General features: G+C 39.6%; 2 protein-coding genes, 2 long non-coding RNA genes, 1 other non-coding gene and 1 pseudogene across 13 annotated transcripts; 3 read left to right on the forward strand and 3 right to left on the reverse strand.

Annotated features, from left to right (window-relative positions):
• Positions 1–16,143: 16,143 nt before the first annotated feature.
• PTPRB (protein tyrosine phosphatase receptor type B) lies at positions 16,144–150,191 on the reverse strand. 6 transcript variants are annotated; one of them, XM_006058409.4, is made up of 34 exons: positions 150,042–150,191; positions 148,407–148,802; positions 129,269–129,519; positions 105,509–105,782; positions 92,432–92,707; positions 91,485–91,736; positions 89,353–89,616; positions 85,615–85,884; positions 84,002–84,262; positions 78,237–78,503; positions 74,351–74,614; positions 69,601–69,864; positions 68,804–69,067; positions 67,772–68,035; positions 64,101–64,370; positions 60,347–60,610; positions 56,597–56,860; positions 55,344–55,625; positions 51,075–51,353; positions 50,380–50,529; positions 47,589–47,832; positions 42,146–42,252; positions 38,793–38,892; positions 37,381–37,464; positions 37,263–37,280; positions 37,061–37,142; positions 36,368–36,458; positions 35,577–35,653; positions 33,204–33,338; positions 31,844–31,966; positions 31,274–31,437; positions 29,621–29,756; positions 19,736–19,856; positions 16,144–17,576 (listed from the first exon to the last, which is right to left on the reverse strand). In XM_006058409.4, exons 1-34 carry the CDS (start codon positions 150,094–150,096, stop codon positions 17,554–17,556), a joined length of 6,636 nt encoding a protein of 2,211 aa, XP_006058471.4. In that variant the 5' UTR covers positions 150,097–150,191; the 3' UTR covers positions 16,144–17,553. The 6 variants fall into 6 exon arrangements, with proteins under 6 accessions (XP_006058471.4, XP_006058472.4, XP_025139758.3 ...); XM_044941624.2 differs by lacking the exons at positions 16,144–17,576; positions 19,736–19,856 and adding an exon at positions 23,223–23,387; XM_044941625.2 differs by lacking the exons at positions 16,144–17,576; positions 19,736–19,856 and adding an exon at positions 24,170–24,493.
• TRNAC-ACA lies at positions 38,447–38,518 on the forward strand. Its single transcript has one exon. It is a non-coding gene; the product is annotated as a tRNA-Cys (tRNA).
• On the forward strand, positions 38,799–68,889 carry LOC123333282. Its single transcript, XR_006550547.2, has 3 exons — positions 38,799–38,925; positions 56,337–56,388; positions 68,622–68,889. It is a non-coding gene; the product is annotated as an uncharacterized LOC123333282 (long non-coding RNA).
• A 581-nt stretch (positions 150,192–150,772) lies between the features above and the next one.
• On the reverse strand, positions 150,773–419,674 carry PTPRR (protein tyrosine phosphatase receptor type R). Of its 2 annotated transcripts, none has more exons than XM_006058411.4 (14): positions 419,423–419,674; positions 393,165–393,463; positions 276,057–276,170; positions 271,662–271,817; positions 263,331–263,441; positions 251,159–251,421; positions 203,416–203,602; positions 200,336–200,420; positions 193,143–193,222; positions 192,580–192,717; positions 179,238–179,348; positions 177,771–177,928; positions 172,965–173,078; positions 150,773–151,958 (listed from the first exon to the last, which is right to left on the reverse strand). In XM_006058411.4, exons 1-14 carry the CDS (start codon positions 419,478–419,480, stop codon positions 151,865–151,867), a joined length of 1,968 nt encoding a protein of 655 aa, XP_006058473.2. In that variant the 5' UTR covers positions 419,481–419,674; the 3' UTR covers positions 150,773–151,864. The 2 variants fall into 2 exon arrangements, with proteins under 2 accessions (XP_006058473.2, XP_006058474.2); XM_006058412.4 differs by lacking the exon at positions 419,423–419,674 and adding an exon at positions 292,001–292,116 and having other exon boundaries at positions 393,165–393,273.
• LOC112584752 lies at positions 346,738–346,855 on the reverse strand (annotated as a pseudogene).
• A 24,422-nt stretch (positions 419,675–444,096) lies between the features above and the next one.
• LOC112584353 lies at positions 444,097–444,790 on the forward strand. Of its 3 annotated transcripts, none has more exons than XR_003108544.2 (2): positions 444,097–444,494; positions 444,622–444,790. It is a non-coding gene; the product is annotated as an uncharacterized LOC112584353 (long non-coding RNA). The 3 variants fall into 3 exon arrangements; XR_006550254.1 differs by having other exon boundaries at positions 444,097–444,456; XR_003108545.2 differs by having other exon boundaries at positions 444,097–444,379.
• Positions 444,791–520,722: the final 75,932 nt, after the last annotated feature.

Here is a 520,722-nt window from a genome sequence, read left to right on the forward strand (position 1 = left end):
AACTGGACATGGAACAACAGACTGGTTCCAAATCAGGAAAGGAGTACTTCAAGGCTGTATATTGTCACACTGCTTACTTAACTCATATGCAGAGTACATCATGAGAAACGCTGGGCTGGATGAAGCACAAGCTGGAATCAAGATTGCCAGGAGAAATATCAATAATCTCAGATATGCAGATGACACCATACTAATGGAAGAAAGTGAAGAACTAAAGGGCCTCTTGATGAAAGTGAAAGAGGAGAATGAAAAAGTTGGCTTAAAACTCAACATTCAGAAAACTAAGATCATGGCATCTGGTCCCATCACTTCATGGCAAATAGATGGGAAAGCAATGGAAATAGTAACAGACTTTATTTTGGGGGGCTCCAAAAGTATTGCAGATGGTGACTGCAGCCATGAAATTAAAAGATGCTTGCTCCTTGAAAGAAAATTTATGACCAACCTAGACAGCATATTGAAAAGCAGAGACATTACTTTGCCAACAAAGGTCCATGTAGTCAAAGCTCTGGTTTTTCCAGTAGCCACGTATGGATGTGAGAGTTGGACTATAAGGAAAGCTATTGGAGAAGGAAATGGCAACCCACTCCAGTGTTCTTGCCTGGAGAATCCCAGGGACGGGGGAGCCTGGTGGGCTGCTGTCTGTGGGGTTGCACAGAGTCGGACACGACTGAAGTTACTTAGCAGACCTAGCAGAAGCACCGAAGAATTGATGCTTTTGAAGTGTGGTGTTGGAGAAGACTCTTGAGAGTCCCTTGGACTCTCCAGCCAATCCATCATAAAGGAAATCATTCCTGAATATTCACTGGAAGGACTGATGCAAGAGCTGAAATTCCAATCCTTTGGCCACTTGATGTGAAGAACTGACTCATTTGAAAAGACCCTGATGCTGGGAAAAATTGAAGGTGGGGGAAGGGGACGACAGAGGATGAGATGGTTGGATGGCTTCACTGATTCAATGAACATGAGTTTGAGTAAGCTCTGAGAATTGGTGATGGACAGGTAGGCCTGGCCTGCTGCAGTCCATGGGGTCATAAATAGTCAGACATGACTGAGCGATTGAACTGAACTGCACTGAACTGAACTGTGGAAATAAAAGGTGGTATATAAAGGAGGATACTCAAGGAGGTTTCTATACTGTCCCAAACATCACAGACCAAGAAACACCAACAACACTGTAGAATTCTCCTTAGTTCCTATAATTCTCCTTTCTGAGATAGCATACCTTAAATGCTAACTCCATGTTATAAAATCCAAAGTTACTCTGAAATTTAAAGAGGAAACAGATGATGTATAAATGTGTGAATAAACCTTCCAAGCCAAAAAAAAAATGTTTAAAGAAAAAAATCCTAGAGAAGTTTACTTTGCCCTTTATAATTATTGGATGAAATGATGTAGCTGATGTCTTCATGTCTTCACGAGGTGAGCGGGTTGCAATGTTTTGTGTGGTGCAGGGTGGAAAGACGTGCTGATGGGAAGTGATGTGCTGGTGAATGTTTGACACCCAGCCAGAGGTGAGATAGATGCCCTCATTCACAGGATTTACTGACATCTGTGGAATAAATACACCCACCATGGCTGATTGTAAAGCCATCAATGTGACATTGCTGAACTCAGAATTTGAGAGAGCTATTCAGTGGCACACTGTTATAGTTTTCCAATCATATAGATCTAGCAGCAGAAATAACCTGAAGAGAAGGGATAATAGTAAAAGGTGGTAAAATAATGAGGAAGCAATGAGCTTTGAGTGTTTCTTGCCTTTGCTTTTAATATGATTTATAAAGTTGCAAACTTATATAATTTTTAATAATGGCTGTGTTTAACAGCTGGTTCAGAACTTTACATTTGGCTCCCATGGACTCAAGCTAAGCACCTCTATGGGAGATGAGTGTGTCCCTTTATCTATGCTTCCCCAGCGTAACGTATTTGCAGTTCTTATTGGCCCTGTTGGTTATTTCAGAGCTGAGGGCTCAATCTTCCTCCCACCTTTTCTTATAGGGTGGGTCTTACAGAGACAGGACAGACTTTGTCTCTAATACAAACATGCGGTACTATTGAATCTCAGTTGCAGGCAAAACTTAATGTCTCCAAGTGAGGCAAAGGTGGCAAGGTGGACTCTCAAATGCACTCTTCTAAAAAGGTGTTATTACCTCCAGCATCTGAGATTTCAGGTGGGAGGGCAAGAAGGAAGCCTGAACTATTCCTACTATAGTCAGGTGCTGGGACCATTATGGGATGATCTGTGTAGGGACAGAGCAATGGCATTTTCTCAGAGTGATGTGGACCCAGCTGCTCAAATAAATTAATGTTCCAATTCAAATGACTCATTTTTTAGGAACATTAAGTTCACAGCCAATTTGTCAATAAAAGAAAACTACCACCTCATTTTTCTAACTCAAAGAGTAATGCTTAAATTTTATGAGTTATAAATGCCACTTTTCAAAGGACGAATGGAAACATACAAAGGTGGAGCTGCAGCCTCGCCGGCACCCTGTTCAGCTTGGCCGCCATATTTTCCAGGAGGGTCACGGTACCTCCAACTGTCATCTGAGGCTTACACAAACTTTTGGTTTTCCTAGGGAAGACTAAGGGAAGACATGGTGTCTACTTCCAAATATTTGAAAAGCTATCATGTAAAAGAAGAGATTAGAATTTGTTTTACAAATTATCATAGTAGTAGAAATAAGGGCTCTGAATATAGAGGTTTGAGCTTCAGTTTTAGTTTCTTCATTTACTGGTTGTATGACTTTGGACAAATTTTATAAACTCTCTGAATCTCAGATCCATTATCTGTAATATAGAGAACATTAGTTTCCCATCACTACTGTAACCAATTTTCATGAATTCCGTGGCTTTGTTGTTGTTGTTCAGTCACTGTGCTGCTGCTGCTGCTGCTGCTAAGTTGCTTCAGTCGTGTCCGACTCTGTGAGACCCCATGGACAGCAGCCCACCAGGCTCCCCTGTCCCTGGGATTCTCCAGGCAAGAACACTGGAGTGGGTTGCCATTTCCTTCTCCAATGCATGAAAGTGAAAGGTGAAAGTGAAGTCACTCAGCCGTGTCCAACTCTTAGCGACCCCATGGACTGCAGCCTACCAGGCTCCTCTGCCCATGGGATTTTCCAGGCAACAGTACTGAAGTGGGGTGCCATTGCCTTCTCTCTCTGTTGCTCAGTCATGTCCAACTCTTTGCAACCCCATGGATGGCAGCATGCTAGGCTTCCCTGTCCTTCACTCTCTCCCAGAATTTGCTCAAACTCATGCCTATTGAGTTGGTGATGCCAACCAACCATTTTATCCTCTATTGCTCCATTCTCCTGCTCTCAATTTTTCCCAGCATTGGGGTCTTTTCCAAAGAGTTCGCTCTTTGCATCAGGTGGCCAAAGTACTGGAGCTTCAAATTCAGCATCAATGCTTCCAATGAATATTTAGGGTTGATTTCCTTTAGGATTGACAGGTTTGATCTCCTTGCAGTCCAAGGGACTCTCAAGAGTCCCCTCCAACACCACAGTTTGAAAACATCAATTCTTTGGCACTCAGCCTTCATGGTCTATCTTTCACATCCATACATGACTACTGGCAAACTGACTTAAAACAACCTAAATTTATTATCTTACAGTTCTTGAGGTCAGACTCCACAGAATGGGCTTCATTGTGCTAAAATCAAAATGTCAGCATGGTTGCATTCCTTCTGGAAGCTCTAGGAAATAATCCATTTCTTTTCTCAGCTTCTGGAGCTCACCTGCATTCCTTGGCTCATGGCCCTTTTCTTTCATTTTCAAAATCAGAAATATTAGGCCAACTTCTCACACTGCTGTCTCTGGTTCTCTTTCTCTTGCCTCCATCTTCAATTTATAAGAACTCTTGTAGTTGGGCCAACCCAAAGAATCCAAGACAGTCTCTCCATCTCAAGGTTAGCTGATTAACAGCTTAATTCCATTGGCAACTTTGATTCCCCTTTGCCATGAAAATTAAATTGAGATAATGTGTTCAGTCACATCTGACTCTTTGCAGCCTCAAGGGTGGTAGCCCACCAGGCTCCTCTGTCCATGGAATTTTCCAGGCAAGAATACTGGAATGCATTGCCATTTCTTCCTCCCTGGATCTTCCCAACCCAGGGATTGAACTCCCGTCTCTTGCATCTCCTGCACTGGCAGGCAGGTTCTTTACCACTAGTGCCACCTGGGAAGCCCCGCCTTTGCCATGTAACCTAACATACTCGTATTCACAGGTTTCAGGAATTAGAAAGTGGATATTTCAGTATCCATTATTCTTTCTACTAAATGAGGATAAAAATATCATGAGTGTGGATCTAAGATTGCATGTAGGTGAGAAATCATACACATTTTGAAGCAAATCCAGACTGGAATCAAGTTCAAAACAAATCCAGACTTAGGTGAGGAGGCACTCTATTTGAAAAAAAAAAAAATATTGCCAATGGTGAGTGGGGTAGGGGAGAGATGGTTATAATGGGAGAAGTGGACCTTTGCAAGAGGAGTTCCATCCATCAGATTTGCAAGCATCATAAATGCCAGGCAGAAAAGGACTTTTCTTTTTACAGAGGAATAAACCTGGCTAGAAAGAACTGGGTGTGGGGAAGTGGGCTGAGCTGGTGATGGTGTGACTAGACAGTTGATCGGAGAATGTTCTGTCCTGAGCTCAGCCTGTTCTCAGGGCAGCCATTCTGGAGGGGTTGTTTGCTGGCTCAGCAACTTAAGTCAGTTATTTATTTCTCTAAACTCATTTCCTCATTGTGAAGTTGTGCAAATGCAGAGCTTGTCAGTAGGTGTTCTTGAACCCAATTGGTCTCAAAGTTCTGTGCTCTTCCAGAGAAAAGACCAATGACTACAAATGAAAACTCAATCTTTGCAAAGTCCTCTTTAAAGTTGAATTCTGTTAAAAAGCTACAAACTTATTTCTGAAATATCATTATCTACTTAATGAGATGAAAGTACCCTCAGAGAATTATATGAAATAGCTTTCAAATTTTTGCTTCACTATTTTTCATAACACCAGAGCATAGTATGAATGCATTGATTTAGAAGCTCTGTTAATAGGGCCCAGTTAAACTGTGCTTTATTAATATTTCTCCAGGTGATTCTGGTGGTGGTTTAGTTGCTAAGTCATCTCCGATTCTTTTGCGACCCCATGAACTGTATCTCATCAGGTTCCAAGGTCCATGGGATTTCCCATGCAAGAATACTGGAGTAGGTTGCCATTTCCTTCTCCAGGGGATCTTCCCGACCCAGGGATCATACCCATGTCTCTTACTTGACAGGTGGATTCTTTACCACTGAGCCACCACTCCAAAGTTTGAGAACTGCCGGTAGAGTGGTTGACACTAGCTTTGAAGCTGGATTGTCAGGGTTTGAATCCTGGTTCTGCTGTTAATTGGCTGTATTATTAAGGTTTGATTTCTCATCTCACAGGGTTTTGGGGGAGGACTGATTCAATTAAAATGTGTGAGAAAGCAATGAATGATGCCCAGCACTTTGTTGAAATGCGTCTCTTTCTATTATATAATTATTCCATGCTCATGCTCAGTCATGTTCAACTATTTGTGACACCAGGGACTGTAGCCTGCCAGACTTTTCTGTCCATGGGATTTTCCAGGCAAGAATACTGGAGTGGGCTGCCATTTCCTCTTCAAGGGACCTTCCTGACCCAGGGAATGAAGTTGCATCTCCTGCATTGTAGGTAGATTCTTTACCTGTTGAGCCATATTGCATTATTATTATTACTATTATAATAACATCTGAAGTCAAACTCATATTCATTCACTTGGTGCCTCGGAGAACCTGTTCTGGAAACCATTAAGTCTCAGAGGGAAGACATAACAAATTATTTTGACATAATATGCCACTGTGCATGAAAAATGGAAAATGTTTCTGTGGGTACAGAAGTAACCCTGAGTTGGAGCTGAGTTTCAGGAGACAAGTTTGGGAACTGGTCAACAGCCATTTCTGGGTCAAGAGAAGGTCACTGCCAGTTTTTGAGACTTCTGGTATAACAAAAAAAAAATTTTTAAGTTTTAAAAAAATGTCTAAAGAGAGTTATAGAAATTGTTTAAATCACAAAATAATGAAAGGATTTCTTTAAAAATATTTCTTTATAAAACACTCCAGGCAGATTGATCTAATAACAGGCCTGAGTTGAAAGTTATCTGAAGCCTGTCTTCATCTCTCATTCCTGTCTGCATGTCTGTGACTACATGTAACTTTATGTGTAGACAAGTCAGACTTCCCCAGTGGCTCAGAGGTAAAGAATCCACCTGCAGCACAGGAGACATAAGAGATGCAAGTGTGATCCCTGGGTTAGGAAGATTCCGTGCAGGAGGTCATGGCAACTCACTCTAGATTCCTGGAGAATCCCATAGACAGAGGAGTTTGGTGAGCTATAGTCCATAGGGTAGCATAGAGTCAGATATGATTGAAGCAACTTACACACACACATACACACACACAAACACAGGCACATAGACAAATCAAAGGGCTATGTTTGCTACCCTTTGTGAGGGTGAAGCCTGAGCTAATGACCTTCTTGCCCCCTATGCTGGGTCCTGGGTTTCAGAGAAGACATAAGAACTATTTCAGGGAGGAGAAAAAGGAATACATCAGAGCAAAAATGTATAGAACAGCAGCATGCACCCTAGAAACCACAAGGGTTTGAATGGATGAAATGTAAATTGTAGGGAGAAGAGGGGCTACAGCTGCAGCTGGGGAAGAAGACATGTGCCAAGTCATCAAAGACTTTCTATGGCCACCAAGAGCCTGGACTGCATCTTGCGGATAATTGAGAGTCACTGGTCAATTTCAGGAGGACCATGGTCAGTTTGGGGCTTCTCTGGTGGCTCAGCTGGTAAAGAATCTGCCTGCAGTATGGGATACCTGGGTTCGATCCCTGGGTTGGGAAGATCCCCTGGAGAAGGGAACGGCTACCCACTCCAGTATTCTGGCCTGGTGAACTCCATGAACTAGACCATGGGGTCACAAAGAGTCGGACATGACTAAGTGACTTTCACATCACATCACATGGTCACTTTCATATTTTAGATCAGTCACTCAGATGGCAGTGTAAAGGGGGACTGGCGTGCCAGACAGAGGCACAGGAACAACACAGAGGCCTTCTGCATTTGCTGGGGTGATGAGATATGAAGCCAGACAGACAGTGATCAAGAAAAGGGCTAGCTAGCTATCTTCTATTTAGAAGGTTAATAGAAACAGTAACACACAGAGAAACTGCTGATGACTTCCTGTTCTGGAGGTGTGGATGGAGAAGACAAATGGTCCTTGAAGCTTAATAAAGTCACACAGCTTTTAAGTGGGTCTCAGTGTACTGCTCTACCCCCAAACCCTTGGCATGTTGTCCCACCAAGTGTGTGCACGGCCTTGAGTGCTGAGGCCCTGGGAAATTCCAGTGGAGCCAGGAACACTGTCCGATTCTTAGGCATCGGTTCCTTTGTTGAGCTCTGCTCATACCCTTTTGAGTATGCCTTCCATTTCCTGCCAGACCTCTGTCTGTTGGACTGATGCTATCTTTACCCAAGTGAAGGTGATGAGTGAGCATTCAGTCCCACCTTCCTTGCTCATGGCTAGGGCTTGGGGGACAGAGTAGAAGTGGCATCTTTGAGGTCTTCACTTCCCTGTCTTTCATTCCTTCTCACTCTTCACATGTTTGCTTTTTCAGTCTTGCTTATTCTAAATAGTATCATAGGTGGTTCAGTGGTTAAGAATCTGCCTTCTAATGCAGGGGATGTGGGTTCAATCCTGAATTGGGGAACTAAGATCCTACATGCCGTGGGGGAACTAAGCCTCCATGAAGCAACTAGAGAAGCCCAGCACAGACAAAAACTAAATAAATAATAAAATAAATAAATAAACAGTGTCATAGAGTCCTGTTCCTGTTCTGCTTTCTCCGCTGGTTCGGCAGTCATCTAGGGCTGAACTTTGTAGCCTCTGGTTGTTAGAATTTTTGAGAGTTTGCAGCTGCCTTTTAAGGCATCTTCCCATTTCTCCCACCTTATTTGGGGATTCCTCCCTGTGGTGACTTCCTGTTCTTGGTGTCTCCTATTCTGTGTTGACCTGCCATTTCTACATGGGACAGCCAGTATCTCTTTGCCCTAAGAATTTACTGCCACCCTGAGAATTGTTTACTAGCTTTTCCTGGGCCCCGGAGGGAACAGATAGGGTGGCATTTAGAGTCCATGATGGTGTTATCACATTCAGTCTACAAAGCTGGGAAGGGCATAAACGTCAAGGCTAATGGACTCATGGTCCTTCAAGCAAGAGTCAGCAGGGTCAGGCTAGAGGAAAGTGACGTGCAGCACATAAATGAGTCTTTGAAGCTGAAGTGAGAGCTGGAGGCTCAACATTGAATTTGAGCTATGGAGCTTAATCAGCCTTTTCTCCAACCTTGGTGTAGGAGGAAGTGGTTATGAACACAGGCTTCAGAATTACTCTGTCCCTGCTCAGTGTGAGGCTCTGACATTTGCCAGCTCTGTGACCTAGGTCCAGATATTTACTCTGAGTCTCTCAGTCTCTGTGTGCCTCAGTTTCTATATCTGTAGAATGGGAATAATTGTAGTCCCTGCCTTATCTACTTTTCCAAGAATTAAATGAGATACCACAGGTAAGGCTGTACAGAGTGCTACCTGGGACACAATAGTTGCTAACATTTATTAAGTGCTTTTTATGTGCTAGGGGTAAAAAACATTACACATTATTCTTTGTCACACAGGGTTTGACAAAATTTCTTCTTAGAATTAGATTTGACTAATAAGAAGCTGCAAAGCAAAGAGGCTCCACACAGAACAGCACGTGTCCAATCACCTGGGGGGCTTTTTATACACACATTGCTGGGCTTCACCCCCAAAGTTTCAGATTCAATAGTATTACAGGGGCATGAGTCTGAGAATTTGCATTTGTAACCAGCTGATATCAGTGCTGCTGGTCTGGGAACCAAACTTTGGAATACTCTGGTAGAGAGGTTTGTTGTTTAGTCACCAAGTCATGTCCTACTCTTTTGACCCCATGGACTGTAGCCACCAGGCTCCTCTGTCCATGGGATTTCCCAGGCAAGAATATTGGAGTGGGCTGCTGTTTCCTTCTTCAGGGGGTATTCCTGACCCAGGTATTGAACCCCAGTCTCCTGCTTGGCAGACAGAATTTTTACCACTGACCCATCAGGGCACAGAGATTAAGTGACCACATTTTGAAGTCAGAAAGATTCAGATTGTAAACTAAGTAGCTGGTAGTGTGGGGCCTTTGGAAAATTACTTCAGTTTTTAAATTTAAACTTCAGTTTCCTTATCTCCAATGTAAGTCTGATAAATAGGCTGTGTGAAGAGTTAAATTAGATGATACTATAGTTAGTGCATCATATGCATTAGTTATTGTTCCTATTCTGCTAAATTTTGGGCAATATCTTGGTCTTCTCTGTGGCTTTCTAATCTATAAAGCAGAAACAATCATTGACTGATAGTATCTGATGGGTGAAGGCACTCACTAAGATAATAGCCTGGAGTCAAACTTTAAGTAATAACCTAAAGATTAAACATGCGGTCCCTGGGACTTCCCTGATGGTCCAGTGATTAAGAATTCACCTTCTAACTCAGGGAATGTGGGTTCCATCCCTGGTCTGACTCATTGGAAAAGACTCTGATGCTGGAAAAGACTGAAGGCAGGAGGAGAAGGGGACGACAGAGGATGAGATGGTTGGATGGCATCACCGACTCAATGGACATGAGTTTGAGCAAACTCTGGGAGATGGTGAAGGATAGGGAAACCTGGGGTGCTGCAGTCAATGGGACTGCAAGGAATCAGACACAACTGAGCCACTGAACAACAACAGGGAACTAAGATCCCCCATGCCCTGGAGCAACTAAGCCCAGCACACCACAACAAAGACTTAGCACAGCAAAGAAAAGAACAAAAACAAAAGCGAAAAAAATGAAGTCCCCGTCTATAGCACTTTAAACAGAACTTAGAATGTCTTCCTTTTAAATGAGAAAAATCCTCTGTTACTGCAAGGGGTCTAAGACTCCCAATGGCACCTTCATAGCTCTCACCTTTCACTTTACTTTTGCCTTCTTCCTCCCAGTTTTCCACCAGCGTGGGCTCATTCATGTTACTTCTCTTCTATCCTGGTTCATCTTTGTTTATTGCTGATGTAGTATTCTTCGCAGGTAGACATTTGTTGACCCCTCCCTTCTGCCCCCCCCCACCCCTCCCACTCCCTGACCTGATCTGTCATGAATGGGGAAGGAGTACCTACTTGGGTGAAGACTGGATCAGGGGTCATTGGAAAGTTCTTTAGGTATGAAATATGGCTTGAATCTTTAATTTCTGACTCCTACAAGTGGTATTTTCTGATGGAGGTTAGATTTAGGAATATTCCCAAGCTTCTGAACTTTTCCTCTTTAAACGCCCTTTGTTTCTATAGTTGTCTTGTCAGCTTTTTGTTTTTACTTTTGTTGTTTTTTTTTATTTCCCTTAGCTCCTTGGCAAACCCTAAGACACAGAAACTTCTTGGCCACCAACAGCTAGCAGCAGGGTCACAGAGACAGGAAACATATTTCATTGTTAGTTCTTTCTTAAAGACTGAAATAGATGCCAAGTTTCTTCCTGGGGTCAAGAGCTCCAAGAGCAAAATAATTTAATATTAAGATACTCTACACAAAGGTTCTTATATCATTACAATAAACCCCAGGATAAAAAGGGCAAGCCTTATTTAGATCAACAGTTCTCTAAAATAATGATACAATATTCTTTGGGAGATGCTGGGTTGGGGAGATATTTTAGTTAAGCCTGGCCTTTGGCAAGTGTTAACTCCTACACAGAACCATCCCTGCATGGTTTTCTCTATTACTCAAGCTTGAATTTTACCAGTTAATTTTTATCCTTGTATTATGAATGCTCCTTTTACTGGCAACATCAAAAGCTTTGCCAATTCTTTCCAAATCTAATGGTAGAATTTTTTGGGGTTTTAGGTGGTTTGATTTAATCAGCTTTAATAAAAAATGTTTTATAATAGTATTATGTTTTTTAAAAAAGCATGTTTTTCTCCTTTTCTGTTCAATAGTACTTCAGCTTTAAGATGGTGATGACTTGTGCTAAGGTATGACTCTAAAACATAGTCTGAGATTTGTTTGGCAAATGAGTGTCTCCAAACATACAAAATTAAAGGAATAATCACATAAAATGTTGAAAGTTCAACTCAGGGTTCTGTCTCAGTGTGCAAGATGGCAATTACATGCCCCAGATCTGAGAATCATTCTTCATTTTTTCTATATTTACATGTAGGCAGGTCCACCCCCACAAGTGATAGGAAGATAGGATTTGGTTCTAGCATTGTCCTATTTTGCTCTATCATCTTAAACTTGGTCTTGGTTTCCATCATTGTCCATCCTAAAGTGGCCCTTTCAGTTCTAACACTTCATGATGGTGGAGGATACTCCAGCAGAATTACTAAGTGATAATTTCATATGGTCATATTCCCTTTTCCTTTACGAGTAAATTCCATCAAACAAACAGCTACTTTGGGAAAAACAAGGTCAAGTCTCAGAGGTCAAATTATTTTTGCTAACTCAATTTGAATCCAGAAATTGTTTTAAAACAAAGGATGGATTTGATTTAATGGTTTTACATGTAAATCTGTTATGGTACTTTTTTTTTAAAAAATGAAGATTTCTGTAAGTAAGTTGTAGAAAAATGAAACACTGGAGTTGTGAAGGACAGTGAGTTTTTTCAACTGAAATATGAAAAAGTAAAAAAAAAAAGGCAAAATAATGATTCTGGAAATAGACACAGCAGCTCTTAACCAAATGTCACACCACCCGCTTATGTGTGAAGTGCCTCTGAAGGGCTCAGGGGATCCAGCTGGGGCAGCGCCTCTGAGAATACACAGACACTGTTGGTGATAGATGACATTTTGGTTACCAACGAATTAGAGAACTGAAACCAAGAATTTAGCTGGAGACAGTCAACCAGAGAGTCTATTATATGTTTGCGATACCCTAGGTAACCAACTAGGCTTTCACAGGAGCAAAGGTTAAAACAACCAAGTTCTTCATGATAACGGCTTGCAAGATTTTTCTCATTTAGAAGCAGTCACTTCTGACCTTTCTCCTGAGCAGTCAGATGACAGAAATTGATAAATGAGATACAGGCAAATAGAAGACAGAACACTTTCCTTCAACAAATAGCAGTTTTATTCACTGGTGGGAAGGTGTTTATGACACTATATAGATTGTTTTTGACCACAGTTACAGTATGAAAATATATTAAGCAAATACATAAATTAAATACAAAGACTATGGAAGTGCTTTCTTTAAACAGAGTTGGTTAGAAAACACAACAGTGTGGAGAGGTATTATCATAAGAAAAAAACAGAACCATTGACTGCTATTTTAAATGACCAGATTTGCAGAGAAAGAATACATAATATAAAAAACATAAAAAGTACTCTATTAACGAACATAACACATTCAGTTGCTAGATGTATTTGCCTTATTTATTTAAGCTTCACACAAATCAAGGAACAGCCAGATGAGGCTCCATGAACACTAGCATTATTAGATACTGACTACCTAAATACCCAAAGTATTGGGCCAGGAGCAATTTCCACTCAAAAGGTATATGTTGAATGTCTATGAGTTGTGTACTAATTTCTATTAGGTGGGAGTATAAAAGAGATCAAAGACTTGGTTCTTATCCTTGCAGAATTGATAAGCTGGATGGGTCCTACCTGGGAAACTAGAGAGTGAGGACTCTTCAGGCCAGAACTTTGGTGCACCTGGTTGTCAGGGTGTTTGAAATTGGGAGATTTCATGAAGGCCACTGGAGGCTCTCACTTCAGCTTGCAGGGGAAAGCCACCCAACTCTATGACACTCCGAAAGCCACAACTGCGTATACTCCTTTCTGTGGGAAGGCTTACTTGCTCACTCACAAGCTGTTATGAAAACACAACATCTCCAACATAACAGAAAGCTTACTCTTAGGATGAAGATAGTTTTTCTTAAAAGAAATTACTTACTGCATAAAACAGCCATAACTAACCTTTCTTGTGAATATTCTAGAAGAAACATACTATTTTGTCTGACATTATTCACCATTTCAACAGCTTATTTTGATATCTTACATAATAAGATCATGTACATGGGCATATAGGTTACAAAAATCATTTTTGGTAGGTCTGTTAATAGAGCTTTTTATTTCCATTACATAAGCCTTTATTTTAGGAGCATTCACCAACCATTTTCTTATGTCATGAATGCATCTATATAGACAATCTTTAAACAAAAATAAAATGCCTTATTTTTGTGTCATATATTTATTCCTAGGGAGCCTCCCTACAAGTCAAGAGTAGTCTTTTAGTCAAAAATATTTCCATTGCTAGAAACATTTTTAGAACAGAACAGATTTTTGCTATTATCATGGCTGCATTAAATGTTACCCTGCATTTTAAGTAAAATGGCCAAACATTTCAAAGGCACCATCCACTAAAAGAATCTAAGGTAGTGTGTTCAGAATTCCAAACTCAGTTTCGTCAAACACCTGGTAAATTCACAAAATGATGTAGCTTAATCAGCTACATCATCTGGCCAACATAGTCAAAGTGAACCCTTCAAAGGATAATGCATCTTAAGCATATGACATCCCCAAGAAACAGTCTGGACACAGAAGGAATGCTGTTTCTTCTTTCTGATGATGTCTACTTAGATCCCCTCTTTTCAAATATTTTTCCTTCTTTGTATTATTTCACTCATTTTCTGCAGTCATGGTTTATAGATTTTCCCTTGAGTGAAATAATCTTTGAATACTTGATATGATTTGGAATCTCAGATTAAAAATACTCTGAACCTTAACAGAACATTTGGGCTGATAATAGCCTTTTCCACTCTGTCTCTTCTGGAATGAGGTACCTTTGAAGCCTTGCTCATAGCCACTTCCAGGAGGATCAGCCATTCCTTTTTGCCACTCAGTTGTGAGTCATCAATTACTTCATTTCCCCAATGAAATGGAACGTGGAAAGTCCTTGAACTGTTACATCAAACAAGCAGCTTATTATCTATTTTTTTCCCCATCAGGTCAGATTTTGTCTGGCTCATGTGTGTGAACTAATACTCTAGAGCACCCCAGAGTTGGTGCTTAGATTCTGCTACTTGCTGTTATTCAGATCTGGCAGATTTGACTTTAGGATTCCAACCATAGAGACCCAGAAGCCTAAGTGAATGAGAATTTACTGCATAGTCGACAATTTTCTTCCAAGAGAAAGGAGAGTGTTTAAATACAAGAACCTGGATCCTAAGACACTAGAAGAATCAGAGTGTGAAGTATAAGATGTGAAGCCTATTTTTGTATTGCTGGACATCTGCTTAGTGGTTTCATATTATTTTCAAATGTCATTTTGGGCTTTCTTCCAAGAGATAATAAAATTAATTAAAGACCCTACCAAATAAAACTGTCCCCAATATATTGTGTGTTGTGGCCATTTTAGTGTTCAAAAGTGAAATCATTATCATCTCTTCTAAAATGTGGAGCCAGAAAAGACTATTGACATACCAATGGGTATGAGGAGATAAGATGAACGGAAAATAAAATCACCTTCTACTGGGAAAGCAAACATATTCAAAAGGGAGAAGGGGAAGTGTAGTGAAAAAGAGGGGTTTGGGAGTGTTAAGTGCTGCTGAATTTCTTAGGACAAGTGCAGACCCAGACAGGGAGAGGAGCCTTAGAAAAATCTGACTCAAGAGCTGAAAAACTGGCTGCTATCCAGAGAAGACAGAATAGTACGAAATTGATTTAATGAGTAGAGATTAAAGGAGTTAATTATAAAGGACTTGGATAAATAATTATTAAGATGCAAGACAGGAACCTTCCAAGATTTGATAGCTCAAAAGCACTTTGAAGGCTTGATGATTAAAGTGTACTGCACAGGTGCACAGCCAGGATGCCCAGCGCGACAGGAAGTGGAGTGTTTACCAAGTCATAACACATGACAGGATTAAATTAATTGAGCTGAATGTCAAGGAAACCTGTTTTTCCTCCTCCTAAATTTAATAAATAGATCAACTAGATTATGTATTTAGTCTTTGATGGTGGTAGGAGGGAAGACAGTGAAATATTTGTTGCTAAGGAGATTTAAAATTAGACAGGTGGAGGGTAGAAATAAATTTGTCCTGCATTAGACTAAAAGAACATACAGTTTTCCCTTGTCATGTCCATTTCCATAACTCTGATTCCACCCCAGATATGCCAGGGTATGTACTGTGACAGTCGTGTAGGTTTGTTATGGCTTTAATTCTTGATCTGTGCAATGAATTGCTTTCTTTCTCTTTTTGGTCCAGAGATTTGCTAGAGAAGCAGAATCAGCGCTTGCCAGTTTGTGGCCCAAGGAAGGCTGCCACTGCCCTGCTTCTGGGTAATGTCACTGCCTTGCTGAGGCCCTCTTTCAGGTTTAATTGAAAATAGTAACAACAATCCCACCGTTATCACTGTGATGTATTCTCTTTATTGAATAGAAATGTGTAGTTTCTAGGACAGTGCCTAGCAAGTTGCAGGCACTTAAACTTTTCTAAATGAGTGAGAACCTAAAAATGAATTTCTTTCCATGTAGTTGGATGTGCTTTGTACCCAGTGATGTTGGCTTAAAATTCTGGTTTTTAAAAATTTATTGCTTTTTCTTATTAATACAGGGAAAGTTATTCCTAATAGACATATCATCTCATATATCTTTGATCTTTATTTTTTCCCCAGTGGTACCTCTGCCACACTTACATGTATGTTGTTCCTTTTCATTTCCAGAAGAGCCATCTGGTTTCCTGAAACAGGATCAGACCCTAACACTGTCATTTCACAAGGCATTGAGCATGATAACACTGTGAAGATTTGGAATCCTCTTCCCATTCATTCTTATAAAGGTTTTTCCTGTTTCCATAAACTTCAAGAAGCCCTGCAAATTTTTCCAGTTTGGGTGTAGCCTTAATTTACTACAATTATATTAGGTATATTTAATGCTTTTTCCACTTACTATGGCAATTACACCCATTATAGTACTTATGGGGCTCTACAGTTTGTAGCAAAAAATATACATTTTGAAAAGAAATGTACTCTTTCTGCAAATGAAGCTATGAGACCAACAACCTGGATCTCTAAAACTTAAATTTATTACAGAGAAATTTGTAGTGAGAAAAAGGCAAACATTCCCGACTCATCTCTCAGGTAGCCGTGATGATACCATACAGGTGTGTTTCAAATTTTCTCCAGGAAGATCCTTGGAACTGGACCTTGGAGAGAGCAATGTTCACTTTTTGACTCACTGAAATTTGTGATAGTCAAAATTGGTCAACTTGGCAGAGTAGGAGTGCCTTTTATATCAAATACAAATAAATGAAGGTGACTACTTGATATTTTGACCTCAATGATTTACTAAAAAAAAGTGTCTGGGAAATTTTATACTAGGTACCACTGAATTTTTGTTTCAGTATTTTTTTAAATTAGTGATATATGATGTTTGTAGATATTTCTCTAGAGGTATTAACATTAGGCCCTTTGATCAGTAGCATAATACGTCACCACAATCTTCTTTTAATGGGAAATCCAAGTATGACCAGTGCAATTTTGACTTTTCCAGGAGTGCAGCCTCCTAGCAATGAGACAAAGATGAGTGTGTGTCCACTGGCCAAAACACACATCCCACTGTGGGATGCATGGTCACACAGAGCACACCGCGGATGCCGTGGAGCAGTCTCCCATGGTTGCAGATGGCGCTTTGCATGTTGACTGTGTTTCCCGTCAGGGGAGCAGGTGGCACGCTTCTGGATAAGAGGAATTCATCACTTCTGTTCTGGTTGTTCTCTCTCAGAACCCTCAGCCTGGCAGCCTGGACTTGCCTTGCAAGTTACGTGGCCTCTAAGCTGACCACACTGGCTTGGAGCTCTGGCAGGACAAAGGGGAGACACTAACCGCGTGAGGCACAAACACCTACTTCAGCTTTGGTGCTGCTTAATCTCATCTCTTCAACCCTTTCTTTTGATTGTTATATTATTACATTGTTACACACATTAATTGCTTTTGGATCATCTTTGGGTCCCAGCAATGCCCTCAAACCAGCTGTACTCTCTGCTCTCTCCAGCCCTGCCCTGTATCCTGCCCAGTAGGTATCAAAACTGGTAAAAAACCATGGGCTAGGGGATCACCCCTGCAACCACCTCCATCCACTTTTTACCACTTGTCCTGTTATACAGGTTGAATTAGTTTAGGTAGAACAAGCCATGAACACTTTGGTGTGGAAAAATAGTATTATATAAAGCTTAATATTAAACATTATGAAAAATACATATTTACAGAAGAAACTACAAATTACAACTATGTACAATAATATCTGTTACCTTTAAATTACATAAAATCTTTAAAATTCTCCAGATTAATAAATTATACATAATATCAACAGAAATAGCTGGCACCTCCATAGGGCATGAAGCAAGTTTTGTTTTTTTTTTTTAAATAAAATCACACAGTGAATAGTTTTGATCCAGGAGATCTTCGGGTGCATTCTCAATGCCTTGAATAGCCCGAATCTGAAAGGAAAGACACTGGAATTAGAGGCCGTAGCAGGGTATGTCATAGTTGTTTGTTCTATTTATGAAAATGACGAATGGCAAAGACTAGCAGAAATGACGGAAACTCAATATGGTTTACGATGAGACCATCCCTGTGGGGACCAGGTCACTGCATTCAGGATTGTAGATTACTAGAACTGGAAAAGACTAGTGATTCCAGTCAAACCCTCTGGTTTTCCAGATGAGCCCACAGGCCCAGAGTGGTACAGAAATTCACTCAGGGTTACACAGCTTGTGAATGCTAGCTAGTTCCAGAGCTAGGACCTGAATCCTAACTTTCAGATGCCTGAAGCTAACCATACCATAATTAGCTTCCTTTAAGCACACCCAAGATCACACTAAAAAAAGACCCTTAAACAAGCCAAAATAAGACAAGGAAACTCCAAGATCCCCCAGCGCTTCCTCCATCCTGGGCTTCTTAAAGAATCTCACATGCAAAACCTATTAATTTACTCTCCTGATAACTTAGGGGGTAATTATTTACAAAACAAAAGGATTATCTGATTTACAAAGAATTCCTTTAAATAGCAGCCCTCTCATGTATGTGTGTTTTACAGATTATTAACTATTTAATATATTGGCTAGGTGGGTGGGTACAGAGGGTACAGAGAACTAAATAAAACTGAAGAGCATTTTGAAATGGAGATAAAAGAGCTCTGAAATAATGTTTATCCAAAAGAAAAAAAAAAGATCTATGGGTAGACATTGGTCCATGTGGCAAGAAATTGAAACTTACGCTAACAACCACATGAATGAACAATCTTGAACACTCCAGCACCAGTCAAGCCTTCAGATGAGTGTAGCCCTGGCCAATGTCTTGACTCATGACAGACCCAGGACCAGACCACTCAGCTAAGCCCCTTCCAAATTCCTGATCTACAGAAACCATGACATAATAAATGTAGAGGTCAGCTGATAAGTTTTGAGGTAATTTGTTAGCTGGAAATAAATTACAATGTAACTTCAAATTTGCAATTAGCCAGTGTGATAAAATAGATTTTAATGATGGTCCTGAGTAGGAAAAAGCAGACCCTTCACATGTTAATTAATTATTGTCTGATCAAAGCAGTGCCTTACAAAGTTTATACATTTTCTTCTACTGAATTTTTCTTTTAAAAATTACATGTTACGTGCTTGTTCTATAAAATTCAGAAAAAGCATAAAATGGAAGAAAAATGATATGTTATTTTACTGCTCAGAGAAATTTTATTTACTACTGTGATATATTTCTTTATTTCTCTATGGCTTCCCGGGTGGCTCAGTGGTAAACAATCTGTCTACCAATGCAGGAGACACAGGAGACATGGGTTCGATCCCTGCATCGGGAAATCTCCTCAAGGAAAAAATGGCAACTCACTCCAGTATTCCTGCCTGAAAAATCCCACGGACAGAGGAGCCTGGTGGGCTGCAGTCCAAAAGGTCACAAAGAGTCGGACACGACCAAGTGACTGAGCATGCATATTTCTCTCCAGTCTTTTTTTTTTTCCCCTCTTTGTGCTGTTTTTGTTTGTTTAACATTCTGCATTTCTTACTTATTTATGAGAAAATCTATACTATTATAATATCCTTAAAAATATCATTCTTAATGACTGCATTGTGTTCTACTCAGTGAATGCACCACGGTATGCTTAGTCCTCCACTGTTGAACATTTATGTTTTTTTCACTCAGACCTTTAACTAGGAAAAGGTTCACACATAAAGCTTTTTCAGTACTTAGGGTGGTAGTAGAAATACTGGGTGACAAGAACATAATAAGGACATTCATACATATGGCCAAGTTCTTCTCCAATGGGATTTTACAATTTGAACTCCCACTTGCTATTTCAAAGCATCCTCTTTGGTAGTAAGCCTTATTCCTTAGAAATATTAAGCCGAGTCCTGAACAGAGGGCACCCCAAGCCTAGGAGGAGAGACCACGTGAAAACTGTGCTCCACCGTGGGGGTTCCCTCCCCACTCAGCCTCTCTTCCTTGTTGCCACTTTTTGAGGGCCTTTCCCTCAAACCTTTGGGGAGAAGAAATGATCAGTGCATGTTGGGAAAGCTTGAGGTTTTTAATGGCTTCCAGATAGACTGTATTTTGCTAAATAAACTTATATAGTAGAGCAGTAAGCTCCTACCTCTGTGATACTCTGGATTCACATTTTCGTAGATTGGAAACAAAGGGTTTTCTTGTTCACTCCGTAGCTTCCTTGCTCTGAGAACATCTCTTACACACTGATGTAGGTACACATACTGACACTATGAAAAAGCAGAAGACATGTCAGAGGAAGGCAAATTCTCAAGCATAAGAAAGTTGAGGGAAACTACTATATATAAAATAGATAACTAATAAGGACCTACTGTATTAAGCATAGGGAACTCTTCCCAATACTCTGTAATGGCCTATATGAGAAGGAATCTAAAAAACAGTGGATATGTGTATATGTATAACTGATTTGCTTTGCTGTACACCTGAAATTAATACAACAGTTGTAAATCAACTGTACTCCAATAAAATTGGTTTTAAAAAAATTTTTTTTAAAGACAAGATACTTATAAAAAAGAAAGACAAGGGACTCTCTCCAAACCTCAACAGTAATGGGATTCTATAATGGTTAGCAAATTTCATGATAACCCTTCACTAACCTCAGATATGCAGATGACACCACCCTTATGGCAGAAAGTGAAGAGGAACTCAAAAGCCTCTTGATGAAAGTGAAAGAGGAGAGTGAAAAAGTTGGCTTAAAGCTCAACATTCAGAAAACGAAGATCATGGCATCTGGTCCCATCACTTCATGGCAAATAGATGGGGAAACAGTAGAAACAGAGACAGACTTTATTTTTTGGGGCTCCAAAATCACTTCAGATGGTGATTGCAGCCATGAAATTAAAAGACGCTTACTCCTTGGAAGGAAAGTTATGACCAACCTAGATAGCATATTCAAAAGCAGAGACATTACTTTGCCAACAAAGGTCCGTCTAGTCAAGGCTATGGTTTTTCCAGTGGTCATGTATGGATGTGAGAGTTGGACTGTGAAGAAGGCTGAGTGCCGAAGAATTGATGCTTTTGAACTGTGGTGTTGGAGAAGACTCTTGAGAGTCCCTTAGACTGCAAGGAGATCCAACCAGTCCATTCTAAAGGAGATCAGCCCTGGGCGTTCATTGGAAAGACTGATGCTAAAGCTGAAACTCCAATACTTTGGCCACCTGATGCGAAGAGTTGACTCATTGGAAAAGACTCTGATGCTGGGATGGATTGGGGGCAGGAGGAGAAAGGGACGACAGAGGATGAGATGGCTGGACAGCATCACCGACTCGATGGACATGAGTTTGAATGAACTCCGGGAGTTGGTGATGGACAGGGAGGCCTGGTGTGCTGCAATTCATGGGGTTGCAAAGAGTTGGACACAACTGAGTGACTGAACTGAACTGAATGGCTTCTAGTATGTAGAAGAGTGACTACTTTCTATTACCACAGAGAAGAGGATGAAAAAGGGCAGAAAGGCAGTGTTTATTCATCTTTTTTAGATACATGCATATTTAGAATATATCCTATGAGGGCCAACAACTATGTCTGACCATAGTAGGTCTTCCACAAATAGTTATTAAATATACAAAATGAATGCCAAACACTGTGCTATGCATTTTATATGAATTATCTCATTTAATTATTTTGACAACCTCATGTAGTAGATACAATGATCCATATGAATAGAAACTAAGAGAAGATAAGTAACTTCTCCAAGGTCACACAGCTAAGAAATGAGATCCTAGGATTTAACCCGGGTATGTGAGCCCAAACTTCGTGCTTTTTTCATTACATCAATTTTCTTAGATGAAACCTAAAACCATTGCATTATTGAATGTGAAAATAATGTCACTGCATACCGTGTTGTTTCATTCTTTTTGGTGGGGGTGGTGTGGTGAGAAAAAAGAGGTTGTACAATAGATGTGCATATCTTGGGTCTCAGTATCTGAGTCTGACTCATTAAAGAATCTTGAAGATGTTGGTTTGCTGCAGAAAACCATAGAGGCTTTGTGGTTGTTCAGTCGCTAAGTCATGTCCAACTCTTTGTGACCTTCTGAACTGCAGCATGCCAGGCTTCCCTGTCCTTCACTATCTCCTGGAGTTTGCTCAAACTCATGTCCATTGAGTCAGTGATGCCATCCAACTATCTCATCTTCTGCTTCCCCCTTCTCTTCCTGCCCTAAGTCTTTTCCAGCTTCAGGATCTTTTCTAGTGAGTCAGGTCTTAGCATCAGGTGACCAAAGTTTTGGAGCTTCAGGTTCAGCATAAGTCCTTCCAATGAGTATTCAGGGTTGATTTCCTTTAGGATTGACTGGTTTGATCTTCTTGCTGTCCAAGGGACTCTCAAAAGTCTTCTCCAGCACCACAATTTGAAAACATCATTTCTTCAGTGCTCAGCCTTCTTTATGGTCCAACTCTCACATCCATACATGACTACTGGAAAAACCATAGCTTTGACTATATGGACTTTTGTCAGCAAAGTAATGTCTCTGTTTCTTAATACACTGTCTAGGTTTGTCATAGCTTTTCTTCCAAGGAACAAGTGTCTTAATTTTATGGTTGCAGTACCATTCACAGTGATTTTGGAGCCCAAGAAAAAGAAATCTGTCACTGCTTCCACTTTTTCCCTATCTATTTGCCATGAAGTGAGGGGACCGGATGCCATGATCTTTGTTTTTTGAATGTTGAATTTTAAGCCAGCTTTTCACTTCCCTCTTTCAACTTCATTAAGAAGGCTTACACAGTGAGAGTAGCCCCACCTGTTACCTATCTGGGAATTACTTTTTTTTTTGCTGTCCCTTTGGAGAAGTTGTGTTCTCCTTTGTGCAGTTTTTTTTAAAAAAATTTTAGATGTTGGAAATGCTTAAATTCTTTACAAATAGAGTGACATTTTGAAATATTTTTATTCACAGTCTGCTGATAATTGTTCTGTTTAAAGAGATAAGAATTCTTATAGTTCAAATTTCTAATCTGCTTTGACATGTTTCCTTGGGTCAGAATTTGAGCAAGAAGTTAACCAAATGTAATGTTTAAAGTGAGTTATAAAGAACAAGACAAAATTAGATTTCAGCCAAATTTTAAGCCAGGAAATTTGGTCATATATCAGATTATTTTCATAAAAAGAGTCATGGAGCAATTCAGAACATTGTCATTTCAACCTGTATGTAAGCAAGTAAAACGTACTGGGTTGGCCAAAATGTTTGTTTGGGTTTTCCATAAAATGTTATGAAAAAACCCAAACAAACTTTTTTGCCAACCCAATGATTATGTTTGTGTGAGAAAGTGACAGATTTTGTGTTGCTCTGAAGCCTAATCAGACTCTTCTAGGTTGGAAAAGCAATTGGTCTCCTCTGGATGTCTGTTTGTGCCATTTACCAGGGCACAATGATATGGGTTGGTTGTTAGTGCCCTAAATCACCATTTGGGTACAGGAGCATGGTGCATCTTGTCTGTGGATTAGAAACTACCTTTGAAACAGAAACAAATATGGAAGAGTCAGTGTTTTGGTGACCAAAAGGACACCACAGAGACCTTCACTGACCATAGAAGCTCAGCCAGAGGCAGTAAACGTGTGCACTGTCTCCTTTCCTTACTACCAACCAAGCTGTGTGATCAGGGAATGAATGTGTAATGTTAGCGCTTGGCCTTGGGCTCTCCTCATGACACAGTATTCCTCAGACGAGGACTCTGGGCTTTTGGTCTGCCACCAGCTGGGATAGGGATCTATCACCACCACTAGACAGGGATCTCAGTTTCTGCATCTGTAAAACAAGGAGGCAAGGGTCTCTTCTATGGCTAACTTCTTTTGACCATTAAAGATTTGTATTAGATTTTGTGCTGCTGTCAATTAGATGGATATCGAAAAACATTCCTGGACTCTATGTTTAAGGTGATCCATGTGGTCAGTTTTAGAGTATTTTCAAGGTTTGAGACACAAAGGGAGACTATAAATCTGTCTTCATCAATGATCTTTAAAAGTGGACAGGTATTCATTTTTATGTGTTGGCACTAGGCATTATCCCTGGGTGCATGGTCATCTACTCAAGGGAACTCATCATGTAGGTCTGGTACAATCATTAGATTAGAACGTTTCAGAGACACAAACCAATCAGAAGTGACATCTGTGTTAATATTAATAACTATTCTCTGTAATTCTGCTCGCAAACTTAACTTACTTGTTATGAGTATCTTATGATCTTGAAAACTTGAGAAGGGTACTCTCCTGAAAATGATTGTTTGTACAGGCAGTCATTTTCCTCATCTTGAAAACTACCAGATTAGAGACTAACACTTCCCTCATTCCTCCCATCCAAAGCATAAATCACATTTTCAATTTTAATGGGATATTAAATGAGTTTGGGACCTTGGAGTTTGGCTGTGAATGAGTTCTCGTATGCTATGCCTTATTAATAAGTTTTTCAACAATGATCTACTCTGGGCTTTGAAACCAGTTAATATTCATTAATTTGCTTTGTCTTAAATATAAATTCTTCTTTTCCCAAAAGAATACCCCTTTGAAAATGATAACTCCTAAAACCTTTCAGATTGTTAATGTGCTCCCCACTTTATTCTTAATGAAAAGTAGACAAAGTCTAATGTATGAACTTCACATCATAAAAGCTCATTTTTCCCCCCTGTCCAGCAAGCTGGTGAAGCCTTACTTCCATTCAATTTCACCAATATCTGTAGTATGAGATAATATTTATAGGATTGTACTTAGAGCCTTTCATGGTCTCTGAGTGTACAGTTTAGCAGAAGGGCAGGTATGTGAACAAGTAAGGTGATAAACACAGGACAGAATTGTTTATAAAGCTTCATACATGAGAAGAAGCCATCAGGTTCACTTTTGGAGGAGGAAAATATAGATCTAGAAAGAAAAGGTGACATTTGTTAAGAATTTGAGCAAAGAAATAGGACATTCCAAATGATATAAATAACACAAAAGTGTACATATATTCTGGAAACTGTGAGCAGTCTAGTGTAGTTAAAAGGTAGGGTGCATAAGTCATGGGAAACTCCCAGGAGAATCCCCCAAATGTGCACTGAGTCCCACAACATTCCACTGTTTCCTCCTCACGGGAAGCAGATGACATTGACAGATGGTGACTATCAGCTCTTTTTCTTTAACAAGAGCATTTTAATGTCTCTCTCAGAATCAGGCAGGAAACATGCCCCAAGTTAGGCTAAAAGGAGGAGGGTCACACTCACAAATCCCTTGTCTAATGTCTCCTGTTTAGAAGCCTTTGCTCTTTAATATATTGATCAAAACTTGTGAAGCCCACACCCCTTCGTCTCCCAAATAAAGCAGAATAAAGTTGATGCTGACTCTCTCTGTGGACCCAGAAAAGAAATACAAGGGATGTCAGAATGTCCTTTTTCTTTGGCTGGAATCATCACCCTCAGGGGCTCAGCGGCTCAGCTGTGGCTTGCACCCCTCTGCCCTCACTCTCAGGTCCAAGTAAGCGGTACTGGGACTGAATGTCTGAGACTGTAGAAGGAGCCCACCTTCAGCAGAGCCTTAAAGCAAGACAGATAATGTCTAGATATTGTTTGGGCTTTTGTTTGATAGAGAAAAAAGGAAAGAGAAAATTTCTATCTTATTGAAATCTTTATTCAACATGATCAAAAGAATCACTGATTCTGGACCAGAGAGGGAAACCTTCCTTAATTTTGGCAGACCCTAAGAGAGTGGGGGTGGGTGGCATTATGACATGAAACTGGGGAAGTAAGTTGGAGCCAGGTTCTGAAGAACTTGAAAATCATTTTAAAGCAATGAAGAGTTTTCCACAATTTTTCTGCAGGGAGCTGACACAGTGACAGAGCACTTTGCTGGCGGCAGTGGTGATAAAGAGCTGTTTGAGCAGAAGCTGGGGGCAGGGGAGCCGCGAGCAGGCTACCGTGAAGGCTCACGGAGAGGTGATAAAGGGCCAGGCGAGGGCAGAGAGTCTAGAACAAGGAGAAAGATGCTGGGTAGAATGGACAGGGCTTAATGATTGCTCGAATGTGTCTGTGGGAACAGTCAGATCCCCAGCCTGGGCAAACAAGTGAAGGTCAAGATGAATGGCAATCACCTGAAACTAAAAGAAGAAACAGCAGAAGTGCTTCTGTTGTGTGTTTTTTTAAAAAAATGAATAATGAATTTGGTTTTGTGTTGGAGATGCGATGACTATAAGACTTCCTGGTGGATCTGTTCATGAAGCAGGTACTTGGGTGAATGCTGGGGAAGGAGAATGAGATCTGGGAGATCTGAGCAGGTATGTGGTTCCTGAAGCCATGGGAATGGAAGAAATATGAAGAATGAAAATGGGGAGAAACAAGAGTAGTGCCTTGAGTAGAGACTCTTGAGAACTTGAACACTGAAAAGTCAGTCTGAAGAATAAGAATCACAGAATCCCCAGAGAGGTTAGGAGGAGGAAGGGGAAAGAATAGGTAAAAGAGGAGTTATGTCCAAGGAGGAAGAGGGAGAGCTTTGGTACATTATGTTGCCCCTGCCCTGGATGTCAGCCAGTGATATTTATAGTGGGGTGGGGTTGCCTGTTCTTTGCCAAAATGCATCTCCATAGTTCTGGGCAGGTGTACAGAAGTGATACATGGCCCAAAAAGCCTCTAAAAATAGCTATGGAGCCTGAGCCCTCTACCCCCAACACCTCTTAAGATTATTTATAATGTGATGATCTCCTCCCCAAATCACAATTAAGTATGGCTTAACTGGACATGGAGCAACAGACTGGTTTCAAATAGGAAAAGGAGTACGTCAGGGCTGTATATTGTCACCCTGCTTATTTAACTTATATGCAGAGTACATCATGAGAAACGCTGGGCTGAAAGAAGCACAAGCTGGAATCAAGAGAAATATCAATAACCTCAGATATTCAGATGACATCACCCTTATGGCAGAAAGTGAAGAGGAACTCAAAAGCCTCTTGATGAAAGTGAAAGAGGAGAGTGAAAAAGTTGGCTTAAAGCTCAACATTCAGAAAACGAAGATCATGGCATCTGGTCCCATCACTTCATGGCAAATAGATGGGGAAACAGTGGAAACAGTGTCAGACTTTATTTTTTTGGGCTCCAAAATCACTGCAGATGGTGACTGCAGCCATGAAATTAAAAGACGCTTACTCCTTGGAAGGAAAGTTATGACCAACCTAGATAGCATATTCAAAAGCAGAGATATTACTTTGCCAACAAAGGTCCGTCTAGTCAAGGCTATGGTTTTTCCAGTGGTCATGTATGGATGTGAGAGTTGGACTGTAAAGAAAGCTGAGCACTGAAGAATTGATGCTTTTGAACTGTGGTGTTAGAGAAGACTCTTGAGAGTCCCTTGGACTGCAAGGAGATCCAACCAGTCCATTCTGAAGATCAGCCCTGGGTGTTCATTGGAAGGACTGTTGCTAAAGCTGAAACTCCAATACTTTGGCCACCTGATGCGAAGAGTTGACTCATTGGAAAAGACTCTGATGCTGGGAGGGATTGGGGGCAGGAGGAGAAGGGGACGACAGAGGATGAGATGGCTGGACAGCATCACCAACTCGATGGACATGAGTTTGGGTGAACTCCAGGAGTTGGTGATGGACAGGGAGGCCTGGAGTGCTGCAGTTCATGGGGTCGCAAAGAGTTGGACATGATTGAGCGACTGAACTGAACTGAACTGAGTTTGTGAAAATGAAAACAAATTTGTAAATTGATGCCTTGACTTTTTAGCAACATGACTGTAGGATATTTGTTCATTTAATAGATTTTAAAAGAATATTGAGGCTAGAGCCAAGGAAACAAATTCCTACCCTCTAGGAACTTGTAGTCTTGTACAGAAAGTTGAAGGAAAAGAATTATTATATAATGTGATGTAATTCTACAACACTTAATGAAAGAACAGAACTAGACAGTGGTCATCAGTGGCTGCCCAAACCATTAAGTGAAAGGCTGATTGGAAATGTTATAGTGGATGGTCATTGTCAGTTTCATCAGCATAAGGAAGAGACACAAACAGGAAGTGCCTCCTGATGTGATGCAACAGGAAGTACTCAGTACCACCCATGAAGCATGTGATGGTAAAAAGGATCTGAGACTTAATTAAGCCTCTAGATCCAATGAACTGCTGACAAAAATAATGGAAAATAGAGGATTATATCACCTTACATTATGAAAAATAGAATATATTATGAAAAAGCAGTCAGCCACATTTAGGATGTAGGAAAATCTATGGAACAAATGAACTTATTTCTTTAACAAATAAATGGCACAGGAAACAAATCAGAGGGAAGGTTATTATAGATTAAAAGAAATTTAGAAGAGACTTCAACTAAATGCAATGTATGGACTTTGTATTCTAATGGAAACCAAGTGTAAAAAGCAATTTTTGAGATAATTAGGGATATTTAAACACTGACTAGATATTGAATGATATTAAGGGATTATGATTAAAACTGTCAGGCATGATAATGGTATTGTGGTCATGATTTTTGAACAAATCCTTAACTTAAAATACATATATAACTATAAAACATACATGGAATAAAATATATATTATTAACAATATATAGAATATATAATATTAAATATGTATGTTTTAAGATACACAGTATTTAAGGAAGAAATTATGTGATAAGTAGGATTTCCTTTAAAACAGTCCAGTAAGTCATGGGGTAGGGGAACAGTGTGTGTGGGCTATGAATGGAAAAAGAACAAAGAATACTGATGACTGCAGAAACTGGGGTTTGGGTATGGAAATTCATTATATTATTTTCCTTACTTTCATGTATTTTTTAAAAAAATACATAATAAAATATTTAAAATAGAGTGCAATAATTGTTATAATGAAAGGACAGTGGGGATAGAAGATCCTGGGTGTGGGCACTGCCCATAGGAGGCAGTGATGACAGCGTTCTCCCAAATGTGTTAATAACACGAGGGTCTGCAGGATATGAACATGTTCTGCACAAGAAGAGGATGTGGGGGTCAAAGTGGTTTTAGGAACAGTGGGCTCAACAAAGCTCAAGGGGAACCTTTGCTATGGGACATCTCCATTCTGTGGAGCGTGGCCACCTGCAGTTTTCATGCGTCCCATGACTCTGCCAGGGCAGAGTAGCACACAGAACTTTTCACCTTTTTGAGCACAGGCATTTTTTTAAAATAGAAGGTTTTGCACAGTTACTTGGGAAATAGGAGGGCAGGAGAACTTGGACCTGGTAAGGCAATGATGTGGGGAGGGAGGTTTGGTCTGTGCGGGGACACAGATTTGACTCTGAGGCTGTGGGCCAGGGGACTTGGGAATTAGGACTTGGGACTTGGGATTCTCTAGAACAGGCTTTAAGTTCCCGCTCAGATACTTCATAGCTGTGCAAAGTCCTTTAGCCTCTGAACTTATTTTCTATTCTGGAAATGGAAAATAATTCTCTCTTATCTATGTGTGTGTGTGTGTGTGTGGTGTGTGTGAAAATCTAATGAGATGACATGTTTAGAAATACCTTGTAAATGTCAAAGGACTATATAAATGCAAGCATTTATCCTCCACAATTAATGTCAAAGGACTATATAAATGCAAACATTTATCCTCCACAATTAATGTATACTCTTTAGTGTCTCCAGAGATGGGGGTGCAGCTGGGGTGGGCTGGGGAGAGAAGAGATTAGAATCTGCTTCCTTTTTACTAATTGAAGTTCTTGTGCTCAACCACCAGCCTATCTTAAAATGATCTTTAAGATGAACTAGCTGGTTTTTCCCCATGTTCATATATTGATTTTTTTTTTTAATTCATCTTTCTTCCTACCCACCTAAAGAAGATGGACAATTAGTTCAGTAAAGATAAGAATACACATCATCCTCAAGGTCACTGAAATTTCTTTTAAAATAAAAAGTCTTAGAAAACATCAATATTCAATTCTCTTTCTCCTCTTAATGAGTCATAGTTCTTTCCCTTTATCAGATTAAAGCCCTGAACATTTGGGGGCGGAGGAAGACAGACAGGGTGATCTGTGTCCTTCAGCTGAACTCTTACCTCGGTCTGGACCATGTGAACCCTGTGAAGTCTTAGGTCATGCACAGCTCCATAAATATCCACAGAATCTTTGGAGTCTAATTGCTGGAGGATTCGATCCAATGCAATAAAGGTTCCAGTCCTACCCACACCAGCACTAGAAAAGAGAATGAAGAAAGACCACCTTTTTCACTAAACTGGACTTTCTGGACTGCATCCAGTGACTCTGGCACAATCTTTCCTTTCCCTTCCCTTCCAAGTTAGAGAAGAATATTGGATACTTCTTTCTCTCAATGTGTTCTCTCAAAGAAATAAAACCCAAGGTTCTGAACTTCCATCCTTTTCTCCTTCCTTCCTCCACCTCTCCACCCCATCAAGGGTAAGGATTTGCTGCATATCATTTTCAAGCATGCTTTCATACTCTTCCCACATTCATGTAAATCTATACACAATGTACTCATTTAATGTGTTTCCAAAATTTACTAAAACGGTACTCAACAAGTTTATGTATTCTTATGTAAACTTTTCTACTCAATATTGTTTTTGAGATTTGTCTACATTTGTTACATGTAGACATAATTTCTTTTACAGAGGTCATAAACCACCATTCCCTACTGATAGACAATGAGATTGTTTTTAGTTTTTCTCTATTACAAATTGTGTTGCAGTGAGCATCATTGTGCACTCGTGTGGGATTTCTCGAGGGTTGATATCTAGAAGCAGAACTGCTGGGTTATATTGTATGAACACCTTCAGCATTACCAGGAATTGTCAAATTGCTCCCTAAAGTGATGGCATAACCTGGGGGTTTTTGATGCATGTATTTATAAGATAAAGAAAAACAGGTTTTCGGTGCTATTGGGTGAACATGCCTGCCATTTTCAGAAGGCAGGAAACTCTTGAAAGCTTCACATGCCTATAAAAAGCATCATGGTTCCGATGACATATAAAAGCAGGGCTCCTAGGGTGCTGGGCAGGTTGAGAGGAAGCAAGTGCACATGACATTTCTCTTCCTGGAGCAATTCGCTGCTCTTTGTTTATTCGTGCCGTTCAGTGAGGGCTATCCAAGTGTTTCTGCAAACATTAATTAGCTAAACACTAGGCTCCCCAGGGAGAAAGAGAGGGAGAGACTGCTTGTTAGGTTGATTTTATGGGTTGTACAGGCTGAAGCCAAGAGAAGTCAAGAGAGAACAGAAATTTAAGAGCGAAATTGGGTTGCCACAGATGGCAGTGCTACTCCATGGGAAGCTGAGAGCTGTGATCTTAAAGGCTGGTTATGGTTTATACAGATGGAGGAGAGAGAGGGGGCCATTCCAAGGAGAAAGAATGGCAGGAGGCAGGAACAAGCATGAGCCGTCTCCTCCCCAGCTAGAGGGGGAGGTGAGTTTCTGGGAACTTGGATTGAGGGGTGGGATGGGGCCCAATGATGATGAGGGCTTTGCATTGGATACAGTAGGAAAAAAAGCAAGAGGGAGAGAAGGATGGAGAGCCAGAGAGAAAAATGGGAGGTGAAGAGACTGCAAAGGAGTGAGGCTGGGGAGCAGTGGGTGGAAGAGGGCATAAGAACACCCCCTGGGCCCAAGCAGCCTGGCTGGGCACACAGAGCCTCCACCTACCCATTCCCCACGCCTAGACACCCGGCTGCTATACTGCCGGCTCTGGGCGGAAGAGTACCTGCAGTGCACCACAGTGGGCCCGGCCCCGGGGGTCCTGTTGATGTAGTCCCTGACAGTTCTCACAAACTGGATCAGGGACTGGGTGCTCTCCGGGACACCGTGGTCTGGCCATACCGTGTAGTGGAAGTGGCGGATGAGTCTGTGTGCATCCAACTGTTCCTCCTGGAAGAGCAGAGGGGTAAGAAGGGGAACGGCTCAGGGCAAACCTTCAAACCTGACAACCATGCCCAGGCAGGGATTCCTAGGAGCCAAACTACAGGAGAGGAAACCAGCAGAAATCGGATTCACAGGTGTTCTTCATCTTCCTACACGGTGCTAGTGGTAAAGAACCCACCTGCCAATGCAGGAGACAGAAGAGACGTGGGTTCGATCCCTGGGTCAGGAAAAGCTCCTGGAAGAAGGCATGGCAACCCACTCCAGTGTTCTTGCCTGGAGAATACCCATGGACAGAGGAGCCTGGTGGGCTACAGTCCATGGGGTCACAGAGTCGGACACGACTGAAGCGACTTTAGCACACACTTCATCTTCCCAACCTTGTTAGTCAATGAAGTCAAATGAACAAACATACGCTGCATATCCGAAATTCCCGGATGGTCCACTCGGGCAGCACGGATTCCGACAGCATCTGCAGAATGAGGTCCCCATAGTAGAGGGAATCTTGGTCTGCTGGCCAATAATGGTCACACTTTACCTAGAGGAGGACAGGCAGAAAAAAAAAGTGAGTCTGGAAATGCGCTTCTACCATGAACCTGAACTTTCCCTCCTGGAAATGTCTTCCTGAGTTGGAATCCTGGGTCAGCTGCTAAAGCAATTTGACCATCTGCTTTGCCTTAACCTGCTCACGGGCAGGTCTGAAGCTGGGCTGCTGCTCCCAGTGAGAGAGAGACATCGTCAAGGGGCAAATCCCCCACCTTTAGATTCATTTCCCTTTCAGGTTCAGGTTCTGGGGCTTCAGTTTTTGTTGATTTTCTCAGCCTTTCAATTTCATGGACACATAAACCATGTCTTACAATTTCTTGTGCTCTTTTACTGTTTGTTTTTGCTTTGTTTTGTTTTCCAAAGAAAGATCTAGCTGGGAAGATGAAGGCACTGTCTCCCTGACCCTTTTTTGTCCATGTTTTTACGTTGTTCCAACCTGGATCCAATGCCATGGTCCAGGTGATCTTTGAAAAGTCAGAACATTTAGCTAAAATCACATTCACAGGTGAAGACAGGAGAAAGAGTATTGTGAACATGTATAATTGTTGAACACAGACACTGGGCACTTCACGTAATCTTTCTTTTTTAACCATCAACATAACCATATAAACCATTTAATCAGATAACTATTTTATTTTGTGTCTGCAGACACAGCCTAAAATTCAATACTCCTTACTTCCTGAAATTAGGGGTAGAGCCAGTGACTCTGCCAACATACCTCTTCTCCCCATTCAACAGAGGATGGTGCTGATAAGAGGCCAGGTAATCCTTCTGTGTCCTGGACACTTCTAATAATCCCACTTGTTCAGTGGAAACATCTTTGACTGAAACTTCAGACCCAGCATCTGAACACAGCATCACCTGGGTTTACTACAGAGCTTTTTATAACCGAGTGGCTTTAATTCACTAACAGTGTTCTTGTTTGATCCCTACTTGGTTTTCATGGGGTTTCTTTTAAGATTTTTTTTTTTTTTTGATGAGGACCATTTTTAAAGTCTTTATTGAATTTGTTACAATATAGCTTCTGTTATATGTTTTGGGTTTTTGGCTGTTTGGTATGTGGGAATTTTGCTTCCTGACCAGAGATTTTCCTACATTGGAAGGTGTGGTCTTAACCACTAGACAGCCAGGAAAGTCCCTACGGGGTTTTATTTCTATGGGGCGGGGAGTTAAACTCCATCCAAGGGGTAGGAAGCAAGGTTAGTATGACAGGAAGACCGTGTACTCACTCGGCCCTTCTCCACACACTGGGTCACCATGACGATGTTGTGAACATTCTGTTCCCACGCCATTTTCCAGAAGTCATCCTTGGTGCCGGGAAGAGGTCCCTGAGTTGCGATGTATTCTCTCCTGAAGTTGTTGCCCTGCAATGAATTTACAATGTGGGGACTCAGAAACAATGGGCCTCTTCAGAACGCTAAACAAAGGGGTTAGCTCTGTAGATTAGGTGAGATGTAAGTCTTTGCCAGGTCCCTGATTTGAAAAAGAGATACTAACACGTGGCAAGGCTTGGGAGCAGGAAGGACAAAGGCCAGAACACTGACCTATTGTGAAGAGCCAAGGTCTTTTTTTATTAGGTTGGGTTTATTCTTAAAGGCAGTGGAGGACTTGGGCCATCATTTAGAAAACACTTCACCCTGTTATGTGTGTGTATACACAATGTGGATTGTCTGAGGAACTGATATTGCCCTATTTAACAAAGAAGAGTTTTACTCATTTTGGATACTTGGCTTTGGGATGTTGGTAAGAGGTACCATGCCAGGGAAACTGAAGGGAAGAGAACCCACTGTTTATTGAGCATCTACCCTATCACAAGCTCTGGCGGTGGTTTAGTCACTAAGTCGTGTCTGACTCTTTGTGATCCCATGGACTATAGCCTGCCAGGCCCCTCTATCCATGGGATTCCCCAGGCGAGAATACTAGAATGGATTGCCATTTCCTTCTCCAGAGGATCTTCCCAACACAGGAATCGAACCCAGGTCTCCTGCCTCGCAGGCAGATTCTTTACCAACTGAGCTACAAGGGAAACCCATAACAAGCTGTGGGTCAGGATTTTCACAGATCTTATTGAATTATAACCATAGCTCTATGAGTTAGGATATTTTCGCCCACATATCCTGCGTTCTAGCAACACTACGGTATTACTTGCAGATCCCAGCTGAAGCTCTTTCTCCTCTTGTCATTCCTCCGGGCCTCTGCTCTGTCACCTCTGCTTCCCCCACCCCCACCCCGCCGACCCAAACACAGCCTCTCTTCTTTATCCTCCAAGTCTCAGCATGTTGCCTGCTCTGCTGAACTTTCCTTTATCTTCATCTCTGCTGGAGGATGTTTTCCCAGAAGCTCCTGTGGCAACCTCTAGCCTCTTGCTACTCAGAGAGGGCTCCTCAAACCAGCAGCAGGGGGTCATCAGGCAGCTTGTTAGAGATTCAGAATGCCAGGTTCCACCCAGTCCTGCTGAATCAGAAGCTGCATTTTTTTTTCTTCAGGCATGTGGGAATTTAGTTCCCCAACCAGAGATCAAACCCACTCCTCCTGCGGTGGAATGCAGAATCTTAACCACTGGGTTGCCAGAGAAGCCCCAGTCAGAAGCTGGATTTTAACAAGACCTGCAGATGATGCGGGTGTGCGCTAATGTTGGTGAAGAACCACTCTATCCTGTCAAGGGCATCACCTTGTCATTTTCTGATGTCCCAACTCTGCTGAGAGTTCCCAGGGGGTCAGGACTCCATCAGACCCTCTCTCTGTACACAGCACAATGTCCAACTTACAGTTAGCACTTCATTATATAGTGTTTGGGGCTTCCCCGGAGGCTCAACAGTGAAGAATCCACCTGCAATGCAGGAGTCACAGGAAGCCATGGCAACCCACTCCAGTATTCTTGCCTGGAGAATCCATGGACAGAGGAGCCTGATGAGCTACAGCCCATAGGGTTGCATAGAGTCTGACACGAGTGAAGTGACTTAGCATCCACACATATGGTGTTTATGGAGTGAATGGAGGATTATTTAAGGTAAATATTATCCTTATATTTTTTGGAAAAGGAAATGAAGGTCCAAAGGATTGACAAAACTTGCCCAAGATCCCAGAGTCAGCAAAGGGCAGAGATGGGATTCAAACGGGTCTACCTGACCTGAAGCTTTTCCACTGGAGGTGCTGTAGGAGGCTGGTGAATTGCTAGCCAGAATCTGAGCCCAGAGGTGTGACACAACCTTTGAGTTGTGTCTGTGGTTTTCAGAAATCCAAATAACTTTGAATTGGCTTCCCTAGCTAGGCCGCCTCAGCTGTGGAGATTCAGCTTCCTTAGGGAGCTCTAATCTTGACTAAGGGCTGCAGAGAGGAAATAACCTTTGAAAATGCCTCCTGGGCCCATTATAATCCTATGGGACCATAGCCATTGTGAAAGCTGGGCCTTAGTAGCAATTGACTAGGACAGCCTGCATTTTATGGCAATCAGACATGGCCTTTTTTTTTTTTTTTTTTTCTTCTAAAACGTCCATGTTTCCAGACCTGAGAACAGTGGGAGTGTGTTGGAGGAGAGGTGTCTCCAGCATAACCGCCTGTCAAAGCCTCATCCCAGTTGCTATGGCCCCGGGTTCACTTACAGGGATGTAGCTGGCATTGATGTAGTCAGAGCACGGGTCATCGTCCACGTTGGACAGCTTCACTCGAGAGGAATCATCTGGAAGGAAGTTTATTGAGAAAGATGTATCACTGAGCCATGGGGTGATTTTTCTACTGTTTACAGAATGCTTTGCATTTGACGTGTGCTAGCTCTGACCCCCACCACAACCCCACATGGGAGACAGTCTCAGCTCCATTTTGCAGGTGAAGCTCACACAGAGTTGCACAAGTGGCCCAGAAACATCCAAGCAAATGAGCCAAATGCTCTTCTAAGCCCATCTGTGCTTCCCTCTGTAACACTAACAACATTTGTCTGATGGAGTGGCCAGTTCCTTTTCATTGTTGTAATGAATGCAGTTCAGAAAAGCTACCTTCAATCGCTTCACCCAATTGGGTAAGGATAATAAGAATAATATATGTAATATATATCTTTATATATGAAATAATTGCTAACTAGAGACTTTAAGTAAGCCCAGGTTGACCCTTACTGTTAACCCTGTTACAGCTCTTAACCCTCCAAGGAGAAGCATCAGGACCACGTGATGAAATGTCAACAGCGTGAGAGGTCTCTCTCACAGCCAGAATTTCAGCTGGTTGTTACCCTCTGGAGAGAAGTACAGTAACGTCCAAGTCATTTGTTTTTAAAGACATTTAGAACCTCAGGTCTTCCATATCTAGCTATACCAAGTTGCTTTAGCCCCATTTTTAATCACAGAAAAGGAAAGAAATGGCGAGAGGAAGGCGGTATTACAGATCTCAACACAAAACTTACAGGGCAATATATTGTTGTATCGATTTTTCCCTCTGTTCTCGGGCAGGAGTGCAATGTCACATGATTGGTTTCGACCCACGTCTTTTAAATCCTGTTAGGTCAAAAATAAGTTTGCATGTGAATAATGTGAAACAGAATATGGCAAACTGGACAGTCCTTGAGATACATAATAATATAACAATATGTTACACTAGCTGCATTTGTGGAATGTTTCCTATTCGACCAGGGGCATCGGCGGTCATCCCCACAACAGCCCCGGAGGAGGTAGTCTCATCTCCATTTTACAAAGGAGGCTCAGACAGGATAATTCACTTGCCCTGGGTCACACAGGTTGCAAAGCTGGGAACTGAATCCTAAGCCTGGGCACTTTTTACCCAACCGCATTATCTCCCAAGCAAGCAAAAGGCCAGGTTAACTAACTGACAGCATCAGTTTGCATTTGAAGTCTGTTAATTCTTTCTTACCACCCGATCTGGGTAGCACTTTGTTGGTTATTCTGGAGATCAAACTGGCTTCTGAGACTAGGTGGTATATTGTGCAGGGAATGGATTCGGGCATGAAAGCACACTCAGTGAGACCCTAAGTGCCATTCTAACTCCTGAGCCCAATTGGGATGTGATTCCACAGTGAGGGCTGAAAGGAAATTCTGCTAAGAACCAGGGACGCTAAAACATCATTGCATCTGAGTTGTACCTCGTATTCCTTGGATAGAAGATAGTTGGAGTCAGCCTGCAGCTTCATGAAGTGCCCTTCAAACTGATTTACTTTTATTGGGCTATGGTTAAAAACATAACAGAAAGAGAAGAAAATTACTGAAGAACAGGGAAAATGCCTTACCCAGCCGCAGTTATATTTCAAAAGCAGACAATATAGTAATTAATGAGCTCTTTCTTACCAAGAAGTTTTCCGGTTACTGTGAAGAGAAGCCAAAAGTAGAAAGATCTTGTTAGCAAATTTCATGTAAGACAATCAACTCTTCTTTCAATAAATAAAGTGAAGGAAAATGTGCTCACCCTTTTTGGCCCAAGTTCAAGTGGACTGACAGTGGTCGATCCCGACGAATGCTCAGACGGGCAGAGGGCCTTTCTCGACCATGGCTGAAACACAAGGGAGAAGACTGATAATTTGATTATGAAATAATTTAAACAGATTTCTCCGTCTATGGTAAGGCTGGGCTTGCTTAGACGTTTAGTTGTGTCCAACTCTTTGCAACCCTGTGGACTGTAGCCTGCCAGGCTCCTCTGTCCATGGAATTTTTCAGGTGAGAATACTGGAGTGAATTGCCATTCCCTTCTCCAGGGGATCTTCCCAACCCAGGGATTGAACCCAAGTCTCCTGCATCTCCTGCCTTGCAAGTGGATTCTTTACCCACTGAGCCATCAGGGAAGCCCAGATTTTTCCACTTATGGTAAGGGTGTGCATGTTTGTACAAATATGGATTTTTCAGTACATGTATATTTTACACTCAGCCAACATCCCTTTGAGGGAGGGAACAGAGAGGAAGAACATAAAGAAACCGATTTTCCCCACTCAGAAACAGATCTCTGCAATAGCTGAAGATGTGTCTTCTGTTTTTGGCTACAGGTCATAATCACTTCCCACACTCTCAATAAAGCTTTCCTTAAAAAAAAAAAAAAAAAAAGATACACACACACAGTAAACCTTAGATGCAAGACACGACTGCAAAAGAGAGGACAATGTGCCAAAGAGAAGAAATTCCCTAAGGAAAGAGGGCATGGCATTGGGGCCACATATGTTTAGTTCTTTTTGCTCCCTTCTTAGCTTAGCATGGCAGATAGGAACCACAAAACTGAGATGGCAAACCATACTTTTCAGAATAGTTTAGAAAAGCATTTGGAAACATAATTCATAGACATCTCTGTCTTCACAAGGTGACTGAACCCACACACATACACATTCACCCCCACCCCCCACCCCCACCCCGTGCCAAAGGAGCTATTTCACATTCAAATGAGGATACAGATGGCCCCTCATTCCTTTGGTAAGGATAAGACTCAGCAATGGTATGCAAAAAAGTGAGTCATGGTTTTAGGATTTGACTCTTGTTTTTCTTGGACTTCCCTGATGGCTCAGATGGTAAAGCATCTGCCTACAATGCAGGAGACCCAGGTTCGATCCCTGGGTTGGGAAGATCCTCTGGAGAAGGAAATGGCAACCCACTCCAGTACTCTTGCCTGGATAATCCCATGGACGGAGGAGCGTTGTAGGCTATAGTCCATGGGGTTGCAAAGAGTTGGACATGACTGAGCGACTTCACTTCACTTCTTGTTTTTCTTAAGAAACAAAGTGACTTAACCTGGAGAAATTAAATTATTTCTCCCTTCTTACTTTTCAGGCCAAAGAGCATTTTCAGTTGCATCTTTAAAATTCTGAACCTAATTACAAAAGGGAACTTGGTACTCACCTGACTTTCCGTCTGCAGATGAATAAGGCAACAACAGCAACGAGCATGCCAATTAAGAACAGACCAGCACTCACACCTTCAATAACTCCAAACAGAGGCTCTACAATGATCCAGAGGGCAACAAGAAACCCAGGTGGGAAAATTAGTGTTAAAAGACCAATAAGAGAGCTGGGGGAACCTGTCTCCCTAGTGATGTTATTATAGAAGAATTCAAATGATGCCCACATTAAGGCATTTACTGTCATTTAGTCACTAAGTTGTATCCAACTTCCCATGGACTGTAACCCATCAGGCTCCTCTGTCCATGTGATTTCCCAGGCAAGAATACTGGAGTGCGTTGTCTCCATGGTATCTTTCTGACCCAGGGATCAAACCCGCATCTCCTGCATTGTCAGATAGATTCTTTACCACTGAGCCACCAGGGAAGCCCAAGGCTTTTACTATCTTAGGAGTATACAGCTGAAAAGATGAAACATGAGCTACTACTATGTAATGGTGGGTTGATCATTATACTTTTGAAATTAATGATGTTCAGCTTATAAATTAATTGGGACTTCATTTGTGCTTGTATGCACAGCTTGGGGCACTTGAGGTAAAGGCCAGGAGTTTGCCATCAAGGTTAATATGCTATTTCATTTGTTACACAGCATCTGGGACATTAGCAAATCCAGTGAATTGCTCAATTATTTTAATGAAATTCCAGGTTTATTAAATGATCTGATATTGTCACTAGGAGTTTATAAGAAGGTCGCCCATTTTAAAAACAGTGTTTTGAAATGTAATTCACATTCCATACTATTCACCAATTTAAACTGTACAGTTCAATTATTTTACATTCAATTTTGTAACATTTTTATCACCCCCTAAGAGAAGCCCCATGCCCCTTAGCAGTCATTCTCCATTCCCTCTCTCTAGATGCTGGCAACCACTAACCTACTTTGTCTTCATAGATTTGCCTTTTCTGGACATTTCGTATAAATTGAGCAATAAACACATGCTTTTTTGTAACTGGCTTCTTTCACTTAGCATGTTTTCAAGGTTCATCCATGTTGTGGCATGTGTCAGTATTTCATTCCTTTTTATGCTGAATAATATTCTATATTTGTTTTCAGCCATTGATGGACATGTGGGGTATTTCTATTTTTTTGGTTATTTTAAATAATGCTGCTATGAATCTACATATACAAGTTTTTGTTTTTGTTTTTCATGGGTATATACTAAAGAGTGGAATTACTGAGCAAGGTGTAACATTTTGAGAAACTGAAAAATGTTTTCCATAAAAACTACATCATTTTACATTCTACAAACGGTGTATAAGGGTTCAGATTTTTTCATATCCTTGCTAACACTTGTTATTATCTTTTTGATGATAGCCATTCTAGTGGGTGTGAAGTGGTATATTATTGTAGTTATGATAATGTCTAATAATGAGCATCTTTCCATGAGCTTATTGGACTTATGTGTATCTTTTTTGGCAAAATGTCTATTTGGACCCTTTGTCCATTTTTAAATTGTGTTGTTTGTCTTTTTGTTATTGAGTGATGAGTGTTCTATATATTCTGGATACTTGACCTTTATCAGATACAAGATTTGCTAATAGTTTCTCCCATTCTGTGGGTTATCTTGTTTCACTTTATGGTGTCCTTTGAAGCGCAGGAGTTTTTAATTTTAATTAGGTCCCATTTATCTGTTTTGTTGTTGTTGCTTGTGCTTTTGGTCGTAGCTAAGAAACCATTTCCTAACTCAAGGTCACAAAAACTTCCTCCTATGTTTTCTTTTAAAAGCTGGATCATTTTAGCTCTTATATTTAGGTCTATGCAGTAATTCATTTTTGAAGTGCACTTTAAGCACTTGGATTTGTTTATTCAATGTTGATTTTCAAGATTTAACAAACCAACATAATCATCTTTCTTTTAAAGTGGTTAATATTCCTTTTTTTGGATATATGTTTACTATGTTTCTTTACTGGACTTCGTACAATTTTTGCTGTATACCAATAATTTAAATAGGGAAGAATAATGTTTACAAATCCACACTTAACATTAACTTGTAAGCAAACACATCTAAATCTTCTTAACTGTGTTCTGATTCCTTTTTGGTCTGAAAAGTGGGAGATTATCCTATATTTGGCATAAATAGATGGGAGTGTTTGTGAAGCTGAGTCATCTTTTGTCATGCAGCATGAGAGACTGTTTTAGCTCTAAAGAAGAACTTCCTGAGACCAAGCACTGTGAAAGGCTGGGTACAGGGAAAGGCTGGACAGATAATGGTACCAAAGAACAATGTGCTAAAAAATAAATCTATTCTCAGCATGTTGGAACTATTCCAAATCAGTGCAGTGCAGAAGTTAAGAGGTCAGGCAGAAAGTGCTAGAACCCAGCTCTGCTATCTTGGGTAAGTTATGTAAACTCTTGGTATCTCAAATCCTCACCTTTAAAATGGGGGATGGTAATAGTATCTACCACAAAAGGCCGTAGTGAGGATTAGATAAATTATTCTAAGCACAATGCTTTAAAACTGCAGCTCCACAGAGAGGACAGAGTCAATATTAGCTACTATTATTATTCAGGGGCTTCCCTGGTGGCTACCTGGTAAAGAATCCACCTGCTAATGCAGGAGATACAGGTTCAATTCCTGGTTCGGGAAGATCCCCTGGAGAAGGAAATGACAACCCAGCCAGTATTCTTGTCTGGGAAATTCCATGGACAGATGAACCTGGTGGGCTATTGTCCATGAGATTGCAAAAGAGTTGGATACAACTTAGCAACTAAAAAACAACGTTATTCAGGCTTTCCTTCCAACACAGTTTAGAAAAGTTTCTTTCAGAAATTTATGTAAAGCCAAGTTAACATTTTTTTTTATCATGTAAAAGCAACATATAATAAACAAAAGGAAAAAAGTTCCTTCTAGTCTTTTTTTTTCCCTATGCATTTCTATGTATATGTTTCATATACACATTCCCATTTGCAACTTGAAAGCTTTTTATATCTACTTCTGTTTTGGCCTGTGTCAGCTCTTGACCTAAATGTTCTTCATCCACTATTTTTTTAAAAATTCATTTTTAATAGATAAAAAAAATCTGGTACCTCTTTCTACCTTCTTGACAAGATAAATCTCCTTTCAGTCCACTCAGCTACAGAAATTGTACAATTTCTCTAATCTACATCAAATCATGATCATATAAAGATTACATTCCAAGCAAAAATAAATGATCCTCCCACCATCAGCCAAGTCCCCCAATCTCTCCTGGGTTGGGAAGCAGGGAGTCTGAGGTCTAGCCTCTTAGTAGAGGCTCTTGTAGGTGACGTGGTGGTTGGCAGACTATGTTAGATGGATGAAAAGATTAGCCTTACCTGACTCAGTGGTGATGGGCAAAGAGAAAAATGTGTCTGAATAGAGTGGTTTTGTGAATTCCTTCAGGTCCTCATCAAATAGCTGGGTGAAAGCCCGAATGCTGATTCTGAAAAGAAAACCAATTTGTTTAAGTACAGATTAGTGACTGACCACAGTAGGGCTGACTGGAGAATGTTTTCAAGGAGAAACAGGGTGGTCATCTGGTCGATATGCATGTAGGAGAGGGTATGAATTATGAAATCAGAAGGCCCTGGCTTTGTGCCTTCACGCATCATTCATCAGATATTTATTGAGCCTCCTCTGTCCAGAAGCCAGATATACTGCAAAGAATAATCCCTATCATGTCAAGGTTTACATTCTTGAATACAGAACTAAGCTTAGTAGGCTGAAGTCATAGGGCAGCATGGGAACAAAAAATCACTTTCTAACATCTAGAGTATGAGCTGCCACATAGATAGTGAGCTCCCAGTCACCGAGGGGGTTTAAGCAGAGACTGGAGAACCAGCTCTCAGGGGATCTGCAGGATAGCAGCCTGGCACTAAGTTAAAGATTGGCTTGGGCAACCTATTGAGCCCATTCTAACCTGAAGTTTTCCAGACTGGAGGTTTACTGAGAGTAACAGGATTGGTTTATAGGGGGAAACTTTTTCTAGGGTTAATTTAAATCATATGAGAATGAATGAATGTCTCTTTTTTTCCTTAAAAAAGAAATCTAGATTTGCTTAACCCAGAAGTATCTGGGCACATCCTGTAATAACGCTGAAGCATTATTATTACCAGCATTAGCCAGCCGGGACAAACTGTTCTGACCTTTTCCCCTCTCCTTCTAACTCATGTCTAGGTCTAAGTATAATCTCCTAAATATCATCAAGATTATATTGATCAACCTCGTCTATAATTTCCACGTCTAAAAGACACCTTCCAAGCCAAAAGTGGTACTTCCAGGAATAACAGACTATTGGTGGAGGTATTATGCAATGTCCCCAGAGAGTAACAAGCAGTCAACATGTACTACATGGAAGGGAAGGAGCTGGTGGGTGTTGCTAGTGTATTGTAGCTTTGGACGTTGAAAAGAGTCTCTCCAATGAAAAGAGTTTCTTTTATTTGTATGGTGATTTGTAAGCGTGAAGAACTTTTACAGACATGATTCTATTTGACCATCTCTAACCTCTCCAGTATCAGAAACTTATGATAGTACTTCAGGGATTTGGAACCTGAAGCTTAGGGAGATTCCATTTCTCACTCAAGACTGTAAAGAAAGCTGGTGAAAGATAACCAAACTCAGGATTTTCTGACTCCTAGCCCAGGGACGGCGGAGCCTGGTGGGCTGCCATCTATAGGGTCGCACAGAGTCAGACACGACTGAAGCGACTTAGCAGCAGCAGCAGCAGCAGTCCAGATCTCTTTCTCTTGGCTTAATTGTGGTTTAACAGCAGTGACTTCTGTTGGAGGGCTGTAAAAGGGCCTGGGCTGGGAAACAGGGAGTCTGAGGTCTAGTTCTCACTATCGCTGATTAGATGAATGGTTCCTAAAGTTCTTTATGATTCAGTTTTCTCATCTGTGAAAATAAAAGCACTGGGGCTGTAACAACCTTGACAGGTTCTGCTCTGGAATTCTAAGATTCAAAGGTGCAAACGCAAAACACAGAATGGGTCCAGATGAATTAGGGCCTTTAGGAACCCAGGAAGGAGATAATGCAAGAGCTCATTGCATTTACTACAGCTCTTGCAGTTACTGTAGGCTTGGCTTAAAATTAGGCTATCAACAGGAATTCTGCCCTTAGAACCCTTCCAGTAATGGATGTCACAACCACATCCCCCAGCCCAGCACTTAGCACGCATCTGGAATCCTGTCCCATCCTATCTTCTCATTTTTGTCTTCCTTACTACCCCTCGATATGACCCTCACTTTGAAACTGGATTATTTGGGTTTGTTCTTCTCTAAACAATTTGTATATTTCTGCCTCTGCACTATGACTGTTTCCTGAACCGTGAATCTCCTTTTGCCCCTATATCCACGTTTGCAAACCCTTCCCTACTTTTCAGTAGCCAGCCAAAATGATACCTCCTTCAAGAAGACTTTTGGACCTTCAGAGCATTTATTTACCTACAGCCCTCTTAGGTCCTTCAACATTTCTGCTATATTTTATAGACAGGTCTTCTCTATATGCATATAAGATAATTTTAATGAACTGATATGTAATGGTAAGTTTTTCAACTTTAAATGTGTCCAGAATCAGAATTCTACAAAGCTATAGATCATGTGGTTCAATTTCCTTCGTTTGAGGAAAATGAGGTCAACAGAAGCAGATTATCTGATCGTGGTCACATTGCTATTCTATTTAGAATAGAAAACAAAGCCAGATCAGCACTTCCCCAACCTCTGCGCTGTTTCTCACCCATCATGATGTACCCATTCTCTTCCCATATGAAACAACCCGGATAACAGGAACCCAACAATGAACAGGAAGACGTTAAATATTTGTTGGTATAATAAACTTGCATATCAGCTAAACCTAGCATTTTCCATTTCTTGGCAATCCTAATTTTTCTTTTTCCGTGTTCCTTCCTGTCTACCTATTCTCTCTGGGAAAAAGATGCCTGATAGCACTGAGGGTCACTATGGTGATTATCATTGTGAGACAGGCATTCTGCCTGCACGGAGCCTGGGTTCAGCAGCTACCACACAGGTGGCTGCTTGGCATATGGTTCTCCATGCTCATATCAGGTATTATCTGCCTGGCATGCTTTTCACAGTAGTGAACTAAATACAGAGAGAGGAAAGCCATATCCTAGAAAACACATTAATGCAGCAGGAGTTGATTAAGCTATAATCAGAATGTTTAACTTTTCATAGAACATCTTGGCTCATTCCCTTATTTGCTCATAAACATTTAATTGCATCTCTTTTGTGCCAGGTACTTCCCATATCGTTTTGTAACCAATGTCATGTCTGTCTCCACAATTTAGTCTGTGAGCTTTTGCAGTCTAGTGAAGAAGGTGAAAGTGCAAGTGTTATTCACACAGTAGTGTCCAACTCTTTGCAACCCCATGGACTGTAACCTGTTAGGTTCCTCTGTCCATGGGATTCTCCAGACAAGAATACTGGAGTGGAGTGGGTTGCCATTCTCTTCTCCAGCGGATCTTCCCAACCCAGGAATCGAACCTAGGAATTTCCTGCATTGCGGGTGATTTCTTTACCATCTGAGCCACCTGCCATTGCAGGAGATGTAAGAGATGTGCATTCCATCCCTGGGTTGGGAATATCCCCTGGAGGATGGCATGGCAACCCACTCCAGTATTCTTGCCTGGAGAATCCCATGGACAGAGGAGTCTGGCGGGCTATAGTCCATGGGATCGCACAGAGTCGGACATGACTGAAGCGACTTAGCACGCAGACACAGAGACTGGGCGCACTGGAAGTGGAGCTGAGGGCCCCACTGCCCAGGTGTGGGTTAACAGGGGCAGCTCAGGGCTAGTTGTGGGTTGAGCTGGCTTTTGAAGTGTATGAAGGAATTCATCAGTCAGACAAGAGAGTGGAAAGCTTTCCAAATACAGTGAAAAGAATGTGTAAAGGCTCAGAGGTATAAGAGAGACACGTCAGATTTCAGGGAACTCTGAGGAGGGAGGAGTGGTAAATGGGTGGAGAGTATCAATAGTTGGAGCGAATGGTCGGGGACAAAGCTGGTGGGCAGGTGGGAGTGAGAAGACTGGGGCTTTGTGTACCCTACTCTGGGATCTTCACTTGCTCCTAGAAGTGAATGAGAACCACTGAAGGACCTTAATCTAGAAGGGACATGACTAGGTTTGATCTGTCATCTATATGACTCCTCAGCATAGTCCTGTGATGTTTTGCAGATGAGAAAAGTGAGGATCAGAGAACTGAAATGCTGTTTACAAGATGACACAGCTAAACAGTGGCCACACTGGAACCTGAGTGCAGGGGCTCTTCCTAGGACCTTGGCTGCTGTGATGGACAGGAAAGAGTGTGCTGGGTAACTGGGGTCCTGGTCCATGCGTGAACTCTCTCTAGCTTCTTATTCTCTTTCTTAAATGTGGTAATCACTCATCTTCTCTCCTCTCTCAAAAAGCAAACAAACAAAAACAACTCAGCTTTCCAACTCACAAAGAGAAAAGAGCCCTTGGGAGAAATTTCCTCAAATTTCCCAGAGCCCAATTGACCAAGGGGCTGAGGCAGTGCTTGATTCTAACAAGAACTAAAGTGTCTTGGCTTTCTGATCTCTTTTATATTTCTCCTTTGCTCTGAGATTTCGTCTCCTTCAGGTAGGCTCATATAGCTTCTTCTTGAAGCAAACATCGCTAGTGAGTTTGTGTGTGTTCACTCTGGAGGTGCCAACCTTGGGGTGCAGTAGCACTTTTGCGGTGAGTCCTGGGTGGAGGTATCTATGCGGAATTCCTGTCCAAAGGGAGCCATCTGTTTTAGGGAAGATGTTGGCTTGACTGTGTTGATGCAAGGGAGGGTTGAAGAATGCTCTCGGGTATGATGCCATGTCACTGTCTCCTTCTGGAGCTGGCAGAAAGGTTTCTGCTGAGTTCAGGGGTAATACTCAAAACATGTAAGGGTTATTACGACCTGGGCACTGACCAACCAGAATGGACACTGGCCCATAGAGAACCTGATTGGCTGCCATCTGGCTGGACACCAGGTCTGCCAACACCTAACGGAAGGCACATCGTCTGCAAAAGCACTAATCCTGGATTCCCGCAGCCTTGTTTCCAAGATGGCAGCCTAGGTTCTCTATCTCTTGGGGACCCAGGTTTGGGATGCTGTGTATACTTATTCTGCTTTCTGGGAACACGGTGTACATGAAGGGCACGGCTAGTTCCTACAGCTGGAAGGGCCTGTTGGCTGCAGGAGTACTCCCTGAGGCCAAACCAATTAGCTGCTCTTTTTCATCTGCCATCTTACTGGGAGGAGAGGGTGGTTCCGTTCATTAAGGGGCCTTTCCCTTCAACAGTTCTATCTGGACCAAAAAGAACATTCATCTTGTTATGCCTATTAGCAGGCAAATAAATAAGTGTAATTCCAGTCCTCACTAAAAGTGGGAAAAAAAAAAATCTCATATTTCTTGAGTCTCCCTAAACTTAATCTTTCTACTTGGACATTTTCATAGGTGTTAACATGGTAAATAAATCACCTGATTCATCCTAGAGAAGTTTTAGGAGAAAGAACAACCTATAAGAATCTTCAATTCTTCACATAATGAACTGGAGCTTTTGTACAAGGCCAAAGGCCCTCTTTACCCATTCCCTGTGAATGGAGGCAGGAATACAACCTTTATAAATTAGCCAATAAAATGCAGAGGACTCTTGTAACGTAGGTTATTAATCTACAGGAACTCATGTGCATCAGACGCCCCGACAGCTGAGCGCCCGGTGATGGAGCACGTCCCTCCTGGTGAAATGATGGTAATACATCTAACCTGTAGGCCGTGCGCGGCTTCAGCGGCCCGTCACAAAATTTTTGCTGATTAGGATCACATTTTCCACCCAGGCTCTCCATCTCTGCTCCAAGCTTAATGTTGAAACTCTTAGAGTTGCTGTCAGGACTTTCGGCACATTTGCTGGCAAAATAATCGGTCTGATACACCCGAATGGAGGCGTTGTGCCTGTATTCCAGGTAGGAGGGCAGGGGGTGCTGTGGCTCTGGCTTCAGCTCGTCATTGCCTGGAGGAAGAACACCCACAGTGAGGGACTGACTTTCTTGTGACTTCAGGGATTTCTAACTAGGTTTCTGAGGTTACCTTCCCCACCCACTATCCCTGGTCATCCCTGGAGTGCAGACTCTGTGATCCCCAAGGGTGTTGTGAAATTCTCCCAGGGAAATTAATCTAATTCACTTTTTCTAAAATAAATAAAAAATTAAACATAAATAGTGTATATACAACATTTTATATATGCATATGCCAAATACAGGGGCTTCCTAGGTGGCTCAGTGGTAGAGAATATGACTGCAATGCAGAAGACACAGGTTCAATTCCTGGGTCAGAAAGACCCCCTGAAGGAGGAAATGGCAACCTACTCCAATATATTTGCCTGAAAAATCCGATGGACAGAGGAGCCTGGCGGGCTACAGTCCATGGGGTCACAAAAAAGTCAGACACAGCTGAACAACTAAACAGCAGCAGCACATTATCATTTTTCTAGGAAATAAAATATGCATATATGAAAGGGTGGCTCATGCATCATTTGGTAACATGCCACACCTCCAGAAAGTTGGGTACTCCCCATCGTCAAAGTCAACCCACTCAACAAGCTCTCTACTTGCCAATAACCATTGTAGCTGAGCGAATAAGGAAATCCCTGTGACCTGGGAAATGGGGAAAAGATAAGAGAAATCAGGCCTGAGGCCAGAGCAGTCGCCCTACATTCATGCTTCCTGCACCACGCCCAGTCTGAACTACTCCTTGTCCTGCTCTGTTATCTTGAGTACAATTTAATCCTGGCTCAATTCTGGGCCCTTGTGCAGAACACTTCCCAGAACTCTTCTCCTGTCCACCCAGCTGCTGTGTGTTTTGGCAGGGCAAACTCACTTTGATGTTGGCCAGAGGAAAGCATAATTAGGAAGAAAAATATTATAGAGATTGGATACCATGTACAGTGAACTTTAAGGAGTGATATGGTGGGGGTTCTTTGCCTCCTGGATTCTTGTTTGATAAAATTTGCTCAAAATGAGTGGCTCTTGGAAATATTATCTTGTTGGATGTAGTTAAAAGGAAGGTTGCCTTGAAGGAGAGTATATATGCTATAAATGACATTAATGTGAGCCGGTTTGTTATCTTAGATCACCAGGGGAGCACAGCCCATCTCCATGGACATCAGTCATTGAAACCCACCTGGCTGGAGAACACAAGGCTAAATTTTGGGGTGTTTTTTTTTTTTTGGCTGCTGAAATATTTAGGTAGCAAAACACTATCTTCATTGCAGCCTACTTAAATTTAAAATCTCTTCACAGTTCACCTACTTATCTCCAACTACTGTGTGTGAGGAAATCTGGGATGCAACACTGACCTTTGAAATTATTGAATTAATTATGCATAACCGGCTTTAGTACAATTAAATAAAATATAAAAGTACACGTGTGCTGAATCACTTTAGTCGTGTCTGACTTTCTGCAACCCTATGGACTGTAGCCCGCCCAGCTCCTCTGTTCATGGGATTCTCTAGACTGGAGTGGGTTGCCATGCCCTCCTCCAGGGGATCTTCCCAACCCAGGGATCGAACCCATGTCTCTTACATTTCCTGTATTGGCAGGTAAGTTCTTTACCACTAGTGCCAACTGAGAAGCCCTAAAAGTACCTAGTGAGACTAAAATACCATTTAGCTCCAACATTTGTCATGGCAGGTTTAAACCTTCCCTTTGCCCACCAATGAGTTAAAATAGTCAGGGATGCTTGAGAAACTCCAGTGCAGCATCTTAGACAATTATGAAAAATATATGACATGAAGGATATATTAATATCATTCCAGACACAAACATCTGTTGTGGAGAAATAACACACAGGACCTCAGTGGCAAAAACACATACGGACATGTGTGTCCCCAGATACAAACTCCTGAGGATGATCTGATAGATGCTGATGTCATAAGCACTAGAGCTCTTACTTGGTTGAATGGAATGTTATTATAAGAATCACCTAGAATTTGCCTGTTACATAAGAGTTAGGTAACACTGAACAATTTAGTAGACTAGATAATGAAACATATTGAAAATTCAGTACAGAAAGGAGGGATGCTTTTCATGCTCAGTTTTTCCCTCTTTCAAGCGTTTGAGCATTTTTGTGAATTGGTGAGTGGCTTGGGAGTATATGATTGGTAGAGGGATTTGAGACAGGGAATGGGGAAGACAGACAAAGCACGTTGCTGCTTAATGGCAGAATAATGGAGCTGAATGGGACTGAATGAGTAGTAAAGACTGAATGAGTCAGCAAACGCAATGCATTTCCAACAGTGTCTGCAACAGCAACAAGTAAATGATGGTTATTGTGATTGTTGATATAGTTGCTATTATTACCCATTTAATAATTAAATCCTGCAAATAATAGGCTTCCAGTAGGTTTTCTTTTTCTTGTTACATCTCGCTGCATCCAGCAGAGATACAGTGAAATGATATAAAAATTAAGTTTTCTTCTTTTAAAACTTGTCACAGGAGCCCCCACAGCTGACTTTGGAGAAAGTAATCCTGCGTTTTGGAGTTAATTCATGATCACTTACCATCAGCCTCTCTCACCACCACTGTGAAGTATTTCACAGCTCCATTGGTGTCGCTGAACCAGCTGCAGTTGAAAGTAAAGTTGATGGAAGATTTGCTAATTAGCACATCCTTTTTATTCACACGAATATGTGGAGGTGGAGGAGGGGGGCCTGGAAGAAGGATGGGAAAGGAACCAAGAAGGGTCACAATTATGCTTTTGAATATAAAATATTAGTGAGATGAAGGTCTTCACTCACCTACATCAGGCTGCATGTGTGTCATGTGTGTGTGTGTGTGTGTCTCTCTCTCTCTCTCTCTCTCTAATGCTTGGAATCAAGAAACCCTCCTCCTCTCCTGAAGGGAAGCCGGCAGAGGAAGTGACTTGCCGGTAGCACATTAAACATAATGAAAGAGGCAGCTAGCTCCTCAGCAGGATTTCCTGAAGTTTTAGCATCAAATTCCTTAAAAGCTCTATTATGGCTCTTTCTACATCAGGCAAAGAGATGTATTTAAACACTAATTCATTCAGGTTCTTTAAGACCATTTAACTTGTTTGCTGCCAGGATGCTTTACACAGAGAAATGTTTATACTTCTCAGAGCCTTTTAGTCCTCTTCAAGTGACAGCAGGACTCGCTAATGTGGAAATGAGCCATACACATGTGAACAACGGTGATGGGAGCGCAGAGGAAGGCACACACCTCCAGAGACACTTACGGTCTATCATGGTGATGGTGCTGTCTTCAACCACCTCGCTGGTCATGCCGGCCGACTGCACCTTGATAGACACCAAGTACCTCTTATGAGGCACCAACATCATGATGTTAAGCAGAGATTTTTCTTTCTCCAACTTTCTGGAGAACTCAACTTCTTGAGTGTCCATTTTCCGGCACTCAATGCTGTACCCATCAAAGTCAGAATCGGGAGGGATCCAAGAACAGGCAATGGCTGTAGAGTTCTGAGGCCGGCAGTGCAGGTTCTGTATCTTGTCTGGCTCTAAATAAAAGAGAGGGAGAGACACTTCACAACTCGGAGACACATTTTTAGTTCCTTTGACTCCAGCTAGCTCAGAGATCTAAATAAATAACTCTCGATCTTCATGTGAACTGCTTTTCATAGGTCTCCAAGGCAATTTCTGCCTACTAGGCCTCCTCACTTTGAGAAACACTGAAAGTTAAAATGCTGTCCCTTTAGAAAAAACCACCAGGTGCCAATGTGATTGCAAACAGAAATGTAAACAGGGACACTGAAACCAAGCATCAGATAGAAGGCAGGAGTCAGACAGAAGGTGGGGCAGAGTAGCCTAGAGGTTAATAGTGCAGCTTGATCTGCCTGAATTCAAATTCTGTTTATCAGCGATGCAATCCTGGGCAAGTGATTTAACATTTCTGTGGCTCATCTGTAAAGTGGGGAAGTTAAGACTATCTACTTCATGTGGTTGAGCTTCCACCATGGCTCAGTGGTAAAGAATCTGCTTGCCAATGCAGGAGATGCGAGTTCAATGCCTGAGTCAGGAAGATCCTCTGGAGAAGGAAATGGCAACCACTCCAATATTCTTACTTGGGAAATCCCATGGATGGAGGAACCTGGTGGGCTACAGACGTGGCTTAGCAACTAAAGAACAAACATTTCATGTGCTTGCTGGAATGACTCAATGAGTTCAAATGTGCACAGACACCTAGCACAGGGGCTTGCGTGGTAATTGCTCAATAAATTTTAGTTCTTTTTTAAAAATTTCTTTTATTTTGGGTTGCACTGGGTTTTCTTTGCTGCACATGGGCTTTCTCTCCTTGAAGCAAGTGAGGGCTACTTTTTAGTTGTGCTGCACAGGCTTCTCATTGTGGTGGCTTCTCTTGCACTGGGTCAGCAGTTTACGGTGCACAGACTTAGCTGCTCCACCTTGTGTGGGGTCTTCCCAGATCAGGGATCAAACCCATGTGCCCTGTGTTGGCAGGTGGACTCCCAACCACTGGACCACCAGGGAAGTCCAGATGTTAGTTCTTACAATAAGGACAGTAAGAAATGGCATTGCTGCCTTGCTACCTTCTGTGTCTGGCTTCTGTCCCTCTCTTCCACTTTTGTCTGCCCTTCCCCACTCACATGCCGTACTCCAGGCACTGAAACCCCTGTGCTTCCCCGCATACACCAGACTCTTCCACGCCCCTGTTTCACGGCCCTCTGCTTACGGTCATCCACTTTCTTCTGCCTGACACAGTGCCTGACTCAGTGGGGACTTGAATGGCAGCTGATTTTATCTGTTCTTGTGAGTGACACACCCATAAAGAAAGATTCAGTCTGAAAGAAAACCAGTCATGTAACTGTGCAGGTTAATAACCAAACTGTTATTAACAAAGACTACTCTGTTATATAAGATCTTCTGGGAACTATGTGTAGACCTACTTGGCACTCCCATGGCCACACCCATTGCTCTGATTTGGAGGACAGCCCACCTTCCCCTGACCCCTAATTCGTTATAGAAGTTCTTGTCCTCAATAAACACACAGCATTGGTGTGCCACTGAGTGAAGTCCTGTTTCATATCAGGGCCTATATATTGATGCTTTTGAACTGTGGTGCTGGAGAAGACTCTTGAGAGTCCCTTGGACAGCAAGGAGATCAAACCAGTCAATCCTAAAGGAAATCAACCCTGAATATTCACTGATGCTGAAGCTCCAATACTTTGGCCACCTGATGCAAAGACCTGACTCCTTGGAAAAGACCCTGATGTTGGGAAATGTTGAAGGCAAGAGAAGGAGGCAGCAGAGGATGAGATGGTTAGACAGCATCACTGACTCAAAGGATGTGAGTCTGAGAAAACTCTGAGAGATAATGAAGGACAGAGGAGCTTAGCGTGCTGCAGGCCATGGGATCACAAAGAGTTGGACACAACTTAGTGACTGAGCAACAACAATCAAGGTCTACAAATGTGAGCTGAGTCACAGCAGGTCAGATGAGGATGATTTAAGGAAAAAACAATCAAACCGAGAATTTTTCAGAATAGAGGAAGAATTGGCCTTTGAGGCAAACAACTTTGAACTCCCTTCAAACCAAGTCACAGTTGAGATCTAAAGACATCTCTCTTTCAGCTTTGGAGAAAGTCTTTTAAAACATCCAGCCTAATCCATCATTCTGATTATCTACACCAAGTATGGAAGTATATGGAAATTTGTTTCAATTCGATCTCTTCCTCTAAATCCTGCTTGTCTACCAAGACTCAGGTCAGGTCTCCAATTCACTAAGAAATGAGTATCTACTGCAAACAAAGTGCCCTTCTGTGTCTGTGAACAGTATAGAAATGAATAAGATATTAGCTGTAACCTCTCGGAAAGTGAGATGAGTCCTAAACATAATACAAGGTAGAAACGAGATGAGGAAGAGGGTGCTCTGTGGAGTAAGAGACAACTTCCTATTGCTGGCGTTAGTGCTGGGCAGGACTTAGCAAAGCCTTTCTGGTAGAGATGACACTTCACCAAGATACTGGGAAAGAGGCATTTTAGGCAGAGACAAGCATGAACCCGGGCATCAAGGGTGGGGTTAGGAGGCATGGCTGGTGGAGCCATGCACAGTGTTTTTATCACGGCTGGAATGTTTTTGCAAGAAATGGGGCACTGGAAAGATTTTACATGAGAATTCTCAATGTCTGTTTTGTTTAATCCTCTGTTATCTTGGGTTTTCTGTTACCCACAGCCAAACCTGATTCTAACTAATGCAATCCTCAAAGTTCACTCCGCCATTCCCCCTAAAACTCATTATCTAGTCCCTCTTGGTGTTGGCTGCTCTCCTCTTGAGGAAGCCCCATTTGGTAAATCCCTCTCTTACATTCTAGCATCTAGGACCAGATATAACTCTCCAGACCAGCCTCAACTGAGTTCTTAGACTGAACACCTGGGATTCAATTCCACAGCCTACAGTAAGCCACTGAAAACTCCTCCTGATCTTGCTATAAATGTAAAGTTTTAGTTCTTTTTCACATGTTTCTCTCAACGTGCAGTTATCTGATCCCAAACTACTCTTTGGATAAAATATAAAACACAAGTTAAAACTACTGTAGCATTAATGTTTGTTGAATTAACAAAATAGCTACTGGCTTAAATTTCTAATTTTCAGCTTTGTATTTTATCAATAACCAATAATTCTCTGGCCTGATCTCTGAATCTACATTTACTGGGTATCATTGAGCAATAAATATTTGGATTGAGATTCCTATACCAAAAACTTCTGTTTCTTTATTTGTGGTACTTATCTCAAAATGCCTTGGGGAAGAAACTGATATATATTTTATCACTGAGGTATTTTCATCCTTAGAATTTACAGCATTATGCTGTAACCAGTCCCTCTGCTTCTAGTTTGCCCCTTTCAATCCATTCTCTGTACCACCCCCACAGTGACTTTTATAAAATGCAAATCTATTATATCTCAGCCAAAAAGTCTTCAGTGGCTCCAATGGATTGAGGTTCAAAGTCATTACCATGGCTCACAAGACATTTCATGACCTGATTTTCCTAATCCTCACCTTTTATCTTCTGGTCAACTGAACTCCTTTCTATTTCTGTCTCCTGCCTGGTTTTTGAATCTTCTATTCTCTCTACCTGGAATATTCTTTACTTCTTTCCTCATCTCCACCTGCAAGTCTTATTCTTTCCTTAAGTTTTGATTTGGATGCTTCTCCTTCTAGGAAGTTCCCTTGTATTGGGTCAGATGTCTTTGCTATGTGCTTTTCCAGGGCCAAATGTTTCATCACACCCAAAATGTCTTTTTAATGATAGTACCTCCCACTGAGTTGTAAGCTCCATGAAGGTAGAGATGATTTATTCTTGTTAAAGCTGAATAAATGAATAAATCTATGTAGAACTTCTGTCTGAATTCAAATCTAACCAATTCCAGGTAAAAATATGGATTTAAACCAAGCCCCAATGCAATACGATGTTGGAACACATACTTCCTCCCCATTTCATCTGAGAACCAAGAGTAGCAAAACATGTCATACTTGTCCTCACAGATCCAAAAATTGGTTTGCTGTAGGTTTTCCAGAAATCACCACTGACGGTCTTGACGCTAAATTGATAAGATCTCCCTGGACGAAGACCATGCACGATGCGTCCTTCTGATTTCCTGTTGCTATAGGGGTTGAAGACTGTGATGGCATCTCTGGGGAACCACTGCAGCTCAAAGTCATCATAGTCTGTCCAGTCTGGTGGCCCTTTCCAGGTGATGGCCAATGATGTGTTTGTAACATCAGCAAATGACATAAGACTGGGAGGACTTGGAGCTATATGTATGAGAAAGTGAAAAAATCATGCAATTATTTCTGCACCATACACAAATAAGATAGCTGAGTGACATCAGACATACTTTTAATGTACTTTGTAGGAAGAGGTAATATGATACCATAATAATAAAAGCTTCCATTTATAGTCTTTACTATGTGTAAGACACAGTCCTCAAATGTTTTATGTACATTTTGTTTAATTTTTATAATCAGCTTTTTTTTTTTAACCAGGGTGCTATGGAGCATGAGTGTGCCCTGAATGGTTTATAAGTGTGAAAGTGAAAGTGAAGGCTGGAGTTAACAATTACATCCAATTGAGAAAGCCTTGTTCATTGACTCCATGGTGGCACACAGATATCAATGTTATCTGTGTGTGCCCGAGAAATATTTAGAAAGCTCTGCTGGACTTCCCTGGTTATTAAGAATCCACCTGCCATTGCAGGGGGACACAGGTTCAATCCCTGGTCAGCAAAAACTGCTGAGAAGCAACTAAGCCCTGAAGCCAGTAGACCCTAGAGTCAGTGCTCTACAACAAGAGAAGCCCCCACAATGAGAAGCTGAGAAGCTGAGAAGTCTTTATACCACAACTAGAGAAAGCCCGAGTGCAGCAACAAAGACCTAGCACAGCCAAAAAAAAACAAAACAAAACAAAACAAAAACATTGCTCATAGTAATTTAATGATGATATATATGATCATCCCCATTTTACAGATAAGAAAGCTGAGGCTTGGAGGTGCTCAGTGACCTGCCCAGTTTCACATAGGTAAGTGGAGGAGCTATGTCAACTACCCAGCTGTTTTTTACCCCAAGTCTATCTCCTTTATCCACTCTACCATAGACCCTTCCCAAGTTCAGGGGTGAGCACATAGCACATCACTGATTTTATTTCTTGTTAATAAGATCACAATTAAAATATGCCTGTGGAAGCTACTTCCCGCCAGTGCTTGGCCACTGGTAACTGAGCTTCTTACCTGTTCTGCTCTCCCCCGTGGCCCTGTTGCTGAGATCTCCACTGTGAGTTATCACACATAGAGTGTACTTCCTTCCGGGAACGAGGCCATGAAAACGCCACTCTGTCAGGTCCTTGTCTTTCCAGTTTTCCTTCTTTGTGCCATTGGGGTTATAGAGAATCAGTTCATAAAAGTCAAAGTCCCCAGGGGCTGGACTCCAGCTGAACCAGAGGCTGTCTGTCATGTTCTGATTGGATCCTTTGAGGTTACTCACAGTGGCTGGGACTGAAACAGAGGGAAAACCTTTACTGAAAACACAACAGATGGAAACAAAAGCATCTGGCCCCACAGATGAACACAGGAGCTATGCTGGGTGTATGGATGAGCAGCACCTATTGTAGAGTCAGATCTTGCTTCTATTTCAGGTCACCTGAGTTTAAGAGCATGTGGTCTAGAGACCTGGCACAAATTAAAATCAAATTAAAAAAAGCACAATAGGAGATGACTTCTATTAATATATGCTTGCTACATGTCCTCTGATAAACATATAAACTTAAATTTTCAGAAATGATTAATTAAGACAGGTCAAATAGTTTATAACTTAGCTTACCAAAGACCCTGAAAGTATTCATAAAAGGTTCCTGCCTCTTCCCGTCTAGTTCATCTTACTCATGGCCACCATCCCATAATACCCTTCTCTGGGCCACTTTACTTCTTCTCCATCCTCTTTTAGACTCTCAGTTCTTTCTTCCCAAAAACCTATCCTGACGGAACCTCAATTAGGAAAAGAAGTGTTGACAGTCATTTCTACCACAGTGTAAGTTAGTCAGACTGGTACCTGTCCCATGGGTATGTAAGTTTCATGATTCCTTGGAGACTGAAGACTGTTGTTCCTTTTTGGAGGAACTTTAAACATTAATGGGCAGATCAGGGAACATGTGCATAGGCAGATGGCCCTGAAAACAGTAACACCTAGGCAATTCTACTTATGGCTCATCTGCTGCTATTTTTTAAAAATTCTTTATTTATTTATTTATTTTGGGCTATGCTGGGTCTTTGTCACTACACATGCACTTTCCCTGCAGTGCTTGAGCTTCTCATGGCGGCAACTTCTCTTGTTGCAGGGCACTGTCTGTAGGGTGTGTGGGCTTCAGCAGTTGTGGTGCATGGGTTTAGTTGCCCCGTGGCATGTGGAATCTTCCCAGACCAGGGATCGAACCTATGTCTTCTGCACGGGCAGGCAGATTGCTAACCACTGGACCACCAGGAAGTTCCTGCTGCTCTTTTTCATTCCCTCAGAAGACAAACTGAGAAATCCTATTGAGTGCCTAGAATGAGCTCTTCCCATGGTTCCTCCCACCTTGAGGTCTCAGCTGGAAGCCTTCTCTGTATAAAGTGGTCTCTAAGTCTAGTCTTGCTAAGTCACTCTCCATCACAATGTACTGCATATTTCCTTCAGAGGATTGAAGGCATTCCAGAATCATCTTTCTTTAAAATCTGCCGTCCTGCCCCTTCTCCTTATTTGGTAAGGAAGACCCCTATGAAGTCAGGGACCCATGTAAGTCTTGTCTGCTGTCCTAGTCCAGAAGTGAGCTCAGTGCCTGGCACACAAGAGTGCTCAAAAATGATTATCAATTGAGAATGAGAGTTGAATAGAAAAATGAGGCAATAGACTCAAAAGAGGTGGCAAGAATACACAGAACTATACAAGAAAGATCTTAATGACTCAGATAACCATGATGGTGTGATCACTCACCTAGAGCCAAACATCTTGTAGTGCAAAGTCAAGCAGGCCTTAGGAATCATCACTATGAACAAAGCTAGTGGAGGTGATGGAATTCCAGCTGAGATATTTCAAATCCTAAAATATGATGCTGTGAAAGTGCTGCACTCAATGTCAGTAAATTTGGAAAACTCATAAGTGGCCACAGGACTGGAAAGGGTCAGTTTTCATTCCAATCCCCAAAAAGAGCAATGCCAAAGAATGTTCAGACTATCATACAATTGCACTCATTTCACATGCCAACAAAGTAATGCTCAAAATTCTCCAAGCTAGGCTTCAACAATATGTGAACCATGAACATCCAGATGTTCAAGCTGGATTTAGAAAAGGCAGAGGAACCAGAGATCAAATTGCCAACATTTACTGGATCATAAAAAAAAGCAAGAGAATTCCAGAAAAACATCTACTACTGCTTCATTGATTACGCTAAAGCCTTTGACTGTGTGGATCACAACAAACTGTGTAAAATTCTTAAGGAGATGGGAATACCAGACAACCTTATGTGCCTCCTGTGAAACCTGTATGCAGGTCAAGAAGCAACAGTTAGAACTGGACACAGGACAATGGACTGGTTGCAAATTGGGAAAGGAGTATGTCAAGGCTGTATATTGTCACCCTGCTTATTTAACTTATATGCAGAGTACTTCATGTGAAATGCCAGGCTGGATGAAGCACAAGCTGGAATCAAGACTGCTGGGAGAAATATCAATAACCTCAGATATGCAGATGACACTGCCCTTATGACAGAAAGTGAAGAGGAACTAAAGAGCCTCTTAATGAAGGTAAAAGAGGAGAGTGAAAAAGCTGGTTTAAAACTCAGCATTCAAAAAACTAAGATCATGGCATCTAGTCCCATCACTTCATGGCAAATAGATGGGGAAACAATGGAAACAGTGAGAGACTTTATTTTCTTGGGCTCCAAAATCACTGCAGATGGTGACTGCAGCCATGAAATTAAAAGATGCTTGCTTCTTGGAATAAAAGCTGTGACAAACCTAGAGAGCATATTAAAAAGTAGATACATTACTTTGCTGACAAAGATCAGTATAGTCAAAACTATGGTTTTTTCAGCAGTCATGTATGGATGTGAGTTGGACTATAAAGAAGGCTGAGTGCCGAAGAATTGATGCTTTTGAACTGTGGTGTTGGAGTAGACACTTGAGAGTCGCTTGGACTGCAAGGGTATCAAACCAGTCAATCGTAAAGGAAATCAATCCTGAATATTCTTTGGAAGGACTGATGCTGAAGCTGAAGCTCCAGTACTTTGGCTACCTGATGCAAACAGCCAATCTTTTCCCAGATTGAAGGAAGGAGGAGAAGGGGGACGACAGAGGATGAGATGGTTGGATGGCATCATTGACTCGATGGACATGAGTTTGAGCAAGCTCTGGGAGACAGTGAAGGACAGGGAAGCCAGGTATGTTGCGGTCCATGGAGTCACAAAGAGTTGGACATGACTGAGCAACTGAACAACAACAATGGAGAAAGAGTAGATTCAGTTTCTTATGTGAAACCCAGAGATGCTTCTTTTGCATTTTCCTAGAACTCTTGTGTTCACTGCATCTCGTGCTGTGTTTCTGATTCACAGTGGTCATTGCTTTGTGTCCCGTTTGTAGCTGCCCTCCTTTGCACCTGCTCCCCACTCCATCTATTTCTTGTAGAAAGCTGAAAGGCACAGTTTGAATTGAACCGATGTGTTATAACCCTCTTGTAGTGGTTTGCTGGCAAGTGGAGGAGCCAGATTCATTTTTCCACCAAACTCTTATGAGGTAAACACACGGTGGAAACAAAGCAGAAACCAATGCAGAAACTATTTTGACATATAAATCAAATGTCTGATTTAGGGTTAGAAATTTCATATAAAGGTCACAAATTTCATATAAAGCTACACCCTGGGTAGAGTAGGAAACTAAAATCAAATCAAGGAAAAGCCAGTGAGTACTGTGACAATTTCCCTGCTGTTCATTACAGACTGAGTCCAGTCTTACCTGTTCTCCCAAATATGAAAGACTCATTCGACAGCTCCCCACTGTGAGTTACAATCACCATTCTGTACATTCGACCTTGTAGCAAGTTCTGGAAGGAGAAGCTCTGGACTTGCGGGTCAACTAGAGCTCGATCCTTAAGAGTTCGATCTGGGTTGTACAGAAAGATGTTGTAGGAGTTGAGCTCCCCCTCTGAGGGGGTCCAGCTAAAGGACAGGTGTCGGGTGGAGTTCTCTGTGATCCTCAGATTGGTGACAGCTGCCGGGACTAGAAAAATCAGGAAGCAAGAGAGTGAGACTGAGTTTTGGCACATTTCTGACACAGCCCCAGACTGACGTCTGATGGCCACACTCCAACAAGAAGCTCAAAACACGTGGTCCCTGCTTTTGAAAACACTTGACTTCATGGAGACCCCAAAGCAAATAAATCTGAATATTGTGAATTATTGATGCTGGAACTGTTAATGTTAAAAAAAAAAACCTCAAGAGAACAGGAAAAAAACCACTAATGGAATACTGTATTCAAAGACATTTTTAATATTCATATTTATAGAAATATATATTTATAATATAATTTAACTATATTTATATATTTTATAACATTTATAAAATAAATGTTAGTCTGACCTGTGTAACTAAATGTTTTTCCCATACTAAGAGCTAGATCAGAGACAAAAAAAAAAAAAACTATCTCTGAGTGCCATCTGAGAGCTAAAAAGTGACCATTGGAGGGAAGGGCAGAGTGGAGGAGAGAGTGAGTGGACAAGGAAAGGAAAATCAAGCAGGAAGAAAATTCTATTAGAGATATAGGAAAGATATAGTAGAGGACAGAGGAGCCTGGTGTGCTACAGTCCATGAGGTCACAAAGAGTTGGACATGACTGAACAACAACAATGAGAAAGAGAAGGAAGAGGAAAAGCCAAAACTATATATATAAAAAAAAGATTTACATTAGGATTTTGCAACCCCTTTGCCCTTCCATGCTACCTGCTGGCAAGGTGATTGAGTGCCACCAGAAACAACCTGCTTCCAGACTGTTGGCACAGATGCTGCCTTACACCCAAGAAGTCTTAAGATGCCAGTGGAAATAAGACAGGACACCTGTCTCAGTTTCTCTTGGGTTCTCCACTCCATACACCTTCTTGGGCTCTTTTGCTTTTCCCCTCTCCTTATGCCAGATCCTTAAAAGTTGGTATTTCCCATGGTATCATCCTCTGTCCCCTTCATAATCCATAATATTAGCTCAGCAATCAATCCCAGTCACTTTATAGATTGCTACGGTCTGCAAGTTTGTGCTCCTCCCTCCCCCCACCAAATTCATACGTTGAAACCTAGCGGGTGTAGCCAGTGGGAGATAATTAGGTCTTAAGGGTAGAGACCTTGTGAGTGGGATCAGTGCCTTATGAAAAAGACCACAGAGGGTGCTCTTGTCCTCCCTGCCACGTGAAGACACAGTGAGGAGGTATAAGCCAGAAAATGGGCCCTCACCAGACACTGAATCTGTTGGAGTCTTGACCTTGACCTTCCAGCCTCCAGAACTGTGAGCATTAATGTCTGTTGTTCAAACCATTTAGTTTATGATATTCTCAGTACAGAATCCTGAACAGACTAAAACATGGGAGAATTTAACTAGAATTTTTATCCCAGTCTTTATCCCCAGCTCACTTTTGTGAGGTGGGTCCTTATTTTCAATGACCTATTGCTCACCTCTGTCTACACATCCTCCAGACATCTCAAACTCAGTCCGGAACTGAGCCCTGTGTCTTCTTCCCTGACACTCTCTCTTCCAGCTTCTCTTATCTCAGTTAACAGAATCATCTTCCACCCGATACCCCATGGAGAAACTCTAGAATCTTCTGTTCCTCCTCTTACACTCCACTTAGCCACTCGGTGCCGTCTTATCTAACACAGGACTATTTCTTCATTGTATCTACTACTCTTCCTCAGGCCCCTGAGTTAGTTTAGCTTTGGACCCTTACTCTTTCTATGACTGCCATCAGCTTAGGATCCCAGTCACCGCTCTAACCACCTCCTCCCACTCTGCTGTCACTCACTGTCTGCCAACAGTGGCCTCATCACTGTTCCTCCAACTGGCCTCCACCCTCCGGCCTCAGGATCTTTGCCTTGCTGTTTGCTCTACTTGGGGATGGGCTAAGTAGCTTGGTCAGGTCCAACTCTGTGTGACTCTATGAACTACAGCCTGCCAGGCTCCTTTGTCCATGGGATTCTCTAGGCAAGAATACTGGAGTGGATTGCCATTCCCTTCTCCAGGGGATCTTCCCAACTCAGGGATCGAACTGGCAGCTCTTACATCTAACTTGCATTGGCAGGTGGGTTGAGGTAAAGAACCCACCTGCCAATGCAAGTGAAGGCAATGGCACCCCACTCCAGTGCTCTTGCCTGGAAAATCCCATTGATGGAGGAGCCTGGTGGGCTGCAGTTCATGGGGTTGCAAAGAGTTGGACATGAATGAGTGACTTCCCTTTCACTTTTCACTTTCATGCATTGGAGAAGGAAATGGCAACCCACTCCAGTGTTCTTGCCTGGAGAATCTTAGGGACGGGGGAGCCTGGTGGGCTGCAGTCTATGGGGTCACACAGAGTCGGACATGACTGAAGTGACTTAGCAGCAGCAGCAGCACCACCACCTGGGCTTCCCAGGTGGTGCTACTTGGGGATACTCTTCCCCAAATGTCTATACCATCCTCTTTCTCAATTTTTTTTTTTTAAATTTTTACTCAACTGTCACCCTCTCAACAAAACCTTTCAGGACTGTACTATCTAAAATGTTAAGCTTCTAACACTTGCTAACCCACTTTCCTGCTTTAATTTTCTTCTCAGTGAAAAGTGAAAGTCACTTAGTCATGTCTGACTCTTTGTGACCCCATGGACTGTCACCAGGGTCCTCTGTCCATGGGATTCTCCAGGCAAGAATACTAGAGTGGGTAGCTGTTCCCTTCTCCAGGGGATCTTCCCATTCCAGGGATCAAATCCAGCTCTCCTGCATTGCAGGCAGATTCTTTACCATCTGAGCTACCAGGAAAGTCCTTTCAGAACTAGGTACTTAATAATCATTAGACCAGTGGTACTGTCTGAATAATGGCCCCCAAAGACATCCATGTCCTGATCTCCAGAACCTGTGAATATGTTACTTTCTGTGACAAAACAGACTTTGTAAGTGTGATTGAGTCAAGGATCTTGAGGTGACAAGATTATTCAGGATTGTCCAGGTGGTGACCAATGGAATCACAAGAGTCCATAAAAGATGGAAGAAGGAGGTGGAATAGCAGAGAAGTTGGAGTGAAGTCACTCCTGGAAGAAATGTGAGTGACCTCTAGAATTGAAAAGGCAAGGAATAGATTCTCCCCATAAAGTCTCTAGAATAGAAACACAACCCTTGTGTGACCTGACACCTTGATTTTTGACGCCATGAGGCTTATTTTCCGATTTTGATCTACAGAACTGTAAGATGATGTATTTGTGTTGTTTGAGCTACAAAGTTAGTGACAATATATTACAGCAACAATAAGAAATGAACAGAACCAGTTTTGATGAAGAATCTTGAATTGGAGTGTGGCGAGCTGAAGGCTGTGTGAACAGGCCAGCTGGTGTGGAAGTGGAAGATCACCGTGCATGTTCCTGCTGTGTCAAGAAATAGACTTCATCTCCCAAGGTTACTTCATCCCTTTGAGTCTGCGGTTCTTAAGGAATGGCAGACAAGGCTGTATCTTGCACAAAACAGTAAGCTGTGCGAATTACCTGTTCGGCCTTCTGTTTGGGCTTCCTTGCTAAAGAGGCCTCCGCTGACGGTTAGGACCTGTATCTTGTACTTCTTTCCTGGTGTTAGGTCTTCAAACTTGTGCTGCTTCGTGGTGGCTGCCTCTGATGTGTTACTTAGGAGGATCCCATTTTCACTCAGAAGTAGGATATCATATCTTTCTGCCATGCCAACAGCTTTTTGCCAACTTACTATTAAGGAATGACTACTGTATGCATTGTCTGCAGTTATTCCCTGGACAGATGCTGGGACTGCAAAAGAAAAAAAAAAATTAGAGAGAAGCAGGTTCCATCACTTAGGGCAAAGTAATCAATTGAGAAAAACTTTCCTAAATCAACTGCAGATGGAAGATGATGCCTCATGGTTGCCCTTCAGACAAAGTGTTGGTCTGGCCAAAAAGCTTGTTCAGCTTTTTCTGTAACACCCTATGGAATGGACTTTTGGGGCCAACCCAGTATTTCTTGACCTGAATTATCCATATAACTGCTTAGATTCTCTATTTTCCCCTCCTCTGATTTAGAAAGGATCTTGAAGTCAAACAAGTAGAAAAATTAGTGAGAGTGACACTAAGAGATATGCAGAGTGCTACGTATCTAAGTATTTACGAAGTGGAAGAATGCTGCACAAACTTACATTCAATGGATATAGTTTGGATGACTGAATTATGTTGTTTGTTTAGACTTTCCTTCCCAAGATTAACTCAGGTCAAAGCTTCAAGCCTTGACCTAAGCGCTAGCATATAACAGTCTTTGTCCTACGGCTTCTGATGTGAAAGGCCAGATAGTATTGTTTATTAATAATATTTAGTGTTCTATGCTTATATATTTTTCTCATTCTACCCCATCTCCTCAAGAGATCTCATCCACTCCCATGATTTGAACTGTCACCCATGTGGTGATGACTCCCAGATTTAAACTCAGTTCAGATCTCTCTTCTAGTATTGCAAATGACATTCCTCTCTGGATGTTCCACAGACTCCCAACTCTCAAGATGCCCAAATCGAACTCCTCATTGCCCTTCCACCACCTCCTTAGTGCTCTTTGTTTCTATCTCTTGGTCCAAGTCAGAAACTTGACGTGTCACCCTCACCATTCTACATAATCAAGCATGAGTCCTGTCATTCCTGAACCTTAAATCTTGCATCTCTTGGGTCTCTCCACTTCTGTCCTCCTCTGCTGCACTAGCCTAGGACACTGTCCTTTCTCACTCACAGCACTGCAAGTGTCTCTTGACCAGAGTTTCCTCATGTCCCACTGCTCCAAACTGCAGTGTTTGGCAGATTCTCATAGCACACAATGCTGAAGGCCCTTCATTGCTCTCTGTAATTCTATAACCTTAACAATGAGGCCCTTGGCAATTAGGTCCATCTACCTACTTGGCCACATGGCTCACATCTTTATTCTAGAAATAATGGTGTGTAGCTCCTCAAATGTGCCATGCATCCTCTTCCCTCCAGGCCTTCACTTTTCTGCTTGAACCAGATCAACATACTTCACCAGGATAATCTCCTCGTATCTTTTTAAATGTTACTTTCTCCTGGAAGCCTTCCCTGACTCTTTTTTCCCCAAAATATTTATTTATTTATTTGGCTGTGCCAGGTCTTAGTTGCAGTATGCAGGGTCTTTAGCTGTGGCATGTAGTGGCATGTAGGATCTAGTTCCCTGACCAGGAATTGAACCCAGGCCCCCTGTATTGGGAGCATGGAGTCTTAGCCATTGGACCACCAGGCAAGTCCCCCTGACTCTTTTTGTTTGCTTCTATAATATCCCATTTTTACTTTCATTTGAACAAGTATTGTGTTGTACTGTAATTGCCTTTTCACTTCTCTGCTTCCTTCTCTAGACTGTAGACTTCTTTGGTCAAGGGCTCTATCGTGCTGTTGAGTTTCCATTTTCTAACATAGTGCTTGACATATAGTTGGAGATACATATGAAATAGAGACAGGCAGGGCACAGTACAGAGGCCCAGGCCCCACAACTAAATAAATGGTCATGAGGGTAGAAGACACCTAGCACATACTGTGTCGTGGTAGAGAGACCATGAACTTTGGAGTCAGAGACACTTAGATGTGAATTATAGTTCTAGGTCTTATTACATGTATCCTTGATAATGTTTCATAAACTTTCTGAGCCTTACTGTCCTCATCTATAAAATGAAGATAATGATCTCTACTTTGTAGTGTGGCTAAAGATCATTTTTTTTTTTAAGATTTTTTTTTTGATGTGGACTGGACCATTTTAAAAGTCTTTATTGAATTTGTTACAATATTGCTTCTGTTTTATGTTTTGGTTTTTTGGCTCTGAAGTATGTGGGATCTTAGCTCCCTGACCAGGGATCAAATCTGCACCCCTGCATTGGAAGGCGAAGTCTTAAACACTGGGCCACCAGGAAAGTCCCTAAGGATCGTGTCAGATGCCTGGTATTTACAGGGTGCTTCTAGCTTATTTTTGTTTTGAAAGCACTATATGAATAGTGTTATTAATATAAATGCAGATGGTGACTGCAACCATGAAATTAAAAGATGCTTACTCCTTGGAAGAAAAGCTATGACAAACCTAGACAGCATATTAAAAAGCAGAGACATTACTTTGCCGACAAAGTTCCACCTGGTCAAAGCTATGGTTTTGCCAGTAGTCATGTGCAGATGTGAGAGTTGGACAATAAAGAAAGCTGAGTGCCAAAGAATTGATGCTTTTGAACTGTGGTGTTGGAGAAGACTCTTGAGAGTCCCTTGGACTGCAAGGAGATGAAACCAATCATTGCTAAAGGAAATCGGTCCTGAATATCATTGGAAGGACTGATGTTGAAGCTGAAACTCCAATACTTTGCCCACCTGATGCGAAGAACTGACTCATTGGAAAAGACCCTGATGCTGGGAAAGATTGAAGGCAGGAGGAGAAGAAGGGGATGACAGAGAATGGGATGGTTGGATTACATCACCAACTTGATGGACACAAATTTGAGCAGGCTCCGGGAGTTGGTGATGACAGGGAGGCCTGGTGTGCTGCAGCCCATGGAGTTGCAAAGAGGTGGACACGACTGAGTGACTGAACTGAACTGATTAATATATAAATAAATGGGCTTCCCAGGTGGTGCTAGTGGTAAAGAACTTGCCTGCCAAGGCAGGAGATGTAAGAGATGTTCAATCCCTGGGTCAGGAAGATCCCCTGGAGGAGGACATGGCAACCCACCCCAGTATTCTTGCCTGAGAATGCCATGGACAGAGGAGCCTGGCAGGCTATGGTTCATGGGGTCACAAAGAGTTGGACATGACTGAAGTGACTTAGCATGCATTAATATAAATAAACAGAATATTATTAATTTATCACAAATGAAATAGATGACGTAAGTGTATTTTTCTTTAAAGAATTTATAGAAAGGAGTAAACTTTTGAAAAATGCATAGGTTAGAAAATCAGCTATTTATATTCCTTGAGTGAGAAAAAAAAATCTATCCATATGATTTGGTTTCTAATTACCTTTCATTTGCTTTGAACATCTCTATTGAAAAAGGAAAATGCAAAGAAAAAAATATGAGAAAAGCTCTTGAAACCACATTGAACTGTATAAATTTTGTGGTTTTGAATTTGCATATTGTCCATCTGTGAATGGCCCTGGAGAACTACCTGGCCCTTTTCGAGGTGGACACTTACTTGTCCTCCCAAGCGCATCGATCTGGTTCTTCTGGGACCCGCTGACAGAAGCGATCACAATCCGGTACTGCTCGCCAGCCTCCAGCCTCTGGAACGTGTGCTCAGAGACGTGCTTGAGGACAGTCTGAGACTCGACCATTTGATTCTGCCTGAATGCTGACACCACATAGGAATCCACGTCACCCCCACCAGGGGTCCAGTTCACTGTCAGGCTATCTGTTGCCCCACTGGGAGAAATGTGAATATTTTTGACCACACTAGGAACTAAGAAAAGACAGTAAATTTTAAAAAAATCACTTAGAGAATGAGTTGTGGAAACTTTCAACTAAAATTTTCATGCTTCCTACCTTTTGGCATCTACTGAAAGAATACATATGAAAAAATTGCTATCAGTCTACCATTTTTCTCTGACTTTTCTGCTTGAACTGAAGTTGATAGGGGAAATTTAGAGGGACATTAGGGCCAGTGAGTGGAAATGAAGAATGCCAGTTATACAGAGGGTGAGACTGTCTTGGTCCAAGTCTTGGTTTCCTCATTTACTAGCTGTAGGACTATAGGCAAATTATTCAACCCCTCATCAGAAAAACAGCAGTGATAATAATAGTAACCAGTCCATGAAATTGTTAGGACTGAACAAGATTTACACATAAAGTTCTTTGCTGTGGGTCCAGTTCACAGTAAACTCTCAATAAATGTTAGCTGTTATAGCAACACCCCCAATAGCATTCCCAAGAAGGAATACACAACCAACCAACTGACTGACTAACCAACCAACCCAGTTATTTCTACTTAATTTGTATGACTCACAGGCAACAGCTATTCACATCAGTTCAATGCTTTTTTTTTTCAGAAACTTTTTCTTCTTCCCTACGTCATACTTCAGGTTTGTTAAACCAGCTTGGACAACATCATTGTCACTATCGAGATAAACTCCTTTCTTGCCACTCCTTCCTCACCCCTTAGGCCTTCAAATCCTCAACCAAAACACTTGGCTACCCAACATGCTAAATACACCGCTCTATTTCCAATTACCTGTGAAGCCCTCAATGAAGGCCGACTGCTGGACATCTCCACTAATCGTCAAGACAAGAATTTTATACTTGCGCCCTGGTGTGAGGGAGGTGAATCGATACTCAGTTGCAGTGCTGACAAGGTGAAAAGGAGGAAATACTTTCATATCGTTGAAGAGCAGCTGGATCTCGTACTGGTCGACATCCCCATCAGCTCGTGTCCATGTCACCCAAAGGTCCTCAGTGCTCCTGTTCTTCAGCGTGAGATCCTTAACAGCCTCTGGGACTACAAGAAGACATTTCGAGAAAGTGACTGATTAGAGTTTACTCCACAATAATTTATGAATCACATTCACAGAACTGGCAAACATCTCTCTTCCCCAAATAAACCACGTCAGCAACTTCACGCATAATTAAACAAGAAAAATTGGAAGCCACTATTAAAATTGTAATTTTTTTCCTTACATAAATCTTATATGCTAAGTGTTGGTAGAATATAATTATAAAATGAGTTATGATTTCAATCATAAGATAAAATAAGATGTCTAGAACTTTAAATGCATGATGCAGGAGGACAGGGAAGAAAAATGTGAAATTTGGCCTTCCTGCTTGTCCACTATGCTTGCTTTTATCTGTCAATAAATATTCTGTGATTACAAGGTCCTGGCTTGGCTGAATGATGTTAGTTCCAAGTGAGACTAACTGGGAATATAATTTACTGATCAGTAAGTAGATAAAATGCAAGGTTCAGATAAATTATATACTCAATGACCTTTAAAGTCCCAACCAACCATCACATTTTGCAATCTTTCCACTTACTTGTTCTTCCATTCCCTTGTTCACTGGCTTCATACTGTCCACTTTTTGTACTAACAGTAACACTGTACAACCGTCCAGGGACTAGCTTAACAAATATACACTCATTTTCAGACTTGGGAACGCGTTTTGTTTGAATGAAGTTGTTTTTGTTTTTAATGGTGACTTCATAGTGATCAAAGTCTCCAGAGGCATGTACCCAGGATACCTTCAAATAGTCACTCCTGGCCGAGTTGCTGATACTGACTCCCTGGACCTTGTTAGGCACTGAAAAAAGAGAACAGAAAACAGCTAGATATAGGATGATTCTGAGGGAGCCATTGATCACAGATGATAATCTTAGATGATAAAGGAAAGTGAGTAGATTTTTACTGTGTGCATTTAAAAGAAAAAATCTTAAGACCTTCAGATCACAAATTTCTGGAGAGGAAAGATGGTTACACTATTTGGAGTGATTAAATGGATCTTTTTATATAGAACCTGATGAATGAATTCTAATCCTATTGTTAGCCTATACAAAGTGCATTGTACAAGATGGAACATTAAATGTAATAACCGATGATTAATATGAATGACGGTGATAACATTAATAATTCCAGCATACCTTGGCAACTCAATATATGACAATAAGTTACCAACATGAGTATAAACAATCCAAAAGAAAGTGGAAGAAGAGGAAGGACATGTGGTAATTGATACATGAAAATGTGTTCAGCATCATTGGTGATCAAGGAAATGCTAGTTAGGGCCATGGTAAAGTACCATTTTACATACATGTGGTTGACAAAGTTTAAAAACCTGATAAAACCCAGTGTGAGAGAGGGTGGTCATTCACAGAAGACTGAATGAATGAACTGGTAAATAAACACAGTGAAACAGTATATGGAAGTCATAATTAATTTTTCTTAACTCAAAACACAAAAATTCGGATTTCTTGCCCTTAATAGCAAAACACAACATATGGATGAATTTAATATTAAGTGAAAAAAATCTAAGTCCCAGAAGATTACGTATTGCATGAAAATACCTATTTTATATCAAAACAACTGAAAATTTAAAAAATATATAATTTTAGGATTACATAAATAATAAAATTGCAACATGGAAGGCAAGAGAGAAAAATAGGAGTCAAGATGATGGCTATTGTGGGATGGATTAGTGAGGAGGGAATCTCATGATCTGATATAGATTATTAAGTCCCTAGCTTTTGTTCTGGATAGTGCATACTGATGTACATATTGAATTATTAAAAATTATTAATTAAATGCCTAAAAAACAAAACTGGCAAAGTGGCAACTGACACATAGGACCCTGAGCCAAGAATTACGATTAATTCAATTTTGTGCACCTGACGTTCCCCATAACTATATAAATAAACAATTCTATGAACCTATAGTTTTCCTCTCAATTGATCAATCAATCCATGAATGCTTGTTAACAGGAGCACTGTAAAATAAGCCAATTCTGTATTTAGAGCATGATATCATGGATATTCTATTTTTTAATTTGGGGCTGTATTTTAATTCAAAAGTAGGTCCCAGATGAATTACTATTTGGCATAACTGGATTTTATAAATATTAATGAGAAGGAGAACTGAGACGAGATATGAACTCAGTCGGATCCAGGGTGCTAAGCTCTATCTCAATGCCACCGTGTTCTCTGGATCTGGGCAATCTCTGTGTTTGGTGTATGTCAAGGGATTTCTGCTCTGATCACATGCTAAGCCTATGTCCAGGTTTTCTCTCCCACATTTCTCCAAGCATGAAATGATCCAGAAACTTTAATATTTTGGTATCTAAGCTACATTTTTCATGATCCTTCTCACATCAACAAGGTGCACTACTATCCTTTGTTGGCTTATGTGTGCTGGGCTTTATACTGGAATATATCACACTCCAGATGTGGAGCAAGAGCAGGTATGCTTTTCTCCCCAAGATGTTTACCTGGAACCAATCAGCATGTTGCTAGAATTTAGTCATCACAGACTTACAGAGAATACATTCCAGAGTGACGCTGTTTGTATGGGCTGCTGCTGCTGCTAAGTCGCTTCAGTCGTGTCTGACTCTGTGCGACCCCATAGACGGCAGCTTACCAGGCTCCCCGGTCCCTGGGATTCTCCAGGCAAGAACACTGGAGTGGGTTGCCATTTCCTCCTCCAATGCATGAAAGTGAAAAGTGAAAGTGAAGTCGTTCAGTTGTGTCCGACTCTTCACGACCCCATGGACTATAGCCCACCAGGCTCCTCCATCCATGGGATATTCCAGACAAGAGTACTGCAGTGGGGTGCCACTGCCTTCTCCATTGTATGAGCTAAGAAAGGTTGATGATCAGGGCAATTTACTGAAGACAAAGCAACTCTTCCAGGGAGAAAAACTTGGCTGGATACCACGCTAAGTCAATAAGGGGCTCTCCAGGTGGAACTGAGGGTAATTTGTGAGAGTTGCCTTGATGCGTGGTGAGATGATGTGGTACGGAATTAGAAATACTGACATTATGACCAGAAATGTAGAACAAGAGCATTAGAAAAGGAAAAGGGCATTGAGACAATCAGCCAAAATCAACAAGGCAACATCTCAGACACGACACTCCAGTTAAACTGATTTGTCAGGGGCAATGGTCTGCCTTGATTAGTCATGCACCAAATCCAAGTTCATGCTGGTAAAGAATCAAAAGGGTGCTTTGAATAAAGACTCACTTTTCTTGCATTTAAAAACAATCTGAGCACAAGACCTTGCAATATGAAAGTCATGTGGACAGGGAACAGTCATGAACTAACACCAAGGGAAAGAAAAGGGTGAGTGACTGGATGACATATCCTTTAATTTCTGGCAATTTTTAGGCTCCAAGTTAAATCAACATAAAATGCTGACATGAGGCTGCTTTGTAAATAGAAATCTGCTTTTCAGATCTAAGATGGTATTGTGCTATCAGCATAATTAAACTTTAAATCATTTGAGGGTAAGGACTATCTCTTTATATCCCTGACTAGTGCTTTCAGAGAAAACATGATGTAATGGAAACAGCCCTTGAGTATGGTTGAGCTTGGTTACTGGTCAGCTATGTGACCTTTAGGAAGCCACAATTTCTTTCTGGGGCTTTATCTCAAATGAGATAGAATTAGACCACTCTATGGACACCTTCAATGCTGGCAGCTAGCATGCTGCAACAATGTGAATTGGTGGTTCTTAACTTTTTGAGGTTATAGAAATTGTAAGACTCTGATAAAAAGCCATCTACTCTCTTTCCAAAGAAATGCACATACTTCCCCTGTCCCCAACAACTTCACAGAAAATTTGGGGGGTACTACTTTCCCAAAGTCTACCTAATGAAGCACTAGGTAAAAACCTCCAGTCTAAGTGATTTCTGATTATTCATTCTTCAAACATTCACTGAGTGCCTACTACTAGGCTCCAGATCTTGTGCTGGGGCATTAAATGATATTATTGTCCCAGATCCTCATGGAAAACTGACATTTTAAAATGTAAATATCAACCCATAGCTCAGCAGGAAAGATTTGACAAAACATTATCAGCACCTTAAACAGTAATCACAGATGTAAGCCCCAGGAGGTATAAGTAAATTGGGAAAATGGTAGCTGTTTAAATTTAGTTCTTTATAGCACATTGAAGACCAGGGCTTCAATGCCTTTGCTAAGATTTTGCTTCTAGCCGCAGAACTATAAAGTTTCAAATTTTCACCTTTTCTAAAAAAGGATGAACATTGGTCTTGACCAACAGACATTTCAGAAAGAATTTCAGGACAGAGAACATTATAGGCTCTTGGGTCATTCAGAACTGAGTTTAAAATCCAGGATGTGAAATTCCCTGGCTGTTTAACAAGTTAAATAACTGGGCAAGTTACCTTGGACTTTGGTTCAACACTTATCACAACCTGTAAGATGGGAATAATAACAACTACCTCAATAAGGACTTTATAAGGATTAAATTAGTGAACATATATAAAGCCAGGGTTTAGCAACCGAAAAGTACTCCCTAAACAGAAATACTTGCTGCTGCTACTGCTGCTGCTAAGTTGCTTTAGTCGTGTCCAACTCTCTGTGACCCCATAGATGGCAGCCCACCAGGCTCCGCCATCCCTGGGATTCTCCAGGCAAAAACACTGGAATGGGTTGCCATTTCCTTCTCCAATGCATGAAAGTGAAAAGTGAAAGTGAAGTCAGTCAGTAAGTGTCCAACTCTTTGTGACCCCATGGACTGCAGCCCACCAGGCTCCTCTGTCCATGGGATTCTCCAGGCCTGAGTACCAGGGTGGGGTGCCATTGCCTTCTATACTATGAACTCTAGCCACAAAAATTGTGTTCATCTTATTCTTAAGGTATCATCTGCTCACATAAGGAACTTGTTGGGTCAAAATATGAGGACTCTGTAACAGTGTTGTGATCTCAGCAGTCTTTAATCCCGTCCTTACAGAATTGCTGCAGATCTATGATGTCCTGAGGAGCTTCCCAGGTGGTGCTAGTGGTAAAGAGCCCATCTGCCAGTGCAGGAGACGTAAGAGATGTGGGTTCAATCCCTGGGTTGGGAAGATCCCCTGGGAGAGGGCATGGCTACCCACTCCAGTATTCTTGTCTGGAGAATCCTATGGACAGAGGAGCCTGGTGGGCTACAGTCAATGGACTCACAAAGAGTTGGACATGACTGAAGCGACTTAGCACACACACATGCATGCCTGATGCCCTGAACCATGTAGGCGGCTGGTTCTTAGAGAGTCTGTATCTCATGAAAGCCTCACCTGTCCGCTCTTGGCTGAAGGAATGACTTTCATATTTGCCACTCCTCGTAGTTATGGTCACGTTGTAGAGGCGGCCTGGGGTGAGGGAGCTGAAGGAACATTCACCGACAGACTTGGCGATCACGAGGGACTGAACCACCCTGCCGTCATGGGAGAGGGTCACCACATAGCTATCCACGTCTCCGGGAGCCGGCAGCCAGGATATGCTGAGGTAGTCACTGCGGCCAGAGTTGTTTACCGTTACTCCACTCACACTGGAAGGGACTGGGATTTTAAAGAGGGGGAGAATATTTAAAAAGAAAAGCACAGTCAAATTGTGAATCATTTACTGCAGTCAGCACAAACGGCGTGGACTCAGAAGATCTGATTACCTAGGAAGTGTCAAGGAAGTGTAAGGATTTCATGTTAGCTTTGGGAAGCTTAGAGTTCTTACCTCAGAAGGCTAACCAAAATGAAAATGCAAGAAGTCCTTTGGATGCCTCATTAATATAAGGATACTGCTATTGAGACTGTTTGCAGAGTATTTTAAGTGGAGGCATTTATATGTGAGTGTGTCAGGAAGTTTCCTTTGTAGGACAGGGAACAAACATTAACATCTTAAATGTATGAGCTTGAATCCAAACCCATTGATAAAGAAAAGAAGTTTGAGGGGAAAGGTACTCAAGATACAGTGGCTTTTCTAAAAGTCTTAGACATTGGATAGCTTCAATCTTCTTGTGATTAAGTTATTTATTTCTGGGGTGTCTAATCATGAACATAGGTGAAGGTGGTGTATTTCTCTTTGCAAAGCATTTTCTGCCCTCTAGTGGTGAGAAATAAACTTAAACATCTATTCCGTAAGCAACTAGTCTGGAGACCAGACTTGCGGGCCCAAAGACCTGTCGTGGAGATAATGACTTCTCTGGTGTCCACCATAATCGTACAAAAATAGGAAAGATGCGGATGCCTTCCAGGAGTTCCCCAGCTACTAGTACAGTCTGAAAATTAATCATTGTGATGCTGAATAATAGTTATTCCCTGTATTGAAATAAGTGCACAACAAATAGTACTGTCAGTAGTGAGTATCAGAATAAAATATTATAGTATATATGAACTCCACTGCAGTTTTCATCATTGGTTGACTGACTTCAGGTAAATATTTTCATATAATTTCATAAAATCTGTACATCACATATAATTGATGGGATTTGGCTAGATGACCTCTGAGAATCCTTCTTATCTAATATGCTCTGACTTTGTGACTTAAGCCCCAGTCTTTTTTACATCTATATAAGCACTTATCTATCACTGAAGATATAAACAGCATTCTATTGAATAATTCTGCTGATGCTGTTCCATGTATATGGACATTTCCTAGATATAAATTGAACTTTTAGCCATATTATTTGTGTATTGATGACTCCCTCCTTCTTCCCTTCCTTCTTTTTCACATCCCTTGGTAGCTCTCAAAATAACTATGCTTGTTTTTCAAAACTGCTGGAAATATTTGCAACTACTAACATTTTATTAGAAAAGATATAATTATCAAAAATATTACCAAAAATATAAATTCATGTTTAAGAAGACATATAAAAAATTAAAAGACAGATATAAAATTTATTTTTCTTTAGAATTAGCATTTTTTCAGGTTATAACTAGATTTGTTAAATACATTTAATATTTTAAATTTTCAATATTTTGCCACATTATCTAAGCTTGGAGCTTTTATATATATATATATATATGTTTAAAATCTGTAGAAGTATAAATGAATTATTTCAACTTTGACTAATACTTCAGCAATTTGAGTAGATGGTAATGATTATCAAGGCTTTAGCCACTGAATTATTTTTACAGTCTACCATGTTCAAAATATACTATCCAAAGCACCTTTCAAAATTCTCATTATTGTGTTTCCATAGTAATATTCCATTTTTCTCCTTTTTTATTATAATGTCTGCACTCAATGTGTTTGAATAAAATAACTGATGCTTATATTTATTCATATCTTGTCCTCTGCTCAAATCTTTACAATCATTTTTCAAAGAATTTCTTGTCTATTTTTTGCATACTTCTATTATATAATGTTGGCCAAATACTGATACCTCTGTTGCCATTAAAATATAGTATAAAATAATTACAAGTCCTGTTTATCAAGTGATCTCAGACACCAAACTATTTTAGTATAGCACAATAAGCTGGGTAGCTCTTGGGGTATTTTAAAATGGGAATTAACCTATGTAGCAGAGTCTGACTACTTGCTCACCAAACCATTTCCTTTTCCTGTTGGACACACAGCTAGACTAGATTGCCCAGCCACCCCCTGCAGTGCAGTGTGGTCATACAAATGTTCCCGTTAAAGGAATGTGGGTGGAAGTGATGTGTTTACTTCCAGCTTTGGTAGTCTTTCTCCTCCCTATAACCTCCATCCTCTGGAGAAATGAAGAGACCTCCGAGGATCTAGAGGAAGGAAGAACCACAGATGGTAGGACCCTGGGTCCCTAAATTACTGCTTGGAGAAGAACCAACCAAAAGAGTTGTCCAATCAGGAACACCTACATTGTACAGTTGTATAAGCAGGAAATAAGTCAGCGTAATCTGACTAATGCGACTGCAACTCAATGGGAAATGGATGTAAATTCCTTCTCAACTCTTCTCCTCAACTTATTTCTCCTCCTCCACCCTGATACCTGGTGTTGGCATGAATTACTGGGGATGGAAGAGAAAAGGAAGCTTAGAGAGATAGGTTAATGGAGACTTAGGGCCAGAATCTAGGCCTCTTGATCCCAAACTAAGCTTTTGGGTCCCCCAATCCAATTATGCTACACTGATGGATAGTGCCAAGAATCACTAAAGGAGAAGAAAGAAGATAGGAAGAACAGCATCAGTTGCCACAGAATGCCACAGAAATGAGAAGACATCAGTGAATTTCTACCTAGACAAGAAATATCTTTTCAGCAACTTAGTTGATCTTTTGGGAGAGTTAATGAAGTTAATAGTCCTTGGATTCAATAAGCAGATGAGATTCATGATTTTAGAAAAGGACATAACTGTGGATATAGGCTGCTGATACTCAAAATCTGAGCATTGGAAACATAGAGGGATGAGCCTGACATCCAACATCTTATAATAATATTAAATTAAATAGGCAAAGTCACTGACCTGATCTGAGGTCACTAATAATTATTAAAGCTTCTATTGGATTTATTTAACTGTCTTCCTTTCTAAGAAACTAGAACATACATTTTATATTGTATTTACATTCTTTCTTTGTGTTGTGTAGAAAATTATATTCCTTTCTTTGGTGCTGCACCTCTGTCTGACACATATTGCCATAAGATATTTATTTGCTTACTTAGCTCTCTGCCCTATTTGACTATGAGCTCTTTAAGGTCAAGGAACACTGTTTACTGTAGGTGGCATACAGTATTAAACACTGTTTAATGTTGCCCGTGAAAATATATGGGATTAGGGAGTTTTATTAACTTTCAACCATAGAAGTTGGAGATCATTGTTTTTTCTGTCTTGAAACTAAGAATAAGAAAGAGAATGGAAAAGATATGTTTTTGTTTAAAAAAAGTTTATGACTTGCTTACCTTAATCTGACATAAAAATTTCAAAGAAAATCAGCTGGATGAAGGAATAAACTTAGGCAGCAAATGACTATTGTATCATCATTAAGGTTTTCTAGGAGTTCTGACACAGAAAATTTAGTATTCATTCTCTCCTCTCTCACTCATCCTCCAATTTCCATTCCTGGGAGATCATCATGTACCGTCTAAATAGTATTGAAACTTGGCGTTTAGGAAGGTCTGAGTTGGGTCTGTCTTTAGGATGTTTTAAGACTTCTAGGATATACTCTGGAGGTTCCATGTGCTCAGATATCTGTAGGTCACACTCTTCTTACCTGTCCTTCCCTCCACCACCACTTGTCGGGAAGAGATCCCTCCGCTTACTGTTGTTACCACCACGGAGTAGAGGCTGCCTGATTTGAGGGAGTGGAAGCTGTATCTGCTAGTCTCACTGGAGACACTTTCATTTTTGATGACCACATTTTCATGGATCAGTAAGACCTGGTAGAACTCTATGTCTCCCAAGGCCTGGGTCCAGTTAGTAAACAGACTGTTGGTTGTCCCTTGGTTGGCCACATGCAAACCAGTCACTTGGGCAGGCACTAAAACAGAGCAGAGAGGGGAGAAAAAACAGATGACACTTCATTACCCTAAGGAAGTGTGACAAAAAGGAGTAAAAAATGGAGGCAGTTTTGAAAATGCTAAAATATATACATATACTTTGATATAGACAGTCAGCTTTATTTCCTGTGACATACGGAGAACTAGTCCCCTACAGAGACTCCACCATTCTGAAAAAGCTGCTTATGTGGAAAATCAAAATTATTTCATATCCGAGGATAAGATGTATGCCTATTAAGTATTTTTTATTTTAAATTTTAAATAATAAAAGGGTGCTATTTTTGACAATTGCTTACCTAATGGGATTTCACCTGTCCCTACTCAATGAGAACTGAAAGTCACATTATTTACTGGATGGTTGTTATGGGGTGGTATTGGGAAATTCCTTCAATCTGATGATTAGATTGTAGTGTAGGAAACTGGTAATTCTTTACTGGCACATTCTCAAGAGGTCCATTCTTATTATACATGTTTGAGTGAGTGAAAGTCGCTCAGTCATGTCTGACTCTGCAACCCCATGGACTGTACCGTCCAGAATTCTCCAGGCCAGAATACTGGAGTGGGTAGCCTTTCCCTTCTCCAGGGGATCTTTGCAACCTAGGGATTGAACACAGGTCTCCCGCATTATAGGTAGATTCTTTCCCAGCTGAGCCACAAGGGAAGCCCTATTATACATGAAAATGCTACAATAATATAAGTTATAGTATCAAATAATAATAATAATGATAACAACTGAATCAATTATCAAAAAATGTAATTGGCCTATACAACAGTGCTAGGAAAGAGCCATTCTGGGGTCCAAGGCCTGATCTGTCTCATCTGTGAGCCTGTGCCCTTTACCGAATTAACAACCATTGTGATTTTTAACCTGTCCATTAACAAATCTTTTTACACAGATCTTGAAGTTGGCACTTGATCAACATTTCCTTTGTGCCTCTTCCCAGAATTATGATAGATAAGCAAAGGGATTAGAACCTTGGCACAACCTTTCTCAGAAATCACTGACTTTTTGATTAAAATATAAACATATTCATTAAAATATTTTACTGTACATGGGTTGAAAGATTCAATTCTAATTCTAAATTACATGTGGAAAGCAAAGCAATTATATGCCAAAATAATTTTGAAAAACAAAAATAAAGTTGAAAGACTAACATCATCTGATTTCAAGACTTCTAGAAAGCTACAGTAATGAAGACAGTGTGATGTTGGAAGAAAAGTAGACAGCCAAATGGAAAAAAATTGAGGATCCAGAAATAGACCACGTAGACTCATGTTTTTTTAAAGATGCAAGGGCAATTCAGTAAAGAAAGGAGAGTCTTTTTCAACAAAGAGGATTAGAACTACTGGCTGTTCATGTGCAAAGAAAGAAACCTAGCTTCATATCACACTTATAAACAAAAATTCAAAACTGACAATACACCTAAATTTATAACCTAAAACTATGAAACTTCTAGGATAAAATTTTGATGACCTTGTGTCAGACAAAGATTTCTTAGATATGACACCAAAAGCATATTCATGAAATAAAAAATTGACAAATTGGATGCCAACGTTAAAAACTCATGTTTTGCAAGACACACTAATAAATTAAGGAAAAGACAAGCTGGAGGAGGAGATCAAGATGTGGAGCAAGAGGACAGAGAACACAGTGAAAAAGCAGAGGACTACTCTCAACTGAAAAGAAAAAGTAAATCCCTAAAAAAATGAATGAAACAGAAATCAACAATTTACCAGGCAAAGAATTAAAAACATTGGTAATAAAAATGTTAACTGAATTAGGGAAAAAGTTTATCTAAACAGTGAACATTTTAACAAGGAACCAGAAAATATAAAATAGATCCAACCAGAAATGAATAACTCAATAGCTGAAATAAAAAACAAACAAACAAACAAACACACACACTAAGCAAGAATGAGGAGCAGACTTAGTGGAACACATAAGTGATCTAGAAGACAGAATAATGTAAACTACCCAATCAGAACAAAGAAAGAAAAACAAACTTTAAAAAATGAAAGCAATTTAAGAGATGTCTGGGATAACATTAAGTGTTCCAATACTTGCATTATAGGGGTCCCAGAGGTGAAGAGAGAGAAAAGAGGATTGAAAATGTATTTGCTGAAATTACATCTGAAGACTTCTCAAGCTTGAAGAAAGAAACAGATACGCAGGTTCAGGAAGCACAGAAGGTCCCAAATAAGATGAACCCAAATAAAGCCACAAGATAGAGCATAATTAAAATGGCAAAAGCTAAAGAGAAAATTCTAAAGGCAACAAGAGAAAAACAAAGACGCATACACAACGGAATCCCTATAAGGCTGTCAGCTGATTTCTGAGCAGAAATATTCCAGGCCAGAAGGCCGTGGCATGATACATTCAAAGTGCTGAAAGGGAAAAACATCCAACCTAAGATTGGATGATTATCAGTTAAAATACCCAGCAAGATTATCAGTTAAAATAGAAGTAGAGGTAAGCAAAAACTGCTGCTGCTGCTGTTGCTAAGTTGCTTCAGTTGTGTCCGACTCTGTGCAACCCCATAGACTGCAGCCCACCAGGCCCCACCGTCCCTAGGATTCTTCAGGCAAGAACACTAGAGTGGGTTGCCATTTCCTTCTCCAATGCATGAAAGTGAAAAGTGAAAGTGAAGTCGCTCAGTCGTGTCCGAATCTTAGTGACCCCATGGACTGCAGCCTACCAGGCTCCTCCATCCATGGGATTTTTCAGGCAAGAGTACTAGAGTGGGTTGCCATTGCCTTCTCCAAAGCAAAAACTAAAGACAAGCAAAAATGAAAAGTTCATCAATACTACATATACCCTAAAAGTTGAGGGGTCTTTTCTAAATAGAAAAGAAGTAAGAACCTATAGGAAACGAAAAACTCCCACTAGAAAAGGCAAATATATAATAAGAATGAAGGATCAACCACTTAAATAAGCCAGTACGTACATTAAAAGACAAAAAATTGTAAATGAGACTGCTGCTAAGTCACTTCAGTCGTGTCCGACTCTGTGCGACCCCATAGACGGCAGCCCACCAGGCTCCCCCATCCCTGGGATTCTCCAGGCAAGAACACTGGAGTGGGTTGCCATTTCCTTCTCCAGTGCATGGAAGTGAAAAGTGAAAGTGAAGTCGCTCAGTCATGTCTGACTCTTCGCGACCCCATGGACTGCAGCCCACCAGGCTCCTCTGTCCATGGGATTTTCCAGGCAAAAGTACTGGAGTGGGTTGCCATTACCACTCGTAAATGAGACTATAATAACAATATACAATTAAGGGATAAGCAAAAGATGTAAATATGGTATCAAACCCACAAAATGTGGGGTAGGAAAGTAAAAAACGTAGTCTTTCAGAATGCATGTGAACTTAAATGACTACCAGTCTAAACCAAGTAGATATAATTATAGGTCAGTATATGTGAACCTGGCTTCCCTGGTGGCTCAGATGGTAAAGCGTCTGCCTGCAATGCAGGAGACCCAGGTTCGATCCATGGGTCAGGAAGATCCCCTGGAGAAGGAAATAGCAACCCACTCCAGTACTCTTGCCTGGAAAATTCCATGGACGGAGGAGCCTGGTAGGCTACAGTCCATGGGGTTGCAAAGAGTCGGACGCGACTGAACTGAACTGATATGTGAATTCCATGACAACCACAAATCAAAAAGGATAAAATATCAAAGAATAAACTTAATCAAGGAGGTGAAATATAAAGTCTGAAAACTATAAAAACATTGATGAAGGAAACTGAAGATGATACAAAGAAATGGAAAGATATCCCATGCTCTTGGACTAGAAGAATTAATATTGTTTAAAATGGCCATACTACCCAAAGTAATCTATAGATTTAATGCAATTAACTACCAAAATATCCATGACGTTTTTTACAAAGCTAGAAAAAAAAAATCCTAAAATTCACATGGAATCACAAAAACCATGAATTATCAAAGCAATCTTGAGAAAAAAAGAACAAAGCTTGGAGATATCAAGCTCCCAGAGTTCAGATTATAGTAACACATAGATCAATAGAACAGAACAGACAGCCCAGAACTAAATCCACACACTTATGGCTATTTAATCTATGGCAAAGGAGGCAAGAATATATAATGAAGAAAAGATATTCTTTTCAACAAGTGGCACTGGGATAACTAGACAGCTACATGTACAAAAATGAGATTAGAACATTTCATCACACTACACACAAAAATAAACTCAAAATTGATTAAAGATCTAAATGTAAGATTGGAAATCATAAAACTTCTAGAAGAGAAATAGGCAGAACACTCTTGACATAAATTGTAATAATATTTTTCTGGATTTGTCCCCTAAATGCAAGAGAAATAAAAGTAAAAACAAATGAGACGTGATTAAACTTAAAAGCTTTTGCACAACGAGGGAAATCACTACAAAAACACTTTCATTTCTGGCACAAACCATGAAAATCCCCTCAATAAGCACAAATGCACATGCTGGACAAAACATAAAAATGTAAATATATGAATGAGTTGTCAAGAATGTAATGAATTCTCAGAAACCTATAATAAAGTGAGAGAGGTAACTGGATAGCTGAAGCAGACTTTCACCATGAGGGCACCTTTCAAATATAAATCTAAGCTTTGATTTTATAGCTTTGCTGGACCTATGAATAGGACTTTTCCAGGGTAAGGAACCTCATAGGTGACTCCGCATAATACTGAATCCTGAAAGCTAACATTCTAAATGTAAGTGAAATAAGTATTTCCTTCCTGTTCCCCATATACTTCAGCCTCCTTAGTATTGGGAGAAAAAAACTTCCACTGAGAATTCATCACATTTTCAGTGAGTTTGCAACCCAACTTCATAAAACCTGGGTGATCAAAAACCCAAGCTGATAATTTCGATTAAATGTCTGAGTTGCTAGAAATCCTGTGCACCTGAAAGAATCTCAAGAAAAGAAAATTCCTTCTGAAACCTATCTCAAAAAATTCCCACAAAATAAAAATCCAAGATATATGAGTTTAAAATAAAGCATCACAAACATTTGAGGAAGTAAACACCATGGGCAAAGGCAGGCAATTCAATAAACAACAGGACTGAACTCCTGATGATTTCAGATATTGCACTAATCAGACATAGATTGAAAATAAAAGTCATTAATTTACTTAGAGTAATAGAGGGGGGAGAATGGAAAGAGCAACAGAATACAAAACAGATTTGAAAGACAACCAAAGACAATATTTAAAAGTGAAGAACATAACAATTAAATTTTAAAACTCAGTGGGTGGACTTTCAAACAGATCAAACTAAAAAAAAAATTAATAAACTAAAACTAAGATCTGAGGAAATTGTCCAGACTATAGCCCAGAGAGCAAATATATGGAAAACATGAAACATGAATGCCCAGTATGCCCAGTACTGAATAGGCTCTTAATGAACATTTATAAGATGAATGTTACATAATTCAGCAGATAGGATACTTTTAAAGTCTAAAATTTATTTTAAAATATTACCTGTTCTTCCTTTTGTTAAAGATGAATTTTTGAGGTCTCCACTAATACTGGTGACTGTAGCTATGTATTTTCGCCCAGGCACCAGATCAGTAAAAGTGAATTCTTTGGCATCTCTGGGAAGCGACTTATGGATGAGTAAGAGGTCTCTGTCGATGAGTGAAATGATGTATTTCTCCCATTCTGCTGCAGGGGTCTGCCACATGATGCTCAGCGAGGTTTCATTGGCATGTTTGACGCGAAGGTGAAGGACAGCCAGGGGGACTGAGGAAAAAGCAGTAGACATTTGGGTCATTTGGGTGTTGGAGAAGACTCTTGAGAGTCCCTTAAACTGCAAGGAGATCAAACCAGTCAATCCTAAAGGAAATCAATCCTGAATATTCATTGGAGGGACTGGTGCTGAAGCTACAATAGTTTGGCCACCTGATATGAAGAACCGACTCATTAGAAAAGACCCTGATGCTGGGAAAGATTGAGGGCAGGAGGAGAAGGGGACGACAGAGGATGAGACGGTTGGATGGCATCACTGACTCAATGGACATGAGCCTGAGCAAGCTCTGGGAGATGGTGAAGGACAGTGCATGGTGTGCTGCAGTCCGTGGGGTAGAAAAGAGTCAGACACGACTGAGCAACTGAACAACAACGTCTGGGTCACTGATTTACTCGGATACCTTTGAGTATTCTTTAGAGATCTGCTCCCTTCCATCCACAAGAGTGTTCTAGACAAACATTTCTTTTCTGAATGCTTATAAGCATTTAGCAGAAAAAAGCTAATCACAAAAAACATTGTTTGTGCAACATAACCAGAAATAAGGATTCAAAAGAGTACTCTTGGAAATTACTGGGTCATTTATTTTTGATCATCATCCAGGAGATATTAACAGTTGGAAAATGAAGAGATGACTGGAAGACACAGTTGGCAAGCTAAAGACATGTCTTGGTCCTTTTCTTTGACATTCTTCTAAGAACACTGCTTCAGTGTAGTTATTTCCGTATTATCAGGTAAGACTAAGAGAATATATTTGAATTTCACTCTAAGTGTGGCGTATTCCATGTCACAGGGATTTTCATAGAAATGCTGAGCTTGGAGGTCAACTCTCTTATTTGAAAATTGAGGAAATGGACTCAGAGAGATTGTGACTTGCCCATGGAATTAGTGTAATGGTGATAGCAAGAACACCAAAATCCATGTCTCAGAAACCTCACTCTCCTCTGCCCTAAAATCTGAATATATCCTTCATTGCTTTAACAACTCTTCTGGGGTACCTACCTGAAACTCCCCCATTAGTCAGCAGTGAGTCAAGGCAGTGGTTCTCTAACACTAACTACAGTTATCAAATATCTACTTTGTGGGGAGGATTCGCCCAGATTGTTTCCTTATTCTTTTGATGTTAAAAAAGGTCTTTCTTATATACAACAATGGACTTACTAGCGGAAGTAATTTCTATTGTTCTAATTTGACAAAATTAAACATTACCAACCTATTTCGGTCTACCAGCCTAAAATGTCTCAAATCCAGGGAATGCTGGGGTAAGATACTGATGGTTACCTGAGTTACTTGGACAAAGGTCCAAATTAAGGTTCTGTCAGTCATTAACACCATAATATTTGCTTACCTGTCCTGCCTTGGCAACGTGTAGAATTCTTCAGATTTCCACTCTCCACAGTGACTTCTATCTCGTACTGTCTTCCCGGTATAAGCCCCACGTCATCTATGACATAGTGTGTTTCCTCCTTTCCCACGGTGATGTTGAGCAGCACTGAAGAATCATTCCAGAGCAGGATACGATAGTGCTCCCAGTCTCCAGCAGGGGGCGACCAGCTTACTACCAGGGACTTGGTAGAACCATTGCTGTTTGCCTCCAGGTCCCCAACTTTCTGTGGAACTAAACAGTGAAATGTCACAAGGAGATACTAAAATCCAAAGGTAAGGATACTTGTTCACTTTTCATGGGCAACAGTAGATAAGAAATCTAATACTAGCAATTCAAAACATTTCTATCTCCTCCTGATGTTTGTGAATTGCAAATGAGTAATTTGGAGCCATCTGACATGTGAGAATTGTTTGCTAAAATCATTTGAGCAATATATCAGTAATGCGATCTTTTGTAACACTATTAATAATCTGGTAATATGAATGCTGTGTTTTTTTTTCATTATACAACAGCCCTAGAGACAATATTGATGTTGCTTCTAATGACAGTGACATTGATGGATGTGGTATCTTTTGGAAGACAGTGGTCACAGAACTTTTCTTTCTTTTCCAATTGATAAGATTACTCTTCTAGCAATATAACTCTGATCTTATTATTCCTTTACTCAAAAACATTCAAGGTTTCTCCATTACCTACAGAATAAAACATCTAGTCTTTGATGCGGAGTTTGTAGCTCTCCAAAATCAGAGCCCAGATCCTGACAGTCTTCATTCTGACAGCTCCCTGCAGGGCCCCTCCCTCATTCCCCACTCTTGAACGTTGGCCTCCATTTTCTCATCCTTAGACCTTAGATCACCTGGGCTCCTCTGCCACGGTGTCTTTGTTTTCATTATTCCCTATAAGGAAAGTTATGACCAACCTAGATAGCATATTCAAAAGCAGAGACATTACTTTGCCAACAAAGGTTCGTCTAGTCAAGGCGACGGTTTTTCCTGTGGTCATGTATGGATGTGAGAGTTGGACTGTGAAGAAGGCTGAGCGCCAAAGAATTGATGCTTTTGAACTGTGGTGTTGGAGAAGACTCTTGAGAGTCCCTTGGACTGCAAGGAGATCCAACCAGTCCATTCTAAAGGAGATCAGCCCTGGGATTTCTTTGGAAGGAATGATGCTGAAGCTGAAACTCCAATACTTTGGCCACTCATGCAAAGAGTTGACTCATTGGAAAAGACTCTGATGCTTGGAGGGATTGGGGGCAAGAGGAGAAGGGGACGACAGAGGATGAGATGGCTGGATGGCATCACTGACTCAATGGACGTGAGTCTCAGTGAACTCCGGGAGTTGGTGATGGACAGGGAGGCCTGGTGTGCTGCGATTCATGGGGTCGCAAATAGTCGGACACAACTGAGCAACTGATCTGATCTGATCTGATACCTCAAATGCCCTTCCCTCTTTTCCCTCTTAACTTGCCAAGAGCTTCATATTTTAAAAATCTCAGTTAAAGGCCATTGCCTCCCCAAAATCTTTACTGATCTTCTGAAAGAGAGCTTCTCATTTCTTTCTGACCATATTTATGGCTTTTACCTGGCATTTCCAATAACACAGACAATGGACCCTGGAATCAGACAGTCTGGTTTAAACCCCACCACTTACTGGTTGGATGATTATGGACAAGTTATTTGACCTCTATGAATTATCTATAAACTGGTGATAACAATAAGACCTCTAGTGATTTTGGTGAAAACTGAATGAAATAATGCTGTAAAGTGTTCAGTCAGTGCCTGATCCATGGAAACATCAATATAATTACATCATTAAAATGTAATATTTTTTAAAAGTTGAGTGCATATACTACCTTTGTGTGATTAAAATGTAACTTCCTTAAAAACAAGGGTTAGCAAAGTAAATATTGATATTTCAGAATTTTCTCTTATATTTTCTCATATATTTCTCTTTTATTTTTCTTTTGTTTTCTTTCTTTCTTTCTTTTTAAAGCCTCTTTAAAATGTAAGAACCACTCAGTTTGGGGTTACACAAAAATAGGTCACAGATCATATTTGGCTGAAGGATGTAGTTTGCTGAACCTTACCATCTTAATAACTCTGAAAGTGCACGATACTATAATTTATACAAGGAAGCCACTGGATAAATGTTTGGTGGCATAATAAAATAATTTATGGAAAACATGGTTAAGACCCTGATACTGGGAAAGATTGAAGGCAGGAGGAGAAGGGGACGACAGAGGACAAGATGGCTGGATGGTATCACCAGCTCAATGGACATGAGTTTGAGCAATCTCCAGGATACAGTGAAGGACAGGGAAGCCTGGTAAGCATGGGGTCACAAAGAGTTGGACACAACTGAGTGACTGAACAACAACAACAAAGCCCTCATTATAAGAGTTGATCAGAAATGTTTTATTGATTAGTATCAGTTCTAATTCATTTACGCTACTTAAGTAGTGTGACATGAAAGAGCACAGGGCAGAGCCAGTAATAAAAATTGTTCAGAAATCAACCCAAATCCATTTGCTTAAAAAACTCATATGAATGCAATTAACCCTCTGCTTGACTCTGCACAGGGGATCCTCACTCACAGACACTCTCAGTCTACGTAGGAATTATGTAGACCATACTTCCCAAGGTGGGAAAAATTTTTACTTCTAACTTATTTTGAGAAATCTGTATGCAGGTCAGGAAGAAACAGTTAGAACTGGACATGGAACAACAGACTGGTTCCAAATAGGAAAAGGAGTACGTCAAGGCTGTATGTTGTCACCATGCTTGTTTAACTTATATGCAGAGTACATCATGAGAAACGCTGGACTGGAAGAGGCACAAGCTGGAATCAAGATTGCTGGGAGAAATATCAATAACCTCAGATATGCAGATGACACCACCCTTATGGCAGAAAGTGAAGAAGAACTAAAGAGCCTCTTGATGAAAGTGAAAGAGGAGAGTGAAAAAGTTGGCTTAAAGCTCAACATTCAGAAAACGAAGATCATGGCATCTGGTCCCATCACTTCATGGCAAATAGATGGGGAAACAGTGGAAACAGTGGCTGACTTTATTTTTTGGGGTTCCAAAATCACTTCAGATGGTGATTGCAGCCATGAAATTAAAAGACGCTTACTCTTTGGAAGGAAAGTTATGACCAACCTAGACAGCATATTGAAAAGCAGAGACATTACTTTGCCAACAAAGGTCCATCTAGTCAAGGCTATGGTTTTTCCAGTGGTTATGTATCGATGTGAGAGTTGGACTGTGAAGAAAGCTGAGTGCTGAAGAATTGATGCTTTTGAACTGTGGTGATGGAGAAGACTCTTGAGAGTCCCTTGGACTGCAAGGAGATCCAACCAGTCCATCCTAAAGGAAATCAGTCTGGATGTTCATTGGAAGGACTGATGTTGAAACTGAAACTCCAATACTTTGGCCACCTGATGCAAAGAGCTGACTCATTTGAAAAGACTCTGATGCTGGGAAAGATTGAAGGCGAGAGGAGAAGGGGACGACAGAGGATGAGATGGTTGTATGGCATCACCGACTCAATGGACATGAGTTTGAGTAGACTCCGGGAGTTGGTGATAGACGGAGGCCTGGAGTGCTGATGACTGAGTGACTGAACTGAACTATTTTATCCCATTCTAAGATGGATCGGAGAGTGATTTGAGCAACTAAGGAATTTATGGAGCCTTAGACTCACCTGTTCTGCCCACTGCTGTCTTGTGAGCAGATAATTCACCAGACACACAGCTGACAGTGACTTGATAAAGTCGTCCAGGGGCCAAGTCTTTAAATTGACTTTCAGTAATCTGGGATGCTAATGTTTTGGATTGTTTGATGGTCCCTTGGTAAGACAGGGTAATGTTGTAGAAATCCACATTTCCAGAAGGCCTTTGCCACTTGACTTTTAGAGAAGTCATGTTGCCTTCATTCGTGACCTTCAGATTTGAGACTTCCATGGGGGCTAATTAGGAAGAACAGGAAAGAGACTTTAATTCAGGATGTCATATCACTCTTATAGTCAAATTCTGACCTGTATTTTAATCTCTATAAGCCACAGTCTCTGCTCTGAAGAAAATGACTTCACAACATTAAAAAAAATACTACAAAACCAAAGAAAGGTTGTCTGGCTAGTGGAGAGAACACAAAAATGGCAGTCAGGAGCCTAGATCCTGGCTCAAATTTGGCCATAGTTTGGCTGGGCAACCCTGGACAGCTCTGTCTATCTCACTAAGCCTAGGAGCCCTAAGCTTAATGATGGCTTGGGTCAAAAAAACTTAAAATGGTCTTTTCCAGTTCTGAAATTCTTTAAGTGGATTCCTCAAAGAAATTGGTCATGTGCCTAATTTCTACCCATCTTTTTTATGTATTTAATAACAACAAGTACATAATAAATAGATTGGTTATCATAAATTTTTGTGCTATAAGTACTTTCTTTTTCATATTAAATCATGATAAAGCTAAAGCTTAAGAGTTGTGCTATTATTTCATCAAAGGAAATGATTACAGAGAAGAGACACTTTGGTGAATATTTTTCCTAACTTTTGCCTATGCTATAATTTTGGGCCTCACTAATGGCATAATATAAATTAATAATGTTTCACTAAAATAATGGATATAGCACACTGTTTTTGCACAGGCCAATTAAAAATGTAATTGCTCTTGATATACATAAATAATAAGATATATGGTACTTTTTTTGCTACTATATATATATATACATATTTTTTAAGTGTGATATAAAAATATGTAAATATATAGGTGTCTTCACAGATCTTTCCTACCAACCTCCTATAGTTTCAGGAACTCTCCCCACTAGAATAATGTCTAAGGAACTACACATTTTAGAGTTTCTCTTAAACTTAAATAGCTTCCCAAAGGAGGGGATTTATTAACACAGTAGACCGACTAAAAGCATTAGAATCCACTTGGATGGAAGCTCCATTAAGGCAAAGACATTGTCTTTCTTGGACACTGTTGTATCTACAATGTCGAGTATATTGTTTGCACCTTACAAATACTGATTAAAAGAACAAATGAATGAGTATGTGTGTATATACACGATTCATTAAGACTTAGCATAGCACAGATTAGCTTTCTTGCTATGTCAGCCTATGAGAACAACTATAGAATTGGGTCTCAGTACATGCTTCATAGAAGAGAAGGTTTGGGAAATGGCTGGTTCACAGGAGTAGGTGTTTGTATAGCACTGAGAAGAGTAATCCTGGTTCATTGTGAGTGATGTCACAAAGGCAGTGGATGCTGGTTTAAGAGAAGGAAGTAACAATACTTAAATAAAAAGAGAAGCTGAGACTATATCCATGATTAATTCTGCTATTTCATAACGCTGCCAAGGGCTAGCCTAAACTTTAGGATAAAAGGGAATCCCTCTTTCTCTAAGTAAAAATATGGATACATATTAAGGTCCTTTATAATTTATGGATTTTAATTTGTCCTATACTGCCACTATTCATGGAGAAGGCAATGGCACCCCACTCCAGTACTCTTGCCTGGAAAATCCCATGGATGGAGGAGCCTGGTAGGCTGCAGTCCATGGGGTCGCTAAGAGTCAGACACAACTGAGCAACTTCACTGTCACTTTTCACTTTCATGCATTGGAGAAGGAAATGGCAACCCACTCCGTTGTTCTTGCCTGGAGAATCCCAGGGACGGGGGAGCCTGGTGGGCTGCCATCTATGGGGTCGCACAGAGTCGGACACGACTGAAGCGACTTAGCAGCAGCAGCAGCCACTATTCAAATAATAAACCTTGTTTATTAAACATTTCCTTGAATTGAGCTTATTACTGTACAGAAAAGCTAGGGAAACTTACTTGTCCTGGCTGATTTCCATCTGTAGTTTTGCAGCCCTGCAGCCTCGCTAACAATGGTGACATTATAGAGGTGACCAGGTGTCAGTCCATGAAAAGTGTAGAAAGTAGTGTCCACAGCAATACTATGAACTAGAATCCCTTTATCCATTAGCATCAGCTGGTATCGTTCCACGTTCCCAGGGCCACGTGACCAGGAAATCAGGAGCGAATTAGTTTTTGCCAAAACACCAATATCTTTCACTGGGGATGGCACTAGTGGGATAAAATGCATTTCCGAAGTGTTATTCATAATTTCCTTATAAAATATATAAACACATTTAATTTGAAACCACACATTCATTTTTGCTTCTCTGTAATTTGTGTAATAACTAGTGAAAATAGCACCCTTGACATTTTACTGGGATCTGGATTAACGCTCTTTTCAAATCCCACAGCCTAAAGCTACATCATACCTGTCTATCTCCCTCATTTAACAGGTATCAAGGTAGATTTTGCCAATGAAGTATGATGTGGCATAGCAGTAAAAGGAAAAGAGAAAAGAAAGAACTATAGAAGATGAAAAATTGAAAGAGAGCAATAAAGCAGGAGAGAAAATCAGTGGAGAGTGAATGATAAGACAGTGTGTTATGGAAGGAAATGGTAATGTGCCGCTGATACTGGGAAGCATGGGTACAAGCAAAGACTAGCTGGGAAACATCTTCATTTTGGAGAAAGTTTCGGTCCCAGAGAAGTTCCACGACTTGTTCAAAATCACCTGGCAAGGTGGCAGCCCAATCCCACCTCCTTGTTTCCAGTCCAGTCTTTCCTCTATTATCAGTTTCGTTGTCTGTCTGTCTGTCTATCTATTGTTGATCTCACAGCATTCTTACTCCTTTTTCCTGAATCTAATATAACTTCAAAAGGAGTATAGACTATTAAATACCCAACTACATGTAAACAAATCTTACCTGTTGATCCATTGGCATACATTGTAGAGGAACGTTTATCCCCAGAAACAGCTGTGATGGCAATATTATATTTATTACCAGCAGTGAGGTTGAAAAATGTGTATTCATTCCGTGAAGCTCTTTCTTGAATTTGGGCCGTCTGTATCTTTTGGTTATCATCAAGTAACTGTACCTCATACCAGGTGACTTTTCCCGAGGAAGGAGTCCACCAAACATGCAAACTGGTGGTAGTAGTTTTCTCTTTACTGACTTCAAACCTAGCAGGAGGTAAAGGATCTATGGGGCAAACACCAAAAAAGAGAAGGTAGCTTGAGGACTTTTGCAGATGCACTCTTACCTTGCTACAATCCAGACTCAGTTTCCTTCAACGCTTTCAGAACTCTGCTGCCCATGATATGAATGGGCATTTTACACTACTTCCAAACCACTGTACTTAAAAAAGGAATCTACCTTAGCTATTAGTCATATAAACTCCTTTTTCTCTAATAAAACTTTTTTGTCAGACAGCTCTGAGCCTGGAGATCCAAGCAAGGTTACATTTTCTTTGGCTTGCAGGTTTTGCATTTTTCAAACACTGACAAACATCCAGGCTCTTCCTGGATAAATACTGAAAATCTCAGCAGAAAATATATATATTAAGAAATAATTTTAAAATGTCTGCTAAATGTTCTCTTTTTTAGGTTGTGGGGCTTAGGGGGTTACATTTACAAAACTTTGGGTTGTTCTTAGGTATCAGAAAACCACAAAAGATACAAACCTGATAATGAAGCCAAGGTTAGGTATGTTCACCAAAATGAATACTCCCAACAACAGGGATTCCCTGGGACTTCCCTGGTAGTCCAGTGGTTAAGAATCTGCTTGTAATGCAGGGGCTGTGGGTTTAATCCCTGGTCGGGGAACTAAGATCCCACATGTCCTGGACCAACTAAGCCCATGCACCACAACCAGGGATTCTGTGCACCACAAGGAAAGATCCTGCATTATGCAGTGAAGATCCTGTGTGCTATAATTAAGACCCAACTCAGCCAAATAAATATTTTTAGAAATTGGGATTCCTTATGTCCCTAGATTTTTTTAAACTTGAGTTCTGGGACATTTTGGAGCTGCCAAAACTCTTAGAGCAGACGGGAATGGGTTAGCCCTGCACCTGGCTATGCACTTAGTTTCAATTCTCAAAGCCATGGGTCAGTTTGAGGAGTCCTGTTTGCTGTGTACTGAATCTTCACTGTAGAACTTGAACTAGGATGACCATTACATCTCTAGGTTAGGAACTAAGTCAATAAGATTAGAGAGCAGATGATACTATGGGACCATCTGAGCAATGAGTCTCTCCTCACCCTGAATATGGGGAGAAGAAACGTTGACAGTAACATATACATAGTTTTCAGAAATTCTACCTGGCTTTTGTTTTAAGAAATGAGCCCCAGATACTGGAGACTAAATTTCAAGAGTCAGGTTAACTGTTTTAGTGGCATGGCATAGTGATCTCAGTTCTTATCTACCACCTGGTAAATTATATTTTACTCATGAAATAAGAAATTCTAGCGTCTTCCTAGAACAGTATATGTTTTAAGAAAGTCTTTACTTGTTATTAGCATAAATATAAATAGGAACAAGGTAATCTTACTCTATATTCTCCATAGACGCCACACATAGGCTAAATACAGCCAAGTCAAGCAGCAAACTTTGGGACTCCACAGCACAGGTGAGCTAGGAGGACACGGTTCTGTGGTTTATACCCTAGCAGCACAGGTTCACCTAAACAGTGTAGACTCTAGAGTCCTGAATCGGGTCTCCCGCTTTGTAGCTGTATAGCAATTCCTTAACCTCCCTGTGCCTCAGCTGTGTCCTCCATGCAATGCTGATAACAATACTATCTTTTAAGTAGATCTGTTATGAAGATGAAATTGAGTATTTTATCTAGAGAACTTAAAAAGTGTCTGGCACATGGTGTTCAATGTTTGCTATTATTACTATTACTATTATTCCTCTTCTAGTTGGGACAATCTCGTCATAGAAGTAATGGCAGAGAGAGTGGGCTTTGGAGTCAGAACTCAATTCAAATTTTGGCTCCCTCATGTATCAGTCATGAGACCCTCTGGAAGCTACTTAACCTTCTAAGCCTCCATTTCTCCCCCTGTCTGGGGAACATAACAACAGTACCTATATTCTTAAAGGTTTGGAGGAGTAACAAGATATATCAGAGACTTCACCTGATATACAACGTATTCTGTCTGTGAGAGCATAAAAAAGAAATTTCCTCCGAATCACTGACAGAATGGAGGCAAAACTGGAATACCATATTTTTTAGAGACTAAACTGATAATGGCATTAATTGCTTTTCTTATGAAAAAAAAAAAAAAACTTGGAAAAATCTTATCAATTTATTCCCATGAACTAACTTTCTAACCCTTAAGATAAAATAAATTAAAAAATTCCCAAGATGATTCTCATTTATGGGTTCTTGAGGAAAAACAGTATGGGTTTGTGTCTGTGTGTATGTGTGGCAATATTATTTAAATTTTCTATCCTACATAGCAGTCTACAATTACAGACGCCATAATAAAAGGAAAGAACACAATTTCCCCTCACAAAAAGTTTCCTTGTTATCATGAGATTCTCATAACCCAAGAAACTCAAGAGCAACCTTGTCATAGCCAACTGAGGTGATGCGCTTTTGCTGAAGAGGCATTTTAAGGACAAGAACGAGAGAAAGAGATGCTTTCCAGTGATTATTCAAATGGGATCAATACTGTCACCTACATGCCCAGCGCAGCCAGGTAAAGGTTAAAGAAAGTGATGTTATGATCCTTATGATCTAAACATATATAATTTGCAAAATAAAAGCTATAAAAAATGAATTTTAAGGTTGCGTGCCTAGAGGGTGAAGTTCAGAAATGCAGGCTTTATCTAATCTCTCTGAGCCAGAAAACAACAGTCAACCCTTTGTACATCCGCTAGAACAAAGGAACAATGAGATTGGGAAGTGCCTGGGCTGCAAGAACCTGCGCTGGAAACAAACACTTAAAACCCCATTTATGCTGTGATAAAGGCCTTTGCTGGCAGAGGTCCACTATTGCTACGCATGCAGCAGGAGTGCAATAGTTTTCAGACTTTTCAGTCTAAGACCAAGGAAAATTCTGCTGTATTAAATTTTTTTAAGTTTTCAATATTTTATTAGAAACAAATTAGATACTTCCATCAGGATGCTAATTTCAATGATTTCTCTATCTGTCCATCTATCTACCTATCCATCTATATATCATCTACCTATGTAGATAGGTATCTATCTAGATATCTAGATAGACATATGAAAGAGAGTTTTAATGCTATTTGAAAATTTAGTCATATGTCTGTAATATTATCATATGAAGATCATATGTAATTAGAAAACCCTACTTGACTTATATAATTTATGCTGATGGCTAAAAGTTATCAATGTACACATGTGTGCATTTATAGCCTTTCTTGTTTTTCCATCCACAGCTCTCATACATACAGTAACCAGTGAAGTATTATTAAGCTATGAGAACTATTGGAAATCATAAATCAATAATTTAATCTCAATCAATGTATCAAAATTTATCATTAGCCATAAAATTAAGACATCTTTGTTTGTATTTCTTGGTTCCAAACACACCTGAAATGTGGAGTGTCAAATGCAAAATTCTGCAGTATTCAGCTGCTCATTTTCAGTAAATTTCATTATCAGGAAGCCCTAGAATTTCATAAGTAGGTTTGCTGTCGATTTGCTTTTTCTGATAAAGTTTAGTCAAATTCCTGAACCAAAACAGATTCTTCCTTTTTTTTTAATTGACTTAAGGAGAGAGAAAAACCCACATGTATAAAATGGAAGTGATATTTAAAAAATTCTTTTGTATAGCCATTAAAGCATTATTATCTATTGCTATAAGAATTTGAGGAGTGTTTAGAATTCAAAATGTTAGTATGTATTTTGGAAATAAATTTAGCCTTATAACAAGAGAGCAGACAATTCATAAGTTAGTGTCAAAAGCTTTTTTTGAAATCATATAGCACAGAGTATACATGCGTAGGATCTAGTCATTTACAATGTGCTTTGGAGAAGACGATGAGAGGCATTAAGTGACTCATTTACATTACACAGGTAATTCAGCTGAGCTTCTAACATCTGGCTCCCAGTGAGTTCTTTTCTATCACACTTTAGTTGTCCCAGGGTGGAAAATGATGACCATGAGTCTCACAGTCAGTATAACAAAAAATCAAACCAGATGTCTAAGAAAAATAATAGACAAATTTACAGAAGCTTCATTTGATGAAGCTTTGATGATGGTTTGGACACTGTAATACAGATAAATGAATAACAACATTAATAAAAGCTAAATCTAATTCCGCATCCAGGAACATTCTATCGATTTTTTAAAATTATTTTTCTTGTCTATTCCTTTTTATCTCCTACTCCCTTAACCTGGTGTTCCTTGTGTTGTGTCGGATTACTCCAAGTGTCTTTCTTATTTTCTGTCTTTCTCCCACTATTGCCAAATAATTGCTTTGTATATCTCTCCCATCTGCCATCCTGATTTCCTAGGAAGCACCAAGAATTCTTCATGAGATGAAGTCTGAACTTCTCCACAGAAACTCAAGGTCTCCTCAAGCAGGATACTATCCTCCACCCACCTCTCCAACACACACCTTACGTTTCAGCACTAACTTCAGTCCAAGAGATCTATGTGATTTTATGTGATTACAGAGTCAACTTCTGTACCTTTACAGGAATTATGATACTATTCTAGTTAAAAGCAGGCTGGCTAGGAGACCAGAAGCGGCATTTAGTAGCCCTCTACATAAAATGGTGTGAACATCAACTGTTCATATAAACTAATTGGGAATTTTATCATAGAAACACAGTCAGGGTGAGGCAAAAGCCACAAACCATTCCTTGGTATGGGTTTTTGAAAATGGGCAGAAGAAGAAAAGGAGAAAGCCACTGCTCTCACAATCTGTAGTTAAATACATTTATAAAGAGGAAGAGCTTCCCAGGTTGCACTAGTGGTAAAGAACCCACCTTCCAATGCAGGAGACATAAGAGACTCAGGTTTGATCCCTGGGTCAGGAAGATCCCCTGGAGGAGAGCATGGCAACCCACTCCAATGTTCTTGCTTGGAGAATCTCATGGACAAAGCAGCCTGGCGGGCTATGGTCCATAGGGTCGCAAACAGTCTGACACGACCAAAGTGACTTAGCACGCATGCATAGAGAGGAAAATCTCTTTCAAAGGGCTTCCCTGGTAGCTTTGTGGTAAAGAATCCGCCTGCCTGTGCAGGCAACATGGGTTCGATCCCTGGATCAGGAAGATCCACTGGAGAAGGAAATGGAAACCCACTCCAGTGTTCTTGCCTGGGAAATCCCATGGACATGGAGTCTGCTGGGCTACAGCACATGGGGTTGCAAAAGAGTTGGACAAGACTTAGTGACTAAACAACAACGATTTTATTTTACTTTGTTGCAGTTTGACTATAGTCAGCTTTCTGATTTATAAGATGATGTATACCATATTATGCTAATAATACATTTCATTTATCAACTTTATACATTAGACATAAAGTTCAGGTAGCAAAGAACTTTCAAAGTTTTAACAGCCTTGAAATTAAATCAGGTTAGACAATCACTGCATCATGATTAACAACAGTGAGGGATACCATATTATTTTACAGCTCACCATATTTGGCCTCTGAGAGTCTACAGTTTACTCAGGCATATAGGACATGTGAAAAAAGTAAACACAGAGGTGACTTATCAGGGAGGCTGACTTTGACGTCACACTATACCTGTGTTCAAATCCCAACAATGTCACTTCAAACAATGACTTTAGGCAAGTCACTTAACTGCACCAAGGCTAAGTCTCCTCATCTGTAAAATGAGACACCTGCTTTACAGAGTTGCAGTGTTAAGAGGTAATGGAGGCAAAGTGTTAAGTATAGCCCAGGCATGTGGTGAGGCCTCAGAAAATGGCACTTGGTGTGAGTACTGCTACTGTTCTTGCTGTTCAGGGTAACACAGGTCAGTGTCAATGCTGAAAATGCAAAAGGGGAATGACATTCAAGGATAAAGATCTCAGAGGTGGGCTTCATGAAGGAAATGAACTTGAGCAAGTTGGAAGGTCAAGCAGGACTTAGAAATCAAAGAGAGGCCATTGCAGAGTGAGAGGGCAGTTTAAGCTCCAGCTGCTGCTGCTGCTAAGTCGAGTCAGTCGTGTCCGACTCTGTGCGACCCCATAGATGGCAGCCCACCAGGCTCCACTGTCCCTGGGATTCTCCAGGCAAGAACACAGCACTGAAAATCTCACTTCCACCGAGTATTAGAGAACCGTGTCAACACCGAGGGGACCCTGACAGCTGATAGAGACTTTAATACCCTCAGGCCCAGGATATCCTTCAGCAGTTCCACTCTTCTCTTTTATATTAATAGTGGAGGTTTTCTTGGGAATTCCCTGCTGGTCCAATGGTTAAGAGTCAGTATTTTCATTGCTGGGGCTCCGGGTTTGATCCCTGGTTTGGGAACTAAGATCCTGCATGCCACGCAGTGTGGCGGAAAGCAAAACCAATTGAGATTTTCTCAATATTATATAAATGCAGTATAAAGGGAAGTCCTTTGGCCTCCTCTTCCAAACAGATTGCTGCCTAGAAGTCTCTTATGTAGAAATTCATGCGCTGTTGCTTGACGTGTGCTTCTGAACCTGGACATCTCAGTACCAAGGAATTACTTTTAATGTTAGGTCTGATATTGATACTGTGGTTATGTTAAAAATAATGCTTATCATTCAGAAATGCATACTGAAATATTTATAAATGAAATTAAATAATGACTTGGGCTGTGTTGATATGATACATGGTTAGGGAGTGAGTGGGGATATAGATGAAACAAGATTGTCTGTCAGTTGGTAACTGTTAACAGTAGGTGATGTGTAAGTACATGGTTGTTCATAATACTATTCTGCTTACTTTTTATGTATTTGGGTTCTTCCGTCTAGAAGGAAGAAGAACAAAATCAAAACCCCCAATCCCTGGAAATCTGTATGTGTATCTACCATGTTAATTTCAGTTGCATTGATTCATCTTTGTTTATATACATTCCTACATATAGAATGGCCTTGACTTCTCCTACAAGGTTAGAAAGTAGCATTATCCTCTATCCCCCAGGGGGATTCCAGGGAACTGATGTCTGGGAATGGAAGACATAATAAATTTTCTTCCATTTCGTCTGGGCAAATTAGATTTTACTTTTTGGTAATGTGCAGAATGCCATGCCCACCTACAGAAGTCAGACTAATGGCAGAAGCTTCCAAACACACACAAAGTCACATTCAGAGAACTAGGTTGGTCCATTTCATACATGGAACTCAACTTGACCTTAAAATTCCTGAAATAAATACCTTGCAAATGGCTGATTCCTAAATACTGAAGCCCATCACCAGAAGTACAACACAATCAAAATCAATATTATTTCATCACACTAACACACTTTTAATCATTATTCTACCCTTGAGTAGGCTAAGTATCTATAGATTTAAAATATTTTGTAATGTATTTTCTTCTCTTTAAAAATTGAGTTGAAAAGTAACAACAAACTATCACAGGTAATTTGAAAGAACAAAAGCCGACTTAAAAATTATATCCATTCTACAGAGTAATAGAAAGAACAGGAGTAGGAGTTGGGGCCAGTAAGTCAGGGTTCGAGGTCTATGTTTGTTAACAGTATGGATTTGTGATTAGTTAATTCTTATGAATATCAATTTCATCTCCAACCTGAAAGTAACAACAGGAAACATTTCACATTTAGTATGTGACAAAAACGGTTGTAACATTTATGTCTGAATCAAAACCTCAAAACCTCAAACCCTATGAAGTGAGCATTACTTTTATTATTGTCCCCATTTTAGAGATTAGAAAAGGTTAATAACTTGCCCAAGGCAACTTGGTTAGTAAGGAATGGAGGCAGCTGCTTTCAGAACTCATCTCTTAATCACTATGTAACCTGTGCCTCATGACACTCCCTCCACAGGATTGCCATGCGGATATAATTAAACAATATATGTTTAAATATATTAAATATATATATATACAATATATTTAACATATATATAAACAATCAGTTAAATATATATATTTTATACTTTTACTTATGAAACAAGGTAGATGAAAGTATTTTAAATACTACAGGAGTACAAGACAAATATTAGAGTATTATGTTCTTCTTGGGAAAGACAATAAATACTTCTAAGCATTATAGAATTAACCAGGCATAAGAGGAAATGGTTACCAAAATCTTAATGCCAATGAATAATATAAAAACTATATCATTATCTCTTGAACTTCAGTATGCCATGATTCACTTTGATATTTGTTTAAAATCAGATACCCTAGGCTCTACTTTTAAATTCATCACATATGAGGTAGAAGCCAACAATATGCTTTTATAACAAACCCTGCAACAGATTTTGATGCTGTAGGTTACAGACAGTGCTGAAAAATAATGACCTGTGTTTAGAGCCACGTGAGTGTTATGAACTGAATTGCATCTCTCTAAAATTCATATGTTAAAGCCCTAACTACCAATACTTCATAATGTGACTGTATTTGAAGATGAGATCTCTAAAGGGGTAATTGAGTTAAAATGGGGTCTTTAAGGTGCTTCCTACTCTAATATGACTGGTGTCCTTATAAGAAGAGGAGATTAGATCACAGACAACACAGATGAAGGACCAAGTAAGGACATAGTGAGGTGGTCATCTGCAAGACAGTCAGAGGAGCCTTAGAAGAAACTTGCTGACAACTTAATCTGGGACTTCTAGGCTCTAGAGCCATGAGAAAATAAATTTATTGTTAAAGCCACCCAGTCTGTGGTATTTTGTTATGGAAGCCCTGGTAAACTAATAAAACATGTTGAGGTGGAAATAATAACTGACATAGTAATTAGGTAATTAAAGCTTTTTTAAAAGTTAAAAACACAGGAGCTAACTTTAAAGAGCTAATTTTTTTGCCTTTTTGTTTTAGGCTGATTAGCAGGGCTTCCCAGGTGGCATTAGTGGTAAAGAATCCACCTGCCAATGCAAGAGATGTAAGAGACTCAGGTTCGATCCCTGGGTTGGGAAGATCCCCTGGAGGAGGGCATGGAAACCCACTCCAGTATTCTTGCCAGGAGAATCCCATGGACAGAGGAGCCTGGTGGGCTACAGTCCATAGGGACACAAAGGGTTGGACAGGACTAAAGCACACTAGGCTGATTGATAAGAGCCTGACAGTGACTAACAAGAAAGTATATGACACAAAGATATTCTTCCTATAGGTAAAGTTCCCTACCATCAGATTACTTCCCTGGGCTCCATAACTTACCTATAACCCAAGGAAAATAGACCATATTTTTACATACATTCAGCTTTCCTGGTGGCTCAGACGGTAAAGCCTCTGCCTGTGATGTGGGAGACCTGGCTTCAATCCCTGGGTTGGGACGATCCCCTGGAGAAGGAAATGGCAACCCACTACAGTACGCTTGCCTGGAAAATCCCATGGACAGAGGAGCCTGGTAGGCTACAGTCCATGGGGTCACAAAGGGTCGGATGCAACTGAGCAACTTCACTTTCACTTTCTTTACATACATTTTCCCCCTAAAGTATTAATTTCATTTATTAATATTTGTCTATCTTCTATTTATTCATTCATAGTTCCACCCATTCATCTCTCCATTCATCAATCCATCTTTCCATCCAATTAATCAATATTTACTGAACACCTACCATGGGCTAGATGCCATTTTAGGTCCTGAAGAAATACTTCTTATTCATGGAAAGATAAACATTCCCCCAAATTTCTAAATGAAAACTCTACAGTTTCATGTAAGCAAACACTAATGTCCTTAGGATACTTTAAGGTAAGGAAATAAATAATCCCCAGTCCAGGGGATTCGGGGGAACTGGTACCTGAGAGGAAAAAAGCCACAATTCAGCTTTAGAGAGGTCCAGGCAGAATGATCAAGTTTTGCCAAATCTTCCAATATTTTAAGGTAATCAATATGTCTGGTATTTATGTGAATTTTCAGCTCAATGCTGGTGAAATAATCTGAATTTTTCACAAACATTACATGAACCAAACAAGATCTATCGAAATAAATTATGCAGATAACAAATATTGAAAACCTCCACACTTCTGTGAACACTGGGTCCTCAGAGTCTATATCAGAGGCTATGCACTGGTGGCCCCTGAGGGTGTCAAGGAGCCTAAATAATAGATTTTGTTTGGCTCACGTAATGTTTCAACACCCCAGGGGCTACCAGTTTGCAGCCTCTGATCTGTATTCCGAGGACAGAGTACTAACAGAAGTGTTGAGGTTTTCAAATTTATAATCTGTTTCTAATAATTTACAACTATATAATTTGGCTTTCAAATTATTACAGTTCTTGCATTGATTGTTTATGACCAAATATATCCAAGAGAAGCAGAGCAGGGTATTCAACGGGAAGAAGTGGTAAGGCTCTGTCACCACCCTTATCCTGAACTTCTCTCACCTCTACAGAAGACTACAAGGACAGAGACCATGCATGTCATCTTTATTAATCACTACCTGGCCTAATTCCCTACAGTATCCATGCCTGATAAATGTTTGTTGAACTGAATTTGAATCCACATAGGTTTTCCAATTCTGATTTTAAATCTGGAGTGAAAACTGACTGTTGCTGAAATAGTTCCTATTTAGTTAAATTTTATTTTAAGGTCATGTCTACATTACTAAAATAACTATTTTTAGATAATTTACCAAGAAAAATAACCAGACAAATCCCACTTGGAATGACACAGAGATAATCTAAGCAACTGCTGTATCTCCAGCCATATCATGCCTTGCTCTCACTCTATTTTACTCTGTAATGATAAGACAGGCATAACGGAATAAGAAAAGGACAACACATCTGAATGACTTTTTTGGTCTGAAGTTATATCTCAGACTCAATATTATGCGACTAGTTGATCCTGCTTTTATAACAATAAAATATGATTTGTGGCATTCATCTCTGTAGCTTACCAATTGATACTAGAGGGATACCAGTACTTTCTCTGAACTTAGACTAAAAACTCACATATGTCCTTAAATATAGGAAGCACAAAAAGTGCTGACAAAAAATAATCAACCAAAAATATTCTGAAACATTTGTAAAAATATCTTAATTAAAAAATATTTAGTTAAGTAAATTATTTTTAAATATAGAGAATCCTAAGTAAGGTTATACCATCATACAAATAACTATGAAAAACTTATCATTATACAAACATCATTGTTGATCAAATTTCATTCTTCACATTTAGCACGGAGCTCATAAAATTTATGGTGAAAAGTCTATTTGTAGTACTGTAAAAGGTGAATCCTTAAGGAAAATGATGAGACACTGAATGCTAACAACTGTGAATGCCGATTGTCTTTTTTAAAATTCAACATAGTCAATAAAATGCAAATATTTCTTACATTTCACAAATGTCTCTGGACTTGAAACACACGCACTAATTAACTCTAAACTTATTCTAACTAGTGACACCACAGTGAGTTCATTTTTATCAATTTTGTTTTTCAAAAAAGTAAAACCTCTGGGTTAAATCAATGTATTCTTGCTTAATGTCTTCATCTTTCTCCCTTAAGCTTCTGAAGGCTCACCCGTTTCTAAAAGTCATTCTGCTCCATTCAATACAGACACCTTATCAAATGTAAACAACACATCTAGAAGTTCTGTCATAAATTTCACAGTATTAGCAATCTGAGTGTTTATGGAACTACCTTCATATACCAAGAAATTAAGAACTTTATAACTAAAAAACCCAGCCACTAAAACTTCTGTAAAATGTTCTTATTATGTCAATGATTTTGGACTCTCTTTGATTCTATATAAGAACACAACTGTGTTCTTAACAAGTGTTGTCTCTTTTCAATTCAAGTTCCTGCAAATCTCAGAAATTATCTTTCATCTGAAGTAACTGGGCATTCTTAATAAGAGAATAATTAATTGGCTTATCATATGAATCTGTTTACATTTCCTGACTCTGTTGTGACAGCCCTGATAACTTACCATTCTCACACCTCTCAAAGAACTATAGCTGAAGAAGTGATCTTGGTTCAGGCTGAAAGTGAAAGACTAGCGAGCACAACACACTTCTAAATTTAACTTCTGGAATTTTTCAGTTAAATTTGACTTTCTGGATGAAAGTCAGGCTTCTCTATGGCAACAAATAAAGATAATGTTAAAAGGAAGACTAATAAGGTCATAAAACATGGAAGTCATTAGCGGATTTACAGCATATCTGGGGGTGACTCTGGGGATTAATGAGGTAACATGCACAACAGCCCCCGCCTAAGTAAGCTGTTGGTTGGAACCTGGACCTCAATGACCAAGTCTAACACTCTCATTTTACAGACAAGAAAACCGAGGCAGGCAAGACACGCTTACCATGTATGGAAGGTTTTACCAAAAGCGAACAGAAAATGATTGATTTAGGTTGCAGAGTAACCAAAAGATGTTCTTCGATATTGTATGGTTTTAGTTACTCAAGTGATAAAAAAATTAAAATTTTCATATCTTCATTTCAAGGGACTTTTTCTAATTTCCCCCTAAGAATGATTCTATCCCTGATGACTTTTATGTCCTGGTTCCAAAAATAAAACTAAGTTGAGGAAAGTCATATCCCTAATCATTGCACTTCCGTTATTTATTCTAAAAACATTGACTTAAAATTATTCCAGGACTTGACTCTTCAATGTGTTGGAAGTTCAAACCCCATCACTTTAACAAATTCCCTACACAGCCCACTTATTCTCTCTGCTGCTCTCCCTGTTTAAGTGGCTAGTCCGCTGTTTTCAGCACTAGGGACATCTCTGAAAGTCAGCCAAGCTGTTTCTTGCCAGATCTGAGGAGACTAGAAATCTTTGTCAATAATCTTACAAATGTTTTTACCTTTATTGTCATTATTTTGTATGCCTGGAACTCAAAGGAAGCATTGGCTTGAAAAGGCAGGTCTCAGCCAGGAGTGGCCTGGACTTCCAGCTGCACCTGTCACTTTTTACCTGTTTGCAAGACCATAGTTTTCTTTTCTCCATCCAGAGACATAATAGTGAAATTATAGATGGTTCCCGCTTGTAAATCCTCGGAGTTACATCCATAGGTGGTGTTGTCTATCCGTACAGGGTGGCACCACGCGACCCCAGACGTGTCACTGCTGTAGGTGAGGTTAAAGTTACAGGGGAACGCCAGAGTTCTCCACTGGAGAGACACGGACCGGCTGGAGACCCTGGACTCTGTCAAGGTGAAGTTGCATCTCACTGGCTCCCCCAGTCCAGTCTGCAAAGGAACCAGAACAATAGCTGAAGCCCACCATCTATCCCTGCTCAGGGATGAGTCCGTAGCAAGCTCCCCAAGCTGCCTCCACTCACCCCTGGCCCCAGCCTCTGCCCATGCATCCTTTCGCCCTCCAGTCAAGAGAAAAGAAGTGCGTGGCCACTTTTCCCCTAACTGCTTTTTCTCCCGAGCAGCTGGAGAGAGAAGGTGGCTTTTTGCCTTCTGTGGCACGAGTTGTCAGTCTGGCTGGGGACTCAGAAGAGGATCACCGTTCCCCAAGCAGAGGAAGAAATTCTGCCACCTCCCTCTCCAAAACGCAGCCCAGGAGACCAGAGAGCGGAGTGAGAATCTGATCCTCGGCGGGGAGGGGCGCGGCCGCCCGCGGGGACCTCTTCGCGGCCCCTCACCTGCAGCAGGCTCAGCGCGGTCCACAGGGCCAGCCCGGCTCCATGGCTCCGCATGGCGCTCGGCGGTTCCCCCAAACTCTACTGCGGGGCTGGGACGCGCCGCGCGGCCCGACGGCCGGCGGAGCCCGGACCACTTGTTGTGCGCGCTTAGCGCGCCCCGCGGGCGCAGAGCGCCGGCCTCTGGGCTGGGGACGCGCGGGGGCCGCCGCAGCCGCTGCTGCTGCTGCCGCCCCGGGCGGGCTGCCGACGCGAGAGGCGGCTGGGGCCGGCAGCGCGCCGCCCTTCCCACGCTGCCATTCTGACCCGCGCTGCCTCGCCCCGGGCCCCGGCCGCGGACTTCCGCAATCAAAAGGCAATTTCCTCGTCTCCCGGCAAAGGAACAATGCTCCGGCGAGGGAGGGAGCCCCGCGGAGCAAAGGCTTGAGGCTACCAAGCGGGCACGAGGTGGGCCAAGCTACCCCCGCCGCCCCGCGCCGCCGCCTCCCCCTCCAGGGGTCCCGGCCGCGTCCGCGGAGGTCTGCCTCCTTCTGCGTGAATTTCACTTTTTTCCCACCCTGTGGTCCTCAACCCCACCGTCTTCACCACAATCTGGACTGCCCCCTCTCACTTTCCAGCTCCCCACCCCGCCCTCTTCCTACCCCCACACCCTGCGCCTCCCCTCCCTGTCTTCCTTCCTATCTTCCTCATCTGCTTTCTCCAGGGTCTCTTTTCCCAGGATTAAACTTGACCACAGCAGATTTTCCTAGGTCGCCTCACTCTTTCCTAAATCCTTTATTAGAGTGCTACTGCCTTTCTCACCTCAAAGCATTCATTTGTCTCAACGCGCATCCCCCTGACACAACCAAGAGAAAGACCCTAAAATGGTGGTGTCCATTGTCAACTTGGCCTTCATTTTTTTCTGCCATTCACTTTCCCCTTTCTCTTGTGTAGAGGTCTGTGCCCTCCCCAAATGTTATGCAGATAGTCCTAACCAAGAACATACATAATCACCACCATTTGTTCAGCCCACAAGCAAAGCAGTTTCATTACTGACGGTTCAGTAGTTAAAGTCGTTTTCATCTATAATTGAATGTAAGAAAGCAATAGGAACTCTGGTTTGAGGGAAATACCTTTAATGGCCCAGCTCCCCATATATTACAAAAAAGCAAAATTCACTTAGTTTCAAGCACTAACTTTGTGCCAACTTTTAGCAGTTGCCTCAGTACCTGAGTCATCATGTATCTGAAAATTTTAAAAGTTCCCAATTAATGAAGAGCAAATGGCAGTCCACTCCAGTATTCTTGCCTGGGAAATCCCATGGACAGAGGAGCCTGGGGATTTACAGTTCATGGGGTCCCAAAGAGTAGGACAGGACTGAGGTGATAGTAGCAAAGTATTGCAACAAGCTTCTAATGTTTGGTTACTTTTCTTTGGGTGCCATCTCTGACAATTGCTGAGAGGAGATTTTCAAAACAGAATGGTAGAGCTACATTAATTGGAAAGATGACATTCTTTTCTTTTTCAAATAGATTATACATAAAGGTATATTATTGAATACTATATCAAATGTATCTACTTTGAGGAAAAAAAGGAAAGAAGTGAAAATTATTTCAATTCTTTCAGAAATCATGTTTTGTTTTGTTTAATTAATGAAAAAATGAAGTTTCTACTCCTTGGAAGATTCTATGGGTTGTTACTCTGCAGCTAGACTGCTGCTGCTGCTAAGTCACTTCAGTTGTGTCCAACTCTGTGAGACCCCCTAGACAGCAGCCCACCAGGCTCCTCCGTCCCTGGGATTCTCCAGGCAAGAACACTGGAGTGGGTTGCCATTTCCTTCTCCAATGCATGAAAGTGAAAAGTGAAAGTGAAGTCGTTCAGTCTTGTCCAACTCTTCGACATCTGATGGACTGTAGCCTACCAGGCCCCTCCATCCATGGGATTTTCCAGACAAGAGTACTAGAGTGGGATGCCATTTCCTTCTCCAGCAGCTAGACTAGAGATCTCAAATCTCCTTTTCAAGTCACAAATACTCAAAGAAGGTCAAACCTAAAATATGTATGTATTTTGGGGAAAATGTAAGCTTTCTTATTTATTTGCCCAGGTCACTGGTCTTAATAAAGAACACTTTACCCTCCATATTTTACCGCTCAAATTCAATGGCTATTCACAGCCTAGCATGCCTTTCAGCATCATCAGAGACACTCCTCTCCGCATTAGATACTGTAAACCTACAAGCTGCCTTTGACCTTTACAGGAGTCTTTTTCAGCTTTATTCCTTTTTAACATCACCATTTCCCTTTCTGGTGTTTTCAGAAAGCAATGTGATTTCCTTGTCTGTAAAACTGGAATAATGTCTACTCTAAATACTTCCCAGAGATATTATGAAGAATAAGATTACATATGTTAAAGCACCTTTGCAAACTTTAATGTGCTGTCCAAGTGCCAGTTAACCGAGTAATAGACTGCATCCAAATCACACACTTCACTCTTTTTTAAGTTCATCCATTGTGTAGGATCCACTTACCTAACTTCTGCTGGCCATCCTTCTCTGTCTTTTCCAGTGAGGTTTTTGCATTTTTTTCTCATAGATTGGGCCCCCAGTTTGGAATCTTTCCACTCCAATTTACTAAATACTCCTCTTTTCTTTGCACAAAACTTCATTGAATCTTATTTTTTCTGTTCTCCAAGCTTTCTCATTCTTTTTTTTTTTTTAATATTACGTTACTACTACTACTAAGTCACTTCAGTCGTGTTCGACTCTGTGCGACCCCATAGACAGCAGCCCACCAGGCTCCCCCGTCCCTGGGATTCTCCAGGCAAGAACACTGGAGTGGGCTGCCATTTCCTTCTCCAATGCATGAAAGTGAAAAGTGAAAGTGAAGTCGCTCAGTCGTGTCTGACTCTTAGCAACCCCATGGACTGCAGCGCACCAGGCTCCCCTGTCCTAGGGATTTTCCAGGCAAGAGTACTGGAGTGGGGTGCCATTACCAACTTACTGTACCCTATCAGTTAACTTCAAAATTGTATTTTTTATATACAATATACTGTCTGAATATAATGCAGTATACTGCCTTATAATAGAGGCAACTATACAAAAAAAAAAAGTGAAGAGGACTAGTCAAACAAGGCAATAACAAAATATCCCCACCACACTCTTCAAATGCTTCTCAAGTCTATAATTAATAGTGACCTGCTAATAATAACCCTGGGGATAGGAATTAGGAAAAGGAGGAGCAATTTCTTTAAGTACAATGATTTTATTATTGATCTATCAAAGAGAGACATTGTACATTTAAGATTGTGTGTCTTTTATCTATTTTGATACCAATGTGTATGAAGAATTACAGCAATCTATGAAGGACTAGGAGTTAGAGATATTTTAGATATGTAATTACTATTTTGTTTTGTTTTTTGGAGAATCTTAAGGCTCATGGCAAAGCACCCAATTAATTAGTGGGTCCTAAATAACCCATAAGAATGAATATATTATGAAACAAGGAGAGAAAGTTTAAACACAGGTTTTTACTGATTACATTTTAAAGGCTGATTTTCCTTTTAGAAACACTTATATGAATATGAAAAATTAGAGAGATATGTAGTAGACTCAAGGCAGTAAGGGACTGGGAAAATCTGCCAGATAACATCTTTTACAAAAGGAGTTTATTTGAAACTACTGTACAAAGCATAAATAAAATAATTCATTTTATTCTTTGTTCTCATCTTTGTTTGGAATTCCTCAACTTCTTTTGAACCTATTTATCCTGTTTAATTCCCTGGAGAAGGAAATGGCAACCCACTCCAGTATTCATGCCTGGAGAATCCCATGGATGGAGGAGCCTGGTGGGCTATAGTCCACGGGGTCACAAAGAGTTGGACACGACTGAGCAACTTCACTTTCACTAGTGAAGGACAGAGCCTGGCATGCTGAAGTCCATAGGGTCACAAAGAATCAGACACGACTTAGCGACTAAACAACAACAAATCCTGTTTAATGCCACTGCATTTGCTTTATAAGTTACTGCGTTCCAGAAATTTGGAGTCAGCCTCTGTAACTTTTCAGGGATAACTTCTCTTTGCCACTATGAAATCTTTCCCAGACTGCATGGGAAGGGTGGGGCTGTTTTTTTTATTAGATATGTGTCTAAAATCAAACAGCTGCCTTTTAAACAAATAGTCATAATAATTAATGAATAATTTCTCTAAATAACATTCATTAATTATGAATTCATAGATGATAGCATGATTCTTTTCATGTTATGAACATACATGTTGAATAATACAACTGATCATCAGGGGTCCCGGGGCCAGGTTTTGAGAATTGTTACTTTACATCCAAATTTGAGCAGGGTGCAGAGAAGTTTGAGGGGATGCAGGGAGAGTGGATTGGTAAATCTGATTGGTTAATTCAGACTTCTCACTCATGACCTAAAAGGTCTATCATGACCTGGCCTCTGCTCACCCTATGTCTCTCTCTTGCCTGCCTCCTATGCTCCAGCACCCTGGGTCTAATAATCCATTTACTCATTCATTTAGCAAATACTGACTGAGCACCTACTGTGTGCCAAGCCTTGTTATAAATTATGGAGACACCCTAAGGAGCTGACTCTTTTCTGCCCCAGGGCCTTTGTGCTTGCAGTTTTCTCTTGGACCACTCCTGCCCACAGGCTCTGCTTAGCTATCTTCTCAGTCTTTAGATCTCAGCCTAAACACATCCCTGTGGGGCCAGACCCTTTCTGACCTCCTGGGGTTAAGTGTGCCATTATCAATCTTCATCTCAGCAATCCATTTATTTAATTCTGCACATTAATGACACTTGGTAATAATCTAATTATTTATACATTTGTATACTATCTGTCTTCCCTGGCCATGCAGAGAATTCCTTGTGGGCAGAGTCTTTGTCTGTCTTGCTCCTCTGCACAGAACTTGGCAGTATGGTGGAGTTTCAACAAGTATTTTTTGAATGCGTAGATGAATGAATGAATGAGTGAGTCTTTGTAGCTGCTCAATAAATATTGTCATCTGAATAAATACTTTAAACAAGCCCTTCTAGACATGTTCCTGCTGTATACCTCAAAGATCATCTTGAAAGGGAGAGAAGGTGAGAGGAGAGAAGAAGAGAAGATTGATTTTGAAGAGAAAGAGGTGGGAAAAGATGAGTGAGAGGGAAAATGAAGGAAGAAAAAGAAGAAAGGGGAGGGAAGGAGTAATCTTTAGGACAGTGGTTCTCAAAGGCTAGAATCAGCATCATCTGAGAACTTGCTAGAAACATAAAATCTTACGGCTCTACCACAATCTGAAGAATTTGAAATGTTCTGGTGGAGCTCAATAATGTGTATGTGGTGTTTAACAAGCTTTCCTGCTTTAGTTGGTGAGAAAGAGCTATCCAAATTCCAGTAAGAAGTCTTAGATTGTCAGTCCCAAACCCTGAATCCTGAACCAGATCATTTTATGTTAAAGAAAGTTAATGATTCTTCATTCTTTTAAATTTCACTGAGCTCTCTGGTTACAAGAAATATATTGGCGATTTAAAAGGTCTTGAGCAGTTTTAGAAGTTGTCAAGTGGTGACATAATATATAATATAGTATATATTTTATATAGTATATTTACAATATGTATTATATGTACATTTTGATATTTAACACTTCTCCATAAAGTACAGATGCTAAAGGGAAAATGATCAACATGCAGCAAACAATAGATGACATGCCAATTCTGATGCCTTTTTTATGCAGCTCTCATGTCTGTTTCCTCAGAAATTTTTAAAAAGAAGAAAGCCTAGCAATTAGGGAATGTGTCAATTAAAAACAATTACAAGATGGCAAATCCTTTTCTCTGTTTAAATTTGGACTGACTCTATAAGTAAATGACAGCAGAAGTGAATACAATTTTAACCTGCCACAGGTGTCATGCATTTAAAAAGGGATTTATAAAAATTTAAGGTAAGATAATTTTAATAAGCAGTTTTCTAAAAAGGACCGTGACTTTTGTGTTTAAAGATACTATTTTGGGATACATTTCAAGGAAGCTTTCTAGCTTCCTAGATCGTAACCTTACTAGGTCATAGGTCTCCAGAAAAATGGAAACAAATACAAACATTTGGAGGTGGTTTAATGAGGGGGTGGAGTAAATGAGAAGGTACATGTTATATGAATAGCACTTCCCTGGCTAAAGGGCACAAGTGTTAGACAGTGTGAGTAGTAACAATAGTATATGAAAGCAATAAATCATGGATGCTGAGCACCCAGCAATGCTAGAGAATGACAAAGTCCATGAATGAGAATGTCTTTCTGAGCACATCCAAATAATAATAAACTACCCTCTCTGTCAATCCCATACCCAAGAGGGACTCTCCAGTAGATCGGCACAAAAGACATTCACTGGCTGCTCTGACTGTTGGCCGTGCCAAGATTTTTTTTAAATCCTGGAAGGGAGGGGTGGGAGTGCCGGATGTGTCTCTAGCAGCAGCCCCACCATCTCTCCCAGACACATCTCTAAGGTTTCCTGATATTTTTTTCTCTACATAAATTTCTCACCCTCTTCCCTTCCCCCACTTTTTAATTTTAATCTGGAGGAAATGGGCTTTGCATAGCTTTTGTCAGAGCTTTATAACTGTACACAGAATGACTTAAAACCAGATGTGACTGTAAACGAATCATTTTTCCAATCCCAAGCGATTCTGTTGCATCTTCATTCCCACGTTTCATGTGCTGTCACCCCACCCGCGGAAATGAATTAGCTCACATATGCACCAAATCAAGAGGTTAATGTGGCCAGGGGGGATGTCTATATGGGCGTGACTGCTATACATTCCGCTGTCAGGAGCTAGGTCACGATTCTCACGACTATCCAAGCCCCAGGATAGTAAATAAACAAAACATGGCTAACACTGGCTTTAAGGAAAAGGAGAACAAAAGCAAAAATCACACATCTTGTCGCCCTTAGAAACGGATGATTGGAGGGTAAAGATTCTTTTTTTCTGTGTATCATATTAGACTGTTAACTAAGATCAAGTGTAGTATGGGGGCTTCCCAGGTGGTACAGTGGTAAAAAATCTGCCTGCCAATACAGGAGATGCAAGAGATGCAGGTTTGACCCCTGGGTCGGGAAGATCCCCTGGAGTAGGAAATGGCAACTTGCTCAGATATTCTTGCCTGAAAAACTATATGGACAGAGAAGCCTGGTGGGCGGCAGTCCCTGGGGTTGCAAAGAGTTGGACACAACTGAGCAACTGAACACACATCATGTTAGAACATTATTTCCCAAGAATTCTCTGGAGGTTGTAAACAGAGGACTCTAGTCAGCACATATTCCTTTTCTTGCTTTTATAGTGTGATCTTAATATTTTTTTTAATGGAATAAGCAGATAATTTTGAGAAAAATAGATTTTTCATGGTAAAAAGTCTGAATTTTGACTTTTCATTAAAAAAAACTAAAAAAATGGAGGCTTGCTGGGCCCCCATCCTGCCCACCTCTTCCATATAGCTTTCCCATTCCACCCTTTTCTATTGGATGAGGAAGACACAGGGCATCTGAGAGTCCTCTGAATGTTGGAGCTGACAGTGACCATAGTGAAAAATCAAAGGGTCTTACTATGTTTTTCAAAAATACAATGATAAAACCATCAGCTACATTAGAAAACTCTTGAAGGACAAAGTCTTGGCTCTTTGTTATCTTCCCATGCCCATGTTGTAGGACTCAGTGACTGTTCGTTTATCTAACACAGTAAATATTCATACCTCACCACTCAACAAGGACATGGCTAAGTACTGGGGAATCTTAAAATAATTGTATTCTTCAGTTGTTCCAATGAAGATGTGGAACCCTCAGTTCAGTTCAGTTCAGTTGCTCAGTTGTGTCCGACTCTTTGTGATCCCATGGACTGTAGCATACCAGGCCTCTCTGTATATCACCAACTTTCAGAATTTACTCAAACTCATGTCCATTGAGTTGGTGATGCCATCCAACCATCTCATCCTCTGTCGTTCCCGTCTCTTCCTGCCTTCACTCTTTCCCAGAATCAGGGTCTTTTAAAATGAGTCAGTTCTTCACGTCAGGTGGCTAAAGTATTGGAGTTTCAGCTTCAGCATCAATCCTTCCCATGAATATTCAGGGCTGATTTCCTTAGGATGGACTGGTTGGATCTCCTTGCAGTCCAAAGGACTCTCAAGAGTCTTTTCCAACACCACAGTTCAAAAGCATTAATTCTTTGGTGCTCAGCTTTCTTTATAGTCCAACTCTCATATCCATACATGACTACTGGAAAAACCATAGCCTTGACTAAATGGATCTTTGTTGGCAAAGTAATGTCTCTGCTTTTTAATATGCTGTCTAGGTTGGTCATAACTTTTCTTCCAAGGAGCAAGCGTCTTTTGATTTCCTGGTTGCAGTCACCATCTGCAGTGATTTTGGAGCCCCCCAAAACAAAGTCTGTCACTATTTCCATTGTTTCCCTATCTATTTGCTATGAGGTGATAGGATCAGATGCCATGATCTTCATTTTTTGAATGTTGAGTTTTAAGCCAGGCTTTTCACTCTGTTCTTTCACCTTCATCAAGAGGCTTTTTAGTTCCTCTTCACTTTCTGCCATAAGCGTGGTGTCTTATGCACCAACTGCATATCTGAGGTTATTGATATTTCTCCCGGCAATCTTGATTCCAGCTTGTGCTTCTTCCAGCCCAGTGTTTCTCATGGTGTACTCTGCATATAAGTTAAATAAGCAGGGTGACAATATACAGCTTTGACATACTCCTTTCCCAATTTGGAACCACTCTGTTGTTCCATGTCCAGTTCTAACTGTTGCTTCCTGACCTGCATACAGATTTCTCAGGAGGCAGGTAAGGTTGTCTGGTATCCTATCTCTTGAAGAATTTTCCACAGTTTATGTGATCCACACAGTCAAAGGCTTTGGCATAGTCAATACAGCAGAAGCAAATGTTTTTCTGGAACTCTCTTTCTTTTTCGATGATCCAACGGATGCTGGCAATTTGATCTCTGGTTCCTCTGCCTTTTCTAAACCCAGCTTGAACATCTGGAAGTTCACGGTTCACATACTGTTGAAGCCCGGCTTGGAGAATTTTGAGTATCACTTTGCTAGCATGTGAGATGAGGGCAATTGTGTGGTAGTTTGAGCATTCTTTGGCATTACCTTTCGTTGGGATTGGAATGAAAACTGATCTTTTCCAGTCCTGTGGCTACTGCTGAGTTTTCCAAATTTGCTGGCATATTGAATGCAGCACTTTCACAGCATCATCTTTTCAGTTCAGTTCAGTTCAGTCGCTCAGTCGTGTCCAACTCTTTGAGACCCCATGAACCGCAGCACGCCAGGCCTCCCTGTCCGTCACCAACTCCTGGAGTTCACCCAAACCCATGTCCACTGAGTCAATGATGCCATCCAGCTATCTCATCCTGTCGTCCCCTTCTCCTCCTACCTTCAATCTTTTCCAGCATCAGGGTCTTTTCAAATGAGTTAGCTCTTCACATCAGGTGGCCAAAGTATTGGAGTTTCAGATTCAGCATCAGTCCTTCCAATGAACACCCAGGACAGATCTCCTTTAGGATGGACTAATTAGATCTCCTTGCAGTCCAAGGGACTCTCAAGAGTCTTCTCTAACACCACAGTTCAAAACCATTGATTCTTTGGCACTCAGATTTCTTTATAGTCCAACTCTCACATCTATACGTGACCACTGGAAAAACCATAGCCTTGACTAGACAGCCCTTTGTTGACAAAGTAATATCTTTCCTTTTCAATATGCTGTCTAGGTTGGTCATAACTTTCCTTCCAAGGAGTAAGCATCTTTTAATTTCATGGCTACAATCACCATCTGCAGTAATTTTTGGAGCCCAGAAAAATAAAGTCAGCCACTGTTTCCAATGTTTCCCCATCTATTTGCCATGAAGTGATGGGACCGGATGCCATGATCTTCGTTTTCTGAATGTTGAGCTTTAAGCCAACTTTTTCACTCTCCTCTTTCACCTTCATCAAGAGGCTCTTTAGTTCTTCTTCACTTTGTGCCATAAGAGTGGTGTCATCTGCATATCTGAGGTTATTGATATTTCTCCTGGCAATCTTGATTCCAGCCTGTGCTTCCTCCAGCCCAGCATTTCTCATGATATACTCTGCGTATAAGTTAAATAAGCAGTGTGACAACATACAGCCTTGACGTACTCCTTTTCCTATTTGGAACCAGTCTGTTGTTCCATGTCCAGTTCTAACTGTTCTGCATACAAGTTTCTCAAGAGGCAGATCAGGTGGTCTGGTATTCCCATCTCTTTCAGAATTTTCCACAGTTTATTGTACCACACAATCAAAGGCTTTGGCATAGTCAATAAAGCAGAAATAAATGTTTTTCTGGAACTCTCTTGCTTTTTTGATGATCCATTGGATGTTGGCAATTTTATTTCTGGTTCTTCTCCCTTTTCTAAAACAAGCTTGAGCATCTGGAAGTTCATGGTGCACGTATTGCTGGAGCCTGGCTTAGAGAATTCTGAGCATTACTTTACTAGCGTGTGAGATGAGTGCAATTGTGTGGTAGTTTGAAATAGCTCAACTGGAATTTCATTACCTCCACTAGTTTTGTTCATAGTGATGCTTCCTAAGGCCCACTTGACTTTGCATTCCAGGACGTTTGGCTCTAGGTGAGTGATCACACCATCGTGATTATCTGGGTCATGAACGTCTTTTTTGTATGGCTCTTTTGTGTCTTCTTGCTACCTCTTCTTAATATTTTCTGCTTCTGTTAGGTCCATACCATTTCTGTCCTTTATTGTGCCCATCTTTGCATGAAATGTTCCCTTGGTATCTCTAATTTTCTTGAAGAGATCTCTAGTCTTTCCTGTTCTATTGTTTTCCTCTATTTCTTTGCACTGATCACTGAGGAAGGCTTTCTTATCTCTCCTTGCTGTTCTTTGGAACTCTGCATTCAAATCGGTATATCTTTCTTTTCTCCTTTGCCTTTTGCTTCTCTTCTTTCCACAGCTATTTGTAAAGCCTCCTCAGATAACCATTTTCCCTTTTGCATTTCTTTTTCTTGGGAATGATCTTGATCCTTGCCTCCTGTACAATGTCACAAACCTCTGTCCGTAGTTCTTCAGGCACCTTGTCTATCAGATCTAGTCCCTTGAATCTATTTCTCACTTCCACTGTATAATTGTAAGGGATTTGATTTAGGTCATACCTGAATGGTCTAGTCATTTTCCATACTTCCTTCAATTTAAATCTGAATTTGGCAATAAGGAGTTCATGATCTGATCCACAGTCATCTCCTGGACTTGTTTTTGCTGAGTGTATAGAGCTTCTCCATCTTTGCCTGCAAAGAATATAATCAATCTGATTTCGGTGATGTTCCTGTGTAGAGTTTTCTCTTGTGTTGTTGGAAGAGTTGCTATGATCAGTGCATTCTCTTGGCAAAACTCTATTAGCCTTTGCCCCACTTCATTCTGTATTCCAAGGCCAAATTTGCCGGTTACTCCAGGTATTTCTTGACTTCCTACTTTTGCATTCTAGTCTCTTGTATGAAAAGGACATCTTTTTTGGGGTGTTAATTCTAGAAGGTCTTGTAGGTCTTCATAGAACTGTTCAACTTCACCTTCAACTTCACCTTCAAAGGGCATAGCCTTGGATTACTGTGATATTCAATGGTTTGCCTTGGAAATGAACAGAGATCTTTCTGTCATTTTTGAGATTGCATCCAAGTAATTCATTTCGGACTCTTTTGTTGAGGTTTGTGGAACCCTCAGCATGATAGAATTCAAGAATACCTAGTACCTAAACCTTCAGATAAACTAGTGCCTAAGCAACCTTTGACTCCACGAAAGATCTAACCCTTCTGGAATTATCCAGAGGTCATTGGTTTCAGGCCACCAAGATCAAAACTCTTAGCAAGTCATCTATTGTGGCATTCTCTCTTCAACTCTGCTGTCCTGGCTGGAATTACAGCCTCGTTCAAAAGAGGCACAAGTGTAAATGTTCACAGATACAGATGAAGGGCAAGCACCTGATGAAGCTGCACTGGCAGTGTGTGCTCATTGGCCCAGGTCTACTTCAGATCCAGATAAAAAGAGCTCTGATGAGAAAACAGGTACCTCCTGTGTACTTCCCAAACAGACAGTACCCAAGTAGTGACCTCGTCTGGATTTAGCAGTGGTAGGATTCTGTTGCCAGCTCACCCAAAGAGTGGGAAGAATCAAGAAAAATTTCCCTTCAGAGACATTCCCTAGAATTCATAGAGTTTCCCCTTTCAGTGACTTTTTGCCATATTTCATAATAATTGGTTTTCAAAGCTGTTATCCTGTGAGTGGACTATGTGAGTAAAACCAGTATGTAACTGGGGTAAATTGCAGAGATTTAAAGAACTTAGCAGTCTTTTCCAGAGCATCTTTATCTTCATACTTATCAGCTGGCTCACCCACAAGTTCTGACCCCTGGATTTACTGTTCTTTCTTGCAAATTCATCATCATTTCTCATGATGTTTGCTATCCTCTCCCCCCACCCAACCCTCTCTCCTCCTGGTCCTTGAAGAAGATGGACAGATCTTCTTGGGTCTGAGCCACTGGTTTACCCCTAACTCAAGAGCATCCCTTGGATTCTGCCCTATACAAGCTCTTAAGCAAATCACTCCTTTTATTTTTTAAACTTTTTTTGTTTTGAAATAATTTCAAACTTATGGATAAGCTGTAAGAATTATAAGAGTGAGTGCTGTGACATATCCTTACCAAGACCCATTTATCTTTTTCTAACATTCTGCCACAATTTCAGAGAAGACTGCATATCTCCTGAATGAATTGTTTAATATCAATAAAGACATCAAATTTAAGAAATGCAAAATTGATATAATACTTTAATCTATAGTCCATATTTCAATTTCACCAATTGACTCAAGCATTCTTTTTGGCATTTGTTGTTGCTATTTTTTTCTCTAAGAAGGATCCCACCCAGGATTCTGTGTTACATTTAGTTGTCAAGTCTCTTAATCTTCCATAATCTGGAACATTTCCTGTCTTTAAAACCATCCTTATGACATTGACCTTACTGAATGATATAAGTCAGTTATCTCTATGGCATGTATTTCCCTCCATTTGCAATTGTTTGATGTTTCCTTATGATTAGATTCAAGTTATAGGCTTCAAAATCACTACAGATGGTGACTGCAGCCATGAAATTAAAAGACACTTACTCCTTGGAAGGAAAGTTATGACCAACCTAGATAGCGTATTCAAAAGCAGAGACATTACTTTGACAACAAAGTTTCGTCTAGTCAAGGCGACGGTTTTTCCTGTGGTCATGTATGGATGTGAGAGTTGGACTGTGAAGAAGGCTGAGTGCCGAAGAATTGATGCTTTTGAACTGTGGTGTTGGAGAAGACTCTTGAGAGTCCCTTGGACTGCAAGGAGATCCAACCAGTCCATTCTGAAGGAGATCAGCCCTGGGATTTCTTTGAAAGGAATGATGCTAAAGCTGAAACTCCAGTACTTTGGCCACCTCATGCAAAGAGTTGGCTCATTGGAAAAGACTGTGATGCTGGGAGGGATTGGGGGCAAGAGGAGAAGGGGACGACAGAGGATGAGATGGCTAGATGGTATCACTGACTCAATGGATGTGAGTCTGAGTGAACTCCGGGAGTTGGTGATGGGCAGGGAGGCCTGGTGTGCTGCGATTCATGGGGTCGCAAAGAGTCAGAAACAACTGAGTGATTGATCTGATCTGATCTGATAGGTACCTTGTCAACAGAACTGTTCCTCTTCTCTTGGGTTCAGTGTTTTTTCTCTAACAGATTAATTATTCAATTATTTCCCAATGGATCACAAATATAACTGCACGTTAGAATCCATGAGAAGATTTTTACACTCTGATGCTGAGGTCCTATGTTGGTAAATTCTAATTCAATAGGTCTGAGGGAGAATTTGAGAATCTGTATCTTTACTTTTCTTTTTTTTTTTTTTTTTTTTAAACTTTACAATATTGTATTAGTTTTGCCAAATATCGAAATGAATCCACCACAGGTGGCTTCCTAGGTGATTCTGACCAGGACTGAGAGCCAGACTTCCTGTCTCAATTTGCACATCCTGGCTTCTCCTTCAATCTCATTTTCCTTCCTTTGCTACATTCTCTACCCTCTGCATCAGCCCTCACCTGGGCTCCACCTCATCTGCCAAAGGGAACCCACTTTAGACAAATACTGGGAGGTTAAAGAGCCCATGTCAATGCACACGCTCTGTTTTATGGGTTGCATTTTATGTGCCTGTGACTCATATTGTGACAATATATGAACACAGCCTTTTGGTGCACCAAATGGAGAGTCAGGCAAATCCCCTATAATTAAAAGAAAATGAAAGGAAAGAAAAATCCTAGAGATGTTAAAGCCAGAGAGGGTCGAGTGAATCATAAACCGTATTATGCTATTGGCACGTCATAATCCACATTAGTGGGCAATCTGAGAGAACTACAGCCCTTTGTCAGAATTAGACTTAAATAATGCCAATTATAAATTAGGGTTGTCAAGGACACATCCCTCCCGCAATATTGTACCCCCTTGCATGAGCTCTTTGTGCTATGACCAGTCTTATCATCTGTTTATCTTTTATCCTATTCACTCTAGACAATCTAAAAATCTTCTTTTGATCCCAGGGAATCATTAGGGGATGGTTTGGAATGTTTCTTTTTACTGTTATGTTTGCACTTCTGCTTCTAGGTGTTTGTCTCAGAAAAGGGGAATGCTGTCCCATTTTTAGTTCTGGCCACAGAGCAGTGGGCAGTGGGGAGACGCCCCTGTGTTTATGTAACATGATAAAGGAGTTGACCCCAGACTTGCTAGGGGTGGGGTTTTTTTTTTTTTTTTTTTTTTTTTGCATTTGTCTCCTCAATTATTTGGAGACTCATGTTGGGCGGTGATGTCTCTGAGGGCCAAATGAAAGGAAGCACAGAGCCATTAAACCTGCACCAGCACCACAATGGCTATTCATGAACTGAGGAAATGTGGGCCCTCTCGCAGGCCTGGCCAGGGCAGGATGGCGGTGCAGGGAAGAAGGGGGTGTGTCTCCAAACAAAACTGACGGGTGTTTAATAGAACCAGCCAGTAACGTTTTTAATGCATGTTCAATACTTCATTCCTTTGAAAGCATTGTCACGTGATAATGCTAGCTCATCTGGTTCTTACAACAACCCTGTGACATAGGCAGGGTAGCAAAAATGAGACAAAAACAAGAAGCTAGTGTTAATTTCTAAATTTGTCAACATTACTGAATACTTACTGTGTATAGACAATGCACTAAGCACTTTTCTTAATCAGATTGCAATCTTCACAGCTGTTTTATGTGGCAGATAGAGTACCTTAATTATCCTTATTTTAAAGAGGAAGCAAGTATGACTTGAGTAACTCCTAGTTGATATCACTTGGATTTAAACCAGGTTTCTCTGATACGAAAGCCCTGGCTCTTTACCACTTTATCAAACCATCTCCCCCAAGGTCACATGGCTGAGAGATGATCCAGATCAGTCCTTTCTTGAGAGCCCATGACTCAAATGATAAATGAACTCTGCTCAGAGTTTGAAGAGAAACACAATTCTGTGGCCTGTCTTCTCTTCCTTTGGAGGCCATTTCTGCACATGTAATTTCCACCTGCACCCCATGCTCAGGGCCCCAAAAGATTGACTTCCTGCTACCTCCACTCCTGCCTGTCTCTCCTTGCCCATAGGAAATGGCTAATACATGAAGGATGAACCTCTGACATCCACCTCTGGCCTGATCTACACCTGGGCTTGTGTACAAGGACAGAGTATATCTCTGTGCATGTGGCACACAGGGGTGCCTGGATGAAGGTATGTGCAGGGGCTGAAATCCAGCCAATGTTCCAATATGGAGCCTTGTGCATGCCCACTAGAACCATGTGCCTGGAAATGCCTTTTTTTTTTTTAATGAACACAAAGAACCTGGAGTCCAGCAGCAGTTCAGTGTCTTCTCAGGTTCCACTTACCCATCCTGGGCCCCCTTCTTTCAAGACTGTACACTTTGCTAAGTTACAGCAGAAGACTGAAATTAGATGCATTAATTCTGCTACTTGATTATTTAACTTTTATGGCACCATCCCCTCCCACCCACTGACTTCCCAGGTGGCTCAGATGGTTAAGAATCTGCCTGCAATTCAGGAGACCCAGGTTCGATCCCTGGGTTGGTTTCAATCCTGGGTCGGGAAGATCCCCTGGAGAAGGGAATGGCTACCCACTCCAGTATTGTTGCCTGGAGAATCCTATAGACAGAGGAGCCTGGTGGGCTACAGTCCATAGGGTCGCAAAGGGTCGGACACAACTGATTGACTAACACTTTACTTTCACTTTCCTCTCACCCTGTCATAACACATGCACAAAAGTGCCATCAATGGTGGGAAAATAAGGTATTTAGTGAGTCCGTAAGAGAGATATTGTGGATGAGGGATGAGATTTATCTAGATCAGTTGTTCTGGAATTTAAAAGTACATCCATGTAGTCACATGGAGGGTTTGTTAAAACAAAGATCGCTGGGCTGTACACTCAGAGATTCTGATTCAGTTGGTCTATGGTAAGGCCATAGTCACTGAATGCCTATCAAGTTGTGGATCTGGGCTCCATACTTTGAGTACCACTGAGCTAGATATTTCTTGACTCATACCATAGGCAAGCTTCTTATTCCACCAACTTTTTCCTTGTAAAGACACACACAAAAACACATACACACAATCACATAATACTGTAATGGTAACAATAATAGCAATAGCTAATATTAATTGAACACTATTTTCCAGGAAATACTGTAGGCATGTAATACAGGTTGATTGCCTTAATTCATGTCCAGGATGAGAGAAAGAGAGTCTTGAAGCCAAGTACTGGCTCAGGTTCACAGTCCTCCAAACTGACATAAGAGGATGTGAGGAAAGAGAAGGAAAAGGACAAAGGTAGGGAAAAATCTGCTCTGAAAAGAGCCAATTTAGGACAGCTTTGCAGGAGCATCAGTGAGTGATGTTGGGCTTCAAATCATTTCTTTCTTGGCCTTTATCTTCATAAATAGGAGCTCTATGCAAGAGAATAAAGTGACTAGATGGGTAGGAGTATATGTGTGTGTGTCTTCTCTTCTCTTTGCTCTGCTACTGTTTAACCATGTGACCTTGGGTGAGTCCTTGCCTCTTTAAGCTGCTGCTGCTGCTGCTAAGTCACTTCAGTCATGTCCGACTCTGTGCGACCCCATAGATGGCAGCCCACCAGGCTCCCCCATCCCTGGGATTCTCCAGGCAAGAACACTGGAGTGGGTTGCCATTTCCTTCTCCAATGCATGAAAGTGAAAAGTGAAAGTGAAGTCGCTCAGTCGTGTCCAACTCTTAGCGACCCCATGGACTGTGGCCCACCAGGGTCCTCCATCCATGGGATTTTCCAGGCAAGAGTACTGTAGTGGGGTGCCATTGCCTTCTCCGAAGCATGCAGCTAGTTCAAATGCTAGCCATGGAAGAGGCTACTGTGAAGCTTCCAAGTCATCTGAGCCCCCATGCTGAAGGCAACTGCAAGAGTGAGCCTGGGTGAAACCAGCAAAGGACGCCTCCACCCCCACCCTCCAACTAACAAAACCATGATAAATAGTAAGCTCTCATTGTTTTAATCTACTAAATTTTGGGGTTGTTTGTTACACAGTGATGGAAAATAGATACAAGTACCCACCTCCCAGAATATATGAAAGTGCTTAGCATAGTTGCTGGCACACAAATTTTAGCTATTACTTGTTATCCCCTGGACTCTCTTCGTTGCAGATAGTGTAGCATCTCTTCACGTTTCCTTCCTCATTACTCAAACAAACTCTTGATGGAAGAAAAAACACAAAAACATCCCACTTTCTCATTTTAAGTTTTCTGTGACACCCTACCCTCCATTCCCAGTCCTGTGTTCTAATCCCAACTTGTCCTTTGCTTGTAGATCTAGAACATACGGTCACTTCATAAATGGGAGTTAGCAGTGATGTCATTGTCTTTCCAAGCAAAAAATCTCACTATTTCAGTTCTTGTTCTTTCTTTGCTAGATCTGTTTCAGGTCAAGTGTGCTAACTTCTGCCTGGTGGCTACATATGTATGTAAACAAAAGGAATGACAGATTATCTAAGCATGTCACTAATTAAAATAACAAGTAGGAACTAGTGTCTGTTTCTGGATGAAGACTGCATTAAAAATGTGAGATGTTCATCAGTATATATCCAACTTCCACACATGTGAAAATTATTACAGAGCTCTTATACTGTCTCCAGTACTCTTGCCTGGAAAATCCCATGGACGGAGGAGCCTGGTGGGCTGCAGTCCAAGGGGTCGCTAAGAGTTGGACACAAGCTACTTCACTTTCACTTTCTTATACTGTCTAAGTCATTTACTCATTAGGGGGCAGCAGAGGATGAGATGGTTAGTTAACATCACCAACTCAGGATGGACATGAGTCTGAGCAAGCTCCAGCAGATAGTGAAGGGCAGGGAAGTCTGGTGTGCTACAGTCCATGGGGTCACAAAGAGTCACTTAGTGACTGAATAACAACAGAGTACTGATCCTGTGCTCAATAATTTTGACTACATCATGCTCTCTATGTGCCTCTGTAACACCATCTTTGATTTCATACTCCCCACAAAGTCTTGCAGACAGATGCTCAATGAATTAGTATGGAATCCATGATTGGACTGAAGCGATAATAATCCCCAAGTTTCTTTAAAATACTAATCTTGGGTGAAAGTTGAAATTATGTCCAACTTTCCATCCTGTCCCATCTCAGCTCTTCCATGTCCATCCCTCCCTCCCTCCTCCCCACCTGTTATTGGGTTAGTTCCTGTACTCTGTGAAGCTCAAATCAGATATTCTGTCCACAAGAAGACATTACTTAAAACCTCCACAAGGTCAGGAACCTCTCTTTTGTATTCCACCCAAACCCAAGTAATCTCCATCCCCCTCAGCACCTCAGCAGATGGTGAGTTTCTTCAGGGCAACAACCTGTCATTCACCTTTGAGTCCCAATAAATACAGCAACCACAGCTATTACTTCTGAAGTGCTTACTAAGGATCAGGTACTGTGTTAAGCATTTTATAGGCCTTGTCTCTCCCAGTCCTCACAACAGCCCTAAGAGGTAGAGGTTCATTTTAATAGATGAGGAAACTGAAGCTGGTCACTAGCTAGCAAGAGGAATTCAGGCCTTTGACTTCAAAGCCTGCGTTCTTAACCACTGTATTTTGATACTAGTTAAGTTCTCAAGAAATATTATTATTTGTTGAATATATGAACATTTTCCAAAGTCACTGGACTGTCATTTTTTTTTTTTTGGTGGGTGAGGGTGGGGAGTTGAAGAGTGATTAAGAGATGAAACAGGAGAAATCACAAAGGAAAAAATATGTATGTGTATATAATTAGTCCATGAATAAAATTCTCTCTCTCTCTCTCTCTCTCTCTATATATATATATATATCATAATAGAAACATATTGAACACTAGATTCACACAAACTTCCAACACTTGGTGCTTCATCTGGGAGCTCATATAAACCTTAGCATGAATCTCCCCTTAGAAAAAATTAAAACTAAAAAGACAAGAAAACCCAACAGAGTATTTATCACAATCCAAGGCTGCAAACCCAGCTCTGGGCTTGACCACATGAGGTCTGCAACATAGGACTGGGCTGCTCCTGGAACTCTAAAGCTGGCTGTCCTTGATCCATCCCGGTAGAGCCCAGCCACATCTAGGAGCTTCCTATATGTTTGTTTACAACGGTAAAACTTGGGCAAAAATGAGGCAATATTCTTTTTTGCTAAAATACAGCCTTATAGTGTTCAGGCAGATATGTTTCTATTGATTATAGTTTTTATTTGGCATGTTTTTTATTTGATGCGGTTTTGGTTTTTTTTTTGGTACTGATCTTTCTGTCTCTCTCTCTGTCTCTCTCTCTATATATACATATATGCTTGCTGTTGTTGTTGTCTAGCCACTAAGTTGTGCCTGACTCATGTGTAACTCCATGAACTTAGCCCTCTAAGCTCCTCTTTCCATGAAATTCTCCAGGCCGGAATACCGGATTAGGTTGCCCTTCCCTTCACCAGGGGTTCTTCTTGACCCAGGGATCTAACCTGCGTCTCCTGTACTGCAGGCAGATTCTTTACCATTTGAGCCACCTGGGAGGCCTTTAAGTTCTAAGTAAGTTCAGTTGCACAGTAATGTCTGACTCTTTGCGACCCCATGGACAGCAGCACGCCAGGCTTCCCTGTCCATCACCAACTCCCGGAGCTTACTCAAACTCATGTCCATAGAGTCGGTGACGCTATTCAACCATCTCATCCTCTGTTGTCCCCTTCTCCTCCTGCCTTCAATCTTTCCCAGAATCAGGGTCTTTTCCAATGAGCCAGTTCTTCACATCAGGTGGCCAAAGTATTGGAGTTTCAGTTTCAGCAGCAGTCCTTCCAATGAATATTCAGGACTAATTTTCTTTAGGATTGACTGGTTTGATCTCCTTGCAGTCCAAGGGACTCTCAAGAGTCTTCTCCAACACCACAGTTCAAAAGCATCAATTCTTTGACACTCAGCTTTCTTTATAGTCCAACTCTCACATCCATACATGGCTACTGGAAAAAGCCTATATATATACTGATAAAAATTAGTACATATATACTGATATCAATACACACACACACACACACACACTCACACAGAGCCTCTTGATGAGGGTGAAAGAGGAGAGTGAAAAGCTGGCTTAAAACTCAACATTAAAAAAACTAAGATCATGGCATCTGGTCCCATCATTTCATGACATATAGAAAAGGAAAAAAGTGGAAGCAGTGACAGATTTTATTTTCTTGGGCTCCAAAATCACTGTGGACAGTGACTGCAGCCATGAAATTGAAAGACACTGTACCTTGGAATGAAAGCTATGACAAACCTAGACAGTGTATTAAAAAGCAAAGACATCACTTTACTGACAAAGATTCGTATAGTCAAGGCTATGGTTTTTCCAGTAGTCATGTATGGATGTGAGAGTTAGACCATAAAGAAAGGTAACCACTGAAGAATTGATGTTTTGGAATTGTGGTGCTGAAGAAGATTCTAGAGGGTCCCTTGAACTGCAAAGAGATCAAACCAGTCAATCCTAAAGGAAATCAACCCTGACTCTTCATTGGAATGACTGATGCTGAAGCTGAAGCTCCAATACTTTGGCCACCTGATGTGAAGAGCTGACTCATTGGAAAATACCCTGATGCTAGGAAAGATTGAAGGCAAAAGGAGAAGGGGGTGGCAGATGAAGAGATGGTTAGATAGCATCACTGACTCAGTGGACATGAGTTTGAATAAACTCTGGGAGATGGAGAAGGACAGGGAAGCCTGGAGTGCCAGAGTCCATGGTGTCTCAAAAGAGTCAGACATGACTTAGGGACTGAACAACAGCAACATATACACAAAATACACACATCAGTACAAAAAAAAGTAAATATAAATATTTAAGCTCAGCTATAAGAATCCTCTCATAAACTGGTGTTAGAATGCAGTTTTAGTCAAGGCACGTTCAGCCAGAATGAGAAGGTGCTCCACCAAGAAGTGTTCAATTTCACAAGCAAGTGGTGAAACTCTCCCTGACATCAGTGGATGAAAGGGCTCAGGGCTTGGAGATTTAGGGAGACCACAGGGCCAGTTCATGATGACATCATTAAGTAACAGCTCTCCTGCTCCTTTTTCCTGTCTTTCCTTCCCACTTTCCAAGCCCAGATATATCTGAAACCATGAAGATCAAGCTTGGAGAGGTGGGTATATAGCTGGTGAGACGTGAGAGAATTTGAACATACTTCATTTTCCCCTATTTCAAGACCAAGCTTGGTGGGGTGATGGAAGGGAAAAGCTAACATTTCAATTGAATTTAGAGTTTGGGTTATTTCTTGAATTGGTATTTTTGCTAATAGGCTGACAGTGAATATTGAGCTTTAAATTGATTAAAGAGTGTCCAGAAAAGTCGTGAGGCCTTCTGAACTCTTCAGAGACAAGGCAAGAAATAGGTTGGAGGGCAGATTTATGGCACTGGCTCTATTTGTTTTGCAATCAATAACGAGGTATGGGTTCACTAGCCAGGAGTCCTGTGCAATTTTAATTTCTGCACAGTGCAAAAGAAAACAGAGCACTAAAATGGTTAAGTCACATGCATAGTGTTGAGCTTTTACTTTCTTTAAATTACTTGGGTTCCTTTTGTGTGTGTGGATGTGCTCAGTCATGTCTGACTCTGCGACACCACAGACTATTGGCAGCCAGCCTCCTCTGTCTATGGAATTTTCCAGGCAAGAATACTGGAATGGGTTGCCATTTCCTCCTGCAGAGAATTCTCCCAACCCAGGGATTGAACCCGTGGTCTCTGCATCTCATGCATTGGCAGGTGGATTCTTTACTGTTGCACTCCCTGGGAAGCCCTCAGGTTGCTTATTATGAAACAGTTAAATACTGCCAAATGAAACCTTAGCTTTTAAAATGTGCTTTAATTACAGCTATTGTCTAAAATGATGGCCTAAAACCCTGAATGGAAAGCAAAACCAAAGGGGTGAACACCTGAAACGGAAATGCTATGTGAACAGATTCTACAGCCGTGTCCTGGCTGCTTCTCAGCCATTTACCTGTCCTCTTGTGGATGCTGATGTAGAATTGCTATATGACTCAGCTTATCCTTGTCCATCTTCACCAATCTGTTATAATGATTCCTGAATCTTCCATTGTTTTGTGACTCTCTCCCTTCCCTTATAAGCAAAAATGATTGTGACCTATATGCAGGGGGACCTGCAAGTTACTGACTGTAATTTTTACTTCCTGATTTTAATTCTTGTAAGACTATGAACCCTGACTTCAGTTCAGAAATGTGGCCAGTCTACACAAGTTATAATTATCTTCAGCTTATAAAGGTGTAGCCATTTACATTCTACCTCCAAGATTTTCTCATTATGCAAAATGCCTTCATGTACAATTAACAACAAAGACACAGAGTGCCTCATCACCCACTTGAGTAGCATTATTTCCAGCAAAGCCAGTCTTTTCAAGCAATGGGCTTTCTGAGGCCTTCCCAAGACACCCTCCATGCACTCCTTTCTCCTCACTTACCTCTTCCGTGGTGCTGGAGAAGGGTGGAGTAGTCCAGGGAACCCAAGATGTCATTCCAGCCATCCATAGACTGAGGTGCTGACTCTGGCTGCTGTTCTGGCTGTAGTTTTCCGGGGTACTTCTGGTGAAGGCCTCGGTGGTATTTCTAATAACGTGTCCCAGGCTATATGGAAGTGCATTAAAAGTAGTGGGGGTCTGGGGAGGAGCTGTGTTTCTAATGCTCCTTACTGAGACTTCAGTTCCCGGGCCAGCTGAGGTAAAGAAAGGACAGGTCCTAAAATTACCCTCATGTTCTATGCAGTCTCTATATAAAAACAGTTTTTCTTAGAAAAAGACCACTTTAGGAGGAGGAGCCAAGATGGCGGAGGAGTAGGACGGGGAGAACACTTTCTCCCCCACAAATTCATCAAAAGAGCATTTAAACATCGAGTAAATTCCACAAAACAACTTCCGAATGCCGGCAGAGGACATCAGGCACCCAGAAAAGCAGCCCAACTCTTCGAAAGGAGGTAGGAAAAAATATAAAAGACAAAAAAAGAGACAAAAGAGGGAGGGACGGAGTTCTGTCCCGGGAAGGGAGTCTTAAAAAGAGAGAAGTTTCCAAACACCAGGAAACCCTCTCACTGCCGAATCTGTGCCGAGCTTTGGAAGCACAGAGGGCAACATAAAAGGGAGGGGAAAAAAAAAAAAAAAATAAACAATTAAAAATCGCGGATTGTGAGCCCTACGGGAACTCCCCCAGCGGAGAAGCAGCGCAGACGCCTGCACACGGCATTAGCAAGCGGGGGCTGGGCAGGGAAGTGCGGCACGGGCTGTGTCCCTTAGAGTAAGAATCGGGCCGAATGTCCTGAGCGCTATCTGAGCGAAATAATTTGGGCTAGCAAACCAGACTGTGGGATATCTACCACGCGAAAAGCCAGCCCTAACCTAAGACACCGCCAGGCCCGCGCACAGAACAAAGGACTGAACAGAGATAGCCGGCTGCAGACCTCCCCCTCCGGTGACAGGCAGCCAGAGCCGGAAGGGGGCAATCGCAGCCCCAGAGAGACACTATCTATAAAACTGTAAGCAGGCTTCTTTGCTAACTAAAACTTCTTGGGGGTCTGGACGGTCAACATCTGCCTGAGAAGGTGCGCCGGTTTTACACCCAGATAACCGAGTGGCGGGGAGGCGATAAGTCGCAGCATTGGCGCCCGCCAAGCACCTCATCGCCTGAGCTGCTCGACCTGGGAAGAACACAAAACGCAGGCCCAACCGAGTCTGCGCCTCTGAGGACTACCCGAGTGCCTGAACCTGAGCGGCTTGGACCTGGGAGCTCAGTCCAGGGCCGGCCTCTGATTGTTCCCGGCAGAACAACCTAGAGCCCAAGCAGTGTGGGCAGGGAGGTTACACGCGCCGTGAGCGGGGGCAGACCCAGTGTGGCCGAGGCACTTCGAGCGCACGCCAGTGTTATCTGTTTGCAGCATCCCTCCCTCCCTCCACACAGCGCGGCTGAACAAGTGAGCCTAAATTAAAAAAAAAAAAAAAAAAAATAGGGTCCTCCACCGTCCCCTTTGTGTCAGGGCGGGAACCAGACACTGAAGAGACCAGCAAACAGAAGAAGATCTAACAGAGGGAAACGCCTTGGAAGCTACAGGCCATAGATTAAAACCCTGTGGTTACTACGGATTACATAGGAAGGGGCCTATAGATCTTGAGAAATATAAGTCGGACTAAGGAACTGCCAAAAATGAACTGAACCCACAATACTCACAACAAAACCAGAGAAAGACCTAGATATATTTTTACTATTTTTACGATCAATCTTTCTTTCTTTCTTTTTTTTTTTAATTAAAAAAAAATTTTTTTTAAGTCCTCTATTGTCCTTTAATTTTCACTTTTATAACTATTACTTTGCAAAAAAAAAAAAAGACCCTATTTTTTTTTTTTTTTCTTCTTCAGCAAACTTCATATATATATTTTATAATTTTTTGACCGTGGTTTTTTTTTTTTTTTTTTTTTTTTTTTTTTTTTTTTTTTTTTTTTTCTTTTTTCTTTTTCTTTTCTTTAACATTGCATTTTTGAAATTCCAAACTCTACTCTAGATTTTTAATTTTAGCCTTTTGATATATGTTATCAATTTTGTACCTATAGTTTTTTTCATAATTGCTGTGACTTTTTTTTTTTTTCCTCTGTTTCTTTCTCTTCTTCTTTTATATAACATCGTATATCTGCAATTCCAAACTCTACTCAAGATTTTTAATTTATGCTTTTTGGTATTTGATATCAATTTTGTACCTGTATTTTCTTTATAATTTTTGCGACATTGTTTTTGTTGGTTTGTTTGTTTTCTCTCTTTATTTTTCTTCTTCTTCTTTTTTTTTTTTTTTTTTTTTTTTTCTTAACGTTGTATTTTTGAAATTCCAAACTCTACTCTGGATTTTTAATTTTTGCTGTTTGGTATTAGTTATCAATTTTGTACCTGTAGTTTCTTTATTACTTTCACGACCTTGTTTGTTTTTCTTTGTTCGTTTTTTGTCTCATTCTTTTCCTTCCCCTTTTCATTAACATCGCATTTTTGAAATTCCAAACTCTACTCTAATTTCTAATTTTTGTTTTTATGTATTTGTTACCAATTTTGTACCTTTAAGAACCCAATCTTCAGGACCCATTTTTCACTAGTGTACGAGATTACTGGCTTGACTGCTCTCTCTCCCTTTGGACTCTCCATTTTCTCCACCAGGTCACCTGTATCTCCTCCCTAACCCCTCTCTACTCTACCCAACTCTGTGAATTTCTGTGTGTTCCAGACGGTGGAGAACACTTAAGGAACTGATTACTGGCTGGATCTGTCTCCCGCCTTTTCATTTCCCCCTTTTATCCTTCTGGCCACCTCTGTCTCCTGCCTCCTTCTTCTCTTCCCTGTATAACTCCGTGAACATCTCTGAGTGGTCCAGTTGTGGAGTGCACATAAGGAAGTGACTACTGGCTAGCCCACTCTCTCCACTATTGATTCCACCTCATCTCATTTGGGTCACCTCTAACTCCCTCCTCCCTCTTCTCTTCTCCATGTAACGCTGTGAACCTCTCTGAGTGACCCTCACAGTAGAGAAACTTTTCATCTTTAACGTAGATGTTTTATCAGTGGTGCTGGATAGAAGGAGAAGTTTTGAAACTACTGTAAAATTAAGACCGATAACTGGAAGTAGGAGGCTTAAGTCCAATCCCTGACTCCAGGGAACTCCTGACTCCAAGGAACATTAATTGACAGGAGCTCATCAAATGCCTCCATACCGACACTGAAACCAAGCACCACACAAGGGCCAACAAGTTCCAGGGAAAGACATAACAAGCAAATTCTCCAGCAACAAAGGAACACAGCCCTGAGCTTCAAGATACAGGCTGCCCAAGGTCACCCCAAAACCATAGACATCTCATAACTCATTACTGGACATTTCATTACACTCCAGAGAGAAGAAATACAGCTCCATCCACCAGAACATCGACACAAGCTTCCCTAACCAGGAAACCTTGACAAGCCACCTGTACAAACCCACACACAGCGAGGAAACGCCACAATAAAGAGAACTCCACAAACTGCCAGAATACAGAAAGGACACCCCAAACTCAGCAATTTAAACAAGATGAAGAGACAGAGGAATAGCCAGCAGATAAAGGAACAGGATAAATGCCCACCAAACCAAACAAAAGAGGAAGAGATAGGGAATCTACCTGATAAAGAATTCCGAATAATGATAGTGAAATTGATCCAAAATCTTGAAATTAAAATGGAATCACAGATAAATAGCCTGGAGGCAAGGATTGAGAAGATGCAAGAAAGGTTTAACAAGGACTTAGAAGAAATAAAAAAGAGTCAATATATAATGAATAATGCAATAAGTGAAATTAAAAACACTCTGGAGGCAACAAATAGTAGAATAACAGAGGCAGAAGATAGGATTAGTGAATTAGAAGATAGAATGGTAGAAATAAATGAATCAGAGAGGATAAAAGAAAAACGAATTAAAAGAAATGAGGACAATCTCAGAGACCTCCAGGACAATATTAAACGCTACAACATTCGAATCATAGGGGTCCCAGAAGAAGAAGACAAAAAGAAAGACCATGAGAAAATACTTGAGGAGATAATAGTTGAAAACTTCCCTAAAATGGGGAAGGAAATAATCACCCAAGTCCAAGAAACCCAGAGAGTCCCAAATAGGATAAACCCAAGGCGAAACACCCCAAGACACATAGTAATCAAATTAACAAAGATCAAACACAAAGAACAAATATTAAAAGCAGCAAGGGAAAAACAACAAATAACACACAAGGGAATTCCCATAAGGATAACAGCTGATCTTTCAATAGAAACTCTTCAAGCCAGGAGGGAATGGCAAGACATACTTAAAAGGATGAAAGAAAATAATCTACAGCCCAGATTATTGTACCCAGCAAGGATCTCATTCAAGTATGAAGGAGAAATCAAAAGCTTTTCAGACAAGCAAAAGCTGAGAGAATTCTGCACCACCAAACCAGCTCTCCAACAAATACTAAAGGATATTCTCTAGACAGGAAACACAAAAATTGTGTATAAATTCGAACCCAAAACAATAAAGTAAATGGCAACGGGGTCATACTTATCAGTAATTACCTTAAACGTAAATGGGTTGAATGCCCCAACCAAAAGACAAAGACTGGCTGAATGGATACAAAAACAAGACCCCTGCATATGTTGTCTACAAGAGACCCACCTCAAAACAGGGGACACATACAGACTGAAAGTGAAGGGCTGGAAAAAGATTTTCCATGCGAATAGGGACCAAAAGAAAGCAGGAGTAGCAATACTCATATCAGATAAAATAGACTTTAAAACAAAGACTGTGAAAAGAGACAAAGATGGTCACTACATAATGATCAAAGGATCAATCCAAGAAGAAGATATAACAATTATAAATATATATGCACCCAACACGGGAGCACCGCAGTATGTAAGACAAATGCTAACAAGTATGAAAGAAGAAATTAACAATAACACAATAATAGTGGGAGACTTTAATACCCCACTCACACCTATGGATAGATCAACTAAACAGAAAATTAACAAGGAAACACAAACTTTAAACGATACAATAGACCAGTTAGACCTAATTGATATCTATAGGACATTTCATCCCAAAACAATGAATTTCACCTTCTTCTCAAGCGCACATGGAACCTTCTCCAGGATAGATCACATCCTGGGCCATAAAGCTAGCCTTGGTAAATTCAAAAAAATAGAAATCATTCCAAGCATCTTTTCTGACCACAATGCAGTAAGATTAGATCTCAATTACAGGAGAAAAACTATTAAAAAATCCAACATATGGAGGCTGAACAACACGCTGCTGAATAACCAACAAATCACAGAAGAAATCAAAAAAGAAATCAAAATTTGCATAGAAACGAATGAAAATGAAAACACAACAACCCAAAACCTGTGGGACACGGTAAAAGCAGTCCTAAGGGGAAAGTTCATAGCAATACAGGCACACCTCAAGAAACAAGAAAAAAGTCAAATAAATAACCTAACTCTACACCTAAAGCAACTAGAAAAGGAAGAAATGAAGAACCCCAGGGTTAGCAGAAGGAAAGAAATCTTAAAAATTAGAGCAGAAATAAATGCAAAAGAAACAAAAGAGACCATAGCAAAAATCAACAAAACCAAAAGCTGGTTCTTTGAAAGGATAAATAAAATTGACAAACCATTAGCCAGACTCATCAAGAAACAAAGGGAGAAAAATCAAATCAATAAAATTAGAAATGAAAATGGAGAGATCACAACAGACAACACAGAAATACAAAGGATCATAAGAGACTACTATCAACAATTATATGCCAATAAAATGGACAACGTGGAAGAAATGGACAAATTCTTAGAAAAGTACAACTTTCCAAAACTCGATCAGGAAGAAATAGAAAATCTTAACAGACCCATCACAAGCACGGAAATTGAAACTGTAATCAAAAATCTTCCAGCAAACAAAAGCCCAGGTCCAGACGGCTTCACAGCTGAATTCTACCAAAAATTTAGAGAAGAGCTAACACCTATCCTGCTCAAACTCTTCCAGAAAATTGCAGAGGACGGTAAACTTCCAAACTCATTCTATGAGGCCACCATCACCCTAATACCAAAACCTGACAAAGATCCCACAAAAAAAGAAAACTACAGGCCAATATCACTGATGAACATAGATGCAAAAATCCTTAACAAAATTCTAGCAATCAGAATCCAACAACACATTAAAAAGATCATACACCATGACCAAGTGGGCTTTATCCCAGGGATGCAAGGATTCTTCAATATCCGCAAATCAATCAATGTAATACACCACATTAACAAATTGAAAAATAAAAACCATATGATTATCTCAATAGATGCAGAGAAAGCCTTTGACAAAATTCAACATCCATTTATGATCAAAACTCTCCAGAAAGCAGGAATAGAAGGAACCTACCTCAACATAATCAAAGCTATATATGACAAACCCACAGCAAACATTATCCTCAATGGTGAAAAATTGAAAGCATTTCCTCTAAAGTCAGGAACAAGACAAGGGTGCCCACTTTCACCATTACTATTCAACATAGTTTTGGAAGTTTTGGCCACAGCAATCAGAGCAGAAAAAGAAATAAAAGGAATCCAAATTGGAAAAGAAGAAGTAAAGCTCTCACTGTTTGCAGATGACATGATCCTCTACATAGAAAACCCTAAAGACTCCACCAGAAAATTACTAGAACTAATCAATGACTATAGTAAAGTTGCAGGATATAAAATCAACACACAGAAATCCCTTGCATTCCTATACACTAATAATGAGAAAACAGAAAGAGAAATTAAGGAAACAATTCCATTCACCATTGCAACGGAAAGAATAAAATACTTAGGAATATATCTACCTAAAGAATCTAAAGACCTATATATAGAAAACTATAAAACACTGGTGAAAGAAATCAAAGAGGACACTAACAGATGGAGAAATATACCATGTTCATGGATTGGAAGAATCAATGTAGTGAAAATGAGTATACTACCCAAAGCAATCTATAGATTCAATGCAATCCCTATCAAGCTACCAACAGCATTCTTCACAGAGCTAGAACAAATAATTTCACAATTTGTATGGAAAAACAAAAAACCTCGAATAGCCAAAGCGATCTTGAGAAAGAAGAATGGAACTGGAGGAATCAACCTACCTGACTTCAGGCTCTACTACAAAGCCACAGTTATCAAGACAGTATGGTACTGGCACAAAGACAGAAATATAGATCAATGGAACAAAATAGAAAGCCCAGAGATAAATCCACGCACATATGGACACCTTATCTTCGACAAAGGAGGCAAGAATATACAATGGATTAAAGACAATCTCTTTAACAAGTGGTGCTGGGAACTCTGGTCAACCACTTGTAAAAGAATGAAACTAGAACACTTTCTAACACCATACACAAAAATAAACTCAAAATGGATTAAAGATCTAAACGTAAGACCAGAAACTATAAAACTCCTAGAGGAGAACATAGGCAAAACACTCTCTGACATACATCACAGCAGGATCCTCTATGACCCACCTCCCAGAATATTGGAAATAAAAGCAAAAATAAACAAATGGGACCTAATTAACCTTAAAAGCTTCTGCACATCAAAGGAAACTATTAGCAAGGTGAAAAGACAGCCTTCAGAATGGGAGAAGATAATAGCAAATGAAGCAACTGACAAACAACTAATCTCGAGAATATACAAGCAACTCCTACAGCTCAACTCCAGAAAAATAAATGACCCAATCAAAAAATGGGCCAAAGAACTAAATAGACATTTCTCCAAAGAAGACATAAAGATGGCTAACAAACACATGAAAAGATGCTCAACATCACTCATTATCAGAGAAATGCAAATCAAAACCACTATGAGGTACCATTTCACACCAGTCAGAATGGCTGCAATCCAAAAGTCTACAAGTAATAAATGCTGGAGAGGGTGTGGAGAAAAGGGAACCCTCTTACACTGTTGGTGGGAATGCAAACTAGTGCAGCCACTATGGAGAACAGTGTGGAGATTCCTTAAAAAACTGGAAATAGACATGCCTTATGATCCAGCAATCCCACTGCTGGGCATACACACTGAGAAAACCAGAAGGGAAAGAGACACGAGTACCCCAATGTTCATCGCAGCACTGTTTATAATAGCCAGGACATGGAAGCAACCTAGATGTCCATCAGCAGATGAATGGATAAGCAAGCTGTGGTACATATACACAATGGAGTATTATTCAGCCATTAAAAAGAATACATTTGAATCAGTTCTAATGAGGTGGATGAAACTGGAGCCTATTATACAGAGTGAAGTAAGCCAGAAAGAAAAACACCAATACAGTATACTAACGCATATATATGGAATTTAGAAAGAGGGTAACAATAACCCTGTGTACGAGACAGCAAAAGAGACACTGATGTATAGAACAGTCTTATGGACTCTGTGGGAGAGGGAGAGGGTGGGAAGATTTGGGAGAATGGCATTGAAACATGTAAATATCATGTATGAAATGAGTTGCCAGTCCAGGTTCGATGCACGATACTGGATGCTTGGGGCTGGTGCACTGGGATGACCCAGAGGGATGGAATGGGGAGGGAGGAGGGAGGAGGGTTCAGGATGGGGAACACATGTATACCTGTGGCGGATTCATTTTGATATTTGGCAAATCTAATACAGTAATGTAAAGTTTAAAAATAAAATAAAATTTAAAAAAAAAAAAAAAAAAAAAAGACCACTTTAACAATGGGCATGTAGATAAGTTTCAGTTACATGAAAAATAGAAGACAGTTTGAGTGTGACCATACTCATTTGCCCTGTCTGTGTCACCTATCTTTTATCCATCTATCCAATTTACAAGGTGCAGGGAGAATTATGGAAACTGTGCTATCAGGGAGAAGCACAAAAAGAGGCTCAAGATGGAAAAGGTCTTTTTTTATAATTTAGCAAGATGTAAATATCAGCTGTTCTCTTAAATGTTAATAAAATAACCATGACCATTAAAGCATCTTTTCCTTGAGATGTGGAGGACTGTTCAGGGTACCCGGTATATGCAGTTGCCAGATGTAGCAAATAAATATATGTGACAGCAAAAGAGACACTGATGTATAGAACAATCTTATGGACTCTGTGGGAGAGGGAGAGGGTGGGAAGATTTGGGAGAATGGCATTGAAACATGTAAAATATCATGTATGAAACGAGTTGCCAGTCCAGGTTCGATGCACGATACTGGATGCTTGGGGCTGGTGCACTGGGACGACCCAGAGGGATGGAATGGGGAGGGAGGAGGGAGGAGGGTTCAGGATGGGGAACACATGTAAACCTGTGGCGGATTCATTTTGATATTTGGCAAATCTAATACAGTTATGTAAAGTTTAAAAATAAAATAAAATTAAAAAAAAAAAAATAAAGGGCATTTTAAAATTCAAAAAAAAAAAAATATATGTGATGCCCAGTTAAATTACTATTTCACATAAATAACCAAAGACTCAGTGTATTTAATATATCCCCAATATACAACATTACAAAGATTATATTATATTGTATATTAGGAATATGCTTATACTAAAAATTGACATTTATCTGAAATTCAAACATAACTGGGTATGGTATATTTTATCCAGCAACCCTACCTGTACATCTACTAAAGCTTTGATAACTGTTTGGACATTCTCCCTAGTTTCTGTTTGCTTTTATCTTCCTGAATTCGGTGCCACTAACTATCACTGCCATTGTGCCTGGCATATCTAGAGATGTACTCATTCCTGGGATGTCTTCCATAGGACAGATCCAACTGTACTATTAGTAATATGCCTTTACAACAGACTACAAGAAGCAGTCTTAATTCTGCATTCTTAATTGATTTAGGTGCTAGAATGTCCTTTTACACAGATACTAATCTATTGTTGGGATGCAAAAAATTCTATACGTGGAGATTAGTATTTTGGCTATTTCGAGCTTTGGCCAATGTCAATCCCCTGAGTTGATTATTACCTAAGACAATTTTAGCTCTCATATCCTCAGAAAAAAAAAGATTTAATGGTGAGGTGAGGGCAGAGACAAGCTTCCATATACCTAGCATGTAATTATGTGTCTTCACATGTCAGCCTATGTTTACTCTTCTTCACCAAGATGTTGGTAAGTTCTCTTCTTGAGAACTATTTTTTTTAGTCAGTTTATAGAATTCAATGGATGAAACAAGACTTTCCCCAAGTTAGGTAAATGATCAAAGCACTCTTGAAATTTCTTTTGCAAATAACATAGCTTATCACCATTGCAAGTAGCTTTGAGATATCTTATGGAAAAAATTCTACTCTTCTGTAACTGTCTTTAATTAACCTTCTAAATGTATTTTTTAAACACTCTAAACCAAACAAGTTCATTTTCCAGTTTAGGACACCACCTTTTTCCAAAGAAAGAACCTACAGAATATTCAAGTGTGGTACCCCTTCATTTTGTGTCTGTGTTTTAACTTGTGCTATTTAAAAAACAGGAAGGAAATTTTAGTCTTAACATTTAATTTCCAAATTTTGTGAATTTCAAAACAAACTTTGTTAGGCATCACAATCGCCTTTGGAGCTTGTTGGAATATTGAAGCCTTTCTGCCTCACTCCCTACCCCCAAATTATGATCTAGTATATCTGGTGTGGGATCTAGCACCTGCATTTCTAATACATTTCTCAGGTGTAATATACATCTAAATATATAATTTTATCCACATGTACAATATGAGCCAAAGCTGAATTCTAATCATGTCTTATGTGGGAAATGAAGAATTATGAAGTAGATGAAAAGAAAGAAAAATCCATCATAGAAATACATAAGGTGATTAAAATAATTTCACCTTTCCATTGCCTGAACTCTTTGTTGAAATGGGTGTTATGAAATTATACTAAAATTAGTAGATCTCTGTGTGTTTTGGGTTCTACAATTCTTCTGATGTTCTTTTAAAGGTATATATATTTTACAGTTTATGAAAGAACAAGATGTGTTTTGACAAATGCAAGGAAAAGTTCCTACACAATGGAACAATATGTTGAAGCTATTTTTAAAAAGCTTTATTGTACCATTGCTAGTACATTGTTTCCACATTATACACAATTCCTCTTAGAACACAATTCAAAATAAGGCGGACCATCCTGGGTCCAATCTAAGAAGTTTAGTACTTAATGTAGAAAAAACAAAGCTTAGCACTTAGAGCTCACCTATAAAATGATTTGCAATGACTGTGTCATATCAAGACCATATTTCAAATACATTTCTTTAAAAAGCAATATGCATTTTAGTTTATTAATTCATCTATGATTGCCTCAGAAATAATCAATAATAGAAATGGAATTTTTGTATAATGATAGTGGAGACAATACACAATTTGTTAGTTTCCCTCTTTTAAATGATTAAAAAAATGTTCAAGCATATTGAAAGCAAGAACTTGAATAAAACTCATTTTGGAGATATAAAATTTAAACTATATTGATACTTTCTATTCTGTAGGAAGATGCCAAATGTAATATGCCCTTTAAAAGTGGGAAAGCAATCTGGAAAAGAGATAAATGAAACAGAAGATACCTTAGAAAAATGATGATTTGTATATATATATTTATACATAAATATTTAAATTAATATACAAGATCTATTAAATCAGATTTGACTAGAATAAAGTGAAAGGTCTGGGCATTATAATATTCTGAATAATTATTAGAAATGTTAAAATAAATAATTAAAATTTCAGAAAATGTAGTCAATGAAATAAAGAATACATTTAAAAATACACATGCCTAAAATTTGAAAAAGTGAGTTAGAAAGTGAAAAATTTTTGAAAAGAGTACCAAAGATGGAGAATTTACAAACAATAGGAGGCATAACAACCAAGAAGGCATAATCAGGGGTTACTTTTTTTTAAGAAACTTAAAAAAGATGCAAGATTAGGAAAAAGTAAAATTAATAAATGGAAGTTGATACCAAGACATAGGATAGTAAAACATCAAAGCATAGCATAGTAAAAAATTTAGATTAAAAAATGAAAGTTTAGCCAATCAAAGAAATGCTTTTCAATAGCCAATTACTACTCAACTACTGTACTATGGTTTGTTATATGACGATGAGCCTGGTTTATCCTAATGTCCCACGTTTTCTTTTGGAAAAACGCACACACAAACATTGGAAAAGGATGAAATGGTGGTGTAGAAGGATGGAGGGAGAAGAATGGTTTATTAGTTCATGGCTACGAGGCTTTGGAGGAGACACGCTCAGCCAGAGCCTCAACAGGGTCAGGGCAAAAGCAGGTGGAAAGTGGGTGAATAACTTGGTGTGCCCAGGGCTGGCTCATCTGTTAGGCACAACACAAACACTGCCTAGGGCTCATGATTTTTAGGGTTCATGAAATGATTTAATTTCTTTGAAAATAATTTTTAACAAAGAACATTCAGATCAGATCAGATCAGTCGCTCAGTCGTGTCCGACTCTTTGCGACCCCATGAATCGCAGCACGCCAGGCCTCCCTGTCCATCACCAACTCCCGGAGTTCACTCAGACTCACGTCCATCGAGTCAGTGCTTTGACTCCATCCCTTCATTCTTTCTGGAGTTATTTCTCCACTGATCTCCAGTAGCATATTGGGCACCTACTGACCTGGGGAGTTTCTCTTTTAGTATCCTATCATTTGCCTTTTCATACTGTTCATGGGGTTCTCAAGGCAAGAATACTGAAGTGGTTTGCCATTCCCTTCTCCAGTGGACCACATTCTCTCAGATCTCTCTACCATGACCCGCCTGTCTTGGGTTGCCCCACCGGCATGGCTTAGTTTCATTGAGTTAGACAAGGCTGTGGTCCTAGTGTGATTAGATTGACTAGTTTTCTGTGAGTATGGTTTCAGTGTGTTTGCCCTCTGATGCCCTCTTGCAACACCTACCATCTTACTTGGGTTTCTCTTACCTTGGGCGTGGGGTATCTCTTCACGTTCAGGGTCAAATAAAATGTTAATTTTTTTTCACACATTGTGAATAAATGAGAATGCTAGGATCAAGATAATCTATTAATTTATTTTTTTTTTTTCCAAGTGGAGGAAGGAACCCACAAAGATATGTGCACAGGGCCATGAAAGTCATATGCAGCCTTGGGTGTGCCCTGATAAGTTTAATGATGTGTCACAGGCTGAAAATCGTTGAGCAACTCCGGATGCTATGTTAGATGTTTTTCAGTGATCATAGAAAGCATATATTAATACTCAATGACCAGATGATTTTCAATGATCATGTAAATAAATGGTTAATTGCAAAGTCCATGTTGTTATAATGATGCAAGGAGGAAACTCTAAAATGTTTGTGACAGCCAATTTGGTCAGAGTTTGTGTATACAAAGACACTTTCTGTTTTGGTTTGTTCATTTCCCATCAAGCTGTCTGTATTTACAAGCACTACTACCAATCACCAGAGGAAATAGCTGCTAAAACCCAGTGCCCCAAGAGCGTATATGATTGCTTACCTATTACAATGCTTATGGATTTTATTCCCTCACTCATATGACTACAATGAAACAGTTACTTTAACCAGCAGGTATATCAAGCCAGCCAACAGTATGATTCACTTCAGCAGTGAGATTTCGTAGTAATTTTACTAACTCAGCCATATCAGGGACACTTGAAAATATGTCTGGAAAAATTTGCTTCTCCTCAGACAAAAAATGAAATCTGAATGAATGAATCTGTAGCAGATCCGCAATAAATGTTGACTGGTTGGCTGACATATACAATGTTACTCTTCATACAATATGAAACATCTTAGTGAAAGTAACAATTTTAGACAGTTATCCTGGGTGTTTATACTTGTAAGGAGACTTGGAATTCCTTGGAATAGGTATTCAAACCATAGACAGAATTTTGTACTCTTCATTTGGAAGTCCTAGAACTATTTGAGTATGGTCTACCATCAATAGATTGGTGCTGGTGTTGTGGAACCCCTTTTCAAGTTTAGAATGTTTTTATTTTCCTGTCTTAAGGATTATTTGCTTAGATATGCTTGCAAATATGTAATATCCTTTGAGAAGATTTCTCTGTTTCTCATGTAAAAGAGGGAGCCCAATGAATGAGTTATTTTCCATATTGTGTAGGTCCATAAAACTTCAATAATTCGGTCCCCATAACCTGTGTTGTCTGTGGGGATAAGACTTTTCCTGTTGGAATAGATAATACTGTAACTGTTAATGGCTTGGTGGGTTTAAAAATTCTGCTTGATTTGGGAAGAAGAGAAAATCAATAATCAGGACTTCAATAGTGGTATAAAAATAGTCCTTAGCTTTCCTTAATTGTTCCCTATTATTCTAATGTGCATACTCAGTCACTCAGTTGTGTCCAACTCTTTGCGACCCCAACCATGGGACTTTCCAGGCAAGAGTACTGGAGTGGGTTGCCATTTCCTCCTCCAGGAGATCTTCCCAACCCAGGGATCAAATGCTTGTCTCCTGGATTCTCTACCACAGAAGAGCCACCTGGGAATCACTGTAATTCTGATATTTAACACCTTTTAGAAGTTGAAACACATTTAGCCAGCACTTGTTGACCATGGGAACCAAGATTACCTTTAAAGGAGATAAAGATTTCTAAGTTACGATTCCTGCTCTGAAGAGGTTTATAGCATAATAGTTGAGTCTTTCTAACTTTTTTTCTTTTGCATCTCCTGTATATACAAACAACTTAGTCATGGAGAAAAAAAATGTTTAACTGAATTTTAAGTGAACTTTCCTAGAAATGTACAAGTACCCCTCCCCCAAAGTGTAGGCTGATATAATTTTCCCTTTAGCTTAAAAGATTTTTCCTAGCAGGAAGCCCTTAGGAGTGCCATGTTTCAAGAGTTTGTAAATTAGAAATTTGGACGTCAGAATGCATTTTTACTCTTAAAGCAATAATAATCTTAAAAAAATCAAATGTGTCATTATATAAAATTGCTATATGCTTGGGAATAGAATAAAATTTGGTTTTTCCTTATTGACTTATTGATGACTGCCTTGTGTGAATTTATGGAGACTGAGAAACGATACACAAAATATTTCTAAAAGCTATACTCAATACAGTGACTCCAAAGATGTGGCTATATGGAGGAAATATTTGAATCTGTCAATCACTTCTTTTATTGACACCTTGCTGAAGGTAAGATGGTTTCCAGATAGCTGGATATCTGGCAACTGACTGACAAAAGAATATATAGGGAAAAGGAAATTTTGTCATTTCAGCCAGATATATTGGCATTTTGGAAGCAATGCTTTTTATTACTCCCTACTCAGAATAATAGCTATAAGGTTCTAATTTTAAAAATTGATCTTAAAAGTTTTTTTAAAAATAAGAGTCTGTCTACCATATACATTATGTTTTTTGTTGGGGGAGGGGATCCAAAATGAATTTGTGTAGTATATTCTTTAAGAGTAAACTTAAAATTCAAAGGGAATGGTAAAAAATCTAAATCCATCTTTTCTTTAACTTGGTGATCTACTATGATCCTGGTGATCCTGGTTCTACATACCTATATATTCTTTTTAATTGGATTCCCACGAATCGTGTCCCATTAAACGCTATTCTGGGCTTCCCCTGTGACTCAGCTGGTAAACAAGCTGCCTGCAATGTGGGAGACCTGGCTTCAATCCCTGGGTTGGGAAGATCCCCTGGAGAAGGGAAAGGCTACCCACTCCAGTATTCTGGCCTGGAGAATTCCACGGACTCTATAGTCCATGGGGTCGCAAAGAGTGACAGGACTGCAACTTTCACTCACAAACTCTATTCTATTTGTTCCATTAAATGGTTGTTTTAAGGGGTTTTACAGAAATATAAATTACATGAAAGTTTGAAAAGATAGGTTAATTTTACATTCCTCTCCTAATAAAAATCATTGCAGTAGCACTGATTATTTGAGGAAATCTGACCCTAGTACAGGTTCTTGTATTAAAAACCTTCTTATTAACTTTTGAATCGAATTTTGACCCACTTTGGAAACCTATTTGATTCATCGTATTATAGAGGGGCTTGAGTAAAGGAGAGGAAGAAGAAAAAAGACATCTTAGTGAAAATGAAGCACAGTTAAATTATGACAAAATTCAGTGGACATTCAAAGAAATGTTTAAAAAATTTAAGAAGTATCGAGTTAAAAAAAAAACTATCATTTAATGTGACACACTGGCAAGAATATATATTGGAGGAAGGGATATTTTTTTTCTACTCACACTCATTATAACTATTTCCTTGTTTGCCTTCCCATTATCCTAAGGAGCAAGGCATATTTACTGATTCTTAGGTTTGGCTGCATATTGGAAGTATTTAAAAATATAATTCCTGAGTTAGTTGACCTAGAGGATGAAGCCAGAATATTAATACTATTTCACGTTTATTGTATTCTGATGTAAAGCTTGGGTTGAGAATCACTGGTGTAGGGTACTTCAGTTACTAGCACAAGTTCTGGCACCTAGTATTAGTAGAGAAATATTACTTAAATATTTGAATGGCATTATGAATGTTTCTTCTATGAAACAAATATGAAATATATAGCCCAGGTTTTGACCTTCACAAGTATGCTTTTACTGATGAGCCTAATAAAAAAACAATATATCCTCTACATGAACAACATGCATTGTGTCCGACTCTTTGTGACCCCATGGACGGTAGCCTACCAGGCTCCGCAATCCATGGGATTTTCCAGGCAAGAATACTGGAGTGGGCTGCCATTTCCTTCTCCAGGGGATCTTCCCAACCCAGGGATCAAACCCGGGTCTCCTGCATTGCAGACAGATGCTCTACCATCTGAGCCACTAGGGAAGCCCACTTAAAAGTATAGTATTTATTAGCTCTTAAGAAAAGGTATTTGGAGTTCATTCATTACAAACATCTACATGAAATTTAACATTTCACAATGAACTCTCTAGAAAATCAGTGAGTGTTCATGCTATGGGTCAACCAATATCATTCTGTACAGTTAGAGAAGGAAAAAGTCTGTTGGCAAAAGTATATGTTGCACCTATGTATATTCAAATATAAGATACTTTTTTGTATTGGAATTGTTCAAATTTTAACTCTGCTTTTTCTAGAGGTCCATTTTTTTCCCCCTCAACACACATTATCAGGCGTTTTGGATATGGCATGTTCAGTGGTTACCTGCAAGTAGTCTATTATATCTACTTTACTTTTGAAATGTATATCATTAGACATGTTTTGTGTGAAGGTTAAAAGAAATAGTTTTTCCATGAATTATCTTCTATCTTGAATAATCCATATCTATTGAATTCATATGTGCTTTTTAAAAGTTCTAATGAAAGAATATTCTTCTAAGGTTTGATTGGGAGTTAGGGAGGAATCTCACTGCTTGGGTATAACCATACACCATACAACCGAAATATTTACAATGTTCCTGTGTTGTTTAGGATAGGCCTAGGTAGATGAACTACAGGAAAGGAACAGTTTGGATGGTGCTATGTGATGTATTCTCCCTGATAAAGTTGAATTTCATAATTAAATTTTATATTTTTATCTTATTCTCATATCAGAAGTCTTTATAAGAACAGAGACTTTTCTTGTACTATAGAAGAGCCCATTTAATTGGCACCTACTTAGATGTTTAATTTATCAAGTGAATGAGTGACGTAAAATTGTTCAAAGATCAGTGTGGTGAAAAAACTCATATAAGTCTCAAAAATAAAGACCTAATAAAAAGAGTTAAATGTACAGTGGATGCTGATCCTGAAATGAGGCTATGAATTAAAATTATTTGGGGAACTTTTTAAAAAGCATCCAGTGTCATGCCCAAATATAGATTTCTTGGAATCAAATCTTGGAAACAACAGTAAAGGAAGAAATGATGGCAATGATTCATTTTACTCCTCTCTACCAGGTGATTCTGAATGTAGCCAATTGGGCAAGAATCCTACGGATGAGCATGTGGAAACTACTATAAAATGGAACACATATTGGACAAGGAGTCAAGAAACAGGTTCTCAACAAAGTCATACTGTATAGCACATGGAACTCTGCTCAGTGTTATGTGGCAGTCTGGATAGAGGGGAGTTTGGGGGAGAATGGATACATGTGTATCTATGGCTGAGTCCCTTCACTGTTCAGCTGAAACTATCACAATGCTGTTTGCTAATCTGCTATACTCTAATACAAAAAAAAGGTAAAACAAACAAACAAACAAAAAAAACCCCTGGGTTCTAATCTATACCTCTGTTATTTAATTATTTGGGACAATTCACTTTACCTTGACAAATTTTAATCTTAAGGAAGGGCTTCATTTCTAGAAAATTCTCCAGTTATTTATAGCTAGTATGTAGCAATTCTTTTATCCTCCATGACTTCCTAAAGCAAACCTCTAATGAAAGAGTAAATAAGCAATAAGATGATTAAGTAAAATAGAAAATTAAGCTGTATCAAAAAATAAATACTCCTAGTCTAGGACTGAACTGTATGTTGTACCAGAAATTTATGCTTGTGTATACAAGTTTTTATATGTTCATCATCTAGGTTATATTCATCAATGATCAACAAATTAGAAGATTCTATAGCTGCACATTGGTTCTTAACATTTCAAAGATACTACCTCCAAAAAAATCTACCCCTAACATTAGTACAAGAGATTTACAAAAGCATAACATATTATCTTCCCAGTCTTATCAGGCACCATTTTGATGTCCTAATAGCTCCTCATAATCAGAGAACAGAAGTGTCTACATCAGCAAAATTATTAATTTCCTTATCATTGCATTTAGTCATTACCTGTGTATGGTATAGATATTTACATTCCCACATCTAGTAGTATTTAGCCAAAGTGCTTAATGTTTGACACAAAAGAGAGGCTCAAGAAATATTTGTTGAATTAATAAAAGAAGCAAGGAAAAAAAAGGAAGGAAGCATGAGAGATAGACAGAAAAAGGAAAGTTGGGCTTATTTTAACAAAGATAATGAAGTTTTCCAAGTTAGTGTGTACCACACAATCCATTTCCATTAGCTTATGAATCTTCCACTGGAATTTTGTTGGAGCATGTGGACTTCCCTTAAATGCAAAACAGCAAGATATTTAACAGAACTTTCAGAATCAATTCTGAAAGGAAGAACTCACCTTTTTTAGAGCAGAGGCTTTCATTGACTGGTTTTCCCTCCTCGTTGACATCTATTTTCATCCAGCTATGGAGGTACTTTCTGCCCTTCTTGACCACTACCCTGACGCCTTGTTTCTTGAGAAAGAGAGAGGTATTTTCCACCTCAAGGAACCCTTCCTTCTCATAGCAAGTCCATCGAGGAGCCTGGGAGCAGGGGGCAAAGATGGCGGCTCGGCCAGGGCCACCAGAGGAATTGGAGATGCCCAGGCATAGAGCAGATTTAACATGAAGGAGCTTTCCATCCTCGGTCCACATCCACTGCTGGTTCTGGTTTGTCTTATTGCACAAGTCCATGACCACTCTCCCATTTTTGAAAAGACATTGTTGTTTCTGGACATGGACAATCTGAAACCCCTCTGGAAGATGAGAAGCTCATCAAGTGCTATGCAACAAACCATAAAACCCACCAGAAAACAAAGCAACCCACCCACAAATCAGCCTGGTCAAAATACAAGGTTTACTTATCTTTTGCAATTGCTATCATTTAAAGTGAATAGTTCCAGATTCAACACATGTGATTTAAAAATCCCAAAACAAACAATGCAAATATGTCACACTTAGCTTCTTTTCTTTTCCTTTCACATGGTTTAGGGAAGAAAATACGCCCCCATTGAAATAATGAAAGGAAGCTTGGAAAAGAAACTAAACCATCCAAAGAATACGGTGGGATATTTTAGCCCAAATATTTAAATGCTAAAGTTATATAAAATCCAATTCCCATTTTAACCATTTCATTCCTTCCACCTCACCTCCATTCTCCACTCTAAAGAAACACTCCATTTTCCAATTCTTAAGTTACCACTGCAATAAGTGTTTGTATACAAATGGATGAGTTTGAATACAGTTTTGAAAATTAAGTATATTTATCCCAAAATAAAACAAAATTGTCCATTCTTCTAAGCACATTCTCCTAGCTAATAGTAAGTAATTAAAGTATTGATTATCACAAATTAAATTTTTATAATACTATAGAGAAGTATTTTTCTATTTTGTGACAGTATCTGCAGTCTTCCTTCAAATGCTAATAAGAGAAAACTGAATACCCAGTTGTTAAACATCAGATTAAAAAGTGAAATATTCAGGCTCAAAAACCATCTTCAAGGTGCTTTTACTTAATTTTCTCAGCTATTCTATTAAAATATTCAGACGTTCCAAATAACAACTTCCAAATAAAACCCACCACAGTTCCTCAACTCCCTTTGATTATATTTCTTATGTTTTCTTTATTTAACACAAAGGAAACCAAACTATAACTTGACAGAGAAAAAGCAGAAAGATGCCACAGACAGTTGCGTAATAATACGTTTTCCCCACCTTGGGGTTGCTTTAGTCTCTGCTATTCAGATGCCATTTCAGGAGCTGCCTGAGGCATTTGCAGGACACCAGAAGAGGCCATTTATTTTCTTTTGGGGAGAAATCTCAACAGTGTGGGCATCACAGGCTCCTTTTATTCCCCCTCCTCATCGTCTCTGGCTAAACTGCCATGGAGACCTGGCTCCATTTCCGCTTTGTTTCACACACTTTTCTAAGGACAGAGACTCCTTTGCTGGCTATTTGAAGAAATGCCTCAGGAAACTTGAGGCAGACCCACTCACCTGAGTTCACGAAGATGAAGCAGGTAAGAATCGCCATGTAAAATTCAGCCTCCATTTTCCACTTAACGACTGTTCATGCTTTGCTTGGGGGAAAAAAAAATTCTCCCAGATAAGAGAAGCAAAGACTAGGAAGGAAATGTGCCTTCATGGTGGGGGGAAAAGTCAGTGACGAGCACTTCCTCCTATTGAATTGTTTGGGGGAAGTTTTACACCAGTTGTCCTTTTGTCTGTTTCCTTAGAAAGAAGGGATTATGATTACTTCTCTTTTTTTTTAATGTCGACAAAAATTCCAGCCCCCAGGAGCAGAATAAAATGTGTAAGTTTTCTTCTACCATCCCTTTGCCACGTGACTAAGCTCAAGAAGGAAGAAAAGAATTGTAATCTTAGGTAATTCAATGTTCCTACAGCATTACATCTCTTCAAGTGATGGGATTCTGCCGAACAAACACCAACCATGTAATTTATGAGGGTCTGTGACAAGGGATATGAAGACATAAACATGTACTGTGTGTATAATGATAGCTGGAAGTCTATCGAGGAAAACCACACAATGATGGCAGTTCTAGATCATTATCACTCAAGAGATGACAATACCACATTTTGAAATGGCCATCTCTACTGGGGAGAGGCGGACTAAAATTACACCCATCACACTGTTGACTGCAGGCTTTCCCCAAAAGATAATGGTCTCTTTCCAAATAAGAAAAAAAGCACATGCCTTACTCAACATGTAGTATTAAGAGTAGTTTATTGGCAGTAGGAAACAAAGTCAACATAGCTGCATTAAAAATTCGTATGTGAGCAGAACATCTAGTGTTTGCTGAGTGTAGATTGTTTTTTAAAACTTTGTCTCTTGAGGATTAAATCGTTTCAGAGATTTAAGGATATCCATGGCAGCATCCTTTTAAAGAACCACTGGAAATGGGACAGGTTACATCAATTTCAAAGGCATCTGCCTTTTACTGGGAGAGAGATTTTAGGTAGACATTGTATTCAAAAAGTCTTTCTGAGTAAAAGAGAGACAAGTATTTAAAATTCTTAATACATCATAGTTGCTACAAATTTGTTTTTCCCTTTGAAAGTAAAATGACTCACAATGTAGAAATACAGTGGATAGAATTCTGGAGCAGAAAACACCTCTATGCTCAATAGTAGAGAGTAAATACATATATACCCAATGACAATCATTGTGCTCTGTAATTGTTTGATAGGAGGTACTGATAAATACACATTTAATAGGTAATATTTCAAGACACATTTCCATATAAAATAGTTACTGCTTTCGATTTTTTTTCAAAAAGACAGACTTATTTGTTAAAAATCCATCATCAATCACTTGCAACTTTAGCGGCAAGATTCTGGTAACCGAGAAGGAATTAGCACTTAAAACAGGAATAGTTTAACAACTGACAGTCCATTCACAAGACAGATTTTGCAAACATTAAAGCATCTAAATGTTTACACAATAATAATTTCTTCAGCAGCTCTTCAAGGTATCATCTGATGACATATATTTCATACATATATTCTGTGTGGCAGATAGTCAATACAGACAAAACAAATTCCTCCTTAGCAGTGTGAGAAATCGACCATACCTCCATCAGCAGAGGACCTTCAAAATAATCTAAGGGATGCTTACAAGTGCATTCATATACACAAGAGGCTGGAGGACTTGAATATGTTGCCATCTTCCACAATCCATGCCCCGACTTGGCTTCATGGCTTCTCTTCCCTTCCACTGCGGGAAGCTCCTTCCAGAAGCCTTGAGTGGGTAATCAGCTAATCACCCCTAGAGATCAAAGGTCTGGTAAGTCTTCAGAGAATCACTGGACAGTTTCTGCTGAAAGTCTGCTCTCATACAGGCACAGAGCATGATGCACAAATTCATACTGCTCGCTGGTTTGGACCATTCCACCCCTGCAAGGAAGAGATAATATTAACTTATTGCTAACATCCCAGCATCTCAAGTAACTCAGAGACCACACTCAAGTGAAAGTGCTGTGCCAAAGACACACAGAACAGTTGGCATGGTAATTCTTTTGTTGTCCCTCTTTCCTATGTCCAGATGACCTGATAGATGATTTTAATATGCTAATATATATGAAGGGATTAACACAGTGTCTGCTACACAGTAGGCATTTGATTAATTTAACCAACGTCATTACTGAGGAAGCAGTACAGCCTTATGGTTAAGTACTTGGACTTTGGAACCAGACTGTCTGAGTTCAAATCCCTCTGATGCCTAGTCTTAGCGAGGGCAAATTGATCTTGGGCAAGTTCCTTAAAATGCTTTTGTCTCAGTTTCATCTGCTATTAAAGTAGGAGAATAACGGGATTATTCTCACAGGATTATTGCTAGGGTTAAATAAATTCACTTCTATTTGGAGTGTTAGTATTACTTCTAGGGTGCCTTATCATTCTTCTTATGTTATACGGATTTATGCACTTGGATTTGATTGATGTAGGTTTACTGAACAAAACTGAACTGTAAAATGTTGCTCTTTCTACAAGTTAAAAGAACTACCTTGCAATGGTTTATTTGAGTATGTTATGTCCATCTAGTCAAGGCTATGGTTTTTCCAGTGGTCATATATGGATGTGAGAGTTGGACTGTGATGAAAGCTGAGCACCAAAGAATTGATGCTTTTGAACTGTGGTGTTGGAGAAGACTCTTCAGAGTCCCTTGGACTGCAAGGAGATCCAACCAGTCCATTCTGAAGGAGATCAGTCCTGGGTGTTCTTTGGAAGGTATGATGCTAAAGCTGAAACTCCAGTACTTTGGCCACCTCATGCAAAGAGTTGACTCATTGGAAAAGACTCTGATGCTGGGAGGGATTGGAGGCAGGAGGAGAAGGGGACGACAGAGGCTGAGATGGCTGGATGACATCACTGACTCAATGGACACGAGTTTGGGTAAACTTCGGGAGTTGGTGATGGACAGGGAGGCCTGGTGTGCTGCAATTCATGGGGTTGCAAAGAGTTGGACATGACTGAGCGACTGAACTGAACTGAACTAATGGGGAAACAACTTTTGGGTGTGGTGTGCTGGGTATTTAAACACAATAGCAGGAGATCCTTAAATGAGTTGGAAAAAGAGAATTGGTTCTTGCTTTTTCCCCCTTTAATATCATCACTAGTTATTCCGTGTACCATATGTTTAAGATTAGTGGAAGGTCCCTAACTTCATGAGAAGTAATAACACTGCTCCTTATACATTTATACATAAAGGAGGTATATTGAATTTTTTTTTATAATGGTTCCTTTACCTAGCAAAGCTACTATAGTTCTATAAAAGTTATTTTTCCTGCTCACTGAGTAACTGCATCCCTATTAATAACTATGTGAAGTCTTATAAAGTCTACATAACTCTGTAACCAATACTATAACCAATTTTAAACTTATTAATTCTTCCTAGTGGCTGTTGTTACCATTCAAAATAATTGTTTTTAGGACTTTCAGCACTTCAACTTTAGAAATGAGGTATATTGCCTTACTATAATGTGACTTCTAGTTAATGGTAATAACTAAAATTGGGCTTATATCTAGGTTTACTTGCCCACTTCTATAAATATAAGCTTACAAGGTATTAAAGCAGTAAGATTTCACTCTCTTAAACAATAGTGTTAAGTTAGAAACATTTCATCCTTCAGAACTAACACTAAACAGGTCAATCAGTTCAGTTCAGTTCAGTCGCTCAGTCATGTTTGACTCTTTGCGACCCCGTGAACTGTAACACCTCAGGCCTCCCTGTCCATCACCAACTCCCGGAGTCCACCCAAAGCTATGTCCATTGAGTTGGTGATGCCATCCAACCATCTTATCCTCTGTCATCCCCTTCTCCTCCTGCCCTCAATCTTTCCCAGCATCAGGGTATTTTCCAGTGAATCAGCTCTTTGCATCAGGTGGCCAAAGTACTGGAGTTTCAGCTTCAACATCAGTCTTTCCAATGAATATTCATGACTGATCTCCTTTAGAATGGACTGGTTGGATCTCTTTGTAGTCCAAGGGACTCTTAAGAGTCTTCTCCAACACCAGAGTTCAAAAGCATCAATTCTTCAGCACTCAGCTTTCTTTATAGTCCAACTCTCACATCCATACATGACCACTGGAAAAACCATAGCCTTGACTAGACGGACCTTTGTTGGCAAAGTAATGTCTTTGCTTTTCAATATGCTGTCTAGGTTGGTCATAACTTTTCTTCCAAGGAGTAAGTGTCTTTTTATTTCATGGCTGCAATCACCATCTGCAGTGATTTTGGAGCCCAGAAAAATAAAGTCAGCCACTCTTTCCAATGTTTCCCCATCTATTTGCCATGAAGTGATGGGACCGGATGCCATGATCTTCGTTTTCTGAATGTTGAGTTTTAAGCCAACTTTTTCACTCTCCTCTTTCACTTTCATCAAGAGGCTCTTTAGTTCTTCACTTTCTGCCATAAGGGTGGTGTCATCTGCATATCTGAGGTTATTGATATTTCTCCTGGCAATCTTGATTCCAGCTTGTGCTTCCTCCAGCCCAGCGTTTCTCATGATGTACTCTGCATAGAAGTCAAATAAGCAGGGTGACAATATACAGCCTTGACGTACTCCTTTTCCTATTTGGAACCAGTCTGTTGTTCCATGTCCAGTTCTAACTGTTGCTTCCTGTCCTGCACACAGGTTTCTCAAGAGGCAGGTCAGGTGGTCTGGTATTCCCATCTCCTTCAGAATTTTCCACAGTTTATTACAATCCACACAGTCAAAGGCTTTGGCATAGTCAATAAAGCAGAAATAGATGTTTTTCTGGAACTCTCTCGCTCTATCAATGGGATGCCCAAATGATGTACTTGGTAATAGAGAGGTAAATACATGATTTTTTTGGCAACTGCAACTCATTGGCAGAAATATATCATCATTCCTTTTCTATAGAACCGCACATTTTGTTGTACTAAAGGCAGCTCTCTGGTCAGTGTTCCTTGATCCTAAGTCGACAACAGGAGTGGCCAGCTGAGGTGATGACTTTTCTCAGCTGGACGATGACATCTGGGCACACCCCAAAACAGCAGGTGTCCGGAAGATGCTGGTTTTGACTGTGAGGCTTGGGAGAGCCAGCCACAGGAAATATTGAGCCCGCTCTAGGGAGGTGAGAGGTACCTCCCTTCCTTTGGCATCTGCACAGCTCATTAGGCTCCCTCCTTAAGCTGCAGACAGTCTATAGAGCCTTACAAGTGCTCAGTCTCCTGGACTCTGGTCTGTGAATTTCCTCTCACCATTTACTTCACTTTGAGACAAGATTTTCCCCTTCCTATATGTTCCTGTGAACATTGGTATCTACATGTCCAACTGTTGAATGAATGAAGGTGAAGACTAGGTTTAATCACCATCTTACCCCAGAAAGGTCAGCACTGTAATTTTAATGCTTGGAGTATACTTACTATCACATTCTGTTAACTAAGTCAAATGTTTCTGCCAGTGAAGGTGGACAAGATGTGGAAGCAGATTCATTAGTTGCAAACTAACAAAACTCTTGTGGATATCAAGGCTTAAGGGAGGTGTATGAAAAGTGAGGTTACTTCTCACTTGTTTTGAACAATAAAAGGGAAAGATTCGGCATCTGAGGGATCCTCAGAGGGCATGCATTCCAACTGCCAACAAAATGTCGCCTTTCCAGGAGGGAGAGATCTACACGGTAGATGGTCAGCTAGTTTCTGCCGGGGAGTAGTTAGCCTTTGCCAAAGTTGGCAGGAAAACTTTTGAAGACATCAGAATGAATCTGCTCCTCTTTAACTTTCACCCGCCCCATTGGTCAAACTGAAATAACCCTAAAAGCCTTAAGGTTCCTCTTAAGAGTCACACAATAGCTCTCTAAGTGTTGGAAAACAACCATCAAAGTCCTGTAATCTTCTCTTCTCTAGACTAAACATCCTGTGGTCACTCAATATTTCTATGCAGCCTGGTTTCCCTGTCACTCCCCAGTCTAGCCTCCCCTTTCCATAGGCTGTTTTATCAAGTATGACCTTCTTAGAGTGTTGTGTCTACTCTAGATGAGATCTAGTCAGTGGGAATATTTCCCTCTCTAGCTGCATGTTATAAGCCAAAGAGTCTGCTTCTGCAGGTGCACTGGGTAGAAAGATCCTGCAGTGCCTACTGAGTGCCTGGTGTTCGGCAAGTATTTTAGGATATTGAGTTAAGGTTTGGGTTAAAGAAAAAGCCCACAGGATAATTTTTGAATGTGGAAATCACAGCTCTCTTTCATTCTGTACTTATTTTTTTCAAACTAAGTGCAGAACTTTGTTTATTCCTATTCAACTTGTTGGTTTCAGCACAAAGTTCTTATTTACTGACATCACTATTTCTATCATTCAGTATATTAGCCTTTATTTCTCATCCCCTAACTATCTGGTGTCTCCCAGATAGTTAACAAGCATGCCTTGTGTCTTTTTATCTGTCATTTATAAAGGGGTAGAAAAAGACAGGGCTAAGACAGCGTCTTGACTACAAGTAATTTTATATCATGTCATATACTAATTCCATTTCAAAATTATTTCTAACTAGGTTTTAGGTCCTTTAAGAGCAGGCATGATGTTACAGTTTATGCATATTTGCAAAAGTGGAAAACATTTACTAGTCTGAAGTAAATACTTGTTAAGTAGGTTACTGAGGCCAGGATGTCTTATGTAGTATGAAAACATATAAGCTCTAGGCTAAAAGAAGGGAACGGGCATCACAGAATGCATTAACTGGACGTTGACTCAAAATCAGGAACTCATTACAATCATCTTTTAAATTATTATTTCCAATTACATATATTGGTATGTAGAACACTGCTGATCTTTGTAAGAACTTAAATTCTAATAATTTAACCTGCAGGTTTTATTTATCCTGATATGGGACAAATACAGTCTTTTATAGGCTGACCATAGTGCCTAAAACAAAATATATTTATGGAATAAATGAACATAGCAAGATTAATCATGAACACTTAAGACAGCCCTGTACTAATTCAGCCTCTAGGAGAACTCTGACTCAGATTGCAGGTACCTTTTGGGTCAGACAGGGCTCCAAGGACTTGCTGAGGTCTGGATCTATATTACTGATGTAAAGTTTCTGAGCAAGCTGGTTCTTAAAGGTAAGAAGCAGGAATTCTCTTTTTATTACTTTAAAAGGCATCATCCAACATTTTCTTTTTATTACGTTAAAAGGCATCAGTCAGTTCAGTCGCTCAGTCATGTCTGACTCTGTGACCCCATGGACGGCAGCACGCCAGGCTTCCCTGTCCGTCACCAACTCCTGGAGTGTGCTCAAACTCATGTCTATCCTGTCGGTGATGCCAACCAACCATCCCATCCTCTGTCGTCCCCTTCTCCTTCCACCTGCAATCTTTCCCAGTATCAGGGTCTTTTCCAGTGAGTCGGTTCTTTGCATCAGGTGGCCAAAGTATTGAGTTTCAGCTTCAGCATCAGTCCTTCCAATGAATATCCACGACCGAGTTCCTTTAGGATGGACTGGTTGAATCTCCTTGCAGTCCAAAGGACTCTCAAGCGTCTTCTCCAACACCACATAAAAGGCATAAGCAAACTCAATTATCAAGGCACTAAATAATCCTTGATCTCCAACAGATCATAGTTAAAAACTCAACCAAGGTTAAGATTTTAAAAGCTCCATGGTGATCAAGATGATGCTTCAGTGGAGAAAGGCTGTCATCAGTCAGGCAGCATGCCAAAATCACCACCATTACCCAACATACTGTATTTAAAGCACTATCTCTCCTTGGAGTGTCCTGTTTAGATACAAATCTTTTCCTGGGGGTATAACACATTAAGGTACAATACCTATTGCCAAATGGGAATTAGATTATCAAAAATGAGTAAGTGCATATAAAAGCAGGGCAAGGCAACCCAGTTAACCATGAGAGTCATTGTGAGTTTGAAAAAACTTGAGATGCCAAAGCATCAGGTTCATTACCAGTAGGGGCCAAAGAGTGTTAAGAGGTAAAAAGACATCATACACTGTTGTCAAGACAAATTGTCTCCACCACTTATTAGCTGCTGTACCCTTATTACATAATCTTTGCTGCGCTGTTTTCTCATCTGCAAAATGATGAGGTAATCATCTAACCATACCTGCTTTATAGACTGTTGTGAAATATAAATGAACAGTCCATTTAAAAATATTTATTACTCTACAGCTAAGCACTTGAAGGTATCATAGTGTTAGCTACTCTTTGGTGCTATCTGGTCAAACAGGGCTGGATGGTAGGCTATGGAATGAGTCCTCTGAGGACCTTACAGAACTAAGAGCACATCGGGCAGAAGACTGCTCTGCCATACTGCTCAGCCTGGACAAGCCTAGATGTGCTTAGTTGCTCAGTCATGTCCAATTCTTTGTGATCCTTTGGACTGTAGCCCACCAGGTCCTTCCATGGGATTTTTTATGCAAGAATACTGGAGTGGGTAAGCCTAGATGGAAAAATTCAAATATGTTTTTAAATATGAACCAGCCTAGAAGTCACCTTCTAGTGAAGTCACCTACAGTGGAGGTAGATGACCTAGTAGAAAGAAGGAAGCCTGGAGTCAGACAGATTCAAGTTTGAATCCTTGCTTTTGAACCTACCAGCTACACGCTTTTGAACAAATCACTTATTCTATCACAGCTGAATTTTCCTGACCTGTAAAATGAAGTTAATGACAAATCTCATTAAGATCGTGAGGATCAAATGAGTCAGAGCCTGTCAACGTCTAGCCAAAGGCTATTCACAGAATTCCCAGGAGCCCAGGTTCTACCACAGTGTCTGTGTGGGGAAGGAGGGTGTCCTTAGACTGGTTCCTAATCCCAGTTTTGACCAAGGCATTTCTCTTTAGTCTTTCTTCTTAAAATTATTGTTATTGGTCTTCCTTATCAGTGTTTTGTGGAAGATTTTGTCTTCCTAATGTTTTGTTTCCCCCCTGCAAAAGTTTAAAACCCCCTGGCCTGGCAAACAGTGTTTACCTAATAGGCTTCAAAATTTGCAAGGTTTAAATGAGATAATCCATAGAATGCTTAGCACAGTTGTGAAATGAAAACATCTCCTGCCATATCAATAAACAAGAAATATAATAGCCAACAGCAATTTCTGGCCTCCAAATGTGAATGAAAGTGAAAGTGTTAGTCGACCTCATGGACTGTAGTCCACCAGGTTCCTCTGTCCATGGAACTTTCCAGGCCAGAATACTGGAGTAGGTTGCATTCCCTTCTCCAGGGGATCTTCCCAAACCAGGGATTGAACCAGATTCTTTACCTTTTGAGCCACCAAGGAAGCCAAATGTGAATGAGAGCTCCTAAAACTGTGACCTAGCCAATCCCCCCACCTCGCTCCCTGCCCCACTGAGGAGCTGGGGGGAATGCAAGATGCAGCTATCGACCACTCCTTAAGATGAACAAGGAAACAGGATTTGGCCCCAGATAGCTGAGGTGCATAATAAAGGAATGAATTCAGTGAGCCCAGAGGCTTGCAGGTAGATATAAGAGATGTGGGTTCAATCCCTGGGCCAGGACGATCCACTGGAGGGCATGGCAACCCACTCCAGTATTCTTGCCTGGAGAATCCCATGGACAGAGGAGCCTAGCGGGTTACGGTCCCCAGGGTCACAAAGAGTCAGACATGACTGAAGTAACTTAGCAGCAGAGGCTTGCATCTTCTCATACATAGATTGCTGAATTCCTTAACTTGATATCTGATCTTTGATGTTCAGACTACCTGCTCCCTTTGTTGTAAACTTGTATATAGCCTGACTCCCCCTTCCACCTTCTTGGAACAGTTTTCTCAGAGCTACTGAGATTCTGTCTCTGTGGGGCTGGGAGTCCTAAACATTCCCACCAAATAAAATAACTCTGTACTTTCGGGTTGTGACTGTATTTTTTAGTGGACACAGTGGCTGTCACTCAGCAAGTATTAAATAAATGTCACATATTCTATTTCATATTCTTTTGGTAAATGCTTGGTTAACACAAACCCTTAGGGTGATCATGCACCTGGTTTGCTTGGGACAGACCCAGTTTACTCCTGCTGTCCTGGTCTAATTATTAATAAAGCCTCCTTTTCACCCTCAGAACTATGTTGGTTTAGACAAACTATCTTTTCACTCTAATTATGCCCCATTTCATGCTTTGGAAGAAAGTCACTTCTATTGCAAAAATGGTGCTGGGTGCAAGGCTCTGATTTCTTTGTGGCCACAGAATATGAACAGTGTGCTTGGCCAGGCCAGAAAGAACTCAGACCAACTGCTCTTCCAGAAATGTCAGATAACTCAAGTCACATCAGCCCCGCCAAACACAAAAATCCATGTCATCTTGGTCTCTGTGCACAAAAGCACGTAGCCATGTCAGCAGAGTAATCTCAGGTTAGAAAGGAAAAAACTATATTTTTTTTCCCCTTTGCTCCTGGGAGGTTGAGTTGAAAAAAAAAAAAAAAAACACAACAAAAAAAAACCCTGCCAGATGCCCAGGAGAGAGATTTGGTTTTGAACATGTTAAAATTGTGACCTTTTGTGACTATTAACTCACACATACAAAGAGCAACAAGCCTTTCCTGCTGCACCGCCCAGCGCGTATCCGGTCTAATCAGTAGACAGAAGAAATTCTGCAGCAGTGACTCATTTCTGGGCTAACAATGGAACTGACGCTCCTTGGCTTTTTATTATTTTCGAATCTGGAATTCTTTTGGTAAAGTTTGGTACAGTAAATTTAGAACAAAAGGTGTGGATGATAATGCGCCTCCTGGGTAAAGCTCCGATAGCTTGGGCATGAGTCGAACACAGCTAACGTTTGGAGCTGAACTCGGGGTATCTTGGACAGACGTTTTCTCCATGTCTAAACACCATGTCATTTCAAGGACTGAGAATATAAACTAAATGTTTTGATTGATTCTGACCAGATATTTTGAATGTGGACATTTCTCTACAGAGTATGTCCACATTCCCAAAATACCTGGTCAGAATCAATCAAAACATTTAGTTTACATTCTCAGTCCTTGAAATGACACAAGTCAAATGATAATTTAATGCCCTAGCAGATCTTGAATTCCCCATATTTTTTTTTTTTCCTTAAAGCTGGTCAATTTTCTTCTGAACATCCAGGTTAACACTCAATTGACTCCTAGCTGAGAAGAAGGAAAAGGTTGTTCTGACAACCACTTGGAAGACTCGGTTAGCGTAATCTGTTTTACAAGAGGACATCTTGTTACGGCCTAGGAACTGTGATGTCAAGGAAATCCAAACCAATTTTTAAGCTTTATCTTCAAGTGTTCTTAAAATAAGTAAACTAAAGTGTCCAATTCCTGATCTTCCAATGAGATTGTTGAAATTCACTAATTAAGGGGATCTCTGTGATGAGTTGGGATTGTAAAAGGATATGGCTCAATGCAAGACAAAAGTTAATAAAAAAAAATATACCAAGAGGTGGAAATTTTAGCTTTGGAATTATTTTAACCAAGTTTTGGAAACAAAGAATTTTCTGGGGACACATATTAGCTAAGGAAACTGATAGCATATGTATTCCTCCTCTTAGGTTGTTATAGTTTAAAAAAACCCATCAAACTAAAGTGATTAATCAAAACATTTAAACAATGATATGACGCACACTGGAAGCATTTTTCTATCCTGTCTGGGAAGCCACAAGTAAGGACTTTGGATGTCATTACAATTTAAGGTCCCCAAGGTAAGGATGTACAAAGACAACTGCAGATTTCACTACTGACTCTCAAAAGGGAGGATTAGACAGATTGTTTCCTGTTTCTGGGGAAGGAAAAAAGGGGGGGAGGGGGAAGAAGAAAAAAAAAAAGACTTTGAGATCACAAATTATTTTATGTGTTTCACTTCCCAAACTCTGTTTTCAAGTTCTTCCAGAGTTCAGAGGTGCCAAGTGGGATGAAAAGAAATACAATGAGGAAAAAAATTGCCTGACGTCAGCCTGCAATGGAGCACATTCCTTCCCTCCCTGCCTAGATGTCTTTTGATGGTCACATATGGCTCCTTAGTCATTCTCCATATGCATATGAGGCGGTCTCTGAGTATCCTAGGCCATTTTATTACTATGCATTATTATTTCTTTTAAAGGACAAATATCTCTCATACACAATGTGTAAATGACCTTCCTCACTATCTCATACCATGAAAACATTGTATGAAGTGAAAGCTGCTCAGTCATATCTGACTGTTTGTGATCCCATGGACTATATAGTCCATGGAATTCTCCAGGCCAGAATACTGGAGTGGGCAGCTCCTCCCTTCTTCACAGGATCTTCCTGACCCAGGAATAGAACCCAAGTCTCCTGCATTACAGGCAGATTCTTTACCAGCTGAGCCACAAGGGAAGTCCAAGAATACTAGAGTGAGTAGCCTATCCCTTCTCCAGGGAATCTTCCCAACCCAGGAACTCAACTGGGGTCTCCTGCATTGCAGACAGATTCTTTACCAGCTAAGCTACCAGGGAAGCCCAAAACATGGTATAAACAAGTCTAAATGAATCTCTTATAGCAGGCTCTAAATATGGTGAAAAGTGGTTGGTTTAGCTTTAATAGCAACTGGAATTCTTAATTAGGTGGTATTGTCACAACAATTTAGTGATATTTAAATAAGATAATAAGGGCTTTCTAACCCACTCCAGTGTTCTTGCCTGGAGAATCCCAGGGACGGGGGAGCCTGGTGGGCTGCTGTCTATGGGGTCGCACAGAGTCGGACATGACTGAAGTGACTAGCAGCAGCAGCAGCGGGGCTTCCCTCGGAGAAGGCAATGGCACCCCACTCCAGTACTCTTGCCTGGAAAATCCCATGGATGGAGGAGCCTGGCAAGCTGCAGTCCATGGGGTCGCTAAGAGTTAGACACAACTGAGTGACTTCACTTTCACTTTTCACTTTCATGTATTGGAGAAGGAAATGGCAACCCACTCCAGTGTTCTTGCCTGGAGAATCCCAGGGATGGGGGAACCTGGTGGGCTGCCGTCTATGGGGTCGCACAGAGTTGGACACGACTGAAGCGACTTAGCAGCAGCAGCAGCAAGTAATAACACTGGCGTGCGCTCGCAGTGCCTCAGCCACACTGGGTCTGCCCCCGCTCACGGCGCGTGTATCCTCCCTGCCCACACTGCTCGGGCTCTAGGTTGTTCCGCCGGGAACAATCAGAGGCCGGCCCTGGGCTGACCTCCCAGGTCCAAGCCGCTCAGGTTCAGGCACTCGGGTAGTCCTCAGAGGCGCAGACTCGGTTGAGCCTGTGTTTTGTGCTCTTCCCAGGTCCGAGCAGCTCAGGTGATGAGGTGTTCGGCGGGCGCCAATGCTGCGACTTATCGCCTCCCCGCCACTCGGTTATCTGGGTGTAAAACCGGCGCACCTTCTCAGGCAGATGTTGACCGTCCAGACCCCCAAGAAATTTTAGTTAGCAAAGAAGCCTGCTTACAGTTTTATAGATAGTGTCTCTCTGGGGCTGCGATTGCCCCCTTCCGGCTCTGGCTGCCTGTCACCGGAGGGGGAAGGTCTGCAGCCGGCTATCTCTGTTCAGTCCTTTGTTCTGTGCGCGGGCCTGGCAGCAAGTAATAAAATAGTATAATTTAAAGCACTATGGGATTCAAAGTATAACCATCAGGTTAAGGTCCATGAAATATTCTACTCTTAAAAAGAGATCTTTGGACCAGAAACAGGTCGGAGACCTCTGATAAGTACCACTTCTCCTTCTACATATGGAGATTCAGAGGCCTAGAGTGACAAGTGGTCACGCAGGAAATTAGGGGCAGAGGTAGGACAAGCTTCAGGCTCCTTGACATCTGCTCCACCCATCCCTGCCACCTCTTTCTCTAGTTGTTGCCTGCTTCCCAGTCTCACCAGTGTGTGTGTCTGTGTGCATGCGCGCACACAAATGCACAGTCCCTCAGTCGTGCCTGACTCTTTGCAACCCCAAGGACTGTAGCCCATCAGCCTCTCCTGTCCATGGATTTCCCAGGCAAGAATACTACAGCAGGTTGCCATTTCTTACTGTAGGGGATCTTCCCAAATCAGGGATAGAACCCCTGTCTCTTATGTCTTCCTGCCTTGGCAGGCAGATTCTTTACCACTGTGCTACCTGGGAAGCCCTGAGATGCATCAGCCAGTGCTCTGTCCCAATTGCCTGTTACCGACTTCATCTTTTAATCAAAATGAACACAGTGGCAATGAAGGAATGATCCATGAATGCACTTCTAAATAAAACACATCTGGGTGCCCACCACTTAATTTTAACTCCCATTTGGAAAAAAGGAAATCCTATTTTAGTTCAAAATATGCTCAAAAGTATTAATAGGAGAATCACAGACTCATGAATCTTCAGGGAGAACTATAGCATCTATTAATAGTTGTTGCCCAAAAGCCAATAAAAATAATGTCTTGCCAGAGAATGAGGAATCCACCAAATGGCTTTGTCACTGTTGTTACACTGGAAGCATCCATTCAGCATAACACACTCATTTCTAAATCAGACCATTTGAATTTATTGCTAAAATGCAGACTTGTGATCTGAGTACAAATTGCCGGTTTATGTTATGTTGAATAACAATGTTCAAGCATTGTTATTTGTTTTTTGTTTTCTTTTGATTAGGTTTTTGATCCTACTCAATGCTCAGACTCTTGATTTATCAGTCATGTAACCCATCTCCAGTATCCAAATCACTGTTTTTCTTTGCTGTTAGCCAGGCCTTGGGCTTCTCAGAGGAGGCAGGTAAAAGTGGTGGGGGATAAACTATAATGAAGATGTAGTGTCCAGCTTTGGATCACTAGTGGATAGAGGCTGCTGTTAAAAAAGGTATGAGAGGATAGGAAAAATCTGGTGGAGCTTGAACTCTGAAGAGTTCAAAATATTAGCTTTTTGATACATTAACTCCATCTTTGGTAGCCCTTATTATACTAAGCTAGATGCTCCAATTAGTCAGTCCTGCCCTTTCCTTCGGAGAAGGCAATGGCAACCCACTCCAGTACCCTTGCCTGGAAAATCCCATGGACGGAGGAGCCTGGTAGGCTGCAGTCCATGGGGTCGCTAAGAGTTGGACACAACTAAGCACCTTCACTTTCACTTTCATGCATTGGAGAAGGAAATGGCAACCCACTCCAGTGTTCTTGCCTGGAGAATCCCAGGGACGGGGGAGCCTGGTAGGCTGCCGTCTATGGGGTTGCACAGAGTCGGACACGACTGAAGCGACTTAGCAGCAGCAGCAGCAGCCCTTCCCTTTCACCTTTTTAATGGTCTCCTCCCAGGCTCACATTCCTCTGCCATCTCTAGTTTTCTCTTTGGCACCAAACTTTGGAAAGAACAGCTTATATTTATTATTTTATAACTTCTTTCCCTTTCATTTAGATAGTCTCGGAAAGTGTTATGTGGTCAAATAAACGTGAAAGAGTGCTTCAAGTAAGTGAAATGGATTACCATCCTGGGGGATGCTTTGTATCCCTTAACACTTTAATACTTTTTTTGACTATCCAGGTGGAGATGGGTTCTAAGAAACATAGCATACAGATTTTTTCCTCAAAATTGAGAAACTTTTATTTATTTATTTATTTTTTGCCTGAGTATAGGCTAATCTGTACTGTAGCTAATCTGACATGCAGCAGGTTCTCAGAGTTTAACTAATCATTAAAATGTGCCCTGAGGGACTTCCCTGGTGGTCCAGTGGTTAAGAATCTGCCTGCCAATACAGGGGACATGGTTCGATCCCTGGTCCAGAAAGATTCCACATGCCTCAGGGCAATGAAGCCTGTGCATCACAGCTACTGAGCCTGTGTGCTGCAGCTACTGAAGTCTGCACACCTAACGCCTGTGCTGCAGGAAGAGAAGTCACCGCAATGAGAAGCCCAACCACCACAACTAGAGAGAGTCCTGGAGCAGCAATGAAGGCCAAGTGCGGCCAAAAATAAAATAAATAAATAATTTTTAAAAACCTTTACCTAAAAAAAGAGTGGCCCTGAGAACCACAATGTCTGTTAAGAAATCCATCTTGCTCTACCCAAAGTAGGGGCTTCCCAGGTGGTGCTAGTGGTAAAGAATCCACCTGCTAATGTAGGAGATGTAAGAGATACAGATTTGATCCCTGGGTGGGGAAGATCCCCTGGAGAAGGAAATGGCAACCCACTCCAGTATTTTTGCTGGGAGAATCCCATGGACAGGCAAGTGGAGCCTGGTGGGCTACAGTCCACAGGGTCACAAAGAGTTGGACATGACCGAGGTGACTCAGCTTGCATGCATGCTCCCCAGGCACCTGATGCATGTTCAGCAGTAACGTTCAGTAAATCTTTGTCAAATACATGAACACATGTGTGATTCAGGGGGACTGCTCGGAGCAGAGATCTTGGGTGAACGTTCCACAGCACACAGAATTCACACCCACTTACAAACACCCACCCTGAAATACCCCTCGACAGGGATGACTCCATCGGTTTGACATGCTCAGTCACATCAGCCTCTCTCCCTGTGCTGGGCAAGACCCTGTATTGGTTTCATGCTCTGCTGTCACCATCTTGAAAGAGTTAATCATTTTTTAAAATAGGGCTACACATTTTCATTTTTACTGGTCCCTGCAAATCAGGTAGCTGCTCTTGCCAGAGGTGTCTTCTGCCTCTCACCTTCACAATGCACAGAGCTGTCTGGCAGTCTCCTCAATGGCAGAACCTCTTCTGGGGCCCTCTCTTCAGTTCCCCTTCATCAAAACCTCAGTTCTGAATGCCTTCCTGATGCGTGGACTTACACTCTCTAGCTAACATGCCCTAAGCTGGAAAAGGCTAGGTCACCCTGTTTAATGTGTTAATAGCCAGGAAGATAAAGGGGTTTCCCTGGTGGCTCAGGAGCTAAAGAATCTGCCTGCAATGCAAGAGACACGGGTTCAATCCTTGAATTGGGACTATCCCTTGGAGAAGGGAATGGCTACTCACTTCAGTATTCTTGTCTGGAGAATCCCATGGACAGAGGAGGCTGGCGGCCATGGGGTCTCAGACAGTTGAACATGACTGAATGACTAATATATACACACTTCTCACCTCTCAACTCTAGGCTCAAGAAACTTAAAAAGAATAGCTCTTTAGACAAAAAGATTGTCTCTCTAATAGTAGTGTTTTAGACATTTGCCACACAGAGATATTTTAGGCACCATCTATAGATAGATATTTTGGAATGAGGCAACATCTCTATGTTCCTCAAATTATATTAAGACAACTGCTGACAATATCACTCTATTCATGAAACAGCTGCCCTTCATGTTAACCACTGTTTTAAAAATTGTGGTGTCACTGCATTTTTCATTGACAAAGAATTTTCAAAGGGCTATGTTTTTGTCTAGCAATTTTGCAATAAACATATTCCAAAAACTTATTTACTTTTAATCAAGAGTCATACCTTGAGTTAGAAATCAGAAGTCTCAGATGCCAAAGAGGTCTACTTTGCCAGTTTCCTTAGCTGAATGTTATCAGACAAGATATTTTATATCTTGAATTTTTTGTTTACTTATTTTTAAAAAATGAGGCTAAAGAATATCTCTTTTCTGACTCTTGGGTTCATTTTTGGAGTTAAATGAGATGTGCTTTGAAGACCATGGTGGAATGGCCATCCTTAAATAAATCTCTGTAATTAATAGCACATTTGGGGATGTCTGAAGACACACTCCAAACTGAAGGTAAGGATGACCACAGAGACCAGGATTGCAGACAGGTTTGAAGAACTGATGAAGAACAATAAGCTGCAAGAGCAGGAGGGCAGACATTCAGATTTTCTAAAGCCAGTTTTCCATTTACTGGCATAAGGTTAAAACATGGTCAACAGCAGTCACCTACAAATTGGGAATTTTGAAAATGAAATATGACAATAAATGGATGAAATACTGAAGCAAGACACAAGAAGTATTGGAAGAAGTTGGATGGGGGTCAAAGAAAGGAATGAGGTTTTCTGTTTTGCTTTTTATAACAACTAAGGAAGTGCAAATTGTACTCATTTCACATGCTAGCAAAGTAATGCTAAAATTTTTCACATGCTAGCAAAGTAATGCTCAAAATTCTCCAAGCTAGGCTTCAACAGTATGTGAATCTGAGAACTTCCAGATGTTCAAGCTGGATTTAGAAAAGGCAGAGAACCAGAGATCAAATTGCCAACACCCATTTGAACATAGAAAAAGCAAAAGAATTCCAGAAAAACATCTACTTCTGCTTCATTGACTTCACTAAAGCCTTTGATTGTGTGGATCACAACAAACTGTAAAAAATTCTTCAACCAGAATACCAGACCACCTTACCTGCCTGCTGAAAAATCTGTATGTAGGTCAAGAAGCAACAGTTTGAACCAGACATAGAAAAATAGACTGGTTCCAAATTGGGAAAGGAGGTATATTGTCAAGGCTGTATATTGTCACCCTGCTTATTTAACTTATATGTAGAGTACATCATGGGAAATGCTGGGCTGGATGAAGCACAAGCTGGAATCAAGATTGCTGGGAGAAATATCAATGACCTCAGATATGCAGATGACACCACCCTATGGCAGAAAGTGAAGAGGAACTAAAGAGCCTCTTGATGAAAGTGAAAGAGGAGAGTGAAAAAGTTGGCTTAAAGCTCAACATTCAGAAAACGAAGATCATGGCATCCGGTCCCATCACTTCATGGCAAATAGATGGGAAAACAATGGAAACAGTGACAGACTTCATTTTCTTGGGCTCCAAAGTCACTGCAGATGATGATTGCAGCCATGAAATTAAAAGACATTTACTCCTTGGAAGAAAAGCTTTAAAAAACCTAGATAGCATATTAAAACGCAGAGACATTACTTTTCCAACAAAGGTCCATCTAGTCAAAGCTATGGTTTTTTCAGTAGTCATGTATGGATGTAAGAGTTGGACTATAAAAAAAGCTGAATGACAAAGAATTGATGCTTTTGTACTGTGGTGTTGGAGAAGACCTTTGAGAGTCCCTTGGACTGCAGGGAGATCAAACCAGTCAATCTTGAAGGAAATCAGTCCTCAGTATTCATCGGAAGGACTGATGCTGAAGCTCCAATACTTTGGCCACCTGATGTGAAGAACTGACTCACTGGAAAAGACCCTGATGCTGGGAAAGATGGAAGGTAGGAAGTGAAGGGAGCAACAGAGGATGAGATGGTTGGATGGCATCGCTGACTCAATGGACAGGAGTTTGAGCAAGCTCTGGGAGTTGGGTGATGGACAGGGAAGCCTGGTGTTCATGGGGTCACAAAGAGTTGGACACAACTGAGTGACTGAACCAACTAATGTTAATCCTGCGAAAGAAGGAAGGCAAAGAAAAGACTTTCCAAGGAAAATTTCAAGGAGATGATCTGCTTCATAAACAACAGAAGCAGCTGCTTAGGATTTATGTAGAAGGGATCTTGATGAATAAATCAGTTAGTATGATTTCGAGACATGTATTGGCAGTATTTCAAATCCAAGGGGTAGGGAACCAATAGAGTATAGATCAGCAGAGAAGTGGAATGTTTTGAAACTCCTACCTGGAGCAAAATGACAAGCCTTGTGGGAAGACCTTGGTATTGATGGCAGGCCAAGGCTAAATTTTCTGCCTATTTGCTTTAGGAAGGAAGGAGTCAATGAGAGGAGGCATTGTGATATGGTTTAAAAAACGTATTTGTGATTTTCTTCAGAGTTAGAGGGCAATCTGGTAGACTTGACAGAGTAAAGTGACTGGGAAGTAGAAACCAAGGTGGATGTCAGGCTACAGAAGCAGGTAGGGGAGGAGGGATATAGGGGTGGGTGAATAGACAAGATCTAAGAGGTACAAAAGCCTAAACAATGGACAAACCAAGCCCCCTTTTTTCAAGGTGTTGTTTCAAATAGAGTCAGATCCAGTGCACAGAGATGAACTGGAGCCCCTAGGGATCTGTGGGTCCCATGAAGGAGCCTTGTTTACAGAAGAACAAAGCAGAAGAGATTACGATCACTGCAGGAGCAGCTCCAGGCTGAGTGGGTGCTGTCCCTCACTCTCTAATGTAGGGTCCCTCTTCTTGGTGAAGGTAGGTCCCAGAGTCTGAAGTGAAGCAAAGGAATCCTATTCCAGTTGGGGTGAGTAGTAGTGGATAGAAACAAGGCGGTTTCAGGAAACTGAGACAGTAAATATAAGAGGAGGGGACAGAGAATTGGAGCTATCTCACGCACAAAAACATTTTTGGAAGCAATTACATGTGAGGCTTCCCAGGTGGCACTAGTGGTAAAGACAGGAGAGACTCGGGTTCTACCTCTGTGTTGGAAAGATCTCCTGGAGGAGGGCATGGCAACTCAATCCAGTATTCTTGCCTGAATCCTATGGACAGAGGAGCTTGGCGGGCTACAGTCCATGGGGTCACAAAGAGTCACGGCTCTTTGACTGAAAGTCACAGCTGAAGCAACTTAGCACACATGGAAAGGCAGAAGTGGGGAAGAGGGTAGAGAGAGAGTAAGAAACCTGACTAGGGGACTTCCCTGGTGGTCTACTGGTTAAGACTTCCAATGCAGAGTGTGTGGGTTCAATCCCTGGTCAGGGAGTTAAGATCCCACATGCCCCACAGCCAAAAAATCAGAACGTAAATAACAGAAACAATATTATAACAAATTCAGTAAGAATTAAAAAAAAAAAAGAAACCTAGACTAAGTGTTCTACTCAGTACATCACAGGTGTAATCTCATCTTACTCTTACCGCAACCCTGTGGGGTATATATTATTATTTCCATTTTACAGACGCATGCCCAGGTTCTTGCTATATCTATTGATAATAACTGTGGCTAACCTTGGTTACATGCTTATGTGCCAGCCACTTTACAGATTACCTTTTACTCCTTATAAAAACATAAGAATTAGATATTATTATTACTTCCATTTTCCAGTTGAGAAAATCAAGGCAAGGAGAAGTCCTGTAACTTGCCCAAGGGCACACAACCAGGCAATGGTGGGAGCCAGGATGCAAAACCAGGCAGTCCGTTTACAGAGTCCATAATTGTAATCACCATGGGTAACTGGCTTATTAAAGCCAGTCAGAGTTAAGAGGAAAAATAGAGGGAAGCTACACTTATAAAGATGGAGAAATGATTATTTAAAAGGAAAGAAAGAAGGATAGTGATGAAGAGGGAAAACCTCATCCTGGAAAGCAATTTGAGTGTTTAATTTTTAGAGATTGGAGAGGCTTTATTGATGATTTTAGTAATAATGAAGATGACAGTAACAAAGTGAATATTTATCAGAAGGCTTCCTATGTGCCTTTATATCTATCTTCTCATTGAATTTTCAGAATAATTCTTTCGTCTGTATTGAAATTGCAGGACCTAGTACAGAGTAGCAGCTCAATAAATATTTATTGCGTGACTCTTAAAATGTGACTTTTGTGGTCTCACTTTTAGGAAACTCTAGGTCATAGGGCTAAATTCCAGGAGGCTCAGCTTCTGTGACTATCGTGTTTTATTACCTCACAGCATTTATCTGTCTGAAATTATCCTGTTTATTTCTTTGCTGTTTATTATCTCTTCTCTCTCACTGTTAGCATGTAAACTCTAGGAGAGCAGCGCCTCACTCATGTTGTTTCAGTACTTACAGCATCCAGAACAATGCCTTGCAGTTAAAAGGTGGTTGATACACACTTGCCGTATGAATGAAGAGAACCCACAGCTGAGCTCTGGGGACAACTCTTCTCCCACAACAGCACAGTGAACTCCAGAGCAGGCAGGTCCTCTGCTCATGTGATTGCAAGCATCTTCCTCTCTGTGCCTGTTTTCAGTGAGCATCTGTTCACTTTCTCGGTCACTCACCTGTCATTCCCTCAACTATTCATTTCCCCAGGTTTAGTTTTGCAGCGAGCAAGAAAAGAAATTGCTTGTTTGCTCTGTTTTCAGTGCATAAACAGAGACCATCACAAAAGTTATCAAATCACCTATACCTGAAAATGACTCTTTCACCACACACCCATTAGGAAGACTACTACTACAAAACAACAAACACACAAGTTGGAATCCCTGTATACTGTTGATGGGAATGTAAATGGTGCAGCTCATATGGAAACCAGTGTGGCATTCCTTGAAAAATTAAAAACATTACCGTATGCTCTAGCCATCTCATTTCTGAGTATATACCTTAAAGAATCTCAAGTAGCTATTTGTACACCCATGTTCAAGCAGCATTATTCACAGCAGCCAAAAGGTGGCAGCAACTTAAGAGTCCATGAACAGATAGCTGGATAAAGAAAATATGGTATATACATACAGTGGAATATTATTCAGCCTTAAAAAGGAAGGAAATTATGACACATGCTACAATATGGATGAATCTTGGAGATACCATCCTAAGTGAAATAGGCCAGTAACAAACACACAGATACAGTATGAGTCCACTTATATGAGGCCCCTAGAGTAGTCAAATTCAAAGAGTCAGAAGGTGAATGGTGGTTGCCAAGAAAATGGCACAGAGCTTTGCAAGATGAAAAGATTTCGGAGACTGGTTGCACAAGAATATGAATATACTTAACACCCTGAATTGTACTATTAAAAATGGTTAAGATGGTAAATTTTGTCATATGCATTTTTCACAATTCAAAAAGGATGAGTGGAGAAAAAAGATGACTCTTGGTAGTATGGCATACGCCTCACTCTAAAGGAGCAAGATCCTAAAGTGAAGGACTCAGTGAATTCAAATGAAAATACAAAGTCCCTGTGAAGGAACAGAGGTGGAAGTCTAAGAGCTACCACTATAAACAACCTGCATCAGAGACAAGGAGGGTATCAGAGACAAGGAGGGTTAAGCACAAGCTCTTGGTTTTGGGTTCCTGAGGGTCAGTGTTGCAAATAACACTTTCTTTGATGACTTTTTAATATAATGCACATTCTTAAGCATTTTACACAAATCTTTATAGAGTTAGGTGTGTGATTAAATCAGGTTGTGATGCTGCTGCTGCTCTGAAGTGTCTCTTGTTACATCCCGCCAGCACTCACCTGTCCACACGCAGCTGGCAGACGATGCCCAGAGCGTCCACAACTCCTTCTTCTCTCAACTGTCGACAGCCAATGGATGTAGCAATAAAACACCCCGTCCTGCCTATCCCTGCACTGAAAAGAACAGACAGTGAATTAAAAGGTGCAGGGAAAATAGCAGAGATAAAATATATTCCTTTAACATTGAAAACAACCATTAGGATCAATAATAATAATTATGATAAGAGTAGCAGCTCTCGTGTACTGAGTGTACAAACCTGGCCCTCTGCTAAGTGCTGCATCAGCATTCTTCCTTTTAGGTCTAAGAAGTAGGATGAATGGGATGGAGGGAGGTGGTGGGTGGAAAGAATAGTGGAAAAGGTACCAGCTGTTCTACAAAGAAGAATTAGGGCCTGAAATTCAGTAAGGTATGGGCAGTAGCAAGGAGGGAAAAGACCTACATACCTCACAAAAGTGAGCATGGAGGAGTGGAGCCGAACAGTGAGAAAAGCAAAAAGTCAAAGGTGACTCGCCTGGAGGACTGGAAGAATGGCAGTGTCATGGAGATGCAGTGGGAGTTCCGGAATGAGGTCTGATTTGAGGAAGAGAGTGGGGGCTTTGGTCCTGGATATAATAATGTGGCTGGGGCTTCCCTGGTGCCTCAGAGGGTAAAGAATCTGCCTGCAATGCGGGAGACATGGTTCAATCCCTAGGTCAGGAAGATCCCCTGGAGAAGAGAATGGCAACCCACACCAGTATTCTTGCCTGGCCAATTCCACAGAAGAGGCTGGTGAGCTATAGTCCATGGGGTCACAAAGAGTTGGAAAAGACTGAGCGATGAGCACATACACATACTGACGTGAAAGATGTTAGTGAATAGCTGAAGATTCAGTTCAGTTTAGGAGAGAGGCTGTGGCTAAAGGCACATATTTCCAAGTCTTTTTTTTTTTTTTAATCAAGGTAACAGCTGAACAGAAATATTACCTGTCATGGAAGGTTTACTCGTGAATCTCTTTAGATGGCAAGTTATCAACTTTACAAACTTTCTCTGTCTGTCTCTTTCTCTTTCAGCAATTTCAACCATCTTTATGTAAATTTCTCCCAAATCTACACTTAAGTTCCCCAAGTTCCTCCTAAACTCTAGATTAGCATTCCACCTCCTAGCTGGCACTTCTGCTGTTGCTATTTTACACTTGCTGCAGTTCAGTGTCTCTAAATTCAATGTATCTAAAACAGAATTAATTATCTTTTTCCTCAATGGCATTACCAAGCAGCCACAAGTTTTCCAGCCTAGAAATCTTGGAGCCGTCTTCAACATCTCCCCCTCTCTCACTTCCCACATCCAGTCTGTTACCAATTCTTATGTTTTCCACCTCCACTGAGCTTTTGGGATCCATGCTTTTCTTTCTATAAACTGTGCTCACGTTTTTGAAATCTTACTTCATGATTAACGATGATCTCATCATGGTTTCCCAGGCTCAAGGCTCTTCCTGGGCTAATTCATGATATACACAGTTGCTAGGTTCATCTTTCTGAAATAGGAACCTGATCATATTACTCAATACTCAAAAACTGTAGGAGTTTCCCAGGTGGCTCGGTGGTAAAGAATCCACCTGCCAATGCAGGTTATGCAGGAGACACAGTTTCGATCCCTGGGTCAGGAAGATCCTCTGGAGCAGGAAATGGCAATCCACTCCGGTATTCTTGCCTGGAAAATTCCACGGACAGTGGAGTCTGGTGGGCTATAGCCCAAAGGGTCACAGTGAGTTGGACATGACTGAACATACACGAGCACCAGCAATAACTGCAGATGGTCACAGTACAATGTCTAAGCATGCTTCCATGGTATTCACGCCTTACGTAGTATGACTGCATGAACTTTCAAGCTTTTTGTCTTTCTGCTGTTGACCTTGTACCCTTTGTGCCATTGTTTTCATTTGAATCTTTGCAAAATAAATAAATAAAACCCTTTTCTTTTTGAATTTTCCTTTTTGAGTTAATGATATTTCTCCAGTCAGAAATGCCCACCCTACCACCTTTTAAAACCACAAACATTGGTCCTTTTTTCAAGATCCTGTTCAGCATTATTCCAACGTTTAGAGACTTTCTTCAAATCTCATAGTTTGAGTGAATAGCTCCCCTTTCAGCACTCAAATATGGGCTTCCCTGATGACTCAGTGATAAAGAATCCTCCTGGCAATGCAGGAGATGTGGGTTTGTTTCCTGGGTTGGGGAGATGGCCTGGAGAAGGAAATAGCAACCCATGCCAGTGTTCTTGCCGGGGAAATCTCATTACAGAGGAGCATGGCAGGCTACAGTCCATGGGGGTCATAAAGAGTTGGACACAACTTAGCGACTGAACAACAACAGCAGCAGCACTCAAATAGCCCTTATTTCTCGGACTTGGCACTTGTTTCTTGTTGAATATGAGTGCAGAGGAATTCAGAAGGGGAATGCATCCCTTTTAGTGTAAGTGTCTATAGAGAGTTTGTGTCAGTAAAGAGATAGTACTTGAACTATACCTTGTGAATGGCACGCATTTTGGTTATCATCAATGTGAGAGAATGTTCCATAGGTGAGACTGGTATAGGGAAAATTTTGCAGCAGAACAGAAAATAAGATGTGTGACAATGAGTAGACTAGTTTGGCTAGAAAGAGAAAGTTACATTAGAGGAATAGTGGGAAAGAAGGCTGGGAAGGTACAGTTCAGTTCAGTTCAGTTGCTCAGTTGTGTCCGACTCTCTGTGACCCCATGAATCGCAGCACACCAGGCCTCCCTGCCCATCACCATCTCCCGGAGTTCACTCAAACTCACGTCCATTGAGTTAGTGATGCCATCCAGCCATCTCATCCTCTGCTGTCCCCTTTTCCTCCTGCTCCCAATCCCTCCCAGCATCAGAGTCTTTTCCAATGAGTTAACTCTTCGCATGAGGTGGCCAAAGTACTGGAGTTTCAGCTTTAGCATCATTCGTTCCAAAGAACATCCAGGGCTGATCTCCTTCAGAATGGACTGGTTGGATCTCCTTGCAGTCCGAGGGACTCTCAAGAGTCTTCTCCAACACCGCAGTTCAAAAGCATCAATTCTTCAGCGCTCAGCTTTCTTCACAGTCCAACTCTCACATCCATACATGACCACAGGAAAAACCATAGCCTTGACTAGACGGACCTTTGTTGGCAAAGTAATGTCTCTGCTTTTCAACCTATGCTATGTAGGTTGGTACAGTGGGGTCTATAAAGGATTATGGAAAGCTAAGAACTTTGGACTTCATCCTCTAAAAAAATGGTACTCTTTTTATTTTTTTTTTTGAGAATATGTTAAAAACAATGAGTTTTCACTCCCCAGAAAATTCAGTTAATGTACTCAAATCTGTTCAAGTCATTTCAAGTTCACTGGCCCCTGTAGCTAATCCACAAATCCAAGATTAAGAAATTTTGCTCTAGGCAATGGGAAGCCTCTGTGAAGCTTTGAGGGTTTTAGGCACATCATCCACGAGGAGTGCACAGAATAGACTGTAGTGGGGGTGGAGCATGGGGAAGTGGGGTGTGTATGTGCAATTAGCTGACTTCTAAAATACATGGATGAGGTCATAAGGGCCTGAACTTGGGTGGTTGGGCAGGAAGTGATGATTATGGGAGAAGCTTTGAAGGGAAAGCCAATCTGGTGACTGATTAGATACTGAGGCTGGAATTGAGAAAAGGGCCAAAGATAACTGTCAACATTTGATGTTGAGTGGCTGGAAAAAAGACCGTCTCATTCTTAGAAATAGCAATCAGAAGGGGAGCTGGTTTTAGAGGGGAAATGGTTAGTTCATTTTAGATATCCTGACTGTTTTATGATTTTGGGTGGGGGACAGTTCCAGCTCTAAAGTAAGTTAAGTTTAGGATAAGGCCTAAAGTTAGAAACTAGATAATGACACGTTGGGCAAATAGACATACAGTAAATTTTACTCTTAATTAAACCACAAAGGTTCAAAAGAAGGCTAAAATCATAATTTAAAGTAATATACTTTGTTTACTAAAAATATCACCAAAGTCTATCTTATAAGACATAAGGGGATCAATAAAGTAATGCAAAATTTTTTTGAGAAAGTATGGAGAATAAATGACCAGTTATATAAATAACTTTAAAATTTGTACTTTGCTTTGGGCACACTAGCAGGAAAACAGAGGGAAGAGGTACAAGTTAAAGGATAAGATCTTTAAACTGGACACGAGTCAAGGGAACCACTAAACATCGGTGCCTCTTGTCAGTCCAGCCTCCAGAACCCCATGTTCTGGTAACAACACTTTGTTTTCCTCTTGGTGAATTACCACTTGCCATCTAACATTTCATAAATTTATTTCCATCTGTTTTTCATGAGGGAACTTTTAGAACAGTTGACTGGTTTTCACCAAATTCGACATAATAATAATAAATGTTATCAAGATACAATCCTAGAAAAGTTCAGGGGCATCTCAAAACAAGAAAAAAGCTGTTGATAATTTAAAAAATCATATGTCCTTCCTAGCACACATGAGCCTAATGAGACTAAATGAATCCACCTACATTTCAAGGTCGAGGACTGAATGAATAAGTCTCCTGTTCCCTGAGTGATTCATAAGTGAAATTTTCTCCACTGTACCACGGCTAAAAATATGCTAATCATGCACTTCATTTCTGACAAGTATCACTGTGGTCAAGAATCAAGGGGGAGGCTAATTAGTTTCAGTATCTATTCAATTTGCCAGCAAAGTCAGAACCAGGAAGTCAAACCCAACTGCCACCTGCTGTATGACTTTACAAAGAATAGACCGTTGCTGAGGCAGAAAGGACGGCTCATCCCTTACCTGCAGTGGACCACCACAGGCCCTCGGCCCGCGGAGGCAAGTCTGTCTTCTTCCACATCCAGCATGAGCTGCAGAAGGGGCTGGGCACTGTCTGGAGTCTTGTGATCGGGCCATGAGGTGTACCAGTAATGTTTCACACGTTGGGTGTGACTTCCTTGCTGAAAATAGAAATAGCCACCAAGCGCTTCATTTACTTGTGGAACTAAAAGGCATCCAAACCACAATACTAAACACTTTCTATCACTGCCATCTTGCTTGCTCCTCACTTCTAGGTGGCCATAAAATCTAGGAGACTTATGAAGAATATTCTTTCAACCTGAGAAAAATTTACTGTAAATATGCTGATGTCAAAATCTGACAGTCTTGCTTCAATTAAATGAGAAATATATACATGATATATATTTAATATAGAAAACATATATATGCTAGATATGTTTGTAATTTATGATCATGAACATAATGGTAGATGAATAAATGGCCAAGAATTGGGATATAGTGTGTTTCCTGTTCTTTGAATGCTCCAGACAGATTATTATAAACATATTGACCAGTATAAGAATGCTTAATTTTATACCCACTCTAATGATTCTACACTCACCCTAAATACCAGTTTTTAACATTAGTGAGGAATCCCTGTAGTAAAGGAGTGACAAGGGAGGGTCCATGCACATCATTTCAAAACCAGGTTGGGGCCTGGCGTAGACTAGGCACTAGAGAATACATGTTGAAGAACAGGTTTCTCTAAGTGCCTTCCTATCATGAATTTCCCATTAAAACCCATCAGTGCAGCTCTGTCTCAACTTTCTTCTTTGTGATGATTCTGTCCCAGCAGTGGGGTTCTAGATAGGACTGGAATCTTTGGGATGCTTGCTCTCTAGAAGTAAAAACAATAGCAACAATACCATGGCAACATCCCTCAGCATTTGCTGTCCAAAATTTAAATAAGATAAATTTTCTATGACATAATCTGGTCTGGGAAAGTCCCTATAAATGACTGTAACTCCAAGTTTTGGAAGATCTCAACAACACTTCAGGCTTTTCTTGCCTCCCACAACCACCCACGAGTGCAGATTTTCCCTTTCACAGTTTCCAGGCCTTACTTAAATCTGCTGAGACAAAGTGACATTAAAAAAAGAAATCATGGTAACATCTCCAGCACAAGCCTTTAGTCCTTTAGTTAAAGGTGTTCAAAAGGTTAAATCAGAGGTGTTATATATATGCAAATTAGAAGACCATAGCACCCTACTTAGTGGATTTCTTTAATGTCTACTTAAATTAATTATTCCACAGAGTGATAGTAGCTGACAACAAAATACATAAGGGAGTGATTAGAATTTCTTCTTGATCTTGACATTATTTAACTTGTTTAACTTGAATCTGCAGTTCTTAGGACAAAAAAGTTCAAAATAAAAATGCAATCCTCTAACACCTTCCACTTTGTAGACAGCTACAGCTCCATATTCTTACCTTTAAGACAAGGTTTCGAACAGTATAGTTATCGCATTCATTTACACTGATAACCAGAACCTCAACTTTTCCATATATTCCTCTCTTTTCTGGCCAATAAAGCACGCATTTCTGGAGGAGGGGAAAGAAGAACACGGCAAATATTAACGGTTTTCATTGGCCTGGAAGCATTTTTCTTTCAAGCATCTCAAAAGTTTCTATTTAGTTAAATAAAATAAATCAAGTATCAATTTTAAACATTCTGTAAATGAGCTAAAACCACCGAACTATACATTTTAAATGGATAAACTTTATAGTATATATATATGCATGTGGCACGCAGTTGTGTTCAACTCTATGCAGCCCAACTCTTTGTAACCCACCAGGCTCCTCTGCCCATGGGATTTTCCAGGCAAGAATACTGAAGTGGGTTGCCATTTCCTCCTCCAGGGGATATTCCCGACCCAGGGATAGAACCCACGTTTCTTCCGTCTCCTTCATTGGCAGGAAGGTTTGTTCGTTTGTTTACCACTAGTGCCACCTGGGAAGCCCATAGTATGTATAGTATAAATTATACCTCAGTCAAGTTTGTTTTTTTTTTTAACCAGTACTATTGCTGTTAATCCCATACAAAAAAATAATTCAGGCAAAATTTCTCAAATCCCCACAGAGAAATTAAGGGCTAATTCAGAACTGAATTAAGAATTAGGAGATCCAAATATTAGAGTTTATCATGAGATGAACAAGGTGAAAATAAAATGTTCTCCCCTATGATTGAGGCAAGTCACATTTCCTTGGGGCTTCCCTGGTGGCTCAGACGGTAAAGAATCTGCCTGCGGTGCAGAAGACAAGGGTTCAATCCCTGGATCGAGAAGATCCCCTGGAGAAGGGAATGGCTACCCCACTCCAGTATTCTTACCTGGAGAATTCCATGGACAGAGGAGCCTGGTTGGCTACAGTCCATGGGGTCGCAACGAGTGGGACACAGCTGAGTGACTAACACTTTCACTTTTTCACACATTTCCTGCTTCATCAAACTAAAGTCTCTAGTAAGAGTATCTGTAATGTGTTAGATGCCACAGAATGCAGTCTCCCCTGTATGTAAAGTAGACATAATGGCCATTAATATATCTGTGGTATTGTATTTGCCAGGACCAATTGCCTTTTCATCTACAAGATCCATTGAAATAAATGTGTAGCAAAATTATTTTTAAAATTTTTATGAAGGATCCTCTTTGAAGGGTTTAATAGAAGTAATAACAATTATATTGCAACAAGAAAACATAATATGATGGATAAGGTGCAAGCTTTGGAGTCAAAGAGCCTGGGACCAAATTTTGGTGCTACCATTTATCTGAGTCCATAAACAGGGAACATAAACTCTCTCTGGCCTCAGCTTCCTCAAGATTTAATACATGGAAAGCACTTAAGACAAAGCTAAGCATACAGTAAGCATTCAAAACTTGATATTATTATTGTTATTATATTTTACAATACTGGATTATGGGATGGGTTTTTGATCTAAAGTGATTAGATCATTACTTAAATATGCATTAGATCATGCATCAAATATATTATTTTTATGATATCATCACAAAATGAGTTTCAAACATACATATAAATTCATATTATTTATTCTTTTGCCTTTTAAACAACCACAAAAGAACTACTACTTTTTTACCACACATTTTAATGTCTAAGAATAAAAGTGTGAAAGTTAATGCTTTATCTTCAGTGCCCAGGGAAGTAATTTAATTTTAGAAATATTGTTTAAATAGAATTCATCATTTTCTTTCAAACACATATGCATATTGATAAAGAAATTCTTTCACTTATTGCCTTCGGTTAGGGACCTTTCAGTCCTCAGGAAGCTTGTTTCTTTATGTCTATATCAAAGGCATATGACCACACTTAAAAATAGTTAAGTTCTTATAGATTTAAAAGAGCAACAGCAAAAAAATTACAGAATTACAGAACTAAAGGAAAAGACATGTAACATATCAGAAACACACCTCTGGGGCTCTATCATGCTAAGCACCAAATGCTCTATGTGACAGAGCCACAAGGAAGTCACTTCATCTAGTGGAATCACTGTTTTTCATCCACTACAATAAAAACACATTTGCCTACTCTACATTCTGGTCCTTTTCCAAACAAAGTAAATCATTTTCACCTCTATTTCCATGTCATCCCACCCCCAAGACTATCAAGCAATCAGGTTATCAGGCTTAGTCTGGCTAATATAACATTAACATTTAAAAAAAGAGAAACCGTCAGCACAGGGAATTATACTCAAAATCTTGTAATACCTTCTAATGGAAAAGAATCTAAAAAAGAATCATACATATATCTGTATAACTGAATCACCTTACTGTACACCTGAAACTAACACAGCACTGTAAATCAACTATATTTTAATAAATTTTTTTTTAAAAATAGCAATCTTTAAAAAATAAAGCAATTTCTTTCCCTCCTCATTTATGAATTGCCAAATGTCTGAAATTTCCCCGATTTGTTAAAGATAATCATACTAACCAAATTGCCTGGTTGCTTTCAATGGAGCATCAATTATTTCGCTGCAAGACCCGAGCTATTGTGTGACTTAAAACCCATGCCTCCTGGATGAATCCAAGAAGAGTGACAAAGAATCTTGCAAAAGGTATTGAACAAAGAAAGAGGCATTCAGTGGCCCAGCAGTCAGGCATATATGCCCCATTGTCCAGGATCTGGCCTGAGTAGCAGGCCCCTCAATGAGAAGGTGGCTCTTGAAACTGGTAAGAAAAACTGCCAGGCAGGAGTTCTCAGCTTGCACCCTGACTCTTAACAATACAATCCAGGCTTGTGCACCTACTTGATAAATGAAAGCACTGCTTGCTTCTCTCCTGAGCTTGCCGGGGCCCTCTCGAATGTTTTTCTTGACTCTTTACCAAAAATGCAATTGGCAGCCGGCTCCCAGTAGACAATGTAATGTGACTTGTTCATTCAAACAACCCTTAATTAGCATCCCATCTCCTTTCTGAGATACAATAGCTTATTTTTACACACTGAATACATTTTTCCCCTCTTTAAGGAGGATGTAGAAAAAGAGACCAGATAAGTGTGGGTGCTTTTGAATATGAAGTGAGCGAGAGCTGCAAATGTGGTTGTTTCTAAGGGCATCAGTTCACATTTGAATTATTTTTGTGAGTAGCTTTTTACGGTTTTTTCATTGTGGCGTTAACAATGATATGAAAAAGAAAAATGCAAGGAAGGAAAGTGCTCTCTTAAAGATAATATTGTGACATCACACTAATTGTGTGTAATTTGAAATAGCACGCTATGTAGCAGAATATAACCCCAAATCATCACTATTCTGTTAGCTGGGCCAGTTCTTTCAGTAAAATTATCTATTAATTCCAAGAATTCATAATTTGGAGGACAAAGAGGTTTCCAGAAGGTTATGTGTCTCTTGTATAAACAAGTAATTAGTGAACCTTGACTGTAAAGATCCTGGACATCAACCAATTTTTCATCATCAGTGGTTTACAGCAAAAGTAGAATGCAGTGCAAAGCAATGCAAACCCATATTTTTATAATCTATTTTTTTTTCTTTGATCATCCCTCTCACTCTCACCACATTAGGGTTATTTGTGTATAAAGAGGAAGCAAGTCTAGCTAGTATATTAGTTGCCTGAAAAGAAAATCTATTTTTAAGTTACTTTCTTTTTAAATTCTATGCATTTAAAATCAAAGAAATTTTTGCTTTATGAGCTAAAGATGTATCATCACAAAGGAAATGGCTCTAAATAAACAAAGAGATACTTAGTTGCAGTTGGGTTATATTTGCGTAAAAGAGAATGGATCAGATTGTCTAAAATTATTATGGTTTTATTTACTCTAATTCTTAGTATTCCACCTAATATTACTAACATAGATGCAGCAATTTGATATTAAAAGCATCTTTACCAAAATATATCATTGAATCCCTTCCATGATCATTTGTGTTAAGTAGAACAGAGAGTAGATATTGTTATTGTTATTATTTTTTTTTATAATTTTACAGCTGAGAATACTGAAGCTCAGGTGTTTTGGTAGGGGTCTCTGAGAACATGCTCTTGGAACCAAGACCCTTTGAGCAAATATCACTTTATAAATCCAAGCTTTGGTGTTTGGATTTCTGCTCCAATAACCAACTCTTTTCTATACCATTAACCAATACTCTCCCTTCCCTCTGTGAAATACACTAATACTCAACGGAACACTGAATGCCCTCCATCCACTCTCTTACTAAGTCCAGTACTTCTGTCACTGTCTGCTGAGCTGTATGTTAGTAAGTGGTATTTGTATCCAAACCTCTTAAGGACAGCTGCATTCATTTAATGAAACGTCACATAAATTCATGAAACATGAGGGTAAGAAGAAAAAAAGAATTGTTCCATGAAATAATTGTGTGAGTTAATTAGGTTTTCATGGGAGTGGGGGGAAGTGGATCAGTAAAGAAAACTGCATGGAAATCAGGTACAGGTGAGACTTAGAAAAGGGCAAAGTTTGGAAATACAGACAAAATTCTGCATTCATATGGTTTTATAAACTTTACTATGTTCTCTTATTTTAAAGAAACTGAAATGGGACATTTTAATGATATATAAAAGGCAGGAATTACACAAACTACATGACCTGGAACCAATATTAAAAATAACAAAAGACTGTCCCATAATAAAATAATGAACAAATCTGAATAGGAACAACTGTACCTGTTTTAAGACAAAACAAAAGAGCTTTTTGCTGTGTTTGAGTCTCCACTCTGACGTTCTTGGATTATATGTGTCAAATAAGAGGGCTTCTAACTATAGTTAGAAATAAACCAAGTTACAGCAATTGAATGGAGAACAGCTGAATTACAAATTAGGGTGCCGAATTATACCTGGAATGTAAGCATGTTTGAAAGAACAGGTGAGTAATATTTCTTAGGGACTGTCAGCCTCAGAATTCCTGGCCACTCTTAATTGCTTGTGCAGCATAACCGTCCAGCACCCGGTCATTCAGGAAATGAGCTGAGGCTGCTGGGCAGTGCTGGGCAGTGCTGGGTCAGGCTGCTTCCCTAGAAACCAAATATCTAATTCTGATCGTCCAGAACAGCTGAATACCGGTTAATGGGTCTCCACTGTCCTTCAACATGACCCTCCCTGACCTTGTTGACAGACACTCTGACTATGGGACTTTGTTTGCTCATTTATTTCCATGCTTGGTACAAAGAGTGAATCCTCTTGTCCACCCTACACTTCTAACTTGAGCATGACTCCCGCATCACAGTTCCAATCCACACTTTCAAATTGTCCACTACTTTGAATGAACAGACCTTACGCTTTTTCTTTAAACTAAGTCAAAATGCTTTATCCTTCTCCTCTTTCCTTAGAATGGTTAGAGATTTTAAACCAGGACTGTAAGCAATCCCAGATACTGCTCTCTGGCCGCAATCACTGCTTGGACTAGAACTTTCTCCCTTCCCACCTTAACTAGGAAGAAGACTTGAGGAGGGTATGTAGAGAGGTGAGAAGGAGGAGTTGGGAGTCAGATTGCTGGCTGTTTAGCCTGGGCAGGTTGCTTAACTGCCCTGGACCTCAGTGTCTTTCATTGAGTTTTACAAATAAACTTATTGTAAAAATTAATTTCTAAGCACACTGTTAGTGTTCAATAAACATTAGTTATTTGGAAGATCGAACAGCCCAGTTTCTACACTTTCTAGGTATATTTGATGAACTTTCTAGATTATCTAACTCTAATTTTTTTAGCTAATTTTAAATAGTTGAGAAGATGTACTTTTATTTTATGGATTTAGAATATAACATAGTATAATTAAATTTAATTACAAGTGTTTTATCAGGAAAATTTATTTTCTCTTTAAATGTACAGCTTAAAAAGATCTACTTTATTTTTAACTATAATTTACTTACAAATCAATCATTTCCACCTGAATACCCATCAGATTTCATAATGAAACTTAAGGTAAACATGGGATATACTTGATTAATATTTATATTGTAAAGAAACACTTGTTTTGGATGTATTTAATTAAATAAAGTCATCTACAGTAGCTGTGATTTGACTTAAGTCATTACTTCTATAAATTCATAAGATTCTTATAGGCTGCCATATATAAATTTTAAAATGCTCTCCTGATCTCGGTGTAAACTGTCTTCCATCTCTCTTACTCTACCATATGTTTTCTCCACTCCTCATAAGACCTGACACTGTACCTATATCTAATATTTTAAATTTTTGTTTCTTGTTTACCGTGTCTACTCTTTTAGATTGTAGCTCCATGAAAGGAGGGATCTTTGACTATTTTGTCCATAAAGATATAATCCATGTGCCTACACTGGTGCTTGATGGGTGATAGTTGATAAACATCTATTGAATGAATACACACACACTACTGGATGTTTGATAAAGAAGAACGAAGTACTGAAAGTCATCAAGGTTAGTGGGGAATTCTAGATGCTAAAGGTAATGGTGATAGTGTAGTGTCTGTCCATGGAATTCTCCAAGCAAAAATATTGGAGTGCTTAGTCACTTTAGTCGTGTCCGACTCCTTGCGACCCTATGGAACCTAGCCCGCCAGGCTCCTCTGTCCATGGGATTCTCCAGGCAAGAACACTGCAGTGGGTTGCCATTTCCTTCTCCAGGGGATCTTCCCAATCCAGGGATCAAACCTGGGTCTCCTCATTGCAGGCCTATTCTTTACCACCTGAGCTACAGGGAAGCCCAAAGATGATGGCACAGTTAGATGTATTTCTAAATTGGGAATATATTTTTTCAAAAGTTCTTATCACTTAGGTCATTTCACATCTAAAATTATAAATTAATAATGAAAGATGTGGATAAAAAGATTGGAAATGACTTTATCTATTAATAAGGAAATGATTACATACATTTTAGCAACCATACAGTGAAATTCTAGCAGTCATTTAAAAATCATGTTTTTGATGAGTTATTAATGATATGGAGAACACTCATAATGTTAAAAGCAGAATATACAAAGAATACAGAACCCTCTTTCATTCTCTGTAGTCTTCAGCAAAATGTAACATTCCAGGCCCATCTCCCTTCACTCCCTACTATGCTCAGGCCACACCAAGCTGCTCAGCATGCTCTGTGGTGTCGTGTCTGCCTCTGTGTGCTGTTGCTTTGCCAGGTTTATGTTCCTTGTGCACCTACTTCCTCTGCAGGTCCCTGCTGAAAAACTGTAAGGCACCATAAGAGCTATTTGGACAAAGAAATGTAATTAAAATAAATCTTATCCATAATTTTATCAGTTAGAGAAAGGAAGAGAATGAAATTGGGGAATACTTAAAATACAATTTCTTTATTTTGCTTTTTGAGATTAAACTGCTTGCAAAGTGCTGAACAGGTCAATGGGCAAAATGGGGTTTTTAAGTATTTAAGTCACATAGGTGAACTCAGATGAAAGATGTAAATATTAAGACAGAATATGGCAGTATTAACTACTCGAGAGAAGTATTTCGTTAGGCCAGATCACCAAGTAATGCTCTCACTTCGTGAATGATAATTCAGTGTCTTATTCCTTCTTGAAGCCAACAATGGGTACTTTGTCTTTTAATGTCTTGCATCCTTATTTATGAGCTTCCCACGTGGCTCAGATGGTAAAGTATCTGCCTGCAATGTAGGAGACCTGGATTTGATCCCTGGCTTGGGAAGATCCTTTGGAGAAGGGCATGACAACCCACTCCAGTATTCCTGCCTGGAGAATCCCATGGACAGAAGAGCCTGGTGAGCTACAGTCATGGGATCACAATGAGTCAGACACGACTGAGCAACTAACACTTTACTTTACTTTACTTTACATCCTTCTTTAGCCCATTTATTATGTTGGGGCATAATGAGTACGTGAGCTTTGGAATCAAATAAACCTGGACTAAAATTGGGCCTCCATCACTTACTAACTTTGAGACTATAGGCAAATGATTTAACCTCTGACCTTCATTTCTCATCCATAACATAGGTATAGTAAATCTTGCTTTGTAGAGATAGAGTGAAAATGAACTGAATTAACATATGAACTGTGCTTACTATATACATTCAACAAATGGCAGTCTGTGGAAAATATCTTCCACCGTGCACATAATATGACCGACATTCATAGCCACTTCTTTCTTAGCAGAAAGTCTGAGCTAGTCTGAGGACTTTGGAAATATAGAAATGCTTCTTGTCCTGTTTAGACGGATCCTACTCTAGCTTTTCAGGTTTTAGCTGCTGTGTCTTCTCTAGTTAAGCAATAGTTCATGTTAAAAGTTTGAACACTGTGTTTTCAATGTTTTATTTCTTTCAAGAGGAATTCCTTCATGAGATTTACGTAAATGAAGAAATCAAACTTACCAAAAATAAAAATTGCTTCTCTTTTCACACCATAGATGAGAACTGATTTGTCAGCTTTATTTTAAAAATTTTTGCCTATTCTTATTTAATAAAGTAACTATGAGAATATTGTGATTATTTAATAAGAGCTGGCAATTATTCTTTTATTTATTTATTAGAAAGTAGAAAGGTTCATGAAAATACAAAGCCTGGGAATTTCTAAAGATAACTCCACCCTCACATATTTTTGGAGGAAATGATTTTTGTCTATTTCAAACAATGACGCTTAACACAATTGAAAGTTGGCACATTTTTGGTAAACAGCATCTTCCTGGCAGTGTGAAGGCTACTGCCTATTTCTTTTGAGCCAGACTTTTCAGTATCATTTTGATTTGTAAAACATTAAAGTTTCTTCCATAGTATTCTTTGTACATCTTTAGAGAATCTGGATGGAAAGGAATTTTCATTTTAATTTAATGAGTAATCAATAATAACAGAGTCAAAATCCTTATTGCAATATTTGGAATTATGACAGGCCATGGGAAAATACATGTAGCAAATTGCACACAGAAGTGTAACATAATGTATCAATATTTACTTTGATATTTCCAGAATATATATCTCAGACACTTAAAAAGGCAAGAGGCTAAAAATGGTAAGAAAAAATAATACCTTTTCCATTTCTGAATTATGCAGCCAAAGTGAAAAATAAAAATCTCAGTCATCCTTTATGTGGACATTATTTTTTCAAAAATTCTGGCTTTCAACAGATCTACTTGACTCTCCTATGGAGAACAAGAATTCTGAGAACGGTACCAACAGGTTTGCATGCTAAGTTGCTTCAGTTGTGTCTGACTCTTTGTGACCCTATGGACTGTAGCCCACCAGGCTCCTCTGTCCATGGGATTCTCCAGGCAAGAATACTGGAGTGGGTTGCCATTTCCTTCTCCAAGGGATCTTCTCAACCCAGGGACTCCTTCTGACCCAGGAAATCCAACCCTGTCTATCTCCTGCATTGGCAGGTGGGTTCTTTAGCAACGGTGCCACCTGGGAAGCCCACAGGTTAGCTTCAGGTTTAATGCACTTGAAAAGGAAAGAACAAGATGGGCTCTATTTGCACATTCACATTCACAATGGAGATGTCTGAGCATTGTCAGTTAACCAACTCATTGTCACTTTGAAATACATATTTATCTCATATAGCAGTTCTCTTAGAATGACAAACTTTGGTCTTGGGGACAGAAGGGAAGAATATAGCTGTCTGTTAGGGCTTTGGCATATTTGCCAATTATTCATATTATCTCTGTTGGCCTTTAAAATATGTCACATCCTATTTAACTTCTAGGAAATTCTTATCATTAACCAGCAATCTTAGTTTCTTCTGTCCTGTCCTGATGAAACCTGACTCAAGAATAAGTTATAGCACCATTGGTGTATCTCTGTCTTTTTGTCTAAAGAAACAAACATATAACATTTGAGGAATGAAATGCTCAGGACAACAAAAATCATAATTTATCTTACACAGTTACTAAACCTGTTCCCTGATCCTTGTGGTATATATGCTTTGCCAAGCATTAATCCTTAAAAAATATGCAACAAATAATGTTTTCAGTGGAAAAAAAACTTGTTTCAAAACATTTACATCCTTATATTTATGTAATCGCATAAATCACAGTGCTTTTTCTATGCCAATTTTGTATGATTTTACTTTTAATAAAAGAAATAGAATTAATAAAGGTATGAATGTTCTTTGAGAAAATACATCATGACAATCTATTCAGAAAATGGTAATTCCAACCAAAGTGGGCAGGAGTAGTTCAGTCTATTCAGATCTAGAAAGCATCGCCAACTCTTGTGTGAGTTCTAAGGTGTCTGTGATTTCCTCTCATTCCTTTGTGGGTATTATTCTACTGATTTTTGGCTTCTGCTGTTACTACTGAGAAGCCAATTGTTAGTCATTCTGGTTGTTAAAACAATCTCTGCAGTGTTTTTCAGTTCCACAGATGTGTCTAGCTGTGGATTTATTTTATTTATCCAGTCTAGGATTTACTGTGAGAGATCAAGTCTTTCACCAATTTTGGAAAATACCTAACCATTATTTCCTCATATATTACTTCTTTTATTATATTCTCCCTTTTTTTCTAAAAAATCCATTAGACATATATTGGACATCTAAATACTATCCTCTGAAACTCTATTTCACATTTTTGGTCATTTTGATCTTCTAGGTAATTTCCTTAGCTCTGCTTTTTAATCCAGTAATTATTTATTCAACTGTGTCCAGCTTGCCAATCCACTTATCTCATGAAGTTTTTTCATTTTAATGTGTATAATATTTATTTCTAGGCCTCTTTGGTTTGTTTTTAAATCTTCCTAGTCTTTTTTGATAGTAAATTGTTCTTTTGTCAAGTTTTTAATTTTATATTTTGTATGTTTAATTATAAAAAAGCCTATATTTACAGTTTCTATTGTTTCAATTTCTTGTAGGTCTATTTCTACTATTTGTTGTTTCTGCTTTTTACTTACGTCGGTTATTTACATGTGTTTCTCAGAAGTTTGACTTCTGAGTTTATATTTGCTGGGCTTTTTCCTCTGAAATTCTGTGTAGTGTTTGCTGTGCAGATAGCAGAAGACTTTGTTTTTGTAAAGTGCCTTACCAATGCAGTATTACTTTTAATTTTTTAATTAAATGAATATAAACTAGTTTATAAATGATTTATATACATTAAAAAATACTATTTAATATTAATTACTTGCCACTTGGTGCTTCCTGGTTTTTGAATTCTGAATACTCAAGAGTACCTTACTATTGATCCCATGAGAAGGCCAGACTTTGATAGATTAATTTCCTGTTATAATCCTATTTTGGTAGGCAGGTTTATTTCTGTGGTTCACCCTTTCACTGAAGGCATAGCCCTTGCAGGTGCTCACTTCATGGAAGGTCTCAGTTCTAAGTCCTAGCTCCTGCAAGCCCAAGGCTTTGTCTCCAGTTCTTATATTGTCATGAAAACACAAATAACCTGTAATTCTCTGGTTTTATGAATTTTATTCAGTTTTTTACTACTAGAATTTACTTTCTCCCCCAAGCTCTGCTATGCATGCCATATCGTATTTCACTCAGTATGACTGGTTTTTCAAATTATCTAGCTTGCCATATTAACATAAATTCTATGTATATATGCATGGGTATAAATACACAGAGAATATACCTTTAAAACTTGAAGAATTTTTTTTTCCTGCCATGAGGGTAAATTGTCACAGATATTAAACAACTGTGCAGGACTTGTCAGTGGCTTATTATGTTGACAAGTTGATATTGGGTGAAATAGCTAAGAATATTAGGGATTATTTTATTATGCCACTTTAGACTTTCATATAAGATTCATATAAATGCATTTATTTAGTAAGCATATAGCTAATGCAGTATACATTACTGTATTGGCCAGTATTCATCTACTGGCCAAAAATATAATTTTTTTCCCAGGATAAATTTCAGAAAAAGATTCTTTGTCTATTGTAGCAAAAATGGAAGAAAACAACAAAACTTTAAAAGAACTTTAAGTTGCTGTTTGTGTACCTGAGTTTTCTGCATTAGCAGCATGGTTATACTATGGTTGGTGGTTGCAACTCACCAAAGGAGTTAAAGGGAAATTTCCATTTTCTTAAATTCTTATTGTCAGGGTGAGACACGGGCATAGTCATTTTGATCAGAAAACAAACACAAATTCTGGCTAAAATCAGACTGTAAATTATCTCAATAAGATGTCATGAAATGTAGGCAGTGTCTAGGATAGCACTCTTTGGGAATTACACAGTTTTATTTTTATCACGCAAAATACAGAAAGCATATTCTATAAGCTGGATCCTTAGAAAAGTTTACTAGTATGGATGTGGGATCTAATTTTGTCTCTTTCTTGGATTTTGTTTTATGAAAATATTGAGAAAGTTGTTTGGTTTGGTTAACTTCAAACCTTTCTCCAAATTTCACTTTCTCAGTGAGGTATATCCCCCTGTATAATACTGCAGCTTGCTCTTCTCCTACTGCTCCCTACAGCTCAGACACCCAGTCCCCTTATCCCACTCTACTGTTTTTTCCTACCAGCATCTATCCCTTCTAATATGCTATATTCTTATGAAATTCTGCTTCTTGCTTTTTGTCTGTCTCCCCCTCACTAGAAAGGTAAAATCTACCAAGGGCAGGAATCTTTGTGTTTGTTTACTAACAAACTGCCAGCAACTAAAATAGTATCTGGGGCTTTCCTGGTGGCTAAGTGGTAAAGAACTCACCTGCCGATGTAGGAGATGTGGATTCAATCCCTGGTCCAGGGAGATCCCACAGGCTGTGAAGCAACTAAGCCCGTCGACCACAACTATTGAGTCTGCGCTCTTGAGCCCGCAAGTTGCAACTACTGAAGCCTGAGCACCCTAGAGCCCCTGCTTCACCACAAGAGACGCCACCACAGTGTGTGTGTGTGTGTGTTAGTCGCTCGGTCCTGTCCGACTCTTTGTGATCCCATGGATTGTAGCCCACAAGGCTCCTCTGTCCATGGTGAGAAGCCCACAAACCGCAACTAGAGAGTAGCCCCTGCTCTCCACAACCAGAGAAAAGCCTGCACAGCAATGAAGACCCAGCACAGCCATAAATAAATAAGTAAATAAAATAGTATCTGTCACTTAGTAGGTGCTCAAAAATTGCTCATGATGTAAATGAACAATTTTTTATTTCCCTATTATATATCAGAGTGATGATTCAGGGCCCCTCATTTCCTTACATAGATATATAGATACAAATGTGAATGTTGTATGCCAAGCACATTGATTTCACTGAAAGAAAGCTATCATTCACAGGACACCAATTTCCATTTTGGAGGAGCATAAACTGACCTAGCCTTTAGGTGTCTTAACATCTTAAATTTGTTAGGAAGTATATGGTAATTTTCCTTAAACAATCTCTGTTCTAGAGTAACAGAAAAAAATACAATGTTCTGCACTTGGGAAAAGGTCATACCTCATTTTTTTCCTTGAGTTTTGTGATCATAACAATCACGGGACTGTCCTCCTGCCAAACCATCTGCCAGAAATCATTCACGGTGTTGATCATGGGGCCCTGTGTGGCGATGAATGCTTTCTCTTTGCCACTGTAGCCCTAGTTTGAGAAAAAAAGAAAAAATGTTGGCTTTGAAGTCCATGCCTTGCACTGAAAGTTTAGGTGAAAGATCTTCAAAACAAAACAATTCTGCAGGTCCAAAAGCTACATACTTTCACGGCTTCATTGATTCGAGCACCACCATTCTAGTGGTTATTATCTCAACAAGTCGAGCATAGCACATGGTACTGAGGGTTGTTAAGCGCAGTCCTCCCCAGAGCACCTCAGAGGGAGCACTGTGGCCACAGACATACAGGAAAGGAAGACTTACCGACATTGATTATGACCAAGCGAGCAAAACAAAACTTGCTGGTAACCAAGTTAAATCAAAATTAATCTAGTCTGAGGGGTGAAAAAAAACCCCAACAATTCCAGACAGTACATCAACATGCTTATCAGAAAGAAATTTAGGTTTATTTACTTACCCTAATATAATTAGCATTGATGTAAGTGCTCAAAGAATCAGTTACATTTTTTGGTCTTAAACATACTCTACTGAGGGGATCTAATGAAGAAAACAAGAAAGAATAGGTTAGCCAGATTTTCTCTTTTAAGTTTCTTAGAATGTCAATGGGGCTTCCCTGGTGGCTCAGATGGTAAAGAATCTGCCTGCAATGCAGGAGACCTAGGTTCCGCCCCTGGGTGGGGAAGATCCCCTGGAGAAGGGAAGGGCAACCCACTCCAGTATTCTTGCCAGAAGAATCCCATGGACAGAGGAGCCTGGCACGGTACAGTCCATAGGGTTACAAAGAGTCAGACATGACTGAGCACGCATGTATCTGTCATCACTTTTCTGTGTATACATAGAGTACATACTCTAGTCACAAGGGCCGAGGGCAATCTCCCAACTACTCCACATTCTTGCAGATTCTGTGCTTTTCCACATATTGTTTCCCTGCCGTCTCTGCATGGGTAAGTCGTCCTCATTCTTCAGGGCTCAGTTCAAGAGATACTTCCTTCCTGAAGCCCTCCCTTGTCTTCCTGGCAGAATTAGGCATTCTCTTCTTTGCTCAGGCTGCTTGAACTTTATTTTAGTATTTAACATCTTGTATTTAAGTGCTTCAATTCTTTCTTGCCCTCAATGGATTGCAATGAGCCCCTTGAGAACAAAGGCTGTCTTTAATTAACTTTTATATCTTTTGTGATTTCTACTTGATATGTGGCTCAGAGTGGGTTTAATATCGAATTAATTTCAATTAGAAAGAGTTAAAATAATGCTTTTCTTCTAGATTTTTCTCTTTCCATAGCAAAGGGAATGAGAAAACTTCAATTTCTTTTCAGTATCCACTGATTATTAAAAGTTTCCACGAATGGCCTAAACCACTCACACTTGAAAAGAGGCCCACTTCCTTCAGTTTTTATAATGCCTATGATGTATATTATTTACTGGGAACTCAACCTCAAAATTGCTTAGAAGCAGGTTCCTTGTCAAGCTAAACTAAATTTATGTTGAAAATTGGTAATTTACAGTATTTCCAAATATTTAGAGATCTTGAAATACTTAAAAAAAAAAACCAAGAATATAATATATGATGGAGTAGGAGAAAACAAAAATGAATTGAAGCCTTTTAAAGCTAGTTTAGTCTAATAAAAAGCCAAGTATTAAAAAACAGAATTTTGTCATTACTGTCATCATGTATTATTGTTTTCATCTTTACTGTTATAATTTTATTCATGCAGTGCATGAATTCAATGTTACATTGGACACTGATCATATTTGCTCCTCTCTCCTGCTCTTCTCTTTTTATTTCCTTTGCTTTCTTCCTTTCATTCTTTTTCCCTTCCCTTCTTCCTTATACCCTTTTCCTTCCTCCCTCCTTCCCTCTCTTCTTTCTTCTTTCCTTCTTGTTTCTTTTTTCCTCTCTACAAAGTATTACACACACATAGGTCTGGTGTACAGAGCACATGCAAGTCTGCCCTCTTCTCCATCTCTTTAAAATACCTCTGGCAATCTTAAGTCTTCTATTTAATAGACAAAATGATACCTGGATCCTGATATTTTGATTAGAATCATATCAGATTTTGTCAAAGGTTATACTGGGCTGACTCAGTGCACATGAATTTGAGCAAACTCGAGGAGACAGATGACAGAGGAGCCTGGCGTGCTACAGTCCTTGGGGCTGCAAAGAGCTGGACATGATAGCAACTGAACAACAACACACTGGTCTGAAGATTTCCTCTTCAGGAAGAAGTGTGTTTAAGGTTGGAAGTCAGAGAGGAAGCTATTAGATAAGGGAAAAGCTTATCACTGCTAGTGATGGACAAAGGCAGAGATGAGAGGAATAGGATAGTTCTCAGAGGTGAATTCAGGAGAAGTGGGAAATGGACGGAAGGGCAGGGACTGGTCACACCTTCAAGGTGATTGGGAATCATCTTCAAGTTTGTTGTGGAAGAGACAGAAGAATCTAGGCCTGCTTTGTCCAATATGGTAGCCACTAGCCACGTGTAGGTAAATTCAAGTTAATTAAAACAAAGCAAAATTTAAATGTCAGTTCCTTGGGACTTCCCTGGTGCTCCAGTGGCTAAGACTCCACGCTCCCAATGCAGGCCGCCCAGGGTCTATCCTTGATCAAGGAACTAGATCCCACGTACTGCAACTGAAGCGCTCACAGGTCGCAACCCAAGATCCCACATGCCGCAACTAAGATGCAGCACAGTCAAATTAAATAAATATTAAAAAATAAAAATAAGCTGCTTTCTCTTTTAACAAAAGTCAGTTCCTTGGGTGCACTCACTTTACTTCAAATGCTTATTGCCACATGCAGCTAGGGACTATCTCATGGAAGACACAGGCTTGCCAGGTGGCGCTAGTGTTAAGGAACCCACCTGCCAATGCAGGAGACCTAAGAGACACAGATTCGATCCCTGGGTCAGGAAGATCCCCTGGAGAAGGAAATGGCAACCCACTCCAGTATTCTTGCCTGGAGAATCCCATGGACAGAGGAGCCTGGCAGGCTACAGTCCATGGGGCCACAAAAGAGTCAGAAGACTGAAGTGACTGAGGACTCAGCACACATGGGAGATAGGGAACATTCCCCTCATCGTAGAGAGCTTTTGTGGACAGTGGTGGTTTTGCCAATGCAGTGATGGTTATTATGTGAAAACAGGGCTCTTCAGTACTCTGTTTCTGAAACTGTAAATGTTCCCATAGTTAGTGTTCTTATTGTCTGGAATTGTTTCTGGGATTAATGATGAATTCACTAGGAAGATAAAGAAAGGAGAAACTAACATTCACTGAGGGTTTACTATTTGTTGGAACTTTCCAAGCCATTTTCCACATATGATTATGTAATTCTTTCAACAGCCTTATAGGGTAGTATGACTATTACTCCTTTTAAGGGCAAAGAAAGGCTGGCACAGAAAAATGAAGTAGCCTGCCATAAATTGTAAATATTTTCGCCAGGATAGGAAATCAAGTCTAACTCCAACATTCTGCTTGAGTCATACAACTTGTTGCCTTAATGAGTGGTTCACTGATTTGCATATCTACTCTGTTTTAGGCACATAATAAAATAAAAGAGAAAACATAATGTAAGTAGGAAACATTACTAGACTTTACATTTTTAAATAAAAAGTGAAGACCAGAGTAACTAGGACTTTAAAATTTGATTTATATTGTTTTATAGTTGTATAAATAAACTGCATGGACAAAATATACATAAAAATTCTTTGTTGTACAAATAATTTCACACTGATATCAGTTTTTTTTCCCATTGCTCTTGCAATTAAGACATAAAGATATTCTCATCACTAATATTTGTTTATATTATTAAATAATTTTATATAAATTTGACATAAACACTTTAATCTGCAACTTAAGAATATTCAGAGCCAAGCTGACATTGTACATAGAAAAAAAAAAAAAGCTACATTTTAATTAGTTCTTGGCCATCCATATTTCTACTGCAAAGCATCCTCCAAATTATGCAGTCTCACTAATATGCACAAGCTGGAAGCTTTTAAACTTAAGAGTTTATTGTAGGTTAAAAAATAAAAACAATTATAATATTTAAAAGCTTATTCATTTAAAAATTATTTTATGTAATGTTTCAAACTTATCTCATCATACAGTCTAAAATAAACCATAAATAGCAGATTTTCATATTCATTCCCATCTTTTATGATGATTTTCCAACCACTGATGTGACTTGTCCATGCTATATTTACTAGATTATATCTTGCACGACAGGGGGTTGGGTGGGGTATTCAGGCTACAGACATTTTCAACAGAAAATCCGTCATTTGCAACATCATTTGTCAGCACAGGTGCCCTGGTTCAAGTGACCCACCCAGTTCTGGGAATGGAAAAGCTGACACAGGACTATGAAGCAGTTGTCTGATAGCATCTGGGCAGGAAACAGAGAAGGCTGAACTTTAAAACAGTCCTAATAATTTCCAAGTCCTTCTGAGATTAGGTGGTTAAGTATAATAATTGCAATGCATGTTTATGCCCTACTTACTTATGTTTGGTAAATTTGAGATGAAAAAGCCTGAGAGAAAGATACCAGATGTAACACACAGCACTTTCATTCCCTTCAGCCAATTATAGTTACAAAATATCTTTCAACAATAACTGTATCTTAGGTAAACAGGTTTAACTATAAAGACCAGTTAAAAATATGTTCCTGTGAAGTAACTATTACAATGTGTTTCCAACTCTAACAGAAGGGGAATTCCATGAACACTATTAATGGTAATTCTTGCTCTATTAGCATAAATATGGAGAATTTGGAGGTTTATGAATGAAATAATTAACTGAATTATGAAGACTCTACTATTTCAATGTTAATACTTTGAAAGAAACCTTTGGGGCTCCATCTTTCCAGAGTTATTGCCCTGAGATGTCTAGGGGTTTTGTCAAGATCCCAACTCCATCTGTTTGTTTAGTTATTGACAATATTGCTTCCTCTCCAAAGTAATTTTGTCTTTCTAGGCAGAATTAATTACTCCGTCCTCCTACAGCACTTGGGCAACATTTCTATTCTGGCTGTTGTTGTTGTTTAGTTGCTAAGTCATGTCCTTTGCAACCGCATGGACTCTTACATTGGACATAATTACTCATTTACAGGTATCTTCTCTGGTCCATGACCTCTTTGATATTATATGATTTTCCTTATTCTTTCCTGGTTCCTGGCATTTAGCTCACTGCTTGACATCGATAAATTTCACAGTTGTTGTTGTTGCTAAGTCACTTCAGTCGTGTCCGACTCTGTGCGACCCCATAGATGGCAGCCCACCAGGCTCCTCCGTCCCTGGGATTCTCCAGGCAAGAACACTGGAGTGGGTTGCCATTTCCTTCTCCAATGCATGAAAGTGAAAAGTGAAAGTGAAGTCGCTCAGCAGTGTCTGATTTAGCAACCCAATGGGCTGCAGCCTAACCGCTCCTCCGTCCATGGGATTTTCCAGGCAAGAGTACTGGAATGGGTTGCCATTGCCTTCTCCGAAATTCCACAGAGTTAAATTTAATTTTAAAATAGTCTAAGCAGTGTTTCTCAAAGTGTGGTCCTGGTATCACCTACATCAGAATCACCTGTTTGGTAGAAGTACAGATTCCTGGGCCCAACAGAACCCATTTAAACAGAATCCCCAGGGTGGAGCACAGGATGCCACATTTTTAACAAGGACTCAGGTGATTGCTATTGCTTAATGAAGTCTTTCTGTAAAAGCATTTTTTTGAGACATAATTCATATACCATACAATTCACTTGTGTGAGGTGTACCATCACAGAGTTTATTTTTATTTGTTTAATTCACAAAGTTGTACAACCATCAGTGATGAAAGGCATGTGGGCAGATGCGTTTGGGTTTGAATCTTGCTTCTTTAATAACTACAAATCTCAGTTTTCCTCCTCTGTAAGAAAGGAACAATAATATCTTTCTGAGTTATGAGAGTAACACTGAGCATTTTATCATGTGCAAAGCACTGGGCTTTACAACAGCCCTGTGAGGTGGATATTACTACTTTTATCTCACAGATGAAGTTATGGAATTTACCCAAGGCCATAGAGTAAGCGCTGCAGCTGGATATGAGCCCCAACAGTTTAGCTCTGTAGGCAGCCCTATAGACTCTTCTGTAAGGATGCGAGATAAATATTTCTAGCAAGGGCAACATTTTCATTATCTCCCAAACAAACTCAATACCCTTTTCTTTTCTTTTCTCATGCCTCCCAACACTTGACAGCAACTATAGTTTCTATCTCTACAGATTTGCCTAACTGGACACTGCATATGAATGGCCTCATGCAATATGAGGCTCTGCTGGCTTCTCTCACTTAGCATATGTGTTCAGGGCTCATCCAAGTCGTAGCATGCATCAGTACCTCATTGCTTTTTATTGCTGAATAATACTATATTATGTGAATATACAACATTTTATTTATCCACTCATTAGGTGATGAATATTTTGGTTGTTTCTACCCTTCGAGCTATTATGACTAATACTGTTACAAACATTTGTGTACAGCTTTTGTGTGGACACACGTTTTTATTTTTCTTACATATATACCTAGGAGTAACATATCTGAATCATATAGTAACTTTAGGTTTTACTTTTTGAGTAATTACCAGGCTGTTCTTCAGTAGCTGTACCTACTATCAAAGTATGAAGTTTCCACTTTCTCTACATCCTTGCCAACTCTTTCTACTGTTTTTTTAAAAATTATAATCATGTGGATATGAAGTAGTATCTCACCATGGTTTTGATCTCCCTGATGCCTAATGGTGTTGAGCATCTTTTCATATGTTTGTTGGCTATTTGTATATCTTTTATGGAAAAATGTCTATTCAAGTCCTTTGCTCATTTTAAAATTGAGTTATTAGTCTTTTTATAATTGAGTTCTAATAGTTCTTTATTTATTATAGATACAAATCCTTTATTAAGTGTATAATTTATAGATTTTCCTGCCATTTTGTGTCAGTGTCGTCTTTTTAGTTTTTTGATGGTACCCTTAGAAGCACAAAACTTTTTAATTTTGATCAAGTTCAATTTATTTTTTCCTTTTGTTGCTTATACTTTTGGTGTCATATCTAAGAAACCATTGACGAATTCAAGGTCATGAGGATTTACATCTGTTTTATGTGAAAAGTTTTATAGTTTTGGTTCTTACATTTAGAATATCCATTTTGATCTTATTTTGAATTAATTTTTGTGTGTTGTGTGAGGCATTTTATTTTTTGCAGGTGGCTATCCAGTTGTCTCAGCATCATTTATTGAAAAGACTATTCTTTTCCCCTGAATTATTTGACACCCTTTGGGAAAATTAATTGACCATAATGTAAAGTTTAGAACCATGTGTCTACTGGAATTGTGAGAAAACCATTGTAAAAAGAGTAATACAAGATAAAATTATTAACCTTAGCCCATTCTAATGATTATTAGTTTTTTTCTTTTTTGGCTGCACCACTTGCAGGATCTTAGTTCCCCGACCAGGGATTAAACCTGGCCTTAGCAGTGAAAGCCCTGACTCCTAACCACTCCATCTCCAGGGAATTCCATTTTAATGATTATTAGTCTTGAGCTGTGTTTGCAATTCCAAATTTGGTGTGTATATGGAAATTGTGAGGAAGGGAAATGTTGAGGGAGGGGTACAACACAAACTACTTAATTCAAGAAACTTACTTGGCAAAATGGTCTTATAGCGATTTTTGGTTCCATGACGTGGGATGTCAATTTCTTTGGGATCCACAAAGTTCATTGGTATTTCCTGCAAAAATAAGTGATATCAAATACTGTATCTAATGCTGCCACAAAGAAAATCTTCACGGGGGGCCATCTGATCCAGAGCTCTATTGGACTTCAAAGTCATTTATAAAAAAACAGACTAACACCTCTGATTTGCCAACACCCTTCCTTTCCTAAACACATCAGCTGCACCCTGACAAGCTGACTCTAAGAAATGGCTTTGTGTGTTAGATAGTATTATTCGATATGTAGTTTTTAAAGAGACATAGAAAAGTTTGGTTAGGTTTTAAGAATCCTGTTCTGACATAATTGCTGGGAATTTTTAAATAGGTGGCTGAAAATTTTTTCAACAGTGTATTTAGATTTCTTCCAATCTGTAGATTTAATACTAAATTTTTTTATTATGATAGATTCTGTCTTAACATTAATTGTGACTCTTTTAGGATTATGAAAAACTTCTCCTCAAATGGTAAATATAAAGGGCATTTTTGTTGATTTAAGTAATAATGATATGATGCATTTTTGTATTAAGAAATGGTTTTTAATTTTACTGTCCCATTTCTGTTTGTAAGTGCAATATTTGTAGTGAAGGGCATTTAGACACTGTCTTCTAGCAATTAACAAGAATACAAATATATTTATTAAGTCAGAATATATGCCAAATGATGGAGGAGGGAACAATTAGAGCAGGAGTCACTCTATATGTTAGACCTAAAAGGTGAGCATCTGATGCTGACTGGAACAAAGGAAACAGTAAGCCAAAGTTTTCAAAAGGTTCTAAACAAATATTTAAGGAGTTGATTATACAAAATGGTATGTTCTCTAACTTAAAATTCTGCAAAGGATTGCTTAGATAAATGTGAATTAAAATACCTTTTATCCCTGGATCACATAAAATAATATTTTTGTTACCTACACTTTCTCAAAAGAAAATAAAACTTGACAGCCTAGTATTCATTGAAATGAAAGAACTTATCTACAAATGTATTTAAATTGTCCTTGTTTTCAGGCGATCTGAAAATTCAAGAAAAGCCTGACTATACTATGAATTTAAGACTCGGTCCATAGAGAGGAGTAGCTTACTTTAAAAACATCATTTCTGAAACCTGCATTATTTTAGATATTTATAATTTATTCTTGTTCTTTGCTCCAACTAAATACGTTCACAGTTTCAAGTTACCAAAGTAAGCAAAATTGTTGACTGTTCAATAGAAACCACTTGTTCATGCTTAGTAATTTCAAACAGGTTAGTCTGTTTTGGCAAAGCTGTGATTAGCTCTATTCCTCCTATTCTTTCTTGTTTTCTGACACACACAATTTATCATCTTCCAGCATTCTCTCTCTATTCCTTGCTGACCTCATCTTCCCTTTCAGGGAAGTAGTCCATGTTAAAGGCTTGTCTCATTGAACAAAGAGCTATCTGCAGTTCGAGAAACATACCTTTGGCCACTTATATGACCATTGATTGGCTTGTTTATCCCCCCAGGTTTCATTTTTTTCATACATAAAGAGAATACATGCTACAAAGTCTAATTTTAAAACTGCATGCTTAGTACTTTACTTTGGACACTTAACAGGTGATGAAAGTAATAGATCAAACTTATGGCTGGCTCAGGAAAGGGTGGATGCAAACACCTGACTAACACCTCGGAGCATTCAATTTATTATACCCAACGGATATGGCTTAAAATGTACAACTGCTTTAAGATGCAAGTGGTTCTATAAAATGGATATTCCCCTTGGGAAACAGTTGGATGACTTAAGAAGGTCTAATGTGTCTCCATGCTCTCTGGATAAAATGTGTTTTATGTATTAAGTTATCACCAGCAACAACGATGGGTCATCATCATTTTTAGCTGAATGAAACTCACCATTATTTTTAGCCTACATTTAGTCTTCCTTTTGTGTTTCTTATTTCATTAAAAGGCACTATTTGCACACTGTTGCTAAGTCTAAAAATGGGGGTGTTGTTCCTAACCTCCCTTTTTCTTGGTGGACTTACCTCATTAAGGCCACTTCTTGTAGACTCCTATAGACCCTTCCAATTTTCACTGCTACTTCTTTAGTTTTGACTAATCACAGCTTCACAGGATAATCTCTAGAGTCTCCAAAATACCTCTTTCTAATGCAGACTCTACTGCCAATAGTAATTTTTTAAAACTTTTTATTTTATATTGGAGTTTAGCCTATTAACAATGTTGTGATAGTTTCAGGAGGACAGCAAAGGGACTCAGCCATACATATACATGTACCCATTTTCCCCTAAGCTCCCTCTCATCCAGGCTGCCACATAACATGGAGCAGAGTTCCCTGTGCTATACAGTAGGTCCTTGTTGGTTCTCCATTTATTTTTTTAAATATAAATTTATTTATTTTAATTGGAGGTTAATTACTTTACAATATTGTATTGGTTTTGCCATACATCAACATGAATCCGCCACAGGTATATGCGTGTTCCCCATCCTGAACCCCCCTCCCTCCACCCTCCCTGTAACATCCCTCTGGGTCGTCCCAGTGCACCAGCCCCAAGGTTCTCCATTAAAATACAGCAGTGTGTACCTCTCAATCCCAAACTCCCTAACTGGATAGTAATCTTTTTTAAACACAAGATAAATCCAAACCTTTAGTGACATATTAAGTCTTAGATTTGTTTTATATCTGAGGCTCAATTTTTGTTACTTTCCACCTTAATTTTAATGCTCCTGTCAAATTGAACAATTTAATTCCCTGAATAGTGACAAGCAAGCCTGATCTGTCATCCTGGAATGGTCAGCTCCTTCTTGCCACTTCTTTGCCTGGCCAGCTTCTATACCCTCTGCCTTAATTTAGGTATCACGTCCTAGTTTGAACACGCACCGATAGTTGATGAGATGCAGGGTGGACCTGAAATCTTTGCACTTAACCTTTAGAACTGTAACCATTTTACTATGAGCTGACAGTGTCATTTTAGAATGTGCCTCTAGCGGCTAGAATATCAAAATGCCTCCTGAGGAGTGAATAACAAACAGCAGGCTTACCATGAATTCACTTTGGAGTAAATGTGAACTTGCCACGACGTCCCTCAGCTGCGACCTTGTGAGAATTCGGCTGGCTGATTGTAGGTACTCCATGGCTACCTTCTCCCGTGGGGTTGGTATGGCCACAAAGGGTTCAACATTGCCCAAGCTACTCATGTCCAATGTAAGAGATACGTTGGACCCTCGCCTACATTGGAGGAAAATGCTATTAGGCTTAAACACTGTATGGATTGTTTTCAGCAGATCAGTTTGTCTTCCTGTATGTACACATAATTCAACGAGAACTATGATAGAAATAAGGACCTTCTTTTAGGGAACCATAATTGATGATAGCAATTACTGTAGTTTCTCTACAGCAAATGGACAGTTTTGTTGTTGGAGAAACCACTCTGAACTGAGAAAATGAACTATAGTTTATTAAGGGATATAGCTGCTATGGAAATAATAAGATGGCTAATAAATGAATAAGATGGCTAATAAATTAAGTGAAAAATGTAGGAAAAGTAGACATAGCATTTGAATTGAGGAATAAGATGTAACACAAACCTACTTTATCTGGTATCTGAGAGTCCAGTATAAAAATTCTGTACCCACCCTAGCTAATATTTTTGACATCAATATACTATACTTTATGATTTTACTAAACACAGGAAGCTCAGAGGAGAAAAAATTCTTTTTATTTTAGTTCAAATGATTGCCATTGAAATAGAATTTAAAAGTTCAAAATGTATTTTTTTATGGTTTCTGGTAAATTCCTAAAAGATAACTTTTTCATTCTGTATACATATGTATATGTTTTGTCCTATATGTATCTATGCTTATATGTATGTACTTGCATATGTATGTATTTAATCCTGTGATAAACTTACAACAGGAAGACCACAGACCCTTATGCTAAATTACAATTGAACCTCTCTCTGTGATTTCCCTCTTGTTGGGAGGCAAGGTGTGGTTCTTCCAACATATAAAGGCTCCCTGTGTCCTGAACAGAAGGTGTGAGTGCCTCTTACTAATAACATTAGCTGTATGGAATCAAGGAGTAACTATCAAATAGCATGTGTTGAGGGTCAAATAGCACATTGAAATGCTGCACTCAATATGCCAGCAAATTTGGAAAACTCAACAGTGGCCACAGGACTGGAAAAGGTCAGTTTTCTTCCCAATCCTAAAGAAAGGCAATGCCAAAGAATGTTCAAACTACTACACAATTGCACTCATCTCAGACACTGACAAAGTAATGCTCAAAATTCTCCAAGCCAGGCTTTAGCAATACATGAACTGAGAACTTCCAGATGGATTTAGAAAAGGCAGAGGGACCAGAGATCAAATTGCCAATATCTGTTGGAACATAGAAAAAACAAGAAAATTCCAGAAAAACATCTATTTCCACTTTATTGACTATGCCAAAGCCTTTGACTGTGTGTATCACAACAAACTGTGGAAAATTCTTAAGGAGATGCAAATACTAGACCACCTTACCTGCCTCCTGAGAAATCTGTATGCAGGTCAACAAGCAAGTTAGAACATGGAACAATGGTCTGGTTCCAAATTGGAAAAGGAGGTATATTGTCAAGGCTGTATATTGTCACCCTGCTTATTTAACTTATATGTAGACTACATCATGCGAAATGCTGGGCTGGATGAAGCGAAGGCTGGAATTAAGATTGCTGGGAGAAATATCAATAACCTCAGATATGCAGATGACACCACCCTTATGGCAGGAAGTGAAGAGAAACTAAAGAGCCTCTTGATGAAGGTGAAAGAGACTGAAAAAGCTGACTTAAAGCTCAACATTCAAAAAATGAAGATCATGGCATCTTGTCCCGTCACTTCATGGCAAATAGATGGGGAAACAATGGAAACAATGACAGACTTTATTTTCTTGGGCTCCAAAATCACTGCAGATGGTGACTGCAGCCATGAAATTAAAGGACGTCTGCTCTTTGGAATAAAAGCTATGACCAACCTAGACAGCATATTAAAAAGCAAAGACATTACTTTCCCGACAAAGGTCCATCTAGTCCAAGCTATGGTTTTTCCAGTAGTCATGTATGGATGTGAGAGGTGGACAATAAAGAAAGCTGAGCACCGAAGAAGTGATGCTTCTGAACTGTATTGTTGGAGGTGACTCTTGAGAGCCCCTTGCACTGCAAGGAGATCAAACCAGTCAATCCTAAAGGAAATTAATCCTGAATATTCATTGCAAGGACTGATGCTGAGCTGAAGGTCCAATACTTTGGCCTCCTGATGTGAAGAACTGAGTCTTTGGAAAAGACCCTGAGACTGGGAAAGATTGAGGGCAGGAGGAGAAGGGGACGACAGAGGATGAGATGGTTGGATGGCATCACCGACTTGATGGACATAAGAATGAGCAAGTTCTGAGGACTGGTGATGGACAGGGAAGGCTTGCATGCTGCAGTCCACAGGATCACAAAGAGTCAGACATGAATGAGCAACCGAACTGACTGAGGATCAAGGTCAGAGAGTGTATTTAAAGAATTTTTAAATTTAAAGGGGACTGAGGTGTGTGTCAGGTGATCAAATTTGGTGCCAAGTGGTTATTGTCCCAGGAAAATGGAAAGCTGGCATATACGAGCCCAAATAAACCCAAGCAAAGAGAATACAAGCAGATAGCTCAGTTTAGGTTCAGTTCAGTTGTTCAGTCATACCACTGTATTCAGTGCCCCTGACCCCACAGTAGGCCACTATTGACCCACGCCTCTGCCAGCGAATCCTGGACACTCACAGGCAAGTCTGGCTCAGTCTAGCATATTAATTCCTTTAAATGGTGTTTAACATGTATGAAGTACTACATCAAGAAACACTGAAGTGGTTAGGGCTTAATTTTAAGAAATAGAAAATTATTAGAACACACAACAAAAAATTCATTAAACAAAAAATATATCCGTTCTTTCCTCTTACGAATCTGCTTCCAGTTGCAGCTTTGGTGTCATTCTACATTTTGATATATAATGCTGTCATTTTCATTAATTTCTAAATGGTTTGTAGTTGTAGCTTTAATTCTTGCTTCAACTCGAGGGTAATTTAGCTGTTTGCCCACTCATTTTCCTTATTAATATCTAGTACATGAAATGTACATAGAAATCAGGATGGACTAGATTTCTAATTATTGGAATTTCTTGATGTTTTCTTTGAAACAAAAACTATAATAAAATTTTCTAAATATTTCATACATGCTTTTGCTGGCAGCTGTTTTGGCTACTATCCATGGATCTATTGATAAATATGTCTATATATCATATATATGTACATATATACATATCTATCACATGTGAAGAAGGCTGAGTGCCGAAGAATTGATGCTTTTGAACTGTGGTATTGGAGAAGACTCTTGAGAGTCCCTTGGACTGCAAGGAGATCCAACCAGTCCATTCTGAAGGAGATCAGCCCTGGGATTTCTTTGGAAGGAATGATGCTGAAGCTGAAACTCCAATACTTTGGCCATCTCATGCAAAGAGTTGACTCATTGGAAAAGACTCTGATGCTGGGAGGGATTGGGGGCAGGAGGAGAAGGGGACGACAGAGGATGAGATGGCTGGATGGCATCACTGACTCAATGGACGTGAGTCTCAGTGAACTCTGGGAGTTGGTGATAGACAGGGAGGCCTGGCATGCTGCGATTCATGGGGTCACAAAGAGTCGGACACAACTGATCGACTGATCTGATCTGATCACATTATATATTATATTCTGATATATTATTAAAAATACTATTTCAATCTATTTTTTTTCTTACTTTTTTCCTACTGGATTTCTCATAGCCTGAAATAGATAGTGAGTCTTTCACAGAATTGTGTTTGTTATTTCTTGTTATATTTCTAATAATTTTTACTTTATATGTTTCAGCTATTATGTTGTTTGAAGTGAAGTGAAGTCGTTCAGTCATTTCCGACTCTTTGTGACCCTGTGGACTGTAGCCTACCAGGCTTCTCTGTCCATGGGATTCTCCGGGCAAGAATACTGGAGTGGGTTACCATTTCCTTCTCCAAGAGATCTTCCCAACCCAGGGATCGAACCCAGGTCTCCCGCATTGGAGGCAGACGCTTTAACCTCTGAGCCACCAGGGAAGCCCATGTTGTTTGAAGAGATTCATAAATATAGTTTCACTGTAAGTTTATCAACATTAAATAAATAATTTCTCATTAATTTTATGTCTAGCCTCACATCTGACTTTTTCCCCCAGTTTTATTGAGACACAATTGATACATCAGTTCACCTCAGTTCAGTCGCTCAGTCGTGTCCAACTCTTTGTGACCCCATGAACCGCAGCATGCCAGGCCTCCCTGTCCATCACCAACTCCTGGAGTCCACCCAAACCTGTGTCCGTTGAATCGGTGATGCCATCCAATCATCTCATCCCGTGTCGTCCCCTTCTCATAGCAGTGTATTAATATAAGTTTAAGGCATATTGCATAATGATTTGACTTACATATATTAGAAAATGATTAATAATAAGCTTAGTTAACATCCATTGTCTCGAATGGACACCAAAAAAAGTTTTTTCCTGGTGATGAGAACTCTTGGATCTACTCTCTTAAAAGCTTTCAAATATATCATAGTGAAAAGTGAAGTGAAGTCGCTCAGTCATGTCCAACTCCTTGCGACTCCGTGGACTGTAGCCTACCAGGCTTCTCTGTTCATGGGATTCTCCAGGCAAGAATACTGGAATGGGTTACCATTTCCTTCTCCAGGGGATCTTCCCCACCCAGGTATTGAACCCAGGCCTCCCGCATCGGAGGCAGACGCTTTAACCTCTGAGCCACCAGGGAAGCCCTCAAATATACCATAGACCAGTGTTAACAGTCATCATATTTTACATCACATCCCTAGTATATGTTTATGTTATAACTGAAAGGAGAAGGAGACAACAGAGGATGAGGTGGTTGGATGGCATCACTGACTCAATAGACATGAGTTTCAACAAGCTCTGGGAGTTGGTGATTGACAGGGAAGCCTGGTGTGCTGTAGTCCATGGGGTCACAAAGAGTTGGATACGACTGAGAGACTGAACTGAACTGATCCAATTCACACTGCCCTAACCCCCACATCCGACTTCAAAATTTAATATTGACTACCTGCCTTTTTTAAGCATGTTCCTAAAAAACTTTTGTAGTTCCTGTTATTATTTTTAACTCTTTTGAATCATTGTATTAGGGATTAGGGGATAGCATAAAGGCCACCCCATAAAATAATCACCTACCTGAGAAGAGGGATGGTGCTCCCACCAGGTTTTCCTTTTGGTGCCTGGCAGTGGTGACTGACAGAGCTCCTGTGTTTCTGAGTAGGAGATAAGTAGTTGAGGAGGAGCAAAGGGTGGTTCTACATTCAGGCCAAGAATTTTAATCTATTTCTAGTGGGAAAGTGGTTTTTAAAGTTTCTCAGTCCAGTTCTTTTGGCCTTTAAATTGCAGAAATTCCTAATTCTGATAATAGTTTGCCTATTGGCCTTAGATTTTACTGTATTGGTAAGAATTTGGCTTTGCTGGTTACACAGATAGTTGAGTAAGGAGCTGGGAGAGGTGGCTTAAGGGACTTCTGATCAGACGCCATTTAAAACCACTATTCTGTTCAGTCCATTTTCAGCACTAAAACACAGAAGTATCTGCAACCTGCCAACTGAGGAACACTCAGTGCTATTAGATGATGGTTTAGTAGAAAGCAAGGTCTCTTCCATCAAGAGTGATCAGAGCAGATGTATGAACGAGAATGAATTGAGCTTGGTCTTAAAGATAAAAGATAAATTTTGAGTAGACAGTTATTTCAGAGACAGAGTCTGGCAGGAAAACAAAAGTGTGGGAGCAGGAAATGATAAGGCATCTTTGAGAAATCATATATCAGCAGTCTGAGCTAGAGTTCTGTTGTGTAAGATGTATTTTGGAACTGGGGGGCAGGGTCATGTAGGAGAGCTGAAACAGAAGCAAGAGTCATAGAAACAAGTGTATAACAAGACTGCCTGAATCCAGAAAAGAGAGAATTCAGAGCATTGAGTTATATCAGCTTCTATTTTGTCTTCTCGCAGCATACTCTGCCTAAACCTGGAGGATTAAAAGTCTTTGGGATCCTTGTTTTAGGTGCTTTTGATCTACTGTGTAAAATTTGTATACTACAGCTGATTCATGTTGATGTATGGCAGAAACCAACACAATATTGTAAACCAATCATCCTTCTATTAAAAATAAATAAAAAATTTTTTTTGTAAGGATTCTGTGATAAATTGAGAGCCAAGAAAGCATTTTCATACAAACTGACTTGGTCAGGAAGAATGACTTTTGTTTGGCAAGGGAAGGAAGAAAGGAAACAAATACTATTTATTAAACATCTACTACTTGCCAAGCACTGTTCTAAGCACTTTCACATATGATATCTCAACTTTCAGAGCAGCTCTCTGAGGTCTTATTTTCCCTCGTTTCATAGGTGAAGAAATAACTAATAGGAACACAATAGCAGACTAAGGATTCAACCCATGTTAGAACATAGAACCCAAGCTCTTTCTGCTTTGCCACACAAAAGCAAGGTAAGGCGGGCACTTTATGCTAGTCTGTGCAGTGCCCTATGTAGAGTTGGGGTCAGTTGTTGGTAGTAAAGTTAGGATTGGTGCTGCTAAGTCGCTTTAGTGGTGTTCGACTCTTTGCAACCTTATGGACTGTAGCCAGCCAGACTCCTCTGTCCATGGGATTCTCCAGGCAAAAATACTGGAGTGGGTTGCCTTGCCTTCCTCCAGGGGATCTTCTTGACCCGGGGATCAAACCCACATCTCCTACGGCTCTTGCATTGCTGGTGGATTCTTTACTACTGAACCACTGGGGGAAGCCCAAAGACAGGATTATTGAAGTATAATGTGGAAACAGTATAATTTTCAAGTCACAAATTCAATCTTTACAGTCATGCTTGTCTGGGCTCAAATCCTGCATCTCCCATGAGCTTCTGGTGGACTTTTGGTCTGGCTAGACTTTGTACATCTCAATTTCCTTCTGTTTTGTGAAATAAACAATTCAGTGTACCAACTTCAGAGGATTATTATAAGGGTTAATCAGATAGTTTAAGTAAACTGCTTATAAAAAGAGATGCTTGGCCAGTGTTTAATCTGGGTCATAATGAATAAAGTTCTATATAACTCTCACCTTCTAATACTTCTTTAAGGGATTCATTTTAAGAGATCACCACAAAAACTCAAAAATTGTTTTGCTGAGGTTAACTTTAACATTTTGAAACCAGTGGATAGAATTGATACTTTGTCACTAAAGCAAAATACATCCTTCTTGATAACCTGTTTCTTTTTTCCATTTTATTATGGCAAATCCGTTTCCCCTGAACCCTAAGCAGTTCCAGAACATTTTACCTCAACATCTCAGACATGTGTCAAAGTTTAATTATGGAGTCTAACTGGCACAGGCTGTTGACCTTATAGAAAACACTTTCCACAAAACACAGGCCTTATCATGAGGGCTTTTGTATCCTGGCCATAAAATACTGACAGAGGATGTCATGAGCTTGGAAAAATCTCCACTTTGGTTAATTCTTATTTTTGAGGAATAAACAATATTTAGGTCAACTGAAATATAGAGGAATTAGGAAATAAAATCAGTAGAATCAACTTAAAAATATGTACACTTCTTAGTCATGTCTTGGGTTGGAGAGAAGAGATTAAATATGCATAGATATCTATTTTAAAGTATTAATTTTTCTATTATAAAAGTAACACATGTTCATTGTAGAAAATTTAAAATTTAGGGGTTTTAAAAAAAGAAACTAAAATGACTCAGTCACATAAATGTCACTAATATTTAAACTGATGTTTCAATTTTGCAATTTTATAGGCAGTATGGACAGTGACATTGTTTTAATTTTTATTTCTTTGGCTAGAGATGAGGATAAACACATTTTCATATGACTATTGTTCATTTATTGGTCCTTACCTTGGACAATTGTCTGTTCATGCTCTTCTTAAATTTATATTCTGGCATTAATGTACTTACAGATTTCTATGATATAAGATATTAATTATTTCTCAGACATATCTGCTGCATATACATAGCTTATTGTTACCATAAACTACAAAGGATTTTTTATAAGTATGTTTACATCTAGTCCAACATTAAATTTTATAAATTAAATATTAAAACAAGTTAAAGAGGAAAAGATGCTACTCTTTTCTTTTGTATTTTCTTGCACTGATTTAAAATCCATAGAAATTCTTCTCCTGGGAGTTTGGATTGCTTTTTAAAAAGTTAATCTTTTAATCTATTTGTAATTGATTTTGACGTGTGGTAAAGGTGAGAATAACCTAGGATTTTCCCCCCTCAAATACGTTACCAATGTTTTTAACAAAATTTACTGAACAATCTGGAGAAAGGATGTGTTTTATAAATACGCAAATATTAGGTTTTTACCCAGCTGTGTGCTGAGTCCCTAAGTTGTGTCCAGCTGTTTTGCATCTCCATGGTCAGTAGAGTGCCAGGCTCCTCTGTCCATGGGATTTCCCAGGCAAGAGAACTGGAGTGGGTTGTCATCTTCTCCTCCACAGGATCTTTCTGACCCAAGGACTGAACCCGCGTCTCTTGTATCTCCTACATTGGCAAGTGGATTCCTTAGCACTGAGCCACCTGGGAAGCCTTTTAACTAGCTATCCCTGACTAATGGTCTGGAGGAGAGAGAAAATACCACTTTACTGAACTAGAGAATGTACATCTGTTCCACAGGATCCATAAGCCAAATGGTAAGACATGAGGCCAGAATCAGAAAGACATTTCAAAAAGAAGACAAAACAGATATAAGAAATTAAGAGAAAATTTAAATCAAGGGACAGGAAAAAAGTCTAAAGGATTTAGAGAAAAAAAATCAACAGAATCAACAGAAATAACTGAAGGAAATCTGGCCCTTTAATAAAAACTGATGCGGAAAACTACGAACACAAAGTCTTATTAAAAACTTTGTCTCTTTTTTTGTAACATAACTCTGGACAAACTGTTTAGACCTTTTTTATGTCTCATGATTGCTCTTGGACAAAAGGGAACATAATAAAAAGCTTTATCAAGCTCCCACTGTAGCACCAATTTTTATTTATGCCAAAAAATAAATAAGAAGGAGGAAATTCAAAAGATACCGATGCAAACAATTGAAGGAAAAAGCAAATTCTTAAGGAAAGGTAAAAGGAATGCAATAAACAGCATGTTAATTACAATTAAGTAAAAAGGAAAACTTGTATAAATATTATGGACCAGAGCTACACATTCATTTCAACAAGAGAATATAAACAACTCTGTTGAGATTTTTCAATTTTTGCCTTGCTGTTCCTAATGACCAAGAGGTGAAAAGAAAATACAAGCTAAAAATACAAGAAGTTGAGTGTTGGACTAACTCAGAAACTAGGCATTTATTTTCCTGGTAGTTGGGGCAATATGATGGATTTTAGAAGCTGAATTTAGGCAGAAAAGCTAGTTTCCAGTATTGTGACCATGACTCTAACCCTCACATATGGCTGCTCTTTTTGCAGTATTGCCACCACGAAGAACACTAAACTTCAAGCATGGTCCCTCATTTCATATCCAGTAAAGAATGGAAATGGGAGTAAGAGAACAAAAAGAGACAGTGATCCTTTTGCTTGGAGTCCAGGAAGATGTACTTCTGAAACTACTAGATTATGAAATTATGTTTCAGTGGGAAATGGTGGCAGCTGCTTATCTCAAAGTACTTGAAATGGGAACGGAAAAATATGCATCAAAAGATTATAAGAACTTAGTACAGAATGAAGGCAAACAGCTCTTTGAGAGCTTTCTCAATCTTATTTTTTTCTTGGTCCTGTCAAAAATAAGCAAGGTTTTTTTCAGAGCTGTCTTTATCAGTATATACATCTAATTCAACTTGGTGAGAAGCAAGAAGTTGAACACTGAAGTCTTCTCCAAATCTGAAATGTTTCGAGTCTGAGACCTTCAGGCCAACCTGTTCATCGTGTGTTATAATCATAGGGATCACAAATCTAATAAACTGTGCTTGATTGTAAAGGTGATCTTAAGATCCATGACCACCAACTTGATTTTTCTTAGTTCATTTTGCTCATCAAATTTGTCCACATATTTGGTTTTCAAGAAGATTTCTAATAAAGATGAAAAAAAAAAAGAAGTTTTAATTCATTTGAATAACAAAGGAAAAACATGGAAATAAAGAAATAGAATTCCTTTAGATTGACTGGCCTCCACAGTTCTCTGAAACTCCAGATTCTATGATTTTTAAGTTCCATGGGTTATGATATTAAATGAATAGCTTGCTGTTTCCCTCCATCTCTTTACCTTCAAAACCCCCTCCTGGATTGCGAAGGCAATTAAAAACAAAACAGGATATGGAATGCTAATTTAAAGTGAAAGTGAAGTCACTTAGTCGTGTCAGACTCTTTGCGACCCCATAAACTGCAGCCCACCAGGCTCCTCTGTCCATGGTATTCTCCAGGCAAGAATACTGGAGTGGGTTGCCATTTCCTTCTCCAGGGGATCTTCCTGACCCAATTTAAACTGTGAATTAAATTCAAAGCTCTTGGAAAATTAAATGGTGACATAAATACAGTATTACTAATATCTACAAGCTGAAATGACTAGGTATTGTGACCATTTATAATAAAATTCCCCAAAGGAAAGACATATGTTAAGTATGAAAGACACCAGACCCAAGAAGATGAAAAATCAATTTTGCTCTGAAGTAAGAATAAAAATCTTATAATGTAGAGAATATTTTTTGGCATGAGAAATGATTGATTTCCCTACTTGAAAGCACCTATTTCACTAGGTAGAACATTCTTGTTCTTTTTGAGGGATTAAATAAATATTTTTAATTCATACAATGATTTCTGACCTTTTACATATGTACAGCATGAGGCAAAGTTTACTATACCCTTTTTTATTATTATAAAAAGTAAAAATCAAAACAATCAGTAAAAAAAAAAAATTGAACTCATTACATTGTTCTTTGAGCACTGACCTTGGAATCTGAGTTTCAATCTGTGCTCTGCACTTCACTTAAGCTTTTTCAGCCTCAGAATCCTTCATTTGCAAATGGGGATAATAATAAAACACATGGGATTGGTTCACAAGATAAAAGGTAAAGAAGCAAAAATATACAAACATTTCTAGCCTACTAACTGGCACATAATATATGAATGACTATAATACTTAGTGGTAACATGGGAATTCTTATTGCACTCCATGTCATGACTGCCTGGGAGCTAAACGGCATACACTGATTAACGTTTGAAGAAGGTAGGCTCAGGAAGCTGGTTAGTGATGGAGAGTCAGTAGCAGCATTACATATGCAAAGTCAGTGGTCACCTAAGTTGGGACCATTTTTCATTCTGCAAGCCCTTAAAATTCTTACCTCCTATCCTTAAAATTAAAATTAATAACTTTTTTCAGATTCAAAAATAATGCATCATCACTATAAAAATTAAAAATATAAATAACAAAAAGAAAACTATCCTATAATACCAACACTAAGAGTAATTGTTAATAACATTTTAAGTATCTGTCCTTTAAGTTTCATACATGTAAAATGCATGAAAAAGTCTAGATTTTTTTTGTCTACATATTCATTATGACTTGCTTTTTATTTAACTAAACATATTTTGAATGTCTTGTGTTTTCAAATTTACTTAAACACTAATTGCAAAGACTCCATAGTACTCCACTGGATGGATGTATAATAATTTACTTAACCAATACCAGAGGCTTCCCTGGTGGCTCAGATGGTAAAGCATCTGCCTGCAATGTGGGAGTCCTGGGTTCAATCCCTGGGTCGGGAAGATTCCCCTGAAGAAGGAAATGGCAACCCACTTCAGTACTCTTGCCTGAAAAATCCCATGGACGGAGAAGCCTGGTAGGCTACAGTCCATGGGGTTGCAAAGAGTCAGGCACGACTGAGTGACTTCTCTCTTTCTAACCAATACCTTGTTTTTGGACAAGAAGTTGTTTTCAGTTTTTCACCATTATAGACTGGACTGCAAATGAACATCTTTAAATCTAATGTTTGTGTATTTCCATGGGCTTCCTTGGTGGCTCAGCTGGTAAAGAATCCACTTGCAAGTTTGGAGACCTGCGTTTGATCCCTGGGTTGGGAAGACCCCCTGGAGAAGGGAATGGCTACCCACTCCAGTATTTTGGCCTAGAGAATCCTATAGACTATACTGTCCATGGGGTCACAAAGAGTTGGACATGACTGAGCAACTTTCACTTCACTTCACTTCAGGATTATTTTTTAGGTCAAGAAGTCTTAAAACTAACTCAAAATCTCTGAGGTTGGATAAATAGGAACACTGGATAGAAGGAACATGGAAGAAGCGTGAAGACTGACTCATGCTCACTGATATTGAATTAGCTCAGACCCTCTTCATATCTTGCTCTGATCTATGTAGTAGATTCCTAGCAAACTTTTCTAACTAAAATCTCCTAGTCCAATACATTTTCTTCCAGATTTCATCAAAATGATGTTTGACACACTGAAAATATGATAATAAAACCCACACATAGCTGCCCTTGGACATAAAATGCTTTCTCATTTATTCCCTGTGCGTTTCCCCAGTCTCATTTCCTCTCGCATCCTTATCTAGATCTGTGCTCCAGGCAGGTCAATCAACCTACAATGCTGCTTTCTATGCCTGAAATGCGTTTGCCCCAGCTCTTTCAGATCCAATTGCCCAAATGCTATGGTCTCTATCCATGGAATCCTCTTAACAATTTTTCTTCCCCAAAATGTCTCTAGTAATATTATATTCACTAGAAAGGATTTAGCCTAAAGTGTGAATTCCTTGAGGGCAAAGAATTTGACTTTACTCTTCCCTCTGTATCTAGTCTTAAACACATGGAACGCAACATGCTTGTCATATGCATGTGTAAATAGTTGCAAGTGAATTGGTAAGGGGAATGCTATGTGTAGTTACTGTGCTCTGCTGGCTTTTCCGACTCCCTGAAAACAAAGGAGGTGGGGAATCATGTTAGACAGGAGTTTTAAAATTTAGAATGGAAAAGCCAAGCTTATCTAGGTACAGTAAACATTACAGTAGATATTTAGTTTGAGTCTTAATGAATATCAATGAAGTCTGAGCATTAATATCCTAATGTGCTATGGTGATTTTGTTGGTAAAAAAGAAAAAAAGAGTAGTGCTTTGTCTTGTATCCAAGTATGATTAATTTTTTTTTTACTCTTTTTTTGGCATTTGTTATTGTTTTGACTGTCACTCATGGTGAGGAGGCTATTTCCCTTTTAACAAAAGAACAAAATGATGGTAGCTCTAATTTTAGTTCCCAAGTTTAGTTTTTCCAAGCTCATATATTAAGAAAAAGATGATGCTGAGGAAACATTAATAAGCCTCAATGAATAAACCATCCTTTTTGAAATGAAATATCTTTCTTTGAATTTTAGCAGATTTATATACAAAAACATACACACACAACACATTCACACAATGATGGTTTCTAAGTAACATAGTACAATTAATAACTCTGTGTCACTTTAAAGCAACCAATTACCAGAGAACTCTTTTCGTAATGAACATTACAACTGAATTAAATACATTCACTTACTTTCAAGATCTCAAATGACACACATGATTACAGTGATCCATATAGCCCAGCTGAAATGCCAATCATCAAAAAATATACAACTTCTCAGTATCTTCAGTTTTTTTTTTTTTAAACAACATCTGGTGGTTCAACCTAAGTTTTAAAAACCAAACTCTACAATCCTGATAGAAATTAGCTGCTTTCTAGTTTAAGACTACCTTTAAGTTCTAACTAGTGATGAAGGCATAATTTTATACCTCAGTGGTACACTATGAAATAAAACTATAAACCAACATATCTGACACTGCTAAGTCTGTGTGTAAGAGAATCTAACTGCAAAAATGTAGTGAGACTGTATTTTCACTTCTGACTGTGGCTAGAGTGAATGCTTTTTTTCTAATTAAAAAAATTAATTTATTTATTTTACTTTTGGCTGTTCTGGGTCTTTGTTGCTGCATGGGCTTTTCTCTAGTTGCAAGAGTGAGGGCTACTCTTTAGTTGCAGCATACTGGCTTCTCGTTGCGGTGGCTTCTCTTGTTGTGGAGCATGGGCTCTAGGGCACTTGTGCTTCAGTAGTTGAGGCACACGGGCTCAGTAGTTGAGGCACACGGGCTCAGTAGTTGAGGCACACAGGCTTAGTTGCACAGTGGCATGTGGGATCTTCCTGGACCAGGGATCAAACCCAAGTCTCCTGCATTGGCAGGCAAATTCCTTACCACTGAGCCACCATGGAAGTCCCCTAGAGTGAATGTTGATAGTACATCTCAGGAAAGAAACTTACATAGAATATTCAAATATTTTGCTGTCTGTTATAGAATAGTATCATGCATAGGAAGTTTTAGGGGCAGAAAATATTTATTTAAGAACACATTACTTTATACCAAACCCTTGAAATTCTTTTTAATCACTGGAGGAGAACATTTGTAAAATTGAAATTTCACAAAGAAAAGCTTCACATTTAATGGAAGGAATTAGATATATTGAAAAAGTAATTAAATTTAAAGCCTATCTGAAAGCTTCCAGAAGTCCTTCTCAGTTATTTGATGTAAGAAGCAGATGTTTTAAACCATTCACTGGAGCCCATCATGGTCTCTTTTTACCTAAAGTGAACTCAGTCAAAATTATGAAAATCTACTGCCTCCAGAGCTTCCCCAAATGTTTATCCAGGAACAGTAATTTATTTAAATATACATTCCTGTGTTTGTTCAGTGTTCATTTAAAAGTGCACCACCCAGCAATGCAGTCATGGGCTTTGGTCAGTTCAAATGTTCTAGGAATAAACCAGGATGATGGTGGCCATCTAAAATCACTGGCCTTTCACCTTGGAATTTCAGAGTAGGGAGTTGTTTCCTCTTGGCCAGAGAAGAGTAAATGACTTTTCAGGATTACTCTGGGGCCATGGACTGTATCTAAAGTGTCACCATTTCTCAGGTGGAAGGAACACCTCGATTACCTGGAAGCATTGTGTTAGTGAGAAATGAAGAGAAGTGGCACTTGATCACGATGATCTCATTCTTGCCAATGTAAATACACAGTTATGGTATCAGTCATGCCTAGTATAAGGATAGATGTTTAAATATAAATTATTGAACTGGGATTTCCCTGGTAATTCAGCGGTTAAGACTTTGCCTTCCAATGCAGGGGGTGGAGGTTCGATCCCTGGTAGGGGAGCTAAGATCTTGTAGGCCTCATGGCCAAAAAACTAGAACATAAACAAGCATTGTAACAAATTCGATAAAGACTTTAAAAACGGTCCACATCAAAAAAAAAAAGATCTAAAAAAAACCTCCAAAAATAAAATAAATTATTGAACAATGTTGCTAACTGCTCAATAAAAAACTATACAAAAAAGACTTTTATGACCCAGATAACCATGATGGTGTGATCACTCACTTAAAGCCAGACACCTTGAGTGTGAAGTCAAGTGGGCCTTTGATCATCAATATGAACAAAGCTAGTGGAGGTGATGGAATTCCAGCTGAGCTATTTAAAATCCTAAAAGAGGATGCTGTGAAAGTGCTGCACTCAGTATGCCAGCAAATTTGGAAAACTCAGCAGTGGTCACAGGACTGGAAAAGGTGAATTTTCATTTCAATCCCAAAGAAAGGCAATGCCAAAGAATGTGTAAACTACTGCACAATTTGCACTCATTTCACACGCTAGCAAAGTAATGCTCAGAATTCTCCAAGCTAAGCTTCAACAGTATGTGAACTGAGATGTTCAAACTGGATTTAGAGAAGGAAGAGAATCCAGCGATCAAATTGCCAACATCTGTTGGATCATAGAAAAAGCAAGAGAATTCCAGAAAAACATCTACTTCTGCCTTATTGACTACACCAAAGCCTTTGACTGTGTGGATCACAACAAACTGGAAAATTCTTAGAGATGGAAATACCAGACCACCTTACCTGTCTCCTGAGAAATCTGTATGCAGGTCAAGAATAAACAGTTAGAACTGGACATGGAACAACGGACTGGTTCCAAATTGGGAAAGGAGTCTGTCAAGGCTGTATATTGTGACCTTGCTTATTTAACTTATATGTAAACTACATCATGCAAAATGCTGGACTGGATGAAGCACAGGCTGGAATTAAGATTGCTGGGAGAAATACCAATAACCTCAGAGATGCAGATGACACCACCCTTATGGCAGAAGGCAAAGAGGAACTGAAAAGCCTCTTGATGAAAGTGAAAGAAGAGAGTGAAAAAGCTGACTTAAAACTCAACATTCAAAAACTGAAGATCATGGCATCTGGTCCCATCAATTCATGGCAAATAGATGGGGAAACAATGGAAACAGTGACAGATTTTATTTTGGGGTGGGGCTCCAAAATCACTGCAGATTGTGACTGCAGCCATGAAATTAAAAGACGCTGGCTCCTTGGAAGAAAAGTATATTTAAAAGCAGAGACATTACTTCGCTGACAAAGGCCTGTCTAGTTAAAGCTGTGGTTTTACCAGTAGTCATGTACGGATGTGAGAGTTGGACCATAAAGAAGGCTGAGAGCCAAAGAATTAATGCTTTTGAACTGTGGTGTTGGAGAAGACTCTTGAGAGTCCCTTGGACAGCAAGGAGATCAAACCAGGAAACCAGTCCTGAATATTCATTGGAAGGACTGATGCCGAAGCTGAAGCTCCAATACTTTAGCCACCTAATGTGAAGAACTGACTCACTGGAAAAGACCCCGATGCTGGGAAAGATTGAAGGCAGGAAGAGAAGGGAATGACAGAGGATGCGATGTTTGGATGGCATCACCAACTCAATGGACATGAGTATGAGCAGGCTGCAGGATTTGGTGAAGGCTAGGGAAGCCTGGTGTGCTACAGACCATGGGATGGCAAAGAGTCAAACACGACTGAGCGACTGAAAAACAGTGATTGAACCATGTTGCTAAAACTTAAAATAAGCCTTTCCCCCTCAATTAAATGAGATTTGTTGATCTGATGCCACTCTTAATAATTCATTTTTATTTCTGGGCCTTCTCTTATCTACTGTCAGATGGAGTAAGTGCAAGAGCCTAAAAACAGAATAGCCATTCACCCAAGAAGAGATATCATGCATATCAGATGAAGTAAAGAGTTCTTTGGATACTGTGCTTTATTATCTTCATGATGTTCAAGGAGCAGATGGACTGGTAAAAAATAAATATTTCTGGAATGCAAAATGCCATACACATTTTTAAGAGTGAACTGAAATTTGTCATGTAAAGGATACTTTTATACTTGTGGTAGGAAATACATCCCTTTCCTTTTCCATAAATAAAAATGATCTAAATTAGCACATTTCAACCAATTCAAATAAAGTGAAAAAATGTCAGAAGCACCATCCAACTAATTTTCTAGAAATAACCAACACTTTGATATAAAAGTAAAGTTATATATTTTCTCCTTTTTTTATTGAGGTATACTTTACAAACTTCAAGTATGAAAGCTCACTTGTTTAGAATACAGTTCAGCTGTTTTTAGTATAGTTTGTGTGTTGTGTAAATAGCACAAAAATCAATTTTTCAGCTGTCCCTTGAACAACACAGAAGAATCCGTGTATTTATTGAAAATAAAATCCATGTGTAAGTGGACCCATGCAATTGAAATCTGTGTTGTTCAGTGGTCAAGTGTATAATGTTTTCCTTAGCCACAAAAGGACCTCTACACACTAGCAGTTACTCCCCATTCCTCCTTTTCCGAAGTCCCTGGAAACCACTAATCTACTTTCTGTGTCTATGAAATTTGCCTATTTTGGACATTTCTTATAAATGGAATCATACAACATATGGACTTTTTTATCTTACTTTTTTCACTTAGCAAATGTTTTCAAGGTTCATCCATGCTGTATTGATAGTAACTATCAGTACTTCATTACTTTTTATGGCACAGTATATTCTATTGTATGGCTACATGGCACTTATTTATTTATCAGTTGATGGACATTTGGATAGTTTCCACTTCTGGCTATTTTGGATAATTCTGCTAGGCACATTCAAAATTTTTTTTTGGTGTGTGGCCATATGTTTTCATTTCTCCTGGGTATACATGTAGGAGTGGCATTTCTTGGTCATATGGTAACTCTAGGTTTAACTTTCTGAGAAACTGTCAACTGTTTTTCCAAAGTGGCTGCATCATTTTACATTTGCACCAGCAATATATGAGAGTTCTAATTTGCCCACTTTCCAATACTTGTTACTGTCTATAGTTTTGATTAAAGCCATCCTAGTGGGTATGTTAGCAACAGTTAGAACTGGACATGGAACAACAGACTGGTTCCAAATATGAAAAGGAGTACGTCAAGGCTGTATATTGTCATCCTGCTTATTTAACTTATATGCAGAGTACATCATAAGAAATGCTAGGCTAGATAAAGCACAAGCTGGGAGAAATATCAATAACCTCAGATATGCAGATGACACCACTCTTATGGCACAAAGTGAAGAAGAACTAAACAGCGACTTGATGAAAGTGAAAGAGTAGAGTGAAAAAGTTGGCTTAAAACTCAACATTCAGAAAACAAAGATCATGGCATCCAGTCCCATCACTTCATGGGAAATAGATGGGGAAACAGTGGAAACAGTGGCTGACTTTATTTTGGGGGCTCCAAAATCACTGCAGATGGTGATTGCAGCCATGAAATTAAAAGACGCTTACTCCTTGGAAGGAAAGTTATGACCAACCTAGACAACATATTAAAAAGCAGAGACATTACTTTGCCAACAAAGGTCCGTCTAGTCAAGGCTATGGTTTTTCCAGTAGTCATGTATGGATGTGAGAGTTGGACTAAAGAAAGCTGAGCGCCAAAAGAATTGATGCTTTTGAATTGTGGTGTTGGAGAAGACTCTTGAGAGTCCCTTGGACTACAAGGAGATCCAACCAGTCCATCCTAAAGGAGATCAGTCCTGGGTGTTCATTGGAAGGACTGATGTTGAAGTTGAAACTCCAATACTTTGGACACTTGATGTGAAGAGCTGACTCATTTGAAAGACCCTGATTCTGGGAAACATTGAGGGTGGGAGGAGAAGGGGACAACAGAGGATCAGATGGCTGTATAGCATCACCAACTCAATGGGCATGAGTTTTGGTAGACTCTGCGAGTTGGTGATGGACAGGGAGGCCTGGAGTGCTGTGGTTCATGGGGTCACAAAGAGTCAGACATGACTGAGCAATTGAACTGAAGTGAAGTAGGTATGTAGTGGTCTCTCATTTGGTTTTAACTGCATTTCCTTAAAGACCAATGATACTGAGTATCTACTTATGTGCTTATTGGTGATTTACATATCTTCTAGGGAGAAATGTCTATTCAAGTCCTTTGCCCATTTTTAAATTGGATTTTTTATTTTTTATTTTTGGGTTGAAAAGTTGTTTATGTATTTTAGATATGAGCTCCTTATCAGATATATGATTTGCAAATATTTTCTTCTATTTTTTGAATGGGTTTTTCTTTTTTTTTTTTTTAAATTTTATTTTATTTTTAAACTTTACATAACTGTATTAGTTTTGCCAAATATCAAAATGAATCCACCACAGGTATACATGTGTTCCCCATCCTGAACCCTCCTCCCTCCTCCCTCCCCATTCCATCCCTCTGGGTCGTCCCAGTGCACCAGCCCCAAACATCCAGTATCGTGCATCGAACCTGGACTGGCAACTCATTTCATACATGATATTTTACATGTTTCAATGACAGTATCTGTGCTGGTTAATTTCATGTGTCAGCTTGACTGTGCCAAGGAATGTCCAGGTATTTGGTCAATCACCATTCTAAGTGTTCTAGGGTAAGACTAACATTTAAATCAGTTGTCTGAGTAAAGCAAATAGCCATCCATAATGTAAAGTGAAAGTGAAAGTGAAGTTGCTCAGTCATGTCTGACTCTTTGTGACCCCACAGACTGTAGCCTACCAGGCTCCTCTGTCCGTGGGATTTTCCAGGCAATAGTACTGGAGTGGATTGCCATTTTCTTCTCCAGGGGATCTTCCCAAACCAGGGCTCGAACCCAGGTATCACACATTGTAGACAGATGCTTTACTGTCTGAGTAACCAGGGAAGTCCATAATGTAAGTGGGCCTTATCTAATCAACTGAAGGTATGAATAAAACAAACAGGTTATCTTCCCCAGTTAATAGAGGATTCTTCTTGTCTGACAGCCCTTGCACTAGAACATCAATGTTTTCCTGCCTGCAAACTTGAACTGAAACCCTGACACTTCCTGGGTTGCAAATCTGCCAGCCTACATACTGGAACTACGTCAGCTCTCTGGGTCTGCAGTGTGCCAGCTTACCCCACAGGTCTAGGGACTTGCCAGCTCTATAATCACATGAGCCAATTCTTTACAATAAATCTCTTTATATAAATACATGTGTATGTATGCATGCCTGGGTGCTAAGTCACTTCAGTCATGTCTGACTCTTTGAGACCCCAGGCGCCTCTGCCCATGGGATTCTCCAGGCAAGAGCACTAGAGTAGGTTGCCCTCCTCCAGGGAATCTGGTTACCTTGGGATCTGCCCAACCCACGGATCAAACTGTCATCTCTTATGTCTTCTGCATTGTCAAGTGAGTTCTTTACCACTAGCACCACCTGGGAAGCCCACATGTATATGTACACACACACACACACACACACACACACATCCTATTGGTTCTGTTTCTCTGGAAAACCTTGACTTACAAAGTCTCCTTTGAAACACAAACATTTTTATTTTGATGAAGTTCAAGCTACATATTTTTTTCCTTTGGTGGTTGTGTCTTTGGAGTCATAACTGAGAAATCATTGCTTAATCCAAGGTAACAAAGACTTACACCTATATTTTCTTCTAGGAGCTTTACAGTTTTAGTTCTTACATTCAGATATTTGAGATGCAGTAAAGCAAAAGAATGTATACTTTGGCACCATTTTATAGATGGAGTTTATGAAAAATTATATTACACATTGTTTACATATTTACATATTATCTATAATATATACTATACATTATGCTTTATATTAGGTATATATATATATATTAAGTAAAAGCATTAGAATCACTAGAGGAATGATTAAACACCAAGTCTGGAATACTGATTGTCTTTGAGGGATACAGGGAGGAATTAGATAAGTTAAAAGCAACCAGCATTCCTAGATATTTATAATACAATGATTTATTAACTGAGTTTGATGTTCATAGGTGTTCATATTGTAATATTGTATACATCTGTAAATGAAATATATCCTAATAAAGAAGCCAGTGTAATATCAAGAATCACATGAGGGATGTTAACTTAGAAGTGTGTCTACTTGGCATGGGGCTTCCCAGGTGGCAGTAGTGATAAAGAATCCACTTGCCAATGCTGGAGACATAAGAGACATGGGTTTGATCCCTGAGTTGGGAAGACCCCCTGGAGGAGGAAACGGCAACCCATTCCAGTATTTTTGCAGAAGAAGGCCAGGGACAAAGGAGCCTGGCTGGCTACAGTTCATAGGTCTCAAAGAGCTGCGCACGACTGAGCGTCTGAGCCACAAGCACTACGTGGCATAGATTGAAATTTATTTTGTCATTGCTCGGTTATTCTTAGGTAGACACGCAAAGCTATTTTCTGGGTCTTAAAGGCTGTGTCTACTTACATTATTATTCAAACAATGTGGTTACTGTTTTACTCACACTCATTTTATGTTGAATTAGATTCCTGCCGGGAGAATCCCCATGGACAGGAGTCTGTCAGGCTGCAGTCCATGGGGTTGCACAGAGTCAGACACGACTGAAACAACTTAGCACGCACAGACTATCTGTGCTTTACATATCTATTAATTCAAAGAAAGCAATAACTTATTTGTTTTGATTTTTAAAACATTGATAAATCAATGTGTACTTACAGTAAAGTTTTCAAATAAGAAAAGAGAAAAAAAGTCCCTTCCTCCTTGGTTCTTCCCATCTCCTAATTTTTGGATCTACTTTTCAGAGCTCTCCCCTATTCAGGTTCTTATACACAATTTCTGAAATTATCAGTGCATTTACAAAAATAAACACATGTATGGTTTTTAATATAAATTGAATCATAAAATTCCATATAGTTTTTCAATTTTTCTTCCATTTTCCATTATATATTAGAAAGCTTATCCAACTAGAGTAACAATGTGGATTTCACAAATAATAAATATATAATGGTATAGATTTATTGATGAACATCTAATGATAGATATTTATCTCAAATTCTTTTTGCTATTAATAACAATATTAAAATGGACAATCTTGAACTACATGTTTGTTTATTTGTGCAAATGTGTTTGTAGGAACAATTATGAGAGGTATAACTAATATGTGTCTACTATAGATCAAGTATGGCAAAAGACTAGAATGACTTTAAATACCAACTAACTGTCATCTGAGCATGCTAAATGGCCCTATACCAGTGACACTCTATTCTGAAAATGGTCATTTCTAATGGTTAGAGAGGACTTAAGAAACATATGAATGAGTCTGCTTATTAAAAGATGTTTAACAAGGGATAACAAGGTATAAAGTCACCAGATTTAGCAAATAAGAAAACACACGATGCCCATTAGATTTGAAAAATAGCTCTAACTGTCAAATTTTTGTAGTTTAATGAAAAAAAAAATGGATACTGACATTTAGGGTGTCCTGACAAAGTTACTACAAGATTCCTGAACAAAAACATTACAATATAGGACATATCTTATATATATAGAAGGCCTGCCTACACTACCAGGGCAGAACATAATTGACCCAATTTCTGTTCCTTGTCTGCATCCATTGATCTCTTCTGTGCACGTCAGATCTATAGATGTGGGAAGGGAAATAAGAATTAAGTACTGGGAGATTTTTAAGACTGGCTAGAAACAAAATGTTTTTTGTACTTATCATAATGTTTTTCATTGATTTTAAAGGGAAAAAAAGTAGTATTTGCTTTTGCTGGTATTCTAAACAATTATAAAATGTAAGAATGGTAATATAAAATTTGTAACCTAATAATATAAAACTTGATTTACCTGTAATAATGCTTCTTGATTTCTGATATGAATAGGGATCCATGCTAAGAAATGAAAAATAAAATCTTCTTTTTTAAAATCCCACACTGCTATAAGTACTTGAAATGTCCCACAAATTATTTGACTCAGAATAGAATGAGTTCTAGAAAATCTGTTATTTTGACTCGAATTTATATTATTTGTAGTATTTGGAATTCTTGTCTGTTGGACATTTAGAACTATAAAGTACTATAAGCCTTAACACTGCTAAGAAAGAGTTATATAAAAAAGACAAAATGGTCCACTGCTTTATATACAAACATACACCCTTTTTGTATTTTACCATTTTGGGTTGAATATTTGGTAGAATATTTTGAAAAGTTGGATGGCACATTAATTCTTTGTTCTTCATGAAAAGAAAATTTATTCACTCTAAAAATAGTCTTCAGCAATTTAAATATTTGAGTTTGAATTTCAGTATGATAGATGAAGTGAAATATAAGAAATGCAATTATAATGGGGAAATAAAAGAATATATAATTTTGTAGATTAAAACATTTATAAGCAGTTTGCATTTGTTTGATATATTGTTTAAAAATGTGAAGTCCTTTGAACTTTTTTTTTAACTGTAATTTGTCTGAATTATCAATGTATGCATTTTCCATCAATAATTCTCCATGTCAAATGAGGACAGAAAACCAGTCATGAGATAAAAATGAGGGACTTAAGACAATCTGTTCCTGGAGTTCAGGTCCACACCTAACAAATTCCAAAAGTTCTTCAGACCTCAGCAAGTCAAAATACACTACGGAAATCATTTGTGACAAGAACTCTTGGGCTAAGCTTTAAGTAATCAGTATCTGCTTAGGACAGGAATCACCCAGTATCCTGTGGAGGAAAACAGCTGACATGAAGGCCATTTCAGCTTTCCCTCTTATAATCATGCTTTCTAATATACTGCCAATTCACTCCTGGGCTGCCCTCGATAAGGCCTGTTGCATTACGGGAATCCAGGGTTCACAAATGCAAACTTCTCAAGGCTTCCCACCCCCATCTTTTCCTGCAGATCATTTCTACAGAGAAATTGTGCTTTTATCACAGAAATCCCTTTTAAATGCAAATCCTAATGAATCATGAAAATCTTCCAGATTTAATTGCATTAATGTTTTGTTGGATGGGTCGTGTGAGAGAGCAACACATCCTCTCTTTTTCAAAATTGCAAATTCAAAGGCACAGGCATCCACGTTCTATTGCTTCCATACAACACACATCTTTATCACTGCTAATGAAGAAAAAATAAAATCCCTTCCAGTTAATTCCAAACCAGAATCTTTTAAAGGTCATGGACACTGTAGCTGAGCAACCCTATTGAGTGCATCTGCTGTCTGAACAAATTCAGGGACTGCCTTCTACAGTAGGTAATAGGGTACCTCTGGGAAGGAAGACTGCTGAGACTCCATAAGCTTTAGGGTCGGATGATCCTAAAGAGAGGATCTGGTCTTCTCCTTGTTTATTTGATTTGGCTTTAAATCTTAAAATGGCAACATATATTGTAAATAAACTATACTTTAATAAAATAAAAGCATAAAAAATGCTACATATTCCTCAAGCAGGATTTTTGAAGACAGAGAAATGATCTGCTTAAATGTCCTTTGAACAAAAGCAAGAGCAGGTCAACCTGCTATTGACCCAGAATGTTCTTCTGTCTGTTGGTGGCACACAGGTGCCACCTAGGGGTGGAAAGAGGCACTACCAGCTCTTCTCCAAGTGGGTTGCATTTATGAAGGCTGGGAGGAACAAATGATTCAGAATGCTTATATTTCTCCACTGACAAAACTGAATACAGTCCAACCATGAATACAGAAAAGGCAAAAACAGGAGAATTATGGGATACCTGGATCATCAGGGGAGGTAGGTGATAAAAAAGAGCATGAGCTTTGGTGGTGGTGCACAGACCTGGCTCAGCCCCATTTCTGCCGCTTGTGGGCTCTATGACGTTTATTATGTGTCTGCATCTCAGGACTTTCCAAGTGCCACATGTGGTAAAGAAACCGCATGCCAATGCAGGAGATGCAAGAGACGCAGGTTTGATCCCTGGGTCAGGAAGATCCTCTGGAGGCGGGCAAGGCAACGCACTCCAGTATTCTTGTCTGGAGAATCCCATGGACAGAGGAGCCCGGAAGGCTACAGCCCATAGGGTCACAAAGAGCGGGACATGACTGAAGTGACTTAGCATGCGTATGCACATGTTTCAGTTAAAACTGAGACCATAAAACCCACCTCCCTAAGACAGTCATGAGAAGGGAACGATATTACATGGTGGAGAGGCATCCTGTACATACATAGTATGTAGCAGCTGCTCAACAAATCTGAGGTATTGACGGAGCCATATCCAGGCTTTTCTAGTTTCTGGGATATTTTTTAAATTGATATTAACATTAGACCATGAAATGTTATCCTATACATAAATGTACCCAATAAGTGATCTTACTTCCCCCACCCCCTTACCTTTGCCACAACAACTTTTTCTATCTTGGTTCAGGTGAAAGCTCAGGTAGCGTTCTTCACTAGATAGGGTTTGCCTATACAGAGAGTCACTCCACAATAGGACTTCTATTCTAAGCAAGCCAAGAGAGGTTTCGTTACTTAAAACGCATGTGTTACGTAAACAGGATCATCCAGAAAAACACACTTGTCATAAATTCCCAAAACAAATGCATTTGCAGATATTTACCCATCGCTATTTCTGTTGTTTGGATGCCTTACAAAAGCTCTTACTTATGCACACTACGCCAAACATCCTAAAGCTCCCAGTTTAGTAGGTTAGAAATGATGCTAAAGAGCCAAGGGAACAGTTTCGATTATGGTCAAAGTCAGCTGGCATTGTACATGGTGATACTGCTGCCCAGGAATAGACACTCCTCTATCCTGATCTAGCATCTGAGGAGGGGCACCCGACGCTATTGTGGGCAGCCATCCCCCCACCCTTGGGCACACTCCTTTCCACTGCTGATGGAAATGCAGATGGAAAGAAGACCATGTACACAGCAGATTGCTCCTGTTCAACTAAACTGTCATGCAAATCAAAAGGGAACTAATATGAGGGGGAGGGGAGAGAATTGCAAATGCTTTTCAAATGCATTTTAGGTTTGCCACAGGATTCTATTAGGGGTGTCTACCAGCTAGGGCTTTCCTGGTGGCTCAGTGGTAAAAAAAAAAAAAAAAAGAAAAAGAAAAAATTCACCTGCCAATGTAGGAGATCTGGATTTGATCCCCTGGAGAAGGAAATGGCAACCCACTCCAGTATTTTGCCTGGAAAATCCCAAGGACAGAGGAGCCTGGCAGGCTACAGTCTATGGGGTCACAAAGAGTCGACATAACTTACCAACTAAACAACAACAAAAACCAGCTTTCTTATAGGACTTTGGCAAGTGCTTAAAAATACTTAATTAATTTCTTGAGTTTTCCTTCTACTTGGTTATTGGTAAAAATCCAGGATTATGGCTCTGCAAAATGGTTAGGATTCAAAACAGTGTAAAATATTTCTAGCCCTTCAACTTTATTTCATAGACCTACCCTCTCTAAGGAAGATATTTTAGTGAAAAAGTAAAACAAGTGAATCGAAACTCCTCCTGCTAATGCATCAGGAAAGTAATCTTTGGGAGAGGAGTTGGAAGACATTGAAGTGGAAGGGTTAGGAAGGGGAGTGAACTCGCAACGGGCAGGCTTACCAATTCTGTGGTGACTCAATTGCCTGAACTAATCCCAATTTTAAAGGTATCCAATTTTTGGTATGGAAGTATTAGGAAAGCACAAACTAGCAGAATTTGTTCTCAAAGGAGACATGGATGTATTTCTACCTTTTGGGAAACTTGTCCTGGTTATGGACCTACCACGGACACTTCCTCTCCCACCCACTTCTTTCCTGCTTTCTTAACACCACAAGCCAGGGTACTTTTAGGTCTTGTGGCTAGGACTTGCAAATGCCTCGGGTGGATAAGAATGCTTTTCCTGTGTAAGAACACAAGACATTTTAGGAACAGGAAATGCCTATCTGGTCCAGCATACCTGCCCTTTTTAGGTTTATCTTAATCTCACCTTCCTGCATTTTACCTTCCTTCATTTTCCAGGAAAATGAAAAAAAAAAGGAAAAAAAGGAAAAAAAAAAAAAAGGATTTCTTGTACATTTCTCATGAGAAATGTTTACTATCACTAGACATGATAACATCTGACATCCATTTTAGTATTGCCATCTTTAATGATTTCTAAAAAGCAGTTTGCAAAGCAAGTAGACAATTGACAATTTTTCTTTTCATAGAATCATAAACTGTGAGTTTGAAAGAAGAAGTTGCAAAGAAAACAGGCTTTGAGTGATGGGAAGGTCACTGGGCTTGATTTTACACCTAGCTTCTAATTGTGAGTTCTGTTATTTGTCATGTTCTGGGTACCAACATTTGCTTTCAGTGTACTTAGTGATAAGGGGTATGTTTATATGGAACAGGACTCACTATGGAGGAAAGATGCAGATGGTTGATCACCAACAGCGGAGACCTGCTAAAAAGCTTACCATTCTCCGAGTCCTTCCTTGTTCCCTGTTCCACATTTCATCTCTGGAATTTACAATAGGGTGAGGTAAGCAGCTGACCATCACAAAAAAGGTGAAATATTTATTCAGCAGATGTTTCATTACTTGAGAAAATTCACATTTTCAATGAAAAAGCCAAAAGATGGGCCTTCTATGCAAGTCCTTACAAGGGATTCTTGGCAGCATTTCTCTTTAGAGTCTGCAGGTTTTATGCACTGGATTTTTACTTTTTAACCATGCAGGTCAACAAACAAATCACTGAGAAGACACCAAAACTGTCTGCCAGATGTTGATCACTGATTAATTTGTCTTAAGTTCAGCCAAAAGGGAAGAAAATATGATGGGTGGAGCATGAACAGCAAGCACAATCAACATCTGACCAACCAGGGCTTCCTGTCACCTTGGGAACAAAATTGATTGGCACTGGTTTCCTGTGTACAAAGTTAAAAACCAGTAGCAACTGCAGTAACAAGAATAAACTACAGATAAGAGTCTTGGAAATTAAATCAAGTCATATCACTGAAACTTCAGCTTGAAACTCTGAGCAGAAAAGTCCTAAGATGACTTTTGAGGGGATTGTTTTTTCTTTTACGTTACTTTATATTTCAAGTACATTGACTTCCAGTTTTGCCATTGCTGGCAGCTTGAAACCATTAAAAAGCACACAAAAATGAAAACTTATGTTAGGGGCCATATATTTTGCCCAAGATTAAATATTTCTCATCATACAAAAGACAAAATTTTACTAATGCACCAAAGTCAATTTTTGCTTCAGTTTTCACTCTATCTTGACTTATATTTATAGCTTTCAGGGAGCAGAGGAAATCTTTTCTAAGGACAGTCCAAGTGTACAGGCAGATTAAATATTAACATTATTTGTAACTTAAATGTCCAAAATCTGGAATTATGGAAGGTGAAACAGAGTCAATTCAGAACCAAAGCATCAACGTCATTTACCTTTTCTGCTTGTGTGTAAGTTTTTCTTATTCCCTTGGCTGCTGTTGCCATCAGCATTAAATAGCATTCTTATTGCAGTTGTATGTGTTTGGTCCAATAAAGTTCTATTTGCCTCTAGTGTGTATTCTAAAATTTTATTTCTTATTGCTTTATTCATTTACTCACAAATACTTATTAAACATAAATACTCCATATATCTAAATATATGGAGACTCATCTATAAACTGAGGACATAACAAATTAGGCAGTATGGTTCATTTGCTTTCTATTTTTAAGAAATTGCCATCAGAGACTCTAAAATGTTAGACAGGCACCCAAAAAGATAGGGACAGATTGTTGAGGGCTAATGGAAAAGGGGGCAGAAATGTTTGCAAAATATATTATCTTTGAAAGATACTTTACTTTGAAAATTGTAAGAAATGATCATTTTAGTTGAAAGAGATGTTTTTTGGGAAGCTAGTTCATATCTTCCTCTTCTATTTTTCCAATTTCAGGATCATTCTCAAAATTCATCCATTCATAATATAAATATATAGGTAAATTGTAAAATACTTCTCATACTACATCTTAGAATTCATGTTATTACTACCAGCATCCTGGTTAAAGTGGGTTACAGGGTCAGACTGGCTGGGGATCAAATTCAGGTTCTGTCCCTTAAGACTGGGTGATCTTGATCTCTTCTCGGCCTTCTGGCTAAGATTAAATGAAGACTGTGTGATCTTGGCCAAGTTACTAACTGGAATGTACATCAGTTTTCTCATCTGTAAAAATGGGGATACACTAATACATTTACTTCATCAGGTTGTTGTGGAAATTAATTGAGACAATCTATGTGAAACACTTAGAGTAGTGCTCAGTACATGGTAAGTGCTACGTAACTCTTAGCTGATATTATTAATATTATTATGCTACTGTGCTGCTACTGATGCCATTTCCATTGCCAAGACAGCTGCTACAATCACCACAGCTTTCTCTGCATTTACAACTACTGTGGTTATGGATTCTCCTGTTACTGATATTGCTAGCTCACCTTTGGTAGCTAACACTGCTACTGCTACCGTTAAAACTACGGCTGATGCTTGTTCTTACAGTTACCAGCGATTAGTAGAGGTCTGGTGTGTGTGAGGATGTGTATGTGTGTGCATGTAAGTCTAGATATTTGTTGCATGTAATACAAAAAGTGTTAATGGTGGTTCCCTCTGGTGGTGGAACTGACCATGAAATAACTGCTATGCTTTTGTTTTCGCTTAAACATGCTTTCAACACTTCTGCAGTAAGAACATATTATTTGTATAGTACATTAAAAATTGAAAAAAATTAATGAGTTGGATAAACATTGATTTCTCATATCTACCAACATTTTGCACAGCCTCATGGTCAACACTATCTTTCTGAGAAAGGAAGGTTGTCAACTGTGTACAAAAGACATCTTATATATTATCCCGTTATAAAGCCAGCATGAAGAGACTGGGAGACGTAATGTATTTGCCATCTAACTATGTCCTCAGATCACATAAGACATTTAGTCACTGATTTATTTTGCTTTTATCTTTATCTCATGTCAAACCTTTCCCCGTTTATCTTTAAGAAGAGATAATTTTGATAAGAGGAGAGATCTTTTGTATGTTTTAGCTTAACTGCTCCCAGGAGAATGCCCTTGGGTTGGCCCATAGCTCAGTTTTGAACAATTATCCTGACATTATCCTGAAAACAATCCCCTCAAGCTATGCTAAGAATAAATAAAGGACAATGGAGTAAAATTATCCACTAAATCTAGGAAAAGCTCTAAATTTTAGTCAGGAAATCTAAATCTTTTCAATGTATTACATTTTTATGCTTCTGTCACTAAATATTTTCAGATTCCCAGTTCTTGATTTGGGAACTGAATACTGGTTAAAAAAAAAAAATGTACCAACAGCCAAGTTGGGTGAGTTTATATAAACTGACAATTGTCCTTGTGGTACAAACCATTTTAATGGAATAGAGAAAATGGTGGGAAAGAATGGAAAACATTCAGAACAAAGTGATTATTTTTATAATAATGACATAGCAATACTTAATTTATTTATTGTTTCCCTTACCAACTGTCCTGAAACTTTAAGTATTAAAGGGTTAAACATCTGACTCTGAGACAGATGAGCCAAATGATGACTTTATTTCTGGACTATCTCTTACGTTCTAGGATGAATGGATTCACCATTCAGGACTCCAACAAAACTCTGGTTGAAGGCAAACTCAATGAATTTATCTCTCTTTGCTAAGGGAGGGTCTTCTAGGACCTAAGCCTAAATAAGAAAATCATAATTAAATAGTATTGCTTCTTGTGTAGACTCATATCAGAGACTGATCATGAAGACAGGTGATGCTTTCAACATAACTTTTAGACACTGTCCAGGGGACCCACGCTGAAGCCCAGTAAGGAACGATGCCCTCACCCTTCCTCCTCCTCTTGCTTCTCCTCTTTCCCCAACCCACTACCCCTCCCCCCTTCCCTCTCCCCCTCCTCATCCTTCCACTTCTTTTTCAAAAGGTCTACTCTATCTTTTTGCTTGTATTTTGGTCAGTTGAATTCAGGAACATTTCATCAGAAATCCAATTCGATGCAACAAATATCTATGTGTTGTGTCTGTTGTGAGCAAGACACTATAACACAAAAATCAGGCTTCAAATCTAGGTAGAAATTTAATGCCCTAGAAATGTATGTACAACAGTTGACAGCTTGGAGTCTGAGGCCAGATCACCTATATTCTTTTTATGGTTCCCATGACCAGCTTGAGCAAGTGATAAAACTTCTTGGGTCCATGTTCCTCCTGTTAAACAGGGGTAATAACTGCAGGACTGTTTTGTATTTAAGCTACACACATAAAGCATTTGAAACAGTGCCTGGAATGTAGTAAACACTCAATATAATGTTAACTGTTATTACTGTTGTCATTGTGGGATAGCTTGCATTTAAAAAATAAGGTTCTTTCCTACTATTTCCATTTCCTCTTTTCAAATTTTTTTTTTCAAAATTTTGGTACATATAGGGAAGATCATGGGGAAGAGTTGGCAGGGTGGGATTGGTTTTTGGTAGAAATAATATATATATTAAAATTCCTACCTAGTGTTAAAGATGCCACATGTTTATTGCTGTATATTTGATCATACAAAAGGCTTCAGGTGGCAATATAGTAAAGAAGAAATCTTGAAACTGTCTCATAAACTTGTAAGGGCCCCATGCTGGATGATATTGAGTTCTGGGTCCCAGTCTTAATTTTTCCTTTCTCAGAAGATTAAAACACTCAGACATTTATTGATACAAAAGTCCTCCTGGAGAGGAGTTTTTGCTGAACATTAAAAAACTGAATTACTTTTGAGAAAAGGTGATTAAAGACTTTAATTATAATGATAAGATAAAATGTCAATTTTAGAATGGGTTATAAGGATAAAAAATCAGAATATTTAACTTCTCAGCATAAATGATACATAATGTATTAAAATTAATCATAAAGAAGTACAAAAGAAAACTTCACAAAAGAACTTCTAAGAGAAATTATCACTTTTTTTTTTTTTTTTTTACTGCAATCAGGTTTCCAAGTGGCCAATGAAAAATGTATCTGAGAGTAAGCAACAGTTTTTCTAGGAGTTATTTTTGGATTTATATTCATTATAAACATCTCTGTGTGCACGCTGCATGCTGAGTCACTTCAGTCGTGTCTGACTTTTTGTGACCCCATGGACTGTAGCCTGCCAGCTTCTCTGTCCATGGGATTCTCCAGGCAAGAATACTGGAGTGGGTTGCCATTGCCTTTTCCAGGGGATCTTAGGGACTGTAGCCAGCAAGGCTCCTCTGTCCATGGGATTCTCCAGGCAAGAACACTGGAGTGCCTTGCCATACCCTCCTCCAGGGGATCCTGACCCATGTCTCTATGTCCTCTGCATTGAGAGGCAGGTTTTTACCACTAGTGTTACCTGGCAAGCCCTTAGGGGAATACGATGTAAAATTATGTTTGGGAACCACTGTTCTGAGGTTTACCACTCTAAAATGTGGTATTTTTGACTTTTCAAGAATGCCCTAGTTCTACTATTATCACCACCTACTTCCAGACTACCACCATGCCTACCACATGACTACCACCACCAACAGCGAGTGGAGATGAGAGAGGGGAGCAGTACAGCACAGCACAGCGCATGTGCGCTTATTCGTGTCTGATTCTGTAACCACATGGACTGTAGCCCGCCAGGCTCTCTGTCCATGGGATTTCCCAGGCAAGAATACTGGAGTGGGTTGCCGTCTCCTTCTCCAGAGGATCTTCCCCAACCAGGGATGGAACCCACATCTGTTACGTCTCCCACATTGGCAGGGAGATTTTTACCAACTGCATTACCTGAGAAGGGGGAGTCAGCACTTGTTAAGGTCTAATGTGCCCCAGGTACCTTGATAAGCAATACGAATATTAATGGTGTAAGACATCATCCTTATTCCAAGGAGCCTACAGCTTCGTTCACTAAACGACACAGTGTAGTATTTTGAAGGATGATAATGTGTGGGGTCATATAATCATGTGTAAGCCATGCTTTATTACTTTACTTATTATTAATATTTTTAGGGTTTTGACGTTCTAATGCCATTTGACTTTGGGCATATGCTCCCACCTCAGGGCAGGATAACCCATAACAAACATATTTCGGAATGACTCTTATTGACACCATAGTCAAGATTTCATGAGACACCTTCCCCACTTTGATCTGTATAGCTGCAGAATATTGCTTGGGAATTTCTATCATACACAGAGGAGTACATTTTCACTCTATAAGTATACTGTTGTTTCAGTGCTCCCCCTACAGGTCATATACGGAAGGGATTTTAAAACAGAAATTAGAAAATTTGGGGGCATTACTCACACATTTGCTGAGAGCATGGCTGTCAAGGATTTCACATTTGATGGAAGAACCAATCGCTCTAATAATATCTCTGTGTGCATTCTTCCAGAATACTTACCAACCAAGCTCTTGGACTCAATCTGCCCAAATCACAAAATACATAAAATCTGCCCCCATACCTTACATATGCATAAGGCTTTATCACTTGCATTCTTGAATTCTCACCCATTCAACTGGAAGGAAATTTACTCTATTCTAAACTGCTCCAGTTACCTAAGTCCTTCTCTTGTACAAATTTTGGCTAAAATAAGAGCTTTTTCCAATTAGTTTCTGCCCATGATATATTTAACCCTCCATGAATTATGAGGATGGAATGGGCAATAAAACATTTTTAAAGATAATACACTTTAAAGGCTAGTTCAAGAAATAAACTGTCTTCTACAAAACGCTGATGGCAAATCAAGCCATTATCACCATGGTTGAGATCATAAGGGTCACCTTCTTCTGCAAAATGCCTATGATTACTTTTAAAAAAGAAGGTTGGCATTTTAAAATGTGCAATAAGAAAGTAAAGACAAGGATAAGGATAGTCACCCATCCAAGCTCTACAGAATATTCAAAGATGAAGAAATCTTGCCTTTCCTGGAAAAACTTTCAATCTCGTGATCTGAGCCCTCAGATTTGTAACCCATTACTTCACAAATGTAGACTCATTCAACTGCATGATGTTTCTTGTTCAAGTGTTTTGATGCATATTTGTGCTACAATAACAAGTTTGGGATAGAATCTCTTTAATTTTATAAGACTCTTCATTAAACAGGAGCAGATAGGCCTAAAAAAAAAATTGAAAAAGCTCATTGGTCACCATAAGTGGTTGGAGAAAGTAAGCACCCAAGAATGAAATGGCGAGTGAGAAGCTTCCTCTGTGCTGGGGCTTTCTAGAACTAAAGGGACATTTCACAGCTGAAACATGAATAATGCTAACATTGGATCATGTAACCAATATTTAAAGAGCCCCTTCTATGTATGTGAAACTAGGAAGTAAGGAAACAGATGAATGAGCTCTTAGGAGATTCGATGTGTGTCTCTGTGTGTGTGTGTGGTATGTTTAAAGATATTTTGTTCCCGGAGGTCTTTATTTTTTTCTATGGATAGAGTGGGGGAAGAAGGAAGGGAATTTAAGGAGGACAGTTGCTGCTGCTGCTGCGTCGCTTCAGTCATGTCCGACTTTGTGCGACCCCATAGCCGGCAGCCCACCAGGCTCCCCCGTCCCTGGGATTCTCCAGGCAAGAACGCTGGAGTGGGTTGCCATTTCCTTCTCCAATGCATGAAAGTGAAAGTGAAGTCGCTCAGTTGTGTCCGACTCTTTGCAACCCCATGGACTGCAGCCTACCAGGCTCCTCTGCCCATGGGATTTTCCAGGCAAGAGTACTGGAGTGGGGAAGGAGGACAGTACAGATCTATAAAAGGTGCCCTGAGGAATGAGAAAGAGAATGATTGAAAAAAAGACAGACTGGAAAAAGGATGCAGTGTTGAGTGTCTGTCAGAGACTAATGTGGCCAAGGATACAGGTTTGAGGTCTATTCCTTCAGGCTATATAGTAGGTCTTTGCTGTACTTTTAATGTATTCACTCTCATAGGTCCTTTAGCACTTAATCATTTCTACTCACGTTATTGCTTCAAGTGGGTTTAAAGTTCCAATTTGTCTTTTAGAATCTGTGGGTAGACTAAAGATTCTATCAGGAGAAGAATATTATTTTGAATATTTAGTAACAAGATGCTAACTCAGGGACCAAAATTCAACAGCAAATAAAACATAACAAGAGTGAAACTAATGAGTCCTGAAACCATACTCAGAGCAGGAGAATGAGGGTTTTTATAAGTGTCTGTTCATGCCCCGTGATGCAGTGTGAGATCCAGGACAGACAAGGGGAGTCTCTCATCCCCTCGTGGTGGTTCATGAGGCCAGAAATCACAGAGGACTTCTGTCTGGAGGCAATGGAACAATGATGGGGATCATCTGTTATTTTTTTGTTTTAAGTATTTCTTTCCATAGAATAAACCTAATTTTAAGAACTTATTTCTTTTTCCACATTGTGCATGCATGCTCTGTTTTGTCCGACTCTTTGCGACCCTGTGGACTGTAGTCTGCCAGGCTCCTCTGTCCATGGAATTTTCCAGGCACGTATACTGGAGTAGGTAGTCAGTCCCTTCTCCAGGAGATCTTCCCAACCCAAGGGCTGAACCTAAGTCTCTTGCGTCTCCTGTATTGGCAGGTGGGTTCTTTACCATCTGAGCCACCAGGAAAGCCCTTTCCATATTGAGACTTAACAAATATTTAAGGAGCGTGTAGTATGTATCAGGCATTGTGCTATCGACACCACCAAGTAGGGAAATCAGAATCCAGAGGAAAAAGGGGGTGAGGGGGGAATGAGGAGTGAGGCAGGCAGGGTGAAAAGGCTGGAAAAGGGAAGAAATACTGAGGCTTATATTCAAACCTCTGATTTAGGGGAGGGAAATGGCTCCTAAATATAAGAATTCATATATTATAAGACATGGTAGGCAATAATAATTCCATCTGACACATTGTCTTTAAAATTACTTGTGGATTTAATGAGAAATGAAAATGATTAGAAGCTAAGCATTTTTAGAAAGCATATCATATTTGAGAACGTTCACACCAATTTGCTCTCAAGTTACAGAGACCTTTTTCTAAAGTATCTGCCAAAAAAGATTAGGCTTCATTTGACAGAGAGGACATTGAAGTCATTATAGATTTTTTTTTTTTTTTTTTTAACAAAAACAAGAGCCAGCTTCCTTTCCCTGCCGCCGCTGCTGCTAAGTCGCTTCAGTCGTGTCCGACTCTGTGCGACCCCATAGACAGCAGCCCACTAGGCTCCTCTGTCCCTGGGATTCTCCAGGCAAGAACATTGTAGTGGGTTGCCATTTCCTTCTCCAATGCATGAAAGTGAAAAGTGAAAGTGAAGTCGCTCAGTCGTGCCCAACTCTTAGCGACTAGATGAGACTAATAATTGCTTCAACATGCAGTTATCCACTGGAGGGCACTATTTCCCCATAGTACTATCAATACAATCAAATGGACTGGGCGGACTTCAGAACCTATCAGAAAACAGAGCCTTGCCACCCCGTTTAAATTATACCCAGATAATCCAGTAATCATGTATGGATGTGAGAGCTGGACCATAAAGAAGGCTGAGCATCGAAGAACTGATGCTTTTGAACTACGACGCTGGAGAAGACTCTTGAGAGTCCCTTGGATTACAAGGAGATCAAACCAATCAATCCTAAATAAATCAACCCTGAATGTTCATTGAAAGGACTGATGCTGAAGCTGAAGCCTCAATACCTTGGCCACCTGACGCAAAGAGCCAACTCATTGGAAAAGACCCTGATGCTGGGAAAGATTGAAGGCAGGAGGAGAAGGGGATGACAGAGGATGAAGTGGTTTGGATGGCATCAGTAACTCAATGGACATTAGTTTGACCAAATTTTGGGAGATGGTACAGGACAGGGAAGCCTGGTGTGCTGCAGTCCATGGGGTGGCAAATAGTTGGATATGACCGAGCAATTGAACAACAAATCATGATGAATTGCTAAATGGAAATGACACTTTTATGTCTGTAATATACTTACAGGGGAAAAACCAAACCAATCCATCGGTTGGAAAAATAATTTTGCTAAAGTCATCTCCTGTGAGTGATCTGTGATTTTTCAGTGTGTTTCTAAAAGAGGTCATGTATCAAGAGCTGGAAAATCTGATAAGAACAGAGGAGAACATCACCTTACAGGAAAACAAATATTCATACAGTCCTTTAAATGCAGAGAGTAGGACCCCGAGCTGTAGCTTTATGACACATTTCAAATAACTCCAAAAGCTAACGACTTTGCCTATAAGCTAAAATCTCCTGACACAGTAACTGAGATTCAGAGCTGGACTTTCTCAAAATAGGAAGCCAAATACTCTGGGAATTGTCTGTGCCTGCCCTGATTAAAACACTTCTCCAAAAAGGGCTATTTTACCTAATTCTGTCAACCTGTACACCAAGATCTGTAACATGGTCTGCTAGCAAAGACTAGAAATCTGACTTTAAAGAAAGACAAATATCATGTTATCTCTTGTATGGGGAATCTAAAAAAATAAGACAAATGAGCTTATTTGTCTTATCAGGCAAATCAGAAGCAGACTCACAGGCTTAGAGAACAAACTTACAGTTACCAAGGGAGAAAGGTAGGGGAAAGGGATAGATTGAGAGTTCTCTATACATAAATAGAGAAGCAGCAAAGACCTACTGTATAGGACATGGATCTGTGCTCAATATTCTGTAATTACCTAAATGGAAAGCAATTTGAAAAGTAGTGTTGGTGGTTTAGTCACTCAGTCATGTCTGACTCTTGCGACTCCATGGACTGCAGCCTGCCAGGCTACTCTGTCCATGGAAAACGCCAGGAAAGAATACTGGAATGGGCTGCCATTTCCTTCTCCAGGGGATCTTCCTGACTCAAAGATGGGACCCATGTCTCCTGCATTGCAGGCAGATTCTTTACCAATTGAATCATAAAGGAAACCCTAAAGAGGGTTAAAAAGAATAGATACATGTATATGTATAACTGAATTACTTTGCTGTACACCTGAAACTAGCCAACATTGTTAATCAACTACACTCCAATATAAAATAAATTTTTTTTAAAAAGCAGTGCATTTAGAACTCTCCACAGTGAAATTCTAATTTAATCATGGAAAGAGGAATTGGTCAATATGAACCTCAAACAATTATACCACACAACCTCTTCTTGAAGGCCAGGACAAGAACTCTGTTGAAATGCTATCATCATGCTGTTTGGGGGAAGCACATAATTCTCTCTAAAAAATAGGTCAGATCCTACAGAATGGCCTTAAGACTTCCCAGAAGCCTACTGGAATTTGTATCCCATAGTGTGAGTGGACACAGAGATCACCTGTAAAGCTGGAAGCCAGTGTCAGGATCAGGTTTCAAGTTCATAGACATTGAAGAATGGGGTGGGATGGTGTTCTGAGACGCCCTTTTTACTTGAATCTCAGGATAAGGCAGCCTGTGGGAAGGGTGGTCTGGTGGAAGAAATGGCAGTAAGAGGACCCAATGGGACTTACTCTGTTACTCTGCCAAGGGCCATGAGTGGGGAAGAAAGGAAGGTGGAGGGGGAAAGGAGCTATTATAGTGATTGTCAGTAGACCTACTTCCACGTCTGCACTCTTGGGACTTATTCACACAGGCTCAAACCTTTCAGTCTGCTTGGAGAGAAGCTAGGTCTGTGCTTGCAGTAAGTGATGGCCCATTTTTACCTTTTTAGGCAGAACACTGCTACACTTCATTCCTTAAAAATATATCTTGATTTCTGTTCTACTCTTCCTGGGTTGTAGCCACTGTCATTTCTTTCCTTTACCACTATTAACTTGCCTCATTTGCCATAAAAAATTTAAGGCAGATTTAAAAACTTTCGCCTCCATCCTTTCAATTTCAGTGTTGTTGTTTTTTTTTAATAATAAAGAACCATATAAAGGTTTTTTCTAACCCTTCAGAACCTCATTCCCCCATTAGAAAAATGTGATTGTGCCTGTCCTACAAATAAAGAAAAAACCTGCTTGATGTTCCCCATTAATGAAGGGCTGCAGCATGTTTCCAAAGCCTCCCCACACATGGACATCCTCATAAAAACATTTTATAAAGATATGATTATAAAATAAGAGAAGTTTAAAATGTTATCATCTGCATCATCTAGGAGGATGTAGAACAGAGTGGATATGTGCAGATTTTGGAGCCAGACTGTTCAGATTTAACCCTTCCACTCCATCTTTATTTCTTTGTGACACAGTGCATGATATTCAATCTCTCTCTGTTAGCTTACCTGCAAGAAGGAATAAAAATAGTATCTGCCTCATGGGATGCTGTGAAGAGTGGAGGCGATAAAATCAATACATTAGCCTGGTGGTAGGCAGCATGTGGTAGGTGAGTGGTCAATATGCTACCTTTCGTTATTCAACTTCTCTTCTCATGCAGGCACAGTGGCTGGTGACATGGACTTAGTTATTATTCAGGCTGTTTGAACAACAGAGAACTCCCTGCCACAACCCTTGAGAGCAGTTTTGACTTGAGTTTTCTGAGCTGCTGCCTCATGTCTCCCTTTCAGACTGCCTTCTTTACTATATTTGTGTTTGCTACCATCTTGGTCCTTCATGTTGGATTACCACCAGGCTTCTGGAGTGTGAGCAACCAGATGCGAGAAAAACCTGCGGCTGAGAGTGAGTTTCTAGACGGGCCATGAGATCGTTATCTGCCTTGAATATTTTGAAACTTAATCTCATTAAACCGATATCTAGAGGAATTCCCTGGTGGTCCAGTGATTAGGTCCCATGTTTAAACTGCCAAGGCACAGCCAATAAATACATATATACATGCATACACAATAAAGCTGAATTCTACTTGATTTAGAAACCAAAAAGCATTCCAAAAGCCAAGCATGAAATTTGTTAAGAGGAATAACAGCATGACACTCCATAAACATACTGATTGATAATATATTTTTCACTTATTTTCCATAAAAGATAGGAATGTGCCACACCCCCAAACTTCTCCGCCCCACCCCCACAATATAGTACCAGTTGGAAGAACATTCTCTGGAGCCAGACTGCATGGGTTCGAATTCTGTTTGTTATTTTCTCATCCCCAGAAATTTACTATTCCGCTATTTTGGCAATAATGTAAACTCTGTTTCCTGATTGTAAGGAGGGGATAATAAGTCCCTTGTGAGGATTAAATGAGAAAGCGCATATAAAGGGTCACTACATCTTACTGAGTTAATTTCATTGACGTTACTTGGAGTTCAGTAGGATTGATCTCTAAAGCGTTGTTTATTATATTATTATCCTCATATTGTCAGGCTGAGCCAATGAACCGTGGCTGATAGTGTTCCATGGTGCCGGGTTCTAAATTCCACTAGAACAAATAGTGTTTATTTGAAGGAGGCTTTATGGTATGTGCACAACAGCCTGGAAAGATCAAGGAAATCTGGAATATAAACTTGGCTCTGTTATAACTGGTGTCATCACCTTTGGTGAGTGGAGTAACGCTCTTGGTTCCCCACCCAGATCACCTTTACTAGACTGGTGCCTGCACCTTCTCCTCCCCAGCTGCTGGGAGTATTGACCGAGGATGGCACACAGCTGCCACTGCTCTGGAGAATCACCCCCGGCTGATGGGAGTGGCTTAGTCCAGCAGGACCTGGGGCGTAATGTCTCCACCATCCTCAGGTGGCCTGAAGTCAATGGCTGACTGACATGGGGGTACAGATGCCCTCAAGGTGGAACGTCTCATGTTCCAGCTTTCCCTGTGTGATCAGGCTGAGGCCAGACGTCAATGGAAATCATCTCTTTGCTTCCCCTACTTACCTTTAGGCTTCTCCCAGAAGCTTTCTCTAAATCACTTGGGACAAGAATCCTTGTCTCAGGCTGCTTTTAGGGCACAGCTAAGTCACTTCAATCATGTCTGACTCTTTATGACCCTATGGACCATAAAGCCTTCTAGGATCCTCCATCCATGGGGAGTCTCCAGGCCAGAATACTGGGGTGAGTTGCCATGCCCTCCTCCAGGGGATCTTCCCAACCAAGGGATTGAACTCGCGTCCCTTATGTCTCCTGCACTGGGTAAGCGGGTTCTTTACCACTAGCGCTACCTGGGAAGGAACCTCATCTAACACCTAAGAAACAACTAAGAAAGGAGATTCTGGGTCTTAGTTTCACTAAACAGAAAATGAGGGAGTTCAATCCCTCTTTCACCCATGGGTCCATTTGGTGAATACAGATATTAATTTCTAGAGTATTTTTTATGCTTTGTACCCTGATGCTCAGTTGTATACATTCTACACTTTTTCCTTTACTTTATATCTCCAAAGGGAGATCAGTTGAGGAACAATTAAGTATGTGTCTCCTAAGTTAAGGGCTTCCCTGGTAGCTCAGCTGGTAAAAAAAAATCCTCTGGCAATGCAGAAGACCCAGGTTTGACTCCTGGGTCGGGAAGATCTGCTGGAGAAAGGGACAGGCTACCCACTCTAGTATTCTTGGGCTTCCCTTGTGGCTCAGGCAGATTCTTGGTAAAGAATCTGCCTGCAATGCTGGAGACCTGGGTTCAATCCCTGGGTTGGGAAGACGCCCTGAAGGAGGGCATGTCAATCCACTCCAATATTCTTGGCCTGGAGAATCCCCATGGACAGAGGAAACTGGCAGGTTACAGTCCTTATGGACTGGTCACAAAGAGTCGGCTGAGCAACTAAACACTGCACAGCACTCCTAAGTTAAAATTTTTGAGCACTGAAATGTCTCTCTGTAAGGGAGGGCAGGGGAATGGAAGTCAAGACATTTCCCTTGCCTCAAGGAAATGACAGTAAACAAAGGCTTTGAGTTTAGGTGTAGAATACTCAGCATTCTCTTGTTGATGCCTGTGTTTCCATTGCTTCCTCCACTGCAGACATCTTTCTAGCTCTGAAAGAAATCTCCCAGGCTCAGCCAGGTTGCAACCCCTAACAAAACCTTTAAACTCACATACCCGGGTGCTTTTTCATAATTTGCACAATATTTATGGACACCAGAACAAACCATGCTGTGGTACAGTGTAAGAAAAGATAGAGAATGAATGTCATTAGGTATCAGCGACCTTGGGAGGTCTGGGGAGACTCTGATTACGATAGGAAGAAAACCTCCACTAATGCCATACACCTACTGGCCCATTCACTCATTTCTGAGGCAAATTTAAGTCAGGAGTGAGACTGCCTTATTATAATGAGTCCATCCTTCCTTTCTGGACAGTTTTCTAATTGTCTTTGCTTGCTTTTTATTTCTAATAGAAAATCAGATGAGAAAAATGAGGAAATAATGTGGATCTACCTGTTGATTTCCTTCCTATAAAATTGGCTCCATTAGTCACACAATAGCCTAAAGGGGAAATCTGCAGAAACTTCTATTTACAAGTTCTCTGTCTTCGTGCAGAAGAAAGTGTACCATTCTAAGGTCTGAGTGTGATCTCTTGTTTACTGGGCATTTGGAAGCTGGCAAAAACTAGCTATAAAATACAGTTTCCTTGAGAGGGACAAGAGAAGAATTTGAGGAGGACAGGAGTGGGACAAAGGAAGAAGGAAAGGGGCTAACCGTGGCCTCCTGCTGTCCCAGCCTGTGGCACTGGTTGTCTGGCTTAATTGTCGCAAGAGCTTTGCACAGCACGTGCTGTTCTCATCACTGGTGAACAAGCAAGTTACACATGTAGAAGGTGTGGGGCAAGCACCTGAATGCAGCTCTCAAATTCATGGACTCACGTGGGAAATGGATTTCTTTGTTAGATGAAAATTGATTTAATTTGATATTAATAATTATTAAATAGTATTAAATGTCCAAATGTATAAACAGGATGAGAAAACCTGTAAGTCAAGCAACAGTTAAAAATATGTATGATGTCGGATAGCAGGTTCAACTGTATCAAATCAATTTAAAAGAAGTTCCAACATTCTTAAGTTCAAAAATAAAACTGACTTAGTACAGGCTTATGGAATGAGATCGGAGAATGAAAAATGAAAACAGTACTAGATTTAATTTTCCTTCTTAAAAGAATAATATCATTTTGTATGGATTGGGTTTTTTAAATTTGATTCAAACAATTTTTAAAAATTAAAAAAATAAATTGTCTGCAGTACACGGCACATGGGATCTTGGTTCCCCAATCAGGTATTGAACCCATGCCCCCTGCAGTGGAAGCAGTGTTAACTGCTGGACCCCCAGGGAAGGTCCCTATATTGATTGTTAATTTTATGGTATCCTTTGAAAAAAGGTCGAACAGATACTATCATACCTACTTTGTAGATTGGGAAAACTGTACCAAAAGGACTTAACCTTTTGAGTCACTTTTTTAGTAAATGTCAAGTAGTATTAGCACAGAGACCCAGCTCATAGTTTATCATTAGACTATCTGTTTTTATGGAATTTTTAAAATAAATATTTGAGATCCTCACATGTAAAGGAGCATTACTTAATTAACTCCATAATAGTTTTCAAGTGTTTACAATATATTGTGCTTACAGGAACCACGGAACACACAGGAATATGAAACACACAGAAATATCTTGAGCCTGTACCTGTCCTTAAGACTCTCACAAGCTGGTGAGGGGACAGGACAATGTATCAAAACCCCATTTCAGTCCTTTTCTGAATGATTCTTTAATTAAAATCGCTGCTAGAAGTGTGGTACATGTGAGAATGCAGAGGTGTTAAAAAACACTGTGGGCTTCAGTAGGGGTCATGGCCAAAGGTAGAAGGTAAGTTTCGTGTTGGGACCTGGAGACTAGAGATAGCGGTAAGGAGGATGAGGAGGAACCAGGTGAACAAAGCTGCACACATAGACAGGGACACGGCCCACTGAGAACAGACTGCAGGGTTTACTTGGGGGCATTGTGGTGAATAGAACATTCAGAGCCAGATAGTACAGGACCTCTAAGGCTCATCAAGGTGGTCTGTGCCTTATCCTGCAGGCAAAGGGGAGCTTTTGAGGATTCGTTCACAGCAATGTAACATAATGTAAGTATTGTTATAGCAAGATAAATCTGAAGAGTGTATAGTATGAACTGAGGGAGGAAAGAGAATTAGATCAGACAGAAATGATGAAATAAAGTCATATACGTGAAATATATAATCCCATTAGTCCTAATGCCATTTTTATAATCATAGGACATAATAATGCAAATATAAAGTAATGAGAGCTAGTTCCAGGGTAATGGCTACAAAGAGAGGAATTGAAAATGAGGAAATCCAAGTAGTAAGGATCCATATGACCTGGTGACTAGTTGGAAATAGAGGAAAACAAGGGGACTGCTCTGTCCCCTTATAATTCTTTAATCTGCATAATTTTCAGGGTATACCCTTTGTACTGAGTCAAGCATATTCAGTTAGTCTCTATATTTTCCTTTATTTATTTTTAATTTAAAATTATATTCTATTATCAATTATGTCAGAGGGATAGATTCTCCCCCTAAGGGATGAGAGATTTATATGGTATGACCCAAAAGATTTTTGGGGGACAAATGACTCATAATGCAGCTTTTATGATCTCATGGTGATTTTAATGAAGCCAGACTTTCATGCAATAAACAGAGGATTATTATTTCACTCTGGGATCAGGAGATGGAAGGCTATAAAACACAAGGCTATTTTAAAGGCACCATTAGAACATATAAACATAAATTATGTTTTAAGGCTTAAAATTCTCAGGAAAGTTTCTTCTATATGGAACACTGTATCTCTCTCATCTTTTACCACTCTTAAAACCCTCATTACTATGACATCTTGGCAAGGGAATTATGGTAGAAACACAGGATGAGAATAGGGATGATGGAATAAATAAGGTGTTTCCCTACAAGAACTGGCTGTTAACCTGAGGCTTATTCAATATAACATTCATACATGCATTACAGCATTTATTTACAGGAGCTCTTGCTTTTTAGGAATTATGTTTTATATGGAAGAGACAAATAAAGCATATATGTGCCCTAAAGAAGCTTAGAGTTTACGGGGTAAGACAGATTATTAAAAATTTTACCTAAGAAGTTTATAAATACTGTATGCATACAAGATTATGGGACTAGGATAGAGGGGCATGGGGGAGAAAGAACTGAATCTGGGTTGGAAGGTGGGTGAGAGGAAGAAGCAGAAGGAGGTAATGACTTTCAAGAGAAAGTGATGCTTGAATTGCCTTCTCCATATTCCTTGCCTATTCCTTACCTCCACTCCTCACCCCAGGACCACTTGTCTCTTTTCTGGGTAGTTCAACCACACACAGGTAATCCAAGACCATTTTCCTCTTCTTCTCTTACTACCTTTTACATGGTTGATTCCTAAAGAAGTATCTTCAGCTCAATCTACCTCTCTGATGAAACTCTGAAGTTATGGGGAGAAAGTTTATCAGTGCCTAAAAGTAGCCACTCAAGAACTGGAAAACTAATGTCTTGGAAGCCAAAGGAAGAGAGAGTTTTAAACAGGAAGTGGGTGTTAAAGTTGGATGTAAAAAGAAACAAAACATGTGCTCTGACTTTGGTGGTTAGACCACTGACATACTTGGCAAGAAGATGTGAGAAAAACAGTGAGGATGGAGGCTTAAAGAAGATCATAGAGGCACCAAATAAACTGCTTATTTAAGACACATCTGAAAAAGGAAGAAAAGATAAAAATCAGAGGAGGGACCGGATGAAGGGAGTTTCTTTGATACAAAAGAGAACCATTTTCATGCTGAGGGTATTGCATCAGCAAAAAGGTTTCTGTTGAACATAGACGAAGAAATTTGATAGAGTAAGTTATCAGGGTGGGGAGGGAGGAGCTGGAGCCCTTGTGGAGAGAAGAGTTTTTTCCTGCTCAAGGCAGGAAGTGGAAGGCAATGAGTGGGGATACAGGGAAGTCTGTAGACCAGGAGGCAGGGAATCCACTAAACACTGATCACACATTTACTCTCCAGAGTCCCCCACGTAGACCACAAAGAGGAGTAAAACACCTTCACTGTGCAATCCTTTCTTAAACATTCACTTCATTTAAATGAATTAATGGATACTTAACTTTCTGCCCCTTGAAATTCAAACATGCCCAGAAGTAGCCTACAAAGGGCAGGATGCTGGAAATAGATTCTCCCCAGAGGACTGAACTGCTGACCTTGCTCAGAACTGGTGGTGCCTGATGCTAATAAAAATTAGTCTGATTTTCAGTCAGTTTTATTATCAACTTTAAATCATCTTTGTGACCCCCTTATCACTTTCATCTGACCAGATCTTTTCTGCCACCCTGTCCTTTCTACACCACTGCTGCTCAGAAACCTTCTTCAAGGTTTCTCTTTGAAGCAAACATAAAGGCATGAAACTAATTTAGGTAACAACATAAAAGAGCCTGAAGGAAATGAAGAAGTCAAGTTTAGCTCCTTCATATTGCAGAAGAAGAAAGCAAGACCCAGACAGATAGAAATCACTCAATCCAGAAATGGCCGAGCTGGGTCTGGAGTCATTCTTCCGGTTGGCCTTAGGGAGAAAGTTCATCTTGTCTGCCCTTTAAGATTGCAGCCCAGGCAGCAATTTGGTGGCATCTAAGTAAGAGAATGGCCCATGTAGACCCAAGTAGATTCACAAGGAAACCAAGGCTTCTGGGGGAGGAGGTAGGAAGAATAACTTGATTGTTCTCCATTTCCCTTCCATGATGGAGTCAAAGTACTCTTATAGAACGTTGGAGATCACTGCAACGAACTCCTTTCTTTTCACTTCATTTATGGTTCTTTGATAATACTTTCAAAGAAATTTGCATTACCCACTTGGTCTTTTGCAATTCTTAAAGCCCCAAAATATATTTTCTGAAATGTGGGGTGTATGTGTGCGCATGTGATAAAAAAATACAATCAAAATTTACATACATGATCTAAAAACCTAAGGCAACAACAAGGACAGTGATAGAAAATGGAGACCCAGGGAAACAAGCGGAGGACGAACCTGGGAGAAAGAACCTTAAGACGCTCTCAGTTCCCCACTACCCTGATGTGCAGTGTTGGATATAATATTTCAAATGTAAGTGCAAAGCTTCTTATTTTAAGACATACCACAGGAAAGCTTTACTTAATATTTTGAGGAAGCAAAGAATTAGCCCCTCATTTAAATATTTTGCATATTTTAGTTTTCCTACTTAAATTTGCTTTAAATGGGAACGTACCAGTACAAGTATATCACAAAAGCAGGTAAACATCAAAAATAACATCATGAAGCTTGAGATATTTACTGTTTGGCTCAAGGGAAGCAGAGGCAAAACTTTATAAAAATTAACTTGTGGTATAGACTCTTTCTACCTTCTTACAAGAATGTGGTCTTTGGTGGGAAATACTCTACTATGTCTAATAAATATTCTTATTCCCATACTTTCTATCTACTAGAGTTTTGATGACAATTAAACATGATACTGTTATGTGTGAACAGTAGCCTTCAAAAGCACTCAATAAATGATTATAGAAGCTGTCCCGTAGTTGAAGAAGACTCAACTTGGGTCTACACCAGACCCAAGTCTTATCAAAATCAGATGTGACTAAAAGATTATTGATAACACAGCTAGACTCTTTTAGGGGACAAGAAAAACCACTTCCTCCTAGTGTTCATTTGGTGGTGAACAATTCTACCCAGTATGCCAATCATGTCTAGTTCTATCCTTCTCAGTTAGGAATACACTTAAAAAAAAAAAAAGCAACCTGTCAGGGGAATCTAGAAAAAGTTCTTACCTCTCCTGAAGTCCTATGGGCTTCATTTTGAAAGGAGAAGGGCAGACAGAGGTGGTAGCTTTGATCTCAGGAGTGTATCGGCCTTGAGGGTCCACAACCACACTCAGTACCTTTGGAGCCTGTTCAGGCTGGACCATGCTGTTGGCTGTCTTGTCCTCAGAATGTGCAGGCTGTAACACAATGGGTGATAGGTGGATCTCCTGATTTTTCTCTTTATCTTGTCTCAGGGAAAGCTGAAATTTTTCTTTTAATCTGTAAAGAATCTATGGAAGGAGATACAAAGAATTTCCGTCAGTTTTTCATGTTCAACGACAGAATATGATCTCCATCCCAACTTAGAAGACAAACCAAAGTAAGCGAGCAAAGCTTCCTAGGATGATTTCTCAGTTTTATACTATTGAGGATTTTCTTCAAAAAGATACAGTTTGTTTCCAGTTATGGAGTGCAAAGGGCTTCTCTGGTGGCTCAGTGTTTAAAAATCCACCTGCAATGCAGAAGACTTGAGTTCAATCCTTGGGTCAGAAAGATCCCCTGGAGGAAGAAATGGCAGCCCGTGCCAGTATTCTTCCCTGGAGAATCCTATGGACAGTGGAACCTGGTGGACTACAGTCCACAGGGTTGCAAAGTGTTAGACACGACTGAAGTGACTGAGCAAACAGGCACTCACAAGGAGTACAAACATTAAACATATATGTACATGAGTCTGCTTTTCAAATAGAACTCAAAAACAAATATGGCCAATTTTATAAAAGTATCAGATGTCAGTTTGATCACATGTAAATGCTAATTTAAAATGACTGACATGGAAAACTTATAGAAAGAATAGCCATGATATAGAGACTTATGACATTTATAGAAATAGAGATCTGCAACCACTACAATGTGTAAGAAGAAAGTCTCATAAAGTATTAATTAAAGCATAGCAATGCTATAAGCCACAAGTTCTTAATGTAAGTAAAAATCTGCATTAGTCACATATTAATTTGAGTATCTAGTAAATACTTGAAAAAATTAAAATTTAGGGCCCATGTTAAAGAATAATTTGGACAATCAGAATTTTCTTATTTACTTCTTGCTCCTTAAAATTTTTAATGTGTGTTGAAAAAAAGCCAAAGTGTTATGTTTCTTCATTCTCAGAGTTCTTTCTGGAATGGCTAACTCAATTCAGAAAGTTTTAAAACTTTTAAAAGAATGGGACTGACTTTGCTGGGACACGCCAGTGGACCAAATTGTGAAGAGATCAAGGTTTGTCCTTCCTGTTCCTCAGGCTTTCCTTTTTATAAGCCCCTTTCCCCTTTATTTTTCTTTTCTTTTAAAAATATTAATTTTATATTTTATATATTTTAATATAGTCTTTTTTCAGTTTTACTGAGATATAATTGACATATAGCATTGTATACGTTTAAAGTTTAAGATGTACAGTATAATGGCTTAATAGTTTTTTCTCCTTTCTTGATGATAACTCCTCTACTTCAGTTATAAAAAAAAAGAATCAGGATGAAACAAAAACACAACAATCTAAGATGAGAAGGTATTAGACCAAAATTAAGAAGAAAAGAATTCAAAGAACTGAAAACTCAGCAGCAGGGTGTAAATCTTCTTTTAAGCAATAAAGAACAGAACTGAGAATGCAGAAAATACAGTCAGTTAGATATGACAAAGCTGAGAGTCTGCATGGAATCTATAGCAAAGGAGAAACAAATGAAGATGAAAACAAGAGAAAAGATGGAATGTGGACTTCAGAGAAGAGTTATGGTAAATGATAAACCAGAATAAGAGAGAGAAGCAAGTCATCCAAAACTATTTTTCAGTGCCTTGTGTGAAGTACAAAATAGACAAAATAGTCTGTATCCTGTTTCTATGGAATTAAGGGATATGGAATGAAAAAAATTCTTAGTTTTTTTTTTTAAGTATGTCGATTGTGGCGGATTCGTTTTGATGTTTGGCAAAACTAATACAGTGTTTCAGGTTTTAAAATTAAAAAAAAAAAGTATGTCGATTGAAAGAAGAGTGAATGTGAGAAGAAAATGGAGCAATTTTTATGACTTTGAGAAAAAATGCATATTACAGAGAACATATGAATCCCATACCTAGATAAACTGATATTCATGTGAATAAAGCCAGCAGGAGCAATTTCTCAAATACACAAGATTTCATAAGATATATTACCTGTCTACCCTTCCTGAAAAAACTTTATTCAGAGTCATGAGAGAGATGACTCCAAATGAAGAACTGAAGAAATAGAAACTGTAATATGAAAGGGAGCCCTGGAATTATTTAAATGTAGAGTGAAAAATAAATTTATTTAGTTCCAACATCTCAGATTGTAATAACAAGAAATAAGTTGAAAGAGGGCAAAGAAAAAAACATGGATGAATATATTTTTAGTTAGGGATACAGAGGGAATGGAGGTTAGGACATTAGGAAGTTAGGAAAGAAGGACCTCCTCCTTTCTCTGGCCACAGGCTCCTCCAAGGAGTCCGGAACCTCAGCTGTCCCACCCACCTGTGTGCTTGGGGCAAAAGGAAGAAAAGGTCACCACCGTCCCAGCCTCACTGCACAAAATTATGGTAGAGATTCACATCTAGAGCAGACCTCTATGATATTAGAACCTGAGAAATTGGGACTCAAACATTTTACTCCCAAGTCACAACATTAATTTGGAAGATTTACTTAAAGTCTTTATTCCTGATGTTTCTCTCTCTGTTGTATCTTGCAGCTGTGTGTCGTGGGCACATTCATTTCTTGACTCCTCCCAACCTGAGGATCATCACTCACTAATAAAATGAGGATTATAATAGCATCCCATAAAGCTTTGGTGAATATTAAATAATTTACATGTTCACAATGTTCAGCTCTTAAATGCAACATTATCAGTGTGTTCAATAACATATATACAGGTTTTATATATATATGTATAAAATAGAAGTCTTTCTGACCTAATTATACATGAAAGAAATTGAAGTTTAGCTAACTAATGTGGCTGCTCCGAAGTCAGCAGTTAGTTGTGGGAGAGCCAAACTCAAGGCCCCTCTGCTTCGAAGGACTGATCACTTCCCACCCCTTATGTGCATGCTCTTTGTCACACCATCATTCTTAAAGATCAACTCTGAAATCACATCTGCTGCCCATGTGATTCTAGCAATGGGTTTGAACATCACCAAATCTAGGAGTACATCTTTGTACACTGAAAGTTCTCTCTGGGACTTCCCTGGTAGTCCAGTCACTAAGATTCCACACTCACAATGCCAGGGACCTAGGTTCGATCCTTAGTCAGGGAACTAGATCCCATATGCTGCACCTAAGTGTTCACAAGCTGCAACCAAAGATCCAGCATCCTGCAATGAAGACCCTGTACAGCCAAATAAATAAATAAATAGAAATATTAAAAAAGAAAGTTCCTTTAAGGAAAAGGACTATGCACAGATGAGGTATAACTAGAAATGCATATTATAAATCGAACTGCCAGGAAATTAAGGAGAGTCGTTCTTGCCTTTTATGTCAGTTCACTTCTGTATAATGTGGTAACTTTTATACTGGTGGTATAAAAGTTGACTACGGAATGGTAAAGCTAAATCTTGAATTTTTGAAACAATGGGTTCTAAATATTCCTGTGACAAATATTATTGCATAAGGAAAAATGATGTCCAATATTAAGTGGCATGTAACTACTTTCTGTAGGATAGAAAATACTGAAGATAATGCCTAAGGATGGGGAGATGTTTTTCGACTTGCTGCTTTTCAGTTTCTATAACCTTCAAAAAGCACTTTGTCAACATTCTGCACAAACAAAACCCACAATAGAACAATATCAATTAGATGACATGTATGTATTAAGATAAATACATAATTACTAAAGATGAAGAAATTAGAATTTAAGTTGAGACAGCTTTTTATTTTTTTATAGTAAGTTATTTTCCTGAATGAGAAAAGAAACAGACATATATTTACAAAAATTTATTTAATCAGGAATAATGCATATATTGTATATTCTAAGCTTTTTCACAGTCAACTATAATACATATTGGAGAAGGAAATGGCAGCCTACTCCAGTACTCTTGCCTGGAAAATCCCATGGCTCCTCCATCCATCTGTAAAGAGTCAGACATGACTGAGTGACTTCACTTCACTTATAATACATAAATCAAAACATTCACTTGTCTGTTTACATTAGAGTTTTGGAGAAGCATATTTCAAAAATGGAAATGAGAAGGACTCCCTGGTGGGCCAGTGGCTAAGATTCTGAGCTCTCAATGCTGGGGGCCCAGGTTCAATCCCTGGTCAGGGAACTAAATCTCATATGCCACAATTAAAGATCCCACGTGCTGCAACACAGACTCAGCACAGGCAAATAAATAAATATTTTTAAAATGGAAATGAGAAAGCCAAGAAAACGTCAGCCTTCTCCCTAGTTCCACTGACAGGTGTTAGTGGAAAATTAGCTCTGGTTCAAAGTCCTTCTATACCATTCATGAGCTTATGTTCTTGGTGGTGAACCTTGCCACATATTTTACAATCATCTCTTTACTTCATCTCCAGTTAGAGGTCACTTTTTAAATCTATATCTATGCAGTATGTGTAAAAGCTGATTTCTACATCTTTAATTAGGGGAAGCAGAACCTGGAGAATATACAATACTCCTAAGACACTGTTTAAATATTCAACAGAGAGAGCTGGTCTGTCTGACAAAATGTGAAAAGAACTGGAGAGGTTGGTACTTGGCCTATAGAGCAGTTGTCATGGAATTAAGCTCTACAGAAGTGTTTCCCAACACTTCCCAGCAGGAATTTTGCCCTCCTGGGAGATTTGGCCACATCTGGAAATGTCTTTTGGTCATGGTACTGGCCTTCCCAGATGGTGCTAGTGGTAAAGAACCTGCCTGCCAATGCAGGAGACATGAGACACGGGTTCGATCCTTGGGTCAGAAAGATCCCTTGGAGGAGGGCATGGCAACCCACTCCAGTATTCTTGCCTGGAGAATCCCATGGGCAGAGGAGCCAGGCGGGCTGCAGTCAAGGGGGTTGCAAAAAGTCAGACACAACTGAAGCGACTTAGCATGCACACACATACAGCGTGCACTAGGGTGTGTGCAGGGTGACACTGGCCTCCCGTGGGCAGAGGCTGGAGAGAATGCTAAGTACCCTACAATGGACAGGACAACCCCCATTCCTGATAGAATTATCCAGGCCAACATGTCAGCAGTGCTGCTGTCGAGAAACTGGTATAAGGGACCTTAAAAATCACCTGGTATAGTCAGTCACTTCACATTTAAATCCGTGGTTGAGTGACTCAATGGCAAGTTAGAAATAAAGTTTAGAATCCAGGCTTCCTGACGTATTCCTATAATCATTCTCCACTACAGTGTCTTTTAAATCCCCACAGATCTTCTTCCCCATCTCTTTCCCAAAGCCTCTGAAAAAGTGTTGTCAGAAATTTTTCTCTGCGCAGATCGAGATCTGGAATATACCATATGTATGTTTCTCTATATGAATGGACTTTGTTTCCAAACTCCACCTAAAAGCTTGCCGTTGGAATGGCAAGTCAATATAACTTTCCCTTTAAGAACTTGCTGTTTAAATCTTGAGATTATCAACACGCTCCTTTGATCATTTGAAAAAAGAAAGAGAATGGAATATTGAATGAAAGAATCTGTAAAAGTTAAAACTATTGCAGGAGAAAAAAAATAACAGGAGGAAGAGAACCAGAGAAACCAGAGAAACAAATGAGAGGAAGCTTAAAATAATCCTATAAAGTTATTTTGCAGCTTATAATTTTCATTTTAAAAATCTTATTCAGTTGTACAGCTTAAACTTATGCAATGTTAGACATCAAATACATTTCAATAAAACACATAGGTGACTAACACAAAAAACATCTGTTTGGATTAAAATATGTTCAGATCTCAAGAGGATGCCACCAACTAACAGTCATAGCACTTCTCTTTTGCAGTAGTTTACAGCTAGTTCTGAAACAGTTCATTCATTTCTTTTAGTTGAATAAAATGTGAATCGATTGTTACTACATTGCAGGAACAACACTGTGGGGGCAAAGATAGCACACAGTCCTCGCTTCTGGGGATTCACAGGCTTCCAGAAGAGACAGATGTGTAAAAATGATGTCCAGTACCAGACACTAGGTGTAAAATAGAGCTGTGTCCACAGCAGGTATGGTAGTACACGTTTATTACGTCTGCCTGAGTTGAAGGTCTCTAATTAACACAGACATTGTCATTGATTTCTAGACTCTTTCGTGGCCAGAAATAGATGTTCACAAGACAGAGTGACAGGATTGGAAGAAACTACAGTGTGATCCCTTTACATATAAAATCATGGGAAAGAACCCAGACTTTTAATCCAGATAGACTTGGATCTGAATTCCCACCTCTGCTCTCAGACACCCACATACTGCTTGTTCTTGGTCAAGTCACTTATCTTCTCTGAATCTTGGTTTCCTTGTCAGTATAATTAGGAAACTAAAATACATTGTGTTTATACATAAAGTCTATAATTAATAAATTATTGAACTGTATACTTAAAATTTGCTAAGAGGACAGATACTGTGTTAAGTGTGCTTATCACAACACAAATAATAATAAAGAGGAAAAGAGAAACTACCGGAGCTGATAGATATATTTATGACATAGATTATGGTGATGGTTTCATGGGTGTATGCTTATCTCCAAACTCGTCAAATTGTTTACATTAAACATGTACAGATTTTTGTATGTCAATGAAGTGTGTTAAAAATATATTGTTTAGTACCAGGCAGTACATTTAGTACTGCCTGGAAGAAACTAGTTATTATAGTTGTTAGATTATTTTTGTTATTATTGAGAGGGTTGTATTTTGAGCTGAATGGTTTCTATTAATACAGAAAAAAACCAGAAAATTAGTTTGAGAGATATGTCTACTTTGGAAAATGGTTCTGTAACCAAAGCATTCTAGCTCGGAATCTAGTCCCATTTCCTGAACCACTAGGAATTACATATAACATATTAGAAAAGTGTGTCTGTATATGTTCACCTTTGACATGTATTTTCTTTGTGATGTTCAGGCTACATTAGAGTAGTCCAAAAGAGAGTCCACTACCAAGACCATGACTAGACAAACATTTTGAATGACATATTGATGGCTCTTCTATGGGCAGAGATTTTATTGACCCAAACATCTACTTTTTATGTGTTTTCTAAAATTGCTTTCCAGGACTTCCCAGGCGGTGCAGTGGACAGGAATCCACCTGCCGACACAGGGGACGGGGGTTCAATCTCTGGTCCGGGGAGATCCCACATGCCGCAGAGCAGCTAAGTCTGTGCACCACAACTACTGAGCGTATGTGCTGCAACCACTGAAGCCTGAACACCTAGAACCTGTGCTGGGCAACAAGAGAAGCCATTGAATGAGAAGCCGGTGCACCAAAATGCAGAGCAGCCCTAGCTCGCCGCAACTACAGAAAGCCTTTGTGCGGCAAGGAAGATCCAGCACAGCCAAAAACAAATAAAACAAAACTGCTTTCCAGTAGCAATCTGGTCTGTAGACAGCTCTACCTAATTCCATAAATACTTCTGCACTTGTTAATAAACTTCTAAGTGCACTGGAGATGTAATGCAGGTGATAAACCACATTCTTTCTATTATTTATTCCAGTTTAAGAACTAATTCTTCTTAGTAATATATTCCTCCACCTAAAACAGACTGAATGGATTGGAAGTTGCCCACACGTTTTTCCCTGGAAAATTGTATTTGTCTATTTGCTGCACCACCCACTCTGCATTCACATTTGAGAGGTGCTAAATAAGTCACACATTTGAAAATGTCATGCGTGTCTAATTTTATGCCTGGCAACATACTTTTTTTTTTTTAATTTTAAGGAAAGTAAACAATATGCCATATTTCAAAAATTTTGCCAAGCCTTATGTTATTGTTACAGAGCATGTAATCCTCCGTGACAGCAATTTACCTATATAATTGCATAATAAAACCACATGCTTTTCATTTCTATGATATGAGGAAGGCTTGGACATAAATAATGGCATTTGATCTTTCATAAATATAATTAATGCCAGAGGGAAATTTCTGAGTTATATCTTTTCCTTTGCCATGGAATCAACAAAATTATGGGAAACAGAAACCCGAATATATTTGTTTGAAAGTCACAAGAGTGAAAGTGTAACTATTACAGAGAGATCCAAGGAAAAAACTTACTTTAAATCAAGATCATTATCAAAAACACTTGAACATGTACAAAGATAAGCTTATTTTAGAGAATCACATTTGACCAGTCCTCCATGTGAACTTGTCAGTGGTTAAGTTGTATCAGATAAACTTAACTTCATTGTATTCCTGTGTAACAGGTAGTAGTTATTTTTCTATCAATATTAATTCCTTTCTATACTGCTGATTCCCCTGCTATTTTTTAAATTGACCCTTTCACATTCAAATGGAAGATCCTGTTTGAAACATATCATTCTACTTTCTTTCATTTATTCAAAATCTATTGGGATACAAATCATAAGTGTTTCTTCTGTCTCACTACTCCCCATCTTGAATGGATTCCTCTCCCAGGAAATGGAAACACAACCATCTGGATTGTCAGTCAAATAACCTGGGAGTCATCCTTCGTTTTTCTCTTTCTTCCTCCCAGAGAATCAGTACACAGCAAGTCTTTTCAATTCCACCTACAAATAAATCCCAGTCCTTCACTCCTCTCCATCTCTACCCCCACCCCCTAACTCAGGGCCACCATCATATTTCTCATCAGGCTAATCCAATAGCTGCTCCAACACTTCACCCCAAGTTCTATCCCCAACCGCTCTCCACCAGCAGAGACTCTGATCTTCTAAATTCACAAATCAGATCACATCAAAGCTCTGCCTGAAACAGCTTCTGCCCTTCTCCTGGAAGCCAGAGAGGACTCCTGCCTCAGCGTCAGCTGCTCCATTCCATGTTCCACCTGTCACATCCTTTGCCAGGGAGGCCCTGTCCCTACTTTTTCAGATACCTCAGTTGTCTTTGATTGCTCTGCTCCACTCACTCACTATTATCTCACCATAAGCTCTTCATGGCACTTAATGCTTTTGATTCTTTACAAAATAAGCAAACTTTGTTTTTTAGGAGCGGTGTTAGGTTTATTAGAAATTGAGCAGAGAGCAGAGCTCTCATATTGCCCCCTCCCCCACCTCCCTCAACAACTTCCCTTATTACTAACATCTTGCATTCGTGTGGCATACTTGTTACTAATTAACTCAACATTGCTATGTTATCATTAACTGAAGTCTAGAACGTAGATTAGGGCTCACGCACTCTTGATGCTGTACGTTCCATGGGTTTTGACAAATCCATAGTGTCATGTATGCATTACTGTAAAAGTATCGCACAGAAAAGTTTCACTACCCTAAAAGTCTGAGCTACTCATCTCTCCCCCACAACTTCTGACAACCACTGATCTTTTTACTGTCTCTATAGTTTTGCCTCTGCCAGAATGTCATATACTAGGAATCATAGAATATGAACACTATTTAATTTTTTAAAACAGTAACTTAATTATTGTCTCTGTCTTCTTCTGGAGAATAGGCACCATGAGCACAGGGACCTTATCTGTTTTGTTCCTTCCTTTGCCCAAAGGTCCAACAGGCTCACAGTGAACCCACTGCAGGAATTTCTGGATTAAATGAATTGATGAATCTACCTACCAGCCCTGAAGGGAGCAATTGCCTACACACTTTTGAAACATTTCATTCTCGGTTTCTTCCAGCAACATTGGAGCAGACTTAGATTTTTGGATTTTACATGGATGCTTTGCAGCTATGGGGAAAAGAAGGGTCAGTTGTTCCCTGGATCCAGGTAGTTTAATGTGTGGTGACTACAGGTTCTATTGCTACTGGAGACCAATATGTAGGGTGGGAATTTATCCAATCATGTTGGATACATGGGGATCCACCCTGAGCTAGAGATACAGAATTTGGAGCATATCTAACAAGTTAATAGCAACCTATGCTCTGACTCCCTCAGCCCTCTAGTGCTCACGAGCTGCTCAGGAATCTGCTTTCCCACTTTTTTCCTTTCATCCTTGCCTTTGCTCTTCTGGATCTTAAGTATTTACTTCCGGAATAAGGCGGCTTCCCAGATGGCACAGTGGTAAAGAATCTGCCTGCCACTGCAGGAGATGCAGGTTCGATCCCTGGGTAGAGAAGATCCTGGAGAAGGAAATGGCAACCCACTCCAGTATCCTTGCCTTAAAAATCCCATGGACAGAGGAACCTGATGGGCGACAGTCCGAAGTGAAGTGAAGTGAAGTGAGTCACTCAGTTGTGTCCAACTCTTTGTGACCCCAAGGACTATACAGTCCACAGAATTCTCCAGGCCAGAATACTGGAGTGGGTAGCCTTTTCCTTCTCTAGGGGATCTTCCCAATCCAGGAATCAAACCCAGGTCTCCTGCATTGCAGGCAGATTCTTTACCAGCTGAGACACAAGGGAAGCCCAGAATACTGGAGTGGGTAGCCTATCCCTTCTCCAGGGGTTCTTCCTGACCCAGGAATTGAACTGGGGTCTCCTACATTGCAGGTGGATTCTTTACCAACTGATCTATCAAGGCTACAGTCCATGGGGTCACAAAGAGTCCGACATGATACAATCTCCACTTGAATCTCTCTGTATCCCTTTCTATTTTCCTCTTCCTTCCAATGTTCCAAGCAGAAAAACACTGTAATTGTGACTTATAAGATAGAAGACAACACTTGAGATTTCCTCTATTACAAAAAGAAAAAAAGAACCACATATTTTAAAACACAATTAACCATAACAAGAAACCATATCCTATACTACCTAAAAAATGTCCAGATGTGTCTGTCAAAATTTCCATAAAACCTCCAAATTTCATTAATTTTTTTTACCCATAACCTCCACTATTTAGCTATAAAAATCTGCATTCTTAATCTTAAATTATTCTTTTGTTGATCATGTCACAATTTTTAGAAATCTTCTTTCTGACTGCCTGACCTATAGAAGATGCCGTTGAATTCATGATGATGGGAACTCTAGGGTGACTGGAAACTTGCTACTTTCTAAAGCTTAGATTCTAGGAAATATGCCAATCTTTAGCCTATTTAAGGCCTTAATTGTTTTATATCCTTCAAGTTTAGACCCACTCAGCCTCTATCTTTCCAAACTGAGCCTTAATCTTTCTAATATAAACCCCTTCCCAGGACAAGGAGCACAAATAAACAAAACCCATTAAGACACTCAGCAACGCTGTTGACTGCCGCAAGCATAATTGGAGTGATGTCTTTTGCAGGGGGCATTTAAAAACTAAGGAGGGAATGCTTTTAGAAATGTGCAAAATTAAGAAGAATATAGCACATAGGAAAAAAGATATTAAAACCCATTTATAAACTTCAAATATTTTAAGTTACATCACAGAATTTTCAAAAGAACAGAATATTTTATCATTATGTCAGAAAGGTAACTGTTAATTCATTCAACACCAAGGAGCACTGCCTGTTTTAGTGTGTTTAAGTTTATTTGGAGTTCTATTTTTAAAATTTTGAAATATACTCTTAAAGGCTTCATATCTATAACTTGTCATTTACAGAGCTATTTGCAGTGTATGCTTTTATACTTTTACATTATTCTTTCACCTAAGAATTAGTTGATTATGGATTGTTTAGCCTTGTAGCCTATAATCATCTCCTTTTCATGACTGGAATTTCATAGAGTGCTTTCAAGGCCCATTAAAAATAAGAAAACCTTAATTTTACTCATTAAGAAGTAAATTTACCCCTAAGACATATTTCTTTTAAAATTTTTCCCAAGTTGCATAAAGATGATATAAAAGAAGAAATAAAGTAAGCCCAAAGTGCACCCATGAGATTTAAACGACTTTGAGGGTTTCAGTGACCTCAGTAAATCAGTTTCTGAAGCTTCATTCTCAGGGTTGATCAAGTTACTAAAAGCCTCAGTGCAATTATAGCCTTATTCTGCAGGTCAGAATCCATAATTCCATAGGTTTTCCTTTAGCTCTCACTCTGCTGTTAGATGTGAAATATTTGCAACCTAGCAGGATCAGAGCCTTGCTTCTATTCCCAGACTTTCCAACATTCTTTTTAATGGCAGTGTATCCAGTAATATCAAATGGTGGGCTCAGTACAAGATAAAACATATAAAGAAACAAACTTACCATCAAACACGTTACTATAATAACAAAGATGCTGAGAAAAATGACAACAGCATAAAATCCTTCTTTGCTCCAGATTTTGTCCGCTTCATGCTGCCCTTGTAAAACGTTTTTCTTTGAAAGCAAAACAGAAAGTCCGACGTTAAATGAGAGCTTGAGGAGACTGGCGTTCTTATCAGACACTAAACATATTTTTAGCTTGATTCCATCCAGTGTAGTAGAACACACCTACATCCCCCGCTGCCAGAGCTGCTTCTCAAACTGATCTGAGACATTAGATTGCTGTTCTCATACATTAAGACTATTTTATCTCCTGTATAGGAGCAAGCATGCCCGACATGGCATACTGGGCCCCAGCCTTTGTTAATGTCCCTCACGCTCTCTCTCAGAAACTACCTGGTTCGTAGGTGAGAGAGTTCTGCTCTTTTCTGTGTTGAGGAAATTGTTTCTGAAGCTTTCCTTACTCTGTTTTCAGACTCCTCCCACAACACCAACACCCTGATTTATGTGCTGTAATGCTGCTCTCAACTTTTAAACAAAAGTGAAACAGGTGCAGTCTCATGATGCATTAATAAACAGAGCAACAATGTCGAGATCATTTCCTTCCTTTTTTTATGAAATCTTTTTTAAAAAATCCAGTCTATTTTGTCAAAATCTGATGAATGTACCACTTTAGCCATATAAATTGTTAGGACTTTATATTTTACTGAAATCAACAGGGAGCATCAAAATATCTAAAATTATTTGGTAGGTAATAAAAGGAAAATAGTTTTATTTATTTGTTTGTTTATTAGCTTACTATTTGAGGGGGTGAAAGGGTAGAGAAATAGCATGAATAAAATGTCAATGAGTGATTTAGTTTAATTTTACCTATTCTTTTTTAAAAAATGCATCTACTAATATCACATCTTATAATGCAATGGAGTTTTATAATTTATATAAATTATAATTTTATATAAGTTTTATAATTCAGTGAAATTTACAGATTTAGGTTAAAGAAAATTTAGCTGGAAACCAAATGGTCCACAAATAGGAAAAACATATAAAGCTAAATCAAGTTGAATGCTCCCACTCATCTAAAATTACATTTTGTTGAAGTCTGATTTTTCTTCCCTTTAGCTGAACTGTCTCCAGTGATTAAGAAAGCCCTGAACAATAGGCTAGTGAATGATGAAAAACCACAAAGAGAGTGGCTCTGGAGAATGAGAGGTCATCTTGAGCATTCCAGAGGCAGATGAATTCCCAACTTAATGCAACCACTGTGATGACTTCAGCCTATACTATGTGGAAAAGAAGAACCACCCAGCTGATCCTAGTCAACCTATAGAATCCTGAGAAAGAAATAGTCATTGTCTCAAAAAAAAAAAAGTCTTCAGCAAAACCTGTTCTTGTAGGTGTCTGAATTTTGAAATCATTGTTAATCATTTTTCAAGACTTAAAAAATGCATTCCACGTTTGTAAATTAGACAAAAAGAAATATTTGCCTTTTGAAAAATATTTTATGAAAAACTTCTATCCTGAAACTCAAGTGAGTCTTGGTGGCAAGTTGAACAAAACAGAACAGAAAGGATCTTTGAGTTCAATTGTGCTTATAACTATGTGAGGAAGACTTCTATTGCTTGAAGTAGCTTAATTTCCCTTTCTTTTGCTTGTAAAATATACTTAAATTCACTGTAATACCTTGCCTTCTTTAAGACAGAGACAAATTTATAGATGCAAGAAATGATTAATGCATGTTTTTAAAATACATGAGTGGTAAGTTGATGGAGAATCTGAAAATGCTTGCTTGTTAAATAAGTAGAAACTCATATGTCCTCCTAAAAAGGAAATCTTGGGTTCAAGTGACAACTTGTCTTAGCCAGACCATATTTTATTCCAATGTCTTTGTAAACATAGCTAGAAACTAATAGAAAAGAAAACTCTTGTAGAAATCAAGTATAAATATGGAAATGAGCTTTTTTTTGGCAACTAAATAGCATCTATTGCTTGCTATAAAAGCAAAGCACTTAAGCCTTCAAGTAGGCAGCATAAACTTGTCAAATTTAAGTGTGAGGATTTGAGCTTTAGTTCATATAAAATTTGGATTAAAAAGGAGTGGTTAGGTGGGTGGAAAGAGATTTTGTGTTCCTAACCTGATTTGGTTCATTTTTTTCCTGCTATAGTTCAACACCTCCTGGAACATCAACATGTTCTTTTCTGCTTAAGACAAATCAATTATGATTTCTCTTTTAACCAAAGCAGTAATGATGGAGGAATGAACTTCTCACCTCCCATCCCCTTACCCCTAGTTAGAAAGACATATGTTTTGAACTCCTAGAACTTAGTCACTGCACTTTCTTGGTAAACAGATTTCCTTTGAGTCATGCTGGTCCTACTGAGCACTACAATATTTGTACAGAGATCTAAAAACCTTGATAAGGGCAGGGTAGTAAATGAAAAGTTTGTAGTTAAGATCCCACAAATCATAAGATTGTAATTCACAAAATCTCCAGTCTAACCTTTGTATAAGGTTACTGTGATGCCTTTTACATTTTGACAGGGGACTGAGGGTTCAATGATTCAAAGGCTCCATGGCCAGGTCACACCAACGTACTGTATTATCTTTACATCTTATTTCACAACCATATCACTTTCCCTTTAACTCTGTGGCAGTGGAAGAAGCTGCTGGGTTTTGTTTGGTTTGATTATTTAAAAAGTGGGTGGTTTCCTATACTGACAGCAATGACTTCTCTACATCCTGTTTAATAATTTGATGCATTATAATTTCCTTTAAAAAAAAACAATTCTGACCCCAAATACTGGGGAATATCTCCATTGCTAGGAGAGATAATACAGAGACTTTAAGAGCTATATCTTTTTAGAAAGGTGAAGCACACAGAGTAAGAATAAAATGGATATGTTACAAATTAGCTGGTTAATTGATTGACTCAGGAGATTAATGACATGTATCATATAACACTTCATCACTTCCTGGCAAACAGATGGGGAAACAATGGAAACAGTGACAGTCTTTATTTTCTTGGGCTCCAAAATCACTGTGGATGGTGACTGCAGCCATGAAATTAAAAGATGCTTGCTCCTTGAAAGAAAAGTTAGACCAACCTAGACAGCGTATTAAAAGCACAGACATTACTTTGCCAACAAAGGTCCATCTAGTCAAAGCTATGGTTTTTCCATTAGTAATGTATGGATGTGAGAGTTGGACCATAAAGAAAGCTGAGCACTGAAGAACTGATGCTTTTGAATTGTGGTGTTGGAGAAGACTCTTGAGATTCCCTTGGAATCTGCAAGGAGATCCAACCAGTCCATCCTAAAGGAAATCAGTTCTGAATATTCATTGGAAGGACTGATGCTGAAGTTGAAGCTGAATATTTTAGCCATCTGATGTGAAGAACTGACTCATTAGAAAAGACCCCAATTGCAAAAGATTGAAGGCAGGAGGAGAAGGGTATGACAGAGGATGAGATGGTTGGACGGCATCACCAACTCGATGGACATGAGTTTGAGCAAGCTCTGGGAGTTGATGGACAGGGAAGCCTGGCATGCTGCAGTCCATGGGGTCACAAAGAGTCAGACATGAGTGAGCAACTGAACTGAACTGATCATATAACAATATGGTTTTGTTAGATAAATGCCAAACTTCCACCATATCATGCACAAGGTAAACAATTTGGTATGTATGATCTGACCCAGGTTAACACTGATTGTATTCCTTCTTGACACTGTGTGGCTAGGACTATATAACTGTTTAGACAACTGGCTAATGTTTAAAGGAACAATCACCAAACTCATGAATTAGGTTTTGTATTTATTTGGTATGATTTTTTTCTCTTTGTAAACATTCCAAGAAGGTATCAGTCATTACCTTGACTTTTTATTTAAAGAAGGTAACATCCTCCTTTGAAATATAAGACCTGTGAAACTAGGGTAATTTGCAATTGAACAACAACAAAATCTTAAATCATTTTTTTCACTATCAATGCAGAATGTACTGCTTCAATAGACAGTTAATTAATTTATAAACACATTTAAAAATAGAAACTAAAATAATGAATTTAATTTTATTTCCCTGAGATTTAACTTATTAGGAAAGAGGAAGTCTGGTTTTCAATCTTTATGAGCATCTTTAAACAATACTTGAGGTCCTACAATGTTATAAGTATCATATGAAAATATATAAAAGAAAAATGTCTTTGTCACTCAAGAAACTTAAATTCGAAATAAACACAAATGAATAAGTGAGAGGAATTCTATTTGATATTTGTCTATGTTTCCTAAGGGTCATTTCTGATTTAAATAAAATAAAAAAATTAAAAAATGGCAACAACAAAAAAACACACCCTTCCCTGGAAGTAATTAATAAAAGTGTAAAAATGGATGCTTCAAGATAGCATTCATCATGTTCTGTAATCAATGCAAAGGATGAAAACCCCAAATACCAGTATTCCTTTTTTTTGTTCTGGTAGTAACCACGTTACCATAACAGGGCTATAATTTGGGGATTAGAAACGTGAAAGAATGGGTTGAGGCTTAAGCTGTTTAACCACAATGATGAATAAAGAAGTGGGGAAATTCGCAGAATACCTATCAGCTTAAAGAACTATCAACAAATGCTCTTGCAGAGCCTCTTGGACTGTTTGTGTCTGAAGCTCCCAGCAAGGGCCTGTGAACACTGAAGATGGCTCTCTCCTGGCTGCAGTTAGAGCTTCTGGTCAGAGGGTATCACTGGGCCCATTCTAGAAGTGCCAGAAGAAAAGGCTGCAACAATCCCCCAGTCCTTGATGAAATGTTCCTTATATCCAATTAAAACACATCCTAGTCTCCTGTAATATAAAAATTCCCATATTCTAGATTTCCTAGATTGTTAGACTCCCACAATTCTTTCAGACAATATCATATTTTGATCATCAAATACACTTTCATTATTCAAATGCAGTATAGGCTTGAGGTCTACTAACAGTTGACAGTTCTGTGACAGGCATTCAGGCTAGACTGCTTGCCTTCACCAGCCTGAGGTGTGTTGCACCTCAAATATTTGACTTGAACTAATTTTTGGTATGGTGAGCTTCCCTTGGTTCGGAAATCTAGATGACTTGCTAAGCTGCCATATTCCTAAAGCCTTCAGAATGTCATTTAAATGCAGAATAAAGCACCAAAAAGAAACACACTTATTCACTGAAAGCTTATGGGTGTGTGTGTGTGTGTGTGCGCGCGCGTGCTCAGTCGTGTCTGACTCTTTGCAACCCCATGGACTGTAGCCCGCCAGACTCCTCTGTCCATGGGATTCTCCAGTCAAGAACACTGGAGCAGGATGCCATGTCCTACTCTAGGGGATCTTCCCAACCCAGGATGGGTAGCGGTATAAATTAATCTAATGGTCTTTTTTAAATTTTAGAGATGAGTTGTTCAGAGCAAAATGTGTACCAGTCAGTCTGTGAGCGGCCTGGACTATGGGCATGGAGTTTGGTTTGATGTATAAAAGGGAGCCTCTTCAGGGTCACGTGCGAGGGCTGGGGAGGGGTCTGGGTGTTTGAGCTCATGTTGATTCCTTCTCCTGGTCTCTCTGAAGTATGAAGTGTCTTCTTCTTTCTAAAAACCCCCACAGCACAGTACGGTTATGTTTTTGTAGCCCTGTATTCTCCTTATCTGCTTGTCTCTTGTCACCCCATTATGAATAGAACTCACCAAAAGCAAAAATCATACTTTATTTGTGTGTTTGTTTGCTTATGCGTTTATTTTTCTGACTTTGGACACCACCTTGCCCAGTTCTTGGCTATTTTTACACCCACTGTACGCCAGGCCCTGAATGAAGGCACTGGGTACACACAGAAGGTGAAATGGCACATGCTCTCAAGGAACAACAGTGTAGAGATGGCCCTGCAGGCCAACAGGGGATACGTCTTTGTACTAAACGCAATGAGAACACAAAGCCAGCAGCCGTGCCTGTGGAGGCACAAGGGAGGCTTCACTACACAGTAGGCTGATCTTGAAACATGAAAGATGTGTAGACGTATCAACATGCACACAAGCCCATGGAGAGAAGAAATGGTGTGCGGTGTCCTGGTGCCTATTAAGTTTGGATTTGCTGAAGCGTAAACCAAAGAGAGTGTTGTTCAACAATAATAAAGCTCCGTACACAAAGAACCATATATCACAGTAAGAAATTCAGACTTGATATTGCAGGATTTAGGAAGCCAACGGAGAATCAGGACATTAGGAGGGCATGGCCGGATTTGCTTTTAGTATGATTAGTCTGGTGGCAAGAAAGAAAACACTGTGTGTGTGTGTGTGTGTGTGTGTGTGTGTGTGCGTGTGCACATGTGCGTGTGTGTGTGTGAGTATGCATGCATGTATGCATGTGCGTGCGTGTGTGTGTGTGTGTGTATGTGTTGGGGTTGGTGGTGGAGAAAGCAGGGAAGAAAACAACACTAAATGCAGGGAGACCAGCTGGAGGTTGTTGTTACAGTCATGGTTCAGTGATGAAATACATTTTCATTCTACATTCAAATTATATTTGTTCAGTATCTACTCTGTGATGACTTCCATGTACTTTCTTACGTTTTAAAATTTTATTCTTATTTCAAGTTTATAAGATGAGGACTATACCCAATTTTTTCTTTTCTGTTTTCTTTTGTTTCCTTTTCCTTTCTTCCTCCTCCCTCCTTTCTTTCTTCTTTCTTTCTCTATACTCATGTAGGATATGAAGAATCTGAGTCTCAGAGAGGCTGATGCTAGGTAAAGACAGACTGAATTTCACAGAGACTAAATTACCCAAGGTCACACACACACATTTTAAATGCTGGCCTTGGGATTCAAACTCAATCTTGTAACAAAGCTTTTTATACCACATCTGACATTTGGTATAATGAGAGGGAGTGTGCTTCATTGCAAAGGGAGATAGACTAGGAATAAGATGTCTAGATGCTAAATACTGCTTAATACTTCACTTGCTTTGTCATCTTGATGAAATCACTTAATTTCTATGGGCCTTACTCTCTGTATCTTTGAAATGTCCACATGTGTTCTCTCAAGGTCTAATTCTATGATTCTGTGAATTTAATTATGTTTATTTGGGATGATGTTTATTCTAGCAAGTTTGTTAAGAGTGGGACACAGCAAGGTGAAGTAAAAATGAGACTGGGTTTATTTAGGAATGAAAATGGTGGAGGTGGTAGGGGAAATCTGAAAAGTGCCAAATTTAGAAAACACTGTAAAGGAAATATTCATAGTTCTAAAGACTGGGTTTCTCACCAATTGAAAAACCACATTTCATAATAATCTCAAGGTAGGCTTCCCTGATAGTTGGTAAAAAATCTGCCTGCAATGCAGGAGACCCTGGTTCGATTCCTGGGTTGGGAAGATCCACTGGAGAAGGGATAGGCCACCCACTCCAGTATTCCTGGGCTTCCCTTGTGACTCAGCTGGTTAAGAATCTGCCTGCAATGCGGGAGACCTGAAGGGAAAGGCTGCCCACTCCAGTATTCCAGCCTAGAGAATTCCATGGACTATACAGTCCATGGGGTTGCAAAGAGTTGGACATGACTGAACGACTTTCACTTCACTTTCACATACATGTGGGCTTCCCTGGTAGTTCAGTAGTTAAGAATCTGACTGCCAAATCTGACTGTCAAACAAAGGTTTGACCCCAGGTCTGAGAAGATTCCATGTACTGTGGGGCAACTAAGCCTGTGCACGGCAAACACCGAGCCTGTGCTCTAGAGCCCACAAGCCACAGCTGCTGAAGCCCGTGTACGTAGAGCCCATGTTCCCCAAAAGAGAAGCCACCGCAGTGACAGGTCCAGGCATTGCAACTAGAGAAAGCCCATGTCCAGTAACAAAGACCCAGCCCAGCCTAAAATAAATAAATTTATTTTATTTAGAATTCCAAGAGGTCGCAAAGAGTCAGACACAACTGAATGACTTTCACTTAATAGTGGGAAAAAGTGACCATTTGATGACAAAAACAATGAGAAGCAAAACTGTCGAGGAGGAAAGATATCAGGGTGTTTTTTGGAACAGCTCAGTAATAAGCAATCAATTGACAAATATATCTAAATGACTTTTCTTCTGGACATTTTGTTGAATAAGTCAAAATAAATTATAAGGCCATAAAGATTGGAGAATAAAGTGTCAAAAAGTGAAACTTTGATATGAAAATGAACTTCCTTAAGGAATAAAAATACACAGAGTGAAGAGAATTTTGACCCTCAGGGAGATTTTTATATTATCAGTTAACACACAATCAACAGCTTTCATCTCAAAGTCTCCTAGAATTGGGTTGTGTCACACTAACTGTGCAAAATTTTAAATGAAATATTCCACGCAACAACCTACCTCAGGGGAGACGTCTGTAATTCCAAACTGGGATAAACTCTGATGCAAAACATTGATATTGAGTGAACGCAGCACTTCTTTAGATGGCAGAGCATCAGTAAATCCTGCTTTTCGATTTATGGGAGACACAAATAGTTCAACACTGTTCTTCTTTTCCTAGTAAAAGCAGATTATTTGTATATGTTAGTAGACATGTGAAGCAAGTTTGGAAAATATTTTTTGCTTTTCCTCTAGAAATATTAAAGAAAACCAGAACCTTAGAGTCCTAAATGGTATCTTGGAGATCACTTTTATTAAGTGTTCTCTTGTACACTTAAAATTACCAGCCCAAAGTCCCAAATCTTCAAATGGCCTTCTTTCAATTAGTTAACATGTCTAGTTTTCTGATTTTATATTTCACTAGATGCTGGTTTATTTTCTATTCGATACTATAATTTTTGAGATATATTGTTCAGATGTTTCCTGAGAAATTGTGTTTAAAGAAGTATTTTAAAATCGAATGAACTAAGCAAAACCTGATTTAACAGTACAGTTATTAGACATCATCACCCCATCTTATAACTTGCATTAATGTGAAGACTGAACTAACTAAGGAAGGTGATGATGTCTTTGAACTTACTTCCCTGATCCTGTTTTTCACCTTAAATATGTCACACTCTTAAGATCTATTGTTCGGTAGAAATGCATGTGTTATGCAATGATATCATGTTACTTTCCTACTAGTCTGACCTCATTTGCTGAGACAGGGTGAGAGGACTTCTTACCATAAATGGCTGATGTGCCACACACCCATAAAAAACAAACGCTACACAAAATGATGCTGCCACTGATAGATTCTCTTTCACAACTTACACAAAACACTTACAAAGAAAATTGTGGTTAGCTTTTCTTTTCAATACACAAGGTTTTATCTTTCTAGAAAACTTTCTTTTTTTTAAAGAATATTTTCTTTGAATGCAATTTATTGACGTTCAGTCAGGTAGAAAATGGAGGACAGCTAGCAATCCAGGAAAAAATGTTTCTGTGTTTGCAGAAACAACAGAAAACAACTGGATATCACATAATGCTGATGTGAAAGATGTGGATAATAATTCAAATAGTTTATGATCTAATAGCAACGATAGTAGGGAGAGACACTTGTTTTGTACTTGTCATGTTCCCCTGTGCCTTAAACCTGTTACCTCCAGGACAGAGGTATTACGGCCATTTCATGTTGTAAATGAAAGAACCTAAGTAACCTGCCTTAGGTCATAGAGCTGGGACATGGCCAAACTGGAAATGAAATAGAATTCTGGGTCTATCTCCACAGCACTTGCTCTTAATCACTATACTGTGCTTCCTCAGGTATCATCATAACTCAGTTCAGTTCAGTTCAGTTCAGCCGCTCAGTCATGTCCCACTCTTTGCGACCCCATGAATCGCAGCACGCCAGACCTCCCTGTCCATCACCAACTCCCGGAGTTCACTTAGACTCACGTCCATCGAGTCAGTGATGCCATCCAGCCATCTCATCCTCTGTCGTCCCCTTCTCCTCCTGCCCCCAATCCCTCCCAGCATCAGAGTCTTTTCCAATGAGTCAACTCTTCATATGAGGTAGCCAAAGTACTGGAGTTTCAGCTTTAGCATCATTCCTTCCAAAGAAATCCCAGGGCTGATCTCCTTCAGAATGGACTGGTTGGATCTCCTTGAAGTCCAAGGGACTCTGAAGAGTCTTCTCCAACACCACAGTTCAAAAGCATCAGGGGTGGTGGCTGGGAGGAGCAACCCCATGTCCAAGGAGCGGTGACTGCGCAGGTGCAGGAGGGCCTAGAGGAGCTATTCCATGTTCAAGGTCAGGAGGGGCGGCAGTGAGCAGATACCCCTCGTCCAAGGTAAGGAGCAGTGGCTGCGCTTTGCTGGAGCAGCCGTGAAGAGATACCCCACGTCCAAGGTAAGAGAAACCCAAGTAAGATGGTAGATGTTGCAAGAGGGCATCAGAGGGCAGACACACTGAAACCATAATCACAGAAAACTAGTCAATCTAATCACACTAGGACCACAGCCTTGTCTAACTCAATGAAACTAAGCCATGCCCGTGGGGCCACCCAAAATGGGCAGGTCATGGTGGAGAGGGCTGACAGAATGTGGTCCACTGGAGAAGGGAACGGCAAACCACTTCAGTATTCTTGCCTTGAGAACCCCACGAACAGTATGAAAAGGCAAAATGATAGGATACTGAAAGAAGAACTCCCCAGGTCAGTAGGTGCCCAATATGCTACTGGAGATCAGTGGAGAAATAACTCCAGAAAGAATGAAGGGATGGAGCCAAAGCAAAAACAATACCCAGTTGTGGATGTGACTGGTGATAGAAGCAAGTTCTGATGCTGTAAATTCATGACCTGGAATGTCAGGTCCATGAATCAAGGCAAATTGGAAGTGGTCAAACAGGAGATGGCAAGAGTGAACGTCGACATTCTAGGAATCAGCACACTAAAATGGATTGGAATGGGTGAATTTAACTCAGATGACCATTATATCTACTACTGTGGGCAGGAATCCCTTAGAAGAAATGGAGTAGCCATCATGGTCAACAAAACAGTCCGAAATGCAGTACTTGGATGCAATCTCAAAAATGACAGAATGATCTCTGTTCGTTTCCAAGGCAAACCATTCACTATCACAGTAATCCAAGTCTATGCCCCAACCAGTAACACTGAAGAAGCTGAAGTCGAATGGTTCTATGAAGACCTACAAGACCTTTTAGAACTAACACCCCAAAAAGATGTCCTTTTCATTATAGGGGACTGGAATGCAAAAGTAGGAAGTCAAGAAACACCTGGAGTAACAGGCAAATTTGGCCTTGGAATACAGAATGAAGCAGGGCAAAGACTAATAGAGTTTTGCCAAGAGAATGCACTGGTCATAGCAAACACCCTCTTCCATCATAACTCAAACTATTACAAAAACTACTCTTAGAAACAGACATGCATAAATGCTGCTAACATTCTCTGAAGATATGCATATCCCTCTCTAGGTGTGGCAAATCCCTCTTTTATCCATTCAAAGAGCCATTATACTCTTTAAATCTACACATACAAAAGTATATCTAAGATATCTAAGTACATATATATATATATATATAAAATCTAGATCTAAGACATCTATAATACCTCACTTCTCACTTGAGTAAGGTACACTCTGGATATAAATAACTTCTTTCAAGATAATGGGAAATGCTGTATTTCTTCTTCTATGGCATTGTTAAAAACTTTGTTTTTTAAAAAGTCTTAGTCCCAGAGATTAGCTGACTCACAGAATAAAAGTTATTATGGGGATGAAAGTAATTCACCTGGCACACAGGAAAAAGGAAAAGAAATAACAATTCTAAACCAAAATTAAAAGCAAATTCTTCTCCATACGTGGAAATGCAGGTATTGATGCAGTATAAAACTGAGTCCGAGCAGGAGCCTAAGAATTTAGGGCACGGAGAATGAGAAGTCCTTGCTTGAGTTTCTAAGGCAGCAGAAATTAAGAACAACTTTAAAACTGCAAAAGATTATTCCAAAGTCCCTTTTCACAGGAAGCTTTGATAATATGCTTTTTACAAAGAGAAAATCATAATATTTTAATCTGCCTTTCTTTGCGTTTGCTCACACCCACCTTCAAGTACAGATGGGAACATGTAGTTTGATGATATCAAGGTCCCTCAATACTGAGGAGAGGAGGAAAAGAAAGGATATGGGTGATTGATAGGTCTAAAGTGGGCCTAATAGAAAAGATCCTTTGGGCTTACTTCGTCCCACTTCAATTACCCATCCAAGTTTTCTCTTGACTTTTCAAGACTATGCTTGCATTTTCCTTGGACTGCTGTCCTTAAGGATGGTTCTTATTCACTCTTTATTCAAAATCCTCTGCCTATGTGTTCCCTATCCTTCATCCTCCTATACCTGAAGGGATTTTAATAGATGCTGTCTGGAGACAGAGTCTTACCTGATAGAAAACATTTCTCTCTTAGGGAGAATATTTTGGGAGGACTGTCAGGTTGGTGAGACAGGTATTCAGGGCCTTTCTATTTATACCTACCAGGGTAGCTAGTGTTGAACTATGAGAAAGTTGACAAACATTTTCTGTAATGGACCAGATAACAAATATTTTAACTTTCAATTTAGACAGACGATCTGTTAGAAATACTCAGCTCTGCCATTGTAGCATGAAAGAAGCCTTAGACAATATGTAAACAAATGGGTATGGTTTGTTACAATAAAACTTCTTTGACAAAAACAGGTGTTATGCCAGATTTGGTTCATGGGCCATAAAACTACAGCATGGGTGTTCTTTATTATTGTTCATTATTCTTGAGCCCTGCAATAAAGATCAAAGCTTATACTCTGGAAATGCGAAATGTAGGTATCTTACAATGAGGCGATTGATGTGCACTTGCTGGGGTAAGAGTCCTAAAGCTGCAGCTACTCCTTGGCGAAATATCCGAAGCAAGGTTATGTTCAGCCTGTTTACATCCATTTGCAGTGTCTGGAAAATAAAAAATTCAAATTATAGTAAATCTTTGATTTTCAACATTCAGTTCCCAATGGATGACTGACCACAAAAATTCCTGTGACTCTGAGAAATTCACAGTCGTGGTGCTTTGTTTCATTTTTAATGGAGATAAAATTATAGGGACATTTTATGTGAAATTTTAAATGGTGTTAGTTAAGAAGATGGTACATTGTATAATAATGTGATTTGTCTAGTTATAATCAAGAATTCATATGAATGATCAATTCACAAAGAATTTCACTGAAATGTGTACTGATTTATTTTGCTTTAAGTCCAGATGATAGAATGGAACATGCAGCCAAGTACATTTCAGTAATCCAAGCCAGAGGACATCTTTAATTTGTGTTCACACACAGTCACAGAGAGGAAGATTCTATGTAAGTTCCATAACACCAGACTTGGCAGTTTCTCTATAGAGCAATTTGCTGCCAGTGCAAGGCAAAAGAATGAGCTGCAATGATGCGTTTTCAAACTCTGGTAAAGAAATCAATGGAACTGATAATTCAGTCTAAGGTAAATAATTCTTATTCAATTGCTTGGGCAAGCACTCTTAATTTTCAAATAGCTTTGGAAAAAGACAACTAAGTATTTAAAAATTCCTAAAATATAAACCAAGGTATGCAATTAATACTACATCCTTAATTTAAGCCATGGGTGCTATTAATACATTCAAAATTAGTTAACTATGTATTTTCAAAAATGCATCATAATCACTTGAAATGGATGCTTTGCAAAGTGGGGAAACAAAACCTTTAGGCATTTCTTATTTTATAATGTTTAATTCCCTGATTTGACCATAGAAGATTAATGGTAACTGTTAGATGACTGCAATACCATCTGTTCTATAAAGTGAGGTGCAGGTCTATGTACACACTTTTGTGATTAAGCTATTGGCTTTAAGTGTGATCTACTGGAGTGTAAGAACTCTTAGAGGACCTTCTCCCAGTTTGCTGTGGAAGAAGAATTAATACTGCTTCAATAATTTATAGCTTGTTAGGAAATAGTAACTTCTCTATACATAAAGTTGGTACAAAATAAGTGATTGGAAACTGGACCAAATACTCATTGCTACAGGTGGTGCAGTGGTAAAGAACGTGCCTGCCCAATGCAGGAGATGCAGGAGACGTAGATTCAATCTCTGGGTCAGTAAGATCCTTGGAGGTGGAAATGGCAACCCATTCTAGTATTTTTACCTAGAGAATTCCATGGACAGAGGAGCCTGGTGGGTTATAGTCTCAGTTCAGTTCAGTTCAGTTGCTCAGTCATGTCTGACTCTTTGCGACCCCATGAACCCCAGCACGCCAGGCCTCCCTGTCCATCACCAACCACCGGAGTCCACCCAAACCCATGTCCATTACTCAAGGGATGATGCCATCCAGCCATCTCATCCTCTGTCGTCCCCGTCTCCTCCTGCCCTCAATCTTTCCCAGCATCAGGGTCTTTTCAAATGAGTTAGCTCTTCGCATCAGGTTATAGTCTATGGGGTTGCAAATAGACACAGCTGAGCATGCACGCACACACATACACAGAAATCAAAGGGAGTGGGTGAGGTCAGAAGAAGTATAATGGTTTCCAATCAAAATGTACACCCAGCTGAAGTCTATATTGCTTTTGCACCTTAGAGTCTTTTAACACATGCATAGGGGCAGGGGCCATAGAGCTTGGTCATGTTAGGTAGCTGGAAGACTCCTGACAAAAAAACAGAAATCCAGAAAAGGGAAGAACTATTGAAAAACTCTATCCAAAACCCCAACTATAAGGTACAACTTACTTCTGGGGAGGGGAAAAGGAGAATTTTGCTGGGAGTATGTAGGAAAGCTACATTAATGCCATCAGTAACACTTAAAAAAAAAAATCAAACGAAAGCCATTTAATGATTCACAGTTGTTTGTTATGTTATTCTCTGTGCTTTTCTATGGTTTAAAAATGTTTCCTATATACAAAAATATACTTTGATGCAGTGGCTTCCCAGGTGGCACAGTAGTAAAGAATCCACCTGCCAATACAGGAAACACAAGAGATGAGGGTTTGATCCCTGGGTGGGAAAGATCCCATGGAGGAGGAAATGGCAACCCACTACAGTATTCTTGCCTGGAGAATCCTATGGACAGAGAAGCCTGGCAGGCTACAGTCCATGGGGTCACAAAGAGTTGGACATGACTGAGTGACACTTTGATGCAGAAAGTAAAACTGAAGGATGAATAGGATATGGAAATGCAGTAATGAGAAAAACCCAATACTTTTAAGCACACTTTATATTTTATAAAAACATGCTTTATGGAAAATCCAAAAGATTAGAAAAACTAAATCCATCTGGTGGCTCTGAGAAACAGAGACTTCCTTTTATCTAACAGCTTACTTTCAGCTCTGCAAAGCTGTGGAAGCTGCCAATAGATATTGGACCTTGTATTGGAGACTGTTTACTCCCCTTCCTTTGGAAAGCCCAGAGATGGGTTCCTCTGTTGCTGCAAACACTGATGAGGAACCACCGACTTCTGGCTCACCAGCAGTGTTTGTCAGGCAGGGTGAGCAAGCAGGCACAGCCCTTGATTCCCATGGGCATGATTTGGAGCCAACAGTCTATGCTGAGAACAGCAAGCCAAGGGGGTTGTGTACACACTTGAGAGCTCAATTCCCAGGACCATGATTAACTTGAAGCTTGTAACTGTGGAAACAGTATTAAAGTTTCTCAGATTGAAATGGCAAATGGATGTGAAATGGGAACTCAAGATTTAAAATCACTCAAGATGGGAACGTTCCAAGAAGGTAAAACTGTGCCTTTGAAACAGAAATTTTAGACTCCCTAACTAAAATGAAGAAGTGAGTTGAAGTAACTGGTTAAAACTCCAATCATCTGGTTCATTGGATCAAATATTTGAATAATTTACCTCAGTTCTCTGCTTGCCTGTGAAAAGCTGAACTGATCTCAGAGCACATGCATGTATTTCTGACTATTCACCATAAAACAGTAATGCTAAAATACAGTACAAACAACAAAAAAAATGTATCGGAAGGTCTAATACATGCCAGACATTATATACAATTACAATTTGAGGAAAAGAAAGGGTTCTAGACAAAATGAAAATTTTATTTCAGGGAAAATAAATATGACTTCCTATAATAAGAGAATATATGTTACTTTCTTCCTCCTGGAGAGATGCTAGAAACACACAGGTTTTTCTCATCCTATTCTGTTAGATCATAACAGCTATGACAGAATATAAATTTCCATGGCAATAACAGCGTCACAACTTCAAAGTTACCTTATAACAGTGCAAGATATATTTCAGTCTTATTCTAAATCCATTTGGTCATTTCTATTATTTAACATACAAATGACTGAAAATTTTAAGTTTAAAAGAAATTACCATGCTCTTTCCAAGTGCAAATGCTAAGCCATTTCACAGTAATGAATGATGCAAATAGAGTTACTATCCCAAACAACTGAGTATTATTATTGATATTATTAATATCTAAACATATAAAAAATTGAACATGGTAAAAATTCAAAGATTTCAAGCTCTATTTGTATTTAAATTTATTGGGCTTCCGCCTTGCAAAGAGATTCCTGAGTCAGTTCCTTTGATCTGGGACCCATGTCCCCTCCCCCAGGTCTACTTCTTCCCACAAAGGAAATACCCCTGTGTAATATGACTTTCTTTCTTTGGTCACTAGACAGTCTACTAAAGCATTTGAAGCCTATGAGTCTTAGATATAAATCAATTTGAGGAAACTGATTAAAATGCAGCACCTGAATTTATGTACCAGCATTATGTTTAAATTGTAAGTATGTGGCTGGCTTTTATTTATATTTAAAGGGCAGTTGAATTATTTTTGCTGGGGGGGGGTCGATTTTCTAAATGTTAGTCACCTCTTGAAGCTATTAGGCAGCTTGGTCTGTCATCTGATCACCCCCAGTAAGAGTCAGGACCACACCTGCTGCTGCTGCTGCTGCTAAGTCACTTCAGTCGTGTCCGACTCTGTGCGACCCCATAGATGGCAGCTCACCAGGCTCCGCCGTCCCTGGGATTCTCCTGGCAAGAACACTGGAGTGGGTTGCCATTTCCTTTTCCAATGACCCTAATAGGGAGAGGAGGGCCAAAGAGATGTCCTCAAAGCCCTCAAATAAGTCCAGTTTCAATTCCCAACAGCCACAAATGATCCCAGCTTCCTTTAGGACCAAGCCTGTCAGGAAGACTCCACTCTCCCCTTTCTAACTTTAATGTGTGCTCACTGCTACCCAGGATCTCTAAGCTCATTCTTGGCAAGGAGTTTTCCCTTTTTGACCAGCAATTGGAATGTCAAGTGATTCCCAAGAACAAAAGCAAAAGTTTCTCTGTCTCTGAGCAGAGAAGAAAACCCTGACCTATTGGAGGAATTTATACCATCATTCAACCCCTTCTTCCAACTCCCTGAGCTGTCCTCTACTGTCACTTACACACTAACCATTTTTATTTCCATATTTCATGCTCCCACCTTTCTTAGAGTCCTACACCTGCAGCATTCCACCTGATTGTTCCATTTATGCTTCAAACACAATATTCCTCAAACTGAACTTAACTTTTTCCCTCTCCTCATCCACAACCAAATTTACTTCTGTTTCCATATTTAATAAAATATAATGCTGCCAGATTTCCATGACTTCTCTTTCCCTTCCCTTTGCTTGCATCTTTCAGTTCTCTGACAGTATTCTATGTTGAACTTTAGTTATTTTTGTTTACATTTTAATAATAAAAATTCATATTACAAAAATTTTAAGTTACAGAAAGATATAGAGTAAAAAATGGAAGCATGCTTTCCTTCTCCTAACTTTTCATTCCAATCCTCAGACACAACATTGCTATTTCTTGTGTACTCTTGCAAATATTTTCTATGCATATAGAATGTAAAATAATGTATATTTATTATATACCATGTTTATTATTATTAAATACAAATATGATTAAAATACACATATTGTCCATACCTTGCTTTATTCTACTTAATATATATTTAATTTATTAAATATATCCAAATATACTTCTGTATTTACAATATATATTGTCATTAAATATAATATTTTGAGTCTCACCTAATAATTTCTTACTATAGTTTTGCTGATCCTTTTGACTTTTATTATTTTAATAGATCTAAATGGCACCCCACTCCAGTACTCTTGCCTGGAAAATCCCATGGATGGAGGAGCCTGGTAGGCTGCAGTCCATGGGGTTGCAAAGAGTCAGACACAATTGAGCGACTTCACTTTCACTTTTCACTTTCCTGCATTGGAGAAGGAAATGGCAACCCACTCCAGTGTTCTTGCCTGGAGAATCCCAGGGACAGCGGAGCCTGGTGGGCTGCCGTCTATGGGGTTGCATAGAGTTGGACACGACTGAAGTGGCTTAGTAGATCTAAATGTGTCTTATGTTATGCTATCTTTTAAAATTTGTTTCTATACCTCCTTAGTTTTCTGTCTTAAGTGGTTATTTTTTTTTTTTTTTGGTCATTCTAAATTTTTTTTCTTCAGGTGCCTATGTTCATAATATACATATTGCATGATAATATATTTAAATCTTTATTTCTTGATTTGAAAACTTCAACAAATATTTATTAATTGCTGCTATGAAAAGTGAGGAAATGTACATCTCTTCCCATCAATTCTCATGATCATTTTCCAGTTTTTATAATTACATTATTATTTTTGTATTGTTATATTTGATGATATTTATGTTTTTATGTAACAGAGACTACTCACTAAACCTATTGTTTCCTCCTGGTATCTTAGCCCATTTATATCTCGGTGGAGCCATGCAATAGTGCTCACCAATTAATGTAAATTAAAGTGACATGACATTTTCAGTCTGAGACAGTCTTCTCTACCCTCTCTCTTCCCTGTCTATAAGCTGTATGGGTCCAGCATGACTCTGAAGGCTGTAATAAAATTATGGAGCCATACAAAAGAAGATGCATAGGACCTGATCACTGCATGAAGCAGGGGTCCCATCCAACACTTGTTAAACAGCGACATGAGTTAAAAACAAACTTTTATTGCATTAGTGAAGTGAAGTTGCTCAGTCGTGTCCAACTCTTTGCGACCCCATGGACTGTAGCCTACCAGGCTCCTCCGTCCATGGGATTTTCCAGGCAATAGTACTGGAGTGGATTGCCATTTCCTTCTCCAGGGGATCTTCCCGACCCAGGGATCAAACCCGGGTCTTCTGCATTGTAGGCAGACGCTTTACCATCTGAGCCACGAGGGAAGCCCTTGGGATTGTTTTAGCATTATTTACACTAACGAATATATTCTGTAATTAAAAATTTTAAGGCTCTATAGTGTTAGTTTGGAGAAGGCAATGGCACCCCACTCCAGTACTCTTGCCTGGAAAATCCCATGGATGGAGGAGCCTGGTAGGCCGCGGTCCATGGGGTCGCTAAGAGTCGGACACGACTGAGCGACTTCACTTTCATTTCTCCCTTTCATGCATTGGAGAAGGAATTGGCAACCCACTCCAGTGTTCTTGCCTGGAGAATCCCAGGGACGGGGGAGCCTGGTGGGCTGCCGTCTATGGGGTCACACAGAGTCGGACACGACTGAAGTGACTTAGCATAGCATAGCATAGTGTTAGTTACATATTCATAGTCAAGATCATGATCAGCTCTTTTTTAGAAGGGCGTACCATTCCTGAATTCTTTATTTTGATGTATCTCTTATTTAGCCGTATTTCATTATCAAGTAGGTTCTTTAAAGCAGCCTTCATAAGCGCTGTGTTTCCTCCCATGTTATGTGTTTGAAAATGTAGTTATGGTGCCTTTAACAATAAATTACAACTTGGCTGAATATTAACTTCTTGATTCAATCCTCATTTTTATTTCTTGCCTTTGAACTCTGCTGCTGTTATTCCAATGCCTCTTGGCATTGAAAATGGCTGTGAAAAATGCTCTGGCCTGAGGCCAGCCTGTCTTGTAGATAACTTGCTTTTCTGCCTGCAATCTCATAGTAGTCTTTATTTTTTAAAGTTAAAAAGTTTCACCAGGATGTTTCCTTGATTTGATAGGTTTTGCAACATAGTATGCTCTTGATGTCTACACATCCCAGACGTCTTGTTTCAGAAGTATTTCTTCCTATTACACATCTGAATGATTCTTTCTTCTAAATATTTTTTGGTTCAACTTTAAGGATACTAATTATGCGATTTTATATTCTTTCCTTTTAACCACTTTATGTACTTGTTTTCTCTTACCACTTCTTTATCTTTAGTTCATCGAAAATTTCTCAGGTCTACTCTATGTTTTTATGTGTTTTCAATAGAATCTAATCTAATTATTTGGTTTCTAGTGTGATTTTGATTCTGTAAAGTATGTTTTATTATTATCTTCATTTATCTTTTGAGTTCTGTCAGTGTATTCTTTGCGATGCTTCAGATAAGATACGTTCTCTCTTAACTGTTTCAGACAGGAACGGCACAAAACTTCGTTTATAGTTTCCTAATCTTCTCTAACCATTTTTAAATCTTTTCCCAAAGAGCTCAGCTTCCTTTCTCTTTTAACATCCTCCAATGACTTTCTATTACATTTAGAATTAAATTCAATTACATGGCTTACCAGGCTTTACTTTATTTGGCTCCCGTTCCTTCTAAATTTCATCTCATATCTCTCCCTCAAGTCACTCTACCCTTTTTTCCAGCTCCTCAACAAGCTGTGCTCATTCCCACATCATGGCCATGGCATCTGCCTGCCCACTGGATAGTCATTCAACAGCACTATATGGTGGGCCCTTCTGATCTTTCTGCTCTCAGTTAAGTGTCGTCTCCTCAGAGGGGTTGTCCCACCTGGCCAATCCCTATCACATCACCCTGCTTTATTTTCCGGATAGCATTCCTCACTATCTTGTAGTTTCTTGCTTCTTTTTTTGTTTGTTTGTTTGCTTATTATATACCTCCCTTCACTAAAATGAGCCTGGAGGAGGCATGGCAACCCACTCCAGTAATCTTGCCTGGAGAATCCCATGAACAGAGGAGCTTGGCGGGCTGCCCTCCATAAAGTCGCAGAGTCGGACATGACTGAAGCAACCTAGTATGCATGCATTCACTAAAACGTGAGCACCGCCCTCGTGGAAACTTGCCTTTCTGGTTCTCTGTTATATCCTCAGGACCTGGAATAGTGCCTGGCACTTAGTAGGTGTTTAATAACTCTTTGTGAAGTGAAGGAATATGTAACTCATCACACTCAACATTGTGTAGTTACTATGCTTGGCCCATGAGTAGTACTCGCTTGAAAGTTGTGGGTCCATTTAGACACTCATTTCTTTCACTGGATATGCACCACAGCACTACACAAAGCAAGGGTTGGTTGAATCCAGGGATGCAGAACCTCAGATATGGAGGGCCGACTGTAAAGTTACATTTCGATTTACAACTGAACGCTGGGGTCGGTTCAGCTAATCTTCACATTGTTCAAAGGTCAAAAACCGTAATTGGGTGGGGCTTCAATGTTGGGGCTTCCCAGGTGGTGCTAGTGGTAAAGAACCCACCTGCCCAAACAGGAGACATTAGAGACAGAATCGATCCCTGGATGGGTAAGATCCCCTGGAGTAGGAAATGGCAACCCACTCCAGTAGTCTTGCCTGGAGAATCCCATGGAGAGCGGAGCCTGGTGGGCTTTGATCTTCACGTGCACACGCGCACAAGCACACATGCACACACACACATATACACGCACACACACTTTGACTACTGCACCATTCAGGAGGGGGAAAAATCAGTTTATTTCATCTAACCAATTCTTTGAAACTTGTTTCTAACGCACAAAATCAATATCAGCTTCCTGAGTTGTGTGTTATACTGTTTGTAAATAGCACTTAATCAGTGTGTATATTTCTTATGACTAATTTGAGGAGTTTTAAATTTTATCTTTCTAATTATAAAAACTAAATATGCTTATGATAGGAGACTTAGAAACTTCAAAGAATTAGGAAAAATAAATAAATATTATTCATAATAGTTTATTCCATCACCCTGAAATAAAGCTTGTGGTGTTTTAGTGTTAGCTTTTTTGTAACATGTAGGTAATATAATGTAATGTGCACATATATCATATATATATGTGCATATCTAATATATAATCTAATGTATATTATATATCGAATATATAATCTAATATATATTATACATCTAATATATAATCATAAAAATATGTATCCATTTTAACGTGATGCTATAACTGCCATGTCTCTATGCCTTTTCTCTTCCCATAATGTTAGGAGGAAACACTATTCCCCAACCCTGATGTTTTATTCTGTATGGTGGCATCTCAAATATAGTAATATTCCTGGTTCCTCCTCTCCTCAATCTCCCCAGGGGAGGGTAAGTGATATGTAATTGGTGCACTTGGAATGAGACACTGGGGCATATGTAGCTCTGTACTTCCTTTTGGGGTCTGCTTACCTGTAAATATAAGCTGGTATACTCTTTGCAAATAGTAAAGTGAGTTGGGAAGACTCTGTCCCTTCCAGAGGCCCCAGCTGCCCAGTACTCTTGTGACTGGTGGGTGAATCTGCTACCGAAGGAGAGGCAGGCACAGAAGTATACTGTCATGCTCCTAAGTCACATTCCAGCAGCTCCAGCAGCAGCAAAGTTACATTTTGTATCTTCACAGGTCTGTTTCCTCTGTCTTCCTCAGGCAGGAGAAGGGAGATGCTATTTCTTGTCCCCCCTCTCAAACACCAATACAAGGTGCAGCAAAGCTAGACATTACATTGCACCCATTGCCCACACCCACAAAAGGCAAAAAGGCTCAACAACTATTTTTGTTAGTTGGCCTTGATTTCAGCATGGATATTTACAGGGGTGGCAGGGTTCAAGGAAAATCAAGTATATGGTGCTGTGGAGTCAAGAGCAGTTTGTGAAAGAGGTTTGTCAATACTGCTGGATGCTGCTGAAGGTTAAGAAAAATGCAGACCAAGGAAAGGTTCTTGGATTTGTTGATGAGAAATAATTGGTGACCTTCAAGTAATGAATCTCAAAATGTGGTCCACGGTCCATTGGGAGGCCAAGTGAATCCTCACTGGAACTTATTTGAAAGTGCTGGATCACTGTGTAGATATATGGGTGCCTGGGGTACAATCCCACAGACTTTCTTTTGTCCTAGGTATGTGTGTTCAGTTGCTCAGTCATGTCCAACTCTTTGCAATCCTTTGGACTATAGCCCACCAGGCTCCTCTGTCCATGGGATCTTCAGGCAAGAATACTGGAGTGGGTTGCCATTTTCTCCTTCAGGGGATCTTCCCGACTCAGGGATAGAACCCCGAGTCTCTTGCATCTCCTGAATTGCAGGCAGATTCTTTACTGCTGAGCCATCAGGGAAGCCCTCTTTTGTCCTAAAGGGTCCCTTAATGAGTTTTTAAGGGTTAGTACAATTTGATACTCATAAACTAAAGTTAGTGTGCTATGAGTGTATATTGAGACTTTGGTAGGGAAGGTGGGGTGTTAAGATGTGATTGGATACTGAAAAAACAGGCAGAACACCAAGGCCAGTTTTTTTTCTGAGAACAAAGAAGACAAGATGGTAAATAGAAAAATCTTTTCCCTTCAGGTGGTAAGAATTTTGACCTTTATACTACAGCAATCATGCATCATGTGACTCAATCTTTCTTTTTAAGATCTCTACACTGTGATGAGCTACCTCTTTTAACACATGACATGCCAATACTACTTTTAGGCAGAGTAATGTTTTGTGAGCTTTTGAAAACAATTACAATGCCAGCTTTATGAGTTTCTCACATCCTAGACTCTGTTAGAGCTATGGGCTGCTAAAACAACTGTTTAACTAATCAGTTAAAGCAATTCATGAAGGAGCTAAATTAAAATTGGTAGAGAGTGAGAAAATGTATCTAAATTCTTATTTAGAAAGGAAAGACCTTGTGGACCAGGGAGATATTCAAGAGCTTCTCGAATTACATTCTCACACATTTAAAAGCTCTGGAGTACTTGGTTTTCTAATAGCTAGAGAGAATTAATATGACTTAAAATAATTATGAGTTTGGAAGTTGCACACAGGTAAGCAAACACCAAATAAGAAAACTTTGCCACAGTATAATATAATAGTTAAGAGCATGGTTAGTAAGACAGACTTTGATATATCCTGGGCTGAGTGACCTTGGTCAAATTACTAACTCTGTCCGAGCCTCACTTTCCTCATCTGTCAAATCGAATGCTAACGGCATACTTTTCACAGGGCTTTTGAAGATCACCTGTTATCAAACATAAAAGAGCTAAAACTGATAGGTAAAAAGTGCTCCATAAACTTTGCTTAAAAGTATGGATTGACTGTACATCTGTGTTAAAAACAACGAAGTGATCTACTTCTCTGGATACTCAGCACATGAGTGAGGAGCAAATCTGTTGACTAAATGAAGGTCTTATACTTATTTCCTGGAACAGTAATAATATTAATACACTAAGAAGTGGCCTGATTGGATTTCCAGTGCTTACATTTACTGATTTAACAATCAAAGGACTTTGGCCAAAAGTCAATTAGGAAATCTATGTCAGAGGAAAAAGCAATGGTCAAACAATTTGGTTTTGCTAAAGTGACATAATTTTGGAAGAATACATGCGTGAGGTTTAAGGTTAAAATAGCACATTTTAAGAAGGGTTCTTTGATTTCAGAATCACTACTTCCATTCGCTCCCTACTCCACTCTAACCATGGTTGTGTGAACCATCAACTCAGACCCAAATTGTATAAAAGACTCCTTATAGCTACTGAATCAAATTCATATTCATGATCCTTTTCTTGTTTCCCTCTCTACTACTACAAATTAAATATTAATATTGAAACAGTCGAATCTAGTGATTTAGATTGGAATCCCTATCCTACTCATTTGGAAAGCTTTTTACAACCAATTTTTTCTTCATTTCATTAATCTCCCTTTTCTATTTTAATATTACCTCTTACTTAGTGTTCCTTTACACATCCTCTAATAAAATTCTTGTAAAAAAATCTTTTCTTTTGCCTTTAAAGACTCTTCTATTGGAATTTCCCTGATTGTCCAGTGGTTAAGACTCTGAGCTTTCACTGAAGGGGGTGCAGGTTCAACTACTCGTTGGGGAACTAAGATCCTTCATTTTATATTCCTTGTGGCCAAAAGAAAAAAAAAGCCTCCTATAATTTAGCAATAAAGTTAAGAATTTTAATACATTGTTCTTAAAACTTTAAATTCTATTTAATTTGGAGGAAGCCCAAATCTTTATAATGAGCTATTTTAAAAAATCATGAAATGGTGAAGGTCTTGACTTTTCTGAGTCAATGGAGGAGATGAGGCTTCCAAAAATCACAAAATAACACTTCATATACTTTTATGATACTATCATTCCTATACTTTGTGACTTGGTGTCCATTTAGACTTAGAAAAAAATTTTAATAAAAGTCACAGACACATCTATGGGTAAGATAGAAGAAAATACAAGTTCTTTGGAGACAGGAGAAAAATCATGATTTACCCACAAATAGACATTACTCTGAGTACAGTAAACAAATATAATAGCAAGTTCCTTGCTTTTAACAGAATTTTAAAGTCTCATTATTATATGCTCCAGTCAACAGAAATTTCCATGTTCAACTCCCCTGCTTATGTTTTCTACCTTGTACTGATTATTATTTCTTCTCCACTATTCTTATTCCTATGTTGTGTTTCAATCTCCCCTCTGTTGTCCCTCCCCCTCCCTGTCCTTCAGCATCTCTTATGCTGCAGGCAGGCACAGTAACCAAAAGCTTGAATGGAAAATGGCTAGAATCAAGGCCAGGCAGACAAAAGCCCAATGCTCAGACGAATGTTGCCTGAAAAATGAGGTCAGACTAATTCAGGTTTCTACATTCAACCCCGTCAGGATGAACTCTAATCATCACAGCCATGACCGCTCCATTCATGCAGCTTTTCTGAAAAGATGGAGGAGACATCTGACCACTGAATGCAGTAAGAATTGTGATCAGGCTGATTTCTAAGTGGCATTTAGGGATGCTTGGAAATAGACATTCCAGGCAAAGTAATAATCCTTTAACTCCTCAAGCACTTTGCTTCCCAGTCAGAAAGTGATGCTTCCCAAGCCATCAAGCATATAAATACCACCTTAAAAAATGAAGAAACTATCAATCATTATAGACCCCGGGTGCTTTATCCATCTGTGGGTTAAATAGGGAGACTGTCCCCTTTTATTTTTATGGGCTTATGTGCAATCAACAGGAATACATTCTTTGGGGACTTTTGACTTTTTTCACATGTGAAATCTTGAGCTGTGAGTGGCAGGAAGGACCACACAGGCTCTGAAATATCAGTCTGATCAACAGGGTGGTTTGTGGTCTAACATCCCTGGAAGGATGTTATAAATTTACTTTTATTTCCATTCCCTCCATGAAGTAGTTTATGTTTCACTTCAATGACTGTAACAGGATTCTGTTTTTCACTCTTCTGGTGAACCACCCAATTTCCCAAGAAGTATGGTAAAATAAAGTGAGGTTTATTGGCATGTGTTCTGGGATGCAAATAAAAAATTTATGATTTAGTGTTCTTTCAAAACTTTTATTCTCGGGAATCTTGATTTTTCTGACACAGTGGGAAGTAATAATTTTCTGCATAACTAAAAATGAATAAAGAGAGAAGGTGGAATAAGTTTTACTCAATGTTCTTGTGTTTTTTTTCCTCATCTGTAGAAGGAGATGGCAAAATAATAAGCATATAATTTCCCACAATGTGTTATTTTGGTGATTAGAATGCTGAGAATCATCTCATTTCTGGAAAATAAAGGTTCTGAGTGATGTTGTCTGCAGCATAACTTTAATGCACAGCATGACTGTGCCAATTTCATCCTGTTACTACTTCTCAATCTTCTTAGTGATACTCCTTTTTTTTTCCTTTAAGCATAATTGGGGTCATGATATTTATTAGGATTGCTATATCTCTGAACTAATTATTAATTGCTAGATAGAAGTACATGGATTGTTCGGAAAAACAAAGGAAACTATATATATCTTATTCCTCCTTGTTACAGCTAAATATAGAAATGGCTGATTTCTATTATTTCATACAACACAATCTAGCATCAATTATCAACTGGATAATTCACGCTAGCAATTTAAAATATAAATGTAAGACTGTGGAAGCTATAGGGAACGATATTTTGGTGTGCAGAATTAAGAAGCCATGTCTCCTTTAAAGCTTTAATTTCTATTAAATGGCAGATTTAAACATGTTATCCTCCTCGTATTAAAAGACATTAAAAGAAAATCACTAAAAACTTTTATTTCTCTTTAATCTAAAATCTTGCTGCTAAACCCTAAATCCTTCTTTGAAATGATTGCCAAACCACCGTTTGGCATTATAATCTCCTCATGTGTTTCACGCTAGAAACATACTTTAAAAAAATCTGACAGCCCTACATTTTGTGGCAAATAAAGGTTGATTTCTTGAATCAAATGATATATTTGGGGCATCTTGATGATTGTTTTCTGCAACATTGAATCAGACAGGAAGTTAATCCAATTTTATGATTAAGATGGATGGAAACACCAGATGTACTGTTTTCTGACATTGTTATTCATCATCACAGACCACAGATAAAATTAGAATAATCCATAATTTTGTACCAACACCAAAATCACTCTATTATCTTTAAACATTCAACATAAATTCTTATTTTTAATCCTTGAACTCCCAGAACTTTGTACAATGCTTAGAATACAATGGGAACGTGATACATATTTTTTTGAAATACACTTAAGTGAACTAAATATTTTGTGAGTCTTTTCACCTGAGGATAGCACTTTCTGTACAGATTAGCTAATGAATTCATACATAATTTTTAATGAGAGCCCTAATTCTTATGAGGACAGCCCGGCTTTCATAATAAGGTTCTTGGTTTACTGGTAGAAAACAACAAAGCTGAGGTCCCGGTTGGGAATTAGACAGAGGATATCTCCTGTCACCAACTGTCGTTTATTGGTCCCCCACATCCGATTACAATGGAAAATACTGACTAGTCTTTTCGTGAAGTCTGCACACAAAGGCAGGGTCCCCAGAATGCAGTATGATAACATGTCTAGATTTAGTAACTAAACCCACTGTAAGCTCGCCTTTCCTTTTCTAGTTATCACAAATGCAAGGGGTCATCTTTTTCCCCAGTGTCAGTGTGGGAACTACACCAAGCAAAACCAAGGAAATAGCTGCCCCACTCAATACCTTTTATGAAAATTTTCAAAGTGGATGTATTTGTAATTCCATTCTTTTTGTGATAGACACAATATTTTGGGGGAAACACACATCTTTATTTTCTATATCACTTCATATTAAGAAAATATGTATTTCCCATAGAATATTTTCTAAAACTGGGGGAAAGGCTTTTAGCTTAATAATTTTTTTAACTTTTTATTTGATATTTAACAACATTGTGAGTTTCAGGTGGACACCAAAGGGACTCAGACATACATATACATGTATCCATTCTCCCCCAAATTCTCCTCCCATCCAGGCTGCCACACAACATTGAGCAGAGTTCCCTGTGCTACACAGTAGGTCCTTGTTGGTCTGGATACAAATTTTTTATAAGAAACTTCTTGTAATGGTGGTAAGGTATTTACTGTTCAGAGATATTGAATAATTACATAGGATTTTCTTTTAATTTCAAACTTTGAGGCTAAAGCTATTTCCCTAGGTATCACAAAGATTCTCTGCTGACTCACTCATATGCATGCACAAGAACAGCTACAGGCAGACATCTCAATATTCAACCTCTTAACCTATCACTGTTAGTGTTACACGAAAGATTCTCTTACCTGTTTGGAAATCGGCCGGATGCTGTGTTAAGTTCAGTTTCCATTTGTACTCTTCTTTGTGTTATTTCCTCACCTCGGAGAGCCGGATTAATCACAAAGCTTTCTAACCTGGTGTACTGAGAGGAAGCCCCATTTAGTCACCTGGAGGTAACTGCCTGGCACTATTTCGAGACGTTGCAGATCCCACGTCTACTGTAGCAGCCTGTACGTTCCCAAGAGATACCTCAGGTGCTTTCTGTTTCGACAGTTTATAAGAACTGAAATGCATAGGGATTTTTTTTCATGACCCTTAGCAAAACTATAATATGAGAACTCTATGGACTGTAGACAAGCTATATGAAGGTTTTTTTTTTTTTTTCTGCCCTTAAAAAAATATATATGTTCACAAGGTATTTTCATGAGAAAGTTCTTCTAAAAGTTCCACTGTTTTCTGTAAAATTTCCTACTCTTGCAAGGGACTTTATAGATATCTCATTTCAGCTCTCACCAGGACTTAGAGACCAGGCATTCTTATTAATCTTTTAATTGATAGGGAAATTAAAGTGATTTTAAAAAAAAACAAGTAATGAATGTGGTGTTCAAATATAGGTTGGTCTCATTCCATAACTGATTATTTTTTCCCATTATACCACATGCAGACCTTTATGCAGAGGGATATCAGATAAATGATTGTTTTTATTATTATAAGTGAAATATTTGGTTTAAAAAATAGGAGGGAATGAAGATAATTTTAAGGTATGATTTCTGTCTTTAAGAAGGTAACACTTTGTAAGAAAAAACGCTGTTGCAACAGTATGGGGATTCCATGAGCTATGGCCACAAGATAATGCAAGCAAGATTGAAATAAATCTTAACCATTTATACATTATGAGTAGAACAGGAAATTGATTTTTTAAAGCAATGGGGCACCATCAAGGTTCTTAAAAATGCTCATGATCTTTGATCCAGTAATTCCCTCCCTGCATATTTATCTTAAGGAAATGATTTCCATGAATAAAAAAGAAACAGACAAAAAGATTTTCTTTGCAGTATGTGTGTGTGTGCCCTCAGTTGTATTTAACTCTTTGCAACCCCATGGGTAGGGCCCTCCAGGCTTCTCGGTCCGTGGGATTTTCCAGGCAAGAAGACTGGAAAGACTGGAATGGGTTGCCATTTTCTGCTTCAGGGGATCTTTGCAACCTAGGGATTGAACCCGTGTCTCTTGGAACTCTTACATTGCAGGCAGATACTTTACTGCTGAGCCACCGGCGAAGCCCTCTTTGCAGTATTATAGTAAAAAATCAGAAGCAACTTAAATGAACATTGGTGCGAAAGGATAAATACATTATAGTACATCGATGGGAGGTAATTATTGCATACGTCCCTTTCTCATTTCTGCATCATTAGCTCACCCTCTTTTGTGTCTTTCTAATTTGTCTTCATGGGGTTCTCAAGGCAAGAATACTGAAGTGGTTTGCCATTCCCTTCTCCAGTGAACCACATTCTGTCAGACCTCTCCACCATGACCCGCCCATCTTGGGTGGCCCCACAGGGCATGGCTTAGTTTCATTGAGTTAGACAAGGCTGTGGCCCACGTGATTAGATTGACTAGTTTTCTGTGATTATGGTTTGTGTGTCTGCCCTCTGATGCCTCTTGCAATTCATGGGGTCGCAAAGAGTCAGACACGACTGAACTGAACTGAACTGAATTTGTCTTCGAATGTGCTACATTTCTTATAGTGCTGCTGCTGCTGCTGCTGCTAAGTCACTTCAGTCGTGTCGGACTCTGTGTGACCCCATGGACGGCAACCCACCAGGCTCCCCTGTCCCTGAGATTCTCCAGGCAAGAACACTGGAGTGGGTTGCCATTTCCTTATCCAGTGCATGAAAGTGAAAAGTCAAAGTGAAGTTGCTCAGTCATGTCTGACTCTTAGTGAAACAAGTCAAATTGAAAGATCTCCTTGTCCAGCTATCACTCCTTTTCATTATGCTCCTTTTAAACAAACTTCTAAAAAGAATTGTCCATGTTTATTGTTTTTGGTCCCTCTATTCTACCTCCTTTATTTCTAGATTGGCTCCTGCTACATTAAGCCAGGATTGCCATACCAAGTGGTCAGTTCTCAATCTTCATCTTGCTTGACCTATGAGCAGACTTTGGCACAGGTGATTCATTCTTCGTCCATGATGTTCTTTCCTCACCAGGGTTCCATGATGCCACACTTTCTTAGTTTTGTATCTCATTCGCCACCTCTCCTTTTCAAGTCTCCTTTGCTCACTTCTCTTCATCTTCCTGACCTCTCTATACTGGAGGGCCCAGACCTCAATTCTCCTGCAATGCCAGAGACCTGGGTTTGATTCCTGGGTTGGGAAGATTCCCCTGGAGAAGGGAACAGCTATCCATTCCAGTATTCTGGCCTGGAGAATTTCATGGACAGAGGAGCCTGGCAGGCTACAATCCATGGGGTTGCAAAGAGTCAGACACAACTAAGCGATTTTCACTATACTGTGTACCACAAACTGTCATAGTGTTGTTGGTCAACTACACTTTAAAACTCATGAAAAAAGAGATTGAGTTTGTGGTTACCAGAGGTGAGGGCAGGGGGAGGGGGAATTCAATAAAAGTAGTCAAAAGGTACAAACTTCCAGTTATGATAATATAGGGGTGTAATATACAACATAGTAAACATAATTAACAGTGTTATATGCAAAAGTTAAGAGAGTAAATCTTAGTTCTCATTGCAGGAAGACATTTTTTTCTCTATTTCTTTCACTTTGTACCTATATGAAATGATGGGTGTTCACTAAACTTTTGGCAAGCATTTAATGATGTATCTAAGTCAAATTATCATGTTGCACACCTTAAACTTATGCAGTGCTATTTTTCAATTATACCTCCAAAAATTTGTGAGGAAAAATAAAAACCGTCTAGAGTTCCTTCTTGATCTCCCTAATAGCAAACTTCCTCCCCTCCTCCATCCCCATCTGTTCCACCCCAGCTACCATCTTCTACTACTCTTCTTCTTATCTCACCCCAGACATTCTTATCTCCTTGCTGATCTCCCAACACAGAGAACTCCTCCTCTGCTCACAGCTTTTGCATTGTTGTCTCACTGTTAGAAACTCTTTTCCTGAGATATATGTAGGACTCACACCCTCATTTTACTCAGGTCTCTACTCAAACACTACCTTTTCAGAGATGCCGTCCTTAAATAAGACTATTTTAAAATATCATCTTGCCTGTTACTTGCGCCTCCTTATCCTGTCTTACTTTTTATTTCACAACACTTTTCATCATTGATATATAATACTCTCTCCCAACTAGGAAGTATTAATCAAGATAGCTATTTTGCTTCCTGATTAACCACACAGTCTAGACAATGCCTAGCTTATGGCAGAAGCTCAATAAATATCTTTTGAATGAATAAAGCAGATTCATAATTTAAGATTAGATAAGCATAAATGCAAAATGTTCTTGTTGTTTAGTCGTTAAGTCATGTCCAACTCCTTTGCAACCCCATGGACCAAAGGACCAGGCTCCTGTCCAAGGGATTTCCCAGACAAGAATACCGGAGTGGGTTGCCATTTCCTTCTTCAGGAGATCTTCCTGCCCCAGGGATCGAGCCTGCATCTCTAGCATTGGAGGTGGATTCTTTACCATTGAGCCACCAGGGAAGCCCTAAATGCAAAGTATGTATGTTTTAGAACTACATAAGTACATTAAGATTTGTAAAGTGATACAAAGACATTAAAATAATTGTGAGTAATGGTTTTTGAAACAAAAGTTATAATGTTGCACTAATTCCCAAGATTTTTTAATAGGCCTTCCCTCCCCTGAACCCACTGAAATCCTTAATCCCCAAGATTTTTAAAATATAAAATCACCATGTGTAGTTGGGAAATGACATCAGTGACAGTTACAGAAAATGCAGTTGTTCTTTTTGAGAAATGACTAGCTTCAGCCACATATCTCAGAGGGAAAAAACCACAGGGATTTCAGAGTTAATATCATTCATGTACATTTGAACATTATCTCCTATTCAGCACAGCACACCAGATTAAGTACAGCAATTCAGAGTCAGAGGGTCTGAATCTGAAGCATAGCTCTTCCACTTAATAACCAGAAGACTTTGCTGTAGTGACTTAACTACTATCAAGGTCAGTACTTTGAAGACTATTTTTCAGAATAGTTTTAGGTTCATAGCAAAATTGAGGTGAAGATTTTCCATATATCTCCTACTCCCACACATCCCTAGCTTCCCCAATTAAAAACATTTCTCCCCCGAACTTGAACCCCAGAATAGTACACTGATTGTCAACTGATAAACCTACATTGACACATCAGTTCAGTTCAGTTCAGTCGCTCAGCTGTGTCTGACTCTTTGAGAACCCATGGACTGCAGCACGCCAGGCTTCCCTGTCCATCACCAACTCCTGGAGCTTGCTCAAACTCATTTCCATAGAGCTGGTGATACCATCCAACCATCTCATCCTTTGTCTTCCCCTTCTTGCCCCTCTCCTCCAGCCTTCGATCTTTCCCAGGATCAGGGTCTTTTCCAATGAGTCGGTTCTTCCCATCAAGGGGCCAAAGTATTGGAGTTTCAGCTTCAGCATCAGTCTTTCCAATGAATATTCAGTACTGATTTCCTTTAGGATTGACTGGTTGGATCTCCCTGCAGTCCAAGGGACTCTCAAGAATCTTCTCCAACACCACAGTTCAAAAGTATCAATTTTTTGTGGCTCAGCTTTCTTTATAGTCCAACTCTCGCATCCGTATATGACTACTGGAAAAACCATAGCTTTGACTAGATGGACCTTTGTTGGCAAAGTAATGTCTCTGCTTTTAAATATGCTGTCTAGTTTGATCATAGCTTTTCTTCCAAGGAACAAGCGTCTTTTAATTTCATGGCTACAGTCACCATCTGAAATGATTTTGGAGTCCCCCTAAAATAAAGTCTGTTACTGTTTCCATTGTTTTCGCATCTATTTGCCATGAAGTGATGGAACCAGATGCCATGATCTTCGTTTTCTGAATGTTGAGTTTTATGCCAACTTTTTCACTCTCCTCTTTCACTTTCATCAAGAGGCTCTTTAGTTCTTCTTCACTTTCTGCCATAAGGGTGGTGTCATCTGTGTATCTGAGATTATTAATATTTCTCCCGGTAATCTTGATTCCAGCTTGTGCTTCATCCAGACTGGCATTTTGCATAATGTACTCTGCATGTAAGTTAAATACTCAGGGTGATAAATACAGCCTTGATGTACTTTGGAACCAGTCTGTTGTTCCACATCCAGTTTTAACTGTTGATTCGTGACCTGTATACAGATTTCTCAGGAGGCAGGTCAGTCAGGTCATTGACACATCACTATCATCTAAAGTCCATAGTTTACATTAGGGTTCATTCTTGGTGTTGTACATTCTATGAGTTTTGACAAATGAATAATGACATGAAATCACTATTATAATATCACAGAGTATTTTTACTGCTATAAAAATCCTCTGTGCTTCATCCATTCATCCTTCTCATATTCCTAACCACTGATCTTTTTACTGTCTCCATATTTTTCCTTTTCCAGAATCTCATAGAGTTAGAATCATAGTCTGTAGCCTTTCAGATTGGCTTATTTCATTTAGTGATACGAATTTAAATTTCCTCCATGTCTCTTAGTGACTTGCTGGTTTATTTCCTTTTAGCACTGTGCTGTGTGTGTGTGCTTAGTCGCTCAGTTGTGTCTGACTCTTTGTGACCCCATGGTGGCTCCTCTGTCCATGGGGTTCTCCAGGCAAGAATACTGGAATGGGTTCCATGCCCTCCTTCAGGGGATCTTCCCAACCCAGGGATTGATACCAGGTCTCCCAAATTGCAGGCTCATTCTTTACCATCTGAGCTACCAGGGAGGCCCAAGAATACTAGAGTGGGTAACCTATCCCTTCTCTAGGGGATCTTCCTGACCCAGGAATTGAACCAGGGTCTCCTGCATTTCAGATGATTATATTTAGGGGAGGTTTGAATGGTATTTAATTGTCTGGATGTACCAAATTTTATTTATCCATTCACCCACTGAAGGATATCTTCCAAGTTAGCTTCCAAGTTTTGGCAAATATGAATAAAGTTGCTATAAACATCCATATGCAGCTTTTTGTGTTCCATGTACCCATCCTAGAGGGCTGTTAAGGGGACTGATTGAGATAAAGCTTCTATGATTATCATGTTGTCTGGAACATAGTAGGCATTCAATAAATATTACTATTAATTACTTTGCTATTTTTAAGCTGAGCAGATATTTTTGTCTTTATTTCACAGGTAAGGATACTAAAATTCAAAAAACTTAAATGATGAACAAAAAGCAGCAGAACCAGAACTCATAGCCAGGACTTCCTCCTACTCTAACCTCAGTTGTTCTATTATTATGTCATGGGGCTGTTCTATAGGACTCAAGCAAAGGTAGATCAATTCTGCTTATGGAAAATGATGCTTTGTCTCTCTGTTAACTTTCTTGCTGTATCTATTATTAAGATTATAATTTATACTGGGTTTTATACACATACTAACTCCTCTAATATCTCATAAGATAATCACATTTCCTTACTAATGAAATATTTAACAGTGGAGAGATGAGGGAGGAGATGGTGACTAATTCAACCAGATATGTTGTCTTTAGGTCACTTCATAGGCACCAAATGAGCATTCTGGAAGCATACATGTAATTTTAAAAATCCACATGTAATCATAGGATTGAAAAATCTTTTCTAGAAGATGTTGGTCAAGGAACTTAGTTGCCAGAAATATAGAACTATCATGAGAGGAACCACAGCTTCAAATAATGATGTGTGCATCTAAGGATTCAGGAAAATCTGGCTTAATGAGAAAACCAATGAGTTAGAAATAACTGTATGTCTTCTCTATTTACATGAGAGCTTAAGAAGCTTCTTGGGGAAAAAAACATGTAGTTGGGGAAGTGGGGGTTGGGTCGCAAGAGAGGGATTTAAGGGCAATGGACTTGGGTGAAATGGAAGAGGAGGAGAGAAGAATTTAGGTAGACTTGTTCCAGAACTCTGGGGAAATTAAGCTTGAAAAAATGAAATGGTTGGATGGCATCACTGACTCAATGGACATGAGTCTGAGGAAGCTCTGGGAGATGGTGAAGGACAGGGAGGCCTGGTGTGCTGCAGTCCATGGAGTCACGAAGAGTCAGACACGACTTAGTGACTGAACAACAACAAAACAGAACATCATTTTGGGCACATACATTACCAAGGAACACACAAGCATGGTAGAAGAGAGGCAGTATAGAAATCCCCTTCCTTTGGTGTCACACAGAACAGAGCTTCAGCCCACGGAGGGCTCATGCAGCGAATCAGGTCACACGCATCCTCAGTCAAGAGACACGGGGCCTTAAGTATCAGTAGCAATCAGACAACAGCATCCTCAGTGCAGCTATCAATGGCATCAGCATCAGTAGAGGAAGTCCCGATATAGACACAGGCAGATATCACCGCTGCCAACAGCTATGGCTACTTGGAGGCCCAGGAAACCCCAGAGCAGGTGACCCCAGGAGTGAGGACAGCAGACATCTGTCCTGCATGTGTTATGCAAAACCAAAAGAACTGTGCTTATGAGAAAAGGTTGATGTCTTTCAGGGAGTCTCAGTAAATATGAAAGTGGGAGAACTGAAGAAGTAGGAGTTAAGGTGGTAGTCAGAGTTTAGGTGTAAGGTGGGGCAAGCAGCAAGTGTAATATCCGTAATCTCTGTTATCACTGTTATAACGCAGGTCTTATCACTGTGCTGGTAGGCGAGGGTAATACAGGTTTCTTTAGACATTTTTGGTTTGCCACAAACTCCAACATGCAATTCTCTGTCACTTTTCAACTACTTCACTCTTTTTCATCATTTGGATCTCAGTTTAAGTGATACTTCCTCAGGGGTTCTTTTGTTACTCTCCCCAAATATAAATTAAATTAAACTTATTTTCCAGGCTGAAATTGTTTCTAAATATGACAACTATTATAATGAACCACTCAAAGCCTCTAGAAAGTTCAAGCAAATAATCAGTATGTTGGAATAGCTTCCAACAGAATAATAAGAGATGAGATAAATCTTTGATGATTTTCTCACAGACCACAAATGAAAATTTCACAGTAACTCCAGAATAAATTAAACTAAATTCTCATCCACTGAATGTATGAGACTAAATTCTCATTTGTGATTGGTGGTAAGCTTAGTCGCCAAGTTGTATCCAACTCTTGCAATTCCATGGACTGTAGCCTGCCAGGTTCCTCTGTCCATGGGATTCTTCAGGCAAGAATACTGGAGTGGGTAGCTGTTTCCTTCTCCAGGGGATCTTCCCAACCCAGGGATCGAACCCAGGTTTCCTGCATTGCAAGCAGATTTCTTTACCAACTGTGCTATGAGGGAAGCCTGACATTTGTGATTAACTCATCAGAATTCTTATGACTATATTATTTTTCAATTTTGTTTTTATCATATGGTAAAAATATAGCCACATCATTTATTATCCATACACTTCATTAGAGTGTATATATAATTTGTTTGCATTACGTTAAATTAGAGAACTAAAATGAGAACCTCAAAATTTACTATTTCCTTTACTCCGAATGCACTGACAAAGTATCATGAATTATTAACATCAATAGAATCATTCCTAATATAAAAAGAAAACAAAAATCTGAAGTACTAAATGTATCTTATTTGACATGGTTTCTTTACAGTGTTGTTTTTGACTACTGCTGGTTGCCATGTATTTTGAGGATGGCAACTGCTAAACAACAAGTATCCAAAAATATTTTATTGAGTCCTGTATTTCAAAATGTGTTTAGAAAAATTTTAATAACAAATGATCTGTCTTCTAGTTCATCTGAACATCCTGATATAGGCACAATAAAACTGTGTTTATTTGAACCTCATCAGAGTATACAGATTTTTTTTTGACAGTTTTCTTAGGCTTGTGAAAAACATTGACTCTGTGACTATGAATTAGATCTTACGAAGTGCCAATCTGTACCTCCAAAGTAAAAATGGTTATGTGATTTATAAATATGTTTTTGTTCAATATGATCTGTAATTTTATCAGTGCTGAAGACAATCATGAAAACTAAGGGAAATTACATGCAGAACAACAAATTTGTTAGGCTCTTGCCACGCATCTGGAAATGAATTACTGAGGTAGAACACACCTCTTGCATTTGAGAATTCACATTGTTAGGGGATCATACTAGGCACCAAGTAAACTAAGAACTAAAGGAGCTAAACACTACATAGGCTGAGTCTCCACTTTTAAAAATTTTAGTTTAATTCTTAAAATTTTTGGCTAAGTTGTCTAACCTGAATCATAAAGAACGTATTATAAAATAAGCAATAACTGATGAAGGAGTATGAACATGTCACGTCCTTCTCTTTGCTTTCTTTCTCTCCACTTTTTCTTTGCGTCTGCTGCCTTTTTGGTTTCCTAGTCTTAGGGCAGATGTTTACTTGGTTCACTCGGTAAGTATTTACTGAACTTCTAACATAAGCCAAGCACTGGATACACTGGACATCCGATGGTCACTAAGGCTCCACCTCTGCCCCCTGCAGTCCTTTCCTGCTCCAAAGGCAAATCCCTCCACTTATGCTCTCATCGCCTGTTGTGTTCTTGAGAATTTTTTTCCTCTTCTGTCTTCTGCATTATCAGTTCCTTTCTCAGTACTGGACTGTTCCTATAAACATATAAATGTGTATAAGATACATATATATAAATATGTATCTTGAAAATTAAATCTTCATAGAGTCCATATCTTTCTCTACTGATTGTCCCATTTCTCTGTTCCCCATCACATGAAACATTGGTTAGCCAAAGGTTTGTTTGGGTTTTTCTATAAGATCTTATGGAAAAACCTGAACGAATCTTTCGGCCAACCCAATACTTTCAAGCAAATCTTCTGTAGTCTTTGCCCCATTATTATCTCTATTTCATTCTTCAAACACTCGCATCTAACACTGACCCCAACAACTGAAAAAAACCAGTCTTGTTAAGATCATCAACGACCTCCACATTGTCAGGTCTAATAGACACTTATATATTCTAATCTAATTTTCAGAAGCTCTTTGGCACAGTTGACTATTCTTTCCTTCTTGAAACTTTCTTCTCTTAGCTTCTGTGGCATCGTATTCTCTCAACTTTTCTTTGACATCCATGATTTTCCTTCTCATTTTCTTTGCTGACTTTTCTTCTGCCCAGCTTCAAAATGATGATGGACCTTAGGGTTCCTTCCTGGACATCTTCTATTTTCTATCTTACTCTTACTTTAGGAACTATTACATAGCCCTAGGCTTTGCACACTCTTGATGTGCTGATGTTTACCAAATGTCTATCTCCAGCCCAGCTCGTTACCCTAAGTTCTACAGACTCCAATATCTAACTGCTACCCAGTATCTCCATCTGCATATCCAAAAGGAATCTGAAATGTAATATTCCGAATTTGAGATTCTGACTGTTCTTAAGCCCGTTATTCTTCGAACTTTCCCATCTTAGTAACTGGAACTACTAACCATCCAACTGCACAAGATAACAACTTGAAGCACCCGTGAATACTTTCTTACCCACCACACACACTGTCCTCAAGATCTCTCCATTCTGCCTCCAGATACACAGGAAATCTTCCCGTTTTGATCTATCTCTATTGTCAACACCAAGTTTAAACTTCCATTATCTGTATCGTAGTACACTGACATAATATCCCTGTTCCCATTCTTGCTCCTTTCCGATTCATTCTTCACAGAGCATCAAGAAAGATCTTTAAAACTCTAAATAAGGTCACATCTATTCCATACAAAAATTCTTTCCCATCCTTTTTAGAAGAAAGTTCCAACTTCATACCTTGGCCTACAAAGCCCTACACTGTCTTCAACTCACTTCACTAATCTCATCTTCCTCTTTTTTCAATGCTCCCACCACACTGGCATTCTCTCTGCTTTGCAAATGATTTTTTACTGGCTCTTCCTTCTGTTTATAATGTTGTTCTGCCAAATCTTGAAATTCTGCGTTACTCTCTTTCAGGTCTGATTCAAGTGTCCATCTTCATGGTGGCATTTTCATCATCTTATCTAGAGAAGCCCTTCATTCTCATCCTCAACACAGTCTCTGTGTTTCTTTCATAGGTCTTATTCTAATCTCTAATGACTACACTTATGTATTCACTTTATATATTTGTCTGAATGTTAGCAATTTGAGGAGTAAGTCAGATTGGCTGTGTTTAACCCAGTGTCCATCATAGTTCCTTGCACATAAGTAGGTACTCAACAATTTTTTTGTTAAGCAGACAAATGGAAGCAAACAGTAGATACCAAAGAGTGAAAGGAAATAAAAAATAACAAACAGTTGTCTAAAGACCTTGGTAAAGAAAGCATAAGAGGCTCCAAGAGCATCTTCTAAGGGTACCTAACCTTTCAAGGCAATGCCAAAGAATGCTCAAACTACTGCACAATTGCACTCATCTCACACTCTGTCTATGGGGTCGCACAGAGTTGGACACGACTGAAGCGACTTAGCAGCAGCAGCTGCACACACTAGTAAAGTAATGCTCAAAATTCTCCAAGCCAGGCTTCAGCAACACGTGAACTGTGAACTTCCAGATGTTCAAGCTGGTTTTAGAAAAGGCAGAGGAACCAGAGATCAAATTGCCAACATCTGCTGGATCATCGAAAAAGCAAGAGAGTTCCAGAAAAACATCTATTTCTGCTTTATTGACTATGCCAAAGCCTTTGACTGTGTGGATCACAATAAACTGTGGGAAATTCTGAAAGAGATGGGCATACCAGACCACCTGACCTGCCTCTTGAGAAACCTATATGCAGGTCAGGAAGCAACAGTTAGAACTGGACATGGAACAACAGACTAGTTCCAAATAGGAAAAGGAGTACATCAAGGCTGTATATTGTCACCCTGCTTATTTAACTTCTATGCAGAGTACATCATGAGAAACACTGGGCTCGAAGAAGCACAAGCTGGAATCAAAAGATTGCCAGGAGAAATATCAATAACCTCAGATATGCAGATGACACCACCCTTATGGCAGAAAGTGAAGAGAAACTAAAAAGCCTCTTGATGAAAGTGAAAGAGCAGAGTGAAAAAGTTGGCTTAAAGCTCAACATTCAGAAAACTAAGATCATGGCATCTGGTCCCATCACTTCATGGGAAATAGATGGGGAAACAGTGGAAACAGTGTCAGACTTTATTTTTTTGGTGATTTTTCCAAAATCACTGCAGATGGTGATTGCAGCCATGAAATTAAAAGACTCTTATTCCTTGGAAGGAAAATTATGACCAACCTAGATAGCATATTAAAAAGCAGAGATATTATGTTGCCAACAAACGTCCATCTAGTCAAGGCTATGGTTTTTCCTGTGGTCATGTATGGATGTGAGAGTTGGACTGTGAAGAAAGCTGAGCACCGAAGAGTTGATGCTTTTGAACTGTGGTGTTGGAGAAGACTCTTGAGAGTCCCTTGGACTGCAAGGAGATCCAACCAGTCCATCCTAAAGGAGATCTGTCCTGGATGTTCATCGGAAGGACTGATGCTAAGACTTAAGCTCCAGTACTTTGGCCACCTTATGCAAAGAGTTTACTCATTGGAAAAGACCCTGATGCTGGGAGGGATTAGGGGCAGGAGGAGAAGGGGATGACAGAGGATGAGATGGCTGGATGGCATCACCAACTTGATGCACATGAGTCTGAGTGAACTCCGGGAATTGGTGATGGACAGGGAGGCCTGGCGTGCTGCGATTCATGGGGTTGCAAAGAGTTGGACACGATTGAGCAACTGAACTGAACTGAACCTTTCAATCAGGAGGAGAAAAGTGTAGGGTCCACTTATCATTCTAACCATACCTGAACACTAATTTTATCTTCAAAGAGCACTCCAGTGTACTTATAGACCCAATTACACAACTTAGCCATGTGTCTGTGTCTATATGTAGTGAATATTATGCACATCATGTGTGTTATATGTGCATGCATGCGTGCTCAGTCACTCAATTGTGTTTGACTCTTTGTGACCCTATGGACTGTAGCCCACCAGGCTCCTCTGTTCATGGATTTTCCAGGCAAAAATACGGGTTACCATTTCTTCCTCCCGGGGATATTCCTAACCTAGATTCATGTCTCCTGTGTCTCCTGCATTTGCAGGTGGATTCTCCATCACTGAGCCATCTAGGAAGTCCATGTTATATGCACCTGCATTAAATAAAACATGCACAAATCTAGACACAACACACCAGGTATTATTTATAATTGTTCTTAATTCCTCATCAGAAGTTAAAGATTGTGACTGAGGTCAAGCATCACAAATTTAGTTCCTTTAAAATAAAAGTTTATCTTCACATATTGAATCTCAGTAAGATCATGTATGAAAGAAGTTGAGAGCCATTGAAGAAATTAATATGCACTTCTTATAATAAACAATGTCCAGGTGTGATATTTATATTTCTTTGTCATTAGGGATGATATAGCACTAATTTTTTCATACCATGGATATATTAACACATGTTCTCCTGGATATTTATAGGTTTCATAAATATCTTAACATTTTGCTAAGTAACAAGAAGTCAACTCTTTCTCAGAAATAAACATTGCAAAATATCCTTGTTGACAAGAAAAAAAAATTCAAATATTTGACGTGTAAGTCATTTCAAAAAAGAGGTAGGTTTTCATAAAATAAGCCCAGTTCAAGCCCTGGTATGTAAATTTACAGCACCCCAAATAACCCACGTCACGAGCACTTTGTCATGAGGCAAAATCTCAGAGAGCAGCTTGTCAGATCACTCAGCCAGTCCTTTTAACTAGCAGCTCATTGTGAATAATATTGTTTAACATGTGATTAGGAAGAAGCTGAGGGTCACAATGATACAAACAAAATAAAGGAAAGCCTAATAAGTTCTCGTTTCTCTAAATGCCCACTTGGAGGTATAGCAAGTATCTGGAAAATGATGCCCAGGTTGGAATATGCTGCTAAACTGCACATTTGGAAACTTAAACGAATATGGTTACACACATTGGTTTGGCTGTTTTTGCTAAAGCAAAAATCCAAAACCTAATAAAGAATTGCTGTTGTTGTTCAGTCAGTAAGTTGTGTCCAATTCTTTGCAACCCCAATGGACTGCAGCATGCCAGGCTCCTCTGTCCTTCACTATCTCCCGGAGTTTGCTCAAGTTCATGTCCATTGAGTCGGTGATACTATCTAACCATCTCATCCTCTGCTGCCCCCTTCTCCTTTTGCTTTCAATCTTTTCCAGCATCAGGGTCTTTTCCAATGAGTTGCCTCTTCACATCAGGTGGCCAAAGTATTGGAGCTTCAGCTTCAGCAACAGAAGAACAGGAATAATAAAATACCTGAATACTGCCTCCCTCTTCAAAGTTGTCTAAACCAGTTTCCCCTTGCCCGGTACTTTTCAGACATGCTATTCTTTCCGTGCTGTGGCTGTCCAGTTTGCTTGTGAAATCCTTGAGTGCTTACGAATGAGATACAGTATCATAGAGAAACAGGAACTAGCTGACATACTAGGCCTAGTAATTGGGGCAGAGAAGGATGGTGCTAAGGGGAGGAATAAGGCAAAATTCGACAATACAAGGTTTTATATCAACATTACCAATAATAGCTAATGGTTAGGTGGCACTTGCTATGTTCCAGTAACTAGAAGTGCTTACCCTTAATACAGTGACCTAGTTAATCTTTGCAATAAATTCATGAGGTAGGTACAATTATTGTCCTCATTTACTAATGAGGAAACTGAAGCTCAAGAGTATTAATGATTTCCCAAAGATCACATAGTTATTAAGTCATGCATATTCTCCCTCTCCACACACACACACACATACACACACACACAGATGGGACTCATTAACATAGACTATATTTAAATTAGTTTGAATGGCAATTTTTAAAAAGAACTACTGTGGTATAGAAGAATGAGACTTGAATGAATATATATATATATATATATATATAGTTGATGCATATACTATATATTATAAAATATAAAGATTTAGGTTATAATCCTGGATCTCCCACTAATTATATGAGTTGGGTAGTCACTTTGTCATTTTATATCTCTGGAGTTCAGTTTTCTTAGGTTTAAATGGATAGGGTTGACTCTGCACTCTTAGATTGCCCATCGTGATGGTTAATTTTACATGTTAATTTGATTTGTTCACAAGGTACCCAGATTTTTGGTTGACTGTTACCCTGGGTATGTCTGTAAGGATGTTTCTGGATGAGATTAACATTGCATCTGTGGACTAAGTAAAGCAGATTGCTCTTTCCCACATGGATGGGCCTCATCCAATCCAGTGCAGTCCTGAATACAACAGAAAGGCTGAGTAAGAGAGCATTTGCTCTTTCTGCTTATAAGCTTCAAGCTAGGACATTGGTCATCTTCTGCTTTAGGACCTGGACTTGGACGTTTAGAACTTACACCATTGGTTTTCCTTGTTCTTGGGACGTCGCATTCATTCTGGAACTACCATCGACACCTCTAGGTCTCGGATTGCTGACTTCAGATTTTTGAATTTCCTGGCCTTCATAACCATGTGAGATAATTCTTTATAATAAATCTAGATATGCCTCCTATTGGTTTGGTTTTTTTCCAGAGAACCCACCACTAACACACCCATATAATAACAATGACACTCAATGATAAAAAACAGTTTTTTTCGGATTTCTTGTGATTGAACTTTTTCTTGCACATCCTCCTGGAGTTTGTAGAAAGTTTTGGCTGTCATCCTATAGACTATGAGGATAAAAACAGATGGTGTGGGGGTGTAGCCAAGTAGATTGTGGTTACCAAACCGAGAGAATATTTATCAAAAACCTGTAAGAGTCAGTTTGTCTTTAACCCATAATGCTGAACAGAATACTTATACAACCAAAATAACTGTCACCCTTTACTTTAGCTTTCATGTCTGACAGGAAAGAAAAAATATTAGGTTACATGAGCTTCTCTCTGAAATGAACTAGATAATACTAAACAACTATTGAATTACTCACAAAATACAAGCAACATCAACTTTTGCAAGCATTATTTGTTAAATTGATACAATTTTACCAAGAATAATATTCTCACAGATGTCTCTTCATGATGGGCAAAATATGGTTTCATTTACTCCATTAAGCAATGATAAGCAAATTATACTGAAGAGTTGTGTAGAAGAAGCCATATTTTGTGAACTGATGTATAGTTATAGGAATTAGGTATATGACACAACACTTAAAGTGGATTTGCATGTTAACAGCAATGACTGGGCAGTGAATTTGCAATTAGTTTCACATGTACTGTTATTCATTTTGTAAATACCTGTTAGATAATAGTTAGGAAATAAGGCATGGAAATATCTTATTTTACAAAAAGAAAAGCCTGAAATAGAAATATAAATGTAACTACATATGGCAAAATGACCTACTTCAACTCATGTGAATGAATTAATGTTTGGGTGAATTAGCATGCAGATTTGGTTTATATTACTTAGCTACACAGAGTAAAATCTAATTTCATAAGGCTAAACTGTTAATTTTGTCCCCAAACTAAAAATTTAGAAAGGATATCTATCATATCTTATAAAAGTAAGTTTTTGATCTGGGGTCATGTTGAAGTTTTGTCACAGAAGCACTTGCTGTCTGCCTGTGTGCCAAGGAGTATGGTCACGTTAAACTGCTGCTTTGTCCTTACAGTCACTCAGTACCCTGCAAAGGTTATCACTTCAACACCTTCTGACAAACAGAATTCAAATAATTACTCTGGGCATGGGGAGTTAGCAGTTTCAGATCACAGAGATAAGAATAGTGAAGCAATAACCAAAAGAAGCATTCTTTGAAGTTTCCAGGTCAATCAGTTCAGTTCAGTTCAGTTGCTCAGTCATGTCTGACTCTTTGAGACCCCATGAATTGCAGCACACAGGCCTCCTTGTCCATCACCAACTCCTAGAGTTTACCAAAACTCATATCCATCGAGTTGGTGATGCCATCCAGTCATCTCATCCTCTCGTCCCCTTCTCCTCCTGCCCCAATCCCCCCCAGCATCAGGGTCTTTTCCAATGAGTCAACTCTTCGCATCAGGTGGCCAAAGTACTGGAGTTTCAGCTTTAGCATCACTCTTTCCAATGAACACCCAGGACTGATCTCCTTTAGGATGGACTGGTTGGATCTTCTTGCAGTCCAAGGGACTCTCAAGAGTCTTCTCCAACACCACAGTTCAAAAGCATCAACTCTTCGGTGCTCAGCTTTCTTCACAGTCCAACTCTCACATCCATACATGACCCCTATAAAAACCATAGCCTTGACTAGACAGACCTTTGTTGGCAAAGTAATGTCTCTGCTTTTCAATATGCTATCTAGGTTGGTCATAACTTTCCTTCCAAGGAGTAAGTGTCTTTTAATTTCATGGCTGCAATCACCATCTGCAGTAATTTTGAAGCCCAAAAAAATAAAGTCTGACACTGTTTCCACTCTTTCCTCATCTATTTGCCATGAAGTGATGGGACCAGATGCCATGATCTCAGTTTTCTGAATGTTGAGCTTTAAGCCAACTTTTTCACTATCTTCTTTCACTTTCATCAAGAGGTTTTTTAGTTCCTCTTCACTTTCTGCCATAAGGGTGGTGTCATCTGTATATCTGAGGTTATTGATATTCCTTCCGGCAATCTTGATTCCAGCTTGTGCTTCTTCCAGCTCAGCGTTTCTTATGATGTACTCTGCATATAAGTTAAATAAGCAGGGTGACAATATGCAGCCTTGACGTACTCCTTTCCTGATTTGGAACCAGTCTGTTGTTCCATATCCAGTTCTAACTGTTGCTTCCTGACCTGCATATAGGTTTCTCAAGAGGCAGGTCAGGTGGTCTGGTGTTCCCATCTCTTGAAGAATTTTCCACAGTTTTTTTGTGATCCACACAGTCAAAGGCTTCAGCATAGTCAATAAAGCATGTTCAAATGTCCAGAGCTGGAGACTAAATCTAAATGGAAACCCTAAGAAAAGGCAGTATATAAATTAAAATAGACAGAGGCCAACATGTATTTCTTTCCACACATGTGAAGCTTGAACCTCATGGTAAAATCTCTGGAAGATTCACTGGATGAATGGATAGATATTTTTATTCCAATTCCTATGGGGACTTCCCTCGTGGTCCAGTGGTTAAGACTCCATACTTCTACTGTAGGGACCATGGATTTGATCCCTTGTTGGGCATCTAAGAGCCTGCATGCTGTGCGGTGTGGCCAGAAAGAAAACAAAACAAAACAAAATACTATGCCTGTGGATTCTAATGTGGGAATTCTGGAGTCATGCCAAGCAGACAATAATGGCTTTGAAGAAACAGAATGAGAATCACGTGGAAGGAAAAAAAGGACAGGATACTGTCTGAGTAAAGAGAGATTTTTCTACCATTCCTTATCATCTATCAGAAAACAGGGTAGTTTCTTTTCTCTAAGTGCAATTAAGTTGTTTCTACATATTTGATTAAACTTTATAGAACTGACAAGCATTCTAGAGAAAAATTTTTCTTCCTTCTTTCTGACTACTATTAAAGTGTGTGTGTGTGTGTACACTTACATGCATGGCCAAAACTAGGGTAAGAGGCACTTAAGGTACAAAATATAAGGAGGCATTCACAGTCAGGGCTGAGTTGAGGTCAAGCATTGGGCATTTTGGGGATTAGAAATGGGTTTAGAATCAGACGGTCAGCTTGCATGACCCCGAGAATGAGTGTCTCCTTACATTTTGTGCCCAGAGTGCCTCACATGCCTGCCCCTGGACCTGGTACTGTGTGTGTGTGTGTGTGTGTGTGTGTGTCCTAACTCAAAATCTGGGTCTGTAATTAGCAGTAGGCTCTTTATAGTTAGGTGGGTTAGAGCTATTTTATTTTAGCATGTGAAGACCCTTGATGTTAGCTACTTAGAAAAAAAGTAAATTTACCTACACTTAATAGCAATATGATATGATTATCAGTATGTCTTGACAGTTGAAGAAAGTTTGCTCAAGGCCACGCGGAAAATTAACAACAGAAATGGGATTAGAATCAGTCTGCTTTTTGGGTCTTTGCTTTCACCATACCACCCACCACCTCCATATCCGAAGATAGACTGTTGACAGCCCTGATGGGTGTGTGAACAGGCGGGGAACCACAGGCCATCGCACTGTGTTTGCCAAAACTGACGTTTCAAGATGATTGCTTTCACAAGAAGAAAGCTTTTTTGTCATTGTAAAATAATTAAAAATTAGTATAAAGAAAAAAATTAAGATCATATTTTCCCTAAAATAAAGCCACTAAGAGATGACATTTCAATTCTGGTAATTTGACTCTAGAGCTTGTGTTCTTAACCTTCACGTTGCAGTGTGTAACTGCTGTTTAGTGGCTAAGTCATGTCTGACTCTTTTGCAACCCCACGGACTGTAGCCTGCCAGGCTCCTCTGTCCATGGGATTTCCCAGGCAAGAATACCGGAGTGGGTTGCCATTTCCTTCTCCATGTGTAGTAGATATTTGTTGTTGCTCATTCACTAAGTCGTGTCCAGCTCTTTGTGATCCCCATGGACTGCAGCACACCAGGCACCCCCTGTAATGGATATACATATGTGTAATAAATGGTGAATAGATGGGGCAAAAATGGAAACAGTGAGACTTTATTTTCTTGGGCTCCAAAATCATTGTGGATGTTGACTGCAGGCATGAAATTAAAAGACACTTGCTCCTTGGAAGAAAAGCTATGACAAACCTAGACCGTGTATTAAAAAGCAGAGACATTACTTTGCTGACAAAGGTCAGTATAGTCAAAACTATGGTTTTTCCAGTAGTCATGTAAAGGTGTGAGAGTCAGACCATAAAGAAGACTGAGGGCCAAAGAACTGATGCTTTTAAACAGTGGTGTTGGAGAAGACTCTTGAGAGTCCTTTGGACTGCAAGGAGATCAAAGCAGTCAATTCTAAAGGAAATCAGCCTCGAATATTCCTTGGAAGGACTGGTGCTGAATCTGAAGCTCAGCTTTAGCCACCTTGCGAGAAGAGCTGACTCACTGGAAAAGACCCTGATGATGGGAAAGACTGAAGGCAGAAGAAGTGGGGGACAGAATACGAGATGGTTGGATGGCATCATCAATTCAACGGACATGAATTTGAGCAAACTCCAGGAGATAATGAAGGGCAGGGAAGTCTGGCTTGCTCCAGTCCATGGGTCACAAAGAGCAGGGCACAAATGAGTGACTGAACAATAACAAGTAAACACGTGTAATAGATACACACATACAAGGTGTAACAGATATACACAGTTAACTCCAATGTTAGAAAAATATGTGGTAAGATAGTGTGTGTAGGTTCTGGCCAGAAATAGAATGTGGACTGTAACTGGTCTGAAGCCAAAATTTATTTACATAATAAATAAATCCTGATGCTGTTGTGGTCCCTCCCCTGGCTAAGCATATAAAAGGCATTGAACCTATAGTTCTGGCCTCCTCAGATCTGGTAGGTTTCTTACCCCAAAAGGCTTGAGTTGACCAACAAATACACACATGATTTCATGAAGGTTTAGGGAGAAACTGGGGAGCTATGGCCACTCACTTGCTTCCTAATCCTGTGTCTATCCCTGATCTGCTTGACTGCCTGCTTGGGAGTTCTCTGAAATGAAAGCAAATCCGAATTGAGTTGAAGTCATCGTTCTTGCCAGTCTTTGCATGTAGGCTAGGAGATTGGTTCTCTCTTACCTTATCCTTCCTAATACAGGACAACAACATTTAAAATAGTGGGCTTCCCTGGTGGTTCAGATGGTAAAGAATCTGCTTGCAGTGCAGGAGACCCAGGTTTGTTCCTGGGGTAGGGAAGATCTCCTGGCAGAGGAAATGGCAACCAACTCCAGTATTTTTGCCTGGAGAATTCTATGGACAAAGGAGCCTGACAGGCTACAGTCCATGAGGTTGCAAAGAGTTGGACACAACTGAGTGACTAACACACACACAATAGTGCAAAAGAGGGACTTAATATAGTTAAGGTGACTGGAGATGATCCCACTACACCTCTTGATGGGAGGGGACTTGAGGGGTAGAACTTCAGTCTGGAAAGGGGTGAACAGAAGATTTCAGTAGAATCCGTAGCAGGAGACTAATGGGTATAGAAAGAGCATGTTGTTTGGGGGCAGCAGGTGGATGTGATAAGAAATCCAGTTTGACCAAAGATATCTTCGTATACGCAGGTATAGTGAAAGGAAAGAATGTACTACCTAAGCAGGTTAGGGCCAAATAACTGAGAGCCTTACTGGCAGGCTATGCAGTTTGAGTGATTTTGATTTTGTAGTTCTGGGAAACTACTGAAAGTTAAACTATTTGGTAGTTTATAAATGAATCTCAAAATCCCTTTGTAAATTCTTAGCATACGACTTCCCAATCAGCACATTTATACATCCCTAGATCCATACTTTTTGCTCAATGCCCATACATGTCATGTCATTTTATACTTCTTCCCTTTCCTTTGTTTACTCTATTTTGAATTGTTCTGTAGCCTGCAACTCCTTTACCAAATCTTATTTATCCTAAAAGTCCCGGTCTAGGTACTACTTTCATGATATCCTTACTCCAAATCAGAAATTGCTCTTTTCTTCTCCTTATAGCTGATTTCTGTCTGCCGTGTCTAGTTGGTCTATGTGGGGATATTGTAGGGAGACTGACCCAGCAGCAATTCTCAAGTCTCTTCTTTCTCCCCTACCACTTCCCACAGAGGGACTGGAAAAACTAAGTGCTCGTATCTGAGTCTTCTGTACAGCTAAGTGAGGTCACATGGCATATTTCTGATACACAATCAGGCTGCATAACAAGTAATCTTATGCTTCCTTATAAAAGAGTGAGGCACCAGAGGGGAGCTCTCTGTGTCCTCCTCATGCTTTGAACATTGATGTGATACTCAGAGATGGGGCAGTTACCTTATAATCATGAGGTGGGAAGCACAAGGCCAGAACATATGCCATGGAAAGCAAAGTGAAGGGATGGGACATTGTTAAACCCTTGTGTCTGACCAAGACTGCTTATCCATAAACTTCTTACATGTGAGAAACTAAAATGATTTATTGTGTGAGCCTCTGTTAAGCTGAATGTTTTGTTTTTTGCTGCTGAGGCATTCTTAATGGAATTCCTTCTTGTTTGCAGTATTCCCCTATACATACATCCAGGTAAGCATCTGCTACATTCATTAAACCCCAGGGATCCATGCTGAAGTTATTTTCAGATTCTGTTCCAATAAAAACATCATCTAAAATTAATGAACAATTTCTGTGGTTGAATGGGATGATTCAAAGCACACGCTGTCCCTAGAATTTATTTTGTAACAGTTTTTAAATTTCAAAGAGAGAACTGCCCAGTATATTTTCTAATTTTGAGTAGTAATACTAAAAAATTTAGTCATTAGGGATATAATATCATTACTTCCATGGAGGTCTTTTCCCTTCATTTCCAAGTATGCACAAAAATTAGTGGTAAAATACATAAACATCTTTTAGAATAATCATCTAACTTTTCAACAATTACTTGAGTATATGTTTTAAGGGATTGTTTTCTTGAATGTTGACTTAATGCAACAATGCTCTTCTTATGTAGAATGAATATGAACTCTATACTCTATACAAAATGCATGTTGCCTGGAAATGGTTGCTGAGAAAACATTTCTCTGATCAATGTATTTGGGATTTAAGTACTTTCTCAAGTCGAATGAGAATGTCTTGTGGTTACAAAGTACTTATCATTTAAATGACAATGGAAATCTCAGTGCCAGGCATATTTCTTTTCCCTTAACAAATAGCATAATTATGTGTCTGTCTTTCACAGAGAGACAAAAGCTCTTTGAGCCAATTAGATTTAAGACCTTGTGGGTAAGAAAATCAAACTTAATTGAAATGCACTCTGGCAATTCTATGACTGCATGTCTTGTCAGTTTTAACTAGTATTATTCTTCTAAAGGGTAATGCATGTTAGTGAATGTGCAATGAGGCATCTTTAAAAAAGTCATTGTGTCCGGTATTATTAAGATATGTCAGAGACAGTGGGATGGGGAGATGAAGATTCACTATATTTAAACCTCACATCAATAAATGCACAAGATGAAAAGGGCATCTTCAGCATAGATGGGAGATATTTGCATTTGATGGACACAACCACCATTTTGGAACCAATGCAAAACTGCAATGAGAGGCTCTACTCTGAAATAATAATTTCATGGGACATTAGTATGAACTGGCAAGTGCATACAAAATATGATATCTTCAATTTCATTTTGGTTGGTTTTTATGTCAGAAGTTCAGTGACTCTGCCCCCAAATGTGAAATTCTTCAGGCAGCTTTAAAGGAAAAATGAAAACAGAAATTATATATATATATATATATATATACACACACATATATAGTTTGACTGACTGAATAACTGAAAATATGCATTTTCTAATATACTTCTATGGATTTTTTTTTTTTTGGTGGGGGTGGAATCTACCTAGACAACATTCAAAAGCATATGCTATGCTGTTATAAAGTATTCCCATTTGAACAACATTGTTAGGCAGAAGTTCAGTTCAATTGAGTCGTTCAGTCATGCCCAACTCTTTGCGACTCCATAGACTGCAGCATGCCAGGCTTCCCTGTCCATCACCAATTCCCAGAGCTTGCTCAAACTCATGTCCATCGAGTCGGTGATACCATCCAACCATCTCATCCTCTGCCGTCCCCTTCTCTTCCTGCCCCCAATCTTTCCCAGCATCAGGGTCTTTTCTAATGAGTCAGTTCTTTGTATCAGGTGGCCAAAGTACCAGAGTTTCAGCTTCCGCATCAGTCCTTCCAATGAATGTTCAGGACTGATTTCCTTTAGGATGGCCTGGTTTGATCTCCTTGCAGTTCAAGGGACTCTCAAGAGTCTTCTCCAACATCACAGTTGAAAAGCATCAAGTCTTCTTCAGCACTCAGCTTTGTTTATAGTCCAGCTTTCACATCCATACATGACTACTGAAAAAACCATAGCCTTGACTAGACAGACCTTGGTTGGCAAAGTAATGTCTGTGCTTTTTAATATGCTGTCTAGGTTTGTCATAGCTTTTCTTCCAAGGAGCAAGCGTCTTTTAATTTCATGATTGCAGTCACCATCTGCAGTGATTTTTGGAACCCAAGAAAATGAAGTCTGTCACTGTTTCCACTGTTTCCCATTTATTTGCCATGAAGTGATGGGACCAGACGCCATGATGTTAGTTTTTTGAATGTTGAGTTTTAAGACAGCTTTTTCACTCTCCTCTTCCACTCTCATCAAGAGGCTCTTTAGTTTCTCTTAGCTTTCTGCAAATTATTGCAAAATTCAGGTAGAGGTTGGCCTCCATGCAAAACATGACAGAAATCTTAGCTTGTCAGCCTAGGTAATTCTTGTCTTCAAGCCATTTTCATTGTATATTTCCAGATAATTGAAGCAAATGTAGATTGTGCTCAATATTTTTGATTATTAATAACAATATTAGCATTCATGGAACACTTTGCAGGCATTCTTCCCTGATGGCTCAGGTGGTAAAGAATCCGCCTGCAATGAGGGAGATCTGGGTTTGAACCCTGGATTGGGAAGATTCCCTTGAGAAGGGAATGGCTACCCACTGCAGAATTCTTGCCTGGAGAATTCAGGGACAGAGGAGCCTGGTGGGCTACAGTCCATGGGGTTCAAAGAATTGGACATCACAGCTACTTTCACTTTCACTTTTGCAGGCACTAGTTCACTGAAGTTTCTCAACACTCCTATTCAACAGGTTTCATTACCACATCCCCCTGCCAATGAGGAAACTACAGATGAAGTGCAGAGAGGTGAATGGCTTGCCCAAGGTCAGATAGCGATAAGTAGTGGACATAGGGCCCGACTCTGCTCCTAGAACATTATCCATTACATTGCCCTACAGAGATATTAGCTGATTTTTAAAAAAGCCTGTATTTGCCTCATTGCAAAGCAGCAAATATACAAAATTTCAATGGGTTCATCTAGCATTGACTAATATTTACATCAAGATTTTCCTATTTTAGGCATTATTTCATTTTAGCTTTTCAGCTCAATTTATTTTAATCAAGATCCTCTAATAAGATACATTGTCCAGTGAGGGATCATCAAAGTGATCTCTCTACTGTGTTTTAAGGATAGTTTAAAATTCTCCTTCTCTTCATTGGTTAACCTTTTTTGGTCACTTTTCTTTTATTCTTTTCCCCAATTATGGAAGCCACAGAATCCCAGCGGTGATATATTAGAAAAGTTGGCTCACAGTATTGTAAAATGATGTTCCAAATGTCAGTATAATTGTATAAGAGACCCTGGCAGCAGAGAGGGTAAATGAGATGCTTCAGTGATGCATGAAGCATTACTATGGGTACGCATGTTACCCCTCAAAAGGCAAGCTTTAGATATATACCAATGCAAATCATTCCGGAACAGGAGAGCTTTCATGGAACATTAACATTGATTTAGTATCCCAGGCAGACTACTTGTGAAAATGAGTGACTCTCTAAAGTGCTTCAGAGGAGAGGAGAAAGAAAAATCTGCAAGCCCACTCCATTTAATCCTCCAAGGAACAGGTTTATTTTCTGCTACATGATCACCTCTAATAATATCGCAGCACTTTTAGAAAGGATGGATATGATTTCTGTAACCCACATCTCCCATCTGAGAAACCGCACTAACAATTAACTATTAATGACAAGAAGAAAATAGGCTTTCTCTTGGCAGTCTATCACAATGAGTTGGCAGCTTGAGAAGCAGTTTGGTATGTGTATATGTCCAAAGGATATTATGTTAGGGGTAAGAAAAGCATACTTTTCAGAAAGTGCCCTTCTCATGGATGAAACTAGAGCTAAATGGTTTCTCCATTATTATTGCAGATGCATTTTCAGATCATGGACAGATTAAAAAATTCACTGAATAGAGTCAGCAATGAGAAAGTTACACCACCTACTTTCTGGATCTATAAAATCAGCCCTTAGTTTTTTTTAAGTATTTTATTGAATATGGTTGATTTACAATATTTTGTTAATTTCTGCTGTATAGCAAAGCAAAATATCCAGAAAAACATCTATTTCTGCTTTATTGACTATGCCAAAGCCTTTGACTATGTGGATCACAATAAACTGTGGAAAATTCTGAAAGAGATGGGAATACCAGACCACCTGACCTGTCTCTTGAGAAACCTATATGTAGGTCAGGAAGCAACAGTTAGAACTGGATATGGAACAACAGACTGGTTCCAAATAGGAAAAGGAGTACGTCAAGGCTGTATATTGTCACCCTGCTTATTTAACTTCTATGCAGAGTACATCATGAGAAACGCTGGGCTGCAAGAAGCACAAGCTGGAATCAAGATTGCCGGGAGAAATATCGATAACCTCAGATATGCAGATGACACCACCCTTATGGCAGAAAGTGAAGAGGAACTAAAAAGCCTCTTGATGAAAGTGAAAGAGGAGAGTGAAAAAGTTGGCTTAAAGCTCAACATTCAGAAAACGAAGATCCATGGCATCTAGTCCCGTCACTTCATGAGAAATAGATGGGGAAACACTGGAAACAGTGTCAGACTTTATTTCTGGGGCTCCAAAATCACTGCAGATGGTGATTGCAGCCATGAAATTAAAAGACGTTTACTCCTTGGAAGGAAAGTTATGACCAACCTAGATAGCATATTCAAAAGCAGAGATACTACTTTACCAACAAAGGTCCATCTAGTCAAGGTTATGGTTTTTCCTGTGGTCCTGTATGGATTGTGAGAGTTGGACTGTGAAGAAGGCTGAGCATCGAAGAATTGATGCTTTTGAACTGTGGTGTTGGAGAAGACTCTTGAGAGTCCCTTGGACTGCAAGGAGATCCAACCAGTCCATTCTAAAGGAGATCAGTCCTGGGTGTTCAATGGAAGGAATGATGCTAAAGCTGAAACTCCAGTACTTTGGCCACCTTATGCGAAGAGCTGACTCATTGGAAAAGACTCTAATGCTGGGAGGAATTGGGGGCAGGAGGAGAAGCGGACGACAGAGGATGAGATGGCTGGATGTCATCACGTACTCGATGGACATGAGTCTGAGTGAACTCTGGGAGTTGGTGGCAGTCCTGGCATGCTGCAATTCATGAGGTCGAAAGAGTTGGACACGACTGAGTGACTGAACTGAACTGAGCAAAGCAATCCAGTTATACATATATAAATCAACCCCTAGTTTAATTGCTTCATTATTTAGATGTTCTTTTTTCTAAAAATCATTATTTGGGTACAAATTAATTTTAAATTTTAGAATCTGGGAGAAAGAATTTCAGCCTATTCTTTGATATAATTTGGAGCACTTAAATTTTAACTCAATTTATTTAAACTAAAACACACACACACACTCAATTCACCCATTTATTCCACCCCATCGTCTTATCTCTGGCAACCATCAGTCTGTTCTTTGTATCTATAACCTTAGTGTTTTATTATTTTCTTTTTTTTTAAGTTTCTTATATGAGAGATTATAGAGTATTTTCTTTCTTTGACTTATTTCACTTAGCATGAAGCCCTTGGGATCCATCCATGTTGTTGCAAATGACAGATTTCATTCTTGTTTATGGTGAATAATATATACATATACCACAATTTCTTTACTCATATAACTACTAATATGCACATAAGTTGTTTCCATGGTTCAGGTATCACAAATAATGATTCAGTAAACATGGGATGCATATATCTTTGCAAATTAGTGTTTTCGTTTTTTTCAGATTCAGAAGTGGAATGGTGGATCATATGATAGCTCTATTTTTAATTTTTTGTAGAACCTCAGAAAGGATGAAACTTCCTGAGGCAGAAGGAAAAACCACCATAAAAACATGGGAGGAATAGTTTTCAGAGCTCACACAGGATGGGAATAGTTCCTGTTTCCACCAGCTGGAGCAGCAAAACCTTAAAATACACTGAGAACTGGACAGAGTATTTAGAATGGTATTACCTCAGTGGTGGGGCAAGATTAGTCTTGGATCAAGGTCCACAAACTTTCCCTATTAAAGTTCAAATAGTAAATATTTTAGACTTTATAGACAGAGGCAAAACCAAATATATTTTGCACATCCTTACATAACAAGAGACAAAACTCCTCACTGCACTCCCTATTTGACCAAGATGGGCCATCCCATGTGGTAGGCATGCTTTATGTCTAATTGCCATCTGCCGGAGACATTCTTAGGATGAAAACACTAGCCTGAGAGGAAAGGTCTGTTTAGTGTGCAGTGTTATGGACTGAATATTTTGGTCCCTTCCTCCCCAAATGCATAGCCTTCATGGGATGATTTTAGGAGGTGCTCTCCAATATCCTTGACTGGAAAATTCCATGGACAGAAGAGCTTGGCTAGTTACAGTTCACAGAGTTGCAAAGAGTCAGACTTGACTTAGCGACTCAACAACAGTCAGGTAGAGGACAGCATGAACATTCTGAGGACAGAAACTGAAGGTATAAAAAAGAGGCAAATCTCACTTCTAGAGAAAAAAATTACAGTGTCTGGTGTGAAATATATGTATTCCTTGAATATTTTTCTGACTCCCCCTAGGGACTCCAATAAATAAATATCAAACCAATAATTAAATATTAAACCACTGAAAGTGTCCCACACCTAATTGAGGCTCTATTCATTTTTTTTTTCAATTTTTTTTCTCTGTGTGTTGCATTTTGGATAGTTTCTATTGCTATGGCCTTAAGTCTGCTAATCTATTCTTCTGCCTGGTCTAATTTGCTTTTAATCCCATTCTCTGTATATTTTATACAGATTTAGCATCATGAAAATTAAGACTTCAAAGGGAAGAAAGAAATTCTGGTAATTTGTATGAGCCAAGCAGTTCAGGTTGCTAATTCTGACCAAAATTATTGGTACTGAAGCTGGGGAAATGTCGCTTATTAATCCACTAACATTCATTCAACAAACATTTGAACTCTGTTTTTGCAAAAGCACATTAAGGATACATAAAAATGAACACTAGCCCTGCCCTCAGAGATCTAGTAATCTAATTTCCTTCCAAGTGTTATGGCTAAAACAATTTTAAAATTGTTTGACAGACACACATGTCGATTTTAGCTGTTTTTTCCTCACTTCCTTATCACATATTGCACTGCACACGGAATTATTGCTAATTTAGAAGAAGTGCTCTTTTCCTGAGTTATCTATATCTTCTTAATGTGTGAAATCATTCTCTAGGCGCATGAGGTGGGTGGCATTGCTTGTGGTAAAAATGGTTTTCTGCTCAGTCACTTCCTCATCTCTAGCACAAATGTTTCCTGAAGCTTCTTATCTAAAATTTTATTACAAGTAAAAATGTAATAGTCATGTGGGAGAGAACAAATATTTACAAACAAGTATGACATGAATGAGCATACCCTAAAAAAATGACCTTTATAGAGGTGACGTACAAATGTGAAAATGAATTAGCATTCCTCAAGAAAAATGACCTTTAAACAGACTTCTACAGTGCAGTACTAGTCATCACCATAAAAATGATAGTCAAGAATAGATAATAAAGCAGGAAAGAGTCCAGCCTCAAAGTACAAAAAAGTACAGTATAAGGACGAGTGAGGGGTCCAGTGGAGTCAACTGGATCAACAAGATGAGCCAACAGAGTCAAGGAAGAGGTTACTAGGAATTTCATTTATATCCATTTTACTTTTTTTTTTTTTTTAGAGTTTTCTTTTTTGGGTAAGTTGTATAATATATGTACAACACAACTACACTAGTATACACTTATTATGTAAATGTGCATGTGTGAAACTTGCTTCAGTTGTGTCTGACTTTGTGACCCCATGGACGATAGCCCGCCAGGCTCCTCTGTCCATGGGATTATCCACGCAAGAATACTGGAGTGGACTGCCATGCCTTCCTCCAGGTGGTCTTCCTGATCTAGACTGAACCCAAATCTTCTGCATTGCGGGTGGATTCTTTACTGCTGAGCCACCAGGAAAGCTCTATTATATAAACAAACATACATCAGGGAATATATTCTTAAACTTATGGGTGTGTGACAAAAAATATTTGGAAACTCAGGCCTAGACAAGTTATGTTTAAACAGTATTAGAACCATTACCCTTTTTTTCATACAAATGCGTATTTAAATCCCCCAAATAAAAAGGTAAGGATAATATAAATATTTTTAAACATATTAAAATAAAAACTGTTTATTTTCCAATTTAAAAATTCTAACAATTGATTTTTACAAAATCAATCAAGAAACTGATGGAGCTATTTGATTTGAAGTGAAGGATTATGGATAGTTGTAGCATTTTATCAGTCTCAGCTTCTGGATTTATTTCTATGGATTTTGCAGTACTCGTAGACAAGTAGCTATGAATGATCACAGACTAACAGCTTATGTCATCCAGCACAGGTGTTTAGTAGATCCTCAATACTACTGGCACTGCTAAATGGGTGGATGAACCATGGATGAATGAATGTCGGGATGTCTTTAATTCAACAGAGTTAGCAGGAGAAACCTTAACATCTACACAAAAACGAGCCCAGCAGGCCGCACATGTTAATGCGATTGTGGGCTGCAAAGTGTCAAATTTAGCATATGTGCTGGTCTTTAAAAATAGTTTAAAATGTATTTTAAAAGCTTAAAGTATATGAAAAAAGCAAAAATGAAACATTTGTTGACCCTCTGCCCTAGTTTTCCAAGGAAAGCAATAAAAAGCCCACTAGTCTGAAGATTCCTTCCTTTCTTTTTCTTTCTTTCCTCTTTTCTTTCTTTTTCTTCCTTCCTTTCTTCCTTCCCTCCTCCTTTCTTCCCTCCTTTCATCTTTCTTTCTTTGCTATAAAGAACATTACAGACCTATTTAGCAATGAATAAGATGATATATTAGGCAATAGTATTAATGTTATTTTTGCTGCTTTTAAGAATTATTCTATGATTAAGAAAGATAATGTTCTTATTCTTAGAGACCATATACTGAACTATTTAGGGTTAAAGAGCTCAACATGACTGCAATATATTCTAAAATGGCTCCAAGAAGTTTAATATATTTTTAAGTCATATCTACAACTGAAACTAGCATGAATTGTTTGCTCAAAGAAATAACCATCAGACATCATTCTTCTATTATTTTGGTACACAGTGATGCCTGCTAGACTGAGGAAAGACTGAGGAGGATTTCAAAGGAAATGCCAGTTCAAATGCCAGATTGATTTAAAGGAGGCCAGGCTGTTCATAGAATACCATGCTCTCTAACAAAGGAGATAGATTCAAAGAATATATTTGAATCACACACATATCTTTGTTTATCTACCTAGAAAGAGAAAGCCCAGGGTAAGCGAGAGAGAGAGAGAGGGAGGAAAGAGAAGCGAGAGAGAGTGTGATAAAGTCAATGTAAATGTTAACAATGGGGGAAACTAAGTGAAGGGTATATGAGAGCACTATTCTACTTTTCAAGAAATCTGAAATGATTTGCAAATGAATAGTTACAGAAGACTGAAACTGATCATCTAGGAGGGACTGGTACATAATGGGGTTGCTATGATTTAAGATTTTGAAGTTTCTCTACTTACATCTTACAGTGATTGGGGTTATAGTGGCTTCATAGCCCTCATGCTGCCCTAAGGCCTGTTTCATCTTGCCTTTGGAACACTTTACCAAGAATCTATGTCATCACTCCAAAAGTGTGGGTGTGCTGGCATGCTAAGTTGCTTTAGCCGTGTTCGACCCTTTGCGACCCTATGGGTTGTAGCTCACTAGGCTCCTCTGTCCATGGGATTCTCCAGGCAAGAATACTGGAGTGGGTTGCCATGCCCTCCTCCAGGGGATCTTCCTGACCCAGAGATCGAATCTGAGTCTCTTTTGTTTCCTGCATTGGCAGGCAGATTCTCTACCACTATTGCTACCTGGGAAGCCCCATCCCCAAAGTAACAAATTAAGTGAATTTAATATATGTGTATTAAAGTCATTTTCATAAAAATAAAATAATAATAATATAATCCCTCATTGATCTGATTGGTAAAACAAAGACCAATTTTAGATTAGTTGCCTATTCTCCACTTTTGAACATGAGACATGATAGGGCTTTATCCAAGCTTGCAACTTGATTTAATTGTACAAACATATATTGAACAAGATCTCCTTTATGTAGGGAATACACAAATGAAGAGGCATGAACCCTGACTTCAAGGAGAGCACAGTATTTTACAGAAAAGGAAAAATGAAATAGGATAAAGAATAAGCAGGAAACAAATTTGGCATTGGCCAATACTTTTTGAAAAGCATTTTCGGTAATTTTTGAGAAGTATTTATGGTCAAGGTCACAGGTAGTGTCACCATCCAAGCAGATACACCAATGAGCTGCGATAAGAGGGCTTCCTGGAAAACTTGAATTGTTCAAAAATGTCACTTCAATGTATTTCACATTGCTCGAGGTTTCTACTACATAATGCCAATGTTTTATAGGATGTAGACTTTTAAGTCATCATTCCCTGGTAAGAACATTCAAATCTTTTCCTCTTTATGATCTTAGAAGAGAATTTTAAGCCCAAGGCAGTTTGATAGGGGAGGTGCAGGTCACTTAAGCGAATAGGATGGAAGAACTGGGTGGAGCCCCGGAGTAAACAGAGTTCAGAGACCCAGAGAGGAAAGGATGGTTGAGAGTTCCTGCAGCCTCTTCATAGTCTGCTTTCTGTCAGATTGTACAGTGGCATTAGAATTAAACAGTCCAAGAACATAAATGTGTACACTTTCTACATCATAGTTCCCCTGGGCTCTTTTACAGCTAGGCCTTATCCTTGGGCCCTGTCCTTAGCCTGCCACATCCAGTTTTAGCGAGAATCCTGTTGTGTCGGTTTAGAGAGAATTCCCACCCTTGATACATCATCACCCTCAGTGTCTGATCCATTTTTTCACCCCCACAATGTCTTCAGCAAGAATGCTGTTACATAGGTTTAGCAAGAGTCCCTCCATCTTTGATGTCTCCTAGCAGTAACATTCTATCCACTGACTCCTCACTGTGCTCGGTGGCCATAAATCCTCAGTTGTCTTGGTTGTATGTGGAGTTGAGCCTGGTTTCTCTCCCCTATGGCAATAGTCTTGCCATGAATCACAGTAGTCCCAAATAAAGTCTTCCTTAACTGCTCTAACAAGTGTCAGAAGAATTTTTTATTTAACAGTCAAAAAAAAAAAATGTCAGTTCAAAAAGATTAAGCAAGATACCAGGCATTATCCTAACTAGACTATTTCCCTCAAAGGAGGAGATTTTTATCTTTCAAGAGACATTTCCATATTTGTCAACATTGCTCATATACATGAAAAATACGTTGAAAGAGATCACTGCTTCTTTCAATGCTTTAATCCTGACTCAAGAATAAATTTGGTATACTTAAGAATGATCATGAAGACTAGTGAGGCTGGACCTTACTTGATGAGGGGAGAATAGTAAGGGAAAATCTGTAGATTTATTGATTAAAATATTTATTGACATATCTGATTTCTGTGGTTAATGTATCAAAAATTAATCGAAAAATCAATATTTACATTCCAGAAAGCACTCAAGCATTCATTGAGCATCACTGTATACAAGGCATGGTGCTGAGCACTGCAGAAAATACAAAGGTAAGGCTGCTTTCGACAAGGTGACAGTTTAATGCTGGAGCCCAGGAAGTGGCATAAAACTTGAACAGACTTGAATTATCCATTGGTATCCATACAAGTGAGTGGTAAAGACAGCAAATGTTTCCCTAGAAAATGCATGGAGTTTGCAAAACAAACAAACAAGAGTTATGCTTTTTTACATCACAGAAATAAACAATTCCTGCTGCCAGGAGAAAGACAAGTGGAGATTAGTGCCAGAACCTAGGTTTAACTTTCTCTCAGTTAAAAAAAAATGAATTTTAATGCTCATGAAAAACATGTGTTATGCACTGTAAAGGCTGAGCCAATTCATAATTTCATGTCTCTGGTATCAGACACATGGTGGGGATGTAACTGAGGATGAAGCCAGAGATGCCAGGATTCTGCATGCAATTAGAAGCCAAGTGTGGTGCCTCTTTTCTTCCAGTTCACATTTATATAAATAGCTCCTCCCTCCTTTCAGAGCCCATCTGAATGAACACAGAGGAAGGAAATTTAATGACTTCCTCCATCAATACCGAGGCAGGATTGCCAATAAATAGTCTCTGAAAAAAAAGCATTTTAAAAATGCTCTTTTGGCCTTTAGAAAACTGCCACCATGAAAAAGGCACCAACTTCATGTGACTGTAATTGACTGAAATGTCCTCTCATCTCTTAATTCATTGGCTGATTAGAGCATAATACCAATAAAATTAAGGTCATGGGGCTTGATCCTTCTTTAGACCAATTTTGTGGGTGTGTGTGTTTTTTTTTATCCTTGGGTTTAAAGGATTTCCCCTAAAGCCCAATTCAAAAAAATAATAAAGTAAAAACATTTTTAGCTCACTTCCTTTTTACCCTAATTTTCCCTCCCTTTGCCTATACCACTGGCAAAACCACACACACACATACACACACACACACTCACATACGGAGTTGGTGTTGTTTTGTTTTTGAAATAACATGGCTGATGCTATAGAATTATCCAGCTTTTAAGACTATTTGTTAAGCTAGAAAAAGAATGGAACAGCAGAGGTGATGCTGTTATTGCATATGACACTTCTGCAGCTTTAACAATGAAAGAAAAGGATGGTGAGGTACTGAAACACATTCTAAAACCGACCCACCGACAGGGCAGATCAGGGATGCAAACCACTGCCTGGAAACCTGGACCTTGCTGTCACTTGTCACTCAAGCTAAAGCCTGCAGCCTCATAAGGTTTCCCAGGTGGCGCTGCTGCTGCTAAGTCGCTTCAGTCACGTCCAATTCTGTGAGGCCCTATGGACAGCAGACCACCAGGCACCCCTGTTCACAGGATTCTCTAGGCAAGAATACTGGAGTAGGCAGGTGGCACTAGTGGTAAAGAATCCGCCTTAGATGCAGGAGATGAGGGTTCGATCCCGGGTCAGGAAGATCCCCTGGAGGAGGAAATGGCAACTCAATCCCGTATTCTTATCTGGATAATTCCAAGGACAGACGAGCCTGTCGGGCTCAAAGAGGTCCATGGGGGTCGCAAAGAGTTGGGACACGGCTTAGCGACTGAGCATAGCACAGTTCACGGACCACAGTATCTCAAAGAAAATAGGAAAAGGGATTTGCAGGAAAACTGTCCTGACCTAGTTCTGACCCAGTGGCAGAGTAATCAGCTCCTCCCTTCATACTCCCACAGCATCCCGTATTTATTTTCTGTTGGTAGTTTTGCTTTTTTTTCCACAACTTACACTTACCATACTTCCCTCCTAGCTCTGTTTGGCTTGAAGCTTCATCTCCCTCCCTCTAGTTCCCACTGGCAACGGTGAAGGCCAGGATCTCCAGGAGAGGACCAGAGAGGCCTGACCCCACCTAAGGGAGGTGGTGGCTGCCTGTCCGGGGCCAGGGCCTTGCCCAGCACAGATAACACCACTCAGAGGTCTCAGAGGCCAGCAGGCCAGGCCAGCAGCTCCTGAGAGCGGGCCAGTGAAGGCAGGGCTAGCCAGAAAAGGGCTGGCCCTGCTGTCCTGTCAGGAGTTGGAAGTAGTATGCAGCCTGTGGACCCCAGTTCCACTGTCTAGGTGGCCATGTGGATGAGGGGCAGGGCTCTGTGGAGAGACAAGCAGTGGAGGCAACATGGCAGTGCAGGCAACTCCTCTACAGGCGAGAAGCTAACGCCACCTCCCTCCACAAGTGTCCTCTGTAACCCTTAGCATCCCTGGAGCTTCCAATACCAGACAGAACTGCCCTTGGCAAGCAACTCCTCGGTTCCACGTCCTTCCCCTGCATCCTCATAGCGTCCCTGGTGGTGGTTTAGTCACTAAGTCGTGTCTGACTCTTGTGATCCCATGGACTGTAGCCCGCCAGGCTCCCCTGTCCATGGGATTCTCAAGGCAAGAATACTGGAGTGGGTTGCCATTTCCTTCTCCAGGGGATCTTCTCGACCCAGAAATCAAACCTGGGTCTCCTGCATTGCAGGCAGATTCTTTACCAACTGAGCTACAATATATTTTCTAGCTTAGTCCTAACTCACTGCTCAGCATTCTTTGCTGTACTGTCTGATGATGAGTCTCTTGAGCCAGGGGCTGTATTTTATTTTCTCTGGTGCCCCAAGGTCTCATCTGTGCCAGGCATAGAGTAGTCACTCAGCAAAGATTTTTTTTTCATTTGATGGAATACATAACTTTGAGTAATTTAAATCTTTAAAAAAGGTAAGGGATGATCATACAATAAACTTTAATGTTTCCATTGGGAAACCTTCATGGCTAAAAGCAACCATGAAGGGTATTATGTAAAACTGTATTTGATTATCTCAAAAAATAATCCCTATGTCAGGAAGATCCCCTGGAGAAGGGAATGGCTATCCACATCAGTATTCGTGCCTGGAAAATTTCATGGACAGCGGGGCCTGGCAGGCTACGGTCCATGGGGTCGCAGAGTCAGACATGACTGAGCTACTAACACTTTCACTTTCTTTCATCTCAAAAAATGAACATACTGTTTTAAGTACTCTCCCATGTATATGACTGAGCCTGGCTTCCACACAATGATTGGTTCCCAAATGGATGGCTCTCCCCTAGGGTAGGCTCTCTCCTGATCTCAGTGGTGGCCTGGCCTGGGAGAAGCCACGGGTGGCAGTGTGGCTGGTGATGTCAGCTGCCGAGTCTTACTGTTTTCATGTCCTCCTAGAACTGGAGAGAGGAACTGGCCGTAAATATTTGGCTCTGCCTCCACGAGGGGGCGTCTGTGCACAAGTAAAGATGAAAAAGCACCACTCCCTCCGGACCAAAGATGGCTCTCACTCAAAGCCCGAATGGTAGGCCACTAGAATTAACACTCACTAGCATCATTCAATGTTTATTAAGTTTTCTTCAACTATTCTAAGTGCATTATATGCATTTAGTTCTCATATATACAAGATCCATCAAGGACTAATGGTGTATCAAATATTGTAATAAGTCCTTTCATGGAATTTATATGAACAATGAGCATCAGAGGTGGTACTGATGGTAAAGAACCCACCTGCCAATGCACGAAACATAAGAGATGCAGGTTTGATCCCTGGGTCAGGAAGATCCCCTGGAGGAGGGCATGGCAACCCACCCCAGTATTCTTGCCAGGAGCATCCAATGGACAGAGGAGTCTGGCGGGCCGCAACCCATAGGGTTGCAAAGAGTCAGACACAACTGAAGTGACTTAGCATACAATATGAACAGTATTATTACTCCACTTTACAGTCAAGGAAATGGAACAGAAAGGCTAAGTTACTTGGTTAAATGCACCTAGACAGTAAATGATGGAGGCGGCACTCCCTCCAGACAGCCAGTCCACTCCAGACAGCCTGGTTTAAGAGTGCTCACTCACAAATCACTGTATCATCCTGTTGCTAACAAAATTGTATCCAGTACCAAATACATGCCTCATAATTCTACAGAGTCAGAATCAGCCACTGACCATCTAAAATGTGGATGCATGGGCCTTGGTTCAGTGCTAATGGAGAGAAGAGGCCTGGCACCGCCTTAAAGCAGTGGTTGGTTTAGTCACTAATTCATGTCCGACTCTTGCCATCCTATGAACTGTAACCTGCCAGGCTCCTCTGCTCATGAGATTCTCCAGGCAAGAATACTGGAGTGGGTTGTCATTTTTCTCCATAAAGCAGTGGAAGGCAGTGTTATTTGGTCTTTCATCAAATCCCTTCCCTATCAGGCCTCCATTGGAATAAACCTCCCATTTAATCTCGGTCCTACCATGGAAAACCACACCCCTGTAAAAGACCTTGTTACAGCCTCTCTTGCCTTGTGGTCCCTCGTGGGGTCCCATTGCCCTGTTGGATATTTGTTCTGGAGGGCAGGCAGTGTGTGTATATCTCCCTCATAATCTCACACTGTGCTTGGCACACAAAAGGTCCCCCCAAAATAACCCTTATAGTTGATACTTTAGCAATCCCAGCTCTTTTTCAATATAGAAAAGGTATCATTCATTTCTTTTTCTTAAATAATAAGCTTTGATAAGTATATATCCCTTGATTTAAAAATATTAATGATCAATCTTCTTTTTCAGAAACTGTTTTTCTACCAGAAAGGATTTTAAATATTCTTCGTCTGGGACTTTCTGAAGTCCTGGATGAATCCCTACTAGAAAAGGAGTGGGAGAGATGAGGTGAAAAGAAGAGGAAGGAGGTGATGAAGGAGAGAAGGAATTGGCAGGAGAGAGAAACTGTCAGTGGTATCAAAATATTAGGTTACTATTGAGAAAGAGGCTGAAATTTTGGTAACACCTTTCTATCAATTCATCTGGAAATGGAATAGTAGTGCTAATAGGGTGTGGAAGAGAAGGAGTGAGGTGCAAATGGAGCAGTGATAAAGGAGAAGGTGAGAAGAGGGTGGGAAGGGCTGGGCACTCATCTGCCTTCTCTCACACCAGCGTAGGGGTGGTGCTAGCACCAAGAACAACTCGCACTAATGAGCCCTGCTGTGTCATCTGCTCCCTGACTCCTGCTTGGGAACTCCTTGAAATTTCTGTTTAATAACACTTGAGAAACACCTTCCACAAATCACAAAGAGCTAAGAATCCAGTCTTTTTATTTCGCATAACAAGATGTGTATGGCTAGGCACAATACGTTTTCCGCAAACGATTCTGATTTAACATATTCTGTCCTCTTGACCTCAAAAGCACGTTTTATTTTATTTTTTTATGTTTTTGCGGGAGAAGGAAGGCTTTATTTTTACGTGTAGCAAGTAGGGAGAACACTGGGGATCGTTCCAAAATGTAGTGTCTCCAAAACTTACATCATTTTTTTAACTGGAGGATAATTACTTTACAATATTGTGTTGGTTTCTGCCATACAGCAACATGAATCAGCAATAGGTATAGATATATAGACATATGTCCCCTCCGTCTTGAACCTCCCTTCCACCTCCCACTCCATCTACCTCCTCTAGGTTGTCAAAGAGTACCGGATTTGAGTTCCCTGCATCATTAAGCCAACTCTCAATAGCTATCTGTTTTACATATGGTAATATATATGTCTCAAGGCTCTGCCCTCAAGTGGTCCCACCCTCTCCTTCCCCCACTGTGTCCACAAGTCTGTGCTTTACGTCTGTGTCTCCTGTGCTGCCCTGCAGGTATGTTCATCAGTACCATCTTTCTAGATTCCATATAAACGCATTCATGTATGCTATTTGTTTTGCTCTTTCTGACTTACTTCACTGTGTATAATAATTGAAAAAGACATACGCACCCCAATGTTCATGGCAGCACCTATTTACAATAGCTAGCACTTGGAAATAACCTAGATATCCTTCAACAGATGAATGGATAAATAAGATATGGTACATATATACAATGGAATATTACTCAGCTATTGAAAAAAAAGCATACTTTAAACTTGTCAATTCATGTGCCGAAAATTTTGATTTGAGAAAAATACAGTCAACATAGACTGATCACATGAATGCTTAAAGAAATGAGCATTGTCTTGTTACTAACAAAATTGCACCCAATTTCAAATATATGCCTCATAATTCTACTGGGTCAGAATCAGTCACCAACCATCTAAAATGTGGGTGCGTGGGCCTTGGTTTAGTGCTAATGGAGAGAAGAGGCCTGGGGTGCCTTAAAGCAGTGAAGGCAGTGTTATTTGGTTTGTGTAACACTTTGAGTTCACTAGTTCTTTGCTCCAGATCGTGTTCAATTCTTGGCCAAATACTCTCCAGTGACTCTCATTAGGTCCAAAAGAAAATCTTAAAATACTTGCCACACCTCTCAAGGCCGGGTAGGATCTGATCTCTACCTCCTCTACCTTTCATCACCACCTTCTAGTCATACTGGTCTGCTTTTTATTCTGTGAACTTGCCAAGTTTATTCCTGCCTCAGGGCTTTGGCACTTGTTCTCTCCCCTGGCTAGAATGTTTTGCTATTTGAAGCTTTTCATGGTGAGCTTCTTCTCATGCTTCAGACTTTGATTCAAAATCAGCTCTTTAGGATGTCTTCCTCTGTAGCCGTTTCTAAACTAGCACTAACCTACCCCACTCCAGACACCTTCTTGGGTATGGCCCTCTAATATCACCTCCATGGCCCTTATCATGGCCTATGATCATCTTATTTACATAGTTAGTTGTTGATTATCTGTTTTCCCTATCACAATGTTAGTTTCAGTAGGGCCGGGGTCCTTTTCTGTCCAGCATCTAAGATAGTATCTGATTCAAAATAGGTACCTAAGAAACAAAGATAAAAGAGCAGATACTAATAAATATTTGCATGATAAATAACTAAATAACGGTGTATCTCTTTTCCTTTGGTAATTAAACACATTGCAAGGTACATAATATGCCACAGAAGTAAATGAAGAGGGTAAGAGTAGCCTAGCATGTGACTATCACTAACAAGCTCATTTCTGTCTCCACATCCTTTGCCCATTCTTTTCTCCCTTTCTTACTCTTTAAAAAAAAAAAATTATTTGTTTATCTGGCTGTGCTGGATCTTAGTTGTGACTTGTAGGATCTTTAGTTGCAGCATGAGAACTCTTAGTTATGGCACATGGGATCTAGATCCCTGACCAGGGATCGAACCCCAGCTGGGAAGCCTTAGCCACTGGACCATCAGGGAAGTCCCTCCCACTTTTCCTCTTGTCTTTACAGTTTCTCAACCTCTGAACTAATAGTGCGTTTTGGGGAAAACATTTCTTAAGCCCACAGAGTTTGCTGTATAACTGTTGCAGTACTCACAGCTTAGCTCTAAGTGACTCTCTCTTAGGAGAAGAAAATGCTTTCAAATATGCACTTTGGCTTTCTTTTTCTCTCTGCATAACACACACACCACCGGCTGTACACAGGACAGATTGCTCACATGGTTGCATTCCCATGCTTAGCTTTGACCACTTTGGTGTTATTTCTTAGTCTGTAGTACTTTTTGTCACCCTGCTTATTTAACTTATATGAAGAATAAATCATGAGAAATGTTGGGCTGGAGGAAGCACAAGCTGGAATCAAGATTGCCGGGAAAAATATCAATAACCTCAGATATGCAGATGACATCACCCTTATGGCAGAAAGTGAAGAGGAACTAAAGAGCCTCTTGATGAAAGTGAAAGAGGAGAGTAAAAAAGTTGGCTTAAAGCTCAACATTCAGAAAACTAAGATCATGGCATCCGGTCCCATCACTTCATGCGAAATAGATGGGGAAACAGTGGTTGACTTTATATTTCCGGGCTCCAAAATCACTGCAGATGGTTACTGCAGCCATGAAATTAAAAGATGCTTGCTTCTTGGAAGAAAAGTTATGACCAACCTAGATAGCACATTAAAAAGCAGAGACATTACTTTGTCAACAAAGGTCTGTCTAGTCAAGGTTATGGTTTTTCCAGTGGTCATGCATGGATGTGAGAATTGGACTATAAAGAAAGCTGAGCACCGAAGAATTGATGCTTTTGAACTGTGGTGTTGGAGAAGACTCTTGAGAGTCCCTTGGACTGCAAGGAGATCCAACCAGTCCATCCTAAAGCAGATTAGTCCTGGGTGTTCATTTGTAGGACTGATTTTGAAGCTGAAACTCCAGTACTTTGGCCACCTGATGCAAAGAGCTGACTCACTGGAAAAGACTCTGATGCTGGGAAAGATTGAGGGCAGGAGGAGAAGGGGATGACAGAGGATGAGATGGCTGGATGGCATCACTGACCCAACAAACATGGGTTTGGGTAAACTCCAGGAGTTGGTGACGGACAGGGAGGCCTGGCGTGCTACAGTTCATGGGGTTGCAAAGAGTCGGACACGACTGAGTGACTGAACTGAACTGAAGTACTTTCTGACACTTACTGTTTGCAAAGTACTTCATAACAATTTTTATAACCTAGAAGAATGTAGCTAGCTTTCTGCATTTATTCACTTTGATCTCCTCTAAGTCTGTCAACAAATGTACGGCGGCACCAAAAGCAACATTAATCTTGTTATAAATTTTCACAAAACGAGCCAGTTAAGGATAACTATTGATTGTGCACTGTGACTAAATCCTTCATTTTTCATATTTTTTGGGAACTTGAAATTTAGCTCTTCTAACTCCTGATATTTACGCATTTGAAAGAAACATTTTTGGAGTCCTTCTGTATTCCAGCACCAGGGCTGGGGACCCTGAGGACACAAAGTCTAATGAGATACGTGTTCCCCATATCTTCAAGGATCTTGTAGTCCAAACCAATGACTATCGCACATGGAGATAGATGGAGACAAACGTCAGGAGCTATAGAAACACAGAACATCAGTTCCCCTCAGACATGTAAGGTCCATGCAGGCAGGGACTTGTCTATTCTGTATATAGTGTCTAGAAATGGTACATTATAGTCACATTACATTATAGAATGAATTAATCTAAATCAGATTGTGCAGTCAAGTAAGATTACTTAGAAGGAAGATTAAGAAGGAGTCTTCTTGAGAAAGAATGATAGGCAAGAACATTCTAACTTCCCCTGCTCTTACTTTGCTCTGAGTCATGCAGGGCTGGGGGAAACCCTCAGGCTATTACAAACCACTGTGTGTGGTGACGTAAGCATCTATGAGAACAACTTGGGTATGTACACATTTATTTACATTCTCTTTAAATCTGAATTCGGTGTATATTGATGGTTGAGTCTAAGCTTTTCTCACTCACATATTGCATTTAAAAGACAATTGCAATATTATATGGCATAATAAAATGTGTCTTGAAAAACTAAGAAAAGTTGTCATCAAGTCTCCCCTTTCTGAATGGCACTTTTGGACGGAGAAGTGTGTTTTGAGTAAGGACACAGATGAGGACCTTGACCTCTCACTCATAAACCAGTCTTCTAAGGTGCCCTGCCCTCGGTGGTCACCCTTATCAGTCAATTGGTGTTGCCTGAGAGTTTCATGAGTTGATGGTGATCAGGCCTATCCATGATTTCTTTTCTTTAATTAAAAAAAAATTGTATAAAATTGGTGTGAGCTTTATTTTATTTTTTCCAGCTGCATAATATGCATGCAGGAATTTTGCTTCTGCATCAGGGATCAAACCTATGTCACCTGCCGTGGAAGTGGCAAGTCTTACCCACTGGACTGCCAGAGAAGTCTCACCCATGACTTCTTAAGAACTAAAAATGATTTTCTATATTATCATAAAACTTATAATGTGCTTCTGGAGAACAAAGTTGTGTTACAATTAGCAGATATTTTACTCCTCCTATTTAAGCAAATAAAATTGAGGCTCAGATTGATGAATTGATTTGCTGAAGATCACAAAGTTAGACAGTGGAGGGGCTGCACCTTGGTCTCAGAATTTGGGTTCGGGTCTAGTGCCCTGGAGAAGGAAATGGCAACCCACTCCAGTATTCTTGCCTGGAGAATCCCATGGAGGAAGGAGCCTGGTAGGCTACAGTCCACAGGATAGCAAAGAATCGGACATGACTGAGCGACTTCACTTTCACTAGTGCTCACTGTCCCACTCTGTGTTCCCTCCAAGGGAACAGCAAGACTGGAGGTACCAGTGGAGCCACCAAAGACATAAAATGAAAGAAAGAGGAGCCTGAGGTCCTGAGGTTAAAAGATCTATGCAGTAGGGTATTCTGGCCATCATAGCAACTGGATGTAATCGTGGATGATGTATTAGTTAAAATAGGATAGGTGATGATTCAGTAACAAAGGGCTCCACATGGTCAGGAAGTTTTATTGATAAAGAATTATTCTCACTCATGCACTTCATGTACAAAAGATGCACCCCATGTACAAAGGATGCTCATTATAATATTTCAGAGACGCAGGCTGAAGGAGGCTTCATGTGACATGCTTCCATAATCTCAGAAGGAAGAAAAAGAGCACAGTTTACAGTACAAAGGCTCTAAAGCTTCTGCTTTAGAGCAGAAGTGGATTATATTGCCTAAAGCAAGTCACATGGCCAAGTGTGCCACCAATACTCTCCCAGGGAAGAGCAAGGACTCTCCTGAAGGGTAGTACAGTCTACTACAGCTGCTCGAGCAGCGTCTGTTATCTTTTAAAACTGTAACATCTATGGATAGCAACTTTGCCAAACCGGCACCTCTGAATCTGAAAGGCAGTCACTGATCCTTCACCTGACCAGGCTGTCAACATTCTGTGCTTCTGCCAGAGGTCATCTTTGTGCTAGGATATGATCACTTTGCCAGAGAGAAAAAGCTGTCATCAGGGGTTCTAAGGTCTCTTTTGTATCCAAATGCGCTGTCTGGAATGGCGAATCAAAGTAACTATGAAACATTTTACACATAGCCAGCCACTAGGCTAAGCTCTGTGAAAGATATTCAGTACCTAGCACAGTGTCTAATATATACAGTGTTGATAATGGCTAATCCACACCTAGCCTCTTTTTAGACTTTACCTGTTTTAGCTTTTTTAAGTTCTCACAACTCTAAGAAAAAGTTACTGTTATTATCCCCACTTTACAGATGAGGAAAAGGTGACTGGCACAGAGAGGTTAAATAACTTTAACCTCGAGTTCCTCTAATGAATAGTGATTCGAATCAAGAAAGCCCACACTTTTAATCCCACCGTGTAAAGCTGAAAATGATAAATGTTGAATATATTAATTAATTCTTCATTTTAAATTTGTGAATTGGGGGATAGGAGTAGGTTTAAAAGTGTTTTGTTGGCAATTCACCAGAAGGCACTATCTCATTTTTTTGGACCCAGCAGACTTAATGGGCTAATAATCACCAATCAATAGCCTAGGTAAAGTCTCAATTGAGCTCTTTCAGATATTATTTTGGCATTCTCTGTTACAAGGAGCCAGACTGCAGAGAAAAGTGAAAGGAGGTTCTTTGAGCCCACCCATGGAGAAGATGGAATCAGAGGAAATGAGGGTTTCCCAACCCTCCCTTCAGCTGTGGAATGCTCTGGCTTCACTCTGGGTGAAGAATTCTGTTGTTACAAATGCTACAAAATAGAGCAACCCACACAAGTGGTACCATTTTCGTTTTGGCTGGTGTTCTGCAAAGCTGGCTCTCGGAGGACAGATGGCAAGCTGTCACTTCAGGCCTGCTTTTGGCTCACCTGCATGTAGCCACATGAAGCTTTCTGTTTCTTAAGAAAGCATTTCTTTTCTCAGGTCATATTTATAGTCCCTGACACCTCATTGCTCCTCCTAGATCTCTTAAAGTCTTAACGATCAGGAAGTCTTCCAACATGGATCTTCCCACTTAAATCCCAACGTTTCTTCTAGTAGCACCCTAATTCCATTCAAACCTGACTCTGCCTGCTCTTGCTCACCAACATGTTTAGTTTTAATGCTCACATTCTGAAACAAAATCTTTCTTGCCCAAATTTAGCGTCTCCTCCAAGACCTAAATAGATACAGGCAGATCTCAGAGATATTCTGGGTTTGGTTTGAGGCTACCACGATAAAATAAGCATTGAAATGCAGTGAGTCCCATGGATTTTTTGGTTTCCCAGTGCATATAAAAGTTGTATTTATGTTATACTGTAGCCTATTAAGTGTGCAATAGCATTATGTTTTAAAAAACAATATGCCTACCTCAATGAATAAAATACTTTATTGCTAATAAATGCTAACCATCATCGGAGAAGGCAATGGCACCCCACTCCAGTACCCTTGCCTGGAAAATCCCATGGACGGAGGAGCCTGGTAGGCTATAGTCCATGGGGTCGCTAAGAGTCGGACACGACTGAGCGACTTCACTTTCACTTTTCACTTTCATGCATTGGAGAAGGAAATGGCAACCCACTCCAGTGTTCTTGCCTGGAGAATCCCAGGGACGGGGGAGCCTGGTGGGCTGCCGTCTATGGGGTCGCAGAGTCGGACATGACTGCCGCGACTTAGCAGCAGCAGCAGCAGCAGCCAACCATCATCTGAACCTTCAACAAGTCACAATCATTTTGCTGGTGGAGGGTTTGAAGTATTGTGAAAATTACCAAAATGTGACACAGAGACACAAAATGAACCAATGCTGTTGGAAAACTGGCACTGATGGACTTGCTTAATGCTGGGTTGCAACAAACTTTCAATTTGTAAAAAAAAAAAACCTGAGTATCTGCAAAGTGTAATAAAACAAAATGTAATAGGCATGCCAGTATAACCTTATCTTACCAAATTTTCTATTCTCAATGCCTGGAATAGAATAAGAGGGCAGAATGTCTTGCTCACTACAGCAACACTGTTTATTTAAGTCATGGCAATGCAACTGTCCCATATGCTGGAAGCTTTATGATTCATTGGTAAATGAATTCATAAGCTTTTGCATTTCTGTAGATCAGGGGTTGGAAATTCAAATGCCAACAGTGAGCAGACAAGTAAAAACAATGAATAAAGTGAGCAGGGCTGGAGAGTAGTAGTCAGAAACAGAGTTGAGGTTCTAGCTACAGGGCCAGCAGCTTGGAGCTCTGGCCAATTGTTGCTGTGTGCAAAAGCAGACTGCATGCTGCCAGAGACGATTTTTCTAGAGATGTTTAAAACTCAGATTTTTAAAACTGTGAAAATCTCTGATTTTTATTTTTAAATTTTTTTTCTATTTTTTTCTTGTTGTTAAAGTTTTAATTTTATATTATAGCCAATTAACAGTGTAGTGATAGTTTCAGGTGAAGAGCAGAGTGACCTAGCCATACAAATACATGTATCCATTCTCCCCCAAACTTCCCACTCATCCAGTCTGCCACATAACATTGAGCCAAGTTCCCTGTGCTATACAGTAGGACCTTGTTGGTTATCCATTTTAATATAGCAGTGTGTACATGTCCATCCCAAACTCTTTAACTATCCCCACTCTGATGGTAACCATAAGTTCATTCTCTAAGTCTGTGAGTCTGGAAAGCCTCTGATTTTTCAGTGTTACCTGAAGCTGAAAAATATTATGGGGAAAGGACTTTATAGGCAGAGAGAATTTGAGAGAATGTGGTATGTCTGAAATTAAAGCAATTTCATGTACTAGGGAGTAGTGCATGCTAGGCAATAATGGAAAGTGGGCTGGAAAGTCATGTGGATTTTATTCTTCAGATGATGAGAGTATATGGAAGGATGTTAGTGGTTATATGGTGCAGATTCACCTTTATATTTGAGTGGTTAAGAGGATGAGTTGAGGAGAAAACTGGGGTTGGAGCAGAAGTCAGGAGGATGCCACACCATTTCTGGGGAACATGTCGAGGATCTAACATACACAGGGATGCAGAGGACATATGGACTTAAGAATTCGTAGGAAGAGAAGCAGCAGGAAGTGGTGATGAGGTCAGAGTGGTAACGAGGGAGAAGCAAGGACACAGGCTGCCAGTCAAGTTTCTAGGTTGGAAAAATGAGTGGGGAGTGACTCCTGTCATTCCCTGAGGCTGGAAATATGGGGACAAGAGTAAGCATGGTGGATTCATGGTGTGGGGAAGTGGAGGTAACAAGTTCAGGTTTTGACAAGTTCTGTATGATATGCTGTGAGGTATTCAGGTGGGCTGGAGACAATTTCTGGGGAGACATCACTGTAAAGACTGCCTGAAGTCCTGGGAGTGGAGGGTGAGACAGGAAATACCTTGGGATCAGAAGCTGGAGCACAACAGCCTTTAAGGTGGGGAGTCGAGGATGATGTCTTAGGGGTTTAAGGAAGACAATCAATGAAGACAATACTCTTACTCCCATCACATGTACCCTTGATGATTTGGATCCTACAACCAAAAAGCCTCAGTAGGCAGGAGAAATCAATGCTTCCCTGCCCCTACACATGGCAGTGGTTTGGATATCTAAGCTGACAAGTGGTGAGCTCACTTTGCATGTACCAATCCAATGGAAAACCCCTGATGGAACAAATGTGACATCTAGAATGTTTCCTGAAAAGGCCCCAGACAGGACAGACTCAATACATGGAAGAAGGTTTCCTGGGACTGCTCAATCCCTCCCATGCATTTCTTCTTCAAACAGTCACTGCAGCTACAAATGTTATCACACTGGGAAAAGGATGTACAATGATTTTGGCTTTGACTCCATCAGCAGGCTTTCTAGAGACTCAGGCAGTTATTGACTTTTGAGTCTGCATTCAGAACTTGTGGGCACATTGTGGGGAACAGAAACCTTGTCTTCTGCCACAGATGTCAGCGTCATGGAGCATGGGCTAAAGTTAACTGCAAATTATCACCTGACACTGGGGCACCAGACGTACCTGTGCTATTACTGTGGGGCTCCAGTAGCTCCATAGCACCTTGGCGGCCTTTAGAATATGGTAACTATTTTTGAAATGTATTTCTAAAAAAAAATATATTTACATTTACTGATATTATCTTTTGTAATTTTTTAAAATCTATTTTATTTAAAAAAATGTTTTAATGTTTTGTAGGGCTGCAAGCTTTGCCCCATTTTTATCGTGACAAGCTTATATATGTATGTAGCAAAGCCCCACTGGATGACGATGTTCTGAACCATCTCTCTCTGCATATCCTCAAATCTCTAGGGCCACCTAACTGAAAGTTTTGATACATGAAGATCTTTGTTCAGTCTTTTCAACTGACAAAATCACATGGGTAGTGTAAAGTGCAGAATTAGCTCATTTTCTCAAATTAGTTTGATGTTGGCACCTAGTAGAGACCTAACTATTTGAGTGATTCAAACCACAAGAACTCAAGTGATGGGAATGTAAGACTGATCAGGGCAGGGTTTTCCTTTCTTTCATTTATTGCTGCTCCTTCAATGGTTGGAATCATGCCTAGGACCCAGCAGGTCTTTGATGTACAGTTGTTAACTAATAGAATGAATTTACTCCCAGGTAATCCTTAAAAGTAAACCATAGGAAAAGAACATTTTTAAAGGAGGAAAATTACATTTGTCATTCTGCATACAAGGTATCTATCCTGATTACTTGCTTCCTAGCTAGAAAATATTTCTTTAGCATCTCTTACTGGAAGTAATTGATGCTAAAAGTTAATTTTCAGTCAAACGTATGTCAATAGTTGGTTGCAGGGATGACTTGGAGAAAACAGCATTGGCTTGTAGTCAAAGACAAGGCTGTCCCTGAACTGTGCACCATCCTGGAGAAGCTGGCCACAGACCCTTGGCTGAAGTAGCCTATGAATCTTGCTAACTACTCCTGGGTAAACAAGCCAGAAACTGGGAGCTCTGCCCACTGTGAATCTGGAGACAGAGAGGAGGAGCCTGAGTGAAGACGTGGGGCCTCTTTCCCCTACTTTTCTCCACTCACTTAGGAAATCCTATTGCTTTCAGGCCTCTTTCATTCAGAAAAGTAAATTTTCCAAGAATTAGATCCAATTCACCTTCTAAAAGCTCATATGTAAGTTTGATCAACGCTAGAACAAAAGCTAGTGATACTGTTACCACACCAAACTGGAGTCTGCTTGCCTGTGTGCAGTAAAGCCAATCTACCGACACTGGGTTATGGTGAAGAAAAGTACAGCATTTATTGCAGCACACCAAGCAAGGAGTCCAGGTAACTAGTGCTTAACAGGCCCAAATTCCTCGCATGGTGCCCTGTAATAAACACTGCACTTCCCTTCACCACAACCTGATGTCAGTAGATTGACTTGGAACTATTTTTTTCACTACCTTTAAAAAACATTTTGGTGTTCATTTAATTTTGTACTACTAAAGGACTTTCAATCTGTGAACTTCTGAAAGTCTTAAAAGTTTAAAAATTCTCTTTCTACTCTTGTATGTGTGTTAGTCACTCAGTCGTGTTTGACTCTTTGCAACCCAACGGACTATAGCCCATCAGGTTCCTCTGTCTATGGAATTCTCCAGGCAAGAATAATGGAGTGGGTTGCTATTCCCTTCTTCAGGAGATCTTCCTGAGCCAGGGATTGAACCCAGGTCTCCTGCATTGCAGGCAGATTATGAGTGACCAGAGAAGCCCCCTCTTGTATATGAATATGCATGTATTTTTGTTTCCTCTGACTTGGTACAAACTCATCTCGTATGTGGAATTTGTGGAACTGGTTAGCCAAATGACCAGAGTATTTAATTTATTTCCTTCAGCATTTTCCAAAGTAAAGCAACTTTGTTAGTAAAAAAAAAAAAAAAAAGAAAAGAAAAGAAAAGAAAAAGGTAAGAAGAGATAAAAAGAGATGTAGCTCTAAATGTAGGTCAGTCAGAAATCCAAGACACTGTATTTTGCCCAAGCATTTATACCTGGTTCCAGTTCTGGCTTTCTCAAGTGAAAATCCCCCCACTTGGATATGTCTTTCAATCAGTAAGACAAAAGATGCTGGGCTATGTAATCTCTGAGTGTTCTATTTTTTATCTTTTACATTGCTGAAGTCATTGGCTGCCTTCATGATCAGTTACTTTAGATGCCTTTAAGCACTGATCAGTTACTTTATTTGCCTTAATTTGATGGAATATTATGATTTCTCCATTATAAGTTCAATTTATATATTTCTTTTGCTGACTATTACAAAGAAAGCTATTGACTTGGAAATGCCCTTTCTTCACTATGTTCCTAGAGTCTGGGCCTCATTTTCTCAAAATGCCTTTAAAAAAGAAACAAAAAATTTCAAGATACCAACAAAACATCTTAAAAATATCAAGAATAAGTAATCCATGGAAGGTGGTAGCTTCAGAGGTTCATCCACATGACTGCTAATCCTACATTATGATTGATGTGTTATTGTAAATGAGGTTGCATATTGACTACCTAATGTAGATTTGGTCTCAAATCAATCTAATTTGTTTAAGTAGAGCTACTAACTATTTAGCACAAGTTTTATCTACTCTAAAGGTCAATAAAACATAAAACCTGTTGACGTCATTCTTTCTTAATGCATTTTGGCAAAGGATAAAGCTTGTGGATGCTGTCTGCATAAAAGTGATTTATGTCACACATTATTGGTTGAGATTATCTGGGAGTGAAAGAGAAGAATTCTGGGCTATTTGAGATCCTAGATTATTTGGTTGGCCAGAAAGGCAACCACTTAAAGACAGAATGTAGGAGTAACAGGCAACCATAAACCAAAAATGATATCCCAAGAATATAGTGGAAAATGACTGTAAACTGGTAGCAAAGGCAAGTAAAGTGACAACATGCAAACAGAAATACATAAAGGAATACAAAGGGAGAAATAGGCAGCCAGAAATAGATCAAAACCAGGCACATTAGCACAGGAATAAGGTGAAGATACACATACAAAGGTCTGGGCCAAATCTGGTTTGACTGGTAGGGATTGTTCTAGCTCTCTGCACTGAGACTGCTGATTACTCACCCAATATCCAGACTCTCCATTTGCCTTAACTAATAGGATCCTTCACATTTTAGCTGAACATGTAGCCACCTGTCTACAGATTACATTTCCCAGCCTCTTTTGCAGCTTTGCTATGTGACTCAACTCTAGCTAATTAGAAGTCAGTAGGAGAGTCTGCACCTTTCTGCATACCTTTGAACAGAAGCTGTCTGTCCTCTGCTTCATTCCCTGCTTATGGACCAGAATGTGGATACTGTGATGCTGAAGATGCTATGACACTGTGATGTGAATGTATAGAATTATCTCCTAAAGTAGGGTGGGATGGCAAGAAAGACACAATGTGGGTCTCAGATAAGCTCATTTGTTGTTGTTGTTCAGTTGCTAAGTCGTGTCCAACTCTTTGGGACCCCATGGACTGCAGGATGCCAGGCTTCCTTGTCCTTCACCATCTCCCAGAGTTTGCTCAAACTCACATCCCTTGAGTTGAAGATGCCATCCAACCATCTCATCCTCTGTCTTCCCCTTCTCCTCTTGTCCTCAATCTTTCCCAGCATCAGGGTCTTTTCTAATGCACTGGATCTTCACATTAGGGGGCCAAGTATTGGAGCTTCAACTTCAGCATCAGTCCTTCCAATGAATATTCGGGGTTGATTTCCTTTAGGATTGACTGGTTTGATCTCCTTGCAGTCCAAGGGACTCTCAAGAGTCTTCTCCAGCCCCACAGTTCAAAAGCATCAATTTTTCAGATGAGCTCATAGATCAGAACTTTTCTGCCCACTTGATATACCTATCAGGCTAGATTTCTATAGGAAAGAAAAGTAAAACCACTGAACTGATATCCTAATTCACTCAAACTTTTTTTACTCCTCTTTATTCTGTGTGTGTGAACATATATGCCTAAAAGACATTTAATACATCATTGATCATTGAACATGATTACCACAAGTCAAATGGCTTAAATTGCTAAAGATTAAGGGGAAAAACCTTAGGAATATGTAATTGCAACACATGCTTCATCTCTGAAGCTATACAGGCTATTTTTAAACTATTGTACTCTAGTGTAATTGTGTAGATATTGATTTGGGGTATCTAAGTCAGGGGGATAAAACATTCCATGAGATATCATTTTATAGTCTGCAAACTCCTTTCTTTTAATGATATTAAAGTACCATAGACAGCGAGTAAAAGAAGTGATTACTGAATTATCAACCTTGTGATAGGTAGAAAGAACCTTGTTATGATATGGTTCTGAGCTTACCCACTTGATGACTGATTGATTGTGCTCATATGTGAGCAAGGTATAGAGTTTGGCTTCCCTCCACTGGGACACTGGTTGGTACTCTTATTGGTACTTAAAATATCTTTCCTAGAAGCAGATATAAACCACTACCAGTTCAAAACCAACGTGCCCATGCCATCCTGCAATATTAATGCCCTCTTATTGGCTTGTCTGTTGTCCCATAAAAAGTGATCAAGTCTTTGGATTCTGAAATGTGAATTAAGTAACTACAGTCACTGGATTCTGATTTTCTGTTTGTTCCTGAATGCCACTGAATTCATGTAATACTATTGCCATAACAAATTACTGAAATTTCATGCCTGAAATAATATAAATTTATTGTATAGCTTTGTAGGTCAGAGATCTGACATGGGTTTCACTGGGCTAAAATGTGTCTACCAGACCACATTCTTTTCTGCAGGTGCTAGGGCTGGGGTGAATTCATTTCTTTTGCCTTTTCCCATTTCTAGAGGATGTCATGTTCCTTGTCTTGTGGTTTCCTCCTTTCATTTTCAAGGGTGCCATTGGCACACTGAGTCCTCCTCACACTGTAACACTCTCACACTGCTTCTCCTCCACTTTTAAGGACCCTTGTGATTTCATTGGCCAGGATAGTCTCCTCATCTTGGGGTCAGTTTATTAGCAAACTTGATTCCATCTGCAACTTTATTTCCCCTTTGCCATGTAAAGTAACACATACACAGTTTCCAGGAATTAGGACATGGACCTTTTTGAGGTATTATTCTGTCTACCATAAGCATTTCTGAGTTAAATGGATTAATTTCTGAATCTTTGACTATAGCCAGCTGCTTCATCCACTAGAGTCTTTCCAACACAGGATAGAGATTTACATGATTCTGAACAATTGGTGTGACAGCACACAGGACAGTGAAACATGGGTCATCATGGAAAACTGTGGGGAGAACCCACTGCAAATTCCTCCCCCTTTAAGAATGTTTGAGGCCTTGTGGGGGAGGCAGGCATTGTCCTTGTGTCTCCATTTGAATATCCTTCACCACATATCTTCCCTGGTGGCTCAGATGGTAAAGAATCTGCCTGCAATGTAGAGAATGGGTTTGATCCCTGGTTGGGAAGATCCCCTGGAGAAAGGAATGGCTACCCCAGTATCCTTGCCTGAAGAATTCCAAACTGATGGACTACGGTCCATGGGGGTCCCAAAGACTTGGATATGACCAAGCGACTAACCGACTCACACATTCACTTTTCACTTCTGCTACATAGCAGGAGATTAAGGTTAATCGAATTCCAGCATAATTCCTCCACCAGAATTATCAAAACAGGGGTTAGATTTAACAGAGATACCACGAAGTCACTATGCATACAAATATACTATGATCAATGGTCAGATTATCTTCTTATCTCGAATTTTGACAATTGGCTTTACCTCAGAGATAAGAGACCCTTACAATCAACTTCTTTTGTACTCTCAGTAACTAAGCCTTCTTTGGTTGGTTTTAGAGAAATCCCTGTACTGAACCTTTTCTCTGCCACAGAAGAGCCATTCAGTGGAAATTCTATCTCAGCTCAATTGGACTCAGACTGCAATGTACCAACAAAATATCATAATGCATAAACAGCTACAGCCACCCTTCACCTTCACTGCACTTAAGATGCAGTGCCTCAATATGCTGGATGACAAGAAGATCTAATCTTAAACTTATTAATATGATACGGGTAATTCAGTTTCCTGTAGAGGTATCACATAATTTTCCATATTTCTTAGAAGAAAGAAAGTGAAGTCGCTCAGTCATGTCCGACTCTTTGCTACCCCGTGGACTGTAACCTACCAGGCTCCTCTGTCCATGGGATTTTCCAGGAGTGGGTTGCCATTTCCTTCTCCAGGGGATCATCCCAACCCAGGGATCCAACCCAGGTCTCCCTCATTGCAGGCAGATGCTTTAACCTCTGAGCCACCAGGGAAGCCCAAAGTGAAGTTGCTCAATTGTGTCCGTCTCTTTGAGACCCCATGGACTGTAGTCTACCAGACTTCTCCGTCCATGGGATTTTCCAGGCAAGAGTACCAGAGTGGATTGCCATTTCCTTCTCCAGGGGATCTTCCCGACCCAGGGATCGAACCCAGGTCTCCCACATTGCAGGCAGATGTTTTACCCTCTGAGCTACCTCAAAAATGGCAGAAGATAGTGGAACACTATCCATGGACTGTAGCCTACCAGGATCCTCTGTCCATGGGATTTTCCAGGCAAGAATACTGGAGTGGGTTGCCATTTTCTTCTCCATAAGCCTACAGCATCCGGTATTCCCAGGTGTTCTCCCATCCAAATACTAACCAGGCCCGACCCTGCTTAGCTTCCAAGATCAGACGAGACCGGGCGCGTTCAGGGTGGTATGCTGCTGCTGCTAAGTTGCTTCAGTCGTGTCCGACTCTGTGCGACCCTACAGACGGTAGCCCACCAGGCTCCTCCGTCCCTGGGATTCTCCAGGCAAGAATACTGAAGTGGGTTGCCATTTCCTTCTTCAATGTATGCATGCATGCTAAGTCACTTCAGTCATGTCTGACTCTGTGTGACCCCATGGACAGCAGCCCACCACACTTCTCTGACCACGGTATTCTCCAGGCAAGAATACTGCAGTGGGTTGCCATTTTGGCCATAGACTTATCTCCATTTGCATCACAAACTGAATATCCCTCATCCCTTGGCTGATTCTCTCAACCATGACTTGGGTGATCTCCCCCAAATTATTAGTATCTCTACAAGGTAACTCTTGCAACATGACTCTGATTCTGAGTACCAGAGTCCATAGGAAAAGCTGAAAACTAGGACATAATTGCATGATGTGATGCTTAAGATTGGGTAAAGTAAGAAAACCTTAGTCATGGAGTTGAAAGCCTATTGAAAATAAGGTAAGGATTGAAAGTGTAAAATAATTCTGATTTTTACACAACACAATAATATCTTAAAATATTCAAATGTAAAATATTCACATTCCAAATGTTTCATGTAAACTGAATAAAAGACAACTTTCCTCCCAATTTAATAAAAATTTCTGATACCAGATTACTACTTACTCATTTAATTGCTCACAGCATTAGTTTTCACCATAAATTTAAAATCCAATTAACATTTTATTAATGTGAGTATATGCATGGGCACATAGTATTTATAAAACAATTTACTAATACTCTGCGGATAAGCCTTTCTGTTAACATTCCCCTGGTGCTCTATTAGTATTAACATTGCAATTTTCTTTATCAATACTCAAGTCTCCTAGCTTCAAATTTAATTTTACAAGTTTTCAAAAACAAAATACAATGTTAATATTTCCCCTGAAGGAACTTAGAACCAAATTTCCTCTTTAAAAGCACAATAAAGAAATTCCTATGGAAATGAAAATACGTTGTATTTGTAAACAACTGCTACCACTTTTTATGTAAGACTTCTGAATTTTGCTTTTTTATATGAATATATTTTACCTTTTCCCTATAATTTTCTATAAGGAGCACAACAGATTATAATGAACATAACCAGATCTGTAAAATCATTGAATTGCTCAAATATCATTCTTTGGGAAATCTTCATCTAATGAAGACCTTAGTATCTATTTAATCTTGAGTTGTTCCCAGTGTTGGATTAGATGACATGCTTACTGGATTTATTATATGAATATTAATTTCCTGTAGCTATTGTAACAAGGAACCACAAACTTGGTAGCTTAAAACAACAGAAATGTATTCTCACATAGTTTTGGAGTTCAGCATTCTGAAATTAAGGCGTTGGTCTGACTGCACTCCATCCAAAAGTTCTGTGCAATGATCTATTCTTTGCCTCCTCCAGCTACTGGCAGTTGTATGCATTCCTTGACTTGTAGCCTGATCACTCTTATCTTTGCCTCTGTGGTCACACTGCCTTCTCTTCTCTGTGTCTTCTCTTCTGTCTGGCTCAAACCTACCTCTGTCTTTCTCTTACAAGGACACTTATCATTGGATTTAGGCCTATCAGGGTAGTCCAGGATTATCTCAAGTTGAGATTCTTAATCACATCTGAAAAGACCACTTTTCTAAACTAGCTAGCATTCACAGATTTCAGAGATTTGGTGTAGATATCTTTTGGAGGGCTATTATTTAGCCTTTGATGGCAGATTTTTAAATCTATTTTGCTTGAAATATTCTAAGTCTTCTGCCTTATAATTTTACTGTTCTTTCAGTTTGTTTAAAGAACTAGAACTAATTCTAGAAAAAGTTTTGTATATATACTCTACTTAAATATTTAAAGAAATTTGTTCGATTAAGTTTGGAAAACATATTTTACTTCAGGAGGTAAAAGAAATCACTCACAAAATTAATGAAAAAAGATGAAATACTTGTACTAAAATATGACAATTTTCTGTCTTTGTATAATTGACTGTTATACTGAGGGCAGAGGCTGGCAAAAAAATTAATGTGTTTGAGTTATTAAAAAAAAATACTGTCTTTATTGTTGAATTAAGGAACATAAGGAATAAACTAGGCCTTTACATGTCCTGCAGTCTCACTACTGTTATAGTCTTAACGCTTTTCAGTTATGGTTATCTTACCCCAGAAATGTATATTGCAAGCTAAACAGTCTATTTTCTTGGGCTCCAAAATCATTGTCAATGGTGACTGCAGCCATGACACTTGCTCCTTGGAAGAAAAGCTATAACAAACCTAGACAGCATATTAAAAAGCAGAGACGTTCCTTTACTGACAAAGATCCATATAGTCAAAGCTATGGTTTTTCCAGTAGTCATGTATGGGTATGAGAATTGGACCATAAGGAAAGCTGAACACTGAAGAATTGATGCTTTTGTACTGTGGTGTTGGAGAAGACTCTTGAGAGTCCCTTAGACTGCAAGGAGATCCAACCAGTCCATCCTAAAGGAAATCAGTCCTGAATATTCATTGGAAGGACTGATGCTGAAGCTGAAACTCCAATACTTTGGCCACCTGATGCAAAGAACTGACTCATTGGAAAAGACCCTGATGCTGGGAAAGCCTGAAGGCTGGAGGAAAAGGGGACGACAGAGGATGAGATGGTTGAATGGCATCACTGACTTGATGGACATGAGTTTGAGCGAGCTCCGGGAGTTGGTGATGGACAGCGAAGCTTGGAGTGCTGTAGTCCAGGGGTCGCAAGGAGTTGGACATGACTGAGAAACTGAACTGAATTGAAACAGTCTATAAAAGTTTTTATTGATTTAACACATTTAAAAATATTTAACTTTCTAATGAAACATGGAATGGCTAATGTTTATTGAACGTTAATTGAGTGCTAGGCCTCTCTGGAGGTGAACATGAATGTCTAAAAAGGCAATGTGAATATTATGTGTTCACAAAAGCTCTCAAACATTATCTCCATAATTAAGTGCTCTTCAAGGAACTCCTCAATTGCTCTGTAAAATATATGGAGCAAATCTCAAGGTCTGCTAGATGCTGGTGATAAGTGGATTCGGTTCTAGCAGATCTGTGTGATTCTGCACCAACTCATTGTCTGCTCACTAAAAGTCAGTTGGGTGTGTTTCCAAACCTGTATATGCCAAATGCATTTATTCTTGTTACTGCTGTAATTTAGGAACTCTTATGTAGGATGGTTAAAATGAGCACTGAAACCCAGATAGCTGTTATTTCTATGAAAACTACACTGAAATCTTTGAAAGATTCAAGACACATATGTTGCTAAAAAGAATCCCTGTTGAATTAGCTTTAGGTTAGACAATTGTACTACGATAGGAAAAATTATAGAATTCTAGAAGGATTCTGTACTCACATTATATCTTTAAGGTTCTCACTCCTTTTTATTTGAAGCATAATTGATTTATTATGTTTCAGGTGTACAGCAAAGTGATTCAGTCGCAGATAGTTACTAGATAGATAGAGAGATACGATCTTTTTTAGATTGTTTTCCATTATAGGCTATTGCAAGATATTAAATATAATCCCCTGTACTATACAGTAGGTCCTTGTTTATGTATTTTATATATAATAGTAAATACAGTAGTGTGTATCCTTAACCTCAAATTTTCAATTTTTCCTTTTGCTTTCTTTTCCCTTTAGTAACCACAACTTTGTTGTCTGTATCTGTGAGTCTATTTCTGTTTTGTAAAAGAGTTCATTTATATAATTTTTTAATATTACATATATAAGTGATATCATACAGTATTTGTCTTTCTCTGGCTTACTTTATTTAGTATGATAATCTCTAGGTCCATCCATGTTGCTTCAAATGGCATTATTTCTTTTTTCTCAATGGCTGAGTAATATCCCACTGAATATATGTACCACACCTTCTTTATCCATTCACCTGTTGATGGACATTTAGGTTGCTCCATGTCTTGGCTATTGTAAATAGTGCTGCTATGAGCAGAGAAGTACATGTATCCTTCTGAATTAAAGTTTTCTTCTTTTCTGGATATATGCCCAGGAGTGGGGTTGCTGGATCATATGGTTACTTTTTAAAAAAATTGAATCTCAATACTCTTTTGCATAGTAGTTGCACCAGTTTACATTGCCACCAACAGTATGAGAGTTTCCTTTTCTCCACACCCACTCCAGCATTTCTTATTTGTAGACTTTGTGACAATGGCCATTCTGACCAATGTGAAGGGTACCTCATTGTCGTTTTGATTTGCATCTTTCTAATTAGTGTTGTTGAGCATCTTTTCATGTGCCTATTGGCTATCCGTGTGTCTTTTTTGGAGAAATGGCTATTTAGGTCTTCTGCCCATTTTGGGGGTTATTTGTTTTTCTGATATTAAGCTGTATAAGCTATTTGTATTTTGGAAATTAAGCCCTTGTTGGTCACATTATTTGCAAATATTTTCTCTCATTCTGTAGGTTGTCTTCTCATTTTGTTTATGGTTTCCTTCGCTGTGCAAAAGCTTTTAACTTTAATTCAGCCCCATTTGTTTATTTTTGCTTTTAGTTACTCTACTCTAGGAGATGGAGCCAAAAAAGTATTGTTGTGATTTATGTCAAAGAGTATTCTGCCTATGTTTTTCTCCAGGAGTTTTATTGTAGTATCCAGTCTTACATTTAGGTAGGTGTTTAATCCATTTTGAGTTTATTTTTGCAAATGGGATTTTCATTCCATTTTTAAAAACACTAAAATTGGAAATTAGATATAAAATTTGAGCATGGTTTTTATAAGATAACATCGTACCCTAATCAGTATATTCATAATAAAAAATGGTCTAAGGTTATATAGTTGAAACTAAATAAAATAAAATAAGACTAAAAGGTACATCGTTTTTATCATTACCTACTGCAATTGAATTAAATTAGTTAACCAATTATCAGTTTTGATTACATTACATAAGAAGGTTCATACTAGATCTGGACTTGAATTACATGATAATTTTAGTTGATTTAAAAAATTTTCATTCAAATCCTGTGGAAAGAGTAACTAGTAGACAAATATTTACACAAAATAAAAAGTAAATACAGTTTATGTGTACAATATATACCTATGTTTCCTACTAGCTATGGTAGGAAAATACCAGATAAGTATAAATCATGTTTGGAGAAGGCGATGGCACCCTACTCCAGTACTCTTGCCTAGAAAATCCCATGGACGGAGGAGCCTGGTAGGCTGCAGTCCATGGGGTTGCGATGAGTCGGACACGACTGAGTGACTTCACTTTCACTTTTCACTTTCATGCATTGGAAAAGGGAATGGCAACCCACTCCAGTGTTCTTGCCTGGAGAATCCCAGGGACGGGGGAGCCTGGTGGGCTGCCGTCTATGGGGTCGCACAGAGTCAGACACGACTGAAGCGACTTAGCAGCAGCAGCAGCAGCATAAATCATGTTGTACACTTTTAGGGAAGTAGAATTTAGTTGAGGGTAAGACCAAACAATAACATAAAAAAGAACAACAATCAATACATAGAGGACAAAACTCTGAGTTACATTTTTTCAAGCATAATAAAAAGAAGAAAAAAATAGAAGACTTTGTGGGCTACTGGAATAAGACACAGTTTCAAAAAGGAGGTTGGATCTGAATTGGACAGTGAAGAAGGAAGACTGGGGAAGTTAGGGAAGACAGCTGTAGGGAATTGGAAAAGCAAAGGTCAAGAGGTAAAAGTGAGGATATTAGAGACTTCCCTGGTGTTCCAGTGGCTAAGATTCCACACTTCCAATGCAGGGAGTACAGGTTCAATCCCTGGTCGGGGAACTGAGACCCCCTGTGCTGCATGGCACGGCCCCCCATAAAAGTGAGGATAGTATATGAAAGAGCAGTAAGGGGCCAGCTGGAATGAGTGCATTTGGTTCAGGCTCTCATTAAAGTTCTGAAAATCATGAAAGCAGATCATGAAGGCTCATGAAGCTCATTTCCTTCTTGTAGGAAGATTTCACTGGGAAGTGAGAGTTGAAGGACTAGAAAAGTGCAGAGAGAAAGCAACTTGTAGGTGTGCACAGGAAATTTCTCCCCAAACACAAAGCTCACAATAAAAATGAGTGGAAACACTGGAAGCACTTATCTTGGTTAGAAAAACAAGTCAAAGGGGAAAAAAAAGAAAGAAACAAAACTGAGTCATAGGGATTGCACTGTCCATTGCACTGGACAGAATCTGAATATATATTTATAATACATCATCTAAAAGAGGAGACTGAAAAGTCAGAATCACAGCAAGACAATTTAGAAAGGATTTGTCTATGGGATTAGAGCAATGACATTTAGCATGATTTTCTGTATCCCTTGAGGATATCTTTAACACATACACCCACACATATAATGCTAATATTTTTCCATTAACCTTAAAAGTTCACTATTTCCTTTAAGGACTACTCCAACCACACCATGAATCTTAGGTCTTCACTGGCTAAAATGCCCAAGAAAAGTATGAAATCCAGTGCTGTGCTTTGTGCCTAGTGAAAGTGAAGTCTCTCAGTTGTGTCCGACTCTTTGTGACCCGTGGACTGTAGCCCACCAAGCTCCTCCGTCCATGGGATTCTCCAGGCAAGAATACTGGAGTGGGTTGCCATTTCCTTCTCCTAGGCTTTGTGCCTAGTAGTTCTATAAATGACCACATGAATACAGCCTAGGAAGCTAAGAGAAAAATGGAAAGTAGAGAAAGAAAAGAAAGCAATTCACTTAATCTTGGCATCTTGCCCTGTGGAGTCAACATCACTGATGAACTGTCTGGTGGCCTATCTTTTCTATGATTTTCTAGAATAAGCTTATGAATCTGCCTCCCTGTTCCTGCCTCACCCAGAGATGAAACACCAATTAACAGGATTTGTCAGTAATGGGCTTAAGATCTAATCCTCCCACAACCATAATGCTTGGAAGCAGAGAATTTCTGAATTTCAAACTCTGTGGCTTCAAGTACCGGATGGACGTCTCGAGAGCCTAGAAAGACTCAGCAGAACTGGGAAATTTGGCTGGATTTTCATTTTAAGAAGTATTTGTTCTATTTTTTTTTCCCTAAGAACAGTTTAGAAATAGTCGGAACATGTAATTTGTGTTACTTGATTTGCATAAACATAATGATTTTCAGTGAAGATAATTTGCAGTCAGTTGATTTTTGGAGTACTCCATCCTTTCACTGAGATTCTGAAGAGAAAATTATTTCAAATGAGTGTGATCATAAACTATTATTACCTAGAACTAAAAATGTATATGTGTCATGGGGTCATTAAATGAGTTACAAGAAATGCCCACTCATATTACATATAATGGGGAAAAATGTCTTTAAAATTAACAGAGTTCAGATGTTGACTAGAGCAACCATCAAACAACTCTTAAAAATAAAATATAATGATTTAGTGTGTAGACAGCTGTACTGGCGCTGAGTAATCTCCATTTGCAATAATTACCCGGTTCTGTGATCGAATTTCCTTCTCTCAGTACTTATTCCCTCTGGATATTTATATGCTCATCTGTGTTCATGCAGATTAATGGATATTAAATTGTAATGATCAGATTAGAGACTTGTCTGATAATTTAAGAATGGAAATGTACTTTGAATGTTATTTAGTTACTCTTAGTTTGAATAATTTAAAATAATCATTTACAATTCAGATTATTTACAGCTACATCAAAACACTGGGGCAGAATATGTTGTAGATGCTTAGAATTATGATTTGAATCTGAGAAAATAATTTTCAAATAAATTTCTGTGTAGTGTCCATTCAATCAAATATAATTAACATTAAATAACCCTCATTGGGAATTCTTAATTAGGTATTTCACAAATATTTACTGAATAAAGATAACTTCTGACTATTTCATCTTGGTATAAGTTAAATAAAATTTTGTGACCTAGTCCACAACTGTGATCACCATCCATAATTTTGTGCTTATATGAAAATATGCCTCTAATTCTAAACAACTAACTCATCAGTGAATTTTGGGGACATAACATACTTAGCCTGAAGAAAAGAATACACAGATATTATTTAATAGCTACTTAATTATTTAGATACATGTTTTTGGAATACATGTATTAGTTATGACCTAAAATTTCCAAAGGTAGAAATTCAAACAGTAGTTATAAGTATAAGAAGGAAATTTTGGATCAAAGTAAGAAAGAATTTCCTAACAGGCAGAGCTGACCAGAGTTAAACCCACTGCTTTGGATAGGAGTGGCTCCCCATTGAAGTAGATTCTTAAGAACAGGCCAGATAGCCTCTTAGCAATGACAGTATAGAGAGAAACTCTGTCTGGAAAGAGCATTTAGACTTAGTTGCTTAGGCTTTGCCATTTTGCAGTTGCCAAAATAAGCCTTTGGGATTGTCTGTGGATTTTATTCAACTCAACTACCAGTTATTTTCATTAATATAGCATTGACAGTTATTTGTCTAGTAACACATCACCACATTTAAGAAGAGGGACATCTGGTGGATGAAATAAGCAAAAGAAGAGAGGTTTTAATTTCATATTCATATTTTAACTGTTTTTGACATTTCCATTGATTTTTTTCCATGGAAAAAAATTATCAATCTATCTATATAAATGTATTGTTTACAAGTTCAGTTCAGTCGCTCAGTCATGTCTTTGTGACCCCATGGACTGCAGCATGCCAGGCCCCCCTGTCCATCACCAACCCCTGGAGTTTATTCAAACTCATGTCCATTGAGTCGGTGATGCCATCCAACCATCGCATCCTCTGTCGTCCCCTTCTCCTCCCGCCTTCAATCTTTCCCAGCATCAGGGTCTTTTCAAATAAGTCAGTTCTTCACATCAGGTGGCCAAAGTATTGGAGTTTCAGCTTCAACATCAGTCCTTCCAATGAATATTCAGGACTGATTTCCTTTGTAGCAATAATTATTTATAATCAGGTGATTTGGGTAAGATAATTGTTTCATCTAGTCCTTTAATATTTATCGAATTAATGCCTTTTTAGTAATTTTTCTTTCATCAATTCAAATTAGGCTCTTTGAGGACAAGTTGCTTGTTCTTGTAAAACATAAGCATGTAATCTTCTTGGCTACCAATTAAGATTTGTGTTTTTAAGCTCAGTCATTCCGCAGAAGAAATGGCATACACACAAACAGAAAATACCCAATTGTCTAAACTATAAATACAACTGTTTAATTTGTCTTTACCGAGCTATTCATGTGATTTTTTTGCTCTCATAAATTTGAAATTAATTTAAATATTCAAATAGAGTAATACATTTCTCTATGGGAATAAGGTAATTTTGTAACCATTCAAGAAAGAACAAGATAGCAGCAATTTAGAGGCAGCTTGCCTGAATTAATAAAATGAATCCAATTCTACTAACTAAAATGACTACCCAATTCTTTAGTGATATTTTTCATCATTAATATCTACACATAAATAAGGAAGTGCTAGGAGCATCACTCTTGAGAGCGGCATGCTATGTGCTAAGTTGTCTGGATCTTTGTGACCCCATAGATTATAGCCTACCAGACTCCTCTGTCCATGGGATTCTCCAGGCAAGAATATTGGAGTGGCTTGCCATACCTTCCTCCAGGGGATCTTCCTGACCTAGGGATCGAACCCCTGTCTCTTATGTCTCCTGCATTGGCAGGAAGGTTCTTTACCACTAGCACCACCTGGGAAGCCCCTGACATTCTATTCTCTGTATCCACAAGAGAGAATACTGAAGGCATTTAAATATATGGTGAGTGAATCTCTTCACATCCATCTTAGCTGGGAGTGATTTCACCCTTCCTTGAGCACTCAGAACTCTATGACTCTATACTTTTTTGGGGAATAAGAATTGATGTACCTCTCCTTCCCATCCATTCATTCCCTCCCCTACTCATTCATTCATTTACTTTCAGTGCCAGGCTCTGTGCACAACACAAATGTATTTGGCAGGTATCTTCCTTCTATAGATCTTCAGGTATAGGAAGGAAGATACTGTCCCTTTGTTGCTTTGGACAAAATACAACCTCGAATGTATTTTGTAGAATACATGAATAAGTTAGTAAATTACTAACTTTTCTGAGTATTTCTTCCTAACATATTTTAACCTCATTCCCTCCCTTTTGTTTTTTTTTCATTCCCTCCCTTTTTACTCCAGTCTCATATACTGATTTCATAAAAGTTACAAAAATCATTTAACATTTGTTGGGCATTCATTATGCCCAACATTATATGTATTATGTCCTAGATACATATAAGTCATTTGATTTAATACTCAAAATAACCTTATAAAGCGGAATTTCTAAAAACATTAAATACTTATCTTTTAAAATGAGGAAACAGAGGTTAGATAATTTGTCCAAGGTAAGCAAGCTGGTAGGTGGCCAAACCAGTGTTTGAACTCAGGTAGTTTCCAGTCCCAGAGATGGCTCTTTTAACTACTGCATCTATCATAACTCTATTAATGGCCCTTTGGAAAAACACGCAGACACAAAAATACAAATTAATTAATTAATTTTAAATACCAGTGAGAATGAAAATGGATAGTATAGTTATTTTACAAAAATATGTAAGTATTCTAAAAGACAATCCAGGAGATGGAAACAAGAAGAGCATTCAAAGTCCTATAAGAAAAGCCAGAAAAATGTAGCAGGTAGAGAGGTTAAGAATGCAGCCTTGGGAAAGAGTCCGGGTTCACATCCCAGATCCATTACTGACTAGATGTGGAACTTTATAGGCAACTACTTAACTCTAATCTGCTCTTGTTTCTCTAATCTGAAAAGAGGAAGGATAAGACAGCCCACTCTGGAAGTATTTGTGAGGATTAAAGAAGTTAATATGTATCAAATACTCAGAAGATGACCAGCACAAAATAGCACTGATACTGTTATTGCTGTATTTCATCATGTTGAAAATGCCCTCTATCATACAATGACATATTTTTTGTGTAACCTGATAGAAAAAGTGTTTATTATAAAATGCAAGATGCCATCACGTTGGAAACACATCATAATGTTAGAGATGTTGAAATGTTTTTTTAAAAAGTATGTCTTAAAATTGATGAAACACCATTTTATTATTATAGACAGAATAGAGAAGAAAAAAGAAGCCATTTGAGAGAATTAAATGTTTGAGTACGTTAACATTTTCTTTTTTTTCAATACTAATTTTTACTTTCTCTTCATTATTTTTTCAAATATTTTGTGCCTGACCATCAGCTTTTAGTCTCATTGTTGTGGGATACTACTTTTGTTTAGATTTAAAAGTTGGTTGCTGGTCCAGTGGTTAAGACTGTGCGCTTACACTGCAGAGGGCACAGGTTCAATCCCTGGTCTGGGAAGTAAGATCCTCCATGCATTGTGGTGCGCCCCACTACCTCCCCACACCCCGCCAAAATTACTTGCTGTACTCAGTCCTCTGAAGAAAGACAGAAGGCTCTAGAAGGACCATAGACAATGTCTGAGTGTGTGAATGTGAAGGGGTAAAGAGTTTAAGAGTGTGCGGATACTTAGGTTTTTCAAATCGGTATCCAAAACTACCTGGCAAACATGAGAATCAGAAAAATGTAAGGGGTTGAAAAATTCAATCAGGTATCAAAATGAGTTGTCAGACTTAAGACAAACCCACTAATCAAATTATTCATTCAACAGATATTAAGTTAATCAATGTGAACTCAAGATGTTTTATGTGGTACGTGAAAGATATAAAAAGAACAAACAAACAAATAAGGCATTATCAATTACAGGAAGAAAAAATACCTAAGAGAAATTTGAAATTAACAGTGTGTTTAAAAATAACATAGTTAACTGTGACCATAACATAGCTTTCCTGTTGCTAGCATAATGCTTTCCTGATTAATAGTATATTATTTCCTTTTATGGAGAAGGCAATGGCACCCCACTCCAGTACTCTTGCCTGGAAAATCCCATGGATGGAGGAGCCTGGTAGGCTGCAGTCCATGGGGTTGCTAAGAGTCAGACACGACTGAGCGACTTCACTTTCACTTTTCACTTTCCTGCATTGGAGAAGGAAATGGCAACCCACTCCAGTGTTCTTGCCTGGAGAATCCCAGGGACGGGGGAGCCTGGTGGGCTGCCGTCTATGGGGTCTCACAGAGTCGGACACGTGATTACTATCAGAAATACTTAGCATTTGTCAAGCAGAAATTGGGGACCTACTCAGGAGAGGCTCACTCCATATTGGAGTTAAGCTAAGGTCCTTCATGGAACTCAAGTCAGCCCCAGAGGAAGCACCAGTTAGGTTGTGAGAATTGAGAAGAGGCAGAGTCAGCGTGGAATAGATATTAGACTAGGAGTCTAAGTATTATAAGTAAATTCAAGGAGCAGCTTTATAACAAGCTAGTTGTGTCACTGCAAATTACCTTATCTTTCTGGGCTTCTGTCCCCTTGTTCATACAAAGCACAGACTGAATTTAGGACTTTAAATTCCCTTCCATCTTGCACTCTTCAATATTCTGATATTGTTTTACAGGATGAGAGAGGCAGGAAAGTGGCTGCTGTCAGATGCTAGGCTTGGAGTACATGCTTTATGATTTATCTGATTTACTGGTAGGATCTTAGGGCTCTTAAAAGAAGGTCTGTCCTCATGGGATATTACCTTGGCAAACACATCCTCTATGGACCTGATAACAATTCCTGACCACTGTCCTGGAGCCTGCTGCCTCCACGTCTTATCTCATTTATTCCTTGCTACAGCCCTCTGCGGTGTGTGTTATGACTTTCATTTTAGAAAGGAGATGCAGAAACACAAAAAGATTATTAATAATGATAGTAACAATTATTTGTGCTTACTATCTGCAATGACTGCATTAAAGATTATTCGTATATTAACTCACCCAATCCTCACACCCACCTTATGAGGAAGAAAACTGGTCACCCAGTCGTGTCTGACTCTTTGTGACCCCATGGACTGTAGCCTGCTAGGCTCCTCCATCCATGGGGTTTTCCAGGCAAGGATACTGGAGTGGGTTGCCATTTCCTTCTCCAGGGGAATCTTCCCGACTCAGGGATCGAATCCAGGTCTCCTGCATTGCAGGCAGACTCTTTACCATCTGAGCCACCAGAGAAGCCTCTGAAGAAGAAGGGTCTTCTCTAATTCCCAGATTCACAGCTGAAACATCCAGTGATTAAATAACCTATTCATTTGAGACAGGCTGGGTCCTGGGACCTGGCACCCTTTACTGAATCACTGGGGCTTGGACAAACATCTCTTGGAGCAACAAAATACAAAGAAATTATAAGGGACTAAAAGCAACTGCTTGCATGTACAGTGGGGGCAAAGTACGAACAATAAGATACAAAAGGGCCAAAATCCACCTGCTTCTTCTCAGGTGCCAGGAGTAAAAGTCTGGTACCATGCATGATTGCTGCACACAGTACCAGGAAGGTGGTGGGCAGACCACTTAAGCCAACCCTCATCTGACTGCCTATCACCCTTACCCTCACCCCTTCTAAGGGTCTTGTTTGTCCTCTGTGAGTGAGCGAGGGCACCTGTTACTTGATTCCCTCCCTCGTGCTATAGCACGAGTCCCAGTAAAGCCTTGCCTGAATTTCTCACCTGGCCTCTTACCAATTTCTGCTGCATGAAGAGTCCAAGAACCTGGGTTGATAACAATGTCACACAGTTGGTAGTAAAGAAACAGGATTCAAACTTCAGCAATCCAACTGCAGAATCTAGTACCTACCCACTGCACATTCCGCTTACAAATAGGCAGACAACTAATAAGAAAAGTAGGGAAGCCTGGGCTCAGATGGTAGAGAATCTGCCTGCAGTGCGGGAGACCTGGATTTGATCCCTGGGTTGGAAAGATCCCTGGAGAAGGAAATGACAACCCAGTCCAGTATTCTTGCCTGGAGAGTCTCACTGACAGAGGAGCCTGGCGGGCTATAGTCTATGGGGTCACAAAGAGTTGGACACAACTCAGCAACTAACACACACGATAAGAAAAGTAAGAATTCAGAACTGACTCCAAAACATAGACTTTTAACTTCTATTAAGCAATATTGCCTTGTCTCCTTGCCAGACCACATTCTTCTCCTTCTAATTTGTCTGTGTCTCTGGCCTTCCCATATAAATTCCCCAGTAGCTCAGACAGTAAAGAATTCACCTGCAATTCAGGAGACCTAGGTTCACTCCCTGGGTCAGGAAGATCTTCCAGAGAAGGGAATGGCTACCCACTCCAGTAGTCTTGCCTGGAGAGCCCCATGGACAGAGGAGCCTGGAGGGTTACAGTCCATAGGGTCACAAAGAGCTGGACATCACTGGGCGACTAAGCGCACACACTGGGCTTCTCACCCACCTTTACTCAGTTTTGGTGTCTGACCTGACTTACGACATTGCACCAAACTCAATTATAATTTTGCTTCTTGTACAGGACTCTGTCATCCACTGTGCTCACCCCAGAACAAGATGGCATTCTATCCAATCCCTGGCTTCTGTTTCTAACATAGCATGGCAGTTCTTGGCTATCAGGCTTGCTATAGGACCAAAGTCAAGTCAGCCAGCAATGCCCTTACCAAACATGCAACATATTGATCACATAGGCTTATGAACAAAATTTACTATAGACCAACAAGAGGGAATGATAACAAGCATAACATTCCAAGTTTACAAGTGTTTCTATCCTTCACTTTTGTATATCAGAAAGTAAAATATAGTGCTCACTCTCTCTCTCTCCATCTCTGTCTTTTCAGAGTGATTCAACAATAAACCTGTAAAATTCCAGTAGCTAAAATGTCATTACTATCACTATTGGCGGAGAAGGCAATGGCATCCCACTCCAGTACTCTTGCCTGGAAAATCCATGGACAGAGGAGCCTGGTAGGCTGCAGTCCATGGGGTCGCTAAGAGTCAGGAACGACTGAGCGACTTCACTTTCACTTTTCACTTTCATGCATTGGAGAAGGAAATGGCAACCCACTCCAGTGTTCTTGCCTGGAGAATCCCAGGGACGGTGGAGCCTGGTGGGCTGCCGTCTCTGGGGTTGCACAGAGTCGGACACGACTGAAGTGACTTAGCAGCAGACTTAGCAGCATCACTATTGGAGTTAGAATTCTATCAAATCTTAAAACTTGGAAACATCTGAATTGTTTCTGTTCTTTTCCATTCTATTAATAAAATTGCATACTGGTGATTAGTGATAATTACTTTTTAGCCATATATTGGGAAGGAATTACTTACCCTCCCCTTCCCTTACCTTTTACCATACAATTTCCCAGCTTGACTGGTAAGGATTTCTTAGGCATCTCATTCAACCTCTGTGTGATACTGAGTGATATTACAAGCTTGCAAAGGGAAGTAGAATTACTAACAAGGACAATGCAGAGCAAAACCAGCTGCTCCTACCAATGTAATCTGGCAATCTACATTTATACAAAAACGGAGTAGCGCAAGGACACACACTGCGTTTCAATTTCATGGGTCCACTCTGTGCCAAGTGCCCTTTACATCTTTTTGACTGTAGTAGATGTATCTTCGCGAGACCCTCAGTCTTCAATGTCCACAGAAGCAAGCATATGCTCACTGCTGCATATGCAGACAAAGCACTCTGAGCTCATTTATTCAAGCTCCTTAGCTCACATTTCTTTGTTAAGGACTACCAACCAATGATTTGTTTTCTGTTTTTCCTTTTATGAATCATACAAAAGCTGACACTGTATCTGGACCCTTGAGTGTAGGGCTCGCCTCTGGATCCAGAGTGCCTGGTCTGAATTTCAGTCCTGCCCCTTGATGACTATATGACTGGGCAAGTTACTTAACTCTTGGTGCCTCTATGCTCTTATTTATAAAATGCAGATGGTGAGATAGCACCTACAGCTAAGAGTTATCTACCTGTCAAGAGTCTCTTGTGAAAATTAAACAAACTAATATTTGTAAAATATTGAAAAAAAACAGTACATAGATATACAGTACATAAATATTAGCTGTTATTTTTAAACCATGACGTATATTAATACAGATGGAGTGCAAACTCAGACTACTTCTGGGGCCAGAAACTTAAAATAAAGGACTTAGGATGGGAGCCCAGGGAAAAACTGAAGGGTACATACTCTGCCTAAAATCTTCCAAATTCTAACTGTGTTTTAAAGCACTGTAAAATCCAAACAAAACACATCTGCTGTTAAACTTAGCCTTGTGTAGAGAAATGTGGGCTAATAAATTCTTCCATGAGGGCTATAAAAAATATTCTAGCCCTCTGCAGAATTAAAGAATTTCAGTTTAAACTTAAAAAAAAATTGTTGTGATGATTGTTTTTACATTCAGGAAGATGAAACTATAAAACTATCAAATGTAAGGTTGCAGTTTAGACACCAACCCAAGAGCAATAATCATTATGTAATATCAGTAAAGGGGTTTGCTAGTGTAACTGGAGCTGGCAGTGCCAACCTTAACTAGGGCAGCTGGGAAAGCTGTTGAGGAAAAGCACTTTTGAAATGAAGTAACTTCTATAACATCCACAGTCGACAGTGACCTGTAACCCTGGGGCCATGAGAAACACTGTAGGAATGCAAACTGTTCTGGGGAGTGACAACAGCCCACAGCTCTATCTGCTCTGCAGACAGAAACCACCAAGAAGGCTGCAAGGCTGGAGAGGAGGAACATGGGTTTAGCAACCAGAAGTCGTGCATTCCAGCTCCAGTAACGGTCAGTCTTGAGTAAGCCTCATTGCCTCTCCAAGCTTCTGTTATCTATAAAGAGTTGATCAGTTTTGTCCTGACTACTTCATTGAGATACTTTACATATCAAGTAAAATCAGGGTGTGAAAATGGTTTGGCAACTGTTAAGTACTGTATGAATATAGTTTTTTTTTTTTTTTAAAGGATTTCAGGCCAAATTCCATTTAAACAACAAAGCACTGCCTGTGGAAACCTTCATAGAACAATGTGTTTTAAGACACTGCCATGTCCTACTTGCACTGGAAATACTTGATACAGCTGAAGCTATGACAGGCAGTTGGAGATAATCCTCTGAAGTTGCTTGTAATAGAATGAAATCTGTGTACGTCAGTAAAAAGAGGAAAATTTTTATCCATAACCCACAGTATTTTTCACTCTCAATATTTTTTTCCTGCTATCTCTTCAGGCAACTATTTTAAAACAATTTAAGAAAGGACATACTTTTAAAACATTATTTTCAAGACTCAATTCTTTGAATTCATTCATATTCATGTGCTCATTGAAACTGAAGTACCATGAGTCACTTAAAGGCCCAGGCTCTGGGAATTTATTGATTAAAAGATATAACCTTTGCATATAATTAGTGTCATTTATGGTGAGGAGACGGAGAAGGCAATGGCACCCCACTCCAGTACTCTTGCCTGGAAAATCCCATGGACGGAGGAGCCTGGTGGGCTGCCGTCTATGGGGTCGCACAGAGTTGGACACGACTGAAGCCACTTAGCAGCAGCAGCATGGTGAGGAGACAGACACTGTTGGCTTTGCCAGCAACGGCAGGCCAATTGCAGTGGCTACAGTGAAGGTGCATGAAAGAAAGAACAGGAGCACAGAGAAAGGACATCAACCTGCCTGGGGTATGAAGAGTGAGAAGGCATTTTCCAGGCTGGTAGATGCAGTCACGTATACAAAAGGGCAGGTAAGAAGGAGCGTGATGGCTTCTCCCCATGAGTAGTTCAGTTCAAGTAGAGCACAGGAACGTGAGACTTAGAGGGGATGGAATTGGATACGTTTTCAGAGCCGAAATGGTGGAAGGCTACATGTGGTATATAAGCAGTATTTGATGGTGAACTACTGAAGACTTTTGAGTAACATGAACAGATTGCCCATGAGAATAATCTCTTCAGCAATAACAGAGATCACATCTGAAGTCAGGAATGCCAGTTCGAAGGTTATAGCTCTAAATGAGCAGGAAATTATAAGTCCTTAACCATTAAAATTGCAGTTAGGATGGCAAAGCGTATATGGATTAGAATTACTTAGGGTTGGTGTTCATTGTGAGATGGAGTTAGCAAGCAAGGTGGGGAGGAGAGAGAAAGAATCTAGTGTCATTCTATAGTTATATTTTGGGCAACTGAGTGGATTTTTTTTTATCAAAACAGGGAATAATAGGAAAATGGGAGAAATACAAGGGATATGATTTTAGAAATACATGGGATTGACCACCTTTGAGGTACTTGTGTAACATCTGAAGGGAGATTTCAATGAAGGAGTCGAATGATCAAATAATTGTAAGCGGTGGTTCATTCTGGGGCTGTAGAGAAGAATCTGCTGTGGAGACATACATTTGGAGAGCCATTAGCAAATAGGAATTTGTTATCTTGGCTTTCCCTAGGTGGCACAGTGGTAAAGAATCTGCCTGCCAACACAGGAGATGGAGGTTTGATCTGTGGGTCAGGAAGATCCCCTTGGAGAAGGAAATGGCAACCCACTCCCATATTCTTGCACTGGAAGTTCCATGGACAGAGAAGCCTGGTGGGCTGCATGCAGTCCATGGGTCACAAAAGAATCAGACATAACTCAGCGACTAAACACACTGTACATTTCCAGTGGCTCTATGTATAGATATATTGTCGAGCAACTCTCACCATCATCCATCTCCCAGATTTTTCACCTTCCTACTGAAACTCTATTCCGACTGAGTGACTGAACACACACATACACACCCATACATCTTGAGTGAAAATGATATTGAATAGAGAGATATGCATGTGTATTAAGTTGCCTCAGTTGTATCTGACTCTTTGCAATCCTATGGACGACAGCCCACCAGGATTCTCTGTCCACTGGATTCTCCGGGCAAGAGTACTGGAGTGGGTTGCCATGCCCTCCTCCAGGGGAATCTTCCCAACCCAGGGATTGAGCCCATGTCTCCTGCATTGCAGGCAGATTCTTTTCCGTCTAAGTCACCAGAAGTTTGGGAACACATAAAAGTCTAGTTAAGTTGATAAGACTTAAATTAGGGAGACAGGGGAAAAAAAATCTACTCAAAACCTAGAAAGCAAGAACACTGTTTTTTGACAATAGGCTGCTAGACAAAAGCCTGTGGGGCACAGAAGAGGAACCAGAAGGAGCCCGAGGTTGGTGGCATTTACTTACCTCATGGCAGCTGCGGGGTGTGCTGCTCAGATCTCCCTTCAAGAGAAAACCTGTTGCTGACCGTCTCTAGCTGCTGTGCTTTCACCAGAGGTTCATGCTGAGGTTATTTTCTCGCCCTACCACTCCAACCAACCACTGGGCTCAGCAGGAGCAAAAAAGCCATGCCCTTCCTGCCTGACATGGGACTTTCTAGACAATCTTTTCTATGGGTGCTCATTTCCCATCAGCCTGGCTGAGCCTTTCTCAGAGCTGCTCTTCAGTCTGAGGCTCTTCTTAGCCAATCCTGCCTTATTACCCTCTCTCATTTCACAGGAGTGGTCCTATAAACTACTCTGTTCTTTTACTCTAGTTTCCTAGTTAATTCTCACTCCAATTTTCCACAAAGACTATTTCTAAAATTTTTTTATTGTTCTCAAAAGTTCTCTTCTCATCAGTGATATTAAATCAGATAGAATTCGCCTAGAATCCCACTATCCTACCACACTGGTGCCCTATCATCCGTTGTGGGTTCTCCTTGGTCTTTTATAGTGGTTCTAATCAAAATCATGTTCTGTCTTCTGCTGATGCTGTTAAGTTGCTTCAGTCGCGTCCAACTCTGTGTGACCCCATAGACGGCAGCCCACCAGGTTCTCCAGGCAAGAACACTGGAGTGGGTTGCCATTTCCTTCTCCAATGCTTGAAAGTGAAGAGTGAAAGTGAAGTCGCTCAGTCATGTCCAACCTTCAAGACCCCATGGACTGCAGCCTACCAGGCTTCTCCGTCCATGGGATTTTCCAGGCAAGAGTACTGGAGTGGGTTGCCATTGCCTTTTCTGGTTCTTTCTTCTACAGAGAAACAAACCCTCTTCCGAGAGCGCTGGCTTCTCAGAAATGCTGCACTAGCCCCTTTCTCTTGATTCAGTCTTAATCTCTTCACCTCTCATGATTGCTTTCCTTTCTGTATTAGAACCTTGTTGGGAAAAATGTTTCCTCTACCCCTCTAGGTTCTTCTGGCTAGTCTAGAGATTAAATTGCTATAAGGCAGATTAATAGGAGAAAAATCACACTTTAATTTCATATGTAAAAATATGAGACACAGAGAAATGGCCAAAGCAGGCAGCTTTTATACATTTAAGACAAAGAAATAATACATTTGTCAAGAACTGACAAGATAAAGAAACTTAGGCTTGGGTACTCATTAATGAAGAATCTAGGTGAAGTTCATTAACACAGCCTTCTGGACCTTGAACTCTCTATCTCTCTGGTGATAAGAATGTATTTCTATCTCCTGGTGAGGAAGGGTACCTTTCACAGGAGAGTTTTTTTTTCTACTTTCAGGGGGACAAGACAGGGGGGTCAGTGTATTCATCTTGGCACATAAAAATGCTTTATAAATATTCATCAAATAAATGAAGCTCTGATGTGGTAGGATTTAGGACAAGACTACAGCAAACTAAGAAAGTTCCATACAAGAAGCTCCTCTTGGCCTAGTAGGAAATGAAAGGTGAGATATCCACATGAGGAGAAAATGCCAGCTAGAAAGAAAGACTGAAAGAGATCTCACAGCAGAGACTCTGAGGGCATTTGTTAACATCACCATTAAACCATTTCTTTGCCATGGGTTTCTGTAAAATTATTTTCACATGTGGTCAGTCTTTCCCATTCCTGGAATTGATAAGTATTTAATTTTGAAATTCTCAAATATTTTCATATGGTGTCTTTAAAGTTGAGCTTGAGAAACTGCCTGGCAAATGGAAAATAGGATAAGCTTTTATAGATATCATCAGTCAGGTTGTGAAATCTATAAAACCATAAGGCTGGGCTGCTCTGCTCCAAATATCCTTGCGGAGATTGAATTCCAATGGCATCCATGCAGATCTCCCAAGGCCTTGTGGAATGACTGGGATTGATCTCAGTCTGGGCTGTGTTCTGGGTTACACTGAACCCCTTTAGGTTACAGAGACCTTTTTTTAGTCTGGGGTTGGGTAAGCAAATTATGGTCCTCTGCCTACAGGAGTTATGATCCTGTTGAAGGGCCATCAATCTCTCATTGTACAAGAACTCCTCCAAACACATCACTGTGCCCATAAACAGGTGGCTTTAATTGGCTACTGCCTTCCAAATCTAGTTCTTAAGGAATACAATTTGGATTTCAAAACCAGGCTGTAAACTTAAATTCAGAATAGGGTGACCCTCAGACTGTCATGCTCTTTTAAGGAAGAATTTTAAACAGAATGACATCTGGCCAGAGAGTGGGGGCACAAGGCAAATAAATCAGGATTGCTCATGATCGGACCTTTCTTTCCCCCACCAATCCAGTCAGCATGACAAAGTTCATGATTAGTGATGGAGAAAGTAGGGCGATTGTCCACAGTCCCCATGGGAGAGGTGAAGCAGTGTGCAAAAATTTATAAGCGCTTGAAAACTCTCCAGGGCTTACTTAAAAAGCAGTCTTTTTCAGAACTTCGCAGCCCTGGGAAAGTTGCGTTTTGGTGACATACATGAGCCTCAGTTTCTTCATCTGTAAAATGAAGAGAGTGATGCCTTTTTTACAGATTACAGTATTACAACTAGTGTTGTTCAGTGTGCAATAACCAGTAGAATAATTATTTGTATTAAAGAAGGGAACTAAGATGGTTAGGGAATTCACAGGGTAAAAACTAAAGAAATTATGTAATTAACTTCAGAACAATAAAGTATACCAGCCAGTCTATCTGTTGCTTTATTTATCAAAGAATTTTATTATTTCTTAATAAAATTAATTTTAATTAATCAATTAATTAAAAGAGCAATTAATTGGCCTTTTTCTAAACAATTAATTAATTGATCTTTTATAATAGTATCTCATTTGGGGATCTAAAAAATGTTCAACTTTATCACAGCAATTGATGAGTAAGTAAACATAAAAGGAAGATAGAAATATGATGGCATGAGGACTGGTCTAGTGTTAAGATTGCTACAGAATATGTCTTCTTGTCTACCACTTGACCTATGCCCTACTTAGGGCCTGGGCTTCCCAGGTGGCACTAGTGGTAAAGAATCTGCCTGCCAGTGTAGGAGATGCAAGAGACGTGGGTTCAATCCCTGGGTCGGGAAGATTCCCTGGGGCATGAAATGGAACCCACTCCAGTAGTCTTGCCTAGAAAACTCTATGAAAGGGGGAGCTGGCGGGCTACAGTCCATGGGGTCGCAAAGAGTTGGACACAACTGAGCACACGTGCACATCTAAGACTACTTGGGGCCTAACACGATTTTTTTGTTTTTCTATACAATTATAGCTCACAATAGCTTATGCTGTATCTTACTAGCATTGATCAGAATGAAAATAAAAGATAAAAAATGTGCACTGACCAGAAGATGACTATAATTAAATAAAGTCCCACGACTCAACATGACTGTGTATGTCTAAAAAACCAGGCTCTCAGCCTCCTAAAATTAATTAACTCCCTAATGAAAGTTGTCTGCTATCAGAATTACCAATTTACTTTTTTCAACGATAAATCCATGCCAGTTTTCAATTAAGATTCAAAAAGTCAAGTCCTGATGAGCAAGGAAGTCATAAATGATTTATGAGTGTCCTACACTCATGTAATGTTACATCTATTATTCTACTTTAATCCCCTAGCATGCTTTTTAATTCGTAAAAATTTAATGCCAAGGCAATTGCATAAAGATTATACCCACTTTGAAGGTAGTTATTCCAGGAAGCATATTAAAAAAACCAAGAAGGCAATCTTTACAAATTTAGCAAGCTGATTCCTAAAATGCCCAATTAAATATTAACAGTTTCTTTTTATTTGACATCCTTTTCAGTCCAATGAATCTAATGAACCGATTGCTATCATTTCTTTTTGCTTTATAATAGGGTGAAGCAGCTCCAGGTGTTTTTATTACTTTTTTTTCCCATTTAGAATGGAAGGATTCAGGCACATTCACATATTGAAAAACATTCAACACTAAAAACTGTTGAGTCCCAGTTCTGCTCGCTGGGAGTTAGTAGAACCTGAAGCTGTCAGAATTCTTGGTTTCCTTTGATCTTCACTTTGGCCACACTGCTATTCGACAATCCCTCCTTCATTAAATTCTGCTGTCATGCTAGGATCCCAGACTAAGGTAACATTCTGGGCAAGTGTTTTAATGATAGTCTCTCTGAGTTAAAGACAGATGAAGTGAAGTTGTAAGGGTACAACAGGTAATTTCAGAGCCCTCCCAAAATAGCCAAGCCTCAGTAAAATTGTTAACTGGGAGCTGGAAAATCAGGCATTGAGATTCTCCTCCATCTCTCAGTGGCTGCATTATTTCTGCCTAATCATCTTGCATGTAGCCTGACTGGGAGTCTGTCCCCGATCCCAGCATGATCCATTTGCTCCAGCATCTGCTGCCAACTGTAGAGAGACTGTTTCTCTTGATTTGAGTTCTTAAAAACACCCTAGAGGGCTAGGTTGATTTCTTGGGAATGCTCTTTGCAATTGGCCATGTCATAGGTTCCTGGTCAGGTTAAGGATAGAGAATCCTTGGCTTAGAAATCTTTCTGTGGTCCCATTATCTGTAGCCAGGAACAGAGCACCATATGATAAATAAGGTAGCTTTTCCAGGGCCTGTGGGAGGGCATGCACTCACAGTGAACTTGTCTCTATCAGGACTGCAATTGCTAACTCATTTAAAGATGCAACATTCATTCATAACTAAGTTCACATAAATGTTAGCTATTTTTATCAATGTCACTCATTATCATTTATTAATTCATTCAGTAAATATTTATAAATCACTCATTATACACCAGCCACTCTCTGAGACTGTGGACATACAGAGAATGACAGTCTTTTTGTGGAATAAAGTAGATTCTAAATTTTAAGAAACTGATATACTTATGAAACAGTCTTAGGAAGAAGAAAGCGAGGGTCACTTTTCCCAGTAACAGGTAGAAAATTTTGCCTCCAGTGAAATGGAAATATTAAACTGATGATTAGGAATGCTTGGCCCAGGTGTTGGTGGATCAAAGGCTGCATGTTAGGCTGAAAAAATAAACATCCAAAGGGAGGATCCAACCAATCTGCAAATGTCAGGATGCTGCTGTAGGACAAGGATCATTCTCTACCTTGCATGGATACCCAGGGATTAACACAAAGTGTTCTAGTACAAATAAAGTTACTTCCCTGCCCTAAATTACTGAACAGAAGTTCTCTGATATGCATGTTAATACTGTGGTTTGAGAATCATTATTGTACATTCAGATACTCAAACTGCACAGTCCAAGTGGTTAAAATAAATGAGTGAAAAGGCCAGTGTAATTCATCATCAGACAGTGACAGGGACTAAGATAAATGGGAGAGACATACTCTGTCTAAAGTGGAAAAGTGGAAGCCATTACGCAGCCATTTGAAAACATGGCACTGTGATGCCAGATCTCCCAATTTTTAAACACTCAAAATGCCAGTTTTTGTAAAGAACACCCAACTTAAGAAAAAAATGCATATTCAAAATTTATCTATGAGCTGCATCCAGATTGATGTTACCAAATTGCAAGCCCTGTTTGACAGCAAGAAGCCCAAACTGGCTTCGCCACTCACACTCTTGCCTTGAGTAGGTACGCACAAGGGCAACTCTGAATTCTGAGTCTTGCGAGATGCTGGGGCAGTCCTGAGCTGTCCAAAGTGGGATATCATTACCAGTGGGGCAATCACCAGGAACAGCGGCTGTGGTATGCTGAAAATGGACCTCCGGTGATGCCAACATCTTCATCCTATGAATGTGACTTTACAGAGCAAAAGGTTATTTGCAGATATTATTTAGTTGAATATTTTGAGATGGGAAATTATTCTGGATTTTCCAGATGAGATCAGTGTAATCACAAGAGCTCTATAAGAGACAGGTAGGAAAGTGAAGGAGATGAGATGATGGCTGGCCGGATCAGAAAGATGCCATTGCTAGAAGAAGGTCATCAGTCAAGGAATACAAGTGGCCACTAGAAGCTGGAAAAGGCAAGGAACTATTTCTCCCCTAGAGCCTCCTCTAGAAGGAACCAGCCCTGTAGACTCCTTGACTTTACCCCAGTAAGACTGATTTTAGACTTCTGACCTCCAGAATTATATGATAATACAAGAGTATTGTTCTAAGCCACTATCTTTTTGGCGATTTATTGCAGCACCCGTAGGCAGCTAATACAGCAACAAGGAACTTCCCAAGGAGTCAGGCATTCTCTTCTGGACCGAAGAGAATGCTGTGGGAGAGTTAGAGACGGAATTTTTCACAGATCCAGGCCATGAATTTCAGAGCTTCCTAGCACTAAGGGAACCTACTATCTATTAGAAAGCCCTTGATTTTCCTTGCACAAATAATTCTCTTGCTAGAGCCCAAGGAAGATAGTTACCAGTCATCTCCAATCCTGATCAGACCTTTCCCAAAGCTCACAGATGAGAGGAAACCCAGAGCCACATGGTGGAAAGAACACTATCTTTAAAAGTCAAACGAGATACTTTCTCTGTCACAACTTCTGTGAGCCTTGATGTCATTATCTGTAAAATGGGAATAATAATATGACACAGAATTAGGAACTAGAGGGATGAAAAGCCTCTACCATGGCCTTACGAATAGTGGGAGCCCAATACATGGTTATTCCTTTATTGTTACCCTATATTCTCTAGATTCACCATGATCACAACGTTGAGTTTCCTACATATCCCGAGTCAACTAGCAGCTCAATAGAAACAACAAAAAATCTTTAATTCTGGTCTTCATACTCTATTCCCTCAAAGACAGGGATAATAGATACTGCCATCACTGTGAACATAGTACATTTATAGTACAACCTCCTGTCACTAGAATATTAGAAGCATGAGAGGCTTTTAGAAAAGTCCACTGTCCTTAAGCCATCCGGACAACCATCATGTCCAATACACACAGTGTGTTACTAGCACCTGTTAAAGAAGGATTTAATTATTGCAGCTTCAGACTACATGCTTATGGCATTCAGCAGCCTTCAGGCTTTGCAAAGATTCAGTGACATTTCCAGTAAGGTTTTCACAGTTTTATTGCATTAACTGAGCAGAGGATATGTAAAGCAGGGTGCACTCACAGATTTGATGCTGAAAAAAAAACAGGTAAAGGACGTGAACAAATTTTGGAACAGATTAAAAATACAACCAACACTTGGGATACAGAGGTTCAGTGGATCTGTAAATCTAAAATCAATGTTACAAACCCAAAAGATTTTAGAAGGCAAGCAGGAAACCCAAGGTGTTAGGATGAGGGACCTGCCATCTGCAGGACTCGGTGCAGACTGAGCAGCAGGTCCTGCTTGAAAGCTCTGCCCTGGGGTTTCCATCAAAACCCTGGAACCAACAGACTCCTCTGTAGGTGGACTTCAGTTCACAGACTTGGAGCACGTGCCCCCTGTGGCTAAGGGATGTTTGCTGAAAAAGTCAACAGTAACAAACTCAGTCTAAAGGAAAAGAAGGCTATGGAAGCTACTTGTGATTTCAGAGCCACCCCTACAACAAATCACCATCACTCCTCTTAGGTGTCCACACCCTGTACTTCCCATTCTGATTCCTCAGACCTCCCCAACCGAAGGCCCATTTTAGCCTAACCATGTTGCAGTCCATGGGATCACAAAGAGTCAGACATGAGTGAGGGACTGAAGAACAACAAAAGAATATTCCAAGCCTAGGTCACTCTCTTGTGGACAAGATTATGTATTTGAAGCCTCATTTATTCCTCGAGGACAAGGCTAGGAATCCGCAGCCCCACATGTACAGCAGTATACATCATCAAGTCAGGATCAATAAAGCATGCTGCATAAATAAATTATTTGGTGGTGCTATCTAGAAAATGTATATGGGGAATATCTCAGTTACCTACATAATGCTAAAATATCAAGACTTTATTTATCCCAGATATCCTGGGAATTCAGAGCATTAAAGAATTTTTTTTTCTACTGGTGGAAGTGTAGACTGTGATAGATGCTAGTGTATATATTTTGGAGGAGGGATTATTTTATCACCTTCTATCACCAACTTGGCTTCATTTTCATAAAGACAATAATAATGGTCAGTAGAGAAGCCTGAAAGAGTTCAGAGAGGTAACAACAGAGCTTTCAGAGTGGCACTTTTAAACTTATTTTTGAAAACACAGACTTCATCTTTCTGAACAAAAAACAATGGATACCAATGGAATGATCTGATTTTTTAAAATTTGAATTCATATAGCTGTTTCATAAGGACCACAAACAGAATTGACTGGAGTGATATTTAATTTTTTTAAATTAGATTTATTTCTTTAAGGTTATTTAAAATGTGGGTATAAGTAAAACTTTATGTTCAGACATAAACATTTTTATTTCATGTTTGTAAAATATTTACCCTTATTTCTATAGAAGGTCATATAGTGGCATATAAAATAGGCTTCATGAAGACAGGTGGGTTCAGTGCATAGACACTGGAAAAGATCTGCCTGAATTTCACTCTTTTCTCCATGATACATTGCCCATCTTAAATGTCTTTCAGAAAAAATGATGGCAGAAACAGCCTGATATTAACAAACCAACTACTTCATTCCTTTTGGGCAAGGGTAGAGGTGTGACAATGTGTGTGTGTTGGGAGGGGGGGGGGAAGAGGGTTTCATTTGTGTCCAATTCTTTGTAGCCCAATGAACTCTAGCCTGCCAGGCTCCTCTGCCCTTGGAATTTTCCAGGCAAGTATACTGCTACTGCAGGGGATCTTCCCAACCTAGGGACTGAACCTTTGTCTCTTGCTTGTCCTACATTGGTAGGCAGATTCTTTACTGCTAGCACAACCTGGGGAGCCCTAGAGGTATGACAATAAAAATCTCTAAATAAGTGGTAGAGGGCCCGTTCATAGGTAGCATCTCAATAAATGGTGGCTATTATAATCCATCCAGAAATTCCTACCAAAAGGAATTCAGTACTCAACTTTAAAACAATTTTGTGGGAATCTTCCTGGCAATCCAGTGGTTAAGACTCTGCTTTCACTGCAGGAGATGCGAGTTTGATCCCTGGTCAAGAAATGAGGATTTCACATGCCACATGATGTGGCCAAAAAATAAATCAATAAAAAATAAAAATAAAACAATTTTTGATATCTGACATTTGTGCATAACACAATTATTTCAAAGTGTTTTCATACATATTGATTCATTTGCTCATCACCAAAATCCTTGTGAAGGAAACAGAACAGACATTAATATCATAATTTTTCATGAAAGAAATTGAGATTCAGATGATCTGGTTCAAGATGCTTTAGTCCTTGACAAGCTTTAAGTCTCCAGCAAGACATCCCATATTTCTGGCCTATCTGTGAAATAAGTGTGTTAGACAGGTAGGTGGTGTGTAAGACTACTTCCTCTACTAGTACTTGTGTAAATTTAAAGATCAAGTGGTTGAAACAACTCAGACTTCACTGGGTTAGGCTGCCAACTTGTGGAGTTTTGAGATTTTACTCCCTCTTGCTAAGTGCCTGGATGTGATGGAACCATGAGCGAATGCATGCCAATCAAGAAGCCTGGGACAGCTGGGTGTCTAGTGATTTCATTTACAAAGAGAAGTGATTGCTGATTGCATAGGAACCAGAATCCTTTTTGTTGTTGTTGTTTTTTTTTTAATAAATTTCTTGGGAACTAGAATTCTTAAAACCATTTTCTTTGGAGTAATCTCATCCTGTAGTTAAGCTGGATGAGAGGCCTAGTCTTGAACAGAAGTCAATTTTGTTGACTCTAAAATCAAAGCAAAAAGAATTGAAATGATCAATGAAAAAATAAAAGTCTTTAAGATAGCTGAAGGATTTTCTAACTATGCATGAATCTATGGAACCAAAATATTTGGACTCTTTTGACAAAGACTCCATTCCATGAGAGACTGTTGGGTGTATAGGACCACACCCAGCATGCCTTCTCTCTCCTTTTGTGAGCCATCTTTGCTATCTTCCACAGGGCTGTCATTTATCTAGGCTACAATTTTACCATGAGACTATCCCAGGGACATGATAGGAAAGAAAATAAATGTTCCCAGACAGGAACATTCAGAACATATAAAGACCAGAGTCTATAAATTTCAGTGATGCAGTGGCAGGATGCAGGAAGAGTGAGTGACAAAGAAGCTGTCAGGATGTCATGATGGAGGTGATCACCCTTTTCTAAGCTGGTGACCTGAGGTTATACATTTTTCTTGCTAGGTGATAAGCAGGTTCTGAGTTTATTAATACTCTAAGCAGACTGACAATGGTGTCCAGCAATTTTAAATCATGGAATCCAAGCTTTTTAACTGACCCTCATTAACTAACTTTTTGGAAAATAAATTTTTCTTAAGAATTGAATGATTATGAAGTATCAAACTAAATTCATAAATGGTATTCTTTGGGTCTTCACTGAGAGTTGATTGACTGATGTTTAAATATTATGGGCAAATACTGTCTTCTGGTTTTAAATCAAACTTCTCAAACATATCAGAGACAACCCAGTAGGTGGGGTGGAGGCATGACCCCTAGAAGCAGGCCCGGGCAGTGACTCTGAGACATTCAGAGAGGAATCAGGAAACTCACAAAGCTGCCATACCACACCGTGTAATAAAGGAAGTCCAAGGATCTGGAGTCATCCAGAAAGGGCAAGTTATACTCGATAGCTTCTTTAGAAACCAGAAGTAATAATGAGATATAAGTTTATACCTGTCAGTCACAAGAATTAAGACTGATAACATTGTTGTTGATAAGGATGAAAGGTGGTACTTGTGTACTTACGGGTAGAAATGCAAATTACTATTGTCTTTTGGGAAAAAAAATCTTGCTGTATATTATTTCAGCCTGGCAATATCACTTTTGGGAATCTAGTCTGTAGAAATAAAAGGGCTAGCGTGTAGAAGCATATGTACAAAGATCTTTTTATTTTATTTTATTTATTATTTTATTTTATTTTTAAACCTGAAACACTGTATTAGTTTTGCCAAACATCAAAACGAATCCGCCACAGGTATACATGTGCTCCCCATCCTGAACCCTCCTCCCTCCTCCCTCCCCACACCATCCCTCTGGGTCGTCCCAGTGCACCAGCCCCAAGCATCCAGTATCGTGCATTGAACCTGGACTGGCAACTCGTTTCATACATGATATTACACATGTTTCAATGCCATTCTCCCAAATAGTCCCACCCTCTCCCTCTCCAACAGAGTCCATAAAAGATCTTTTTATAACATTATTCATAGGGCCAAAAATAAAGGTGGAAACAATGTGAATTACTATGAATAGAGGAAGGACTGAATAAATTATGGTATAACCACATCAGGAAGTGGCATGACCACGGAGTAGAAAAGTTTTTCATGAGTTATCAGTGGGAAAAAAGGGAAAAAAGAGCAAAGAAATATTTATAACATTATACCATTTTTGTGGAACATAAAATGACAAAAATTTCAACATAGGTATATGTCTACATGTACATATATGTGTTGACTGTGTATGTGCATGGATATGTATGTGTGTGTGAATTCTATGAGTATCAAAAATTAATAAGAGGACACCCACTAAGGTCTTATAATGAATGACCAGGAGAAAATGAAGGTTCAATAGGAGATGAAGTGGGTGCAAAGAAGGAGGAGAGGGGAAGGAAGACACAAAAAATACTAAATAAGAATGATTACAATAAAAAACGAAATGATTTCTCATTTAGACAGAACTATGCATGCATAAGCTTATCCCATACAAAGAAACTAGGGAAAGATAAATGAACAAATTAAACCTGCCTTATAAAAATGACCATGATATATTCTTAAGTGGAAAAGAATAAGCCACAAGAAAGTTATTTTTTAAAGAAGGCCAACATAAATGTTTGAATGCAAAACAATTAAAAATTTGTACAGCAAAAGACATCATAAAAAAGAGAAATGAGAGTCTAGAAGGAAATCGTTGCAACTCATATGGCAGACAAAGGGATTATATTCCAATAAACAGAGCTTCTACAAATTGTTAAGAAAAAGATAATTAACTTGATACACAAGTTACAAATAAGCAATTGCATGAGAGGCAATCCAAATAATCAATACACATGAGAGACGCTCAATATTTTACACTGTCATGGAAATGCTAATGTAAGCAAAGCAACCATGAGGCGCAATTCTTTCCCCTACTGGTCAGCAAAAATTAAAAAAATTCAGCAACCAACTGCTACCAGAGAGATTTTGAATCAGTCAAGATACATTACTAGTCAGAGGGTAAACTGCTATAATTATTCAGAAAATAATAATTTGATAATATATTAACTAAAATACTCTTGTAACAAACAATCTCTCTTTTGAAAATCTCATATATATATATAAATGAACAAAATATATTTAAATACATACTATATATATAAGTACACATGTATTATATACATATTATAATAAATATATTATATACACACATACATATTATATATTCTTTTTTCTTTAAGAGTGTATATTAAAGACATTTATTGCAGCAATTTTGCTGTAGCAAATACAAAACATATAAAGAACAACTGGTTGTACACTGAATCTGAGGCGTAGTTTAAGAAAATACAGTAGATGCAACTTTCAAACTTTAGAATTATTTAGAATTTTTCTTCTAGCTAGAATATTTATTCTAATTAGTCAAATTTATATCTAAAGGCCTTGAGGTATATCTATGACCTGCTACTGTTAAGAAAAGCAAATTGTAGAGTATGACCTAGTTTTCAAAAAGTAATTAAAAGTACTATATACCCATTTAAAATAGAGAAATGCATAATATAAATTTTAAAAATTCACATCCTTAATAATGATAAAGGTAACTTTCAATTACCTAGAGTATGTGTTTATATGTATGGAGCCCTTATTACCTGATCTTCCCTAATAAATTGGGAATAAATTATGAGGTTATTAATAAGTTATTAATTTGTCAATAAATTATTCTGCATTTGGATTAATAACACCTTTAAAAAAATCTTTTCTGTAACAGAAACTACTGACAATACAGCAAATGTTAAGATCCTGAAGGCAATTAATACATTATGTTCTTCAGAAAATTCTAGGCAAAAAGAAGTCACTGCATCTGGGAGCAGGTGATGAGAGGTGAACGTGGGGCAGGTGTCAGCACATTCTGGCTGACGGAAAAGATGGTTAGGCTTTCTGCAGATAAGAATAGAAGGTGGGAGTTTCCTAAGACATGGCCCACGGCAACATGAAAAGCTACCAGCAGGAAAGAGGTGTGGGCTGGCTGAGAGACTGGAGTTGAAAGACAAACCTAGTAAAATGACAGGTTTCCAGGCTCAGAGGAACTGAAGTACCAGTTGACTGAACAAAGCGGACACTCAGGGAAGGAAGGTATGTCAAGAACTTAGGTAATTAGCAATGGAAGTTAAGGAGGGCTTTAGTCAGGGTAACCGCATGCAGCTGGGTGGGCTGTGATGCACAGCCTTGGGTGATGCTGTTGGCTTAAACTACTGTGTGAGGGGATACCTTCTAGGTTTGTATAGCAAGGCAAGAAGCCCATTACAGTACTGGGATTTTACCCCAAGATCAGAGTAGGTCAGCAACAAAACTGACAACCTACTGAATCATCATCCCATCACTATCATTACATGATCGCAACAGCAGACATTATGACAATGTGTTATGCTTTATACAATACAGTCACTGGTCCTGGAAAAAAGCAGAAGGGAGCCAGGTCACATATTAAAATTGCCATTAAAATGAAAAATCAGAGACTCAGAAATGTTCATTGACTTGCCCAAGATCTCAATGGCAGTCAGTGGCAGAACCGTCATGTGAACATAGGACATCTCCTTCTAAGGGAGGAAGGGAGAATCAGGGAGTTTGGGATTGACATATACACATGTCATGCTATATTAAAAATGGATAACCAACAAGGACATACAGTATAGCCCAGGGAACTCTGCTCAGTATTATGTAACAACCTAAATGGGGAAAGAATGTGAAAAAGAATAGATACATGTATATATATAACTGAATCACTTTGTTGGACATCTTAAAAATAAACACAACATTGTTAACCAACTACATTCTAGTATAAAATGAAAAGTTAAAAAAATAAAAAGTAAAAGCATTGTGTTCCTACTGGCTCAAACCACTCATGATAAGAATGAATATTGGCCCATGATATTGGATTGGGCTGAGGCTAAGGGCCCGCTGAGCAGTGAGCCAAACAGACCATTATGCACATTGTAATTTTTAACATAAATTATATTTCCTTATATTTTCAAGCCCAAGGGTTAAACAAATTCTGCCTGTAAGGGAGAACATGTAACATTCAGCCTCAACTGGTCCATACTGATTGGCTATTTCCTTGTAGTGACTATTTGTTTAGAGAGAATATATTACACAAAGGATTTATGGCAGCTTACAAAAACACAAATAACACAAAATAAAATTGAATAAAAACTAAGGAAATGAGGAAATTGAATTAGAAAATGAGTGAAGAAAAGTAAACATCCAGCCAAGAATGAGGTTAGTTCACAAAATAAATAAGGCACTCAATAAAGTTCTATTTGCTAGAGGTGGACCACAAATTTGGCTCTCAGCTTTCTAGCTGTCAAGAGAAAGAGGGAAATATGATTCACAGTATTTAAATGATATAAGCCAACCAAGGGCTCAGAAGCAATACGAGTGTTCTTGGTACTGACTACAAAGCTGTATTTTTCCACTGTTTTATATAATGCTAATAATGTGCATATGTTAAGTCACTTCAGTCATGTCTAACTCTTTGTGACCCTATGGACTGTAGCCTGCGAGGCTCCTCTGTCCTTGGGATTCTCCAGGCAAGAATACTGGAGTGGTTTGCCATGCCCTCCTCCAAGATATCTTCCCAATCAAGGGATTGAACCTGCGATCCCTTATGTCTCATGTCTCCTTCATTGGCATGTGGGTTCTTTACCACTAGCACCACCTGAGAAGCCCAATGCTAACAATTTGCTGTGTTGTTGCTGCTCAGTCACTCAGTCATGTCTGACTCTTTGCAACCCCATGGACTGCAGAACACCAGACTTCCCTGTCCTTCACCATCTCCGAGAGCTTGCTCAAACTCACGTCCATTGAGTTGGTGATGCCATCCAACCATCTCATCCTCTGTTATCCCCTTCTCCTCCTGCCTTCAATCTTTCCCAGCATCAAGGTCATTTCTAAGGAGTCAGATTTTCACATCAGGTGGCCAAAGTATTGGGGTTTCAGCCTCAGCATCAGTCTCTCCAATGACTATGCAGGGTTGATTTCCTTTAGGATTGACTGGTTTGATCTTCTTCTGGTCCAAGGCACTCTCAAGAATCTTCTTTAACACCACAGTTAAAAGCATCAATTCTTCAGTGCTCAGCCTTCTTTATGGCCCAACTCACATCCATACATGACTACTGAAAAAACCATAGCTTTGACTAGATGGACCGTTATTGGAAAAGTAATGTCTCTGCTTTTCAATATGCTGTCTAGATTTGTCAATGCTTTTCTTCCAAGGAGCAAGCGTCTTTTAATTTCATGGTTTCAGTCACCATCAGCAGTGATTTTGGAGACCAAGAAAATAAAGTGTCTCACTGTTTCTATTGTTTTCCCATCCACTTGCCATGAAGTAATGGGACCAGATGCCATGATCTTTGAATGTTGAGTTTTAAGCCAGCTTTTTCACTCTTCTCTTTCACCTTCATCAAGAGGCTCTAGTTCCTCTTCGCTTTCTGCCATAAGGGTTGTGTCATCTGTATATCTGAGACTACTGGTATTTCTCCTGGCAATCTTGATTCCAGGAAGTTTATGCTTCATCCAGCCTGGCATCTCGCATGATGTATTCTACCTATCAGTTAAATAAGCAGGGTGACAATATACAGCCTTGAGGTACTCCTTTCCCCAATTTGGAACCAGTCTGTTGTTCCATATCCAGTATTAACTGTTGCTTCTTGACCTGCCTACAGGTTTTGCAGAAGACAGGTAAGGTGGTCTGGTCTTCCCATCTCTCTAAGAATTTTCCACAGTTTCTTGTAATCGCCACAGTCAAGGCTTTGATGTAATCAATGAAACAGAAGTAGGTGTTTTTCTGGAATTCTCTTGCTTTTTCTATGATCCAACAGATGTTGGCAATTGATCTCTGGTTCCTCTGCCTTTTCTAAATCCAACTTGAACATCTGGAAGTTCTCAGTTCATGCGTACTGTTCAAGTCTAGCTTGGAGAATTTTGATCATTACTCTGCTAGCATGTGAAATGAGTACAATTGTGTGGTAGTTTGAACATTCTTTGGCATTGCCCTTTTTTGGGATTGGAATGAAATCCCAAAGACCTTTTCCAGTCTTGTGTCCACTGCTGAGTTTTCCATATTTGCTGGCATATTGAGTGTAGCACCTTAACAGCATCATCTTTTAGGATTTGAAATAGCTTAGCTGGAATTCCATTATTTATTCTAGCTTTGTTTGTACTGATGCTTTCTAAGGCCCGCTTGACTTCACACTCCAAGATGTCTGGCTCTAGGTGAATGAAGCATCTTACTATGTGTCAGACATGACGTAAAGTGCTTTGAATGTTTTATCTCACTCAATTCCCACATGAATTCCGTAAGATGGGTATTGTTAGCATCGATTTTTTACAAATGAGGAAAGTGAAATACAGAGATGTTAAGTCACCAAAGGAAAAACAATTAATAAGTACCTAATTTGGGATTCCAACCCCATTCTGCTGACTCCAAAGTTATGCTTCTAACATGCAACTTCCATTTGGGAGCTATACTTTGATCCAATCCCTAAGTATTTCTGGATATACAAAAGAACCCCTAAATATCCAGTCCAGTCTAGTCTCACCACTCTCTCCCTGACATGTAACTTCATTTTGTTTTATTCACTGTATTTATCACCATCTGAAATATGTTCAATTGCTCACTGGTTTTTATTGTTTTTCTCATATCAGAATGCGAGCTACACAGCTGTAAAGATACTGTTTACCTTGCCAACTCTTGCATTTCCAGAGCCTACTTTACTGCCTAGGCCATAGGAGGTACTCAGTGATTTTTTTGAATGAATGAATATTTCAAGGAGCAAGCATTAGGTGTTCATTCAAACCTTTTGCATATCTGAGGATCCAGTTACCCCTGCTTATTCTCATTTCCTTCCAGATACTGCATACTCTTCTCTTGTCTCCATGACTTACCTATACTATAATAGTTATGAGAAATACATCACTTTCTGTAACTGGCTGTTCTTCATAATCCAGCTTATCATAGATTTGATTTAATTAATTTGATCTTATAATTTTAAAAATTACATTTTTTAATAAAAATGATATATTTTTATAAAATGATATAAAGAGTATAAAGATGATACCGTCACCTGTCATACTTGAAGAAATTTTGAAACATTTATTTGCCCATAAAAAGAAGACCGCTGATTTCTAAAAGTCTAAATTCAAAGAATTTGCACAGAGGCCCATTTCATACAAATTTTGTCATTTGTTGCTCAATACTTTCTATTTAAAATACAGACCAGCTCTAAGCAACTTGATGGCTTAAAGCACAATAAACCAACATGTTATAATAACTTGTTCTGGTTAAAGACCTAATTCTAGTTGCCATGCTTTCAGGCAGGAAAAATAGACAAACTCTTAAACCGTGCAGCTTCCCTAGGTCAATAATGAAAGCATGAGAAAATCAGAGGCCTTTTTGAACTACAGACACACAAACATACAGAACCCCAAGATATTCAAAATAATTGAATGACATTCATAAATGCAATCCAGGAAATCTGGGATTAAGACTCTTAGCCATGATTATCTTGATGTGTATATCAGTGTTCTCTCCAGCTCTCTTGGAATTTGTATCGTGTGACTGCCATTTCCAGAAGAAAAAGGGCAGACAAATCTCACAAACACGTCTTTCCTGCAGTCTTAGGAACTGTGAACATCTGTCCTAGCCCTCAAAAGTGGGTCTTTTTCTTCTTATTTCATTGAAGTTTCTGTTGCTAACTTACTGTTTCAGTTAAATGACTAAATTATATGAAAACACAGGCTAAATTGAAAGATGTAAAGTTGATGAGTTCCTCTTGGTTTATTTTTCTGGATTCATATGGTCCAAATACAGCAGATAGGTAAGGAAAGAGCAACTTGGGATATGAATACTGGCTGGGTTGTACTTTCACTCTTCAAAAAGAAAATTTGGAAAAATGTATAAAGTACAAGATGAAAGTGCAATGATAAATGGCTAAGGTGATGTGATATTGTGATTTATAATAAGAAAAAGTAATTTGGTCTTCATCCACAGTTCCTGGCACCCTTACAGTTTCCTATATAAGAGCAGCAGAAACATCTTTTGTTACACTATTTAGTTTTGTCTCCAGTTCCTGAACTAACTCAAGTTATAAATGTGAAATGTGTATATTTTGTTCTTCATATAAACCACACCTGGGTTTACATTAGTGAGGTTACTTTTAGACCACCCATCCCTCCAAAGATGAAGGCAGGTTCCAGAAGAAATAACCTCAGGGAGAGAAGGATAGAACTTTCAGTCCAATTCCCAAACCTCTGGGACAGGGAGAGAGGCTAGGAGGTTCAATCAATTACCCATGACCAGTGAATTAGTCAGTCATGCTCACGTAAGGAAGTCTCTATAGAAACCCCAAAGAAAAGGGTTCAGAGAGATTGGTGCTTGGAGAACAGTGCACCCAGAGAGGGCAGGGAAGCTCTACATTTCTTCCCACATACCTTGCCCTTTGCATCTTTCCAGTTGCCTTTTCGCAAGTTATATCTTTTTATAATAAACTGGTAATCTGCTAAATAAAATGTCATACTGAGCTCTATGAGCCACTCCAGCAAACTGATCAAACCCAATAAAGGGTTCAAAGAAAAATTCACAGACAGTTGATCAAAACACAGGTAACAACCTGGATTTGTGATTGGCACCTGAACTTTTATAGGATCTGATGCTCTCTCCAAGTAGAGAGTGTCTGAACTGAATTAAATTGGAGGACACCCAGCTGGTGTTGCAGAATTGCTTGGTGTGGAAAACCTGCCCTCTCCTAAGATATGGTGGCCAGAAATATCATAACCAGAGTACTGAGAATGTGAAGAGTAGAGGAGTAACAGAGGAAGATTTTTTTCCTTTGCATTTTGATGTTAAAAGTGGGATTTACGACACTTTCCTGGCGGTCTAGTGGTTAAGACTTTGCCTTCCAGTGTGAGGTATGTGTGTTGGGGGGGTTCAATCCTTGGTTGGGGAGCTAGGATTACACATGCCTGTTGACCAAAAAACCAGAACATAAGCAACAGAAGCAATATTGTAACAAATTCAATAAAAACTTTGGAAATGGTCCACATTAAAAAAAAAAATCTAAAAGAAAAGTGGGATTTTTCATTTCAGTCCTGGTTCACAAAAACATGTGGTTTGTGGGGAGGGGGGAATGGATCAAAGGGCAGGGGACAATGACCATTGATTCCCTGGTGGCCATGTGGTCACCCACAGAATGAAGCAGCAGCTGTGCTGTGCTCAGTTGCTAAAGATAAGAGTTACCAATGAGTAAGCTTCATAACGTCGCTCAAGGTGACAACCTTCCAGAGACTTTTAACTCTTATGTTTTCTTAAAACAAGAGAAAGGAACAAATTGCTTCCACCATCTGAGTTACAGGGATCATGGTGAAAGAACTAACTCATTTGCTAAATGGGGCCAATCTCATTATTCACTGGCAAGGCCAGATGCCCAGAAAGCCCAGTTGAATTATCCATCAGCAGTTAGATTTTAAATAAAGCATTGTACAGTAAAACAAAACAAACACACAAATAAGCATGATATATAGGTATTTATCATTAGAGAGAAACAAAGAAAGAAAGAAAAAGGGACTAAGTAACTCCCAGAGAGGGCAAGAGCACAGTTCTTAACAACTGGAAAACCAAAGGGCAATTCTTAGAGAGAGACCTGACAAGTAAATATTTGCTCAAAAGAAAATATAAATCTCTTTGTTCATCTGCAGATTCTATTTGTTTTTACATTACTGAAAATTTTGGACTGACGAAAAGAGTTTTTAGGTTTCAACACAATGAGACTCAGCACTTTCCATCTTCCTCAATGAAAAGTCCTGAAACAATATTTTTTAATATGTTCTTAACAAGATATCCTTTTGTTTTTGTCCTGCTAACTTCATTGACTGCTTTAAATATTTCCCTTGCTTAAGATTTAAGGTCTATGGAACACATAATTTGGCCAAGTGGAAAAAAACCAATCCTATATTACAATTATATATAGAGTTCATAAAGAAAGCAGTTTCCCTTAAGATAAACTCTGAAAATTCTCTCAAGATTATTAAGGAGGCAGTTGCAATGGAAACAAGTGCTATATTTGATATACTCAACATTTATTTCTCCTTTTGTCTAACTTACTGAATGTATTGGGGATATACATCAATACATAAAAACTGTGAAATCTATTACACAATGGAATTTTTAGCAGGCCCAGGAAAGATTGAGGGTAGGAAGAGAAGGGGATGACAGAGGATGAGATGATTGGATGGCATAATCAACTCAATGGACAAGAGGTTGAGTAAGCTCCGGGCGATAGTGAAGGACAGGGAAGCCTGGCATGCTGCAGTCCATGGAGTTGCAAAGAGTCAGACATAACTGAGTGACTGAACAACAACAACAACAAAAATAATGTTGTACAGTTAATAATATGAAGATATATGATGGAATTTCATAGTTTATGCAATATAAACTAAGCAAAAAAATTTGACAAAATCTTCAGTTCAGTTCAGTTCAGTTCAGTAGCTCAGTCGTGTCCAACTCTTTGCGACCCCATGAATTGCAGCAGCCAGGCCTCCCTGTCCATCACCAACTCCCGGAGTTCACTCAGACTCACGTCCATTGAGTCAGTGATGCCATCCATCCATCTCATCCTCTGTCGTCCCCTTCTCTTCCTGCCCTCAATCTTGATTGCATATTTGATAAAAAAAGATCTATATCCATATATATTGAAAAGATCATATAGATAGATACATATATCAAGACAACACTGTTATCTGCTAAGGATTATTTTTACTTCTTCTTTTTCCTTCTCTATATTTCTAAATATTCTGAAACGCTATGAAAATATATTATTTCTGGAGTTAAAACAAAAACATTACTAAATATCCAATGTCCAATTAGTATGATAATTAAATCAGTTCCTGTAAGACTTCCCATCATTCTAATGTTGGGTCTAAATGATCCAAAACAAACAGATGTACTGAGTGGCCCAGTGTTGAAACCTCACATAGACGTTGCCTAAGCTCGACCTCTGTCATTTCCAAAGTGTGTTCCAGCATTCTCCTTGCTGCTTTAGTAGCTAGAAATGGAGAAAAGCAACAGATGGTGACAGCTGTGCCTGTCAGGGTGCCAACCTCGAGAATGGAATTTCTTCTTCAAGATGATTTTGCAGGGGTACAATGATATCTGGAGAATCTAGGCACAAAGCTTTCCAAAATGCAAATGTTTGGGATTTTAAAAGAAAGGCGATTATGTAAGAAGATCTTATAGTTTAATATGAAGGCTTTTGTTTCAGAAAAGAATAAAAAGTTAACTAAATATCTGAAGTAGACTGCAGAATTTCTTTTACTAAACGTTCTTAAAATCGAATGTTACGTTATAATTCATTTTATATTATTATCTGTGGAGTGGATCTTTTACCTTTTAACCTCTGGCTCCAACATGAACATCTAGCTATCAATGAATGTATTTTCAGAGTATAAAAATTAATATTATCATTAGCTTAAATAAAATGTAATTCATAAAGTCACATTCTCTATTAGGAAAATTTACAGTACTTTCCCAAAGCAAACCAAATAACTTCTGTTAAAAACGAAAATGTTTGAGTTTTAAAGTCAGACAAATTTGAATTTTGCCTGTAGCACCTTTTAGTAATTGTATAACTTGGAGAAACCTTGATTTAGGGTTTTGAGTTTTTTGCCTGTAAATTGCCACCAATCATGAGGGTGTTTTTAAGGCTCAAAGATACTTTATTGACACAGTTTCTTCCCCTTTTACAATATATGATGCAATTTCTGCAGTAATATGGTTTTAGCACACAGCTACCTTTCCTGAAGTTTATATGTCATGTTCCCAGAAGTTTATAGGTAGAAGTATGTAATAAGCAATAGCGTAATAAAAAGATTCTTCAATTTTGCTTTGAAGATTGTGGCACCCAAGCTCCAAGACAGTCCCCAGTGATTTTAAGCCCTCTGCAGTTTTATCCATAAAAAGGCACATAAGACCTAGCAACCCATTTTTTAAAAAAATTTATTTCATTAAAAGTCACATAATATAAAACATACTATATTAACTATATGTAACTACATTTTGGCCTTCCCAGTGGCTCATTGGTAAAGAATCTGCCGGCCAATGCAGGAAATGTAGGAGACATGGTTTCAATCCCTTGTCTGGGAAGATCACCTGGAGAAGGAAATGGCAACCCACTCCAGTATTCTTGCCTGGAAAATTCCATGGACAAAGGAGCCTGGTGAGCTACAGTCCATGGGGTGCAAAGAGTTGGACACCACTGAGCACACACAGCACAGCACAGCACTACCATATATAAAATAGACAGTTGGTAAAAATATGCTGTATGACTCAAGGAACTCAAACCAGGGTCTGTAACAAACTAGAGGAGTGGGATGGGGTGGGGGGTGGGAGGTGGGAGGGAGGCTCAAGATGGAGGGGACATATGTATATCTATGGCTGATTAATGTTGATGTATGGCAGAAACCAACATAATATTGTAATGCAATTATCCCTCAGTTAAAAATAAAGTAACAAAAGCTCAACATTAAAAAACAATGGTAGAGATTTTTCTTTGAGGTTTTTTATATTCATTTTCTTTAGGAACTTGGGACTAGTTCTCAAGACTGCATTGGAAGACATTACATTGCATTAGGCTTATGTCTTGCATCTATTTAATATTTTGGACTTGGTACTTACTATCAGACCCTGAATATGCTTGACACACAATAATTCGTAATTTTCCCAAAGTCTGCATTTGCTTCCCACCTTCCGTGACCTTGCCCACAATGACCATCACTCCACTGTCTGCAATCACTTAGCCTACGCATGAATGCAGCCATCTTGGTCCCCACCATATAAGCAGTCACTATCAAGAGGTATGGAGATGGAAATGGCAACCCACTCCAGTATTCTTGCCTGGAGAATCCCAGGGACGGAGGAGCCTGGCGGGCTGCTGTCTATGGGGTCACACACAGTCGGACACGACTGAAGTGACTTAGCAGCAGCAGCAGCAACATCAAGAAGTATGGGCTTCTCAGATGGTGATAGTGGTAAGGAATCTAACTGCCAACCCAAGAGACACAAGAGACACGGGTTTGATCCCTGGGTTAGGAAGACCCCCTGGTGGAGGAAATGGCAACCCACTCCAGTACTCTTGCCTGGAGAATTCCATGGAGAGAGGAGCCTGTCAGGTTACAGTTTATGGGGTCGCAAAAGACTTGGACACTACTGAGGGACCGAGTATGCATACACGCATCAAGAAGTATACAGGCTAGAGTGGTTTTCACAAGTTCAGAACTTTCTTGGGATAAAATATCCTGGGTCCAAAAGATTGCGCTAAATCATAGTCCTCATAGGCAAAAAGTCTGAGTGTTAGGACATAGCCCAAGCACCTTTATTTAATTTTATCCTATATCAGAGTGTTTTTGCTGCTTGTTTGGGCTACTGTCAGTGTGACTTTAGTCATATATTTTTTGGTACAAGAACCATATTCTTGAGGACAAGTTGTAAGCTGTCATAGCCTCATTATTTCTTGAAGGCACTATCATGTCTTAATAAAAACTGAAGTGCAGATCTTCTGCTTTCGCATACATTTAGCTGCTCTCTGGCATCTACTCTGCCTTTACTTGTTAATAGTGTCCCAATTTTTATTCAGGTAACCTCCCCTCTTGTAAACAGATGGTGGATTTTTAGGGATGTTCTACGGGTGAGGCATATGGTTTTAGTTTGAGATAATGTGCCTTATTTTATTAGCTGGCCACAAACTGTTCACGGATGAAGTAAGTAACTTAATTTAGTTGATAGTCTGGGTAATGGTCTGGGTGAGTGGTGAGTGAGACAAGAAGCTTCTGGATTCTAGGAATCCCATAGAGACCATCTTGGGCTCCTGGAGACTCTCCATGGTCTTATGTGCTTACAAAAGTCTTCCCACTGCCCCAAGAACTGCTGCTATATCTTCTCCTTTCTTCTCCTTCTCCTTTCCCTCCCTCCCCTCCTTTTCTCCCCTCCTTCCTCTCCTGTCCTCTCTCCTCCCCTTTCCTTCTTCATCCCCTTCTCTTCCTCCTCCTCCTATCCCTTTTCCTTCTCTCAAATCCATTCTGTGGAGTAAGCCATAATCTTACTATATAATCCCCACCCTTTATATTCCAAAACCTTCCTATTCCCCAGTCTTCTCATATTTTGCCCAAGCTAAAGCCTTCTTCACTCAGCAATCTATGCTGAACTTGCTGAACTGAAAAAGCTTGCGTCTTCTTCTACGCTTCCATTTTCTCTCACACCCTGACTTCCCTCTTTCTTAACATGGTAGCCTTGTGACCTGATGTATATTGATGGAATTCTCAGCACATGTTTGGCTAGAGCCATTTTTTTTTTTTTAACTCCTACCACAGCCTTGATCTTGAGGACATTCATATTTTTTCTTTGTATAAAAATTGGAACAGCTTCTTAATTGAGCTTCTGGAACATAGTTAGCATGCTTTAGGATAAACATTTTAATTGTGCCGTCCTCTCCCTGGAATAAATAAACTACAGATTTTCCTGATTATAAAGGAAAGACAAAAAGGAAAAAAAATCATTTGGGTTAGTGCCAACAACAGGAATCAGGAAAATAAGAAGGATACATGCAACTTTCAAGTCCTTGTTAAATTTTTTATTTTAAAATTCATGGTCTTAAAGACGTCAGGAATAAGTGAGAGAGAAAGAAACAAGTGATCTCTCCTCTAAGCTAGGAAGTCTTAAAAGTTATTTACATGTATATTTTGGAAGTTGGGAGTAGGTTTTTACCCTGGCTGAAAAAGACTGCAATAATTTTCCCCAATTTAGGAAATGAATATTATTGATACTACTCATTTTGGTATAAATTAAGCCACAAAATAATTCTTTGGTATCACTGCAATATTTTCTATACACATACACACACACACGTGTGCAAACACATACCAATTACTCCACCTAAGTCATTTAGCAGCTGAAATATCTCCCTTTCACTACGTATGTTCCATTCCTAACTCTCCTTTCTGTATAGAATGAACCATCAAACCAGCTGATAGTTGATTAAATGTTGACACTCTGCTTTTTGAGCAAGCTGAAAATTATTGATTTATTTAAAAATAACCCTTCTTCCCTGGTTTTCCTAGTAAATCATCATGTGCCTAAGTAATGTAAGTGGATTACAGGAAACATTAGCACTAGTAATTGTTGTTGCCAGCTATCAGAGCCACAGAATGGTTAGAGTCTAGACCAAGAGAGGTTAGTGAAGGCTAATGCAGCAAAACTGCCTATTGCCTCCATGTCATCATCACCCCAAAGAAAAAGCATAGCTTCTTCATGAATCTCCAAACCACAGATGGACTAAAAGTGAAATGACCTGCCAGAATTCCTCACTGATGCCTTTTATCCTCCATAATATTAAATTAACTTGACAGTGCATGACATCAGAAGATAGAACAAACCTCTTGATCAGTAATTCATAGTGACTTTAAGAGTTGATAATGATGAGTGTATGATGGTCACTAGAGGAAATATCTCTCCTGAGTCCGAGCATTAGCACAGGCATATAGAGATACAGCAACATTAATATCATTTGTCTTCACTCAATAGACACAGTGCATGGCTTTTACCTTCAGAACATCTGTTACTCATGTAAGTGCAGAAAATTTGTCTGAGTTTTTCAAGCAGCAAAATGACCCACATTTTTTTCCTTAACAAAAGCTCATATTATGTTCTCAATTTATGATTTTTTTTTGGTTACCAACATTCCTCCCAGACATTTCCCAACCAAAACAAAAGACTCCATTTCACTTGTAGATACCTCAAATGATGGGCATTTCTAGATACTCAAAATGATGGCTGGATCATAATAAATATTAAGTGCATGCTAGTTGAAAACATCAATGAATGGATCTTTGATTCTCCATACTTAGTTGTCATATATGTGGTAGATAAAAAAGTAAAGAAAAGGAAAAAAAGGTTATTAATTTTCATTACATTAGGCTTATAGAGAGGTTGCCAAAATGCAAACATGGTTTCATTGAATCATCTTAAAAGTCAACATACTTGGTTATATTTGGAGACAGAAATGTGATCAACACTCATTTAGCTACTGCTTTGTTGTTTTAATGTGAATCCTCCTATTGTAATTTTAAATTTGAGAGGGACTGTAGTCCAAATGCTCTGTCAACCTTAGCATAAGTTTATGATACTTCCAGAAATTGGGACCCTCTGGTCTAGGTTACAAATCCTAAGAATGCAAACAATGGACCCACTGCATCACCTTGATTAATAAAAGGTGATGCTTGTTCACTGATATTAGGAATATTATCCATCAATTACTTCCCAACCACTTTATCTACTCCAGTTAGAGAATTCCCCTCCTTCATCATCACTTCTTCCCTTTCAGGGTCCTTTCATTTCTTACCATTTGAGTCAAGTGACCAGAAGATCTTTAATAAATACTATGTATATATATGGGCTTTCCTGGTGGCTCAGTGGTGGAATCCACCTGCCAATGCATGAGATGCAGATTTGATCCCTAAGTTGGGAAGACCCCCTGGAGAAGGAAACAGCAACCCACTCCAGTATTGCCTGCAAAGTCCCATGGACAGAGGAGCATGGTGGGCTACAGTCCATGGGGTCGCAAAAGAGTCGGACATGACTTAACAACTAAGCAACAACAACAACAACAATTTATATATATAAACTGAGACTCAAGCCAATCTACTTAGAGCAAATTATCACAGAAAGCAGGAGGCTAAGCTCAGGATATGATCCAAAACTGCAGGATATGAACCAACATAAGTAAAGACTTCCTGATACAATTTTTTGTTCAAATTATTAAGCACCTACTGTGCACCTTGCATTGGGCTGTGCAGAGAAGATACAGACAGAGTTTCTTATTTTATGGGCCTACATTCAAGAGGAAGCCAACAGATAATAATCAATTAACAAAAAGGAAACACCAGAGAATAAGAAATGCTATGGTAAATAGTCATTGAGATCCAGTGATAACTCGTCACCATTAGGTTTCATTTGTTTGAAAGCATCAACCACAGAGGAAAGCATCAGCATCAGTTAAATGCAATACTTACCACCACAATCACATTTGCTGCTGGGACTGGGCGGTTTTCCACTTCAAGGTCTTGACCAGCCATGGCCAACAGATTGAGAGATGGGTCATATGCGGGTTTAGGAAATGCTGAATTAACAATTTGGTGGTGTCTGCCTATTTGAGCTTCAGAAGAGGAATGGTAGTTATGTTTGTGTATCTTTTGTGGAGCTATATCCAGGCTCTTCTCAATGTCTTGTGAGTGGTGATAAATGAATGCTGGCTTCCCACTCTTCTTCTGACGAATTGCCAAGAAGTGATCATTATTTCTTGCAAGGCATCCTGAAAGGGGGAAGAAGAAGAAGCAAAAATCAAAGACCTTCTTCACTGAGCTGAATAGATTATCTGATAAAGAGAATTACCTGTTCTTAGAAAGCTTTAAGACTTGTGAAGGATTTAGATCAGTTACTCTCCATTTTCATCCCTACTCCATTATCCCCAATAAAGAGAACACACTTGGTGGCATGGAGGCATGTCAGAGGTTTTGGGTACACAGAAGTGGGTATAGTTTGAAAAAGTCTTATATTTCAGATATTCTAATACATCTTTTAGTCAGGAATTTCCTCCTTTATCTAAATGCATGGCTCTAACACCTTGTTGATCAACTCTTCCTGGATGTCCTACCTATTCCTCAAATGACAACCCTTTATATCATATTCAAGCTTTCCTCCCTTTAATCAATAGCATTTCATACAATTCTTATTTCATACTTCTTTTATCCTGCTGATATTTTATAATCAATTATGTGTAATTTTTAATGCTTGTAGACTATTTGAAGCTGACTAAGGGCAGAAGTCTGAGTATACTCATTGTGGTAGCAACTCCCAGTTGTATAATATCCATTCTCCCCTTCTTACTAAGTAATATGGACATCCCGATAAAGTAATACATTCTCTTTTATTTTGTCTGTTAGGTAAATATCCATTGACTTGAATAGCTCTTTTATTCTTTTTATCATTGGCCACAGAAGGAAACAGATAACAGATACATGTAAGTCTAAAGAGTATCACTAGGTCACATGCAAATTAGAAAAGCAAATAAGATCTTCTATATAAGACGACAAGCAGATTGAACAGATCACAACATAATAATGCCATCCACCTTGTGCCTGGCAACCTAGGCACCACAGATTTTTCCCTCAGGATGCCTATGGCAACAATAAGCTGTAAAAATGCTCTCCCCAGAAGATGACTTCCCTCTTTTTATAAGAATTCTGGGGTGCCTTGAATTCTTACCAAATATTTATAGTAGAGAAATTGCTAGTTTTTATAGCTTTCCCCCCCATGAAGCCTCTGTGACCAGCATATATTTACAGCACTTTCAGTAATGTTATTTTACCAATATGCTCTCAACTCTCACTTAGGGATAAGAAGACAGGTTATTTTTTTTTCAGTAAGCTCAACTGCATTTACCATGATGTAATTGTTTGGAAACCATTGGGTCCCAGTGCCTTTAGGCTTTTAGATCATTCCAATCACAATTAAATTCTATGTGAATTCTGAGACAGTAATAGAAACTAGTCCTCATGTCTTCAATCCTCAGCATGCTGAATAGACTAACTTTTTAGAAAAAGAAATCAATTTACTACAACCATTCACCAACATTGATGATTAGACAGTATGACCTTGAAATAAGTATAAACTTTGTTTCTCTGAATGAAGTAGGAATTCCTCAGATTTGGAAATGACACTGTCATTAGGAACATATATAAATGAATATGGTCCTTCACTGTTAATATTCTTGCTGTGTTTTATTAATGGAGAATGGTGATAAAATATTTTAGAGATATATTAACTTTCTGACCACAAATGTTTGTTTAAATTTTACTAAAAGTGATTTAATAAATTATATTGTAATGTCCTACAGTAGGGGCCCCCAGCCTCCAGGATCTAATATTTGATGATATAAAGTAGAGCTGATGTAACAATAACAGATATAAAGTACACAATAACTGTAATGCACTTGAACCATCACCAAACCATCCCCTATCAGGCCTGTCCATGGAAAAACTCTCTTCCATGAAACTGATCCCTGGCACCAAAAAGGCTGGGGCCACTGTCCTACAGTATTTCCATACTATAGGTGAACAGTTTCCTCCCTCCCCTGTTAGAGGACTGAGTCTGACATTGTAAAGAGCAACAACGGAGTGGTCACCTTAAGGTTAAGAAACAGAATGGAGATACTATTTTTATCTTAGCTGACTTTGTAAACATGCCTCACTTAAAGATGGTCCCTTGTTTCAGAAAGGCATACTGCACACTTGAATGAATTTGGTTTCTCACCTGAGGGATTGGTTCTCCTACCAAAAAGAGGGATTATAACCCTATCTGACAAGATAGTGCTATAGAAATAGGCATGTTAATTAAAAAATTAACATGCAAAAAAGACTGGAAGTCCTTGCAATATTTGGGAAGAGGAAAAAGGAAAAAACAAACAAACATGGTAGGGGATGGTGAAGAGTTTCACTAAGAAAAAGAAGCAACTCAGAAGATCAGAAAACGCAGATTTATGAGAAGGGGAAAAATTAATGAAGAGCTGAGACATTTATCTTCAATCTTTCTTTTTATATATCAGGTTTCCCTGATGACTCAGTGGGTAAAGAATCCACCTGCAGAAGACACAGGAGATGCAGGTTCAATCCTGAGAAGGAAATGGCAACTCACTCCAGTGTTCTTGCCTGAAAAATCCCATGGACAGAGGAGCCTGGCAGGCTATGGTACAAAGGGTCGCAAAGAGTTGGACATGACTGGGTGGCTAAACATACAACATGTGATATCAATCCCCAAAAAATAGAATAGGTGAGTCCAACTAATAAGGTCTCTTGTACGAAAATAGGCCTACAGAGAAAGATGAAAAAAATCTAATTTTAAGTGCAATTGAAACACAACTAGAATTTCCAGCCCTATCCAGTTGTATATGTGAAAAGACTCAGCCCTGCCTTGTCCCTGAGTAATGAGAACCAAGTTGGCATCACTATTAGGAACCCTACCAAAGACATTAGGAAAGAAAAAGTTTTTCAAAGTGTTGTGCTTAGATCCCTGCATCAAAATTACCTGGGATATTAAGACTTAGATCTCCATATCTTAGCTGAGAACTACCATAGCAGACTCTTTGAAAAGGTAGCTTACAAATCTGGATTTCTAATCAAAATTTTCTCACATTACAACTCTGAAGTTGAGGACCACTGAGTTAGTGGTCCTAACTTTGGGATAAATTTTATTTTTTTGTCTTCAAATGTTACCTCTTCACTTCAACATTATTAATATATTCAGGTAAACATTTTGGAAATTTTAAGATTCAGATGCCTATTAAAGATCAAAGTGTAGATGTTGAATTAGAAATTTAATAAGTATATACTTCATGGTTGGAGAGAGACAGATTTGTGAATCATCCAGTATGGATAAAATTTAAAGCCAAGTGACTGGAGATTCCTGGAAAAGAGAAGAGTATATAGGACAGAGCTCATGGTAGAATTACAATATTTAGAGTCAAGAAGCTGAATGAAATAGAGCCAACAATGACAAATGAGAAGGAATGGTAGTAAAGAAGGAGGAAAACCAAGGAAGAGTAGTTCCTAGAAGATTAAGAAAGAAAATGTTTTAGAACCTGTATGTATTATAAGGTCTTAGGAGCAACTGAAAAATCAATCTTATAGTGATGTCTCTAGAAACTTGAATATAAATGGAATTTCCATGTGTTTCCAAGTAAGGTAAGTCCCACTGAAGACATACTTATAGACTTAAAAAAATTACAAAGCACATAGGGATTACTGCCATGAGAGATGGTCAGAAGATGGAGAAGTGGGTAGATTCTTAACTAAGAAAGAAAAAATGAAAGAGAAAATTGAAGGGGGCTTCAAAATAAGTTAATTAAAACATCCAAATAGAAAAGAAAACAAGAATAAGGGATTTGAGGAAAAGAGAACTGGCATGTTTCAATTCAAGTGAAAATCATAGAAATGAAAAATATCATAACTGAAGAAATGCAATATGTGGGTTAAACAGTAGACTAGACACCACTGAATAGAGAATTGGTAAGTTGGAAAAGTTTAGGTAATAATTCAGAAAGCAGCACAGAGAAATTAAGAGAGGAAATTAGAAAAAGAAGGTTCCTTTGGGACTCTAAGACCCATACCTACTGGCATTCATGCTCATTAAGAGTGAGTGAGACCTCGCTTGTGATGGGATGTCCTTTCTGTGATTCGGCTAAAAAAAGATGACTTCTGTGCTGCTAGGAGACTCCTTTTGACTTTGATGAAGCAAGTTGTTGGAGAGGTCCACGTGAAGAAGGAGGCTTCTAGCCAAAATCCAAGGAAGAACTGAGGCTCTCAGTTGCAACAACGATTAAGGAACTGAATCCTGTCAGCAATCATGTAAATAAGCTTGGAAGCAAATCTGTCCTCAGGTGAGCCTTCACCTAGGAGCCTAGCTCAGGCCAACACTTTAACTGAAGCCTAATGAGAGACCTTGAAGCGGAAGTCTCCAGTAAGCCATGGCCAAATTTCTGCCTCACAGAAACCAAGAAATACTAAATATGTATTGTTTTAATTTGCTAAATTTTATAGCAGTTTGTTATGCAGTGATAGGAAACTAATGCCAAGAGACTGAGTGATTTTTGAGGATAACATGGTACATTGCAAAATACCTTTAATAGCATTTAAGAAATGAAACATTAGGCAATTGAACATTTTATAAAATTTAGAGAGGGAAGTGATAATGTAAATTTTATATTTCTCAGAGATCACTCTGGCTGTACAATAAAATGGACTGGGAGGAAGCAAAAGTAAGTGCAAATGAACTGGGTAAAATATTTTAGAAGACAGTAGAATAGCCCAGACAAGGTGGCAGGCAGTAGGAAGACAAAGCAGAGGTGAATTCCGGAAGCCTTAAGATATGGGGATTGATGCAAAAATAAAAAGGAATAAATTCAGTAATTGAGTTAATGTTGTAGGAAGGAACTAACAGTGGATATTTAAGAATATTTCTAGCTGGCTATTCAACGTATAAGGGTGTCCTTTATTGAGACAGGGAAATGTGATTCTGTAGTGCCTACAATATATAGAAACAGAAACATCTAGAAAGAAATTACATTTATATGGAACCCAGGAGAAAGTGCTGGACTAAAGATAAATACTGAAAAACCATAAGCATACTCAAGGAAAAGTGAGTGCCAGAATGATGAGTCTGCCTTGTGGAATGAGAAAAACTATGAGTCTACAGCAAAGATCCAGAAGAAGCCACATTAAAGGAATGTTTGGCCGGAGAAGAAGAAAAATTAGAGACTGTGGAAGTATGGAAGTCGTGGAAAGAGTGTACCAAGGAGTCTGGGATTGGCAGTGTCCAGTGTCACTGACAGTCTGAGAGTTGAAACAACTCTGAACACTTGCATAGGATTTACTGACCTAAAATTCATCAATGGACAGCTGACCCTGGATATTCAGAGCGTCAGACTCAACATGCAAAAGCTCTGGGTATAGCATTAGAAATACAAAGCTAACCATCCTCCACTGTTGAGTCTTTAAACAAAAATAAAGTAATTTTTAAGGACTTAAAAGGTTAAGGAAGATTCTGAGTCTGGGTAAGACTCACTCTGCCTTGTTAACTATAATAAACAGAGCTATAAAATCTAAACAAAATGCATAAAACAGCTTTCTGAGGACTCTGGGAAATAAACAGTAGCAGAGCAATTAGGGATGAAGAACAGAATTCAAAATTGCACAACACCGGCAGTAAGTTTACCATTTCTCCCTGCCTCCAGTATTCTCTAGCCAACCCACAGTGTACACCAGAGTATAGACAAGGATAGCTCCAGGAGAAAATACAACACCATAATTTGTGAGATGCAGTCGAAGCAGTGCCTAGAGGAAAGCTTACAGCATAAATGTTTGTATTAGAAAAGAAGAGAGGTCTCAAATCAATAATCTAAGCCTCTACTTTAGGAAACCAGAAAAAAAAAGAGCAAAATAAATGTAAAGAATGCAGAGGAAAAGAAATTAAGAAGTTAAAATGAGAAATAATTATATTGAAAATAGGAAACAATAAAGAAAATCAATGAAACAAAAGTTTATTCTTTGAAAACATCAATAAATTGATAAAGCTCTAGCAAAACTGACAAACAGAGAAGACACAGATTGCCAACATCAGATGAAAGAAAGAATATCACTATATACCCAGCAGACATGAAAAGGATAATGAGAAAATAAATGTGTACAACTCTTTGCATCTACATTTAACAACTTAGATGACATGACCAATTCAAACCCTAGAAAATAATGGAACTCACACAAGATGAAATATGTTACCTAAATTGTCCTAAAATTATAAAGGAAATTGAATTCCTACTTAAGTTTTCTTATGGAAAAGAAATCTTCAAGACCAAATGGTTTCACTGGCAAATTGAAACACTTAAAGACAAAATTAACTTCATTTATACATAACCTCTCCCAGAAAATAGAAGAAAAAGGAACACTCCTCAAAGCACTTTATGAGGCCAAAATTACTCTGATAACAAAACCAGAAAGAGACCCTACTAAAAAAGAAAACTAAAGACCAAATATTGCTCGTGAATATATACGTAAAAATCCTCAAGAGCATATTAGCAAATTGAATGCAGAAATATAAAAGATAATACATAACCAAGTAAGGCTTATCCTGGGAATGTAAGGCTGCTTTAATATTTAAAAAGCAATCAACCTAATCCATCATATTGACAGTCTAATGAAGGAAAATCATATTATCATACCAAGTGATGCAGAAAGAGCATTTGATAAAATTCATATCAACTTACAGTGAAAAAAAATAAGCAAACCAGAAATAGAAGGGAACTTCTTCAAACTTGTAAAAGACACCTACACAAAAACTCACAGCTAACAATAGGTTTACCTTCCTTCTCTTAAGAACAGAGAACAAGACAATGACCACTCTTATACAACACTCTACTGAATGAAAGTCCTATTTATTGCCAGTAAACAAAGAAAAGAAGTAAAAGGCACACATAGTGGAGAAGAAAAAATAAAATTGTTCTATTTGTGGAAAGGATGATTGTCTATGTATAAAATCCCAAGGAACTCATCAAAATTTTGATACAACAGGTGAATTTAGCAAGTGAATAGACTGTAATATTAACCTATGAAATCAATGGCATTTCTACAAGCTAGCAATGCACAACTGAAAACTGAATTTTAAAAAATATTTACAACAGTTACAAAAAATAAAATACTTAGGTATAATTCTAACAAAATATATATACTGAAAACTACAAAATGCTGAGAAAGTAAAACAAGAAGAACTGAATAGACATACTGTGTTCATGAATTGGAAGGCTTTATATAATGAAGATTTCATTATCCCCAACGACAATAAAAATTCAAGCAAAATTCTACACATATAATAGATTGATTCTAAAGTAGAATAAACAATTTTAAATGAAGAATAAAGGTGACAGACTATTACTCTCCTATTCTAGGACTTACGATAAAGCTACAGTAATCAACATAGTGGAGTATTAGCAAAGAAAGAGGTAGATAATGAGACAAAACAGAGTTCAAAAACAGATTGATGCATGGCAAAAACCACCACAATAATGTAAAGCAATTAGTCTCCAATTAAAATTAATTAATTAATTAATTAAAACAGATCCAGAGAAAATGTCACCATTTGATTTTTTATAAAGATGTAAAAACAATAAAGGATAGTTTTTTCAAAATCATATTGGAACAATCAGACATCCATTTGCAACAAAATGAATCTCTATACAAACTTCATAGAAATGATCTTAATAAAGTTCACAGATCCAAATATATAATATAAAACTATGAAACTTCTAGAAGAAAATACAGGAGAAAATCTTTATAACTAGGGTTAGGCAGAAAATTCTTAGAGATGTCACCAAAATCACAATCCATAAGAGAAAAAGAATTGATCAATTGGACTGGATTGAAACAGAAAAACTTTTGCTCTGTTTAAGACACTGTTAAGAAGGCAATGGCACCCCACTCCAGTACTCTTGCCTGGAAAATTCCATGGACGGAGGAGCCTTTTAGGCTCTAGCCCATGGGGTCACTAAGAGTCGGGCACAACTCAGCAACTTCACTTTCACTTTTCACTTCTATGCATTGGAGAAGGAAATGGCAACCCACTCCAGTATTCTTGCCTGGAGAATCCCAGGGACAGAGGAGCCTAGTGGGCTGCCATCTATGGGGTTGCACAGAGTCGGACACGACTGAAGCAACTTAGCAGCAGCAGCAGCAAGAGAATGAAACAGCAAGCTGAAGAGTGGCAAAAAGTAATTGCAAATCACGTATCCAACAAGGGACTTGTAATAAGAAAAAATAAAGAACTCAAGAAATTTAACAGTAGGAAAACAAAACAAACCAATTTAAAACTAGGCTAAAGATTTGAACAGACACAAAATCAAAGATACACGAATGGCAGAGGCACATGAATATTACCCCAGTAATGAAATGCATATTAAAACTGTGATATGATAACACTACATACCTCTTAGAATTGCTAAAATGAAAAATACTAATGATACTCAGATAGTAAACAAACTTTTGCAGCAACTCTATGCATAATTGCTCTAAAGTGGAATCAACTCAAATGTCCTTCGATTGATGAATAGAAAGCAAACCGATACATCTATACAATGGAACATTGCTCATCAATTTTAAAAAAATGAAGTATTGATCTGCAAAACAATTTGGATTACTCTCAAAGGCATTAGGCTGAGGAAAGGAAGACACTTGCAGAAAGTCCATTTATAGAACATTCTTGAAAAGCAAAAACTAATACTGAAAAGAAAAAACTAGATCAATGGTTATTAGGTTATCAGTTGTGAAGCAGGGGGAGTAGAATGAAGGAGTTCTTTGGAGTGACTGAACTTTTATGTATACAATATGATTACATAAATCTATAGATAAGTTAAAATTCATTGCACTATACTCCAAATAAAGGCAATAGATTATGCTATATTATGCTTTGTAAGCTACCTTTTTCACTCAATACTGTATCAAAACATCTTTTCTCATCACTAAATGTTTATCTATCTCATTCACAAATGATTGATAAATGTACAGAAAGTAATTTCAGAGTTGAGGGGGAAGAAAGCTAGACGTAATTGGATTGAGGATCAAGTGGGAGATAAATGAGAAATAACATGTATAACAACTCTTGCAACAAACTTCAGTGGGATAAGAGAGTAGCAGTGTATTAACAGGAAGGGAAAGTAGGGTTGAGGGATTTTTTTTTTTCACTGTAGGAGAGGTCTGAGAGAGTCGGACACGATTGAGCGACTTCACTTTCACTTTTCACTTTCATGCATTGGAGAAGGAAATGGTAACCCGCTCCAGTGTTCTTGCCTGGAGAATCCCAGGGACAGTGGAGCCTGGTGGGCTGCCGTCTCTGGGGTCGCACAGAGTCGGACATGACTGAAATGACTTAACAGCAGCAGCAGAGTACATCTAATCCTTAAAGGGAAAGAGCTAGTTGAGAAGGAGTGGTTGGAAATATCACTAAAAGAAAAAACAGAGGGAATAATCAGTAGACTGAGCCTCCCCAGAAGACTGGAGGAGTTGGGATCCAGAGTACAGTCAGGGGGATGAGCCTTGGATTGGAGGGAGGGATTTCTTCCATTATAATATGGGGATACAGGAGAGGCAGGAAGATGAAGGATGTTAACTGATGGATTTGGCAGTGGAAGTTGAGCAAGTTTTCTTGGGACAGTTTCTATTCTATCCATGAAGGAGATGAAGCTATCTCATAAGAGAGGATGAGAGAGCGAAGATTGGAGGTTCCAGGAGAATTGAGAAGGACTGAAAAAACTTCTTGTAAGGAATGAAAAAGAAAGTAGATATGAGATAAGTAATAAGATTCCTCATCTTCACTGAGAGCTCAGTGACAATTTTTTCAATTTCTAAGGGACAGAGCTCCCTCAAAGAACAGTGACTAGCTTGTCAAAGATACTTAACTGCATTTAAAATAAAAGTACGTTTATCATAGGAATGGCATTTACGGGACAATAACCAGTTTTGATGGTCATAAAATTCCACAATTGAAATTTCATTCTGGATATGACCCTGATAATCTCTGAAGAGATCCATAAAAAAGGAAAGAGAAAATATGTAAAATCACAATGTGATTTTATGATTATGTACATTATGATTCATTATTTCAAATTCAACTTTGGTAACTCTGGATGTATAAGGTAGAATGATCTCACATACACCCTCTCAGAATAAATCCTATGGATTGCAGCTGTTTAAATCATTGTCTGGAGAAGGCAATGGCACCCCACTCCAGTACTCTTGCCTGGAAAATCCCATGGATGGAGGAGCCTGGAAGGCTGCAGTCCATGGGGTCGCTGAGGGTCGGACACGACTGAGCGACTTCACTTTCACTTTTCACTTTCCTGCATTGGAGAAGGAAATGGTAACCCACTCCAGTGTTCTTGCCTGGAGAATCCCAAGGACGGGGGAGCCTGGTGGGCTGCCGTCTATGGGGTCACACGACTGAAGCGACTTAGCAGCAGCAGCAAATCATTGTCAGTTGGGAAAGGAACAAAGGATGAAACAGTGGTCACCAAAGAGACCTGAAAAAGTGAACAATCAAAAAAGGGCAACTTTGTTTTCTGATTATTTTGTAAAAGGACAATCGTTGTTTTTCAAAGATTGCCAGCACTTTCTTCTCTAGAAAGGAGATGCAAATAGATAACATCAAGGAAATCCCTTGGGAATTTCTACATGAGCTATGACAAGGTTCTCATTTGATTTGTAAATGCCTCTCAGGAAAAGTTAAAAATACATAAGTACCAGTAAAAGTTTATTTAGAAAATGCCAATTAATAGAACTGAGAAAGGAAAGAAACATGCTTAAAAAAAAAAAAAAAAAGCAGTGGTTTAAGAGATAAGAGACCTAGATTGTATCTTTAACAACCACCACACCCCGTCTATCAGAACTTGAGTTACGGTCTTCAACCTCTCTGAGCCTGTTTTCTCATCAGAAAATGAAGGTGGTTCTTGTATTACAGGTCTACAACCAGATTAGAAATGTACTTTATAAGAGAGTACAGTACATTCTTTAAAGCGAGCCTCAATTCAGTTAGATTTCACATGGCACTGATTTTTCTCTAAAGAGATAAGTTTTTCCATAAGAACAATATAGGACTCTTTGGGAACTTAAAGGAGGATTTTCATAAGTGCTATCCTTGGATGGAAGGAGTTTAACATTAAAACAACTCTTCCAGTTGTTCTGTAATACTACTTACTACTGTTAATGCTAACCCATGAAGTCACCATGGCACTAATCTCCAGTTAGAAGCACCCACAGAACCAACTCTGAATCTTCTTGGTGAACAAACACAGCCTTCCCAAGATGCGGCAACTGAGGTGCATTAGGATAACCTTCCAGGTATAACAGGCACTCACTCATGTCTTATTAGCAAGGTACATTAGTGTTTTGAAAATTCCATTGTGGCTCTGTCTATATATATTAACATAAAGCTAATTTTGCAAAATTCAGTTTGTGTCTTAGTTATGTTCTTACAACACGTGTTATATTATGCATGCATATATTTATATGTGCACACACTTGTTTTGTATCCTGATACCAAATAATCAATTTGATTTAAAAAAAAGTTCATCTTCAGACCAGTAAATGAATCATAAAAAGTAAAATAATGTGTGCGTGCTGCATTATTAGTCGTGTCTGACTCTTTGCAGCCCCATGCAGGAGCCCTCCAGATTCCTCTGTCCATGGGATTTCCCAGGTGAAAATATAAGAGTGAATTGCCATTTCCTTTTGCAGGCGATTTTCCTGATTCAGGGGTGGAGACTCGTGTATACCGAGTCTCCTGCATTGCAGGCAGATTCTTTACCCACTGAGCCATTGTTTCTAAAAGATAACAATTATAAATTTTAATTGAATTATATATATAAAAATTTTAAACAATCATGGGCCCTCCCATGATTACCATGATTTACCAAAAGGCCCTCCCTTTCGGTAAAAGAGCTTGTTACCAAAAGAACACTCCCTTCCAGAAATGTTTTTTCCTAAAATCTAGTATATGCCCTAGTCTCTAGGATATAAAAACATAATTCCATGAGGAAGCTCTATGTCTTCTTCTAATATTATTTAAATGCTTCAAGTGTTTGACCAGTGATATATTTAGTATATCAATAATAAAAATTAAAAAAATAACCACAGTAACTCGTCTTATTTTTATAGAACTGCTTCTATTTTTTTCTATGTAGGAAAGGGCCTGAATCTTACAACAATAAGGAAAGATTTTTATTAAGGCATCTTGCAACTTTTTCTGCATGCTCTTTAATATAAACACTCCTTCATATTTCCTCAAATATCCTGTTAGAACTAATGTGGTTCCTACTCCCACTTAGAGCCCACTGTAACTACTCTGGGAGTCCCTCCATTCTTCCTATTTATCTCTTCCATCCAAAGTTGAGCTGCACGACAGAAAACTCTATCCGGAAGCCACAGAAATAGACAGTCATTTCAGCAAATATCCACTGTGTGCCATGTGCCGGTAGTAAAATTATAATGAAAGGACTTCATACTTCCTGGGTTTTGCCCAGCTTTAGTAGCCATATGTTTCATCTGATAAATTAGTATTACAGAGTGAAATTTAATACAATTAGGACAGCACCCTTTGGGGCAGTGTGACTAGACAGAAGTCATAAAGAAGTGAAATTAAGACCACGGCCTTGGACTCTGCTGGAGGAAGTGAGATTTATATTGGCTCAAGAGAAGCAGTCAGATGCTCCCTAGTTCCTGAAGAGCTGAGTTGAAAGATGCTTGGAGGAGAGGTTGACAAGAGTGAAAGCTACTATCTCTTCAACTCTACACAGCAGTTAAGAGAAGATCTTCATCAAGATATGCCCTCTTGGGAAATGCAGAAGTGGGGGAAAATGATCATATAGCTAGAAAGCTAAGTAACACTAGCCTCTGCAGAAATCATAGAAATTGAGTTCCATATGCATTTATAGAGTGATAAAGCTCTAAATACACTTGTAAAATATAATTTTTATGCCTCATTGTTATGCAAGCATTTAAAATATTGCTATTTATAAATATAGAGATTATAAACTATTATCATCTTTTTTATAGTAGAATTCTCCAAATGACTTGAAAGCTGTACTTCAATTGCAAGAAAAAGAAAAATATCTGTTTTAAGAATAATTCTCATAGAAGATTAGGAATTATATTTAAAAATAGCAAAATTAATATTAGAACATATAAAAATTACAATATTTTCATAGTAATGACACTATGGTATGCTGTGCTCAGTCACTCAGTCGTGTCCAACTCTTTATGACCCCATTGACTATAGCCCACCAGGCTTCTCTGTCCATGGGACTCTCCAGGCAAGAATACTGGAGTGGCTTGCCATGCCCTCCTCCAGGAGATCTTCCTGACTCAGGAATCAAACCTGTGTCTCTTAAGTCTCCTGCATTGGCAGGCAGGTTCTTTACCACTAGCTATACCTGGGAAGCCCCAGTAATGATACTATAGAGAGTAAGGAAGGAGGTCCATGGTGGCCACTTGCAGAAATCTTGCCTGTATTTAGGGATTTGAGGAGCACAGGGCACTTGGTAGGTCCTTCAGGTCAACACCTCTACTCCATCCTGTCCTGGTCCCTTCATCCATCACTTGAAATTAACACCACTAGTCAAAGGTACTGCTTCCTCAGAAGACACTGTTGTTTTTTTTTTTTTCACTGTTCTTTGAAAAAAAATGAACATTTGCTAGGGAAAGACCACACAATTAACAGCTATTTTTATCAGGAGTAGATCACTGTGTCACATCTTTCCTAAAATAGTGCTAGTGGAGGAGAGACCTCTCTTGCAATGGGAAGTAAAAAGAACACACTTTAATTGGGGTGGAGAGGAAGGAGAAGGCAGGAGGTTGAGATTCAGCCTGAGCACAGAGCTCCAGAGAGTGAGCTTCAAGACGTCAAGGGCAGGGTGGGGGGAGCAGGGAAGGGGCTGCCAGCAGCGGGGGCTGATGCCTTAGGCTGAAGTATGGGAGACCCAAAGCACTTTTGCTTCAGGCTCAGGGCAGGACTGGTTTGGAGGCACAGACTCTGTACCCATGGTGAATTTATGGTCGACTCAGCAGAACTTAACGCTAGGGGAGGTGGGTTGCCTAATCCACAGAATGCATATCTGATTTCATGAAGCCCACTCCCTCCCCTCCCACATACACACCTCAAGTGTGTATATATGGGCAAGGCTCTCACAGTGGAGTATGGAAACCATGCAATGCACAGAATTTGCAAGGTGTCCGTGGACATGCAGAAGGTTCAACATTAGAAGTGGGATATTTTGGCTCCTGTTGGATGTTGTGAATTCAGATAGTTTGTAGAGTGAGACAGAAGGAGGGGTGATGCTACAAATTCTGCCCCAAACCTAAGACTTAAGGTCTTTACCAGAGGGAGGTTGCCCATAATTGTAGCACCTCTGCTGGCTATGGAGTTATTTTTCCCTTATGTTCTCCAGTTTGGAAAACAGCATTCATTGCTTCCAACACAAGCTTACTAGTTATGAGCAATTTTTAATTCATAAGGCAAAAGTTCTACTAGTATTTTCTTTTTAATGGAGGTACAAAAATTAGATTTTCATGGCAGGGACTCTTCACAAAAGAAGGCTTCAGAGTGAATTTCTTTTTAATGGGCAATAGTCAATGTGCACACTTTTTCCTTTTCAAGTATGGAACCTGAAATACAGGACCAATGAAAGTTTTCACATACTAATATGATACTTCTCACAACTATTGCCATTGAATGTATGCAGTGTTCCAGCCCCATGCTGTGGGCCTTATGAATTAGCTCCTTAAATCCTTAAACCACCCTATGAGGTAGTTACCATGGTATTAGCCTTTTATTCTGATAAGAAAAGGGAAGCACAGAGAATTTAAACAGTAAATAGCAGAGATGGGATTCCAGCCCAGGAAGTCAGATTCTAGAGCTTAACTTTTTTATTTTTACTCTGCTACATGAGTTAGAGTATATTTTTGCGGTTTCTGTAGTACAAGCATACCGTTTCAAACAAACTTTCTATCCTAAAGGGTGAGATGATTATACTATAGAAAGCATTTAGGATAGACATTGGTACGTCATAGGGATTAAATAGACCTGGTGGCTCAGACAGTAAAGAATCTGCCTGCAATTCAGGAGACCTGGTTTCAATAGAAGGGAATGGCTACCCACTCCAGTATTCTTGCCTGGAGAATTCCACAGACAAAGGAGCCTGCTGGGCTGCAGTCCATGAGGCCACACAGAGTTGGGTATGACTGAACAACTAACACTTTCACGCTTAGCACATCACAGGAATTTAGGAAATAGTCATTTGTATTTTCCTTCTTTTCTTATAATGAAATCTATTTGTCTCTTCCCTATAAATCCAATGTTTATCTAAAGAGGAGACCCTTATGTTATATTTTCATAGCTTCAGTTAATGTTCAGATTTAGGAATTACAAACAGCCTGATAAATGTTATAATCCAAGCTCTCTAAGAATCAGCCACTCCCATTTTGAAGAAATAAGCCACTCAGAAAGGACCAGTGGACACCTGATGGGAAATCTTGATGCTCTGTAGATACAGAGGGACCCAGGAATGCCAAGAGCCCTGCCCAACTGGACCAGACCTGTGAGCACCTGTGAGAATTCCCCTAGGGAGCTTCTTAACTGCCATGGAGTGTTCAGAGGTACTGAAACAGCCAACCCACCACGAACCTAACTTTGCATATCGGAGGTTAGCACCATGAAAAAGTTTCCATAGTTGAATTCTGATTTTTCTGATGGGTTGCAGCTCTCCCAGGGAGCCAGACTGGAGCTATACATGGTAGGTCACCTGAGATAAAATCAGCAGGATAGAATCCTCAGATCAAGTGGGGCTGGGTAGCAAGGTCTGGGTATGAGGGAGTGATGAGTTGTCCCTTGAACAGGTGAAGGCTGTGCTTGACAATCTCCAATAAAAGGTCTTCCCACCTCCATGTCCCTGCTTGCTTTCCTTTTACGTTCAAACACTCCTATCTTCTCCAGTGCCCACTGAACCATGGGCAGCCTTCCATGTGGACTAGAGCCCAATGATCTAGAAGTTCCATAGGCTACAAATAGCAAGCAGGAGAGTGTCAGTCAGTCAGTAGAGGAGAAGTAGAGAGCAGCAGTCCTAAAAGAGGTTCTTAGAGCTATGAGTTTCAGCCTTGGTCACACGTCTGGACTTCTCACTCTGCATCTGTGCCTAGTGAGACTAGTTAGGGAGGCAGCTTCTAGGACAAGTCTGGGCTATCTGCTAAGCAACACAGTGCAATAAGAACTAGATATTTCAGACCTATGGTGTTTAGGAAAAGGTGAAAAGGTTATCTATTTTCAATTACCCCCCAAACTTTGCATTTTACTAATATATTCACTTAAATAAGGATTTGCTGAAGACATGATAGATAGATAATACATTTAGATGCTTATAGGTAAGGCATTAGGAGAGAGACTTCCGGGAGAGGTGAATTTGGAGGAGGAGAAGTATGTTAAACTATTTTATTGAGGGGTTTGGTGTGGGGTGTAGAAGAGGGACTAGGAGAATGAGATCTGACATCCTGGGCCTGGCCAGGCTCTCTTCAGCCTCTCAGTGGCCAGAAGAAATAGGTGGATGCTTTGAAGCTTCAAAATCCATCACAAACCTGCCCATTAGTAGGCTCAGACCAAAGAAAGAGGAATTATGCAGATAAGATCCAACTGAAAAATAGGTTGGAATGCAGAATCTCTCTTGGGCATGTATGCTTCTCTAGCATTGGCTCAAATACAAAAAGAATGAGAAATTGCTCCAAGATACTGGTTGATCATTTAGCATCTGATCTCTCCCACCCCTAGTCAAATAATACCTAACACTTACATGGCACTTACTAAGACAGTACAGTCTATTTTACATTACATTATCCTATTTAACACACAACAACAACTCTATAATACATAGTCTCCATTTTTAAAAGAAGAAATTGAGATGTGGAAAGATCAAGCAATTTACTCCAAGTTATAGAGAGATAGTAGGGATTCCCTCATAGCTCAGTTGGTAAAGAATCTGCCTATAATGCAGGAGACCCAGGTTCAAATCCTGGGTCAGGAAGATCCTCCCTGGAGAAGGAAATGACAATCCACTTCAATATTTTTGCCTGGGAAATCTCATGGACAGAGCCTTGGGAAATGTAGTCCATGGAGTCGCAAGAGTCGGACACAAAATAGGGACTAAACCACCATAGAGACAGTAAGTGACCATGACTGCATTTGAAACTGATCACCATATACATGCTCTTAACTGCTACAGTACTCTGCTAAGCATTATCTAAAAATATGGCATTTTCTCCTTTATTTCAATTTTCTCTTTACTTTTCTGCTTAAGCTATTTCATTTTCTTCCAGGGAGAATAAAAATACTGTCTTGAATCAACAAGAGACCAAGAAAGTGAATTACTTTAAAATCACAATCTATAAATTTATATTTATAGATTGATGGCCTTGCAGACTAACTCATCATGATATAATGTTTGGCATAGTTTGTATAGAGCCTCTTCCCCAGGTAAGTGAAAGTATCCCAGTACTGGGAGCTGACTTTGTGTAGTTATGCACATCGCCTCATTTCCCCTCCAGTCTCAGTTAGGAATTGAATCACTACTGTTTTTACAGAGTTTTACTCTGTACATGTTGCTGTATAGGCCAGTAAATCACTGTGAGATAATCTTACTCTGTGCTCATTCACTGTTCTTTTTCAAAGAAACAGTAGTTTAGGCTGTCTTAAGCCCTTCTGCACATCCAGTAAATGGACATTGCTTCATGTCTGAACTAAGACAGAAAATAGTTCATGCCCCTACTGAACTTAGCATCTGCTGTTGCTGCTGCTGCTAAGTCGCTTCAGTCGTGTCTGATTCTGTGCAACCCCATAGATGGCAACCCACCAGGCTCCCCCATCCCTAGGATTCTCCAGACAAGAACACTGGAGTGGGTTGCCATTTCCTTCTCCAACAAATGAAAGTGAAAAGTGAAAGTGAAGTCGCTCAGTCGTGTCTGACTCTTCACGACCCCATGGATTGCAGCCTACCAGGCTCCTCCGTCCATGGGATTTTCCAGGCAAGAGTACTGGAGTGGGTTGCCATTGCCTTCTCCAGAACTTAGCATCTACTTCAGTGTAATTAGACATATTGATCTAGACTGCTGTTTCAGGTAAACAGTTTTGTTTTGTTGTTGGTCCCTGTGGTTGAAATTTTCATGGATATCAACAACTTAATAAAATGAAATCAATGAGAAAAGTCTAGATTGTCATTATAAGTAGAAAATTGTCTAAATGGAAAGTGCTACTATCCACAACATAAATTTGCTAATTGTCATTCTGTGGCAAATATCTCAATAGTAGACACTTACAGCTACATTATTTGGTGAGCAGGAATTAGGAAACCTGATCTTAAAATAATATTTTACCATTAAAATGTTTCAAGCTATTAAAATCCTTTGTGTTGCGAAATATCAAAGCTACTCTAAGTGTGTCAGCATTTGTAAGTGCTTTGAAGATGAAGAATGCATTTATGGCCAAGTAGGATCTTTAAAGGGAAAAATGGCTTTCTCTACCTTTTGAACTAGACTTAACAAATAGCTTTTAAGAGATTTAACAATATACTTACCATGAAACATAACATCCATGTTATCACTAATAATAATGGCAATAAATGAGTTTTTGATGTGTGACCCCATCATCTCAGAAGAAGTGACTTTTTATTATTCATCAACCACTCTCCATTCTTCAAGTAAAAGCATAGCGCCCATAAAGGTTTAATAAAGACTTTATCTATACATAAAAAAGAGAAAAATTGTATAAAACCATCCAATACTCAGAAATTTTCTGTGATGGTTTGGATTTTGGTAGGGGGAGCAAAGGAAGGTTGGATTATTTTTTATTTCTGCTTATTGAATACACTGCCTCAAACTCCCACCTGATTTTAAATGTGTAGTTGGCTCATGTTTGTTATTTCAAGATAGCTGATCAGTAATCAGAGTTAGGGGTTCTGGGTTCATTCTTTAATGCACAGCTATCATGTTATGTATCTTGTCTAATTATTTTATCTCTTTAAAATAAACTCATTCATCTCGCTCCCATCCTAAAGTAGTACTAGAAAATCATATAGGAATGTCTATCCATCTAGGACAAGTTCAACACACACCACTAGAATAAGCATCATGCTCGCAGAACACAAATGTACCTTAAACAGAATATGTTTAAATGAAAGCTGTTCTGTCCCATTTCCACTGCTTTGTAACCAGTAAATATATATTGGATTGAAAGGGCAGTAGTAAAGTCAATTCTACTCTTTATGATCATGAAAGTGAGATATAATCTCTTTGTAAATATAAATTAATCAAAATTTATTTTGCCAAATACATCCTGAATATATTTATTGAATGCAACATTTTTTGATGGTATACTGGATAACAAGCACAGTTCTATTAATATGTTATTAGTATACAGAGATAAAAGCTACAATTCTCTTATTGTCCTCAAAAAAAAACTCAGGTTAAGAGCAGTAATAGTGAAATATACAGGGCCTCAAAGGAAAACCTAGGAAAGCTAGTTGGATGAGATGGGGTTCAAGGAAGGGTTCTCAAAGTAGGCAATGCTCAACTATGATTTAAAGTTGGAGAAAAATTATCTAGAAAACAAAGCAGAGTTGGATACTTAAAATAAATAGAACAGTATGTGAAAAGGATGAGAGGCATGGCAAATCAATGAAATTTGCTTTTAGTATAACAGTGGGCAAAGCAGAACATGATGATAGGAAATAAGGATGGAGTTGGGAAATACCTGATAGTAAAAGACTTCCCCATGCTAATGAGTTTGAGTTTACCCTAAGGGAAAAGGAAATGGCTGTATTAGAGAATACAAAGTGAGAATGTGATCGAGTATGCTTTTTTTCCAGTTTTACCAGGCTTGGGTGACTGTGGGGGACTCTCATGTTATTCACAATGATAGAATATATAGAAATAAAAGAAGTTGTTATGGGAAGTGCTGAGCATTAACAGCCAGATTCCTGATACTTGTGGGATCTCCAATGACTCCTAGGTAATTGTAGCGATAGGACTGGAGAGCAGGAGAGATATCTGAGATAGAAATATGGATTTCAACTTTGCTATGTAGGCCTGAATATAAACATCCACAGAGAAAGTATACAGGGATAAGAGAGGAAAAAAGACCTAGGACACATGAAGTCTACAGAGCACTAACCTATTAAAGAATGCTCAGAGAAAGACCTAAAAGTGCAACTGAGAAATGACTAGTTAGATAAGAGAGAAGCTATTGAGGAAACCAGTGGCTATCCATGGGAATCAATGAGAATTTTCAAAATTAGATTTAATCTAATCTCAATATTCATTGATAAGGAAAAGATAAATTACCACCTTAACTATGTTGAACCATAATTAGAGTTGGGGAATTTGCTGTATGACTCAGGGAACTCAAACTGAGGCTCTGTAACGACCTAGAGGGGTGGGATAGGGAAGATGGGAAGGAGGGAGGGGACATATGTTTATCTATGACTTACTCATGTTGATGTTTGGCTGAAACCAACACAATCCTGTAAAACAATTGTCCTTCAATCAATCAATAAATACATTTAAAATTAAGAAGAAAAGATTAGAGTTGGTAGAAAAGTAGAAGAGAAACAGAGAAGAAATGTGAATGATAGATAATACATTTATTATTATCTGGGTTGTGGATAATACAACCCAGAATTTTTACAAGGTGCTAGTCAGGGTGTGATTTCCAATAGACTAAGCAGTCTCCATGGTTCTAGGAATGTGTGGTCTCAAATATACATACATCTATCTTCTTATATGCTAAAGATGCAGACATTACCATAGTCATTCCCATAGGTATAAAGCACTTTACAAAGAATTAAAAATATAGCCAACCAACAAGGCATTTGGGCTCTTTCAGCATCTGGCAATCAGTTGGGAGGACTTTGCCACTGAGTTCATCAATAGTTAAAGCCCATCCCCAGTTGCTCTTCATTTCCCAAAGTAGCAAAGTCTGCTTGAGATTGTATGTCCCTTGGGTATGTGAGACTTCTGGGGAGCAACTTAATTTTTGGGTAAATGAGCTCTGCTGAAATCCATTCTGGAAGAGGCTAAGTTGACTAGGTGCCTTGCATGAGTGCCAAGAAGAAATTAATGCTAAAAGAGGAGACTAGAAATATTACTGTGTTGTTTTTATTTATTCAATGTATTTATCTAAGCTTCAGCAGCTTTTATGCCAGGCACTGCTCCTCTCCCAGTGCTGGGATGGGCAGGATCTGCTATAGAAATAGCAGTAAACAAAATAGACAAAAACCTGATAGCACTTCTGAAAAGTGAAAGTGAAAGTTGCTCAGTTGTGTCCACTCTTTGTGACCCCATGAATTATACAGTCCATGGAATTCTCCAGGCCAGAATACTGGAGTGGGTAGCCTTTCCCTTCTCCAGGGATCAAACCCAGGTCTCTCGCATTGCAGGCAGATTCTTCACCAGCTGAGTCACAAGGTAAGCCCAGGAATACTAGAGTGGGTAGCCTATCCATTCTCCAGTGGACCTTCCTGACCCAGGAATTGAACCTGAGTCTCCTGCATCGCAGGCAGATTCTTTACCAACTGAGCTATCAGGGGTTATATGTGGAATCTAAAATAGGACACAAATGAACATATGTAGGAAACAGAAACAGACATAGAGAACAGATCTGTGGTTGCCAAGGGGGAGGGAATGTGGGGGAGAGGATTGAGAGCTTGGAATTAGCAGATGCAAACTAGTATGTATAAAATGGGGAAACACCAAGGTCCTACTATATAGCACAGGGAACTATAACTGTATATATTAAATATCCTGTGATAAACCAGAATGGAAAAGAATATGAAAAAGAGTATCTGTATGAGTTACTGAGTAACTTTGCTATAAAGCAGAAATTAACACACCATTGTAAATCAACTATACTTCAATAAAATTAATAATAAAACTTAACCAAGGAAGGATATTGGAAGATTTCAGGGGTGATGAAATATTAATTAGGATAGTCAATGAGGGCTTCACTGAGAAAGTGATCTTTGAACAAAGACTGAAAATTGAGGGATTAAGCCATGGAAATATGGAGAAAGGATAGTTCAGGCAAAGAAATAAAACTTTTCGGGAGGATTGGCAAGCACCTGGTGTCTTCTTGGAATAGGGAGGAGACCACTGTAGCTGGAGAGAGACAAAAAAGAGGAAAGCAGAGAGATATCAGAGAGGTAATATGGGAGAGAATAGAGCAGAACCCTGGCCAGTGTAAGAACTATGTTGAGTGAAAAACTGATTCTGGAACTCTAAGGGACTCTTCATTGAGAAAAGATATCTTAAAATATCATTTTCCTATCTGTCTACCCTTTCTTTTTTAAAAAGATTTTATTCGTTTATTTTGGCTACATTGGGTCTTAGCTGCAGTACAGGGGCTCTAGAGCACACGGGCTTCAGTAGTTGCGGTGCATGGCTTAGTCGCTTCATGGCATGTGGAATCTCAGTTCCCCAACCAGGGATTGAACCCATGTTCACTGTATTGCAAGGCAGATTCTTAACCACTGGGCCACCAGGGAAGTTCCTATCCTTTCTTTTGAGGATGGTGTTTCTGCCAATGACTTCCCTGATCCTCTTAGTTCCATCACAGGAACTCTTGCTTCTCAAAGACTAGAGAAACTGACTAGGCACTTCTCTGAGAATGAAGAAGCATTGTCAGAATATACATTGAAGGTAGTCCCTGTGCCATCCAGAAAAGCAGGTAGTAAGAACCATACAGAAATTTGAAATAACCATTTCCAGAGCTTGAAGAGAGAATAATGCATTGAAATCAACTTGTGTTTTTTTAGCAAGACATGCACTAGGTAAAAGAAAGCTTTCCCATGAGAATCTTCAAGATATCCCAAGACTTTTACTCCTTTGTAACTAAAATATTATCAATAAACATCATCTTCCATAGTTCTTTGGGCAAAGAAAGAGAAGAAACACTGAAGGAAATAAGCTATCTGTGGCTCTTCCACATAATTATGTTACCATCCAAATCATTGGGTAGCTTGTAGTTGTCTTTTCTAGTAAAGTTGATACATTATGTTGCTTCACAGAGGTGTAAGGAATGAGGACAATTAGGGAAAAAGAATCTGGCACCACTATCTCAATGGTGGCCTCCCAAAGAGTTGTAGGATTTTATATAGAGTGCAATCACAGGCCTGGAAACATGGGGTTTTTACCCTCACTATACTGTTAACTGGCACTTTAAAGTAATAATATTTACTATTTACTGAATCATAGTTTTCTCCCCTGTATAGTAAGCAGCTGGATGAACAATAACTATCACTTTTTCTGTTAAGAAGGTCTATGAAAATCAGTTGCCATGGATAGAGTTGAGTCCAGGTTCTCTGATAAACTCTATGCTCAGTAATTCATTACAGTTATCTTACCTAGAGATGTTAATTACACAGCATTGTACCCCTCTTCCTCTTTTTGCTCCCATAGACATTGCAAACAGATTGCAATACTTGTCCCTGTTAAGTCATCAGAACTCAGGGTTGGTCAGAATTTTTTTTTTTTTTTTTTTTTTTGCATAGTGACTCGGGCAATCATGACCAAACAGTTGGAGAGGGCACTCAAGGTGAAAACAGTTTGCTACTTTACCATTAGGAGAATGACTATGGAAGTTAACGGTTTCTAGTATAGCTACGAAGAGCACTCACATCCTGGCAGCCAATTTCTCCCATCCTGAAAGAGGTCTAACCTATCATCAGTTCTGCCAGCATAAAGTAGTGGCTGGTACCCGGGGCACAACCAAACAGATCAATTAGCTTTTCAGCCAAAGAGGCTTGACTACATAGAATTCATTCTCCTTCTTTATAAAGCCCACTTTCCTCCTGAGAAGAAAGCCTTCTGTAAGAGAAGCCAAATGAGACATTCAACAAGTAGAGACTATCACTGACTTCTTGATCTTTGTCCTTCCACTCACTCACTTTTTTATTACCCCAATCTACAGGAGCTGAGATCGAGAAAGCTGATTCGTCTAAGTTCTAATGAAAAGTCCTAACAATGTTATTTAGATAACTGTGATGAATTTTAATCTGATGACAGCTTGTGACCCACAAATTGCTGTTTAAATTAAAATGCATTCAAAACGAAACTGGCAAGACAACCACAATATTAAACTTGCAATCTGCTGTGAAAAAAACACCTATCAAAAGCACTACATTAAAAATATGAATGTAATTGATTTCTATATGGCATCTTGCAACTTAAATCTGGAGATAGCCTTCAATGCCTTGTGACTAAATTCAATTGATTAATCATCTTCCTTTTTTTTTTTTTTCAAATTAAGAAATCAAAGTAGAGTTGGATTGGTTTGTCTTGGTAATACACCCTTTGGCAGAGCTCCAGGTATAATCTAGGGCTACAGACTTCTAGGTTTCTCTTTTGATGAACAAAAGTCCTCTATTTCCTCATCCCAAATGTTCACCTACAACAAATTTATAAATGTTTTCCACCTGCTTAGTTTTAAGGTTGTTTATAGCTTTTAAGTTATAATTACTCAAGATACATTAAATATTATCTTTAGAAATGTTATATATTAGTTTTAAAAATAACAACACTAATATTTTTCATAGATCAGTTCAAGTCATTCCTAAATTTGATAGGAAATGAGGATATTTTTGGTAATAGCTATTTGTGTCAGGGCTATAATAAAACAATAATGTAAATAAAATTCAACCCAATGTGTATGTTTTCATTTCAAATTTTGACATTAAAGAATTGTATGCAGTAATAAAAGGATTTACTACAACTGTTTGCAAATAATTTAATGACCGTGTCATAGCTACATCCTAGTTTTCAAAGTGCTAAAGAACTACTGAAAATTCCACAATATAACATCATAATTATAACAATTAACATGGGTACTTAATTATAGCCTGAATGTTCTTATACATTACTTGTTCAAGAGATTCACAATACATTAAAATAGCATTAGCTAGAAATAAGGAAGTACCATCTTTCACTCTCACTATTGCCTACACAGAAAAGGACTCACCCACACTCTTTTTAAAAGATACCCTAAAATGTCAATTTTGTATCCATTATCTTTACACACTATCTCCGGACTGTAGTATATACTCAATAAAATATTGCTTGGAAAAATGAATGAATACGTGTGATTGGATGACAGGCAAACTCGGGGAAAATACCTGGTCTTTGATTGCTACAGGGATATTGCACGGGCAACTGCTGTCGCAGTAGGGCTCCCAAAATCTCTCTACCATATTTTATTTTGGTTCATGTGTGTGTAAAAATGATAAAGGATTCAGTCCAGCAAGTCCCTGCATCAAATCGAGGCTGCATGTATCCAAAAAGCAGGGTGTATAGCGACATTTTATGTAAAATTCCCCAGGTACTTCCTAAGGTTTGCTTCCAAACGAAACCTGATACTGGTTCTGATATCAACTATAGTTATATTTGGGAACCAGTCTCACTGTCATTCCTTTCTATACCTCATCAAACCCGTCCCAGGGACAGTGCCTACCCTGCGGTTGTCAGCTTTGAAACTGGGATTGGTTTTCTGTCTGGTGCCCTCGGAACCTGACCGTGATGCTGAAAGAGAAGAGAGGGTCCTATTTTAAAGCTTTCGTCCGTCTTATTGGTTTAGAATATTCGACTGACAAGAGCTGGGGCCAAAGGAGCCTGGAGTGGCATCGTTAATGGGAACCGTGTATTTTGATCTTTGGGGCAGAGATGTGGTCCATCAGGTTACAGCCAATGGATCCCTGTAAGCTCTCGCTAAACCGAGAGACCTTACGGAAGTAGCCGCTGCAGTAGAAAATATTACATCCAGTAGGGAGTCTTGTCTGCCCTCCTGAAAAACGGGCAGTCAAGTGCGGAGCTTAGAAACAAAATCTGGGAGTCTAGATGGAGGGGAGGGGTGGAAGAAGCAAACCTGTATTCGCATTGAAAATGTTCATACGAGGTCAGGAAAAATCAAGGGCTGATTTTAGCTTAAGTTTTCGGCCTCAGTCTTCCAACAGGTGCAGGACTCCCTCGCCCCTACCGTTTCAGTACTGTCCTGCTTTACCTTTCTAAGGGTTTCCTCGCGAAGCCAGCTTTCCCTAGAGTCCTGGAGCATGTGCAGTCTCCTAGCGCATCCACAGCTCTGCCGGGCAACCCCTTACCTGCAGCGTGAAGACTAAGAAGCAGGCACAGCGCAGGGAAGCCGACCGCTCTCCGCATAGTGTTTGCATTGAGCGGCGGAGGAGCAACTCCGCCACGACCCCACTTCAGGCAAAGTGGTGTTGGAAAGAGCCCCCGCCGAGAGTCCTCTTGTCTCCCGGAGGCATTCGCAGGTCCTGGGCTGGGGCTGGCAGAGCGGTGTGTGGCGCGAACAGAAGCAAGCACCAGCTTCTCCACCTTAAGAGAGGAGGGGAGAAAGAGGAGTGGGAGGCGGCGGCAAGCCGGGCGGCGCTGGGCGGGGGCCGAGATCGCGGGGAGCCGCTAGAGCTCGGCCTTCTGGAAGCTCCGCAGCCGCTGGGGGGCGGGGAGGGCGGGGGAGGAGGTGGAGGGAGCCAGCCCTGGAGCCCGGGGCCAGAGCTGTGCGAGCAGCAGCCCCACCGCGTCGCGGCGACTGAGCATGCCCGGTGCTGGCCCTCGCGCCGCACGCACAGAGTTTCAAAGTGGAATTCCACTCCTCCGGGTCTTAGCGGTTGCTGCGAGGGGAGCAGGCTCCACGGCGCGGGGGTGTGGGGGAAGCATGTTGAGGCTGTCATCAGGGATCCAGTATCTGTCCAAAACCTGGGAGTGGGACCAGATGAGGGTCTGACCTGAGGAACCAGAGGAGACGGCCTAAGAAAGTGTGAGCCCCCCAACTCACCCTGTCCCTTCCCCAAATCTTGTTTTACACGTGGACATAGCTCATAGATGGGAGCTGACGTTCTCTGGGCCTCCAAGTGCCAACCTCTCCAGGCTGCCCATGGGAACAGAGTACAGGTGTCTTCCGCTGAGCAGGGTTGCCAGGGGGAGAGGTCATGAGGCAGCCTGCTGAGTATAAGTAGTGAACACGCATCCTGGGGGTGCCTTCTTTCTAACACGATCCCCCTCTCCCGTGTCTTCAGCGGGGTCCCTGTTTTTAAACTTTCTCCAGACTCAAGCTCAAAGCCTATGACCACCGTAGTGACCTAAGTTAGGCCATACTTAGAGACTAGTAGGATATATCCATGTAACAAAAGAGAAGAAGACATCTTTTTGTTTTTTGGAGATAATTATCCTTTGTCTCCACTTTACTAAGGTAAAATGTAATGGAATCACCACTGTAACTGGGCTCCTCCTGTCCAAGTCTGAGTCCCTAGGAAGGCTGTAGCAGTCTGTCTAATATAGGTGTTGATCCCCCTCATTGAGGACATTGAGTGTGGAAATCCTTCTATTAGTCCAGGTGCTCATTACTCCTGGTCATGAAGTCCCTCCCTTAATTAACCCAGGAGCTCTGACTTTACTACCTCTGTGTCTTGGGATACTGTGGCCCTTCCTGGATTACTCCCACTTGCTTACCACACTCAAGCTTGCTAAGGTCTAACCTTGATCTCATTTTTCCAGAAAGCCCTGGGCTAACTCCAGATTACAATATTTCTCTTCCACATGTGAATGTATACACAACCTTTGCTTAGCAACATCACATATTTTTCTTTTATATTCATTCATCTGTGGTTCATCTTACAACCCAGCTGAGGGGCCTTAAGAACATCTGCATCTTTATATCACTGAAATTGAATAAAGTCATTCTGGGTAAATAAGATGTATGAATAAGTGCTTGTTGAATTGAACTGCGTATCTCTTCAATGCTTTCTTCCTCCATCCCCTATGAACTGGGACAACTAATGGGAAACATGCTACCCACAAGAGTTTCAGTTAGACAGGATGTCATAGGATCTGAGCCTGGGCAGTATCATTTCCTTTATAACTTATTTCATCTCTAGCACTGAGAGATGAGGCCAGGAACTGCACTCCACTAGTTGCAAAAAGGCAGAGAATGAAATGTATTTTTATACCTTGTCAGGACTTCTGTGCTGAAAATTGAGCTCTATGCAGCTTTACTCTCCCCCACTCCACCACTTCCCCACATGGGTGTGTTACGTACCATTTCTGTGGTATAACTGTTTTACCCCAAACCTCCCTAGGCTGCAACCTCTTTCCTTACTCCGGATTCACTTTTCCCCTGTCTCCTTTCCCATAGCATAAATCGGTTTCTAACATACCAAAAGAATTACTAATGGCATCTATCATTCATTATCTCTTTCCTTAACCCCACCCTCTTCCCACAATGGAATCCAACCTCTACAATGGCAGTTATCTTTGACAATTGTATTCACTAATGTATGTCAACTGACTCTAATAGTGCCTCACACAAAATAAATGCTCAAAAATGAATTAATTAAAAGCAACTAGTTGATAAAATTCAATAGTGACAGTTATACCAACTCTTTGGAATTCTTACTAGATATTTGAGATAACTTATTTATCTATGTTTAAAAATCAGAGGAGTAACTCTTCTCATCTAACATCAGGTCCTAGAATTGCTGCAGGGTTGAAAGTCAGGGGGAGTAATTGCAGCCCAAGTACAATGGGTGTACTTCTATTATTCCAATAAAAAAAAATTACCAAACTCCATAGATCTCCAAGAAGAAAATGCACATACAGTAAGGAAGCAATATTACTGTAATGCCCTGAACCCTTTGCTTTCCCACAGATAATTCCAACATTTATTTGGGGGGATATTTAGAGTTTCAAATAATATAATTTGCTGTGACTTTACCAACAAGCATTCAGCTAGCTATTTATTTTGCCCAGGGGTAGAGGTAGCTGAATTATTAAACTGTGCATGAAAATTCCGTTCACAGCAAAATTTCCAGTTTCTAATTCAAGATATACCAATAGAATAGTTCAGTACAGTAAAAATAACCTCAAGTGAGATGTAATTTTGGTGACTGGACAGTAATTATTAATTTACTTGAAAAAGATAAAGGAGAAAAAATTTCATATTCCTTGGTGAGTTGAACTAATATACTTTCAAGAGATCTGATCCCGTGACATGTGAAGTCAGAGTATAATAAGTAAATCAGCCGATCAATGAAAAGTCAACCCCTTAATTCTTTGAGACAGATTCTCTGTGAGTTCACAGATGCTACTTTCCCTTGACTCGGTGATCTAACACCAGTGAAGGCAATTTGGTGTTTTAGAGAAGAGCCTGTGCTAGTAAACTACACCCAGTTTCAGAAAATTAGCTCCAACTTAAAGAAGTATGGAAATTACTATGAGAGAGCCAGGCAAATTATTAATAATACTGGATTACAGAACTGTGTGCTAAAGGAAATCATTTACATTTTGAAAGAGAAACAGAAAATTACTATCATGTGAAATCTTTTCACCAGAAAATGTACCATCTCTGTTTCCTATGAGGTGAGAGTCAGGAAGAATTTATACAGGAGAGAAGCCTTTCAGAACATGCCCTCAAACTGAATATAACCACTATGAGCCTCCACATTAACATGTCTATAAATGGATGAAAACCATTCATACTGGCCATCTTTCCCTAGGACACTTTAAAGAAATTGGATCTACTGACTGTAAAAGTTTCTTCTTTAAATTATTTAGATCATGATTATTATTTAAATATGAGCGTTAACCTTGATTAGTGCATCCATGTACCAGGCTGCATTCTAAGCATATGGATTTCCTACTTAAACTTTACAATATCCCTACAAGGAGGTATTATCATCATCTCAATTTAGAGATGGTAGGGCTTCGTTGGTGGCTCTGTGGTTAAGAACCCACCTGTCAATGCAGGAGACATGGATTTGACCCCTGGGTTGGGAAGATCCCCTGGAGTAGGAAATGGCAACCCACTCCAGTATTCTTGCCTGGGAAATTCTGTAGACAGAGGAGCCTGACGGGCTACAGTCCATGGGGTTGCAAAGAATCAGACACCACTGAGCGCACATAGACAAACATCAGAGAAGCACCTTGCCCAAACTCAAGTAGTAGGTAATCAACCAAAAGACAAATTGGTAGAGTTAGGATGTACAATCAGATAATTTGTTACCAAACCACTACAATATACTACTTCACATATAATCAGTGTAAGTAGTGACAGTTGTAGTCGACTCGTTAGAATTAGATCAGGGCCAGAGCAGAAGACACTGATCCTACACCTGGCAGTAAAGCTCTGTAGCGAGAAACCCCCATAGGAGATTGTCTACAAACGGATGAGGCAATGCTGTGGCAGTGGACACTAAGGTCTAGCATCTAGTGAACAAAGATAGACAACACATACAATCATGCTTAGAAGAACTCGTAAGTATGCTTACAGTAAAGTAGAGTAGGAGAGAGATTATCTTTCCTTGAAGGGGGGAAGTGGAGGCAAGGATGTGTAGCAGGCAAGAAACTATTAGTGGAAAACAATAAATAAGCTGAGTCTTGCTGGATAAATAAGTTCTAACTGTTCTATATGAAGAGAGAGGTTGTGGGATTGTGTGAGCCGGGAAAAGAGACATGAAGTAGTGAAATGAATTCAAGGAACTTCTGAATGTGTACAGGAGCAACACGTGACAGTGCCCAACATGTTATTGAGATCTGTAACGTGTTTACCCTGCCCCATGGTAATGGTCATTTTTTCAGCCACAAAGTTTGTTTCCTTTGCCTGAGAGATATCTATAGATGAGACGGGAAAAGAAGAGTAATAATTTATTTCTACAAATTAAAGGACTGGAGGTGAATTAAGCTGTATTCAGAGTAGAACGGCTCAGAATCCAAGAGAAGGAAGTAGAAATTTGGGGGCAAAGGTACATTCAGATGGGTGGCTTTACCATTCATTTCTAAAAATAGTTTTCCAACTATGAAAAAGCAGAACTTCCAATCTACCCTTTTGTGTAAGCACACAGTGAAGAAAATAGCGAGATAGAAAGGGCACCAGGAATGAAGACTAAATGACTAAAATTTACAAAATACATATTTTCACACTCTCACAAGAGCTCTGAGAGATGTTATTCTCCTCTTTGAGGAAAGAAGAAACTAAAACTCAGTAAGGCTAGTAATTTGCCCATGGTCATCCAGCTAGTAAGTGATATGGCTGGGATTAAAATTCAGGACTGGTGACCCTAGTACCAGGCTTTAACAACTCTGTTGTACTGATTCCCTGATTAATGAAGAGAATTAACTTCAAGACTTAAATGGAAAATGTAGTATTTTCAAGGGGTTTCCATGGTGGCTCAGATGGTAAGGAATCTGCTTGTAATACAGGAGACTTGGGTTTGATCCCTGAGTTGGGAACATCTCAAGAAACAGACTTCATCAGGAGGATTATTGACAATTAAATTTTACAATTTAACAGAGCTCTAGTTTTTTTGAGTTTTAGCTATTTCAAGTGTTTGATACACACACACACACACACACACACACACAAATACATAAAGACAGCAATGTGTATTCTAAGAAAAAATTAGATACCCAAAATAAGATATATAGTCTTTTATAGCTGTCTTAGTATGATACAGGCTTCCCTTGTGGCTGAGCTGGTAAAGAATCTGCCTGGAATGCATGAGACCTGAGTTTGATCCCTGGGTTGGGAAGATTCCCTTGGAAGAGAGAATGGCTACCCACTCCAGTATAATACAAAAAATCACAGTAGAAAGGCCATAAGTACTGATAGATTCAGCTATTGGTTCATCATTAAAATTTTATTCAAGATGAAGTATAAGCTTTCCTGGGAGCTAGCCCTTGGTACCAGTGTATTGTACTGTCATCTACTCTGGCACTGCAAAGGTCAGATTCAGCCAAGATGTCGGTAATAGATTTATAAACTGCTGACTCTCTGCATTAGCTCTCTGTCCATCCCAAGACACTAATCAGGATGCACTTACCCATCCATCATCCTGAGCAGCACACAGATGTGAGAAACCACAGTGTCAGCTTAGACCAGCTACTTGGGGCCAGTCAAATACATTTTCTACATTGTTTGATCATTCTTTAAGATTTCCTTGAATGAGGCCATTTTGGAACAATTCATTCACCCAAAAACTCAAGACACTAAGAAGATTCAAGGAATGTAGCTATGGCTTGGTTAAATCATTTAATCCGACTCCATTCCTGTTAATCATTTTCTCCCATAACTGTAAGATGGCGTGAAAGAATATCTTCCAAACATGGGCCTCCATGCCTTTCTCATTGATTGCTCGCTTTTAGAAATGAAAAGCCATGGTTCTCTCTGTCTTATAGTTCCTTATTCCCCTCATTCTTGCAGCTGTATGCCTACAGAAGAGAAGATGGTAATTTATCAGTCTAAGATTTAGTGTTGAGAAACATTTTTAGATTAAAATATTCCTTTGTAAAAAACCTACACCTCCACACATGGAGGGGAGAATTAGAGGAAAACTTGGTAAAACTGACTGTAATATGACCATTAGTGTCCTCAAATAACTAAGCAGTCAGTCATCTGTCCATGGCCATGATTTTAACTTATTCAACAGAATCCAAGTGTGCCAGATGCAAACACTAGCATCTTTGCTCAGTGAATATACTAGGAAACAGTATTTGAAGTCAAGTTACAATGGGATAGGCTGCATCACATTCATTCCCCAAACAATGAAATAATCTCCTGATATTTCATTGATACCTCATTTGACTTAAAATAATTTAAAGAAAACACACATTGAGTACCTGTGATGATCCAGGAAGTGTTTTTAGTTCTTAGAATGTATTATTAAGCCCCAAAGACAAAGATTCCTGCCCTCAAGATGCTTGCATTCTAGGAGGAAGAATTACACATTTAACAGTAAATATAAGGAAGAAGTAAATTATATAATATGGTGAAAGTTGATAAGTGCTTCGGGGAAAGGAAAATGTAGATTGAAGTATGGGAAATTAGGAGAGTGAGGGTGGGGTCAAAATGAGTACAAGGAGTTTACCAAATTAATAGGATATTTAAGATAAGCCACCTGGAGAAGCTGAGCAAAGATTGAAGCTGAGACTTGAAGTTGGTGAAAGAGTCATCAAAACAGATAACTGGTTAAAGAACTTTCCAGGAGGAGGGACCAGCAAAAGGCTCTGTAATTCCATAGATATCTTAACCAACCTGGAAAACCACACTGTGTCAAAAAAATTTTCCAGCATGCCTTTAAATATACTATGCATGTAAAGAGAAATATAGTAAGAAAAATGCAAAATTAAATGAAATGAAAATTTCTCCATAAGAATTTTTAAATTAATTCTAGTTGCATTGATTTCAAATTACAGTAATATAACTCTGCAAATAACAAAAACTCAAGAGACTGCAACTACCCAATGGACATAATCATATGAAATTCCACTCTTTATTTCATGCTATTAGTGTAAAATAAACATCTTATTAATTAGAAATGTGGGTGCATTTCTAATTAGAAATGTATTAATTAGAAATGCATATGTTGATACTTTATTTATCCTAAGAGACTTAGCAAAAAAAATTTGTGAACTACCCTTATATAAGACTACCAACAAAAGAATCAATCCAATGTATTATGGATGAGAAATCTAAGCAGAAAAAAAAAAAGAGAAAAATACCCTAGCAAGCATTTTTGTGTTCTCAGCTTCTTCCTTGGCAAATGGTATCAAAATACTTGAGCTAAATACTATCCAAATGCTGGAGAATAAAGATTTTGCAAATGTCCTGTTTCTTAGAGTAGTTAATTTTGATTTTTTGTTGTTTGGGATAGATAGAATAGAAGGTAACCTCACTTTACATTTTAATAAAATATCTTTTTCATTCAAGTCCATATGACAAGGGCTCATCCAAATACTACTTCGTGGTCAATACAAAAGGAGAAAAATATAAATAACCTCTCTTGAAAGAAATCATCTGTATCCTCTGATCTTAGAAGTACTGTGCTTTAGAAAAGAAAGTAAATAATCTAGCCTAGATTTTGACTGCAGAACTTAAATCAAATTTTATATTTGATCTGTTCTAAATTGATAATCACAAAGATTGAAAAGTATACTCCTTTCAAAACCGTATTCAATAACAGACGTGCTGTGATCAGGCGCTCAGTTGTGTCTGACTCTTTGTGACCCTGTGACTGTATCCTGCCAGTCTCCTCTGTCCATGGGATTCTCCAAACAAGAATACTGGGATGCAGTGCCATTTCCTTCTCCTCCAGAAGATCTTCCTGACTCAGGGTTTAAACTTGCATCTCTTGTGTCTCTTGTATTGGCAGGTGGATTCTTTTCTGCTGGCACCACCTGGGAAGCCCTCAGTAACAAATGTGAAAATAAAACTAAATTTATCTTTGAATTAGCCATAATTAGATAGCACTCTAACTTTAAACACACTATTTGTAGGAAGTGGGCAAAAACAGACGCCATACTTCTGAAATTTACCAAATTTCTGAAATTTATTTAAATTTAAATAAAGTTTAAATTAATTGTCTTTAGAGTTGAACATTCTAAATTATGAAAGTAAAAGCATCCATTGAACAATAGACAATACAGAAAGAAAGAAAAAGGTGTGGTCATAGATTTCATTGCTGCTGCTGCTAAGTCGCTTCAGTCGTGTCCGACTCTGTGTGACCCCAGAGACGGCAGCCCACCAGGCTCCCCCGTCACTGGGATTCTCCAGGCAAGAACACTGGAGTGGGTAGCCATTTCCTTCTCCAATGCATGAAAGTGAAAAGTGAAAATGAAGTCGCTCAGTTGTATCCGACTCCCAGTGACCCCATGGACTGCAGCCATGGGGTTTGCCAGGCAAAAGTACTGGAGTGGGTTGCCATTGCCTTCTCTGATAGATATCATTAAGTAGTGATAAACAGAGGTAACATTTTGGTACATAGAGCTCCCTTCCACTCCCACCCTGGGGAAATATGAATCTATGCATCCATGTGTTTATAATTATTACTAACTTTAACAAAATTTCTACATCAGTAGCATCAAACTATGGGTTTGGACACTGTTTTTTTCCCTAATAGTATTGTGGGAGCATATTACCACGTGATTATTTTTAACTGTTGCATAGCATTGCATTATGACAATCCATTTTTGACTTCTCAGTTTTTAGAGTTCTTCCTCAATTATTGTGAGCTGCTTAGAGAGTAAGAAATGATGCTTGCTTAACCTGTAAAATATTTGGAAACGTACAGGAGATTGAAAGTTATAATACTTTTAACACAGCCATGGCAGTGCTATCACTGGTTAAGCCGCTGCCCCAGTAAAAAAGGAAATTCTAAAGTGTCAAAACCAGGTGTCAGGAATGGGACATCACAGATTGTGAGTCCTACCTCAACCCCTAGCAAATTAGGAGGAATCAAAATGTGTACATTCCAATCAGACTACTGCCTTTCCTAAGAATGATGAATAAAGCAGGAGATGAATGATCAGTATTTGTTCCTTTTTTCATTATCCCTGGATAACTCAATCAACTGACACTGAAATTATCATAACAAAAAGTACTATGGGGTAAAAAGGACTGTAAAGTGAATTGTATAAATAGGAGCTATAAGTAATTGTGTATTTCCTTTATTTCAAAAAATATTATTTTTGCTTCTGGTTTCTTTTAAAAATCTGAACAGTACAGCTACCTTCTCACGCTTATTACCTTCCTGCTCAAATGTAATGACACTCAGGATTTTGTAGTTCCTAATCAGAGCTTTAAACTTACTGTAGTATCCATAAACAATAGGCAGCATTTTTTAAATTTTAATGTTAATTAACTGGCATTATATTCTATACTGTTCATGAAGTTCTTGAGGCAGGAATACTGAAATGATTTGTATTACCTTCTCCAGTGGATCATGTTTTGTCAGAACTATATTCTGTCAGAATTATATTGAATATTTTGTCAGAATTAAATTCTATAAAACTATATTTTTGCATTTTCCCCTCTATTAAAAAATGAGTTTTTAAAAATGTTTCAATAAATCTTTGCACATGTTTTTCAAGCATGTTTACCATAGTTTCTCTAAGGCACACACATAAAAGTTAAATTGCTCATGTACAGGTTATCACTATGTAGCGTTGACAGTAATTTGCATTCACAGCAGCAATGTATGCGAATCAATTTTGCTATAGCCACAGTTTTCTATACCCACACATAAGTGTCATACTTACCAATTATTTTGCCAAATCAATACATATTAAATAGTATCTGATTTTTAAAACATCTTTGCTTGACACACTACCATTTTATTATTCATTTTATGTTTGTCCCCTATTTTTATGTTTCTCTAAGCCTCTTTCCATCACCTCCATTAGCTTTGTTCATAGTCATGCTTCCTAAGGCCCACTTGACTTCACATTCCAGGATGTCTGGCTCTAGGTGAGTAACCACACCATTGTGATTATCTTGGTCCTGAAGATCTTTTTTGTACAGTTCTCCTGTGTATTCTTGCTAGCTTTTCTTATCTTGCTTCCTCTTCTTATCTTCTGCTTCTGTTAGGTCTCACCCTTTCTGTCCTTTATTGAGCCCATCTTTGCATGAAATGTTTCCTTGGTATCTCTAATTTTCTTGAAGAGATCTCTAGTCTTTCCCATGCTATTGTTTTCCTTTATTTCTTTGCATTGATTGCTAAAGAAGACTTTGTTATCTCTCCTTGCTATTCTTTGGAACTCTGCATTCAAATGGGTATATCTTTCCTTTCCTCCTTTGCTTTTCCCTTCCCTTCTTTTCACATCTATTTGTAAGGCCTCCTCAGACAGCCATTTTGCTTTTTTGCATTTCTTTTTCTTAGGGATGGTCTTGATTCCTGTCTCCTAAAGGAGATCAGTCCTGGGTGTTCATTGGAAGGACTGATGCTAAAGCTGAAACTCCAGTACTTTGGCCACCTCATGAGAAGAGTTGACTCATTTGAAAAGACCCTGATGCTGGAGGGATTGGGGGCAGGAGGAGAAGGGGATGACAGAGGATGAGATGGGTGAATGGCATCACTGACTCAATGGACATGGGTTTGTGTGAACTCCAGCAGTTGGTGATGGACAGGGAAGGCTGCAGTTCATGGGGTCGCAAAGAGTCAGACAGAACTGAGCGACTGACCTTAACTGAAACCTCTTTCTCTTCTTCCTTCTGGATTACTGAACTATTTTTAATATTCTATTTAAATTTTTAAAATATAAACTCCTTTTAAATTTACCTATTGGCCTTTTAGAGTTTCCCTGGTGGTTCAGCGTTAAAGAATTCACAATGCAGGAGACATGGATTTAATCCCTGGGTCCAGAAGATCCTCTGGAGAAGGAAATGGCAACCCACTCCAGTATTCTTGTCTGGGAAATCTCATGGACAAAGGAGTCTGGTGGGCTACAGTCCATAAGGTCACAAAGAGTTGGACATGATTTAGCAACTCAAGAACAGCACTGGCCTTTTGGCTAACTCTTTGTATCATTTCTTCAATAGATACTCTAGGTAGTAAAATGTACATACCTTCCATTCACAACCTACTTCAAGTTATTATTCTGCTGCAATTTTAAGTAAAGAAGAAGATTCATACCCATATAGGTTCCTTAAACCTGCCCTTCTAATTCTCATATATATTACTTTTATATATATTGAAATCCATTATATACATGATAATTTTTGCTTTTAATAGTAATACATGTTTTAAAGATCTTAAAAAATACAGTCCTTTATATTTATCCAGATACATACCATTTATCCGGCTTTAAGTTCAGTTCAGTTCAGTTCAGTTCAGTTCAGTCACTCAGTCGTGACCGACTCTTTGCGACCCCATGAATCGCAGCACCCAAGCCTCCCTGTCCATCACCATCTCCCGGAGTTCACTCAAACTCAGTTCCATCGAGTTGGTGATGCCCTCCAGCCATCTCATCCTCTGTCATCCCCTTCTCCTCCTGCCCCATCCCTCCCAGCATCAGGGTCTTTTCAAATGAGTCAACTCTTCTCATGAGGTGGCCAAAGTACTGGAGTTTCAGCTTTAGAATCAGCCCTTCCATTGAACACCCAGGACTGATCTCCTTTAGGATGGACTGGTTGGATCTCCTTGCAGTCCAAGGAACTCTCAGGAGTCTTCTCCAACACCACAGTTCAAAAGCATTAATTCTTCAGCACTCAGCTTTCTTCACAGTCCAACTTTCACATCCATACATGACCACTGGAAAAACCAAAGCCTTGACTAGACGAACCTTTGTTGGCAAAGTAATATCTCTGCTTTTCAATATGCTATCTAGGTTGGTCATAACTTTCCTTCCAAGGAGTAAGCATCTTTTAATTTCATGGCTACAGTCACCATCTGCTGTGGTTTTGGAGCCCGAAAAATAAAGTCAGCCACTGTTTCCACTGTTTCCCCATCTATTTCCCATGAAGTGATGGGACTGGATGCCATGATCTTCGTTTTCTGAATGTTGAGCTTTAAGCCAACTTTTTCACTCTCCTCTTTCGCTTTCATGAACAGGCTTTTTAGTTCCTCTTTACTTTCTGCCATAAGGGTGGTGTCATCTGCATATCTGAGGTGATTGATATTTCTTCCTGCAATCTTGATTCTAGCTTGTGCTTCTTCCATTCCAGCGTTTCTCATGATGTATTCTGCATATAAGTTAAATAAGCAGGGTGACAATATACAGCCTTGATGAACTCCTTTTCCTATTTGGAACCAGTCTGTTGTTCCATGTCCAGTTCTAACTGTTGCTTCCTGACCTGCATATAGGTTTCTCAAGAGGCAGGTCAGGTGGTCTGGTATTCCCATCTCTTTCAGAATTTTGCACAGTTTATTGTGATCCACACAGTCAGAGGCTTTGGCATAGTCAATAAAGCAGAAATAGATGTTTTTCTGGAACTCTCTTGCTATTTCCATGATCCAGCGGATGTTGGCAATTTGATCTCTGGTTCCTCTGCCTTTTCTAAATCGAGCTTGCACATCAGGAAGTTCACAGTTCACATATTGCTGAAGCCTGGCTTGGAGAATTTTGAGCATTACTTTACTAGCGTGTGAGATGAGTGCAATTGTGCGGTAGTTTGAGCACTCTTTGGCATTGCCTTTCTTTGGGCTTGGAATGAAAAGTGACCTTTTCCAGTCCTGTGGCCACTGCTGAGTTTTCCAAATTTGCTGGCATATTGAGTGCAGCACTTTCACAGCATCATCTTTCAGGATTTGGAAGAGCTCAACTGGAATTCCATCACCTCCACTAGCTTTGTTCATAGTGATGCTTTCTAAGGCCCACTTGACTTCACATTGCAGGACATCAGGCTCTGAGTGAATGATCACACCATTGTGATTATCTGGGTCGTGAAGATCTTATTTGTACAGTTCTGAGTATTTTGCACCTTTTCTTAATATTTTCTGCTTGTGTTAGGTCCATACCATTTCTGTCCTTTATCGAGCCCATCTTTGCATGAAATGTTCCCTTGGTATCTCTAATTTTCTTGAAGAGATCCCTAGTCTTTCCCATTCTGTTGTTTTCCTCTATTTCTTTGCACTGATCACTGAGGAAGGCTTTCTTATCTCTCCTTGCTATTCTTTGGAACTCTGCATTCAACTGGGTATATCTTTCCTTTTCTCCTTTGCTTTTTGCTTCTCTTCTTTTCACAGCTATTTGTAAGGCCTCCCCAGACAGCCATTTTGCTTTTTTGCATTTCTTTTCCATGTGAATGGTCTTGATCCCTGTCTCCTGTACAATGTCACGAACCTCATTCCATAGTTCATCAGGCACTCTATCTATCAGATCTAGTCCCGTAAATCTATTTCTCACTTCCACTGTATAATCATAAGGGATTTGATTTAGGTCATACCTGAATGGTCTAGTGGTTTTCCCTACTTTCTTCAATTAATGTCTGAATTTGGCAATAAGGAGTTAATGATCTGAGCCACAGTCAGTTCCTGGTCTTGCTGACTGTATAGAGCTTCTCCATCTTTGGCTGCAAAGAATATAATCAATCAATGGTCAACAATCAATGGTGTTGACCATTTGGTGATGTCCATGTGTAGAGTCCTCTCTTGTGTTGTTGGAAGAGGGTGTTTGCTATGACCAGTGCATTCTCTAGGCAAAACTCTTTTAGCCTTTGCCCTGCTTCATTCTGTACTCCAAGGCCAAATTTGCCTGTTACTCCAGGTGTTTCTTGAGTTCCTACTTTTGCATTCCAGTCCCCTATAATGAAAAGGACATCTTTTTTTGGGTTGTAGTTCTAAAAGGTCTTGTACGTCTTCATAGAGCTGTTCAACTTTAGCTTCTTCAGCGTTGCTGGTCAGGGCATAGACTTGGATTACTGTGATACTGAATGGTTTGCCTTGGATATGAACAGAGATCAGTCTGTCATTTTTGAGATTGCATCCAAGTATTGCATTTCGGACTCTTTTGTTGACCATGATGGCTACTCCATTTCTTCTAAGGGATTCCTGCCCTCAGTAGTAGATATAATGTTCATCTGAGTTAAATTCACCCATTCCAGTCCATTTTAGTTCGCTGATTCCTAGAATCTTGATGTTCACTCTTGCCAGCTCCTGTTTGACCACTTCCAGTTTGCCTTGATTCATGGACCTGACATTCCAGGTTCCTATGCAATATTGCTCTTTACAGCATTGGACCTTGCTTCTATCACAAGTCACATTCACAACTGAGTATTGTTTTTGCTTTGGCTCCATCCCTTCATTCTTTCTAGAGTTGTTTTCCTCTAATCTCCAGTAGCTTATTGGGCACCCACCGACCTGGGGAGTTCCCCTTTCAGTATCCTATCATTTTGCCTTTTCATACTTTTATGGGGTCTCAAGGCAAGAAATCTGAAGTAGTTTGCCATTCCCTTCTCCAGTGGACCACATTCTGTCTCCCGGCTTTACTGATGCTTAATTGGTGTACAAAAAACTGCTCATGGTTAATCTTCTAAGTAATGTGGGGTTTTTTTTCTTGCTTTCAAGATTATTTTCTTTATTTTTGAATTTCAGCAATGATGGTTCTTGGCAAAGGTTTTTTTCGTTTGTTTTAGTTTATAATATTTGGAGATAGTGAACTTCTTGAATCTATAAATTTATAATTTTGTCCACATTTAGGAAAAATTTAGCCATTATTTCTTAACATACATTTTCTGACCCATTTTCTCTCTTTCTGCAATTCCAAATATATGAATATTTGTACTTTTGATTTTGACCCACATTTCCCTGATAGAGAATCCACCTGATAAAGAATCAGCTGGTAAAGTATCCTCCTGCAATGCCAGAGACCTGGGTTCGATCCTTGGGTTGCGAAGATCCCCTGGAGAAGGGAACAACTACCCACTCCATTATTCTAGGCTGGATAATTCCATGGACTGTTTAATCCATGGGGTCGCAAAGAGTTGGGTACGACTGAGCAACTTTCACTTTCCCTGAAGTTCTGCTCATATTTTTTTTCTCTCAGTTCTTTAGATTGTATCTGTTTTTCTACTGTAACTTTATAGCAGCAAACTCCACTCAGTAGTTCTTTGTTCCAGAAGAACTGCATATTTCTTAATGGAGTTCATGATGCCCTCTTTGCTAACTGCTACAAAAGTGAGTAGTTTATGCTGTCTATGCCATTCCCTTCAAAATGTCACCTCTCCTCCACAATATACTTAGTTTTATTTTCTCTTTGGTGCTGTAAGTTCAACTTCTTTTGCATCTTTTTTCACTGTTAATAGTATCTGTGAGAGCAGTGGTCCAGTAACACCTGGGTCAAACCAGAAGCATAACTCAGAATCTTTACACTGTGTATTTATGACAGTCCTTCAGTGGTTCCAAACACATGTAGCAATCTCTCACTTTTCAACTCACTGTCTTACTCAAGGTTTATTATTTGTCTATATTGGGAATTAAAGCCCAACTGCAGAATATAATAACACTCCTAATCTCCCTCCTACTCCGCACCACCATATCCACCATCATTTTAAACTTCTTTCCCAATGTCAAGTTGTGCTTAGTACATTCACTTCCACTTCCCCATTGAGTTTTGTTCTTTGGGGATACTTCTTTCTTTATTTTAAATTTGGTAGTACTTTAAATTTATTTGTACAATTTTTTCATCACTTCCAGGCATTTTCTATCAGAAGGGTTAGGAAGAAGTTAGTTTAATCAATCATTCTGTCAGAATGAGAACATGATCTTTGCCTTCTATCTTGTAAAGCAGATATATTAAAGATATCTTATAAAGCAGAAGCACTATATATAAATATAAATATATACATATGTATTTGTCATAATAGGCATTGTAACTTGGTAGAAAATATAATAATGATGATGTTAGTGATTATAACTTCTACTAAAACAAAAGTCTTTCAGTTCAGTCACTCAGGCATGTCCTACTCTGCAACCCCATGAACTGCAGCATGCCAGGCCTCCCTGTCTATCACCAACTCCTGGAGTTCACCCAGCTCACGTCCGTCAAGTCAGTGATGCCATCCAGCCATCTCATCCTCTGTCATCCCCTTCTCCTCCTGCCCCCACTCCCTCCCAGCATCAGAGTGTTTTCCAATGAGTCAACTCTTCGCATGAGGTGGCCAAAGTACTGGAGTTTCAGCTTTAGCATCATTCCTTCCAAAGGAATCCCAGGGCTGATCTCCATAATTGACTGGTTGGAACTCCTTGCAGTCCAAGGGACTCTCAAGAGTCTTCTCCAACACCACAGTTCAAAAACATCAGTTCTTTGGCGCTCAGCCTTCTTCACAGTCCAACTCTCACATCCATACATGACCACAGGAAAAACCATAGCCTTCACTAGATGAACCTTTGTTGGCAAAGTAATGTCTTTGCTTTTGAATATGCTATCTAGGTTGGTCATAACTTTCCTTCCAAGGAGTAAGTGCGTTTTAATTTCATGGCTGCAGTCACCATCTGCAGTGATTTTGGAGCCCCCCAAAAATAAAGTCTGACACTGTTTCCACTGTTTCCCCATCTATTTCCCATGATCTTCATTTTCTGAATGTTGAGCTTTAAGCCAACTTTTTCATTCTCCACTTTCACTTTCATCAAGAGCCTTTTTAGTTCCTCTTCACTTTCTGCCATAAGGGTGGTGTCATCTGCATATCTGAGGTTATTGATATTTCTCCTGGCAATCTTGATTCCAGCTTGTGCTTCTTCCAGTCCAGCGTTTCTCATGATGTATTCTGCATATAAGTTAAATAAGCAGGGTGACAATATACAGCCTTGACGTACTCCTTTTCCTATTTGGAACCAGTCTGTTGTTCCATATCCAGTTCTAACTGTTGCTTCCTGACCTGCATACAGGTTTCTCAAGAGGCAGATCAGGTGGTCTGGTATTCCCATCTCTTTCAGAATTTTCCGCAGTTTATTGTGATCCACACAGTCAAAGGCTTTGGCATAGTCAATAAAGCAGAAGTAGATGTTTTTCTGGAACTCTCTTGCTTTTTTGATGATCCAGTGGATGTTGGCAATTTGAACTCTGGTTCCTCTGCTTTTTCTAAAACCAGCTTGAACATCTGGAAGTTCATGGTTCACATATTGCTGAAGCCTGGCTTGGAGAATTTTGAGCATTACTTTACTAGTGTGTCAGATGAGTACAATTGTGCAGTAGTTTGAGCACTCTTTGGCATTGCTTTTCTTTGGGATTGGAATGAAAAGTGACCTTTTCCAGTCCTGTGGCCACTGCTGAGTTTTCCAAATTTGCTGGCATATTGAGAGCAGTACTTTCACAGCATCATCTTTCAGGATTTGGAAGAGCTCAACTGGAATTCCATCACCTCCATTAGCTTTGTTCATAGTGATGCTTTCTAAGGCCCACTTGACTTCACATTCCAGGATGTCTGGCTCTAGGTCAGTGATCACACCATTGTGATTATCTGGGTCGTGAAGACCTTTTTTGTACAGTTCTTCTGTGTATTCTTGCCACCTCTTAATATCTTCTGTTTCTGTTAGGTCCATAGAATTTCTGTCCTTTATCGAGCCCATCTTTGCATGAAATGTTCCCTTGGTATCTCTAATTTTCTTGAAGAGATCTCTAGTCTTTCCCATTCTGTTGTTTTCCTCTATTTCTTTGCATTGATCGCTGAGGAAGGCTTTCTTATCTCTTCTTGCTATTCTTTGGAACTCTGCATTCAGATGCTTGTATCTTTCCTTTTCTCCTTTGCTTTTTGCTTCTCTTTTTTTTCACAGATCTTTGTAAGGCCTCCCCAGACAGCCATTTTGCTTTTCTGCATTTCTTTTCCATGTGAATGGTCTTGATCCCTGTCTCCTGTACAATGTCACGAACCTCATTCCATAGTTCATCAGGCACTCTATCTATCAGATCTAGTCCCGTAAATCTATTTCTCACTTCCACTGTATAATCATAAGGGATTTGATTTAGGTCATACCTGAATGGTCTAGTGGTTTTCCCTACTTTCTTCAATTAAAGTCTGAATTTGGCAATAAAGAGTTAATGATCTGAGCCACAGTCAGCTCCTGGTCTTGTTTTTGCTGACTGTATAGAGCTTCTCCATCTTTGGCTGCAAAGAATAAAATCAATCTGATTTCGGTGTTGACCATCTGGTGATGTCCATGTATAGAGTCTTCTCTTGTGTTGTTGGAAGAGGGTGTTTGTTATGACCAGTGCATTTTCTTGGCAAAACTCTTTTAGTCTTTGCCCTGCTTCATTCCATATTCCAAGGCCAAATTTGCCGGTTACTCCAAGTGTTTCTTAACTTCCTACTTTTGCATTCCAGTCCCCTATAATGAAAAGGACATCTTTTTTGGGTGTTAGTTCTAAAAAGTCTTGTAGGTCTTCATAAAACTGTTGAACTTCAGCTTCTTCAGCATTACTGGTTGGGGCATAGACTTGGATTACTGTGATACTGAATGGTTTGCCTTGGAAACGAACAGAGATCATTCTATTGTTTTTGAGATTGCATCCAAGTACTGCATTTCGGACTCTTTTGTTGACCATGATGGCTACTCCATTTCTTCTGAGGGATTCCTGCCCACAGTAGTAGATATAATGGTCATCTGAGTTAAATTCACCCATTCCAGTCCATTTTAGTCACTGATTCCTAGAATGTCGGTGTTCACTCTTGCCATCTCTTGTTTGACCGCTTCCAGTTTGCCTTGATTCATGGACCTGACATTCCAGGTTCCTATGCAATATTGCTCTTTACAGCATCGGACCTTGCTTCTATCACCAGTCACATCCACATCTGGGTATTCTTTTTGCTTTGACTCCATCCCTTCATTCAAAGACAAAAGTCTTTGCCTCTATCCAAATGCTGTTTTACAAAAGTGCAACATATAAGGTACAGCTCAGTGCAATCACCATGGTTTACCACTAGCTCATATCATCAGCAGTGCGTTGTTACATAAGTACTAGCATGAAATCAGGCACAGTTCACTCAGTATTAGGCAGCTGAATCAGGAACTGTTTCTCTTCTTGAATTGTCCTCAACAACTTAAATACACTGAACAAGCATATAAAAGTGAACTCAGTTAATCATTACCTTCTGCTTATTTAGTAGGCCTGAAATGGCTTCTAAAAATTAGTTATAACTGCAATCATAGTGGGCTTCCTAGGTGGTGCTAGTGTCTTCTGCCAATGCAGAAGACTTGAGAGACGTGGATTTGATGTCTGGGAAGGGAAGATTCCCGGGAGGAGGGCGTGGCAACCCACTCCAGTATTCTTGCCTCGAGAATCCCATGGACAGAGGAGCCTGGTGGGCTACAGCCCATAGGGTTGCAAAGAGTCAGACATGACTGAAGCGACTTAGCAGGCACGCAATCATAGTTATTGTGTTTGGCTAAAAGAAGCCAAAGACTTTTTCAAAATCTAGAGCAAATAACTGGGAATGTTTATTTGGGGGATGGAAAAGCTCAATATTAAACTGTATTTCTTCCATAATTTTACCATTCCTGTTTTATTAAAAAGAGTGAAATTCCATGTCTATAAAATACACCAAAATGCTGATCTTGCTTTTGGTGAATCAGGACTTGATTTTCTGATGCCCTTCTCACTGTCTGTGCTTGCCAGTTTGTTTCTCTCTGTTCTATCACCAGAAACACATCATTTGCCTTTGTCAGCTATTTCATAAATATGTGTGTTTCTTGTCACTGGGAGACCACATAAGCAAGAAGACATGGATCAACAAAATGTCACTTTGTTTCCAGAAGAGAAGAACCTTTCAAAGCAGGGTAATCACCTTCCATAAAAAGTATATCCAATAAGTGGTTAATATACAAAATATACAAAGAATTCATACAACTCAAAATAAATTAAAAAATTGGATTTAAAAATGGGCAGAGGACCTGAACAGGCATTTTTCCAAAGAAGACATACAGATGGCCAACAGGCACATGAAAAAATGTTCAACATCATTAATTATCAGAGATATGCAAATCAAAACCACAATGAGACATCATCTCACACCTGTAAGAATGGCTATTATCAAGAAGACAGCAAATAAAAAGTGTTGGTGAAAGTATGGAGAAAAGAAAGAGAACCTTCATGCACTGTTGGTGAAAATGTAAATTTGGAACCACTGTTATGTAAAACATATGGAGAGTCCTCAGAAAGTTAAAAAATAGCAGTACCATATGATTTAGCAATCTTATTCCTGGGTATTTATACAAAGAAAACAAAAACACTAATCCAAAAAGATATATGTATCCCAAATGTTCACTGCAGCATCATTCACAATAGCCTAGATATGGAAGCAATCTAAGTGTCTATCAATAGATGAATGGATAAAGATGTGGTGTATATAATGGAACACTATTAAGCCACGAAAAAGAATGAAATCTTGTCATTTGTGATAAAACAAGGATGGACCTGTTAGGCTAATTAAAATAAGTCAGACAGAGAAAAATAAACACTGTATAATTTCACTTATATGTGGAATCTAAAAACAAAAAAATGAAGAAGCATAACAAAACAGAAATAGAATTATAGATGCAGAGAACAAACAGGTATTTATCAGAAGGGCAGTGAGTAAGAGAAGAAAAGAAATAGAGGAGGGAGATAAAGAGATACAAACTTCAGGTTGTTAAATAAAAGAGCCACATATATGAAATGTACAGTGTGGGGATTATAGTCAGTAGTTATATTTATTTAATATAATATCTTTATATGTTGACAGGTCATAATTAGACTTATCATGGCGATTACTTTAAAATGCATAGAAATATTGAACCACTATGTTGTGTAACATAAGCTAACATAGGGATGTAGTTCAAGTGGACTTCATAAACAAATACACAAACTGACAAAAATGAGATCTGATTTGTGGTTTCCACCTGAGGGAAGTAGGGAGGAGGAGAAATTGAATGAAAGCAGGTAAATGGTACAAACCTCCAGTTATAAAATAAATAAGTACTAGTGATGTAGTGTACAATATGATTAATACTGCTGTATGTTAATATAGGAAAGTGGTTAAGAGAGTAAATCCTAAGAGTTTTTAATCATAAGGAAATTTTTTTCTATTCCTTTAATTTTTGTATCTATATGAGATATTGGATGTTTAGCAACTTACTGTGATAATCATTTCATGATGTATGTAAGTCTAGTAATTATGCTGCATATACCTTACAATTACACAGTGCTGTAGGTCAATCATATGTCAATAAAGCTGGAAGAAAAAAGAGTAGCATGAGGCTTGCCTTGAGGTTAATGTACCTGACCACTGGCAGCCACTGTGATCGTCAGTGTGTGATGCAATAATCTACTGGTCATTTGGGAACACTTCACAAGTAGGCATTTGTTGGGTGTTACACTACACATTACTTGAGGAAGATTTCTGAGGAAAGTTTTATCTTGAGTTTTGGTTTAAAAACTTGTTAAATGAGCAAAAGGACCATTTAGCATTTTGATATTTGGATTAATGCTTTAGGGACTGATTTTTGAAATTCTTGAAACTGGAGATCCCCAATGCTTTATAAGTTTCATGATTAAAATGCTATTCTCACTGATCAGATGGAAAATGAACTCATGTCTTATGATTCTTTGAGATTTGCTGATGTGATGTTTTACAAAGTTCTAAAAAACCACAACCCAGGAAAAGTCTAACCAAGAAATATAAATACAAGTAGGTGCTGATGTTCCATTGCTGATGTGTTGAGTGTTTTCTTTATTTCCCCATCCTATCCCACCTATTGTTAAAGGATCATACAGATAATCTCTTCCCAAAATTCTCATATATAAGATGGATTGCTGCACAAAATTTGCCAGAGGCAGGTTACAGTATTTCCCCATAATGAACTTTGAAATATTGTTTCAACTATTCTTTAAATATCATGCATGATTTTTATAGATGAATTTCATTTATGAAACTTGACTGTGAGTGAAAGGAAGTAACCATATGATAGGCATAGCATAACAAGAAATTACTTGGGTTTTTCCCTTCTCAAAATAAGAGAGGAAAGAAAAATATATATTGCTATTTGATCACAATTATACCCTATCTATGCTGAGTAATTTTAATGGTGTCTGATGAGTCAGATCATAGTCACCACCTAACCAACCCCTTAACATCCAACTCAGTTTCCATATCGTGCATGAAATCTTTACCCACTTCTCAACATATAGTCACCCCTTCCTTCCTTAATTCTTTTTGATCTCCCCTGAACTGCATACACCATTCACTATACCAGTTCTTGTGTGAACCCCTCAAATCAAGGGCAAGTGCACTCTTTTATTCATGCATGTTCCTGGTGCACATAAAACACTCATCACACTGCCTTATGAATCAGTGATTGCTCCTCAATTTAATCCCAAACTAGACTGTAAACTCTTTGAGGGAAAGGATCACGTCTTATAGCTGTAAAATTCTCAGTGCCTGTCCTAATGCCTGGTATATAATTAATAATCATACCTATCTTCTGAATGTATACATTATATATGATATTAATGTATACAAATTCACAAAATATATATGTGAATTTTGTGAAACATGCAATATATGCAATTAAATACAGATTATGAAATATCTTATACCCCTGGTATACTGGTTGCACTAGTACGTTCCTTCAGATTAAGAACCATGCTTTACCCTCCTTCTGTATCCTTACCCTAAAAAGTATCAGAAATAAATCCACTAAACACTTTGAAAATTGAATAATGACATGTAATTATGAAAAACCTCAGAATTTAAGTCTTGATTCATGTGTCCATAATGATGTTCAAAATACCTCTCGGTTCACATCAGGAAACACTGAGCTCTTACAAGTTGTCAGGTGCTATGCTAGTCATTTGGCTAGAAGAATGAAGTCAAAGAATAAAATAAGCAGGTAGCTCCTAAGAAGCTTATATTAGGGTAAGACGACATATAGGATAATTGTCATAAGTACTAAGGATAATACAGATGTATACTTGATATTTTGTGAGCATGGAGGACCACTTATTCCAACCTTGGGTTAATGTATGACTCTCAGAAGAAAGTAATACCTTGAAAGATGAGTAAGTAGTAGCCAAGAAAAGAAAGATGGACGTCCTTCTTAAATGGATCAAAGCAAGTGAACACACAAAATGTTAAAGGAATATAAAGCTTGTTAATTAGAGTATGAAATATGAGCTTAAAAGTGAAAAGAAATTGCATGTGGAGGAAGATTGGATCAAGACATATAATTATTTACATGCCACTCTCACCAGATGGTGCAGTGGTAAAGAATCCACCTACTTATGCAGGAGACACAAAAGGCTTGGGTTTAATCTCTGGGTCAGGAAGATACTCTGGAGGGGGAAATGGCAACTCACTCCACTGTTCTTGCCTGGAAAATTCCAGGGACAGAGGAGCCTGGGGGCTACAGTCCACGGAATTGCCTGGCAGGTTACAGTCCATGGGGGTCACAAAGAGATGAACATGACTAAGCAACTGAGCATGTATGTACTAAGGAACTTAAACTTCATCTCACAGTCAATGGAGAGTTTGTAGATGTCTTGAGGGCTGGAGTGATGTGCTAAGGTGTACATTGTAAGGACATCACTTCGGTTGTGAGAGGGACTGATTACGGAGTTAGAGCACGACTGGAGTAAAAGAAAACAGGAAGCCACTGAAATTGTATAGGAAGAGATGATAAAAGCCTCTACTTGGTTAGTAGAAGTAGATATACAGTGGAACAGAAAAGGTGCACATTCTAAAAACATCTGAAGATATAATTGGTATCACCTGATGAAGGATTGAAGGACAGATATATAGGAGAGAGATGAGTCAAAAATGACTTCTGTGCTCCTGGAGAGGATCAGAGCACCCACCAGGAAAACAAGAGTAGCAAGAGCAGAGATAATGGGTCCTGTCACGTGCAAATGTACAGCCTATATTTAGACTTCTATGACTGAATCACAGGGAAGAGGCTAAAGCTGAAGGCGAAAGCATACAGGTAAAAGATAAAGACATCATACCGAATCGGGTAACTGATGAGCAGTATGTGAAGACCAAAAAGCAATGGATAAGACAATGAAGTCTGCGTAACATCAATATTAAGGAGAAGAGAGTTAATGAGGGAAACGTTACCTGGCATGAATGTAAGATGAATGTCAAGTCTTAGACAGCATCATTAACAAAAACCAATATCACCAGGCAGTCATATTCCATGGGGTTGGACATGATGTAGAGACTAAACGATGACAACAACATCATTAGGCAGTAAGATTTTGTTCCTCAATGTGAGCGTTTGTGACATATCTCTGTTATACCTGGGATTCTCTCATAGCTCAGTTAGTAAAGAATCTTCCTGCAATGCAGTAGACCCCAGTTCGATTCCTGGGTCAGGAAGATCTGCTGAATAAGGGATAGGCTACCCACTCCATTATTCTTGGGTTTCCCTTGTGGCTCAGCTGGTAAAGAATCCACCTGTGATGTGGGAGACCTGGGTTCAATCCCTGGGCTGGGAAGATCCCCTGGAGAAGGGAAAGACTACCCACTCCAGTATTCGGGCCTGGAGAATTCCATGGACTATATGATCCATGGGGTCACAAAGAGTCGGACGTGACTGAGCAACTTTCACTTTTACTTCCTGTTATACCTTGCCATCACACAGTTCCTATTTCTCATAAATAGCTTCATAAAAATGAGACTGTCTGTAAGTCACTAAGGGTGCACTAAATCATAAGGCATCACAGAATGAAGAAGAAGTAGGAGCATTTGTTCACAACTGTGACCTTTCCAGTCATGCTGGGAAAGCAGAGAGCAGGCCTGTGGAGGTACGCTTACCAAAGAGGTCATGCCATCGCAATTAACGGAAAGTCACAGATGGTGAGCTGTACGTGATGGGCATACTCTCCCTGAGACATTTTAAGCAAACTGATGCTCTTCTGGATGGCTGTTTTGACTATACCTGTGAGGACCTTAATATTGTGTCTTGATGTATATTTGATGTGAGTTTTTAATGTATCTTAAAGTCTCTGCACAGCTATACTCTTTTCTGTACCCCCAAAGGGATGTTATTTGTGAATCCTATTAAAAATTAACAACAGTCTATTTCCCATGCTCTGTCTGTCATAGATGAAGAATGGCATATGTTGATAAGCACAAAGCAGTCATTGATTTCTGGACCCAGACACACTGGAAAGCATCACAAATCGTATGACGGGACTGGCAAGACTCAGTGATTTATCTAAAGGATGTTCAGAAATTAACGTGTCAATAAAACTCTTTGGTGGCTATAAATCCAGAGAACTGTATTTTTCTTTCAAAGGGGGAAAATATATTATTCCATGAACTGAGTTCCAATTTATATATTTCTGAATGTATTTGCTTTTTATTCAGGCTTTGTATGTTAGAACAAAGCCACTCAAGTCAGCACCACACCAGTGATGGATTCAGAGTTTGAGAAAAGGTAGGTCAAATGAAAATTCACAGAGAAAACCTTCTAATGCTACAGAATCCTGGTTGCAGCAGACCATTGTTAAAGGTATTCAATTTCTATCTTGCTACTTTATAAAAGTAAGAATGAGCCCCTCCCCATCAAAATAGAAACAAAATGAAAGCTTTATGAAATGCTGCCTAAAGTTCTGGGTTAATTTTTTCCATCACACTAATATCATAAAAAGATTTGATTAGAATATTCTCTTCTGTTCACTTCAATAGAATTTTCAAAGAATATGTGAAATTCAGGGCAAGAGAATGATAAAGAAGAAGCAGAAACTTCAAGAGTCATTAAATGAGTTATTTATTCTCTATAATCTCAGTTTCCTCATTTGCAAAGTGGAATTCTCTGTTGTTAGTAGGAGAACTACATTATATAATGAATATAAATAAAATCCAATATGCAGCTTAATTTATATAGAACAGATGATTAAGAGTGGTTACAGGATTATTATTACTGTTATTATTATTATGGAGTTTGAATTTACACTGATTCACTACTTGTAAATTCATTTTGTCATTTACTAGCAGGTGACATGCAAAGAATCAAAAAGTGAAGGACATGGAGACAACCTAGAGGTCCAACAGGGGAATGAATAATTGAGACATATATATTTATACACACAATGGAATATTACTCAGCCATGAAAAGGAACAAAATTGGGTTATTTATAAAGATGTAGATGGACCTAGAAACTGCCATACAGAGTGAAGTAAGTCAGAAATAAAAATAATTATATTAATGGATATGTGCGATCTGAAAAAACTGGTACAGATGATTTTATTTACAAAGCAGAAACGCATACACAAATATAGAGAACAAGCATATGGCACCAAGGAAGGATGGGAGGTGGGATGAATTGGGAGATTGGGATTGACATATGTATGTTGTTGATACCATGTATAAAATAGATAGCTAATGAAAACCTACTGTGTAGCATAGGAAACTCAGCACTCTGTCATGGCCTAAATGAGAAGGACATCCAAAAAAGATGGGATATATGTCTACATATAGCTGATTCATTTTGCTGTAGAGAAAAAACTAATACAACATTGTAAAGCAACTCTACTCCAGTAAAAAAGATTTTTTTAAGTAAAGAATAATAATGAAGGAAAAACAAAAAATGGACTAAATAGTATTCATTGACTTTATTTTAAATTAGAAAAATACTATAAAATATATATATTCTGTATCTATATATTTATACATCAAGTCAATACTTAATTTAGTGGAGAAATATGTGTTTTATAGAAACATAGTTTTAAAAGGCACTTCATAAGATACAGAGTAATTAACACACCCTGAAAGACACAAACTACCTTCCATCCAGGGAGAAATTCTGGTCCGCCATAAGTATTAAGTCTTCACATAGAAAAATGTAGACTATTTGCATTTTTTTTCCACAAGAAAGAAAGAAATAAAAAATAAATTACTGCAATAATTATTTATTATTATCGTTCACCAACCTCATTCTTTTCCAAGGATATGTGCATTCAGTGTTGTGACTTTTACTTCATGTATATAGAATATAGCCACATTTTCTGTAACTTAAAGTGCTTCTCCTTTAAGTGAGAGTTCATTACATCAACATGCGTCATTTTTCCAGGCATTCTGCCACCTGAACAAAATTGAGAAACCCCAAGCTAATGTATGAGGATGGCTGATTTTAAGAGTAAACTATAAATCTCCAGCAATAATGGAGTACACTGAGTTTGAAGGACTCCAGTGGAAGATATGATAAAGTTAGTTGGTAGAAAGAAGATCTTGTCAAAATAATGGGTAAATAATCATGATACAGTCCTTGGATACTCTGAAAAATACTTTCCTTATATAAAAAGGTATTGACTGGATGCATGCTGGTAACCCACCAGAAGAGACAAATACCAAAACAAGTGTTTATAACAACAACAACAAAAAAATCCCCAAAGCACCATGAGGGAAAAATCCAAATATTCACTATTTATTCTTAATGAAAGCCTGAAAAAAGCAGGCAGCAGCAGGAAAATATAATTCAATTTTAAATGGAAAAGATGAAACATTTCTGAACCTGACACTATCCCACAAGTTGATACTATCCCAAGAAGGTGACATTTAGCAATCAAGTAGCCATTGTTAAGAATGCGTTCACACATGCAACCCACACTTAATGAAGCATGTATTTTGTTCCAGTCCCTGTCCTGGGCACCGAGGATTCAGAGATGAACATGATGCTGCATAAGGTGACAGCACTCAGGGGAGTCAAACAGTTACTGAGCAGGGACTCAACTGATGCGAAGTCACCATTGAGGATCACCTCACACTTGGTGTGGCGAAGTCAGAATGCTTCCAAGAGGAAACGACACTTGAGCTGACTTTGAAAGACATGTATAAACCCCTAGACTGAGAAGACCGTATTGAAAACATTTTAATACACAAAGACTCAGAAGTACAAGAGTAGAGAGGAGATGAGGAGGATAACAATCAGTGTTTCACTGCAGAACATGCTGTGTTGAGTAGGAGAATGGCTCTAGGAAGATAACAGGGACCCACTTTGTATAAAAAAGTGATTCAAATACGTCTGGAGTCTGGCTCCTTCTGGAGGGCTTTCTCCAGGGTTCTCTGTTTCCTGGCACAGCAGCAGATGTCAATAGTGTCTTTTATCCGTGGCTTGCAATACTTAGGTCACAAGAACAAATACCAGAATCATCCTCGAGAGGAAATGACTAGCAAATTTTGAGCCAGAAATTTGTCTAAAAGCAGCAGGAGATCTTGAGCCAATCACGAGAAGCCAAGATCCAAGGCCAAATGGGAATCAGAACTACACAGATGAGTGCAAGTAGCAGGAGGACAGAACAGGCAAATTGGTATCAATCAGGATCAATTCTGGAAGAAGCTGAAAAACCATCCCATGGTGGGATGCTGCAGCGCTCTTGGCAGTTTGCTTACACATAGTTAGCCTGATGATCCACAGTAGACAAATTCTCTGGCACACAGGAGGGTCTTAATAGAGTTTGTGATTGTTATCTATGTGCATGCTCAGTCATGTCCGACTCTTTATGACACCAGGGGCTGCAGCCCACCAGGTTCCTCTGTCCATAGAATTTTCCAGGAAAGAATACTGGAGTGAGTTGCCATTTCATACTCCAGGGGATCTTCCCGACCCAGGGATCGAACCCATATCTCCCGAGTGTCCTGCATTGGCAGGCAGATTCTTGTCTATTTACCTACGTGCCCATAGGCAGTGATTCAACTTAGAACGAAGAATCTCTAAGGGCAGGTAGTTTTTTAGAATGACTTACTAGCCATACCAAGCAGTCCATCCTAAAGGAGATCAGTCCTGGGTGTTCATTGGAAGGACTGATGTTGAAGCTGAAGCTTCCAATACTTTGGCCACCTGATGCAAAGAGCTGACTCATTGGAAAAGACCCTGATGCTGAGAAAGATTGAGGGCAGGAGGAGAAGGGGACGACAGAGGATGAGATGGTTGGATGGCATTACTGACTCAATGGACATGGGTTTGGGTGGACTCCGGCAGTTGGTGATGGACAGGGAGGCCTGGCTGCTGCGGTTCATGGGGTCGCAAAGAATCAGATACAACTGAGCAACTGAACTGAACTGAACTGAACTAGCCATACAGGTATCTTATCATTTCAAAATAATTATCTTTCAGATTGTCACTGTATATCAAGTCCTATTATAGTACCCAGACTAGATATTCTCAGAACTGAACTGAAATGAAAGAGCCCTCCAATGCTGCCTCCCCCCCCCTGCCCACCCCACCCCACCCTCTGGAAGCTCAACCAAAACTGTGTAAGATAGTGATATCTACATATTTCTCAGTTTCAATTTTTAAATGGACCAATCGGTTTTAAAAGTGATAACAATATAAGCAAGCACCAGGCTCCTCTGTCCATGGAATTCTCCAGATAAGAATACTGGAGTGGGCTGCCATTTCCCTCTCCAGGGGATCTTCCCAACCCAGGAATAGAACCTGGGTCTCCAGCATTGCAGTCAGATTCTTTACCAACTGAGTTATGAGGGAAGTCATATCAGCCATATATCAAAATTAAAATAAACAGTCTTATGTAAAACAGTAACTAAAATTAAGAATACAAACAGACTTTATAACAAGACATTGAGGAATGCTTTACAAAGCATTATCTTTATGACATTGAAAAAAACAAGGTATATTCTATGATTAACAAATTGGGACAAAGAATTTTTATGATTTAAAATGGGTTTGCAGCCTTACAGATTATTTGTATATGTAAAACAAAACCATGGAATTTTGAGAGCTGAAAGAAAAGAGATTATCTGACTCAATCCCTTGCTATTATGAATGGAGACCCACAAGATGGTTTACCCCAGAGTTCTTTTTGTGTAACTCTTTTTTCAGCACTAAATGATACACTAAAATCAGGTACATCAGAGTCTTTATTTTCCTTAACTATTAAGTTCTTAAGTATAGGCATTGTGCAAAGGTGAATATCTTGGCATTGTTCTAATGCAGCACAGAGAAAAGGCATTTGATATAAAGTCAATGAATATTTGTTGAATGAATGAGTAACTGAATGCATGCTACTCTGTGTATGTAATCTATGTATAACACATAGAATTGCTATCTCATTCACTAAAGCATGGGTTTCCCAGTTGGTGTTAGTGGTAAAGAATTTGCCTGCCAATGCAGGTTAGATGTAAGGGATGCAGGTTTGCCCTCTGGGTCAGGAAGATCCCCTGGAGGAGGGCATGGCAACCCACTCCAGTATTCTTGTCTGGAGAATTCCATGGACAGAGGAGCCTGGCAAGCTGCAGTCCATAGGATCCCACAGAGTTGGACACAACTGAAGCAACTGTATGGATCACAATAAACTGTGGAAAATTCTGAAAGAGATGGGAATACCAGACCACCTGACCTGCCTCTTGAGAAACCTATATGCAGGTCAGGAAGCAACAGTTAGAACTGGACATGGAACAACAGACTGGTTCCAAATAGGAAAAGGAGTACGTCAAGGCTGTGTATTGTCACCCTGCTTATTTAACTTCTATGCAGAGTACATCATGAGAAATGCTGGGCTGGAAGAAGCACAAACTGGAATCAAGATTGCCAGGAGAAATATCAATCACCTCAGATATGCAGATGACACTACCCTTATGGCAGAAAGTGAAGAGGAACTAAAAAGGCTCTTGATGAAAGTGAAAGTGGAGAGTGAAAAAGTTGGCTTAAAGCTCAACATTCAGAAAACAAAGATCATGGCATCTGGTCCCATCACTTCATGGGAAATAGATGGGGAAACAGTGGAAACAGTGTCAGACTTTATTTTTTTGGAGCTCCAAAATCACTGCAGATGGTGACTGCAGTCATGAAATTAAAAGACACTTACTCCTTGGAAGGAAAGTTATGACCAACCTAGACAGCATATTCAAAAGCAGAGACATTACTTTGCCAATAAAGGTCCGTCTAGTCAAGGCTATGGTTTTTCCTATGGTCATGTATGGATGTGAGAGTTGGACTGTGAAGAAAGGTGAGCACCGAAGAATTGATGCTTTTGAACTGTGGTGTTGGAGAAGACTCTTGAGAGTCCCTTGGACTGCAAGGAGTTCCAGCCAGTCCATTCTGAAGGAGATCAGCCCTGGGATTCCTTTGGAAGGAATGATGCTAATGCTGAAACTTCAGTACTTTGGCCACCTCATGCAAAGAGTTGACTCATTGGAAAAGACTCTGATGCTGGGAGGGATTGGGAGTAGGAGGAGAAGGGGACGACAGAGGATGAGATGGCTGGATGGCATCACTGACTCCATGGACGTGAGTCTGAGTGAACTCCAGGAGTTGGTGATGGACAGGGAGGCCTGACGTGCTGCAATTCATGGGGTTGCAAAGAGTTGTACACAACTGAGCAAATGAACTGAACTCAACCTAAGCAACTTAGCATGCATTCATGTGTCGCTAATGTGTATCTATTCTGTTCCTAATCTAGGCTAGACTTCATCCTAGAATGCTTTACTTACTAATGGATACCAGGTACCAGATTTTTTTCCATGTTTCTAAATCTAGATTTCTTAAGACTGAGAAGCTCCTGTGGTGTCAGAAGTTTCCGCATCTCTTATTCCTAGAAGCTTAACAAAATTATTTACCCATTAGGATCTTAGCTTTTTCAGATCAGTTCTGAGGACTGGTTGATTATGGTTTCATCCCAGCTTTAGGATCTTAAGCAAAGCTAACTTGTTTTATACGTAGCCCTTCATATTTTTATGACAAAGGTTAAGAATTTGTTTTGAATGCATGAAATTGCCCTGCGACTAGACATGCTATCAGCACTAACGTAAAGTCGATTTCTGGAGAATGTGAAAACTGACAAATATGGTAATCTGAATTCACATTTTCTTTGATTTGAATCCACCTCAACGAGGCCAGATTGAACCATTAAGCCATTCAGAAAAACAGTCTGAAAGACATTATCCACTAGCCAGTGTACTTTGTAAACAGATAACCAGAGATACTGCTGCTGCTGCTAAGTCGCTTCAGTCGTGTCCGACTCTGTGCGACCCCATAGACAGCAGCCCACCAGGCTCCCCCGCCCCTGGGATTCTCCAGGCAAGAACACTGGAGTGGGTTGCCATTTCCTTCCCCAGTGCATGAAAGTGAAAAGTGAAAGTGAAGTCGCTCAGTCGTGTCCGACTCTTAGCGACCCCATGGACTGTGGCCCACCAGGCTCCTCCATCCATGGGATTTTCCAGGAAAGAGTGCTGGAGTGGGGTGCCATTGCCTTCTCCGAACCAGAGATACTGGCATAACACTAAAAGAATAATCAATGGCTTATTTTTCATTAGATTTTCTTGCAGGAAGTCTTGATGTGAGGGGGTCAATAGGGTGTTTATTCCTCAGAGTTTACAAAGAAATAGGGTTGTGTGGGCTAAGCATTACTGGGATCGTGAGTAAAACTCACAATATACTCTCTGCCAGTAAGAAAGGGAAGAGAAGCTATTGTTAACAGTGGGAGTCTTACATAATGGTACAGCAAATTACTGTCATTCCCTTGCTTCCATATTCCAGAGAATTTACTGTGCAAAGTTCTGAGAATGCTGTTGAATAAATGCTATCAAGACAGAATTTTCAAAGAATTATCTCTGTGGCAGAAGACACAATGGCAATTTTTTGGATGCTTTCATTTTTTTGTTCTTATTTTCAATAGAAAATGGAAATTAACAAAATTTTCATTCTTCTTACCACAATTTAAATTTCTTCCCTTTGAGTGAAACTAATTTCTGTACCTGTTGGTTATTCATACTGTATCAGAATAATTACAGAAAAAAATGCCCATCTGTCATTATGCAATGCTCTAGATAAAAAATTAAGCATCTCTTTTTAAAGAACAGAAACATATAAAGTATAATTGGAACATATTCTTTAAAGAACAGCTTAAGCTTTCTCTAAGGCACCTGTTTTATTCTATGAGATTGTATTCATGTTTCAAAAGCCTTATTCTTTGGGGTATTGAATAACTTGATAAATTGCTATTATTTAAAGCATTTATTAATTTAACAGATTTGTAATAAGTTGACTGAAGAATTTAAGTCCATTGAAGTATTATGATGAAATAGATTTCTTTGTTCTAGTAGCTGCCCTCCACTATCCTATGCTAAACCTAACCTTCCCACAAGGTAAAAGAACTCTTCGTAGTATCTTGGGTCAGATTCTATAACTTTCCTGATAACTATTGATATTATAATAGTCTCATTTCAATATTTAAGCCAATATTTAAAACCACAACACCAAAGTCTATGAAGTTTGTCTTTACCCAGTGTTTCATGCTAACAAGACATGATCTAGGCACTCTGCCAATGCTATTCCCTGACGTAACACTATGGAGTAAATACTTTTATCATCCCCATTTATAGATGAGGAAATTGAGGTTCACTGAGGTTTGGCCACCTCATGCAAAGAGTTTACTCATTGGAAAAGACTCTGATGCTGGGAGGGATTGGGGGCAGGAGGAGAAGGGGACGACAGAGGATGAGATGGCTGAATGGCATCACTGACTCCATGGACGTGACTCTCAGTGAACTCCGGGAGTTGGTGATGGACAGGGAGGCCTGGCGTGCTGCGATTCATGGGGTCGCAAAGAGTCAGACACGACTGAGCGACTGATCTGATCTGATCTGATCTGAGGTTAAGTTACTTGCACAATTTGCATAATAATGAGCAGCAAGTGACCTGAGCTGCCTAATTTCCAGTAGAATACAATACTCAATTAGTAAAGGTTTCATATCATCATTTTATGATAGATCATTTTTTTAAAAGAAAGGCATTGGTAATTATCTGGAGTGATATTCTTTAAACATGCATCTTATTATTTATTATTTCCCATGAGGTTCCAGACACTAAAAATCTATAAATTTATTTTCTACCTCAAGAAAAAAGGTCATATTTAAATTTTTTCCAGAAACTTTGATATGACCAATTTCTAACACCCAATAATTATATACATCGATAGATCAGCAATGTTGTCCATTATATTAAGTGCTTTAATATGTGAACAGTATTAACTGTAAGATTCCTTATTTACAAGTTGAATAGCTGAACATACTAAAGGCCCTTGGGCCTTTACTGCTTATTTGCTTCTTTTCCAAGTTATTCAAAGAGGTATAGCAGGATTTCTCGTTTGTTTTCTTTTTAGCGGGGGAGCATTTAATAGTCATTCCAAAAGTACACGTTTCCTTTTTTAAAAATTTTTTAACAGAGTACAGTTGATTTACAATGTCGTATTAGTTTTAGATATATAGCAAATTGAATCAGTTGTATGCATACATATACCCACTCTTTTTAAAAAAAAATTTTTCCCATATAGGCCATTACAGAGCATTGAGTAGACTTCCCTGTGTCATACAACAAGCTCTTATTAGTTATCTATTTTATATACAGTAGTGTGTATATGCCATCCCAATCTCCCAATTTATCATTGTCTGCCCCACCCCATTCTCTGGTAACCATTAACTTGTTTTCTGTTTTGCCACATTGATTCTTTTTTTGAACCTGTGTTTTCCACTTCCCCTGGTTTTTGTTTGACTTCTAAAGCATTAGCAATTATTAGACATCCACTTAGTTAAAATCTTGGTATCTTAGAGTTGAAAAGAATCTTATTAATATTTTCTATACTAGTAGTTCTGAATTTAGAATTACCTGGGGCTATATATACACATGGAGAAGGCAATGGCACCCCACTCCAGTACTCTTGCCTGGAAAATCCCATGGACAGAGGAGCCTGGTAGGCTATAGTCCATGGGGTCACGAAGAGTCAGACACGACTGAGTGACTTCCCTTTTCCCTTTAGCTTGTCATTTGACTCATTGTTTTTATTCCCTGGGCTATCAGTTAATCTTCAAAACCATGTCATCTGGAGTTGCTGATACGTACATTTTCCATTTTTATCCAAGTATTCCCTTAGCAGCTTTGTTGTAAACTGATCTATCATGTTCCTTTTCAAAAAACTTTTTTATCTTATATTGGCATAGTTGATTAACAACACTGTGTGAGTTCCAGTTATATCTATTCTTTTTCAAATTCTTTTCCCAAGGCTACATGATACTGAGCAGAGTTCTGTGTGCTGTACAGTATGCCCTTGTTGGTTTTCCAGGTTCTTTTTTGAAGACCAACTTAGAAGCTACCTGTGTATCTCCCTTCCAAAATTCTTTTGATTTATTCTTCCTAGTCTTTTGATAATACATTTATTTCTGTTTTACAGCTCAAGTCTACTTTAATGTATTTATGAAAGCCTTTCTAAGTATCCTTGGTATTAGATCATTTTTTGTTGAAAAATACTTGACATTAAATGCTATATGACTTGGAATTCCTCCCAAAATTTAAGAATCTTAGCAAATATGAAAACTGTCATGTTTATCTTAGCCAAAATAGATCACAGGTATTTAACGAGATCCTTTCAACTAATGCCCATATGGTCATGCAAAGTTCAGATTACCTTAGCAAGTTTTTTTAGAGAAACAAGTCTAACTGTTGCTATAACTAGGGGAATGGGTTTAAATTTAAGATCTCCTCAAATTTAAGATCTATTTTATCTAAAATTTCAGTGTCACTACTTACTTGCTCGATAAATTTTCCAGATCATTTGATTAAAATGGAATCTTTAGAGCTTTGACTGTTAATCCCTACTTCACTTTACTTTTTGACCACCATCTGAATAACTGTCTTTCAAGCAAAGGTACACTGAAATAACTGTACCAGACATTTTTTAATTCCATGATTTTAAATGTGATTAGTGTATATAGAGTTTTCCATGTAGAAGATATTGAAAAAGCAGATGGGAAAAATGAAAGTTGGCCAGGTTATTGACTTATTTTAATAGACTTTGTTTTAGAGCAGTTTTAAACTCACACCAATATTTAGTGGCAAATACAGAGATTTCCACACATTCTCTCCCCTCATATAGTCATAGATGATTCCCCCTTATTAACAGCTCTCTCCAGAGTAGCACATTTGTTACTACTGATGATCTTACATTGGAATACCATGATCACCTAAAAACCCTAGTTTATCTTAGGGTTCACTCTTGGTGCTTTACATGTTATCAGTTTGGACAAATTTCTAACAGCATGTATTCACTGTTACAGTATTGCACAAAGTAGTTTCAGTCCCTAAATATCCTCTGTACTCCACCTATTCATCCTTTCCTCTTCACTCATTCCTGGCAACCACGGATCTTTTCATTGTCTCCATAGTTTTGCCTTTTCCAGAATGTCGTATAGTTGGAATCATATAGCATGTGGCTTTTTTTCAGATTGGTTTCTTTCACTTCGTAATATGCATTTAAGTTTCCTCCATGTATTTTCATGGATTGATAGCTCATTTCTATTTAGTGTTGAATAATATTCCACTGAAGTATTCCATGAAATTAAAAGACATTTGCTCCTTGGAAGGGAAGCTATGATGAAAAGAAGAGACATCACTTTGCTGACAAAGGTCCATATAGTCAAAGCTTTGGTTTTTCCAGTAGTCACGTGTGAATGTGACTTTAGAGTTGCATCATAAAGAAGTACTTCAATGAAACAGTTTAAGAAACAGTAACTATGAATAATCTAGATATTTCCATTGTACTTCTATAAAAAGAACGGGAAATACTTTAAAAAAAATTGGGTCTTATATTCACTTTGCTGTTGTTCAGTTGCTAAGTTGTGTCCAACTCTTTGCAATCCATGGACCGCTGCCTTTTCATACTGTTCATGGGGTTTTCCAGGCAAGAATATTGGAGTGGGTTGCCATTTTCTTCTCCAGTGGACCACACTTGGTCAGAACTCTTCACTATTGCCCTGTCTGTCATAGGTGACCCTGCAGGGCATGGCTCATATCTTCACTGAGTAATGCAAGACCCTTTGCCAGGGCAAGGCTGTGAAGTATAAAATAGATAACTAATGAGAATCTACTATATAGCCCAGGAAACTCGACTCAGTGCTCTGTGGTGACTTACATGGGAAGGAAACCCAAAAAAGAGGGGATATGTATATACATGTGGCTGATTCACTTCGCTGTACAGCAGAAATTAACACAGCAGTGTAAAGTAACTAACTACAAAAAAATGTAAAGAAAAATAATGAGACTGTTACATTTCTATTTAAAGGCATTAGAATGAGCACAGCTCAGCTAGAGATACATGAATCTTCTAAAGCCTTATGAGGTACTCAAAACATAATTCATGAGATATGAAAATGATGAAAGAGAAGATGGATATTAGCTGAGCCTACTGTGGCCATCATTTCACTATACATACCAATCAAAACTGTCATGTTGTATTCCTTAAACTTATACAGTAATGTATGTCAATTATTTCTTAATAAAGCTGAAAAGTAAGAAAATAAATTTCAAAATTAAGAAACAAAAAAATAGGTCTTTGGGGGTCATTTAGATCAGCCCCATGAGAAGCCTTCTGCCTTCAGGGGGCTTCTAACACCAATCTCAAACACCAGTCTCCCCTTCTGAAGTTTCAGTATTTCCTCAGTTCCTATGTGCAAAATTCAAAGTCTCTGAAATGGTACACAGAAGTGCTCCTAATCGGAACCTTGTAAATTGCCCTCTCCTTCTCTTATACCCAAACACTTCTCCATCTTAGGTATGCAGAGTCATTTGTGATTATTTCTTTTCATCACCTCTGCACACGTTGTTCTTTTCTGATTGCCTGGAGAACTCCCAAAATCCTCTAAGAGGTAACAGGAGTGTTAACTTCTCTAAATTGAATCCTAATCAGGGAGTGCACTTGAGCATCTCCCCTGAAAGACTTTCTTCTTCTGGACCCTGGACCTGCTTTCCCTGCCCTGGAGCCTGGCCCAGCCTGGCGACCCACTACGCTGAAGCCCCACAGTGAGCTATATGTGCCTTAAATAATTTGTGTCGTAACGTCGGACACCACTGAGCAACTGAACAAGGACTCACAAGGAAAACTTTTACGGTTGCTATTGCAGGGAATGGCCACAAGGCGGCAGACTTTTCTCAAGCACAATTGTGAGTACCTGGGAAATGAAAACTTTTGAGAGTTTTAATTCAGGGCTATAATTTAATGTTGAATGTACCTGAACAAAACCCCAAAAGTTTTTGTGTTTTTCCTGAATATTCTTTTTTAAATTAACCTTTATTCCATATTATGGTAACATTGATACACAACGTGTTGTTGGTGGCAGGTGAACTGAATATATTTTCGATTTTGCTGTTATTTCTGCTTTCTCACCCTTGTACCCTGATTAAATTCTAGAGACATAACTTCCATTTCTTTTTAATTTACCGTCTAAGCCACTGGGGAAACCCCTCATCTGCATTAGCAGAACAAAAATAATACCACCAAAGTTAGAAATCTGATTCTGAAATAACATGCTCCAAATTATTTGGAAGTAGTTAGGTCTTTCTTTTTGAAGAACGATTTTGAAATAAACCAAACTTTGGTCGATCTTGCATTTCTGTGTTAAAATAGTAGAGGTATTTGAAATATTCTTTCCATTTATTTTGAACTCTTCTCTGAGACACTAAACCACACAGTGCTTTTGCCCATTAGGTTCAAGCAGTTTGATAAAAGAGAATGAAAAAAAAAACGAGACACCTCAGATATCTTAAGACAGTCTGGTAAGTGATTTGTCTCACAAGAAACTGAGAGGCTTGAGCTCACTGCTGCTGACGCATAATACACCTCATAAGTATGGAAGGGTCACTGATATACATACATGTCATTGAGCATAACCTTCTATCAACCAGAAACCAAGCATTTCAGGAGCTGTGACAGGAACCTCTCACCTCCCACTGACTCTGAACCTCTGTGACTTCCTGAGCTTCTTGAAAGTGAAAGTTATTCAGTCTTGTCCGACTCTTTGTGACCCCACGGACTATACAGTCCATGAAATTCTCCAGGGCGGAATACTGGAGTGGGTAGCTGTTCCCTTCTCCAGGGGATCGTCCCAAATCAGGGATGGAACCCAGGTCTCCTGAATTCCAGGTGGATTCTTTACCAGCTGAGCCACCAGGGAAGCTGAAGAATAATGGAGTGGGTAGCCTATCCCTTCTCCAGGGAATCTTCCTGACCCAGGAATTGAACCAGGGTCTCCTGCATGGCAGGCAGATTCTGAGCTCCTTACTTTAATGAATTCTGTCCCCTTGCACTTCCTCCCTGTTCACTGTTGGTGACAATAGTCCACAGAGCAGAAGGTCTGGTCCAATAACTGACTATGGGCTCTTCTCTTCTCTTTCCAGTCCTGCCTTTTCACCTCTTTCTCTTTTCTCTGCTCATTGCTCACCTTTGCCAAAATCATTGGGAGGCGGTGGACAGGCATTATTCTTCATCCAAAAAAGAACAAGTGAAAATGCACTGCTATCCCAGTAGGAACATTTTAATTTAGACATAAGAGCAGCTCACAATGAATATGGACTTGTACAGTTTTCTGCAGATTTGTTGTTGTTCAGTCGTTCCGTTGTGTCTGACTCTGCAACCCCATGGACTGCAACACACCTTCCCTGTCCTTCATCATTTCCCAGAGTTTGCTGAAGTTCATGTCCATTGAGTCAGTGATGCAATCCAACAATCTCATCCTCTGTCACACTCTTCGCCTCCTGCCCTCAATCTTTTCCAGCATCAGGGTTTTTTCAAATGAGTCTGCTCTTTGCATCAGGTGGCCAAAGGATTAGCGCTTCAGCTTCCAGCATCAGGCCTTCTAATGAATATTCAGGCCTAATTTCCTTTCAGATTGACTGGTTGGATCTCCTTGCAGTCCAAGGGACTCTCAAGAGCCTTCTCCAACACCACTGTTCAAAGGCATCAATTCTTTGGTGCTCAGTCTTCTTTATGGTCCAACTCTCACATCCATACATGACTACTGGAAAAACCATAGCTTTGACTAGACAGACCTTTGTCAGCAAAGTAATGTCTCTGCTTTTGAATATGTTGTCTAGGTAGTCATAGCTTTTCTTCCAAGGAGCAAGTGTCTTTTAATTTCATGGCTGTAGTCACCATCTGCAGTGATTTTGGGGCCCAAGAAGATAAAGTCTCTCACTGTTTCCATTATTTCCTCATCTATTTGCCATGAAGTGATGGGACCAGATGTCATAATCTTGGTTTTTTGAATGTTGAGTTTTAAGCCAGCTTTTTCACGCCCCCATTTCACCCTTATCAAGAGGCTCCTTAGTTCTTCTCTTTCTGCCATAAGAGTGGTATCATCTGCCTACCTGAGGTTATTATCTTTCTTTTAATTTAAATTTATTTATTTTAATTGGAGGCTAATTACTTTACAATATTGTATTGGTTTTGCCATACATCAACATGAATCTGCCAACGGGTGTACACGTTCTACCCATCCTGAACCCACCTCCCACCTCCCTCCTCATACCATCCCAGTGCACCAGCCCCAAGCATCCTGTATCCTGCATGGAACCTGGACTGGCGATTCGTTTCTTATATGATATTATACATGTTTCTGATTCCAGCTTATGCTTCATCCAGCCCAGCATTTCTCTGATGAACTCTGCATAGAAGTTAAACAAGCAGGATGACAATATACAGCCTTGAGGTACTCTTTTCCTGATTTGGAACCTAACGCTTCCTCCGCCTCCCCCTGGGGCCCTTGGGGGGAAGTGGCTGCCACTTGAGGGAGGACCCAGCAGCTCTGGAAAGGCACAGGTGATCCCGAAGTGGGAGCCGCCTCCCGACCTCACCTGTGCAGCTGGACCACACAAAGGCAGATGCCCCAGCTCCAGCCAAGCCTTCCCATGCCCGCAGCGCTCATGACACTCCGCCAGCATTCTGCAGATGCCGAGCTCCCAGATAACCTGCCCCAAGCGTCTCATTAAGAGAGAGAGTGAGAAAACTCTTTCCTAAGCTTCTAAATTCTGTCAGGAGGCAGACGGTGATGATGGTAGCATCCTCACAACTGAGCTTCTATCCTCAGCCGCTCCTCTAAATGTGGGATTCGCCCCACTAAAATGTAGGATTTTAGTTCTCCACTCAGTGATTGAACCCGAGTCCCCCTGCATTGCAAGGTGGATTCTTAACCACTGGACCACCAGGAATATCCCTGAAAATTTCACTTTTAAAAACTGATAACCAGTTTGATTTGTGAAAGCGAAAATAAAGTCTCTAGTTCGTGTCCGACTCTTTGCAACCTCATGGACTATAGCCTGCCAGGCTCCTCAGTCTGTCCACGGGATTTTCCAGGCAAGAGTACTGGAGTGGGTTGACATTTCCTTCTCCAGGGGGATCTTCCTGACCCAGGGATCTAACCCAGGTCTCCCGCATTTTAGGCAGACGCTTTTACCGTCTGAGCCACCAAGGAAGTCCAAAAATATTAACTTATTTCGCTGTGCCAGGTCTTCATTGCAGCATGTGGGATCTACTTCCCTGATTTGTGGTGATACCCAAATGTGCAGTTGAGTGCATTTGCCAAGTCACACAGTTATTTCAACAAGTTTTAGACACACACAACACAGAGCACAAAGCGTTTCTTCATACATCTGCAGAAAGCGTGCACTCTTACCAAAACTCTGGCTCACAAGTTTCAAAGTGATGACCGTAAAACTGCCTTCCACGACGTCCTGAGAATCACTAACAGAGTCTCAGCTACACTTTGACAGCATCTTCATTGTTGCCTCGGGGCTCTTGCTAATGCTGAGCACAGCTAAAATCTAGTTCTTCAGCAGACGGTTCTTTTCTGTGCTGAGCCATGTCTCCGCAGTGCTGGGCAGAGACAGCAGCACGCCCAGTTCTTCTTACTTCTCTGAAAGGCATTATTACGGCCTTTCTCAACTGTGTCCTGATTTAAAATAATCTAAACTAATACTTCTCAAAGTAAAGTCATAAAACAATTACCTGAAGAAGATGAATTTTTTTTCAAAACATACATTACAAAACTCTATTTAGTCATCCTATTTATGGATCAGTTGGTGAAAGTTCTTGTGAGATACATAAAACAGTAACTATGAGCTTAAACTGATTTATTAATACTTCAAATTCAAAACTATGTACATTAGCTCTATTTTTTATTTGGATCAAATCATCTTGAAAAAAATCAGATCATTCTTTATCAGATTGAAGACATTAGTAGACCAAAAGAGAAAGGATTTTTTACCTACTCTCTAAGACTCTGTACCTTTAGTTCTGATATTGTAAGAAAGTACTTTCTATATTAGCCAAAATAGTTCTTCATATTCCAGACTCTAGCTTTTTGAGGGCATTAGGTATAACCTGTTTAAGAGAGAAAGAAGCAACAGAAAACGGATGTTCAGGAAACTTTAAACAGCATGAATGGCTGTTGCATTTTGCTCTGCCCCATTTTCCATAATTGTTTCCTGGGCTTTTGACTTCCTATTGGGAAATGTGGCTTTTGAAAAAAAGCAGACTTGCCTTTTCCGATTGATTAAATGGAGTGGAAAAGGAGAAAGAACTGACTCTTTGAAGGTAGACATCTGTGAAAAACCTTGGCAACTGCCAAAGGTGTTGGTCTTTTTATTTGTTAATAATAACACTTCATTTCTGTTTGTTATGTTGGAACAATTAGGTTTCTATTTTAATGAAGGTACACAATGCTCTTTGTACTTAATCTACACAGAATATATGAAAATGGCCTGTTGAGTGATTCCAGTGGAAAAATGCTGGCCAGAGGATGCGGTGAGGCATGATGGTGGGAGGGGTGAGCTGCCTACTTGGTCTGTGCTGAGGAGGGGCAGCGAGCTGGCTGTGGTTTCTATTTCAGCTTCCACAGAATAAACAGCAGGCCAGTAACCTTGGCTTAAAGGAGTTGGGGTGGGTGGGGGGAGCTTCCCAGGTAGCTCAATGGTAAAGAACCTGCCTGCCAATGTAGGAGATGTGGGTTTAATCCCTGGGTCAGCAAGATACCCTGGAAAAGAGAATGGCAACCCACTCCAGTATTCTTGCCTAGAGAACCCGGTGGACAGAGGACCCTGGGGGGCTACTGTCCATGGGGTCACAAAGAGTTGAACATGACTGAACAACTGAAAACCAACAGAGCTCTCAGCTCAGAGGCACTCACACTGTCCCTGACAGTTGACATGTGAATTCAATCAGCACCATGAACTAGCTTATCATTTTTATGCGTTTCAAGGGTTCATATAGTTAATTTATCAAAGACATTTCACTTTTAATTTAGGTTTTTGTTAAATTATAAAAATTTATCTTCAGAAATTGAGATACAAATGTAAATTCTAGAAAACGTTCAGTGAAAGATTACATATTTATTGTCAAAAAATATTGCACTTTCTTTTAGTCCCAACTTTTTTCAACCTTGTTTTGTGTAGCTCTTGGCAACTCTTGTCAGTAGTAAGACAGTCTAACTTACTTTGAGGACATAAATGAAACTGAGGGAACACAATTTTAAAATTACCCTGAGAGGAAGAAAATTGAAGAGTACCATTCATTTCCCTTTGAAGTCTGCTCTGTTATATATAAGACACTCGCATGTAGAATGCTCTGGGCTGAACCTGAAAGCAGAAACAGCTCATGACATTAATGGTGTGTGCTCACACAACCAGATTATGGACGGTAGCCCAGTAGGCTCCTCTGTCAATGGGATTCTCAGGGCAAGATTACTGGTGTGAGTTACCATACCCTCCTCCATGGGATCTTCCCAGCCCAGGATCAAACCTGGGTCTCCTGCATTGCAGCAGATTCTTTACCGTCTGAACCAACAGGAAAACCACAAGATTATCTACTGTCATCAGTTTGTAGAGGGTTGTTATCTGTAGCTCCTGAGAATTTATGATCAAGAGGAAAGGCACATACAGCTCACAGAGCTTGTTCAAACTCATGTCCATCGAGTTGGTGATGACATCCAATCATCTCATCCTCTGTCATCCCCTTTTCTTCCTGCCTTAATCTTTCCTAGCAACAGGGTCTTTTCAAATGAGTCTGCTCTTCGCAACAGGTGCCAAAGTATTGGAGTTTCAGCTTCAGCATCAGTCCTTCCAATGAATATTCAGGACTGATCTCCTTTAGGATTGACTGGTTTGATCTCCTTGCAGTCCAAGGGACTCTTAAGAGTCTTCTCCAACACCACAGTTCAAAAGCTTCAGTTCTTTGGCACTCAGCTTTCTTTATAGTCCAACTCTCACATCCATACATGATTACTGGAAACCATAGCTTTGACTAGATGGACCTTTGTTGGCAAAGTAATGTCTCTGCTTTTTAATATGCTGTCTAGGTTGGTCATTACTTTTCTTCCAAGAAGCAAGCATCTTTTAATTTCATGGCTGCAGTCACCATCTGTAGTGATTTGGGAGCCCAAGAAAATAAAGTCTGTCACTGTTTCCATTGTTTCCCCATCTATTTGCCATGAAGTGATGGGATCGGATGCCATGATCTTAGTGTTCTGAATGTTGAGCTTTAAGCCAACTTTTTCACTCTCCTCTTTCATTTTCATCAAGAATCTCTTTAGTTCTTCTTTGGTTTCTGCCATAAGGGTGGTGTCATCTGCATATCTGAGGTTATTGATATTCTTCCCAGAAATCTTTATTTCAGCTTGTGCTTCTTTCAGCCTAGCATTTTTATGATGTACTCTGCATATAAGTTAAATACACAGCATGACAATATACAGTGTTGACTTATTCCTTTCCCAATTTGGAACCTGTCTGTTCTTCCATGTCCAGTTCTAACTGTTGCTTCCTGACCTGCATACAGATTTCTCAGGAGGCAGGTCAGGTGGTCTGGTATTCCATCTCTTGAAGAGATGGATTTGTTTGTTTGAAGAGATGTCCAGTTTGTTGTGATCCACACAGTCAAAGGCTTTGCATAGTCAATAAAGCAGAAGTAGATGTTTTTATGGAACTCTCTTGCTTTCTCAATGATCCAATAGATTTTGGCAATTTGATCTCTGGTTCTTCTGCCTTTTCTAATCCAGCTTGAACATATGGAAGTTCACGGTTCATGTGCTGTTGAAACCTGGCTTGGAGGATTTTGAGCATTACTTTACTAGTGTGTGAGATGAGTGCAATTGTGCAGTAGTTTGAACATTCTTTGGCATTGCCTTTCCTTGGGATTGGAATGAAAACTGACCTTTTTCAGTCCTGTGGCCACTGCTGAGTTTTCCAAATTTGCTGGCATATTGAGTGCAACACTTTCACAGCATCATGTTTTAGGATTTGAAATAGTCCAACTGGAATTCCATCATCTCCACTACCTTTGTTCATAATGATGCTTCCTAAGGTCCACTTGACTTTACATTCCAGGATGTCTGGCTCTAGGTGAGTGATCACACCATTGTCATTATCTGGGTCATGAAGATTTTTTTGTACAGTTGTTCTGTGTATTCTTGCCTTCTCTTCTTAATATCTTCTGCTTCTGTTAGGTCCATAACATTTCTCTCCTTTATTGAGCCCATCTTTGCATGAAATGTTCCCTTGGTATCTCTAAATTTCTTGAAGAGATCTCTAGTCTTTCCCATTCTATTATTTTTTCTATTTCTTTGCATTGATCACTGAGGAAGGCTTTCTTATCTCTCTTTGCTATTCTTTGGAACTCTGCATTCAAATGGGTATACTTTTCCTTTTCTCCTTTGCTTTTTGCTTCTTTTCTTTTCACAGCTATTAGTAAGGCCTCTTCAGACAACCGTTTTGCCTTTTTGCATTTCTTTTTCTTGGGGAAGGTCTTGATCCCTGCCTACGGTACAATGTCACGAACCTCCGTCTTTAGTTCTTCAGGCACTCTATCAGATCTAATCCTTTGACTCTATGTGTCACTTCCACCATATAATCATAAGGGATTTGACTTAGGTCATACCTAAATAGTCTAGTGGTTTTCCCCACTTTCTTCAATTTAAGTCTGCATTTGGCAATAAGGAGTTCATGATCTGAGCCACAGTCAGCTTCTGGTCTCGTTTTTGCTGACTGTATAGAGCTTCTCCATCTTTGGCTGAAAAATATATGATCAACCTGATTTTAGTATTAATCATCTGGGGACGTCCATGTATAGAGTCTTCTCTTGTGTTGTTGGAAGAGGGTGTTTCTATGAACAGTGTGTTCTCTCGGCAAAACTCTGTTAGCCTTTGACTTGCTTCGTTTTGTACTCCAAGGCCAAATTTGCCTTTTACTCCAGGTATCTCTTGACTTCCTACTTTGGCCTTCAAGTTTCCTATAATGAAAAGGGCATCTTTTTTTGGCTTTAGTTCTATAAGTTCTTGTAGGTCTTCATAGAACTGTTCAAGTTCAGCTTCTTCGGCATTAATGGTTGGGGCACAGACTTAAATTACTGTGATATTGAATGGTGTGCCTTGGAAATGAACAGAAATCATTCTGTCATTTTTGAGATTTTCAACAATTAGGACTTTATTTTACCTCTACTATTTTATTATCCTCTTTAATTTCAGTATGCTCTTATTTCTCTGCATGACTGTCTAATTATAAAGAATGTAATTGCCACTAGTTAATAAAAGGTACCTGGTGCATTTTCAAGAAACTTCCCATGCAACTAGTACTTTTTAGAACTTTTTTTTTTTAAATCATAAATGAAGTTTTACTCATCAGCAGTGAAAATGACAGTGATAATAACTTGAGAACTTGGGATTTAATTTTAAGCATACTACTTTACAACATAAATTGAAAAGATGAAAATGAAGATTTTTGTTTTATTTTAAGCATGTCATCAATCAGATTATTTTCGTAGTACTCTTGTGACTCATGAAGTACTTCTGTAATGAAGAATATCTGCTGTGAAATGGTCAAGTGTTCAGTACTTATGTTTGTGTTATGACAGAAGACCTTTTCAAAGGTCAGTTGTTTGAGGTTAGCATCTGAGGGCTACCTGGCTTTATCCTTCTTTATTTTTGTATTTCCCTATGATTGTGTAACTGGACTACTGCAAGAACATCCCCTGATGCCCATTATCATTATCAAGGCACTTTACATCCATCTTAGTGATGAGTTGCTTAGCAACTGACTGGTTGATGAAAACTATTGGATCTCCTCTTTGCCTTTCCTGAATATGTCGGGAACTAAGTGGAATAGGTTTGATTTTTCACAATATTTTAGCATTCTACAATCTCTGAAGGTTTATAAGCAGTTTTATTTATACCCCAACCACAAATGCCAAAGAAGCTGAAGTTCAACTGTTTTATGAAGACCTACAAGACCTTCTAGACCTACAAGACCTTTGTTTTTGAATAGATTTTATTTTTGTTCTTTAAACCCAGACTTCCTTGAATAGGTTTTATTTTTGTTCTTCAACCCCAGACTTCCATTACTTGGAAGTTAATTATAACTTTTATTATATCTTCAAGAGATATTATTCTTAATATTTGAAGATTTGTTTCATATATTAGAGAGCTCAATCTTGATTAGTCTTTGTAACTAGTTAATTAAATTATGCTATGTTAGATTATTGGTAAATAGGTGTGATTTCTATCTTCAGCAAAAGGGTTTAAAATTCATCTGGAGCCACACCGCTTTATACTACACTTGGCATCTCAGTTGGTAAAGAATCTGCTTGCAGTGTGGGAGATTGAGGTTTGATCCCTGGGTTGGGAAGATCTCCTAGAGAAGGGAATGGCAAGCTACTCCAGTATTGTTGCCTGGAAAATCTCATGGGCAGAGAAACCTGGTGGGGTACAATCCATGGGGTCGCAAAGAGTTGGCCATGACTGAGAGACTAACACGTTAATTTTCTAACAAAGAAAGGCAGTGTTTGATAAGTGACCAATAAGTACAGAGAGTACAGAAGTTCAGGAAGGAAGCAAAAATCATCTCCTTGATGTTATTCAGGAAAGGATAACCTTGATAGATTTCTTGGATACCATACAGGGATAAGACAATGCAGACCTTTCTAGATGGAGAAAATACAGCATTCCTGAATTCCTCTTAGGTGTACAGAAACGCATAAAGATGGCAACATTTGTAAAGGCATTGATGTTTTTCTCTTAAACCATTCTAATGTGATTAGTATATAATTTAAAGTAGAATGCCTATCTTTTGCATGTGTTACATCAGTGGATGGCTTACCTCATTAAATACCACACAGGAAAGATATCTATAGCAAAAAGACTTATAATGTTATAGTTGGAGTTATAGATATTTTCTACAAAGAAAGAATGTGATCCTTCAATTCATATTTTGAGTTAAATCACTGTTTCATTCAGTTAACAAGTAGTAAGTACCTCAAAGAGACATGACTGAGCACCCACACACACTTCATAAACAGAAATGGAGAAGCAATGTAATACAACAATGTTTATGGCATATTTAATATCCCCAGGCTGTTAGTCATATGATTCCATGTTTCACTTTTACACCTGGAATACATTGGACATTGATATTTTTTTATGCTGGGTTTCAAGGCATTTTGTTCCCCTATAGTAAGCCAATCAACCCAGAACCATCATTAAAAAGTCACTCTTTCCATTACACTGTCTCTATTATCATATATCAGGTAATTCTCTGTATGTGTGTATTTCCTTCTAAATTCTCAAGTCTCTTCCCTTAGTTGGGCTTTCTCTCCCAATCTCCTACTGTGTTAATTATTTTATAATAAAAATTCTCCATAGATGATGATGTAAATTCTCCAGCTTTGTTCTTGCTTGAACATGCTAAACCCTTTGACTTGCCATATGATTTTACAGCCATCTTGATAATTTCTACAACAACTTCTACTGGGATTTTAAAAAAATTACTGGAGTATTCTACAGGGATTTTAATTAAGATTAAGTCTATGGATCAATCTGGGTACAGCTGATAGCTTTACAATATTGAAAATTTTAATCCACAAATCTGATATATCCTCTATATATGTCTTTAAATGTTCCCCCTTTAATTTTCTTAGTGCAAAATAATATTTTGTAGTTTGCAGTCTAACTTGTACTAGATTTATTCCTAAGTGTTTGGTCTTTTATGCATTTTTGGTAAATCATATTTAAAATTCTTTTCTTTTCAATTTCTTTTTATTTTTATAAAGGAACACAATGGATCACTGACCTATGACCAGTGATCATCTTAAATTCAAATTTATTTTAAAAATGGTTTGGATTTTTGACATCATCATATTGTATACAATACATAATGGCTTTGTATTTCTTACTTTTCAATTCCTAAGACTTTCATCTCTTCTTTGTAGCCTAATTACACTGGTCCAAGTGTAATTCTTAATAGAAATTACAGTGGTTTCCCCTTCTGATCTTTAATGTGATAAATAGCACTGGTTGCATTCCTAAAGATAAGCCACTCACTTGAGAAAGTGAAGAGAAACTAAAGCGCCTCTTGATGAAGGTGAAAGAGGAGAGTGAAAAAGCTGGCTTAAAACTCAACATTCAAAAAACCAGGATCATGGCCTCTGGTCCCATCTGTTCACTTCAGTTCAGTCACTCAGTCATGTCTGACTCTTCACGATCCCATGAACCGCAGCACGCCAGGACTCTCTGTCCATTACCAACTGCCAGAGTCTACCCAAATCTATGTCCATTGTGTTGGTGATGCCATCCAACCATCTCATCCTCTGTCATCCTCTTCTCCTCCTGCCCTGAATCTTTCCCAGCATCAGGGTCTTTTCAAATGAGTCAGCTCTTCACATCAGGCGGCCAAAGTATTGGAGTTTCAGCTTCAACATCAGTCCTTCCAATGAACACCCAGGACTGATCTCCTTTAGGATGGACTGGTTGGATCCCCTTGCAGTCCAAGGGACTCTCAAGAGCCTTCTCCAACACCACAGTTCAAAAGCATCAATTCTTCAGTGCTCAGCTTTCTTCACAGTCCAACTCTCACATCCATACATGACCATTGGAAAAACTATAGCCTTGACTAGATGGACCTTTGTTGACAAAGTAATGTCTCTGCTTTTTAATATGTTGTCTAGGTTGATCAAAACTTTCCTTCCAAGGAGTAAGTGTCTTTTAATTTCATGACTGCAATCACCATCTTCAGTGATTTTGGAGCCCCCCAAAATAAAGTCAGCCACTGTTTTCCACTGTTTCTCCATCTATTTCCCATGAAGTGATGGGACTAGATGCCATGATCTTAGTTTTCTGAAAGTTGAACTTTAAGCCAACATTTTCACTCTCCTCTTTCACTTTCCTCAAGAGGCTCTTTAGTTCCTCTTCACTTTCTGCCATAAGGGTGGTGTCATCAGCATATCTGAGGTTATTGATATTTCTCCCAGCAATCTTGATTCCAGCTTGTGCTTCCTCCAGTCCAGCATTTCTCATGATGTACTCTGCATATAAGTTAACTAAGCAGGGTGACAATATACAGCCTTGACATACTCCTTTTCCTATTTGGAACCAGTCTGTTGTTCCATGTCCAGTTCTAACTCTTGCTTCCTGACCTGCATACAGGTTTCTCAAGAGGCAGGTCAGGTGGTCTGGTATTCCCATCTTCTTCAGAATTTTCTGCAGTTCATTGTGATCCTCACAGTCAAAGGCTTTGGCATAGTCAATAAGCAGAAATAAATGTTTTTCTGGAACTCTCTTGCTTTTTCCATGATCCAGTGGATGTTGGCAATTTGGTCTCTGGTTCCTCTGCCTTTTCTAAATCCAGCTTGAACATCTGGAAGCTCATGGTTCACGTATTGTTGAAGCCTGGCTTGGAGAATCTTGAGCATTACTTTACTAGCGTGTGAGATGAGTGCAACTGTGCGGTAGTTTGAGCATTCTTTGGCATTACCTTTCTTTGGGATTGAAATGAAAACTGACCTTTTCCAGTCTTATGGCCACTGCTGAGTTTTCCAAATTTGCTGGCATATTGAGTGCAGCACTTTCACAGCATCATCTTTCAGGATTTGAAATAGCTCAACTGGAATTCCATCACCTCCACTAGCTTTGTTCATAGTGATGTTTCCTAAGGCCCACTTGACTTCACATTCCAGGATGTCTGGCTCTAGGTGAGTGTGAGAATTCTTTCATTCTTCAGAAAGAATGAAGGGATGGAGCCAAAGCAAAAACAACACCCAGTTGTGGATGGGACTTGTGATAGAAGCAAGATTCGATGCTGTAAAGAGCAATATTCCACAGGAAGCTGGAATGTTAGGTCTATGAATCAAGGCAAATTGGAAGTCGTCAAACAGGAGATGGCAAGAGTGAACATCGACATTCGAGGAATCAACGAACTAAGATGGACTGGAATGGGTGAATTTAACTCACATGACCATTATATCTACTACTGTGGGCAGGAATCCCTTACAAGAAATGGAGTAGTCATCGTAGTCAACAAAAGAGTCCAAAATGCAGTACTTGGATGCAATCTCAAAAACGACAGAATGATTTCTGTTTGTTTCCAAGGCAAACCATCAATATCATGCTAATCCAAGTCTATGCTGTCCAGTAATGCTGAAGAAGCTGAAGTTGAATGGTTCTATGAAGACCTACAAGACCTTCTAGAACTAACACCCCCAAAAGATGTCCTTTTTATTATAGGGAACTGGAATGCAAAAGTAGGAAGCTAAGAAACACCTGGAGTAACACGCAAATTTGGCCTTGGAGTACAGAACGAAGCAGGGCAAAGGCTAATAGAGTTCTGCCAACCAGAACGCACTGGTCATAACAAACACCCTCTTCCAACAACACAAGAGAAGACTCTACACATGGACATCACCAGATGGTCAACACTGAAATCAGATTCATTATATTCTTTGCAGCCAAAGATGGAGAAGCTCTATACAGTCAGCAAAAAAAAAAAAAAAAAAAAAAAGACCGGCAGCTGACTCTGGCTCAGATCATGAACTTCTTATTTCCAAATTCAGACTTAAATTGAAAAAAGTGGGGGAAACCACTAGACTATTCAGTTCAGTTCAGTCCAGTTCAGTCGCTCAGTCATGTCCAACTCTTTGCAAGTATGACCTAAGTCAAATCCCTTATGACTACACAGTGAAAGTGAGAAATAGATTTAAGGGACTAGATCTGATAGACAGAGTGCCTGATGAACTATAGATGGAGGTTCGTGACCTTGTACAAGAGACAGAAATCAAGACCATCCCCAAGAAAAAGAAATGCAAAAAAGCAAAATGGCTCTCTGAGGAGGCCTTACAAATAGCTGAGAAAAGAAGAGAAGCAAAAAGCAAAGGAGAAAAGGAAAGATATACCCATTTGAATGCAGATTTCTAAAGAATAGCAGGGAGAGATAAGAAAGCCTTCCTCAGCAATCAATGTAAAGAAATAGAGGAAAACAATAGAATGGGAAAGACTAGAGATCTCTTCAAGAAATTTAGAGATACCAAGGGAACATTTCATGCAAAGATGGGCTCTTTAAAGGACAGAAATGGTATGGACCTAACAGAAGTGGAAGGTATTAAGAAGAAATGGCAAGAATACACAGAAGAACTGTACAAAAAAGATCTTCACGACCCAGATAATCACGATGGTGTAATCACTCTGGTCCTGTCACTTCATGGCAAATAGGAAGGGGGAAAGTGGAAGAAGTGACAGATTTCATTTTCTTGGGTTCCCATATCACTGCAGATGGTGACTGCAACCATGAATTTAAAAGATGCTTGCTCCTTAGAAGAAAAGCTGTGTCTAACCTAGACAGCATATTAAAAAGCAGAGACAAAGCTCACCACACTTCGTGGTGTGCAGAACAATCTGGGACTCAATAAAATCTCTTTGGGTTGTAAATTAGTTCTTTTTTCACTTTCTTTTTATTTTGCCTAGAAGGGACATCTTGAGTTATTGTCTTGCTCTGTCTGCCTGAGTTCCGTTAGTGTATGAGTATTCTAGATCTGTCCCTGTGGCTACCATAAGGCAAGTGCAGACAGAGAAAAGAGAGTAAGCCTGCAGTCAGGCAAAGAAAAGGGAAATTACTGGAGGGAATCGAGAGGATAACTGACCCTTAAGGAGAACCATTGTCCTCCCTTTCTGACAGTCTTTCTAATACTCCACCAATGAAAAATTCCCTGAAAGGAGGTTGATTTTTAGCCTGTAGTTGAGTCCTGTGGTCACATAGGTGGAAGTCTGGAATCAGGTGGTCTCGTAGCCTTGAGAAGGTAGGTGTCAGCAGGAAAACAGAATGCTGTTTGGGCAATTTGGTCGGTCTCAAGGGTCACTGCGATTTTATTCTTTGTTGGCGAGGTCAACATCATGAGTCATATCTACCATGAGCCCCCATGTAGACCCTGCCATTCAGCCTTTTTGACTTGGGATAAGGGCCGAAGGTCAATCTCCCATAACTGCTTCCCGTGGAACAGGGGTGTCATGGAAGTGAGATGAGAAAAGCCTGGAACGTGGGTCAAGGGGATTTGCGTGGGGTCAAAATTTTTGTTAATTTGAGTGAGTTAGAAGTAGTTCATGGATAGTTCAGTTGGTGAAGGCTCATAAGCGGTCCTGAAGAAATTTTGAAAAAAGATGCATGAAACATGGGCTAAAAGTTAAAATAAGGGTAAGTAGAAGAAGAGGGCCTAGAAAAGGTAGGACCCAAGGCATCCAATTCCAATTGCTTAACCAGTTTTCCCATGAATTACTGAGGTGTTGATGTATTCTTGAGGCCCTGTTTGTCAGATTTCTGGCTGCATCCTTTACAACCTGGTGGCTCAGCTGGTAAAGAATCTGCCTGCAATGTAGGAGACCTGGGTTTGATCCCTGGGTTGGAAAGATCCGCTGGAGATGGGAAAGGTTACCTGCTCCAGTATTCTGGCCTGGAGAATTCCATGGACTGTATAGTCCATGGAGTCGCAAAGAGAAGGACATAACTGAGCAACTTTCACTCTCTTCCTTTACAATGCCTGATTTGTTGGCCTAGAGGCAGAAAGCTTCCTCCAAAAATAGACACAGGCCCCCTTTTTCTGCCATGAGAAGGTCTAATCCTCTTCTATGTTGGAGGACCACAACTGCCAGGGAATCTAGCTGGTTCTGGATAGTGATAAGGCTGGTAGCTACTTCTTCTAGCTCTCAGTGAGGTCTTTAGAAAGGCTTTGGTCGTAATTTAAAGAAGTTGTGAGTCCTGCTACCCCTGTTCCAACCCAGCCGCTATTCCTATAGTTATTAACAGAGGAATAAGGTCGATTATGAATTAGTCGGATAGGGAGGGTCTGTAAGGTATATGTAGTTTCCAGGTTATGCCAAGGGATTGGGTTACTTGTTAAGTGATTTGGGAGATAAAAGCTAGCCCATTATCGGATTGGAGAGAGAGTGAGAGGCCAAAGAGAGGGATGGTTGCTCGTATGAGAAACTGTGTTACTCAGTTTCTGGGGCAGTTTCTGATCTCGTAGGAAAAGCCTCAATCCACCGTGAGAAAGTGTCTCTGAAAGTGAGTGTGAGTTTTAATTTTCATGAGTGATGTCAATTGGCCACTCCTCTTCTGGGATATGCCCTCGAGCCTGATGTGTTGGAAATGAAGGAATAGACTTTAGGGTTCCCTGCAGGGAGACTGAGGAGCTTATAACGCAAGAGGGAGTGATTTGTTGTAGGAGTGAAAGAAGGTTGGGATAGGTGATAAGAGGTCTTCAGTTCAGTTCAGTCGCTCAGTCATGTCTGACTCTTTGCGACCCCATGGACTGCAGCACACCAGGCTTCCCTGTCCATCACCAACTCCCGGAGCTTGCTCAAACTCATGTCCATCAAGTGGTGACGTCATAAGAGGTCTTAAGAGATGACAAAGAGGTTTAGTTTGTATATGTAGGGCCTGATGTGTGTCCGTAAGAATCTGTGTGGCCTGAGATTGGGGAAGGACATAGCACCCTGTTTTTGTAACCAGTCTCCTTGTGATTGTGCTCCCTTTTGTAATAATTGTGTGTTTTCTTTGGGGAGGTAAAGGGGCTTTATGTTGGGGATTACTATAAGTTGTTGTGCTGATAATTGGAGTGAGGGTTTTGCTTCTCTGTCTGTGGTGTTATTGCCCCATGAAATGAGGTCTGAGGCCACCTGGTGACCTTGGCAATGTATGATGCTTACTTCAGTTGGCATGTTACCTGCCTTTAAAAGCTGGAGTATAAGCGGGAGTGTTAGTTATGGGAGAGCCTTTAGTAGATAGGAGGCCTCGTTCCTTTCAGATGGCAGGATGGAAATGTATGATGTGGAAAGCATATTGAGAATCAGTGTATGTGTTTGCTCTCTTATTAGCTGTGAGGATAAGGGCTCTAGTTAGTGCAATAAATTCTGCCTTTTAAAATTTTTATTTATTTTTTATTGAAGGATAATTGCTTTACAGAATTTTGTTGTTTTATGTCAAACCTCAACATGAATCAGCCATAGGTATACATATATCCCCTCCCTTTTGAACCTCCATCCCATCTCCCTCCCCATCGCACCCCTCTAGGTTGATGCAGAGCTCCAGTTTGAGTTTCCTGAGCCATATAGCAAATTCCCATTGGCTATCTATTTTACATATGGTAATGTAAGTTTCCAAGTTACTCTTTCCATATATCTCACCCTCTCCTCCCTTCTCCCAATGTCCATGTCTATTTTCTATGTCTGCTTCTCCATTGTTGCCTTGTAAATAAATTCTTCAGTACCATTTTTCTAGATTCCATATATATGCATTGCTGCTGCTGCTGCTGCTAAGTCACTTCAGTCGTGTCAGACTCTGTGCGACCCAATAGACGGCAGCCCACCAGGCTCCCCCGTCCCTGGGATTCTCCAGGCAAGAACACTCGAGTGGGTTGCCATTTCCTTCTCCAATGCATGAAAGTGAAAAGTGAAAGTGAAGTCGTTCAGTCGTGTCTGACTTCTAGCGACCCCATGGACTGCAGCCCACCAGGCCCCTCCGTCCATGGGATTTTCCAGGCAAGAGTACTGGAGTGGGTTGTCATTGCCTTCTCCAGACTTCTGCTACCTAGAATACGGTATTTATCTTTCTCTTTCTGATTCTCTTCACTCTGTATAATAGTTTCTAGTTTCATCCACCTCATTAGAACTGACTCAAATATATTTCTTTTATGGCCGAGTAATATTCCATTGTGTATAGGTACCAAAACTTCTTTATCCATCCATCTGTTGATGGACATCTATGTTGCTTCCATGTTCTAGCTATTGTAAATAGTGCTGCAATGAACAATGGGATATGTGTGTCTTTTTCAGTTTTGGTCTCCTCAGGGTATATGCCTAGGAGTGGGATTGCTGGGTCATATGGTGATTTTATTCCTAGTTTTTTAAGGAATCTCCATACCGTCTTCCATAATGGCTGTATCAATTTACATTCCCACCAACAGTGCAAGAGCATTTCCTTTTCTCCACAACCTCGCCAGCATTTATTGTTTGTAGACTTTTTGATGATGGCCATTCTGACTGGTGTGAGGAGATATCTCATTATAGTTTTGATTTGCATTTCTCTAATAATGAGTGACGTTGAGCATCTTTTCATGTATTTGTTAGCCATCTGTATGTCTTCTTTGGAGAAGAGTCTGTTTAGGTCTTTCCCCCACTTTTTGTTTGGGTTGTTTATTGTTCTGGTAAACTTCTACCTTTTGGGAAGAGGTTCCCGAGGTAGAGGGAAGAGGTTGGGATTCAATAATTTCAGTGTCAGAGACAATTGCACATCAAGCTGCCTTTTTCCTTTTGATGAGGCGCTGCCATCAATATACCAAATAAAGTCAGGGTTATTTAAAGGGGGTTAGGAAATGTGGGAGAAATGGGGCATCAGGTCTTCTAATGCCTCTTTGCAAGTATGGATGGGGAGGCTCAGAAGAATTAGGGATAAGGGTGGTGGGGTTGAGAGCAGGACAGCGTTCAAAGCAGAACTCGGGAGATTCAAGAAGGGTGACATGAATTAGTTGGATGAGTGAAAGAGCTAGAAGGGTCATGGATTTGTGAGAAAGTAAGTCCCTAAGTCATGTGGTGAAAGAAGGAGTGTGGGTGCTCCAAAAGTAAGCTTTTTACTTTCCTGAGTGAGGAGTGCAGCTGCTGCCAGAGTGTGTAGGCAGGCTGGCCACCCTTGAATTGTGGTATCTAGTTGCTTTGATAGATAAGTGACAGCGGTGAAGGAGGGGCCCTGATTTTGTCCCAAAACTCCTAGGGTAATTTTGTCTCTCTCAGTAGTGTAGAGTATAAAGGGGCAAGAAAGGTCAGGAAGTGTCAGAGCTGGGGCTGAGAGAATAGTTTGCTTAAGGGTCTTAAAGGCTGAATGGATATTTGATTTTAGCTCTAGGGATTCTGAAAGATCTCCTTGGGTGGCTTGATATAGGGGTTGTGCCAAGAGGGTGAAATTAGGAATCCAGAGGCTTAAATATCCAGCTAACCCCAAGAAGGACAGGATCTCTGTTTTTGATGTTGGGAGTGGTATGGTGGATATAAGGGGCTTTCTATAGATAGTAGTATATCTTTTGGTTGGTACTAAAAGGACTCTAAGATGGGTGACTCTAGGAAGAGAGAGCTGAACCTTGGTGGGAGATATTCGATAGCCTCAATTGGCTAGAAAATTGAGGAGTTGTATAGTGTGTCGTTGAGAGTGTGTAAGCGAAGGACTACAAAAGAGGAGATCATCCTCATATTGGAGGACAGTACTCGGAGTAAGGTCAGGAGAGGTTAGGTCTGATGCTAGAGCTTGGCCAAAGAAATGAGGGCTACCACGAAAGTCTTGTGGGAGGACTGTCCCTGTCAGATGTTGGGCGCAATGATTGTCTGGATCAGTACAGATAAAGGCAAAGAGGTCTTAAGAGTTTGGGTGTAAAGGAATGGTAAAGAAGGCATCCTTGAGGTATAGAACAGTGAAGTGGGCAGTGGAAGAGGGAAAGAGAGAGAGAAGAGTATAGGGATTTGGAACTACTTGGTGTATGGACATAAAAGCTGCATTGATAAGTCTCAGGTCCTGAACCAGTTGATAGGAGCCATTTTGCTTTTTGATGGGTAAGATAGGGGTGTTATAGGGAGAGTGGCTTGGGTGCAAGAGGTTCTGACGTAGGAGTTTAGTAACCATAGGCTTTAACCCTTGAGTTTTTGGAAGATCGAGTACTGTGGTTGATTGGGGGATTTAGAGGCCTTTTTGGGGTGGATATGAACTGGAGCATGGTGAGAGGTGACAGATGGGTTGTCTGTATCCCAAACTATGTGGTTTATGGATGAGGAGGCAATGGGGTGGGTGAAAAGAAGTTGAGGTTGAGGAGCAGTGGCCAGGCTACAGATCAGAAGGTGGGTTTGTGATAGTAATAGAGGCTTTGAATTTTGAGAGAAGATCTCTCCAAGGATAGGAGTGGGGCATTTGGGGAGTATGAGAAAAGAATGGGAAAATGGGGTATCTTGAAGTGTACAAAGTAGAGGCTTGGTTATTTGTAGTGTAGATATTAAACCATTAACCCCCATAACAGAGACCTGAGAGACCTTGGTTTTTCCAGAGTGGGCAGGCATAGCAGAGTAAGTGGCCTCCATGGTTGATGAGAAAAGAGATCGGCTTAGATGCCACTGTGAGAATTACCCTGTGCTCCATAGAGGTGATGAGCATCAGGGCCTGGGGCCCGGGACACCTTCAGTTTTCAGTAGCGAGTCCAAGGAGGCTGGGCAGAGTTGGGTCAGAGGACTCCTGCTCAGGACCAGGAAAGGATGTCCAGAACCCTAGAGGGAGATTTGGGCAGTTGACCTTCCAATGTCGCTTTATGCCAGAGCTGGGACACAGACCTAGTGGAGGCCTCAGCTTTAGGCATGAGTGGGCCCAGTGACCTTCTTTCTGCATTTGAAGCAGGGCCCAGGTGGCTTCCTGTCTTTGTTGATGGAAATGTGGAGCCATGTAGGACAGTGGCTTTTAGCCAAAGATGGCGTTTAGCCTGATCTCCTTGGTCCTTCTCTAGACTTGCCTGCTCTTCCTGGTTATTGAAAATCTTAAAGGCTAAATTTAAAAGGTCTCATTGAGGAGTTTGAGGGCCTTCTTCTACCTTTTTTAGTTTCTTTCGGATATCTGGTGACTACTGGGAGATAAAATGGGTGTTAAGGACAATGGTGCCCTCTGTTAAAGTGGGGTCTAACCTTATATATTTTTGTACAGCTTCTGTTAACCTGGTTAAAAACTGTGCCCAGTTTTCGTCTAGTCCTTGAATTATTAGCCGGACCTTATCAAAGTTGACCATTTTATGTCCTGCCTTTTGAAGGCCCACAATGTGGCAAGCAACCATATGATTATGGACTGCCCTCCCAGGTCTCCCTCCCTGATAATCCCAGTTGGCATCATCTCGGGGACAGCCGTGGCCCCTATGGGCTTAGTGTCATCAGTTCTGTGTAGCTCATCAGCATGCACCTGTGAGGCTTGCCATACTCATTCCTTCTCTTCTCAGAGAAGAGTGAAGGAAAATATGATGTAAATATCATGCCAGGTTAAGTTGTAAGACTGGATAAGGTACTTGAGTTTTTTGGATGGTCAACACTGAAATCAGATTGATTATGTTCTTTGCAGCCAAAGATGGAGAAGCTCTATACAGTCAGCAAAAACAAGACCAGGAGCTGACTGTGGCTCAGATCATGAACTCCTTATTATCAAATTCAGACTTAAATTGAAGAAAGTAGGGAAAACCACTAGACCATTCAGGTATGACCTAAATCAAATCCTTTATGATTATACAGTGGAAGTGAGAAATAGATTAAAGGGCCTAGATCTGATAGAGTGCTGATGAACTATGGAATGAAGTTCATGACATTGTACAGGAGACAGGGATCAAGACCATCCCCATGGAAAAGAAATGCAAAAAAGCAAAATGGCTGTCTGGGGAGGCCTTACAAAGAGCTGTGAAAAGAAGAGAAGCAAAAAGCAAAGGAGAAAAGGAAAGATATAAGCATCTGAATGCAGAGTTCCAAAGAATAGCAAGAAGAGATAAGAAAGCCTTCCTCAGTGATCAATGCAAAGAAATAGAGGAAAATAACAGAATGGGAAAGACTAGAGATCTCTTCAAGAAAATTAGAGATACCAAGGGGACATTTCATGCAAAGATGGGCTTGATAAAGGACAGAAATGCTATGGACCTAACACAAGCAGAGGATATTAAGAAGAGGTGGCAAGAATACACAGAAGAATTGTACAAAAAAGATCTTCATGACCCAGATAATCACGATGATGTGATCACTGACCTAGAGTCAGACATCCTGGAATGTGAAGTCAAGTGGGCCTTAGAAAGCATCACTACAAACAAAGCTAGTGGAGGTGATGGAATTCCAGTTGAGCTATTTCAAATCCTGAAAGATGATGCTATGAAAGTGCTGCACTCAATATGCCAGCAAATTTGGAAAACTCAGCAGTGGCCACAGGACTGGAAAAGGTCAGTTTTTATTCCAATCCCAAAGAAAGGCAATGCCAAAGAATGCTCAAACTACCGCACAATTGCACTCATCTCACATGCTAGTAAAGTAATGCTCAAGATTCTCCAAGCCAGGCTTCAGCAATACATGAACCGTGAACTTCCTGATGTTCAAGCTGATTTTAGAAAAGGCAGAGAAACCAGAGATCAAATTGCCAACATCCGCTGGATCATGGAAAAAGCAAGAGAGTTCCAGAAAAACATCTATTTCTGCTTTATTGACTATGCCAAAGCCTTTGACTGTGTGGATCACAATCAACTGTGGAAAATTCTGAAAGAGATGGGAATACCAGACCACCTGACCTGCCTCTTGAGAAATCTGTATGCAGGTCAGGAAGCAAGAGTTAGAACTGGACATGGAACAACAGACTGGTTCCAAATAGGAAAAGGAGTACGTCAAGGCTGTATATTGTTATCCTGTTTATTTAACTTATATGCAGAGTACATCATGAGAAATGCTGGGCTGGAAGAAGCACAAGCTGGAATCAAGATTGCCGGGAGAAGTATCAATAACCTCAGATATGCAGATGACACCACCCTTATGGCAGAAAGTGAAGAGGAACTCAAAAGCCTCTTGATGAAAGTGAAAGTGGAGAGTGAAAAAGTTGGCTTAAAGCTCAACATTCAGAACACTAAGATCATGGCATCTGGTCCCATCACTTCATGGGAAATAGATGAGGAAACAGTGGAAACAGTGTCAGACTTTATTTTTCTGGGCTCCAAAATCACTGCAGATGGTGATTGCAGCCATGAAATTAAAAGACGCTTGCTCCTTGGAAGGAAAGTTATGACCAACCTAGATAGCATATTCAAAAGCAGAGACATTACTTTGCCAACAAAGGTTCGTCTAGTCAAGGCTATGGTTTTTCCTGTGGTCATTTATGGATGTGAGAGTTAGACTGTGAAGAAGGCTGAGCACTGAAGAATTGATGTTTGAACTGTGGTGTTGGAGAAGACTCTTGAGAGTCCCTTGGACAGCAAGGAGATCCAACCAGTCCATTCTGAAGGAGATCAGCCCTGGGATTTCTTTGGAAGGAATGATGCTAAAGCTGAAACTCCAGTACTTTGCCCACCTCATGTGAAGAGCTGACTCATTGGAAAAGACTCTGAGGCTGGGAGGGATTGGGGGCAGGAAGAGAAGGGGACGACAGAGGATGAGATGGCTGGATGGCATCACTGACTTGATGGACGTGAGTCTGGGTGAACTCCGGGAGTTGGTGATGGACAGGGAAGCCTGGCATGCTGCGATTCATGGGGTAGCAAAAAGTCGGACATGACTGAGTGACTGAACTGAACTGAACTGAAGAGAAGGAGTCAAGCTGCTTTTCAATTTAAGATAGATAGGTGAGGGAGAATGGGACATGAACCCCAACAATGCCTCCTGCTCCAGCTGCTTCCCTTAAAGGAACAAGCAGAGCAGGGAAAGGAGCACAGTCCTGCTGCGAAGTTGCCTGTTTTAAAGTTGTTCCGACCTGGTGTGGGGAGGGGCTCTAGGGAGGTTGGGGTAGAACCTTGGGATCCTTGGGGTAAAAGGTGGGGCTGAGGTCTTAGGGCTGGGGTTGGGAGCAGCCTGTGGCCTGCTCTAGAGGAGGGAGGGAGGAGGGGACATAAGGTGGAGGTTGTGGAACTAGATCTGGAGCGGCCGCAAGGGGATTGGGAGAGATAGGGGGTGGGCTGTGATCGGAAGGGTCGAAGGAAGAAGAAAAGTCTGAACAGGGTTCAGGAAATATTTTGTTACGAAGATGTCGCCCAGAGTGGGCTAAGAGTATTTGAGAAGTAGAACAGGATTCACAGGACATGAGGGATCCCTGACCACTTGCCGTTTGGACGGCAGAAGTTATTGAGGTCCTGTAGAGTATTAGAAATTGAGAGTTCTGTTTTCTGGCCATTGGGACCTATTATCAAATCTGTATTGTGGCCTGACGGTGTTAGATTAGTAAATAAGTCTTTTTGGTTGAAACTCTCCTTGGAAGCCCAAGGCTTTTAGGTTTTGGAGAAGGCATCCTAGAGGAGTAGATTTTGAGGGCTGGGACTGAGAATTTCCCATTGCGGCCGAATAAGGAGGTTAGACAAGAGCGAGGGAAAGTGAGGAGAAAGGTCCGAGAGAAAAGGTGTCCCCATTCTCAGGACTCTTGAGAGTCCCTTGGATTGCAAGGCGATCCAAATAGTCCATCCTAAAAGAAATCAGTCCTGAATATTCATTGGATGGACTGATGCTGAAGCTGAAACTCCAATACTTGGCCACCTGATGCAAAGAACGGACTCATTGGAAAAGATCCTGATGCTGTGGAAGATTGAAGGCAGGAGGAGAAGGGGACGACAGAGGGTGAGTTGGTTGGATGGCATTACTGACTCAATGGGCACGAGTTTGCACAAGCTCTGGGAGATGGTGAAGGACAGGGAAGCCTGGGGTGCTGCAGTCCATGGGGTCCCAAAGAGTCGGACACGACTGAGCGACTGAACAAGGACACTTGAAGTAGGAGTTCCAGTAAGCACAGGTGGTGCGCCTTGTCTCCACAAGGCAGTGGCAGCACTCTCTCTTGCCTGCCTCTGGCTCCGCAGACAGCCAGAGCCTTAGGGAAAGTGGGCTTCCTGGGCTGTGAATTGGAGTGGAATGTGCCAGAGCAAAATACCTGCAGCCTGTGTCTCACTGCTTCTTCCCCCTAAAGCTTCACACACCTGACCCCCAGACTAATCCCAACTGAGGCCACAGAACCCAGCTGAAGGTACTTAGGTGCTGGGAGGCTGCACCCTCAGGAAGGAGGCTTGAACTGGGAGCCCCAGCCCAGGAGATGTGCAGGCTGGGTGACTATTGCCTCCACAGTCGTCCAGGCTTTGATCCAACTCGGGACTCTGGTCCCAGCCAAGACAAGCAGACAGTGATTTTCAAGGGGCTCAGAAATAATAATAACTAAAAAGGGGCTCAATGAAGGGCACCCTGTCAGGCTGTCTGGACCCCACCCCGGTCCAGCTTGAGACTCAAGCCTATTCAGGCTCCCGGGATGCCATAGAAGCCCAAATGCGGGAGGTTGGAAGGAATAAAGTTGGACTGATTTTCTCTCCTTTGCTTTGACTTCATGCCGATGCTGTGTAGGAGTAGGGTCAATCTGCCACCCTGAGCTCGTCGGTGTACAGTCGGCTGATTCAGGTATGACGTATCCACGGAGTATATCTAATCTTTTTTGGGTTCTTTACCCATAGAATTTATTGCAGAAGGTCAAGAAATGTGCTGAGCATCTGGTCCTTGTGGGTTATCTATCTCACATACAGTGTTCTGTGTATATGAAGAAGGAAGGAAGAAAATAGTCTGTGTGTAGTATTTCTTAGAGATGCACATTTCTGTTTATAGGTGAGAGAGATTTCTGCGTGTATGCAGAAGGGAGGAAGGAAGGAAGGAAGGAACCTGATAATTCTTGTGAATTACTATTACTGATAAAGATTTCTATGTATATATTAGTTCCAACTTCCTAATTCAACCCAAGCCCTTCACTTTTTTTCTTGAACTCTTGGTCTGAATTTGAATTCTCACCCTGTCTTCAGGTTGTAAACTCTTTTGTTTCACTTTTTGGATTTTGCCTAGAAGGGACATTTTGTGTTACTGCCTTCCTTTGTCTGGCTGAGTTCCTTTAGGGTATGATCCTTCTAGATCTATCCCTGTGGCTACCAGTGACATAATTTCCTTACTTCAGTTTTGATTTTTATGGCTAATAAGTCGATCGTATATACGTAGCACATATTGTTTAAGCTTAATCTGTCGATAAAGATTTTGCTGTCTCTCTGTGTGGGCTATTATGAGCAGCGCTGCAGTGCTAGTCGGGGCGCATGTGCCTCTTTGAATGATGGATTCCTTGGGATCTAGGCCCAGACGTGGGCATGTAAGATCCTAGACCTGACCTCTCTTGATAGTATATTTTCAGGCATTCGGACACTGTCCATTATACTGGGTGTGTCAGTGTGGGACGTTCCCTTTCCTCAGGCTCTCCTGCCCTTAGTGTGTGTAGCCTCCTGAGGATGCTCTGATGGGACTGATGGGACTTGATTTCTTGTTGTCATTTTGATTGGCATTCCTGCAATAATTAGGGATGCTGAGCATCTTGTCCTGTGGTGGAGGTTTGGGTCTTTGTTTTTTTTCTGTGAACGGTGTGAGGAAAATTTACCTGTGGCAGTTGGAAAGCCGGTTGTGTTTGGAATTTATTTCTGCAATTCCTGCCCCAGGGCATGTCCTGAGGACAGCTGTCCTTAACAGACCCCAACGCTTGAGAATAAGGAACATTTCATGCAAAGATGAGCTCGATAAAGGACAGAAATGGTATGGACCTAACAGAAGCAGAAGATATTAAGAAGAGATGGCAAGAATACACAGAAGAACTGTACAAAAAAGATCTTCACGACCCAGATAATCACGATGGTGTGATCACTGACCTAGAGCCAGACATCCTGGAATGTGAAGTCAAGTGGGCCTTAGAAAGCATCACTATGAACAAAGCTAGTGGAGGTGATGGCATTCCAGTTGAGCTATTTCAAATCCTGAAAGATGATGCTGTGAAAGTGCTGCACTCAATATGCCAGCAAATTTGGAAAACTCAGCAGTGGCCACAGGACTGGAAAAGGTCAGTTTTTATTCCAATCCCAAAGAAAGGCAATGCCAAAGAATGCTCAAACTACCGCACAGTTACACTCATCTCACATGCTAGTAAAGTAATGCTCACAATTCTCCAAGCCAGGCTTCAGTAATATGTGAACCATGAACTTCCTGATGTTCAAGCTGGTTTTAGAAAAGGCAGGGGAACCAGAGATCAAATTGCCAACATCCGCTGGATCATGGAAAAAGAAAGAGTTCCAGAAAAACATCTATTTCTGGTTTATTGACTATGCCAAAGCCTTTGACTGTGTGGATCACAATCAACTGTGGAAAATTCTGAAAGAGATGGGAATACCAGACCACCTGACCTGCCTCTTGAGAAATCTGTATGCAGGTCAGGAAGCAACAGTTAGAACTGGACATGGAACAACAGACTGGTTCCAAATAGGAAAAGGAGTTCGTCAAGGCTGTATATTGTCACCCTGTTTATTTAACTTATATGCAGTGTACATCATGAGAAACACTGGACTGGAAGAAACCCAAGCTGGAATCAAGATTGCCAGGAGAAATATCAATAACCTCAGATATGCAGATGACACCACCCTTATGGCAGAAAGTGAAGAAGAACTAAAAAGCCTCTTGATGAAAGTGAAAGTAGAAAAAAAAAAAAGAAAGTGAAAGTGGGGAGTGAAAAAGTTGGCTTAAAGCTCAACATTCAGAAAACGAAGATCATGGCATCCGGTCTCACCACTTCATGGGAAATAGATGGGGAAACAGTGGAAACAGTGTCAGACTTTATTTTTCTGGGCTCCGACATCACTACAGATGGTGACTGCAGCCATGAAATTAAAAGACGCTTACTCCTTGGAAGGAAAGTTATGACCCACCTAGATAGCATATTCAAAAGCAGAGACATTACTTTGCCAACAAAGGTCCGTCTAGTCAAGGCTATGTTTTATCCTGTGGTCATGTATGGATGTGAGAGTTAGACTGTGAAGAAGGCTGAGTGCCGAAGAATTGATGCTTTTGAAGTGTGGTGTTGGAGAAGACTCTTGAGAGTCCCTTGGACTGCAAGGAGATCCAACGAGTCCATTCTGAAGGAGATCAGCCCTGGGATTTCTTTGGAAGGAATGATGCTAAAGCTGAAACTCCAGTACTTTGGCCACCTCATGAGAAGAGTTGACTCATTGGAAAAGACTCTGAGGCTGGGAGGGATTGGGGGCAGGAGGAGAAGGGGACGACAGGATGAGATGGCTGGATGGCATCACTGACTCGATGGACATGAGTCTGAGTGAACTCCGGGAGTTGGTGATGGACAGGGAGGCCTGGAGTGCTGCGATTCATGGGGTCGCAAAGAGTCGGACACGACTGAGTGATTGATCTGATCTGATCTGATCTGATCTACTTGAGAATAGTAAGGTGCCAGTAAGCGCTGGCATCAGCAGCAGCAGCAAGCGCAGGAGGTGCAGTTGTAGTTACAGAAAGTGTCCACAAGATGGCAGCACTTTCACCGGTTCCACCTCTGGTTCCTTAGGCAACCAGAATCAGGGCAACTTGGCTTCCTGGGCTGTGAATTGGAGTGGAATGTGCATGAGCAACAAATTAAGGGATTGTGTCTCACTTCTTCCCTCTAAAACTTCACCCCTTCCCTCCAGATTCATTCCAACGGAGGCCACAGCACCCTGCTGAGGGCCTAGGAGGCTGCACTCTCAAAAAGGAAGCTTGAGTTGGGAACCCCAGCCCCAGAGGTCCTGGGGGCTAGGTAATATTTCCAAGATCCTGGAAGATGGAGGTTTGGGTCCCCATTCTTTGGGAGCACTAGGGTCTCTGGTCTAAGTCAGGAAAACCAGACAGAAGAGGTTTAAGAGGGGTCTCAATTAAGGGCTCATTGCTTGGCTGTCTCGACTCCACTCCAATCCAGCAATGGGACCCAAACCTACTCAGTCTCCAGGGATGCAATAGCAGTGCAAATCAGGAAGGTTGGAGGGAATAAACAAAGCGATGCTTTTATTTTCTTTAATTCCATGCCTATGCTGTGTTGGAGTATATTAATTTTGCAGTTTTCTGTTTGCTGTCTGTATACAGTTGCCTGATTCATTTATGACATATACATACAGCATATCTGTTGTTTGTATTCTTTTGCCATAGAGGTTTATGCTGAAGGTCATCATAGTTCCCTGTGCTGATTATCAAGTCCTGGTGGAGTATCTAGTATAGACACACATTTCTGTGTATGCGTTATTCCCAACATTCTAATTAATTCCTTGGCCTTTCCTTTGTTTATTTTTAAAAAATTCTTGTGTTTGAATTCTCAATTTTTTGTGTTGTAATTTAGTCCCTTTTTATCTCTTTTTAAATTTTGCCTAGAAGGGCCATTATATGCTCTTGTCTTCCTCTGTCTGGCTGATTTCAGTGAGTATGTGATCCTCCAGCGTCCATTTCTATTGCTACAAGTGGAATGATCTTATAATTTCATTGCCAGTTTTTCATGGCTGAATAACCATCCATTGTCTATAAGTACCAGGCCTTTTTTAAGCTTTAATCTATCAGTGGACATTTTGGGGGGTCTTTGTCTTGGCTCTTGTAAGTAGTGCTTCAGTGAATGTTGGGGTGATGTGAAGTTTTGAATAATGGGTTTCTCAGGATATAGGCCGAGATGTGGGAATGTCAGATCCTAGGGTTAGCTCTCTTAAATTTTTTTTCCTGCTGCACAGAGGCTGTCAGTTCTAGTGGCTGTTGCCAATGATCCTTCTGCCAACCATGTAGGGGTTTCCTGTTCCTCTCTGCTCTCTCCCACATATATCATTTGTAGACTTGTGAGAATGGCCATTCTGACTGGTGGAATCTGATTTCTTGTTGTTTTGATTAGCATTCTTGCTGCAATAATTAGGGATGCTGAGCATCTTGTCTTATGGTGGTTAGGGTATTTTTTCTTTCTTTTTCTTTTGCATGTGTGGAAAAGTTAGGCATGTGTGGAAAATTTACGTTTCTATTGGCATCTTGCAAGTTGGGCGTGTTTGCAATTTATTTCTCTAATATTTACCTCAGGACCTTTCTTGAGGCAAGCTGTCACTGACAGCACCCCGGCCCCTTGTGAATTGGAGGAGCCTTTGGTCAAGTTGTAGTTACAGAAAATGTCCACAAGGTGGCAGCACTTTTGATGCTCACTCTGGTTCCAGGGGCAAACAGAGCATTAGGAAAAGTCGGCTTCCAGGTTTGTGAAATAGAGTGGAATGTACCTGAGTGAATATTTAAGGGCTTGTGTCACACTACTTATTTCCCCTAAAGCATCACACACACACACACGGCTTCCAGACTAATCCTAACCGGAGCCACAGCACCTTGCTGACTGTGCTTCAGTGCCTAGGAGTCTGCACTCTTAGAAAGGAGGCTTGAGCTGGGAACTCCAGCATCAGCAGATGTGGAGGTTAGGTGACTATTGCCCCCAAGGTCTCCGAGGACTTGATCCCACTCGGGTCTCTGGTGCCAGCCAGAACACAGTGGACTATATAGGCTTAAAAAGGGCTCAACGAACACCCTGCCAGGCTGTCTCAAAAACGTAGCAGTCTAGCCTGGAGACTCAAGCCTGCACAGGCTCCAGGATGGATCACACCCCAAGGCAGGGAGATGGGAGGGAATAAAGTGCCGAGGTCCAGCCCCGGCTGATCCAAGGTATTCGAAGGAGAGACGGCTAGGCGACCTATTCAAATGTTAATTAGAGATATAAAGAGTAATAAAAAGAGGATAGCTCAGTAGGAAAATTCAGTGGAGAAAAGAAGCTGAGTGGCTTGGTTTACGCGGAAAATCAATATAACCCGTGACACCAGGTTAGCTCTGACCACGGAGGCCGCAGGCGCCCTCTTGAATAGCGGAAGGTGCCCCACCTTAGACACCTTCTTGAGTGGGTCTTAGAAGCCCAGGCAAATAAATGGTCGCAGAGGATATCTGTGCTCCAGATGGACACTCAGCTGGAAGTTAAAGGGAAGAATGACATGGGGAGACCAAGCGTTGGTGAGCAAGGCCCGTAGCCTTATTTTCAACAGGGGTTTTTATACCCTAAGTTACACATAGAGGATAATAGGGGATGTGAAATCATACAAAGTCAGCAGTTTTTGATGCTTATCAAAAACCAGGGTTTCTTTCCTGCAAATTTATCGTATACAAATGGTTCAGGTGATTTACATCATCTTCTGGCCAGAAGGCCTATTAACATTTTATGACTCTTGACAAAGACTTATCAACCGTAAGACTTATTTTCTCTAAGAGTAATTATTTTAAGGTTTGGCGCCATCTTCCGAAGATAAAATTACATTCCTATAGGGCGGATGTGTAGTGGGTTTACAAAGGAAAGAATTTATTACCTTAAGGGTCTAAAGTTACTAACACCAAGGCCACTACTTATTTTTTCTACATACCAACTATATTAATTAATACACATTCAAGGATACAATTCAGAGGATGTGGAAACTTGGCAACAAACATTGGCTCATCAATGAAATCTTTTACTAGTTTTATTCTGACAGTTTCTAACTCTTTGAGAGGCTCTAAGCTATTTGAATATCTTAAGCTTCCTGTGCCTCTTGAGGCTGGGAGACTGTAAACAATCGTATGCATAGCTGTAGGAGACCGGGTAAACTTGTCAGGCGAGTTAGAGAGCCATCTGAGGGGTTTGGATTTAAACACTCCTAATTGCCCAGGAACTTTATTAATTGGAGCTGTAAGTTAGCTTTTTGACAGAGAGAGCGAGATGGTGGTGGGGGACAGCCCCCAGTAAAGTCAGAGGTGAGAGCACAAAGCAATAAAGTAGGCAGACTCTGGTTTTTGGGGGTAGATGCTCGAGAATATCTGGAGGCACTCCCGAGGCTCAATCCCGCCTTTGCGTATGCCGAGCCTCCTTCCTCATGACCTTTGTTACGAGTGGAATGTCTCTCGCCGGCTCCCGGCAATAAAGCAGGCATTGCTTTTCTTTTTCTTTAACATCATGCCAATGCTATGTTGGAGGATAGTAGATTCGCAGTGTTGTGCTTGTCCTCAGTGTACAGCCGCCCGATACAGGTATAATATATTCACGGTGTATCTTTATTGCATTTTTGAACTTTTTACCATAAGAGATTGAGAAGAGTGCCAAGCATCGGGTCCTTGTGAATTATATATCTCAGATACACTTTTCTGTGTACATAAAGAAAGGAATTTAGGAGATAATTTTTGTGGATTATCTCTTAGAGATACAGATTTCTATCTATAGAGATACAGATTGCTGTCTATATATGGAAGATAGAAAGGATGGAAGGGGACAGTCACTAACAATACAGATTTCTTGTGTATGTAGGCATGCTGCTGCTGCTAAGTTGCTTCAGTCGTGTCAGACTCTGTGCGACCCCCGAGATGGCAGCCTACCAGGCGCTTCTGCCTCTGGGATTCTCCAGGCAAGAACACTGGAGTGGGTTGCCATTTCCTTCTCCAACGCACGAGAGTGAAAAGTGAAAGTGAAGTCGCTCAGTTGTGTCCGACTCTTAGCGACCCCATGGACTGCAGCCTACCAGGCTCCTCCGTCCATGGGATTTTCCAGGCAGGAGTACTGGAGTGGGGTGCCATTGCCTTCTCTGGTATGTAGGCATGGACATCCTAATTCATTCCGGGGCCGTCACTTACATGTCTCTGGAACCCTTCCTTGGACTTTGAGTTCTCAGAGTCTCATTTTGGGTTGTAAGTTTGTTGCCTTGTATGTCTTCTTTTATTTTGCCTGGAAAGTACCTCATACACCATGGTCTTCCTCTGCCTGACAGACTTCCCTTAGTGTGTGATCCTTCAAGGACCATCCCTGTGGCTACCACCGTCATAATTACCTAATTTCAGTGATGGCTTTTTATGAGTGAAAAATAGTCTACTGTATATATGTACCAGACCTTGTTTCAGCTTTAATCCCTCAGTGGAGATTTTGCTGGTAGTGTGTCTCGGCTATGAGAAGCAGTGCTGAAGCTTTGTTGGGGTGTCCAAGCCTTTTGATCAATGGTTTTCTCAGGATATAGGCCAAGGTGTGGGAATGTCAGACCCTAGTTTTAATCTGAGAGTCTTTTTTCAGGCATTCAGAAACCGTCCGTTATACTGACTGTTGCCAGTGTATATTCCCAGAGACAGCTTAGGGGGATTCTTTTTTCTCAGGCTCCCTCCCACATTTAGTGGCTGTAGATTGCTGATGGTGACCTCTGTGACTGGTGGGATTTGATTTCCCATTGTTTTGAATGGCATTCCTCCAGCAATTGGAGATCCTTAGTATCTTGTCGTGTTGTGGAGGTTTGATTTTGTTTTGGCGTTTTTTTTGCTTTTTTTTTTTCCCCTAAAAGCTTGTCAGGAGAATTTGCCTTTGACAGTTGGGTTACTAAAAGTCAGCTGTGTTTGGAATTTTTCCATTATCCGCCCCAGGACATTTCCTGAGGTGGGTAATGTTAATTTCTGTCATCAACAGAAATCCAGCCCCCGTGATTTGAGTTGCCAGTGAACGCTGGAGAAAATGCAGTTCCAGAAAATGTCTACTAGGCAGCAACATTATTCAGGCCTACCTTTGGTTCCTGGGGTAACCAAAACCTTAGGGAAAGTTTGTTTCTTGGCAACGAAATAGGGATGAGTGTTCATGAGCTAACCTGAAAGGGCTTGAGTCTCAGTAATCTTTCCCCCTAAAGCATCACACAAACAGCCTGCCCTGGTGAATCTTTCCGGGACCACAGTATGCTGCTGATGGAGCTTAGGTGCTAGTGCTAGGAGGCTGCACTCTTAGGAACGAGGCTTGAGCAGGGATCCCCAGCATTAGGAGAGGTCAAGGCTAGCTGAAATGTGCTTTCAAATCGCTTGAGGCCTTGATGCCATGAGGGACTCTGGTCCCAGCCAGAACGTAGGAGACAGTAGACCTTTAAAAGGGTCAACCAAGAGCACCCTGCTGGGTTGTGTCAATCATCTCCAGTTTAGCAGTGGGACCCAAGCCTGTCCAGGCTCCAGGGAAGTGATAGCATCCCAAGCCAGGGAGGTCAGAGATAAGAGAGTAGGCACTGATTTTCTCTCCTTTTCTTACCATCTTGTTGATGCTGCAGTGCAGTACACTGAATTTGAAATCTTGTGGTTGTTGTCAGCGTACAGCCTCCTGACGCAGGCATAAGTATTTATGGTGTAGCGTATCTCTCTCTCTCTCTCTTTTTTTTTTTTTTTTTTTTGCCGTAGAAGGATAAGAAGAGTGCTGAACATCAGGTCCTTCTGAATTATCTATCTCAGTTATACTTTTCTGTGTACACGTAGAAAAAACTTTTCAGATGAGTCCGTTTTTCTAATCAGGTGGCTAAAGTATTGGAGTTTCAGCTTCAACATCAGTCCTCCAGTGAATATTCAGGACTGATTTCCTTTAGGATGGGTTGATTGGATCTCCTTGCAGTCCAAGGGACTCTCAGGAGTCTTCTCCAACACCACAGTTCAAAAGCATCAATTCTTCAGCACTCAGCTTTCTTTATAGTCCAACTCTCACATCCATACATGACTGCTGGAAAAACCATAGCCTTGACTAAATGGGCCTTTGTGGCAAAATAATGTCTCTGTTTTTTAATATGCTGTCTAGGTTGGTCATAACTTTTCTTCCAAAGAGTAAGCGTCTTTTAATTTCATGGCTGCAGTCACCATCTGCAGTGATTTTGGAACTCCCCAAAATAAAGTCAGCCACTGTTTCCACTGTTTCTCCTTTTATTTGCCATGAAGTAATGGGACAGGATGCCATGATCTTAGTTTTCTGAATGTTGAGTTTTAAGCCAACTTTTAAACTCTCCTCTTTCATTTTCATCAAGAGGCTCTTTAGTTCTTGCTTTCTGTTATAAGGGTGGTATTATCTGCATACCTGAGATTATTGATATTTCTCCCGGCAATCTTGATTCCAGCTTGTGCTTCCTCCAGTCCAGCATTTCTCATGATGTACTCTGAATATACGTTAAATAAGCAGGGTGACAATATACAGCCTTGATGTATATTGTCTTTTCCTATTTGGAACTAGTCTGTTGTTTCATGTCCAGTTCTAACTGTTGCTTCCTGACCTGCAAGTAGGTTTCTCAAGAGGCAGGTCAGGTAGTCTGGTATTCCCATCTCTTTCAGAATTTTCCACAGTTTATTGTAATCCACGCAGTCAAAGGCATTGGCATAGTCAATAAAGCAGAAATAAATGTGTTCTGGAACTCTCTTGCTTTTTCGATGATCCAGCAGATGTTGGCAATTTGATCTCTGGTTCCTCTGCCTTTTCTAAATCCAGCTTGAACATCTGGAAGTTCACAGTTCATGTACTGTTGAAGCCTGGCTTGGAGAATTTTGAGCATTACTTTACTAGTGTGTGAGATGAGTGCAATTGTGCAGTAGTTTGAGCACTCATTTGAAAAGACCCTGATGCTGGGAAAGATTGAAGGTGGGAGGAGAAAGGGATGACAGAGAATGAGATGGTTGGATGGCATCACTGACTCAATGGACATGAGTTTGAGTAAACTTCGGGAGTTGGTGATGGACAGGGAGGCCTGGAGTGCTGCAGTCCATGGAGTCACAAAGAGTCAGACACGACTGAGAGACTGAACTGAACCGATAGAAAAAACTTAGGAGATAGTTATTGTGGATTATCTCTTAGAGTTACAGATTTCTGTGTATCTGTGCAAGGATGTGTCACGTGAGTGTATGCTCCTTGGTTCCTTGTCACATCACAACAAAGATTTGGAGTGACGGACATTAAAGCCCCCTCGGCCTGTCACAGCTCTCAGGTCTTGGATAGATCGTGTTATAGCTCTCAGGTCTCAAATGGACCATGTTATGGCTCTTAGACAAATCCGTGTTACAGCTCAGTGTTACAGCTCTATTTTATTTAGAAGATAGCAGGAAAATCCATCTTCGAGGCATGAGGGCACGTCGATCCAAAGATGAGAAGAGAAGAGTGCCCCAGCGCGTGGGGGAAAGAGAGAGAGACAGCTAGCTTTGGCTCCTCATTCTATATGTTTATCTCTCCGTGGGCTGCCCTATGTAAGTGGGCCGGCCAGGAGTGCTGTTTGTTCTACCTGAGGTCCTCACTCTGGTCCTCGGTCCTCGGACCTTCCTTTGTCCTATTTTCATGGGCTTTTCCCTTCCTTATCTTTTAGCCATCACCATTTTGGACTCCTTTGCCCTATTCTACCTACCTAACAGATGGAAGGAGAGAAAAGAATATTCCTTGTGGATTATCCATTGCAGATTCACATTTCGTGCCTATGAGGGTAAGGACTTCCTAATTCATTCAAGGCCATTCACATATTTTATTCCCCTGGAATCCTTTGTTTATCTTTGAAATCTCTGAGTCTCTTTTTGGATTGTAAATTTTTGGCCTTGTATGTCTAATTTTATTCTGCTGGGAAGGTACACCCCATACCATAGTCTTCTTCTGCCTGACTGACTTCCCTTTGCCTATGACCCTTCAAGGTCCATCCCTGTGACTAACAGTGTCTTAATTCCCTAATTTCAGTAGCTGTTTTTAATGAGTGAGAAATAGTCTACTGTATATATGTACCACGTCTTGTTCCAGCTTTAACCTCTCATTGGAGATTTTTCTGGTTGTGTGTCTTTGCTATTGGAAGTGTAACCCCGAAGGGTTAATTTTAAATTGACACTGCATCTGCTTCTGTGACTGTAACCCTTTTTGTTACTGTAAGCAAACAAAATGGCCTGCAACCTGAGCCGCCCTCCTGTGAAGGACTGGAGGAGTGAAACTAACACATTCCCCTGCTTGAGGCTTGCCATTCTAGGGGACATTTGCAAAGACTGAATAGTCTTTTTTCTTTATTACCTTACCTCCCTGTCATCTCTGTTGCTTTAAAGGACCTGGCAACCAGGCCCTGACAAGATGGTTATTTTGGGGCACTAGCCTGCCTTCTTCTCAGTCAGCTGGCTCCCTAATTAAAGTCTCTTCCTGCCTCAACACCCCATCTCTCAACGAATTCATTGGCCTGTCATGCAGTGATCTGAGTGAGCTTGGACTCAGTAAAAATTTGGCTTAGCCTGCAAGAAGCGTTGTTACTTGTGGCTCTCTGGCCCTGAACAGGGGATATGGGGGCAAGACCCTAGAAGCTGCTGGGACCATTTGTTGTCCGGATGTTCTTTCCTTCAAGATTCCCTGAAGAAGCACCAGCTGCCCCCAGTGCTTGGCAATTGAGACAAGGAACAGACCGACTTCTAGAGTCAGATTTGGTTTGTAAGGTAAGTCTACCCAATTCGATAGACAGTTCAGCCAGTTCATTTGTTTTGTGTGTCCTTCTGTGTTAAGAGCCTATGGGCTCGATTCCAGAGGGTAAGTCGCTCTGGTATGCACACCAGGAACATTTTTTTCCTCCTCAGTCTGGGCTTTTCCTTTACAGAACAAGCCAATTTGGTTTGGATACCCATTTGCCGAGGGAAGGTATTTTTGGACTCCATCCTGAACTGGTTCATTGGGAATGAGTTCTCATGGAGCAAGCCCACCCTCAGTTCAGTTCAGTTCAGTTCAGTTGCTCAGTCGCTTAGTCAGGTCTGACTCTTTGTGACCCCATGGACTGCAGTACACCAGGCTTCCCTGTCCATTGCCAACTCCTGGAGCTTGGTCAAATTCTTGACCATCTAGTCAGTGACCATCCAACCATTTCATCCTCTGTCATCCCCTTCTCCTTCTGCCTTCAATCTCTCCCAGCATCAGAGTCTTTTCCAATGAGTCCATTCTTCGCATCAGGTGGCCAAAGTACAGGAGATTCAGCTTCAGCATCAGTCCTTCCAATGAATATTCAGGACTACTTACCTTTAGGGTTGACTGGTTTGATCTCCTTGCTCCAAGGAACTCTCAAGAATCTTCTCCAACACCACACACAGTTCAAAAGCATCAATTCTTTGACACTCAGCTTTCTTTACAGTCCAACTCTCACATCCATACATGACTGGTGGAAAATCCATAGCTTTGACTAGACAGATCTTTGTTTGCAAAGTAATGTCTCTGCTTTTTAATATGCTGTCTAGCTTGGTCATAACTTTTCTTCCAAGAAGCAAGCATCTTTTAATTTCATGGCTGCAGTCACCATCTGCAGTGATTTGGGAGCCCCCAAAAATAAAGTCTTTCACTGTTTCCATTGTTTCCCCATGTATTTGCCATGAGGTGATAGGACCGGATACCATGATCTTAGTGTTCTGAATGTTAAGTTTTAAGCCAACATTTTCACTCTCCTCTTTCACTTTCATCAAGAAGTTCTTTAGTTCCTCTTCACTTTCTGCCATAAGGGTGGTGTCATCTGCATATCTGAGGTTATAGATATTTCTCCTAGCAATCTTGATTCCGGCTTGTGCTTCATCCAGTCTGGTATTTCACATGATGTACTCTGCATATAAGTTAAATAAGCAGGGTGACAATATACAGCTTTGATATACTCCTTTCCCAATTTGGAACCAGTCTGTTTTTCCATATCCAGTTATAACTGTTGCTTCTTGACCTGCATGCAGGTTTCTCAGGAGGCAGATAATGTGGCATTTCAGACTCTTGTTGACTGTGAGAGCAACTCCATTTCTTCTGAGGGATTCTTGTCTACAGTAGTAGACATGATCGTCTTCTGAATTAAATTCACCCATTCTGGTCCATTTTAGTTCACTGATACCTAAAATGTCAATTTTCACTCTTGCCATTTCCTGTTTGACCACTTTTGGTTGTTGACTAAAAAAGATGTACAACTTGAGAGTTATGAGTTAAGTTTTATTTGGGGCAAAATGAGGACTGCAGACTGGGAGGCAGTATCTCAGATAGCTTTGAGAGACTGCTCCAAAGCGGCAGCAGGGGAAGGTAAATATATAAGACTTTGGTGAAGGGGAAGTTCAGTATTGTGAAGCATTCATTTCACAAAGGTTTTCTTGTTAGTCATGAGGACACGATGTCACCATGAAGGGATTTAGTGCTTTTCTAGATATGAGAAGATGCAGGGATGGAGATCATAAAATCTGTTCCTAAAAACACCCAACTATCTAAAAACCTGCCCCACCAGGTTCCCTGGAGCACAGAGTGCCTCACTCTACCCTGAACACCCTCTTGGGTTGTTGAAGGGCAACAGCTATAGCAGCATGGGGTTCAATCTCCGTAGAGGCAGATGGCAAAGGCCTTTGCTGTTCACTCGTTGGCAATGCTCTTGGTAAGTGCCTGTTTGTAGTTGACACAGTTTACCTTGATTCATGGACCTAACATTCCAGGTCCCTATGCAATATTGTCCTTTACAGCATCATCAGTTTCGTTCAGTTACTCAGTCGTGTCCGACTCTTTGTGACCCCATGAATTGCAGCACACCAGGCCTCCATGTCCATCACCAACTCCCGCAGTTTACCCAAACTCATGTCCATCGAGTCGGTGATGCCATCCAGCCATCTCATCCTCTGTTGTCACCTTCTCCTCCTGCCCCCAATCCATACTTTACTTCTAACACCAGACACATGCAATGACACCAAATGGCCAATACCCAAATCAAACTGATTGCATTCTTTGTAGCTGAAGATGGAGAATCAGTACACAGTCAGGAAAAACAAGACCTGGAGTTGGCTGTGACTCAAATCATTAGTTTCTCATATCAAAATTCAGGCTTAAACTAAGGAAAGTGAAGAAAACCACTAGGCAATCCATGTCTGACTTAAATCAAATCCCCTATGAATATGCAGGAGAGGTACCAAATAGATTCAAAGGATGAAATCTAGTTAACAGTGTGCCTTAAGAATTATGGCTGGAGGTCCACAACATTGTACAGGAGGCAGCAAACAAAACCATCCCAAAGAAAAAGAAAAGCAAGAAGGCAAAGTAGTTATCTGAGGAGGACTTACAAATAGCTAAAGATGGAAGAGAAGTGAAAAGCAAGGGAGAAAGGGAAAGATATATCCAACTAAATGCAGATTTCCAAAGCACAGCACAGAGAGACAAGAGGGCCTTCTTCAATGAACAGTACATAAAACTAGAAGATAACAGCAGAAGGGGAAAGACTAGAGATCTCTTCAGGAAAATTGGAGATATCAAGGGAGCATTTTGCTCAAAGATGGGCACAATAAAGGACATAAATGGTAGAGACCTAATAGATGCAGAAGAGATTAAGAATAGCTGGAAAGAATACACAGAAGCCCTTCATAAAAAAAGATCCAAATGAATCACATGGTGTGGTCAGCCACACAGAGCCAGACGTTCTGGAGAGTGAAGTCCAGTGGGCCTGAGGAAGCGCATGCTGCGAATAAAGCTAGTGGATGTGATGGAATTCCAGTAGAACTATTAAAAACCCCAAAGAAGGATGCCATCAACGTGTTGCATTCAATATATCAGCAAATCTGGAAGGCCCAGCAATGGCCACAGGACTGAAAAAGATCAATCCTCATCCCAATTGCCAAGAAGGGTAATACTAAAGAATGTGTTAACCATCGGACAGTTGCACTCATCTCTCATGCTAGTATGATCATGCTTAAAATCTTGCATGCTAGGCCCCAGAATTATGTGAACCAAGAACTTCCAGATGTCCAAGCTGCATTTAGAAAAGGAAGAGGAACCAGAGATCAAATTGCCAACATTCACTGGATTAAAGAGAAAGCTAGGGAATTCCAGAAAAACATTTACCTCTGTTTCATCAACTATATCAAAGCCTTTGACAGTGTGGACCATAATAAACTGGAAAGCTCTTAAAGAGATTGGAATACCAGACCATCTTAACTGTCTCCTGAGAAACCTGTATGTGGGTCCAGAAGCAACAGTTAGAACCCTGTATGGAACAACTGATTGGTTCAAGATTGAGAAAGTCTGCTGTTACCCTGATGGTTTAATCTATACTCTGAGCACATCATGAAAAATGCCAGGCTGGATGAGTTACAAGCTAGAATCAAGATAGATGGGAGAAACATCAATAACCTCAGATATGCAGATGACACCACTCTAATGACAGAAAGTGAAGAGAAACTAAAGAACCTCTTGATGAGGGTGAAGGAGGAAAGTGGAAGAGCTGGCTTAAAACTAATAAGAAAAACTAAGATCATGGCAGAAAAAACACAGTTGTGGATGTGACTGGTGATGGAAGTAAAGTCCTATCTGTAAAGACCAATATTGCATAGGAACTTGGAATGTTAGGTCCATGAATCAAGATAAATTGGAAATGGTCAAACAGGAGAAGGCAAGAGTGAACATCGATATTACAGGAATCAGCGAACTAAAATGGACTGGAATGAGCAAATTTAATTCAGATGACCATTATATCTACCTCTGTGGGCAAGAACCCCTTAGAAGAAATGGAGTAGTTATCATAGTCAATAAGAGTTCCAAATGCAGTACTTGGGTGCAATCTCAAAAATGACAGAATGATCTCTGTTCATTTCCAAGGCAAACCATTCAATATCACAGTAATCCAAGTCTATGCCCTAATCACTAATGCCGAAGAAGCTGAACTTGAACAGTTCTATGATGACCTACAAGACCTTCTAGAACTAACACCATAAAACAATGCCGTTTTCATCATAGGGGCCTGGAATGCAAAAGTAGGAAGTGAGGATACTTGGAGTAACAGGCAAGTTTGGCCTTAGAGTAGAAAATGAAGCAGGGCAAAGGCTGCCAGAGCTTTGCCAAGAGAACACACTGGTCATAGCAAACACCCTCTTCCAACAACACAAGAGAACACTCTACACATGGACATCACCAGATGGTCAACACTGAAATCAGATTGATTATAGTCTTTGCAGCCAAAGATGGAGAAGTTCTATACAGAGAGCAAAAACAAGACTGGGAGCTGACTGTGGCTCAGATCATGAACTCCTTATTGCCAAATTCAGACTTAAATTCCTTATTGCCGAATTCAGACATAAATTGAAGAAAGTAGGGAAAGCCACTAGACCATTCAGGTATGACCTAAATCAAATCCCTAATGATTATATGGTGGAAGTGACAAACAGATCCAAGGGACTAGATCTGATAGAGTGTCTGAAGAAATATGGATGGAAGTTTGTGACATTGTACAAGAGGCAGTGATCAAGACCATCCCCAAGAAAAAGAAATGCAAAAAGGCAAAATGATTGTCTGAGTGGGGGCTTACAAAAAGCTGAGAAAAGAGGAGATGCAAAAGGCAAAGGAGAAAAGGAAAGTAGAGACTTTCTTGCAATGCAAAGAAATAGAAGAAAACAATAGAATGGGAAAGACTAGGGATCTCATCAAGAAAATTAGAGATACCAAGGGAGCATTTCATGCAAAGATGGGCACAATAAAGGACAGAAATGTTATGGACCTAACAGAAGCAGAAGATATTAAGAAGAGGTGGCAAGAATACACAGAATACACAAGAATTATACAAAAAAATCCTAATGACCCAGATAACCACGATGATGTGATCACTCACCTAGAGTCAGGCACCCTGGAGTCTGAAGTTAAGTGGGCCTTAGGAAGCATCATCATGAACAAAGCTAGTGGACGTGATGAAATTCCAGCTGAGCTATTTCAAGTCCTAAAGATGATGCTGTGAAAGTGCTGCACTCAATATGCCAGGAAATTTGGAAAACTCAGCAGTGGCCACAGGACTGGAAAAGGTCAGTTTTCATTTCAATCCCAAGGAAAGGCAATGCAAAAGAATGTTCGAACTATCGCACAATTGCACTCCTCTCACATGCTAGCAAAGTAATACTCAAAATTTTAGAAGCAAGCCTTCAACACTACATGAATCGAGAACTTCCAGATGTTCAAGCTGGATTGAGAAAAGGCAGAGGAACCCGAGATCAAATTGCCAACATCCGCTGGATCATAAAAAAAGCAAGAGAGTTCCAGAAAAACATTTGCTTTATTGACTACACCAAAACCTTTGACTGAGGGAATTGCAACAGACTGTGGAACATTCTTAAGGAGATGGGACTACCATACCAACTTACCCGGCTCCAGAGAAACCTGTATGCAGGTCAAGAAGCAACAGTTAAAACCAGACATGGAACAATAGACTGGTTCCAAATTGGGAAAGGAGTACATCAAGACTTTATATGTCATCCTGCTTATTTAACCTCTATGCAGAGTACATAATGCATTATGCCAGGGTGGATGAAGCACAGGCTAGAATCAGGATTGCTGGGAGAAGTATCTATAACCTCAGATATGTAGATGAGACCACTCTTATGGCAAAAAGCAAACAGGAACTAAAGAGTCTCTTAATGAAAGTGAAAGAGGAGAGTGAAAAAGCTGGCTTAAAATTCAACATTCAAAAAGCGAAGATCATGGCATCCAATCCCATCACTTCATGGCAAATACATGGGGAAACAATGGAAACAGTGAAAGAGTTTATTTTCTTGGGCTCCAAAATCATTGCAGATGGTGACTGCAGCCATGAAATTAAAAGATGCTTGCTTCTTGGAAGAAAAGCTATGACCAAACTAGATAGCGTATTATAAAGCAGAGACATTATTTTGCTTATAATGGCCTGTCTAGTCAAAGCTGTGGTTTTTCCAGCAGTCATGTATGGATGTGAGAGTTGGACCATAAAGAGAGCCGAATGCCAAAGAATTTATGCTTTTGAACTGTGTGTGGTGAAGATTCTTGACAGTTCCTGGACAGCAAGGAGATCAAACCAGTCAATCCTAAAGGCAATCAACCCTGAATATTCATTGGAAGGACTGATGCTGAATCTCTAATACTTAGGCCACCTGATGCAAAGAGCTGACTCATTTGAAAAGACCCTGATACTGGGAAAGATTGAAAGCAGGAGGAGAAGGGAACAACAGAGCATGAGATGGTTGGATGGCATCACCGACTCAATGGACATGAGTTTAAGCAAGCTCCGGGAGATGGTGATGGACAGGGAAGCGGTGCGTGCTATGGTCTGTGAGGTTGCAGAGTCAGAGAAGCCCGAGCAACTGAACTGAACTAAACAACAGAAGGGTGCAATACATTTACGGAACCCACTTTATTGAAATATTATGACATTGTGAGCTTTTTGTTGGTTTTGGAGATGAAATGCTTGTGAGTATCTTGGTTTGCAAATGTTTCTTTGCATTCTGGGTTGCCTTCTTCATTCCTGAAGGTTTCCATCTTTGGACACCTGCTTTGAAATCGAAGTAGGTCGCATTTTCCTGGTTTTGTTTTATTTCTCATTGCACTAGGAGATGGATTCCAAAAGACCTTGCAATGAAATCAGCCAAAGCCCAAAATATCTTGTAGTTTATATTCTCATGTGTTTTCCTTAAGAGTTTCATAGAATCTCTCCTAACCTTCAGATATTTATGATTTGAAGTTTGTGTATGGTGTTAGAGAGTGTTCTAACCTCATTTTTGTTTTGTTTTCCTTAAGAGTTTCATAGAATCTCTCCTAACCTTCAGATATTTATGATTTGAAGTTTGTGTATGGTGTTAGAGAGTGTACTAACCTCAGTTTTGTTTTGTTTTAATTAGCCTCCCAGGATCCTTCACAGTGTCTCTCACCAATGTCTATTGCCAGCAGCAGGGGAGGAATATTCCCTTTTGTCCACACCTTCTCCATTCTTTAGTGTTTATCAAGTTTCTGACAACGGCCATTCTGAGGGCTGTGATATGATTCCTTCCTGTGGTTTCTTTCGATTTGCATTTCTCTTGTTTAGAGAAACTGACCTCTTTTCATGTGCTTTCTTTTCAAGGGTGAGTTCATGTTACCTCTTAATGCAGCTTCCTGTAACTTAGCCCTGTTTTAAATTCTTTTCTGATAACCACCCCTGTGAGAATAGTTTCGACTGAAGCAGAAAAGGAGAGACGACCTCAATTCAGGTAAGGAGGGGCGACAGTCGGCCTAACGACCAGGCTGAGCGCGAGAGGGATCAGGGAAACTTCATATTTAAAGGTGGGTTTGTGGAAGCGATAAGGGAAACGTTAGTCAGGTGGGAAGTTTTGGGTAATCTTTAGTTGAGATGGCATTTGTAGTTGAACAGCGGGTGGGAGGTTTTGGGCAGAGGGTGATAAGTCCCAGGTAGATGTAACAGGCCCCGAGCATCAGGAAGGGCCTGATTAAAGTTCGGTTTTGTTTTCTCCGAAGTTAGATGATTCAGCAAGGGCTTTTGAGACCCTTTGTTTTCTTTTCTAGGCCCAAGGACTCCTTCACGTCGTTTGTTCAGATCAGCAGTTTTTGACTTGCAGACCCTTTGGCCTTGAGAATACTCAATGCTCATCCGCACAGGTTTTCAAGCTGTTGTTACAGAAAATGGCCACAAGGCGGCAACATTACCCAGCCCCACAAGTTTCCCCGCCCCCGGCCCTGTCATTTCAGTCTGATTTTATATTGGAATAGAAGTGATTTCTGATCTTACATGTGCTTCAGGTGTACAGGAAGTTGATACATTCATGGATGAACATTTATCTATTCTCTTTCAAGTTCTTGTTCCCTTCTAGGTGATTACACTATTCAATAAACTTCCACCTGCTACTCAGTAGGTCATTTTGGATCATCTATTGCATACCCATATGTGTGTCTCTGTTAATTCAAATCTCTTCATATACTTTGCCTGTAGGTAGAGATTGAAGGCTCTCGCAGAGGGCAAGAGGCACCCCAGGGACATCGTGGGGTCACACTGCCTGCCACATCCTTCCCGGACCCAGAGCCCAAAAACAATCCAGCCTTGGGACCCAAGCCTGCTCAGTCTCCAGAGAAATGATAGCCACGGGATGAGGGGAATAGAGTCAGCATATGTTTCTATATTTACTGTGTTTACCTAGTTATTTGAACTTTAGTATATAGGTGAATTACAAGGCAGTGGATTTTTTTTTTTAATTCATAGTCACTTGATTCCCACACACATTGATGTGTACATGCTGTATTTCAGGAACTGTTCCTGTACAGATTATGACAGAAAATGGAGTATCATTCCTAGGGTTACCCAGTAGGTCCTTGGGGCTTATTTTCTAAGTGGTAGTGTGCACATGTCACACAAGTACCTTATTTGTATGTGCCCAACACCTTTCTTCTCTGCTAACAGTAAGGGAGACAAGTTTCTTCTGTGAACGGTTTATCTTGGCTCAAAGAACGCCTATGTAACCCTTATTAGATTCCACCTGCAAGTGACATCATATTCTCTTTGTTGCTCCCTGTCTCCCTCACTTCACTTGCTATGATCATCTCTACCTTCTTGCCTGTGCCTGAACCTGGCACTGTTTCATTCTTCCTATGGCTGATTCATTTACCACTGTGTATATAGAACCCATTTTCTTTATTCATTTCTGTGTTCTTGTCCACTTAGGTTGCAGCAGTGTCCTTCCTTTGGAAACTGGTCCTGCAGGGATGGCATGGGTGCCCTTTTCTTCAAAAATGTGTCTTTCCCCTACTGTGTGCCCAGGCGTGACTGCTGCTTCCTCTGGCACTTCCATGCTTCTTTTTCTGAAGATCATCCATGCTGTGTTTTCTAGTGGATGAACCAATGGAGATTTTAGGTAATCCCACCCAAATTAATCTCTTGATGGGAGTTTTTATTCCTAAACTTTTCCCATTTTTATTTTGCAAACCTTCATCCTTGATTATTTCTTGTGTTTGTAGCCATCCATCCACTCCTTCTTTTTCAGTTGAGCTACGGTTGATTCACATTACTCTGTTTGCTTTGGGATACAACAGAGTGATCAGTATTTTCATGGAATATATATCATTTAAGGATATTGAAAAATCATGGCTATATTTCTCTCTGCTGCATACAATATCCCATTATTTTTCTTACATTATACACAGTGATTCTCATTTCTTCGTTTCTGCTTCAACCTGGCAACACCCACAACCAAATCCCCACAGGCATCTGTTAGTTTCTGGATTTGTGAGTCTCTTCCTGTTTCATAGGTAAATCCATTTGTGTCCTATTTTAGATGGAACTTAACTGTGATTTCCTATGGCAGTTTTCTCTGTGTTTCTGACAACTTTGACTTAGATGCGAATATGTACATAAATTTTCCTGGAAGAAGTACAGTTTTCAGGAATAGTATAATGTGAAATGAACCAATGTTCACCTTTCAGCCCGCAGAGTTGCCAGCCTGAAATAGGAACTTTTCCCCCTTTCAGCCTGGGAACCTGGAGCACAAAGTTTCTATTTATCTACTGACTGTTTTTTGTTTTGTTTTGTTTTGTTTTTTTACAGTTTATTTACTGACTGGAGACAATTAAGAGGTTGTTTATTTATATCCATAAAAACGGAGTGTAGCCATGACTCAGAAATGAATGGCTGTTGTTGAAGCATTACTTACACATAGCCTTTTCTCCTTAGTTGAATGAGAGACTTGCTTGTGATTCAAATTATTTTGTGAGGCAGATTGTTTTCCCTGACAGTAAGCTCATTATTACATGAGAAGAAAGACTACTTGTTAAAGCAAGCTGTTATTTTGTTAGATTAAAAAGAAATGGGGCAGTGCAAAGAAAATTCTCAACAGCAGAGTGATGGTTCCAGTCAGGCTGAGACTGGATCAGTAAACTCTGACATTCACAGAGTACAGTGCAAGTGGTTGGGGTGTCCTTACACGGAATTACTAGAGTGTGTGCATCGGAGAAGGGAGGGCAGATAACCACAGGATTTGGCTCAGAGCAAGAGAAAACTTCACCAACATTAGATCTGGCCTGTTTTCATTATCTCAAAATAATATAACCCCATTGAAAGCACCATCTTGGCCATGGCTGACATTGTAATTTGAAACTCTTCTATGTACAAGGTCTTAGTTTGGAAAGGTGGGTTTAGAATATTTTACGATTACTTATCTTTTTCGGTCAAGTTTTTTGTTTTTCAAGTGTGATTGTTACACAGGGTGGTATATATTTCCTTTGGAATCCCTCAGGATATTGATAAAGTTTTGTGAAATGAGTACATCAGTGACAACCATCACCAAGTAATACACTCATGAGAGGCTGCTCAGTGTTAAACTGTACATAGCAGTACTCCTGTGTGTACAATTCATATGTTAGCAGCATTCTGTAAGTAAAGTAGGAAGTAGCCGATACTATTCAAGAGAAACGTGGTGCTTGCCTCATTACAAAACGTGGTGCTCATCATCTCATCTCCATGAGAGATGCCTCTTCTCATCTGTGTTAGTCCCAACATGAGTAAAGACGTCTGTGAGAAGAGCTTTAGCACAAAGCACACCCTCACGTTGACTCTCAATCTTCACAGCAACCAGGAACGCTACTGAAATTTCAGATGAAAAAATAGGCTCAAGAATGTTTTAATTCCTCCTGGATCACAAAACTAGCAAGTGGATGATGTATACATCACATCTAGTGGGTTTTTTTTTCAGACATTTTCGTGTCTAGCACTTGAGAAAGATGGAAAGAAGGCAGGCAGACATATTTGTTTCTTCTATCTAGAACAAACTTCTTTCTCATATATACGTCATGAAGACCTTTCTACATCATTATGCAATCTTTGTTTTCTAATGACATATACTGAATTAACTGTCTTCTATTTAATGTAACACATTGTATAAGATTGATAGAAGAAGCAATTCATTTATGATAGATGTAAGATACCCAGGTTATTTCTAATTTCAACTGTTGAAAATAGTCCTGCTATACATTTACCTGAATATGTAAAAAATAATGATCACACTTGTCTGATGAAACATTTCAGAGGTACAATTGTTGATAAAAGAATATTGTCAAATTGTACATATCTACTCACACACTCACCAAAAATGAACACTCAGGTGCTTTTTCTAATCCACCCCAAATCATTTTTAAGGCACTTCAATATTCTCATAGCTTAAAATGATCTTTGTTGTCATAATACATATTTTTCAAGTTAAGATTTTTTCATAATTTATTAGCCCATTTTTAATTACTTATAATTAATTATATTCTTAGGGTAATGTAGTTTATTCTTTGAGTTTCCACTTCACTTTTTCCCCTGTTTTTCATAATATCTCTTTGTAAATTAAGGATATTAATTCTGTGTCTGGCATATTTAATGCATTTATGCCAGCTGATATTTTCCATTTTGCTTTCCAGTGAAGGGGATTTTTTTCAGCCAGTTATAAAATACATGAGTCTCTCTCATATTTTTGCTTCTGTTTCTTTTGTGTCACGTCCTTTCCATCACGCTCAGCTCAGTCATCTGCAGACCAACCTGATATTTGCTTTGCAAAATCATGTAAGTACAGCATACAATGCCTTTCCATCTTGAATTTCCCAAAGTAAACCCTCCCCTTTCAAGTCCAGATGATACTTGATACACATGAAAAGGAAAAAAACAACAATTAATCATAACCTCTTCCTTTATCATAATATAAATATTATTTCTCCTAGTTAGACATTAATGCTGACTTGCCTCAGTTGTGTCCGACTCTTTGCGACCGCGTGGACTGTAGCCTGCTAGGCTCCTCTGTCCATGGGGTTTCTCTAGGCAAGAACAATGGAGTGAATCCATGTGTTCATGCATGCCCTCCTCCAGGGGATCTTCCTGATCCAGGATCAAACCCACGTATCTTATGTCTCCTGCAGTGGCAGGTGGGTTCTTTACCACTAGCACCACCTGGGAAGCCCCAGACATTAATGGTTAATTCTTTTAAAAATTTGTCATTCTTTGGAGTTTTCCATTTACAGTTAAAATTGAAAAATACAGACTTGAACTTCAACTAACAAACTCTGTCTCATTTTGATCTGAAAAACAGTAGTAAATTTAACACTAAATTTATAGGTTGAGTATCCTTTGTAAAGGGGGGACACACGTATGAATGACTTCAGAGCCTACATTATGTAAAACTCACTGTGTCACAGCAACTGTCTCTTGAGTATCACGTGAGGCCCTTTATGCTCAAGTTTGATGATGAATTAGCACAGAAGCAAAGGGTTAACTTGCAAAGAGACTATGAAGGGACATCTGGAATCTCTCTTTCTCAGCGTATGCAGGGTGGTTACCATGGCCTTGCGAAGAGTCTGGCCCCACTCTAACAGTGCGGTGTGGTCTGCACCTAAGCTCTTGTGTGTCCAGAAGGAACAGACTGTCGTTCCTGGACAGTTTCTTCCTCGTCTCAGAGATGGCTTTCTTTCATCTGATGATAAAGGGGTGATGTGGCTGAGAGGCCAGGATGAGGGCCCTGAGTTTTCATGGTGCAGACAGGACCCAGGTTGCCTTAGAAGGAATCTCTCTGTTGGTACCCTCCTCTTGTGCAGACATGATGATTAGATAACCCTCCAGGAAGTACTCACATAACCATCCAGTCCCCAGCTGTTGTCCTCAAAGTTGCTGACGATATCCACTGGGCCTTTAATCTGAAAAGTTTTCAGAAGTAAATGGGCCTCCTCCTTCTCATAAATACCTAGGAAAGGATCATGGGTTATTCTTACATCATAGGAACGCTCATGATCAGGAAAGTAGGCACTTGGCCCATTTTGTGGAATATGATACAGAGAGGACAGTGTTTTCAATAACAGAGATTAGTGTTTTTATTTTTAAAGTTTAGTTGCAGTCCTTTTTTCCTAAAATCATCTCTTACTGAAGTCCTCATCTGTCTCGAGTAAGTACCATCTACTTCACTCAATTCAACATTTTATTCTACAGAAGGAACAAAAGTAATATATGTTCAGTTATATTAATTTTTTAAGTCCAATGTTTTTATTCAGTTTTTACTCACTTCTGAGGACAGGGGTATGTATTGTAGGAAAGAAAAAGAGACATAGCCTAGGAGATTAAACTACTGTGTATGAAATAAACAAGCTACAAGGATATATTATATAGCACAGGGGAATATACAAAATATTTATAATAATATTAAATGGAGACTAATCTATAAAAATACCGAATAACTAAAAAAAAGTCTTCATAAAGACAGCTATGTCAAAAACGTGGAGAGTTTGTACAAAATTCTTGTAAAATTTAAAACAAGTATTTCTCAATATAAAAAAAGAGAGAGACCATAAAAATAGCCCCAAATATAGCTATTTATACAGATGAGCTGCACTTATTAAAATGAAGTGAATGGCATGGTGGACTAAGGCCCTCAGAATGACTGCTGAATGGTTTTGTCCAGGGGGTCAGGCTGTGTATCAGTAGAGATAAGATACATGTATTCAGAAGATTTTTATGGTGATTAAATTACAGCACCCCACAGGACACCAGGTCCTGGCTGGTCCTCCATGAACAGGACTTCCGCTTCCTCCTCTAAGATCCTTCCCAATCAGGCTGTACATGGCAGGGGGACTTCTGTCCACTGGGACTCAATCTGAAGAACTCTTGATCCAACCTCTTTCCCAAATCCAAACCTAATTGCATCAAAGTCACACTGGAGAGCATTTCCTTTGGGGGAAATGAATCCTAACTCCATGAAGAGACATATTATCCAAAGGACCTAGGTAAGCTTAAGAAATCTGAATATTTTATAAAGTCTCAGCTTATTCCGACACAGGATTAGATCTGAGCACCTGGTCTGTCTCATTTACACATTCACAGGGTCAAGGTGCAAAGCAATTTTGGGGACCCTAGAGCATGAATTCATAAGTAAGGACCTGTTAAAAAACTGTGAGTATGAATTATTTTTCTTTTCCTAAATCTAGAGTACGTGCACCATTTTTAGATGTTTCCCCAGACAGAGAAGCAGGAAAGTGAGAAATGAGGGATGGGAGGAGTCCCGGGCAGCTCTCATACTTGCTCGAGCTAAACCATGCGTCTGCCTAGTCATAAAGGGCCCTGGGGACCTTTATGTTCAGAACTAGGGCAGGGGCTTGTGGATAACTCAGAGTCTGAACCCTTTAGGAGTTAGTCTATAAAAAAGCATACATTGTTACAAAAAGTGAGATAATTAAAAAAAACAACAACAAAAAAACAAAAACAGAAGGCAGTAGATTCAGTCTCAAGGTGATTCTGTGTCCTGTGGGTTGAGAGTGTGGGTTCCAGATTCTAATTGCTGAGATTCTGAGCCCAGAACTCAAATCTTACTCCTGTCCTGTCACTTAGGAAAGCTGCTTAGTTTTCCTGGATGTCTCTCTTTTTTAACCAGTAAAAAAAAAAATATGTTTAATAATAATACTTAAATCATAAGATTGATGTAAGAAGGAAAAGGACAATATATATAAAGCACTTAAAATAGTGTCTGTTGCTTAAAAATAAACCAGAGCTGGTGCTTTTTTTTTTTTTAAGTTGCTTTTCTAAATTGAGACACATCAACAAAAGCTCACCAGGAGCAAACAGCTTTAATGAAAGACAGAGAGAGGATATCAAAACTGAATTTTGGAGATGTGAATATATGGACGAAAATCTTACATTATGTAACATGATTTGTGTGTAATCTGGAACAAATTAATTGACTTTTCTGTACTGGTTTCGTAACCTTCAAAGTGAGGAAACGGGACCATCCTGTTCCGGTCACTGAGATGACCTAGTGAGAGGGAGCAGGTGTAAAGCCCGGGTGACGTCGGCCAGCACCTGGCCCCAGCGTTGGCGCCCTCTTGGTCAGAAGACTGAGGGAGGGTCTGGTGAGGGAGACCACTGGGTGCCTACCTGTCAACTTCAGCTCTCACTGGGAGGCTTCATTGAAGGTCAGGTTCACCATGCTCCTCGTTGAGTTGAAACAGTTGAGAGTTAAGGTCGCAGGTTGTCTTTTCCTAAATATTCATAATATCCCTTCCACACTGAAAGGATGAAAAATACATCTGAAGGAACTATGAGGGGGAAAGAGATGAATATTAGCACACAAACAATTACACTTAGATATTTTAGTACACAGAGGCATAGTATTGCTCAGTAAGACATCAAGACAGTGACGGTGACGACAAAGACGACCTGTCTCCGTGTCGCCTCACAGCAGTTTATAGGAGTCAAGTGAGCCAAGCCAGGAGCAGGCAGGTTGCAGGTTGCTGTGAGATGCAGACACACATCTGTCGCTGGGGTGGACCCCAGCGCACCTGTGCTACCAGATCCACCAGGGCCAGGGTGCATGGTGATCTGGGACTGCGGACACTAGGTAAGATCTCATCAGTCAGGCTGACCTGGAAAATCACTACTGCTCCCTCACTCAATATCCAAGACCACTTACTGTGGGAAGACTTAGGAGGCTCAGAGGAGCTGACATCTGCCAGGGCTTCTGCCCTCAGAAAGCCTGCTTTTCATAGCACCACTCTGTCTGCACAGACCCAGCTTAGAGAAACAAAGGTGCTTTATTTTTTCTAGGTCTTTATTTTGTAAGTAAAGCCAATCTCTCATCTAGCTCTTCTGCTCTACTCTAATCGCCCTTATAAGAAATAGTCCAGAATTGGTAAGAAAGCTAGACTAAGTGTCAAAAACAAAATGCTTTAAAACCTTCTTAAAACATTACAATTCATCTGGGATGGGATTTCTTACAAAGATTATTGAGCTATTCTCTCTTTTCACTGGGTACAAACAAAATTAAACCTTTTCACATTTCTGCTAACATATATAAAATCCTGCTTTTTTTTTTTTACAATATTGCTATAACAATTTACAGGGAAACTGATGTAAATCTACATCAGTGAATGCACTCAATTTCTCTCTGCTTTAAATTGTCTCATGATATGTGTAAAGTGTTTAACTGGATGAGATCCACTGTGAGTGGAACTGGTCAGATTGTATTTTTGAACTTCCTAGGTAGAAAGAATGGAGAAGGCGATGGCACTCCACTCCAGCACTCTTGCCTGGAAAATCCCATGGATGGAGGAGCCTGGTGGGCTGCAGTCCATGGGGTTGCTAAGAGTCGGACACGACTGAGTGACTTCCCTTTCACTTTTCACTTTCATGCATTGGAGAAGGAAATGGCAACCCACTCCAGTGTTCTTGCTTGGAGAATCCCAGGGAGGGGGGAGCCTGATGGGCTGCCGTCTATGGGGTCGCACAGAGTCGGACACGACTGAAGCGACTTAGCAGCAGCAGCAGGTAGAAAGAAAGACGCTTGTCTCCTTAAGTGTGTTTTTTAGCAAATGCACTTGTGGCCACAAGGTGATGAGGACAAAACTGTGTCCCTGGTTGTGCTTTTCTTTCCAGTCCTAGTGGACGTTTGCCTGTCGAGGTCCTCTCATTGGCAGGTCAGGTGGACCAGCCGGGCTGGGCAACAGGAGTAGCCCCAGGTCTGTGGGGTGGCTCAGCTGCGCTCAGCTGTGACCACTGGGGACATGGAGGATCTTTTTGGGTCCCTGTCCTCTGACTGCTGCTGGTGGTTTGCAGTGTAAGGTGACCACCACAGTGAAGGTGCGAGACTGTACCCCTAAACAAAGTAGCCCATTTCATCAGCAGTTCCCATCAGAAAGGATAGGTACACTGAGGTAGAGTCTGCAGCTCTGGGGCTTATTCATATTGATGTTTGGTAGAAACCAACGCAATATTGTAAAGCAATTATCTTTCAATTAAAAATAAATGTAAAAATTAGCCTGCAGACTTTTCACTACCCGCAGCAAAACCAGCAAAGAAAACAAAACAAACACACCACTACCACCCATTGTATTTCCTTCCATCGAAGAAAACATTGCCTGTATAGAGCACTCATTTCTGTTTCATTTTTAAATAACATTTACATAGAAAAAAATTTTAAGGTAGGTCTTAATTTTAAAGTAGGTACTTCATGGTGTACAATGCATGAATTCCTTTAACCATGTTGGAAATTTTTGCCTCACTTAAAAATTAAATGCAAAACTGGGTTTTGCACAACTGTGACTGAACTATGGCATTTCATATACTCTCTCTGCATTTGATCCTGGAATAGAGTTTATGTCTAAGGAAACAGTGTGAACACCTGAATAAAGAAAACACCAGAAAACGCAACTTATCTAAGGGTTTCCTGTTCTATTTTTTTTAAAGTTTGACTTAGCATTATAATTTGTGGACACATTGTATTATTTAAATATTCTCTAAATTTACAACAGGTGCAACAGGCCAGGTGATTTGGAGTAATGAGAATCTTCATTAGGAAATAAACCTGCACCTTTCCTTTTGCTGCAGCATGCATTAGCCAAGGTATCACACACAACAGAAAATGAGAATTAGTCTATTGGAGGCAGAGGATGTCTGATGCTGGAGATACTTGGGGAAGGATACAGCCCCACATTTGAACTGCTGAAATGCACAGCTGATGCTGTTATGATGTGTTGTTTACTGTAGCTTCCTCATGTGGAGGAAAGATGCATAACCTTTTTTATAAGGCTCTCTGGTATGCCACATTCTGGGTCAACATCTAATGTCCACTTCTGCCTACAAAGTGCCCAAGGCACCTTTTAATAAACAGCATGGAACAACAACAGAGGTTTTCCTTTTAAGTAAAGTATTGTGATCCATTAATAAACCACGTTTATGAGTGAAACAGGAATATGTGTGGGCTTGGTGTTTTAAAGAACTGAAACATTAACTTGTTCATGGACTAAAGGAATCAAAAATCTGTTTATGTGGTTGGACACAGCATAGTAGAGAACAGATCACCTCAGTTGATTTAAATCTGTAACTGTTCTGTTATACAAACCTAGAGTTTTAGTAACCGTTTCATAAACTTCTCTCACTCCTTTACCTACAAGTAAAAAGACACAAATTGTCACTTTCAAAAAACATTTTTAATAAGTTTGAAAAAATGTCAAGCTGAAGCAATGTTTGTTTCTCCAGATTTCTTGAATCCACAATATAGGAATATCTTATATATCTCCATTTTAAACTCATATATTCACAGCAGAATATCCTCTGCTTTGGTGGGAAATCTGAGTTTCTTAGTGGAAATCAATATGGATCTGACTTGTGCATTCAGTGTGTTACAACAGACAGCCTTGTAAAGGAGAGTTTTTCTCCTTCCTTTGTGGAATCTCCTGCACACAGTTCAGTTCAGTTGCTCAGTTGTGTCCGACTCTTTGTGACCCCATGAACTGCAGCACACCAGGCCTCCCTGTCCATCACCAACTCCCAGAGTTTACCCAAACTCATGTCCATCAAGTACGTGATGCCATCCAGCCATCTCATCCTCTGTGGTCCCCTTCTCCTCCTGTCTCCAATCCCTCCCAGCATCAGGGTCTTTTCCAATGAGTCAGCTCTTCGCATGAGGTGGCCAAAGTATTGGAGTTTCAGCTTCAGCATCAGTCCTTCCAATAAACACCCAGGACTGATCTCCTTTAGGATGGACTGGTTGGATCTCTTTGCAGTCCAAGGGACTCTCAAGAGTCTTCTTCAACACCACAGTTCAAAAGCATCAATTCTTCGGTGCTCAGTTTTCTTCAAAGTCCAGCTCTCACATCCATACATGACCACAGGAAAAACCATAGCCTTGACTAGATGGACCTTTGTTGACAAAGTAATGTCTCTGCTTTTGAATATGCTATCTAGATTGGTCATAACTTTCCTTCCAAGGAGTAAGCGTCTTTTAATTTCATGGCTGCAGTCACCATCTGCAGTGAATTTAGAGCCCCAAAAATAAAGTCTGACACTGTTTCCACTGTTTCCCCATCTATTTCCCATGAAGTGATGGGACCAGATGCCACGATCTTTGTTTTCTGAATGTTGAGCTTTAAGCCAACTTTTTCACTCTCCTCTTTCACTTTCATCAAGAGGCTTTTGAGTTCCTCTTCACTTTCTGCCATAAGGGTGGTGCCATCTGCATATCTGAGGTGACTGATATTTCTCCTGGCAATATTGATTCCAGCTTGTGCTTCTTCCAGTCCAGTGTTTCTCATGATGTACTCTGCATAGAAGTTAAATAAGCAGGGTGACAATATACAGCCTTGACATACTCCTTTTCCTATTTGGAACCAGTCTGTTGTTCCATGTCCAGTTCTAACTGTTGCTTCCTGACCTGCATACAGATTTCTCAAGAGGCAGGTCAGGTGGTCTGGTATTCCCATCTCTTTCAGAATTTTCCACAGTTTCTTGTGATCCACACAGTCAAAGGCTTTGGCATAGTCAATAAAGCAGAAGTAGATGTTTTTCTGGAACTCTCTTGCTTTTTCTATGATCCAGCAGATGTTGGCAATTTGATCTCTGGTTCCTCTGCCTTTTCTAAAACCAGCTTGAACATCTGTAAGTTCACGGTTCTGAAACCTGCCTTGGAGAATTTCAAACATTACTTTACTAGCGTGTGAGATGAGTGCAATTGTGCAGTAGTTTGAGCATTCTTTGGCATTGCCTTTCTTTGGTGTTGGAATGAAAACTGACCTTTTCCAGTCCTGTGGCCACTGCTGAGTTTTCCAAATTTGCTGGCATATTGAGTGCAACACTTTCACAGCATCATCTTTCAGGATTTGAAGTAGTTCAACTGGAATTCCATCACCTCCACTAGCTTTGTTCATAGTGATTCTTCCAAAGGCCCACTTGACTTCACATTCCAGGATGTCTGGCTTTAGGTGAGTGAGCACACCATCGTGATTATCTTGGTCATGAAGATCTTTTTTGTACAGTTCTTCTGTGTATTCTTGCCACCTCTTCTTAAAATCTTCTGCTTCTGTTAGGTCCCTACCATTTCTGTCCTTTATTGAGCCCATCTTTGCATTCTAACTCACAGAAGGAGCATCTTTTCTTTCAGAATTGAGAAATGAGAACTAAAAGAAGCTCTAAGAAGCTACCACTAAAGGCGTGGGCTGTGTCACACTCTGTCACGTCTGTTTCTGCTGCTTAGCTATCAGGTATAAGCGTGGTTTGGTGGAGAAGCTGAAGGTGTGATGCTGTCAGCTCTGACTTGGTGTTACTTTTATTTGTAAACACACAACTTCGTTAGTCATTAGTGCATCATTCTGGTGTTCATAGATTTGTAAGTTTAAAAAGCAGAACCAGTGTCAAGGACACAAACTTATATTCTACCACTAAATAGCTATGGTCTCAAAAATAACAGGCCTATGTTATATATTCACCAACACTGGTGATATTTGCCCATTTTCATGAAAAAAAAAAAAAAACAAACACACATTTTTCCAAAGACATACTGTATTTTATTTTCCTTTTAACTCATAGTGGGATTCTCTTTGATTTAAAATGTAATTTACAAATAATGAGATCTGCACCTCTTGTTAGCCTGTGCCTCCTCTGCATCCAACACAGATTGCACACATATTCACACACAGTTCACACACAGCAAGCACTGATTTGAGCTGGTGGGGGGTTGCCGGACAAGAGCACCTTCAAGAGGTTACTACTTGGGGGTCTTCCACCTGTACATGAGCCTGGTGGGCAACTGACACTCATCCTGCTTTGCAGGGATTCAATCTCACTTCTCAACAGTGACTTAGTTTTGTAGACAGGGGACTTCCCTGTCCATTTCATGTCTGCTTCACATGTCCTGTGCTCAAATCCACCTCAGAGGAAGAATCCCAGATGGCAGGTGTATACCACAGTGTAGCCAAAGGAGGGAGGGTCAATGGCTCACAAAGTCTGTGTTGGCTGGTATTTCAGGCTCATGGCAGACATGCGGTGAAATGGGATTTAGTCCATTAGTAAGTCCATTGTAGCCTAAAAATGTGTGTCTAAGGAAATAGAGCAAAAGAGTTGGAAATGGCTATAAAGTTAGTTTACTACTTCAAATTGAGAATACAGGAGCTTTATAGATCACTGACATTCTGCTCTCTGCAGCTTACAGCACAGTGAAGCCTTGGTGTTGTTATTTCTCTCTCCCCCTGACCCCCAGCCCGTGCTGGCTCTCTTCTCCTACTCTGTCTCTGCCTATCATCTATTTATTGTCTGTCTATCTATCATCTATTTATTATCTATCTACTCTCCTCTGCATGCATGTATGTAATTATGTATAGAAATTTAGAAATCATAGCTTTAAAGTAAACATACTGACATACTATTAAGATAATATATTAAATTTCCTTAAAAGAGCAGTCCTTTAAACTAAAATACACAGATTAATGTGTATTTTAAAATATACTTTGATTTTTGTCCAATGGCAACTAGAAAATTTACTGCCCACTTAAATGAATAATTAATTTTGGTCAAAATCCAGGGTGTTTAGAAAACTAATTGAAATATAGATTCTTACTTACTCTAAAAATATCATTTAGCAGTAAATAAGGTTGTAATTGTTTCTGTTGGTTAGTTGCTAAGTTGTGTCTGACTCTTTGTGACTCCATGAACTCTGGCCTGCCAGGCTCCTCTGTGCATGGGATTTTCCACAGATTTTGGAAACAAACTAGTGGTTCCCAATGGGCAAGGCAGGCAGGGGAGGGATAAATTAGGAGTTTGAGATTAACATACATATAAACTACTATATATAAAATAGATAATTAACAAGGACCTACCGTGTAGCACAGGAAACTCTACTCAATACTCTGTAATTATCTATACGAGGAACAAATCTGAAAGAGATGGGTATATGTATATGTATACTTGAATGCTTTGCTGTACACCTGAACTAACATAACATTGATAATAAACTATACCCGAATATAAAAAATTAAATGAAAAAGAAAAACTGCCCCCAAATTCCCAAATCATTATATTCTTTTAACTTTGATATTGTGTGTTAAGACTCTTCAGTCATGTCCGACTCTTTGCGACCCTATGGACTGTAGCCCACCAGGGCTTCTGTCCATGGGATTCTCTAGCCAAGAATACTGAGTGGGTTGCCATTCCCTTTTCCAGGGGATCTTCCTGACCCAGGGATTGGACCCACATCTCTTAGGTCTCCTGCACCGGCAGGTGGGTTCCTTACCACTAGCGCCACCTGAGAAGCCCAAACATTGATGCTGTTTTATATTCTTTGGGCTTCCCTGGTGGCTCAGATGGTAAAGAATCTGCCTGCAATGCAAGAGACCTGGGTTAATAATGTTCTTTTACCTTCAGCAGCAATAGTTTATTTACAGGTAAGCCAATCCTACTTAAAATATGCATCAATGCATGCACAGTTGGAATCAACATTATTCAACACATTCTGCTGTTACAACTAGCAAGAGTTGTGGAATTTAGTCATTTTATGTACACTGAATTAATTACTGTCAGTAAATAGCTATATGCTCTTTAGTGGCTAAAAAATAGCTTTGAAAAGCAAAAAGAATAGAGTGGCTGACTGAACTGAAAAAAACAAGACCTTTCAATAGGCTGCCCATGAGAGACTCACTTCATGGTGAAAGACACAGAGACAGAAAGCAATAGAAAAATATTTCATCCAGTGGAACCAAGAAAGCAGGAGTAGCAATACTCCTATCAGACAAAACAGATTTTAAATCAAAGGACAAAAAAGAAAAAAAGAGCATTATATAATGATTGAAGAATCAGTGCAAGAAGAGAATGTTTGTTACTATAGACACATCTAATATAAGAACATGTAACATATAAAAGGGCTTCCCTAGTGGCTAGGTCAGAGAAGGCAATGGCAACCCACTCCAGTACTCTTGGCTGGAAAATCCCATGGATGGAGGAGCCTGGTAGGGTGCAGTCCATGGGGTCGCTAAGGGTTGGACACGACTGAGCGACTTCACTTTGACTTTTCACTTTCATGCATTAGAGAAGGAAATGGCAACCCACTCCAGTGTTCTTGCCTGGAGAATCCCAGGGACAGAGGAGCCTGGTGGGCTGCCGTCTATGGGGTCACACAGAATCGGACACAACTGAAGCGACTTAGCAGCAGCAGCAGCAGCAGTGGCTAGGTGGTAAAGAACCTGCCTGCCAATGCGGGAGATGCTGGTTTGATCCCTGGGTTGGGAAGATCCCCTGGAGAAGGAAATGGCAACCCATTCCAGTATTCCTACCTGGGAAATCCCATGGACAGAGAAGACTGGCAGGCTACAGTCCATGGGGTTGCAAAGAGTCAGACACAACTTAGCAACTAAACATCAACATACATAAAGCAAATGTGAATAGACATGAAGACAGATATTGATAGTGGGTGGAGACTAACAGCCCAGTGACACAAAAACAAACAAACAGATAAGACAATAAAAAAATTAATAAGTCAATCATAGTCTTAAATGATACAATAGATCAGTTGGACTTACTTGATATCCATAGGTCATATCATCTAACAAAGCAGAATTTCAATTTTTTTTGAAGTGCACATGGAATATTTCCCAGGATAGATCATCTACTAGGTCAAGAAATAAGCCTCAACAAATATAACGGGATAAAACTTATATCAAGCATTTTTCTGACTGTTACATCATCCGAAGAAAAAAAACTGAAAAAAGAACAAACACATGGAGACTAAACATGCTTCTGAAAAGAATAAATGTGTCAACAGTGAGATCAAAAAAGAACTGAAATACCTCAGACACATGAAGGTGAAAACACAACTCTATATAATTTACTGGACTCTGCCAAATTAGTTCTAAGAGGGAAGTTCATAGCAATGCAGACTTTCAAGAAAAAAAACAAAAAACAAAAAACAAACACTTAAACAAGTTAACTTACCAATTAAAAGAATTAGCAAAAGAAAAAACAACACAACATGAACAGAGGAATGAAATGAAGACCAGAAAGAAAATAAAAGATCAAAGAAAGCATGCAGTATTTTAAGAGTTAAAACTGATAAAAATTTTTAGCCAGACTCACAAAAAAGAGAAAGGATCCCCCAAAAAAGAGAAATGAAAGGGTACATAACAGGTACCATGAAAATCCAAAAAAAGAAAAAAATCATATTCTTTGAATAGATCAACAAATTGGACAACTTAGAAAATGGAAAAATGCAAAAACTGAGTCAAGCAGAATTGGACCATCTGACCTGATCACCCAAAGTGACTCAATCTGTAATTTGAGGGTTCAGGATGGGGAACACATGTATACCTGTGGCGGATTCATTTTGATATTTGGCAAAACTAATACAATTATGTAAAGTTTAAAAACAAAATAAAATTAAAAAAAAATAAAAAAATAAAAATAAAATAAAATTAAAAAAAATAATAATAAAAAAACCAAAACCAAAAAAAAAAACAAAAAAAAAAACCCACAAAAATCTCCCAGCAAAGAAAATCTAACCTAGTCTAGTTCACAGGGGAATTCTACCAGGCACACAAAGGACTTCCATCTATCCTTCTGAAACTCTGCCAAGTAACTAAAGAAGGAATACTCCCAAATTCATTCCATGAAGCCACCATCATCCTGACACCAAAACCAGACAAAGACACTACAAAATAAGAAAATTACAGGCCAACACCTTTGACGAACATACATGCAAAAATCCTCAACAAAATATTAGCAAACCAAATCCAATAATACACAAAAAAGGATCAAATACCACTCTCAAACTGGATTCATTTGAGGGTTTCAAGGATGGTTCAACATATGCAAAATGAAAACAAAAACAGTGTGATAACTATACTAACAAAAAGAAAGACTGAAACCTAATCTTCATTTCAATAGATGCAGAATAGCTTTTGATAAAATTCACCATCCATCTGGGCTAAAACGTCTCAACAAAGTGGGTATAGAGGGAACATGTCTCAACATAAAAAAGGTTACTAAAGCAAACCCACAGTCAATATACTGCTCAATGGTGAAAAGCTAAAAGCCTTTCTACAAAATTCAGGAACAAGACAAGAATGCCTACTGTCACCAGCTCTATTCAACACAGTATTGGAAGCCCTAGCCAGAGCAAATCAGATACAGTAAGAAGTGAACAGTATCCAGCTGGAAGCAAAGAGGTGCAAATGTTCAGATAACACTGTATCAAGAACCCTAAAGTCTCCACCTAAAAACTATGAGAACTAATGAATTCAGGACTTGTTAATATACAGAAATAAGTTGCGTTCCTATATACTAATAATGAAATATCCGAATGCAAAAGTTAAAAAAAAAAACAACAATCACCACCAATCCCGTTTAAAATCGCATTGAGAAAAACACCCTATGAATAAACTTAACCAAAGCAGTGAAAAGACTATATGCTAAAAACAATATAACACATTGTTAAAAGATATAGAATCAAATCGAAAGAAATGGAAAGGTACCCCACGCTCTTGGACTGGAAGAATATTAAAATGGCCATAATACCTAAATCAATCTATACATTTAAGTCAATCCTTATCAAACTGTGAGAATATTATCCACAGAACTATAAAAAAATCCAAAAACTGACAGAGAACTAAAAAACACTCCAAATTCCCAAAGCAATCTTAAAGAGAGCAAAGCTGGAAGTATGATACTCCTAGACTTCTGTCTATACTATGAAGCTCGGTAATCAAACCAGTGTTGTATTGGTAGGAAAACACACATATAGCAATGTCACAGACTATAGAGCCCAGGAATAAATGGGCATACCTACAGTCAATTAATCTACAAAGGAGGCGAGCCTATACAGTGGAGAAAAGACCATCTCTTCAAGTGGTGCTGGGAAAGCTGAAAGGCCACATGTAAAAGAAAGGTTATTCTACTATGTGAAGTGACAGAACATTCTAAACTCAAAATTATTTGAAAATCTAAATGTACGATATAAAACCATAGAACTCATATAAGAGAACATAGGAATCTCTGACATAAATGGTGGCACTACTTCTTGATTCATTTGCTTAATGCAAAAGAAATTAAAGTGAACAAAACAAACTAATAAAAAAATGAAACTAAAGTACACATAAAAGCTTTTGCACAAAAGCCATCAACAACAAGGAAAAAGTGCTGAATGGAAAGTACTATTTGCGAATGGCACGGCCAGCAATAGGTTGATATTTAAAA

This window comes from Bubalus bubalis, chromosome 4, assembly GCF_019923935.1.
Source record: "Bubalus bubalis isolate 160015118507 breed Murrah chromosome 4, NDDB_SH_1, whole genome shotgun sequence".
Taxonomy (NCBI): Eukaryota; Metazoa; Chordata; class Mammalia; order Artiodactyla; family Bovidae; genus Bubalus; species Bubalus bubalis.

What these genes read in the sequence shown, in the direction of transcription:
- PTPRB (XM_006058409.4), bottom strand. Translation starts at nt 150,096, where the DNA reads ATGGAGGCTGAATTTTACATGGCGATTCTTACCTGCTTCATCTTCGTG. An exon ending in ACAAGGGAATGGAAGAACAA is followed by an intron (nt 69,068 to 69,600) that starts GTAAGTGGAAAG and finishes GTCTTCTTGTAG; the next exon opens with TCCCAGAGGCTGTTAAGGAT. An exon ending in GCCCATCACCACTGAGTCAG is followed by an intron (nt 38,893 to 42,145) that starts GTAAGGCTAATC and finishes GGATCATTGTAG; the next exon opens with AGCCTCTGTTTGGAGTTATT.
- PTPRR (XM_006058411.4), bottom strand. Translation starts at nt 419,480, where the DNA reads ATGCGGAGAGCGGTCGGCTTCCCTGCGCTGTGCCTGCTTCTTAGTCTT. An exon ending in CAGCAAATGTGATTGTGGTG is followed by an intron (nt 276,171 to 393,164) that starts GTAAGTATTGCA and finishes TTTATTTTCCAG; the next exon opens with ACACTGCAAATGGATGTAAA. An exon ending in TGCCAGCTGCGTGTGGACAG is followed by an intron (nt 151,959 to 172,964) that starts GTGAGTGCTGGC and finishes TCTTCCTTGCAG; the next exon opens with GGGTGGAATGGTCCAAACCA.